Here is a 497,350-nt window from a genome sequence, read left to right as displayed (position 1 = left end):
AACACGGATATATATATAGAGAGGGCCGAAACTACCGGTGAGACTTTACTTTGCTGACGAAGCTCTTTAGATAAGAACGTCCGACACCCTCAAAGAAGGTACAGATGACGGCGGAATAAACCTTTACATCTGTAGCAGGGAACGGTAACCAAGGTGACCCTCGAATCAACTTCCGGGCCATAAAGTGCCTTTAGGAACGAACCGTGTCTGTTTTTATTAAAATATAGAACCGAGCTGTAAACACACCTATCGGTTCAAGCGTGTGTGTGTGTGTGTGTGTGTGTGTGTACACACATCACGCGTGACACATCGCCTCAGAGAGGATGTCAGGGTGTGGTTTGCTTATTAGCGACGGGATTGGATCTATGGCAGCGAAGAAGAGTCAATAAAAGTGATTTATGGCGGATATGTGGCGGTGGAGACCTCGCGCTTCAAGGCAATTATTGGATTATGGCCGAGCGCCATCGTCGTCTTTACGTACGCTTTTAAATAATCATTTGAGACGCACGGTCATCCCTCGCGAGAACGCGCTTCATCTTTCACGCTTTCTCTGTTTGATTTGATTTAGTTTTTTTTTGTCATGCTTGGCCTCATCTTGTGCAGCTTGACAACATTTATATAATAATAATAATGATAATAATGATACTAATGATACTAATGATACTAATGATAATAATGATAAGAATGATAATAATGATAAGAATGATAATACTGATAATAATGATACCAATGATACTAATGATACTAATGATAAGAATGATAATAATGATAAGAATGATAATACTGATAATAATGATACTAATGATACTAATGATACTAATGATAATACTGACAATAATGATGATAATGATGATGATGATGATGATGATGGCCATGATGATAATAATGATGATAATATAATAATAATGATAATTATGATGATAATGATGATGATAATGATGATAATTATGATGATAATAACAGTGATAATGATAATAATTATGATGATGATGATGATGATGATGATGATGATGATACATTTAATTTCTAAGCGCCTTTCAAGACTCTCAAGGACACTTTACAGTCACGGGATAAGAATTTTTTTTGTGGGGGTGAGCAGCGGCAGCCATTTGCGCCAGCGTTCACTCTCCCCAAAAGTAACACAGCAGCAAAGTTATGAAAGGAAGAGGAAAGGAAAGGAAGAAGTAGGAAAAAATGATGATGATAATGAATACTAATAATAATACTACTACTATAATAATAATAATAATAATAATAATGTATAAGCGTCTTTCAAAACCTTCAAGGACACTTTACAGTCACGGATTACGTTTTTTTTTGTGCGTGAGCAGCCAGACGTAGCAGTGTTCGCTCAACCGGAAGTGGAAAGAACGCATTTAGAGCACAGTCAGTAGTTTGCATTCAAAAAAGGCTTATGTTGATATATGTCTTCATATTTGGGCCTGAAAAATATTTTTTTTAATTTCAATATAATCCTTTCAGAAACCCTATCTTGTTTTACAACTCCGATTTGTTGACGTTGCATTTCGGGTTTATTTTTCGGAAATTATATAATGTCCTACACTCTCAGCGGGCCTTGAATGCACCTCGAGTCTGCAGTTTGGTTGCTGTGGCGAGTCCGCATGATTACGCATGATTGCCTGCACATTTCCCCACGTTTGGTGAGTCAAATCATTTTTAATATTCCTGTCAAGTGATTACCGTATGCTCGTGATTGATGTCGCGTCGATCGACGCTAGTTAGCACACCGAGATCTTATGCTAATGACCTCGATGAAACGTACTAATGTCAATTGTTTGTATTGTGCAATTGTTTGACCACGGCATGTTGGAGATATCTTTACCCCACCCCCTTGTGAGCTTCTCCGTTATAACTTTTGCATTGTACACGTACTAATTAAAAAAAACTAACTAAATAAATAAATTAATATGACGACTTGAACCGATTTCACGTAACACCTGTACTTTCTGGAACGTAACACCCGCGATTAATGAGGGATGACTGCACTACCTCCAACCATCAACAAAGGGAGGGCGGGGATAATAAACAATAATGCGTTTTAAAGCCGACTACTAATAATGAAAATGACGTGTAAGGAACCTGAAAGATGGACAAAATATAATCCATATCAGTCAGATATTTTTAGGCCAGCAGAGAAGGCTTTGAAGGCCTTGACGGTCCGCCATTGTTAAAAAGGTAGATGCTGTGTTTTTTTCAGTACATTTAACATATCAACAAACAAACTGAAAAATATTAATGAGTATGATGACGTGTCAATGGTTAATATTAATGCAAAGCTATATTTACTCATAACAGCGCCGCAACATGTCAGAAAATAGCTCAGTGTCACTTCGGGTAGCGCTCTCTCTATCTCCAGGGCCAAGACATTAAGTGCTGCAGCGGCATCCCGGCTCGACAGAGACTGTCATGCATAATTGAACCCGGGAACACCCTGAACCCCATCCCTTATTCATCTCTCTCTCTCTTCCTGTCTCACATACACCCACGCTAACATGCTAACATGCGCGGTTTACAACTAAAACGCCAAGGCTGAAAAATGGAGCGATAAAAATCCAAGTTAAAGTGATGGATGTATTTTGCGTGCAATTTTGCTTCTCCAGAGAATGCCGCACTTGACATACAGGCACTAAAAAACGTGAAATTATAACTTTATTGTCTTTTTTTAGTGCAAGTGAACAAGTACTACCTTCAATCTGTAAAATTTTTTTTTTTTTTGGGGGGGGGGGGGGGAGTGCGCCATGCTTTTGGATTGGATTAGCATTTATTAGCATCGCAGTGAACAAATATACATTTCACAGCAGCAAAGTGATGAAAGGAAAAGGAAAGGAAGAAGTAGAAAAACAAAATACAGCTAGCTAACGGAAAGCTAATAAATAGCTAATAGATCGCCAGATAGCCAACAGCTAGCCAGCTAACAGCCAGTTAGCTAGACAGCTAATAACTAGCCAGCCAGCTAATCATAGCTAATAAATAGCGAATAGATAGCCAGATAGCCAACAGCTAGCCAGGTAGACAGCTTACAGCCAGCCACGTAGACAGCTAATAGCTAGCTGTATTTACAACAGACTTCTTAGATTGTTACCACATAGGTTAGTCATGCTGATGAGGTGATACCAGTGTGAATGGGGCAATCAGAGCCAGTCATAAGGAGACATAACGAGCCTTTATTCGTCTCACAGTGGAGAAATGTACATTTCACAGCAGCAAAAACAAAATACAGGAGCAGCTGTAAAGGCAGCCACTCTCGCGGCACCATTTTGAAGTCAAAAAAAACAAACTAAATAACAAATAATGACACACGGTCATTCGATTTTAAGCACTTTCTGCAATCTATCTGTTGTATGAAGCAGTTTGAGATGAAAGCGTCCTTTTCACCAGTGGATCGTTGACATCACAGTGAAATGTGCACGTCTTCTATAAGCTAAATGTTGAAATCAAACACGATTGACGGAAAAGAGATTGTCTCACATCTCCTGTCCCACGTACTGTAAATCCACTTCAATTCCAAGCCGCGACAATTTCAGTTTTGAAACAGAAATAGGTCCGTGGTTGACATTGGCAAGATTTTCCCCTCGCTAGCTTATTTCTAAGAAAAGTAGAATGTTGTCTGCTGAGTGTTTTCTTTTTTCGCACGACTGCTACTGCGGCGCCTCGGGAGCAGCCATTTTGTTTTTCTTTTTCATTTTGTTTGTTGTTGTTGACATGCTGAGCATGTCTGCAAGAGAGCGAGAGGCTGTCCTCGGAGGGCTAACTGGACACGGGGAAGCGGAGAAATAGCTTAAACTGACTTTTCATCCTGACACAGGAATATTTTTGCTGTACTTCAGCGTTTAGCTTCAAAGAAACTTTACGGAGAAACTTAAGATTGTTTTAAAAAAAAAAGTTTTTAAAAAGCCTGTTGCCGTATACTGTAAACTGCCATTGACAAAGGGTTAAAAAAAAGCATATGGTAATATTTAATTATACATTAACTCATTCACTGCCATTCACAAATTTATTTGGCCACTCCATTCCATCAAGCCATCAACGACCATCACAAAGGTCAATAAAACTACTTTATTATGCAGTATAGTTTATGTCTTTAATTATAATACCAAAGCACATGTATTATGCATAAAATAAGGTATATTTTGTGTAGTTTTAAGGCTTAGAAAATAGTAGAAAATTATGTTTTATGGGGACCTGGGAACGGATTATTCTCATTTTAATGGTTTCCTATGGGAAATTATTTTTTGGGATACACACTTTTCGCCTTACACGGTCTATCTGGGAACCAATTAAGTTGATCTTTTTCACAATCCATGTACCCCCAACAGGAAACAATATCGCATTGCACACGTCATAAAATATTCACCAGCCTGCAGCAAAAAAAGGCAAGTGCGCTTCCACTGCTCAGCCCGGGTTGACCAGCATCCAACCGACTCCCCATCCATGCAGGCTGCATTTCAGCGGCACGACAGTCGGCGTGTAACACTCGCAAACCCGTGATGATGATAGCAGTGAGTCACCATTTATGTGGCGAGAAACCCCCACTCCTGTCCCCCCTTTTTCCCTCCCACCTTCTTTCTATTGGTTGCCCTCCCCTGCTGTTCAAACGGCGCATATAGCGGTCATGACAACCACGGCGGCCTACACGCCCCCCCCCCCCACCCTCGGGGTTAGGGCGTCCTCTCCGTAGCTTTATTTAATCTTCCGTCGGAGCCATTTGAACACGTTTCGTGATCTCCGAAAGGCTTTTGAAGTGCGACATCGACGAGCTGTTTGTAACACGCGAGCCCGCATGAACCACGAACGACGGCTGCTGTCAAAAGACTCGATTAGCTCTTGATGACGGCTGCTTGTCCAACCTCGCAGTTACTGTCAAGATGGGGAAATAGCAACGCTTATAATACAATGGACTTTTACAAATGATTGAAAATCTATATGTCTATCTACATCTATCTAGATATCTATTTATATCCATCATCTATCTCTATCTATCTCTGTTTTTCTATCTATCGATCTGTCCATCCATCTCTGTATCTCTCTCTCTCTCTCTCTCTCTCTCTCTCTCTCTCTCTCTCTCTCTCTCTCTCTCTCTCTATATATATATATATATATATATATATATATATATATATATATATGTATGTATGTATGTATGTATGTGTGTGTGTGTGTGTGTGTGTGTGTATATACACTGTGTGTGTATATATATATACAGTATATACAGTATGTATACACTGTGTGTATATATATACAGTATATACAGTATGTGTATATATATACAGTATATATATATGTGTGTGTGTGTATATACTGTGTGTGTGTATATACTGTATGTGTATATATACTGTATATATATATATATATATATATATATATATATATATATATATATATATATATATATATATATATATATATATATATACTGTATGTGTGTGTGTATATATATATATACTGTATGTGTGTGTGTATATATATACTGTATGTGTGTGTGTATATATATACTGTATGTGTGTGTGTATATATATATACTGTATGTGTGTGTGTGTATATATACTGTATGTGTGTGTGTGTATATATACTGTATGTGTATATATACAGTATATATATATGTGTGTGTGTGTATATACAGTGTATATATATGTGTGTGTGTGTATATATATATATACATACAGTATGTATATGTATACACACTGTATGTATATATATATATATATACTGTATATATATGTATATGCACACCATGTATATGTATATACACACGGTATGTGTATTTATATACACACTGTACGTATATTTATATACACACTGTATGTATATACTGTATATGTCTATGTATATATTGTATGTGTATATGTATATACTGTATGTGTGTGTATATACTGTAAGTGTGTATGTATATACTGTATGTGTATATATATACTGCATATCTATCTCTCCATCCATCTATCATCCCTCCATCCCTTGATGTATCTCTATCCATCCCTCCCTCCACCCATCCTGCAGGGGCGCGGCGCACCCAGATCAGCAGCTACTGCGCACCTTATAACGCAACAGTGGCCCATCGGTGACCCATAACTTATGGACGTGACGCACACGCAGCTGTTGTTTTCCTATCACACCCCCCCCCCTCCCCACCACCACCACCTTGCGCCGGACGCACTCCTAACCTAAACCGCAGAGCGTTAATTGAGCCAACGTGGTGATCGACGCAGAAGACGCGTGGCGGCGGCGGTCTCACCGAGGTTGTCACGGCGCGCACGCAGTTGGAGCTCGTGCACCCACCCACCCCTCCACCCCTCCACCCCTCCCCCCGTCGCTCTTTTTCTGTTTATCCGGGCTACCCTCCTCCCATCAACTTTCACCATGGCGCACTTTACGCTTGCACATCCGCCGCAATCACCTTGTCGGCTCTCTTCGTTCAAAAAGGCCTTTCACGAGTCTCCATTTTGATATACGGCGTCGGTGTCGGGACCCTGCGGAATGATACGTCCACCCCCCCCAAAAAAAAATCATTTTTGCGCATATTTAATCTTTAACGACCCCCTCACCCTTATTTGAACGACGCGTCGCTATCCAAGATCCTGAAAGAGCGAAAACGCCCACCTCGCATCGACGCATGTTTGCGCACCGCATCCGTCCGACACGCCGCTTCCTTTGCGCTTCAAGGAAGTCACGCACCCTTCTCCTTCCTCACACGCCAAAAAAACAACCAAATAATGAAACAAACAAGCCACTAATCGATGTTCGAACCGCCGTCAATCGCCGCCCGTTCGTTCACCAGCGAAATGCGAGCAACCGCAAACCGATGCGCAAATATTGCGGGGAAACAGACTTGACTTACCCGAGCTTGTCGTCGGCCCGCAGTCACTGCTTCTCTTTTTTTTTCGGGGGCGGACCAGCAGCCTCCCCTGTGTGCGTGTTGCCGTGCGCGTGCGCGTTGAGGCTGTGACGGCGAATGCTGCAAAAGGCGCTGCGCCGAGTCTTCCTCACTTTTTCAATGAAGAGCGAGCGGTGCAGTTGGCGTCAAAGATGGCGGAGCTTGTGACGTCAGTAGAAGCGGCGTTTCATCGGGGGAAAAAAAGGCGTTTTTATTTTTAATAAATATACTGTGAGGGAATCATTATGCAGTGATAAGAAGGGGATAAAAATATATATCTAAAAATGTCTTTATGTATGTAAAAATATGTATTTGCCATTCTCAAGTGCTTGATTCCAAAACATGTCCGAACTCAATTTACCGATGCGTCAAAAAAATGACCCCCCCGTAAATGAAACATGAAATTCATGTTTAAAAAAATCCATCCACTGCGAGAACCTTCTGGAAACACCCAGTAATAGAAATCAATAAGTCATTTTGAAGATATGTAAATTGTAACTTACCATGGGATAGGCTCCAGCCCACTTTGTAAACTGATTAAAGAAAAGCACGGCAATAAATGAATGAATAAATAAATACATACATACGTACATAAATACATAAATAAATAGATAAATGGATGAATATATAAATACATAACTACATGCTAACTTTCCCAACTTGCAAAAGCATGCTAACTTGGGAAAGTTAGCATGCTAACTTTGCCAAGTTAGCATGCTAACCTTCCCAAGTTAGTATGCTTTTGCAAGTTGGCATGCTAACTTTCGCCAGTTGGCATGCCAACTAACGCAACTTAACAGGCTAACTAAGGCAAGTTAACAGGCTAACTTTGCGAAAGTTAGCCTGCTAACTCAGTGCTGACTGCGGGTAGAAATGTATGCTCTAATTCACAGGTGTCAAAGTCAAGGCCCGGGGGCCAAATCCGGCCCGCCACATCATTTTTTTCGGCCCGCGAAAGCAAATTAAACTTGTTAAATTCCATGATGATTGCTAAAATCTTAGCCAAAATTTCAACCGCCAGATGTCAACCACAATAAAAGTCATTATTCTTGACTTCATATTTGAAAACGAGTTATTCGTTAATTTGCTGTGTGCTCTATATGTAATATTTGAAGGGATTTAAATATTCTAATGGCTTCCCCAAATTCATAACGGCCCTCGAGAGGAAACCATAACTACAATGTGGCCCGCGGCAAAAAATAACTTGCTCTAACCCTGCTCTAATTGTAACGTGCAAAAGTTAGCACGCCAACTGGCAAAAGTTAGCGTGCTAACTTGCATGCGGTGGAAGCTAGTGTCCGATGACGTAACCGTGGTAACACACAGGTAACGGCGAATGTAGTCCCGCACGTAACGGCGATTGGGCAATTTTTAGTGGTTCACTGGCCCAGAATGGAACATCCCTCGTGGCCAAGGCGCTTTACTGCTGACTGAATGTTCTCCAGCTCGCCATATGCGGCCACGCACGCGTGGAGAAAAATGCTTCGTAAACGTTGAACGTTTGGAGCAGCTGAGAGTCGCCTCCCGCATGACTGCAAAACAAGTTCCATGCATTTGGAAACACGAAGAAATGGAGTGCGGCAGACGCAGTAGAAGCCCAATGTGATCCCTTGCGGATGAGACTGACTGCTTGTGGACCACTTTGATTTTTCAATCCCCCTTTAAATGTGAGAAGAGCATTCATCAAGACAATAAATCAATACATCAATACATAGATAAATAGAAAAATAAATACATACCAAATAAATACATGCATAAATAAATAATATAAATAAATAAATAAATACATCAATAAATTACTAGTATAAATAAATATGTGAAGACATCATGAAGAAATAATGTAAAGACATAAATAATGTAAATAAATAATGTAAATAAATAAATAAATACATCAATAAATTACTAGTATAAATAAATAAATAAATATGTGAAGACATCATGAAGAAATAATGTAAAGACATACATAATGTAAATAAATAATGTAAATAAATAAATAACGTAGATAAATAAATAAGTAAAATTACTGTACACAAATATATAAAAATATAAGTGCTATAAATAAATACACAGATAAATACATAAAAATAAGTGCTATAAATAAATGAATACATAAATAAGTACTGTACATAAATGAATAAATACTGTAAATAAATAAAGAAATAAATACTGTGAAGAAATAATGATTAAATAAATAATGTAAATACATAAAGAATGTAAATAAATAATATAAATGAATAATGTGAATAAATAAATCGATAAAAGCTACATGAATGAATAAATAAATAAATAAATAAGTGCTCTAAATAAATGAATAAATACATAAATAAGTACTGTACATAAATAAATACTAAAATAAATAGTGTACACAAATAAATAAATAAATACATGCTATGAATAAATACGTAAATAAACAATTAGCTAAGTAAATACTACATGTAAGTCAATAAAATTTTGGTTGCCCCCCCCCCCCCTCCCCATTCCAACACCCCCCACATCCTCTGTAACCCTTTCATTTCCTCCATCAAAGATCACGCTCCAGGTTAATGATCGATCCTCCAATGACTCCCCTATTTCCATTCCCCCGCCCCCCCTTTTAATGTCATGCTTATCCCCCCCCCCCCCCCCCCCCACATCCACCTTTTTTCTTTCCACCATCCCCTTTCGTTTCATCATCTGGTACTTCCTCTTCCGTCCGTCGCCGGCCTTTCCCGCCTTTGCGGCGCTCCACGTCGTGCATGTCAATGTTTTCACCCCCTCGTGTATGACACCTGCCTGTTGCTATGGAAACTGGGGATCCTCCGCACGTCACCTGTGCCCATGTTTGGTCCGGTTTCCGTCGAGCCGCCTCACGCTGACGCATGAAAATCCATTCATCGGTGTTTCCTTATGCCAACGTTCAAATGGCATAATTTATGTGCATTTTCAGGAACATTAATAATAATAATAATAATAATAATAATAATCCATTTCATTTCTAAGCGCCTTTCAAAACTCTCAAGGTCACTTTACAGTCACAGGATAAGTTTTTTTTGTGGGTGAGCAGCGAGAGCCACATGCGCCAGCGTTCACTCAACTCCGAAGTAACTCAAATAGATAGAAAGCTAGCTAGCTAGCTGATAGATAGCAAATAGATAGCTAGACAGCTTACAGCTAGACAGCTAATAGCTAGCCATCTAGCTAATGGATAGCTAATAAATAGCTAATAGCGAGATAGCCAACAGCTAGCCAGATAACCGCCTGTCAGATATACAGCTAATAACTAGCCAGCTAGCTAATGGGTAGCCAATAAATAGACAGCTTACAGCTAGCCAGGTAGACAGCTAATAGCTAGCTGTATTTACAACAGTCTTCTTAGATTGTTACTACATAGGTTCGTCATGCTGATGAGGTGATACCATTAATCATCAGCCTGATCTATTAGCTATTTATTTGCTAGCTATTAGCTATATATTTACTAGCTAGCAAGCTTGCTATCTATTTGAGTTAGTTCCGGGTTGAGTGAGTTCCCACAGAAAAAAATATCTTGTGACTGTAAAGTGACCTTGAGAGTTTTGAAAGGCGCTTTGAATTAAATGGATTATTATTATTATTATTATTATTATTATTATTATTATTATTATTATACATAAAATAAGGTATATTTGTGTAGTTTTAAGGCTTATTTACTCGAAAATTATGTTTTATGGGGACTTGGAAACAGATTATTCTCATTTATAATGGTTTCCTATGAGAAATTAATGTTTGGAAGACACACTTTTCACCTTACACACACTTTCTGGGAACCAATTAAGTTCGTAAGATGCGGTATCACTGTATATTCACCCCGAAATGTCTCCGATTGAGTATTTACGAAGGTACCGTGGCCGGCGGCTGTAACGTATCTCGTGAAATATTTATTGCATCTGTTTTGGACGCTGGAATTGGTCTGCTCATGTGAGCCAAGACACCCCCCCCCACCCCCAATTCCCCGCGCAACCCCTCCCCCGGCCATGTTTACCACTCTCGGTTGTTATTGGTATCGCTATGAAATTCAAATCGATACGCTCATCATAAAAGTCTGAGACCTGCAGAAAATTGCAGTCTGTGGCATGGAAAGCTCAAAGAAATCTATCAGGGTGCCAAGGTTGCTGCGATAAATGATGAATCACTGCGAAACACACACACACACACACACACACATTCCTGTTTCAATGGTTTTGTGAGGTCCGGATAACTCCAGATAAGGAGTGAGGACCACCGTTGCTGATAAGTTTAGAGAAGAACTAGTGTTACATTTGAACACTAAATGTTTAAAAAACCATTTCCCACGTCAACTTTTTTTAAACAAAGCAATAAAAAGTGGACTTGAAACCGAAATAACAGCAGGAGTGAGGTTTCTGAATGTGGACATTCAAAGTCCTCACCCCTATAGTGAATTTGGTTAAAATATATTTTTATTTTTTTTGTGGTAGGAACTTTTTCGTCTCATTAAACACACACACACACACACACACACACACACACACACACCTTCCTTTTTCAATGGTTTTGTGAGGACTGGATAACTCCAGATAAGGAGTGAGGACCACTGTTGCTCATAAGTTTAGAGAAGAACTAGTATTACATTTGAACACTAAATGTTTAAAAACCATTTCCCACTTCAACTTTTTTTAAAGACAAAGCAATAAAAAGTGGACTTGAAACTGAAATAACAGCAGGAGTGAGGTTTCTGAATGTGTACATTCAAAGTCCTCACCCCAATAGTGAATTTGGTTAAAATATATTTTTATTTTTTTGTGGTAGGAACTTTTTAGTCTCATTAAACACACACACACACACACACACACACACACACACACACACACACACACACACACACATTCCTTTTTCAATGGTTTTGTGAGGTCCGGATAACTCCAGATAAGGAGTGAGAACCACTGTTGCTCATAAGTTTAGAGAAGAACTAGTGTTACATTTGAACACTAAATGTTTAAAAACCATTTCCCACTTCAACTTTTTTTTAAACAAAGCAATAAAAAGTGGACTTGAAACTGAAATAACAGCAGGAGTGAGGTTTCTGAATGTGTACATTCAAAGTCCTCACCCCTATAGTGAATTTGGTTAAAATATATTTTTATTTTTTTGTGGTAGGAACTTTTTAGTCTCATTAAACACACACACACACACACACACACACACACACACACACACACACACACACACACACACACACACACACACACATTCCTGTTTCAACGGTTTTGTGAGGTCCGGATAACTCCAGATAAGGAGTGAGGACCACCGTTGCTGATCACTTTAGAGAAGAACTCGTGTTACATTTGAACACTAAATGTATAAAAATCATTTTTGTGGCGGTCCCGAACCAAACCGGCAATATAACACCAAAAAAAAAAAACAATTAGTGAACAGTATCCCCCACCTTACACCCCCCCCCCTTCATCCCACATCCACGCATGCAGTGAGTGAGTGGTTTTGGGATGGAGTGCTGAGTAAGCGACGCAGGGCGAGTGCTGGGAGACTGCGGTGCTTTTTAGCAACCACACACACACACACACACACTCACCGCGGTGGGCGCTAAAACTCAGTACAGGAGGGGGGGAGGGGCTGAAGACGAGAAGAGAGCAAGATGCGCTGTGGTTTTGAACAGAACATGTTCACCCACGCGTCCAGATAAACGTCAGCGTCACGTTAGCTTTCCACCCAAACAAAAACCATCCATACATTGAATGACACTAGATGGATAGACGTTGACCCCCCCTACGCTATCCAAACACACGCGTGTGCATACGCAAAGCATGACGGTGTTATGTCAGAGGCCACGCCCCTGACAGACATACTGCGTCACAATCTCATTCTTGACCCGTGCTGCTGTAAAAGCCTTCACGCTCGCCACCCGACCACCCGCCCACTTCCCACCATTTTCTTCTGAGTCACCCTTTGCTTTGTCATCGCCGCCTTCCCTACCTCACCCGCACCCCCCTCCCACCTCCCGACCTTTCTTGTCATTTTCTCCCCGAATAGCTCGTATTTGTTATCAATATGCGGGTGTGTTTTTAAAACGGCGAAAAGGGGGCTTGTAACACGAACCTCAAAGCTACCCCCCCCCCACCCCCAATCCCGATTTGATTATATAACCGCGTCCTTGAGGACACTGTGATCTAATTTTATTTTCGCGATAGTGATGACGGGAGCGTTGTATGGATGCTACATTGATGATAATAATAATAATAATTTCATAAGCGCCTTTCAAAACTCTTTACAGTCACAGGATATGTTTATCTGTGGGTGAGCAGCCACACGCGCCAGCGTTCACTCAACCTGAAAGTAACTCAAATAGATAGAAAGAAAGCTAGCTAGATAGTAATAGATAGCTAGCTAGCTAGGAATAGATAGCTAGCTAGCTAGGAATAGATAGCCATCTAGCTAGGAGTAGATAGCCAGCTAGATAGCAAATAGCTAGCTAGCTAGAAATATAGATAGCCAGCTAGATAACAAATAGATAGTAAATAGCAATAGCTAGCGAGATAGCTAGCTAATTAAATAAAACATTTTTACACGCGCCAGCGTTCACTCAATCTGAAAATAACTCAAATAGATAGAAAGCTAGCTCGCTAGCTAGCTAGTAGATGGCTAGCTAGCTAGCTAGCTAGCCAGATAAAAAATGGATAGCAAATAGATAGTAGATAGCTTGCTAGAAAGATAGATAGCCAGCTAGATAACAAATAGATAGTAAATAGCAATAGCTAGCGAGATAGCTAGCTAGCTAATTAAAGAAAACATTTTTACACGCGCCAGCGTTCACTCAACCTGAAAGTAACTGAAATACAGTAAAGTCTCGTTATATCGATATTCAAGGGAGTCCGAAAAAATATCGATATAACCGGGACTATCGATATATCCGACCCTGTTTGCATGTAATTTTCTCCGTGCGTGCATAGAAATAGTATCGATATAACCGGGACTATCGATATATCCGATATCGATATAACGAGACTTTACTGTAGTTACTTTCAAATTTTCGAGGTCACGCACCAAGAACCCCGCGAAATAGATTCTCCAAACATTTTCTGTTTTATACTCGAACGAAATGGATTTTGTATAAATTCTGGATAAAATGGCTGCCGATACTTGTCAATAAAGATGATTCTGGATTCTGATAATGTAAAAAGTCTTGTTTATTTTGTTCACTGACACATTTTGACGGATTGCGTAAGACGCAGCTGGCACTGCACGGAGATGAAGAAAGACACGATGACTTCCAAGAGTGGCAGATGGAGACTTATTTCTGTCGCATAAATAGAAACAAAAAAATAGGCAAACATTATTCTAAGTTTTTAACGTTGTGGATTAAGCGGTGTTGACTTGCGTACCTTTCCTTTTCCCTTTCCTTTGTTTTTTGGCTTAGGCATGGATTCAATCTTGTCTTTGACCAACTGGTAAATGTCATTGTCACCAAAGGCAGTGGCGATGTCAAGGCAGTTTTGTTCTGAAAGGCACAAAGAAAAAAATAGAAGAAGAACTAATTATAATAAGAACAAAATATATTAAAAACTAAATTACAAAGGATGACAACAGTTCTAATACATATGACAAGTTGGCACAAAAGATTAATTTAAAGTTAATTTACACGTTTACAAGTTTTACAAATTGACAAATTTACAGTTTTACAGTTTCAAAATTAGCAGTTTGGCAATTTTAGAATTTTGCTATTTTGGAATTTTTACAATTTTGGAATTTTGCAATTTCGGAATTTAGCAATTTCGGAATTTGGGAATTTCGGAATTTTCGAATTTTGCAATTTCGGAATTCTGCAATTTTGAAATTTTGCAATTACGGAATTTGGGAATTTCGTAATTTTCGAATTTTGCAATTTCGGAATTCTGCAATTTTTGAATTTTAGAATTTTGCAAATTTAGAATTTTGCAATTTCAGAATTTAGCAATTTTGCAATTTCAGAATGTTGCAATTTTTGAATGGTGCAATTTTTGAATGTTGCAATTTTTGAATATTACAAATTTACCATTTTACAATTTTACAATTTTGCAATGTTACAATTTTGCAATTCTGCAATTTTGCCATATAGCAATATTATAATTTAAACATGAAAACATGTTAAAATAAAAAAATGTAAAGATGTAAAAATTACATTTTTTTTGGTCACTTTGTTGTTGAACGTTATCCAGGTGTTTTATCGTGTTAAATTAGTAATCATTGAAATGAATATAAAGGGCAAACTTTTCCCAATCACGATTGATCACCGTAGGACTCATACCTTTCTTATTCTCCATCAAGACGTTGGCACCGGCCGCAAAGAAGAACTCGACGCAAGGGAGGTGAACGCTCTGGATGGCCACCATGAGGGGCGTGGTCCCCGTAATGGTCTGAGCGTCAATGTTGGCTCCGGCCGCCAGCAAAAGTTCCAAAATGTCCACTTTGCCAGCTTGGGCAGCGTGATGAAGCGGCGTCCACAAGAATTGGTCACAAAGATCCACCGCCGCCCTGTCGGTAAGACCATTTGGTGACTACAAAAGCCTTCTCTGCTGGCCTAAAAATATCGCAATCACAGACTAACGTGATTCTGATATTTTGTCCATGAATTCTTTTTAAATAATTCCAAATTGTCTTTCAGCTTCATTTCATGACTTTCACCCTGTTACGCTACTTCCAGACGTGTATTTTCGTATGTACGCGTTTAACCAATCACATTTCAGCCATCATTTGTTACCAGGGTCCGAAATCTGCCCGTACGCCTTCACAATCAGTTCTGCAGGCCCTGGTCAACATCAGAGTTTTCACTCTACTCTACTCTACTAACTATAATCGGCTCGTCACTAGCCATTCACAGTTTGCGAAAACTGTTCTGATGACAAGCCGCTAGTGACAAGAGCATACTGGCCAGAGCTAGCACATTGTATCTGTAGCTAGCTGCATAAGCAAATATATTGTTGTGTCGATTTAATAGCGGTTTTGTCAAGCCACAATGGTTGAAGGAGGAAAAGAATTTGATTTGGTTGAAGATTTAGTGCCATTTTCAAGACGGACTTTGGACATCATTAAAAAATGTCGGTCAGTTATTTTCTGGCTAATGCTACCCTCTAGTGGACTTGTAGTAAATCACACCAGTTTTTTTCAGTCTGGATTCAGACGTAGCACTACTGAAGGCTTTGGTTACAGATTTACTGTTAGCGTCATTTTCAAGACGGACTTTGGACATCATTAAGAAATATCGGTCAGTTTTTTCAGTCTGGATTCAGACGTATCACTACTGAAGGCTTTGGTTACAGATTTACTGTTACCGTCATTTTCAAGACGGACTTTGGACATCATTAAAAAATGTCGGTCAGTTATTTTCTGGCTAATGCTACCCTCTAGTGAACTTGTAGTAAATCACACCGCCTGGATTCAGACATAGCACTACTGAAGGCCTAGTCATGAAAATTTTGACCTAACGGACAGTTTTTGGTATTGCTTCAGCCTTCACTACTTCATGGCGACGTGTCTTAACTGATTGCTTTAGGGAAACATTTCAACTAAAAGGTACTCGAAACAGATCCATGGTGCACTCCGACCCACTGCCGCCTATGAAGCAATGTGTCACGGATGTCTGGTGACTATGTTTGCACGTTCCTCACCTCTTTTCCAAGAGGTACTTGACCACCTCGTAGTTTCCGACGGAGCAGGCCACCATTAGCGGCGTCTTGTAAAACGGATCTAGAACGTCCACGGGAATCCTCTGACTGAAAGCCAGTTCCAAAGCCTCGATGTCGCCATTTTTCACCAGGTAGTTGATGTTGAGGTAGATCTTGTCCGGTTTCTCCGTGTACCACGCCGTGTCGTCCACGACGGGATGTTCCAACGGAGGAAGTCGGTCCAGTTGTCGCTTGTCTTCGGTATTGTAGGTTTGCATCATGTATTCCGGCGGTCCACCGTCCTCCCGTCGCGGTTTGAACTCCGACGGAAGGGTGCAAATCGGCATCGGGAGGACAAATTTGGGCTTCTTCTTCTTCCCTTTACCTCCTTTTCCCCCTTTTTTCTTCTTGGGGAGATAGGAGAGAAGGAGGTAGGGTTTTTTGATGTAGCTAGTTCCTTTGATAAAGTCGTTAATGTTGACGGTGGGGTCTCTTCCGATCCCGTGCATCGAGACCACCAACTCGAGTTGTTCTTGGCTAACCGGAGCACCTAGCGCTGTTATAACGGAGATGAATTTTTCAGATGAAGCTTTTTCGCCGTCCAACGCTTGCAGCAGTTCGCGCTCGTATTCGTTGGACCAATCGTGGAGGGTCAAGGCCCACAATTCCGTCAGAACCGTGTCGTCCGTGTTCTCTTTGCCCCTCTGTTGCTCCGCTTTCCTCAGTTCCTTCATGGCCGCTTTGTGACCGCCATCTTTGGCGATCTGGCGTGCCAGACAACCGTCCAAGTTCTTCACTTTAGCGTTGCAACCTGAAGGCGAAAGATGGTTTTTGAGTTCAATTGCTTTTCAATTGCTTAAAAAAATGTACAGTGATACCTTGGTTTATGAACTTAATTCGAACTTAATTGTGTATTCCAAACATTAATTTCCCATAGGAAACCATTAAAATGTGAATAATCCGTTCCCAGGTCCCCATAAAACATAATTTTAAACTAAATAAGCCTTAAAACTACACAAAATATACATTATTTTATGTATAATAAATGTGCTACGGTATTGTAATTAAAGGAATAAACTGTACTGTACAATAAAGTCGTTTTATTTACCTTTTTGGTGGTCGTTGATGCTTGATGGAATGGATAGCTTTTTGCATAAAGTGTCTCAAGGAGCTCTGGGTTGTACATCATAAAAGTTGTGATATTGCAACAGATGCAGACAGACACACTAGAAACTTCATTAATAGCTGGTTCCCTTGCTTGGATGTTCTCTTCAAAGTGTACAGATGGCTTGTGCAGGTTATTTGTGCCAGATTGATGGGATATTTTAACCTTGCAGTCTACACTCTGCCTTTGAACTATCAATAAAGTTGAAACATGTCCAAATTTCACTGTTTTCTATCCATTTTCTCACTATTTCACTTGTTTTTTTCACTTTTGTTTTTTTGTTTCAAGCTCTGTCGTCTCCCTTTCGTATGTTTCTGTTTCTCTAACCCCTCCCTCCTCTATCACGGATCTTGACCAATCACGTGCGGCTTTAACCAAAGACTTGGGACGGGGAATAGAGGATAAAAAAAGCCGGCGACCATTTCAGGAGCTCCAAGAACCGGCTCGTTCGCGAACAACACATCACTCATTGTTGCGCTCCGCGAATGTAACGTAAGGCAAAAAATCTGTTAGCTAAAGCGTTCGTAAGCCGAGGTATCAGTGTATCTATCAAATGTGCGACAGACCTCTCTGAGCCAGGAACTTGCAACAATTGATGTCTCCCGTAGTGGCGGCAAAATGGAGGGCCGTGCACTCCTCCACGTTAATGACGCTCATATCCGCCGAGAACGCAGAAAGTAGCACGATCACCTGAATGACGCAAAATGCCACGTTAGCAAAATTTTGAGTTAGCCCGACACATAAAGACCCCCCGGATGGAATTTTTACCTCAAAAAAGCCCCCCATGGCAGCGTAGTGGACCACCGACATGCGCTTCTGGTCCAGGGCGTTGGGGTTGCCACCTCTTTTTAGAATGTCGCGGACAAGATCCAGGGAACCGGCTTTGGCGGCTTCCATCAATGCCGTCACGCCTGTTTTCTACAGATAGGAGGCTATTAATGCTAATGTCGCTATAGCGATACATTTTTAATGTTTGATGATCTGATTTCTTTATGAAACGGGCACCGTGGCTTCGTTGACAAACTTTGGTTGATATTTTTTTGATAGATGCATTTTTTTTTGCAATGGTGGTTTTTGTTGTTAGCATCAAGCTCGCAGACATTGGCTATGTGGAGTTAGATCGCTGGGTTGAACATTTTTATTCTGCGATGGTGTTTTTTGTTATGTTAACATCAAGCTAGCAGACATTTGCTATATGAACTTTTTTTGTGATGGTGTTTTTTGTGATGTCAGCAGACATTTCCTATATGAAGATTTTATGAGGTGTTTTTTTTGTCATGTTAGCATCAAGCTAGCAGACATTGGTTATATGGAATTAGATAGTTGGGTTGAGGTTTTTTTGCAATGCTGTTTTTTTTTGTTATGTTAGCATCAAGCTAGCAGACATTGGCTATGTGGAGTTAGATCGCTGGGTTGAACATTTTTATTCTGCAATGGTGTTTTTTGTTATGTTAACATCAAGCTAGCAGACATTTGCTATATGAACTTTTTTTGTGATGGTGTTTTTTGTGATGTTAGCAGACATTTCCTATATGAAGATTTTATGAGGTGTTTTTTTTGTCATGTTAGCATCAAGCTAGCAGACATTGGTTATATGGAATTAGATAGTTGGGTTGAGTTTTTTTTGCAATGGTGTTTTTTTTGTTATCTTAGCATCAAGTTAGCAGGCATTGGCTATATGAGCATTTTTTTGTGATGGCGTTTGTTGTTATGTTAGCGACAAGCTAGCAGACTTTTACTATGTGGAATTAGATAACTGGGATGAATTTTTTTGTTTGCGATGGTGTTTTTTGTTCTGTTAGCATCAAGCTAGCAGACTTTAGCTATGTAGAATTAGATCGCTGGGTTAGCAGTTTTATTTTGCGATGGTGTCTTTTGTTGTTAGCATCAAGCTAGCAGACATTTGCAATATGAACTTTTTTTTCTGTGTTAGCATCAAGCTAGCAGGCATTTGCTATATGAATTTTTTTGCGATTGTATTTTTGTTATGTTAGCATCAAGCTAGCAGACATTTGCTATATGAACATTTTATTGTGATGTTTTTTTTTTGTTATGTTAGCATCAAGCTAGCAGACATTTCCTATATGTAGATTTTATGTAGTGTTTTTGTTATGTTAGCATGAAGCTAGCAGACTTTTGCTATATGGAATTAGATAGCTTGGTGGAATTATTTTTTTGGCAATGGTGTTTTTTGTTATGTTAGCATCAAGCTAGCATACTTTTGCGATATGGAATTATATTGTTTGGTTGAACAGATGACAAAATTTAATTGACTATAATGAAGACAACTTGTTTTTGTGTCTTGTTTTTCAGCTGTCACGCGATGCACAGATTATCCCCCAAGTTTATAAGGAGCACACGGAACTATCAACGATTCAAGGTGAGAAGACAAAATATTTGCCCCCCGCCGCCCCCCTGGAATTGAAATGTGAACCTGATCTGTGGCGTTGGGGTCGGCCCCTTTGGCCAGCATCATGTGACACATGGGAGCGCAGTCTTGGGCGTGTTGGCACATTAGCTGAAAGACGTGTGTCCCCTGCGAGGACACGTTGTTGACGTCCGCCTGGTACTCCAGCACCGTCTGGAGGCAACGGGTGTGCCGCCTCGTCGGGTAGATGCAGTAGAATATGACTCCTGGGAGGAAAACCAGCAATTGCCTTTTCTGGATTTGATTCAAATATCACGTTAATCTTTTTAATGATCAAATCATAAAACAACGCGCGCTGATCAGCTTGGAAATGCAAACTTATTGGTAAATTTTTGGGTGTTTTTTTAATGTAAATAATTTTCCAATAATTTTAAATAAATATTTTTATATATTTTTTAAATTTGTAGAACATACTTTTTTTTAATAAATAAATGTCTGATTCATTCAAATATCATGTTAGTTCTTTTAATGCTCAAATAATAAAACAATGCCAACTGAATAAGAAAACAAATTATATAATGTTTATATTTTATATAATAAATATTTTCTAATGAATAAATGTGTGATTTTTAAAATATTAATTTAAACATATTTTTTACATAATTTAAATAAATTACCAATATTTTTTAAATAAATATTTGTTAGATAATTTTTATATTTTTATTTTATGAATAATTTTTAAATAAATGTCGAAATAAACTTTTTTTCCCAAATTTAATTTTTGAATTTTTTTTCAATAATTATTTTAAATATTTTTTAAATAATTTTTATTTCACTTTAATGCAATTTTTTTTTTTTTAAATAACGATATAAAATCATTTTTAATCCAAAAAAAATTAAATAAATATATGATTTTTAAAATAATAAACTAAATATATCTTTTACATAATTTAAATAACAATATTTTTTTAAATAAATATTTGTTATATATTTTTATATTAGATATAATTTTGAAATAAATAAATGTCTAAATAAATAAACTTTTGGAGTGTTTTTTAAATAATAATATTAAATACATTTTTATAGAACTTTTCTATTTTTATCTCATAAATACTTTCAAAATACATGTCTGATTCAATCAAATATCAACAAAAAATAGTAATGTAGTTCTAATTATGATTATTTTTTTTAATCATAGCAAAGAATGACGACAACATGATGATCAACGTCTGCTTTCCCACTGCGATCGCCGCAAAGCTTCGATCTTCAAACCGTGAGTACTTTTGTTTTATTTTAAGCTTCCACGACTGTCGTACACCATCGATTATGTCGTACAAAAAAACAAAGAATTGTTCCATGATGATTCTTAAAAATGTGTGATATTAAATAGCGGGTATCATATTGGGCCAATTCTGGCCTCATTTTGATGGATCGAGTACTCGATCAATACCGTTTCCACGACTTACCTTGGCCTTCGTTGTCTTGAATGGTCATATCGGCGTCGTGGTCCGTCAACATTTTCACAATGGCCTCATTGCCCAATTCGGTCGCTAACATAACCGGCGTGAGGCCCCTCTTATTTTGAATGTCGGGATGGGCTCTCAGTGATAGAAGGAACCTGGTCAGATCTGAGAACATATTTGAGATCCAAGTCATTGATTGGCGGATTATAATGCACAATAGGGATATTGACAGAGCAAATAAAAAAAATGGCTGACCCGGATTGTTGGCCGCGACGGCCATGTGAAGCGCCCCCGTTCCGTTTTGCGGCTCGGTGAGATTAATGAGGTTTTCCACGCCGAGGTTGACCATTTCCTCAATCTGCGCTTCATTGTTTTCGTGGATGTATTGCAACAGACGGTAGATCTGCAGCACCTGCAGGCGGTTGTCCACCTCCCTTCCGGTCATACTTGCGGTCAACGAGGGCAAGCGGAAATGGTGGGTGGTTCAAAACATGTTGACCAGATTTCGCCTGTTTGAAGAAAAGAGACAAAAATGTGATAATAATAATAATAATAATAAATAATAATAATACATTTCACGCCATCATCTTCAAAATACGGAGACAAAGATGTTGTGACGCATTGTTGACTTTTTTGTTTACGATGACTACTATCACAAAAATATTATTTTAGTATTAGTAGTATTATTTATTATTATTATTATTATTATTATTTTATGATATTATTATATTTTTTTATTTAGTATTATTTATTATTATTGTTATTATTGTTATTATTATTATTATTATTATTATTATTATTATTATTATTATTATTATTATTATTGTTTTTATTTCTTTGTACATGCCAGCAGTCTGGGTGCCATGTGGCACAATAGCGCCGCTCGCAGGACAGTTGTGGTACTACAACAAATGTCTGGTTTGGGGGAGATTAGTGAACTTTTGTGGAAATATATTATTGAAGTGATTTTTTTTTCATAAATTGGATATCAGTACCATTAAAAGACCCCTAGGGTGACACCCAAGTAATTAAATGTTCAAAATGTCCAGTTATATTGGATTAGGTACATTAAAAAAATATATAAAATATATATATATATATATATATATATGTGTATTTTTAAACAAATATATATACAGTATATATTTTCTTTAAACAAATATATATATTTGTTATTTCTTATTTGTTATTTGTTATTCTGATATGATTATATATAATTTTTTAAAGTGCAATTTTGAGGGTTATAATGTCAAATACCCTTTTTGTTCCCATTGTTGCTTCACGCTGTCTACTGTATAACGGGCGTTACAGTTCCCGTTTTTTAAATTTTGATTTTTATATTCATTTATCGGGGCGTTATTGTACTTGGTTTAAAAAAAAAAAAAAACAATAGGATGTGTGCGTTAACCCCAAGTGTGAACCCGATGACATTTGTTTTCATGACTGGTCTTTATTTATTTTTTTAAATCATTTCAATTGATCATTTTAATGCTTTGTGTGCAAAAAAAAAAATGAGCCGCCTACTGATTTCTCAGCTCTTAAGCAATCCAGTTCACATCTGTAGTTTAGAGCTCGGATCTACTCGTATAGAGTGATTTTTATCTTATTTTTGCTGCATCATGAGTGTATTTGGTTCTTCTGGGGGTTGGGGGGGGGGGCAGAACTATAGGACGGATGCAATGAGCACTAGATTGCGAAATGTTTGCTGACTGAACAGCCATTTCTGCACAGTTGTTAGACGCAAGGCCATGATACATGGGCTGGTGACGTCACGATTCAGGAACTCTATGTCGCAATCGTATCCGGCTGTAATTTACAGCGACGTCACCGTGAGACGAAGAAAAAAGAATTAACTAGCCGAACTAAATGCTTGTCAGCCTCGAGGCACGTGCATGTATTCAACTCAATAAACGAGCAAATAAATAGATTCTAGCCGTGCGATTTTTATTTTTAAACAATGCGAAAAGGTAAGATTTAGTCACGACGACACTGACCTGCACTACGAACGTCCAACGACAAAAACCGTCCGATGTCGACATTGAGACAATTCATTCAAAACTTTGGCTTCCATCGACACTGTGAACGCGTCGTCTTCCATAACAACAACAACAACAGGAATCATGGCGACCGTACTTCGTGTCTTTTTGGTTTCCACGGGTGGGGAGAGGCGTAACTCGGCTCCATGGCAACGGAACGCTTAATGACCAGCGGTGCAAAGTGGGACATCACTTTCGTGTTGTTGCTCCAGTGTCGCTTTTATTTTGAAGGGTCGGGGTGGTCGGGGGGAAGCTGCATTTTGTATTTCTATATTATATTTTTATATCTGTATTTTGTATTTCATTGTATTTAGGAACTTGTGTTAGAAAAATACAGTGGTAAAACAAATAATAAACAAGTACACAACAAAAAATAAAAATAAGTAAATAAACAAACTAACAAATAACCAAATTCAATCAAACTAAATGAAACGGCTTTAAATTAAATTTAATAATTGCACAAATAAAAAATAATAATAATAATAATAATAATAATAATAATTAATTGAATAAGTACACACAAATAAACTAACAAATAAGTAATAAAATTAAATTAAACTAAATAAAACGACTTTAAATTGAATTTAATAAATGGACAACTAAATAACAAATAAACAAACAAATGACAAATAATGAATAAATAAATAAACAAAGAAATAAATGAAAATAAATTAAAAAACGACTTTAAATTACACTCAATAAATGCACACAACTTTATAAACAAAAAAATAAATAAATCACATAAATAAATACATAAAGCTACAAATAATTAATAGAAGTCAATTAAATTAAAATAAATATAACTAACTTTAAATTGAATTTAATAAATACACAACTATATAACAAATAAACAAACAAATTAACTAAAATAAATCAAAAAACAACTTTAAATTCCACTCAATAAATGCACACATAACTTTGTAAACTAATAAATAAATAAATTAAATAACTACATACATAAATAAAGTAACAAATAATTAATAAAAGTACCTGAAATAAGACTAAATAAAACTACGTTAAATTGAATTTAAAAACTACACAAACAAAAAAAAACAACCAATTAATAATTAACAATTAAAACATAAATAAATATACAATAAAAATAAATAGATATCCATTGCATCATGAAAAAAAAAAGACCTGCACGCAAACAAAAACGAGTTTGCTTCTGAAACTTTTATGAGACAAAGTGCTCATGAATTCTTGGTGAAATGGAGCACCACGTCGCACTTGACACGTCCAAGGACTTTGGGTTAGGATTACACGCTCCGTGGCCATGATCAATTTACCTGTTCAACCTGTGACTAATTGTTTCCGCCACACTCATAGCCGTACAGAGCGCTTCCATTATTTATTAAAGCAGTCAATCAAAGTAGCAGTTGACCTCAATGAAAACATTGTTCCAAAGGACCTTGTACGTCTCACTATTTAGTAAATAAAGAGCATGTTACGTACTACGTACTTAGATTCACTTTGGCCAAGACCTATCTGTAATTCCACTTTTGTCCGCTAGAGAGCAGCGAAGTACAGAGCATAAAACGAACAAAATAGAAGTCAATTCAACTTTCTTTAGTGTTCCTCCTGAGCCATAAATATAAAAGAAACGGGGGAAAAAAAACGTGTAAATGATCCGACAAAGCAATAAAATATTTAATAAATCTTCTATTACTTTAGCACTTGTGTCCAAACCGCCACCAGTCCTCTTCCCCACCCATGAAAAAGAGCTAAAAATGCTAATTCTATTAAAAAATGACAAATTGCGCATACATTGAGGGTGAAGTGTGTAAGTTGTATTTGGCACACATGACAAAACGTACAAAAACACAATACCTTCCACGGTGAATTGGTAGCGCGTAAAAAATATAACGTGAATTAATAATATTTACATTCCTTCAAGAGTATACAATTCTTTCCAAAAAATAAAATAACAATAAAAAGGAACGGCCCATTTTCAATGAATGAAATTCCCATCAAGGGAAAATAGGAATTGGTAATAGAATAAGGCATTGATAGAAATGAATGTTTATGCTGCTCAGACAATAGAATGGCAACTTATTCATGTGAAAAAAAAAAGTTGATGGTCCTCAATAGAAAAGCGAAAACAATTCCCATCTTTGCCCCTTGTCTGCCCTTTTCTTTCCTCTGTCTCATTTCGTGGTCTCCAGCAGATGTGCTGTGAACAACTTTACTTTTGCTCTTCCTGCAAAAAAAAATATTCTATTTTTTTCAAACTGTGTCACACTCCCACTTCATTTCCCTGTGCATATTTTTCTGACATATGGTTTCCTGCACCGTATTTCTCTACTCAAAATTGTCAGCACCCCCCCAAACAAAAAGCGATATGGCAAGACTTAAAACTTCCATAAGCTTTAGCTTTTATCCACCTTTCACTTCATTGAAACTTAAAGGACAACCGATGCCTCCGGACAAGTTATGTCCATAATTTGTAAAATCACTTGAAATGACTTCTCCTTAGCGTATTTTACAAAGATTCCACCGCATATAGCTATATTTTACCTTTTAAGACTCGCGCTGAATATTCCGGAAGTCTTGTTTTTGAGTTGGTGACGAGTCCGTACGTGACGTCACTGAAGGAACGCCCCTGACCGAAAAAAAAGTACACATTGTAGCAGTCCTTCCGTCACGTCAAAGCATTTTGCTGTGCTTGTCTGGTCTGAAAACGTTGTGTTGCACCAAAAAGAGGTAGAAGAGGGCGACCAAGCTCCATATAAGGAAATTATCAGCCTATGGAAACGGCCTGATTAATTCCTCACAGGAGGTTGGCCGCCATTTTCTGCCTCTTTTTTGGTGATCCATTTCCTCCCAATGTTGCCTCAAAATGGCACGGAATAAATTCTTTAATCGATTGCAAACATTTATGCTTATATCTTCAGAACTATTTGAATCATATTCATAATTGGATAAGTAACAAGAAAGCATCTTCTCCGAATCTGAAGCCATTGTTTTGATTCTCCTGCAAGGCAAGATGTCTTGGCGTGACGGACGTCACGAACAAGGGGGCGGGACCTTCTGAAACTGGCTATTTCCGGGTTCAATTTGAAGTAGTTTTGGGACGCTTGAAGTCATTTTGATTGGTGTTTTGCATTTGACTAAAAATATCATCCTGCGTGTTTTGGGTATTTTAGATGCTATAAAACGTTTTTCTGATGTCAGTTAGGAAACGAAAAAGTTGTCGGTTGTCCTTTAAAGCAAATATTGGTTTAAGAGCAGAACGGTGTTTATTTACATCGGATGACTAAAGTTCAGAAAATGCAAATCCCTGAAAACGCTCGTTTGGTTTCAAAAAAATCCTCTTGGATTATTTCAGTATCTGAGTGCCCGGTTGCTCCATCGCCAAACAACAACAACAAAAAAGAGTCCACACTCTAAAAATATCACCAGCGTCCAGCCAATCAGATGGTCTCATAGAGTAGCATCCCACTGAAAATGGTCAAAGGTTCGGAGGAGTACGCCAGTTTGCCGCTGACCAGGTCGATACACACCGTCTCCCCCTCCTCCAGCGCCAAAATGATATTAAAGACAGCCAGAGCTCCGGGAATGTGTTTAGCTTCCGCCATGGGCTTTTCCAAGCCTTCGGGTTGATATCCCGCCGAGTCGACTCGAGCCACGCCGGTGTTGGATTTGGACAGCACCGCCTCGATCTTCACATTCTTATGGCCGGTTAGGATTCCGCTGAAAAAGTACTTCCCTTTGACTGGAGCTGTGAAGTAACCTGCGAGACGAAGCGCGGAACGTATAAAAGATCATGTTAATGCACGCTTTCGTCAGAAATTCGACGGGTTTAGCTCAATTGACATTTCATGACAAGTTTGGCTACTTTCAATTCATCAAAAAAATACTTCAAATAAATAAATAAAAAATATATAGAGAAATAATGACAAATATAAAAAAACGGATGGATGGATGGATAAATAAATATAAATAAATAAATAAATACATAAATAACCTGATAAATAAATATATAAACTGAGGGATAAACATAAATAAATTCATACAGATATAAATAATAACCTGAGAAATAAATATATGAATGGATGAATAAACATAAATAAATAAATTGATAAATAAATATATCAACTGATAAATAAATAAACAGATATAAATAAATAAAAATAATTACATAAATCAATACGTACATAAATAACTAAATAAATAACTAAATAAATAAATAACCTGATAAATAAATATATAAACTGAGGGATAAACATAAATAAATTAATACAGATATAAATAATAACCTGGGAAATAAATATATAAATGGATGAATAAACATAAATAAATAACTTGATAAATAAATATATCAACTGATGAATAAATAAATAAATAAATGAATACATAAATAAATAAACGGCCTTATAACTAAATATACTCATAAATAAACATAAATAAATACATAAATAAATTGATAACTATATAAACTGATAAATAAATAAATGGATAAATACATACATACATAAATACATACATTAATAAACGACCTGATAAATAAATAAACTGATAAATATGTACATACAGAAATAAATAAATACATAAATAAATAAATAAATGTCCTGATAAGTAAATATATAAATTGATAAATAAATAAATACATAAATAAATACATAAATAAATGAATAAATGCCCTGATCAATAAATATATAAACCGATTAATAAATAAATACATGAATACATAAATAAATACATAAATAAATACATTCTTTTGAAAAATGTTTGACTGTAATGTAGTCACTCGATAAATAAAGATGCTAATTGAAACCTGTTCCGGGGTCGTAGACGCCATCCTCGTTGACAAATACTTTGTTGAATTCAATGGTTCCGACGCCTCTCATTGGCCTGGTGAGGGCGACCGAGAACGAAAGTCGTGGCACGTGGGCGTCGGTCCCCGCCAGACCTGATAGCGGCGTACCAGATTGTGTTAAAATATGAAACGGGAACGCTCAAGCTGTCATGCGATGTTTAGTTTCTCGGCACGTACCTTGTTCGCCTCGTAGACCTGCAAAATGAGATAAAAACAGTTAGTCACCAATTCAGACTGGTCTTAAGACAGACAAGTGAACCTGCTAATCAGTTCAGATAAGGGTTTCGTGGTCTACCTGGGGGTCCGGCTGGACCTTGTTTGCCTGGTTCACCCTGAGGTCCCACCTTTCCTTGGGGTCCCATAACTCCCTGCGGTCCAGAGTTTCCTCGCTCACCTTGGGGGCCCGGTAGACCACGTGGACCTAGAGCAGAGGGACAATTGGTAATATAATAATAATAATAATAATAATAATACATTCAATTTATAAGTGCCTTTCAAAACTCTCAAGGACACTATACAGTGCCAAAGTCGGAATTTTGAGTTAAAAGTCGGAATTTTGAGTTAAAGGTCGGAATTCTGAGTTAGAGGTCGGAGTTCTGAGTTAGAGGTCGGAGTTCTGAGTTAGAGGTCGGAGTTCTGAGTTAAAAGTTGGAATTTCAGTTAAAGTTGGAATTTCGAGTTAAATTGGAATTTCGAGTTAAATTCGGAATTTCGAGTTAAAGGTCGGAATTCTGAGTTAAAGTTCGGAATTCTGAGTTAAACGTCGGAATTCTGAGTTAAGTGGGAGTTCTGAGTTATAAGTCGGAGTTCTGAGTTAAATGTGTCTGCGTTACTGCGTTACTAGCATTGGTAGCTTTAAACACTTCAAGAAATATCATTGCGTTTGGTCACACTCCCTTAAAAATAAGTCATGCTAACAAAGCAACCGTGGCTGACGCTACAGTCGTAGCGCTAGCTTAGTCTCACTAGCGCTGCTATTTATTTATTTCTCTAAAATTTGGATGTGTTCGACAAGCCCTTATCACAAATATGCACTTTTACAATCGCATAACTTCTCTGAATAGCCTGTTAGTGACAGACCCACCCGTTTGGTGAGAGACTCAAGTGGGGTCGGGATTTGGAAAGTGAGGCAAATCTTGCTCAAAGTTGTCGGACTACAAACTCCCTCCCCCTTGAAGTGAAAAAAGACAAACCATGTTCTTTCCTGATAAGCGAAGAGTCAAGGGAGATTCCTAAAACTTCTGCCGTATGCAACGAAAGACGTGAGCTTTAACCCCGCGTGTATTTCGCCCAGATGTTTACTAAAACCTCCTTTTTTTGACACTACAGACTTTACAGGCTCTTAAGTAAAACCCTTTGACAGGCCAGATTCTTTCCTTGGTCTATTTTCGACCCTCTCTGACTGCCTCCCATTAAGCGGTCTTTTATATCTGGTCCAAAAGTCAAATCCCATGCCCTGACTCCTTCTGAGTCTTACCCATGAAATCCTGTCGTATGAAATCATGGAACTCCTTCGTCAAGTCTAGCAGAGATGAGTTCAGTCTGTGTATTCCGGAGTGGACTTTCTCAAGATGGACGTTGTGAATATTATCAATTTGATGACCTTGGGATGCGATTGTTTCGTTGAGTCCATTGACACAGCCCCATAGTCCGGACACATGGCGGTCCAGGCCCTCCTTGATCGTCTGCAAACTGTTGGAAAAGGAATCGAAGCGTTCCGCATAGTCCTTCGACTTTATCGAGACGACGGTGGAGGCCGTCGCTCGCCCGCCGACACTCGCCGACTTCGGTCACGTGGTTGCTCCTGATCACTTCCACGTCTTTGCCGAGGCGGACGAATCGAGCGTTTGAGTCGTCGACGTGCTCTGCTAGATCATTCTTCAAATTGTTCACCTTTAACAGAGAACAGACGTGTTAAGTATGTTGGTTCTGGATAATGCGTAGTCCGTTCTTTATGGTTTTGGAGAGACATCTCTCCGAGCTAAAACGTTCTGTCAAGAATTGAGTCTATATAATCTTGGGGCTATGACACTGTCGCCATAAATGGTCGCCGAATGTTCGATTGTCAGAGGCCATTTAAAGTGACATCAAACAGTGGTTTGTGTCATCTGAGCTATGACAAGAGGCCATTAAATTCCATGCAAACTTGAACAACGGCAGATTACGCTTTGCTTATAATTTGGCCCGTCAGAGTTTGTCCTGCTTATTGTCCACTGGTCAATACTATTTTGTTCATGAACGAAACATGCCCGTCTTGAAATAAGAAGCGCCTGATCGTTATAACATGCAGACATTTGTACAAGGGCGGCACACAGCTTGAAATAGCAGCTATGCTAGCGCTAACAAAAAAAAAAAGATTTTCGGCTCCAACTCAAGCGTCATTGTAATGCAGCATTCCCTTCCAAGAGTCAGCTTTAGCTTGAAATAGCAGCTATGCTAGTGCTAACATAACACAGTCTTCGGCTTCAACTTGAAAAATTGTCCTCAATTTAAGGCGGCATTCTCTTCCAAGAGTCAGCTTTAGCTTGAAATAGCAGCTATGCTAGTGCTAACAAAACTAGCTCTTGGGTTCTAACTTCAAGTGCCATTTTAAGACAGCATTCCCTTCCGAGAGTAAACATTAGCTTGAAATAGCAGTTATGCTAGCACTAACAAAACTAGCTTTTTGGTTTCAACTTCGAGCATCAATACAAGACAGCATTCCCTTCCGAGAGTAAGCATTATCTTGAAATAGCAACTAGGCTAGGGCTAACAAAAATTTAAGGGTTGTCCTTAATTTAAAGCCTTTCTGAGAGTAAACATTAGAAATCACCGCTGTCATTTCCAATTCCTTTTACCTGTGATCGGATCCCGTCCTGGGTGTCGGTCAGATCATCCAGCGTTTCGCCGTGCGTCCGTATGGTTGCATCCATGCTCTTCAGAGTGTCATTAACGGAGCGGAATGTGAGCGTGACCTGAGATAACTCTCCTCGGATGGACTTCAGATCCCCTCCTAATCTCCCGTTGTGGTCACCGTGACCGTCCAAGCGATTCCTCAAATCCTCGATGTTGATTTCGCACCGTTCGCCCCTCTTCTCCACTTCTTCTTGAAGTCGTCCTACCTCCTCTCGGAGATTTGAACATACCTCGGAGCACGCCGTCTCTCCAGAGTCCACTTTTCTGCGGATATCGCCGAGCTCCGTCTGCAACTTTTTGAATCCCGTGGCGGTGGTGTTGGCGAGCGAGCGCAAATCTTCCTCCACGCTGCCGCAAATGGAACAGTCTTCCCACTCCTGGTTCAGTGTTTCAACTTGCGATACGATCCGATTAAAGTTCTCGCCGTCCTTGCCTGTCACAGCAATGATCTTTTTGACATCGTCTGTAAGGTCAATGATCCTGTTAGCCAGCGAGTCACCCGACACAGACAAGTCATTTAGCTTTGTGTTGAATTTCTGGATTTCCCCTTGGTTAGCCACCACCCTCCATTCTAAGGTTTTTACGGTGTCTGCGGTTGAATGGTCATTTCCGACGCGCCGGCAAGTGTCATTGCACATTTTACCGGTGGCTGTTAAAGTTCTGTCTAGGAAAGTTGTGACGTTCTCCAGCTGGCCTAAACGTCGACTGTGGTCAGTTACGGTGTCTCCAAGGACGGCGACGTCCAGCTCGAGCTTTCCGATTTTGAAACTGTGATCATCCAGCTGACTCAGGACCGTGTTCCGAAGCTGCGTGACGTCTCTTTGGACGTTGTCCTTCAGATTGTTGCCTGTGTTAGTGCACCTTTGCTCTGTTTTCCTCACTGTGTTGTTGACTCTCTTCTCCAAGTCTCTCAGTCTGACGTTCAACCGGTCTTCTGTCACCCTTCCCTTTCCTCCCCCACTCCCGGCCAGCTCCTTATCCAGTCGGCCTTTTACGACGTCACACTTGACGGAAGTGGCGGTGACTCTGACATCCAGATCTGAAAATCTCTTCTCCAGCTCGGTGACGGTGTCGCAGCACGCGCGGGACCGTTCAGTCTCTCCGCGGATGATTTGAAGGCTCTGTCTAAAATGTTGGTCCATGGAGCTGATCAACTTCTCCAGGGCTCTCACTCGCTCTCTGTCCTCCTCTTGCTGCCGCCTCAGGTTCTCTACACCGGCCTGAATACGAGAAAATGGACACTCTGTTAATGAAGACTTTTTCAGTCGATTTGATGACCTCTGATAGCCAAAATGATGCAACACTGGTGAAAAACCAGTCGGGAAACTTTCTGTGAGGAACCATGAAAGGTGAATGAGGTCAGAAGTGACTCAATGTTTACGGAGAGGAAAGTTACGTCTTGAAATGGATTTATGCACTCAGTCAAGGGGGGGTGAGGACGTTAGCAGACTTCAACTCCAGCTCTCAACATTACTTAACACTACCCTGATACCCAGAACAAGTCTTGAGATTGTAGCAAAGAGGCACCTGGGTCAATAAGTAGCTTTCAAAAAATCTAATCATGGGATGGATTTGTGTAGATCGTAGATTAGGTTTCACCTGGCAGGCAGAGCAAGACAGAGTCACCCTTCTCTCCAACTCCGTCAGTATTTGCTCTTTGAGTGTGTTCAGCTGGTGTCCCCCCGTAACGGCGGCACCGTCCAGGTCATTCCCTGCTCCGTTCTCCAAGTGGTTATTGATATGAAGCAAGGTCTGATCATGGACCTGAAAGAAACGTATCCAAATCTCAAAATGTACCCTCTTTTGTCACGATTGTTGGACAAACTTCAGGACAGTGACCGAAATCTACCATTTTAGATGTTTCGTTTTGTTTTTGTTTACCTGTGTCCGATTATACAGATGGTCCAGCTTTGTGTTGATGTTGTTGATGGTTTCCTTCATGTGCGGTTGGGCTGAATCGGCTGGTACAATGGCTCCGTTAAGTACCGAACTGTAGGAGACGAAAGCAGACATTACTTTTCCGAGTGAGTCACTTATGGCCGTGTGACAATGGACGGTAGAAGAGGTTGGCGTACAACTTGTGGTTTAGATCGTGAACGGAGGTCTGGATGTTGCGGAGGTCTTTGGTCAGGCCGTTGATGGTTTCCTCCAGTTTTCGGAACTTTTCACTGTCGCCTGCGTATGAAACAAAGTAAAATAGGAATTGGGAGAAGGATGATATGCTACAGGTAACATCTGACTTACGACCATGACCTCCTGACCCTATTTTTTTTTATTTTAATTCAACGCCTGGCACTGCAACACGCTAGCAGGCCGGAAACGTGTAGGACAATTATGGCCAGCCAGCTAGCATCTCATTCTCGCACAGCAATCGACCGTGTGATGGTACCAGAGGGAGCGGGGGAGTTTGCGTGTCATTTAGCCTCCGAGTCTCTATTCAACATTTTGAATGAATTTTGACTTCCGACCATTTCGACTTACAACCGTTTGGTCGGAACGGAACACGGTCGTAAGTCGGATGTTACCTGTATTCATTGCACTTTGATACGTGATTGTTTGCAAATGGTGGACGCCGATGGTCTGGATCTGAGGAACTGTCATTTGAAGTGATTTTCGGCAGACACTTGACAACCCGCTCTAACAGCTTCTCCCGAATTTTGTCTGCCTCTATATTTTCAACTAGATGAACCCTGATTTTTATTCGCCAGGTTCGTTTGCGTTGGTCTTGTTTGGAAGCAAGATCAAGATGAGCCACAAAATGTACTTTGGACCTGATTGGAGATGCTGCGGTTTTGTGAACAAAAAAATACAACATGCCTTTTTGGCTCAGTGCGACGCTTTCCGCCGGTTTTGGTCGGAAGCCACAGATAATGGAAAGCGTTTCAAAAAGGGCGACGTCATAAACCGCAGAATTTACAAATCGAGAGTTTGACGAGTGAGTCAGATGGACTCTTGATCAGCAACATATGTTGGTGGAAAGACGGTTTTATATCAGGTGGAACGTAAAACCAGGAAGTGATTTGGTCATTTTTATTAGAGAAGAATCCATTTCATTCGACATACCGTTTCCACTCTGTCCACCGCCTTGCGTGTCGCCCGTCTGTGTGACATGCGGTCGCCCGTTGTTGACCGGACCCTCGAGACAGTCCTGCCCCGAGTATCCATGGCAACATTTCCACTCCATTTCTGTCACCATCTTGTAAGCCACTTTGTACCTTGGTCTTCTGTATGTTCGGTATCTGACAAATGAACAGAAATAAGGACATATTTACGTTTTATTTATTTATTTTTTTGCACGTGGAAGTTTACGGAAGAGGATTAGGGCCATTGAAAAAAAAAAAGTTGGCAAGATTCTTAGTTTATTCTTAAAATTCGGACTTTAAAGTGAGAATTTGGACTTTAAAGTGAGAAGTTTGACGTTAAAGTGAGAATTTTGACTTTATTTTCAGAATTTTGACTTTATTTTCAGAATTCTGACTTTAAAGTCAAAATTCGGACTTTAAAGTGACAATTTTGACTTATAATTCTCAGAATTCTTTATTTATTTTATTTTTTATTTTATTTTATTTTCTCACTTTAAAGTCCTTTCTTCCAAGCCACGCCACACGCTGACATTCGCCCATTCTCACTTTGAAGTCAAAATTCTCACTTTAAATTCAAAATTCTCACATTAAAGTCCGAATTTGGACTTTAAAGTCACTTTAAAGTCAGAATTCTCACTTTAAAGTAAGAATTTTTCCAACCTTTTTTATTTTCTTCAGTGGCCCTAATCCTCTTCCGTAGATGTTCTCAATGTTGTTTAATAAAATCTGAGCCGAGACGTTACCTTGCTGACCAATGACTAAAAACAGGACCCGTATTGCGTTTCATTCAATTGAGAGACATACTCCCCTTATGTATCATTGAAAACCGTCCAAATCATAAAAATGTCTTTTTTTTGCAGGGTAGTGGGGGATGTGCGGGTGTGTAGGTTTTTTTTTTTTTTTTTTTTTTTGTCTTCTCTTGATGGAAACGTTTGAGAACAGGTGGAACCATTCAGAGTTGCGAAAGCGTTGTAAACATGGCCTGCTATTTCTGTTCTATTCTCCAAGACATCGGCTATATTTAGACACCACTAAAAGTCCCCGTTTTGAGGAGAAGGCTTGTCTCGGCCAGTCGCCCCCCTTGAAAACCCACACACACCCACCCCATGGCATTAAGGTGCCATTCTGATTTGAGATTGAGTGCCGTCTTCGTCTCAATAATGGATCGAAATCATAATAATAATAATAATAATACATTTCATTTCTAAGCGCCTTTCAAAATTCTCAAGGTCACTTTATAGTCACAGGATCAGTTTTTCTGCGGGTGAGCAGCGGCAGCCACACGCGCCAGCGTTCACTCAAACTGGAAGTAACTCAAATAGACAGAAAGCTAGCTAGCTATTTATTAGAAAACTAGATAGCTATTAGAAAGCTAGCTAGCTATTCGAAAGCTAGCTAAGAAGCTATTAGATAGCTAATAGAAAGCCAGCTAACCAGCTAGCTAGCCCATAAATCACAATGAGGCTTTTATGGAGGCCATTTTAATGAGCCTTGACTGGAATTATTATGTATTTTTTTATTTTGGCGGGGAGTGGATCAGGTATTCCCCTTCCTACGCGACTCTCCAACGTATCGCTTTGCTTCTACGCCCATGGAAAAGTTCTACTTTTTCCAGCTCTGTGCACGGAGAGCGTGAGAAAAAGGAATACAATCTGCTCTGAGAGTGAGTATTACAAAAAAGTGGTAGACAAATGACACATGGAAAAACAATTATTAAAAATATGTGTGTATATATATATTTTTTTTAACAAGAGCTTGAGATTGTTTTCCAATGTGACGCCCCAACGGCTGAAGCTCCTGTCTGCTCCATTCTTGTCATAGCGAGGGTTTACCCGGATAATTCCGGCGGGCACGAGTATCCAGGGTTGAATCGCAATCTCGGACACGCTTATAACAAAAGAAAAACACCAGGAGAGTTTAACAAATGTTTTCTTATAGCCTAACGTCCATATTTGGGAAAAATCTGGTCAAATCAAGGTCACACAGTTACCCGGAAGTAACTCAAATCGATGGAAAGCTAGCTAGCTAGTTAATAGATAGCAAATAGATAGCTAGCTAGATAGCTAGATAGCTAATAGGTAGCGATATAGAAAATAGATAGCTAGCTGACTAGTCAGCTGGCTAGCTAGCCAGCTAGATAGCTAATAGAGAGCTAGATAGTTAGCTAGCTAATAGCTAGTTATATAGCAAATAGATAGCTAGCTGACTAGTCAGCTGGCTAGCTAGCCAGCTAGATAGCAAATAGAGAGCTAGCTAGTTTGCTAGCTGGACAAGGAACCACATGGAATTTTTTAAAAATGTGTTACATTTTTATGGCATCAATAGCAAATTGCTAATAAAACAGACGTCTGGTTTGGGGTTTTGCAATAGTTGGTTAAGACATAGTGTTTACGCTGAAGGTCACTTTACAGTCACAGGAAGTTTTTTTCCTGCGGGTGAGCAGCGGCAGCCACACGCGCCAGCGTTGACTCAACCCGGAAGTAACTCAAATACATAGCTAGCTAGTGAAGCTAGCGAATAGCTAATAGTTAGTAAATATATAGCTAATAGCTAGCGAATAGATAGCTAATACCTAGCGAATAGATAGCTAATAGCTCGCTAGCTATATAGCTAAAAGATACAGTAGCTAGCTAAATGTGTACAACACGCAGGGAATTTGTATCTGTTAGAACACGCTGCACTAGGATCATTATAAAAAAATACAAATAAGTATGTAACCGGAAAAGGTGGTGAGCAGGGTGCGGAGGGTCAAAATCATCTTCTCTACCGCCGCAATGCAAATTTCTTGACATATTTGCATAAAAAAAAAAAAAAAAACGCGGTACGACATGTCGATGAGCGACGAGTACTCACGCCACTCGAGGACATTGGCCCCAGGTACAACGTTGGTAATCCGGTTTGATGTACGTCTCCACGCCGTCTTCCATCACGCAGCTAACGGTGCGCGTCACCACGTAGGCGCACCAGTTCCTATGAGTAAAACATTTAAAAAAAAACAAGTGAGAGGGTCAGAATATAACACAAACACAACTGCCTTTTAGATACACATTATTTCTTCCCGTCGAGGCACCTAGCGAATTCACAAGACGGTACGTTTGCGTGTTAGCGGTTTAGCTCACGACACCTTTAGCCTTATTTTCCCTCTCGCCCGAGTGAGGTCAAGAATTCCGTAGCGTAATCCGGCAAAGCAACATTCATGTGAAAAGACGGAAAGAAATTACTACTATTAGCTATCTAGCTAGCTATCTACTTGATATCCATTTGCTGTCTATTAGCTATCTAGCTGGCTATCTGGCCTGCTATATAGCTGGCTCCCTAGCTTGCTATCTATTTGCTGTCTATTAGCTATCTGGCTCTTTAGCTAGTTATCTATTTGCTGTCTATTTACTGTCTATTAGCTATCTAGATGGCTATCTGGCTGGCTATCTAGTTGGCTACATAGCTAGCTAGCTATTTGCTGTCTATTAGCGATCTGGCTTTTTAGCTAGTTATGTATTTGCTATCTAGTCAGCTACCTCTCTATTCGATAGATATTGGCTAGCTATCTAGCTTTCTATCTATTTGCGTGAACGCTGGCGCGTGTGACTGCCGTTGCCCACCCACAGAAAAAAACGTGACTGTAACGTGACCTTGAGAGTTTTGAAATGCGCTTATAAATTAAATGTATTATTTTGTATCTATTTTTTTTTACTTAAATTCCAGTACCCACAGAATTTTTAGTGTTTTTGGACGACAGAAACACCCATTACAGCGTTAGAATCCTTAGACTCTCTTCTTTCATCCGAGTTAATTCCTAAGTTAGATGGGTCTGGAGTTATCCGAGTTTGAAATGGGGGCGCGGGAGCCTCAATGAAAAGGGGGAATGCGGATTAATACTTACCAAGCGTTCCCTTTTGTTTGCGAGACCTTAAGAGGGACGGCTTTGGCAGCAGGAGGGGCGCCTCTATGTTTGAACTCTGACCCCTAGGGGTCAAACATCCCTCAAGTGTCCTTGTAAAGTTTTTTAAAGTTCGCCACACGGATGTTTGCACTCATTTGCGCTTCAGTAATTACGCTGCAGCAGAATACAATTCTTTTGATGTGTTTTGGTTTTCGTGCGCCATTCTTTGTTTGGACGTGTTTCAAAATGGAGGGGACGGCCATCGTTGTGTAAACTTGCCTTTGATTGTTTAGCCTGGCGGCTTCACTAAGATATACAAAGACCAGGCGTGATAGCGCCATTTGCTTTCGCGCTGACGACACGCGCATTGGGACATCTCAAACGGGGCTTGGGGGGTGTTGGGAATATCAACTTTTTTGGCCATTTATGGAAAAATATTTTGATAATTTCTCGCCTCATGTTTAGATTCATTTATCACAATGGTGTCGAAACTACGGTCATGGGGGCCATACGCGGTCCCGCTATCTGTTTTTCGGCGGTCCCCGCGGCGCGACAAAATCAAGTTATCGTATTTTCGCCATGAATCAGACCTAATAGTAATAATAATAATAATGATGATAATGATGATACTGATGATGATAATAACGATGATAGCAATGAAAATCATAATAATGAAAATAATAATAATAATAATGAAGATAATAATGATAATAATGATAATAATAATAATAATAATAATAATAATAATACGTCTGTGTAAGCTCTCAGTCGTACAGGAGTGGTCCATCGATGAGAAGGTTTCTTTTTGTACAGATGACGGCTGAAGAAACCTTCTCATCAATAATAATAATAATAATAATAATAATAATAATAAATGTAACTAATTCACTGCCATTCACAATTTTTTTTCGGGAATTGAAAATATGACAGAGCGCCATTTATGAATTTGTTTGGGTTTTGTTTTTTCATGCTTGGGTGTCAATAAAGCGCTGGTCAGACCTCTGACAATGTTTTTTTTTTTTTGTTAGTTTTGTTAGCACTTTGTTACTGCTTCATCTGTTGTTAAAGCACCATTTAAATCAATATGTATGCATTGCATTGTATTTTGGACATCCACCCCCATTTCAAGCTCAGATAACTCCAGACCCATATAACTTAGGAATTAACTCTTTTTTTATGATGAAAGAAGAGAGTCTAAGGTTTCTAACGCTTTATCTATTTCCTGTCTATTAGCTATCTGGGTCTTTAGCTAGCTTGATATTTTTGCTATCTAGTCAGCTAGCTCTCTAGTCGATAGCTATTAGCTAGCTAGCTAGCTATCTATTTGAGTTATTCCGGGTTGAGTGAACGCTGGCGCGTGTGTCTGCCGCTGCTCACCCACAGAAAAAAAACTTATCCCGTGACTATAAAGTGACCTTGAGAGTTTTGAAAGGAAATTATAAATTAAATTATTATTATGATGATGATGATGATTATTGACTGTTTATGTAGTCCTAAAACTCAATATTCTGTGGGTCCTGGAACTCAAGTGACAATGACAAAAACCCTGGCGCTGGAGTGGACACATTTTTTGCACATCGTTTGGCAGTCAATGAGTTAAAATCTGTCCTATGGCGTGTCAGGTTAAGGTTGATGTTGGCTCCTCAACGGGATACGTCTGTCTTATTTAAAAAGGGAGAGTTGCGCCTCTGTGGGTGTGGACATGCACAGTCCATTTCATTCATGATATCAGCCGCTGTTGATTGAAATATGTCCGAGGACCTCATGAATCCATCCATATCCGCCATTGTTTTGACCAGTCTGGGGCATTTTGAGTGATGTTGCGGTCTGTCCCGCTTTTGCACCAGAAGTCAGCAGGGTTACACTCCAGCTTGTTCGTCATCCTGAACAGGATAAGCAATATTCACAACTGACAGAGTGATGAGTTCAAAGTGTACCGAGCCGTCACATCCTCGCCCTACGAGTGAGTGAATTTGGGAGTCAAAAATAAAATAATAATAATAATTATTATTATTATTATCGTCGTAATAGTAATCATCATCATAATAATCATAATAATAATAAAAATACTACTTCTACTACTACTAATAATAATCATAATAATCATCATCATAATCATAAAAATCATAATAGTAATAATAATACAAATACTACGACTAATAATAATCATAATAATAATAAATAATAATCATAATCAATAATCAATAATAATAATACATATACTTTCTAAGCACCTTTCAAAACACACAAGGACACTTTACAGTCACAGGATTTTTTTTTGTGCGGGTGAGCAGCGGCAGCCATTCGCGCCAGCATTCGCTCTACCCGGAAGTAACACAGCAGTAAAGTTATGAGAGGAAAGGAAAGAAAGAAGTAGAAAAACAAAATACAGGAGCTGCTGGAAAGGCAGCCAGTCTGGCGGCGCCATCTTGAAGTAAAAAAACAAAACTAAATAATAAATAATGTGACAACACAAAGACACAATGAGTCATTCGCTTGCTGTAGCCTCTTTGTGACATGAAGCGGTTTTTAATTGTTTTTCTTTTATAATTTTTCGTTTTTAACCGGACTAACAGTATAGCACGAGCGCAATCTTACCGGTGCCTACTCGCCGCCCTCTGAGCGCTAAGAACCCCGGGCTCGGCGTATCCGAGCCCCCAAGACAGCCGCGCTAAGGCGAGGGCGAGCAGGTAAAGCAGCGTCTCCATCCTTCGGGTCCAGTCAAACACTTTAAAATTAATCCGAACTGGGGGTGAGCGGGAGTAAACAAAACAAAACGAACTCTGTGGTTACGGTCTGCTAGCAAACGGTGGCGTCGTGTGATGAGAAGTTCCCCGCACGACACTCAAGTGCATGTTGCCAAACTTTGAAAGCGGCGACGCTCGCTCGATGCAACTGCGCTCGTGGGGCGACGACGCGCTTCACACGGACTGAAAGCAACAAGTGGAAACTTTCCTGCGTCACGTCACGTCTCTCGCTCCCCCCCCCCCCCCCCCCCCCCCTCTCTCTCTCCCCACTCCCCCTCTCTTTCTCTCTCTCTCCCACTCTCTGGTCACATCACCTTTTTCAAAACGTGACTCAATGTATAGCTGCACCCCCAACATGGAAAAATACATTGATGTTCCATACAAACTTGTTTATATTTGTATCATGTATTTTTGTAGACAGTAATTCATTTAAAGGACAACAGACGTCACTTTTTTGTTTCCTAACTGACATCAGAAAAACGTTTTATAGCATCTAAAATACCCAAAACACACATATTATTATTATTATTATTATTATTATTATTATTATTATTACATATGATGATGATTATTATTACTATTAATACATTTCAGTACATTGATTTTGTGTAATAGTGACATTTACTGTCGTGATTATCAAAATAATAATAAGCCAGGGCATCAAAATTATGATACTCTATATATTCTTATTGTAAAAAAAAATACCACTAATATTATGGCCTGTTTTTTTTTTTTTTTTTACAGAAGCAGTAAAATTGAGGGCAGATTATTTCTTCTTTTAAAAAAAAAACCTCAAACGGCTGCCATAAAGCCGTTTTACGAGCAGTAAGATCAATTGCGGTCAAAGTTTTTTATGTCGTATGGAAACAATTACTGCGCTAAAAGGAAGCTGATGACGACTTGAAGTTCCTCAGAAAACGCCAAACTGATACGTGAACCGCTAAATTGATGTCGTTATCAATTTTTACTTTGTTGTGTGTGTGGGCATAATCAGTTCCGCTGCCATTCAACACACATTTCAGTCTAAAAAAACAAAAACAAAAAAGGGAGGCTAGTAGCACCTTCCTTATCTAATGTGTAAAAAAAGGAACCTGTGAGGGAGTTTGACTTTCCGCCATGTTTGGCTCTTGCACTTCATTCCGTTGTCTATTTTTTTTGACTGGAGTTCAAATCTAAGAAACGTTCTCACTAATCGAGTGAAACTCACCAGTTCCTTTTGTCAGAGCGGTTTCCTGTTCGTCCAAGCACAATTCTCATTTACGAGATGAATTAACGCGACGAGAACACTCCCAATGTCCCATATTACACAAACACTGGTGTCAAAGTTATGGCGCGGGGGCCAAATCTGGCCCCGCGGCATCATTTGATTCGGTCCATGAAAGAAAATCTAACTTGTAAAATTCCATGATGGTTGCTAAAGTTTGAACCAAAATTTCAAATATGTAAATAATAATAATATAACTCGAATTATATATTATATAATTTTACATTATATAATACCTCGAATAGATAGAAAGATCGCTAGCTAGCTAATAGCTATCGAATAGAGAGCTAGCTGACTAGATAGCAAATAAATAAAGAGCCAGATAGCTAATAGACATTAAATAGATAGCTAGGTAGGTAGAAAGATAGGTTACCAGCTAGGTAGCCAGCCAGATAGCCACATAGATAGCAAATAGGTAACAAATAGATAACTAGCTGAAGAGCCAGATCGCTATTAGACAGCAAATATATAGCAAGCTAGGTAACCAGCTATGTAGCCAGCCAGATAGATAGCAAATATATAACTAGCTGAAGAGCCAGATCGCTATTAGACAGCAAATAGATAGCAAGCTAGGTAGCCAGCTAGGTAGCCAGCTAGATAGCTAAAAGACAGCAAATAGAGAGCAAATAGATTGCTAGCTATGTAGCAAGCTAGATATTGATTTGTATAGCCCTTTAAACAAGTGCTAACATGGGAAAAAAAGGGAACTGCTGCCACCTTGTAGAAAGAGAAAAAAAATAAACATTGCCCGAGGTCTGGCCTGCGCTTTATTAGCACCCAAGCATGAAGGAAAAAAACAACAAAAAATGTGCTTTACGTCATATTTTCTATTCCCGAATAATAAAAAAACCATCACAAGGGTCTGTCCCCCATCTAAGCATTCAGCGGCTGTGGTCCTGGACCCTTGACCAAAGGCCTTCTGGGAGATTAACATTCCTTCTGGGGGGCTTGGGGGGGGGACATTGTATTTGCGCTCTTATAAATAGGTGGGCCATGCCCACATTGTACCATATTTAGTTTTCTTCTTCTTTGGATTTGTATTTTATCTTCAAACTATTGTCCCTCGTCCCCCCGTCCCCCCATTCCTTTTTCCCCCCAATCTCCTCCCACCGCTTCCGCTCGCTACTTTTATCTCGACCTTTTGTGTTGCCAGCGTCGTTTTTCCCGATGCTTTGCATCTGTCGTGTTGACATTCTTTTTTTAGGCCTGGCCCGCATTTCACATTTGCGCAGGTCAGCTCGCTTTGTTTGCGTTAACCAATGAGGCTAACCTTGAGGCTAATTTAGCTTGAAGCTAAATTAGCTTCTAATAAGAGACTGAAAAGCCTTTCTATAGTGGACGGTTGTCCCGGATTCAACCAAGAATTTTCAAGCAGCAGATATTTGTGCTTTTTAGGCTATCTGACTATCTGGCTGGCTAGCTTTTAGCAATCTAGCTGCCTAGCTATTAGCTCTCTATCTAGCTAGCTGTTAGCTAGCTATTATAGCTCATCTGCCACCCAACCCCCCAAAAAATAATCAAGAAAACATTTATATGAGGATCTTCACACTGTTTAATGTGTATGAAATGATAACTAGCTATCTATTAGCTATATAGCTACCTAGCTAGCTATCTATTACCTACATAGCTACGTAGCTCATTTGTAACAAACAAAAAGAGGACAGAATGAACTTAACACAACTAGCTATCTATCTATTAGCCAGCTAGCTTTCTATCTATTTGAATTACTTCCGGGTTGAGTAAACATTGGCGCGTGTGGCTGCCGCTGCTCACACACAGAAAAACTTATCCTGCGACTGTAAAGTGACCTTGAGAGTTTTGAAAGGCGCTTATGAAATGAAATGTATTATTATTATTATTATTGTTGTTGTTGATGTTATTATTATTAGCTATCAAGCTATGTAGCTAGATATCTTGGTATATATTAGCTATATAGCTATGTAGCTAGATTGCTAGGTATCTATTAGCTAGCTAGTTAGCTAGCTTTTCTATCTATATATATGACATCATTGCCGTAACTTCTGCCTTTTTTAAATTATAAATTCCCCAAAAAAGGGAAAGACTGGTAACGCGGTGTTAGCTTAGCAAGCAAGTTCACCATTATGGCGCGACTGAGCCCCTCCCCACTTTCATTGTTATTTCGCACTTTGGAGGAACTTTGAAAATGCCGATGCTAGGGTGCCGGTATGCTCTGTTGGTCCAAAAAAAAGAAAAAAAGACTCCAGGCTCAAGGGACGTATCTTTGGAGTGTAGTTCCGCCAAACTCCTGTCAAGTTTTTTGGGACACATTTGGCTGGTTCTTCTGAAGTTCTGCATACTCGGAAGACAACCTCATTCATTAGCGTTAGCACGACGCGTGTCTGGTAAACATACAGTAGTGTTAAAAAATAAATAAATCTCATATTTTTGGAGGCTTAAAGGACAACCGACGTCACTTTTTGGTTTTTTAATTGATATCAGAAAAACGTTTTATAGCATCTAAAATACTCAAAACACGCAGTATGATATTTTTAGTCTCATGCAAAACACCAATAAAAATGACAAAGTGTCCAACATCTGCAAAAAAAAAGGAAACAGGAAGTGGCCAGTTTCAGAAGGTTCCGCCCCCTTGTTCGTGGTGTCACACCAAGACGTCATGCCTTGCTCCAGAATCAAAACAATTGCTTCAGATTCGGAGAAGATGCTTTCTTGTTACTCATCCAGTTATGAATATGATTCAAATAGTTCTGAAGAAGAAAGCATACATGTTTTCAATCGATTCCGTGCCATTTTGAGGCAATGGGGGGGGGTGTAGCATCAAAAAAGAGGCATAAAATGGCGACAAAGCTCCGTGTAAGGAATTAATCAGCCCGTTTCCACAGGCTTATTAATTCCTTACACGGAGCTTTGTCGCCCTCTTCTGCCTCTTTTTGGTGCAACACGAAGTTTTCAGACCAAACAAGTAGAGCAAAATGCTTTGACGTGGTGGAAGGACTGCTACAATGTGTCCTTTTTTTTTCGTTCAGGGGCGTTCCTTCAGTGACGTCACGTACGGACTCGTCACCAACTCAAAAACAAGACTTCCGGAATATTCAGCGCGAGTCTTAAAAGGTAAAATATAGCGATATGCTGTGCAATCTTTTTAAAATACACTCAGTAGAAGTCGTTTGAAGCCATTTTACAAATTACGGACACAACTTGTCCGGAGACGTCGGTTGTCGTTTAAGACGCGCAGGGGGAGTCGCTCACTGTGAAATGGAGCTTGACTCTTGAAATTGTCAGCAGGAGGAAAAAAAAAAAAACAAGGGAAAAGTCACATTGGATCCCAGCCGGCGTTGTTCAGCAAGCGTAGGTCATAAAATGCTTGCATTAATTATCAAATGGGGAGGTGGGATCAGGGTCAACATTCCCAAAAGGCTCGTGTCAAACAAAACATTCAATCTTGCCAGTATCTTGTTAAAAGGGGGGTGTGTATGTAAACCAAGATAGAGATTTTGTAATTTTGCCGCTTCTAAATCATTTTGGGGGGAGTTATTCACGCATTCCCCTTGTGGAGTCATTTTTCAGTTCAGAAGAAAAAAAAAAGAATAAAATATATCAAATAAAATAAAAAGTCCAGCGCTGTATGTGTCAAAAGTCAAGCGGTCATGGGGTTAAATTGAACTATTTGTGTCTTCAATCTATAAATAAATAAAAGAGATTATTATTATTATTATTATTATTATTATTATTATTATTATTATTATTCAGAATCAGAATCATCTTTATTGTCAAGTATGTAGAACATACAAGGAATTTGTTTCCGGTAGAACACGCTGCACTAGTATCGTCGTCAAAAAAACTGCTAAGTGGCGCTATACAGTTCCATTTGGGCTACTGTTGAAAGAGTTCAAAGAGTAAATGGCTTGGGGGAAGAAGCTGTTTAATTATTATTATTAAACAATTACATAAATAAATACAATACATAAATAAATATATTGGTGAATAAATAATAATGTATTTAAAAAATGATAAATGGATTAAAAAATAATCAAATAAATAAATTGATAAAAAATAAAAAAAATAGATAATTATACTTATATACACGAGTAAATACAGAAATAAACAATACATGAAATAGGTAAATGAATGGATAAATAATTAAATAGACAAATGGATAATTTGATAAATAAATAATACTTAATAAATTGATAAAAATCGATACATAGATAAATAGATAATTTAATAAATAAATAAATAATACCTTGGTAAAAATAGATAAATAGATAATACTTAATAAATTGATTAAAAAAGACAATAAATAGATAATAAATAGATGATAAATAGATAAACAGACAAATAGACAAATAGACCAATAGACAAATAGACAGACAGAGAGACAAACATACAAATAGACAAATAGCTAAATTAGAAATAGATACATTAGAAATAGATAATTTGACAAATATAAAAATAAAACAAAAACATATATAAATAAAGGAAAAATGTCAGAAGGAAACATACATACATAAATGCATCAATAAATGCATAAAAAATAAGTAGTTAAATCCCCTGATGCAGATAAAAACAAAGCATTTTTTGAAGTCATTTCTTCGAACCAAACCCGTTGTTGTTTTTTTTCAAAGCCCCCTCTCCCCCCCCCCCCCCTGCTCTGTTAGCCTCCAACGCCAACATTAGGCAATTTGTGTTTATTTCCCCAAGATAACGCGGGCCTCCCTATCATACGTGGACATAAATAAACTGTCCCTTTTCGATCTATTCTGCTGCATTGCTGATGTCCCTGCGGCGCAGGGGGAACCGATTTCTCCATCATTATCCTCATTATCCTTATCACCACACATTTTTTCAAGAAAGCGTCCATGAGTGCGCTTCATTTTTGATTGGTTGGATTTTGCTTTTAGCGTCACACGGCGATTCAAAAGCAATAAGCATTCCTCTGCGTTTTATTGATTTATTTTATTTTTGTGAACAGTGAATGAATCTAAAACGGCGATTGTCACCCAGATGACACGCCTCTTGTGTGGCCCTCGTTTGGGGAGATTGCGCCCATAAAGAAACCGCTCGGGACTTTACGGGGCAACCCGTAACGACGTGCGGTGCAAGTGAAATGATGCTATGCTAGTCAAGGCCACTCATGCACGCACTGAAATACTTTGATTGTTACTCAAAGGGGTCCAACCTGAACTGGTTGTGTGTTCTGATTTGATTTTAGATCGGTTATTTTTGTTGTTTTTGTTATTTTGTTTTTTTGTGTTTTTTTTTTTTTGTTTTTGTTTTTTTTAATTTTGTTTTTCTTTTTATCTATATATTATTTCTGTTTTTACTTGTATTTTAGTTTTAATTTAATTTTTTTGTTTTTAGTTTTACTTTTATTATTTTTATATTTACTTTTAGTTTTTAGTTTTTATTTTTATTTTTATTATTTTTATTATTTTACTAATTTTACTATTTTTTACTATTTTTATTATTCTTATTTTTATTTGTATTATTTTTATTATTGTTATTATTTTTATATTTTTTTTATTTGTATTACTTTTATTATTTTTATTATTTTCATTTTTATTTTTCTTATTTGTATTATTTTTATTATTTGTATTAATTTTATTATCTTTATTATTTTCTTATATTTATTATTTTTATTATTTTTTAATTATTTTAATTATTTGTATTATTTGTATTATTTGTTTTACTTGTATTATTTTTATTATTTTTTTACTTGTATTATTTTTATTATTTTTATTATTTTTATTATTTTTATTATTTTTAGTTTTTGTTCATTTTTATTGTTATTTTTCTTTTATGTTTTATTTTTTTATTTTTTTTTTCTTTCATTGTTAGCTGCGACTGACTTTGGGCCAGAGTCAAGGCGAGAGATTTGCTCAATTTTCCCCTTTTGTCAGCGCCACCGTGCAAGTTAATGTTTAGCGCGCGTCTGCGTCTGCAGCAAACCACACACATGTTGCAGCGGCTGCTTTGCCACTTTGGTGGCGTCTCACGCTTGAGGGGAAAGGAGTGGTTGTATGTGTATGTGTGTGTGTGTGTGTGTGTGTGTGTGTGTGTGTGTGTGTGTGTGTGTGTGTGTGTGTAGGGGGGGGGTGTTGTTTGGCTCCAAATGACCTTTATCGTGATCTCTGGTTTGTGGCAATTTTGCCCTCATGTCATTTCTACTTTTTTGGCTATGCGTCGCTTGGACACGAAATGATCGCTACTGGCGTGAAATCCGAGTCGTCTTTGTTTGTTTTTGAACTACAGAAGCTATTTTCTTAAAAACAGTTTCTAGTTTTTTTTTTTCTGGGATCGGTTTTTCTGTGGGTGAGCCAGCGTTCACTCAACTCGGAAGTAACTCAAATATATAGCAAGCTAGCTAGCTAACAGATGGCTAATAGATAGACAGCTAGCTCACTAGCTAGATAGCCATATAGCTGATAAATACCCAGCTACATAGCTAGCTAGACTGACAGCTAATAGATAGCAAATAGATAGCCAGCCAGGTAGCTAGCTAGATAGCAAATAGATAGCAAAAGGATAGCCAACCAGATAGTTAGCTAATAGATAGCCAGCTAGGTAGCTATCTAGATAGCAAATGGATAGCAAATAGATAGCCAGCCAGGTAGCTAGCTAGATAGCAAATATATACCAAATAGATAGATAGCAAATGGATGGCAAATAGATAGCCAGCTAGGTAGCTAGCGAGATAGCAAATAGATAGCCAGCTGGGCAGCTAGCTAAATAACAGATAGCAAATGGATAGCAAATAGATAGCCAGCTAGGTAGCTAGCGAGATAGCAAATAGATAGCCAGCCAGGTAGCTAGCAAATAGATAGCAAATGGATAGCAAATAGATATCCAGCTAGGTATAGTAGAAAGTTGTTTTATGGGAACCTGGGAACGGATTAGTCTAATGTTTAATGGTTTCCAGTGGGAAATGAATGTTTGCAAGACACACTTTTCGCCTTACACACACTTTTTTTTTTGAACCAATTAAGTTCGGATGCTGAGGTCTCGTAGTTTTTTTGGTCTGTGGTCAAGATCATGACTATCGCTTTAAAAGCGACCCCGTTTGCGTTGTTTTTGTAGTAATACGCTGCTTCGGGTGCTGTAGCCTGATCACACACACACACACACACACACACACACACACACACACACACACACACACACACACATCTGCCGATTCCACCAACGATCCATTTTGGAATAACATTGACACAATTGTATCACGTCACGTCAGGTAGGCCCATCTGCGCAAAAAAAAAAAAAAAAAAATCCCCACAGGAAGTCAGATGGTTCACGTTTCCAGCAGCAATAACAATCGCCCGGACTGGATTCCTCATGTTATTATGGCTACCGACAAACGTCCCCCCCCCCCCCAAAAAAAAAGAAAGAAAAAGAAGAAAGAAAAAGATTGCAAATCATTGTCCTCCCCTTTAAAAGTCAAACCTTGCCGATGGAGAATGCTATCTTGCTAGCTACCTAGCTGGCTACGCTGGACCTTGTGCCTCAATCCCGTCGGGAGGGAGGGAGCAGCTTTAATGAGCGTTAAAAAAAGCAACGGGCTCAAGGGAAGAAAGACCTCCTTTGTGCCGATGTTCTGCTTCTAATAAAAAATGTAAAAAAAAAAAGAGAGAGGAAAAGACACCGAAGTATATTTGAATGAACAGCGTTTACAGTGACTGACTGCTTCGTTAAATGCTCCCCCGGTAGCGCCCGTTGCTTGTCGTAGTGGGCTCAGTCGCGCCATAATAGTGAACCTGCTTGCTAAGCTAACACCGTGTTACGTGTCTTTGATTTTTTTTTTTGGGTGGAATTTTTAATTTTGAAAATCTGGAAGTAACTCAAGTAGATAGAAAAGCTAGCTATCTAGCTAGCGAATAGATAGCTAATAGATACCTAGCTAGATAGCTGGAAAGCTAATAGATAATAATAATACATTTCATTTATAAGCGCATTTCAAAACTCTCAAGGTCACTTTACAGTCACAGGATAAGCTTTTCTGCGGATGAGCGTTCACTCAACCTGGAAGTAACTGAAATAGCAAGAAAGCTAGCTAGCTAGCTAGCTAATAGATACATTAATAAAAATACATGTCATTTATAAGCACCTTTCAAAACTCTCAAGGTCACAGGGATACAGTCACTAATAGATAGCTACCTAGCCAGCTAGATAGCTAAACGATAGCTAGCTAGATAGCTAAACAATAGCTAGCTAGATATCTAGTGAGCCAGATCGTTAATAGGTAGCTAATAGATACCTAGCTACCTAGATCCATATATAGCTAATAGATAGCTGGCTAGATAGCTTCATGCTTCGGTGCCGATAAAGCACTAGCCAGACCTCTGGCAATGTTTTTTTCTCCTTCCACAAAGGGGGTTCCCTTTTTTCCATGTTAGCGCTTTGCTACAGCCTCAGCCGTTGTTAAAGCGCTATATACAGTAAACCAACATGTATGTATTGTATTTTGTACATCTACCTCCATTTCAAGCTCAGATAACTCCAGACCCGTGTACTTTAGGAATTAACTCTTTTTTTTCTGATGAAAGAAGACAGACTATGGTTTCTTATACTGCATTTAACATTTATGTAGTCCTAAAACTCCATATTCTGTGGATTTTTATATATTTTTTTCCCTGGTAAGACTGCAAGTGATGCCAGCGCACAAAGCCCGCCATTCATCCTCTGACGGCGGGCAGCGGCCCAACGCGACGAACGGCGACGTAGGACTGATATTTCACCGAAAGGAAACGTAAGTCCTGAATGAACAGTGCTCCCAACACACCTTGATTGTATGAGTGCCCCCCCCCCCCTTTCCCTCGCTCCATTCCTCAAATCTAAAATGTTGGTTTTGCAGAAAGCAAGTTCTCTCTACTTGCTCCTGTTGAATGGATTCAAAGAAGTGTAAACAAGACTTTTTTTGGGGTCATTGTCGGCCATTTTGTTTGTCTATCGGCGAATATCATGGCAGCTCTTGCGTTAAAGTTTGTTCAAATACATGCAGGTACCTCCAGACGACGAGCCAGACGTCACTTTGATCACATTGTGCTTGTTCTCCGCCCCCCCCCCCCCCCCCCCCCCCAGCTTTCTCGCTGACTGTTTTGTCTTGAACCGCCCTGTGAAGTTTCGCAAAGATCTTCCGATTACGTTAGCGGTTCCTTGCTAACAAAATATTGCGTTGTTTTCGTCTGCGGGTATTCATTATCAGATTGATCATGTTTGATCATTCTCATTTTTTTTTTTACGTCGTCTTTGACTCCAACTTTATGCTTTGAATTTTTTTTTTCCTTGTAAAAATGTATTGAGACGCTCCCCTAGTTACAAACATTCAAGTTACGAACAAAAAATAATGAAAACAATTTAAAATTATGTAAAAAAAAATTATTTTTATTTTTATTTTTATTTTTATTTTTATATTTATTTATTTATTTATTTATTTATTTTCTTATTCTTATGTATTTATTATTTTAAGTAGACGACTTACGAACCCCTACTTACGAACGTTTTTGTAGTAACATATGTAGTATTATCTCCAGTTGTACATGTACACATCTTTATAGAGCATATATTTTATTACATGTTTATTTTTCAGTACAAAACCAATACAAGTTACATATATAAGCCTTAAGCATACTTATATAAGCCTCAAAAATACAGTCCATATAAAATATAGCACTGAAGTAACTTATGAACAAATTCAACTTACAAACGACAGTTTCTGAACGTACCTCATTTGTAAATTGGGGAGCATCTGTATATAGACATTAAACCATAAACATTCGAGTTACAAACCGTAAACACACTTATATAAGTCTCAAACATACACATTCCATATAAAATATAGCATTGAAGCAACTTGTGAACGAATTCACCTTACGAACGAATTCAACTTACAAACGACCATTCGGAATATACATTGAAACGTAAAGAGTGAATCATTCCATTATTTTCAACTTTTTTAACATTCAACTTTTGCAAACAATTGCAAATAATAATAATAATAATAATAATAATAATAATAATAAAAACGATGACGATGTCGATATCGCTATTGCGCAACATAATCCCAAATAATAAACCTCCTCAAAATGGGCTCATTTCAGCTTGGCAAAAATTCAGGTGTGCAAAGTGTACTACAATTTCGGATCATTATCTTGTGATCTTTTTTTCCCCCCACATAAAAAAACAACAAAAAAAGCAGACTTCAGACGTCTGTTAAGATATTTTGGCTGAACACGTTTGGAAACTTTGCATAATGCCCCCCCCCCCCAAAAAAAAAAAAGACGTCCGCCCAAGGCCATCCATCTTTGCGTCGTGCATCAATCAATTTCTCCGTACTTTTGCACAAAGCGCATCTGTCATTTCCGTCATATTTCATCTCCCCTTTTTGCCCCCCCCCCCCTCACCCCCACTATGTCCACCCCCACCCCCCTGCAGATCCGGCCGCTCTGATGTCGAGCCAGAGAAGGAGGCAAAGGCAGGCCCAAGGCCACGCTGTCCTTTCTGACCCCCCCCCCCCCCCCCCCCCCCCCCCCCCAAAAAAAAAAAATGGCAGCGCTGCGAAACCGCCAAGGGAGCTGGAAAGGTAAGAAAACAAAGGGAAAACTTTTTTTTTGGGGGGGGGGGTCGCGTTCACCGTTCATGGTCAAGGCTCTCCCTTAAATCATTTGTTTACTACTATGAACTGAACAGCGTTTACAGTCACTGCCTGCTCCGTTAAATGCTCCCCTAGTATCGCCCGTTGCTTGTCGCAGTGGATTCAGTCGCGCCATAATAGTGAACCTCCTTGCCGAGCTAACACCGCGTTACTCGTCTTTCCCTTTTTTGGGGAATTTTTAATTTTGAAAAGCTGAAAGTAACTCAAATAGATAGAAAAGCTAGCTAGCTAATAGATAGCTAATAGATATCTAGCTAGATAGATATCTAGCTAGATAGCTATATAGCTAATAGATACCTAGCTGTATAGCTAGCTAGTTACATCGGTATATGGCTAATAGATAGCTGGGTAAATAGCTTCATGCTTCGGTGCCGATAAAGCGCTGGCCAGACCTCTGGCAATGTTTTTTTTCCTTCCACAAGGGGGTAGCATTTACCTTTTTCCCCATGTTAGTGTTTTTTGTTACAGCTTCAGCTGTTGTTAATCTATTAATCTATTGATTTATTAATTTAGCAATCTATGAATCTATTCATGGATTAATCCACAGAAATTATTATCATTATTATTATTATTATTATTATTATTATTATTATTATTATTATTATTGATACCGAGCTAGGTAGCCAGTTAGATAGCTAGCAAGCTAATAGAGTGCTCGCTAGATAGCTAGCTGGATAGCTAATAAATAGCTAGCTAGATATCCTGTGACTGACTGTAAAGTGTCCTTGAGAGTTTTTAAAGGTGCTTATAAAGGAAATTAAATATTATTATTATTATTATTATTTATTTCAAAATAAAACTCCAAAAAGCATTTGGCTTCTAAAGGCTTTAGTTTAGCTTTATTTTTTCATTTTCTTGCTTTTATTGTGCGATTATTTTTTTTTTCTAGCATTCGTGTGTGATTTTTTTAAATAAATAATAGATTTAATAATTGTTTTTAATATCATTAATAAATAATTAATAAAATATATTTTTTGGTCCATTCTTCAACTCCAGGGCTTTTTACCACAAATTTCCAGCAGACAAATCAGCCCATTACCAACGGAGCTTTGGCGCCGTCTTGTGCATTTTCTAAGATGCTACATTGGAGTCCCGACGGGTCAAAATGACCCGGAAGGACTTCTTTAATCGATTGCAAACATGTATGCTTTCCTCTTCAGAACTATTTGAATCATATTCATAACTGGATGTGTAACAAGAAAGCATCTCCTCCGAATCTGAAGCCATTGTTTTGATTTTCGAGCAAGTCAAGACGTCCTGGCGTGACGTCACGAACAAAGGGGGCGGAGCAAGTCAAGACGTCCTGGCGTGACGTCACGAACAAAGGGGGCGGGACCTTCTGAAACTCGGCATCTCCGAGGTCATTTTGAAGTAGTTTTGGGGTACTTTAAGTCAATTTGATTGGTCTTTTGCATTTGACTAAAAATATCAGCCTGCGTGTTTTGGCTATTTTCGATGCTATCAAACGATTTGCTGATGTCAGTTAGGAAACCAAAAAAAGTGGTGTCGGTTGTCCTTGAAGCTTCTTTTGTCTCCTGGGTGTTCCCTGACTCGCTTCACTGGGTCTCTCCCCCCTTTGCCTCCCTCTTTTTTTCTTTCATCTCAGCTCGCCCACAAATCTCAAATCTCAATCGTTCTGATCTTATTTCACCCTTCCCCCTACCACCCTCACCCCCCTCTTTCATCCGACTCTCACTCCCTCTTACCGGCGATGATCTCATTTCCAGGACGTACAACCCTGGCCAATGTCACCATTCGGCTTCCCATCAGTGACAATGACTCGCGCGGGGGGCGGGGCGAGGGGGCCATTAGCTTATATAGCTTCATAAAGTGGCCGTAGTTGTGATGTATTATAATGTATTATAATATTTGCTATCTATTAGCTAGCTAACTGGCTACCTAGCTATCTAGCTGGGTATGATAATAATAATAATAATAATAATAAAGGCGCTTATAAATGAAATATATTATTATTATTATTATATCAACAAATACAAAGTTGTCGATTGTTGCAACGGTGGCGTTCGTAAACTGTCGTTTAGCATAGCAACCCCCAAGGCGCCCCCCCCCCCACAACTTGCTTCTATGTTTACACTTTATAATAATAATACATTTGATTTATAAGCGCCTTTCAAAACTCTCAAGGTCACTTTTACAGTTTTTCTGTGGGTGAGCAGCGGCAGCCACACGCGCCAGCATTCACTCAACTCGGAAATAACTCAGATAGAAAACTAGCTACCACCTAGTTAGCTTCCAGATAGCTAATAGATAGCCAGCTAGCTGGCTAATAAATAGATAGCCAGCTAGCTGGCTAATAAATGGATAGCCAGCTAGCTAGATAGCTAGCCAGCTAATACCGCACACAGACCCCCCAAATCCAGCACCTAGGCAACCTTAAAAAAAACTCTTGTACCACCCACCGTACATGACGACACAAAGACCCCCCCCACATCCACCTCCCCCTCCCCCGACTCTCTCTCTCCCCACACCTTCATATTCTCCGCTCCGATTGGCCGAAAACCCCCCCAGATGCTACCAAGAGCTTTCGACCAATCAGACGTCTTCAAAATGATGTCATGGAGGCAGCGCTGATGCTGTTGCCCGGCGCCTTCATCCGAGCTGCCAGACTTCTCAAGGGGGGGGGAAACCAAAGTCACCAGTCGAGCATCGGCAGGAAGTGTCGAAGGGGGGGTGAGTTTTTTATTTATTTATCAATAACGTTTATATCACCGTTTATTGAAGAGTTTTGATATTTTGACACGGATATGTGATTTTAGCAGCGGGGATTGAATCGTTGAGGGTGTGGTTGTGGGGGGGGGGGGGTAGAACTCGCCGTACCCGCAAAGTGAGTGTCATTTATTATGAATAATCCATATGTGGCTTTGTTTAATTTTGAAGGGACGCGGGGGGGGACTGTGTGTTAATGCAAATCTATGCAGCTAAGAGGGTGTGTGGACTTTTGTGTGGTCGTTATGGTTAAATGATGGTTGTCATCAGATTGCTTTTCAATAATGGGATCATGGGTGTGGAGTGGGGGGGCAAGGGGTGTTTTGAGTGTCACAGGGTGGGGTGGGGGGATTTTTAATCAATAAACGATTGGGAACGTGTGTATAATAATAATAATAATAATAGATATATATTGTCATAAAGATATGATGCACATTTTAATGATTTTTAACAATCACAAACTCTGAAACATGTTTTTTTTTTTTTAAAGATATATGAGATTCTAACAATTAAGGGTGTGGTGGAGCCTATCCCAGCTGGGGGACACCCTGAACTGGTTGCCAGCTAATGGCAGGGGATGACCAATCGTTTATAAGTTATGGGCTTTAATAACAATAATACATTTCATTTATAAGCGCCTTTCAAAACTCTCAAGGTTACTTTACAGTCACAGATTACATTTTTTCTGTGGGTGAGCAGCGGCAGCCATTTGAGTTATTCCGGGTTGAGTGAACTCAACCCGGAATAACTCAATTAGATAGAAAGTTAACTAACTAGCTAATAGATAGCTAATAGCTAGTCACCCAGCCAAATAGCTAATAGCTTTCTAGCTAACTAGCTAGCTATCTAGCGTTCTACCTAGCTGGCTACCTAAATAGCTATCTATTTTCTGTCTATTAGCTATCTAGCTAGCTAGCTGGCTATCTATCTATTAGCTGGGTAGCTATCTATTAGCTATCTACCGAGCTAGCTATCTGGCTGGCTATCTATTAGCTAGCTGGCTAGCTTTCTATCTATTTGAGTTACTTCCGGGTTGAGTGCCGCTGCTCACCCGCAGAAAAACATTTTTGTGACTGTAAAGTGACCTTGAGAGTTTTGAAAGGCGCTTAGAAATTAAATGTATTATTATTATTATTATTACTAGCTAGCTATCTAGCTGGCTACCTAGCTAGCTATCTATTTGCTATCTATTAATTATATAACTAGCTACATAGCTATCTATTAGTTATCTATTAGCTAGCTAACTTTCTATCTATATATATATTTCCCCGCAGACTGAAAAAAGCAACTCGGATATCCTCGAAAAAGCAACAAAAGCACCGAGAAGATGACTTTGGCAGGTAAGAATATCATTTTCATAATTCAAATGTTTGATCTGACTGTCAAAAATATGAATTTCCTGCTCTTGTGTATCCAGCCTACAAAGAAAAGGTGAAAGATCTCCCTCTAGTGTCTCTTTTTTGCACCTGCTTCCGACCGCAGAATGTAGACAAGGCCACTTACAAGGCCGAAGGTAAAATCTAATCAAATCAATCGACCCTCACCTGATATAAAATTAAAAAAACGAGCTGTCAATCAATCACGGTGACGTTTCAGACGCGGTGGATCTGGGATGGAGCGCCATGAAAGACGTGGAGGTCAAAGCGTTAAACAAAAGGGCATCGGGTCAGGCTTTCGAGGTCATCCTGAAGCCGCCATCTTTTGACGCTTTACCGGAACTCAACGCCACCATGCCTCAACGCAGGGATCCGTCCCTGGAGGAGATCCAGAAGAAGCTGGAGGCCGCCGAGGACAGGAGAAAGGTGGGGGAAAGGGGGTAAACAGTACCTCGGAATGACGTTCCGTCTGTTTTTTTGTTATTGTTGTCTTCAAAGAAACGTTAAAGTGAATTTGTAATGAAGCTAAAGATATTGGATTGGATTAGCGTTTATTAGTTTCGCAGTGGAGAAATTTACATTTCACAGCTGCAAAGTGATGAAAGTAAGAGAAAAGGAAAGGAAGAAGTAGAAAAACAAAATACAGGAGATGCTGTAAAGGCAGCCACTCTCGTGGCGCCATCTTGAAGTCAAAACTGTCATGCTAGCTAACTGGCTATCTGACTAGCTACCTAGCTAGCTAGCTATTTGCTATCTATGCAATATATTTGCTATCTATTTGCTATCTATCTGGCTGGAGCGCTATCTGGCTGGCTATCTATTAGCTAGCTAGCTGGCTGGATAGCTATCTATCTGGCCATTTGGCTAGCTACCTAGGTATTTATCTATTTTCAATCTATTTGCTATCTGTTAGCTATCTTGCTGACTGGCTAGCTATCTGGCCGGCTATCTATTAGCTTAATAGCTATCTATCGATCGAGCTGACTTTTTGCTGAATAGCTACATATCTATCTAGCAAGCTATCTATTAACCATTTATTAGCCAGCTAGCTCACGTTCTATCTATTTGAGTTACTTCCGGGTTGAGTGAACGCTGGCCCGTGTGGCTGCCGCTGCTCACCCAAAGAAAAACTGTGGAAAAAGTGACCTCAAAGACTCAATTAACTCAAATAGATGGAAAGCTAGCGTGTTCGCTAATAGATAGATAGCTAGATAGCCAGCGAAATAGTTATATAGCTGGCTCGTCAGCTATATAGCTAATCGATAGCAAATAGATAGCTAGCTAGATAGCAAGCTAGCTAGATATATGTTGATTGATCCATTAGCATAGTAGACCCAAGTGTTTATTTGTTAGGTTGTTTTTTAATGTATAAAAAAAAGTATGAAAATCGCTGTTTATTTTATGATTGTCGCTAATGTCAACACATTTAAAGAGTGCCTCGTGGTCCGTTATCACAATCTTGTTCCTGCGCCCGCAGTGTCAAGAAGCCGAGTTACTCAAGCACCTGGCCGAGAAAAGGGAGCACGAACGAGAAGTGATCCAAAAGGCTTTTGAGGAGAACAACAATTTCATCAAAAATGCGAAGGAGAAGCTGGAACACAAAATGGAGGCCAACAAAGAGAACAGGGAGGCCTTGTTGGCCGCCATGTTGGAAAGGCTGCAGGAGAAGGTACGTCTGAAGCTTCATTCCGATCACATTTCAATTTGGATTGATTGATTAATTTTTTGATTGATTTTTATTTTCGCTCCAACTTTGGGGATTATTTGAAGTTGTTGTGTTGAGTGGGCGGGGCTACAAATATTTTCACCACAAAGTGGACACAACGAGGCAGATTTTGCTATCTGTTAGCTATCAAGCTGGCTCGCTATCTAGCTAGCCCACTATTGGCTATCTATTAATAATAATAATCAGTTTTTTTCTGTGGGTGAGCAGCGGCAGCCACACGCGCCAGCGTTCACTCAGCCCGGAATAACTCAAATAGATAGAAAACTAGCCAGCTAGCTAATAGATAGCTATTAGCTAGCTAGCTAATATATAGACAACCTGATAGCCAGCTAGCTAATAGACAGAAAATAGATAGCAAATAGATAGCTATCTGGGTAGCCAGCTAGATAGCTAGCTAGATAGCTAGAAAGCTATTAGCTATCTGGTCTTTTCTTCATGATCAAAATTTTTGTTTTCATAACTTTGCTTTCATAACTTTTCTGCTGTGTCACTTCATGTCATTTTTCTAACGTTTGGCTATTAGCTGTCTAGCTGGCTATTTAGTAGCTATTCATTAGCTAGTTGGCTAGCTATTAGCTGTCTAGCTGACAGGCTGTTCGCTTGCTAACTGTTGGCTATCTGGCTAGCTAGCCAGATAGCTAGCTAGCTTTCTATTCATTTGAGTTACTTCGGGGTAGAGTGAACGCTGGCCTATGTGACTACCGCTGCTCACCCACAGTCTTTTTCTTCATGATCAAAATGTTTGTTTTTATTTTGTTTTGACGACATCGTCGCTATTTGCTCGGCAGGATAAACACGCGGAGGAGGTGAGGAAGAACAAGGAGCTCAAAGAGGAGGCCTGCCGATAGACGCCCGGAAGAGATCATTAGAGAAAAGGAGGTGAAGGAGGTCCGTGGAAAGCAGACTCGAGATGGTTTGTGTTGGATTTTTTTTTTTTTTTTGTAATCAGGAATACAAGAGATCCAGGAGAGAACAAAAATAACTCAAAGCGATTAAAAAAGATGGACGACTGATATTCATGCGTGTCGGAATGAGCTGTACAAAAAAAAAACTTTATTTCATTCAATGCCGGACAAGTGCAGAAATGTGTCCACTCCAGTGCCAGGGTTTTTGTCATTTTTCTAACGTATGGCTATTAGCTGGATAGCTGACTATCTATTAGCTATTTAGTAGCTATTCATTAGCTCGCTGGCTTGCTATTAGCTGTCTGGCTGACTGGCTGTGGCTATTAGCTATATATTGGCTATCCATTAGCTAGCTGGCTGTTAGCTGTCTATCTGGCTAGCTGTTGGCTATCTATTGGCTATCCATTAGCTAGCTGTCTATCTGGCTAGCTGTTGGCTATCTGGACATACAAGGACATATATGTTTTGGTTTTTGAACAAATCTGTTTTCGAACAAAAATTTTGTCACGTCTCATTGTCACCGATGCATTATTCTTATGTAGCATTTCATTGTTTGCAGGCGTGTTTGTATTGTTCAATCACGATAAATACATAAAAAAACAGACATTGATTATAATGGGAAACGTTTTGATTTTCGAACAAATGTTTTCAAACCAGTTTCTGGAACGGATTATGGCGGAAAACCCAGATTTGATTGTATTTTGCATTTTTCTTATAGGTCATTTAATGTAGTGTAGTTTTTCATCTGACATTTTACAGCATGAATTGCACTCTTTAATTTTTCGCGAGCACAACTCCGAAAGCACACGTGTAGTCACGTATGACGATTTATCGGAAACATTTTGGGGGATGGTCTGGTTTGTCGGAATTCGTCTTTGTTTGGCGTGTTTGTGAAAGATACAAAAGAAAAAGATCGGACATGATTTCTGTTGTTTGCCTGAGGTGTTGACTCGTACAGCTTTTTTCTTTTATTTTTATGGGAACGCTGAAAAAAATGTAATTTGGAAAAATGTGACGATTTGAGTGTAACTTTTTGGCATGGTCAGTATATATATAAAAAAAAAAGCTTGATTGAACGCAGATGTTGTCGTCGTTATTATTTAGCACCAGTTTTCTTGGGGAAAAAAAAAAAAGTGTTACCTTGGCTCACTTTTGTACAGATGACGGCTGAAGAAACCTTCTCATCGATTACCTTGGCTTACGAACTTAATTGGTTCCCAGAGAGTGTGTAAGGCGAAAGTGTGTATACCAAAAAAAATTTCCCATAGGAAACCATTAAAATGAGAATAATCCGTTCCCAGGTCCCCATAAAACATAACTTTCTACTTTCTAATTTTCTAAAACGACACAAAATATACCTTATTTTATGTATAATAAATGTGTAATGGTATTCTAATTAAAGAAATAAACTATACAGTATAATAAAGTGGTTTTATTTACCTTTGTGATGGTCGTTGATGGCTTGATGGAATGGAATGGCCGGTTTCCTCAGCATGAAACACTTGATGAGGAACGTCGCCTTCTTCTTTCACCATCTTGAGGAATGATCCCTTGTAGGTGCTTCTCTGCGATAATTTTATCTAGTTCCTCATCAATTGTGTTCTGTGCGGGTTATTTGTGGAGCCTGATTGATGGGATATTTTAACCTTGCAGCCTACACTCTGCCTTTGAACGATCAAAGTTGAGTTCAAATGTCACTGTTTTCTTTCCATTTTGTCACTCTCTCTCTGTCGTCTGCCTGTCTCTTTAAAAGTTTCAACCACCTCCGCTCACTGCTGCCTTCTTGACCAATCACGTGGCTTTAACAGACGACTGGGGGGGAATAGAGGACACAAACAGTCGGCTGCCATTTTGTTGTTAGGCAAACGGGCTCGTTCGCAAATGACACATCACTCATTGTGGCAGCTCCGTGTGTATCCCAAAAAATAGTTTGTATGCCAAGGTAAAATTTTCATAAATTTAATGTTCGTAAACCGAAAGGTTCGTAAGCCAAGGGGTTCGTAAACCGAGGTATCATTGTACTGTACTCTTTTATTTTATTTGCTTTAACTTTATTTACAAAATATGAAGTGGCTTGAATGGCAGATGATACTGGAAACGTAATCATGAACCAAACATTTTATCAGATGCATTAATAGAAAAAATAAAGATAACAAACAAACAAAAATAATTCAGATAGCATCATTGTTATGAAAAAAATTGCATTTTCATCCAAAAAGTCCATTGAAAAAAAATTCTCAAATGAGGAAAATGATGTCATCGGCCACCATGACCTGATTTTCGTCTTGCATGCGCGTCAAAGCGGCGCGAATCTCCGATTCGGTAAAGCGCACCTGACGCTCTTTGTTGACGCCTTCCATTAGCGCTTCCATCTTCACCGACTGGGCGTGAGCGGATTGGAACAAGGCTAGCAGGGACGACTTGAAATCTTTTAGCCTAGCGGGAGAAAACAAAAACAACAAAAAGTCGGCCATTTTTTGGTCAAAAAAGATGGCCGACGGTAGTTTATTTTGTCTTACCTTTCAGAAGAGAGCTCAGCGCCATCTGCTGGTGAGGTGGTATCCATTTGTTCCTCTTCCACATCCTTGGCTTTTTTCACGGGGGCAACCTGAACTGCATGACACAATTGATAACGTGAGCATTGAAAAAAAAAAATACTATAATTGTAGGTAAAAATCGCAAATGTGAAGCTAAATCTTACTGTCGGGAACATCCTGCTCTTCGGTGAAGTCGTACGGACTGTACGGCTCGCTGCCTTGTGACCCGCGGCGCACCCTTTGGGAAGCAAAAATTAGTGTTAGGCGCCATGTTATTAAATTCGGCTCGCGAAAACAAATTAAACTTGTGAAATTGCAGGTTCCTCGAATGGGTTAGCTAGCCAGCTAGCGACCGAACGAGCTCGAGACCGAACAAGATAGCAACCAAACTAGCTAGAAACCAAACTAGCTAGAAACCAAACTAGCTAGAAACCAAACTGGCTAACCAGGCTTTCTATTCAGCTAACTGGCTAATCCCATACATAACAGGTGTCAAAGTTGAGGCCCGGGGGCCGAATCTGGCCCGCCACATCATTTTATTCGGTCAGCGAAAGCAAATCAAACGTATCAAATTCCATTCTCCTTTACCGAGCTAGCTAGCTAGTGACCGAACTAGCTAGCAAGCAAGCAAACAAGTTTGAAACCGAACTAGCTAACCAAGCTTTCTATTCAGCTAACTGGCTAATCGCTTACATCACAGGTGTCAAAGTTAAGGCCCGGCGGGCAAATTTGCTCCTTCACATCATTTCATTCGGTCCGCGAAAGCAAATCAAACTTGTGAATGTCCCTCTACCGAGCTAGCTAGCTAGCAAGCTAGCGACGGAGAGACCTACCTCTTTCTCTGAGATCTCTGCGATTGCTGAGTCGACGCTACCGCCTCTTCATCTTCCTCCTGGTCTGATCCAGAAGTGTGTTCCTTTCTGGAACGCTTCTTTTCTTTCTCGAGAACCTGCGTCAAAGCACACATTTGGATCACGTGTGGTCCATTTTGGGCTACCAGGGTTACGTTCACTCGACGATGGCGCCACCTTCTTGAAGTAAGCGTACTGGACGAGCTCAACCGCAACCTCTGAATCTTCCATTTCCACGACTTTGCTCATGCGGGCTTTGGCGTGAGCTGTGGAGAGACGGATCAGAGTCTCCAGCGTTCGGGCCGTCACCGGGGATGTCTGAGGATGGAAATACGGCAAGTTTTTTCTGTGGGTGAGCAGTGGCAGCCACATGCGTCTGCGTTCACTCAACCCGGAAGCTAGCTAGCTAATAGCTAGTTAATATCTAACTATCTAGACAGATAACTTTATTTATTTTTGTTGACTTTTAAATGTATTTTGCACTTTACTCAGCAACCCCACCGGCCCCACAACTTATTTTCCAGGTGAACCGCTAACCCTGGCAATATCGACTCCCAGCTGCTCCTGGCCCCTCAACCTCGAGTACTCTTCGGCGATATGATTGGCCGCCTCTTCCGTCAGAACCGGCGTCACCCCTTTGGCGATGTGGATGTACTTCCTCATGAATTCTTTGCTCACAATCTTCTCTCTGAAATTAAAGACAGGAAAAGCTGAAAGATACCACGCTACATCTGGACTGTAAACGCAACACAAGGTCAGATTTGATTTATTTAGCTGTCAATCACAAAGCAGATGAGCTTACTTCTTTTTTTTATGTCCGTGCAGCAGGTTGTTGTGCTTCTCGTAGACCTGCAGCTCCTCCTGTTCCTCCGCCACAACATCCGGATCATCGGTGGCAAGGACGTCAACCGAGCCACCCAGAGCCATCGCTAAAAAAAAAAGTGTTTTTTTAAGTTAGCGGCATGTTACTTTCTTGGCAGAAGTTCCACCATTCCACCATGACGTCCTTGATCCACTGCTGAAAAGGATGTTTTGATCCTCTGCTCTTTCGTCTAGAACTGCTTCGTGTCACAAAGTGGGTACAGCAAGTGCTGAAGAATGTCTCTTTGTCTTGTCATATTATTTGTTATTTAGTTTATTTGTTCTTTTAATAATAATAATAATACATTTCATTTATAAGCGCCTTTCAAAACTCTCAAGGTCACTTTACAGTCACAGGATACATTTTTTCTGTAGGTGAGCAGCGGCAGCCACACGCGCCAGCGTTCACTCAACATGGAAGTAATTTAAATATATAGTAAGCTAGCTCACTAGCTAATAGATAGCTAATAGCTAGCTAGATAGTTCACTCAACCCGGAAGTACTTCAAATAGATAGTAAGCTAGTTTGCGAGCTAATAGCTAGCTCGATAGATAGCCAGCTAGATAGTTGAAGTAATTCAAATACATAGTAAGCTAGCTCTCTAGCTAATAGATAGCTAGATAGTTCACTCAACCCGGAAGTAATTCAAATACATAGTAAGCTAGCTCTCTAGCTAATAGATAGCTAATAGCTAGCTAGATATCGAGCTAGATAGTTCATTCAACCCGGAAGTAATTCAAATCGATAGTAAGCTAGCTCTGCTAGCTAATAGCTAGATAGATAGATAGCCAGCTAGATAGCAAATAGAGAGCTTTTGACTTCAAGATGGCGCTACAAGAGTGGCTGCCTTTCCAGCAGCTCCTGTTTTTTCTTTTTCTACTTCTTTCTTTCCTTTCCTCACTTTGCTGCTGTGAAATGTAAACGTCTCCACTGCGAGACGAATAACGGTACATCCCATCCAATCCAAGTCGAGTACCTGCGCCCTCCGCCTCACGCGGATCCCGATAGCGGTGCATCCGCAGGACGTGGTCCGAGATCTCGCGGTCGTGTTCGGGGTCCATCTGGTCCAGTACGATGAAGAGAAGGTCGAAACGCGACAGCAAAGAATCCTGCAGTCCGATGTTCTCCATGGGGGTTTTGTACTGGTTGTACTAGGAGGCCATCAAGAACGTACGGTGAGCACGACCCGGCGTGGTGATTGACGATGGTTCTTCTGGTAACTCACCCGGCCGTAGACGGGGTTGGCGGCCGCCAAAACGGAGCAGCGGGCGTTGAGGCGGGCGTGGATGCCCGCTTTGGCGATGGTCACCCGACCCTGTTCCATCACCTCGTGGATGGCCGTGCGATCCATGTCGGACATTTTGTCAAACTCGTCGATGCACACCACGCCGCGATCGGCTAGCACCATGGCGCCGGCCTCCAGCCGCCGCTCACCTTCAGGCACAAAAAAAAAAAAAGATTAATCAATCGATCTGATTGGACGGGAAAAGAAAATGGCGGCACTTCCTACCGGTTTCCTGGTCAGTGGTGACAGCGGCGGTCAAGCCCACCCCGGAGGAGCCCCGGCCGGTGGTGGGGATGGCTCTTGGCGCCGTGTGGAGGACGTAACGCAGAAGCTGAGACTTGGCCACGGAAGGGTCACCTAAAAGGTCAGCGTCGATTCAAGTTAGTTGGAGAAAATGACCCCTGACCCCCCCTGAGCGGCGGCGGCCATACGCGCCAGCGTTCACTCAACCAGGAAGTAACTCAAACATAGAAAGCTAGCTATCTAGCTAATAGATAGATAATAGCTAGCTAATATAGAGCTCGCTAGATAGTTAGCTAGCCAGCCAAATAGCGATAAAGATTATGTTGTATATATTATTTTAATTAATATTAATATTTGGTATTAATGACAAATGTGAATCCAGTGTATACTCATAAGGTACTTTTGCTAGCTGGGTTAAATTTGCTGGCTGGCTATCCAGCTATCTCGCTAGCTAGCTATTTGCCATCTAGCTCCCTATCTATTAGCTATATGGCTATCTAGCTGGATGGCTTGCTATCTAGCTAGCTTTATATCTATTTGAATAACTTCCATGGTTGAGTGAACGCTGGCGCGTGTGGCTGCCACTGCTCACCCACAGAAAAACTGTTCCTGCGACTGTAAAGTGACCTTGAGAGTTTTGAAATGCGCTTACAAATGATACGGATTATTATAATTATTATGTACGTATTACATTGTATTTTGGACATCCGCCCCCATTTCAAGCTCATATAACTCCAGACCCATATAACTTAGGAAATAACTTGATATAATTAAAAAAAATGTTGATACCGATGAGCAGGATATTGATGTCTCCTCTGATCCTGGAACCGTTTTCCAGAACCTTCTCCACGCCGCCGAGCAACATGCAGAGAATGGCTTTCTTGATGTACTCGTGACCGTGAATGCTGGGAGCCAGCGAGCGAGACAGCTGATCGAAAACGTTCTAAGGTAAATCATTAAAAAAACACACGTTGTTCATCAAAAAAAAAACAGGTGGGAAATAGTTTATAAAAAAAAATCTTCCGCCAAACGTATCGTCACGACGTCTCACCACCGAGCGACTGCGACAAAAGTTTCGAATTTTGCTGATGTCCTCGGCGCTGAAGGATGGCGACGTTTCCTTGCTCATTTGCTTGATATGACAGGCGATCATGATAGTCCTGCAATGAAATTACAAAAAAAAAGTCAATGATTATAAATTCAGGCGTTAGCGTTCGGGTGTCAAAGTCAAGGCCCGTCAAAGCCAGCAAACGCCGTTCCAATTAGCAGCAATGGTGTCAAACACGAGGCCTGAGGGCCAAATCTGGCCCGACACATCATTTTATTCGGCCCGCGAAAGCAAATCACACTTCCGGGATGCTTGCTAAAGTCTCCAAAAATAATTACAATTGCCGTATGTAAACCACTATATCAGTCATAATAATAATAATAATAATACATTTCATTTATAAGCGCTTTTTAAGGCCACTTTAAAATCGTGTTCATTATTATTAATTTCAAATTTGAAAAAAAGCTGGCTAGCTATTAGCTGTCTGGCTATCTGGCTATGTATTCATGTATGTAGCTATTTATTGGCTATATATTGGCTAGCTGGATAGCTATTAGCTGTCTAGCTAGCTATAATCTGTCTAGCTGGCTGGCTGTTAGCTTGCTAGCTGTCTAGCTGGCTGGCTGTTAGATGTCTGGCTGTGTAGCTGTCTAGCTGGCTGGCTGTTCGCTGGCTATCCATTAGCTAGGTGGCTAGCTGTTAGCTGTCAGCTATCTGGCTGTAAGCTGTCGTCTATCTGGCTATCCGCTATTTATTTGCTATCCATTAGCTAGCTTTCTATCTATTTGAGTTTGAACTGCAAAAAAAAATAGATTTTGACACCCTTTGGTGACATGCAAACGTGTCAAAACAAAATGAATGCTAGCAACAAAAAAAAATCACCTAAAGGTCCCAGAAGTGAAGCCTCCCTTTTTCCCAGGCAGGCAACGGTACGTCCCGACGACCTGCACCCGATCTCCCGGTTTGACCACGTCCACCAGGTCGTTGTCCAGAATGATGTCCACAGAGCGAGGCAACTGCCCCGCGGGGGCTTTCTCCGGCATCTCCTGCACCGTAATAGTCTGGTGGTCCTTATACACGGATAGACCGAACTCCGTTTCCAGGGGGTTGTTCTCCTCGTCCTATCAGAGGGTTGATCGGTGATCAATACGTATGTACCCCCCCCCCCTTGAATGATCAAAGTATTTGATACCTTTGTGGGGTAGATGGAATTAGAAGGAAACGCATCCAGGGAGGTCATGTCAGTGTACTTGCGCTCCATTGTTTTGTTTGTGGCGGGGCAGTAGTGGACGCTGCGGACCACTTTGGGACGCACGAGAGAACCTGAGGAAAATCAAAGCGGGATTAGCATCAAAAGCAAACAAAAAATGCATCAAACATGATGGATCTCGTTGCTATATATTCGCTATCTAACTAGCTAGCTAGCTATCTATTAGCTATCCAATAGATAGAAGAAGATGATGATGACGAAGATGATGAAGGAGAAGATTATGATGATGATGAAGATGATGGAGATGAAGATGATGAAGATGATGAAGAAGATGATGAAAATGAAGAAGATGATGAAAATGAAGATGATGAAGAAGATGAACGTGATGAAGATGAAGAAGATGATGAAAATGAAGAAGATGAAGATGATGAAGAAGAAGATGAATATGATGATGAAGATGAAGAAGAACACGATGAAGAAGATGAAGAAGAACATGATGAAGATGATGAAGAAGATGAAGATGATGAAGAAGAAGAAGATGAAGATGATGAAGAAGAAGAACGTGATGACGATGAAGAAGAAGAACGTGATGACGATGAAGAAGATGATGAAAATGAAGAAGAAGAACGTGATGACGATGAAGATGATGATGAAGATGAAGAAGAAGAAGAACGTGATGAAGATGATGAAAAGGAAGAAGAAGATGAAGACGATGAAGAAGAAGATGATGAAAATGAAGAAGAAGATGAATATGATGATGAAGAAGAAGATGAATATGATGATGAAGAAGAAGAACATGATGAAGATGAAGAACATGAAGAAGATTATTATGAAGATGAAGAACATGAAGAAGATGAAGATGATGAAGATGATGAAGAAGAACGTGATGAAGATGAAGATGAAGAAGAAGAACATGATGAAGAAGAAGATGATGAAGAAGAAGAACATGATGAAGAAGAAGATGAAGATGAAGATAATGATATCCAATTTTTTTTTTAAAAAAACTCACATTTTGTGATGATCCCCTCCACACAGACCATGCTGCCCAGCAGCCTGGACGTCAACGTCCTGGGGGTGACATGCTTGGAACCGAAGCTTCCCTCCAGGCCGATATTGAACTCCTCGTACTGTTTGGCGTAGGTGGCATCCACCGAAGCCACCTGGTCCTTCAGGGCCAACTGGAAGGCCATCAGCTCTTCGAAAGCATTGTTCATCAACCTGAGAGAGACATCTCCCGTTTGAGCTTCAACGCAAATCCATCAGGAAAAAGGACGACGTGAAATGTTTTAAAGGTAAGGGAAAAATACGCTTTTTTTGTCTTACTTGGCAGCTCGCATGTCGTTGTGTCTTCTCAGGTCGTTAATGTTGACGATGAGACGAGACTTGTTCTCACTGATCATGTTACGGACTTTGTTCTGGTAAATGCCTTGGTCTTGCTGAAATAGCAAGAAAAGTTCACATTTTTAGGTTCATCACAAATTATAGCCACCCTGCCACCCACCCCCCCAAAAAATAATCAAGAAAACACATTAATATGAGGATCTTTCACACTGTTTAATGTGTATGAAATGAGAGCTATTATCTATATAGCTATCTAGCTAGCTAGCTATTAGCTTAATAGCTATCTAGCTCATTTGTAACAGACGATAAGGGGAGAGAATGAACTTAACACAACTAGCAATCTAGCTAGCTATCTATTAGCCAGCTGGCTTTATATCTATTTGAGTTACTTCCAGGTTGAGTGAACGCTGCCGCATGTGACTGCCGCTGCTCACCCACAGAAAAACTTATCATGTGACTGTGAAGTGAAAGTTTTGACAGGTGCTTATGAATGAAATGTATTATTATTATTATTAAAACCTGCAAATCATACATGACCAAAATTCGTATGCCCAATCCCTGAAAATATCAACGCTAATAATACTACAACTACTACTACTACTACTACGAATACTACTAATACGAATACTTTTCATTTATAAGCCTCAATGCCTGGCATTTAATGGACATTAAGATCTCCGGCAACATACTTTGTTGACCACAATACTAACAATTTATAAAGCAACCTTTGACACAATACAGATAGTTCATTTGTAACGTGAAACAAAAGAAAATGTAAAAAAAAATACATGTTTTTATACTAATTGAATGTATAAATAAACAAAAATGCATCAATCCATTTTGAGACGATCGTTATTATATGTGCATGTCAAATGTTGATAATAGATCGCAGTTTGCTTCCATGAAGCAACATTCTACTTTTTCCACACTCACGCGAAACGTCGTAGATTGTTCCTCACTTTTTTGGTGTAATAATGGGAGGAAAAAAAAGACGCACGCTTTCATTTTGCAGACAATAACTTCATCATATAATGAAACTTACATCATCGTCCAGAAAGTCTAGATAATCCCTCTGGGCCTCTCTCATCGTGCGATCATCTTCACCGTCGGTAGCCATAACGAAAGAGTTTGTTTCAATTCAACGGGAAAAAGTGTGTAATAAACGCGAAACAGCACAAAGATAAGCGTCCGTCGTCCACCCGCGTAAAGAAGCCTTTTCGCGCCAAGGCGTCCTGACGTCGAAAGAACGAACGACGCAATTGGTAAATAAAGTTCCGGGTTCTTCGTGCGCTTCATACAGATATCCAATGAAAGGCCAATTTGTGTTCACGTGACTCAGCCCATGAAGAACTCCCGCGAAAACACAGCCGGCAGAATGTTGACAATTTCTGTGTTGTCCGGGAGATGGCGACATAAACAGCTTTATTCATAGTTGTATTAAGTTCATCCTGTCTACTTGATATCTAATTTAAAACAGATTCTTATCTTACAGACAGTGTATTGTCGGTGTTCAAATACCTGACGAAGGCGGAAGTAGACGCCGAAACATGTCAGGTATTTGAACACCGACAATACACTGTCTGTAAGATAAGAATCTGTTTTAAATTAGTTTTATTCATTTTCATGTAATGAACGATGGTCACCGCACTACATCGATTTCCAATTGAGTTTGACAACTGCGAAGATAATATCGCGTCATAAATCGCAATTCCCCAAATCAGTGGGAGGGATTAATATTTGCTGAAATGTTCTTTCTACGTGTTTTCGGTAGATGCCTGTGTTTTATCTGCGCCGATAGCGAATTTCCAGCGCTCCAGGCGAATGAATGTAAACAACAAAGATGGCTGATCGGTATCATTTACTTTTGCCATGTGGAGGTCGCAGTCTAATGACGTCAGATTATACTAAGTAAGTGAAATCGGGTTCTTCTTTTCCCCCCTCGACTCTAGACTTAAACCGCCCAGTTTAATCGGCGTCGCCGTGCACCGTCCTCGTTCCACTTTCCCGGAATGCCGCATTTAACGCCTCTTCTTGCAAAGACGTGCAATTGTTGGGAGGACGGTTGCCATCTACCCATTCAGGTGCGATCAGATCATTATTTGTTGTTTGAATTTGTTGAAAATCGACAATATCGAACTTGTTTTGAACGGTGCATGCTGCATAGTTTTTTAATATGGATTATAGAGATCTTAAACCAATACTTGTCAAATGTTTTGAATAGCCATCAAGTGTAGAAAGCAGAAACTGCACATGGCTCCTTTCTGACTATTGCTATGGTGCATATTTTACCCTACTGACAGAAGTAGATTAGATTGTTTTGCGCATATCTCGAGGCGATACTACTGGTTTAACTGCATAATTTCTTTCCTGGCGAGATTTGGGAAGGAATGTCACTGCAATTGTCACTTGTTGTCACATTCAATGGATAAATAAGTGAATGAACGAATGAATGAATGAACGAATGAAGACATTGATTAAAAAAAAATGAATCAAGAAAGGGACAAAGAAATGGAAAAAGAAATAAATAACTGGGTAAATAAATGGATAAATAAACATATAAATAAAGGAATAAGTAAATGAATAAATAAAAAATAAATTGATCAATCAATACATAAATAAATAATTTGATAAATAAATAACTGGGTAAATAAATGGATTAAGCATAAATAAACAAATACATAAATAATACATAAATAATAAATAGATAAATAAGTAAGTAAATAAATAAATCGATACATGAAATAAATGGATAAATAATAAATAAACAAGTAAATAAATGAATAAATAAATGGATAGAAAATAAATGGGTAAATAAAGTGATTAATAAATGGATAAATAAGTAAATAATTGAGGAAATAAATAAATGGATATAGATGTATTAATAAAATGGATAGATAAATAAATATAGAACTGGGTAATTAAATGGATGAAGAAATAAATAAGTTAATACATGAGTAACTAAATACATGGATAAATAAACAAATGGGTAAATAGATGAATAAATAAATAGACAAACAGACAAATAAATAGATAAATAATAAATAAAAATGGTGAAATTGACAGGCGGAATGAGGCCTGTGAGCCAAAATGTGCGCCTTGATATCACACGCCGTCATCTAGCCTTAGCAAACAAAACATCTCTGTCATCGACGTTGTTGGAATTTAGTAGTTTGTCTACAACTTGAGATGACCAAACGAGATATCCCAAAATATCAACGCTCGGTCGTATTTTGTAAACGTTGTAAGCGGCGTGAAAGTAGAATGCGGTTGATTGTTGACTTAAGTCTTGGTCTACCTTGAACTTGGCGCACCTCAAACTAGCAAGGGCGTGTCTGTCTGTACCGGTAAGAGGCTCATTATCCTATCCTATGACTCAACAAAAGAACAATGCTTGGGGTTTCCGTTTTGGACTCAAATCTTACTTTGCTCAAGAAACATATAGATAGCTAGCATGATGGAAGTATTTGCAGTGATTTTGGTTGAACACGAAGCCTAAGTACGACATTGGTCTAGCAAAGCCAGCAAACGCCGTTCCAATTAGCAGCAACGGTGTCAAACCCGAGGCCCGAGGGCCAAATCTGGCCCGCGACATCATTTTATTTGGCCCGTGAAGGGAAGTCGTGTGGGTAAAAATCATGTAACACTCCTGACTGCCTACAGGGTATGAATGAGGCCTTATAAAATTTGATTTTAAGAATCAAACGTCCATTTGGATTCGATAGGTTAACCTTAATTAGCCTCACAGTGAAAAACATTTACATTTCACTGTAGAAAAGTGATAAAAGTAAGAGGAAAAGAAGAAGTAGAAAAACAAAACACAGGAGCTGCTGTAAAGGCAGCTAGTCTCACAGCGCCATCTTGATGTCAAAAAACAAAAACAATCATTCAATCTTAAGCACTTTTCTGCACCCTTTGTTTGATGAAGCAGTTCTAGATGAAAGAGTACAGGACCAAAGCGTCCTTTTCACCAGTGGATCAGGGCAGTCACAGTGAAATGTGCACATATGCTACAAGCTAAATGTTGAAAGCAAACCTGAAGCTGTAGCATCCATTTACGAAAATAGATTGCCTCAGATCTCCTGTCCAACATGAATCCGCTTCAATTCCAAGTCGCGACAATTCCACATATTGACCCTAACCCTAACGTGTCAATTACATCAGAATCAGAATCAGAATCATCTTTATTGCCAAGTATGTAGAACACACAAGGAATTTGTTTCCGGTAGAACACGCTGCACTAGTATCGTTGTCATAATAGCAAAGAGGAATATACAGCTATGTGGCAGTGGACTTGTCTGTGAGGACAGTTTCGACAAAGCCCGATGGACGTAAATCCGCGTCAATTCCAAGCCGCGACAGTTCCACATAATCAGCCTAACCCTAACGTGTCAATTACATAATTACAAAAAGGAATGTACAGTTATATGGCGGTGGACTTTTCTGTGAGGACAGTTTCGACAAAGCCAGATGGATGTAAATCCGCTTCAATTCCAAGCGGCGACGCGACTTTCCCAGGCTGCTGGGAATTTGATTTGCCATTGTGTACATAAATAACATAAGCTGTCATACAGTCCATACGGATCAAATACATCTGGATCGGATATGGAAGGCTACGCAATATGGTCCGATTTAAATGCCAGGTTGAACCGCAATGCTTGGAATGCGCAAGGTATGTGGCAGGTGCTAAAAGAGGCGTTGCCGCTTCTGGGCTCCCGAGCGGGCACCTCCTTGATGACAGGCGGGGACGCCAAACAAAAGGAATCCCTCCTGCCCGTCGTAGCCCAGCCAGATTGTGACACGAGCTGAATGAGAGGCAGCAGTTGGTCACACCGGCAGTGAGTCAAGCAGCACATACTGGTGAGTTGCCATTTTGTTTTTTCTTTTGCTCCCACTTTAATACCATTTTTATGTATTTTTTATTTGGCTCAATGGCGGTCAGACCGTTTCCTGTTTGAACTTCCCTCCCAGAGCGCCCTTCCGTCATGGCCCCCATTGCGATGTTTGAGATGCTGTCGTCTTTTTCGTCCGCTGAAGTGGGCGTCATCTCGCTGGTTATTTTCCTCATCCTGAGCATCAGTTTGGTCGCCCTTTGCAATGATTGCCAGAAGTAAGTGGAATTATTGATCGTGAACCCGCCCCCCCCCCCAGCCCCACCTCTCATACCCCATTTCTCGGTTGCTTTGTAGCTAAAAAAAAATAACAATAAAAAAAAACTAGTATTTTTCATCTATTTTAATATTTCCTTTTGAAAATGTGAAGCCTGCCATGAAAGTCAATGACAAAAGTGCGACTTGTCAGACTTGATCGGTGAATTTTCAATGTGGGGGTGTTGCCTGTTCCAAAAAAAGAGAAAGTCGGTGTGATTTGTACGGAAGAGCATGAGGGCCAGGTTGAAATAGATATATATTTTTTAGCAAATTTGCGACTTTAAATGTAGCAAATTTGCGACTTTAAATGTAGCAAATTTGCGACTTTAAATCTAGCAAATGTGTGATTTTAAATCTAGCAAATTTTCCAGTTTGAATGTAGCAAATTTGCCACTTTAAATCTAGCAAATTTGCCCCTTTCAATCTCGCAAATTTGTGACTTTAAATGTAGCAAATTTGCGACTTTAAATGTAGCAAATATGCGACTTTAAATCTAGCAAATATGCGACTTTAAGTCTAGCAAATTTGTGACTTTAAATCTAGCAAATTATCCACTTTAAATCTCGCAAATTTGCCACTTTAAATCTAGTGAATTTGCCACTTTAAATCTAGCAAATTTGTGACTTTAAATCTAGCAAATTTGCGACTTTAAATGTAGCAAATTTGCGACTTTAAATCTAGCAAATTTGCGACTTTAAATGTAGCAAATATGCGACTTTAAATCTAGCAAATATGCGACTTTAAATCTAGCAAATTTGCCACCTTAAATCTAGCAAATTTGCGACTTTAAATCTAGCAAATTTGCGACTTTAAATGTAGCAAATATGCGACTTTAAATCTAGCAAATATGCGACTTTAAATCTAGAAAATTTGCGACTTTAAATCTAGCAAATTTGTGACTTTAAATCTAGCAAATTTGCGACTTTAAATGTAGCAAATTTGCGACTTTAAATCTAGCAAATTTGCGACTTTAAATGTAGCAAATTTGCCACCTTAAATCTAGCAAATTTGCGACTTTAAATCTAGCAAATTTGCGACTTTAAATGTAGCAAATTTGCGACTTTAAATCTAGCAAATTTGCGACTTTAAATGTAGCAAATATGCGACTTTAAATCTAGCAAATTTGTGACTTTAAATCTAGCAAATTTGCGAGTTTGAATCTAGCAAATTTGCCACCTTAAATCTAGCAAATTTGCGACTTTAAATCTAGCAAATTTGCGACTTTAAATGTAGCAAATTTGCGACTTTAAATCTAGCAAATTTGTGACTTTAAATCTAGCAAATTTGCGACTTTAAATCTAGCAAATTTGCCACTTTAAATCTAGCAAATTTGCCACCTTAAATCTAGCAAATTTGCGACTTTAAATCTAGCAAATTTGTGACTTTAAATCTAGCAAATTTGCCACTTTGAATCTAGCAAATTTGCCACTTTCAATCTTGCAAATTTGTGACTTTAAATGTAGCAAATTTGCGAGTTTGTATGTGCATATTTTCCGAACACACCTATCAATGCATCAGTCTTTCCACACCTACCCCCTTGCTGCCAAACATACCAGTGACAAGAGAGGCTCGGTCGGTGTGAGGCGATGAAAATACGCTCTTATCTGCCTTTTAGCGCATTCTTGAAGTTGTTTGTCAGTCAAAATGGAAAGGAAATTGCTTTGGTTAGATCGCCATCAATAGTGATCGTCTTTTTGCATTCAATAAATGTGTGGCGGCCGCTGCTCACAAGCAGGTAAAAAATATCCTGTGACTGTAAAGTGTCCTTGAGAGTTTTGAAAGGCGCTTATAAATGAAATTTATTATTATGATTATATATTTCGAGGAGTCGTTACGATCTCTATCGAACAATGATCGGATTAAAAAAAAGAAACGATTAATCATAGATGATTAATCTCAATGAGGATATAATCGGCAGAAGAAAGATTTAGTATATGAACAAAAGGGGGAGTGGCTTCAATTTTAAAGGGGCGGTGCCAAGTTACGATAATGATTACAGTACCGCATACGTGCTGAAATCAAGACCCGATGGTCGGATTTTAATGTCGCAAATCATGTGTAGCAACTCCGATAACCGTTGCTAAAATCGGTCGTATCGTTTCCTCTGGTCACATGCAATTAATAACGTGGAGATTCGGCAATAACGCCTGTCAATGCTCTCTCGATCAATCGTTGAAATAGCGATTTCAAAAGTAGTAATTTATCAATTTGTTGTGTACCGGTCATAATACGACGAAACCCAAAAAGTAAACATTTATTCTACATTTAACTACAAATTGGTTCGTGATTCAAATCAGTTTGAGACCCCTGCATTAGGGAAAGACATGAAATTAAATTCAAATAAAATAAAATAAAATAAATATACAATTAACAAAATACAATGACAACATTCTATTAAATTAAATACAATACAATACAATGAAATGACATAAAATAAAATAAATGAATTGAATATATAAAATAAATCAAATAAACTAATAAAATAAAATGAAATTAAATTACAAAATTATATAAAATTAAATAAAATTAATTACAATATAATGAAATGACATTAAATGATATAAAATAAATTAAAAACATATATTAAATACATAAAATGAAATAATAAAATACATTAAAATAAAATCAATTAAAATATAACCCAAAAAATAAACAAGCAGACAAATAAATAAATAAATAAATACATAAATAAATACATGAATGAATGAATGAATGAATGAATGAATGAATAGCGAGTAGACCTTTTTTTTCACAGATTCTGTCTAATAATAATGAAGTACAATCGTTTTTTGTTGTTGTTGTTTTTTTTCTCCTTGAATTGACCCGGTTACACGCGGTACACTTGACACGCATTGTCACACCCTTGGAACAAATCCTAACTTTGTTTCTTACCATCTTCAGGGGCTCCGGCAACGCTTACAACGTGAACGGCGCAGCCACGACGGTACGAACTGACTCACTCTTTTTCTTCTTCTTCCTTTGACGTGTCACTCTGAATTCCATTCATGAATCAGCAGCCATTCGACTCAGGAATTGCCACTAGCCCAATTTGCTACGTGTCCGCAAGTGTGAAATTTGGTGCATAGCACGGCTTGAAATAGAGATTTTCTTTAAGGGGCAATTTTACTCAGCGGTTTAGTGATTTGAGAAATATAATTCATCTGTAAATTGTAGAGAATAGATTTATTTTTTACATCAAATGTACACTTACCACTGCACATTTTTTGACATTGGTGTTCGAAATCGTCATTGGTAAATATGACCCAAATGTCCATTCAGATTTTGTCAAAATAAAATAAAATAAATGTACAATGAAATGAAATAAATAAGTTAAATATATTAAATAAATAAAATAATACAATAATAAAAATTAAATAAAATAAACAAACAATCAAATCAAATTAAATTAAATTAAAAACATTACATTAAAAACTATACAATTATATTAAATTAAATACAATTAAATACAATACAATGAAAGGACATTAAATGGCATACAATAACATCAATTAATTAAATATATAAAATAAATAAAATACAATAAAATGACATTAAATTAAAAAATAGAAAATTACAAAATTATATTAAATTAAATACAATACAATACAATGAAATGACAATAAATTACATAAAATAAAATGCATTAATTAAATATATTAAATAAATAAAATAACAGAATTCATTACAATTAAATTAAAATAAAACCCAAAAAACAAACAAACAAATAAATAAACTGATAAATAACCGAATCTAAGTCAAAATACATGTAAAATGGTCGTAAGTCAAAATCCATTCAAAATATTGAATAGCCTCTGGTGCCGTCACACAGTCGATTGCTGTGCGAATGAGATGCTGGCTGGCTGGCCAAAATTATCGTACACGTTGCAGGCCTACTAGCACGTTGCGGTGCTAGGCGTAGAATTAAATTTTTTTAAATAGGGTCTGGAGGTTGGGGTTGTAAGTACAGGTGGTCGTAAGTCGAGCTGGTCGTAAGTTACCTCTACATGAACGATGCCTTCAATGGCACTCAGAAAATCGGAGAAAAAAGTAGTAAAATTGAAAATCTAGAAAGGAAATTACAAAATAAATTCCATGGGGGTGTTTGTTACCATAGACAATTCTGATTCATTTCACTTTACTTTTATTATTCTTTTATCTTTACGACAGGATGGCAGAGGTAAGTTATCGGATGAAATCCGACATTGGGTAAACGACGCCATTTTTTTAAATTAACTTGCTTGCATTCTTTTGCCAATTTTCAGACACAAACTATCCTTCATGGAGGAACCATAAAAACATGCCTACGAGTACTCTGGAGCGATCGGCTAACGCAGCCCACTAAGCCACGCCCCCTCCGCGTACCCCCCCCCCCCCCCTCTCACCCGCTTTGTAATGCTCCTTGACAATAATAACCCGCCATTTTGTTTCAAAGCAGCACCGCTTTTCAAGGGACAGAAATGAGGACAAATTAAACCGTGAACATGCCTTACAAATGAAATTTCCACTGTGTGTGCGTGTATGTGTGTGTGCGCGCGCATGTGTGTGTGTTACTTGTGTTGTGAGGAAACAAATTATTAAGCATCAAATTTGATGACATAAAAAAGGATTTATGCTATCGGGCAATGGTCCCCAACCTTTTTTTGCACCACGGACCGCTTTAATGACAGACAATATTTTCACGGACCGGCGGATAAATACAACAAAATAAAAGATATTGTGTTAATTAAATATAATAATAAACGTGAATCCCTTGTGTATTTTTACACAACTTTATTAGCAGAGTCCTGGTAACATCGCACCAACAACAACATATGTAACATCGTCTCTGCGCCTTATCGCTCTATGGTCACCATGGTCATGTTTAAACGTGCCTTCAAAATAAGATACACCACAAAAACAAGTATAAAGCGCATGAAAAATACAACTCACGACAACTGAATCAATGTGACCTCTTCCCTTCCCTTTTGGGAGACAATGAAACTGTCTTTTTTGCTAGCTTACGGAAGGCTAATTTTAGCGGTATGTATCACATGACCTAGACAAGCGTTTTGACATGCGTCAAGAGTAAGTCATTGACGGATGTAATCTGGTAATTTTTCATTTTTCAAAATAAAACATGGTTCGGACTCCGATAATAAATAAAATAGAAATTATGTAATTTATTTATTCTTTCTGCGCGGCCTGGTACCAAATGACCAAGGGACCGGTACCGGTCCGCGGCCCGGAGGTTGGGGACCTCTGCTATAGGGGACCTGGGCGGCCATTTAAAACAATACTGCAATCTTTTTTTTTTAGGTTCTTCTAATGTTTTTTTTTTTTTTTTGTTGCGCTAACCGTAGAATAAATTGGGTTTTTTTTAGGCTATGTTACACATGTTTGTTTGTCTGAAGAAAAGGGGGGTTGTTTAAATCTTTGGTGCTGCTTTGCTTTCTTTTTAATGGATACAACAGTTTGTATTCTTTTGTGTGAATGTGTTTGTGTATTATATCAAATATTATAATAAATTCTTATTTGATATTCCTTCGTCTCTGTTGATCCAAATGTGGCGATATGCTAACAGCTAACCCGATGCGTGTCTTTTCAGGCTTTGACAAAGTGTTGTCGAAAGCCCTGCTTTTAATTGCAAAACGCTTGGGAGTGGCAAGTTAGCTTGATGAGAGAGAATTCGTAGCGAGGGTGGGGTTGCTATTCTTGCAATGCTACTTTTCATACCATGTGGGGTAGATGTACCGCATTTACTACTCGGCTCAAATGTCGTAATACAACACGCCCAAGTGACAAATTATACTCCCGGCTCATTGGTATGCGGAGCAATTCAGAAATGGCCGCTAGGGGGTGACAGAAACGTTTCTGGGAAAAATAGATGTATTTTTCTGGAGGCCCCAACACCAGTTTTCGAGTTGGGAGCACGCCGGGAACTTCAAGTCAATGCGTCACACGCAATTATCGTGAATGACCAACAAAGGAGGAACGACTGGACGCCATGATTGCTACCCCTTGGCTTTTGAAAACAAGTATCTGCGCTCGTGTAAGTCGCCGCCCACGTCATTACTACCACTTTTCCCCCCCTTTTTATTATCACTACTATTTTTGACTATCTAATTAATTAATTACCTAATTGCAACTTTTTTTGTGTTTTTTTTTTTTAGGCATGGGAACAAAAATGCTGTACAGGTTGGAAATGCTGGCGTAACATTTCATCCCTGTGGATTTTTTTTTTTTGCATAATATCCATTAAATACAGAGGAAATATTCAGGTCAAATTTTTATTTTATTTTATTCATTATTTCATGTTATTTTATTTATTTATTTATTTATTTATTTATTCCATAAAATCAATTAAATACCGGGAAAATATTCAGGTAAAATTTGTATTTTATTCTATTTATTTTATGTTATTCATTTTCCGGCATAACATCAATAAAATACAGAGGAAATGTTCAGGTCAAATTTTCTTTTTATTTTATGTTATTTTGTTTTTATCTTATTTATTTATTTATTTTACTTTAGTAATTTTTGGCATAATATCAATTAAATACAGAGGAAAATATTCAGGTCATTTTTTATGTACTTTATTAATGTTTGGCATAATATCAATTAAATACAGAGGAATATTCAGGTCAAGTTTTTATTGTATTTTTTCAAAACAACAAAACAGCAAATAATAGAAGTAGCAAAATTCCGAGCGTAATAAGACCAAATAAATCTTTCAACACGCCGCTGTTTTGCATGCCATTTACAATCTGCCGTTTTTCCCTCCCTGTTTCTGCTTGGTATGAAACACTGAACGGGTTGGGTTGTTTTTATCCGAGCCGTGACAGAGGCGGAGCGCCGTCCGCCATGCGTAGCAAAGAATGACGGAAAGGCGGAACATGGGCGTGAATTTTGGCACTTGAGACGCTTGAGTTTATAGCAATTGTCAAGGTCCAACAAATATTGTCAACATGACTCTGTCCCTCCACCCGGATCCAATTATCCCATTGCGAGACCAAAATGGCCTCCCGCTTTTTCTGGTCCATAAACACATCCGGTTAGTGGCAAAATGCGGTGGAGTTTTAGCGTCTGGGTTTAGTTCAGCCTATAAAATAAGAGATTAGCCTCCTTGTTTCTTCAAGCGGACCTGCCAGAACTGTTTTTATTCCTGCTTATGCGCCAAACAGCAGCTCAAACTCTCCACCGACTCGTTCATTTTTGGCTAAAAGCTATTAGAAAGCTAGCTAGCTAGCTATTAGAAAGCTGGCTAGCTAGCTATTAGAAGGCGGAATAACTCAATAGATAGAAAGTTAGCTAGCTAATAGATAACTAATAGATAGCTAGCTAGCTAGTTACATAATTAATACACAGCAAATAGATAGCTAGCTATGTAGCCAGTTAGATAGCCAGCTAGATAGGTAGCCAGCTAGACAGATAATAATAATAATACATTTCATTTCTAAGCGTCTTTCAAAACTCTCAAGGTCACTTTACAGTCACAGGATAAAGTGTTTCTGTGGGTGAGCAGCGGCAGCCACATGCTCCAGCGTTCACTCAACCCGGAAGTAACTCAAATAGCTAGCTGGTTAATAGATAGCGAGCTAGATAGTAGTTGTGATGAGTTCATTCTGTCTCCTTATTTCGTTACAAATTAGCTAGATATCTATTCAGCTAATAGATAGCTAGCTAGATAGCTGTCTAGATGATAATAATAATAATACGTAAATTTGTGAGTGCAGCGCTCAGACCAGAAAATCCCTGCTGACTGCATGTCTGGCAGCCAGGGTTCAGACAGTCGACACTAATCTGCTCTCTGTCTTTCTCTCTTACAGGCAAGTCAGTCGCATTTGATCTCCCCCGTGGGCTACTCAACGTGGTTTATGGGGTGTCCTACATATTAAGCAGTGGCGGGCCGTGCATTTCACTCCTAGGCCTTCAGTGGTGCTATGTCTGCTGCGAGTGTGGCGTGATATAACAACACGTCCACTAGAGGGTGTCATTGACCAGTAAATAATAATAATAATAATAATAATAGGTAAAGTCTCGTTATATCGATATTCAAGGGAATCCGAAAAAATATCGATATAACCAGGACTATCGATATATCCGACCTCGTTTGCATGTAATTTTCTCTGTGCGTGCATAGAAATAGTATCGATATAACCGGGACTATCGATATATCCGATATCGATATAATGAGACTTTACTGTAATAATAATCCATTTGATTTACAAGCGCCTTTCAAAACTCTCAAGGTCACTTTACAGTCACAGGATCAGTTTTTTTAAGGGTGAGCAGCAGTAGACATACGCCCCAGCTTTGAACATTTATTCAGATACTTTTAGACCAGCAGAGGCGGCAACGGATATCATCAAGTGGCAACTAGAGCAACGACCATCACAAAGGTCAATAAAATGACTTTATTATACAGTATAGTTTATTTCTTTAATGACAATACAATAGCACATTTATTATACATAAAATAAGGTATATTTGTGTAGTTTTAAGGCTTATTTTGGAGAAAATTGTTTTATGGGAACATGGGAACGGATCATTCTCATTTTAATGGTTTCCTATGGGAAATTATTTTTTGGATACACACTTTTCGCCTTACACAGTCTATCTGGGAACCAATTAAGTTCGTAAGCCAAGGTATCACTGTACTTGGACTGTCCCCGACACTGTCAACTGACGACTATTCCAAAGAATAATGACCAAAATGTACTATTTGAACAGGTCCTGAATCCAAAGCATGTCGGATCAGCGATGATTCCGAGCTAAGCTCTTCTCTGCCCGGACGTCGGTTGTTGCTATGAGGTCTGCGTGGCCAGCTGTCAGCCCCGGCATTGCTCCAGCAAACAGACACACGTAGACTCACGTACGACTGGACCAACCCCCCTATTCTTCCTTTCCCTATCCGGCACTCTTCTCTGACGGCCGGTGAGCGGCGGCACCGCCGCTACAGCAACAAAGGGGACGATTCCAGCGTCTCCGATCGACGAGTAAGTGCATAGATGTTCTTTTTTTTAACCCCTGTCGCATAATAGTGGTTGAACGCCGTACATGCAAATGTTGTTTTGCTCGAGCTGCGTGGCTGAAGGGGAGGGGGGTGTACATTTGCATGGCCGGCTGGAAATCGGTGATGTCGTGCAACTTTAGCAATGCTAAATATTGTATTTAGTCACTCATTTTGCGTCGACTCATGAAAACAAATGTAAAAGAAGGCCTTTAGGGGTGCGGGGTTGCATGTATTTGAACTTGGCGTTCGACGTTACGATTGAAAATGTATCGCAACTGCGTCGAATGTGCCGCAAAATGTAAACTAACGTGCACATTATATGATCATGCATTCGTTTTTAAATCGTTTATTCTCTTATTTTTTCAATTCCAGTCGTATTTCAATAGCCTAACAAGGGGAGGGGGGGGGATGATGACGTTATCGTTTTTTAAATCGACGCGTGATTAGTAGCTTCGCTGTTTTATCGACGTGTGATTTGTCACGCGGGTGAATTGGTGTATATTTTTAATTTGTATTAGCGTGGAAAACGAGGTTATTTTGGGCACAATCCCAGCACCACGAAACTCGTGTCGAAACACGTTGTCACAAAAAGGGGGTGTGTGCCCACAAATGAAGAACCAGCCAATCGGTGGCGGCGCCCGCCCAAGTTTACTGCACTTGTTTACTTCGCATACTCAAATGTGATTGGTCAAACGACCTGGCAATCTCTGCCTTAACGCTGCATTCAGGGGCACACCAGGAAGTGGGGAATTTGACTGTAAGCCAGCTGGCTATATAGTTTTGCGAACTATCACAACGGTGTCTGATATTTGTCGTATTAAGCGATTGTTGAGTATCAGCATTTTCCCCTCTGACTCCAGAGGAAAATAAAAGTGTATATTTTAACAATTCAGCACAAACTATTCCAAACCAGAAAATAAATTACCTGTTTTTGAAGTTCTCCGATATTCTTTTGGATTATTCCCATGTTATTAAATGTAGCATTAGCATAGCATTTTACTATACTTCTGACAGGTCGAAATGAATCATAACATGACATGTTGTCTGTCATATATAAACACTCGAAGCTCTTACATTAATAATAATAATGATAATAATAATACATTTCATTTATAAGCGCCTTTCAAAACTCTCAAGGTCACTTTACAATCACAGGATAAATTAGATCGCTAGCTACATAGCTAATATATAGCGATCTAGCCAGCTCGATAGCTAATACATGACATCACAAAGTTCACGGTTATAAATCCAAAATATGGGAAACTTGTCACTGTTGATCACTTTCTTTCTTTTTTTAAATGTTATTTTTCTTCCACCACATATATTTACATGTTGAATCTTTGCAATTATAAAAGGATGTTGTTATAGAAATTGGCCACAGGTAGAAATTACACAAGGCCTTCTGTATTAAAACGTTCCATTTCATATTAAAACTAATAAATATTCAAGTTACCCCAAAAAAATCAGTTGTTGTCGAAATTTCATTTAAATGAGATTTACATTGGATTGGATACGCCTTTATTAGTCTCACAGTGGATAAATTTACATTTCACAGCAGCAAAGTGATGAAAGGAATTATTTATGTATAGTTATGGTATTAGATATCTGAATATTGAATATTGTCTGTACTCAGATTCCTGCAGTAAAGTTGGAATTGTGACGCTATGACTGCTTCGGAGAATCCCTCAAGACCGGAAGCAGCCAAACGATTAGGTCAATAAACTTCAGCAGACCAAACCCAAAAGAGTATTTATTAGCTTTGTTCCAATAAAATCCTATTCGTCTCAGGGAAGAGGCCTGTGTTGTATTTCAGAATGTTACATCAACTCAGTGAAAAAGAACACGTCGTAAATTTTTACACATGACTTTCTCATTATTTGTCACTTTAACTCCCTTTTTTTCTTCCTCAAGGCGAAACGTTTGAGCTGGACACGCAGACATGTCATCGTACTGTCATCAGACTTATCCAAGCGGAAACAATTTAATGTGACTTGGGAGTTGGATTTTGAGAAATGTGAACGGGTATCCGCTTATACTGAAAAAAAAAAAAACCCTCTGAGGTCCATCAAGATCGTTTTCTGGATGCTAGGCCGCTACTGACTCGTGAAATGCTTTTGTAAATATTTTTGCTGTCCTCATATGTCATCTGCTTCCTCTGCTGTGTCACCCGTAGGGAGTTTGACTGCTGAAAGCCCCCCACCACCCCACACCCAACACTGCACAGCAGCAGCATGGCAGCTACCAAATCCAACGACACAGTTGAATCCGAGCCAGGCGGACTGCCGGCAGGATTTCAGGCACGCGCCTCCAACACGCGTGACGTCGACAACAACAGTGCGGTGAGAAAATCGATTGAGATCAATTTGATCAACAATATTTTTAATTATGATTTAAACAATGTCTTGTCCGTACATCAAGTGTGACGTTCAATAACCAATACTAATAATAATAATAATAATAATAATAATAATAATAATAATTTGGGCCCCTATGTCAGATTGAATTTAGTTCATCGCTATATGAACTCATTCACTGCGTGTTTTGGCTCGGATTTTGGGTTTTTCTTGCCGATAAAGCGCTGGTCAGACCTCTGGCAATGTTTTTCCCTTCCACGAGGGTGCAGAATTTGCCTTTTGTCCATGTTAGCGCTTTGTTACAGCTGCAATTGTTGTTAAAGCTCTATATAAATCCAATATTGTAGTTTGTACATCCGCCCCCATTTCATCCTCAGATAACTCCAGACTCGTACAACTTAGGAATTAACTCTTTTTTTGCTGATGAAAGAATACAGTCTAAGGTTTCCTACGCTGCATTGAATGTTTATCTCGCTCCTATCTAGCTAGCTATCTATTAGCTATATGGTTATCTAGCTGGCTGGCTAGCTATCTAGCTGGCTAGCTATTAGCTAATATCTATCTGTCTATTAATTAGTTAGATATGAATTAGTTAAGTGAACGCTGGCGCGTGTGGCTACCGCTGCTCACCCACAGAAAAAACATCCTGTGACTGTAAAGTGACCTTGAGAGTTTTGAAAAGCGCTTAGAAATGAAATTTATTGTTATTATTATTATTATTATTATTGGACAGCTAGCTTTCTATGTATTTGAGTCAGATACCTAATAGAAAGCTAATAGATAGCCAAGAGAGAGGCAGCTAGACAACTAGCTATATAACTAATTTATATTTCATTTTAGCTATCTAGCTAGCTTTCTATCTATTAGCTATATAGCTAGCTACCTAGCTATTTGAGTCAGGAAACATATTAGCTAGCTAGCTAGCTAGCTAGCTATTAGCTGTCTATTTTCCAGCTAGCTAGCTTTCTATCTTTTTGAGTTATTCCGGGTTGAGTGAACGCTGGCGCATGTGGCTGCCGCTGCTCACCCACGGAAAAACTTATCCTGTGACAATAAAGTTACCTTGAGAGTTTTGAAAGGCGCTAATAAATTACATTTATTATTATTATTATTATTATTATTATTATTATTATTATTATTATTATTATGTAGTCCTAAAACTCAATATTTTGTGGGTCCTGCAATTCGAGTGACAATGACAAAAACCCTGGCACTGGCGTGAACACATTTTTGCACATCATCTGGGAGTGAATGAGTTAATATTCATTTATACTATGTTGTTTTTAAATCATCATTTTGGATGACGTGTTTTTTTTTTTTTTTTTTTTAGATGTTTATAGGCGTTATGTTTGTATTTGAATAAACATCAGAGCTTGGTCCTGGCCGCCTTCCCATACCGCCTCCATTGTAAGCCATATTGTCTGCAGGCAGGACACCACAGATGGGCAGGAAATATCTTCTCAATGGCGTTCTTTACCCCGCTGTAACAACCCTCCCTCCCCCGCAATTCTGAGGTTTATGTCATCGGCTTAACTGGCGGAGAGTTTTAACGGCGCCGCTAGCATAGGAGTGTCGCTTTTGTAGCGCTTCAACATTAAAACTGTGGCTCTTTTGTAATGCTGTCGTTGCCCCGCCCCCCCTTTTTTTTATCACCATGAAGATCTACGCACAGAACTGCATCCAAGATCCATTTACGGAAAGAAACCTTCACCAAAACAAGACCGTCTTCCCGCCGGAGCGTATCTGGACCAGCGTACCAGCTCCCCAGCAAACGAGGCCACCCGCAACGGACCCGCTGGCGGTCTCAGCTGGAGAGACTTCGTACAGGTGACAGATCCGTCGCGATAATGAATCGCTATGTGTTGCACCAAGACTACTATTTGATACTAGTTGACACAAATTCCCAGCGGACAAATGAGCCCATTTCCAACGGAGCTTGGGCGCCATCTTGTGCATGCTTTCCTCTTCAGAACTATTTGAATCATATTCATAACTGGATGAGTCACAAGAAAGCATCTTCTCCGAATCTGAACTCTCTGAAGCCATTGTTTTGATTCTGGAGCAAGGCAGTTTGTGAAGGAGTATCCTGACGTGACATCACGAACAAGGGGGGGCGGGACTTACTGAATCTGCCCAGTTCCGAGCTCATTTTGTGGCAGTTTTGGGACACTTTAAGTCATTTTTATTGTTGTTTTGCATTTGACTAAACATATCATACTGCATGTTTTGGGTATTTTAGATGCTATAAAACGTTTTTCTGATGTCAGTTAGGAAACAAAAAAATGGTGTCGGTTGCCCTTTAAGCTCCGCCGTCTCCAGTTTCCGTAACCCAGAGTCGGTGGAGATGGATGAGATCATGGCGGCCATGGTGCTCACCAGTCTGTCTTGCAACCCCGTGGTCCAAAGTCCTCCGCAGACCGAAACCGGAACAGGTCTGTGGGTCTCCTGGATCTTCTCTGTTACGCCCGAAATCGAACAAAATTGACTATTATCCAATTTTTGGGTGATTCTAGCTGGGCCTTCGTCGTCAACTGACATGGAATGCGGCGGCGGCGAACTCTCAGACAGCGGCAGTAGCGGCTACTGGAGCTGGGATCACGGTAGCGTCAGCCCCGCCCCCTCGCCGTCCGTCCCGGAGATGGATAGTAGCCCCGATGAAGGCCTGAACATGGATCTGGAGCAAGGGGATGGGATTCATGGCAAAAAGCCAAAGGTGCGCCATTTTCTATTTGAAAGGTCACCGACCTTGGTGACCAGGTCGCCCACCTGGCCCACATGAGGCGACCTTTGACCCTGTTCTAAAAATAGCTCTGCATTTTTCGGTCACAGAGCTCCTTCAAAGGCTTGTACAAGTGTCTGTGGCCCAGTTGCGGCAAAGTGCTCACGTCTTCCGTCGGAATTAAAAGACACATCCGGGTGCTGCATTTGGGGTGAGTTTGTGTCTTTTTTCAAGTTTCGTCCATTTTGGATCATAATTTTAAAAAAAATGGCCGCAGTTATTTCTCCCGTTTAGGACAGAGCAGTTGTTTTTTTTTACATGATGGATTTATGGGAACAGTGATGGATTGGTTTGATTTTGTACCGTATTTTCCGGTGTAAAGGTGCACCCAAAGTGTGCAGGGGGAAAAAAAACATTGTACATACAAAGTATGTAGAAAGCACGTACAAAAACGTCTTAAGCCTGAGCTGTACAAGTGGAAAACAATATTTCACGCAAAAAGAACCGTACATAGTCCAAAAGTATCAAATATACACTCTCGATATAAGAATATATGCAACCGTGTTTATTCTACAAGAGGAAAAAGCATTTGATGGGAAGTGCAATACCGTCTTTGACCGACAGGGGCGCACTCCCCATTCGTTTCAATGGCCAGGGCACTTTCCCATTCATTTCTATGGAGGTGCGACCAGGGGCTGCAGTATCGCCTTTGACCACCAGAGGCGCTCCTCTCCATTCATTTCAATGGCCAGGCCACTTTCCAATTCATTTCAATAGAGGTGCAACCAGTGACTGCAGTACCACCTTATACCACCAGTGGCGAGATCCCACATTCATTTCAATGACCAGGCCACTTTCCCATTCATTTCTATGGAGGCACTACAGCATTCGGCCAAAGGTCTGACCAGCGCTTTATCGGAGATTTAAAATCTTTTTTTTTTCTCCCACCTGACAGCTGTGGATCCGACCAGTCACAGAGAGAAGAGGACTTCTATTTCACCAAAATCTCCTGCGAGGCGACGGACACCACCACCGCCCAACCGGCTTTGGGCCAAGCGGCGGTTCTCGGTTGGGCGTCATGCAGCTCACCAACCGCTTTGGCGGTTCAGATTCCGCCCGCGCACCGGCCAAGGTCCAACTCCAGCTCCGCCCTGGGTACAAGCAGACCCACCCCGCTAAGTCAGTCAGCCCCCAGCAGTTTCTGGCAGATCCACTCTGAGCATCTTTATCAGGTCAGCGTGGCCCAAACCCGGCAAGGTTTTATCGTACTTCACGAAAACGAACCAAATAACTTTAACGTAATGTCTTCTTTACAGGCCTGTAGCCCCTCCCCGGCACCTCCAGTCCCGCGAAGTCCAGTGTGCCACACTTTGGCCACACCCCCCGCCGCCTGTGGGCCAAATAACACTCAGGTGACAAATATTGTGTGTTAATTTTTTGTTAAGTCATTCACTGCCATTCCCAAATTTATTCGGGAATTGAAAAGCATGAAGTGGAGCACCATTCCCGAATTTGTTTGGGTTTTGGTTTTTCTTGCTGGGGGGGTGCGGATCAAGCTCCGGTCAGACCTCTGGCAATGTTTTTTCCCTTCCATGAGGGGGAAGCATTAGCCTTTTATCCATGTTAGCGCTTTGTTACAGCTTTAGCTGTTGTTAAAGCGCTAAATCAATCAATATGTATTGTATTGTATTGTATTTTGTACATCTGCCCACATTTCAATCTCATACAACGCCAGACCCATATAACTTAGGAATTAACTATTTATTTCTGATGAAAGAAGACAGACTAAGGTTTGTAACGCTCTATTGAATGTTTAGGTAGACCTAGCTATGTAGCTGTATATCTTTCTCGTTGGATGGCTAGCTATCTATTAGCTAGCTAGCATTTGGTTATCTAGGCATGTTCAAACTGCATGCAATATATATAACATCCAACTTACGACCAACTCGACTTACGACCAACTCATAGCTATCTATCTATCTATTAGCGAGCAAGCTAGTTTTCTCTCTATTTGAGTTATTTTTGGGTTGTGTAAACGCTGGCGTGTGTGACTGCCGCTGCTCTCCCACAGAAAAACTTACCCTGTGACTGAAAAGTGACCTTGAGAGTTTTGAAAGGTGCTTATAAATGAAATGTATTATTATTATTAAAGCGCTATATAAGTCAATGTATTGTATTGTATTTTGTACATCTGCCTCCATTTCAAGCTCATATAACTCCAGACCCGTATAACTTAAGAATTAACTATTTATTTCTGACGAAAGAAGAGTGACTAAAGTTTCTAACGCTGTAACGGATGTTGATATAGTCCTAAAACTCAATATTCTGTGGGTCCTGAAATTTGAGCAAACAATGACAAAAACCCTGGCACTGAAATGGTCACATTTTTTGTCTCCTCTAGATGGCGAAACCTCGCTGTCGCTCCGTCAGCGTCGGGGAGCAATGGCTGCAACAAAACAGACTTCAAGCGATTAGCGCGTCGCCCTCGCGCTCTCAATGTTCCTTCAGGTGAGACGCCGCAAACGTTTATTGACGTCCGTCCGCCATTAAAATTTCAAGCTGTCCAAACACGTCAAATGACAACGTAAGCCGTAGCGAGTCTAGCTGAAAAGTCAATAGACGTTTTCGTTTTGCTCGCCGGCAAGATATATATTTAGCGAGATTGGCTAGCACACCGGCGGAGGATCAATCAATCTCACATTTGGAGAAATATTGTCAAAAATCGATAAACGCCCTTCGGCACGTTTCACTTGGCGAGAAAAATTGTTATTGGTTCATGTCTCCTGTCAATCATAAGGTGCGCCTTGTGATACATTCAGGACCAGGGTAAATTGTTCGGATCTTTCATTTTAAAACTATAGTCAAAACTGGGTTTTCGAACGTCTTGGTTCTTGACCAATTCGGTTTTCGATGAAAAATGTCGTCTTGGTTTACAACCAACTGGACTAAACTAGGTGCACCTGAACGCACCACTCGACTCCTCTTCCGTTTCTTTCTACGTCACTTCCTTGTGTCGCGTCACATTGTGATTGACGCATTAACGTCATTGTGAGCAGCCATGTTTTTATCGATATCCAATATCGATTACAAAAAAGCAGACATTGATTGCATTGATTATAATGAGAAATCGGTTTTCAAACAGGTTTCTGGAACAGATTATGGTTGAAAACCCAGTTTTGACTGTAATTTTTCATTCTATTCGACACACGCGGAGCTCAAAACGCATTTATAATAATACATTTGATTCATAAGCGCCTTTCAAGACTCTCAAGGACACTTTATAGTGGCATTATAAGAACATTTATGAACGCGCCTGCCCCGCCCCCTTTTTTATTGACAGGAAAGGTCGCGGGGAGGCCAAGAAATGTCGCAAGGTCTACGGAGTGGAGCGAAAGGACCAGTGGTGCACCGCCTGTCGCTGGAAAAAAGCCTGCCAGCGCTTCCCCGACTAAAACAGCACAATGAATGAATGAATGAATGAATGATAAAATGTAATTTCATCCCAAAAAAAAGAGGATAATGTTTATAGAACAGCCATTGAGAATTGTTTTTTTTTTTTAATACACATAACGTCTTTCATAAGCCGAATCCGGACGATTTTATACAAGAATTCCCGAAATCAAAATGGCGGAAAAAATCTAGAATAGGCGCAACAGTGATACCTCGGTTTACGAACCCCTTGGCTATCCATTCCATCAAGCCATCAACGACCATAACAAAGGTAAATAAACCGACTTTATTATACAGTACAGTTTATTTCTTTAGTTATAATACCATAGCACATTTATTATACATAAAATAAGGTATATGTTGTGTCGTTTTAGAAAATTAGAAAGTAGAAAATTATGTTTATATGGGGACCTGGGAACGGATTATTCTCATTTTAATGGTTTCCGATGGGAAATTAATTTTTGGGATACACACTTTTCGCCTTACACACTCTGTCTGGGAACCAATTAAGTTCGTAAGCCAAGGTATCACTGTACTTGGGGGGCGGGGGGGGGATAATGTTAAAACCTGGGAAAAAAAACGTTAGCAATGGCTAATATCGTTTCTTTATCTCTTTTCGGGTCGCATTTCGGCATTCCGATTCTTCCGGCCATTTTTGATTTGTCTTTTTTATTGTTCCGAATGAATGTTTACGTTTTGTGTGTGTGTGTGTGTGTTTTTTGTTTGTTCGTTTTTCTGCCCGTCGGTTTTCCGCGGTGCTAACTGTTGACTGACGTTGATCATGTGACGCATTCTGCCTACGATCGTCTCCAAAGGTCATGGATTCGCGACCCCCCTGTGACCCCCGTCGTACAGTATTAGACGGTTTTTAGATTGCTTGTTTGTTTCATCCAATTCTCTTCCAGAGGTTTCTGATGCCCGCTAACTTGTGCGCTTTCAGCTACGGTACGTAAACTTTTATTTTTGGTACCTTTTTTTTCATGTCTGGTTTAAAGGACAACCGACGCCCCCGGACAAGTTGTGTCCATAATTTGTAAAATCACTTCAAATCACTTCTACTGAGCGTATTTGACAAAGATTCCATCGCATAGAGCTATATTTTATGTTTTAAGACCGGAGCTGAATATTCAGGAAGTCTTGTTTTCGAGATAGTGACGATTCCTGACATGACGTCACTGAGACAACGCCCCCTGACCGAGAAAGGGACACACAATGCATTTTGGGTACTTTGTTTGGTCTGAAAACTTTGTGTTGATGGCGAAATTAGAAGGAAAACACATAAATAACGCGATGGTGAATTGTTGTGTGTTGCACCAAGACAACTATTTGATACTAGTTGACACAAATTCCCAGCAGACAAATCAGCCCATTTACAACGGAGCTTGTGCGCCATCTTCTGCATTTTCTGGGACGCTACATTGGAGTCCTGACAGCTCGAATTGATACGGGAGGACCTCTTTAATCGATTGCAAACATTCATGCTTTCCTCTTCAGAACTATTTGAATCATATTCATAACTGGATGAGTAACAAGAAAGCAGCAACTTCTCCGAATCTGAAGCCATTGTTTTGATTGTCGAGCAAGGCAAGACGTCCTGGCTTGACGTCACGAACAAGGGGGCGGGACTTTATGAAACTGCCCACTTCCGGGTTCAATTTGAAGTCGTTTTTGGACACTTTAACTCATTTTTATTTGTGTTTTGCATTTGACAAAAAATATCAGCCTGTGTGTTTTGGCTATTTTAGATGCTATAAAACGTTTTTCTGATGTCAGTTAGGAAACCAAAAATGGTGTCGGTTGTCCTTTAAGCCTCGATGTGTTGCAATGTTTTGTTGTCCTCCCATGTTTACGGCACTTTGATGGAATATTAAAAAAACAAAAACACAGGAATAAGCTATTCGAAACAGATGGATTGCATTGTGTTGGCGAGCAACCAATGTTGGTGGTTGTTTGGAGTGTTTACGGCAATAAGAGTTTGTAAAAGCAATAAAATTTTAAAAAAGCTAACGCAGTATATTGTCACACCAAATAGTGAAATAAAAACAAACAGAATTTGACAAATGAGTTTCTTTTCTTGCATGACAGTCCATCAACGAAATAGCAAACTATTTTATACTTGATAGTATTTTTTTTCTATACATATTTTATGACATCTTATATTAACCCATTGACGTTCATAGAAACACAGATAAAATCATTTTGAAATGCTTGAATGTTGTTTTTATACATAATTATGTAATAATAATAATAATATATTTTATTTCAAGCGCCTTTCAAAGATCTCAAGGACACTTTACACTCACAGACAAGCATAGATACAATAATAAATAAAATACAATTATAAATAGAATACAATAAATAAAATAAAATTAGAAACATGAACACGACGCTCGGTGTAAATGGGTTAAAAAATATATAATATATGTAATACAATTAATGTAATTATTATGTAGTTATATAATTGTTATTTTGTAATATAATAATTATGTACAGTGTAATTATTAATTAATATATAATTATATTATATTATATTTATGTATGTATATGTGTATATATATATATATGTATATATATGTGTATATATACATATATATATATATTTTTTAATAATATATATACACAGTATATACGTATATGTTTTTTTAATAATATATATTATTATATTATATTTTATTATATACAATATAATAATATAATTATATATAATATACAATATGACTGTAGTTATATTATATATAATATATAATTCTATTATATATCAGAATGTTTTTTTATACATAGAATTAAAAAAAAATCTTTCCGATTGAATTGAGGAGCTAAAAACCTTCGCGGGTTATTTAGTATAAAACTTTCTTTGATAATTTTGTGAGGCGGAAGGAAAAGTTCGAGGAGATAACGATGTAATTTGCGTCTAATTACACGAATAAGAGCAAATGGTTTGTTGCTCTTTCTAATCTCGTCGTGATTGCGGTGGCAAAGAAAGAAACGCATAAACGCATCCTACGCATCCTATTAGTCCGCCAGAGGGCAGTATTTCACTTGTTTATCACGTATTGTTGCTTCGTTGGTCAAAACTGACGGACTGTGGGCAATTTTAACTACCAAAACAAACAAACAACAAAACAGAATAGTTGTAGACTCTAAATTGCAGGCTGCACCACCTGTCTGAATGTTAAACTTCCAAGTCTCGACATTTCAATCGATTCACCGCAACTAATGAGAGCGAGCCGTGCTGTCGAGGTTCCCAAAAATTAAGTTTGACGTAGGAACGTCGCACCTCGTCCCCCCCCAAATTCTCATTTGTCCCGTTTCGCTGGTTTGCAACCGACACACAAAACTCTATTCAATTGCACTTGTCTAAATTCTTTTATTTCACAGGACGGCAATGATAAATATCGATCACGGTCAAAGCATTCCTTGTTTTACTTGGTTGGACACAAAAAGAGCCGACGACAGTTCGGACTGTTTGAAAAGATGAATTGAATGGTTGAGGTACGTACGGTGGAGCATTAGGGCCAGCTTGAAATATATATATAAATATATATATATTTTTTTTGAGATGGGGTTTTATTCTGAGAAAAAAAGTCACAAATTTGATGGTTTTTAACCTTGCAAATTTGCTAGATTTAAAGTCACAAATTTGCTAGATTTAAAGTCACAAATTTGCTATATTTAAAGTGAAACATTTGCTAGATTTAAAGGCACAAATTTGCTCGATTCAAACTCGCAAATTTGCTAGATTTAAAGGCACAAACTTGCCAGATTTAAAGTTACAAATTTGCTAAATTTAAAGTCACAAATTTGCTAGATTTAAAGTGAAACATTTGCTAGATTTAAAGGCACAAATTTGCTCGATTCAAACTCGCAAATTTGCTAGATTTAAAGGCACAAATTTGCCAGATTTAAAGTTACAAATTTGCTAGATTTAAAGTCACAAATTTGCTAGATTCAAACTCGCAAATTTGGTAGATTTAAAGGCACAAATTTGCCAGATTTAAAGTTACAAATTTGCTAGATTTAAAGTCACAAATTAGCTAGATTCAAACTCGCAAAATTGTTAGATTTAAAGTCACACATTTGCTAGATTCAAACTCGCTAATTTGGTAGATTTAAAGTCACAAATTTACTCGATTTAAAATCACAAATTTGCAAGATTCAAAGTCACAAATTTACTCGATTTAAAATCACAAATTTGCTAGATTCAAACTCGCAAATTGGCTAGATTTAAAGTCACAAATTTGTTGGATTCAAACTCGCAAATTTTGTAGATTTAAAGTTACAAAATTGTTAGATTTAAAGTCACAAATTTGCTAGATTCAAACTCGCAAATTGGCTCGATATAAACGTAAAAAAAACTTATGGCGTCATTCATTTATTTTATAAGGTTTTTCATGGCCTAAGGGCGTACAAAATGTCTCTTGGTTACTAAACCCGATCTCAAAGACCGTATCCGTCAGCTACGGAAGAGCATTAGGCTGCTAACCCACCGCACGACCGAATGATGGATCTCAAACTCCGAAAGTTCGTTTTTAACGTTTAATTCTTGCAAATTTGCGACTTTAAATCAAGCAAATTTGTGACTTTAAGTCTAGCAAATTTGCAAGTTTGAATCTAGCAAATTTGTGACTTTTAATCTAGCAAATTTGCAAGTTTGAATCTCGTTTAAATTTTAAATCTTGCAAATTTGTGACTTTAAATCTAGCAAATTAGCGAGACTGAATCTAGCAAATTTGTGACTTTGAATCAAGCAAAATTGTTCCTTTGAATCTCGAAAATTTGTGACTTTAAATCTAGAAAATTTGTGACCTTAAATCTCGTAATTTTGCCAGTTTGAAACTCGTTTAAATCTCGCAAATTTGTGACTTTGAATCTAGCAAATTCGCGATCTTGAATCTAGCAAATTTTCGAGTTTTAATCTAGCAAATTTGTGGCTTTAAATCCAGCAAATTTGTAACTTTAAATCTCGCAAATTTGTGATTTTAAATGTAGCAAATTTGCGAGATGGAATCTAGCAAATTTCTGACTTTGAATCTTGCAAATTTGTGACTTTAAATCTGGCAAATTTGCAAGTTTGAATCTAGCAAATTTGTGACTTTAAATTTAGCAAATTTGTGACTTTAAATCGAGCAAATTTGTGACTTTAAATCGAGCAAATTTGTGACTTAAAATCTCGCAAATTTGCGAGTTTGAATCTAGCAAATTTGCAAGTTTGAATGTAGCAAATTTGTGACTTTAAATCGATCAAATTTGTGACTTTAAATCAAGCAAATTTGCCAGTTTGAATCTCGCAAATTTGCAAGTTTGAATGTAGCAAATTTGTGACTTTAAATCGAGCAAATTTGCCAGTTTGAAACTGACAAATTTGCGACTTTTTTTTCTCAGTATAATATCCCATCTCTTCAAAACTATATTTCAACCTGGCCCTAATGCTCTTCCGTAGGTACGCAGAGAGGGCTGTTTTTTTTATGTTATTTTATTTTATTTTGGGGGGCGGGAGTTTATGGCGGCGTGTTTACAGTTTGTTTTGCCTCCAGGCTCTTGTGACCGGGGAGAAGTTGAAACGACCGCTACGGCTGCTCCTCATGCCCAAGTACTGCCTGAGCAACTGGTTGACCCGTTTCTGACTGTTCCATTTGCGGGCGGATTTGCGGACGCCGATGAAGCCTCCGTAGCGCTTCTGAAGGTGTCTGGCGGGGGAAGCGATCAACTTCCTGTAACCGTGGCGCCCCCGCTGAAAGCCGCCGAAGCGTTTGGAGAAGCTCAGGGCCTCGGAGCTTTCATCCCCGCCTTCGCTCTGCTCGCCGTCTCCGTCGTTCAGATGGAGGGCCAGACTCTGCAGGTCCTCCTCCGATTCCGAGGATTCCAGCAGCGACGCGTCGTAACGGACGCGGCGCTGCTCGAAGGGGGTCCGGACCTGGACCTGGACCTGGACCGGGTCCGGTTCCTCGTCTTGGTAAGGTTGCGCGGCCGCCGATTGCAGTTCGCTGTCGGAGGAGAGATCCAGGGAGGTCACGCGTAGCTCGCCCGCCGCGCTTTTGAGAAGGTCGCCTTGCTGGGCTGGTGGAGGGTAGATGGCCAGCTTCAGGGCGCGCTCGCATGACTCCCAGGTTTGCGAAGGCGAGAGTTGACCTTTGCACTCTAAAATGCACATCTGGAGGCAGAGGGAAGATGCCATGTCACACTTGACATCAATCATGGCCACCAATGGAACCAAATACGAGACAATTGCAAAAAAAATGGTCAAAATGGCGCCGCAAAAGTGGCTGCCTGTACAGCAGCTCCCATATTTTGTTCTTCTACTACTTTCATTCGCAATTTTGCTGCTGTGTATTGTGAATTTCTCCACTGTGAGACTAATAAGGGTTCATCTAATTTTATCTAAATGGATCTAATTTAATGTCATGTAACCTAATTTGATGTCATGCAATGGCATTTCAGTTAATTTAATACAATCTAATTGAATATAATTTAATATCATATAACCTAATTTAATATAATCTAATATAATCAAATCGAATTTAATTGAATTTAAATGAATGTAATTTAATTACATTTAATTTAATCTAATGTCATCTAATTTAATCTCGTTTAATTGAATGTAAAACCATTGTATTTAATTTAATCTGATGTAATCTAACAAAATTAATTTAATTGAAGGTAATTTAATTTAATCTAATTTAAATGTATTTTTTTTTTAATTAAATGTAATTTAATCTAATATCATTTTATTTCATCTACTTTAATTTACGTTACTCTAATACAATCTAATTTAATCTAATCTAATCTAATATAAATCTAATTTATATATTATGTAATTAATATTATATATTAGATTCTCATAAGAATCTAATATATTTTAATTTATTATAATCTATCATAACCGAATGTATTCCAATTTAATTTAATGTAATTTAATTTAATCCAATTTAATTTTATTTAATATAATGTCATCTAATTTAATCTAGTTTAATTTAAAATGTATACAATCTAATTAATTATTAATTCAATTTAATCTAATATAATGTCATATAATTTAATCAAATAGAATAGAATAGAATAGAATTTCATTGAATTTAATGTAATCTAATTTAATTTAATCTAATCTAAAAAATGCTTGTTGACATCATCCGAGCACTCCATTTTAATCATTTTTTTTTACGATATGCGCGAGTTCATTGAACACGTCGCAACTTCAAAATGGAGGCAAATATGAATCCAATTTCCTAAATCATTGATCGAAATAATCCATTGTCAAATTTCGTTGCACGCAAATTGATTGTTTTTGCTGATTTTGACCGTCAACGGTACCGTACCGACAGCCAGGAGGCAGCCTCTTTCCAGCCGTTAGCATTAGCATCCGTGCTAACACTACCAGTCAGGCGAAGTGAGTGGGTGACGTTCCATATTGTTTCTCGCATTTTTCTTATTTATTATCAATTAGAAGTTGCCTTAAAAAAAAACCCCAAAATGTGCACGTGGACGGCGTTCGTATAGCGATTCATCACTCATGTTGTATAACTTCACTTCAAGTGAACGTTTCTCCGTATTCCGAAAGAGAAACTCGATCCGGGTGGCCGACGACTTGTCAGGAAATTAATGGGGCTTCTCCCTCATGCGGCGTTCACAGCGCAGGCACACAAAAAATTAATAGAACACGTCCAATGCGACATCTATTTCAGCGGCATGATTGACAGAAGCAAATTAACAAAAAAAAAATACCAATTACTTTAATGTCATGTATTTCAACATAAAGAAATATTTGAGGAATGATATACGAGGTTTTCAAAAAGTTTTTTTGTGCACGTTTAATGCCGTCTATCTATCTATTAGTCATCTATGAGCTAGCTAGCTAACTTGATCTGTTTGTGTTATTCCCGGTTGAACGGAGTCACCGTTTCTGGCTATCTAGCTAGCTATCTATTTGCTATCTATTAGCTCTCTAATTAGCTAGCTAACTTGATCTATTTGTGTTATTCCCGGATGAACGGAGTCACCGTTTCTGGCTATCTAGCTAGCTATCTATTTGCTATCTATTAGCTCTCTAACTAGCTAGCTAACTTGATCTATTTGTGTTATTCCCGGTTGAACGGAGTCACCGTTTCTGGCTATCTAGCTAGCTATCTATTTGCTATCTATTAGCTCTCTAACTAGCTAGCTAACTTGATCTATTTGAGTTATTCCCGGTTGAAAGGGGTCACCGTTGCTGGCTCCCTGGCCAGCTATCTATTAGCTCTCTAACTAGCTAGCTAGCTATCTATTAGTCATCTATTAGCTAGCTATCTAACTCGATCTATTTGAGTTATTCCCGGTTGAACGGGGTCGCCGTTGCTGGCTACCTAGCTAGCTATCTATTTGCTATAGATTAGCTGTCTAACTAGCTAGCTAGCTATCTATTAGTCATCTATTAGCTAGCTAGCTAACTCTATCTATTTGAGTTATTCCCAGGTGAACGAGGTGACAGTTTCTGGCTACCTAGCTAGCTATCTATTTGCTATATATTAGCTGTCTAACTAGCTAGCAAGCGCTGATAAATGAAACGTTTTATTATTATCTATTACAACTTGTTAACCTGCACCGCTAAAATCTTTTGCTAACTTAAGAAGCAAGGATGGTCACCATATGATGAAAATCTCGATCGTGCCCGTACCACTTCCTGGAATGTGTCCGTCCTACAAATCGACTTCAAAATTTCCCGTTTGACGCGAGAACCAAAGCTCATTTACTGATCAAAATCTGTCTTAAATGAGACGAATTGTTATCGGAAACCCGCATGAAAAGAGGGGGGATCAGGGGGGGGGGGGGCGCGGAGGGAGTTCCGCCTCGACTCTATCAACGGAAATTAATTATCCGTCCTAAATGAAATGAGCGCGCCAGGGGAGTCTCCGCGTCAGATCAATGAAACAATCCAAAGGAGTTTATGACGCAGTGGCCAGGTGTGTAGCTGTCATGTTTTTATCACCTTGTGGGGACCAGAGGACACCCGCAACAGAAACACGACGACTTTGAAAGAATCCTACGTTATTTGATTTCAAAAATGCGCTTTGTTCTTTTATCGTATTAAGCCTGAATAAAATCGTAAACTCACAGTTCGGTCATAAATCTGCGTCAAATAAACGAAACAACCGAAAAGTGTTTACGACTGAGAGGCGTGCGTACGTACAGTAAAGTCTCGTTATATCGATATCGGATATATCGATAGTCCCGGTTATATCGATACTATTTCTATGCACGCACGGAGAAAATTACATGCAAACAGGGTCGGATATATCGATAGTCCCAGTTATATCGATATTTTTTCGGACTCCCTTGAATATCGATATAACGAGACTTTACTGTATCTTGTTTTTGCTACCTTGTGGGGACCAGTTTCAAAGAATCTTTCGTTATTTGACTACAAAAGTACGCTTTGTTCTTTTATCGTATTAAGCCTGAATAAAATCGCAGCTCACGGATCCTTCATAAGTCTGCGTCAAATAAACGAAACAATCGAAAAGTGTTTACGACTGAGAGGCGAAGTGTGTAAATGTCGTGTTTTTGCCACCTTGTGGGGACCAGAGGACAAGAATCTTTCGTTATTTGATCTCGCCGTCATAGCGGGCGTTCGGACTCCGAGAAGCTTTCCAACGACGCGCTATTAGAACGTCATTACGTTTCCGTTATTATCGTCGCCGATTGAGAGTATCGCGGCGTCTCACATTGCGACACGCCGGGCGCGTTTTCAACATCCGCGGAGACCGTTGAATTCGGTTCGGGAGAAATCGATAGCGGTGTCATGAAACCGCCGCGAGATGCTAATCATACCGACTTTTAATAGCAAAACCATGTACGTATTTTGCATTCCGATAAATGGAGTCCGCGGTCACGCTGAGAGAGTAGATTTCGGCGCAGTTGCGCCTTACGCAATTTCACCCTGGAGTCACCCAGGAGTAGTGCCTACCCACGATCTCATTTCCAAACATCGGAAAGAGGGAGGTAAAACCCCCCCCCACCCCCCATTGAGTGAAAACAGCCGGCAGGCAACCTGGAATTGTGGTTGGGTTGGCTAATTTAGCCAATAATGATAGCGTGGAAGACAGCTGGGACCTTGATGGAAGTTGTAATAGAAAGATGTAATTGACTGCCGCTTCGAGACTTGATCAGGTTGGGCTTACACTGCCTGACTGACACGTTTTATCAGCTCTTCATTGTGTTGGTGGTTTTTTCGCATTGAGACCCCCCCCCCCGCCCCCCTCCCCCATCCCCATCGCCAGCTTTGTATTGTTCTCCACTCCAGACGTGAGCGGAGGCCCGTCGGCACTTTGGCGATATCGGTATGCGCAGATTGAAAAGGGGGGAGCATATGCTTCATTAACTCATTGTCTTCTCGTGTCGCGGTACATACTCGGCTATACTTGGATCCGCTTGCGGCAAAGTGTTTTTTGCCTTTTTGTTTTTTTTCAGTTCGGGTTAACTCATTCACTGCCAGATGATGTGGAAAAATGCGTCCGCTCCAGTGCCAGGGTTTTTGGCATTTTCACTCAAATTCCAGGACCTACACAATATGGAGTTTTAGGACGACATAAACATTCAATACAGCGTTAGCAACCGTAGACGCTCTTCTTTCAAAATGAATAAAGAGTTAATTCCTAAATTACAGGTAACATCCGACTTACGACCAACTTGACTTGCGACCACCCGTACTTACGACCATAAACTACATTTAAAAAAAAAAAGTTCTACGCCTGGCATCGCAATGCGCTAGCAGGACGACATCGCGTCGGATAATTTTGGCCAGGCAGTCAGCATCTCACTCTCGCACAGCAATCGACTGCGTGATGGCACCAGAGGGAGGGGCGTTTATAATAATAATAATAATAATAATAATACATTTAATTTCTAAGCGCCTTTCAAAACTCTCAAGGACACTGCAGTCACAGTATAAGTAACAGCCTCCAAGTCTCTATTCAACATTTTGAATGTATTTTGACTTACGACCATTTCGACTTACGACCGTTTGGTCGGAACGGAACTCGGTCGTAATTCGGATGTTACCTGTATACGGTTCTGGAGTTATATGAGCTTGAAATGGGGGCATCTGTCCATAATACAAGACTAACATGTTCATTGATATGGCGATTTAACAACAGCTGAAGCTGGAAAGAAGTGCTAACATGGAAAGAAGGGAAATTCTGCCCCCTTGTGGAAGGGACAACATATTGCCAGAAATCTGGCCAGTGCTTTATCAGCACCCAAACATGAAAAAAAACAAACACATTCAGGAAAGGCGCTCTGAAGCTGTAACAAAGGCAAAAAAAAATGGAAATGCTGCTCCCTTGTACCAGACAGAGCCCATGGCTAGCGCTTGATCGGCACCCATGCGTGAAAAACCAAAACCCGAACAAATTCGGGAATGGCGCTCTACTGTACGTCACATTTTCAATTCGTGAATTGCAGTGAATGACTTAATCGTCGCCACCTCACCCGTAACACACGAAACGACCCACACACAACCACACACACCCACACAAAACCACACACCCACATACCATGGTGTCAAAGGCTTGATTCAGTTCTTGCTTCTGAAGGACAAAGCTGCAGGTCAGGCACTCCCCCTGGCAGTCGCTTCGTCCCGGGTTGAAGAAACACGCAAGTAGAACCAGCAGGCACCACAGAGGGATCTTCATGGCTCCGCACACCCACGCAGGCAGGAAATAATCGGGTGGGGGGGGCCCAAAGAGAATGTGGACCGATCACAGCTGGATAAGGTAAGTATTATGGGAAGGCCAGCCTGGATGGGGGTGCATGAGGGGGTTGGGGAAGGAGGGCATTAAAAAAAAAAAAAAACTGGTTGGTTACACAGGATTGCATCAGGGTCACTTTCAAGGGATTATTCGCCTATTTATATTATTATTATTTCTTTTTTTTTATTTGTTAGGACCAAGCGTGGCTGGTGGGAGATTGTCCAGACCGACGAAAGGAGGAATTGGATCATCTTGGTGTGATGAATGGTGAGTGCAATCGGATGCAATGATTGAAAAAATATGTATTAATAATAATAATAATAATTTTAAAAATTGCAATGTGGTTCCAAAGATGAATTCCTTGAGTGTGTTTGTGCAGGAAAAAATCCCCCCTCACCCCAAAAGAAAAATTGCTATGAATTCCTTAAGTGTGTTTGTTCAGAAAAAAATGCCCCCTCGCCCTCCCCAAAAAATGCTTGAATCCTTGAAAAAAAAATGCAATGTGATTCAAAGTCATTCATTCAGTGTCTTTGTATAGAATTTAGCTTTTTATATTTCTCCATTTTCATGTCCCCCTCCCCCCCCAGAGATGGGAGCAACCACATATCAAGTGCCCCCCCCCCACATCACCCCACCACATGATGAATCCAAAATGGCTTCTAAAACACGCTTGCACTGCTGAATCGGTAACATGGGTCGACATGCAATGCCACCTCGTCAGGACCCCATCCATCTTGTGAGTGACTCCCCCCCCTGTAGACCCCCCATGTTCCAAAATATAACAGGTTGCAGACAGAGGGTTAAGGCGGATAAACAGCCACTCAGATCATTGTAAATTGCTTTTGCTCATCCGCAGCTGCTTGGCCTGGCCTGGCCTGGCCTGTCTTGTTGCTTTGCGGATCCCAAACCAGATAAAAGCGCACGGTCGGCGTTGGCTCTGCTTGCTGAACGTCAAGCTTTTTGTTGCTTTTTTTTTTTGGTCTGTAAATGTTGTCGTTTTTCACGTTATGATGCCCAAAGGGGCCTTTTTAACAAACAGATGCTAAATGTGAGCAAAAAGCCTATTTGTAGCAGTGTAGTTCTTAACTATGTTTGGCTTTTCTGAATGTTTTTAACATAAATACATATGAGTAAATACATATATACATAAATAAATATAGGCATAAAGAAATGTATGCATAAATAAATGTATGCACAAATAAATGTATGCATAAATAAATAAATAAATAAATAATTGAGCGGATGATAAATAAATAAACAAATGAACAAATAAATAAATATACTAATTGATAAATACATGTGCAAATACATTAAAAAAATAATTAAAAAATCATATAAATGCATGAATAGACAAATGAATACACGAATAAATGAATACACGAATAAATGAATAGATGACTAAATGAATAAATATATGCATACACAAATGTATGAATAAATAAAGAATAAATACATGAATATTTGAATAAACAAATAATAAATAAATAAATAAAATAAAAAAATAAATAACAACTTGAATAAATATATACATACATATACAAATAAATAAATTTAGAAATAAAAAACTAATAAATAAATAAATTAGTACAAAATTACAAAAATAAATAAATACCTACATAAACAAAAACATAAATAAGTATATAAATATCTACAGGAATATATATATATATATAAATACATAAATAAATACATAAGTAAATAAATAAATAAGTACACAATTACAACATTACAAAAATAAATACATACATAAAAAAATAAAAAAATAAACACATAAATAAATAAATACATATATATTGGCATAAATAAAGCAGACAAGAGCTCAGTGTGACCATTCTCGTGTAGGAACATAACAAGTAGGTCAATAGCTTGTGAAAGAGGACTGTGGAATAGCGTCGGTCCATTTGCAAATATGCGAGGTTTGGTTGGGAAATCATCAGGGAGATGTTTGTTTGCCATCACCCACATATTTCCCCATCTATCCCCCCCCCCCCCCCACCACCACCACCCCCGCTGAAATGTTTGAAATGATCACCACCTACCTGCCTACTGACTCAGTCCATTTTCAACTACCGCGCTCCCTTCCCTTAAGTGGTCCTCTTTTGATCGACTTAATGAACATATTAGTGACCCGATGGAGCATTTTCGAGCCAATACAAAGAAGGCGTCTGTGCCACTCAATAAATAAATACATACATACATACATACCCCATTGTGGGACGAATAAAGGTATTCTGATTCTGATACATACATAAATACATAAATAAATAAATACATATTTTAACAAATGAATTAATATACTAACAAATAAATAAATATACAAATAAACAAACAAGCAAATAAACAAATAACAAACATGAATAAACATATACATATACAGTATATGATATATAAATAAATATGTATAAATATAAAGAAATAAATACATATGCAAATAAATGAATAAATAAATAAATGAAAACTTGAATAAATATATACATATATGTGCAAATAAATAAACAAACGGACAAATAAATATATATATATAAATATACTAACAAATAAATAAATATACAAATAAATAAATAAATAAATAAACTAACAAAAAATATACTAACCAATAAATAAATAAATACATAAATAAATAAATAAATAAACTAACAAACAAAAAAATAAATATACTAACAAAGAAATAAATATACTAACAAATAAATAAATATACTAACAAATAAATATACAAATAAACAAATAAATAAATAAATACATAAATACATAAAAACATGAATAAAATATACATATATATATGCATACATATATAAAGAAATAAATATGTATACATATACATAAGTAAAAACATCTGCAAATATAAAAAATAAATAAATGAAAACTTGAATAAATATATACATGTATGTGCAAATAAATAAATACTAGAATAAATATATACATATATATGCAAATAAATAAACAAACAAATAAATACATATTTGCATACATATATACATATCTGTGCAAACAAATAAATCAATAAATTTGCATTTACATGTTGTTGTTTTTATATACAGGTAATATCCGACTTGCGACCGAGTTCTGGTCCGACCAAACGGTTGTAAGTCAAAATGGTCGAAATCCATTCAAAATGTTGACTAGAGACTCGGAGGTTAAATGACTCGCAAACCCTGCCCCCTCTATGGTGCCATCACGCGGTCGATTGCTGTGCGAGAGCGAGATGCTGGCTGGCTGGCCAAAATTGTCGTATGCGTTCCAGGTTGCAATGGCAGGCGTAGAATAAAAATAGAATTCAAAATAGGGTCGTGGTTGTAAGTCGAGTCGGTCGTAAGTTGGATGTTTTGTCCGTCGAGTTTTGCGTTGTGTGCAATTTGAACTCACCTCGCTAACCAAATGTGATTGTATTTCACGTCACGGAGCACTGAAATGATCATGGTCCGTCATTTCCGTGAGGTTTTAGACAAGCTTATTTCCATAAGAGCAACAAATAGATAGATAGTCATCGATGTTCTGACGATTTCCCACATTTGCCGCTTGCGGCTAAAAACAACAAGAAAAAATTGGCTTTTCAGCGGAGATGACGACAACAACATTGTCGGAATGTAACCTTGGCTCTTGGTTCTTATCAGCAAAGCGTTTCCCATGTTTTTTTTTTTGTGCTTGTGCTCTCTGTGACGACGCTGACAGCTTTGCTATATCTTGGAATATTTCCCGATGGCTAAACACGACTTCAAATGGATTTCTTTTGCACGTTTCTTGACTTTGACACCGTGAGCGGTCAAGCCACCATTTTCTGCTCCGTCGCCAGAGTGTGCGCGGACGTGCGTGTTTTCGTGCACGTGATAGCTAGCTGTCTATTAGCTTGATTTCTATCTATTTGAGTTACTTCCGGGTTCAGTGAAGCCACCTAGCTAGCTTGTTATTTAGCTGGCTATCTATTTGAGTTACTTCCGAGTTCAGTGAAGCCAGCTAGCTAGCTGGCTAGCTGGCTAGCTAGCTGGCTATCTATTTGAGTTACTTCCGAGTTCGGTGAAGTTGTGAAATGTCTATCTATTATCCATCTAGTTAGCTAGCTTGTTATGTAGCTGGCTATCTATTACCTCTCTCTCTCTCTCTCTCTCTCTCTCTATCTCATTCTCTCTCTCTTTCTCTTTCTCTTTCTTTCTCTCTCTGTCTCACTGTCTTATTTCTCTCTTTTTTTTCTTTCTTTCTTTCTTTCTTTCTTTTTTTCTTTCTTTCTTCTTTCTTTCTTTCTTTCTTTCTTTCTTTCTTTCTTTCTTTCTTTCTTTCTTTCTTTCTTTCTTTCTTTCTCTCTCTCTTTCTTTCTTTCTTTCTTTCTTTCTTTCTTTCTTTCTTTCTTTCTTTCTTTCTCTCTCTCTCTCTCTTTCTTTCTTTCTTTCTTTCTTTCTTTCTTTCTTTCTTTCTTTCTTTCTTTCTTTCTTTCTTTCTTTCTTTCTTTCTTTCTCTCTCTCTCTCTCTCTCTTTCTCTCTCTGTGTCTCTTGCTCTATGTCTCTCTCCTTCCCTCATTCTCTCTCTCCCTTTATTCCTCTCTCTCTGTCTCTCTCTTTCTTTCTCTGTCTCTCACTCTTTCATTCTCTCTCCCTTTCTCATTTCTCTCTCTCTCTCTCTCTCTCTCTCTCTCTCTCTCTCTCTCTCTCTGTATTCATCTCTCTCTCTTTTTCTCTCTCCTTCTGTCATTCTCTACCTCTCTTTCTGTCTCTCCCTCTCTCCTTCTCTCGCTCTCTTTCTCTGTCTCTCTCTCTCATTATCTTTCTCTTTCTTTTTCTCTCTCTCTGTCTCGCTGTCTTATTTCTCTCTCTCTCTCTTTTTCTCTCTCTGTCTCTGTCTCTCGCTCTATCTCTCTCCTTCCCTCATTCTCTCGCTCCCTTTATTCCTCTCTCTCTGTCTCTCTCTTTCTTTCTCCGTCTCTCAGGCTCTCCTTTTCTCTCTCTCTCTCTTTCTCTGTCTCTCTCACTCTTTCATTCTCTCTCCCTTTCTCATTTCTCTCTCTCTTTCTGTCTCTCTCCCTCTCTCATTCACTCTATTTGTTTCTCTCTCTCTCTCTCTCTCTCTCTCTCTCTCTCTCTCTCTCTCTCTCTCTCTCTCTCTCTCTCTCTCTCTCTCTCTCTCTCTCTATATATATATATATATATATATATATATATATATATATATATATATATATATATATATATATATATATATATGCAGATATATACGGTATTGGCTACCTGTTGAAAGATTGTCCACTGCGTATTGCACTCGTGTCTATGCATTGGAGACGTCTTTCCAAGAGCTCATTACGGTCATAGCCGCATTTGAGTTGAGGATCAATCGTCCGTAATCAATCAAAAGCTTTTTTTTTTTCTTCTTCGAAATAAAAGAAAGCAGAAAAATCAAAAAGAACCACGGCAAAGAGCCGCGTGTCCTTCTGCTCTCCCCAAAAAAAAGTCCTTTTTCCTTTTCCATCATCCCCTTAATGCTTTTACTCGGACTCCAAATTGCACGCCGCAACAAGGCGCGCTTGTTTGGTGCTTCCATTAGTGTTAACGAAGACCATGAAATTGTTGTTTTTTTTTTTATTTTTACCTTTGAAAACAAGAATCAATCAGCGCATTCATACACGAAGCACGTAGCCGTGTGACGCTTTTACTCTTGAGTACATCCCATTTATGGAGGCCTAAAAATACCCCAAGAACAAATTCTGTTCGCACGTGGAACTTTTTGTCATGTTGAAGTTATTAATAAAGCAACTAGTCATTGAAATTAGCATCGGCAGGTGTGATGAAGGGGCGCGAATGGGTGGAGGGTGCGCAGGGTGACAGCGATGGGGTGTTTGTGTGTGTGTGTGTGTGTGTGTGTGTGTGTGTGTGTGTGTGTGTGTGTTTGTATGACCAGTCTTGTGAGGACCACTCACATTTAATACCATACGTAGTGAGGACCTTTTCAGTTTTTCATTCTAAAGGCTTCTAGAGCAGAGGTCCCCAACCCCCGGGCCGCGGACCCGTACCGGTCCGTGGGTCATTTGGTACCGGGCCGCGCAGAAAGAATAAATAATTTACATAAAATGAAAAATTACCAGATTACATACATCTATGATTTACGCTTGACGGCTGTCAAAACGCGTATCTAGGTCACGTGATACATACCGCTAAAATTAGCCCACCGTGAGCTAGCAAGATGAGTAAAAAAAAAAAAAAAAAAACAAACGTCTTTGGAAAGTTTCTTTATCCGCCGGTACTTGAAGATATTGTCTGACATTAAACCGGTCCGTGGCGCAAAAATGGTTGGGGACCACTCTTCTAGAGGGTCTATATATGCATCTGTTTAAGTTTCAGAGAGGTCCTCACAGAGTCACCCAAAATGATTTTTGGTGTGTATTTTCATTTCACTCGGATACACACATTTTATCACTGTGTGTTTATGTGAGTGTGTTCGTATGACTAGTCTTGTGAGGACCACTCACATTTTATACCATACGTCGTGAGGACATTGTCGACAAGTGAGGACCTTTAGACCGGTCCTCACAAGTTTTTCATTCCAAAGGTTTCTAGAGGGTCTATATATGCATCTGTTAAAGTTTCAGAGAGGTCCTCACAAATCACCCAAATTGATTTTTGCTGTGTATTTTCATTTCACTTGGATACACACACTTTTTACTCACTGCATGTGTTTATGTGTATGTGTGTGCGTGTTTAATGAGAGGAAAAAGTTCATACCACAAAAAGTAAAACGATATTTAACCAAATTCACCACAGGGGTGAGGACTTTGAATGTACCCATTTAGAAACCTCACTCCTGCTGTTATTTCAGTTTCAAGTCCACTTTTTATTTCTTTGTTTTTTTAAAAAAAGTTGAAGTGGGAAACGGTTTTTAAACATTTAGTGTTCAAATGTAACACTAATTCTTCTCTAAACTTATAAGCAACGGTGGTCCTCACTCCTTATCTGGAGTTATCCGGACAACAAAATCATTGAAACAGGAATGTGTGTGTGTGTGTGTGTGTGTGTGTTGTGTGTGTGTGTGTTAAGCATGAGAAGAAAAAGCTGGTGGCCGTGACTCACGCTATCTCGTCCATTAGTTGGCAACATGCGACTGAAAGGCACAAAGGAGCCTGCTAATGCACGGATGGATAACCTGCAGGTCTTTCTTTGTTACCTTCTTGCTCTCTCCTTTGCATCCACTCAGACCTTTCACGCCGCACCATTTCTACCTTTTCTCCTTTCTCCACGTTATCAATCCAGGGCCAGAAACGCTCATCCCTATTGACATATTTGGCTCTCGAACTGAAATAGATAGCAAGCTAGATAGCTAGCTAATAGACAGATAGCTAGCTGGATAGACAGCTCATAGATATCCAGCCAGCTAACCTAAATATACAAATACAGTAAAGTCTCGTTATATCGATATCGGATATATCGATAGTCCCGGTTATATCGATACTATTTCTATGCACGCACAGAGAAAATTACATGCAAACAGGGTCGGATATATCGATAGTCCCGGTTATATCGATATTTTTTCGGACTCCCTTGAATATCGATATAACGAGACTTTACTGTAAATAAATAAAATACATAAACAAATACATATGCAAATAAATATACAAATAAATAAATATATAGATAAATAAATGAATTGAATAAATATATGCGTATATATGCAAATAAATATAAATAATAGATAAAAAATAGATAGATAGATAGATAGATAGATAGCCTTTAGCTAGCGAATTGATAGCTAACAGCTAGCGAATTGATAGTCCGGCAAACAGATAGCCATTAGCCAGTCAATAGACAGCCATTAGCCAGCGAACAGCTAGCCATTAGCCAGCGAACAGCTAGCCATTAGCCAGCTTAGGCTTCTTCCCATGTTTCAAAATAGCTTGCGTGTTAGACTCGTTGAAAAGTCGGAATTATCCAAGGGCGACGACAAAAAAAAAAAAACAAGGAGGAGGAATGGAAATTTGTTGGCAAACCGCATGGAAGATGTCCCGCGGCGCTAAATCGCTCCATTATCTCTGTGGGCTACAAAACATAATGTCCTCAAAGGAAGAAAAAAAATACTTCCCAGCCGTTTGCCATCGTATCGCATCTCATCTAGTCCAGCAACTGGAACGTTTTCTGTCAAACACCCACAGACAGTTTGGACACCTTCGGTCCATGAGATTCCATTGTGGATTTCATACGGGGGGGGGGGGGGTCGTTTCATGCAAATATTTAATATTTGGGTCTGTAAACCACCTTGACGCATCTTGACGGTGAAATCAGACAATAAATCAAGTTCTTGTTTTGCCTTTTTTTTGCCCCAAAATGTGTCCGTGAAGCAGCCATGATGCATTTCGCTATCTGCAACCGTACGATTCATTGATATGCTAACCTCCGGACATTTTCCGTCGATCGCTAGCTCTGAATTTGGCGCGTATCAAACGGTGTGGTTGTGAACTTGTACCGTTCATTGAATCCATTGGTGTGAAACATTGGTAAAGTTAGTCATTGAGAATCAGTGGCGGGCAGTGGAATTCATGGCTAGGCCTTCAGTAGTGCTATGTCTGAATCAATCCAGACTGGAAAGAGTGCGGTGTGATTTACTACAAGTCCACTCGAGGGTAGCATTCGCCAGGAAATAACTGACTGATCTTTCTTGAAAAGTAATAATAATTATAATAATAATAATAATAATAATACAGTAAAGTCTCGTTATATCGATATCGGATATATCGATAGTCCCGGTTATATCGATACTATTTCTATGCACGCACGGAGAAAATTACATGCATACAGGGTCGGATATATCGATAGTCCCGGTTATATCGATATTTTTTCGGACTCCCTTGAATATCGATATAACGAGACTTTACTGTAATAATAATAATAATAATAATAATAATATTATTATTATTATTATTATTATTATTATTATTATGACTCGTAAGAGGGAGCGTATGACTCCTGCTCTGCCATCCGTTCATTGAGTCTGGTTCTTTGGAACAACGTCCGCCATTGCTGCCCGTCTTCCAAACCCGTCTATTTTTAGCTATGCTAACTTATCCGGGTTTAGCATATAGCCACCTATCAGAATCTATATAAGTATTGTTGTTTTGACTTTCACTGAGATCTTTCGCCAAGGTTAAAGCGGCAACGAGATTGCCGCGATGCTATGTGGCCTTCAACAAAGCACTCGTGAAAATAGCGATAGCGCTACGTGCTACGTTGACAGTTGCCTGATCCGAAAAAAAAAACCCTATTTATTTTCTTAGACTTATAACAACGAGTATCATTGCAGTCAACACACCGTGCGGTCCTGCGAATACAGCGATTAAAAACGCAAGCAAGCACCAAATTACAGGACAACGTAATCCGTCCTGTGCAGCCGCAGATAAACGGCTAGCGGAAAAGGTGAATTTGGAAGTGACCTTCGTCTCCGGAAGGATGCTTCATCTGAGAGAATGCCCTTCATCCCATTTCCATGCACCCGCCGCCATTATTGGCACTTATTACCTGGGCTGTTGCGGCGCCCGAGTTAGTTTCTTGTCACTCAGACGGCAGAACTGATGGATGATGAGGACCATGACATTGAGTCAATGAAGAGTTAAAGGACAACCGACACCTCCGGACAAGTTGTGTGCATAATTTGTAAAATCACTTCAAATGACTTCTACTGAGAGTATTTTACAAAGATTCCAGCGCATATACAGTAGCTATATTTGACGGTTTATGCGCTGAATATTCAAGAAGTCTTGTTGTCGAGTTGATGACGATCCCTACGTGACGTCACGTTTGGAACGCCCCTGACCGACAAAGCAACACGCAATGCATTTTGGGTACTTTGTTCGGTCTGAATACTTCGTGTTGATGGCGAAATGAGAAGGAAAACGCATAAATAACGTGATGGTGAATCGTTGTGTGTTGCACCAAGACTATTATTTGATACTAGTTGACACCAATTCCAAGCAGACAAATCAGCCCATTTCCAATGGAGCTTGGCCGCCATCTTGTGCATTTTCTGGGACGCTACATTGGAGTCCAGATGCCTCAAAATGACACGGAAGGACTTCTTTCATCGATGTCAAACATTTATGCTTTCCTCTTCAGAACTATTTGAATCATATTCATAACTGGATGAGTAACAAGAAAGCATTTTCTTCGAATCTGAACTCTCTGTGGGGAAAAAACATTACCAGAGGTCTGACCAGCGCTTTACATAAACTCCAGCAAATTCGGGAATGGCGCTTGACGTCATATTTTCAATTCCCGAATAAATTTGGTGAATGGCAGTGAATGAGTTTTTAATTTGTCCCTCGGAACTCGGTTGTAAATCAGATGTTACCTGTATTTTAAAACGTTTTCCATACATAAGGCGCACCGCATTATAAGGGGCACCTTCAATGGATGACATATATTTAAACATTTTCCATGCATAAGGCGCACCGCATTATAAGTGTCACCTTAAACGAATGACATATTTTAACACCTTTTCCATACATAAGGGGCACCTTTAACGAACGATATATTTTTAAACCTTTTCCATACATGGGGCGCACCGTATTATAAGGGGCACCTTTAATAAATGGCCTATTTTAAAACGTTTTCCATACATAAGGCAAGAAAAAATACTGTCATAATCTATGTGGCTCATTCCAAATGTGGAGATGAGATCCTTTGAATTCCGACGTTGTGCGCGGCGCTCGTCATTAGCTCAAATTAGCATCTCATTTGAAGCCTTTTTGTACCCCAAAATGAGGAGCTCGCTTCATTAAGTGGTCGGATATCTCCATCTGCGCTTTCTAGTTTGGGACACACTTCTCATTTTAGCCCCCCAACCCCGAGGGGGCGCCGCGTTAATGGTTTCAAAATAAAATGCGATAACCGGGGGAGAGAACAAAGAGCAGGCGTGTGGCGGCGGGTGTGGATGTCGCGTGGTGGAAATTCCATTTCGCTTTCCAGTCGCATTGCTAGCGATAAGCCAACATCGACCCTTCACGTTTAATTTCGAAGGCCACAAACCGGCTTTTCAGATCGGTTTCGACGGGCGCGTTTGCGAAAGATCCCGCGGCGCGTTGCGGACCGCTGACGCGCTTTGGTCATTGATTGGTTTTGTTGCCTTGACGCTTACACAAAATCCATCGGACACGCAGTCAACGGGGGGCAGTCATCGACCGTTTGTGACCGTTTGTGACATGCGATGAGGATGAATAAGATGGACTGCCAAATGGTCCGGTAAACGCGGAGAGATCAGGGAGGTGGACTGACATAAAAAACGTTTCCTAAATCAGCCGTAAGCATTCGTTGGGGGTGCGCCTTATCAGAATCAGAATCATCTTTATTGCCAAGTATGTAGAACACACAAGGAATTTGTTTCCGGTAGAACACGCTGCACTAGTATCGTCGTCAAAAAAAACTGCTAAGTGGCACTATACACCGGAAAATACAGTCATTTTACATGCGACCCAGGCGTTATTGATTATTATGACAGAGGTGGCAGGCCGGATGAAAATTGACCACGGACCGTATTTGGTCCCCCGGGGCCGCACTTTGGACACGCCTATTTTATTTTTTATTTATTTTTGTTTAATTTTAAAACCACTGTTTTTTATTTTTAATAATTTAGAAAATCGCCGTTTTAGAAATGTTTTGAATTTTTTTGAAAATCGCCATTTTAGAAAATTTTACAATAAAAAAAATCTAAATTGCTTTTAGAAAAATGTTTGATCATTTTTGAAAATCGCCATTTTAGAAAATTTTAGAATAAAAAAAAATCTAAATCGCTTTTAGAAAATAATTGAACATTTTTGAAAATTGCCATTTTATAAATGTTTTGAACATTTTTGAAAATCGCCATTTTAGAAAATTTTAGAATTAAAAAAAATCTAAATCACTTTTAGAAAATAATTAAATATTTTTGAAAATTGCCATTTTATAAATGTTTTGAACATTTTTGAAAATCGCCATTTTATAAATGTTTTGAACATTTTTGAAAATCGCCATTTTAGAAAATTTTAGAATTAAAAAAAATCTAAATCGCTTTTAGAAAATAATTGAACATTTTTGAAAATCGCCATTTTAGAAAACGTAAGATTTTTGAACATTTTTGAAAATAGACGGAAGGACTTCTTTAATCGATTGCAAACATTTATGCTTTCCTCTTCGGAACTATTTGAATCATATTCATAACTGGATGAGTAACAAGAAAGCATCTTCTCCGAATCTGAAGCCATTGTTTTGATTCTCGAGCCAGGCAAGACGTCGTGGCGTGACGTCACGAACAAGGGGGCGGGACCTTCTGAATCTGCCCAGTTTTGAGCTCATTTTGTGGCAGTTTTGGGACACTTTAAGTCATTTTCAATTGGTGTTTTGCATTTGACAAAAAAATATCAGCCTGCGTGTTTTGGGTATTTTAGATGCTATCCAACGTTTTTCTGGCGTCAGTTAGGAAACAAAAAAAAAAGGTGTCGGTTGTCCTTTAAATAATTTATGTTTGAGTCTCCAATAATGTGGGTCTACAAAATAGGTCACCATTGTTGTACGGATTTTAAAAATTTATAATTATAAGACCTGATGATGTGATGACAAATACATCGTGGGCGATTGTCGCGTGCGTTCATGGAATACAGTCTTAAAATATGATCCGCGTCGTTATTTTGCCAGTACAATTTCACCGACGACACCCAGTTACATGTTGCGTACGTCGTTTCATATATAAAGCGTGTAAACATGCTAAATTCCCCCCCCCCCCCCCCCCCCCCCCCCCCCCCCCACACACACACACACCTCCTTCATGAAACAATTCGGCACCGCAGAGTCATTTGTCAGTCAATGGCACATTAAGCGGCCGTTTTATCGCTCGCCAGCGCGTCAAACGTCTTGGCCGATAATGGCTCGAGATTATGTACATTCATTACCATTATCATTAAAAATCATCATTGCCCTGCGCTTAGCATAATAACCGTGTTTGAGTGTGCGCCTTTGCCTATATGTTGGATGCAGATAAGACTCCCTGTCATTCTTTCCAGGTTCCCTTTTGTCTTATGTTGTCGTGTGCGATGCCTCATCGTCAGTCAAAAAGCTGCTTAGGCGAAAGGCACCAAGGTCCCTTATTTATCTAAATGTAGAGTGGAGAAATGTCATCAAATGTCATTGAATGTCATTTCTTCATGACTTTTAGTATGCAAATACTTAGAGGACAACCAACACCGTTTTTTTGTTTCCTAACTGACATCAGAAAAACGTTTTATAGCATCGAAAATAGCCAAAACACGCAGGCTGATATTTTTAGTCAAATGCAAAACACAAATAAAAATATGTTAAAGTGTCCAAAAACGACTTCAAGTTGAACCCGGAAGTGGGCAGTTTCAGAAGGTCCCGCCGCCTTTGTTCGTGATGTCACGCCAGGACGTCTTGACTTGCTCCGCCCCCTTTGTTCGTGACGTCACGCCAGGACGTCTTGCCTTGCTCGAGAATCAAAACAATGGCTTCAGATTCGGAGAAGACGCTTTGTTGTTACTCATCCAGTTCTGAATATGATTCAAATAGTTCTGAAGAGGAAAGCATGAATGTTTGCAATCGATAACAGAAGTCCTCCCGTATCAATTCGAGCAGTCTGGACTCCAATGTAGCGTCCCAGAAAATGCACAAGATGGCGCACAAGCTCTGTTGGAAATGGGCTAATTTGTCTGCTGGGAATTTGTGTCAACTAGTATCAAATAGTAGTCTTGGTGCAACACACAACGATTCACCATTGCGTTATTTATGTGTTTTCCGTCTAATTTCGTCATCAACACGATCTTTTCAGACCAAACAAAGTACCCAAAATGCATTGTGTGTCGCTTTCTTGGTCAGGGGCGTTCCCTCAGTGACGTCACGTCAGGCAGAAATATTCAGCGCAAGTTTTAAAACGTAAAATATAGCGATATGCCGTGGAATCTTTGTAAAATACGCTCAGTAGAAGTCATTTCAGGTGATTTTACAAATTATGGACACAACTTGTCCAGAGGCGTCGGTTATCCTTTAATTGTCGTTAAAAAAGTGAAGGGAAGAATGTGTTGTGAGAGCCTGGTCATGGGCTACAAAATAAAATAATTTCCTTAATTGGATGGGGCAAATTCCAAATTAATTCATTGCCATTCACAGAATTTATTCAGCAATTGAAAATATGACGTGGAGCGCCATTTTCGATTTTTTTTTTTGGGGGGGTTTTGGTAAAGCGCTGGTCAGACCTCTGGCAATTTTTTTTTTCCCCTTCCACGAGTGGGCAGCATTTGCCTTTTGCTCATGTTAGCGCTTTGTTACTGCTTCAGCTGTTGTCAAAGCACTACAGGTAATATCTGACTTACGACCGAGTTCCGTTCCGACCAAACGGTCGTACGTCAAAATGGTCGTAAGTCGAAATCCATTCAAAATGTTGAATAGAGACTCGTAGGCTAAATGACAGACAAACGCCCCTCCCCCTTCTGGTGACATCACACGGTCGATTGCTGTGCGAGAGCGAGATGCTGGCTGGCTGGCTAAAATTGTCGCGTTGCCGGCCTGCTAGCCCGTTGCGGTGCTTGGCGTAGAATTAAACTTTTTAAAAAGGTCTGGGGGTCATGATTGTAAGTCGGATGTTACCTGTATATCAATCAACTCGTATGTATTCGTATTATGTGCAGCTGCCCCCATTTCAAGCTCAGATAACTCCAGACCCATATCACTTAGGAATTAACATTTTTTTTTCTGATGAAATAAGAGAATTTAAGTTTTCTTACGCTGAATTGAATGTTTATGTCGTACTAAAACTCAATATTCCAAGGATCCTGGAATTTGAGTGACAATGACAAAAACCCTGGCACTGTAGTGGACACTTTTTTGCACATCGTCTGGCAGTCAATGAGTTAATCAATGTGGAGATTAATTCTCGATTTGTCACGTAGTGAAGCTAGGGGCCAGTCTCGAGTCCAGTATTTGTCCGTAGAAGCAGCAGAGGCGCTGTTGATGCGCTCGTGTCTAGTTTCTCGACTGGAAAAAGACTTTTCGTCAATTCCCGAATTGTTTTCATACAAGCAAATTTGGATTTACTCCATGCAGATTTCCGTTTAAAAACAAAATGTCATCTTTACTTTCTTTGTGTCGTAGTTTCCATAGTTGGATTTGAAACCTAAGCTCATTACAAAGTGCTGTTAAGTGTCATCTCAGCACAGCGGGGTGCTATCTTGTTAATTAACTCGTAATCATTTATCGTGTGGGTGAAGATGCTACCATCGGAGCAACAGGGGAGGATGAATAAAGTCGGGGGTGACTGTGGGCGGGAGGGGGGGGTTGTATCACTCCCCCGCCCTCCCAAAAATGCTATGATTCCAGCTGCGGATTTTACAGACTGATCTCTGAGGACCAAATTCACATATATGTACATTCACAGATACCAGAGTAGCACAAAACCCACCACAAGCGCAGAAGAAAACGTTAAATCTGACAAATCAAACGGTCCACTATAATTAAATCCAGTATAAATCAATCATATAAAAGTTTATTTTGTTTTTTTTACCCGTCATCTCCAAGTGGATTTGGTCCCATCTTGACCCACAATTGAGTCAACATGATAGACCCCCCACCTCCCCCCCCCCCCCCAAAAAAAAAAAATCAAACTTCCTTACCTTTATCTCTTGGTTTTCTCGTAGCGCTTGTTCTGCCGCTTCAAGTGGACTTTGTAATCTCGCCTCGTATCCTCAGGCGAAGGATTTCGACAACTGAACACATAGCTCCTCTGAGGCTTCTTATAAAGGCACACCCCTTCCCTCAGCACCAACACAGCCCCCACTCCCCTCATCCCCCTCAAACATCATCATAGTGAGAGTGGGGTGATTCCCCCAATCTGTTACGTATGAACCGGGTGGATACACACACACACACACACACACACACACACACACACATGCATACACACACCCGTGGTGACGTCGTGAACGGCGCCTACGCCATCAATTTCGTCTTCATTGAGCAACTAATGGAACTGTAAAAATATGCAGATGTCTGTAAAACCCAGAACTTAGACACCAAGGTTGAGGGACAACAACCCTACCTCCCGCAGTCGCAACGTGACCGATGAATCGACGGTGTGTGTGTGTGTGTGTGTATCTGGTTTATGAATGGGAGTTAATAGAGCGCGATCAATTGGTTAGGGTGTATGCAGCCTGCCCGGGGTTTTGAAAATGGCGGCTGACTCATGAAGGGCATTTAGGAAACGTTGCCGATAGAAGTTTCCGGGGGGAGGCTATTAAGAATCATTACGTTCGTTACCTTCTAGTACATCGTGTTAGAAGGAGTGCTTTCGTCCTCTTTTAGGCCACCTTAGCCCTGGCAGCCATTTTATAACACATCGATTAGCATTTAGCAACAATGATGGAGAATAAGAATTTATCATATTTAAAGGACAACCGACACCATTTTTTTGTTGTCTAACTGACATCAGAAAAATGTTTTATAGCTTCTAAAATAGCCAAAACACGAAGGCTGATATTTTTTGTCAAATGCAAAAGACCAATAAAAATGACTTAAAGTGTCCCAAAACTACTTCAAAATGACCGCGGAAATGGGCAGTTTCAGAAGGTCCCGCCCCCTTGTTCATGACATCACTATAGGTCACACACTGCCTTGCTCCAGAATCAAAACAATCGCTTCAGTTTCGGAGAAGATACTTTCTTGTTACTCATCCAGTTATGAATATGATTCAAATAAGTTCTGAAGAGGAAAGCATAAATGTTTGCAATCGATTAAAGGAGTCCTCCCATATCAATTCGAGCCGTCAATGGCAGTAATGTAGCACCCAGAAAATGCACAAGATGGCGCCCAAGCTCTGTTGGAAATGGGCTGATTTGTCTACTGGGAATTTGTGTCAACTAGTATCAAATAGTAGTCTTGGTGCAACACACAACGATTCACCATCGCATTATTTATTTTTTCCTTCTATTTTCGCGATCAACACGATATTTTCAGACCAAACAAAATACCCAAAATGCATTACGTGTGGCTTTCTTGGTCACCAACTCAAAAACAAGACTCCCTGAATATTCAGCGCGAGTCTTAAAACGTAAAATATTGCTAAATGCGGTGGAATCTTAGTAAAATACGCTCAGTAGAAGTCATTTGAATTGATTTTACAAATTATGGACACAATTTCTCCGGAGGCGTTGGTTGTCCTTTAAAACTTATTTAGTAGAAATTTATGTTTTATGGGGACCTAGGAACGGATTATTCTCATTTTAATGGTTTCTTATGGGAAATAAATGTTTGGCAGACTAACTTTTCACCTTACACACACTTTCTAGGAACCGATTAAGTTCGTAAGCTGAGGTGTCACTGTACAGTAAAAAAAATTTTCATCAAAACTTTTCCGCAAAAATGACTTGAATCGTGTCACCCGAAGCACCAAACGTCAAGTCCATTTTTAACTCCAGCTGACGTTTTTGTGTCCTGTAAGCGTGTGAATGCTCTCTCGTGTACCTGTTGGAGCTTGATAGTGACGTGCCGAATGGCTTTTATATAGACGCGAGCCTTCAGATAAGGCGCACAGAAGAGCGAGTGGACCGTTCGGAGGTCTGCCTGTCATTGATATGACCGCCGTCCGCGAACCCGACCACTCCATCGCTTCCTTTCGGTGGCCAAGACGGTGATGAGCTTGACAACGCTTCGAGTGAAACCGCGGTTGGCCACGTGCCGCGCTGAGACCCGCTCAGTCTCGCCTTTCGGCAATGATGATCCGGTAAAATGTTTTTTTTTTGGGTGGTATAAATGTGTGTGAGGGTTTTTTGTTACCGCCGTTGCGGTGTTGTTGTCGTTATCTCATTGACACAATGGCGACTAATATTGATAGAGAGGAACATATTATTTATAGTAAAAATAATCCATTTCATTTCTAAGCAGCTACACGCGCCAGCGTTCACTCAACCTGGAAGTTACTCGTATATAGAATAGTAAGACAAATAGATAGAAAGCTAGGATTGGATTGGATGTACCGTTATTCGTCTCGCAGTGGAGATATTTACATTTCACAGCAGCAAAGTTATGAAAGGAAGAGGAAAGGAAAGAAAGAAGTAGAAAAGAAAATCAGCCGGAAAGGCAGCCACTCTCGCGGCGCCATCTTGAAGTAAAACAAGAAACAAAACAATAAAAAGCAAATAATATGACAACACAAAGACACAGAGTCATTCATTCTTCAGCACTTGCTGTACCCTCTTTGTGACATGAAGCAATGTTTTGGCTAGCGCTACGTCCTCTTTTCAATTCCCCAATAAATTCGGGAACAGCAATAATAATAATAATAATAATACATTTCATTGATAAGCACCTTTCAAAACGCTCAAGGACACTTTACAGTCCCAGGATATTTTTTATGCGGGTGAGCAGCGGCAGCCACACGCGCCAGCGTTCACTGAGTTAATCGCAAAACATGAGCACATCATCGTCTTATTTTCCCCGCGTTACTTTTTAGCGCTTTAATGCGGTAAACATGGCCGCCTGCAAAGCAATTACACATTTCTATTCAAGGCTGCGAGGGTTTCTAATCCGCGTGGCTAATTAGCATAGCACGGCAGCTCTGGTTTAGAAACGTATTGTTTCGGAACTGCTCGCAAATAGATATAATGGGACCTTTTTTTGTTAAATCATTTTGATGATGTTTAAAAACCGATGAATGAACGCTAGTGAAAACATGACGAGATACATCGTTATTTATTCATTATTCTGTTTCTATTTTTACGTGACCACAGCCAACCGAATCTGTCTATTTGCTATCTATGTGCTGTCTAGCTCCCTGGCTAGCTATCTTGCTAGCTATCTATTAGCTATATAGTTATGTAGCTGGCTAGCTAGCTATCTAGCTGGCTAGCTATTAGCTACCTATTGGCTAGATAGCTAGCTTTCTATCGACTCACCAGGGTCACCTAACTAGCTATCGACTATCTATTTGCTATCTATCCAGCTAGCTATCTATTTGCACTCTATTTGCTATCTATTTGCTATCTATTAGCTGTCTAACTAGCTAGCTAGCTATATATTAGTCATCTATTAGCTAGCTAGCTAACTTCATCTATTTGAATTATTCCCGGTTGATGCTGGCAACCTAGCTAGCTATCTATTTGCTATCTATCTGCTATGCTAAATTGCCTCGCTAATGCTAACAGCGCATCATTGTTATTATGATTCAACATACCTTTTTTTCATTGGCAGCTCAAGGGGGAATTAGTGGGGGGGATTTTACTTCTTGCCATTTGCAAATATATATAAATAAGTGAGAATGCATCCCAGCAGTCCCAACACTTAACCCATCAGGGATGTAATAGCAAGAAACGAGGACGGCCATTGACACCGGCACCCTTGGGTGCCATTGAGGGCTTATTTTCGTGTTAATATGATGACTGTTGTGAAATGTGTGACAGCGTCGTCGGAGGTTGTTTATTGATGTTCATTCTGTGTAGGAGGAGGAAGAGTCGTAGGAGGGCTCGGTATAGACCTTTTCGGGATTAAACGGGAGGGCGTTGACCTCAATCAAGGAAATAATTACTGCTGCACCTCCTATTGGCAGATGCTTTAATTAGCCAACAAAGCTCCCACTCAAATACGGCGAGTCACAAATGACAGTTTAAATTCCAATACAATCCATCGGGATCTTTTCACAAAGCTTCTCGTGACTACAGTGATACCTTGGTTTACGAACACCTTGACTTACGAACTTTTCGGTTTACAAACGTTCCGTTTATGAACATTTTACCTTGGCACACAAACTGTTTTTCGGGATACACACGGAGCTGCCACAATGAGTGATGGGGCGTTGGTTGCAAGGTTAAAATTCCCATCAATCAGGCTCCACAAACAACCCTTACAAGCCATCAATACACTTGATGCAAAAAGCTATCAACCCAGCTAAACCGAACACAATTGATGAGGAACTAGGTAAAATTATCACAGAGAAAGCACCTGCAAGGGATCATTCCTCAATATGGTGAAAGAAGAAAGCTACGTTCCTAATCAACTGTTTAATGCTGATGAAATCGGCCACTCCATACCATCAAGCCATCAACGACCAACACAAAGGTAAATAAAACGACTTCATTATACAGTACAGTTTATTTCTTTCATCATAATACCATAGCACATTTAATATGCATAAAATAAGGTATATTTTGTGTAGTTTAAAGGCTTGGAAAATCACAAAATTATGTTTTATGGGGACCTGGGAACGGATTATTCTCATTTTAATGGTTTCTTATGGGAAATTATTTTTTGGGATACACACTTTTCGCCTCACACACTCTGTCTGGGAACCAGTTACGTTCGTAAGCCAAGTTATCACTGTAGTTTACTGGAAATTCGATTCCTGCAGGGTGCTTTGTTTACTTCCTTCCCAAACTATCCCCGCACTAAATTCGCCATGTGGAAAGTGCGTATTTAGCCTCCGTATGCATCTTGTCAAGTCGGTGACGTATGATAATAGAATAAAAGACATTTGCTTCGAGATAAAAACTAGTCAAGTGTGACTGACTTCATCCTGCCCGAGTAATGACGACCCGGCCATGATTAGCATCGCTGATAGAGGCGATGGATCACTAATACACACACACACACACACACACACACACACACACACACACACACACACACACACACACACACACACTTTTCTTTTGTCTTCAATTTCCCAATATAGTGATACCTCGGCTTACGAAAAAAAAAGTGTGTCTTCCAAACATTCATTTCCTATAGGAAACCATTAAAATGAGAATAATCTGTTCCCAAGTCCCCATAAAACATAATTTTCTACTAAATAAGCCTTAAAACTATACAAATTATACCTTGTTTTATGTATAATAAAAGTGCTATTGTATTGTAATTAAAGAAATAAACTATACTGTATAATTAAGCCATTTTATTTACTTTTATGATGTAGTTGTCAATGGATGACAAACTTCCAGGTTGCCTCTTGATGATATCGGGGTGAAGTTGCCGTGCTTGCTCGGCAATAATACCCTCACACACCCTCACACAATCTCGTATTATTATTAGAAATAAATTTGTATACATTTCTTGCTTCAGATTGAAACACTGTCTGTGTCTTTTGTGTTGTCACATTATTTGTTATTTTGTTATTCTTTGGTTTGTATTTAACTTCAAGATGGCGCCAAAAGAGTGGCTGCCTTTACAGCAGCTCCTCCATTTTGTTTTTGCTGCTGTAAAATGTAAATTTATCCACTGTGAAACAAATAGAGTTTGATCAAATTTAATCAATTTTATTATTTGTATCACTCCATGTTAATAATAATAAGAATAATAATACGGAGGGACTTCTTTAATCGATTGCAAACATTTATGCTTTCCTCTTCAGAACTATTTGAATCATATTCATAACTGGATGAGTAATAATAATAATAATAATAATAATAATACATTTAATTTCTAAGCGCCTTTCAAAACTCTCAAGGACACTTTACAGTCACGAGATTATTTTTTTGTGCGGGTGAGCAGTGGCAGCCATTTGCGCCAGCCTTCACTCTACTCGGAAGTAACACAGCAGCAAAGTTATAAAAGGAAGAGGAAAGAAAGAAATAGAAAAACAAAATACAGGAGCTGATGGAAAGGCAGCCACTGTATGTTGAGTATGTTCAGAAGAATATAAATAAAGCCATATAATTTTTAAGAAATTATATATTGCATGATTTTTTTTACATTAATAATTCATTTTATAATTCACACCTTTCAATTTTGCTGCTTTAAATTGCAAATGTCCCCATTGTGAGACTATTAAAGGCTTTCTGATTCGAAAAAAAAGGAGGAGCCATTTTGGAAACCGAAACAGCCGACTCTTTTTGGAGAGCCGAGCCAAAAGAAACGATTCTCTAAAAAGAGCCGGAATTCTCATCACTGCTCGTGTGTGAAAAAAAAATACTTTCATGGTGTGTGTTGTTATCGAGAAAGAAACCACACAAGGGCGAATCTTTGACTCAACAACGGGTAGAAATTTTGCATCTATAAGATGTGGAGGTGTATAATACACATAACAAACATATTATGTTTATAGAATTATTTTCCCGTCGTATGTTCAGTTGCTCTATTGAACGTCACATCCGGTGTGACACCACCGGACATTCAAACTGCTGGAACACATAAAACCATTGTGATTGGTCGAACCAATTCAAATTTTGACCAATCACAGTGTCCCCTTATATACCACGGGTCATTCAAAATTCTCCCACACTCAGAGCCGGCGGTTTGAATTCTGGAGTTCTCGCACGTCATTTTGTTTGGAAGTTTATCGATTTAAATGGAAACAATTTTCCGGGTAAGTTGTGTAATATAGTTGCGTCGACGAATTGCGTCCATGTTTGTCTTCACTTGAGTGTCGTGTATGAAAAGTATACGTCATATTTCGTCGAGTTGAACTTCGACGCGTTCGATGAGCCTTCGTTGCAAAAAAATGGTCAGATGGCTCGCCATTAAATGGATGTTGTTAACGTGAAACTGTTTTTCATTTTGCTGATGCGTTTGTGAAGGTTAGTGATGGACTAAGACGCCTGCTTTATTTTATTATTTATGCAAAAAATTCGGCCTTTTCGCTGTGTACGTATGGTGACGTCACCCCCCAAAACAGCGTCTGGGAATGTCTTTGACGTGTAATGTTGTTGAGAAACTTTTGCCTCCCTCAGCATTCTCTTTGAGTTTATAAAGTACAATTTGTACGCCGAGCACATTTACAAGAATGCGTAAAAAAACATCACATTCATCCGTGTACAGTCAAACCTAGGTTGTCAACCATAATTCGTTGCAGAAACCTGTTTGAAAGCCGATTTGGTCGAAACACCGAAACATTTGCCATTTTCATCAATGTCTGCTTTTTGTTTTAATAGTGATTGAACAATTCAAACACGCCTGCTCATGGAACGCAACATATGAATAATGAGAATTGACACACGGAAGTGACGTATGGGGACGCCGAGGGGAGTCGAGTGGTGCATTCAGGTGCGCTCAGTTTTGTTGACAACCGAGGTGTACAAAATAAAAAAACAACATTTTGGTTGATAATCGAATTGTATTTATTTGTGTCATCCTTGTAGTGCAGGCCTGTGAAACATGGAGGGCCTCTACACTTTGGAGAAGGAGGTCGGACGAGGTAGCTACGGCGTGGTCTTTGAAGGTCTCGTATCCAAAACGGGACAAAAAGTGGCTATCAAGCGTTTACCCTGCAAGGACCCAGAATGTATTGAACTCTACTTGCAAGAACTTTGGGCCATGAGAACCACAGCTAAGAACCACATCAACGTGATTGCACTGCACAGTTGTCTCCTGCAGACTGGACGGAGGACTTTGAAACCACTGAGGAAAGAGAAGCTGCCTTTAAATCTCGTCGAAAGTGTGCTGAAAGGAAATGTTGGTTATGATCGAGGTTTACAGTCAAATACTCAGAGGAGGACTGACTTCAGACTTCAAGACAGGACCAACCTTTGCTCATCAAATCCAAAAAGGTCTTCATATAAATCGACCAATAGGCTGTCCCATAGAGAGGATGATCAGACGAGATCTACTAGCTGCTCAGCCCTCTGGCTCGTAATGGAGTACTGCGATGGGGGCGACTTGAATCAATACCTGCTCTCCAGACCACCGGACACCCATCGGAACTATCGCGTGGTGCAGCAGCTCAGCAGCGCCGTGGCCTTTTTGCATCATCTTGGGATCATCCATCGAGACCTCAAGCCTGATAACGTTCTGGTCAGTGTGACACCTAACGGGCCGATTTTTAAGGTAGGTCTTACGTTTCTGTTAATTGGATGAATACAGTGATACCTCGGTTTACGAACCCCTTGGCTTACAAACTTTTTGGTTTACGCACATTAGCTTTGTGAAAAATTTACCTTGGCATATGAACTATTTTTTGGGATACACACGGAGCGCCACAATGAGTGATGTGTCATTCGCGAACGAGCCCGTTCTCCGAGCAAGAAAATGGCAGCCGACTTGTTTTTGTCCTCTATTCCCCGGCCCAAGTCATCGGTTATAGCCACGTGATTGGTCAAGAACGCAACAGTGAGGAGATAGGGGTTACAATAGAGAGAGAGTGACAAAATGTATACAAAACAATAACATTTGGACTCGTTTCAACTTTGATAGTTCAAAGGCAGAGTATAGACTGCAAGGTTAAAATACCCATCAATCAGGCTTTACAAATAACCAGCACAAGCCATCTGTACACTTGATGCAAAAAGCTATCAACCCAGCTAAACAGAACACAATTGATGAGGAACAGGGTAAAATTATCACAGAGAAAGCACCTACAAGGGATCATTCCTCAAGATGGTGAAAGAAGAAGGCTACGTTCCTCATCAAGTGTTTAATGCTGATGAAACCGGCCACTTCATTCCATCAAGCCATCAACGACCATCACAAAGGTAAAATAAAACCACTTTATTATACAGTGCAGTTTATTTCTTTCATTATAATACCATAGCACATTTATTCTACATCAAATAAGGTATATATTTTGTGTAGTTTTACGGCTTATTTAGTAGAAAATCATGTTTTATGGGGACCTGGGAATGGATTATTCCCATTTCAATGGTTTCCTATGGGAAATTAAATTTTTGGGATACACACTTTTCACCTTACGCACTCTGTCTGGGAACCAATTAAGTTCGTAAGCCAAGCTATCACTGTACCGGTAACATCTGAGTTAAGACCGGGTTCCGTTCCGACAAAACGGTCGTAAGTCAAACGGTCGTAAGTCGAAATCCATTGAAAATGGCCGACGTGACGTTTCCATTTTTAGAATTTGGCCCCCTTTTTTTTCCGGTGTAATAAATAGGCTTTTGATGTTTACCTCCAGGTCGCCGACTTTGGTTTGAGCAAGATAGGCGAGGGTCTGGTGCGTGGAAATCTGGGCAGGAAGCACTTTTCCTCTACTTGCGGCTCCGACTTTTACATGGCTCCAGAAGTTTGGGGTGGACTCACCTACACAGCCCAGGCGGACATCTTTTCGCTCGGCGTGATGTTTTGGGCCGTCTTGGAGAGAATCACCTTCCTGGAGGAAGGAACCACCCAGGAGCAACTCGGTGAGTCAACAACGGATTGTAATTATGCTCGGGGAAGATGGTGGGAGGTCAAAAAGGTCATGTGTGTGTGTGTGTGTGTGTTACGGGTCGGTGATGCGGCACTGAATCGAGTTTGACTCCATTAACTGGGACATATTAAAAGTGTCAGATACTATACATCGTGCCTTCGTCAAGCATGGCCGATTAATCGTTAATGTATATGGCGGAGGGATGGGGGATGCTTGAAAATATTGAAAAGTATAATAATAATAATAATAATAATACATTTCTTTTATAAGCGCCTTTCAAAACTCTCAAGGTCACTTTACCGTCACAGGATCAGTTTTTCTGTGGGTGAGCAGCGGCAGCCAGCGTTCACTCAACCTGGAAGTAACTCAAATAGATAGAAAGCTAGCCAGCTAGCTAATAGATATTCAATAGATAGCTTATAGCGAGCTATCTAGATAGATAGCCAGATATGCCATATAGGTAATAGTTAGCTATCTAAGTAGCTAGCCAGACAGTGACTGGATAGCTAGCTAGATTTTTGGGTGGGTGTTTGATTTTGCTCGTTGTTAGGTCCTTTATCGCTCATGTGAGTGTAGCCAGGTAGCATCATGATCGGAAAAGCGACTTTATTTATCACACGTGACAATCGGACCGTTGGGTACAGATTTTAGCAAGGATGGTGAAATATGGACATGAGTTTTTCCTTCGTGGGCCGAATAAAATGATGCACTGGGCCCTATCTGGCCCCCGGGCCTTGAGTTGGACACCAGTGTTATATTTTTTGACAATATTTTCACTGTTAAGTGATGTTTTTGTAGATATGAAATGATCATGTTTCCTCTTTAGGCGCTTACGTGTGCAAAGGACGCTGGTTGACGCCACTCGGCGAAGCTTTGTGGGAAAACGCCGACCTCCAGCTGTGCATTCCCACCAAGTGGAAAAGAGCAGCCCCGCTGCCCGCTCCCCCCGGCCCGGCCATGTGCGGCCTGCTTCTCGACATGCTCGCCTCAAAACCGGATTCCCGGCCCGTCGCGGACCAGCTGGAGTCCAGGGTGTGCGTCGCTTTGAAGGAAGACTCCCACTGAGACAAAAGCGCTACTAATGGCCGCAAGTTGCCCGGGTAGCCGAGTGACTTTGGCGTTTTACTCTGTGAGTAAATAATAGCCCAGATGAGCGATTCGAGGCGATCGGGGCCGCCGAGCAACGCCGCCGTCGTCGTTCTGACTGGGAGTTGTCGACCGCCCATTGTCACGTGAGTCCAAAAGTTTGTCTTTAATTTCTGTCGGGATTACAACCGTCAACCGTGGAAATAAAGTGATACTTTGGCTTACAAACTTAATTGGTTCCCAGACAGAGTGTGTAAGGCGAAAAGTGTGTATCCCAAAATTAAATTTCACATAGGAAACCATTAAAATGAGAATAATCCGTTCCCAGGTCCTCATAAAACATGATTTTCTACTAAATAAGCCGTAAAACTAAACAAAATATACCTTATTTTACGTGTAATAAATGTGCTGTTGTATTGTAATTAAAGAAATAAACTGTACTGTATAATAAAGTTGTATATATACAGTAAAGTCTCGTTATATCGATATCGGATATATCGATAGTCCCGGTTATATCGATACTATTTCTATGCACGCACGGAGAAAACTACATGCAAACAGGGTCGGATATATCGATAGTCCCGTTATATCGATATTTTTTCGGACTCCCTTGAATATCGATATAACGAGACTTTACTGTATATATATATATATATATATATATATATATATATATATATATATATATATATGTGTGTGTGTGTGTGTGTGTGTGTGTGTGTGTGTGTGTGTGTGTGTGTGTGTGTGTGTGTGTGTGTGTGTGTGTGTGTGTGTGTGTGTGTGTGTGAATGAAATGTATTATTAATATTAATTTGGCTCAATAACTGCCATTGAACAGGAAGTTGATTTCAAAATAAATCAATAACATTAAAATTTAATTGTGACATTCTGAACCCTTGATTGACTGTTTATATTATTTCAACTACATTAGCCGAAATATTGCTAATTCTCATTAGGAGAGCGAGTATTCAGTGAACCTTTAAATGGAACGGGTACCCCGACTGAGATGTACTTCATGTACTTCCATGTACAATTATGCAGCGTACTAGTACACACAATAGCTCTACAGGGACTTTTTGAAGTTGTGTTGGATGAAAGCATCACGTTGTTGCCGCCGGGCGTTCGTTAAAAGGGGCCACGTTGGGGGGTAGCATGTCGCAAACGACTCAAATGGAACCCGAGAGATTACTGCTGTTGTAAATAGATTGTGATATTAATTACATATTTTTTTGGGTGGGGGTGATCAAAACATAATTAAATTAGGTTGTCTTTTAATTGCACTCCTGTCGTTGCTGTGTTCAATACGCATGTTGTATTTTAGTGTTAAACGCAACATGAGAGGCCGCAAAATAATTAGGTTGACGTTTTGACAAGTTAACTCTCAACGTAAATTTTGTTCATAAATTAAAATTTTTAATTAAATTTAGATTTAAAAAAAAAATTTGAAATGGGGGCGGATTATAAGTGCCTTGAACGCTAGGTCCAAGAGGACGGTAATTTCATCTCTGCTGTATTATATAATAATAATCCATTTCATTTCTAAGCGCCTTTCAAAACTCTCAAGGTCACTCTACAGTCACAGGATCAGTTTTTCTGTGGGTGAGCAGCGGCAGTCACACGCGCCAGCGTTCACTCAACCCGAAAGTAACCCAAACAGATAGAAAGCTATCTCACGAGCTAATGGATAGCTAATAGCTAGATAGATAGCCAGCTATATAACAAATGGAGCGCTAGCTAGCTCGATAGCTAATAGATAGATTTGCAAAAATGTGTTCACTCCAGTGCCAGGGTACGATATCTATGCCTCCCTTCAAAATAAAACACAATAAATAAATTGATTGATTTAGTTTAAAAAAGCATAGATATTGTACGTGCACTGGAGTGAACACATTTTTGCACATCGTCTGGCAGTCAATGAGTTAAGCTAGTGGGGGCACCCGGACCATATCGCAGCATGGAATTTGTTTTTGTTTGTTTGTTTGTTGTTTTTTTTATTAGACTTAATCAATTGATTTATTTATTTTATTTTGGGCGGGGCATAGGTATCGTATTCTAGCACAGGAGTGAACAGATTTTTCCACATCGTCTAGTAGTAAATGAGTTAAGCTAGTGGGGGCACCTGGACCATATCGCAGCATGGAACTTTTTTTATTTTAATTTATTTATTTATCTATTTATTTGACTGGGCTTAATCAATCAATAGATTTATTTATTTATTTATTTTTTGGGGGGGGGGGGCATACATATCGTACCGTAGCACTGGAGTGAACACATTTTCGCACATCGTCTAGCAGTAAATGAGTTAAGCTAGTAGGGGCACCTGGACCATATCGCAGCATGGAATTTGTTTTTGTTTGTTTGTTTGTTTGTTGTTTTTTTTATTAGACTTAATCAATTGATTTATTTTATTTTGGGCGGGGCATAGATATCGTATTCTAGCACTGGAGTGAACAGATTTTTCCACATCGTCTAGTAGTAAATGAGTTAAGCTAGTGGGGGCACCTGGACCATATCGCAGCATGGAACTTTTTTTATTTTAATTTATTTATTTATCTATTTATTTGACTGGGCTTAATCAATCAATAGATTTATTTATTTATTTTTTTTTTGGGGGGGGGGGCATAGATATCGTACCGTAGCACTGGAGTGAACACATTTTCGCACATCGTCTAGCAGTAAATGAGTTAAGCTAGTAGGGGCACCTGGACCATATCGCAGCATGGAATTTTTTTTTTTTTTTAAACTAAATCAATCGATTTATTTATTTTACTTTACCTTATCGTATAGTCACCCCTGCCCTCTGGAAAAACCTCAACATGTCAAAGCGTAGATGAAACGACAACAAAAAAAGGTAGCTTCTTCTGGGTTACACCAGATAAATAAGGTCGCGGGTATCACTACAGTTGGCAGTAACCTGCTCTGTGGATGTCGCAAAGAAGATTAAACCAAAGTGTCTCCACGTACACACACAAAAAAAAAACACTCAGCAAGATCGAGACAGGTGGGAGGGAAACTCCTTTGCCATTTCACACTTGATAAGCACTGAGCTAAGGCAGAGAGACAAAGTGTGAATGTGGCCCCCCCAAGCTCAATGCGTCAGGACTGCAACGACAGTCACGACACGCCAGCTAGGAAATTACGCACGGCTCTTCCGATCGCCCCCCCTTCAGCCCCGACTTGAAATCGGAGACATTCCGCGTGAGGAATTAGTACTTTATCGCTCATCATGACAAAGGCATTCCATGAAATGTGGCTGGCTTAAAGCATTCAGTCAATTTTCCACCGACAGAAAGCGGATGGACTTGTAATTATGGAGGTTGGTGTCAAATGAGCCACTAAAACACTCTTATGGGGCAATCGTTGACAATGTCCCGTAAGGGGCTTCGGCATCGTCGTCATTGGGGGGGGGGGAGGAAATCACCTCAGCGCGGGGGAGAATGACCTTTTTTTGCAGTGTGGGTGTTTTATAATAATAATAATAAATAATAATGATACATTTAGCCCATCGAATGATGACAAAATCTGTCTTTACTCTTGTAATTCGCTAGCTAATGGCTATCGATTCATTAGCTAATAGCTAGCTGTTTGCTAGCTAGCTATTAGCTATCTATTCGCTAGCTTAATAGCTAGCTGTTTGCTGGCTAGCTATTAGCTATCTATTCGCTAGCTATTAGTTATCGAACTACCTACCTATTTAAAATTGCATTTCTGTGTAGCTTTCTCTTGTTTCTATTTATAATTGTATTTTATTTATGATTTTATTTATTATAATACCCATGCTTGTCTGTGACTGTAAAGTCTCCTTGAGAGCTTTGAAAGGCGCTTAAAATGTTATGTATTATTATGATTATTATTATCTATTCGCTAGCTGATGGCTATCTATTCGCTAGCTAGCTAGCTCGCTATCTGCTTGAGTCACTTCGGGGTTGAGTGAACGCTCGCGTGTAAGTTTGCCGCTGCTCACCCACAGACAAAAGTTAATGTCCTCAAAGCATCCTTTTCAGCAGTGTATCAGGGACGATGTTCACATCTAGTAACCTATGCAAAGTCGGTGATCAAATTGTGATGTTTTCCACTTTATTCTTCAAAAAAAAATGCTTACATGGCAAAAATAATTAAATTGAATAGATCCATGAAATTCAATACAAAAAAATGACAACAGCCGTCAATAATCGCATCTAAATAAAAAAGAAATATCATAATTACACACCAGCTAGCAGGTCAGGACCTTATTTTGGCGTGGAATATTAATAGCCACTTTGCTCATAATGGGCTCTCATCGGCGTGATTGTTTAAAAGCGGCCGCTCGTCCTGCTTAAATGAATTCTAATTACGCGCCTGTCTTATTGATAAACACAGTTGAGGCAGCAGGTAGCCGATAAGGAAGAACGGCAACAACCCTAATGCTGTTTTCCATAAACAACCTGGCATATCAAATTTAATAACTAAAGGCACAAAATATTCTGTAACCGGGTAAGTTTAGTTCAATTAGGGTTCACGGAGAAGCTTGACCATATATGGTCCTTCCAGGTCGTAACCCATCTTCCTGTAGTAGTTTCTTGTTCCGACGCCTGGAAAGGAAAAGAAAAAAAAAAACAACTAAGTTGAACCCTGTACTTAGAGTACTCATCAAGTAACTTGCTTTGTGGTGACAATGATGTGAAGCTATTATTGTTACAGCTGCATCTGTTGTGAAAGCGTTATGTAAATTACGGATGTATTGTATTGTATTCTAATAATAATAATACATTAAATTGAAAAGCGCCTTTCAAAACTCTCAAGGTCACTTTACAGTCACAGGATCAGTTTTCCTGCGCGTGAGCAGCGGCAGCCACACGCGTCAGCGTTCATTCAACCCGGAAGTAAATAGATAGAAAGCTAGCTAGCTAATAGATAGTCAATAGGTAGACAGACAACTAGCGATATAATTAATAGATAGCTAGCTAGCAGGCCAGTTAGCCAATAGATAGACAGCTATATAACTAATTTCTATTTATATTTCCTATAAGCTATCTCGCTAGATTGCTATCTATTAGCGATATAGCTAGCTACCTAGCTATTTGATTCAGGAAACATATTAGCTAGCTAGCTATCTATTAGCTGTCTAGCTATCTATTATCCAACTAGCTAGCTTTCTATCTTTTTGAGTTATTCCGGGTGGAGTGAACGCTGGTGTGTGTGGCTGCCGCTGCTCACCCACAGAAAAACTTATCCTGTTGCTGTAAAGTGACATTGAGGGTTTTGAAAGGCGCTTATAAATTAAATGTATTATTATTATCATTATTAATACATAGCCAGCCAGATAGCTAGCTACCCGCCCGATTAGCTAATAGACAGCAAATGGATAGCTAATAGAAAGCTGATAGATAGCCAGCTACACAGCTAGAACACTAGCTATATGACTAATAGATAGCCAGCCAGCCAGCCAGCTAGCTAGATGGCCAGTTAGCTAATTGATAGCTATTAGAAAGCTAATAGATAGACAATTAGCTATATAACTAATAGATAGCCAGTCAGATAGCTAGCTAGCCGGCCAGTTAGCTAATACAGTGCCTTGCAAAAGTAGCTAAAACGATTCTGTTCTGGGATCTAACCTGAGATGACGGCTAATTTGTAGGAGCCGTGTTCATCCGTGGCAATTCTCTCCGCTTCTTCCATCAGCATCATCCCGAATCCCTGATCAATAAGGTCAGTTCAAGTTCACCTCAACTCCAACAGCGACACCTGTATCCTTTTACATTGATACCTTGGCTTACGAACTTAATTGGTTCCCAGACAGAGTGTGTAAGGCGAAAAGTGTGTATCCCAAATATTAATTTCCCATAGGAAACCATTAAAATGAGAATAATCCGTTCCCATGTTCCCTTGCTTGTCTTTTCATTTCAAATTGAATTGATGGCTAGTGCGGGTTATTTGTGCAGCCTGATTGATGGGAATTTTAACCTTGCAGTCTACACTCTGCCTTTGAACTATCAACATTGAAACGAGTCCAAATGTCACTGTTTTCTATCCATTTTGTCACCCTCTCTGTCGTCTGCCTGTCTCTTTACTGTTTAAACCACCTCCCCTCACTGTTGCGTTCTTGACCAATCACGTGGCTTTAACCGAAAACTGGGGGCGGGGAATAGAGGACAAAAACAAGTCAGCTGCCATTTTGTTGTTAGAAGAACGGGCTCGTTCGCAAACGACACATCACTCATTTTAGCAGCTCTGTGTGTATCTCGAAAAATAGTTTGTATGCCAAGGTAAAATTTTCATGCGTTTAACGTTCGTAAACGTAACCAAGGGGTTCGTAAACCGACGTATCACTGTATTTTTGTGACTCACGTACCTGATGTTGAAACTTGCTGGGATCCCGGCTACTTACAGGGACCACGCTGCCGTAAACGTGCAATTCGCGGACGATGGACACGCCCCCTTTCAGTTCCGGTCGGAAGGACTGCGGCGAGCAGCGGCGCAGGCGAAGAAGTCCGATCAGAATATCCTGCTCGGGGTCTTCATAAGAGAGGAAGGTCTCCCAGCTCCCGTTGGCCACGTAGTCCCTGCGCACCAGCTCCACCTAAACACGGCATGTTAACGCGGTCGCCATCGTTCTCGGACCGTTTCCGGGATGCTTTCGCCTACCTGGTACGGTCGAACTTTGTGGTGAATCTCCTGAATGCCAACTTCTCTGGTTCGAACATCTCTACACTGCACATGAAGAATGAAAAAAAAGCAAGTATCGATAACTGGCTCCCGTATGAAAATCTGGGGGGGGGGTGTACTTATGCAACCTGCATATTGTAATAACGAATGATGCACATGCGTTCTTGGTGACTGCATTCCAGTGAGAAAATGATAATAATACATTTCATTTATAAGCGCCTTTCAAAACTGTCAAGGTCACTTTACAGTCAGTTTTATTTTCTGTGGGTGAGCAGTGGCAGCCACACGTGCCAGCGTTTCCTCAACCCGGAAAAAACTCAAATAGATCCAAAGCTCGTTAGATAGCTAGCGAGATATTTAATTGATAGCTAGATAGCTAATAGGTAGCTAAATAGCAGCTAGCCAGATAGAGAGCTAATAGACAGTAAATGTATAAAAAAAATAGATAGCCAGCCAGATAGCTAGCTCATAGACCAAATAGATAGCCAGTGAGGTAGCCAGCCAGATAGCTAGCTAATAGAGAGCAAATAGATAGCCACCTCGGTAGCCAGCCAGATCGCTAGCTAATAGACAGCAAATAGATAGCCAGCTAGGTAGCATGTGCGTTCTTGGTGACTGCATTCCGGTGAGAAAGTGATCATATTTCATGCTTGCTTTGTCACGCAGAAGCGAATTAAAGGTAAAGTTAGCCGATGGGATGTCGGAGGTTGCTAGCAGGTCCTAAGGGAGAGTCTGGAGGTGCAGGTGTTTTCCGTCGGAATGAACTCAGGGAAAAAGTTACTTTGCTTCCCATTCTTTGCTCCATTGATTGCAATCTATTCTCGGCGGCTTTATAAATCTGTCATCTTCTCCTTCCGCAGGCAAATACCGCCGTTAGCATCAATTTGATCGATGCGACAGAAGTCTTGGGTGATACCCGGTGAGTGTTTGCACTCCTTTTTGGAAAGTCTTTTAAGTTTTTAATAGGGGCGTCTCACCTCAGTGCCCATATCCTTCATCCTGGCTATTGCCAACTCTCGCAGGTTTCCGTGCTCCACTCCAGAGCTCACCAATGGCATTGGGATGTCCCTAATGGGCGGATATGGAACAAATGACTTCGGGAAAGCAAAAAATCCTGAACAGACTCTCGAGAAAATGATGGTGGGCATCGTCGGGTATGAAATCAAGCCAAAAAAAAATGTAAGTAAACTTCAAATATGAATGTGTTTTGACCCATACGACTGAAAACTACATACTGTTGCTCTCGGTTTGAATTTTGACCTTTAATCGCTTTTGTTCAGAATAGCTTCTTGGTAGTATGAATACAAAATCAATCAGGAGCGAGTTCGTATAGCTACATCGGAGCTAAATAACTATGAAATCAAGCTAAATAATGCTTGTACAGATAATAGAGGACAAAATAATCATTTCGGCATGTGTGCACAGAGTGGGATTTGTACAGCGCAGCCAGTTTTCAATAGACAACAATATATACAGTGATACCTCTGCTTACGAACGTTAAATTCGCGAGAATATAATCTTGGCATACAAACTATTTTTTTGGGAAAAACACGAGAGAGTGACAAAATGGATAGAAAACAGTCAAATTTGGACTCATTTCAACTTTCTCGATAGTTCAAAGGCAGAGTGTAGACTGCAAGGTTAAAATATCCCATCAATCAGGCTCCACAAATAACCCACACAAGCCATCTGTACAATTTGAAGAGAACATACAAGCAAGGGAACCAGCTATTAATGAAGTTTCGAGTGTGTCATCTGTTGCTGTTGCAATATCACAACTTTTAAGATGTACAACCCAGAGCTCCTTGAGACACTTTATGCAAAAAGCTATCCATTCCATCAACGACCATCACAAAGGTAAATAAACCGACTATTATACAGTACAGTGTATTTCTTTAATTACAATACTATAGCACATATATATTATACACAAAATAAGGTATATTGTGTGTAATTTTTAGGCTTATTTAGTTGAAAATTGTGTTTTATGGGCAGCTGGGAACGGATTATTCTCATTTTAATGGTTTCCTATGGGAAAGTAATATTTGGAATACACACTTTTCGCCTTACACACAGTTTCTGCGATCCAATTAAGTTCGGAAGCCAAGCTATCACTGTATATATATGTTTTTAGCAAAAGCTTTGGCTAGTTGTTCGAATGCCGTTGTTCTGATCAAACCAACGATCGGCTAGCGTTTCTTTACCTCTGCACACGATAAACTCTCGTCCAGGGCGGCACCAGCGCCAGGATTCGCGCCACCAGGTCGACCAGAGTGCTGGGCGTGTAGCTCTTATAGCGGCCAGTCTTCCACAACTCGTAGAGACCCGTACCCCGAATCACCAAAGTCGGGTAGAGCTTTAAACCGTCGGGCCTGAAGGCCGGATTCTCAAAAAACTCCTGCAATCGGTGTTGTTGGTTAGATTCCCAAAAATCCGGACCATTACACACGAGAACCCCTTTTCAATCAATGCTGTATGTATAAACATAAAAAAACAAGACATAACCAATAAGTCGTTATTATTATTATTATTATTATTATTATTATTATTATTATCATTATTATTATTATCATTATTATTATTGTTATTATTATTATTATTATTATTCTCATTATTATCGTTATCGTTATTATTATTATTGTTGTTATTGTTATTCTTCTTATTATTATTATTACTTTATTATTGTTTTATTATTTTTTATTCTTATTCTTGTTCTTATTATTTTATTAGTATTATAGTTATTATTATTATTTTATTATTATTATTATTATCATTATCACTATTATTATTAGTATTATTATTATTACCATCATCATTATTATTGTTATTATTATCGTTATTATTATTATTATTATTATCGTTATTATTATTATTATTGTTGTTATTGTTATTATTCTTCTTATTATTATTACTTTATTATTATGTTTTATTATTTTTGTATTCTTATTCTTGTTCTTATTATTTTATTAGTATTAGTTATTATTATTATTTTATTATTATTATTATTATTATTATCATTATCACTATTATTATTATTATTGTTATTGTTATTCTTCTTATTATTATTATCACTTTATTATTATGTTTTTTTGAATTCTTATTCTTATTATTATTTTTTATTATTATTATTATTATTATTATTATGATCAAAAAGGGTTTCAATCGCTGAAAAGAACCAACCGCATTATGCCAAAGCTACGCAGCAGCTAAGACTTATTCAGTCAACCTCAACCGATCAGGCGATATGGAACGCTGTCGTCAATCAATATGATTTTTTTTCTTACACCAACTACACGGCTAAAAGTTTGAAAAGTATTGCGAAACTCTCTTGTCATCACTCTCCTCCCACGTTGCTGCTGCGCACTCGACCTCATCCGAGTCGGAATGAAGCCATATTATAGTCTTCCCTATAAAAATGTCTCAATATTATCCGGCCCGGTTTTTTTAAACTCTGATATTATTTAGTACTCATATCATCGCTCTTGCCGCGTAAAGGAACAGGACGCCTCTCTCTGGACAGAGAGCATCTGTAAAATAGAGATAAAGTGAGAGAGAGAGAGAGAGAGGGATAGCAGGCTAGAAGGGGAATTGTAATTGAATTTCACTATCAGGACAACCGCGCCGGGTGGGGAGACGCGAGGAGTTGTGCGACGGTGACTGGCATCCGGTCTGACGGCTGCGTCTCTTAGAAATTCAATACATTGGATTATTATTATTATTATTATTATTATTATTATTATTATGACCAAAAAAAAAATCATATCCGGCTTTGGTCTGGCTCATTACGACTGTAGCGGCAATGAGGCAGCGATTCAATTTGCAAAGAGCCTCTCCATTGATCTTAAATCTTTCGGCTGGAATCTCATCTGACGCTTGCGTCACGGACGCAAACGTTTGATAGGCTCTCGTCAATTAGATGACACAAATACATATTTTCCTCCTCCTTTAATTGATTGCAAACATGTATGCTTTCCTCTTCAGAACTATTTGAATCATATGAGGAACAAGAAAGCATGTTCTCTCAATCTGAAGCCATTGTTTTGATTCTAGAGCAAGGCACAGACGTTCTGGCGTGACATCACGAGCAAGGGGGCGGGACTTTCTGAAACTCGCCATTTTGAAGTAGTTTTAGGACACTTTAAGTTATTTTTATTGGTGTTTTGCATTTAAAAAAATATCAGCCTGCGTGTTTTGGCTATTTTAGATGCGATAAAACGTTTTTCTGATATCAGTTAGGAAACAAAAAAATGGTGTCGGTTGTCCTTTAAGGTTTGCCCTACGTTTTTATTATATGTCGAGGGGAAATCCGGATTTGGAACTTTTGCACAAAGCAATTTTGCGGCTATAACTCACGACGTAAGAGATTAAAAAAAAATGGATTTAAAAACGTTCCAGGGTGTTGCAACACATTTGCATAAGAGCCGCCCGCAGGGGCGTGTCACACTCTCACATGGCGATTAATTACACGCCTGTTTTGCATCAGTGCATTTTTTTAATATTATTATTTTTGTTCACGAGAGAAGGAAAAATGTCAAAGCGAGTTGGCGCTATCCTACAGTCACGCTGCGTTCAGATTCGTCACGTTCGCATGAAATGTGTGTTTGCAATCAGAGCGGCGGAGCGCGCTTGCCGCTGACAGACATCTGACAAAACCACCTCACAGTCGGTCGGGACTGACGCCGTTGCTATTTTGGATTCCACATCAAGGACTTTTTTTTTTTTTTGACACCGTACCACCGCGCGCCGAGTCGTAATGACGCGTGGTGAGGCAGAGCCAAACGAGACGTGGCGACGGCGCCAACGACAAAGCTAATTGAGGTGAGGTATCACCTTAATGTTTGGCGGCGTACCCACTTGATGAAAAAGTCACACAAAAAATCGGCAGGGACTAAAAAATTGCATTGGGAAAAAAGAAGCCATTTTGAAAATGTCGTAGTCAGGGGTGTCCAAACATTTTTGCAAAAGGGGCCAAATTCGGTGCGTTAAAAATGTAAGGGGGGGCGAGGCGTTCTTTATATATAACAACCATGACTTGAAATGAATTTGAGTTGTTACATATTTCAGTGAATAAATAGTCCAATTTCCAATCATCTTTCCTACTTTTAATTGTGGCCATTTTAGAACAATTTAAAAACTGATAGAAAATCGCCATTTTAGAAAATTTGTGAACAGTTTAGGAAATCACCATTTTAGAATTTAAAAAAAATTAAATTAGAAAATCGCCATTTTAGAAAATTGTAAATATTTTAGAAAATTGTAAACATTTTAGAAAATTAGTAAACACTTGAGAAATCGCCATTTTAGAAATGTTTTGAAAATCACCATATTAGAAAATGTGTAAATATTTTAGGAAATCGCCATTTTAGAAAATTTGTAATACATTTTTGAAAATATGTAAAAAAACAAAAAAAAAAAACAAATCACAATTTTAGAACATTTATAAACATTTTAGGAAATTTTAATTTTTTTTAGAAAATATGCATTTTAGAAAATTTGTAAAAAAACTGAAAATCACCACTTTAGAAAAAAAAAAAAAATGAACATCAGCATTTTAGAATATTTGTAAAAAAAAAGTGAAAAATCACCATTTTAGAAAATGTGTAAAACATTTTAGAAAATCGCCATTTTAGAAAATTAGAAGAAAAAAAAATGAAAATCACGATTTTAGAAAATAAAAAAAAATTGAACATCAGCATTTTAGAATATTTGTAAAAAAAAAAAAGTGAAAAATCACCATTTTAGAAAATTAGAAGAAAAAAAAGTGAAAATCACTATTTTAGAAGTGCGGCCCGCACTTTGGACACGCTCGTTTACCTGTAATTTCAAGTTTACAAGCAGATAGCTGCCCATGTCACACGCTTCGTAACACCCTCAGCTGTTGTTTAAGCGCCATATAAATCACTATGTATTGTATTCCTCGGACTAATCATAAACAACGTAGACACTTACAATGAACTGCTCCACATCTCTCTCAATGCCGACGTTGGGCAGGTCGGGCATCATATGGGCCACCACTTTGAATCCGGCGTCTTTTGCCAGGTGGAAAGACTCGCACACGGCTCGAACCGTGTGGCCCCTGTCGCGGCATATTCATAAAAAAAAAAAAAAAAAAAACACCGCAAAAGGTCACGTCACGTCACTCAGTCCAGTTTTTCCTCCAGACTCTTGCAGCCACCCCACTGACCTGTTGGTATCTCTGGCCACATCTTCATACACACTCTGGACGCCGATCTCCAATCTGGTGCAGCCGTATGCTAGCATGTCACTCAAGTGGCGCTTGAGGCAGTAATCGGGTCGCGTTTCGATCGTGATTCCAACACACTTTGTGTTACTGCGTTCAGAGTACCTGGCATGTGGGTGCAGATATATATTAGTATATTTCATTACTACGCGTTACGGGATCAGTTTTTTTTCTGTGGGTGAGCAGTGGCAGCCAGCAGCGCCAGCGTTTACTCAACCCAGAAGTAACTCAAATAGATAGAAAGCGAGCTTGCTGGCCAATCATTAGCCAACAGATACTTAGCTAGATAGCCAGTCAGCTAGATAGCCAGCCTGCTAGATAGTGAATAGATAACTAGCTAGCCTGCTAGATAGTGAATAGAAAACTAGCTAGCCTGCTAGATAGTGAATAGATAGCTAGCTAGCCAGAAAGATAGCTAATAGATAGCAAATAGCTAGCAAGTGTTGATGATAATAATGACAATAATAACAATAATAAATTCACTCAACCCCAAAGTAACTCAAATAGATAAAAAGCTAGCTAGCTAATACATAGCCAATAGATAGATAGCTAGATAGCTATTAAGCAGATAGATAGCCAGCTAAACAGCTAATAGATAGCTATTAGATAGTCATAAGGTAGTCATTAGATAGCTAACCGAGATACCTATCCAGATAGCCAGCCAGCTAATAGATAGCGTTCACTCAACCCCAAAGTAACTCAGATAGAAAGCTAGCTAGCTAATATATAGCTAGATAGATAGCTATGAGCCAACAGATTAGCCAGCCAGCTAAGCAGCTAATAGATAGCAATTAGATAGCTAGCTAAATAGCCAGCTAGATAGCTAATAGATAGATAGCCAGCCAGCCAATAGATAGATAGCCAGATAACTAATTTGACAGCTAGCTAAATAGCATGCCAGCCAGCCAGACAGCTAACAGATTGCTAATATTCATATATATATTCAAATCAACATAATTTACCATTGTTTGACAGAGACAACATTAGCGGGGTAATTTAGCAACCTCAATTTACATGGCGAGTGCGTTCAAAGGCTCATTAATCGCAGCGTTAACATTAACCTCGCATTAAGGACATGCAAATGTAATAAAATTAATATGATAGCAAATTACCCCAAAAAAAAGTGTTTGCCAAGCAAATGTTAAACGAGATATTAATGAGTTGTTTGCGTTATTTATTTATTTTTTTTTCTCAAACGCCATCGGGAATAAACGATGGGGAAAGTTTGGTGGCTCGTACGGACGACGGTTATATGTAGTGTGAAAATATCGGAAGTTCAACGGTTAGCGAAGAAAGCGTCGTCAGCTAACTCGACATTTTTCAGCACGTTGTTTTGCTTTAACTGCCCTTGACTTGACGGGTTATGATGGTTGTAATTGCTCTCATTCCAGACCATAGTAGGGGGAGGGGCTTGAATAATGCCAATCCTGCTGATTAAGCCATTTGTATTAAATTCATTATTAAAAAAAAATACCCGAAGATAAATTATGTATGCTGTTGATGAAAAGGTTTCTTCAGCCGTCATCTGCACTTATTTGAAGGTGTCTGATGTTTCGCTTCTCATCCAAGAAGCTTCGTCAGCGAACTAACATTTTGCTGGTAGCTCTGGCCCTATATATATATATTCAGTGATACATTGGCGTATGAACTTAATTGGTTCCCAGAAAGTGTAGGGTGAAAAGTGTGTATTCCAAACATTAATTTCCCATAGGAAACCATTAAAATGAGAATGATCTGTTCCAAGGTCCCCATAAAACATAATTTTCTACTAAATAAGCCTTGAAACTAAACAAAATATTAAAATATATATATACCTTATTTATTACCTTAAATATACCTTATTTTATGTATAATAAATGTGCTATTGTATTGTAATTAAATACATAAACTGTGCTGTATACTAAAGTCGTTTTATGGACCTTTTTGATGGTCGTTGATGTAGTTGCCTCTTGATGATATCTGAGTGAAGTTGCCGTGCTTTTTCCGAGAACAAACGCACACCTCATTGGTGTTTTTTGATGACCTCCTTTTTCTGCTGGACTGTCATTTTCTTTTAATAATAAATAATAATAATAATAATAATACATTTTATTTCAAGCGCCTTTCAAAGCTCTCAAGGACACTTTACAGTCACAGACAAGCATGTCCTCTTCAGCTTAACACTAGCCTATGGTGAGGTCGTTTTCGGTCCCATAATCGCAAAAGTACTCCACTCGATATCAAACCACGTCTGCACTCAAAGAAAGGGGGTGACGAAAACTAGTCCGTCAGCCACCGTGGCGCTGTTCGACCGTCTAGTTTGTATGCCAAGATTATATTCTCGCAAATTTAATGTTCGTAAAGGCGAAAAGTTTGTTAGCTAAAGCGTCGGTAGGTATCACTGTCTCTCGTTTGCTTTCATTTTGTAATGACTATTTTATTAGCTTTTTTTTTTTTTTTTTTGGGCCCGTCTCACATATTCTTCTGATTCCGCAGGCGGCGGTCGTAAAAAGCCATCTTTTTACAATCTGCTGGTTGATCTCCACCAATTACGGGAGTTTGTGCTGCCTGGAGGACAATCGGATTGTGTGAAATGAATCAATAAGGGGGGGAGGGGGTTTAAAAAAAAAGAGGTCTATTATCTCGGGTGATGATCGCAACTGCACCTCATTGATGTGAAAAGATTTGAGAACGACGTGGTGAGAGGTGAGTGTCACACACACACATCATCCCATAAACACAAACATACAGCAGACACCACCTAGCCATAGCAATTATCGCAATCAAAGGATAACCACTGCCATTGTCTCAGCCTGACAACGGGTAGAAAGTTGCTTCCAGTGGTGAAAGAGAGCAATCGATCGTCATAATATATAAAATAATATAATAATAATAATTGTAGTAATAATAATAATAATAATATACGCATACTACTACTACTACTACTAATAATAATAATAATAATAATAATTTGTATTAACTCAAATAGATAGAAAGCTAGCTAGCTAGCTAATGGATACAATAATAATATAATCCATTTCTTTTCTAAGCACCTTTCAAAACTCTCAAGGTCACTTTACAGTCACAGGATCGTTTTTTCCGCGGTTGAGAAGCGGCAGCTCCATGCGCCAGCGTTCATTCAACCCGGAAGTAACTCAAATAGATAGAAAGCTAGCCAGCCAGCTAGCAGATAGCTAATAGATAGCCAATTAGACAGTTAGCTAACTAGCTAGATAGCCATATGGCTAATAAATCGCCAGCTACATAGCTAGCTAGCAAGATAGCTAATAATAATAATACATTTCATTTCTAAGCGCCTTTCAAAACTCTCAAGATAGCAAATAGATAGCTAGCCAGGTAGCTAGCAAATATATTTCCAGCTATGTAGCTAGCTTATTCGTCGTTCATGTCCTTATATGCCACATATCACAGAAGTTGATGCTATATTGCTTATTCTTTGCTTTGCTTACACGGCTGGAATCGATACGGAAGGACTTCTTTAATCGATTGCAAACATTTATGCTTTCCTCTTCAGAACTATTTGAATCATATTCATCACTGGATGAGTAACAAGAAAGGATGTTTTTCCGAATCTTTAAGTCATTTTTATTGGTGTTTTTGTTTGACTAAAAATATCAGCCTGCGTGTTTTGGGTATTTTAGATGCAATAAAACGTTTTTCTCATGTCGGTTAGTGATGGAGAATAAGAAGTTATCATATTTAATAGTCATATGCTTAGTCACCACGTGTGACTCGAATACACAAAAGCACAGACAACCTGGGGTCAATGTGAGGTCAACAGACACATCTTGTTAAATTGTCATCTTCATCTAGGAGATCTGGCCTTGGACAGAATTTAGGACTTGGGAAACTCCTTTTTCACCGAAGTAGTTTAAGACTTGAAAGCCCTTCACAGGAAGAGCTCATTAGCCAGGTTACAAATGTATCAGTTCATGGAAGAGAATGTTTTATTGCTTATAGCTGTTAGCGCTTAGAACGCCCAGGGATGCGGTATGCTAATCAAGAAAACTATGTTTTACTAATGTATGACTGAAATTTGCATATACTCTCAAGAAATAGCTTGGCAGAGGGCTGCGGAATTCAGACGTTTGTCATGAATGGCTGCGCGTCTCCGCCGACCGTAAAAAAAACAATCTTTCTGGTTCCGCAGTGTCCAATCGAACATCTCTGACAGTTAGGAAACAAAAAAGATGGTGTCGGTTGTCCTTTAACAAGGCCTGTTGATAGCTGATAAGCATTTTTTTTTTTTTAAAGCCACACTGCAAACACATACTTATGCTGGGAAAATGACGCACAACCAAAGTGCTCTCCTTGCTCTTATCAGTCTTTTAAAGGGATGTAAACAAACAGAATGCAGGGGCGAAAAAAAAAAATCTATTTATTTGGTCCAAATCATCTGATGTCGTCAGCTCCTGGAACAAATTGCTCATTCCACTTTTTTGACTTTGAATCTTTTCCCCAAGTCATTTGAAAAGTTGCGATTGGTCCATTCTGAGCAGGACTGGGCGCAATTTCATTCATAGATCAACACCTCGGTATAAGCGAGAAATCAATAGAAGCGGACCTAAAAACACTCCCAGAGATGCTCTTTTTTTTCTTCTTCTTTGATTTTCGATCAGACGTCTCATGGAGTTTTTTTTTTTTTTTTTCAGGTATTTGCTCCAAAAACATATGGAACACTCTCTAGGTGTGAGCGCGGATTCATCTCTATGTGGTCTGCAGTTGACTGGCAAGGGGTTCAGAATGTCCCCCAGCTATTATCCGAAGACGGCTGAATAGGCTCCACATAAGAATTTTCCTTCTTCTGTTAATAGCAAAGTGATCAGATAGTAAAACAGCTCCCTCTAGTGGACGGTCGACCAACATTCACTCGTTGCTCGATTTTGTTTTCATTTGCTGCTCTTATTCTTTCACTTTTGTGAAAAAAAAGTAATCCGATCAACTTTTTTTTTTGTACCTTACAGCCTCGGCCACATCATTTGAAGTATGTCCAGACAAAGCGTCGTGCAGATTGCGAATGAAGTAATCCCTGTAGTCTTCAGACAGAGCCATGAAGGTCCCACCCATCACAATGAACTCCACCTTATCCACACTGTGGCCAAGCTGCTTCAGCTGCAGATCACACAAAAAAAAAACATCGATATTGACGACAAATATATTTGAAGCATTTAGAAACGGCTTAATAAATTTAACGTGAAGGAACGTTAGAAGTATCACCAACCTGCTCCACGCGATGTCTGGTCTGAAGGTAGGGATCGTATCTCGCTCGAATGGCTCTCATTGAGGTGGGCTACGACAATGGGGAAAAAAAAAGCAATTCAAAATGTTTTAAAAGATAAGATAATAATGTTACCAAAACATTCATTTGGTCCGGGCTCTGTGTAACTAATTATCACCTTTATAATGCCAAATTTTGCATCATATACGCGCAAATGATCAATGAGTTTTCAGCATTTTAAGTTCGAAACATGAATGACTGAGGTCACTACAGAAAACCTTTATTCGTCCCACAATGGGGACAAGGGGTGAAAGGATAGATAACAAGTTATTCTAAGCATAGTAAAATAAAAATGTATACTGGAGTAAATATGATAATCTGGAAAAACTTTACCTCATAACCGGTGTAAGACTGTGTGGAGTATTCAAAGTCTGAATCCGGACCACCAGGGCAGTACCTATGAACACGGCTCATTATAATAATAGTAATCACAATTATAATAATATAATAAAAATAATAATAATAATACATTTCATTTATAAGCACCTTTCAAAACTCTCAAGGTCACTTTACAGTCACAGGATTAGTTTTTCTGTGGGTGAGCGGTGGCAGCCACACGCGCAAGCGTTGCCTCAACCAGGAAGTAACTCAAACAGATAGAAATCTAGCTAGCTAATAGATAGCCAACTAGCTAGCCATATAGCTAATAAAGAGCTAGCTAGCCAGCCAGATAGCTATAAAGATAATTGCTTTATTTATGTTAAGACCTCCAAATTTGCACAGATAATTCAAGTTGAATTTGTGTGTTTAGCTAAGAAAAAATACATTGGAGAGCAGCTGTCAACTTACACACAAATGTTGCCCGTGAAGCTAATGTGTGGACATCTGTGTGGTTTGCACATCACAGCGACAACTGCAATCTGTAACAATGGGGGAAAAAAAACTCCATATCAAAAACATTTTTCCCATGATATAATAGTGACGGAAGTGCAATGTCAACAATGTTAATGACATTTCAGAGATCTACGTACCCCACTGGCAGTGCGGATGGGTTTGGCTTTTAGTTTGGGTACCAAAGCACGGCGGTATTGTGGAGGAACAGCAGCGATAATATCCACCAAACGAGGTTGAGCCTCCAGGCCATATTTAGCAGACGTTTTTGTTTTCAATCTGTTGGAAAATAATTGAAAAGTGTAAATACAGCAGCTGCAACGGGGGAGAAACTGTAGTTTTATTTGTTGAAAGTGTATTATAACCGTACATTAGTTTCAAATTCATGATCGTAGGCTACCTGGCATTTTTCCCAATACTAATGTCCACTGACATCCAAGTTGACCATCTAATTCAGTCATTACAAAGGTAATAAAATGCCGATTCAATTTCTCAGAGAAATAAATCAAACACAGAGTTTGCTACTGTGCTTGTCGTTTGCAATGGCGAACAACCACATTACGTTATATGAAGAGCCTTTTTTTTCTTAATGCTTTGACGACCCAATTTTATCCAAGAGAAAATACCATTGGATCTCTTCTTTAAACGGTATCCTTCAATTTGTCATTACAGTACAAGGATTATAAATACAGTGAGACCTCAACTTCAAACTTTTTGTCTTACAAACGTCAAATTTATGAAAATTAAACCTTATAATAAGCACTATTTTCATAATACACACCCACCACGGCTGGCGGAGTGATCTTCGGCGGAAGCACACGACCGAACAGCACCAGAGGTTAAGTTACCAACAGTCCTTATGGAAGATGACTCTCCTTCCATAAGCCATCAACGACCATCAAAAAGGTAAATAAAACTTTATTTTATAGCACAGTTTATTTCTTTAATTACAGTCGTCATGTAATGCGCCTCTCTTTCCAAACAGCAATTCCCTTTGACCTCCAACGCCATTCCATCAAGCCATAAATGACCATCACAAATGTAAATAAAGTGACTTTATGATACAATGCAGTGTATTTCTTTCATTACAATACAATATCACATTTATTATACATAGAATAAGGTATGTTGTGTGTAGTTTTAAGGCTTATTTAGTTGAAAAGTATATTTTATGGAAACCCGGGAACGGATTATTCCCATTTTAATGGTTTCCTATGGTAATTTTTTTTTAAGATACACACTTTTCGCCTGACACACTCTGTCTGGGAACCAATTAAGTTCGCAAGTTGAGGTCTCACTGTAGTTTATTGCACAACGTCTTTGCCCAAACACCAAAAATACAATCTGCAAAGTGTATACTTGTTCAGGTTGATGTCTTTTCCCTCTTCGTGCGCTTCAACCAGTTGTTTGATGACATCGGCGATTGTCATCATCATCAGTTCAGCTCGACTGAGGTCACCTGTCAGAAAGAAATCCGTATTTATGAAAATGTACAACTTATTTATCAATTGAGAGCACCAACTACAGAAGAGAAATGACTTTCGTTCGCATTAGGAATAAGCTCCGGGAGCCTGTCGCTTTGACGATAAACTTACTCTTTTTCTTTGGCTTCCCCATTCCTCTTCGTCTTTTTTTTCGCCTAAAATTAATTATGATAAAGAACTTTGCAGACGCACAGTGCGATCACGCTTGCAGGCAAAAAGAGTAAACAACGTCACGTTGCATCAGAACACGGCTTAACGGTAAACAGTTGAAGGTGTCGTAAAATGGCGTAAAAGAAATACGCTTTAAAACCAATTAGCGCATTTTGGACAACAAGCTAAACAGGTTTACTCCATGTGATTACGGTTAAAAATGCATCTGATATCATTGTGAGTTGTTTTTTTTATCGTGTATTGATGAAAAAAGAAATACAAGTGAATCATTTGGAGAAGCTGCAACTACAATGTGAGTTGTTTTTTCGTGTTTTCATGCAAAAAGTAACAAACACATGTTGTGGAACCTGTTTGGAGTTGCAAAAGCTATGCACGCATTTATTTTAGATATGCATTCACTCAAGCGTGCGTGCATACACACACACGCACATTGATTAGCAAACTATGGCACATTAAAAGCAAATACAAATATATGCAAAGCTACACACAACAAACGTGATATACTGGAATTACATATTTGCATAGAGATAAATACAGGATGTATGTCATCGAATGATGGGTCGATCTAAAAATAACACACACACGGACATCTTAAGACAATATTATTCTGGAAAGAATACTTTATGGAATGTTTGAAGAAAAATAAAAACAGGCCAATACACACCGTGCTCGGAATTTGTGTGCAGTATTCTCCCACTCACGCGTATATTGCTAATCAACCATCCCGTTATAGAATTTAAAAAATGTTAAAAATGTTTTTGTGTTGATGCATGACAATATTTCCCTACATGGTAAGGACGAGCGGAGTGACTTTTATTTTCTTTTTACGACAAGTGTCTAGTTTCTCCCAGTTTGCACGTCAACGTCGCTGAGAAGGTAAATTAACGATTTGTATAGCATATGGAGTCACCAAGCTGCAGCGAAAACGTCCACGTGCAACTGAACAGGTAACTTACAGATCGCACTTGCTCGTAGGGCGAAATCTCACCCTCGTAAATCCTTGACGAATCTCTCTGACAACTTTCAGGAAATACAACAGGTGGATGACCCCACGCGATGACCCCCCGAACCACAGTAAGTGACTCTTGCAAAACACGCACATACCCCAAAAAATAAGCTCCGATCGTACAAAGAGTCCGTTTTTTTTCATTTGAACTCTGTTTAAAAATAGTAACTTGCTGTAAATCAGCTCTTGTTAGCGTCACTGGCTAACTAAAAGGGGACGTCGGTGACTGTTGATCGCCTCGCTTTCCACACGGTAAGTTTTGGAGTTGTATTCCTCTAATTAAAAATGAAGCTTTTGTTTGATTAACTCTATCTATCGCCTTTTTTTTTAAATTGCGTCACATTTGACATGCACAGAAGTTTGCAATCGTGTGCCTACTCTGTAGCCAAAGACATCCCAAAAAATACCATTGTGGTTCTGATGGTGTTTGTCTTATTAATTTTTTTCGTCCCATATGTCATCGCAGTGCAATGGATGACAACAAACTCCACGATTCCAACGTTAAGGTCGCGGTTCGTGTGCGACCAATGAACAGGAGAGGTGAGAGGAAAGGTCACACAGCAGGTCACAGTGTATTCATGATTTTAAATTGTCCATTACATGACTTTTAATCTTTCTGTCCAAGCTCTGGTGGGTATTTCAGACTATTTCACCCCGTTTGTTTACATTGTGAGATTTGCTTATTAAAGGTGTGTCAGGGTAACTGAGTAGAAACTCAAGAGTGTAGAAGAAGCGATACGCCACATCCTGTTTATGTAAAAGGTGGTGTAGAGACACATACAGTGATACCTTGGCTTACGAACTTAATTGGTTCCCGGACAGAGTGTGTAAGGTGAAAAGTGTGTATCCCAAAAAATAATTTCCCATAGGAAACTATTAAAATGAGAATAATCCGTTCCCAGGTCCGCATAAAACATAATTTTCATCCAAAATAAGCCTTTAAACTACACAAAATATACATTACTTTATGTATCATAAATGTGCTATGGTATTGTAATTAAAGAAATAAACTGTACTGTATAATAAAGTTGTTTTATTTACCTTTGTGATGGTCGTTGATGGCTTGATGGAATGGATAGCTTTTTGCATAAAGTGTCTCATTTTTTAATGTTTAATATTCATCTCTACAGAAAAAGACCTCACTACAAAATGTGTGGTTGAAATGAAAGGCAACCAGACCATACTGAATCCAGCCATCACAACGTTAAGCAAAGGAGACCCTCGGTAAGTGAAACACAAACAATGAATTCGTTTTAATGCAGAAAACATTTAAAGGACAACCGACACCTCTGGACAAGTTGTGTCCATAATTTGTAAATTCACTTCAAATGACTTCTATTGAGCGTATTTGACAAAGATTCCACCGCATATACATATTTTACCTTTTAAGACTCGCGCTGAATATTCAGGAAGTCTTGTTTTCGGATTGGTGACGATTCCTGACGTGATGTCACACAATGCATTTTGGGTACTTTGTTTGGTCTGATAACTTTGTGTTGATGGCGAAAATAGAAGGAAAACACATAAATAACGCGATGGTGAATCGTTGTGTGTTGCACTATTTGATACTAGTTGACACAAATTCCCAATAGACAAATCAGCCCATTTCCAACGGAGCTTGGGCCCCATCGTGTGCAATTTCAGGAACGCTACATTGTAGTCCTGACGGCTCCAATTGATACGGAAGGACTTCTTTAATCGATTGCAAACATGTATGCTTTCCTCTTCAGAACTTATTTGAATCATATTTATAACTGGATGAGTAACAAGAAAGCATCTTCTCCGAATCTGAAGCCATTGTTTTGATTGTCGAGCAAGGCAAGACGTCTTAGAGCACCGGTGTCAAAGTCAAGGCCCGCGGACCAAATCCGGCCCGCCACATCATTTTTTTCGGCCCGTGAAAGCAAATCAAACTTGTTAAATTCCATGATGATTGCTAAAATCTGAACCAAAATTTCATATTTTTGGATGTCAACCACAATAAAAGTCTTTATTCTTGACTTCAGATTTGAAAACGAGTTATTCATTAATTTGCTGTGTGCTCTATATGAAATATTTGAATGGATTTAAACCTTCTAATGGGTTTCCCAAATTCATAACGGCCCTCAAGAGGAAACCATACTTACAATGTGGCCCGCGGCAAAAAAATGACTTTGACACCCCTGTCTTAGAGTGACGTCACGAACAAGGGGGCGGGACCTTCTGAAACTGGCCATTTCCGGTTTCATTTTGAAGTCGTTTTTGGACAGTTTAAGTTTTTTATTGTTTTTTTTTTTTTTTTTTTGCATTTGACTAAAAATATCAGCCTGCGTGTTTTGGGCTATTTTAGATGCTATAAAACGTTTTTCTGATGTCAGTTAGGAAACATAAAAAATAGTGTCGGTTGCCCTTTAATATTGACACAGTTGTGTGCACGTATTATTAATACCAAAGGAATTCATCTTGTTCTTTGCACTGGTAGCACAGCTGATACCGGACAGGCTGTAACCAGCTTGTTTGGCGAGCAGCCAATGTTTGATGGAGTAGACTCATAACGCTTACGTGTCCTTCCTAAATCACGCATCTCTTTCCAAAGGGCGTGTCGCATACTGCCCAGTCTTGTTTGAAAAGAAAGAACAGCGGAAAAAACAACGTTCTCACACAATCCAAATTAGCAAGTGTGTGCTTTATTAACACGTTTTGTAATGAGCAACCGGTTGTAGTACTAAAACTAACCTGGTGGAGGCAGCATAATAACATAAGGCAGAGTACAGGACAACACAAAAAAGAAAGAGTACAGTAGTAGTCATAATAATAATAATAATAATGATAAATGTCATTTATAAGCGTCTTTTAAAACTCTCAAGGTCACTTTACATTCACAGGATGACGTTTTTCTGTGGGTGAGCAAACTATTTGTTTGTTCGCTTTATTTTGTAAGGATGAATTCTAAAAGTTGTCTCTTATCTCTGTTTGCTTTTGATAATAACTCCTGGCTCTTGATATGATCGCCATATCCCGAATTTGGGGAGGAAGCCGCCGTGCATTTTAAGTACGCTGTCTGTCGTCCTGTAGAGATCACAATATTGGTAGCATAAGCCCACACTTGGCTAGTCAGCCTTCCTCCTGCCCTCCATTTTGGTGACTCCTTGGAGTCGTTGCCGGTTATCTTAGGAATGTCCTTGCTAGCGCAAGAAAGGACAGGATTTAATGTTGCTCTTTCACGAATCTCCCACAATGAGGTCTTGTTTCAGCCCGTGTGTGTGTGGACACGACTAATTTGGCAGAACCGTAATTGATATGTCAGCTTGCTTGCTAATTGAAATCAATGTGAGTCGTAATTTTTTTCTTCAATTTCTTCTGCTTTTTCCCATAGGAATCAACCAAAGGTTAGTGTTGAATTTAAATACCTCGGTTTATGAACCCCTTGTCTTACGAACTTTTCGGTTTACCAACGTTAAATTTATGACAATTTTACCTTGGCATACGAACTTTACCTTGGCAGACAAACGTTTTTCGTACACGGAGCTGCCTCTATGAATGATGTGTCGTTCGCGAACGAGCCGGTTCTTCTAACAACAAAATGGCTGCCGACTGTTTTTGTCCTCTATTCCCCGCCCCCAGTCTTCAGTTAACGCCACGTGATTGGTCAAGAACGCAGCAGTGATGGGGAGGTGGTTTAAACATTAAAGAGACAGGCAGACGACAGTGAGAGAGTTTCAACTTTGATTGTTCAAAGGCAGTGTGTAGACTGCAAGGTTAAAATTCCCATCAATCAGGCTCCACAAACAACCCGCACTAGTACATTTGATGCAAAAAGCTAGCAACCCAGCCAAACAGAACACAATTGATGAGGAACTAGATAAAATGATCGCAGAGAAAGCACCTACAAGGGATCATCATTCCTCAAGATGGTGAAAGAAGAAGGTTACGTTCCTCATCAAGTGTTTAATGCTGAGGAAACCGGCCACGCCATTCCATCAAGCCATCAACAACCGATTTTTTTTTTCTTCTTCCCCCTGGGCTCGTTTATAACGCGCACCCAAACTTTTAAGTTCTTTTTTCGGTAGAACATTTTTCATGTTACACCCAAATAAATCCGGTATATTGTTTAGTTTTTAGGGTGGCACTTAATTCCATCTCCACAGTCAGTACAAAAAAATGGTCACGGGCCGCAAAAAAAAAAAATGGCGGGCCGCAATTGGCCCCGGGCCATAGCATGGACACCACTGCACAAAGGCGTTTTGCAAATAATAATCCCTGCTTGTTCTTCCTCAGGTGTTTGCTTATGATCACTGTTTCTGGTCCATGGATGAATCGCAGAAAGACAAGTTTGCAGGTTTTTTTTATTTTTGTTCTTATCAGACTCTGCGAGTTATTTTTAGCTCGTGTGTGTGTGTGTGTGTGCTCGTGTGTTGACTCTTTTTGTGTTCATAGGTCAAGACGTGGTCTTCCAGTGCCTTGGGGAGAGTTTACTCGACAACGCTTTTATGGGTTACAATGCTTGCATTTTTGCTTATGGACAAACAGGTAAAAAGTAAACAAAAAAACAAAACAATACACGCTCACCCCATTAGCTTACGTTATGATCTCCATTGTTTTTGTTCTGGCCAAATTAGAGGAGAAATCCATAAAATGTGCCACATAAGAGTTTTGTGCTTTAGCGCCGGTGGAACATTTCGGAGAGCTTGACGTGAAATAAACAAAAACACAATGATACCTCAACTTACGAACGCTTTAGCGAACGATCTTTTAGCCTTACGAACATTAAATTCGCGAGAATATAAACTTGGCATACAAACTATTTTTCGGCGGATGAACACCAAACCACACGGCCGAACAGCGCCACCGTGGCTGCCGGACTGGTTTTCCACACCCACTTTCTTTGAGTGCAGACATGGTTTGTTATCGAGTGGAGTACTTTTCTTATTATGGGACCGAATAAGACCAGACCACAGTGTTCAGCTGAAGAGGACAGCGGTCGGGCAGAGGAAGGAGAAACACAAACGATGTGTGACTTAGCGTCCCAGTAGCGGTATGCTAAGTCGACCGTTGCTACATGTGGCTAAGGGTGTTTCTGTGTTGTGTAAGCAACGGTCTCAAGCAATAGAAGATTTGGATGTTGATTTGGATGAACGAAAAGCAGCTAGCAGGGGACATTCCTTGTGGAAGGTGACTCTCCTTCCAAACTGTAATTCCCTCCCTCTTTCCTGCTCCCATTCCATTCCATTAAGCCATCAACGACCATCACAAAGGTAAATAAAACGACTATTATACAGTACAGTTTATTTCTTTCATTACAATACAATAGCACATTTATTATACATAAAATAAGGTATATTGTGTGTAGTTTTAATGCTTATTTAGGAGAAAATTGTGTTATGGGGACCTGGGAACGGATTATTCTCATTTTTAATGGTTTCCTATGGGAAATTAATGTTCGGAAGACACACTTTTCACCTTGCACACACTTTCTGGGAACCAATTAAGTTCGTAAGCTGAGGTATCACCAGTTCCACCATATCGATTGCCTCAAAAGTCACCCGTGAATCTTGGCGTCCGTTTTCAGGCTCCGGGAAGTCTTACACCATGATGGGCTCAGCGGAGCAACCGGGTTTGATCCCTCGCCTCTGCAGCTCTTTGTTCTCCAGAACCGTGCGAGAAGCTGGAGAGGGAGAGAGCTTCACCGTGGAAGTTTCCTACATGGAGATCTACAATGAGAAAGTCCGAGACCTGCTCGACCCGAAAGGGTGCGCAAAAACAATGCCTAGTACTCGTACACCAAATCTTTTTGGGGAATAATAATAATAATAATAATAATAATAATAATAATAATAAATTTCATTTAGAAGTGCCTTTTAAAACTCTCAACGTCACTTTCCAGTAACTCAAATAGATAGAAAGCTAGCTCGCTAGCAATTAGATAGCTAATAGCTAGCTAGATAGATAGCTAGCCAGCTAGATAGCAAATAGAGAGCTAGCTAGCTAGCTAGATACCTAGCCAGCTAGATAACAAATAGAGAGCTAGCTAGCTCGATTGCTAGCTAATAATAATAATAATAATAATAATAATAAATAAATTTTATTTGTAAGTGCTTTCAAAACTCACGGTCACTTTCCAGTAACAGGATCAATTTTTCTGTGGGGGAGCAGCGGCAGCCACACGCGCCAGTGTTCACTCAACCCGGAATAACTCAAATAGATAGGAAGCTAGGTAGCTAGTGAGATAGCTAGCTACTACTACTACTACTACTACTACTACTAATAATAATACATTTCATTTCTAAGCGCCTTTCAAAACTCTCAAGGTCACTTTCTAGTCACAGGATAAGTTTTTCTGTGGGTGAGCAGCGGCAGCCAGACGCGCCAGCGTTCACTCAACCCGAAAGTAACTCAAACAGATATAAAGCTAGCTCACTCGATAGATACCTAGCCAGCTAGATAACAAATAGAGAACTAGCTAGCTCGATGCATAGCTAGCCATATTGTCAAGCATATAACCGAGTAACCTCCTGGATCCGACTTGTAGCACCAAAGTTTAATCTAGCTATCTATCTATTTAGCTGGCTATCTAGCTATCACCCACAAAAAATAAACTTCTGACTGTAAAATGACCTTGAGAGTTTTGAAAGGCACTTAGAAATGAAATGGATTCTTATTATTATTACGTTTTAGTTAGAAAGGGAGGGAATGCTATTTATTTGAGGCAGTTAGCTAGCTAGCTAGCCAGAATCCAGGCGCTCTTCACGATACCGTTTGTTTGTATTTCTAGAAGCCGTCAAACGCTGAGAGTAAGGGAGCACAACGTTTTGGGACCCTACGTTGATGGCCTATCACGCCTGGCTGTGGCTAGCTACAAGGTATAGCGACGGTTAGCATTTGGAACGGATGTCCGCTAACGGTGGTTTCTTGCGAATTCTGGCAGGACGTTGAGTCTCTGATGTCGGAGGGAAATAAATCTCGCACGGTGGCCTCCACAAACATGAACGAAGAGAGCAGCCGATCTCACGCCGTGTTCAACATCATCCTCACTCACACCCTCGTGGATCTGGAGTCGGGGGTGAGATGTTGGAAATAGGAAAATTGGCATTTTAGAAAATGAGTAAAAATTTTAGGACATTGCCAATTTCGAAAATTGGCAAAAAGTGTTAGAAAATCGCCATTTTGGAAAATTTCTAAAAATGTTAGAAAATCGCCATTTTGGAAAATTTGTAAAAAGTTTAGAAAATCGCCATTTTAGAAAATGTGTAAAAATGTGAGAAAATTTTCATTTTGGAAAATTTGTACAAATTTAGAAAATCGCCATTTTGGAAAATTTGTAAAAAAAAAAAAGATTGAAAATCGCCATTTTAGAAAATTTGTAAACATTTTACAAAATTTGTAGTAATTTTAGAAAATCGCCATTTTAGAAAATATTTACACATTTTAGAAACTCACCATTTTAGGAAATTTGTATAAATTTTAGAAACTTGCCATTTTATAAAATTTGTAAACGTTTTAGAAAAAAAAAAATCACCATTTTAGAAAATTAGTAAAAAAAAATTGACAATTGTCATTTTTGAAAATTTATAAAAACATTTAGTAAATCGCCATTTTAGAAAATGTGTAAAAATTGTAGAAAATCGGCATTTTGGAAAATTTGTAAAAAGTTTAGAAAATCTGCATTTTAGAAAATGTGTAAAAATGTGAGAAAATCTTCATTTTGGAAAATTTGTACAAATTTAGAAAATCGCCATTTTGGAAAATTTGTAAAAAAAAACATTGAAAATCGCCATTTTAGAAAATTTGTAAACATTTTACAAAATTTGTAGTAATTTTAGAAAATCGCCCTTTTAGAAAATATTTACACATTTTAGAAACTCACCATTTTAGGAAATTTGTATACATTTTAGAAACTTGCCATTTTATAAAATTTGTAAACATTTTAGAAAAAAATCACCATTTTAGAAAATTTGTAAAAAAATTTAGACAATTGTCATTTTTGAAAATTTATAAAAACATTTAGTAAATCGCCATTTTTGAAAATGTGTAAAAATTGTAGAAAATCGCCATTTTGGAAATGTAACAATGTTAGAAAATCGCCATTTTGGAAATTTTGTAAAAATGGAGAAAATCGCCATTTTAGAAAATGTGTAAAAAAAAAAAATCAGAAAATCGCCATTATGGAAAAGTTGTTAAAATGGGGGAAAATCGCCATTTTGGAAAATTTGTAAAAATGTAAGAAAATCTCCATTTTGGAACATTTGTAAAAATGGAGAAAATCGCCATTTTAGAACACTTGTAAAACGTTTAGAAAATTGGCATCTTGGAAAATTTGTAAAATGTAGAAAATTCCTAAAAAAATGTGACAATCGGCATTTTGGAAAATTAAAAAAGAAAATCGCCATTTTAGAAAATGTGTCCAAATTTTAGAAAATCCCATTAAAAACCAGTCATTCATTAATTTGTTGTGCCTTCTGTCTGTGTATGGGATAAAACATTCTAATGGCTTCCCCAAATTCAAATGCAAATCAAAAGAGGAAACGGGAACTACACTCGCGGCCAAAAAATGACTTTGACGCCTTTGCCGTCACCATTTTGCTTCCCTGGTGTTGTTGTGTCTTCACCTCAGACAAGTGGAGAGAAGGTCAGCAAACTTAGTCTGGTGGACCTGGCGGGCAGCGAGCGCGCAGCCAAAACCGGAGCGGCTGGCGAAAGACTGAAAGAAGGCAGCAACATCAACAAGTGAGACAATTTGACATAACATCGCATATCGCATATCATGGCAAATAATCACGACTGCTTTGAATTCAAACTTTTGTGAAGTTTCGTCACTCATAAAATGTGTCTGTCTACCTGAAGGTCTCTCAGCACTTTGGGATTGGTTATCTCAACCTTGGCCGATCAGGGGGCAGGAAAGAACAGGAGCAAATTTGTTCCCTACCGGGATTCGGTGCTCACGTGGCTGCTCAAGGTACTCCAATACTTCTTTTATTATTTACATTTTTTTCTCCACAATTTTTATCCCTTTTGCATAACCCGTTTTTAATTCATGCTTTTTATGTACTTTAATGTCGCTGCATGGTTTAATTATTGTTGTTTTTGTCTAATTTAATGTAATCAATCTATTTTCACGTCATCGAATTTTAATTCCATGTAATCCAATTTAATATAAATTAACCATCTAAATTAATCTATTTTAATGTAACTGAATCTAATGTAATTTAATTTAATATATTTTAATGTCATCAAATTAATTCAAATTAATCCAATTTAATATTATTGAACCATCTAAATTAATATATTTCAATTTAATTTAATCTATTGTCATCTAATTTAATCTATTTTAATGTCATCAAATGTAATCCAATTGAATCCAAGTTAATATAATGAAACCATCTAAATTAATCAATTTTATTGTAGTTTAATATTATGTAATCTAATTTAATCTATTTTAATATCATCAAATTTAATCCAATTGAATCCAATTAAATATAATCAAACCATCTAAATGAATCTATTTTATTATAATTTAATATTATATAATATAATTTAATATTTTTTAATATCATCAAATTCAATCCAATGTAATATAATTAAACCATATAAATTAATCTATTTTAATTTCACTTAATCTAATGTCATCTAAATTAATCCAATTTAATATCATTAAATTTAATCCAATTTAATATAATGAAACCATCTAAATTAATTATTTTTAAATTTAACATAATCTAATGTAATCTAAATTAATCTATTTTAATCTAATTTTATCTAATTCAATTTCTCGAGGAAAAGGTTTATTCAGACATCATCTGTACTTCTTTGAAGAAGTAGAAATAGATTAAATTACACTAAATTAGGTTACATTAGATTAAATTACACTAAATTAAATTAAATCAGATGGTATAATTGTATAAAATTGGTTTATTCAGCCATCATCTGTACTAATGTATTCTGTACTCACTAATTGGAAGAAGTACAGACGACGGCTGAAGCAACCTTTTCCTCGATGGACCGTTCCTCTACGACTGAGAGCCTAATTGTTTTGTAATTCGTTTTTTTGTATCAGTTTGAAAAAAAAAAATCGTTTTTTTTGTAGTTTCCAATCTTAATTTTCCATATTTGATTCGTTAACGTTGCCACTAATGTTACTGACGCGATGTCCGTAACCGCAGGACAGTTTAGGGGGCAACAGCCGCACCGCCATGGTGGCCACCGTCAGCCCGGCGGCGGACAATTATGACGAGACGCTGTCCACCCTGCGTTACGCCGACCGGGCCAAAAGCATCGTCAACCACGCGGTGGTCAACGAAGACCCCAACGCCAGGATTATCCGTGAACTGCGAGAGGAAGTGGAGAAACTGAAGGAGCAGCTCACAGAGGCTGAGGTTTTCCGCGCTCTTTGATTTCTTTGAAGTGATTTTTTTTAATCTTAATATGGCAATATTCACAATTCATCAAAACCTAGAAAGCGAACTGTTAATAATGTGAAATTCATGGATTCAGATTTTCTTTTTTTACATTAGACATGATAACATTTCTGATGAGAAAAAAATTGACTAAATTATCGCATTTGTCTGATATGTATTTATTTATTGTACCGGTAATTTTGTCGCCATTGTAGAAAATGTACAAGTTTGGAAAATCGCTATTTTAGAAAGTTTGAAAACATTTTTTTTTTTAAATCGCCATTTTAGAAAATTTTAAAATTGTAGAAAATCGCCATTTTAGAAATTTTTGTAATCGCCATTTTTGAAAAATGTTAAAAAATTGTAGAAAATCGCCATTTTAGAAAATTTGTAAACATTTAAAAAAAATCGCCATTTTTGTTTTTTTTTTAAATTGCAGAAAATCGGCATTTTAGAAAATTTCTAAATATTTTTTTTAATCGTCATTTTAGAAATTTTGTAAAAATTATAGAAAATCGCATTTTAGAAAATTTGTAAAAAATGTAGAAAATCGTCATTCTAGAATATTTTCAAAAAGTGCAGAAAATCACTATTTTAGAATATTTGTAAAAATTGTAGAAAATTGCCATTTTACAAAATTTCTAAACATTTTTAAAAAAGTAACCATTTTAGAAAATGTGTAAAAAATGTAAAAAATCGGCATTTTAGAAAATTTAAAAAAAAATGTAGAAAATCATCATTCTGGAATATTTGTAAAAAGTGCAGGAAATCACCATTTTAGAAAATGTGTAAAAAATGTAAAAAATCGGCATTTTAGAAAATTTGTAAAAAAAATGTAGAAAATCATCATTCTGGAATATTTGTAAAGAGTGCAGAAAATCACCATTTTAGAAAATTTGTAAGCATTTTTTTTTAAATCGCCATTTTAGTAAAAACATGTAGAAAATGGGCATTTTAGAAAAATTGTAGAAAATCGCCATTTTAGAAAATTTGTAAACATTTTGTGAAAAAATCGGCATTATAGAGAATGTGCAAAAATTTAGAAAATTGCCATTTTAGAAAACGTATAAACATTTTTTTAAAAAAATCTCAATTTTAGAAATTTTGTAAAAAATGTAGAAAATCGCCATTTTAGAAAATTTGTAAAAAAGAAAATCGTATTTGGAATATTTGTAAAAAATGTTTGTCAACATTTAAAAAAAAAAAATCGCCATTTTAGAAAATTTGTAAAACTGTAGAAAATCGCCATTTTGGAACTCAAAATGGTGTCGTTTTCAGTCTATGAAGGCCCCGGAACTAAAGGAGCGACTTGAAGAGTCGGAAAAACTCATCCAAGAGATGACCGTCACTTGGGAGGAAAAACTCAGGAAAACCGAGTCCATTGCGCAAGTAATCAATTGCCTCGAAAATTTCACCTCACCATTCAAACCTTATTTTCACTCAGCAAAATGCTTTTCTTCTTCTTCATAGGAGCGTCAGAAGCAGCTGGAAAGTTTAGGCATTTCCCTTCAGTCGTCTGGCATCAGGGTCGTGGATGACAAATGCTTCCTGGTCAACTTGAACGCTGACCCCGCCCTCAATGAGCTGCTGGTCTACTACCTAAAGGTGGCGACCCCCCACGCGGACGAGAACCCCGAATCTGAACATGTCTTGTGGAAAGTGACCGTGCCCATGTCTGCAGGATCACACGCGCGTGGGCTCGTCCAAATCGCAGGACATCCAGCTGTGCGGGATGGCCATTCAAGCCGAGCACTGCGTCATCGATGTCAATCCAGACGACGGCGTGGTGCTCACGCCTCACCGTAACGCTCGGTACGTAGCCGCTACGTTGTTTTGGTGGAAGTTGGTTTTAGTGAAATGAGTCTCTCATTTAAAAGGGCAAAAAAATAATATATATGTAAAAAATAGCACTAAAAGGTATATTGTTTTTTTTCTGAAATTAACCATAAATAAATAAATGAATGAATGAATGAATGAATAGGCAAACTTTTAGATGAATAAATAGGTAAATAAATAAATAAAATAAACAAAGAAATAAATAGTTAATGGGTAGATGAATGAATAGGTAAATAAAAACAAACAAGCAAATAAATAAATAAATAAATAAATACATACATACAGACACACATAAATACATGAATGAATAGGCAAACTTTTAGATGAATAAATAGGTAAATAAATAAATAAAATAAAGAAATAAATAGTTAATGGGTAAATGAATTAATAGGTAAATAAAAACAAATAAGCAAATAAATAAATAAATACATACATACATAAATACATGAATGAATGAATGAATGAATGAATGAATGAATGAATGGCAAACTTTTAGATGAATAAATAGGTAAATAAATAAATAAATAAACAAAGAAATAAATAGTTAATGGGTAGATGAATTAATAGGTAAATAAAAACAAACAAGCAAATAAATAAATAAATACATACATACATACATACATACATACATACATAAATACATGAATGAATGAATGAATGAATGAATACATAGATACATGGATACATGGGCGTATATATAAATACATACATAAACAAACAGGTAAATGGGTAGGTGAATAAATAGTACAATAAAAAAAAAAATACATGGGCGGATGTATAAATAGGTAAAAAATTAAAAATACATAAATATGAATAAATAGGTAAATAAAAACAAACAAATAAATACACAAACAAATAAATAGGTGAATGGGTAGATGAATAAATATTTAAAAAAAATAAAAGATTAAGGAAGAAATACGTAAATAGGTAAATGGCTCGATGAATAAATAGGTAAATAAAAAAAACTAATAAATAAATACATAAATAAGTACATAAAAAAATGGGCTCAAAAAAAGACACAAATTAAAAACCCCATTAAAAAAAAAATCTGAATTTGGCCTTAATACTTGATTTTATGGCGTATTTTGACAAGCTTTTCACAGCCGGATTATTATACACCTGAGAATTTTTTTTTGCTATGCTGTAATTATAAAAAGGCAAACAAAAAAAAAACATCTAAATCCTGCATCCACAAAAGTAAGGTAAAAAAAAACAATGTTACAGAATGCCGTTTAAAAAATACATCAATACGCATTAAAATGACAATTTAAGTGCCGCCATTTCTGGCAGTGTGAGGATGCTCTTTTGAGGACGCGGCGATTGTTTTGGAGGTACGCCGCAGTCCCCCCTGCCTCAAAGTTCTTTGTTAACTCACATGCTCGTTGTTCATGTTCTCAACGAAAGGACGTGGGTGAATGGCAACGCGGTCACCGGTCCTGTGAACCTTCATCACGGAGATCGCATCTTATGGGGAAACAATCATTTCTTCAGGTAAATAAATCATGCTTACATGTCATGTCATTTACAGGGTGACCCAAAAAGATGCGTACCCATGAAAATGTCAATTGTGGCTTTGATTAAAAAGCTATTTATTTCAAATTACAACCACGCGTTATTCAGTTTATGGAAGACCATTCACCAGAGTTTCAACTATTTCTGTCAATTTTTAGTCGATTTATGACTTTCCCAAGATGTCTTCCAAATGTCCACCATTTCATTGCAAGCAAACCTGGACTCGTCTGACAAAGTTGTCAATCACTTTTAACAACAAAATGGTGGACGTTTGGAACACGACATGGGAATATAGCCATAAATTGACGAAAATTTGACAGAAATAGCTGAAACTTTAGTGAATGGTCTTCTATAAACTGAATATTATGTGGTTGTAATTTGAAATAAATCGCTTTTTAATTAAACCCACAATTGACATTTTTATGGATCTTTTTGGATCACCCTGTATATACTCTCAAATTAGCGCTAGCGTAACATTTGTATCTTTTTTTTTTGCGCTCCAACAGGATCAACTTGCCCAAACATTTGGTCCACCCGGTAGGCGAAGAGAAGCCCGAGGAGGTCAAAAGTCATTCCAAGGCCGGCCTCCATCCGCATCCGCATCAGCTGGAGATGGACGTCGACGCACGTAGCGACGCTTCCAGCGAAGTTGGCTTTGAATTTGCTCAGGCGGAAGTCATGATGAAAGGAATGGCCGGCGATGGTGAGCTTTTAACAAATGTCGTCGTCAGCAACCACTTGTAGTACTAAAACTGGCCTGGTGGAGGCAGCATAATAACACAGGGCAGACTACAGGACAACACAAAGAAGAACGAGTATAGTAGTAGTAAATAAAATCTAGTAGTAATAATAATAATAACAATAAATATAGTAGTAGTAGTCTTAGTGGTCGTAGTAGTCAAAGTAGTAATAGTAAAAATAATAGTAAAAATAATCTTAAAAAAATAAAACGACTTTCAAAACTCTCAAGGTCACTTTACATTCACTGGATATTTTTTTTTTTCTGTGGGTGAGCAGCGGCAGCCACACGCGCCAGCGTTGACCCAACCCGGAAGTAACTCAAATAGAGGGAAATCTAGCTAGCGAGGCAATAGATAGCTAATAGAAAGCTAGCCAGCCAGCTAGACCGCTAATAGCTAGCGTTCACTCGACCCGGAAGTAACTCAAATAAATAGAAAGCTAGCTAGCTAATAGATAGCCAATCGATAGCTAATAATAATAATAATAATAATAATAATAATAATAATAATAATACATTTCATTATAATAGATAGACAGCTAGCTAGCCAGCCAGATAACTCAAATAGATAGAAAGCTAGCTAGCTAATAGATAGCCAATAGATAGCTAATACATAGGTAAATACACACACTTAAACTCATCCATTGTCATTCACAAAAGATAGCCAACTAGCTAGGCATATAGCCAAATAACTTACAAAAGCTGAATGCTGCCCCCCTTGTGGAAGGGCTAGCGTTTTATCGGCACCCAAGCAAGAAGCACCAAAACCCGAATAAATTCAAAAATGAGTTAACGCTATTCGATTTTAGAATCAAACCAAATACCATAACTTCCGGGTAGAGTGAACACTGGCGCGAATGGCTGCCGCTGCTCACCCGCACACAAAAAAAAGGCGCTTAGAAATTAAATGTATAATTATTATCGGCATGAAACGCAAAATGCTTCATAATGTCTTCCTCTTTGTCGACGTTTCTCTCTTCAGACCCTTTACAATCGGTCTTACAGACCCTAGAGAGGCAACACGAAGAGGAGAAACGCTTCGCCCTGGAACGCCAGAGGCAAATGTACGAGCAGGAGCTACGGCAGCTTCGCCAGCGGCTAAACCCCGACAGATCTTCGCATCTCCTCCACTTGTCGCCTTTAGCCAATAGCGCCGCCGCCGTTGGATCGTCTCCGGTTTCCCACAAACGTCTGCGACGCTGGAGTGACGACAGGTGAGGTTTTTCACGGAATTTATTATTGGAAATCAAATCCACGTACGATGATACCTTGGCTTATGAACTCAATTGGTACCCAGACAGAGTGTGTAAGGCGAAAAGTGTGTATCCCAAAAAATAATTTCCCATAGGAAACCATTAAAATGAGAATAATCCGTTTCCAGGTCCCCATAATTTTCTACTTTCTAATTTTCTAAGCCTTAAAACTGCACAAAATATACCTTATGTTATGTATAATAAATGTGCTATGGTATTATAATTAAAGACATAAACTGTACTGTATAATAAAGTGGTTTTATTTACCTTTATGATAGTCATTGATGGCTTGTTGGAAAGGAGCGTCCGGTTTCATCAGCATGAAACACTCGATGAGGAACGTAGCCTTCTTCTTTCACCATCTTGAGGAATGATCCCTTGTAGGTGCTTTCTCTGCCATAATTTTATCTAGTTCCTCATCAATTGTGTCCTGTTTAGCTGAGTTGATAGCTTTTTGCATCATGTGTACAGATGACTTGTGCGGGTTATTTGTGGAGCCTGATTGAGAGGATATTTTAACCTTGCAGTCTACACTGCTTTTGAACTACGAGTCCAAATGTCACTGTTTTCTATCCATTTTGTCACTCTCTCTCTGTCGTCTGCCTGTCTCTTTAATGTTGAAACCACCTCCCCTCTCTGCTGCGTTCTTGACCAATCACGTGGCTTTAACCGAAGAATGGGGGTGGGGAATAGTGGACCAAAACAAGCCGGCTGCCATTTTCTTTTCGGAGAACGGGCTCGTTCGCAAATGACACATCACTCATTATGGCGCTCCGTGTGTATCCTGAAAAATAATTCGTATGCCAAGGTAAAATGTTCATAAATTTAACGTTCGTAAACCGAAAAGTTCGTAAGCCAAGGGGTTCGTAAACCGAGGTATCACTGTATGTCCAATGTCACCCAAGAGAGGCCATGATCACGCGAAGCCTTCGACGTCTTAAAGAACAAATCGTCCGGGCTAACCTGTTGGCTCAGGAGGCTTCCTTCATCGCCGAGGAACTCGGTAAAAGAACCGAGTACCTGGTCACTCTGCAGATACCAGCCGCCAATCTGGATGCTAACAGGAAGGTATGAGAACAATCTTTTATTTGTTGAAATAAACAAAGCAAAGGACGTTATTCTGTTAAATAGCGCGACGTGGCGCTGAGCGAGCCGGCCATCCAGGTCCGCCGTAAAGGGCGAGGCAAGCAGATTTGGGCCATGGAAAAGATGGAGAACAGGCTAGTGGATATGAGGGATCTCTACCAAGAATGGAAAGATTTGGATGAAGACAACCCTGTGAGTCGGATGAGTGAAACATGTGGAAAATGCTTTTTTTTCCCCCTATCGGTAGCATTAGCAAGCTAAATAGCTAAACGCATATTGGTTCTCATACTCCAAAATTCATGTAAAAAGAAAACAAATCTGCTAATTTTGAATGATGTCTTTTGTTCTCCCCGTCTTTTAATGCAAGTGACACGCTCATATTTCAAACTGTAGCATTAGCAACCTAGCTAGCTAGCTAACCGCATATTGTTTCTCATACTCCAAAATTCATGTAAAAAAAAAACAAAGCTGCTAATTTTGAATGATGTCTTTTGTTCTCCCCGTCTTTTAATGCAAGTGATGCGCTCATATTTCAAACGGTAGCATTAGCAAGCTAGCTAGCGAACCGCATATTGGTTCTCATACTCCAAAATTCATGTACAAAAAAAACAAAGCTGCTAATTTTGAATGATGTCTTTTGTTCTCCCCGTCTTTTAATGCAAGTGATGCGCTCATATTTCAAACGGTAGCATTAGCAAGCTAGCTAGCTAACCGCATATTGGTTCTCAGACTCCAAAATTCGTATAAAAAAACAAATTTGCGAATTTTAAATGATGTCATTTGTTCTTCCCCGTCTTTTAACGCGGGTGAGGCGCTCATATTTCAAACAGTAGCATTAGCAAGCTAGCTAGCTAACCGCATATTGGTTCTCATACTCCAAAATTCATGTACAAAAAAAAAAAGCTGCTAATTTTGAATGATGTCTTTTGTTCTCCTCGTCTTTTAATGCAAGTGATGAGCTCATATGTCAAATGGTAGCATTAGCAAGCTAGCTAGCGAACCGCATATTGGTTCTCAGACTCCAAAATTCATATAAAAAAACAAATTTGCGAATTTTAAATGATGTCATTTGTTCTTCCCCGTCTTTTAACGCGGGTGAGGCGCTCATGTTTCAAATGGTAGCATTAGCAAGCTAGCTAGCGAACCGCATATTGGTTTCTCATACGCTAAAATTCACAAAAAAACAGATGTGCGAATTTGAAATGTCATTTGTTCTTCCTCGTCTTTTAACGCAGGTGACGCGCTCATATGTCAAACGGTAGCATTAGCAAGCTAGCTAGCTAACCGCATATTGGTTGTCATACACCAAAATTCATATAAAAACAAAAAAACCCTGCTAATTTTAAATGATGTCTTTTGTTCTCCCCGTCTTTTAACGCAGGTGATGCGCTCATATTTCAAACGGGCCGACCCCTTTTTTGACGAGCAGGAGAACCACAGTCTGATCGGGGTTGCTAACGTTTTCCTAGCGTGTCTCTTCTATGACGTTAAACTACAATACGCCGTTCCCGTAATCAACCAGAAAGGAGAGGTAAGCCATTACATTCAATACAGCGTTAGAAACCTTAGATTATCTTCTTTCATCAGAAAAAAAAAGAGTTGCTATCTGGCTAGCTAGCCAGCCAGCTTGATAGCCAGCTAGCTGGCTAGCCAGCTACCTTATGTTATTTTTTTTTTATTATTTTGTTTTAGGTGGCAGGCCGGCTTCATGTGGAGGTTTGGCGAGGGACGGAAAGCTCCGAGGAAGCCGATTGGCTCCAAAGCAACCCGGACGGCGACGCCCAAGAGCGAAAACTCAACTGCGTGGTGAGAACTCGAAAAATGGAACTTGACCCTTTGTAAACGAGCAAAAGTGAAACGTCCTCCTTTAACTGTCGCCTTAGGTGAAAATCCTCCAAGCGACCGGACTCCCCCGTCACCTGTCCAACTTCGTTTTCTGCCAATATCACTTTTGCGGGCGGGCGGAGCCTGTGTTCATCCCTCCGGAAATGGCGCCGCCTCCTTCCCCAACCGCTTCCAAAGATCCTCAATGCAGCGTCGTTTTTGACAGTTCCGAGGTGATTTTTTTTTCAACATTCGCGATGACAAACGTTACTAATTGCGGTCGTAAGTATGGGTGGTCGTAAGTCGAGCCGGTCTTAAGTCGGATGTTACCTGTCGTTGAATGGTTCTCATTACATCATGTGTATGCTAGCTTTCTAGGTATCTAGCTGGCGATCTGGTTGGCTACCTAGCTGGCTACCGAGATAGCTTATCTATTTGCTATCAATTTTCTGTCTATCTGGCTACCTATCTGGCTATCTGGCTGTCTATCTATTAGCTAGTTAGCTAGATATTAGCTATCTGACTGGCTATTTATTAGCTAGCTGGTTAGCTTTCTATCTATTTATATATATATATATATCAATAAGAAGCCATTTTATTTAGCTTTCTAGCTATCTCGCTAGCTAGCTATTTGCTATCTAATTGCTATCTAGCTCCCTGGCCGGCTATCTAGCTAGTTATCTATTAGCTATATAGCTATCTAGTTGGCTGGCTAGCTATCTAGCTAGCTAGCTATTGGCTAGCCAGCTAGTTTTCTATCTATTTGAATTATTCCGGGTTGATTGAACGCTGGCACATGTGGCTGCCGCTGCTCACCCACAGAAATACTTATCCTGTGACTGTAAAGTGACATTGACAGTTTTGAAAGGCTCATATAAATGAAATTTATTATTATTATTATTATTATTATTATTATTATTATTATGAATGTAATCTAGCTAGCTATCTATTCACTAGCTATCTGGCTAGGTATCTGTTGGCTATCGATTGGCTAGCTAGCTTTCTATCTGAGTTACTTCCAGGTGACCTTGAGAGTTTTGAAAGGCGCTTATAAATGAAATGAATTATTATTATTATTATTATTATTATTATTTTATTTTGAAGGAATTGTCAGTGCCCGTTTCCGAGGACTTTTTGGAATATTTATCTGAGGGCGCGGTGGCTATCGAAGTGTACGGACACAAACAGGACAACCATCGACGGAACTTGGCGCTGTGGGACCTCGGAGTCATTCAAGCCAAAACTCGCTCGCTCAGAGAAAGGTTTGTACTAGCGCAAATATGACATTTTGGGGGGAAGATGACCTTAATTCTACCCTGCACCCCCCTCAGATGGAGCGAAGTGACTCGACGGGTGGAGCTTTGGGTTCAGCTAATGGAGCTAGATGACGCAGGGCAATTTACACCCGTGGAAATTCTTCCTGCTAAGGACGTACGCACTGGAGGGATCTTTCAGCTCAAACAGGTTTGTTTGTTTTTAATCCATTTTTCATGCTCATTAATCCAAAGACACATTTTGTGGAAGCTTTTATTTTGGAGTTTTTAGTCCGAAAGAAAAACGTCCATGTATACTAAGTTGTTTTTGGCAACAACAAAAAAAAACTACTACGTATAGTAAGGCGTTTTTAGTGCAAAAAAACGACAATGTATCTATCATAAGGCGTTTTTACTCCGAAAAAAAAAACTACTACATATAATAAGGCTTTTTAGCCCAAAAAAGACAATGTATAGGAAGGCTTTTTTTTAGCACAAAAAAAGACCATGTATATGTAGTAAGGCGTTTTTAGCCCCCAAAAAATGACTATGTATGGTAAGGTGTTTTTAGCTCGAAAAAAAGAACCAAATGTAATAAGGTGTTTTTAGGCTGAAAAAAACGACCATGGATAAGAAGGCATTTTTAGTTAGAAAAAAATGACATAGTAAGGCGTTTTCATGTGGAAAAAAATGACCATGAATAGGAAGGCATTTTTAGCATGAAAAAAAAAAACATATAGGAAGGCATTTTTAGCCCCCCCCCCAAAAAAAAACCAATAAGGAGTTTTTAGGTTAAAAAAAGACCATGTATAGTAAGGCATTTTTTTGGCCGAAAAAAACGCCCATGTATAGTCAGGCGTTTTTTCCACGAAAAAAAGACCATGTATATAGTAAGCCGTTTTTAGGCCGAAAAAACATCCCTGTATATAGTAAGGCATTTTTAGTGTGAAAAAAATGACCATGTAAAGTAAGGCATTTTCATGCCCCCCCCCAAAAAAAACTACCATGTGTATATATAGTCAGGTGTTTTTAGACCCTAAAAAAAGACTATGTATGGTAAGACTTTTTTAGCCCGAAAAAAAGAACCATGTATAGTAAGGCTTTTTTTAGCATGAAAAACAACTATAAGGCATTTTTACCACACAAAAAACGACCCTGTATATCGTAAGGTGTTTTAGGCCCCAAAAAATTCCATGTGTAGTAAGGCGTTTTTTTGCTAAAAATAACGACCGTGTATTGTAAGGCGTTTTTTCACCAGTGTAGAGTAGCTCAGTTGTAAGGTGCATGCTTTTCATGCATGAGGTTACAGGTTCAATCCCCTTGACTAAAAAACAAGCATGCATAGTATTTTTAGCCCCCCAAAAAATCGACCATGTATCGTAAGACGGATTTATGCCGAAAAAAAAAAACGATCATGTTTAGTAAGGCGCTTTTAGCTGTAAAAAAACGACCGTAAGAGTAAGGCGTTTTTAGCCCAAAAATCGACTATGTATAGTAAGGCGTTTTTACCACAAAAAAACTACCATCTATATATTAAGGTCTTTTTGGCCGGAAATAAATGACTATGGATAGTAAGGCATTTTTAGCTGTAAAAAAACTGACCATGTATAGTCAGGCATTTTTAGCCCAAAAAAAAAACCACATAGTAAGGTGTTTTCAGCCTGAAAAAAACACGATGTATCTCGTAAGGCGTTTTTACCACAAAAAACTACCATGTATATATTAAGGCGTTTTTAGCCCCAAAAAAAAACGACCATGTATAGTAAGGCGTTTTTACCACAAAAAAACACTATGTATATAGTAAGGGGTTTTTAACATAAAAAACGTATGTATATATTAAGGCATTTTTAGGCCGAAAAAAAGACCAAGGCTTTTTTTAGCCCAAAAAAACCACCATGTATAGTAAGAATTTTTTTTGGAAAAAAAAAAAAAAAAAAAAAAAAAAAAAAAAAAAAAAAACACCATTTATTGGAAGACGTTTTTAGCACAAAAAAAAACTACCATGTATAGTAAGGCGTTTTTACCACAAAAAAACACTATGTATATAGTAAGGCGTTTTTAACATAAAAAACGACCATGTATATATTAAGGCATTTTTAGGCCGAAAAAAAGACCAAGGCTTTTTTTAGCCCAAAAAAACGACCATGTATAGTAAGAATTTTTTTTTTGCAAAAAAAAAACAAACAAACAAAAAAAAACACCATTTATTGGAAGACGTTTTTTTAGCACAAAAAAAAAAAACTACCATGTATAGTAAGGCGTTTTTAGGCCGAAAAAAACGACCATATATCGTAAGGCTTTTTCGGGCCGAAAAAAATGACCATGTATAGTAAGCCGTTTTTAGCGCAAAAAAACCACCATGTATAGTAACGCTTTTTTCACCCCCCAAAAAAAACCCACTGTATATAGTAAATCGTTTTTAGCGCCCCCCCCCCAAAAAAAAATGTTAAAAATGTATTTTTCTTCATCCGCTTTTCATGTTCATTATTCCCAAGACAAATTTCGTGGCAAGTTTCCTTTCGCAGGGTCAATCTCGTCGAGTCCAGGTGGAGTTGCGCCCGGTGCCAGATTCTGGAACCATGCCGCTTATCTGCATGTCAATCATTTCCGTGTCCATTGGAGATGTCAAGGTCCAAAATACAACAAAAGATTCACTACTGGTGAGCTGGCGTGAACATTTTTATTTGTCTTTCTCCAAATATGTCCATCTTTCATAAGATACCAACTAATTTCCCTTTCATCCACCGAAAATCTCCTTTCCAGGCTCGGGATGAAGAAATGGACAGCTACCAGGTCAATAGTTTACGCTAAATTGTAACGTATTAGTTGATGTATTTGGCTATTATGATTTTATTTTATTTTCTTGGCGAGCGGATCATCAAAATGTCAATTTTGGTGTTTTTATGCAAAGGAATTGGATTTGGAGAGAATGAGGCAACAGTGGTTGGCCACGCTCACTCAGCGACAGGAGTACCTCGACCAGCAGTTACAGAAAATTGTCTCCAAAGCGGGTACGCGTCTCTTCATAATAATAATAATAATAATAATAATAATAATAATAATAATAATAATAATAATAATAATAATAATAATCCACTATTTATTAGCGGCCATTTGCAGCCATTTTCACACTTCTACTCCCAGCACAACTTTTTTTTTTTAATTTTTGTGACGGTAGATAAATCGGAGGACGATTTGGAGCGGGAGTCGCAGCTGCTTGAATGTCGCCTGACACTCACCGAAGAACGCAACGCCGTTTTGGTGCCGTCACCTGGTAGCGGCATTCCCGGAGCGCCGGTTGGAAGGTGACTACGTCTTTATAATAATAATAATAATAATAATAATAATAATAATAATAATAATAATAATAATAATAATAAAAACCGTTCTATAATAATATATAATAATAGGAACGAGCGGCGGTATAATAATAAGAGCTAATAATAATAATAATAAATAATAATAATAGTGACTCAACCCGAAAGTAACTCAAATAGATAGAAAGATAGCTAGCAGGCTAGCTAATAGATAGCTAGCTAGTCAGCGAGATAACAGTCACATGCGCCAGCAACCCGAAAGTAACAATACTACAGTAAAACAAAGTACAGGTACAGTTATACAGTAATAAAAATCTATAATACGAAATATAAAATGATAAAAATGACACTAAAAGTTATTACATTTATAAATGAACTGTAAACAGTTTGGTATATAATAGTATTCAATAGAAAACGTTGCTTAAAAACAACAGATTGACATTATGTACTACCATTTGAAGTACTTTCGGGTTGAGTGAATGCTGGCGCGTGTGGCTGCCGCTGCTCACCCACAGAAAAACTAAGTCTGTGACTGTAAAGTGACCTTGAGAGTTTTGGAAGGCGCTAAAAATGAAATGTATTATTATTGCTAGCTAGCTGGCTATCTATTAGCTATCTAGCAAACTATCTATTAGCTATATGGCTGGCTAGCTAGCTAATTGAGTCGGGAAACATATTGGCTGTCTAGCTAGCTATTGCTATTAGCTATCTATTAGCTGGGTAGCTAGGTTTCTGTCTTTGTGAGTTATTCCGGGGTTTAGCGAACGCTGGCGCGTGTGGCTGCCGCTGCTCACCCACAGAAAAACTAAGTCTGTGACTCTAAAGTGACCTTGAGAGTTTTGAAAGGCGCTTATAAATTAAATTATATTTGTATTATTATTATTACTATCCTGTCATGCAAACGTCACGTCGGAAATTTTGAATAGATTTCAACTTACGACCGTTTGACTTACGACCGTTTTGTCAGAACGGAACCCAGTCGTAACTCGGATGTTACCTGTATAAGGGGGAGGGGCCTGGGAGGGGGAGTGGGGTCAAAGTAGCGGTTCAAATCCCACTGAATCATCAACTCGAACTCAATGAGTCAATTTCTCTTCCAGAGTTCCTGTTCCTGGCATGGAAACGCACGTTCCCGTCCTGTTCCTGGATCTGAGTGGTATCTGCTCTGCAGTTCTTTCAACGACATAATTCAATGATGCTGAATTCTAACTCTGAATGTTTCGATGTGTAGCTGACGATTTCCAGTCGACCCTGTCGGCCCCTCTCGCCGGCGGGATCGACGCGTATCTCGCCGGCGAATATGAAGATGACTTCTTTGACCTTCATGTCGTCAAACACGACGATTCTCAAGTAAATTGACGTGCAAAACTTTTTCTCCGATATGTTTTGTAGAGTAGTTAACTCATTGACTGCCAGACGATGCGCAAAAATGTGGCCACTCCAGTGCCAGGGTTATTGTCATTGTCACTCGAATTCCAGGACCCACAGAATATTGAGTTTTAGGATGACATAAACATTCGATTCAGCATAAAGAAACCTTGGACTCTCTTCTTTTATAAGAAAAAAAAGAGTTAATTCCTAAGTTATAGGGGTCTCGAGTCATCTGAGCTTGAAATGGGGGCGGCTATCTAAAATACAACGCAACAACAGCTGACGCTGGAACAAGTTTTCAATCATCAAACTGCCATATGATGTTGAAAAAATGTGTCCACTCCAGTGCCAGGGTTATTGTCATTGTCACTGGAATTCCAGGACCCACAGAATATAACATCCGACTTACGACCGGCTCGACTTACGGCCACCCTTACTTACGACCACAACCTCCAGACCCTATTTTTAACATTTTAAGAGGGGGAATTTGCGACTCATTTAGCCTCCAAGTCTCTATTCAACATTTTGAATGGATTTCCACTTACGACCATTTTGACTTACGACCGTTTCGGTCGTAAGTCGGATGTTACCTGTATTGGCTTTTTAGACGACATAAACACAGCGTAAAAAATCTTAGACTCTCTTCTTTCATTCGAAAAAAAAAGAGTTAATTCCTAAGTTATATGGGTCTGGAGTTGTCTGAGCTTGAAATGGGGGCGGCTGTCCAAAATACAATACAATATATTGATTTATATAGCGCTTTAACAACAGATGACGCTGTAACAAAGCGCTAACATGGACAAAAGGCAAACACTGCCCCCTAGTGGAAGGGAGGTCTAACCAGCGCTTTATCGGCACAAATAAAAATTCAGGAATGGCAATGAATGAGTTAATATCAGACCCTAAAAAAGCTGTCATCATTTTCTTTTGCGTTTGAGGTGAAAGTGGAGGCCTCGTGGGACTCAACGGTCCACGGTTGCCCCGAGCTGAGCCGCGTGACATCCGGTGAGCAGAGGGTCTACTTGACCGTCCGCCTGCTGGTGGAATTGAGCCACCCTGCCCACATGCAGCTGGTCCTGAGGAAACGCATCTGCGTCAATGTCGCTGGGAAAAAGGCGAGCTTTCTTTTCTGTCTAATAACGGGAATTCCGCTCTCAAATGGCTACTAGCAGCGATTTAATAATAATAATAATAATAATAATCTGCATTTTTGTTTTTGTTGCAGGGTTTTGCCCAGAGTCTTCTGAAAAGAATGTCACAGCGCAGCAGCATCCCACGATGTGGCGTCACCTTTGAAATTGTCTCAAATATACCAGGGGTAAGTGTCCTGATTGGAATATTTCTAGATCAATACTGTTTTTTTTACTTTGCTGATTGGCATTCATTCATTCATTCATTCATTCATTCATTCATTCATTCATTCATTCATGTGTTTATCAATGTAATTATTCATCTATTGATTTATCAATCTATTTATGTGTTCGTACATGTACTGTATTTATTTATGTATTCATTTATTTATGCAGTGTGCGTTTGTTCCGAATCAACGACATTCAATCATGACAACCGATGAGGTCATCCATCCTTCTGCCAACAAATAGAATGCCGAGAATCCCCCTTTGCATTCCTCCCTCAGGATTTTCACGGACCCGAAGATCGAGAGATGCTGGCCCGATTGGCCGCCAGCGCAGATGATGACCAATCAGGCGACAGCGAGGCAGCCATTGAGAAATACCTGCGAAGCGTCCTGGCTGTGGAGAACATCCTCACCCTGGACAGACTCCGACAGGTTGGTATAATCATTGAAGAGACACCGGAGAAATGTATAGTAAGGCGTTTTTAGCAAAAAAAGACCATGTATAGTCAGGTGTTTTTAGCCTAAAAGAAGACCATGTATAGTAAGGCTTTTTTATCGCAAAAAAAGACCATGTATAGTAAAGCGTTTTTAGCAAAAAATGACCATGTATAATAAGGTGTTTTTAGCTGTTAAAAACGGCCATGTATAGTAAGGCTTTTTAGATGCAAAAAAGGTATTTTTGTGTATGTATAGTAAGGCGTATAGTAAGGCGTTTTTAGCCCAAAAAAAAGATCATGTATAGTAAGGCATTTTTAGCTGTTAAAAACGACCATGTATAATAAGGCTTTTTAGACGCAAAAAGGGTATTTTTTTTGGATGTGTAGTAAGGCGTATAATAAGGCTTTTTTAGCGCAAAAAAGACCATGTATAGTAAGGCGTTTTTAGCCCAAAAAACGACCATGTATAGTAAGGCTTTTTAGATGCAAAAAAGGTATTTTCTGTATGTATAGTAAGCCGTATAGTAAGGCGTTTTTAGCCCAAAAAAAGACCATGTATAGTAAGGCGTTAAACGACCATGTTTCAGCTTTTTAGCCAAAAAAAAGACCATGTATACTGTAAGCCGTTTTTAGCCAAAAAAGACCATGTATAGTAAGGCGTTTTTAGCCAAAAAAGACCATGTATAGTAAGGCATTTTTAGCTGTTAAAAACGACCATGTATAATAAGGCTTTTTAGACGCAAAAAGGGTATTTTTTTGGATGTGTAGTAAGGCGTATAATAAGGCCTTTTTAGCTAAAAAAAAAAGACCATGTATAGTAAGGCTTTTTAGATGCAAAAAAGGTATTTTTTGTATGTATAGTAAGCCGTATAGTAAGGCGTTTTTAGCCCAAAAAAAGACCATGTATAGTAAGGCGTTAAACGACCATGTTTCAGCTTTTTAGCCAAAAAAAGACCATGTATACTGTAAGCCGTTTTTAGCCAAAAAAGACCATGTATAGTAAGGCTTTTTAGATGGAAAAAGGGTATTTTTGGATGTATAGTAAGGCGTATAGTAAGGCTTTTTTAGCGCAAAAAAGACCATGTATAGTAAGGCGTTTTTAGCCCCAAAAACGACCACGTAAATATAGTAAGGCTTTTTTAGCCCAAAAAAAGACCATGTATAGGAAGGCGTTTTTCGGCCGCAAAAAAGGACTATGTATAGTAAGGCGTTTTTAGCTGTTAAAAACGACCATGTATATGTAGTAAAGTGTTTTTAGCCCAAAAAACGACCATGTATAGTAAGGCTTTTTTAGCTAAAAACATGTGTAGTAAGGCTTTTTAGCGCAAAAAAGACCATGTATTGTCAGGCTTTTTCAGGCCAAAAAAGACATTTATGGTAAGGCTTTTTTAATGTACCCCCTCCCTGAGTTAATAATAACTAAACTCTCATGGTCACTTCTTTTCAGTCACAGGATAAGTTTTTCTGTGGGTGAGCTGCGCCCGCCTCACGCGCCAGCGTTCACTAAACCCAGAAGTAGCACAAATCGACAGAAAGCGAGTTAGCTAATAGATTGCCAAAAGATAACCAGCTAGCTATATAACTAACAGATAGCCAGCCAGCCTAGCTAGCCAGCCAGTTAGCAAATAGATAGCCAGCTAAATGAACTGTAGCATATGAAAAAAAAAAAAATTTCCATGTCCAGGAGGTGGCAGTGAGGGAGCAACTAGCGGTTCGAGGTAAAGCAGCTCCCAGACGCTGTCTCAGCTCCCCAAATGTACACCGGGTAAGTGAACCATAGTCTTTCCTGCTAACACGACCCCCCCCTGGGTGACTCACATCTTAGCGCCTTCCTCACTGCCGGCTATTCCGCTGCTTTTGCTAACACTCTACTCCGTGCTGCTTCTGAAATTCTCCATTCAGCTCTCAGCCGGCAATCTGGATGTGTTCTCTTCAACTCCTAAACTGGGTGACTTCAAGGTGAGAGGCAAACTATTTTTGTCGGGGGAAAAATGCCTCCCGCCCCCTCTGCCAATTTCAGTTTCTTTATTATTTTATTTTTCTTAGATATAATAATAATAATAATAGATTTCATTTATAAGCGCCTTTCAAAACTCTCAAGGACACTTTACAGTATCACACACGAAAGTTTCTAATCATCAAACTCATTCACTGCCAAACGATGTTGAAAAAATGTGTCCACTCCAATACCAGGGTTATTGTCATTGTCACTTGAATTCCAGAACCCACAGAATATTGAGTTTTAGGACTATATAAAAGTTCAATGCCGCGTAATAAACCTGACACTCTCTTCTTTCATCGTAAAAAAAAGAGTTAATTCCTAAATTATATGGATCTGGAGTTATATGAGCTTGATATGGGGGCGGCTGAACAAAATACAATACACAGATTTATATAGCGCTTTAACAACAGCTGAAGCTGGAACAAAAGGCTAACATGGAAAAAAGGCTAATGCTGCCCCCTTGTGGAAAAGGAAAAAAAAAACATGGCCTGAGGTCTGACCAGTACTTGATCAGGATCCAAGCATGAAAAAAACGCAAACAAATTCGCGAATGGTGCTCTACGTCCTATTTTCAATTCCAGAATAATTCATGAATGGCAGTCAATGAGTTCATATCACTCAAAATGGTGTTTTCCATTGACAATTATATGTAAGCCCCACCCCCCAAATAAAAATAATCAAAACCTTTCAAATATATTTGATGATTTAAAACTTTAATGTGTGTAAAGACGTGCAAAAAAATGAACGCGACCAACTCATTTGATTGAAAGCGCTCAACAGTTGCTGTAAGTGGATGAAAACGCCTACGGTCACCATGGAAACGTCATTGTTGACGTTGTGAAATGTATCTTCAAATACGTGTGTGTGTGTGTGTGTGTGTGTGTGTGTGTGTGTGTGTGTGTGTGTGTATGTATGCATGCAACTAACTGTGCAGGGTTGGGAGAGTCACCAGAACCTCTCAGTTGCTTCTCTCGAGTCCAGGCGCACGATGCCCAGCGCCGGATTGCAAAGCCTGAATCCGGAAACGGGTGCGACCGACCAAAAAAAAAAAAAAAAAAAAAAAAGATCTTTCAGAAAAATTGTCCTACGTTGAATTCTTCTTCTTCTTGTTTCTAAGGCCAACTTGTGCTTTCTCGTCCTTCAGTGCCTCATTTCATGAAGTCGTTGGACGATGACAGCGGAGAGCAGATGAATGTCCATCAGCAGGTCTCTTCAGATTGTGAATTTATTCGATTTCAAGTTTATCATTGGATTCGAGATTTATAAAGGGGCAAATGATTGAAAAATGACAGCTGGATACTGAAAAAAAGGACGATAAGTGGTCCTGGGTCGTTAGACAAAATGGCATCCTAGATACACATGAAAAAACGACGTAAGGCTTTTTTAGCGCAAAAAACGACCATGTATAGTAAGGCTTTTTTAACGTAAAAACGACCATGTATAGTAAGGCTTTTTTAGCGCCAAAAATGACCATGTATAGTAAGGCTTTTTAGCGCCAAAAATGACCATGTATAGTAAGGCTTTTTAATGCAAAAAACGACCATGTATAGTAAGGCTTTTTAGCGCAAAAAACGACCATGTATAGTAAGGCTTTTTTAGCGCAAAAAACGACCATGTATAGTAAGGCTTTTTTAACGTAAAAAACGACCATGTATAGTAAGGCTTTTTAGCGCAAAAAACGACCATGTATAGTAAGGCTTTTTTAGCGCAAAAAACGACCATGTATAGTAAGGCTTTTTTAGCGCAAAAAACGACCATGTATAGTAAGGCTTTTTTAACGTAAAAACGACCATGTATAGTAAGGCTTTTTTAGCGCCAAAAATGACCATGTATAGTAAGGCTTTTTAGCGCCAAAAATGACCATGTATAGTAAGGCTTTTTTAGCGCAAAAAACGACCATGTATAGTAAGGCTTTTTTAACGTAAAAAACGACCATGTATAGTAAGGCTTTTTAGCGCAAAAAACGACCATGTATAGTAAGGCTTTTTTAGCGCAAAAAACGACCATGTATAGTAAGGCTTTTTTAGCGCAAAAAACGACCATGTATAGTAAGGCTTTTTTAACGTAAAAACGACCATGTATAGTAAGGCTTTTTTAGCGCCAAAAATGACCATGTATAGTAAGGCTTTTTAGCGCCAAAAATGACCATGTATAGTAAGGCTTTTTTAGCGCAAAAAACGACCATGTATAGTAAGGCTTTTTTAACGTAAAAAACGACCATGTATAGTAAGGCTTTTTAGCGCAAAAAACGACCATGTATAGTAAGGCTTTTTTAGCGCAAAAAACGACCATGTATAGTAAGGCTTTTTTAGCGCAAAAAACGACCATGTATAGTAAGGCTTTTTTAACGTAAAAACGACCATGTATAGTAAGGCTTTTTTAGCGCCAAAAATGACCATGTATAGTAAGGCTTTTTAGCGCCAAAAATGACCATGTATAGTAAGGCTTTTTTAGCGCAAAAAACGACCATGTATAGTAAGGCTTTTTTAACGTAAAAAACGACCATGTATAGTAAGGCTTTTTAGCGCAAAAAACGACCATGTATAGTAAGGCTTTTTTAGCGCAAAAAACGACCATGTATAGTAAGGCTTTTTTAGCGCAAAAAACGACCATGTATAGTAAGGCTTTTTTAACGTAAAAACGACCATGTATAGTAAGGCTTTTTTAGCGCCAAAAATGACCATGTATAGTAAGGCTTTTTAGCGCCAAAAATGACCATGTATAGTAAGGCTTTTTTAGCGCAAAAAACGACCATGTATAGTAAGGCTTTTTTAACGTAAAAAACGACCATGTATAGTAAGGCTTTTTAGCGCAAAAAACGACCATGTATAGTAAGGCTTTTTTAGCGCAAAAAACGACCATGTATAGTAAGGCTTTTTTAACGTAAAAAACGACCATGTATAGTAAGGCTTTTTAGCGCAAAAAACGACCATGTATAGTAAGGCTTTTAGTGCAAAAAACGACCATGTATAGTAAGGCTTTTTTAGCGCAAAAAACGACCATGTATAGTAAGGCTTTTTTAACGTAAAAAACGACCATGTATAGTAAGGCTTTTTAGCGCAAAAAACGACCATGTATAGTAAGGCTTTTTAGCGCAAAAAACGACCATGTATAGTAAGGCTTTTTTAGCGCAAAAAACGACCATGTATAGTAAGGCTTGTTTAACGTAAAAAACGACCATGTATAGTAAGGCTTTTTTAACGTAAAAAACGACCATGTATAGTAAGGCTTTTTTAACGTAAAAAACGACCATGTATAGTAAGGCTTTTTAGCGCAAAAAACGACCATGTATAGTAAGGCTTTTTTTAGCGCCAAAAATGACCATGTATAGTAAGGCTTTTTAGTGCAAAAAACGACCATGTATAGTAAGGCTTTTTTAGCCCCAAAAACGACCATGTATAGTAAGGCTTTTAGTGCAAAAAACGACCATGTATAGTAAGGCTTTTTTAGCGCAAAAAACGACCATGTATAGTAAGGCTTTTTTAACGTAAAAAACGACCATGTATAGTAAGGCTTTTTAGCGCAAAAAACGACCATGTATAGTAAGGCTTTTTAGCGCAAAAAACGACCATGTATAGTAAGGCTTTTTTAGCGCAAAAAACGACCATGTATAGTAAGGCTTGTTTAACGTAAAAAACGACCATGTATAGTAAGGCTTTTTTAACGTAAAAAACGACCATGTATAGTAAGGCTTTTTTAACGTAAAAAACGACCATGTATAGTAAGGCTTTTTAGCGCAAAAAACGACCATGTATAGTAAGGCTTTTTTTAGCGCCAAAAATGACCATGTATAGTAAGGCTTTTTAGTGCAAAAAACGACCATGTATAGTAAGGCTTTTTTAGCCCCAAAAACGACCATGTATAGTAAGGCTTTTAGTGCAAAAAACGACCATGTATAGTAAGGCTTTTTTAGCGCAAAAAACGACCATGTATAGTAAGGCTTTTTTAATAGTAAGGCTTTTTAGCGCAAAAAACGACCATGTATAGTAAGGCTTTTTTAGCGCAAAAAACAACCATGTATAGTAACGCTTTTTTTAGCGCCAAAAATGACCATGTATAGTAAGGCTTTTTAGTGCAAAAAACGACCATGTATAGTAAGGCTTTTTTAGCCCCAAAAACGACCATGTATAGTAAGGCTTTTAGTGCAAAAAACGACCATGTATAGTAAGGCTTTTTTAGCGCAAAAAACGACCATGTATAGTAAGGCTTTTTTAACGTAAAAAACGACCATGTATAGTAAGGCTTTTTAGCGCAAAAAACGACCATGTATAGTAAGGCTTTTTAGCGCAAAAAACGACCATGTATAGTAAGGCTTTTTAGCGCAAAAAACGACCATGTATAGTAAGGCTTTTTTAGCGCAAAAAACGACCATGTATAGTAAGGCTTGTTTAACGTAAAAAACGACCATGTATAGTAAGGCTTTTTTAACGTAAAAAACGACCATGTATAGTAAGGCTTTTTTAGCGCAAAAAACGACCATGTATAGTAAGGCTTTTTTTAGCGCCAAAAATGACCATGTATAGTAAGGCTTTTTAGTGCAAAAAACGACCATGTATAGTAAGGCTTTTTTAGCCCCAAAAACGACAATGTATAGTAAGGCTTTTAGTGCAAAAAACGACCATGTATAGTAAGGCTTTTTTAACGTAAAAAACGACCATGTATAGTAAGGCTTTTTTAACGTAAAAAACGACCATGTATAGTAAGGCTTTTTAGCGCAAAAAACGACCATGTATAGTAAGGCTTTTTTAGCGCAAAAAACGACCATGTATAGTAAGGCTTTTTTAGCGCAAAAAACGACCATGTATAGTAAGGCTTTTTTAACGTAAAAAACGACCATGTATAGTAAGGCTTTTTAGCGCAAAAAACGACCATGTATAGTAAGGCTTTTTTAACGTAAAAAACGACCATGTATAGTAAGGCTTTTTAGCGCAAAAAACGACCATGTATAGTAAGGCTTTTTTAACGTAAAAAACGACCATGTATAGTAAGGCTTTTTAGCGCAAAAAACGACCATGTATAGTAAGGCTTTTTTAGCGCAAAAAACGACCATGTATAGTAAGGCTTTTTTAACGTAAAAAACGACCATGTATAGTAAGGCTTTTTTAACGTAAAAAACGACCATGTATAGTAAGGCTTTTTAGCGCAAAAAAACGACCATGTATAGTAAGGCTTTTTTAACGTAAAAAACGACCATGTATAGTAAGGCTTTTTTAACGGAAAAAACGACCATGTATAGTAAGGCTTTTTAGCGCAAAAAACGACCATGTATAGTAAGGCTTTTTAGTGCAAAAAACGACCATGTATAGTAAGGCTTTTTAGTGCAAAAAACGACCATGTATAGTAAGGCTTTTTTAACGTAAAAAACGACCATGTATAGTAAGGCTTTTTTAACGTAAAAAACGACCATGTATAGTAAGGCTTTTTTAATGTAAAAAACGACCATGTATAGTAAGGCTTTTTAGCGCCAAAAATGACCATGTATAGTAAGGCTTTTTAGCGCCAAAAATGACCATGTATAGTAAGGCTTTTTTAGCGCAAAAAACGACCATGTATAGTAAGGCTTGTTTAACGTAAAAAACGACCATGTATAGTAAGGCTTTTTTAACGTAAAAAACGACCATGTATAGTAAGGCTTTTTTAACGTGCAAAAAGGCTTTTTAGTGCAAAAAACGACCATGTATAGTAAGGCTTTTTTAACGTAAAAAACGACCATGTATAGTAAGGCTTTTTTAACGTAAAAAACGACCATGTATAGTAAGGCTTTTTTAACGTAAAAAACGACCATGTATAGTAAGGCTTTTTAGTGCAAAAAACGACCATGTATAGTAAGGCTTTTTTAACGTAAAAAACGACCATGTATAGTAAGGCTTTTTTAGTGCAAAAAACGACCATGTATAGTAAGGCTTTTTTAACGTAAAAAACGACCATGTATAGTAAGGCTTTTTTAACGTAAAAAACGACCATGTATAGTAAGGCTTTTTTAACGTAAAAAACGACCATGTATAGTAAGGCTTTTTAGCGCAAAAAACGACCATGTATATTAAGGCTTTTTTAGCGCAAAAAACGACCATGTATAGTAAGGCTTTTTTAACGTAAAAAACGACCATGTATAGTAAGGCTTTTTTAGCGGCAAAAACGACCATGTATAGTAAGGCTTTTTTAACGTAAAAAACGACCATGTATAGTAAGGCTTTTTAGCGCCAAAAATGACCATGTATAGTAAGGCTTTTTTAGGGGCAAAAACGACCATGTATAGTAAGGCTTTTTTAACGTAAAAAACGACCATGTATAGTAAGGCTTTTTAGCGCAAAAAACGACCATGTATAGTAAGGCTTTTTTAACGTAAAAAACGACCATGTATAGTAAGGCTTTTTTAACGTAAAAAACGACCATGTATAGTAAGGCTTTTTAGCGCAAAAAACGACCATGTATAGTAAGGCTTTTTTAGAGCAAAAAACGACCATGTATAGTAAGGCTTTTTTAACGTAAAAAACGACCATGTATAGTAAGGCTTTTTAGCGCAAAAAACGACCATGTATAGTAAGGCTTTTTTAACGTAAAAAACGACCATGTATAGTAAGGCTTTTTTAACGTAAAAAACGACCATGTATAGTAAGGCTTTTTAGCGCAAAAAACGACCATGTATAGTAAGGCTTTTTTAGCGCAAAAAACGACCATGTATAGTAAGGCTTTTTTAACGTAAAAAACGACCATGTATAGTAAGGCTTTTTTAACGTAAAAAACGACCATGTATAGTAAGGCTTTTTAGCGCAAAAAAACGACCATGTATAGTAAGGCTTTTTTAACGTAAAAAACGACCATGTATAGTAAGGCTTTTTTAACGTAAAAAACGACCATGTATAGTAAGGCTTTTTAGCGGCAAAAACGACCATGTATAGTAAGGCTTTTTTAACGTAAAAAACGACCATGTATAGTAAGGCTTTTTAGCGCAAAAAACGACCATGTATAGTAAGGCTTTTTTAGCGCAAAAAACGACCATGTATAGTAAGGATTTTTTAACGTAAAAACGACCATGTATAGTAAGGCTTTTTTAGCGCCAAAAATGACCATGTATAGTAAGGCTTTTTAGTGCAAAAAACGACCATGTATAGTAAGGCTTTTTTAACGTAAAAAACGACCGTGTATAGTAAGGCTTTTTAGCGCAAAAAACGACCATGTATAGTAAGGCTTTTTTAACGTAAAAAACGACCATGTATAGTAAGGCTTTTTAGCGCAAAAAACGACCATGTATAGTAAGGCTTTTTTAACGTAAAAACGACCATGTATAGTAAGGCTTTTTTAGCGCCAAAAATGACCATGTATAGTAAGGCTTTTTAGCGCCAAAAATGACCATGTATAGTAAGGCTTTTTTAGCGCAAAAAAACACCATGTATAGTAAGGCTTTTTTAACGTAAAAAACGACCATGTATAGTAAGGCTTTTTAGCGCCAAAAATGACCATGTATAGTAAGGCTTTTTTAGCGGCAAAAACGACCATGTATAGTAAGGCTTTTTTAACGTAAAAAACGACCATGTATAGTAAGGCTTTTTTTACGTAAAAAACGACCATGTATAGTAAGGCTTTTTTAACGTAAAAAAACGACCATGTATAGTAAGGCTTTTTAGTGCAAAAAACGACCATGTATAGTAAGGCTTTTTTAGCGCCAAAAACGACCATGTATAGTAAGGCTTTTTAGCGCAAAAAACGACCATGTATAGTAAGGCTTTTTTAACGTAAAAAACGACCATGTATAGTAAGGCTTTTTAGTGCAAAAAACGACCATGTATAGTAAGGCTTTTTTAACGTAAAAAACGACCATGTATAGTAAGGCTTTTTAGTGCAATAAACGACCATGTATAGTAAGGCTTTTTTAACGTAAAAAACGACCATGTATAGTAAGGCTTTTTAGTGCCAAAAATGACCATGTATAGTAAGGCTTTTTAGCGCCAAAAATGACCATGTATAGTAAGGCTTTTTAGCGCAAAAAACGACCATGTATAGTAAGGCTTTTTTAACGTAAAAAAACGACCATGTATAGTAAGGCTTTTTAGTGCAAAAAACGACCATGTATAGTAAGGCTTTTTTAACGTAAAAAACGACCATGTATAGTAAGGCTTTTTTAACGTAAAAAACGACCATGTATAGTAAGGCTTTTTTAACGTAAAAAACGACCATGTATAGTAAGGCTTTTTAGCGCCAAAAATGACCATGTATAGTAAGGCTTTTTTAGCGCAAAAAACGACCATGTATAGTAAGGCTTTTTAGCGCAAAAAATGACCATGTATAGTAAGGCTTTTTTAGCGCAAAAAACGACCATGTATAGTAAGGCTTTTTTAACGTAAAAAACGACCATGTATAGTAAGGCTTTTTTAACGTAAAAAACGACCATGTATAGTAAGGCTTTTTAGCGCAAAAAACGACCATGTATAGTAAGGCTTTTTTTAGCGCAAAAAACGACCATGTATAGTAAGGCTTTTTTAACGTAAAAAACGACCATGTATAGTAAGGCTTTTTAGCGCAAAAAACGACCATGTATAGTAAGGCTTTTTTAACGTAAAAAACGACCATGTATAGTAAGGCTTTTTTAACGTAAAAAACGACCATGTATAGTAAGGCTTTTTAGCGCAAAAAACGACCATGTATAGTAAGGCTTTTTTAGCGCAAAAAACGACCATGTATAGTAAGGCTTTTTTAACGTAAAAAACGACCATGTATAGTAAGGCTTTTTTAACGTAAAAAACGACCATGTATAGTAAGGCTTTTTAGCGCAAAAAACGACCATGTATAGTAAGGCTTTTTTAATGTAAAAAACGACCATGTATAGTAAGGCTTTTTAGTGCAAAAAACGACCATGTATAGTAAGGCTTTTTTAACGTAAAAAACGACCATGTATAGTAAGGCTTTTTTTACGTAAAAAACGACCATGTATAGTAAGGCTTTTTTAACGTAAAAAACGACCATGTATAGTAAGGCTTTTTAGCGCAAAAAACGACCATGTATAGTAAGGCTTTTTTAATGTAAAAAACGACCATGTATAGTAAGGCTTTTTTTAACGTAAAAAACGACCATGTATAGTAAGGCTTTTTAGCGCAAAAAACGACCATGTATAGTAAGGCTTTTTTAGCGCAAAAAACGACCATGTATAGTAAGGCTTTTTTAACGTAAAAAACGACCATGTATAGTAAGGCTTTTTTAACGTAAAAAACGACCATGTATAGTAAGGCTTTTTAGCGCAAAAAACGACCATGTATAGTAAGGCTTTTTTAACGTAAAAAACGACCATGTATAGTAAGGCTTTTTTAACGTAAAAAAAACGACCATGTATAGTAAGGCTTTTTTAACGTAAAAAACGACCATGTATAGTAAGGCTTTTTTAATGTAAAAACGACCATGTATCGTAAGGCTTTTTTAGCGCCAAAAATGACCATGTATAGTAAGGCTTTTTAGTGCAAAAAACGACCATGTATAGTAAGGCTTTTTTAACGTAAAAAACGACCATGTATAGTAAGGCTTTTTTAACGTAAAAAACGACCATGTATAGTAAGGCTTTTTAGCGCAAAAAACGACCATGTATAGTAAGGCTTTTTTAGCGCAAAAAAACGACCATGTATAGTAAGGCTTGTTTAACGTAAAAAACGACCATGTATAGTAAGGCTTGTTTAACGTAAAAAACGACCATGTATAGTAAGGCTTTTTTAATGTAAAAACGACCATGTATCGTAAGGCTTTTTTAGCGCCAAAAATGACCATGTATAGTAAGGCTTTTTTAACGTAAAATACGACCATGTATAGTAAGGCTTTTTTAATGTAAAAACGACCATGTATCGTAAGGCTTTTTTAGCGCCAAAAATGACCATGTATAGTAAGGCTTTTTTAACGCAAAAAACGACCATGTATAGTAAGGCTTTTTTAATGTAAAAACGACCATGTATCGTAAGGCTTTTTTAGCGCCAAAAATGACCATGTATAGTAAGGCTTTTTTAACGCAAAAAACGACCATGTATAGTAAGGCTTTTTTAACGTAAAATACGACCATGTATAGTAAGGCTTTTTTAACGTAAAAAACGACCATGTATAGTAAGGCTTTTTAGCGCAAAAAACGACCATGTATAGTAAGGCTTTTTTAGCGCAAAAAACGACCATGTATAGTAAGGCTTTTTTAGCGCAAAAAACGACCATGTATAGTAAGGCTTTTTAGCGCAAAAAACGACCATGTATAGTAAGGCTTTTTTAGCGCAAAAAACGACCATGTATAGTAAGGCTTTTTAGCGCAAAAAACGACCATGTATAGTAAGGCTTTTTAGTGCAAAAAACGACCATGTATAGTAAGGCTTTTTTAACGTAAAAAACGACCATGTATAGTAAGGCTTTTTTAACGTAAAAAAACGACGACCATGTATAGTAAGGCGACCATGTATAGTAAGGCTTTTTTAACGTAAAAAACGACCATGTATAGTAAGGCTTTTTAGCGCCAAAAATGACCATGTATAGTAAGGCTTTTTAGCGCCAAAAATGACCATGTATAGTAAGGCTTTTTTAGCGCAAAAAACGACCATGTATAGTAAGGCTTTTTTAACGTAAAAAACGACCATGTATAGTAAGGCTTTTTTAACGTAAAAACGACCATGTATAGTAAGGCTTTTTTAGCGCCAAAAATGACCATGTATAGTAAGGCTTTTTTAATGTAAAAAACGACCATGTATAGTAAGGCTTTTTAGTGCAAAAAACGACCATGTATAGTAAGGCTTTTTTAACGTAAAAAACGACCATGTATAGTAAGGCTTTTTTAACGTAAAAAACGACCATGTATAGTAAGGCTTTTTTAACGTAAAAAACGACCATGTATAGTAAGGCTTTTTAGCGCAAAAAACGACCATGTATAGTAAGGCTTTTTTAATGTAAAAAACGACCATGTATAGTAAGGCTTTTTTTAACGTAAAAAACGACCATGTATAGTAAGGCTTTTTAGCGCAAAAAACGACCATGTATAGTAAGGCTTTTTTAGCGCAAAAAACGACCATGTATAGTAAGGCTTTTTTAACGTAAAAAACGACCATGTATAGTAAGGCTTTTTTAACGTAAAAAACGACCATGTATAGTAAGGCTTTTTAGCGCAAAAAACGACCATGTATAGTAAGGCTTTTTTAACGTAAAAAACGACCATGTATAGTAAGGCTTTTTTAACGTAAAAAAACGACCATGTATAGTAAGGCTTTTTTAACGTAAAAAACGACCATGTATAGTAAGGCTTTTTTAATGTAAAAACGACCATGTATCGTAAGGCTTTTTTAGCGCCAAAAATGACCATGTATAGTAAGGCTTTTTAGTGCAAAAAACGACCATGTATAGTAAGGCTTTTTTAACGTAAAAAACGACCATGTATAGTAAGGCTTTTTTAACGTAAAAAACGACCATGTATAGTAAGGCTTTTTAGCGCAAAAAACGACCATGTATAGTAAGGCTTTTTTAGCGCAAAAAACGACCATGTATAGTAAGGCTTTTTTAGCGCAAAAAACGACCATGTATAGTAAGGCTTTTTTAGCGCAAAAAAACGACCATGTATAGTAAGGCTTGTTTAACGTAAAAAACGACCATGTATAGTAAGGCTTGTTTAACGTAAAAAACGACCATGTATAGTAAGGCTTTTTTAATGTAAAAACGACCATGTATCGTAAGGCTTTTTTAGCGCCAAAAATGACCATGTATAGTAAGGCTTTTTTAACGTAAAATACGACCATGTATAGTAAGGCTTTTTTAACGTAAAAAACGACCATGTATAGTAAGGCTTTTTAGCGCAAAAAACGACCATGTATAGTAAGGCTTTTTTAGCGCAAAAAACGACCATGTATAGTAAGGCTTTTTTAGCGCAAAAAACGACCATGTATAGTAAGGCTTTTTAGCGCAAAAAACGACCATGTATAGTAAGGCTTTTTTAGCGCAAAAAACGACCATGTATAGTAAGGCTTTTTTAACGGAAAAAACGACCATTTATAGTAAGGCTTTTTAGCGCAAAAAACGACCATGTATAGTAAGGCTTTTTAGCGCAAAAAACGACCATGTATAGTAAGGCTTTTTAGTGCAAAAAACGACCATGTATAGTAAGGCTTTTTTAACGTAAAAAACGACCATGTATAGTAAGGCTTTTTTAACGTAAAAAACGACCATGTATAGTAAGGCTTTTTTAACGTAAAAAACGACCATGTATAGTAAGGCTTTTTAGCGCCAAAAATGACCATGTATAGTAAGGCTTTTTAGCGCCAAAAATGACCATGTATAGTAAGGCTTTTTTAGCGCAAAAAACGACCATGTATAGTAAGGCTTTTTTAACGTAAAAAACGACCATGTATAGTAAGGCTTTTTTAACGTAAAAACGACCATGTATAGTAAGGCTTTTTTAGCGCCAAAAATGACCATGTATAGTAAGGCTTTTTAGTGCAAAAAACGACCATGTATAGTAAGGCTTTTTTAACGTAAAAAACGACCATGTATAGTAAGGCTTTTTTAACGTAAAAAACGACCATGTATAGTAAGGCTTTTTTAACGTAAAAAACGACCATGTATAGTAAGGCTTTTTAGTGCAAAAAACGACCATGTATAGTAAGGCTTTTTTAACGTAAAAAAACGACCATGTATAGTAAGGCTTTTTTAACGTAAAAAACGACCATGTATAGTAAGGCTTTTTTAACGTAAAAAACGACCATGTATAGTAAGGCTTTTTAGTGCAAAAAACGACCATGTATAGTAAGGCTTTTTTAACGTAAAAAACGACCATGTATAGTAAGGCTTTTTAGTGCAAAAAACGACCATGTATAGTAAGGCTTTTTTAACGTAAAAAACGACCATGTATAGTAAGGCTTTTTTAACGTAAAAAACGACCATGTATAGTAAGGCTTTTTTAACGTAAAAAACGACCATGTATAGTAAGGCTTTTTTAGTGCAAAAAACGACCATGTATAGTAAGGCTTTTTTAACGTAAAAAACGACCATGTATAGTAAGGCTTTTTTAACGTAAAAAACGACCATGTATAGTAAGGCTTTTTTAACGTAAAAAACGACCATGTATAGTAAGGCTTTTTTAGCGCAAAAAACGACCATGTATAGTAAGGCTTTTTTAACGTAAAAAACGACCATGTATAGTACAGTGTTTTTTAGTGCAAAAAACGACCATGTATAGTAAGGCTTTTTAGTGCAAAAAACGACCATGTATAGTACAGTGTTTTTAGTGCAAAAAACGACCATGTATAGTACAGTGTTTTTAGTGCAAAAAACGACCATGTATAGTAAGGCTTTTTTAGCGCCAAAAACGACCATGTATAGTAAGGCTTTTTTTAGTGCAAAAAACGACCATGTATAGTAACTGTTTTTTAGTGCAAAAAACGACCATGTATAGTAAGGCTTTTTAGTGCAAAAAACGACCATGTATAGTAAGGCTTTTTAGCGCAAAAAACGACCATGTATAGTAAGGCTTTTTTTAGCGCAAAAAACGACCATGTATAGTAAGGCAGTGTTTTTAGTGCAAAAAACGACCATGTATAGTAAGGCTTTTTTAGCGCAACAAAAACGACCATGTATAGTAAGGCTTTTTTTAGCGCAAAAAACGACCATGTATAGTAAGGCTTTTTTAATATATAGTGGCGCTTTTTTAAAAAACGACCATGTATAGTAAGGCTTTTTTAGCGCAAAAAACGACCATGTATAGTAAGGCTTTTTTAACGTAAAAAACCATGTATAGTAAGGCTTTTTTAGTGCAAAAAACGACCATGTATAGTAAGGCTTTTTAGCGCAAAAAACGACCATGTATAGTAAGGCGCGCAAAAAACGACCATGTATAGTACAGTGTTTTTAGTGCAAAAAACGACCATGTATAGTAAGGCTTTTTTTATAGTATAGTAAGCGCAAAAAACGACCATGTATAGTAGCGCAAAAAACCATGTATAGTAAGGCTTTTTTAGTGCAAAAAACGACCATGTATAGTAAGGCTTTTTTAGCCATGCAAAAAACCATGTATAGTAAGGCTTTTTTAAACGCAAAAAACGACCATGTATAGTAAGGCTTTTTTAGCGCACCATGTATAGTAAGGCTTTTTAGGCGCAAAAAACGACCATGTATAGTAAGGCTTTTTTAACGCTAAAAAACGCATGTATAGTAAGGCTTTTTTAACGCCAAAAACGACCATGTATAGTAAGGCTTTTTTAGTAAAAAACGACCATGTATATAAGGTCTTTTTTAGCGTAAAAAAACGCTTTTTTAGCGTGCAAAAAACGACCATGTATAGTAAGGCTTTTTTAACGTAAAAAACGACCATGTATAGTAAGTAAAAAAGCCTTACTGGCGTGTAAAAAACGACTTAAGGCGCAAAAAACGACCATGTATAGTAAGGCTTTTTTAACGTAAAAAAACGACCATGTATAGTAAGGCTTGTTTAACGTAAAAAACGACCATGTATAGTAAGGCTTTTTTAACGTAAAAAACGACCATGTATAGTAAGGCTTTTTTTAATGCGAAAAACGACCATGTATAGTAAGGCTTTTTTAGGCGCCAAAAATGACCATGTATAGTACAGTGCTTTTAGTGCAAAAAAACGACCATGTATATAAGTGCTTTTTTTATAACGTAAAAAAACGACCATGTATAGTACAGGCTTTTTAACGCAAAAAAGCGACCATGTATAGTTACAGGCTTTTTAGCGCAAAAAACGACCATGTATAGTAAGGCTTTTTTAGCGCAAAAAACGACCATGTATAGTAAGGCTTTTTTAGCGCAAAAAACGACCATGATAGTAAGGCTGTTTTTTAGCGCAAAAAACGACCATGTATAGTAAGGCTTTGTTTAACGTAAAAAACGACCATGTATAGTACAGGCTTGTGTTTAACGTAAAAAACGACCATGTATAGTAAGGCTTTTTTAATGTAAAAACGACCATGTATCGTAAGGCTTTTTTAGCGCCAAAAATGACCATGTATAGTAAGGCTTTTTTAACGTAAAATACGACCATGTATAGTAAGGCTTTTTTAACGTAAAAAACGACCATGTATAGTAAGGCTTTTTAGCGCAAAAAACGACCATGTATAGTAAGGCTTTTTTAGCGCAAAAAACGACCATGTATAGTAAGGCTTTTTTAGCGCAAAAAACGACCATGTATAGTAAGGCTTTTTAGCGCAAAAAACGACCATGTATAGTAAGGCTTTTTTAGCGCAAAAAACGACCATGTATAGTAAGGCTTTTTTAACGTAAAAAACGACCATGTTATAGTAAATAGTAAGGCTTTTTAGTGCAAAAAACGACCATGGCTTTTTAGCGCAAAAAACGACCATGTATAGTAAGGCTTTTTAGCGCAAAAAACGACCATGTATAGTAAGGCTTTTTAGTGCAAAAAACGACCATGTATAGTAAGGCTTTTTTAACTAAAAAAACGACCATGTATAGTAAGGCTTTTTTAACGTAAAAAACGACCATGTATAGTAAGGCTTTTTTAACGTAAAAAACGACCATGTATAGTAAGGCTTTTTAGCGCCAAAAATGACCATGTATAGTAAGGCTTTTTAGCGCCAAAAATGACCATGTATAGTAAGGCTTTTTTAGCGCAAAAAACGACCATGTATAGTAAGGCTTTTTTAACGTAAAAAACGACCATGTATAGTAAGGCTTTTTTAACGTAAAAAACGACCATGTATAGTAAGGCTTTTTTAGCGCCAAAAATGACCATGTATAGTAAGGCTTTTTAGTGCAAAAAACGACCATGTATAGTAAGGCTTTTTTAACGTAAAAAACGACCATGTATAGTAAGGCTTTTTTAACGTAAAAAACGACCATGTATAGTAAGGCTTTTTTAACGTAAAAAACGACCATGTATAGTAAGGCTTTTTAGTGCAAAAAACGACCATGTATAGTAAGGCTTTTTTAACGTAAAAAACGACCATGTATAGTAAGGCTTTTTTAACGTAAAAAACGACCATGTATAGTAAGGCTTTTTTAACGTAAAAAACGACCATGTATAGTAAGGCTTTTTAGTGCAAAAAACGACCATGTATAGTAAGGCTTTTTTAACGTAAAAAACGACCATGTATAGTAAGGCTTTTTAGTGCAAAAAACGACCATGTATAGTAAGGCTTTTTTAACGTAAAAAACGACCATGTATAGTAAGGCTTCAGTGTTTTTAGTGCAAAAAACGACCATGTATAGTACAGTGTTTTTAGTGCAAAAAACGACCATGTATAGTAAGGCTTTTTTAGCGCCAAAAACGACCATGTATAGTACAGTGTTTTTAGTGCAAAAAACGACCATGTATAGTACACTGTTTTTTAGTGCAAAAAACGACCATGTATAGTAAGGCTTTTTAGTGCAAAAAACGACCATGTATAGTACAGTGTTTTTAGCGCAAAAAATGACCATGTATAGTAAGGCTTTTTTAGTGCAAAAAACGACCATGTATAGTAAGGCTTTTTTAGCGCCAAAAACGACCATGTATAGTAAGGCTTTTTTAGCGCAAAAAACGACCATGTATAGTACAGTGTTTTTAGTGCAAAAAACGACCATGTATAGTAAGGCTTTTTAGCGCAAAAAAACGACCATGTATAGTAAGGCTTTTTTAGCGCCAAAAACGACCATGTATAGTAAGGCTTTTTTAGCGCAAAAAACGACCATGTATAGTAAGGCTTTTTTAGCGCAAAAAACGACCATGTATAGTACAGTGTTTTTAGTGCAAAAAACGACCATGTATAGTAAGGCTTTTTTAGCGCAAAAAACGACCATGTTGTGGTCAAAAATGACAACATTTCCACAGTAAATCACAGTTGCTGGTGGTGGAGAGGTACATTCGCTGGCTTTCCCTGCAGACCGCAAGGGATCAAATCCTGCTCAACATTCTTAAAAAAACATGTTAAAGGCGTTGCAATTTTTTTATGTAAGACCCTCACTAGTTGTTCTTTACTATGACTGAAGGGAACGGGAAGTCATAGGTACTGGTAGTGTAGAGGTATACGCCCTTGTTTGCGCTGCAGCCAAAGCAGGTTCAAGTCTCACCCAAAATTAAGTAAGGTGTTTTTAGCTGTTCTTGTTTGGGGCTAAAAAGCCTTACTTTACATGGTCGTTTTTTTGCGCTAAAAAAGCCTTACTATACATGGTCGTTTTTTGCACTAAAAAGCCTTACTATACATGGTCGTTTTTTGCGCTAAAAAAGCCTTACTATACATGGTCGTTTTTTGCACTAAAAAGCCTTACTATACATGGTCGTTTTTTGCACTAAAAAACACTGTACTATACATGGTCGTTTTTTGCGCTAAAAAAGCCTTACTATACATGGTCGTTTTTTGCACTAAAAAGCCTTACTATACATGGTCGTTTTTTGCACTAAAAACACTGTACTATAGATGGTCGTTTTTTTTGCGCTAAAAAAGCCTTACTATACATGGTCGTTTTTTGCACTAAAAAGCCTTACTATACATGGTCGTTTTTTGCACTAAAAACACTGTACTATACATGGTCGTTTTTTGCACTAAAAACACTGTACTATACATGGTCGTTTTTTTGCGCTAAAAAAGCCTTACTATACATGGTCGTTTTTTTGCGCTAAAAAAGCCTTACTATACATGGTCGTTTTTTGCACTAAAAAGCCTTACTATACATGGTCGTTTTTTTGCACTAAAAACACTGTACTATACATGGTCGTTTTTTTGCGCTAAAAAAGCCTTACTATACATGGTCGTTTTTGGCGCTAAAAAAGCCTTACTATACATGGTCGTTTTTTGCGCTAAAAAGCCTTACTATACATGGTCGTTTTTGGCACTAAAAACACTGTACTATACATGGTCGTTTTTTGCACCAAAAACACTGTACTATACATGGTCGTTTTTTGCACTAAAAACACTGTACTATACATGGTCGTTTTTTGCACTAAAAAGCCTTACTATACATGGTCGTTTTTTTGCACTAAAAACACTGTACTATACATGGTCGTTTTTTGCACTAAAAACACTGTACTATACATGGTCGTTTTTTTGCGCTAAAAAAGCCTTACTATACATGGTCGTTTTTGGCGCTAAAAAAGCCTTACTATACATGGTCGTTTTTGGCACTAAAAACACTGTACTATACATGGTCGTTTTTTGCACCAAAAACACTGTACTATACATGGTCGTTTTTTGCACTAAAAAGCCTTACTATACATGGTCGTTTTTTGCACTAAAAACACTGTACTATACATGGTCGTTTTTTGCACTAAAAAGCCTTACTATACATGGTCATTTTTGGCGCTAAAAAAGCCTTACTATACATGGTCGTTTTTTGCGCTAAAAAAGCCATACTATACATGGTCGTTTTTGGCGCTAAAAAAGCCTTACTATACATGGTCGTTTTTTACGTTAAAAAAGCCTTACTATACATGGTCATTTTTGGCGCTAAAAAAGCCTTACTATACATGGTCGTTTTTTGCACTAAAAAGCCTTACTATACATGGTCGTTTTTTGCACTAAAAGCCTTACTATACATGGTCGTTTTTGGGGCTAAAAAAGCCTTACTATACATGGTCGTTTTTTGCACTAAAAAGCCTTACTATACATGGTCATTTTTGGCGCTAAAAAAGCCTTACTATACATGGTCGTTTTTGCCGCTAAAAAGCCTTACTATACATGGTCGTTTTTTACGTTAAAAAAGCCTTACTATACATGGTCGTTTTTTGCGCTAAAAAAGCCATACTATACATGGTCGTTTTTGGCGCTAAAAAAGCCTTACTATACATGGTCGTTTTTTGCACTAAAAACACTGTACTATACATGGTCGATTTTTGCACTAAAAAGCCTTACTATACATGGTCGTTTTTGGCGCTAAAAAAGCCTTACTTTACATGGTCGTTTTTTGCACTAAAAACACTGTACTATACATGGTCGTTTTTTTGCGCTAAAAAAGCCTTACTATACATGGTCGTTTTTTGCACTAAAAAGCCTTACTATACATGGTCGTTTTTTGCACTAAAAACACTGTACTATACATGGTCGTTTTTTTGCGCTAAAAAAGCCTTACTATACATGGTCGTTTTTTAGCGCTAAAAAAGCCTTACTATACATGGTCGTTTTTTGCACTAAAAAGCCTTACTATACATGGTCATTTTTTGCACTAAAAAGCCTTACTATACATGGTCGTTTTTGGCGCTAAAAAAGCCTTACTATACATGGTCGTTTTTGGCGCTAAAAAAGCCTTACTATACATGGTCATTTTTTGCGCTAAAAAAGCCTTACTATACATGGTCGTTTTTTGCGCTAAAAAAGCCTTACTATACATGGTCATTTTTTGCGCTAAAAAAGCCTTACTATACATGGTCGTTTTTTGCACTAAAAAGCCTTACTATACATGGTCGTTTTTGGCACTTAAAAGCCTTACTATACATGGTCATTTTTGGCACTTAAAAGCCTTACTATACATGGTCGTTTTTTGCGCTAAAAAAGCCTTACTATACATGGTCGTTTTTTGCACTAAAAAGCCTTACTATACATGGTCATTTTTGGCGCTAAAAAAGCCTTACTATACATGGTCGTTTTTTGCGCTAAAAAAGCCTTACTATACATGGTCATTTTTTGCGCTAAAAAAGCCTTACTATACATGGTCGTTTTTTGCACTAAAAGCCTTACTATACATGGTCGTTTTTTTGCGCTAAAAAAGCCTTACTATACATGGTCATTTTTGGCGCTAAAAAAGCCTTACTATACATGGTCGTTTTTGCCGCTAAAAAAGCCTTACTATACATGGTCGTTTTTGGCGCTAAAAAAGCCTTACTATACATGGTCGTTTTTGGCGCTAAAAAAGCCTTACTATACATGGTCGTTTTTTGCACTAAAAAAGCCTTACTATACATGGTCATTTTTTGCGCTAAAAAAGCCTTACCATACATGGTCGTTTTTTGCACTAAAAGCCTTACTATACATGGTCGTTTTTTTGCGCTAAAAAAGCCTTACTATACATGGTCATTTTTGGCGCTAAAAAAGCCTTACTATACATGGTCGTTTTTGCCGCTAAAAAAGCCTGACTATACATGGTCGTTTTTGGCACTAAAAAAGCCTTACTATACATGGTCGTTTTTGGCGCTAAAAAAGCCTTACTATACATGGTCGTTTTTTGCGGTAAAAAAGCCTTACTATACATGGTCGTTTTTTTGCACTAAAAAAGCCTTACTATACATGGTCGTTTTTTGCATTAAAAAGCCTTACTATACATGGTCATTTTTGGCGCTAAAAAAGCCTTACTATACATGGTCGTTTTTGGCGCTAAAAAAGCCTTACTATACATGGTCGTTTTTTTGCGCTAAAAAGCCTTACTATACATGGTCGTTTTTTTGCGCTAAAAAGCCTTACTATACATGGTCGTTTTTTGCGCTAAAAAAGCCTTACTATACATGGTCATTTTTGGCGCTAAAAAAGCCTTACTATACATGGTCGTTTTTTGCGCTAAAAAAGCCTTACTATACATGGTCGTTTTTTGCACTAAAAAGCCTTACTATACATGGTCGTTTTTGGCGCTAAAAAAGCCTTACTTTACATGGTCGTTTTTTGCACTAAAAACACTGTACTATACATGGTCGTTTTTTTGCGCTAAAAAAGCCTTACTATACATGGTCGTTTTTTGCACTAAAAAGCCTTACTATACATGGTCGTTTTTTGCACTAAAAACACTGTACTATACATGGTCGTTTTTTGCACTAAAAACACTGTACTATACATGGTCGTTTTTTTGCGCTAAAAAAGCCTTACTATACATGGTCGTTTTTTAGCGCTAAAAAAGCCTTACTATACATGGTCGTTTTTTGCACTAAAAAGCCTTACTATACATGGTCATTTTTTGCACTAAAAAGCCTTACTATACATGGTCGTTTTTGGCGCTAAAAAAGCCTTACTATACATGGTCGTTTTTGGCGCTAAAAAAGCCTTACTATACATGGTCATTTTTTGCGCTAAAAAAGCCTTACTATACATGGTCGTTTTTTGCGCTAAAAAAGCCTTACTATACATGGTCATTTTTTTGCGCTAAAAAAGCCTTACTATACATGGTCGTTTTTTGCACTAAAAAGCCTTACTATACATGGTCGTTTTTGGCACTTAAAAGCCTTACTATACATGGTCATTTTTGGCACTTAAAAGCCTTACTATACATGGTCGTTTTTTGCGCTAAAAAAGCCTTACTATACATGGTCGTTTTTTGCGCTAAAAAAGCCTTACTATACATGGTCGTTTTTTGCACTAAAAGCCTTACTATACATGGTCGTTTTTGGGGCTAAAAAAGCCTTACTATACATGGTCGTTTTTTGCACTAAAAAGCCTTACTATACATGGTCATTTTTGGCGCTAAAAAAGCCTTACTATACATGGTCGTTTTTGGCGCTAAAAAAGCCTTACTATACATGGTCGTTTTTTGCACTAAAAAGCCTTACTATACATGGTCATTTTTGGCGCTAAAAAAGCCTTACTATACATGGTCGTTTTTGGCGCTAAAAAAGCCTTACTATACATGGTCGTTTTTTGCGGTAAAAAAGCCTTACTATACATGGTCGTTTTTTGCACTAAAAAGCCTTACTATACATGGTCGTTTTTGGCGCTAAAAAAGCCTTACTTTACATGGTCGTTTTTTGCACTAAAAACACTGTACTATACATGGTCGTTTTTTTGCGCTAAAAAAGCCTTACTATACATGGTCGTTTTTTGCACTAAAAAGCCTTACTATACATGGTCGTTTTTTGCACTAAAAACACTGTACTATACATGGTCGTTTTTTGCACTAAAAACACTGTACTATACATGGTCGTTTTTTTGCGCTAAAAAAGCCTTACTATACATGGTCGTTTTTTAGCGCTAAAAAAGCCTTACTATACATGGTCGTTTTTTGCACTAAAAAGCCTTACTATACATGGTCATTTTTTGCACTAAAAAGCCTTACTATACATGGTCGTTTTTGGCGCTAAAAAAGCCTTACTATACATGGTCGTTTTTGGCGCTAAAAAAGCCTTACTATACATGGTCATTTTTTGCGCTAAAAAAGCCTTACTATACATGGTCGTTTTTTTGCGCTAAAAAAGCCTTACTATACATGGTCATTTTTTTGCGCTAAAAAAGCCTTACTATACATGGTCGTTTTTTGCACTAAAAAGCCTTACTATACATGGTCGTTTTTGGCACTTAAAAGCCTTACTATACATGGTCATTTTTGGCACTTAAAAGCCTTACTATACATGGTCGTTTTTTGCGCTAAAAAAGCCTTACTATACATGGTCGTTTTTTGCACTAAAAAGCCTTACTATACATGGTCATTTTTGGCGCTAAAAAAGCCTTACTATACATGGTCGTTTTTTGCGCTAAAAAAGCCTTACTATACATGGTCATTTTTTGCGCTAAAAAAGCCTTACTATACATGGTCGTTTTTTGCACTAAAAGCCTTACTATACATGGTCGTTTTTTTGCGCTAAAAAAGCCTTACTATACATGGTCATTTTTGGCGCTAAAAAAGCCTTACTATACATGGTCGTTTTTGCCGCTAAAAAAGCCTTACTATACATGGTCGTTTTTGGCGCTAAAAAAGCCTTACTATACATGGTCGTTTTTGGCGCTAAAAAAGCCTTACTATACATGGTCGTTTTTTGCACTAAAAAAGCCTTACTATACATGGTCATTTTTTGCGCTAAAAAAGCCTTACTATACATGGTCGTTTTTTGCACTAAAAGCCTTACTATACATGGTCGTTTTTTTGCGCTAAAAAAGCCTTACTATACATGGTCATTTTTGGCGCTAAAAAAGCCTTACTATACATGGTCGTTTTTGCCGCTAAAAAAGCCTGACTATACATGGTCGTTTTTGGCACTAAAAAAGCCTTACTATACATGGTCGTTTTTGGCGCTAAAAAGCCTTACTATACATGGTCATTTTTGGCGCTAAAAAAGCCTTACTATACATGGTCGTTTTTGGCGCTAAAAAAGCCTTACTATACATGGTCGTTTTTTGCGGTAAAAAAGCCTTACTATACATGGTCGTTTTTTTGCACTAAAAAAGCCTTACTATACATGGTCGTTTTTTGCATTAAAAAGCCTTACTATACATGGTCATTTTTGGCGCTAAAAAAGCCTTACTATACATGGTCGTTTTTGGCGCTAAAAAAGCCTTACTATACATGGTCGTTTTTTTGCGCTAAAAAGCCTTACTATACATGGTCGTTTTTTTGCGCTAAAAAGCCTTACTATACATGGTCGTTTTTTGCGCTAAAAAAGCCTTACTATACATGGTCATTTTTGGCGCTAAAAAAGCCTTACTATACATGGTCGTTTTTTGCGCTAAAAAAGCCTTACTATACATGGTCATTTTTGGTGCTAAAAAAGCCTTACTATACATGGTCGTTTTTTGCGCTAAAAAAGCCTTACTATACATGGTCGTTTTTTGCACTAAAAGCCTTACTATACATGGTCGTTTTTGGGGCTAAAAAAGCCTTACTATACATGGTCGTTTTTGGCGCTAAAAAAGCCTTACTATACATGGTCGTTTTTTGCACTAAAAAGCCTTACTATACATGGTCATTTTTGGCGCTAAAAAAGCCTTACTATACATGGTCGTTTTTGGCGCTAAAAAAGCCTTACTATACATGGTCGTTTTTTGCGGTAAAAAAGCCTTACTATACATGGTCGTTTTTGGCGCTAAAAAAGCCTTACTATACATGGTCGTTTTTTGCACTAAAAAGCCTTACTATACATGGTCATTTTTGGCGCTAAAAAAGCCTTACTATACATGGTCGTTTTTGGCGCTAAAAAAGCCTTACTATACATGGTCGTTTTTTGCGGTAAAAAAGCCTTACTATACATGGTCGTTTTTTGCACTAAAAAGCCTTACTATACATGGTCGTTTTTGGCGCTAAAAAAGCCTTACTATACATGGTCGTTTTTTGCGCTAAAAAAGCCTTACTATACATGGTCGTTTTTGGCGCTAAAAAAGCCTTACTATACATGGTCGTTTTTTGCGCTAAAAAAGCCTTACTATACATGGTCATTTTTTGCGCTAAAAAAGCCTTACTATACATGGTCGTTTTTTCCACTAAAAAGCCTTACTATACATGGTCGTTCTTGGCGCTAAAAAAGCCTTACTATAACATGGTCGTTTTTGGCGCTAAAAAAGCCTTACTATAACATGGTCGTTTTTGGCGCTAAAAAAGCCTTACTATACATGGTCGTTTTTTGCGCTAAAAAAGCCTTACTATACATGGTTGTTTTTTGCACTAAAAAGCCTTACTATACATGGTCGTTTTTTGCGCTAAAAAAGCCTTACTATACATGGTCATTTTTTGCGCTAAAAAAGCCTTACTATACATGGTCGTTTTTTCCACTAAAAAGCCTTACTATACATGGTCATTTTTTTGCGCTAAAAACGCCTTACTATACATGGTCGTTTTTTCCACTAAAAAGCCTTACTATACATTGTCATTTTTGGCACTTAAAAGCCTTACTATACATGGTCGTTTTTGGCGCTAAAAAAGCCTTACTATACATGGTCGTTTTTTTCGCTAAAAAAGCCTTACTATACATGGTCGTTTTTTGCACTAAAAAGCCTTACTATACATGGTCATTTTTTTGCGCTAAAAAAGCCTTACTATACATGGTCGTTTTTTCCACTAAAAAGCCTTACTATACATTGTCATTTTTGGCGCTTAAAAGCCTTACTATACATGGTCGTTTTTGGCGCTAAAAAAGCCTTACTATACATGGTCGTTTTTTTCGCTAAAAAAGCCTTACTATACATGGTCGTTTTTTGCACTAAAAAGCCTTACTATACATGGTCATTTTTTTGCGCTAAAAAAGCCTTACTATACATGGTCGTTTTTTCCACTAAAAAGCCTTACTATACATTGTCATTTTTGGCGCTTAAAAGCCTTACTATACATGGTCGTTTTTGGCGCTTAAAAGCCTTACTATACATGGTCGTTTTTGGCGCTAAAAAAGCCTTACTATACATGGTCGTTTTTTGCGCTAAAAAAGCCTTACTATACATGGTCGTTTTTGGCGCTAAAAAAGCCTTACTATACATGGTCATTTTTTGCGCTAAAAAAGCCTTACTATACATGGTCATTTTTTGCGCTAAAAAAGCCTTACTATACATGGTCGTTTTTTCCACTAAAAAGCCTTACTATACATGGTCGTTCTTGGCGCTAAAAAAGCCTTACTATAACATGGTCGTTTTTGGCGCTAAAAAAGCCTTACTATAACATGGTCGTTTTTGGCGCTAAAAAAGCCTTACTATACATGGTCGTTTTTTGCGCTAAAAAAGCCTTACTATACATGGTTGTTTTTTGCACTAAAAAGCCTTACTATACATGGTCGTTTTTTGCGCTAAAAAAGCCTTACTATACATGGTCATTTTTTGCGCTAAAAAAGCCTTACTATACATGGTCGTTTTTTCCACTAAAAAGCCTTACTATACATGGTCATTTTTTTGCGCTAAAAACGCCTTACTATACATGGTCGTTTTTTCCACTAAAAAGCCTTACTATACATTGTCATTTTTGGCACTTAAAAGCCTTACTATACATGGTCGTTTTTGGCGCTAAAAAAGCCTTACTATACATGGTCGTTTTTTTCGCTAAAAAAGCCTTACTATACATGGTCGTTTTTTGCACTAAAAAGCCTTACTATACATGGTCATTTTTTTGCGCTAAAAAAGCCTTACTATACATGGTCGTTTTTTCCACTAAAAAGCCTTACTATACATTGTCATTTTTGGCGCTTAAAAGCCTTACTATACATGGTCGTTTTTGGCGCTTAAAAGCCTTACTATACATGGTCGTTTTTTGCACTAAAAAGCCTTACTATACATTGTCGTTTTTGGGGCTAAAAAAGCCTTACTATACGTGGTCGTTTTTTGCACTAAAAAGCCTTACTATACGTGGTCATTTTTGGCGCTAAAAAAGCCTTACTATACATGGTCGTTTTTGCCGCTAAAAAAGCCTTACTATACATGGTCGTTTTTTGCGCTAAAAAAGCCTTACTATACATGGTCGTTTTTGGCGCTAAAAAAGCCTTACTATACATGGTCGTTTTTTGCGGTAAAAAAGCCTTACTATACATGGTCGTTTTTTGCACTAAAAAGCCTTACTATACATGGTCGTTTTTGGCGCTAAAAAAGCCTTACTATACATGGTCGTTTTTTGCGCTAAAAAAGCCTTACTATACATGGTCGTTTTTGGCGCTAAAAAAGCCTTACTATACATGGTCGTTTTTTGCATTAAAAAGCCTTACTATACATGGTCATTTTTGGCGCTAAAAAAGCCTTACTATACATGGTCGTTTTTGGCGCTAAAAAAGCCTTACTATACATGGTCGTTTTTTGCGCTAAAAAAGCCTTACTATACATGGTCATTTTTTGCGCTAAAAAAGCCTTACTATACATGGTCGTTTTTGGCGCTAAAAAAGCCTTACTATACATGGTCGTTTTTTGCACTGAAAAGCCTTATTATACATGGTCGTTTTTTGCGCTAAAAAAGCCTTACTATACATGGTCGTTTTTTGCACTAAAAAGCCTTACTATACATGGTCATTTTTGGCGCTAAAAAAGCCTTACTATACATGGTCGTTTTTTGCGCTAAAAAAGCCTTACTATACATGGTCGTTTTTGGCGCTAAAAAAGCCTTACTTATACATGGTCGTTTCTTGCGCTAAAAAAGCCTTACTATACATGGTCGTTTTTTGCACTGAAAAGCCTTACTATACATGATCGTTTTTTGCGCTAAAAAGCCTTACTATACATGGTCGTTTTTTACGTTAAAAAAGCCTTACTATACATGGTCGTTTTTGGCGCTAAAAAAGCCTTACTATACATGGTCGTTTTTTGCGGTAAAAAAGCCTTACTATACATGGTCGTTTTTTGCACTAAAAAGCCTTACTATACATGGTCGTTTTTGGCGCTAAAAAAGCCTTACTATACATGGTCGTTTTTTGCGCTAAAAAAGCCTTACTATACATGGTCGTTTTTGGCGCTAAAAAAGCCTTACTATACATGGTCGTTTTTTGCATTAAAAAGCCTTACTATACATGGTCATTTTTGGCGCTAAAAAAGCCTTACTATACATGGTCGTTTTTGGCGCTAAAAAAGCCTTACTATACATGGTCGTTTTTTGCGCTAAAAAAGCCTTCCTATACATGGTCATTTTTTGCGCTAAAAAAGCCTTACTATACATGGTCGTTTTTGGCGCTAAAAAAGCCTTACTATACATGGTCGTTTTTTGCACTGAAAAGCCTTATTATACATGGTCGTTTTTTGCGCTAAAAAAGCCTTACTATACATGGTCGTTTTTTGCACTAAAAAGCCTTACTATACATGGTCATTTTTGGCGCTAAAAAAGCCTTACTATACATGGTCGTTTTTTGCGCTAAAAAAGCCTTACTATACATGGTCGTTTTTGGCGCTAAAAAAGCCTTACTTATACATGGTCGTTTTTTGCGCTAAAAAAGCCTTACTATACATGGTCGTTTTTTGCACTGAAAAGCCTTACTATACATGGTCGTTTTTTGCGCTAAAAAGCCTTACTATACATGGTCGTTTTTTTACGTTAAAAAAGCCTTACTATACATGGTCGTTTTTGGCGCTAAAAAAGCCTTACTATACATGGTCGTTTTTTGCGCTAAAAAAGCCTTACTATACATGGTCGTTTTTACGTTAAAAAAGCCTTACTATACATGGTCGTTTTTACGTTAAAAAAGCCTTACTATACATGGTCATTTTTGGCGCTAAAAAAGCCTTACTATACATGGTCGTTTTTTGCGCTAAAAAAGCCTTACTATACATGGTCGTTTTTTGCACTAAAAAAGCCTTACTATACATGGTCGTTTTTTGCACTAAAAAAGCCTTACTATACATGGTCGTTTTTTGCACTAAAAAAGCCTTACTATACATGGTCGTTTTTGCGCTAAAAAAGCCTTACTATACATGGTCGTTTTTTGCGCTAAAAAAGCCTTACTATACATGGTCGTTTTTGGCGCTAAAAAAGCCTTACTATACATGGTCGTTTTTTGCGCTAAAAAGCCTTACTATACATGGTCGTTTTTTCCACTAAAAAGCCTTACTATACATGGTCTTTTTTGGCCCAAAAAAGCCTTACTCTACATGGTCGTTTTTGGCGCTAAAAAAGCCTTACTATACATGGTCGTTTTTTGCACTAAAAAAGCCTTACTATACATGGTCGTTTTTGGCGCTAAAAAAGCCTTACTATACATGGTCGTTTTTTGCACTAAAAAAGCCTTACTATACATGTTCGTTTTTGGCGCTAAAAAAGCCTTACTATACATGGTCGTTTTTTGCGCTAAAAAAGCCTTACTATACATGGCCGTTTTTGGCGCTAAAAAAGCCTTACTATACATGGTCGTTTTTTCCGCTAAAAAGCCTTACTATACATGGTCGTTTTTGGCACTAAAAAAGCCTTACTATACATGGTCGTTTTTGGCGCTAAAAAAGCCTTACTATACATGGTCGTTTTTTGCGCTAAAAAGCCTTACTATACATGTTCGTTTTTTCCACTAAAAAGCCTTACTATACATGGTCTTTTTTGGCCCAAAAAAGCCTTACTATACATGGTCGTTTTTGGCGCTAAAAAAGCCTTACTATACATGGTCGTTTTTTGCACTAAAAAAGCCTTACTATACATGGTCGTTTTTGGCGCTAAAAAAGCCTTACTATACATGGTCGTTTTTTGCACTAAAAAAGCCTTACTATACATGTTCGTTTTTGGCGCTAAAAAAGCCTTACTATACATGGTCGTTTTTTGCGCTAAAAAAGCCTTACTATACATGGCCGTTTTTGGCGCTAAAAAAGCCTTACTATACATGGTCGTTTTTTGCGCTAAAAAGCCTTACTATACATGGTCGTTTTTGGCACTAAAAAAGCCTTACTATACATGGTCGTTTTTGGCGCTAAAAAAGCCTTACTATACATGGTCGTTTTTTGCGCTAAAAAAGCCTTACTATACATGGTCATTTTTTGCGCTAAAAAAGCCTTACTATACATGGCCGTTTTTGGCGCTAAAAAAGCCTTACTATACATGGTCGTTTTTTGCGCTAAAAAGCCTTACTATACATGGTCGTTTTTTGCACTAAAAAAGCCTTACTATACATGGTCGTTTTTGGGGAAAAAACGCCTTACTATACATGGTCGTTTTTTGGGCTAAAAAAGCATGTAGAACAACAGGTGAAGCTTATACTCGTGGCTAAGAAGTAATGATTGAAACCCAAACAGACTTCTATGTCTTTCATGGGAGATGTTTTTGAAAACAGCAATCATTATTTATCTCTTTCTATATTCCAGAACGTTCCTCGTATCCTGGTGCAGTCCCCCAGTCTGGAAGGGGGAATGAACCCCACACGCCAGGAAGTAAGTTTGAGGGTCCAGACATTGCCCTCGAGCAATTCAACCGACACTCAGCCACGCACGAACCAAGACCAAAATGGTTGACTCAAGTTAACCATTCAGGTCAGAAAATTCACAAGAGTCGTTGTGGTCCTGCTTTCAGGTTGCGAGTGAGGAAAGCATCCCTGCCGGCATGTCCCAGGAGAGCCCCAGATCCTTGCCGCTCCCTCCGCCAATCATCCCAGAGACAGAAGACTCCACCCAGGAGTTGCTTTGCGAAGCGTCCGGCGGTTCCGTTTGGACGGCGCCGCTTTCAGACTTACCGTCGGAGAGTGGCTCCGGATCTCAAACTCTGGAGGGTTTCCAAGCACCTTTGGAGAATACGCCGCAGTCCAAACCAACGGATAGCTCAGGCATCTTAAATCCGAGTCTTGGGGACCTAACCGCATCTCTTGTAGCTCAGGAAGTCAAAACCTCATGTCCACGTGCAGCGTCCCTGACAACGACAGTCCATTTCGAACATGACCCGATGGAATCAAAGAGAGTCGACGTTGTGCTGACACCGCCAAATTCAATTTTAGTCCAAGAACAACAATCAAAGACTTTAGCTCCTGAACGTCTTCAAATGAATCCGAAACAAGCATGTCAAGCAATTCAAGAGAAGAACCAACCATCCAAACCAGAACCTGAAGCTTCTGCTTCCGTCTCCACCCAGATGTCATCTGAATCGCCTCCGGTCCCGCTGAAGAATTGTGATCCTCCATCTTGTTTCCAGGAAAAATCTCATTTGAAGGACTCTGGCTCGGGTTCTGCTACCTTAGCTCCGTCCAGTGAGGAGGTCCACTCTGCAGCAAAATCCAACGAGCCATCCTCCAAATCAGCAGTCAAGCCTTTCAAGATACATAAAGTCCAATCGTCGGATCTCAAGTCCTTCCAGTGTTTACTCGGGGAGTCCAAGGTGGAGCACGTCCAAACCGAGTCCGACCTCTCCGAGCCCTTGGAGCTCATCTTAGACTGCGGAGAGGTAACCGCGTCGGTCTCTCTACCCGACTGGTTGAAAGAAGGCCAATTTGTCACCGTCGGAGGCAACAAAAGCGGCGTGGTGCGTTACGTGGGACCCGCGGACTTCGCCGGAGGCGTCTGGGTGGGTGTGGAACTGGAGGTCCCAGCAGGTGAGTGGAAAAAGACCATCAACCCCATCTTGCTTTTAGAGGAATCACATCTATCGTTGAAACAGGAAAGAATGACGGCTCGGTGGGCGGCAAGTCCTACTTCCAATGCAATCCGGGTTACGGAGTCCTGGTCCGGCCGGACAGGGTGAGCCGCGGTGGCGCCAAACGCCGTCGACAACAGCACAAGCGTCGCAGCGCCAACTTGTCGGGATCTACGCCCAACCTGGCGCCCCTCGCCAAAGCCTCCGCGTCGTCATCATCATCAGCACCTTCTCGGGATGGTGCAGAAGACCATAAAAGTTCTTGAGGTGAGAGGAGGAGCGTGCAATTTTTGGTTTAAAAATGACGACGACGCATTTACAAGATTAACTCATTCACTGCCAGATGATGTGCAAAGATGTGTCCACTCCAGTGCCAGGGTTTTTGTCATTGTCACTTGAATTCCAGGACCGACAGAGTATTGGGTTTTAGGACTACATAAACATTTAATATAGCGTTAGCAACCGCAGACTCTCTTCTTTCATCAGAAAAAAAAAAGAGTTAATTCCTAAATTACGTAGGTCTGGAGTTATCTGAGATTGAAATGGGGACAGCTGTACAAAATACAATACAATACATACAAATTAGTTTCTATTGCGCTTTAACAACAGCTAAAACTGGAACAAAGCGCAAACATGGGAAAACGGGAAATGTTGCTTCTTATGGAAGGGAAAAAAACTTTGCCAGAGGTCATGGCCAGCGCTTCATCGGCACCCAAGCATGGAAAACCAAAAAACGGAACAAATTCGGGAATGGCGCTCAACGTCACATTTTCAATTTCCGAATCAATTTGTAAATGGCAGTGAATAAGTTAAAAAAAATAAACGGTTATTTTTGTGGAAAATATTTTTGTGTGCCTTATTGTTGAGAATTGTGCAAAAACACTTTCTTCCATTAACGAAATGCAGCTACATTTTTATTATTATTTTTTTTTTTTACAATGTGACTACCGTATGTTCCCATGTATAAGGCGCAGCGGAGTAGAAGGCGCACCGCTACCCCAATGAATGATGCGTTTTCAAACTTTTTCCATATATGAGGCGCACCGTGACATCATGGATGAAAACAGTTTTCCAAATATAAGATATAAATATCAGAATATCCAAGTTTTCCAAATATAAGACACACGTGAATATCATGTGATCATTTGCAGCCAGTAGTGGCCAAGCAGGCCAATAAGTTAGATAGCTAGCTAGATAGCTAGCTAGCCAGATAGCTATATAGCTAATAAATAGCTAACTAGACTGATAGCTAATAAATAGCGAGCTAGTCAGCTATATAGCTATCTATTTGCGAACTGGCTGGCTAGCTAGCTATCTGGCTGGCTATCTTTTAGTTATATAGCTAGCTGTCTATCTTTTGGCTAGCTAGCTTTCGATGTATTTGTGTTACTTCAGGGTTGAGTGAACGCAAGCGCATGTTGCTGCTCAACCACTGCAAAACTTATCCTGTGATTGTAAAGTGACCTTGAGAGTTTTGAAAGGCGCTTAGAAATGAAATGTATTATTATTATTATGATTATTTTCAGGTTACAATAGAGGCTGGGGTTACGCTGACTGTATTTAAGGCGCACCTGTGTATAAGACCAGGGGTCAAAATCAAGGCTTTTGGGGGGCACCTTATACGCCGGAAAATACAGTACACAAATAATACTTTTTTTAACATTATAATGTATGTTTTTTTTTTTACATTGTGACTACATGAATAAATTGTCATATCTTTTTTGACATGATAATGTACAATGTCTTTGTTTTTTTAAACACGTGGAAGAACACTCCGAGGTGGACACGGTCCAACGCAAATCACAAAGTACTTTTCAGTGATATAGGTTTATTTTCTCTTGTACATTATTTATATATATATATAATCATACTAAAAGAAACACAAGTTTCAAAAAAATGAACAAAGAAACTGTACAAAAATGCATATATATATTTATATATATATTTATATACACACTACATCTTAATTACAGAACAGTCTACTGTCCAAAAAAGGCACTAAATTTCAAAATGGGCAATACGATACAATTGAACAGAAACATCGGCTTTTAAGATCCATATAACAGCATTCAGTCTTCTTATTCTCAGCTATATTCGGATATTTTTTAATATATACAGGTAACATCCGACTTACGACCCAGTTCCGTTCCGACCAAATGGCCGTAAGTCAAAATGGTCGTAAGTTGAAATTAATTGAAAATGTTGAATAGAGACTCGTAGGCTAAATGACTCGCAAACTGCCCCCCCCCCCCTCTCCCCTCTGGTGCATCACGCGGTCGATTGCTGTGCGAGCGTGAGATGCTGGTAATTTTAATTCTACGCCTGGCAATGCAACGTGTACGACAATTTTGGCCAGCCAGCCAGCAGCATCTCACACACTCGCACAGCAATCGACTGTGTGATGGCACCAGAGGGGGGGGGGGGGGGTTGCGTGTCATTTAGCCTCTAAGTCTCTATTCAACATTTTGAATGGATTTCAACTTACGACCATTTTGACTTACGACCGTTTGGTTGGAAGGGAACTCGGTCTTAAGTCGGATTTTACCTGTACTTTTTTTTAAAACCCTAAAATCTTTTTTTTTTAATCCAATTTGAAATGCATGAAAATTGATACACACGATATATTCTTTTCCAAAATCATCATGTAAGGGCCTCTTGAAAAGATTCAGGTTACGCTTTTGGGGGAAAAAAATGGCATTTTTCAAATGGCGAAACACCCCCCCCCCCCTGAATGCAACTGCAAAGGTGATCTAAAACTCTGGTTGACTGTTTTGATATTCAAACAGGCTTTTCAATAAATCGATATTAGTGCAGTGGAATAAATATTTTGCTTACATTCGATTGAACTAAGTATAAAAAAAAATTTAAGGAAGGAAAAAAAATATGCTGAATCATTTCCTCGAATTTTTTTCCTTTGGTCAAAAAGTGACGAGCTCAGTTTGACTGAAAAGTTGCTTGTTCCCCTTTTTGGATACATAGTGATCCCTTGGCTTACGAACATAATTGGTTCCCAGAAAGTGTGTATTCCAAACATTAATTTCCCATAGGAAACCATTAAAATGAGAATAATCCGTTCCCAGGTCCCCATAAAACAGATTTTTCTACTAAATAAGCCTTAAAACTCCACAAAATATACATTATTTTATATATAATAAATGTTCTATGATCTTGTAATTAAAGAAATAAACTGTACTGTATAATACAGTCGTTTTATTTACCTTTGTGATGGTCATCAATGGCATAGATAGGTTTTAAGCCCCTCCTCACTGCTGCGATCTTGACCAATCACGTGGCTTTAACCAAAGACTGGGGGCGGGGAATAGAGGACAAAAAAAAAAAATGTCGGCAGCCATTTTCTTTTTGGGAGAATGGCTTCAGTCTGTCTGTGTCTGTCTGTGGAGCCTGATTGATGGGATAGTTTAACCTTGCAGTCTATACTCTACCTTTGAATTATCAATAAAGTTGAAACGAGTCCAAATTTCACTGTGTTTTCTATCCATTTTCTCACCTTTTCACTTTTGTTTTTTCTTTGTGTTATCTGTCGTCTGTCTTTCCTTTTTCATGCGCTCACAGCGTGCGACAAGCCGAGGTATCACTGTAATGGGGAAAGTGGGGCCTTTATTATACAGTAGTTTATTTCTTTAATTACAATACCATAGAACATTTATTATACATAAAATAATGTCTATTTTGTATAGTTTTAAGGCTTATTTACTGCATTCGAATACGGTGCTTTCGTGATACAAATCTGCTGCGGTCACATTCTTTCGGCCATTTTAGAGGCGGATCAGCCATGATGATAACATCATTGTTAGCGAGCGTTTACAGCTAACCCGAGAACAAAAAAACGACAGCTTTTTTGCCAAATAGTTTCCAAGAAATGGTAAAAATGGGCGGCGAGAACCGACCGGCCTCTTTTCCTTTGGCATGGATGGCGTTAAAAAAAATTTCATAATAATAATTGAGTTTGCGATATCAATAAAGTCCAAATTTCACTGTTGCTCCACTATCACATGAAACCATCAATTCTTCAAGCACTCGACGGGCTAAATGATGATGAAATCTTTCATCGTCCTCCTGCCGTTAATTGCACAATAGATGGTGAATAGATGGGGAGGGGGTGGGGGGGGATGACGTTCTAGAAGAACCATGGAGCTTATGTACACTACACATTGGCGGAGTTTGTCTCTGAGGTTGAGTGAGACTTGAGGATTGGCTCAGACAACCAGGCTGCAGAGGTAAAAGCTGGGAATGGGAAGTGGCTGGGGAGTGGGACGGAGGCTTTTGGTTGTGAGGTGTCCAGGAAGGTCATGACTTAGTCTTTTTTTGTTTTTTTTTGCCTTTGTCTTGAGTTGTACGATGAGTTAATACGTTGTCAGAAAGTCAAAGACGAGAGGTCATAATGGAGGGAAGAAGGTCTCGGAAGCCGCTGGGAACCGTTTTAGATATTCAGAGAGTACTCCCCGCGGAGTCCGGATACTTTCTGGAGTTCAAACACACAACGGTCCTACCCTTCCCTCGCTTGAAATTCTTCCATTCCCTTTTTTTTGGCCTCTTACAGCTTCATCCACTTTGACCCCTTTTAGTCATCTTCCAGGACCTCGGTCTTGATGTCGCCGGGGACGCCACCGCCGCCGCCGCTGCTTCGTGACAGGGCCAGGATGGTGTGATTGACGGCGGCCATCTCCACAGCCAAGGAGATGGGATCCTGGTGCTCGCTGTGAGCGGCGCTGTCATCCTGAGATAGCAGGAAGGGGGGGATGGGTGATTCAAGGACCATTGTGAATATGGGATTTTGGGAATGTTTGAGGAGGGGTTCAAATGCAATTTTGAAGGGGGGTTTCTCTTGGAAACTAAAGTGGAACGGCATCGTAAGACTGGCATTATGTAACGTACAAATCATCTTGACCTGAAGGTGACCAAAAATCAAGATTTACCTGCGTCGGGGAACCGGGCTCCAAGCGGTAAAGGCCAAAAGGTCGGCTGAGAGGTCGCTTGTCAAAATATGGCAGGTCACATGCCTACAATGAGAGGAAAGACTGAATTATAATTTAACACATTTGCAAATTTGTTTGGGGTTTTTTTTTTTTTCATGCTTGGGTGCCTAGCTTGCTACCTAGCTGGCTATCTATTTGCTGTCTATTAGCTAGCTAACTGGCTGGCTATCTGGGTGGCTGCCTAGCTGACTAGCTATTTGCTGTCTATTAGCTAGCTCTCTTTTTGCTGTCTATTAGCTAGCTATCTGGCTATCTATTAGCAGTGACAATGACAAAAACCCTGGCACTGCAATGGACACCTTTTTGTACATCGTCTGGCAGTGAATGAGTTAACAAGCAAAAAAAATGGGAAAGAAACGAAGGAGATTGTCTCGTCTTACCTGGTCGGTAAAATCGTTGCCATCAATGTCGTCGCTGTTGGAGTGTCCTCCCGGACTTTGCACGTCGATGCCGTGACTCTCCAGGATTGTGGCTTCTTGGAGGAAAAGGACCACAATGTGACATTTATGCCTCTTCAAAAAAAAATAAAAAGTGTTTACGCCCACTTTGGGGGGGCGGTCCTTGGAAACCAAGATGGAAGATACATTACCAATGTTGGCTCGTCTCTTGATCTCCTTGCGACGGTTGGCGAACCAGTTGTAAACTTTCAGGGAAGTCACCCTCTCCAAGTCGGATAGCTTCTTCCCTGGGAAAAGATGGCCGCGGTCTCATTACACTCGCTTGTTACTTACAACTTCAGCTGTCATTAAAGCGCTATAATAATTATGTTATATGTATTGTACAGTGATACCTCGGCTTACGAACGCTTTAGCTAACACGTTTTTGGCTGCGGGCCGAAAGAAAATTGACCAGGGACCGCATTCGGCCCTCGGGCCACACCTTGGATATGCATCGTTTACCTGGTTTCTGAATAACAGCATTGCAGGCGTTGGCGATTTCCTCCCTTTTGGCCTCATCGGGGTACTGGTTGTCGTTGAAGTAACTGTCAATCATACGAGAAGATAGCCAAGTTGACCTTTTGACCTTGGGAGGAGGGAGGGGGGGTTGGCAGGATGGTGCAAACTCACTTCTCCATCACGGCAAGACACTCCTTCCTCCACGTGAAGCGGCTTCCCCGCCGCAGTCGGAAAGTACCCGGGGCGGTGGCCAGTGGGGGAGGGGTTTGCCTCCATTCCATCTCCTCCAATGGCAACGGAGCGGGACGCATGTTCAGTGTGGCGCCTGCGGAGGGGGAAATTTGGACTTTGTCGAACATGTCCTGAATCAGCGCGACAATGGCGTCGTTTTCCTCTGCAGCATTAGCGTTGGAAACGCGCGCGGCGCCGCGCTCACTGCGGCCATTAATAATCACGAGGAAGAAGCGGTTTGCTGCGCCGCTGATGGCGTTGGGCAGACCTCCATCGAAGGAGCGTGCCGCAGAGGACAAGGCGTGGGACGACCGCCCGCCGTCCGTCTATAGGTCGAGACAGCACATTTATAACAATGATGCAAAGTCAGCATGCAGCTCCTTTAAGCCTCCATATACTCAAGCGTGTCCTAAAAAGGATGCGCGGGGGGAAAAAAAGCTAAGCTAGCTAACGAGGGAGCTAGCTCTCTATTTAGATAGGTGTCTAAGTCAAGGCCCGGGGGCCAAATTCGGCCCGCCACATCCATTTTATTCGGCCCGTGAAAGCAAAGTAAACTAGTGAAATTCCAAGCTCTTTTATCTAGCTGGATAGCTAGCGATCAAGCTAGCTAACAAGCAAGCTAGCTAACGAGCAAGCTAGCTCGCACTCTTTATATTCAGATAGCTGGCTCATCCCTTACATCACAGGTGTCCAAGTCAAGGCCCGGGGGCCAAATCCGGCCCACCACATCATTCTATTCGGCCCGTGAAAGCAAATCAAACGTTAATGAAATTCCATGCTTATTTATCCAGCTGGCAAGCGAGCGATTACGCTAGATAACGAACAAGCTAGCTAGCGATTAAACTAGCTAACGAGCGAACACGCTAACTTACTGTCTTTTCAGATAGCTGGCTCATCCCTTACATCACTGGTGTCCAAGTCAAGGCCCGCGGGCCAAATCCGGCCCGCCACATCATTTTATTCGGCCCAGTAAAGCACACCAAACTTGTGAAATTTCATAACGCTTGCTAAAGTCTAACTAAAAATTCAAATGTAAATGAAAATACAGTCATTATTTTTTTTTACTTCAGATTTGAAAACGATTTTCTAATTCATTTGTGGTGCGTTCTGCATGTAATACATGGAGGGAATTAAAACTTTTTATTAGCTTCCCAAAATGGAGCCGTACCTGGAGTGGTCTTCTCCAACGTGTACCAGCGGTAGAAGGCCCTCTTCTTCTGCTCACTCAGATCGGAGCCGTGCTGCAGCAGCCAATGAGAGATTCTGCTCTGGCTGATGCCTGGAAGGCAGCCAGACATCAAATTAGCCAGTGTTTTACATCAAGCCCCGGCACAGTTGGAGGAAGAAAATCCTTTGAAATAACGTTAGCGACAAAAAGGCAGATGAGAAAAGAAGGCAGCGATCCATGTCAATGAGCTAGCGCGCCGCCGCGTGATAGAAGAAGAAGAAGACATCAGCACTTTAAAGTGCTTGAAGGACAAAGCGGGTCTTGGTTTTTAAGCACGTCATTTTCCTACTGAGAGGCAACGGTGCGTTATTCTGGCCATCCTTAAATGCATAGATTTGGGATTTTGGAGCAACGGAGAAGTGTGGAATGCATGAGGGTGTGGCGGCAAAACTGTCAATACTGTCAATTTCGATGACTTTTAGTCCATATTATTGTGAGCTTTGGGGAAAATGCATTGTAAATTTCGCTGGCTATGAGCTATCTAGCTAGCTATCAGCTCGCTACCTATCTAGCTATCTATTTGTTCTATATTAGCTGTCTAGCTGGCTATCTTGCTGGCTTTATATTAGCTATCTAGCTAGCTATTAGCTATCTATCACGTATGCGCCAGAGGAGCGAATATCAGGAAGGAATAATGTTCAAAAATGGCCTTTGTACGGGTGATTGCAAACTTACCGGTGACTTGTGCCACCACCGCTTGGGAGATGCGACGATTCCCCAGGAAGGCTTTAATCTCCTCTTTCACCATGCTGCTATCCCTCCTAAAAATACAATAAAACAAATGCATTGTTTAAAAAATATGAAGCAGCATGGGGCCAGTTGGACTTAATTTAACTAAAAGCAACAATGCATCAAAAAAAAAAAAAAGAATAATAAAGAAAGTGCTTGAAAAGACAGCTATGTTATCCTATTGGCTCCAATCCATTCAATTTGGTTGAATTTTGTTTATTTTATTGTATTGTATTTTATGATGAGATTCTATTTTATTGAATTTTATTCTTTTATATATTTTATTCCATTTTATTTTAATGTATTTTTCATGTTATTCTATTTTAGTTTTTATATTCTATTTTATTTTAATGTATTTAATTTAATTTCTATTTTATTCTACTTTTTATATATTTAATTCCATTTTATTATATATTTTTATATATTTTATTTGATACTATTTCATTTTTCATATTTTAATGTATTTTTAATTTTATTCTATTTTATTTTTTTATATTCTATATTTTAGTGTAATTTTATTCTATTTTTTATATATTTTATTTTAATGTATTTTAAATTTAATTCTATTTTATTTTTTATATTCTATTCTATTTTAATGCATTTTTTTATTTTATTTTTATTTTTTATATTCTATTTTAATGTCGTTCATTTAATTCTATTTTTTATATATTTTATTTTATTTTAACATGTTTTTTATTTTATTCCATTTGATTTTTTATATTCTATTCCATTGTATTTTAATGTAACTAATTGAAATTTATTCTATTTTATTTTTTATATTCTATTTTGTTTTAATGTGTTTTAATAAGTGACCATGTTTCTTCTTCTTCTAACTGATCCAAAAAAAAAAATCAACAAAAAGATCATAAAAAAAAACTAAACAATTGTTTTCGAGTAACTACCACGCTACTATTTTTAGCACGTGACCTAACGTGACATTTGACATTTGGAAATTCCACCCAACAAAATCGTCCGAGGAGGAACAAAAAAAACACATAAAACAACCATTTCCTGACCTCATCAGCTCCTCTACTTTATCATCAACATCAATATCCTCTTCGATAGCCTCAAAACCAAAAGTTCGAGCCGCCGCCGCCGCCGCGCTGTTCACAGGATAGCGAGGAGGCGATAGCTTCCCGTTGGGCGTAGCGGCCAGACTGTCGCGACCGTTCTGGGCTAGCGCCACCAGCGAGACGTGTGAGGGCAAGATGGCTGAAGGCGGCGGCGCCGGAGGCGGCGAGGTGTCGTAGCTGTTACTCAGCGAGGGCGACAGCCCGCCGTTGCTGCCAAACTGCGTCTGCGTGGCGGTGGAGATCTTGGAGGCGGTGGTGCTCGCAGAGTGGTCGCCGTTGCACGTGGCGGTGGCGCCCGTCGAGGCAGTGTTGTTGGTCCCGCCTACCGCGTAGGAAGACGAGGAAGAGGATGATGTACGACGCCCGAACTTGTCGCCGTGCTCCCGGTCCAGCCGGTCCAGAGTTTCCAACGCGTGGAGGATCTCCCGCTTGGACATGCCGGATCGACGCAGTCGCTGCAGGAGATCGATCTGCTCAATGGTGAAGCGAGGCTCCTCGCTCATGTCAGACATCCTGGAGACAAATCGCAACGGGGGGGACGGGACGGGACGTCAAGGGACGTATACCAAGAAGCGCAAAAGGAGACGGAAATAGGACAGATTGTCAAAAGGGAAATGAGAGGATTAAGTCGGAAAAAAGGAACCACGCTGCGGATGGGCGGAGAAAAAAAAAAAAGGAGAGAAAACTGAGATGAAAATAAAGCAGCAGGAGATAAGAAAATGACGAGTGGGAGATACATGTGGGAGGTATTAAAAATAAAAATCGGCTATTTTTGGGAGGCGTCTGGACTCCAACGTAGCATCCCAGAAAATGCACAAGATGGCGCCCAAGCTCCGTTGGAAATGGGCTGATTTGTCTGCTAGGAATTTGTGTCAACTAGTATCAAATAGTAGTTTTGGTGCAACGCACAACGATTCACCATCGCGTTAGCTATGTTTTCCTTCTAATTTCGCCATCAACACAAAGTTTTCAGAACAAACAAAGTACCCAAAATGCATTGTGTGTTCCTGACGTGATGTCACCAACTCAAAAACAAGACTTCCTGAATATTCAGTGCGAGTCTTAAAACGTAAAATATAGCTACATGCGATGGAATCTTTGTCAAATACGCTCAGTAGAAGTCATTTGAAGCCATTTTACAAATTATGGACACAACTTGTCCAGAGGTGTCGGTTGTCCTTTAAGCGAAGGTGGAAGCAGTCGGCTTTCACAGAACGAGGCTAATTTATCGGCATCGGACCCATCTCAAATTAGCATCAGTTTTGCAGAGTCACTTTGGGTCTGCGCACTTCCTCAACCTCGAATCCCTCGCTTGGTTTTATGATATAAACCTGTCAATGATTATCAAGCGATGACAACAAAAGCATTAAACAAACACGTCAACACCGCATAACCCAATGGATTTTCCGCACATATATTTTTCCCACTCAAAAGCAAGACTAGCGAGCGGTTAGCGGTGATCATTAGCCATCCTCATTCAAGCGTTTACACAGTTAACCATTCACAGACTGCAACTTGTTCCAATAGGTTTTTTTTTTTCTATTCAAAACCTCAATCTCTGTACCTGCACGCAAAACACAAAGCGGCCCGCGCAACAAAAGGGTTAATCTCAGTTGTGCAAATTAATAAATCACCGTCATGTCTTGTGAGAGCTGGACTGTTAAATGCCCGCCTGATAGGTAGATTTAATTAGTTAGACGACGCCTGCAGTTCTACATTCACACAGTCATCGTGTATCTGCAGTTTCTGACTCTCACTGTTTGTGATTTGGAAAAACATTGCATGTTTTGTTTTTTTAAACAAAATATAATATATAAGGGAATGACAATTATTGCAACTTGTGACTTGCTTTTAAAGCTTGTTCGCCATCTGTTGATTTGTACAGGGATGAAAATGACAAATGAGAAAAAAAAAGTCTGAAAAAAGCCAAACTATCAAAATAAAAGTCAATTTGCCGGGTACATACGCTAGGTGACTGCTAGCTAGCCTGCGCACTGCTCATTAGCTTGCACGCTTGCTTTCTGCTGCCTCTCGCAGTAGTACAGTAAAGTCTCGTTATATCGATATCGGATATATCGATAGTCCCGGTTATATCGATATTTTTTCGGACTCCCTTGAATATCGATATAACGAGACTTTACTGTATATTGATGCTAACGTTAACATGGGGCTTGTCATAGTGCCGCTGTTTCATCGATGCTATTGTTTTCATTCCAAATTAGAATCTATCAAATAAGAAGCTGTTCTCTCCACAAAGGCGATTGAATCCTTCGGTCTATTCAAACAAATGTGGCATATGCCACACTACCACAGTGCAACTTTATTTATTATTATTTTTTTTACTCATCCGTTCATTCAAAAGGGGGTGTTTACCTGTTTCGACATCAACCAATCAAGATCATCCAATCAAAATGGCGCATTCCGCCAACTGGCGTCAGTATCATCCAATTAAAATTGCGATTTCCGCCAACGCAAGCTAAAACAGGAAATGAACAGCGAAAAAGCGACAACACAGTTTCTCATCCTTGTTTGTTCCAAGACACAACAGACACAAAATAGCTAAAAAAAAAAATGTCAGACTCAGGATCAAAAAATAGTTTCAAGTGAAGCTTCATCACCAAATCGCTAAGATCAATAACGCAAGAATAACTGTGTTTACAACAGAGGTGTGTATAATTTACAGAGTCTAAAATTGGTTTTCACACAGGGAACAATCAGAAATGTGATTTTAAGGCAAGCTCGTGCATGCTAACCTCACTGACAGGTTACATTCATTCGATAAAGTGATAACCAAGAACATAATTGGCTACGAAATACCAAAGACTGACATGGTGATGTATCTAGCAAACATAAATCAAGAAAACGTGCAAACGAGAGATGAGTATGTGATAAAAGTGTTGCTGATAGCCAGCAAGAAAGCCAAAAAACAAGAAAATGGTTTAAAACTGACCCACCAACAAAGAATCAATGGCTCGGAATAGTGGAAGAGATATTTGAGTTGGATAGATTCACACACATATTGAGGGTCCAAGTCGGGAAAAATGGGATGAATATTAAATTTAAAAAAACAATCAAATAAATGAATGAATGACACCACAAATTACACAGTCAAGTTAGCTCACGAATATAAATCCAAAAATAGGGGAAACGTGTCACTATTGATCACCTTTTCTCTCTCTTTATTGTTGTTGATAGGTCGTTTTCCTTGTTGAATAATTTGCAGTTCCAAAAGGATGTTGTGATACAAATTGGCCACAAGTCTGTAATCGAATGTTCCATTTCAAATGGTCTAAAATGTTGTGAAAACAATCAAGAAAAGTGCTTGCATTTTGGCTTACACACAGCTGTTAACTAAGAGTTTCTGCAGAGTCAAAAACCCAATCGACCAGCATGGGTTTTTATTATCACGTACTTGAGTCTAGATGCCAAATTTGTCTTAGGTTTTAAATGTTAAAAAAATTGGGCAAAAGCAGGACAATCGGTGATGCCAGTTTTCACGCCCTTTGCCTCAACAGCTAATGTTAGCAAATGTTGCCGTGCAGAATGATACGACTCCGATGCAACGTTGCAAAAATAACGCGAAACACCCAACGATATAAAATCCGATCACGATTTTGACAATCGCATCGGCCCACGAGCATCATAATCAGGTAAAAAAGGAGACTGATGATTTCGGAAAGAAAATATGCATTGAGTGCTAGTTAGCATTAGACGCTAGCCCAGACGACGAGATGACTACATGACATTAGACGCGCCGGCGACTGCTGCAGCTGCGATGGTTTGATATTAATATAACAACCTTTGCAATGTATTGCACGCCAAACTACAAGACTTACCTCGGTTTAATATGTCAACTTCACCATCTAACTTGAAGAAACGATCAAAAGCCCCGCGGGACTTAAACTGAGGCCCAGTAATAACGCAGTTTAATGGCAGTGCCCCGTGCGCCTCTTTTTTTTCTCAAGGATTTCTAATCAGAGACGAAATTATTTGCCTCTCCGCTTTGTCTGTCTGACAACAGCCATATTGACAAGTAGTACTTTCGAGGACCATTATGGGAATTGTAGTTTTGTTTTTGAAAATCACTCATATATTCGACGGCGTTCTTGAGAATAAAAAACTACAAATCCAGACAAGGACCCGGAAGTAGCGCCCTGTGGCTCAACACTACAGTTGGCATTGAAAGCGATGCAATTACTTTGCATCTCAAGTTTGTTGTTGATTCATGTTTTGGAATAGATTACAAACCTGACATGGAAACAAACAAGAATGATTTACGGATTCACATTTGCTTTTTGATAATAAACATGAATGCACTAAATACTTGAGTGAACAATTTCTACATGGTGATTAAAAACATTATGTGTACACTGTGTTTACATTGTGTGTCCTTGGAACCAATTTCACTTCCCCTCCGCACTTTAAATAAAAATATAATATGCAAGACACGCAGTCTCCAAAAACCTTTCGTGCGTACACGCTTACGGTGCATGTACTGAACGTTATTTGCATGTCTCTTAGAACGTAGGCTATTGAGTTGCACAGCTTTTGAAAAAACAACAGAGGGCAGCAACATCTAGTAGAATTCTGTGACAAACTTGAAAGAACACTATTTTCGCTTGACCATCGAGCTTGTCAGTAAGAGAGCGTTTGTAAATTAACTTTGAATGAATACGCATATTCATTGGAAAAATAAAATGACGCTTGGTTTTAAATTAGCTAAGAAAAATGTATAGGTCAATTAGAATCTATTTGGAATCAACAAAATCACATTGACATATTTTTTTCTTCCAGTTACAATAAAAACAAAAGGTAACAAAACGCGGTGTAACAGGTTTGACTTGGAAAGACACCAGAGGCCATGGTGGGGAATTGCCGGTAGACAGCAAGGAGCTATAGGAACGCACTTTTAAAGTAAAACAAAAAACAAACATACAGTGAGACCTCAACTTACGAACTTAATTGGTTCCCAGACAGAGTGTGTAAGGCGAAAAGTGTGTATCTTAAAAAAAAAAAAAATCCCATAGGAAACCATTAAAATGGGAATAATCCGTTCCGCGGTTTCCATAAAATATACTTTTCAACTAAATAAGCTTTAAAACTACACACAACATACCTTATTCTATGTATAATAAATGTGCTATTGTATTGTAATGAAAGAAATACACTGCATTGTATCATAAAGTCACTTTAGTTACATTTGTGATGGGCATTTATGGCTTGATGGAATGGCATTGGAGGTCGAAGGTCAGAGGGAATTGCTGTTTGGAAAGAGAGACGCATTACATGACGACTGTAATTAAAGAAATAAACCGTGCGGTAAAATAACGTTTTATTTACCTTTTTGATGGTCGTTGATGGCTTATGGAAGGAGAGTCACCTTCCATAAGGACTGTTGGTAACTTAACCTCTGGTGCTGTTCGGTCGTGTGCTTCCGCCGAAGATCACTCCGCCAGCCGTGGTGGGTGTGTATTATGAAAATAGTGCTTATTATAAGGTTTAATTTTCATAAATTTGACGTTTGTAAGACAAAAAGTTTGTAAGTTGAGGTCTCACTGTATGCGTTTTACTCCAAAGTGCATTTTGACAACAATTGGAGTTATAATGATCATCATAATACACGTCGGAGAAAAGTACGGCACGTAAACATGTGGCCAGATGACCTCCACGACCCCAAGTCGGGAAGAAATTCAAACATGGCGGCGCATCCCAAATTAATTACACGAGCTAAAAGTGAACTGAAGCATGCAATAAAGCAGGTTATACCATTTACCATTTTCCTGTCTTGTTTTGTTTGTGCTTTAAATCAAAGCCACTGTCGCTTTTCAGGAAACATCAAATTCAAATTACAATGATACCTTGGCTTACGAACTTAATTGGTTCCCAGGAAGTGCGTGGAAGGCTAAGTGTGTATTCCAAACATTAATTCCTATAGGAAACCATTAAAATGAGAATAATCCGTTCCCAGGTCCCCATAAAACGTAATTTTCAACTAAATAAGCCTTAAAACTACACACAATATACCTTATTTTATGTATAATAAAGGTGCTATGGTATTGATATTAAAGAAATAAACTGTACTGTATAATAAAGTCGATTTATTTACCTTTGTGATGGTTGTTGATGGCTTGATAGCTTGTTGCATAAATAATAATAATAATCCATTTGATTTCGAAGCACCTTTCAAAACTCTCAAGGTCACTTTACAGTCACAGGATCAGTTTTTCTGCTCACCTGCATAAAAACTGATCCTGCGACTGTAATGTGACCTTGAGAGTTTTGAAAGGCGCTTATAAATGTAATGCATTATTATTATTTAAAAAAAATACTTGGGTAACAAATAAAATGCTGCAATTACTGAAAATGTTTCTCTAAATGCACACATACATATACACACACATGCGCACACGTACAGTATATAATATACACCTCAAATTATTTTTAATGAGGCTATGAGGAAATTCTTAATGAGGCGAAGGAACTCGGAGTTATATTTGCGACTTTGTAGTCTGTGTGAGTTTAATATCGATGGACTAAAGGAAGCTCCCGAGTTGACATACAAATGATGATAACGTGAAGTCTTAATGATTCTAATTGTTCTATCTCCGTGAAAGCCACTGAACCCGTCAAACTGGTGCGCCATTCTTACTCTCATTCCAGGAAACAAAGTGGATTGATGGCCAACTCACAAAACACACTGACACACAAAAACACACGCATACATAATAGATACATACACGCACACAGATGTTTCCTCGGCTTTTGTGTTGAAATAAGCGGGTTTGATCAATGAAAACAAGACACAAGGTAAATTAATCCTCTTTTTTTCTCCTTCTTTTGTTGTTAATCGCACATGATGCTTGAGAGGCGTTGGAAAGAAACTGCATATTTTCTGGAAGTTTTCTTAAATATATATCTATATATACAGTAGAAATATATACAATATATATATACAGTGTATATATACACAGTATATATATATATATATATATATATATATATATATATATATATATATATATATATATATATATATATATATATACACGGTATATATATACACAGTACATATATATATACATACATATATACATACATATATATATATATATATATATATATATATATATATATATATATATATATACAGTAAAGTCTCGTTATATCGATATCGGTTATATCGATATCGGTTATATCGATTGTACTGCTTATTACGATACTATTTCTATGAACGCACGGAGAAAATTTACATGCCGCAGGATCGGATATATTGATAGTCCGGTTATATCGATATTTTTTCTGACTCCCGAGAATATCGATATAACAAGACTTTACTGTGTATATATATATATATATATATATATGCTTTTATATATACAGACAGACAGATAGATAGATAGATAGATAGATAGATAGATAGATAGATAGATAGATAGATATTAATTGTTGATAAATGAAATCATATCACTCCATTGATTCAAGTGTAAGGATTTCAAAATCATCTCGCACACAAGAATTTTTTTTTTGCAAATTTGCATCAAGAAAACAACCAAATAAAATCTCCGCTAATCTCACGCTAAAATTGCAAATCAAGAACCGAAATTCTCAGAGGACCATGCTGTGAAATTAGCTTGTCCGCGCTTCCCATGTGTGCATTTGCATGATCTGGAAAATCGGGACAACGAACTGATCCAAGCCACGATTTTTGATTCGAATGTTTCTCAACAGCTGAGATGATCCTACCAAAGGCAGCCAGATTCATCCTTCTCCTTGTTCTGGCTGCAAACATCTTTTGGGAGACTAAGGGTGATATTCAACTGACGGAATTGTTGAGACAAGTAAGTAATACAAGCGAAGAACATGAACCAGGAGAAGAACAACAACTTTGATCTAACAAGCACTTTAGTGGAACCTCCCGCAAGACAACCCAAAACTAAAAAAAAAAAAATCAGGAATGGCGCTCCACGTCACAATTTCCAATTCCTGAATAAATTCGGGAATGGCAGCAAAGGAGTTAATGTTGGAATTTCCACACAACGGCTCTTGTTGACAGGCAATGTGACGCGTGTTGTAGCGCATTCCTAAATGGCTGCTTGGCTGGTACTACTCAAGCTGGCAAAATCCAAAACAAGTCTTGGTCGATTGACTGATGACGCGAGCTTGCATGAGAAACATGTTCAAAGAAAAGCAGAACAGATCAGATTTGATCTAATCGGTGATGTGAAAATTAAAATAATCTGGAAGAATGGCATTGATTCATAGGACGACTACCGTAATTGATGTGAGTCAACTGTTTTTTTCATGTTTTCCCAGGATGGAAAATACAGACATCAATCCGAGAACCATGTCAGACACAAAAGATTTGGTGAGATCTTATTGGTATTTGTAGAAGACTCATGGAATTCATTAAACATATACTGAAAGAATCCCATGTCTTATCGTGAGTGGAAGTATAATAACTGTATGTCTCTTCCAGCCACTAATGAAACGGGCGGAATCAGGGCACTATCGCTGGTCTTCACAGTGGACATTCCAAATGACCTTGTGACGAATGAGTTCACGAATCTACTGAAGAACGAGGTGGAAAATGTCACCTTACCGTTCAACGTCTCAGATGATTTATTGCTAACAAGCATTAATTTTACCACAGGTGCGAAGTTTGGTATTAGTCGTTCCATTATTTGAATTGATGCTAATGGATTAGTACGTTAATTAATCGATGCTAACATTTTTTTTCAGTCTGCCCCCTAAACTCTGAGGGATTACCTGAGTGTCAATGTGAAGAGTACTTCACTTGGTCATGTGACACGTGCAACTCATATGCTGCATGTAGAAATGCCGATCCATTGTCCTGTGACTGCATCAATGGAATCCCTCCACTTGGGAAGTTCTGTGAACCAATCTCAAGTAAGTGCAGCTCTGAAATTTCATTCATAAGACGGAAAATATTGCTGGTCTGGTACCACCGATTTCCCAAGGTCACTTGAGATAAAAGGTCTCTCCGGAATAACATGTCTTTTCCTACGATGCTCCACAGCCATCGGCCCGTGTTCACCACCTACTGAAGGTATTCTCTCGAGATATTGGATTAGTGTTTATATCTGATAGGGTTTCTTTGGGACTGGATCTGTTCGTTTTAATATTCTAACATTGATAACTTTTGGAACTGTTTGTAAAGATTGGACGACTGCATTATGAGTAACATTCTATCTTGATCAACTAGGATTCGCTGTTAATGGAGACATTTTTGTAAATTTTCATAGGCTGTCTCCACTTTTCAATTACTGGCCAAAGTTCCTCAGTGAAATAGCTGGTTTCTCAGTTCTACTACTGCTGATTTGCCCCTAATAGGATTTCGAGGATTTTTCTGGGTTCCTCGGAATTTTTGTGAGTTTCTATGCATTGCGTTTTAACTGTTTGAACATGGTGGGACTGTGTAAATTGAAATCTCGTGTTTCCCGAAGTTTTCTGACGTCAGAAGCCAACCATTGTGAGTACTGATATCAATCTCTAAGGTCTTGGTGTTCACACTTGAAGAACTTGATTAACCTGATATCATTCACCTTGAGAAGATTGGCTGAGGTTCCCACTCAATTATTTTCTCAATGGATCGTTTTAGTTTCTCAATTCCTAGATGTTTGCCTCTTACGTTTCTTGATGGCTTCTCAATGGAAGTCATTCGGAACTGATTATTCCTGGACTTTTTCTCAGATTCGCCATTTGACCATTCAACTAACCACAGGTCTTAATGGACGTTTATAAATCTTGTATGCATTTTACAGTCAATTGAATCAGAGGAGTCATTTGACAATTCTCACCATGCATGTTCCGCACAGTTTTAGTCCCCCAATTCTGAGACTAATTTTCGCACTTACTGTTTCACTGACTATTTTGCCAGTACATTTCTTGCTACAATAATCCCATGGACTTTCACAAGTCCGGAATTTCTTAGGAGGATGTTTATTTCAAGTGTACTTGAGTGGACCATGTTCAAGGTACTGATTCAATTGGAATGCATTTCAATGCCACTCGATCCTGTTCCTGCCTAAGATTTCCCGTTGGATTATGGACACATTAAGCAGCACTTCATTGTGATGGAATGCTTCGAATTGTCCGTTTGTTAATGATTCACCAGTTATTGAATTCAATTGGACATCTCAATCTTGACATACGTACTAACTTCAGGACTCCAATTGGGAACATTTGATTTGAGTATTCATTCTACAGTATTTTGAGTCACTGTTGTCTCTGAATCATTGATTGAGTCCTCAAAGTTGTCTTCGAATCTTCACTACCATGTGCCTCTTGCAAATGGATCAGATTGGTCTGTTTGACTTTCTCAGGATCGTTCCCTGTGGGATTCGATACTTGTCTTGAAGTACTTTTGCATGAGACTTTCTTCAACTTGGAACTTTTATTGCTTGTTTAATAACATTATCTGCATGCTTTCTGTACATGTGACGTCATCACTGAACACTTGAATCTTGAACCATGAGTGTCATTGAGTATTGATTGCATTTTCTACTGACATCACATAGAGTTTCAGTACATCAGTACATTCTCCACGAATGGATGTTTCTCTAGAAGTTTGTTTCATAGTATCCTGACAATCATGGTCATTAGCTTCAATCGCAAGTTGTAAACTTGCTGCCCCTAACTCTAGGACTGCTGAGCTGTCGATTGCTGAAGACCTCAAGTGACCATCCATTGATACTTCTAGGAACTCATTTGAATCACAGCTGCTTTCACACTGGAATGCATCAGGTTAGCTCAAGTGTTGGAGTTTTTTTCAGATCTCAATAAGGATCTTGTATTTTCAAATTTTCACGATTAGCCTTACAATCTGTGAGGTTGTTGTCAATTGCTAAGTAATTGCTAGGACTATTCTCAACATACATTTCCTATCTGACCTCAATAACTGCTCAACTACTGAATGTTGCATGTCTTACTCTGTTTGTCATCGTCTACATGAAGTCTTGAGTAATGATCTTTTCGACTTTCTAGCATAACTTTGGACTAGAGTATTGCACTCATACTTTATGATACATAACTTTCTCATCACATGCGAGCATTTACCTGGTGTCTCTGCTCACTCACTGACTCAGTTACATAGAGTTTGCTACAATCTCAATCGAATCATGCTATTTGAATAATGAGATTGTCGTACGAAGGTTCATCGAGTCTAATGGCTTCATGTTCATGTCTCACATGCACTGTATCAGCCTGAGTTCAATTGAGAGCTCATGCATCTGCACTGCAATTGTGACTGCCATCTGCATGTCTTGACTGCATCATGGATCTCTGGAACTTGCATCGTGAACACTCAGTAGGACGGTCTGTTAGAGGAATCTTACTCAAGACGGAAACATTTCTGGATTGGTCCATTCGCAAGTAATCTGAGTACATGAATTTGAATCATTGTCAAATGCTGTTGACATTGCTCAACTGCCATTTGCCTACTGAGATCCTTGAGTTTTGCGTATGATTGTCTCGATATCTGGACTGGATATCGTTTTCTAACTTAAATGATGGGACTTTGAATGTCTGAAGATTGACAGCATTTTGAGTATTATCTACGAAGTTCATGTCATCAGAACTTGTCGCATGACCTCAAACTTGTAGTCATGTCTTTCACTGAGGATTACAGTATTCTCGTATTCGATGTCTGATACTTCATTGAGAGATTGTTCTTAGTCAGTAAGCTTGACATTGCTACAATCAGCTGAATCATGTCCAGTCTTGAATGATTCTCTGGACTGACTACTCAAGCTCGATCATGATGTCCACTGAATGAATTGGAAGTCTGACTTCATAGAGTCTGAACGAGATCTATGTACAGATCTAACTCTTGTATGTTCACAAGTCATTTGGACATTCATTCTTCACTTCACCATAGACATTTCTGTGACGAGATCACTTCCAAGTAATCTCTCATTGATGACCAGCAATGATTTTCATGACTATGTCATCGCATGAATGATTTCTGTTGAATTTCTCGAATGATTCAGGAATGTTCTGCTGACATGTTAGATTTCTGAGCTGCTAACTCGTAGAGACCTCGGTCATTGAATACACTTCATTGTCATACATCAACTATTCTGCATGGATGCACTTTCACTGGAATTCTTGACTATTGCCATTGAGTAGCAATTTCATACTGAATATTGATGGTACATCTGAAACTTGTCGCATTCTAGAATTCTCAATCAGCATCTCAGCAGTACAGCTATCCTGAACTTGAGATTCTGAGCATTTGTCAGTAGGCTCTTTGCTGACTTCAGCTAGACATTGTTCTGGATGCTCTTGTACATCATGGATTCATTGCATCATCGTAGTCATCAGGATCGAATTATGATGGTCTAGTTGAATTCACATCAATGATATGATCTTGTCACTGACTGTCACATGAATTCGTCGGTCGACATTCATGCAATTAGCCGAATTCATTAACCTATCTCTGAGACCTGGTGTCATAACTGTACACTAGATCATGCTGATGGCAAGCATTGCATCTGACACATTGGCTCTTCACCTGGATCCTCTTATCATAGTCGATGACTGAGCATCGGAATTCTCGAATACTTTCGCTGACCAGTCTAGACTAGTCATTTCGAGACTCACTGTACATGATTTCATGAGATTCTCAGAGAATCTCAGATATCTTCTGACTTGATTTCTTTGACAATGGACTCCGAAGCATTTCACATAGTACATGATTCAGTTCTGAGACATTCTGGATTCTGCGACATTTCTACAGTATTGGACCAATCATTAATCTAACCTGTATGCTCATTTGATCAGTCACTGCAATGCCTCAACTGAATGCCTCGAGACATTCTCTGACGTATATGACGTCTTCAGTCAGTTAATGCAATCTATCTGTATGTCATTCGAGCTTCTGATCAGTCAATTCAGTCCAATGTCATCCTGACACTCAAACCTTTTGCTCATGTCCACTGATCACTCAGTTGACCTTGAGTAATTGAGATCAATAATGGAATTCTGCACTTAGTTTCTAGATCTGATGTTGACATTGTACTCATTCAATGACGTCACAGTTCTGAATGATCTTGAATACTTTCTATGTCAGCTCTTGTACAGACTGATTACTTACTGACACTGAGATAATTGCTCATATCATAGTTTCACTGTGTTATCATGCTAATTAGTTGACAGTCTAAATCTTGCAGTATGCATGTCTCTGCAGCTCCTCATGAGTCGAATCCGAATGTGCTTTAAGACTTCCAGTCAGTAACTCTAATGGAGTTTGTCACAGCGAATGAGATATTGTCATACAGATCTTGATCCATGAATTGCTGAAGTTCCTGCGGAATTCTCATCATGGACATCTGAAGTGTTCTCATGTCCAGTACGACTGTCATCAATTGCAGAATCTTCCTGTAGTAACTTCCCGTCACAACTCTGAGGTCTCATAGAAGTCTTAACTGAGCATGTTTCATTCTGACTAATTATGCTGCACATGAGGTCTTCTTTAGATACACTGCCTAGCACATTCACATGCAAGCGTCTTCATAGTCAAGTGCACCTCAGATATGGATCCTGTATGATCATTCAGTGACAGTACTGCACATGATAATCCAACTCTGTAACAGTCTCAAGTGGACCTTCTAATTTGGACATGGCTCATTGCCTCAATTATGCACCGAGATGTTTCACTGACACTGCGAATCTCATTTATCACAGATCTTCATCTGTGAATGGACATATCACATTGAGATGATCACATTGACAGAATATCCTCAATGGATCAATCTTATCAGATTCTATCTACTATCTGTCAAACATTGCTCTGAGATTGGTCAACGTCTATGGAGCACTCTTGTCAGTGAGACTGTCTCATGTACATGGAATTTTCCAGTCAGCTGACTGGAGTTTGTACAATGAAATTCTCATGAGACGACTGTCAGTTAATTTGTAGTGACTGTTTCATAAGCTGTTCCATGAATTTCTCAAGTGCACTGCATCATGGACATGTCTTCACTCCAAGCTACTGAGACTAAGGAATGCTATTCGAATCAGATCTAACTTCATAGATGGTCTTGTCTAATTTGACACTGATATGTTGATCAATTGACGTCATGTTTTGGACTACATGACATCTTCATCATGCTCAGTCCACTAGGACCTCATGTACATTCAATATTCTACTGCTCAATGTCTCATCATCCTGAAGTCTGATGGATATCGATCATGGAAGTCCTTACATGCATGCTTTGCTGCAGTCTCTGACATTCATGGACAATTCTGATACACTCATGAGTTTGCAATCAGTCTCAGAATGCTCATTGTAATGTAATTCAAGTACTGCATAGAGTCATTCTACATGGATCTGATCCAACATCTCTACCAATTGATCTTTCTCCAGCTGGCTCTTGTGAACTAGGCTGATTCGTACACCTAATGACATTTGATTCATTCAAGTGTCTTGACATCTGATTGATTGTCATTTATCTGGAGACTTCAGAAGTTATTGCAATGATGTCATTTAGATGGACACTTCTGTTTTCTGCAGCCAACTTCAGATCATTCATGGAACTCTTAATTCTGGCTCAACTGAACTCAGTCACAGTAGAGTTTTGAGATCAATTTGACTCAGTAAGACTGTCGTACTCTGATTTTCTCACTGCATACCTCTAGTGTACTGGGCATTGTCCATCTGATGCATGACTGACCTACTGAGTGCCAATGAGCATCATCTGATATTACTAATCCTTCACTGATCAGGATGTTACATAGCTGATTGACTCATATGATCAATTGTCTTTCCATTCCAGTACTCTGACATACATGCGTACATTTGCCAATGGTACTGACATTGTCATCTATGACCTGACTATCTATGATGCATGCTTTTAATGGATTCTCTCAATGGAATTCTTCAGTCAAAGTTCTTGCTGATATCCAATTCATTATTCAATGGACCGAAGATCTTTGTCAATTCGTACATGGATCCATAGCTTCCAGATCCATTTGAGTCTGACTCACTTGCATGCATCAGCTGTATCACGATGTGTCTAACTCACTATCCATTACGAATTGATCAGTACGTGTTTGGAATTTTCACTGATGTTTCTCATGCATCCTTGACATATTGGAGGATTCAATGTATCTTCATCTATGAGACTCAATTACATCAATGCTATAGCATACAGCTTCTGGAGCATTCTCATTGTACCATGCATTTATGATGAATTAGTCGGATCTTGTCGTAAATTTGACAATTTCATTCACAAGTTTTCAGTACATCTAGTGACTACTTCTGAGTGTCTCTAAGTTTCACTCGGTCAATCTCTAGATTGCAGCATGTCATCACTGGTCATGCTGAGCTCAATTCTGGAACTGACTTGATCGTCATAATGCAATGTAATTGTCACAAATTTCAGAATGAGACATTGTTCACTCAATTCAGGCATTGCAAGTCATAAATCATGGACTATGTCACATGTTCTGCAAGTCATCCATTGAACTGCAAATTGCGATGTCCTGACTGTGGTCATTGACAATCAATCGAGTTCATTATTTATGGCATCAAGGAATTGTTCTATAGCATCATGATATCTAGAAACATATATCTAGTTGTCCATTCAGCATTGTGACAGTACTGTATGCGACGATGTCTTCTGGAATCATATGTCTCATGCACATATTGGATTCTTGAGGATTTCATAAGATTAACTATCTGAGCTATCCTTCACTTGATTTATCTCAAAGTTGTGCAACTTGAATGTCATGTATGATCGAATGACCATCTGACATTCTCACAGTGAATGGAACTTAGCATCTAGACTGATACTGATTTCTCATGTAAGCAGTCCTGTACAGTGACTAACTATATAGTCGCAGTCTACATGTATGTACAGTTTTCACTGAATTCTCATGATTTTCATGACTCTGTCCAAGTCTGTCAGCTGAGAAGTCTTAGATGACATCACATATCACTGAGCTGTACAGTGCATCTCATTGCATCATGTACTCAGTAGATGCATCATGCACTGATCGAAATTCCTGGAAATCTCAATTGTCCACTTCTAGATCTGGTAACTTAATCTGAATTTGCACAACGTAATCTACATGTCACAATGCATGCATCAATTGCATCACGAGTTGTGAGATATGATAACATCAGTACTACATTTGAAGTCTTCACAAGCCTCATGTCCTACATGCTCTAAAGTATCTTCAGACATCCTCAGAGATTCTGATGTCAACTGGATTCATCATGTTTCGAATCTACATGCATGCTGAATTTCACTCTACATGGCTATTCCACCTTCGATTACTGAGCAGACTCATTTTAGTCTACTGAGGATCATGTCATGGAGGCTTTGCTATCAAGATTGTGGAACTTCAATTAAGTCATGACGTCATCGCTCTGTGACATTAGATCTGATGTCACTATCTGGTCATCGTCAATTGAATCAATCATTCTGGCATCATGTTCACTGTCAGTTAATCTTCATACATTGAAGATACTGTTAATTCAGACCAATGTGTAATTAGTTCTCAAGGATATTGTCAGAGTACTATCTCTGAAGTACATTCTTCTACCTGAGACTTCTGAAGTATTGAGTTCATGCTACATGATAGAATTGTATCTTCGATGAGTATCATGTCCGAGTTTCCTGAATCTTGATTGACACTCTTGATTAAGTTGAGCACTTGCTATGAGAGCAATATTGCGAATCTCATCTGCATTCAGCATCCATGTTTCTGACGATGCCTCAATACTGGGACAGGACTACAGTTAGTGCTACATTTACATGCATGCTCACATTCATTCACATGACAACTGAGATTTCGTGAGTCTGCAATGTCTCAATTTCAGATCTAAGACAATAGCTAATATATTTGCCATTTCTGCACTCGTCGCATGTCCTGCATGATCTGACATATCATGTATAATGACTAAACTCTGCATATGTCATTCTCATGATGAACTCGATTGAACTTCGTACACTGTAATCAACATACACTGCTTCATCTGAACTAGAATTCTAATTCGAAATAGTACACTTGCAGTAATTCACTCTACAGATTCATGTCAAGTATCTTGCACGTAATGATAATGATCAGAATTGTATCACGATTATGTGTATGTCCTGCACATGATTCGATGACATACTCACATGAGTCTAGATCATTCATGAGACTATCTTCAGCTAATCTGCATTTCGCAATACTGAATTTCGAAGTGGTTCAATGTGAGAATCTCATTGTCGGCACATGACATGCTCATCTCCATGACTTCTGAACTGCTGAATCATGGAGAATTCTAATTTCAGCTCGTAATATTCTACGAGGCACCTAGATGAATCATTAGTCTTGACTTGCTCATCACATGCTCTAATCATCGTCAAGACATTGATCATTGACTAATACTGAATTGTCGCTCCAATTTCACGTGCAATGATTGACACTAGTTGCTCGAATTGATGCGATATTTGAACTCTTGCTATCATTCTTTCATGCTATCTTCTGCACGTAACTGACATTGATACTGAGTGTAAATGACATCTTCTGTTCATTGGACTATGCTTTCACATGGACTTATCTACTGCAACGATTGTCTCAAGGAATCATCTGAGTCATGCAATACATGCTTTTACTTGAGAACATCATGACTGAATGAAACTAGTTGTGTCTAAGTTTGTCACATATTCTGTCACAGTTCTACATTTCACTCTACATGGTCTCATGGTGACACTCAAGATTCTCAGTCTATGCACATGTACTTGCATGATCTTTGTAATCTGACTTGCACTTCTCACACTGTATATGCTCTGATGAGACTGTTGACGATGTTCATTGAGCTGTCCTGCTGTAATTGACACATTGGAATCTTATCAACTGTACTGCAGCCTGAAACTGGATTTGACACTCAAGTGAACTATGCCATAGGATCGATTTCATAGCGCTGATTGATCATTCCTGAATATTGTAATATCCTGAAATGCTTCAGACTGCTGTAATCCTGAAATGAGTTCTTGACATGTCTTTACATGGTTTCTATGAGCATCTGTATTCATCATGCTCCTGTAATGCTTCCAATGACATTCCATTCGAGCTCTCGACTTGTAGAATCTATTCTAATGATCAATCGATATTCATGATACAATGATCTGTGCTAATCTGATCTTTGCAACTAGTTGTCAAGCCAGTGGACACGGTGTTACAGACGTAATTGGCTGAGTGTCAATGTGAAGAGTCCTTCACTTGGTCATGTGACACCTGCAACTCATATGCTGCATGCAGCAATGCCGATCCATTGTCCTGTGACTGCATCAATGGAATCCCTCCATTTGGGAAGTTCTGTGAACCAACCGCAGGTAAGTACGGCTCTTGTTAATGGGAGGAAATTTCATTCATGAGAAGGAAAACATTTCTGGTCTGGTTCCACCAGTTTTCTCAAGGTAAATTGAGATACAAAGTCTCCTGGGAATAACATTTGTCTTTTCCTACATTTGCTCCACAGCCATAAGCCCGTGTTCACCACCTACTGAAGGTATTCTCTCGAGATTAGGGATTTGTATTTGTCTCAGATAGGGTTTCTTTGGGACTGGATCTGTTTGTTCTAATCTTCTAACATTGACGACTTTTGGAACTGTTTGTAAAGATTGGACGACTGCATTTTGAGTAACATTGTATTCCTGCGATGCTTCTCTGCTACAGTAAGCATTGTCCTGACGGTGGACACTCCAACCAACTATGAGCCATCAGAGATCATGAATCTACTGAAGGACGCTGTAGCTAATGTCTCAGCACCTTTCGAGATAACTGATGATTTGACACTGTCAAGCTGGAACTTGTCCACAGGTGAGAAGTTTGTTCGGTGACAAGGCTCCTTGACAAATTTCATGTCAAGTTCTCAATGGCACCAATGTCTTTTTCAGCCTGTCCTCTAAACTCTGAGGGAGGACCTGAGTGTCAATGTGAAGAGTCCTTCACTTGGTCATGTGACACCTGCAACTCATATGCTGCATGCAGCAATGCCGATCCATTGTCCTGTGACTGCATCAATGGAATCCCTCCATTTGGGAAGTTCTGTGAACCAACCTCAGGTAAGTACGGCTCTTGTTAATGGGAGGAAATTTCATTCATCAGAAGGAAAACATTTCTGGTCTGGTTCCATCCAGTTTTCTCAAGGTAAATTGAGATACAAAGTCTCCTGGGAATAACATTTGTCTTTTCCTACATTTGCTCCACAGCCATCGGCCCGTGTTCACCACCTACTGAAGGTATTCTCTCGAGATATTTGTATTTGTCTCAGATAGGGTTTCTTTGGGACTGGATCTGTTTGTTCTAATCTTCTAACATTGAGGACTTTTGGAACTGTTTGTAAAGATTGGACGACTGCATTTTGAGTAACATTGTATTCCTGCGATGCTTCTCTGCTACAGTAAGCATTGTCCTGACGGTGGACACTCCAACCAACTATGAGCCATCAGAGATCATTAATCTACTGAAGGACGCTGTGGCTAATGTCTCAGCATCTTTTGAGATAACTGATGATTTGACACTGTCAAGCTGGAACTTGTCCACAGGTGAGAAGTTTGTTCGGTGACAAGGCTCCTCGACAAATTTCATGTCAAGTTCTCAATGGCATCAATGTCTTTTTCAGCCTGCCCCCTAAACTCTGAGGGACGACCTGAGTGTCAATGTGAAGAGTCCTTCACTTGGTCATGTGACACCTGCAACTCATATGCTGCATGCAGCAATGCCGATCCATTGTCCTGTGACTGCATCAATGGAATCCCTCCACTTGGGAAGTTCTGTGAACCAATCTCAAGTAAGCGCAGCTCTTGTTAATGGGAGGAAATTTCATTCATCAGAAGGAAAACATTGCTGGTCTCCATCCATCCATTTTCACAAGGTCAATTGCAATACAAAGTATCCGAGGAATAACATGTCTTTTCCAACATTTGCTCCACAGCCATCGACCCATGTTCACCACCTACTGAAGGTATTCTCTCGCGATATGTGAAATGTATTTAAATATTGGACGACCTAATTCTGAGTAACATTTTTTCTTACCTGTGATGCTTCTCTGCCACAGTGAGCATTGTCCTGACAGTGGACACTCCAACCAACTATGAGCCATCAGAGATCATTAATCTACTGAAGGACGCTGTGGCTAATGTCTCAGCATCTTTCGAGATAACTGATGATTTGACACTGTCAAGCTGGAACTTGTCCACAGGTGAGAAGTTTGTTCGGTGACAAGGTTCCTCGACAAATTTCATGTCAAGTTCTCAATGGCACCAATGTGTTTTTCAGCCTGTCCTCTAAACTCTGAGGGACGACCTGAGTGTCAATGTGAAGAGTCCTTCACTTGGTCATGTGACACCTGCAACTCATATGCTGCATGCAGCAATGCCGATCCATTGTCCTGTGACTGCATCAATGGAATCCCTCCATTTGGGAAGTTCTGTGAACCAACCTCAGGTAAGTACGGCTCTTGTTAATAGGAGGAAATTTCATTCACAAGACGGAAAACATTTCTGGTCTGGTTCCACCAGTTTTCTCAAGGTAAATTGAGATACAAAGTCTCCTGGGAATAACATTTGTCTTTTCCTACATTTGCTCCACAGCCATCGGCCCGTGTTCACCACCTACTGAAGGTATTCTCTCGAGATATGGGATTTGTATTTATCTCAGATAGGGTTTCTTTGGGACTGGATCTGTTTGTTCTAATCTTCTAACATTGACGACTTTTGGAACTGTTTGTAAAGATTGGACGACTGCATTTTGAGTAACATTGTATTCCTGCGATGCTTCTCTGCTACAGTAAGCGTTGTCCTGACGGTGGACACTCCAACCAACTATGAGCCATCAGAGATCATTAATCTACTGAAGGACGCTGTGGCTAATGTATCAGCATCTTTCGAGATAACTGATGATTTGACACTGTCAAGCTGGAACTTGTCCACAGGTGAGAAGTTTGTTCGGCGACAAGGTTCCTCGACAAATTTCATGTCAATTTCTCAATGGCATCAATGTCTTTTTCAGCCTGTCCTCTAAACTCCGAGGGAGGACCTGAGTGTCAATGTGAAGAGTCCTTCACTTGGTCATGTGACACCTGCAACTCATATGCTGCATGCAGCAATGCCGATCCATTGTCCTGTGACTGCATCAATGGAATCCCTCCACTTGGGAAGTTCTGTGAACCAATCTCAAGTAAGCACAGCTCTTGTTAATGGGATGAAATTTCATTCATCAGAAGGAAAACATTGCTGGTCTCCATCCATCCATTTTCACAAGGTCAATTGCAATACAAAGCATCCGAGGAATAACATGTCTTTTCACAAATTTGCTCCACAGCCATCGACCCATGTTCACCACCTACTGGAGGTATTCTCTCGAGATATGTGAAATGTATTTAAATATTGGACGACCTAATTCTGAGTAACATTTTTTCTTACCTGTGATGCTTCTCTGCCACAGTGAGCATTGTCCTGACAGTGGACACTCCAACCAACTATGAGCCATCAGAGATCATTAATCTACTGAAGGACGCTGTGGCTAATGTCTCAGCATCTTTCGAGATTACTGATGATTTGACACTGTCAAGTTGGAACTTATCCACAGGTGAGGAGTCATGTTAGGTCACAAGGCTACTTGAAATGTCCATGACAAGTTCTCAATGGCACCAATGTCTTTTTCAGCCTGCCCCCTAAACTCTGAGGGACGACCTGAGTGTCAATGTGAAGAGTCCTTCACTTGGTCATGTGACACCTGCAACTCATATGCTGCATGCAGCAATGCCGATCCATTGTCCTGTGACTGCATTAATGGAATCCCTCCATTTGGGAAGTTCTGTGAACCAACCTCAGGTAAGTACGGCTCTTTTTAATAGGAGGAAATTTCATTCACAAGACGGAAAACATTTCTGGTCTGGTTCCACCAGTTTTCTCAAGGTAAATTGAGATACAAAGTCTCCTGGGAATAACATTTGTCTTTTCCTACATTTGCTCCACAGCCATCGGCCCGTGTTCACCACCTACTGAAGGTATTCTCTCGAGATATGGGATTTGTATTTATCTCAGATAGGGTTTCTTTGGGACTGGATCTGTTTGTTCTAATCTTCTAACATTGAGGACTTTTGGAACTGTTTGTAACGATTGGACGACTGCATTTTGAGTAACATTGTATTCCTGCGATGCTTCTCTGCTACAGTAAGCGTTGTCCTGACGGTGGACACTCCAACCAACTATGAGCCATCAGAGATCATTAATCTACTGAAGGACGCTGTGGCTAATGTCTCAGCATCTTTCGAGATAACTGATGATTTGACACTGTCAAGCTGGAACTTGTCCACAGGTGAGAAGTTTGTTCGGTGACAAGGTTCCTCGACAAATTTCATGTCAAGTTCTCAATGGCACCAATGTGTTTTTCAGCCTGCCCCCTAAACTCTGAGGGACGACCTGAGTGTCAATGTGAAGAGTCCTTCACTTGGTCATGTGACACCTGCAACTCATATGCTGCATGCAGCAATGCCGATCCATTGTCCTGTGACTGCATCAATGGAATCCCTCCACTTGGGAAGTTCTGTGAACCAATCTCAAGTAAGCGCAGCTCTTGTTAATGGGAGGAAATTTCATTCATGAGAAGGAAAACACTTCTGGTCTGGTTCCACCAGTTTTCTCAAGGTAAATTGAGATACAAAGTCTCCTGGGAATAACATTTGTCTTTTCCTACATTTGCTCCACAGCCATAGGCCCGTGTTCACCACCTACTGAAGGTATTCTCTCGAGATTAGGGATTTGTATTTGTCTCAGATAGGGTTTCTTTGGGACTGGATCTGTTTGTTCTAATCTTCTAACATTGAGGACTTTTGGAACTGTTTGTAAAGATTGGACGACTGCATTTTGAGTAACATTGTATTCCTGCGATGCTTCTCTGCTACAGTAAGCATTGTCCTGACGGTGGACACTCCAACCAACTATGAGCCATCAGAGATCATTAATCTACTGAAGGACGCTGTGGCTAATGTCTCAGCATCTTTCGAGATAACTGATGATTTGACACTGTCAAGCTGGAACCTGTCCACAGGTGAGAAGTTTGTTCGGTGACAAGGCTCCTTGACAAATTTCATGTCAAGTTCTCAATGGCACCAATGTCTTTTTCAGCCTGTCCTCTAAACTCTGAGGGAGGACCTGAGTGTCAATGTGAAGAGTCCTTCACTTGGTCATGTGACACCTGCAACTCATATGCTGCATGCAGCAATGCCGATCCATTGTCCTGTGACTGCATCAATGGAATCCCTCCATTTGGGAAGTTCTGCGAACCAACCTCAGGTAAGTACGGTTCTTGTTAACGGGAGGAAATTTCATTCACAAGACGGAAAACATTTCTGGTCTGGTTCCACCAGTTTTCTCAAGGTAAATTGAGATACAAAGTCTCCTGGGAATAACATTTGTCTTTTCCTACATTTGCTCCACAGCCATAGGCCCGTGTTCACCACCTACTGAAGGTATTCTCTCGAGATTAGGGATTTGTATTTGTCTCAGATAGGGTTTCTTTGGGACTGGATCTGTTTGTTCTAATCTTCTAACATTGAGGACTTTTGGAACTGTTTGTAAAGATTGGACGACTGCATTTTGAGTAACATTGTATTCCTGCGATGCTTCTCTGCTACAGTAAGCATTGTCCTGACGGTGGACACTCCAACCAACTATGAGCCATCAGAGATCATTAATCTACTGAAGGACGCTGTGGCTAATGTCTCAGCATCTTTCGAGATAACTGATGATTTGACACTGTCAAGCTGGAACTTGTCCACAGGTGAGAAGTTTGTTCGGTGACAAGGTTCCTCGACAAATTTCATGTCAAGTTCTCAATGGCACCAATGTCTTTTTCAGCCTGTCCTCTAAACTCTGAGGGAGGACCTGAGTGTCAATGTGAAGAGTCCTTCACTTGGTCATGTGACACCTGCAACTCATATGCTGCATGCAGCAATGCCGATCCATTGTCCTGTGACTGCATCAATGGAATCCCTCCATTTGGGAAGTTCTGCGAACCAACCTCAGGTAAGTACGGTTCTTGTTAACGGGAGGAAATTTCATTCACAAGACGGAAAACATTTCTGGTCTGGTTCCACCAGTTTTCTCAAGGTAAATTGAGATACAAAGTCTCCTGGGAATAACATTTGTCTTTTCCTACATTTGCTCCACAGCCATAAGCCCGTGTTCACCACCTACTGAAGGTATTCTCTCGAGATTAGGGATTTGTATTTGTCTCAGATAGGGTTTCTTTGGGACTGGATCTTTTTGTTCTAATCTTCTAACATTGAGGACTTTTGGAACTGTTTGTAAAGATTGGACGACTGCATTTTGAGTAACATTGTATTCCTGCGATGCTTCTATGCTACAGTAAGCGTTGTCCTGACGGTGGACACTCCAACCAACTATGAGCCATCAGAGATCATTAATCTACTGAAGGACGCTGTAGCTAATGTCTCAGCATCTTTCGAGATTACTGATGATTTGACACTGTCAAGCTGGAACTTGTCCACAGGTGAGAAGTTTGTTCGGTGACAAGGCTCCTTGACAAATTTCATGTCAAGTTCTCAATGGCACCAATGTCTTTTTCAGCCTGTCCTCTAAACTCTGAGGGAGGACCTGAGTGTCAATGTGAAGAGTCCTTCACTTGGTCATGTGACACCTGCAACTCATATGCTGCATGCAGCAATGCCGATCCATTGTCCTGTGACTGCATCAATGGAATCCCTCCATTTGGGAAGTTCTGCGAACCAACCTCAGGTAAGTACGGTTCTTGTTAACGGGAGGAAATTTCATTCACAAGACGGAAAACATTTCTGGTCTGGTTCCACCAATTTTCTCAAGGTAAATTGAGATACAAAGTCTCATGGGAATAACATTTGTCTTTTCCTACATTTGCTCCACAGCCATCGGCCCGTGTTCACCACCTACTGAAGGTATTCTCTCAAGATTAGGGATTTGTATTTGTCTCAGATAGGGTTTCTTTGGGACTGGATCTGTTTGTTCTAATCTTCTAACATTGAGGACTTTTGGAACTGTTTGAAAAGATTGGACGACTGCATTTTGAGTAACATTGTATTCCTGCGATGCATCTCTGCTACAGTAAGCATTGTCCTGACGGTGGACACTCCAACCAACTATGAGCCATCAGAGATCATTAATCTACTGAAGGACGCTGTGGCTAATGTCTCAGCATCTTTCGAGATAACTGATGATTTGACACTGTCAAGCTGGAACTTGTCCACAGGTGAGAAGTTTGTTCGGTGACAAGGTTCCTCGACAAATTTCATGTCAAGTTCTCAATGGCACCAATGTCTTTTTCAGCCTGTCCTCTAAACTCTGAGGGAGGACCTGAGTGTCAATGTGAAGAGTCCTTCACTTGGTCATGTGACACCTGCAACTCATATGCTGCATGCAGCAATGCCGATCCATTGTCCTGTGACTGCATCAATGGAATCCCTCCATTTGGGAAGTTCTGTGAACCAACCTCAGGTAAGTACGGCTCTTGTTAATGGGAGGAAATTTCATTCATCAGAAGGAAAACATTGCTGGTCTCCATCCATCCATTTTCACAAGGTCAATTGCAATACAAAGTATCCGAGGAATAACATGTCTTTTCCAACATTTGCTCCACAGCCATCGACCCATGTTCACCACCTACTGAAGGTATTCTCTCGAGATATGGGAAATGTATTTAAATATTGGACGACCTAATTCTGAGTAACATTTTTTCTTACCTGTGATGCTTCTCTGCCACAGTGAGCATTGTCCTGACAGTGGACACTCCAACCAACTATGAGCCATCAGAGATCATTAATCTACTGAAGGACGCTGTAGCTAATGTCTCAGCATCTTTCGAGATTACTGATGATTTGACACTGTCAAGTTGGAACTTGTCCACAGGTGAGGAGTCATGTTAGGTCACAAGGCTACTTGAAATTTCCATGACAAGTTCTCAATGGCACCAATGTCTTTTTCAGCCTGCCCCCTAAACTCTGAGGGACGACCTGAGTGTCAATGTGAAGAGTCCTTCACTTGGTCATGTGACACCTGCAACTCATATGCTGCATGCAGCAATGCCGATCCATTGTCCTGTGACTGCATCAATGGAATCCCTCCATTTGGGAAGTTCTGTGAACCAACCTCAGGTAAGTACGGCTCTTGTTAATGGGAGGAAATTTCATTCACAAGACGGAAAACATTTCTGGCCTGGTTCCACCAGTTTTCTCAAGGTAAATTGAGATACAAAGTCTCCTGGGAATAACATTTGTCTTTTCCTACATTTGCTCCACAGCCATCGGCCCGTGTTCACCACCTACTGAAGGTATTCTCTCGAGATATGGGAAATGTATTTAAATATTGGACGACCTAATTCTGAGTAACATTTTTTCTTACCTGTGATGCTTCTCTGCCACAGTGAGCATTGTCCTGACAGTGGACACTCCAACCAACTATGAGCCATCAGAGATCATTAATCTACTGAAGGACGCTGTGGCTAATGTCTCAGCATCTTTCGAGATAACTGATGATTTGACACTGTCAAGCTGGAACTTGTCCACAGGTGAGGAGTTTGTTCGGTGACAAGGTTCCTCGACAAATTTCATGTCAAGTTCTCAATGGCACCAATGTCTTTTTCAGCCTGTCCTCTAAACTCTGAGGGACGACCTGAGTGTCAATGTGAAGAGTCCTTCACTTGGTCATGTGACACCTGCAACTCATATGCTGCATGCAGCAATGCCGATCCATTGTCCTGTGACTGCATCAATGGAATCCCTCCATTTGGGAAGTTCTGTGAACCAACCTCAGGTAAGTACGGCTCTTGTTAATAGGAGGAAATTTCATTCACAAGACGGAAAACATTTCTGGCCTGGTTCCACCAGTTTTCTCAAGGTAAATTGAGATACAAAGTCTCCTGGGAATAACATTTGTCTTTTCCTACATTTGCTCCACAGCCATAGGCCCGTGTTTACCACCTACAGAAGGTATTCTCTCGAGATATGGGATTTGTATTTGTCTCAGATAGGGTTTCTTTGGGACTGGATCTGTTTGTTCTAATCTTCTAACATTGACGACTTTTGGAACTGTTTGTAAAGATTGGACGACTGCATTTTGAGTAACATTGTATTCCTGCGATGCTTCTCTGCTACAGTAAGCGTTGTCCTGACGGTGGACACTCCAACCAACTATGAGCCATCAGAGATCATTAATCTACTGAAGGACGCTGTGGCTAATGTCTCAGCATCTTTCGAGATAACTGATGATTTGACACTGTCAAGCTGGAACTTGTCCACAGGTGAGAAGTTTGTTCGGTGACAAGGTTCCTCGACAAATTTCATGTCAAGTTCTCAATGGCACCAATGTCTTTTTCAGCCTGTCCTCTAAACTCTGAGGGAGGACCTGAGTGTCAATGTGAAGAGTCCTTCACTTGGTCATGTGACACCTGCAACTCATATGCTGCATGCAGCAATGCCGATCCATTGTCCTGTGACTGCATCAATGGAATCCCTCCACTTGGGAAGTTCTGTGAACCAATCTCAAGTAAGCGCAGCTCTTGTTAATGGGAGGAAATTTCATTCATGAGAAGGAAAACATTGCTGGTCTCCATCCATCCATTTTCACAAGGTCAATTGCAATACAAAGTATCCGAGGAATAACATGTCTTTTCCAACATTTGCTCCACAGCCATCGACCCATGTTCACCACCTACTGAAGGTATTCTCTCGAGATATGGGAAATGTATTTAAATATTTCTTTGGACGACCTAATTCTGAGTAACATTTTTTCTTACCTGTGATGCTTCTCTGCCACAGTGAGCATTGTCCTGACAGTGGACACTCCAACCAACTATGAGCCATCAGAGATCATTAATCTACTGAAGGACGCTGTAGCTAATGTCTCAGCATCTTTCGAGATTACTGATGATTTGACACTGTCAAGTTGGAACTTGTCCACAGGTGAGGAGTCATGTTAGGTCACAAGGCTACTTGAAATTTCCATGACAAGTTCTCAATGGCACCAATGTCTTTTTCAGCCTGCCCCCTAAACTCTGAGGGACGACCTGAGTGTAAATGTGAAGAGTCCTTCACTTGGTCATGTGACACCTGCAACTCATATGCTGCATGCAGCAATGCCGATCCATTGTCCTGTGACTGCATCAATGGAATCCCTCCATTTGGGAAGTTCTGTGAACCAACCTCAGGTAAGTACGGCTCTTGTTAATGGGAGGAAATTTCATTCACTAGACGGAAAACACTTCTGGTCTGGTTCCACCAGTTTTCTCAAGGTAAATTGAGATACAAAGTCTCCTGGGAACAACATTTGTCTTTTCCTACATTTGCTCCACAGCCATCGGCCCGTGTTCACCACCTACTGAAGGTATTCTCTCGAGATATGGGATTTGTATTTATCTCAGATAGGGTTTCTTTGGGACTGGATCTGTTTGTTCTAATCTTCTAACATTGACGACTTTTGGAACTGTTTGTAAAGATTGGACGACTGCATTTTGAGTAACATTGTATTCCTGCGATGCTTCTCTGCTACAGTAAGCGTTGTCCTGACGGTGGACACTCCAACCAACTATGAGCCATCAGAGATCATTAATCTACTGAAGGACGCTGTGGCTAATGTCTCAGCATCTTTCGAGATAACTGATGATTTGACACTGTCAAGCTGGAACTTGTCCACAGGTGAGAAGTTTGTTCGGTGACAAGGTTCCTCGACAAATTTCATGTCAAGTTCTCAATGGCACCAATGTCTTTTTCAGCCTGTCCTCTAAACTCTGAGGGAGGACCTGAGTGTCAATGTGAAGAGTCCTTCACTTGGTCATGTGACACCTGCAACTCATATGCTGCATGCAGCAATGCCGATCCATTGTCCTGTGACTGCATCAATGGAATCCCTCCACTTGGGAAGTTCTGTGAACCAATCTCAAGTAAGCGCAGCTCTTGTTAATGGGAGGGAATTTCATTCATGAGAAGGAAAACACTTCTGGTCTGGTTCCACCAGTTTTTTCAAGGTAAATTGAGATACAAAGTCTCCTGGGAATAACATTTGTCTTTTCCTACATTTGCTCCACAGCCATAGGCCCGTGTTTACCACCTACTGAAGGTATTCTCTCGAGATATGGGATTTGTTTTTATCTCAGATAGGGTTTCTTTGGGACTGGATCTGTTTGTTCTAATCTTCTAACATTGACGACTTTTGGAACAGTTTGTAGAGATTGGACGACTGCATTTTGAGTAACATTGTATTCCTGCGATGCTTCTCTGCTACAGTAAGCGTTGTCCTGACGGTGGACACTCCAACCAACTATGAGCCATCAGAGATCATTAATCTACTGAAGGACGCTGTGGCTAATGTCTCAGCATCTTTCGAGATAACTGATGATTTGACACTGTCAAGCTGGAACTTGTCCACAGGTGAGAAGTTTGTTCGGTGACAAGGCTCCTTGACAAATTTCATGTCAAGTTCTCAATGGCACCAATGTCTTTTTCAGCCTGTCCTCTAAACTCTGAGGGGGGACCTGAGTGTCAATGTGAAGAGTCCTTCACTTGGTCATGTGACACCTGCAACTCATATGCTGCATGCAGCAATGCCGATCCATTGTCCTGTGACTGCATCAATGGAATCCCTCCATTTGGGAAGTTCTGTGAACCAACCTCAGGTAAGTACGGCTCTTGTTAACGGGAGGAAATTTCATTCACAAGACGGAAAACATTGCTGGTCTCCATCCATCCATTTTCACAAGGTCAATTGCAATACAAAGTATTCGAGGAATAACATGTCTTTTCCAACATTTGCTCCACAGCCATCGACCCATGTTCACCACCTACTGAAGGTATTCTCTCGAGATATGGAAATGTATTTTTAAATTATTGGACGACCTAATTCTGAGTAACAAATTTTTCTTTTTTTCCTGTGATGCTTCTCTGCTACAGTGAGCATTGTCCTGACAGTGGACACTCCAACCAACTATGAGCCATCAGAGATCATTAATCTACTGAGGGACGCTGTAGCTAATGTCTCAGCATCTTTCGAGATAACTGATGATTTGACACTGTCAAGCTGGAACTTGTCCACAGGTGAGGAGTTTGTTCGGTCACAAGGTTCCTCGAAATTTCCATGTCAAGTTCTCAATGGCACCAATGTCTTTTTCAGCCTGTCCCCTAAACTCTGAGGGAGGACCTGAGTGTCAATGTGAAGAGTCCTTCACTTGGTCATGTGACACCTGCAACTCATATGCTGCATGCAGCAATGCCGATCCATTGTCCTGTGACTGCATCAATGGAATCCCTCCACTTGGGAAGTTCTGTGAACCAATCTCAAGTAAGTACGGCTCTTGTTAATGGGAGGAAATTTCATTCATCAAGACGGAAAACATTGCTGGTCTGGTTCCATCCATTTTCACAAGGTCAATTGAGATACAAAGTCTCCTGGGAATAACATGTCTTTTCCTACATTTGCTCCACAGCCATCGGCCCATGTTCACCACCTACTGAAGGTATTCTCTCGAGATATGGGATTTGTATTTAAGATATTTCTTTGGGACTGGATCTGTTTGTTCTAATCTTCTAACATTGACGACTTTTGGAACTGTTTGTAAAGATTGGACGACTGCATTTTGAGTAACATTGTACTTACCTGCGATGCTTCTCTGCTACAGTAAGCATTGTCCTGACAGTGGACACTCCAACCAACTATGAGCCATCAGAGATCATTAATCTACTGAAGGACGCTGTGGCTAATGTCTCAGCATCTTTCGAGATAACTGATGATTTGACACTGTCAAGCTGGAACTTGTCCACAGGTGAGAAGTTTGTTTGGTGACAAGGTTCCTCGACAAATTTCATGTCAAGTTCTCAATGGCACCAATGTCTTTTTCAGCCTGTCCTCTAAACTCTGAGGGAGGACCTGAGTGTCAATGTGAAGAGTCCTTCACTTGGTCATGTGACACCTGCAACTCATATGCTGCATGCAGCAATGCCGATCCATTGTCCTGTGACTGCATCAATGGAATCCCTCCATTTGGGAAGTTCTGCGAACCAACCTCAGGTAAGTACGGCTCTTGTTAACGGGAGGAAATTTCATTCACAAGACGGAAAACATTGCTGGTCTCCATCCATCCATTTTCACAAGGTCAATTGCAATACAAAGTATTCGAGGAATAACATGTCTTTTCCAACATTTGCTCCACAGCCATCGACCCATGTTCACCACCTACTGAAGGTATTCTCTCGAGATATGGGAAATGTATTTATATATTGGACGACCTAATTCTGAGTAACAATTTTTCTTCCCTGTGATGCTTCTCTGCCACAGTGAGCATTTTCCTGACAGTGGACACTCCAACCAACTATGAGCCATCAGAGATCATTAATCTACTGAAGGACGCTGTAGCTAATGTCTCAGCATCTTTCGAGATTACTGATGATTTGACACTGTCAAGTTGGAACTTGTCCACAGGTGAGAAGTTTGTTAGGTGACAAGGTTCCTTGACAATTTCCATGACAAGTTCTCAATGGCACCAATGTCTTTTTCAGCCTGCCCCCTAAACTCTGAGGGACGACCTGAGTGTCAATGTGAAGAGTCCTTCACTTGGTCATGTGACACCTGCAACTCATATGCTGCATGCAGCAATGCCGATCCATTGTCCTGTGACTGCATCAATGGAATCCCTCCATTTGGGAAGTTCTGTGAACCAACCTCAGGTAAGTACGGCTCTTGTTAATAGGAGGAAATTTCATTCACAAGACGGAAAACATTTCTGGCCTGGTTCCATCAGTTTTCTCGAGGTAAATTGAGATACAAAGTCTCCTGGGAATAACATTTGTCTTTTCCTACATTTGCTCCACAGCCATCGGCCCGTGTTCACCACCTACTGAAGGTATTCTCTCGAGATATGGGATTTGTATTTATCTCAGATAGGGTTTCTTTGGGACTGGATCTGTTTGTTCTAATCTTCTAACATTGACGACTTTTGGAACTGTTTGTAAAGATTGGACGACTGCATTTTGAGTAACATTGTATTCCTGCGATGCTTCTCTGCTACAGTAAGCGTTGTCCTGACGGTGGACACTCCAACCAACTATGAGCCATCAGAGATCATTAATCTACTGAAGGACGCTGTGGCTAATGTCTCAGCATCTTTCGAGATAACTGATGATTTGACACTGTCAAGCTGGAACTTGTCCACAGGTGAGAAGTTTGTTTGGTGACAAGGTTCCTCGACAAATTTCATGTCAAGTTCTCAATGGCACCAATGTCTTTTTCAGCCTGCCCTCTAAACTCTGAGGGAGGACCTGAGTGTCAATGTGAAGAGTCCTTCACTTGGTCATGTGACACCTGCAACTCATATGCTGCATGCAGCAATGCCGATCCATTGTCCTGTGACTGCATCAATGGAATCCCTCCACTTGGGAAGTTCTGTGAACCAATCTCAAGTAAGCACAGCTCTTGTTAATGGGATGAAATTTCATTCATCAGAAGGAAAACATAGCTGGTCTCCATCCATCCATTTTCACAAGGTCAATTGCAATACAAAGTATCCGAGGAATAACATGTCTTTTCCAACATTTGCTCCACAGCCATCGACCCATGTTCACCACCTACTGAAGGTATTCTCTCGAGATATGGGAAATGTATTTAAATATTGGACGACCTAATTTTGAGTAACATTTTTTCTTACCTGTGTTGCTTCTCTGCCACAGTGAGCATTGTCCTGACAGTGGACACTCCAACCAACTATGAGCCATCAGAGATCATTAATCTACTGAAGGACGCTGTAGCTAATGTCTCAGCATCTTTCGAGATTACTGATGATTTGACACTGTCAAGCTGGAACTTGTCCACAGGTGAGAAGTTTGTTTGGTGACAAGGTTCCTCGACAAATTTCATGTCAAGTTCTCAATGGCACCAATGTCTTTTTCAGCCTGCCCCCTAAACTCTGAGGGACGACCTGAGTGTCAATGTGAAGAGTCCTTCACTTGGTCATGTGACACCTGCAACTCATATGCTGCATGCAGCAATGCCGATCCATTGTCCTGTGACTGCATCAATGGAATCCCTCCACTTGGGAAGTTCTGTGAACCAATCTCATGTAAGTGCAGCTCTTGGTAATGGGAGGAAATTTCATTCATCGGACAGAAAACATTGCTGGTCTGGTTTCACCAATTTTCTCAAGGTCAATTGAGATACAAAGTCTCCCTAGAGTAACATCTGTCTTTTCCTACATTTGCTCCACAGCCATCAGCCCGTGTTCACCACCTTCTGAAGGTATTCTCTCGAGATATGGGATTAGTATTTATCGCAGCTAAGGTTTCTTTGGGACTGGATTTGTTTGTTCAAATCTTCTAACATTGACAACTTTTGGAACTGTTTGTAAAGATTGGACGACTGCATTTTGCGTAACATTGTATTCCAATGCTTGTCTGCTACAGTGAGCATTGTCCTGACGGTGGACACTCCAACCAACTATGAGCCATCAGAGATCATTAATCTACTGAAGGACGCTGTGGCTAATGTCTCAGCATATTTCGAGATAACTGATGATTTGACACTGTCAAGCTGGAACTTGTCCACAGGTGAGAAGTTTGTTCGGCGACAAGGTTCCTCGACAAATTTCCATGACAAGTTCTCAATGGCACCAATGTCTTTTTCAGCCTGCCCCCTAAACTCTGAGGGACGACCTGAGTGTCAATGTGAAGAGTCCTTCACTTGGTCATGTGACACCTGCAACTCATATGCTGCATGCAGCAATGCCGATCCATTGTCCTGTGACTGCATCAATGGAATCCCTCCACTTGGGAAGTTCTGTGAACCAATCTCAAGTAAGCACAGCTCTTGTTAATGGGATGAAATTTCATTCATCAGAAGGAAAACACTTCTGTTCTGGTTCCACCAGTTTTCTCAAGGTAAATTGAGATACAAAGTCTCCTGGGAATAACATTTGTCTTTTCCTACATTTGCTCCACAGCCATCGGCCCGTGTTTACCACCTACAGAAGGTATTCTCTCGAGATTAGGGATTTGTATTTGTCTCAGATAGGGTTTCTTTGGGACTGGATCTGTTTGTTCTAATCTTCTAACATTGACGACTTTTGGAACGGTTTGTAAAGATTGGACAACTGCATTTTGAGTAACATTGTATTCCTGCGATGCTTCTCTGCTACAGTAAGCGTTGTCCTGACGGTGGACACTCCAACCAACTATGAGCCATCAGAGATCATTAATCTACTGAAGGACGCTGTGGCTAATGTCTCAGCACCTTTCGAGATAACTGATGATTTGACACTGTCAAGGTGGAACTTGTCCACAGGTGAGAAGTTTGTTCGGTGACAAGGTTCCTCGACAAATTTCACGTCAAGTTCTCAATGGCACCAATGTCTTTTTCAGCCTGTCCTCTAAACTCTGAGGGAGGACCTGAGTGTCAATGTGAAGAGTCCTTCACTTGGTTATGTGACACCTGCAACAGGTATAGTCCATGCAGCAATGCTGATAGATTGACCTGTGACTGCATTAATGGAATCCCTCAATTTGGGAACTTCTGTCAACCAATTTCAAGTAGGTGCAGCTTTTGTTAATGGGAGAACATTTCATTATTAAGTCAATTGCGATACAAAGTCTTCTCGGAATAACATCTTTTTTCCAACATTTGCTCCACAGCCATCGGCCCGTGTTCACCACCTACTGAAGGTATTCTCTCAAGATATGGGATTAGTTTTTATCCCAGACAGGGTTTCTTTGGGACTGGATCTGTTTGTTTTAATCTTCTTTTAACACCTGCGAAATTTGGAAATGTCTTTTTAAATTATGGGGGTAGTTTGGATGACGGCATTCTGTAATTTGTATTTTTTTCCCTGCAATGCGTCCCTGCTACAGTGAGCATTGTCCTGACGGTGGACACTCCAACCAACTACGAGCCATCAGAGATCATTAATTTACTGAGGGATGCTGTAGCTAATGTCTCAGCATCTTTCGAGATAACTGATGATTTATCACTGTCAAGCTGGAACTTGTCCACAGGTGAGACGTTTGTTTGGTGACAAGGCTCCTTGACAAATTTCATGACAAGGTCTCAATGCCACCAATATATTTTTCAGCCTGCCCCCTAAACTCTGAAGGAGAACCTGAATGTCAATGTGAAGATTCCTTCACTTGGTCATGTGACACCTGCATCACGTATACTCCATGCAGCAATGCTGATCCATTGACCTGTGACTGCATCAATGCAATCCCTCAATTTGGGAACTTCTGCCAACCAATTTTAAGTAAGTGCAGCTCTTTTGAAGCTCAAGGAACTTCACACTCTGGAAGGAAAGCATAGCTATTCTCCATTCATCTATTTTGTCAAGCTCACACGGGTAAATTGGCTTCTGTCCGTTGATCGTGAAATGTTCGCCTTTACTTGACTCAGTTCGGGATGATTACAGCGGCAGATGAAAACCCATTTACTATCCGTCCTTTTGAAAACAGTTGTCATCCTACAAGCTCAACTGTCTGTCCAAATCCGAATTTTTCCTACCTGTGGATGGAACGCCCGACCAGTTTTCATTACATTCGTAAATACAGTATCATATAATTACAGTAATGTTCACTTGTGAATAAGACGTATATTTAATTGTGCTTTACAGATTTCAACACCACATGTTTATTGACAACCACAACAACCATAAGCTCAACCTCAACAACCATAAGCTCAACCTCAACAACCATCAACTCAACCCCAACAACCATCAACTCAACCTCAACAACCATAAGCTCAACCCCAACAACCATCAACTCAACCCCAACAACCATAAACTCAACCTCAACAACAGCAGCAGAGATAACAACGGCAACAATCCCAACAAACACCATGTCACCATCAACAGAAAGTAACGTATCACAGACATACCTAGTTACCAACTCTTCCATTCATTCACCTCCAATGTTCACTCTCAGTACAAATACATGAACTCCATCAAAGTTCACATACAGTGATACCTCGGTTTGCGAATCCTTCGCTTACGAACCTTTTGGTTTACGAACGTTAAATTTATGAAAATGAGACCTTGGCATAAGAACTATTTTTCGGGATACACACGGAACTGCCACAATGAGTGATGTGTGGTTCGCGAACGAGCCCGCCTAAAAGAAAATGGCAGCCGGCTTGTTTTGGTCCTCTATTAGCCGCCCCCAGTCGTCGGTTAAAGCCACCTGATTGGTCAAGAACGCAGCAGTGAGGGGAGGTGGTTTAAAGGTGGACTCATTTCAACTTTGATAGTTCAAAGGCAGAGTGTAGACTGCAAGGTTAAAATATCCCATTAATCAGGCTCCACAAATAACCCGCACGAGCCATCTGTAAAAAAAGGAAAAAGCTATCAACCTAGCTTAACAGACCAGGAACATTGATGAGGAACAAGCTAAAATTATGGCAGAGAAAGCACCTACAAGGGATCATTCCTCAAGATGGTGAAATAAGAAGGCTACGTTCCTCATCAAGTGTTTCATGCTGATGAAACCGGCCACTCCATTCCATCAAAGACCATCACAAAGGTAAATAAAACAACTTTATTGTACAGTACAGTTTATTTCTTTAATTATAATACCATAGCAAATTTATTATACATAAAATGCGGTATATTTTGTGTAGTTTTAAAGCTTATTTCGTAGAAAATTATGTTTTATGGGAATGAATTATTCACATTTTAATGGTTTCTTATGGGAAATTAATTTTTGGGATACAAAATTTTCACCTTATACGTTTGTAAGCCAAGGTATCACTGTATTTCAGAATGCCACTTGCTTCTTGCTTCACAATTGTTCAACAAATGAACACGAGAGGACTTTCCTTCATGCTCGCGATGACGTTCTCGTGTTTCATTCAACAACAATGCAATATTTGAGCCAATATTTGACCCAATTATTTCAGAACATCTAATTCCACTTTCTTTTCCAATTCGCACTTCAGGTTCGTCTACACCGGGCATGACCATAGACGGTAATTCCGTTTTAAATCACCTTCAAAATGAAGTCGTAAAATAATTTTTCCTAACAAGCAACTTCTGCATTTCAGAGAGGACGTTATCGGTCACTTTGGAGATAGACTTTGATAACTCATATAATGAAGAAAGTAACAGCGTTAACCAGCGATGTTCACAGGCTGTGAGTTCTCTTTTTTTTTTTTTTTTACTTGCGGTCATTTCAAAGAATGCTTGCAATTGCAATTGCAAACTCATGTGTTCGATGTCCTCACGATGGCAAATAGATTGAGACGCATTCTGAGATCCATATCCCAGGTCTACTTTCGGCGAATCTCTTGGCTTTCAGGTACATTTCATTCTTTTATCTATTTATAAACAATGGTTTCCTTAAAGGAAACGAATCTGAAGCCATTGTTTTGATTCTCGAGCAAGGCACGACATCTTGGCGTGACGTCATGAACAAGGGGGCGGGACCTTCTGAAACTGGCCATTTCCGGTTTCATTTTGAAGTCATTTTTGGACACTTTAAGTCATTTTTATTGGTGTTTTGCATTTGACTAAAAATATCAGCCTGCATGTTTTGGGTATTTTAGATGCTATAAAACGTTTTTCTGATGTAAGTTCGGAAACAAAAAAAATGGTGTTGGTTGTCCTTTAACTTGCCGTGCCGATGGGTCAATGCAAGACTTTTCAAATAAGAAATGTTCTCCTCTCCCATAAGACATTTTCAAGTTCACATACATTCGTCGAATCTGATTTTAAATGTCTTCTATATAGGAGCGGTAGCACCATCTTTGATTTTGAAATTACGGCAGATACTGCGATTGGAGACCAGGATGTTGAAGCGCTTCTAGTGGCACTATACAATGATCTGAGGAACAGCTTCCCGATGAGGTTTCAGAGTAAGTCACTTTGAATCTTGGATACATTTTTAATGTCATAGCATCATTTGGCTTAGCAATGTTCTAACCTGGTTGTCCTCACCAGAGTATTTTGGTAGATTTGTCGTGAAAATGTTCTGCTTCATAATAATTATCATGCCTGCTGTGTTCTTTTCCTTCAAAGGCAGCAGAAACTTAGCATTTCAACCACCCGACGTGTTCTTCAACGACAGATTGAATGTGAATTGCGGTCCACCACCGCAGGCGCTCCAGTTTCGTGCCACCTCGAGCGAATGGAGACTTGATAATGAATTAATCATTGAAGATGACCGGCACAGGTTATCAGAAGTTGATCGAATGGGAACGCTTGTGATCACCAATTTCTTTTATACTGACAACGGTAAGAAATACCTGAAACACCGTCTGAGATCTTACATTTAACGAAATATATATACACACAATCGAACCGCTTATAATCGGCCATGATTTTGTTGATGTCTCGGATGACCTGAAAGTGCGGGACAATTCCAGTCTTCTCAAACATCGAGATTTACTTCCGTTTACTGGACTCGTTTTCAGACCACGTGCTGGTCACGGTCATGTTCTTGTGTTTCTCCAGCAGATGGCAGAGGAGTGCTATCCTTCTATCTCCCACACCTGCTGCCTAAATAATCAGTAGACTATGAAATGACTCTCGTATTATACGGGTTTATCATCTATCATAGCATAGCATTATCATAGACACCTTCAAAGAAGTACAGATGACGGCTGAAGAAACCTAATCATCGATAGTCGTCTTATTGTGTTTCAAATTGTGAAAAATGGGGCAGGCGACTTTACGGCTGGGCAGGCAACTTTTCAGAGTTGTCTGCCCTGGTGTCCGGTACCTTTTTCTCATGGGTTTCAGACACTGCTATTGCGCACTGTGGGAAATTGTGGAAAAGGATCTCAAGTGGAAATCTTTTTTTTTACTTACATACTTGGCATCACAATATTATTTCAGGGCAGTATCGATGTCAGCTGTTTGATGAAGAGTCAACTTTCCAACAAGACTCGAATCAAACATTCAATCTTTTGGAAACACCCACCATTCGGATTGTTCCCTTACTAAACACAATCATGTGCGACGTTGGGCAAGAATTGTCACTTCAGTGCTCTGTTCAGGAACCCTACCATGTCAGGTTTAGAGACTTCCCAAATACAGGTAAGATTGAAACCGAAATGCATCCAAAGTATTTTGGACGTCTTACCGTGAACCCTGTTGGATTTTGTTTAGAAACGGGAACTGCAATCCAACTTCTGAAAACAATCACGCAGGAAGACTGCGACAACCGAGAAATAAACATCCTCTGCCAAGTGGTTGAATTTACCCAATTTGAACGCAACATAACGTTGATGTTTGTCAATGATAGTAAGTATTCAACTGGTGACATCCACACGTGTAAGACTCGATTTCCCCGTATGCTATCCGCATTTTTTTTCCAGATGGACTCACATGTGTCGGTGACCCAGAATTTGGAAATGGATTTTTAGACGAAGTGGGTCGAGCTTCTTGCGAAACAAGTCATGTCGGAGAGGTGACCGCCATTTGCAGGGAAAGCGGACAATGGGAAAATCGCCAAGACAACTGCACCTTGCTGATATTTGTCCAACTGTTCATTGAATCGGAGGTCAGATGGTTGACTCATACAATTAAAGGACAACCGACACCACTTTTTTGTTTCCTACCTGAGATCAGAAAAACGTCTTATAGCATCTAAAATAACCAAACCACGCAGGCTGATATTTTTTAGTCAAATGAAAAACACCAATAAAAATGACTTAAAGTCTCCCAAAACTACTTCAAAATGATCTGAGAAAGTTTCAGTTTCAGAAGGTCCCGCCCCCTTGTTTCCTGACGTCACGCCAGGATGTCTTTGCCTTGCACGAGAATCAAAACAATGGCTTCAGATTCGGAGAAGGTGCTTTCTTGATACTCATCCAATTATGAATATGATTCAAATAGTTCTGAAGAGGAAAGCATACATGGAAAGAAGGAAGGAAAGACGTCTTGGCGTGACGTCACGAACTGGGGGCGGGACTTTCTGAAAATCCACAATTCGCAACTCAATTGTTGCATTTTTAGCACACTTTAAGTCATTTTTATTGGTGTTTTGCACTTGTTTTGGGTATTTTAGATGCTATAAAACCTTTTTCTGATGTCAGTTAGGAGACAAAAAAAATGGTGTCGGTGGTCCTTTAAAGTTACTTCGAGTTATCCGACCCTATTCCAATTTTCCGGGAAGAAACCTTGAGGCACTTATTGATCGTAACCCGGTATTCTTTCTTCTGACGATTCAGTTTTTGAATGAACGGGTATTGCCGGATTTCCTGGAGGAACTCAGCAATGCTACTTTTGTTCTGAGTGAAGAAGTGACTCAATCTCCCAATGACATTGAATTAATTGTGAGAAGTCTGAACAACGTAGCCGCCTTTGTCACGGGATCTTTGATCCAGATAAGTCGAGACTCGATGGAGGTGCGTACCTTCGTGTTGACTCGTCAAACAATACACAAGTGAACAAATGTTAAGATATGGACTGACTTCAGTTCTTCCTCCTCTTTTATTTTAACTCCAGGATGTCCTTATCGTGATGGATGTCCTTAGTCAGGACCAGGCGAGGGAATCATGGGATGAACTAAACCTTCAAGCTCTCCCGGAGAGAACCAGACAGGTCACTGTCAGGAATGAGAGCGTCAGCTCAGTATTGTTGTTTTCCCTGGAGGGTATCACGAGTAGGCTCGTCAACGCTACTTTCAGCATCGAAACGCCTTTGATAGTCTTGAACAAAACCACCTTCGACGGCGGATTCAACGCAGATTTTAATTCCACCGTGGAAATCGACATCCCACAGTCTAACGGGGAAACCAACCTGACGGTGATCACCTTTGAATCTTTAGATAACGTCCTCCCCCCGAGAGACGAGAACAACGCGTCGGGCAGAGTCATCAACGGCAGAGTCGTCCTGCTTCAGTCCGACACGACCGTCGATGACATCACGTTCACCTTCGATATCATCAATGATGGCCTGAGGAACCCTCAGTGCGTCTTTTGGAACTTTTCGTTGTTCGACGGTCTAGGAGGATGGGACGGTGAAGGCTGCGAGCTGGCGGAACGAGAGGACGACACGGTGACGTGTCGTTGCGACCACCTGACTTCGTTTTCCATTCTCATGTCGCCCAGCGTTCCTAACAGCCGCGTACTGGATTTCATAACCTACATCGGAGTGGGTATTTCCATGGCCTGCTTATTGATATGCCTCATCATCGAAGCTATCATCTGGAAGAAAGTTCGCAAGAGCAACACGTCGCATTTACGCCACGTTTCCATCATCAACATCGCATTTTCTCTTCTGATCGCAGACATTTGGTTCATTATTGGCGCCAGCATCTCGGAAGGCGATAAAAAGAATCCGGATGCCTGTACCGCCGCTACTTTTTTCATCCATTTCTTTTACTTAGCCCTCTTTTTCTGGATGTTGGCGTCCGCCCTACTGCTGTTCTACCGCTCAGTCAGAGTCTTCGGTGGAGGACTTTCCAAAAACACAATGCTGGCGATTGGATACTCGCTTGGCTACGGAGCTCCGCTGATTATCACGGTTATTACCATCGCAGTGACCGCGCCTAAGGACGCGTACATTCGAGAAAACGTCATCTGCTGGCTCAATTGGAACAAGTCGAGAGCACTGCTGGCGTTTGTGGTCCCGGCGCTGCTCATTGTGTTTATCAACATCGTCATCTTAATCGTGGTGATAGTTAAAATATTGCAGAGTCGGGGGATGACGCACGGCGCTAATGAAGACGAAAAGTACGTCCTGGTGGTGATTATTCGGAGCTTGGCTATCCTCACGCCCTTTTTTGGAATCACGTGGGGCCTTGGAGTCGGAATCTTAATCGACCCGACGAATTTCGGAATCCACGTCGCCTTTGCCTTCTTCAATTCTCTACAGGTGAACTGCCATCATGGTTTATTCGTTGTGAAAACGCCATTTTTTTTGTCTAAAGCTTCTCTTCTTATCTTTATGTAGGGATTCTTCATATTAGTTTTTGGAACGCTCTTGGACAGAAAGGTATGTACCCTTAAAGGACAACCGACACCATATTTTTTTGTTTCCGAACTGACATCAGAAAAAACGTTTTATAGCATCAAAAATACCCGAAAACACGCAAGCTGATATTTTTTGTCAAATGAAAAACACCAATAAAAATGACTTCGAGTCGCCCAAAACTACTTCAAAATGATCTGAGAAAGTTTCAGTTTCAGAAGGTCCCCCCTACCCCCCTTGTTCGTGACGTCACGCCAAGACGTCTTGCCGTGCTCGAGAATCAAAAAAATGGCTTCAGATTCGGAGGAGATGCTTTCTTGTTACTCATCCAGTTATGAATATGATTCAAATATTTCTGAAGAGGAAAGCATAAATGTTTGCAATCGATTAAAGAAGTCCTCCCATATCAATTCGAGCCGTCAGGACTCCAATGTAGCGTCCCAGAAAATGCACAAGATGGCGCCAAAGCTCCGTTGGAAATGGGCTGATTTGTCTACTGGGAATTTGTGTAAGTGAATATCAAATAGTAGTCTTGGTGCAACACACGATTCACCATCGCATTATTTATGGTTTTCCTTCTAATTTCGCCATCAACAAAGTGTTTCAGATGGAAAAAAAAGTACCCAAAATGCATTGTGTTTCGCTTTCTCGGTTAGGGGCGTTCCCTCCGTGACGTCACGTCAGGAATCGTCACCAACTGAAAAACAAGACTTCCTGAATAATCAGCGCGAGTCTTAAAATGTTAAATCTAGCTAAATGCCATGGAATCTTTGTAAAATACGCTCAGTAGAAGTCATTTGAAGCCATTTTACAAATTATGGACACAACTTGTCCGGAGGCATGTTTCAGAAAAAATCTATATTTTTATGCTATGTTTGGGTTAGCACGTTGGTAGGTTGTAAGTTTGATTCTCCCTCATGTCTATGTACGTTTTCTCCGGGTATTCGGATTTCCTCTTACAGTTCGCAGGTTGATTGAACACTAAATGGTTCCGATGTTTCTTCTTAATTAACTTTGAATCCGATGAGCAGTTTTCGGTAATCATCTACGACAAATGTGAGCCTTGCAATCGCGATCATTACGCGTTAGCGGCCCCACAATTGTTCGCAGTAGTCGTTAGCTTCGCTTTCCTTTATCGGGCTGTCGCTTTGGTAAAATTTGGATGGTAATCGGAAATCTCGACAAAACTGGAAGATGTATTTAAGTTGGAAAGTCAATGCTGATTTGTGCGTACTATTTTATTTTGTTTCTTTCAGGTTCGGTCCGAAATTTCGATGTTCACACAGTCTCAGACTTCGGGAAGTGGGACAAAGGTTAGAAAGCGATTGATCTCTATTCTGTTGGCAGATCGCTTATCCTTTTCTCCGATCGTGTCCTGATTTGTGTGTTTAAAATTCTTTTAGAGCTCGAGTGCAAATTCATCAAGCGGATGGACTCCCTGGAAGAAGTTTGGAAGAAGAGGTATGGTGTTTTATTTTGAAAAGTAGGCTATTTTATACGCCACAAACTTTTGTGGCGTATTGTGGTTTGCATTTGAACATTAAATGTGTTTTGTTTACGTTTTTTTTCAGGTGTTAGCAACCCATCGTCGGAGGCCTCTTCATCATCCCACGCGATCAATACTTGATCGCCTCTGCAAAAATCACTTCAAGAAACGGTTTCCCAAAAAAAGGGGCGGGGTGTCAATTCGGATCTTCCCGAAATTTCACCCCAAAGTTGTTTTTTCCCAAACTTTTTGTGTATAAATTATGCATTTTAATCGCAAAAACAGTTACCGGAGTTATCCCTCGCATAATTGTGAAACAAATAAAAGATTTATAACTTTATATCGCTTCTGTATTTTCACAAGGGTTTTAGCTACTGCGCGTGACGAACACTGGAGATAATAAAGTATATGAATACAGTGGGGCCGTGGCTTACAAACTTAATTGGTTCCCAGACAGAGTGTGTAAGGCGAAAAGTGTGTATCCCAAAAAATAATTTCCCATAGGAAACCATTAAAATGAGAATAATCCGTTCCCAGGTCTCCATAAAATACAATTTTCAACTAAATTAAAGTACTGAAGTACTGCCAGCGCCAGCGTTCATTCAACCTGAAGGTAACTCAAATAGATAGAACACTAGCTAGCTAACAGATAGCTGCTAGATAGCCAGCTAGACAGCCATATAGCTAATAAATAGCCAGCTATATAGCTAGCTATACATTCATGTCAGCACTGAACGCTACGCTAAAAGCTAACTTACAAATTTCTCAAATTATCCGATCCTCACAAAGCTGACTGGATTCGGAGCCTATGCAGCAGCTGTCTTTGGGGTTGAGGGTGGGGACACCCTAAACCAATTGTAATTTAGGTAATTTAAAGGGTAATTTGTTGAAGGGACAGTGAAAAGATATTGTGATACTCCAGCGTATCAGTATTAGGACGTGATCCAACGTGTGTCACTTGCATTAAAAGCTGTTAAGCGTCAAAGTAAAAGCGAAAGTGAGTAATCTGCTGTCAAGACGCCAAGGCGCATTGATGCGAGAAGAGAAAGGCATTTTTTTTTCTCCCTTTTGTGCCACCCTTTCTTCCTCCTGGCGTGAGAGAATAACAAAAGAAACGTGTCGAGTGACAAGGTGGCGTGTAATGATGCGTTTGGTCTCGCGGGTGTGGTCTGCGGCCATTGCGTTGGTTTCAAAATGGGGGTGCGTCTCACATTCCAGTTTGTGTTCACATTCTTTGGCCACAAACCGTGGCGAAAAATTTGGGTAACCGGTTAGCATTCCGGCCTCACGGGGTTCGATTCCGGCTGTGGGGACTCCGGATGTTCTCCCCTGAGCCTGGGTGGGTTTTCTCTGGGTACTCCCACATTCCAACGGGCGGTTAATGGAAGACTCTAAAATGTAGTGTGGAAATAGTCCTATGGTGTGATTGTGAGGGTGAGCGGCGGTTTGTCTATTAAGTCTCCTGTGATTGACTGGCAACTAGTTCAGGGTGCCCCCCCCACCACCACCACCGCCCCACAGGATTAACACATCAGAATACAGCAACGACGGATTTGTACGATCTCTATTACACGATCTCTAATACTATTAGCTATCTATTAGCTAGCTTTCTATCTATTTGAGTTACTTCCAGGTTGAGTGAACGCTAGCGCGTGTGGCTGCCGCTGCTCACCCACAGAAAAATGTATCCTGTGACTGTAAAGTGACCTTGAGTGGTTGGAAAGGCGCTTATGAATGAAATGTATTATTATTATTATTATTATTATTATTATTATTATTATTATTATTATTACTCTGCTCATATAGACTTTATACACAAGAGTGGACGTCAAGCAGCAGCCGAACATCAAGGAAGAAGGAAACTAAGGCTGGCAACCAGTTCCGTTTCAGCTGCTCTGCCCCCAAACTCTGGAACTCACTTCCTCCCAACATTGGTAACATCGATTCTCTTCCCACCTTCAAATCCCATCTCAAAAGCCACCTATTTAAAATGGCATTTTCTGTGTAGCTTTAGCTATTGTTTTTATTTATAATTGTATCTGTGCTTGTCTGTGACTGTAAAGTGTCCTTGAGAGCAGTTTATTTGCTAGCTATTTGCTATTTATTAGCTATGTAGCTGGCTCGCTAGCTATCTAGCGAGCTATCTATTAGATATCTAGCTGGCTAGCAAGCTAGCTAGTAGCTATCGATTAGCTGGCTAGTTAGCTTTCTATGAGTGGGGTGAGTGAACGCTGCTGCGTGTGGCTACCGCTGCTCACCCACAGAAAAACTTATACTGTGACTGTAAAGTGACCTTGAGAGTTTTGAAAGGCACTTATAAATGAAATGTATTATTATTATTATACATTCCATTTCACACATTGATATTCATATTATTATTATTATTATTATTATACATTTAATTTATAAATGCCTTTCAAAACTCTCAAGGTCACTATACAGGCACAGGATTTCTGTGGGTGAGCAGCGGCAGTCACATGCGCCAGCGTTCACTCAACCCAGAAGTACAGTAACTCAAGTAGATAGAAAGCTAACTAGCTATCTAGCGAATAGATAGCTATTAGCTTGCGATTAGATATCTTATAGCTAGCAAATAGATAGCTAATAGCGAGCGAATAGATAGCTAATAGCTAGCGAATAGATAGCTAACAGCTAGCGAATAGATAGCCATTAGCCAGCGAATAGATAGCCATTAGTACTTGAGACGTGAAACAAAATGGCGGCACAAACAATGAACATCCATAAGGATCGTGTAAATGGCCGTCGAGCAGCAGCCCGAACATCAAGGAAGAAGGAAACAAATTCCTTAATTCGAAGGTGCAAAACATAAATGCTTAATGATTGTCATTGTTTCATCCGCGTGTCACGACGAAACCTGTCGGACCGGTGCGCAAAAAAAACACAGACACGAAGCCTATAAAGTAGCGAGATGGCAACTGAAACAGACCTTTCGGCACATTTTGATACATTTTTTCGCTCGTTGTTTGACTTCATATCTGCAGGTACGTTCGGTATGATTTATTATTTACATATGTTTGTCTTTCTTTCTCAACGGGGCAAATTAGAATTTCTTACGACTGATTGCGTTTTGCTTCCTACAGTCGGGGATGACGTTACGGAAGGTACTTCAATTTATGGTTGTGTTCCTTCTGGGCGCCTATATCTGGAATAAGGATCCCACACAGTCTTCAAACTTGTTTTTCAAAGTAAGCTTTTGAAGCGGCAAAGTGTTTCTTCGGGTATTTTTGTTTGTTTTTTTTTTGGGGCGGGGGGTGCTGATAAAGCACTGGTTAGACCTCTGGCAATGTTTGTCTTTTCCATTTGCCTTTTGTCCATGTTAGCGCTTTGTTACAAATTAAGTTGTTAAAACGCTACATCAATCAATGTGTATTGTATTTTGTACATCTGCCCCTACTTCAAGCTCAGATAACTCCAGACCCATATAACTTATTAACTCTTTTTTTCTAATCAAAGAAAATAGTCTAAGGTTTCTTACGTTGAATTGAATGTTTATGTAGTCCTAAAACTCATTAATCTGTGGGTCCTGCAATTTGAGTGACAATGACAAAAACCCTGGCACTGGAGTGGACACATTTTTTTGCACAAGGTCTGGCAGTGAATGAGTTAACTGCTGTTTTATCTGTCCGTGTTAGCACGTTGTTACAGCTTCAGCTGTTTTTAAAGCGTTGTATAAAATCAATGTTTTTTCATGTATTTTGTATAGCCGGCCCCATTTCAAGCTCAGATAACTCCAGACCCATATAACTTAGGAATTACCTTTGTTTTCTGATGAAGGAACATAGTCTCAGTTTTCTTACGATGAATTGAATGTTTATGTAGTCCCAAAACTCAATCTTCTGTAGGTTCTGCAATTTGAGTGAAAATGACAAAAACCCTGGCACATCTTTGCACATGGTCTGGCAGTGAATGAGTTAACATTCGCATCAACTTTTTTGTAAAGTCAATAGTTATTGCGGTGAGGTGAACGAACACCTCGGATTGGTTTGACAAATGCATTGGATGGACTGGCTAGCTGTTGGGCACATGTAGCCAATTATTTTTGCCACATTTAGCGTAGCACGGTTTACGTTATTCAGCGGTTTCAAGAGCGAAAGAAACAAAATGCTGGCAGACATGCAGAAAGATTTGGAAAACTAATCCTGACTAAAAAGTGTACTTGAGAGTTTTGAAAGCCGCCGAGAAAGTGGAGTCCACGTAGCTTTGAGCAGACAACATAACGCAAACGTTGCATCGTGCACCATGATGACAAACGACAACTGTAGCAAAATCTTCAGCCAGGGATATGTTTTTTTTTTTTTTCCGATTAGTCGTCTCATTGTGTTTCAAGTTGTGAAAAATGGGGCAGGCAACTTTCTGGCCGGGCTTTTTCAGAGTTGTCTGCCCGGGTGTCCACTAACTTTCAGACACTATTATTATTATTATTATTATTATTATTATTATTATTATTATTATTAACAAAATACTTGCAATGTGAAAAGTGTCCAAAATTCCAATGTGTTATTTTTATGGGTTTTGAATATGTTACAGGAGCTAACAGATAGAAAGCTAACACACGGGCATGGCAGAGAAAAAAGAAATGGTGAGTTATATTTGACTAAGGGTGGAGCGTTTGTCAATCAATGCACTCCTGTAAGTCAAAATTGGCCCTCAACTTTTTTTTTATGCTTGCGACTGAAGGTATGATAATAATGATCTATATGTTCCAACTATCGGAAATATGCCTTAACCGTCATGCTATGCTTAGTTTCACGATAAGTTTCATTGTGTGTGTGCGTGTGTTTGCTTCGCAGATATAGTCATCACGTCTTTGGGCCAACTCGTCACAGGTAGCGTTGATTTTTCTTACTTCTGAATATTTCCAAACGGTGATGTCTTCCATTTTAAATGTCATTCCACGTCAGTTAGGACGGCGGGAAAAAAAAAAAATCATTGGCACCACCTTACCCACTCGTGGACACTGCAAAAATCAAAACAAGGGCGATTGGACCCTCCACACCCTGCCCACTACCTTTTCCAGCAACTCCCCTCAGGCGCCATCGATCCAATGTCCACCTAATCCAGCAGACACTTAAACAGCATCTTCCTCCAAGCCATTACCTATCTAGATTAGACAGTATCCCAAACTGCATAGTGCCTATGATGATACTAGTGCAGCATGTTATACCGAAGACAAATTCCTTGGCCAATAATTGGTTTCGGCAATGGGACGTGAAACCGACACACACAGGGACACACTATTTTCCCTTGTTGTGCAAGTCTGGCTGAAAACTAGGTTAGCATCATAAAATACAACTAGAATCAGGAATCCTACGAGATAGGCTAGCAGAGCCGCCACTGCGAGACTAATAAAGGCATATCCAATCCAATCCAAAACCAAAATCCAACGTCAACTAATTCCTGTCAACGTGTCTCCTGTGCCCCATCACGGAAACAACAGTGGACTTGGTTCTGGTGGTGAATACGTCAGAGCCAATTGCGTTTGTCGATTCGCTGAGGGTTGCTGTGGCGGATGCTCCCTCGACCTTCGATTTGTCGATAAATGGTTTCAGTCTGGACTGGAATCTAACCACAGGTAAGAACTTTGGCTCATTTGTCCCCTCAACAAATGTGACCGGCTAATCCAATCCACCTCAAAAATATGCGTCTGTTTTCTTGTTTAGTTTGTTTATCAAATTCAAGTTCCTCCGATAAATACGAATGCCAGTGCGAGGATTCGTTCGCATGGCCGTGCGACATCTGCCAATCTCATTCCACGTGCAACGACGCCAGTACAATACCGACATGTGACTGCATACGTGGCGTTCCTCCATTCGGAGGGTTCTGCGAACCCATTTCAAGTAAGTGAGGCTTGTATTCATCGTTTCAAATGCATGACCTATTCCCACGCTGCCGGTTGCTTCTCGTCACCAACGGTAGTGAGTAGCGAGTACCAAGTTTCCCCATTGTGGGACGATTAAAGGCTTTCTGATTCTGAAAGGAATGAGGGGGCACCGTAGATTTTTGAATCCAGGAAGACTGAGAACCGCCCCAAGCTCTTAGCTAGGGACTAACCGCCTATACTACCTGAACCTCATCATGAGGTTCGCAGGCAAGTCGGAGTCTATCCCAACTGCCTTACTGGGTAGTAGGCTGGGGAGACACCCTGAATTGGTTTCCGGGCCATTGCGGGGCATTGCAGGGCATGACAAAAACGATTTTGTGGCCAACAGCAGATGCTCGATCTAAAATACAGTCAACAGAGATGAATGAAATAATGTTTCCCCTTCAAGTTGGAACACGGACAAAGAGCCGATTCCAAAGTCCTCGCCCCGAAAATCCTGAAAATCCGCTAATTGTTAATTTTTAGAACTTGATGACGACGCCAGTTTCCCGTTTCTATTTGCTCCACAGTTATCCCGCCATGTCCGCCACAGGTCTCACCAGACATACAGCCAACGATAAAAGGTACAGTGGAACCTCATTTCAAATGTATCCTGTTTACGTTTCCAACTTGATAAAGTTCATATTTCAAAAACTATTTATCTATCACAGCTTCGGTAGACACCGTTCTCGACATCACGATACTGAGGACTGAGCCAAGGGATATTATTAGACGGCTGAGAGAAGCAACGGACAGTTTACCCTTAACCATCACGACGGATTTTATCCTGACAGACTTTAATGTGACCACGGGTGAGAACTTTGGTTCATTTGTCCCCTCAACAAATGTCACCGTCTGATCCAATCCATCTCAAAAATATCCATCCCGCTGTCTGTTTCCTTTTTTAGTTTGTTTATCAAGTTCAAATTCCACCAGCGAATACGAATGCCAGTGCGAGGATTCGTTCGCATGGCCGTGTGACATCTGCCAATCTCATCCCACGTGCAACGACACCAGTACAATTCCGACATGTGACTGCATACGTGGCGTCCCTCCGTTCGGGGGTTACTGCGAACCCATTTCAAGTAAGTCAGGCTTGTATTCATCGATTGAAACAGGATTCAGGGTTATAAGGGGCTACCATGACCTATTCCCACGCTTCCAGTTGCTTCTCGTCATCAACAGTAGTGAGTAGCGAGTAGCAGGGGACTGGGTTGGCACCCTAACCCAGGCAGACTGAGGACCACCTCATGGGCTTAGTCAGGGACTAACCGCCTACTACCTGAACCTCATCATGAGGTTCTCAGTCAAGCTGCAGTCTATCCCAACTGCCTTACTGGACAGTAGGCTGGGGGACACACCCTGATTTGGTTTCCGGGGCATTGCGGGGCATGACAAAAACGATTTTGTGGCCAACAGCAGACGCTCGATCTCAAATACAGTCAACAGAGGTGAATGAAATAACTTTTCCTCTTCTAGCTGGAACATGGACAAAGTGCCAAAAATCCCGAAAATTCGCTAATGGTTAATTTTTAGAACTTGACAAGGACGCCAGTTTCCCGTTTCTATTTGCTCCACAGCTATCCCGACATGTCCGCCACGGATCTCACCAGACATGCAGCCAACGATTAAAGGTACAGTGGAACCACTTTTCAAATGTACCCCATTTACGTTTCCAACTCGATAAAGTTCATATTTCAAAAACTATTTATCTATCACAGCTTCGGTAGACACCGTTCTCGACATCACGTTACTGAGGACTGAGCCAACGGAAATCATTAGACGGCTTAGAGAAGCAACGGGCAGTTTACCGTTAACCATCACGATGGATTTTATCTTGACGGACTTTAATCTGACCACGGGTAAGAATGGCTTTTTTTTGTGTCTCTAAAAATGTTTTTTTTTTTAACGCTACATTGTCCATTTCTTCCCAGTCTGCTCCTCAAACTTTAATCTGGAAGAGCGCTGCGAATGTGGGGATGACTACCTATGGCCGTGCGGGGTCTGTGAAACCTTTGGCGCCTGCACCGACGACACGGTGGAAAATTGCGACTGCATTAACGCAATTCCCCCAGACGGGATATTCTGTCTTCCAAGTAAGCGTAACCGCACTCAAAATGTTTTGGGATGTATGGATCGTAACGAAAATGACTACAGTAAAGTCTCGTTATATCGATATCGGATATATCGATAGTCCCGGTTATATCGATACTATTTCTATGCACGCACGGAGAAAATTACATGCAAACAGGGTCGGATATATCGATAGTCCCGGTTATATCGATATTTTTTCTGACTCCCTTGAATATCGATATAACGAGACTTTACTGTATGTGCTTTTTCTCTTCAGGCATCTCGGCGACATGTCCAACAGAAAGTAACGTATCTGGAATGCAACATGAATTAATCAAAAATGCCTAAAATTTAATTTCAACTTTGCTCTAAAATTAACTCTTCAGGTCCACCGACGACGACTCCGGCGATAGACGGTAAACAAATTCAATTTGATCAAAAGGATCACTAGAGCAATTTGCATTGACATACTCCGTTTGTATTTTAGTGAGGTTTTTATCGTTCACCTTGGATCTGGATTTTGATGACTCATTCAACGATGAAAATAATAATGTTTTCCAGACATGTTTAAATTCCGTAAGTTCTCGTTTTTCTGGTGCTCGTGATTGTTGATGTTTGAAGTGCTTCAAATTACCGCCTTTACATGTTTCAAACAGATCCAAACGCAATCTTTGATCCACATCCCAGATCTGGAATCAGCAGATATTTTACGATTCAGGTATGTGAAATTGTTTCGGCGGATATTCGAAAAAACAGATCGATCCAAATATTGAGAATAGTGCTCAGAGATGCTAGCTAGCGATTTGAGATCCATGCAGTACTTTCATTTTCATTCTTGTGTACGCTATTGTACTGCTTTTATTTATAATTTTTGGGGGGAAGTAGCCATTTTGAAGTTGACAACTAATGTTTCAATTGCTTTGATATTTTCACCAAAGGTCTGGTAGCACCATTACCGACTTTGTCATTTCGGCAAATACTCCGATTCAAGACTCGGATGTTGAAGCGCTTCTCGTAGGAATATTCAATGACCTGAGGAACTCCTTTCCGATGGTGTTTGAGAGTAAGTAGCTCAGGTTTCCAATTGGAATGCGTTTTGAGGCTCGCCGTTGGCTAAAATTGTAAGAATTGTCCGCTTTTTGCATCGTTTTCCCATCAAAGGCCGCAGTAGCTTAGAAGCTCGACCACCGGCTGTATTTTTCGGAGACACAGTGACTTTGTCATGTGGCCCACCACCGCAGAACCTCGACTTTCGCATCACTTCAACGATGTGGACGCGTGACGGAATGGTAATCCTTGAAGACGATCGCCACCGGTTTACGACGGATGAAAGATCAGAAACGCTGACGATCACAAATTTCTTTGTCACCGACGATGGTAACAAAAAGCACTTTCAAAATGACCGTGAAATTTAGATGCGATTTGAGGTGTGGTTTTATATTGAAGATACAATTTAATTTCAGGAATCTATCAATGTCGGCTGTTCGATGGGGAGTCAAGCTTCCTACAAGAGTCCAATCAAAGAGTCAGACTTGGGATCACACCCATAATCCGGGTTGTCCCGCGCCGAAACAGAATCTTGTGTGAGGTTGGGCAGGAAGTGTCTGTACGGTGCTTGGTCCAGGAACCCTACCAGGTGATGTTTATCAACATCTCGGATTCAGGTAAAACGACGGAAAAGCATCAAAACGATAAGTATGGAAGGATGAAAGGGCCACTTTAAAATTTTCTGATTTTCTTCACTGGGGTGCAGATTCTGGAACTGATATCCAAGAAGTTATTACAATCATGCAGGAAGACTGCGATGAAGGCGAAATAATCGTCAGTTGTCAAGAGATTCAATTTTCTCAATTCCGACAGGAAATCTCGCTGTTGATCGTCGAAGGTAACTATCGAGACGCGTGTGATACCATGGTACCCTTTGGCGCTAACGTTTCGTACTTTCCAGGCGAATTCACATGCGTCGGCGATCCGGACTTTGGAAATGGATTTTTAGATGACGTGGGCGTGGCTTCTTGTGATCCTGAGGAGGTAGGAGTGATAACCGCCAACTGCAGGGAAAGTGGCGAATGGGAAGGTCGAGAGGATAACTGCACCCTGCAGAGGATTGCGCAGCTACTCTTTGAATCTCGGGTGAGTCGCAGGACTATTTTTTTTTTTTTACCCGTATATGGATTTGTAATCTGCACGGATTCGCTGGGTTTGTCTGAGTCGGAAGTTAGAAACCTGGAGTCGACGGCCATTTTTCTTCTACCATTTCAGTTTTTGACAGAAACGACTTTGCCGGAATTATTGGATGAACTCAGCAACGCCACGACCGAACTCAGTGAGCAAGTGACGTCAAATCCCAACAACATCGAAGCCATCGTGCAAATTCTGAACAACGTGGCCAATTTCGTCACGTCAACTTTGTTCCAGATAAGTCAGGAATCGACGGAGGTACGGACACGCGTCTCGCGGCGAATGGTGTGAAAACGACCGTTGACCGTTCCCTCCTTGTTCTTTTAGGATGTCCTTTTAACGACCGGCGTCCTAACCCAAGATCAGGCGATTGACGCTTGGAACATTCTGAACGCGGAGGCCGTTCTCGCAACGAGAACCACCGTTCCCAGAAATGAGAGCATCAGCTCCTTACTCTTGTTTGCTCTCGAAGGCATCGCAGGCCGAGTGGTCAACGAATCTTTCGGCATCGAAACCCCTTTGATTCTCTTCAACAAAACCAACTTCGACGGCAGCTTCAACAGCGATTTTAATTCCACCGTGGAGATCGACATCCCGCAGTCTAACGGAGAAACCAACCTGACGGTGATCACCTTTGAATCTTTGGATAACGTCCTCCCCCCGAGAGACGAGAACAACGCCTCGGGCAGGGTCATCAACGGCAGAGTCGTCCTGCTACAGTCCGACACGACCGTCGATAACATCATGTTCACCTTCGACATCTTAAACGACAGCCTGGCCAACCCTCAGTGCGTGTTTTGGAACTTTTCCCTGTTTGACGGTCTCGGAGGATGGGACGGAGAAGGCTGCGAGCTGGTGGAACGAGAGGACGACACGGTGACGTGTCGTTGCGACCACCTGACTTCGTTTTCCATTCTCATGTCGCCCAGCGTTCCTAACAGCCGCATCTTGAGTTACATCACTTTTATCGGCGTGGGTATTTCCATGGGCTCTTTAGTTTTATGCCTCATCATCGAGGCCTTCATATGGACCAGGGTTCGAAAGGACAAACTGTCCCACTTGCGTAACATCGCCATCGTCAACATCGCCCTCTCTCTCCTGATCGCAAACATTTGGTTCATTATCGGGGCCAGTATCTCGGAAGGAGATAACACCAATACTAGCGCCTGTACCGCCGCCACCTTTTTCATCCATTTCTTCTACCTGGCCCTCTTTTTCTGGATGTTGAATTTTGCCATGTTCCTGTTCTACCACACGGTCAACATTTTCAGCAGCGGACTCTCGAAAACAGCCATGTTGGTCATCGGATTCTGCTTCGGATACGGGACGCCACTGCTTATCGCCACCGTGACCATCGCGGTAACCGCTCCGACAGGGACTTACGTTCAAGAAAATCAAATCTGCTGGCTCAATTGGAATCGTTCCAGAGCGCTGCTGGCGTTTGTCATCCCGGCGCTGCTCATCGTGTTGATCAATATCATCATTTTATGCGTGGTGATGGTCCGAGTAGTGCAGAGCCGAAGAATGAAAAGCACGATGGAAAACGGCGAGAATCACGTACTGGGGGCGGTTTGTCGGACTTTGGCGGTCCTGACGCCGTTTTTCGGAATCACTTGGAGTCTCGGGGTGGGAACCCTTATAGATCCGAGAAATTTGGGAATCCACATTGCCTTCGCGTTCTTCAATTCTCTGCAGGTGAGCCCCCCGCCATTGACCGGTGACCAGTTCGGGGGAAACTCCGATTTTTTTGTTTCTTTGCTAAATGTTTCTCGCTGTCTTGACGTAGGGTTTCTTCGTGTTGGTTTTTGGAACGCTCTTGGTTAAAAAGGTAAGTGCCTCACGGAGTCACCAAAACGAGTTTTTCATTTTCATTTTAGTACCACAAGTTTACGAGCTTCAAATGTTAGCTTTGCCCTGTTAAAACTTCATTTTAAGGGGGAATCGTTTGCAGTGTGTTATTCAAAGTAATATTTCCAGCTCAAATCATTTTTTAGTTATGCAAAAAAATATATATGCAGTGATACCTCAGCTTACGAACTTAATTGGTTCCCAGACAGAGTGTGTAAGGCGAAAAGTGTGTATCCCAAACATTTATTTCCCATAAGAAACCATTAAAAATGAGAATAATCCGTTCCCAGGTCCCCACAAAACATAATTTTCTACTAAAATAAGCCTTAAAACTACACAAAATAGACCTTATTTTATGTATAATAAATGTGCAATTGTATTGTAATGAAAGAAATAAACTGTACAGTATAATAAAGTCGTTTTATTGATCTTTGTGATGGTCGTTGATGTAGTTGCCTCTTGAAGATATCCAAGTGAAGTTGCTATCTTTTCTCAGCAATAATACCCTCACTCACAATGTCCATTGCGAGCAGCTTTTCGTTAATCCTAATCAACAGAAAATTTTCAACCTCTCCTACTGCCTGATACCATTGCTTAGACAACACAGAAACACGTAGCAATGGTCGACTTAGCGTACAGGCGCACGGACGCTAAGTCACGTGTACGTTTTTTGATGATCTCCTTCTTCTGCTCGACTGTAATTTTCTTTTTGCGTCCTCAACGGCTTAACACGAGCCTGTGGTGGGGTCTTTTTCAGTCCCATAAGAGCAAAAGTACTCCACTCGATAACAAACCCCGTCTGCATTCAAAGAAAGTGGGCGTCGAAAACTAGTCCGCCAGCCACCATGGCGCTGTTCGATCGTGTGGTTTGGTTCATCCGCCGAATAATAGTTTGTTAGCAAAGACTATATGCTCGCGAAAGCGTTTGTAAGCCGAGGTATCACTGCATAAATAAATAGCTCATATTTTGTATCTGAGATTTTTTTCACTTTGCAGGTGCGGTCAGAACTCGCCAGGCCATTTATCAGACTCTCTCAAGCTTCTTCGGGATCCGGGACAAGGGTAAATCACGCCGTAGACGCTAACATTTTTGTTTTATATCCTTTCTTCCAATGAAATATTCACGTGGGGTGTTTTTTTCCATTCTTTTAGATCACCAGTTCTGGAAACTCATCAGGTGTACTGCAAGCTATTAGGAACATCGGAAGAGGAGGTATAACGACTTTTTTAAAGACAAATATAACTCAATATAACGTACTTGACGACTCCAAAAGGGACCAGTATCCACTTTTTTGATATGAGCATCCATTCGACTCTCCGTGATGAGTTGCTAACGGTAGCGACGGTCCCGTCCGTCATCGGGATGAACGCAGCGATTCACAGTACATCGATTTCAACTAGTATCTCAGGATTTTCATACACATCGAATGTCAAATAGTGGTCGATGGATTATCACACTCACCTTCAAATCGTTTCCAGGCTAATTCCATTTCAATGTAAGTCTGCTCAATCAACCGCAAAAGCGGCAGTGAATCTTGAACTGAATAATTAATAACTCCCAAAAAAAACGCTAACAAAACACTAACTTAGCACTTACCTCATTCGCTGCCATTCTTGAATTTATTCGGGAACTGAAAAGCATGACGTGGTACGCTGCATTTAATGTTCATGTAGTCCTAAAAGTCAATATTCTGTAGGTCCTACAATTTGAGCAAGAATGACAATAACCCTGGCGCTGGAGTGGACACATTTTTGCATATGGTCTGGCAGTGAATGAATTAATAACAATAATAACAATTATAATAATAATAGTTTCATAACTTTGCTGCTGCGATAAATTTCTCCACTGCGAGACGAATAAAGGTACAGCCAATCCAATAGTAATAGTATTAGTAATAACAATAATAATCATCATCATCATCATGATCATATTAATCATCATAATCATGATCATGATCATAATCATAATAATAGTATTACAATTTGTATTAGTATTAGTAACAGTACAAGACTAACAATAACAATAATAGCAACAACAACAACAACAACAATAACAATAATAATAATAATAATAATAATAATAATAATCATAATAATCATAACAATAATAATGGCAATAATAATAATAATAGTATTAGTATTATTAGTAGTTTTAGTATGAGTAAGAGTAAGAGTCATAATAATAATAGTAGTAATAATAATATGAGTAATAAGAATAAGAATCGTCTGGCAGTGAATGAATGAAAAACAAATAACAACATGAACATCTTGCAAGTACTGAAAATGGAAGCCTTTGATAGCACCGTGTCACAGTCAAATTCTCAAGGTCATAAAACAAAATACAACAACTGGATGCCTGCCACTTTTTTTGCCATTTTTGTGTCTACTTTGTTGACGTTTTATTTTTTATTTTTATTTTTTTCAGGTGGCAACAACCCGTCTTCTCATTTCAGCTCATCATCTCAAACTGGTTGATCTGAATTGACCGCTGCACTCAAATACATTCAAAATCCTGCTAAAATATTTTGCATGATTTTATTTTGAAATATTTTCAATACGACAGTCCTCCAGATTGTCCTTCTTTTAAGGGTTTTTCAGATCGACTTTTCGATATATCATAAAATTCAGAATAATATTATGCGTGCGGGATCCGTTTAAAGCATGAAATGAAGCCCTTTTTTTAATCTATCTTTATTTTATCACATCTTATCGTTTGTTGTCAGTCGAAAAATCACATAACAGCGTTAACAGCGTGGGTCTGTTATTATCAGACTATTGGCTTTAATGACAGGCGGCCATATTGGATGTGACATGCTATTTTGGTTGACTGTTTAAAACAGCGTGGAAAAATTTCAGTCCACTCACCAGATACTTTGTTTGGAAATATACGACGCACGAAAACGTTAAAGAAGACATCCACTTACCCGATGGTCCCACGCGATGTCACGTGACGTGTTCCTCGGGTACGTTTACTCACGGCGCCACGCGGGATGGTTCTCCCAAGATGGAGGGCTGTCATCAAAATAAGATTTGCCAGTTAATATTCTGTCATTTTGACGTACAAACGGAATATCGTGCAAGTGAGTAAAAGACTGAAGCGAATCTTGGTCACGCCTTTTTGTCCTTAACTCATTTATTGCCAGTTTTTCTTGTGGGGTTGCCGATAAAGCACTGGTCAGACCTCTGTCAGTGTTTTTCCCTTCCACAAGGGGGCAGTATTCGCCTTTTGTCCATGTTAGCGTTTTTTTTTTCCAGCTTCAGCTGTTGTTAAAGCGCTAGCTATATAAACCAATATGTTTATATTGTATTTTGTACAGCAGCCCCCATTTCAAGCTCAGATAACTCCAGACTCATATAACTTCGGAATGAACTCTTTTTTATGATGAAAGAAGAGAGACTAAGGTTTATTACACTGCATTGAATTATGTAGTCTTAAAACTGAGTGACAATGAATTTGAGTGGAATTTGAATGAATATTTAAATATAAAATTAGAGTAATTCCGATGGGGGCAGAAAGGATGATTTTCGGACCCCACAAAAAATCATAGTGTATGGGTATTACTTTATAATTTTTTTGAATTATTTTTTTTTTTAATGAACACTTAGAAAAGGTAAAACATGGTCACATTGAGCATCATCTGTTTCGAACATCAAAACAATACAGATTACATAACCATCTCAACATATAGAATATAATAATATTTTACATTTCTTACACTTGTGCTTATGCAATGTCCTGTTCACTGTGCCATATAAATAAATAAATACAAAAACAAATAAATAAATACACAAACAAATAAAAATAAGAAAAAAATAATCAATAATAGTATTTTTTTATTGACTAAAAAGTGTGTGGGTATTTTACTGTTAATTTTTTTTAATGACAAAAATATATTAGTTTTTGTTTATTTTTTAAAATTATTATTTATTGAATAACGCGTGCAATGAAACGCCGGGCGTAAATCTCCGAACAGACGTCCAACGAATGCGTTAGTAAGCTAAAGTTTGAAGATTGTCTTGTTGGTTTGATTGACGGCATATTCATTGTCATCATTTTATATTTTTTTTCCCCGTGTTTATATTTCATAAACAACGTAACACTTTTGGAGATGCGAGAATTTGTGCCCCAATTTGTAAAAAATAAATAAAATGTGGCAGCTTCGTCCGGAAACTACTGAATGATGTTGATATTTCTTTTATTCTGTGTTATTAAAAATGGAAATGAACTCCAACCAAATGATGCAGTCATCCATTTTTTTTTGTTTTGTTTTTTTGTCACTCGTTTTGCTCCGTTCGAAAGATGTAAATTGTGACGAGCGATTGGGTACAAAGGCCGACCAGAAAAGTCTCCACTTCCTTCCTGAATTTGGATCTGAATCAGATGGGCTGAGTGTTCGGAATATGCTTGTTTGACGCTGAAAGGTGAGAATCGTTTCTTTTCTTGAAATTTCCGAATATGACAAGGAGAAACGGGGGGAAAAAAATGGATTGAAGTTTACGCTCACTAGTTTATAAAGGTGAGTAAGTTGTATTTTCATAACTCATAGAAGTGATAGAATATATATTCTTCTCCATAACTGCCAAGTTTCAAGCAAAAAGAAGCATTAGCATATATATTTCTAGAGCTTGCAATTTTCTTTCCTTGTATTCAGTGACAGCCATTTTTAATTTCTGACAAAAATCTGCCTGCATTCGATCGTTGATATTTGCTCATTTATATTTTGAATCTTTTCTTGTGTTTTCTGCTCTTGTTTAGAATTTCAAAAGCTTTCCAATGGTACCTTACTCGTCAAGTAAGGTGCCAAAAATTAATAAAGTTATGATAGTTTAAACTGTAATAAAGAACTCGGTCACAGATTTTTATTTTTTTTTTAACTGTGTAATTACAGGCAGAAAATTCCCTCATATTTCGAAAATTAAAAAAGCCATTATTTCCTTATTATTTGTCATAAAACAATAATCTATAGATCATTTGAAAGCTATTTAAATGCACTTTAATATGGTATTCGAAAATGAGTGATTAATTATTATTTCCTGACATTTTGACTGTCATGACAATGCCTATTTTCTGTTTCATATTTAACATCACATCGTAAAATTAAAAATTCGTTGCTTTGCGCACACACCCCTCCTTTTTTTCCAAAATATCTCTTTTCCAAGCAAACAAACTTCGGCGGTAATACCGTTATCGCAAGTGCACGCGCACACGCACGCATTGGCACAAACGCATATTGAAATTGAGCGTGAACGAAAGCGAAAGTAAATTAGTGGCGACAATTTGTAAGTTTGTGAAAAGGAAAATCGCTGCATACCTGAGTTAATGAGTCGTGATGAGGCCTCGTGGGACGCCCTCCACCCCCCTCCCCCAAACTCCTGCAAGCGTCTTCGGTGCAACGATGGCACGATCGAAGGTTTCTCGTCGTCGACGCCATCGAATAATTACCGATTAAACAAACTTTTAATGAGAATAATCACAATAAAAACAATCAAACAAGCAAACAAAGTCGTAAGCCGACACTCGTGACCGCAAATTGCAAGTGCAAAGTGATTGTCGACAACTTCCGGTCACGCCCACCATAGGTTAAAGGTGACATGCGATTTTTTTTATTTTTGTTGTATTTTTAAAATACTTTTTGGGGGGTGAAAGTTGGACTAGTAGAATCATTAGGGTGCTGGGTACAATAACACAAAATTTTATAGAATTAATAACACAGATAGAAAAATATTTTTTCCCATTACAGTGAAACTCCTCGAAAGACTATTCACAATATAAAATTTGATGTATAATATAAAACTGTCCTTGAGAGTTTTGAAAGGCGCTTATGAATGCAATGTATTATTATTATTATTATTATTATTATTATTATTATTATTGATGAAAAGGTTTCTTCAGCCGTCATCTGTACTTCTTTGAAGGTGTCGGACGTTTCGCTTCTTATCCCAGATGCTTCTTTAACGAACTTATTATTATTATTATTATTATTATTATTAAGACTATTGAACACAAGCCTGCAAATAAAGCCAAATAAACGTTCGATTGTCATCCGATGCCCCCCAGCATTGTTTTGCCGCTTAACAGTTGTCGTGTTGTTTTGATACCACGGGAGGGCGCTAGAGTATTATTATTAACATTTGCAAGACAAAAAGAAGTAAAATATCAGGCTATAACGAAGCTTTTATTGTTGTTTCTATAGAGTTTAACAACAATTGGTGATAAACCGTAAATGTAATCGATTAATGATGCAGCTTCGTTCATATTTCTTTCCGTTTAAATTTAAGTTAAATGCGTTCGATGCGGAAATCACAGTAAATACACTGGGAAGTTCGTTAGCATGATATCTAATATAGCAATTTTAATTTTACATCTGGAAAACAATTCAGCTTTGTACGATGCTAACGTATATATCTAAATAAGGTGTAGCAGATGTGTCACAGGACGAGGTGGCCGAGTGGTTAAGGCGATGGACTGCTAATCCATTGTGCTCTGCACGCGTGGGTTCGAATCCCATCCTCGTCGGGTACTAATTTTTACAAGATATTCATATTGTTTATATTTTATATTGTGAACTGTATTTTTATATTGTTCATATAGTGTTCACATGTTTATAGCTACCAATAGCTAATATATTTAGCATTGCTACTGTAATGATAAATATTGAGATGGTGGAAAATGTATAGCAAACTAGCAATAAATAGTAAATTCCTTTGGGCCATTTTTGTGACATGAAGTTTGCTAAATGTTCAATATTAGCGTAAATTAGCTTATTCATCTCGCATTTTGCACGTGTTCAGGATGCTCCAATACAATGACATAAACCCCACAACAGACAGAATCAGTTATGATTGTGATTTAATATTGATTGTAATACAGTTTTACATAAATTACAACAGGTAGTTGATATTGATTTTCAGTTGTGAGCGTGAACACCGTCACGTGGTACCGTATTGATGAACAAATGTCGTGATTGGTTGCGCTATCAGCTCACTTTGAAATCCAACAGGGGAGTCTGGGGAGATCATTTCCAGTCAAAATGATCCTTTTTAATTATTAATTATAAGTTAGTATTAATCAATTTTAATTAACCATTTGCATTTGGACTCGATTCTCGGGGGAATATTACCGATTAGCATACAGTACATGTAGTGCTACATTTTAGCGACACTTTCTCAACAGAGTAAAAAAAAAAAGCAAGTCAGCAGTTTAGGCAAGGCAATTTCGATGTATAAAGAATATTACAAAAAAAAATGTTTTTTTTTAGTCATAGCAATTTGCTTAGTAAACTGACAGATCCATGCTACGTTTAAAACAAATAATTCTGTTTATGAACTAACATAAGTGGAAACTGCTTCAACTATAATAAACTAAATTATATAACCGACCAGTCCGATTTATTTTGTTTTAGGTAGTATGGATTAATATGAAAATATCAGATTTTTTATTATTAATTTACAGGAGTGAATGTAAAGAAGAATAACTGTAAAGTGTATATATATATATATATATATATATATATATATATATATATATATATATATATATATATATATATATATATAAAATTCGACTTACAACCAAGTTCCGTTCCGACCAAATGGTCATAAGTCGAAATGGTTGTAAGTCGAAATCAATTCAAAATGTTGAATAGAGACTTGGAGGCTAAATATCCGGCTATCCATTCGCTATTTATTTGATATCCATTAGCTAGCTTTCTATCTATTTGAGTTACTTCGGGGTCGAGTGAACGCTGGCACATGTGGCTGCCGTTTCTCACCCACAGAAAAACTTCATCCTGTGACTGTAAAGTGACCTTGAGAGTTTTAAAATGCAGTATTATTATTATCATTATTATTATTATTATAAATGACTCGCAAACTCCCCCCTCTGGTGCCATCACACAGTCGATTGCTGTGCGAGTGAGGTGCTAGCTGGCTGGCCAAAATTGTCGTACACGTTGCTGGCCTGCTAGCGCGTTGCGGTGCCAGGCGTAGAATTACAAATTTAAAAATAGGGTCTGGAAGTCGTGGTCATAAGTACGGGTGGTCGTAAGTCGAGTTGGTCGTAAGTCGGACGTTACCTGTATATTATTAAAGTCTGAACTGAGTACACCATACACGTTTACACAACGATGGCCACAAATACTCCGAAAATAACGATTAGCGACATTAGCGATAATGACGGTGGCTACATCGGAATACACGAAACATTCCAGCATATGTGGAAAAAGAAGAAAGAATAAATTGTGTGTATACTGGATAACTGGAATGTATTTTAGGAAATGGCGCAGCCTGTGTCCTTCTGGGGCTTTAAATCGGGTTCCTTCATTGGTTTGACTTCTTCCTCTTTAACTTTGGCCTGGAGGGAAAAGACAAAAAAAAGGGTCAAAAAACACGATTAATTGAAACGACAGTGATATCTCGGTTTACGAACTTTTCAGTTTACCAACGTTAAATTTATGAAAATTTTACCTTGGCATACGAACTATTTTTCGGGATACACACGGAGTTGCCTTAATGAGTGATGTGTCGTTCGCGAACGAGCCCGTTCTTCTAACAACAAAATGGCAGCCGACTGTTTTTGTCCTCTATTCCCCGCCCCCAGTCTTCGGTTAAAGCCACGTGATAGGTCAAGAACGCAGCAGTGAGGGGAGGTGGTTTAAACATTAAAGAGACAGGCAGACGACAGTGAGAGAGTTTCAACTTTGATTGTTCAAAGGCAGTGTGTCGACTGCAAGGTTAAAATATCCCATCAATCAGGCTCCACAAACAACCCGCACAAGCCATCTGTACAAATTCAAGAGAACATACAAGCAAGAAAACCAGCTATTAATGAACACGCCATCTGTACACTTGATGCAAAAAGCTATCAACCACGCTAAACAGAACACAATTGATGAGGAACAAGATAAAATTATCACAGAGAAAGCACCTACAAGTTCCTCATCAAGTGTTGAATGCTGAGGAAAGCGGCCACTCAATTCCATCAAGCCATCAACGACCATCACAAAGGTAAATAAAACAACTTTATTATACAGTAGTTTATTTAATTATAATACCATAGCACATTTATTATACATAAAATAAGGTATATTTTGTGTAGTTTTAAGGCTCAGAAAATAGTAGAAAATGATGTTTTTGGGGACCTGGGAACGGATTATTCTCATTTTAATGGTTTCCTATGGGAAATTATTTTTCGCGATACACACTTTTCGCCTTACACTGTATTTGAATCGTGGCAACTAATGTGTTTTTCTTTTGGTTTTATTATAAGTGTAGTAGTTACGTAGGGGGGGGGCGGGGGTGTATACAACCTTGTCATTTTTGGCTCCCTTGGTGAGGTCAAAGGTGGCATAAACTTCCGGAGTGCACTGCTCGCTAGGGGGTGGCAGTTCAAAGGGGATTGGCTCCACCAGGCCATAGTTTGCCTTTAATTCCAGCTCGGGAGGTTCAGCGGGGACTTTGTGGAAGTATCTGGAGGGGGGGGGGGGGGGTAGAAATGCACAAATAAGATGCGCAGAGCGCCAATGTGTATGTGGAGCTGTTGCGGCTTGGAATTAAAGCGGATTTTGTGAGGCAATCTCTTTTGGTCAATGGATGTTACAACTTTGTGTTTGCTTTACAACATTTAACTTGTAGTAGACGTGCAAATTCCATCATGACGTCCCTGATCCACTGGTGAAAAGGACACTTTGATCCTCACCTCTTTCATTTAGAACTGCCTCATGTCACAAAGAGGGTACAGCAAGTGCTGAAGAATGAATGACTGTGTGTTTGTGTTGTCATATTATTTGTTAGTTTTTTGACTTCAAGATGGCAGCCGCAAGAGTGGCTGCCTTTACAGCAGTTCCTGTATTTTGTTTTTCTACTTCTTCCTTTCCTTTTTCATAACGTTGCTGCTGTGAATGCGATAGCGTGTATGTGACAGCGCGTACTCACATGAAGCCATTCTCTCGCTGGCATTTATCCAGCGTGTTCTTAATGAAGCCGCCAAGTTTGAGGAAGAAAAGCTGCTCGGATGGTTTGGCCGTGGTGCCCGGACCTTTGGTGTGGCGGTACTCTTTACACAATTCTTCGGCACGGGAATACGCTGCCAAAAATAAATACAGCATGCAAAAATTACATCCAATCAATATACAATACAATAAAATAACATTAAAATAAAATTGAATTAAATTAAATCAAATCCAACATTAAATCAAATAATATTTCATAAAATAAAATAAAAAATATAACATTACATTAAATTAAATCAAATTATATTACATTAATTTAAATAAAAATAAGTCCAATAAAATCCAATAAAATTAAATCCAATCATTTCAAATATTTCATAAAATTACATCTAATAAAATACAACATATTAAATTACATTAAATTATTTTTTTAATCCCCAAAAAATCCAACTAAATTAAATCAAATAAAATCCAATCAAATAATATTTCATAAAATGAAATTGCATAAAATAAAATACAAATTATAGAATTAAGTTAAATAAAATGACATTACATTAAATTAAATAAAACTAATCCAATAAAATTAAATAAAATCTAATCAAATCAAATAATATTTCAACCGATGAAGTTGCATAAAATAAAATATAAATAATAAAATTCAGTTAAATTAAATCAAATTACATTAAATTAAATAAAAATAAAATCCAATCAAATTAAATCAAATCCAATCAAGTAATATTTCATAAAATAAAATTACACACAAAAAAATAACGAATTGGAAAATTAATTTAAAGTAAATCAAATTACGTGACATTACATTAAATTAAATAAAATTGAATCCAATCAAATATGTCATAAAATGAAATTACAAAAAATACAATAAAATTAAGTTAAATTACATATTACTTTAAATTAACTAAAAATAAATCCAATTAAATTACATTAAATTAAATTCATGAACGAACGAACAAACAAATGAATGGATAAGGAAGGGATCCATACAAATGATCAAAAATAAGAATTTGGACCTGTGCAGACAAATTGCTTGTGCGGTGACGCACTGTCCTCAGCGTTCAGAAACAGATACAGTTTTGCAGCCATCTTTTAATTTTCGCGGCATTTTTTAGCTTTTTTTTTATTATTATGTTTTTGTTATGCTAAACGTAAATCAAAGCGAGACAAATACCCTTTTCTGCTTCTTGGAGTGATCGGATGGCCTCCCCACACTTATCATTCGCCAGCAGCGTCTGTCCGTGATAGCAGTACGCCTGAAAATGCAAAGCGCTTCCGTGTTGCATCCCCAAAAACAACAAAATGACATCACGTCCGCTAGCAAAGAAACTTACATAAGCCATGTAGAAGTAAAACTTGAGCTGCAGGTACTTCCTCCACTTGGCGCTGTAGTCGGGCTCCAAAGTGTTCAAAGTGTGGTCTGTAGACACACAAAAAAAAAAAAAAAATCAGAGTTATAATCAGAAATATAAGTTTTGAATTTCCAAATCCCGATTTTGGCGTGGTTGTGAACCGCTGACCGGCTTTCTGATAAAAAGTAGCCGTCTCGGATGCCAACGCCGCGACAATTGAGGCGTTGTGCTTCAGTTCAATGGCTCTGGCGATGGTCACTGCAGAAAAACAACAACAACAAAGTCTCTGAATTCATCACCCAAAGAAGAAGATAAACAACCAAATTTCTTTTCCGGTCGTGTTGGAAAGAACCTTCTTGAGCTTCGGCCTGTGATTGGATGATGTAGGCGTCAATCACCCGGGGATCCAAGTCTCTTCCTTTTTCCGCAGGGGTGATAAGACGCGGGATGTGGACTTCCTGGCAGAAAAAAAAAACACATACATTTCCTTATTTCCTTATTTATTATTATTTATTTTTCTAATTAAATCGTCATGGCAACGCATGAAATCAAAATATTATAATAATAAATCATACATTTCATTTCTAAGCACCTTCCAAAACTCTCAAGGTCACTTAACAGTCACAGGAGAAGTTTTTCTGTGGGTGAGCAGTGGCAGCCACACGCACTAGCGTTCACTCAACCGCGAATAACTCAAATAGATAGAAAGCTAGATAGCGAGCTAATAGATAACTAATAGATAGCTAGCTAGCTGGCTTATAGATAGCTTATAAATAGCAAATATATAGCCAGCTAGATACATAGCCAGCCAGCTAGCTAATAGATAGCTAGCTAAATGGACAGAAATAATCATAATAAAGTTGATTTATAAGCACCTTTCAAAACTCTCAAGGTCAAATAGATAGAAAGCTAGCTAGCTAATAGATCATGTGACAACGTCTGCGTTACCCTCAGATTTTTGAAGATTCCGGCAGCAACTTTCAGGCTGCGGTGGACAACTTTTGCTTCGTCTTCCGAGACGCTGTCAAAAAAAGTACAAAAGAAAAAGTGAAAAGCTGATCAGTCACCCAGTTGACGTTTCAAGACAACAAAAACACGTACTTTTCTTTTCCAGCCAATCTGGAGGCGAACTTGGTGTACCAGAGCCCGACGTTGAAGGCCATGGAGACCAGCTCGAAAATGGCATCTTGTTGGGCACTACAACAACCATAACAATAATAATAATAATAATACATTTGATTTCTAAGCGCCTTTCAAAACTCTCAAGGTCACTTTACAGTCACAGGATAAAGTTTTTCTGTGGGTGAGCAGCGCCAGCCACATGCGCCAGCGTTCACTCAACCCCGAAGTCACTCAAATAGATAGAAAGCTAGCTAGCGAGCTAATGGATAGCTAATAAATAATAATAATAATAATACATTTCATTTCGAATCGCCTTTCAAAACTCTCAAGGTCACTTTACAATCACAGGATACGTTTTTCTGTGGGTGAGTAGCGGCAGCCACACGCGACAGCGTTCACTCAACCCGGAAGTAACTCAAATACTCAAATTGATAGAAAGCTAGCTAGCTAAGAGGTAGATAATAATAATAATAATACATGTCATTTACAAGTGCTCTTCAAAACTCTCTATACGTCATAGTGACAAAAAGATTGCAAAATGATCATCATAACATAAAAAGTGTATTTCAAATTCAAGTTTCTGATATGAGCTACCTTTTAGCAGAGTTAGCGTATCTTTACATTTGTTCACATAATTTTGGTGGCTAACATGAGGGATATCTTATTTCTATTTGCTTTAAAAAAAAAAAAGGGTATATAATTCCAAGAAGACTTTTGAATGAAAAAAAAAGGTTTTGTCAAAATATTTACAATTGAGATGTTGGACTTTAGAGGATTTAAGTGAAACAATGGCTTAATATAATAAATAGCCAGATAGCCAACAGCTAGCCAGCTATTGCAGTAAAATTAAGCCATTTTGACTCCAAATCCGAAATCCTTAACAGAGGAAGAGATATCAGGCAAAAAAAAAGCAACCGATTGAGAATGGGAAAGGCTTCGTACCTTGGTGTATTTCCTTGTAAAGTATCCGTCCATTTGAAATTCTGAATATATCTCATCTTGTTGTCCTGTGTCGTTCCATCCAAAGATGCAATAAAGCCTGATGGATCAAAAAGAAGATTGACATATGTCAGGAAATGGAAAAGTATGCATAGAAGTGCGTTTACAGAGTATTGCACAACTTTAGGAAATAATATTGACGACTAACATTGCAGGAGGGAGAAATACGCATCGGTGGCAGTCTTCATGATGTCTGCGTTACAGGTGACATCCGTCAACGTTTCCAGCAACCTTGCTCTGGTTGTCCTCAGGTCACTGCATTTACGAACAATAAATGATATCGTTAGACGGTGTTTCTTGCTTGGACATCAAGTCATGCACAGAGGTGTCGATAAGATCTTAATCAAACGTGATTTATGATGAGCCTTAGCATCCAATGTTTTATTAGCATAATAAATAGCTACGTTCAAATCTGCTGACATTATTATTATTATATCAATACATCAGACGTACTTGCAGATTTTATTAGCAGCGGGGCTTCCTGCTACACCATAAAAATTAAAGGATACGGGCGCTGTCGCCTTTAGGGGGTTTCGGTGAAACCAGTGTGCCATTTCCTGGCTGAGAGGGCACGCCAATAATTCCTGCAACATTAAACATGAAATAGGTTAATAATGCGTAAATTATGCATTGATATTCGATGAAGGATTTTTTTGGGGGGCATGGATGATGTTTTAACGAGTTCATTCTAGGGAAGATAGCTAGCGCTAGCTAATAGCTAAGCCGCCGTTGTTCTCAGACGACACAAAAATAACATAACACACACTAATTAATTTGCTATTCCGTTTTTTGTAACACTCGGTAGATTATTTTCACATCGTGCCGTTGAATCAAAAAGAAACGATTGCTTTCGGGCGACATAAATGACGGATATTGGAGAACAGCTAGCGGCTAACATGAACGCTGGTTTAATGATCTAAAACGAGCGATTATGACACATCGACCTATTCTTTACATCAACAACATGTAATACAACGTGTAAAACGTGGTATTAAATACTTACCGATCTTTGTGACGTTTGTTTTTGGTAAAGTGACAAGTTACTTCCGGAAATAAACTAAGAACGTAGTCATCAGTCTACTTCCGCCTCTAACTCGATATCCGACCAATAGCGAAGGAGAAGGCGGGACCTTGAAAGATTGACATCGGGAAACCAACTTTATAGCTGACCAATAGAAAAGGAGAAGGCGGGATCTTACATAAGTGATGTCACTGATGGCCCACTGTCGCCGCCTTGTGGTCAGTATGAGAAATGCTGTCGGTGACAACTTCCGGAAATCAGAAATAGCTCAGCCATTTTTCGCTTTTCGTGTCGGGCAATACTGTATCTATTTTCTTTTCCGCAATAAAAATACAAAATGCAACTTATCACTTTTGACATCGACACGAAAACACAATAATAATATCATGAGTCCCTATTTTAAAAATAATATATGTAGCAAAATAAAAACGACCCGCATTTGTGGAAAAAAATATTGATCATCAATAAAGAGGTATTGCATTTTTTTAAAAATTTCCTCAAGACAAAAAAATAATATTTGCGCTATGGCAGCAATGAGAATAACAGTACACAAATATCAGCCATCTTTTTTTAACAGGATACAGCATGTTTTCAATATTCTTCACAACTCAATAGGGTTTACAATCAATATAATCAACCTGTCAAAAATGACGCTGTTCATCAATATCATAATCATAATAACACAATCATAATAATCACATTGATCCTCGACAAATCTTCAATGATTGGTTGACATTCGGCTGAGGAATGAAGGAAACGATCAAAAGGCTTAGTGCCTTTGGTCACATGACTAAAAATGACATCATTTTACAAAATTGTATTGTATTTCATTTAGAAGCGCCTTTCAATACTCTCAAGGTCACTTTAGTCACAGGATAAGTTTTTCTGTGGGTGAGCAGCGGCAGCCACAAGTGCCAGCAGTCACTCAACCCGGAAGTAACTCCGATAGAAAGCTAGCTAGCTACATATATAGCTAGGTAATAGATAACTAACAGCTAGCTAATAGATAACCAATCGCTAGCTAATAGACAACTAATAGCTAGCTAGCTAATAGATAATTAATAGCCAGCGAGCTGGATAATCGATAACTAATAGCTAGGTAATAGATAACTAATAGCTAGCTAATAGATAACAAACAGCTAGCTAATACACCACCAATAGCCAGCAAGCTGGTTAATAGATAACTAATAGCTAGCTAGCTGGATAGTAGATAACTAATAGCTAGCTGGCTAATAGATACTAATAGCTAGCTGGCTAATAGATAACTAATAGCTAGCTGGCTAATATATAACTAATAGCTAGCTGGCTAATATATAACTAATAGCTAGCTGGCTAATATATAACTAATAGCTAGCTGGCTAATTGATAACTAATAGCTAGCAAGCAAATAGATAACTAATAGCTAGCAAATATAGATAACTATTAGCAACCAACTAGCTAATAGATAACTAATAGTTAGCTAGCTAATAGATAACTATTAGCTAGTTGCTTGCTAGCTATAGCTAACTAATATATAGCTAGTTTATACTGTAAGTTTTAAGTTGTAAGTTTATACAAATATATAGCTAGCTAGATTGCCAGCCGGTTAGGTAATAGATAGCAAATAGATAGCTAGCTAGATAGCCAGCTCAAGCGAGCAACACAATGTAAAAAGACCAGGAAGGACCCATTGTACACTTTCTGATTGACATTATTCATGATGACACATTTGTGCACTATCAACTGCTCAAAAAAATATGGCCGACATGCTTGAACTTGATTTGCTTGTCAAGACGTCTCAAGCATAAAAAAAACACAGGAAAAAAAAATGTGCAGGTTGGACCTTTTTTTGTGCCCGTCACAGTCATTTTAAAGCCGCTTGGCGTAGTTCTTGCACAGAATGCGATCGCGGGCATCTCCCCAACCTCCTTTTTTCACGTGATCCTTATGCCGAGCCACTTCGGAAGCAGCCAGGACAAGCGAAGGCGGGAAAAGAGCATCTTTAGCCATCTTCAACCTCTCCTCCACTTTTTGCATCGCCCATTCCGCCTTACAATTGCGCTTGCGGTGCAGGCCGCAATCTCCCGTGTGAAGTACCCGAGAGGCCTGCGCCGACATCACTTTGAGAGGCTTTGAGATGCAAGTACCCGAAAGATGCTGCAGCGTCCAATCCCAATTGTAATCGTCGTAGGTGCAGAATTGGTCGCTGCAGCCCATTAGCTTGTAGTAAAGTTCCCTGGAGACCACCATCCCCATGTTGTGTTGCGTGGACATCCATCCGGTGGCGGATACCTTGTTGGACAGCGTGCGGAACTCGACCGTCATGTCCAAATGGTTCCCCAAAGCGAGCAAATCACAATCAGGGCAGGCGCTCTTCCCAAAAGCAACCATTAATTTGTAAAAGTGGAAAAAGTCGGGCAAAAGGTAGTTATCCTCTTCCAGAAACACCACCGGGCCACCGTAGCCTCGCATGGCGCGCACCCGTTCCCACACAAAGTGCAATTTCCACCACCAGTGATGTTTGGTTTGAGTGACGGCGGCGTCTCTGTAACGGCCGTAAAAATCCGGGTGCGCGGCGTTGAGGCATCCCGTTTTAACGGCGTCGCTTTTGGAAATATTCCAAGGGCAATCGCGTGGATCCCGCCCGGGAAATTCGGCGGGATACAGCTGAGTGCTGAAGGGGAAATATATTTGCAGGACTTTGCAGAAGGCGATGCCTTGCACAATGGCGTCCATTTCCGATGAGAAATAGTCATGGCTGAAGATGACGAGGAAATCGCTGACCTCGCCGGTTTTTTCCAGGGAGTTGATGAAAAGTTGCAGGTATTCCGGTCGGTTGTGGACTTGGACCACTAGAACCAGTCGGGGTTCCTCCGGGAACCGCTTGGAGTTTAAAATATTCTGTCTGTAATTTGCTCCGTACACCGATTGCCTCAATTCTGACAGAGACCCGGAAAAATCGAATTTAACGGTTTGATTTGAGCGACGAGCAACTGGATTATTCGTCACGATCTCCGGGACTGGTAGCACACGCGTGGAAACCAAAAGAGTCCAAACGAAAAAGGAAATGACCAAAAGTACCAGAAGGTTCTTTTTAGCTAATCGCAACCTCATTTTGAAAAAAAAAAGGTCGATGACACAAAGTTCATCCACCGCCGACTCACATTATGTGGAAAGTTGCGTCACGTGTGTTGATTCAACAAACTTTTCAGTGCACCGCCGTCTTTCGACGCCTGTGTGAGGAGCAAAGAGCGGAGTGAAGGCTTCAAAGAACGTCGAGTGAAAAACGTTAGCTTGTACGTGATTTACCCGGGTTGCAACATAATTTGACAGCGAGATAAATCCGACGGGGATTTTGTTGCATTTCGTCCGCTTTGAAACGTCTTGAATGCTGATGTGTCCAACGTGACGAGCTTCCGGGATTGACGCTACTGTCACAAGCCACGCCCCTAACCCCCCCCCCCACGGAAGAAGGAACTTTTTACGAGCTTGTCGCGCAAAAATATCTATTTTATAAAATTAATATTTTAAACAAACAAACAGAAAAGTGGGAAAAGTTTCGACTCTTGATTACCTGTAAGGAAATAAAAAATGAAAAAACATGCTTTGAAAATACAGACGCTTGTGTCAGTAAGGGCATCCGACGTAAAAGCCTGGCCAAAAAGAAACATGCAAATCAAACCTCTGATTCGCTGTGGCGACCCCTTGAATGTAAAAACCTAAAGGAAAAGAAGAATATGCTATGAAACACCATTACCTCATATAAATTGACAAAATAATTTTATATGCCGCTTGATGGCAGCAGTGCACCATCGTCACTTGTTTTTCAAGCCCCCGGAAGAAGGAACACTTTACGAACTCATCGCGCAAAAATATCTTTTTTTATAAAATAAATATTTTAAACTAACAAACAGAAAAGTGGGGAAAGTTTCGATTCTTGTTTTCCTGTAAGGAAATAAAAAATATGATTTGAAAATACAGACGCTTGTGTCAGAAAGGGCATCCGACGTAAAAGCCTGGCCAAAAAGAAACATGCAAATCAAACCTCTTAAAATGGAGGACACTGATTCGCTGTGGCGACCCCTTGAAGGTAAAAACCGAAAGGAAAAGAAGAATATGCTTTGAAACACCATTTCATCACATAAATTGACAAAATAATTTTATATGCCGCTTGATGGCAGCAGTGCACCGTCGCCCCTAGTTTTTCAAGCCCCCGGAAGAAGGAACTCTACGAACTCATCGCGCAAAAATATATATTTTTATAAAATAAATATTTTAAACTAACAAACAGAAAAGTGGTAAAAGTTTCGATTCTTGTTTTCCTGTAAGGAAATAAAAAATAAAAAATATGATTTGAAAATACAGGCACTTGTGGCAGAAAGGGCATCCGACGTAAAAGCCTGGCCAAAAAGAAACATGCAAATCAAACCTCTTAAAATGGAGGACACTGATTCGCTGTGGCGACCCCTTGAAGGTAAAAACCGAAAGGAAAAGAAGAATATGCTTTGAAACACCATTTCATCACATAAATTGACAAAATAATTTTATATGCCGCTTGATGGCAGCAGTGCACCATCGCCCCTAGTTTTTCAAGCCCCCGGAAGAAGGAACTCTTTCCGAGCTCATCCCGCCTTTTTTAAGCATTTCCGCCGTCAAAACGTCAAAATTTCTTCAAATAAATATTTTTAAACAAACATAAGCAGGGTTACACAATCACACAGGGGGAAAAAGTTTCGACTGTTGTGTTCCCGTCACGAAAGAAAAATAATCACCCTTTGATTGAACAAAATGACGTCACACGAGTCGTCACAATAATTAGAGCTACCGCTTGGTGGCAGAATTGCGCAATTATGTAAAGCTGCCATTTTCCGTCAATGTATTGGAATATTTTTCTTCATTTTTCACTGTACAACTGATCAAAGTTGAAGCAATTCGTGCAGAAACGCTTTTGTTCTATATTTGGGTTTGGCCTGAGAAGGTTTTCACACAACAAGAGTTAAAAAAAAAAGTTAATCCACCTAAAAAAAAAAACACAGTGGGATGGCAGTTAACCCCATTTCCTAAACCAAAATAACTGGTCTTCATCCCAAACATCCATGTGAAAATGTTAGCCTAATCTCAAAAGCCAAAGTCTTTTCTTTCTGAGCCACAGCAGAGTAGTTCAGCCCTTTTCTGATCAACAACAGCTGGATATCATTCAACTATGAGTTCAGCCTGCGAGGACATTTTTGGCCTGCCTGGGACATGACGAAATATTCATAATATATACAAGCTGCTAGGTTACAATATAAAAAGCTAATATTAGCATCAACAGTTACCTTATATTTACCTTATGGCGCAACATCCCCTTTAAAGGACAACCGACGCGACAAGTTGTGTCCATAATTTGTAAAAATCACTTCAAATGACCTCTACTGAGCATATTTATTCTTATTAAAAGAACAAAAAAAACCTAAAATACTAAATAACAAATAATATGACAACACAAAGACACATTCTTCAGCACTTGCTGTACCCTCTTTGTAACATGAAGCAGTTCTAGATGAAAGAGGAGAGGATCAAAACGTCATGGTGGAACTTCTGCCAGGAAAGAAACATCGGAATATGCCGCTAACTGTAAAAAAAAATATATATTTTTTTTGCAATGTATTATTATTATTATTCATTTCCTTCAAAACACACACAAATAAAACACAAAAAAAATGTCACCTTTCACGGAGAACTGAAGCGGTTTCTGCGTCAGAGTACTTGATGCATTCCGTTCTCTGTTCCTCTGTGTAAACATGCAACGTTCGTTCGTCTCTGCGCTAGCTTTTTACGTCGTTTGTATAAGAGGCTCTTTCCTGTTTGGCCTTCAGTGTCTTTTTTTTTTTTTTTTTTGCTTTACTCCCTGTAAGAGAATGTGGTCGGATCTATAGGTAACATTGTTCCAAAACAATACTTTAGTCATGTAACCCCCCACAGGGCGTTGCAAGCGGTTAGCACGACATCCATGCTTCTTTCCATGATTGCGCAATCATAGCGTGAAAAATCAAAATGGATCCCGATTGGATGTTGACATTCACGTGGATGAGAACTAAGTGAAAACAGATGGCGGCCATGTGCAAAAAAAATAAAAAATATGACACCACATGTTGTTCATCCTTGTTGGGGGGGATGAAGGGCAGTAAATTAGTGCTTAAGAGTTTTCGATATGTTTAGTGTCATTATAGTTTGGGGTCGTTTTGTCATTAAAAGGTCATCAAATCGCTCAGTTGTGTGCAACGAAACTGGTTCTTAAATGAAGTTCGTTTAATTTCAGTTCCTCAATTTGAACATGTAATTGAGGTCAACTCAAAAAAAAAAAAAAAAAACAGTAAATTGTATTGAAAACAACAACAATAATAATAATAATAATGAGACATTTCATTAATAAGCGCCTTTCAAAACTCTCAAGGTCACTTTGGAGTAACGGGCTAATTTTTTCTGTGGGTGAGCGGCGACAGCCACAAGCGCCAGCGTTCACTAAACCCAGAAGTAACTCGAATAGATAGAAATCTAGCTAGCTATATACTACTACTACTATTATTATTATTATTATTATTATTATTATTATTATTATTATTGTTATTATTATTAATAATAATACATTTAATGTATGTAGGCGCTTAGAAATGTAATGAATTATTATTATTATTATTTGCTAGCTATTTGCTAGTTATTCGCTATTTGGCTAGCTATTTGCTATCTAGCTAGCTATCTAATCACTATCTAACTGACTTGCTATCTAGCTAGGTATCTGTTGGCTATCTATTAGCTAGCTAGCCAGCTTTCTATCTATTTGAGTTACTTCCGTGTTGAGTGAACGCTAGCGCTGCTCATCCACACAAAAAAAAATTATCCTGTGACTGTAAATTGACCTTGAGAGTTTTGAAAGGCGCTTAGAAATGAAATGTATTATTATTATTAATCTTATAACGTGATGAGAGACTTACTTCCAATGAGTCGCTTTGTAGAAAACAGTCAATGTGACCGTTCAGGTCCCCGATGACCCCTCCCGCCCTCCAGTCCGCGTTTCTGCGTACAGAACAAAAGTTTCATTTAGAGCCAAGCCACGTGTTAGCGTGTGTTAGCGTGTGTTAGCGTGGGTACATGTGAATCAAAGCATGTTTCCATGGTTGCGTGTTATGGAAAACAAAAAATCAAAACCCGGAAACGTGAAACAATCAAGACGATGGATTTGAGGCGGGTATTTACAAGCATCTTAGCAAAAGTCCGTCGGGGGGGGGTATTTCTGGGGGTCACTGGAAGTTGGAATATTCCTGTCGGCGTGCTAAAATATGTTCCTGGAGGGATGAACTTTGTTTAGCGCAGAAGCAGGAAGGACAAGAAAAAATAAAGCGGTTGTTTGTGGGATTTGCGAGGCAGTTAAAGGAAATGGCTTTGATGGGATTTCGGTTGGCACAATAAGGGGTGGCTTTGCACTGACTGACATATTCCATCGCATTGAAAGGAAATCAGAAGGAACCGCTTTGATTGGCCATGACTGAAGTTGGCTGCGTCCACAGCCACGGCGGCGCCGACCTCCGTCTTTTAGATATTTGCGAAAAGGCTTCCAATCCAACTTTGAAAGAGTATCCCAAAAGTTAGGACAGTGACATCGCAGCTTACGAACTTCATTGGTTCTCAGAAACTGTGTGTAAGGTTAAAAGTGTGTCTTCCAAACATTAATTTCCCATAGGAAACCATTAAAAATGAGAATAATCTGTTCCCAGGTCCCCATAAAACATAATTTTCGACTAAATAAGCCTTAAAACTACACATAATATACCTTATTTTATGTATCCGTCTGAGTACTACTAGCTATCTAGCTTGCTATCTATTAGCTATCTATCCGGCTGGCGAGCGAGCAGATAGCTGGCTATCTATTGGCTGTCTAGCTGGCTGGCTGTCTATTAGCTATCTATCCAGCTGGCTATCTAGTGGCTAGCTAGTTGGCTGGCTACCTATTGGCTATCTAGCTGGCTATCTATTAGCTATTCTTCAGCTGGCTAGCTATCTATTAGCTCGCTAGCTAGTTATCTATTAGCATGCTAGCTGGCTGGCTATCTATTAGCTATCTGGTAGCTAGCTAGCTTTCTATCTATTTGAGTTACTTCTGGGTTGAGTGAACGCTGGGGCATGTGGCTGCCACTGCTCACCCACAGAAAAACGGATCCTGTGACTATAAAGTGACCTTTAGAGTTTTGAAAGGCGCTTATACATGAAATGTATTATTATTATTATTATTGTGGCGCTCCGTGTGTTTCCCAAAAACTAGTTCGTATGCGTAAGATGATATGTTTTTAATTTAATGTTCGTAAGTCGAAAAGTTTGTTCGCTGAAGTGTTTGTAAGCTGAGGTATCACTGTACTTTTATGAGTATTTTTTTAATGTTCATTACCTGCTTACTTTCCTCCCTTCTGACACGAAAGACAATTGTAGGAAATGGAGTAAATGTTGGCATGTGCCACAAAATGGGAGATTGTATTCCTTTTTGTCTGCAGACCTCTTAACCCTTCTTTTAAAGCAACTTTTAAACTGGTTTCCTGTCCAAAATCGACCTCGACGGAGAAAACATCATCCCCTTGATTCGCAAGAGCCAAAATACACACACTGAATAAGCTGATTTTTATAGGAGACATGCAGGATTCAATCCGGAAAATTCCTGCAATTAGTTGAGGCATGAGGAAAGCGCATCGGTCAAATTCCAGCAGAGGAGAATGCAGGCTTGGTGTCCAAGGTAAGGCCCGGGGGCCGAATCTGGCCCGCCACCTCATTTAATTCGGCCCGCGAAAGCAAATCAAGCTTGTTAAATTGGACATGAAAGTAATTTTTTTCGTTGTAGTTTTTTTCCCCCAGCATCTCTTACAACACAGGTGTCCAAGTCAAGGCCCGGGGACCCTCATCTGGCCCGCCACGTCATTTTATTTGGTCGAAAGTAAATCAAACTTGGGAAATTGGTCATAATAGTCATTTTTTGAGAATCTCTTATATATAGTATATTATTATTATTATTATTATTATTATTATTATTATTATTATTATTATTATTATTATAAGGTATATAAGGTTTTCTGATTCTGATTAGTAGTAGTAGTAGTAGTAGTAGTAGTATCTAGCTAACTAGCTAATACAATAGAAATAGAAATAAGAAAGTGAGCTAGCTATTAGCTAGCTAGCTAGCTTTCAATCTATTTGAGTTATTCTGGGTTGAGTGAACGCTGGCGCATGTGGCTGCCGCTGCTCACCCACAGAAAAACTTCTCCTGTGACTGTAAAGTGACCTTGAGAGTTTTGAAAGGCGCTTATAAATGAAATGTATTATTATTATTATTGCATATCAAAATCAAGCATTCGTCTCTCTGTTTTCTCCCCAATCTGAGCCGAGCGAGCGTACTTGCCAGGAGGATATTTTCTTTCGCCGTCTGCAAACCTGCGATAAATACTAGCGAGTGTAAATCATGTCCCGCTGTGGGGCGAGAAAGGTAAGATAGCGTCCAGTCGGCGGCGCTCAATGGCAGGAAGTGCCTCCTTTTGACGACTCCCGAGTGGTATCACTCGGGAGGCGTCGGGTTAAATAAGCACAATTTCCCAATCCACTCACTTTGGAAACAAAACAATATTTTTTACTGAAGTTCCCGCCAAAATAAAGGTTGTCTAGATGTCGTCGTCGTCTGAATTTCCGCTTGTTAGCGTTTGTGATCATTTTGTACGTTTGTACGCTAGCTATCTGACTGTCTAGCTATCTAGGTGGCTAGCTATCGAGCTGGCTCTAGCTGGCTAGTTATCAAGCTGTCTAGCTATCTAGCTGGCTAGCTAACTAGCTGGCTGGCTATCCAACTGGCTAACAATCCTGCTGTGTAGCTATCTAGCTATTAGCTATCTATTGGCTTGCTAGCTAGCTTTCTATCTATTTGTCTTACTATTCTATCTGAGTTACTTCCAGGTTGAGGCGCGTGTGGCTGCCACTGCTCACCCACAGAAGAACTGATCCTGTAACTGTAAAGTGACCTTGAGAGTTTTGAAAGCCGTTAGCAATTAAATGGATTGTTATTATTATTAATCAGAGGTTTGGATGAACACCATTTTGAACCCAACAGATGATTGGCTTACTTAGATTGCGAAACATAAACCAGGTTCCAGATTGCCCCCCCCCCCCCTAAATGGGGGTGGGGGGTTTTGCCCTTAGACAGGACAGAGACAACGCCTTCCGTTTCCTCTTTGGTAACATCTCAAAGACAAGATGGCCGCGCCTTGGACGTTTTGGGAGTGTCCGTAGAATTGATGACGGCGGTCGAAAGGTTAAAGCAACATTGCGTTACAAGCGCCGTGCGTCATATACAAACGCTATTTGTTTTTCTTGGGTGGCGTTTGGTTCAAAGTAAGCCTAACCCTGGCACCTTCGACGGTTCAAATAATGATGACATGACCGGAGATGTTCAATTTAAATTATTAATTAAATCATCAATTTAAATGTTGAACACGATTGATACACAATCGGAAATGTCGCTCGCATCTGTGGCCGATGACATGATCCGCAAGGGGGGGAGCTTGCAGAGTTTGGGGCAGAGCAGCTGAAAGCTCTGTCCCCCATGAGACGGGCAGGGGGGGGCACACAAGTGACCATTTTTGGGGCGTGGATGGAAACGTTCTCCAGACACACCCGGAACTCAACGTGGGCATGAGCAGTCCAAATACAGGTAACATCCGACTTACGACCAGTTCGACTTACGACCACGACCTCCAGACCCTATTTTTTTCATTTTAATTCTACGCCTGGCACCGCAACGCCTACGACAATTTTGGCCAGCCAGCCAGCATCTCACTCTCGCACAGCAATCGACTGCGTGATGGCACCGCACGGGGGAGTTTGCGAGCCATTTAGCCTCTGACATTTTGAATGGATTTAGACTTATGACCATTTTGACTTACGACTGTTTGGTCTGAACAGAACTCGGTCGTAAGTCAGATGTTACCTGTATACATAATCATGCTACATTGTGTTTATTCTTTGTGTTTATTAGCTAGCTACGGTATATAATCATGCTATATTGTGTTTATTAGCTACTTACCTATTATCTATTTATTAGCTAGCTAGATCTCTATCTATTTGAGTGAGTGAGCGTTGGCGTGTGTGGCTGCCGCTGCTCACCTACAGAAAAGCTTCTCCTGTGACTGTAAAGTGACCTTGAGAGTTTTGAAAGGCCCTTATAAATGAAAATGAAACATGATGTGTGCTCGGTTGAGAGGGGAGAAATGTCAGTATAACCCCCCCCCCAACTAGCCCCGCCCCCCATATGGAAATTATTTTCTCTATAAAATTGAATTGGAATGTGAGTGTGATCCAATTTGGGAGTGTGACACACGGCCATATTAACCACTACGCTACGAATTCAATAGCTCCCCTCGTAAAAAAAATGGGTGTGGTGGGATGCAAAAGGGTGGAGGGGATGTGAGGCAGCTATGCGGGGGAAGAGATTTCTTTGTTCGCCCACAAGCAAAATAACCCCGTTAAATGTTTGCATTCGAATCAGGAGGGCGAAGTACAAGGTTGCTAGGTGGCCCGACGGCTCATGTGTAATCAGAGTCGGGGACCCGGCCTGGTGACGGAACACAAAACCAGGCCGTTTCCGATTTGGTCTTTGTAAATATTTGGACTGACGTCCATGGGTCATGCCCACGTCGAGTTCCGGGCGTATCTGGAGAACGTTTCCGTCCACGCCCCAAACAAATGGTCACTAGGCAGTGTGATTCTGGTGGCCTTTTGGTGAAGTTTGGCTTCGGTTGTTTCCATGGCAACAATTTGAACGTTCATTCGTTTACGATCTGTGCGTCTACCATTCACTTCCTTATCCCAAAACAAAATGGCACCTAAACAAACGCGGTGATATGGGAAGAATCGATCAAAACGGGTTGTTTCGTGGACAACTGCAAGCTCCCCCCCTTGCGGATCATGTCAACGGGCCATGGATGCACAGCGACACGGGCAATTGGAGACCGCTTTGGTCTTTGTAAATACAGGTAACATCCGACTCACGACCTGGTTCCGTTCCCGACCAAACGGTCGTAAGTCAAAATGGTCCTAAGTCGAAATCCATTCAAAATGTTGAATAGAGATTCAGAGGCTAAATGACTCGCAAACTCCCCCTTCCGGTGCCATCACGCGGTCGATTGCTGTGCGAGCGTGAGATGCTGGCTGGCTGGCCAAAATTGTCCTACCAGCCTGCTAGCGCGTTTAAAAAAAATAGGGTCTGGAGGTCATGGTCGTAAGTATGGGTGGTTGTAAGTCGAGCTGGTCGTAAGTCAGATGTTTCCTGTGAATATATATACAGGTAACATCCGACTTACGACCACCCGTACTTACGACCACGACCTCCAGACTGTATTTTTACAATTTTAATTCTACGCCTGGCACCACAACGCGTTAGCGGGCCGGCAACGCGTACAACAATTTTAGCCAGCTAGCTAGTATTTCACTATCACATCAATTATAAGTGAATAAACGCAAAACCGCTTTGACATAATTCGGTTCTCATCACCTTGTCTCTCTGTAACCTTCTCGGCGGAGGAAGTGAGTCTGTTCGGCGTGCGCTACTTCCTCTTCTGCGTCCAATCCCGTGAGAAAGGCAACATCAAGATGTCGGGAGACACCTAAAAGATAAAAAAAAACAATGTTGACAAATTTAGATTGGCAATTTAAAATGTCCGCTTCTCGGGCTATTCTTGAAACCGAAAGGGGATGTGAGTGTATAATTTGCCACTATATTTACTAAAGACGTTTATCCTTTAGGGTAAAGGTTCTGGAACTTCGGATGCCAAGTAACATTTAAAGCACAGGTGTCAAAGTCAAGGCCCAGGGGCCAAATCTGGCCCGTTATATAATTTTATTCGGTCCGCGAAAGCAAATCAAACTTGTGAAAGTCAAATTTGAAGTGACAAATAATGACGGTTATTGTGGTAAACATACGAAAATTTGAAACTTTAGCTAAATAGTAAGAGAGCTAGCTAGCTCGCTAGATAAATCGCTTGCTAGCAATAGAAAGAAAGCTAGCTAGCTCGTTCAATTGGTCACTCTCTAGCTCAATAGCTAGAGAGCTAGATAGCAAGCTCGATAGATGCGCATGGAACTTTACAAGTTTGATTTTCTTTCGAGGACCGAATAAAATGTAACGGCGCCAGATTTGGCCCCTGGCCCTTGACTTTGATACCCGTGAAGTAAGGGATTAGCCATCTAGCTAAATAGTAGGAGGGATAGCTAGGTAGCTCGCGAGCTAAATCACTTGCTAGCAATAGAAATAGAGCTAGCTGGTTCGATCACTGGCTCGCTAGGTTAATTGCTAGCTAGCTAGCTAGATAAGCATGGAATTTCACAAGTTTGATTTTCTTTTGCAGACTGAATAAAAAGTAACTGGGCCAGATTTGGCCAATAGGCCTTGACTTTGACACCTGTGATGTAAGATTAGCCATCTAGGTCTGTGTAAGTTTTCTGTCGTGCAGGAGTGGTCCATCGATGAGAAGGTTTCTTCACCTTCTCATCGATTAGCCATCTAGCTAAACATTATGTAGTAAATAGTAAATAGAGAGCTAGCTAGCTAAATCGCTTGCTAGCTCGTTTGAGCGCTCGCTAGCTCAATCGCTAGCGAGCTAGTTAGATGGACGACAACAGAATTTCACAAGTTCGATTTTCTTTCACGGATTAAAAGATACAACCTCGAGTTTGTTTTCACTTCGCAATGTGACCATTTCAATTTAAATCTAATTACCGGACATAAACTCCCGTTTTCCAAAGAATAACAAAACAGTTTGTTAGCATGTTACCGTTGTGCGGCCATCTTGGGCAGGGTGTTTTTTTTTTGTCGACGGTGTTGCAGCAAGCAGAAACAAGTCGAATCACTGTCCTTTCATGTAAACGATCATCACTCACGAGGAAAGTATGCGCGTGCGGGTGTTAATGAGCTCGTACGTTCGCGATAAGATTTGGGAAGGGGGGAGGCGAGCGAACCCACCACCAGCAGCACCAGCAGAAACTGAACTTCCTTCCTGCTCCGCTCCAACAGGAGAGCGACAAGCTTTTTATAAATGGCCGCTTCAATGAGGAGTTTCCAGTCTTCGGGACAACTCGGCGTCGCGCTTTTCGACATTTTTTCGACTATCGGGGGGTAGGGGAGGAGGAAGGGGGAGGTGGGGGGAGGCAAGGCGATGGCTTTCCTCGCGCGCGCGCTTCTCCTCGTCTGTCTGCAGGGGACGGTTGCGTCTCTTCGCGGACATTGCACGGATAATGCGTGTTACGCGGTTTTTGAGGGGCTGAAAGACTTCGAGGGGGCGCAAAAAAGCTGCCGGGATTCCGAGGGGGACTTGTTGTTATTTCTCGACGCGGAAGCGCACGGATTTTTGCTCGCGGGACTCAGCGGGAGCTTTTGGTTCGGGACGGTCGGAGGCGCGTTGAACTGCACTTCAAGCACCGTACGGACGGAAGGCAACTTGACCATCGGGACGACGCCGTGCGGCGACAAACTGGACGGCTACATCTGCCAGTTCCCCGCGGAGGACCCCTGCGGCGCCATTTCCGTCGCGGGGGGCGTCAAGGTGACGTACGCGGCGCCGGCGGGGTTCCAGGTGGACGCCGCGTCGCTCGCTTTCCCCCGCGGGACTTTGGCGGAGGAAGGCGCTTCCCACCCCGACGCCAGGTACTTGTGCTTCGGATCCGAGTGGCTGCGAGCCCCGTGGAACTGCGAAGTGATGCGGGGGGGCTGCGAGGACCGCTGCGACTCCGCTTCCGGCGAATGCGCGTGTTCCGAGGGGAACTACCTTCGGGTTAACCGCATCACCTGCAGCGAGGACCCGTGCGATCGTTGCGCGCACCTGTGCGAGATCGCCACGTGCGCGTGCAGAGATGGCTACGAACTGGAAGCGGACGGTAAAAGCTGCGCGGATGTGGACGAGTGCGCGCATCCGGGCGTTTGCGCGGGATTGGCGGGGCGGGAGTGCGTCAACGCGCGAGGGGGCTACGAGTGCGTGTGCGGGGACGGCTTCGAGGAGGAGGAGGGGGTCTGCGTGGACGTGAGAATCTGCGACAAATGCGAGCACATGAAATGCGTTAAATCCCAAGACGGCGTGTACGCCTGCGATTGTCGCGAGGGGTTCAGGGTGTCCTCGCTGGACCCCACCAAGTGCGAGATGTACTGCGAGCGGCAGGACTGTTTGGCTAACTGCATCCCCAATCGGGAGCTGGAGGAGCGCGACATGCATCAGTGCTTCTGCCCGGACGGCTACATCCAAGATGTCCGCAACAACACGGCCTTCTGCACCGACATCAACGAGTGCGAAATCCTGGCGCAGTGCGAGCACACGTGTCAAAACCTCTTTGGCGGGTTTGTGTGTTCCTGTCGCGAAGGCTACGAGTTGTTCGACGACTACATGTGCGTGCACCCGGATGAGGAGGCTTGGGGGTCGGCGGAGGTCACGCCGGGTCCGCCGGTCGCGGCCGCGTTGCCGTCTTACGTAAAAGTGGGCAGCGTTCTCGGTATCGCCGTCTTTGCGGCGCTTTGCCTGCTGCTGCTTTACTTGCTAGGGAGGAACTTAGCCAAACGTTGCGGCAGTTTGGATCTGGATTCTCTTAAAAGGCCCGATGTGGATATCTTCTACTTGCAGCAAGTCACCACCGAGACGTATAAACGATTATCTTTGGATAAATGGGATTCGCATAGACTTTAAACGCAACGCCGACGACCTCTCTGACCCCCCTTGTTGCTTAAATGCCCCTACCAAGATGGCCGCCCTTGCAACAATGGTAACATGCTAACAAACTGTGGTTATTCTTTGTAAAACGGGAATTTATATCCGGGAATTTGATTTGAATTGAAATGTGGACTGAGGAAATCTCACGGTTGTAGCTTTTAATACATTGGTGTCCAAGTTGAGGCCCGGGGGCCAAATCTGGCCCGCCACATCATTTTATTCGGTCCGCGGAAGCAAATTGAACTTGTGAAATTCCACGATGCTAGCTAAAGTCGCAAGTGAAATTTCAAATTGTCCGATGTAAACGACAAAATGTGTCATTATTTTTTACTTACTACATCAGATACAAATATTTGCCGTTACTCTCCACATCCAAAAAATATATTTTTTAATAGTTTCAAAGCCAAACTGTGGTTGCTATCTAGCTGGCTACCTAGCTAGCCATCTATTTGCTATCTAATATCTCTCACTAGCTACCTATTAGTTATGTATTAGCTAGCTAGCTACTTTCTATCTATTTGAGTTATTCCGGGTTGAGTGAACGCTGGCGCATGTGGCTGCCGCTGCTCACCCACAGAAAAACTCCTGTGACTGTAAAGTGACCTTGAGAGTTTTGAAAGGCGCTTATAAAATGTATTGTTATTATTATTGATGTCATGACCTCTATCAATTACAATACACATAAGACATAAGCACTGTATTTAAAAACACTAAGCTAACATAGGACGTATACAGGAAGTACATCTGTGGTCAGTATTTGATACTTGCAGTATCTACTGGATTTTTTTTTAATGCTGTTTTCTGTGTGACATAAACTACACTTTTTTTACTACACTTTGCGGCCACTGAACAACACTGAAAATGTCATATACCTCTCCAAAATGTCAGTTTTGATACCGAACGTGTAGCGGATGGAACAGTTGAGTGTCAAATTGTGTCGCGACTAAAATAAAATATTCCACGTTTGTATTCTAAGTGGAATTATATGCTTTTTCGTCACATGCCGTCACTGTGTAAATGACCTTGAATGTAGAAACTGTGCTGCTGTGAGCTAGCACAAATGCTAATGCTAACAAAAACAAGCCACTTTGTTTTTTTTTTTGGTGGAGTCATGATTAAAAAAAGCTGATTTTCCTGGAAAAAAAGTTCTCCAACGTGAGACAAATAAAGCTGATCTCAGTATCTCATGTTTGTCTATCCAGTTTTTGCAGGATTAGTTCGAATGCATTAATTATTATTATTATTAGCGATCTCTTCAATATACCATGCAATAAACCTTAGTCACTAGCCAGCTAGACAACTAGCTATATAACTAATAGATTGTCAGACAGCTATCTAGCCGGCCAATTAGCTCATAGATAGCAAATAGATAGCTAAAATAAAGCAAATAGATAGCTAGCCAGGTAGCCAGCTAACTAGTTAGATAGTGAATAGATAGCTAGGTAGCCAGATAGATAGCAAGCTAATAGCTAACTAAAAGCTAGCTAGATAGATAGCGAATAGGCAAATAGATAGCTAGCTAGGTAGACAGCTAGCTAGGTAGCTAGCTAATAGCTAACTAAAAGCTAGTTAGATAGATAGCTAATGGATTATTACAGGACCTGGTTGTCAACGAGTTCAGTTTTGCGTCACTGCCCCCCCCCCCCCCCAAAAAAAAATCATAGGACTCCTCATATTTCCATCTAACGGTGCAAGGCTCCGCTCACTGGGAGGGGCAACCGCAACAAAAGGGGGAGTGGGTTCGTCTGTGCGGTTGCTTGCTGAAAAAACGCCCCCCATAACACCCCCACCCACCCCCGGAAATTTTTACGGTCGCGGTCTTGAGGGGCGAAAGTTTCTTTGGAAAGCCGTCGAAGGCTCCCGAAGAACAATTTCCTTCCTCCGCTCGGTCGCCATGATGGACCGGGGGGGCTATAAAGACCACACCGGAGTTTCCCCCAACAAACGCGCCATTTGGCCACTCGGACGCACGTCCCAGTGAACATGAAGGACGCCGCGGGATTGTTGCTGGCCGCGCTGGCCCTCCTGGCGGGGGGTCTCGGCGGGAAGGAGCCGGACGGGAGGGTCTGCGTGGAAAGCGGCTGTTTCGCCGTTTTCCAACATCCGGGCGACTTTGCGTCCGCGTGGAGTCGCTGCGAAGAACGCGGCGGCCATCTGATGAGCGTGAGTTCGCCCGGCTCACGTGACGCACTGGAGCAACTCCCGGGGAACTTTTCGGGTCACTTCTGGGTCGGTTTGCATCGTTCGAGCGGCTGCCCCAACCAGACGTCGGGTGACGATTGGGCTCCGGGCTTCCACGGCGGCTGCTTGTCCCCGCACTGCGTGAGCGCTTCCCCGACGGACGAGCTCCGGTGGGTCGCGGGACCGTGCGAGGGGCCGGTCGCCGGCTTCCTGTGCGAGTACCGCTTCGCGTACTCGTGCGACAGCGAAGACGTCACGGCGGACGGGGAAACCCCGGATTTCGACACCCCCTTGGGGTTCGGGGGGGGAGCGGACCTGCGCCACCTGCCGCCCGGAACCGTCGCCACGCTCACGCCGAGCAAACGCAAGTTCGTCTGCCACGACAAGTGGCGGCGGGCGCCGTGGAACTGCGAGATCCTGCGGGGGGGTTGCGAGCACAACTGCGCTCTGGATGACGAGCACGAGCCGTCGTGCTCGTGCCCGCCCGGCCTCTCCGTCAACCGCGTGAACCAAATCACCTGCGACGTGGACGCGCTGGACCCGTGCGCGCGGATGCAGTGCGAGTACGCCTGCCTGGAGGAAGACGACGGCGCGCACGCGTGCGCGTGCGACCAAGGCTTCGAGTTAGCGGCGGACGGCCGCTCGTGCGTGGATTTTGACGACTGCGCGGACGCGCGCCAGTGTCCCGGCGAGCACAACCGCTGCGTCAACACCCGCGGCGGCTTCGAATGCGAGTGCGACGCCGGCTTTAAAAGCACGCCGGAGGGGCTTTGCGAGGACCGCGACGAGTGCGCGTCCGCTCCTTGCGAGCACGCGTGTGACAACACCCGCGGGAGTTACGCGTGCTCGTGTTACGCCGGCTACCGGGCGGACCCGCGGGATGCTAACAAGTGCGAGCTATACTGCGGCCGGGAGGAGTGCGCGGCTGAATGCGACCCCAATGACCGATTTCAGTGCTTCTGTCCCGGCGGCTACATCGCCGAGGAGCGGGCCGACATAACCGTCTGCATCGACCTGGACGAGTGCGGCGACGACTACTGCGACCAGGGTTGTAGGAACACTTACGGCGGCTTCGTTTGCTCGTGCCGGAAGGGCTTCGCGTTGGTCGATGAGGTCTTTTGCGTCCGGAACGAAGACGAAGAGGAGGGGGGGTCCGGGGAGACCACCGCCACGACCGCGCCGGACGCTCCGACGACGCCGAAGGAGGTCGCTCCTACTCGGCAGCCGTCGGGGGTGACGTCGGGCGGCCTGGCGGCCATCATCGTGTGCTGCGTCCTGGTGGTGGTGGCGGGGGTGTTTTTGGGTCAGCGTTTCCTGAACAAAAATGGGAAATTGGAACGGGGGGCGGCGTACAAAGCCCCGGATGGAGGGGAGACGCACAGTTTACACGGGATGGGGGAAGAAGCTTAATTCGGAATGAAGGATGGAGGACATTTTTTTTTTAAAGAATGACGTGTGAATGTAGAGACAAGGATAACACCCTCCTCACAGCCCCCAATTTGGGACTGATAGCGAGCTAGCCAGCAACATAGCAAATAGCTAGCTAGGTAACTAATTTTGATGCCAAGAAAACACAACAAATAATAATAATCATAATAATAATAATCCATTTCATTTCAACCCAGAAGTAAGTCAAATAGATAGAAAGCTAGCTAGCTAGCCGATAGAAAGCTAGCTATGTAGCTAATTTTGATGCCAAGAAAACACAAGAAATAATAATACATTTCATTTCTAAGCGTTCACTTACCCCGGAAGTAACTCAAACAGATAGAAAGCTAGCTCGCTACCTAATAGATACAGTCGCCAATAGATAGCTATCTAGCCAGCTAGATAGCTAAACGGTAGCTAGCTAGATGGCTAGCCAGTCAGCTACACAGTTAATAGATAAAAATAGATAGCTAGCTAGAAATAGATAACTAGCTAGATAGATATAGAAAGCTAGCTAGCTAGCGCCAATAGATAGCTATATAGCGAATATATAGCCAGCTAGATAGCTATATAGTTCATCGATAGCTAGCTAGATAGCCGGCCAGCAAATAGATAGCAAATAGCTAGCTAGCTAAATAAATCAAGAAATATTCAGACTAAATGCAGATTTTTTTTCCCCCTTTAGTCATTCATTTAACATCAATTTTAAACAGCAGACGATAGCATTATTGGTAACGAGATTTTAGTGTTAGTTTTGATACAAGGACATTATTTACCCACAAGACGTCCACAGAAAAGCTTTTTAAACATAAATTTTATCTGAAATTGAAGCAATGGAACGACAGGAGGGGCTGCGGGGTTAAATACACACTCGAACTGTGTTTTTTTGTGTGATGAAACGCCAATAAAATAAATGTCAATTACTTTTCCCGTCCCGCTTAAAACTTTCTCAGACCAAGAGTGCCCTCATCTGGTGACTATGGTGTACTGCAGCCGAAACCCAAACGACGAGTCTTGTTTTGAAAGGTTCAACCAGAAAAAATAAATAAATTCACAAAATAAATAAAATTAAAACACGGAACGCCTTCAATATAAAAGATTGCGACATCTAAAACAATGATGACATCATATAAAAATAATTATTATGATACCCACGTGATCCAATGCAATAATACTGCTTAGTTCCTATTAGCCATCCATTAGCTAGCTAGCTAGCTAGTTCTTTTGTCCTTCTTTATCATTCACTTTGTTGGCTCAAAGTAGTGCTAGCATTAGCATATCATATTTCCTCTCTTCACTTCTTTTTTTTTATCTAGCTAGCTCCCTAGCTAGCTATCTATTTGCTATCTTGCTGGCTACCTAGCTATCTAGGTTGCTATCTATTAGCTATCTGGCCAGCTATCTATGAGCTATCTAGGTAGCTATCTATTAGCTATATGGCTATCTGGCTGGCTATCTATTGGCTACCTAGATAACTATCTATTTGCTATCTTGCTGGCTGGCTAGCTATCAATTAGCTATATGGCTATCTAGCTAGATATCTACTGGCTATCTATTAGCTAGTTAGCTAGCTTTCTATCTATTTGAAAAATTGCGACATCTGAAACAATGATGATTCATACAAAATAATGATGATACCCACTTGATCCAATGCGATAATGTTGCTCTTAGTTGTCCGTGTGAATACAATACAATACAATACATAATAAAGCGCTTAACATGAACAGCTGTCATATACAGGAAATAAAGTGTGTGTGCAGTTGAAAATTGCTAAATGCGTATTTTGACAGTGACGCAATGAGCAGTTTTTTTTTTAACTAAAGTGCAAGTTCAACATTTTTAGCGACACAAAGTGACACCCGCACAAAACGGAACTTTTTTTCATCCACACACGACAGAAGCCCATTCACAAATCCTTTTAACTCCTTCACTGCCATTCACAAATTTATTCGGGAATTGAAAATATGAAAATATAATTTTCATATGAAATACAAAAATAGTTTTTCCATGCTTGGGTGCTAATAAAGCGCTGGTCAGACCTCTGGCAATGTTTCTTCTTTTCCACAAGGGGGCAGAATGTCATTTTTTTCCATGTTATAATAATAATAATAAGAAGAAGAAGAATACATTTCATTTAATAGCGTCTTTCAAAACTCTCAAGGTCACTTTACAATCACAGGATAAGTTTTTTTCTGTGGGTGAGCAGCGGCAGCCACACGCACCAGCGTTCACTCAACCTGACCCCGGAAGTAACTCAAACAAATAGAAAGCTAGCTAACTAATAGATAGCCAATAGATAGCCAGCTAGACAACTAGCTATATAACTAATACATTGCCAGCCAGATAGCTAGCTAGCCGGCCAGTTAGCTAATAGTTAGCTAATAGATAGTTAATAGAAAGCGAGCTACGCTGTTTTCTGTGTAAAATAAACTACTACACTTGGCGCCCACTGAAAACAACTCATTTTATTGTATTTGGTTGATTGATTTAGGAGGAATCAGATACATGATTAATGTGACAGATGCTTTTTTAGAGGGGGGGGGGGGGTAATCAGAGTAACTAAGGTCTTTTGTTTCTTATCGGATGAGACATAAACTGTTTCAATAAAGCTTTACAAGAGTGTGGCAACAAGCTGCACCGCTGAACTATGAACCAATGCAAGGCAAACAGTGTTACACAATTTCCTCCTCCTCTGATGCGGGCGGCGCGTTCGATGGGCGATACTTTTAACGCGGAGTCCCTACGTGAACGCATCATCTTTGAAAAGCTCGCCCGAGACGTGCGACCCGGCCGGGCGATTGAAAAATGTGGATGGCGGCGCTTCAGATGATCTTCATTGGCGTGACTACGCAGGTACGTGTGACGGCGTTGCTTGCACGCTCATACAGTTGATACCTTGGCTTGCCAACTTAATTGGTTCCCAGACAGTGTGTAAGATGAAACGTGTGTATCCCCAATAATAATTTCCCATAGGAAACCATTAAAATGAGGATAATCCGTTCCCAGGTCCCCATAAAACAATTTTCTACTTTCTAATTTTCTAAGCCTTAAAGGACAACCGACGCGTATTTGACAAAGATTCCACCGCATTTAGCTATATTTTACGTTTTAAGACTCACACTGAATATTCAGGAAGTCTTGTTTTCAAGTTGGTGACGATTCCAGACGTGACGTCACGTCTGGAATCGTCACCAACTTGACCGAGAAAGCGACACACAATGCATTTTGGGTACTTTGTTTGGTCTGAAAACATTGTTTCATGTCAATAAAACGCGCCAGTGTTCACTCAACCGCAAAGTAACTCAAATAGATAGAGAGCTAGCTTAATAGATACAATATAGTCACTAATAGATAGCTACCTGGCCAGCTATTTGGGTTACTGCTTAGAGAGTTAATGGCGACAGAGGAAAGAGGCTGTCTAAATGTATGCTGGATTTGTTGCGCCATGGATCGGTAGCGCCTGCCTGAGGGGAGTCGCTGGAAAAGTTGGTGGTCAGGGTGCGGAGGGTCCGGCAGGATTTTCCGCACTCTTGTTTGGATTCTTGCAGTATTCAAGTCCTACAGAGTCCTAACTGTCCGTTGAAGTTGGTATATTGGCTCCTAACCAAACTGTGATGGAAGAAGCTGTTCAAGTGTCTGCTAGATTTGATGCGCATGGATCAGTAGACGGGGAGTAGCTGGAAAAGGTAGTGAGCAGGGTGCGGAGGGTTTCATAGGATTTTCTGTACCCTTGTCTATGCCGTTAGACATTCCAAGTTTCAGTTCCTTGTTCAGGACTATGAATTTTTTCTTTCCACAGGTCGCCACGTGTTACCCATCTTGTAAAATATACGGCTTGCTAGCCGCTTGTCACGGACAGAATCACCGCTGGGTTCCCGCCCTACCGCCAAATATTACCAGACTCTACTTGGAGATGAACAGAATCTCCGAGATCAACAGCACGTCGTTCCAAAATCTGGAGCAGCTGCTGGAGTTGGATCTGGGGAAGCAGTACGTGACGCTGGTGATTCGGAGCAACGCCTTCCTAAGGCAGAGGAGGTTGCGGCGCTTTGGTTTTGGGCGACAACGTCGGACTTCAATTGGAACCTGGGGCGTTTACGGGGATGGTGGGGTTGAAGTACCTCTTCCTGGACCATTGCGGGTTGACGGACAACGTATTGGTGGGCAACTACCTGGAGCCGCTTATCTCCTTGGAAAGCTTGAATCTTTTTGGGAACGCACTCCAAAAAGTCAAACCGGGTCTTTTCTTTCAAAATCTCACCAAGTTGACGGAGATCAACTTCATGTTGAACAAGATCGAGCAACTCTGCCAGGAAGATCTCGTCGGCTTCAGGGGGAAGTACTTGACCTATTTCAACATGGACTCCAATCACCTGTTCAAAATGTCCGCTGCCGATTTCGACTGGGAAAGATGCGGGAACCCCTTCCAAGGAATGGCCTTCCATCTCCTGGACTTGGGGAGCAACGGTTTCAACGTGAGCACCACGCAACGATTTCTCAAAGCCATGGAAGGGACCCCCGTGGTTCATCTCAGATTCTCCGGGCACTTGGGTAAAGGTTTTTCTCATGACAACCTCCCGGATCCTGACAGGTACACCTTCCAAGGTTTGGCGGAAAGCGGCGTTAGCATTCTGGATGTATCGGGAAACCGTATATTCGCGTTACGGAGAGCCGTCTTCAGCTCCTTGAGCAGCGCCATCATTATTGACGTCTCCAACAACAAGATCAATCAAATCGAAGATCAGGCCTTCGGCGGAGTGCAGGGCAATTTAAGATTGCTCAACTTGTCCTTCAATATCCTGGGCGAGATCTATTCGCAGACGTTTCTTAATCTGACAGAGTTGAGGGTTCTGGATTTGTCTTTCAATAATATCGGAGTGTTGGGGTATCACGCGTTCCAAGATCTTCCCAAATTGCGAGCGTTATACATGACGGGAAACTCCCTGCGGACTTTGGGATCTCCGGCGCTTTTGCCAAACTTGGAATTTCTCCTCTTGGGTGACAATCGCCTGAAGAACCTCTACAACATCGCTGACCTGGGCGGCAATGCGATTCACCTGGACGTGACCAATAACCGATTGAGCAACTTTGAGGACGTTTACCTCATTTTAGGACGTTTCCAGAAACTGCAAAATTTCTTCTTTGGCGGGAATTTCGTCAAGTGGTGCACGCTGGGCTGGAACAGCTCCATTCCGCTTAACCACAGCGTCCGAGTGCTGGATCTTCACGATAGCTCCCTGCAGTTGCTTTGGGCCGAGGAGACGTGCCTGGATGTGTTTGATCGTCTGGAAAATCTGCTGGGTCTCAATTTGAGCTTCAATTCCCTCAAGGTTCTCCCGCGAGGCATTTTTGACGGACTCAGGTCTGTGGTGGAGATGGATCTGTCATCCAACGCCCTGACCCATCTGCAGCCAAACGTTTTTCCTGACAGTCTTCGAAACCTGGACCTTTCCGACAACTTCTTGGCCTACCCAGATCCCAGCGCTTTGGATTCCCTCCTGGTCCTCAGCCTTTCAGGAAATCGCTTCTACTGCGACTGTCATCTGGAGAGCTTCCTCAAGTGGATGAATGAGACCAACGTGACCTTCATTGGACCGGAGGATTACCGATGCGAGCTTCCGGTGGTCCATTACGACCTTCCTCTGCTCAACTACTCCCGGACGGTGGAAGCGTGCCAGGTCAATGACGAGCTCGCGGTCCGAGAGCTTCAATTTGCGTTGTTCGTCTTGTCCGCCTTCCTGGTTCTTGGTGTCACACTTGGCGGGATCGCTTACGCTCGTCTCCGCGGACGCATTTATCTTCTTTACAAAAAAGTCATCGGTCGAGTTCTGGAGGGTCCCAAAGCGCCGGATCCTTTGCGGGAGGCCCAATACGACATCTACTTGTGCTTCAGCAACACGGATTACGCGTGGGTGGAAGGCGCTTTGCTGAAAAAGTTGGACAACAAGTTCTCCGAGGAGAACATCCTGAACTGTTGTTTCGAAGCTAGAGACTTCCTGCCGGGCCAGGACCACCTGTCCAACATTAGAGATGCCATCTGGAGCAGCAGGAAGACCGTTTGCGTCGTCTCCAATGAGTTTCTTCGAGGTACAGTTTCATGGCAACATTCCATCGACATACATGTGTTTATTTCCAGCTTTTTTTTTATTTTGGTAGCATTTATAAGTCAAAAGTAAGTCGAAATCCATTAAAAGTGTTGAATAGAGACTCGGAGGCTAAATGACACGCAAATTCCCGCCCTCTAGTGCCATCACACGGTCGATTGCTGGCTGGCTGGCCAAAATTGTCGTACGCGTTGCCGACCTGCTAGCGCGTTGCGATGCCAGGCGTAGAATTAACATTTTTAAAAATAGGGTCTGGAGGTAAGTACGGGTGGTCGTAAGTCGAGCTGGCCGTAATTCGGATGTTACCTGTATATATATTTTTTGCAGACACTAAATTCAAAAATGAGCAAAAAAATGCCAATGTTTCCATTTTTAATCATTGCCCTAAAATCTAAAAAAAATTGTGAAATTGAGAAAAAAATCCCATGTGGCGACTGTTTTGAAAATTTTCGGTGTGCCTTATAGTGCGGAAATGACAGTATGTAATTGTATGATCTCCTTCTACAGACGGTTGGTGCTTAGAGGCGTTCACCTTGGCTCAGGGACGCATGCTGAACGAACTCCGAAACGTTCTGATTATGTTGGTGGTCGGCAAGGTCAGTTGTACATTGCTTACGTGTGTGTCTGCCGCTGCTCACCCACAGAAAAGCTTATCCTGGGACTGTAAAGTGACCTTGAGAGTTTTGAAAGGCGCTTATAAATGAAATGTATTACGATTATTATTATAACCTCATTCAAAGGTGGCTCACTACCAGCTGATGAAGTACAACGCGGTCCGAGCGTTCGTTCAGAGGAGGGAGTACCTGAGCTGGCCGGAGGATCCGCAGGATCTGGCATGGTTTTACGAGCGCCTCGTCACCAAGATACTCAAAGACACAGAGGTGAAGACGTCCGACAGGGACGCTCTGAAACCCGACATCCCACCTGGAAACGACATCCAGCTTGAGAATATTGAAGCGCAACGGTGACATGTCAACAACAGCACTTGAATGGAATAGCGATTGGGCTTCTTTGAATGGTCAAGTCAGTGAAAACAGCGAGCTGGCTAGCTATCTAGCTGGCTAGCTATCAAGGTGACTAGCTATCGAGCTGACTAGCTATCTAGCTATGGTGTTTCTGTGTTGTCTAAGCAACGGTCTCAGGCAATAGAAGAGGTTGAAAAACCTTTGTTGATTTGGATTAACGAAAAGCAGCTAGCGGGGGATCGTGTGAGTGAGTGTATTATTGCAGAGAAAGCACAGCAACTTCACTCGGTTATCATCAAGAGGCAACTACATCAATGACAATCACAAAGGTAAATAAAACGACTATTATATAGTACAGTTTATTTATTGCATTACAATACAAATGCACATTTATTATACATAAATAAGGTATATTTTCAGTAGTTGCAAGACTTGAGGAGAAAAGGATGTTTTATGCGGACCTGGGAACGGATTATTCTCATTTTAATGGTTTCTTATGGGAAATAAATGTATGGAATACACACTTTTCGCCTAAAACACTCTGGGAACCAATTAAGTTCGTAAACTAAGGTATCACTGTATTTCTAGCCCATGTTGGCCTCTCAACGTGACAAATGCAAATATTGAAAGACAAAAGTTGATAAAAAAAGCACAATGACAAACTTTTTGGGATTTTTTTGGGGAAAGCAACAACCACACATTGAAAGGCAAATTCTGAATGGATTAGCATGAGTTTAATTTCACAAATGATGGCGTAAAATGGACAGAATTTGCATTCTAAAATGAAACTCACTGTGGGGCCCATTATCAGAGAGGTTCAATTTACTGATATTTTTTTTTTACCGATCTAATAACGACTGCAGATGAAAAAAAAGCACATGTGCCCTTCCAATGAACGAGCTTCCTGTTTCATCTCCGTCATAGCCGAGATCTAATTTGAAAATGTAAATATTTACCGTGTCAACAACCCCAGGAATCGCAGAGACCTCTGGGTAGTTAATTCAAGCTTGCTGGAATATACAACATGCTATCACAGGGAAATTGTTAATCGAGATCATTCTGGAAGAGGTGAAAGTGTAGCTGGGAGGACACCATTTTTTCCAAGATTTTGCAAATAAAAATGTAACCCACCCCCTCCACCATAGCTGATATTTGACCTCCGTTTAAATCAATGTCATGACAGGAGATGCTTTTGGAGGCAAGCCGGCTGAGCTGCAGTCGGAGCTCAACCAAACAGTGAAAATAAGAAATACAGAAGATAAGCAAGAACATAAGAAAAGTCTTACCTGGCTGACGGTTTGGGCTGTCGTCAATCTTTCCTGGCGACTGATGTCTTGAAAGCCGCCGAACGGGTGAGGAAACCTTCCAAGCAGACTGAGAAGAACATGAAACATGAAACTTCCCCAAAATTCACACCGACCCACCCGAGAGGAAACCGTAAAAAAAAAACAACAAAAAAATGACTTCGACACCCTTGCCTTACACCAAAAGTGTAAGGATGTTGAATCAAACATCAAAGCGGCCTTTTAATTCAAAGTTCCGCTTGAAGTACCACATCACAAGAACGAGCATCAACACAGAGAACTCAAAGACTCCAATGATCACAGACAACCCAGTCAGCTCTCAGGTTCCCACTGTAAAAATAAATATGCCGACAAATATACGATTCCACTGACATCATTTTTGCTGACTTCAAACGGCCAATCAACAGAACCGATTTGCTCGACCAGAATGACTTCATCATCTCGCAATCAGCTGTGATAAAAATCGAATCTTGAATATATCAAAATATATACAGATAAAATCAGAGTTCTGTTCCGACCAAACGGTCGTAAGTCAAAATGGTTGTAAGTCGAAATAAATCCAAAATGTTGAATAGAGACTATTAGTCTAAATAATAATAATAATAATACATTTCATTTATAAGCGCCTTTCAAAACTCTCAAGGACACTTTACAGTCACAGGATATTTTTTCTGCGGGTGAGCAGTGGCAGCCACACTCGCCAGCGTTCACTTAACCTGAAAATAATATGAAGTTGAATGACTCGCAACCCCCCCCCCCCCCCCTCTGGTGCCATCACACGGTCGATTGCTGTGCGAGAGTGAGATGCTGGCTGGTTGGCCAAAATTGTCGTACGCGCTGTCGTAGCTAGCGCGTTGCGATGCCAGGCGTTGAATTATGGAATCTAGCTAGCAATTCACAATCTAGCTGGCTGGCTATCTAGCTAACAGAAAAACTGATCCTGTGACTGTAAAGTGTCCGTGAGAGTTTGGAAAGGCGCTTGTAAATGAAATTGATTATTATTATAGAATTAAAATTTTGAAAATAGGGTCTGCGGGTCATGGTCGTAAGTACGGGTGGTCGTAAGTCGAGCCGTTCGTAAGTCAGATGTTGCCTGTATACATTAATAGTTTTTTGAGTATATCCTCACATATACAATCGCACAATGGAACCGTGACACATTTTGTGGTCGGTTTGATAAACGGGACAACGGCGATGAAGGGATAAATTTTAATTGGATAGACCATCATCCACTGGGGACATAAATTTCAACAAAAATAATAATAATAAAAAAGCATTGTGTGTGTTTCTTTACTTTTTTAATGTGACATCACGGGTCATGTGATCACATTCCGTAGCAAATATGTGCGTTCTGCCTGTGCAAATGGCTGCGGTATATTGGCACATCATTAAAAATATATAATAAGTGATGTGACTGTTTTAAGAGGAAACAAAGTTCAGCCATAGGAACTGCTTCATGTCACGAAGAGGGTACAGCAAGTGCTGAAGAATGAAGGAATCTGTGTCTTTGTGTTTTCATATTTGTTATTTAGTTTTTGGTTTTGTTTTTTTACTTCAAGATGGCGCCCGCGAGAGTGGCTGCCTTTCCAGCAGCTCCTGTATTTTGTTTTTTCTACTTTCTTTCCTTTCATCACTTTGCTGCGGTGAAATGTAAATTTCTCCACTGCGAGACTAATACAGGTACAGTGATACCTTAGCTTACGAACTTAATTGGTTCCCAGAAAGTGTGTGTAAGGTGAAAAGTGTGTATTCCAAACATTCATTTACCATAAGAAACCATTAAAATGAGAATGATCCAAACATAATTTTCAACTAAATAAGCCTTAAAACTACACACAATATACCTTATTTTATATATAATAAATGTGCTATGGTATTGTAAGTAAAGAAATAAACTGTACTCTATAATAAAGTGGTTTTATTTACCTTTGTGATGGTCGTTGATGGCTTGACGGAATGGATAGCTTTTTGCATAAAGTGTCTGTTTGTATGTTCTCTTCAAATTGTACAGATGGCTTGTGCGGGTTATTTGTGGAGCCTGATTGATGGGATATTTTAACCTTGCAGTCCACACTCTGCCTTTGAACTATCAATAAAGTTGAAACGAGTCCAGATTTCAATGTGTTTTCTATCCATTTTCTCATTTCACTTTTGTTTTTTGTTTCATTCCAGCCATTGTGGCGCTCCGTGTGTTTAGTAGTAGTTCGGATGCCAAGATTATATTCTCGCGAATTTAACGTTGATAAGGCGAAAAGTTCGGGAGCTAAAGCGTTCGTAAACCGAGGTATCACTGTACACCCAATCGAATCCAATAGAAATTATTGGGTGGTTGAGCGTGACACCGAGGCACTTAGCATCACAAGATGACTAGTATCGGTTTGATGTTGTGGATTTATTATTATTATTATTATTATTATTATTGTCCTAACATAAACTCTCAGTGGAGCGACTGCCGTTTACGACGACGGGAGGCACATTAGTTTCACTTTTTGGGACGTTGAACTCGGAAGCCGAGTTGCACTTGACCTTCAAGGCCCTGTTCAAACAGTAAAGTTTCTTTGGCGGGGCGCAACTTCGCTCTGGTTTCGAGTTCTGATTGCAGTTTTTGGCACATGGCGGGTTTTCCCGCCGGCTGGGAATTTTACGCCAAATATCCTCCGCCGTGGCCACGGACGACTGCGGAGTTGGAATCGGGCTCGGCGCTTCTGGCCCACAAACGGGCTCGTTGACCTGAAACGAGCCTCCGTTTTGGGCCATGTGGCGGATAGGGCCGGAGTGGATGGATTGCTGGTGTAAATGACAGCAGGGGGCGGGCGGTTGTCTCGGGTAGACGACCCTTCCCGGGCCGCATCGGTGAGAGTGAGGAGGTGGGCAAGGGACGCGGTGCTTGCAGAGATTCCCGCGTGGCTCCGGTTTGCTGGGACGCTTTCCCGCTAGATGCGGAGGTGGTTCCCCGCACGAGCAATCCGTGTTTTGGGAATAGCGGCACCGCATCGCTGCGTTGGGAACATCGACCAGGCGGTTTTTAGGGCTGCGTTTGCTGGCCTCCGTTTGGTGATTGGACCGAGCGTGCGAATATTGGAGGTGAGCGCTGACGCCGTTGGGACGCTGATCCTCTTGAGTCTTGTCTTCGGCTTTCGGACCAGAAGCTAGCGGCTCTAATTCGTAATGTTCCGCCTCCCCGTCCCCACCGTCCAGCTGGTATTTCCCCAAAGCGGAGTTCTGGTCCGGAGAGAAAGCCCGACACGGGAGCTTTTTGGGTAGCGGGATCTGACCGCAGGTCCCCTGAGGTCCCAAACAGCGGCACATGCACTGAAAAAAGAAGGTAGCGAAGGCCCAGCTGATGCACATGATCAACATCATGAAAGTGCCCAGCTGGGTGTAGGCCAACACCGTGGAGGGCATCATCATAGCGCCCGCCACAAAGGTGGTCAAGGCGGCCATGGCGATGGCGGAACCCATGCGGCCCAGGGAGAAAATGACTTTTCCCTCACGGTCCGGCTCGGGGGCCAGCCGGTACGCCACGCCGTAGTGAACGGCAAAATCCACCGACAGCCCGACCGCCACGGAAATGGTGACCGACTCCAAGACGTTCAGTTCCCAACCCAGAAGCACCAGCGAGCCCACGGTGACGAAAATGGTCCCGGCGATGGAGAAGATGGCGTACAGGCTGATGACGATGTTCCGGGTGGTGAGCAGCATCACGCTGAAGGCCACGGCTACCGACAGCGCCATGGCGACCAGGGTGCCGTCGGAAAGACTGTCCTGGAGATCGAAGAATTCCAGGTTGCTGACGAGCCAACCGTGGCTCAGGCCGAGCGGGGCGTGGCGGAGCTCCTCCGTGATCCAGGCGTCCACCTGGAGAACCAACAAGACAACCACAGAAGGCTTCAAAATTGACAAGTTGCTGCTTTGGTTTCGTCAATAATGATAATAATCGCCGACCGAATAAAATGATGTGGCGGGCCAGATTTGGCCCCCGGGCCTTGACTTGGACACCCATGTACTATTAATAATAATAAAAAAATAATACATTTCATTTCGAAGCGCCTTTCAAAACTCTCAAGGTCACTTTACAGGCACAGGATAGTTTTTCTATGGGTGAGCAGCGGCAGCCACATGAGCCAGCGTTCACTCAATCCCGAAGTAACTCAAATAGATAGTAAGATAGCTAGCTAATGGATAGCAAATAAATAGCGAATAGATAACCAAATAGCCAGCCAGACAGCTAGACAGCTAGACACCTAATAGCTAGCCAGCTAGCTAATGGATACCTAATAAATAGCTAATAGATAGCCATATTGCTAACAGCTAGCCAGCCAGACAGATTACAGCTAGACAGCTAATAGCTAGCCGGCTAGCTAATGGATAGCTAAAAAATAGCTAATTGATATAATAACAATAATATATTTCATTTCTAAGCACCTTTCAAAACTCTCAAGGTCACTTTACAGTCACAGGATCAGTTTTTCTGTGGGTGAGCAGTGGCAGCCACACGCGCCAGCGTTCAGTCAACCCGGAAGTAACTCAAATAGATAGAAAGCTAGATAGCGAGCTAATAGATAGCTAGATAGCCATATTGCCAACAGCTAGCCAGCTGTCTAGCTAATCGAAAACAAATAAAGTAGCAATCCGTGCCTAACCCAGCTAGCTTGCTAATAATTCACCTAGCACACTTTTGAACCGGAAAACGAGCAGCGTTTCGTCGCTATTTTGCTGACAAAACAATACGTTCACACCCACGTTCTATTTCAGTGTCGACGCTAGCAACAACTTCAGAGAGACGTTTGAGAAGCTAATTCTTTGCTAACACTCTCGCATGCTATTTGAAACCAGCTACCAAAACTAAACGATTGGGAGAGGCGGGCGCTTTGGTAAAACGGCCAATCAGATTTCAAAGCATGGGTGACACAGCCAATCAAAATGCACTGTGGATGCCGCGTAGGCCTCAACCCACTTTTGTAGCCTTGTGTCGTATTTTTTACTCTCTGGAAATGTAACCGAGGGTTATTTTATTCCTTAGTTCGCAACTGTCTTTGTTTGTTTCATTTTCATACCTTCTTTTCATGCGGAAGAGGAAACGTGTCATCGCCATACGGCCGTAAATTGACGATACAGCAGCTAGCATAGATCATAAAATGAACTGACCTCGCAATAAAACTGGTGCATCTTCTCGTAGGCTAGCGTGAAAAGGAAGGTGCTCTTAAACTCCAAAACCATGGCTTTGATGGTGTCGTTGATGTCAAATCGAGGCCCTGGTGTCTTGCTATCCAGGTGGTAGTTGGTACTACGATCGAGCTCCATGATGGCCCTCTTGATGCATAACTCAAAGACTTCCTGTTTGTAAGGGAAGGTGGATTGACTGCAGCAGGGGTAGACGGATGCCTCCTCGCAGTCTTGGTTCTCCATCCACTGGAAAAAAGAATATATATATACATACAGTGATGCCCAGAACGCTTTAGCTAATGAACATTAAATTCGCGAGAATATAATCTCGGCAGACGAACTAGTTTTCGGCGGAAGAACCAAACCACACAGCGCCACTGTGGCTGGCGGACTAGTTTTCCACAACCGCGCCCTTTGAGTGCAGACGTGGCTTGTTATCGACCCCACCACAGGCTAGTGTTAAGCCGACTGATTATGGTATCACCTCATCAGCATAACTAAGCCTATGAGGTATTGATCTCAAACCTCACACCACCAAGGCAAAGTACAAATGACGGCTAAAGAAACGTTGTCATCGATGCACCTGATTTAAGCGATGCCCAAACGGGGTGACGGGCTGTCATGTTCTTGTCTTTCGGATCTGATCCAGACGATTGCGTTCATCATACTGGAGGGTCTTACCTGCTTGAAGGTCTCGATGAAGCAGCTGGTAAAGTCCTGCTCGTCCGATTGAAAGACAAAAGTCTGGTTTCGAAGCCTCTGGCAGAAATTCAGGATCCACAGCTGAGAGGCCGGACTAGCGACGTTGAAGCTGGCGTCCAGCATCAACTTTCCCTTGTTTTTGGGGTTAAGGGGGTCTCCGTTATCCACGGGCGTGACCCCCCAGACGATGGTGATGGGCATGTGGAGGTCCTCGCCGTGATGCGCCCTCTCGAACATAAAGAGCTTCTTGTACTCTGCGTCGTAGCGCTCGAAAGGGTGCGAGGAACGGAAGACCTGAAACTCGGCCAGCTCCAGCGAGGGGAGCTTCATCTTAGGGTCCACGAAAACCACGTAGGCCCCGCCCACAGTCAACCCGAGGAACCACAGGAGCCAGAGGTAGCGTAGCTTGATGACGACGCAGGGTAGAACCTTCTCAAAGAAGATTCTAGAAGCTTCGGAGATGGCTAGAAGGCCCTTGCGGGCGGACCGGCAGAGGCCCGCCGCCATCGCCCGGAAGCCGTCGTCGTCGCCCCCTTGGCGCCGGAGTTCGGGGCAGGGGAGGGCGCCGGGCAGGTAGCGCTCGTGCAAGACCACCACCGCCGGCAACCACGTCACCATGAGGACGTAGTTGACCAAAATGGCCGTTCCGGCGTAGATGCCGAAGCAGCGGATGGCGGTGATGTTGCTAACGTAGTTGGCGTAGAAGGCGGCGGCGGTGGTGAAGCTGGTGACGAACATGGACAAGGCGGCGTGACGTAAGGTGACGTCGACCGTTTCCGCCAGCCGAGCGCCGGGCCGGTCCGATTTGGTGTAGTTCCACACGTCGCAAAGTACAAAGGCGTCGTCGGCGCCGATGCCCACCAGGATGATGAGCGCCGTCAGGTTCATGAAAGGGAAAAACTCAAAGTTGAAGACCAGGCGGTAGAGGAAATACGACACGATGAGCGAGCTGACGATGGCGATGATGGTCATGAGCGTGATGAAAAGCGAGCGCGTATACGCGCACATGACCAGTAGGACGATGGCGATGGCGATGGCCGGGTAGACCGTGTCCGTCAGAAGGTAGTCCTGGAAGAGCTCGTGTTTAATGCCAAACTCGATCCCGGTCACTTCCGTCACGCCGTCCGACGAGTTCCACTTCTCAAAATTATCCAGGTAAATATTCATCATGGACGCCCCTTTTTCCGTGGGCGAGAAAAGCATGCTGTGTGTAAGCACGGGCGGCGCCGATTCGGGGTTCTTGGCGGACAGGAAGTCCTTGTCCAACAGGAAGTGCATCATTTGGTAGACGGCGTTGTACTTGGTGCACTTGCGAGGCACGTTGGCGCATTTGAGTTGATCCTTGCGCTTCAGCGCCATGTCCCAGCAATCGGGTGCCAGCGTGCCGTTGTGGTAAAACTTGGCGCACGAGCGCAAAACCTTTAGCGTGTGCGCCACGTCGCGCTCGCTGATGCTTTGGCACGATGACCTGAAATTTAGAAAATGACAATTTTCTATATTAATAAAAAAAAAATCTGAAATGTCAAAACAGTGATATCTTGGCTTACGAACTTAATTGGTTCCCAGACAGAGTGTGTAAGGCGAAAAGTGTGTATCGCAAAAAATATTTTCCCATAGGAAAGCATTAAAATGAGAATAATCCGTTCCCAGGTCCCCATGATTTTCTACTTTCTAATTTTCTAAGCCTTAAAACTACACAAAATATACCTTATTTTATGTATAATATATGTGCTATGGTATTATAATTAAAAAAATTAAGAGAGTTTTGAAAACGAAATGAATTATTATTATTATTAGTAGTATTACCTGTTGGCCAGCGCCGCGATGTAGTTGCCCAGCGTCCAGCTGGGGCAGCACGAGGCGTCGTTGGTGCGCTGGCAAAGGCTCCAGTAGTCGCGGTGTGAGCGCACCTGAAGGTGGACCGACATTGAAAAACAACAATGACAACATGGCCGTCAAAGCATCCGGTGACGCCGACTGCTTCGTACCCGCGCGTTGTCCACGTCGCACATGGATTTGATGGCCTGAACACTCCACAGATTCTTCCCCTCAGCAGATGAGAAAACCAGCCGGGAATAGCTGGAGCCTGCCAGGCAAAATGAAACCATTTTATCACAATAATAATAATAATAATAATAATAATAATACATTTCGTTTCTAAATACATAGATAAAAAATATACAGTGATACCTCGGCTTACGAACTTAATTGGTTCTGAGAAAGTGTGTGTAAGGCGAAAAGTGTGTCTTCCAAACATTAATTTCCCATAGGACACCCTTAAAATGAGAATAATCCGTTCCCAGGTCCCATGAAACATAATTTTATACTAAATAAGCCTTAAAACTACACAAAATATACCTTATTTCACATATACTAAATGTGTTATTGTATTGTAATCAAAGAAATGAACTGACGCAAAAATCGCTAGCTAAAGCGTTTGTAAACCGAGGTATCATTGTATAAGATATCTACCTGGCACGTCGCAGAAGAACTCTTTGCTGAAGTCCCACTCGGCGTGCCGTTTTTCTCGATCAAAGTGATCTTCGGGCCACTTGGGTTCCTGGTGACTTGAAGGAAACAGAAAATCAATAGGATGAGACAATGGCGTTATGAACTCATTGACTGGCAGACGGTAAATGTGAAAAATGTGTCCACTCCAGTGCAGTTTTTGTCATTTTCATTCAAATTGCAGGACCCACGGAATACAGTGATCCCTCGGCTTACGAACCAATGCTTCAGCTAACGTACTTTTTGCCTTACAAACATTAAATTTGCAAGAATATAATCTTGGCATACAAACTATTTTTCGGTGGACAAACCAAACCACACGGTGCCACGGTGGCTGGCGGACTAGTTTTCGTCACCACCTTACTTTGAGTGCAGATGTGGTTTGTTATCGAGTGGAGTATTTTTGCAATTGTGGGACCGAAAAATACCCCACCATTGGCTAGTGTTAAGCCTAAAAAGACATTAAAGAAAATTACGGTCGATAAGAAGAAGGAGATCATCGAAAAAAAAAAAAGAACGAGGTGTGCGTTTGTGTGACTTAGCGTCCCAGTACCAGTATGCTAAGTCGACCATTGCTACGTGTGGCTAGGCGTGTTTCGGAGTAGTCCAAGCAACGGTGTCAGGGAATAGAAGAAGTCGAAAAACTTCTGTTGATTTGGATTAATGAAAAACAGCTAGCAGGGGACAGTGTGAGTGATGCGAGAGATCGCTTACTTTTTAGCTTGCTCGTCAGCATATTTGAAAGGGTAGTTGGCAAGCGTGGCTTTGTAGCCCGTGTTCTTCACCATGTTGTTCCAGGTGACCAAGCGTTGACCGATGGCCGTTCCTCGAGGCTCAAAACCCTTTGAAAAAAATGAAGAAAAACTTTGATTATACTACTACTACTAATCTTTATACTACTACTAGTACTACTACTACCATTAACTTTTATCATATTACCACTGCTACTAACTTTTATACTACCACTACTAACTTTTATTATACTACTACTAACTTTTATTAAACTACTACAACTACTATCTTTTATTATACTACTACTACAACTACTACCTTTTATTTTACTAAGACTACAACAACGTCTAACTTTTATACTACTAACTTCTATTATACTACTACTACTACTACCACCTTTTATTATACTACTACTACACTACTACCTTTTAATATATTATTACTACAACTACTACCTTTTATTATACTACTACTGCCTTTTATTATACTACGACTACCTTTTAATTATATTATTACCACTACTAACTTTTATTGGACTACTACAACTAACTTTTATTATACTACTACTACTGCCACTACTACTACTATTGCCTGAAACATCTTAAGACTAAAATGACTCACCAAAAGAGGGTCAGAGAAATCGGGAAGGTCGGGAACAAGAACGCCCACCAGGGCGCACACGACAATCAGCACCGTGCACACACCGAGGACCACCACCGGCCAATCGGCTATTAGCTCAGAGTAGCTGAAAACGTAAGAAGGAGAATGTCAAACATTTTTTGACAAAAAAACACGAACGCATACCACAAGAGTGTCAGTCATAACTAGTTTTCAAATTTGAAGTCAAAAATAATGACATTTATTGCGGTTTTCATGATGATTTGAAATTTTGGTTGGGACTTTATTATAATAATAATAATAATAATACATTTCATAAGCGCATTTCAAAACTCTCAAGGTATCTTTACAATCGCAGGATAAGTTTTTCTGTGGGTGAGCAGCGGCAGCCACCCGCGCCAGCGTTCACTCAACCCAGAAGTAATTCAAATAGATAGAAGGCTAGCTAGCTAGCTAATAAATAGCTAATAGACAGTAAGATTGCCAACAGCCAGCCAGCTAGCCAGCTAACAGCCAGCTAGATAGCTAATTTAGCCTCATTGGTTAACGCAAACAAAATGAGCTGACCCGCGCAAATGTGAAATGCGGGCCAGGCCTGAAAAAGAATGCCAACACGGCAGATGCAAAACATCGGGAAAAACAAAACGCATATTTATGAGACATAAGAAGCCGTTCAAAGAGGGCGAATTTACGAATCCTGTCGACTTTAGCAGGAATGATGGAATTTCACAAGCTTGATTAGCTTTCGCGGGCCGAATAAAATGATGTGGCGGGCCAGATCTGGCTCCCGGCGCCTTGACTTTGACACCAGTGGCATAAATCCACTGAATTAGCGCTAGCATGCAACGGAGAAATGATGATCGGCAGTCTGCCGGTTGACTCGGGTCAGGTACAGACAGACGCAACTCCTACAAGATCACTCGTGACTCACTGCTGAGGTATGACAGCAGTGATGGATGGAATGGGGGAGGAATGGGGGAGAGGGAGGAACGGGGGATGGGGGGTAAGACTCGGTTTTGGCAATACTTACCTTTTGGGGAATCGAAAGGACCAGGCGGGGCTGGAAAAAAAAAAAAAAAAGAAAATGAGACAGATAAATAAGGTTTACATTTTCATGTCAGAGCGCCGGCCAATCCCAAAGAGATTTTATTTTGCAAGGCCTTTTGGAGGAGGCCAGAAGGCTGAATTTACGACGCCGCCAGACCTTTGGCTCCCAATATGAGCAACGGCGCGGGGACGCGGTGTTCGATGGGAAAACCATAAAAAATGATTGGTTCTGACAGCAAAATTTTAATATTGCCTTCAAAAACCCAACAACTGTAATTTAACACTTTCTCCACCACATGCAGCTTGACAGAAACATTGCACAGTGATACGAACTTAATTGGTTCCCAGAAAGTGTGTGAAAGGCGAAAAGTTAGTCTTCCAAACATTTATTTCCCATAAGAAGCCATTAAAATGAGAATAATCCATTCGCAGGTCCCCATAAAACATAGTTGTCTACGGAATAAGCCTTAAAACTACACAAAATATACCTTATTTTGGGTATAATAAATGTGCTATTGTATTGTAATGAAAGAAATAAACTGTACCGTATAATAAAGTCGTTTTATTTACCTTTGTGATGGTAGTTAATGGATGACAAACTGCCATGTTGCCTCATGATGATATCGGAGTGAAGTTGCCGTGCTTTCTCGCCGATAATACCCTCACTCACACTGTCCCCTTTAGCCTCCGAGTCGCTATTCAACATTTTGAATGGATTTCGACTTACGACCATTTCAACTTACAACCGTTTGGTCGGAACGGAACTCGATCAAATGTTACCTGTATTTATTTTCAGGAGTCATGATGTTACTGTTTTGGAATTTACCCACGGTGACATGACATTAGCTTCGCAGAGAAAAACAATAAATTTTAAAAAAAGGAAAAACTAGTCGATGTTGACGCTTGTAACTGTCTTTTTTTTCTTTTGTCCGTGTGACATTTACTGTTTTTCTATTTACCTGTGAAAGTCTTTCTGGATCACCGGGCTAATTAATAAGGTAAACGCAGACCACTGGCTACTCACTCAACGCTATGCTAACAGAGCAAAGAAGAAAAAATGCAGGGGGGGGCTTGTCAAGCATGTGTGAGAGGATGGCGCAGTGTGTGAGTTCGCCTTCCTGCATGAAATATCATGAAATAGAGGTTTTCCTTATCGACATCATCACGGCCATTTTGGAGTTAAATGAACATACTGTGTAGGATGATGCAAATAATTACGCAGGCCATTAAATGATCCCAGTTCCAGATGCCGTGACGACGGGATGCGGTTTGAGAGGGAAAAGTCAACTCCCTTCTCGCTAAATCTGGATCACTCGGAAATGCGGGAAGGTTTGCCAAAAAATGGCTTTCATACTCACACGACGCTTTGACAGGCAAATGCTTGGTTGCGAAAGACCCCGAGACAGTTTAAAACCACTGGTGTTAAAGTCGAGGCCCGGGGGGCTAAATCTGGACCGCCACATTATTTTATTCGAATCCGAACAACATTTTCAAAATATCCCACAAAAACAGTGCCGATAAAGCGCTGGTCAGACCTCCGACAATGTTTTTCCCTTCCACGACGGGGCAGCATTTGCCTTTTGTCCATGTGAGCGCTTTGTTACAGCTTCAGCTGTTGTTAAAGTGTATTCAGCTATCTAGCTAGCTATCTCGTTAGCTATCTATTTGCTATCTAGCTTCCCTGGCCAGCCATCTATCTATTAGCCATATAGCTAGATAGCTACCTATCTATCTGGCTCACTATTGGCTAGCTAGCTAAGTTTCTATCTATTTGAGTTACTTCCGGGTTGAGTGAACGCTGGCGCATGTGGCTGCCGCTGCTCACCCACAGAAAAACTTATCATGTGACTGTAAAATGACCGTGAGAAATTTGAAAGGCGCTTATAATGAAATGTATTATTATTATTATATAAACCAATATGTATGTATCCTATTTTGTACAGCCGCCCCCATTTCAAGCTCAGATAACTCCAGACCCATATAACTTAGGAATTAACTGTTTTTTTTTTCTGATGAAAGAAGAGAGACTAAGGTTTTTAACCCTGAATTGAATATTTATGTCGTCCTAAAACTCAATATTCTGTGGGTCCTGCAATTTGAGTGAAAATGACAAAAACCCTGGCACTGGAGTGGACACATTTTTGCACATCGTCTGGCAGTTAATGAGTTAACTATTTTTTTTTATTTGGAATAAAAAATAATGATTTCTCCACATACCTGATGCCAGTCGGATGCGTCGAACTCTGGAGGTGCTCCTGCCAGGGTTGGTGATGATGTCGACAACCCTGGCAAACGGGGTGCGTAATATGAGGCAGCTGGTGGGTGTAAGTGCAGGCGGGTGGACAACAAGAGCAGGTCGGAGGGTTCCTAGCGGGAGCTAGCAAACCCGTGCCCGGAATCTGAAGGGGGTGACACTCCTGCTGACCGCACGGGCAGCGAAAGGACAGGAAGTGACACTGCTGGCAGCAAATGGCCGGCGGCGGCGATGCATCGGACGAAACGTGACGTTCGCCTTGCGTTTCGGCGACGGCGGGCGGGCGAGGGAGCGTCCCGAGGCTTCCGTTCTGTTTGACGACGCCGCCATTTTGGCTCGCTCTGTTTGTTCTCTGGACGCGCCGCCTCTTTTGCAGCTGTCGACGTGCCGAATTCCGAAGCGAGACGCTTTCTTCAGGCGCCTCGGGTGAAAGGTCATCGGCGTTCGGAGCAGCCGCGTGAGACTCCGGGAAACTGGTGTCGGTTGAAGGCGCGTTCCCGCCGCCGCCTTGAGGATGGCCTTCACCCCCGGGGGGCAGATGGTCATCCACCACCGCGTCGCTTAGGGCCATCGTCCACTTCGGATTAGCCCGGTTGCTAGCTTGTCGCTCTTCTGGGGTGAAATTGAAAGAAAAATAAATAATGGTACCGTCAAAACTCCATTTTGGAACATCCTGGTTCTCGTCCAATTCGGTTTTTGATTTTATGCCTCGGTGAACACCCAAAAATGGGTTCTCGACCAAACTGAGCGCACCTGAACGCACCACTTGACTCCCCTACGCTTCCTTATATGGCACTTCCTGTTGGATGTACCTTTATTCGTCTCACAGTGGAGAAATTCACACCAGCAAAGTTATGGAAGGAAGAGGAAAGGAAAGAAAGAAGTAGAAAAACATAATACAAAACACAGGAGCTGCTGGAAAGTTAAAAAAAAAAAAAATAACAAATATGACAACACAAAGACACAGAGAATCATTCATTCTTCAGCACTTCCTGTACCCACTTTGTGACATGAAGCGGTTCTAGATAAGGTCATTGGGACAATGCATTATCCTCGTGTAGCGTCCTATTGTGAGCAGGCGTGTTTTTATTGATCCATTACGATAAAAAAAGCAGATATTGATTACATTGATTATAATGGGAAATATTGCAGGTTTCTGGAACAGATTATGGTGGAAAACCCAGATTTGACTGTATACAAATATTTGTGCAGTTTTATCCTGCCCTTGAATTTTTTTCAATGCCTTTGCCCGGGAAATGAGGCTAAGATTTGTTCCTTTTCGCCCTTTGACGCAAGACATTTGGTCCCATTCCCATCAGTGAGTGATTAGGAATGACGCAACAGATGACGCGTCTCATGAAAAAAAAAAAAGGGGGGGGGGGGGGTTGCCGAGGAGGGCGTGAGCGATTGAGACGCCTCGAGGCACCCGGCATCCCTTTCATTGAGGCTAATGTGCTGTAATTACGAGGCTTCAGTCAGGAGAGGGCGAATCCACTCGGGGGTCACATCAACACCCACCCACCGGTGCACCCTCCCGCTAGTTAGCGACAGCTTGACGTACTACTCGTTGGCATGTTTCAAGGGGTATATTTGACCCCGCGAGGGTCTTTTTTTTGTTTTTAACAAGCTGAGCTGTTACAAATCTGGCCAACGGCACGGTTGTTGTCGCAACTTTTGGCTTGTCCCATCAGAAGAGGCAAACAAACAAACAAACAAACACACCCTGGCAAAAAATGTTTCTGCCACAACTACTCAAATTGCTGTCTTGCCACTAAGACACACACAAACACAGGATATAACAGTGCCTTGCTAAAGTATTCGCCCCCCTCCCCATCTTGAATCTTGCAAGCTTTCGCCACATTTCAGGCTTTAAACTTAAAGAGTCTGAAATAACGTATGCCCGGAGGACCCGTGGCGTGCAACTTTTACTTCGGGCGTACAACTTACAAAACGTCTCCGCCCGGGTGGCCGACTTCTTCAAAAAAATAAAAATAATAAGAAAAAAACATGTTTTTTTCAAATCAAATGTTTGCTTTATTTACTAAATTATTATTATTATTATTGTATTATTATTATTGTTATTATTATTATTGTTATTATTATTATTATTGTTATTATTATGATTATTATCAGTGTTATTATTATTATTTTATTATTTTTATTATGTTTATTATTATATATTTTTTATTTTATTATTATTATTATTATTTTTTTTTTTTTTGTATTATTATTTCTATTTTTGTATTTCTTATTATTTTTATTACTATTACTATTATTATTATTACTATTCATCTAACCATCTATTAAAAATAATACATATTTTAAGCGCCCTTCAAAACTCTCAAGGACACTTTACAGTCACAGACAAGCATAGATTTGCTGGAGAGTTAGAGCTATCTCTCTATTAGCTATCTATCAGCTAGCTAGCTAGCTAGCTTTCTATCTATTTGAGTTACTTCCGGGTTGAGTGAACGCTGGCGCGTGTGGCTGCCACTGCTCACCCACAGAAAAACCTATCCTGCGAATGTAAATGGACCTTGAGAGTTTTGAAAGGTGCTTACAAATGAAATGTGTTAATTATTATTATGACTCAAAAAGTAAAAATGAATCAAACGAAAGCATCAAAGCAGATTGTCCCATTTGCCCTGGTATCACCTCATCAGCATAAGGAAGCCTATGTTGCCTAAGAAGTCTGTTGTACGAACGATCCAAATGAAACTTCACCCCACCATGGCGATTTAGTGAAGGGGTTTTGCTGTTTTCTGAAAATAGCTTCTTTTACTCCCTTTTGGGAACATGGCAGCGCCTCAAGACATCCCCACGGGACCCGAAAAATGAAAGGCAACCTACCTAGCGTGTGCAACCAGTTCGTCCCAAGGCGACTCCTAATTGGAGACCCCCGCAGCTCCCCCCGCCGCACCGCCAAAATCTTTCCGTGCAAGCGCTAATATCCACGGATTGAATAAACAAGGAAAGCCGGGAAAGACAGAAGCATGTCAGAGCAGCGAAGGGCGGAGAAGAGTGAGGAAGACTGGCAGGGGGGGGGGAGGAAGGCGGGAGGCGGGAGGCGGGACTGCCTGGAGCGCAACTCACTGATAGGACCAACGCCGTTTTGCTTTTAACCCCCTCACTGCCAGGCGTGACATTCCCAAAATCATTTGGGGTGTTGGAAAGAGTTAAAATAATAATAATTCTTATAGAACATGTTGCAAAGGGGGCCGCACGAGAACTTGGGACGCATTCGGAGAGCTAAGCTAACATGCTAGCTTCAACTTTGCTCAATATTATTTTTCATGTATTCGGAAACAAACACAACGCCCTGTTTGGATAAATTGGTGCGGGTGGGGAAATGGAAGGTTGTGTTACAGTACATCACAGGTGTCCAAGTCAAGGCCCGGGGGCCAAATCAGGCACGTCACATCATTTTATTCGGCCCGCCAAAGTAAATATATCATTAACAATAATATAATTATACAGTTCCAGTTCGCTGACGAAGCATCTTGGATAAGAAACGAAACGTCCGACACCTTCAAAAAAGTACAGATGACGGCTGAAGAAACCTTTTCATCGATGGACCACTCCTGTACGACTGAGAGCTTACACAGACATAATTATATAAACATAAACATTATATAAACATAAGCTCTCTATTTGTTATCTAGCTGGCTGGCTAGCTATCTAGCTAGCCAGCTCTCTATTGCTATCTAGCTGGCTAGCTATCTATCTCTATCTATCATTCCATCTATCTAGCTCGCTATTAGCTATCTATTACCTAGCGAGCTAGCTTTCCATCTGAGTTACTTTCAGGTTGAGTGAACGCTGTCGCGTGTAGCTGCCGCTGCTTACCCACAGAAAAACGTATCCAGTGACTGTAACGTAACCTTGAGAGTTTTGAAAGGCGCTTAGAAATCAAATGCATTATTATTATTATTGTTGTTATTATTATTATTATAAATCAAGCATGTCAAGTGCCATGAAGCTAGCTGGCGATCAACCTCGCTAGCGAGTGAGGTAGCTAGCTCTCTTTCTATTCAGCGAGGTGGATAATCCCTGACATCACAGGTGTCCAAGTCAAGGCCCGGGGGCCAAATCTGGCCCGCCACATCATTTTATTCGGCCCGCCAAAGCAAATCAAGCACGTCAAGTTGCAGGATGCTTATAAAAGTCCGAATTAAAATGTCAAATTGTCCCACGTCAACCATAATAACAGTCATTATTTTTGACTTCAAATTTGAAAACTAATGATTCATGAACCCATAACGACAATATGCCGGAAAAATGAGTTCCTCTGATAGCAAAACGGCGCTAAAAGCAGAAAAAATCACATCCGCTTGTTAAATTTCCCTGCAGGCCTCTTGAGAGGGGGGGGGGGGGGGGGGGACGACGACGCTGGACGGACCATTTTTGCTGTGAGATCACATCCTGCTGTCAGAAAATGTTCGGATGTCACATTCTATTATGGGTTTCAAATCGTCAACTGGCCTCGGGGGCGGGCGGGGAACGGGGTCAATTATGGTCTGGCATAAATCGGCAGTCAGTGAAAATAAGATGCTAATTCGTTGCGAAGGCCTAACGGAATGACATCATGAGTTGCGTCTTGGAACCTGCACAGCGAGAACTGCAAATTTAGAGGTTGGTGATGTTCCAATTTAGAATAGAAAACAAAATGGCAGTCAGCAGAGCTAAGGTACAAGATGAGGCAACACAATATTGTGCATATGATTATGTTTTAATCGTAATTTGTGGTGTTGAAAGGACAACCTGTCATGATCTGGTTGGCGACCAACGGGGGGGGCGCTGTCGGCCCCGCCTGCACGGTCAGGCTGATTAATTCCTTACACGGAGCTTTGTCGCCCTCTTCTGGCTCTTTTTGGTGCAACACGAAGTTTTCAGACCAAACAAGTACAGCAAAATGCATTAACGTGATGGAAGGACTGCTGCTACAATATGTCCTTTTTTTCCGGTCAGGGGCGTTCCTTCAGTGACGTCACGTGAGGACTCGTCACCAACTCAAAAGCAAGACTTCCGGAATATTCAGCGCGAGTCTTAAAAGGTAAAATATAGCTATATGCGGTGGAATCTTTGTAAAATACGCTCAGGAGAAGTCATCTGAAGCCATTTTACAAATTATGGACACAACCTGTCCGGAGACGTCGGTTGTCCTTTAAATGCAAGATTTAATGGCCGTTTCTGTTCAAGAGGAGGGTACCTGTCCTGTTCGTTATTTCCGCCCGCGACGGATTTGCAAGCTGATGTGGTCGAAAGTCTCTTTGGAAGCCTTTGAGATGCTCATTGTTGTGGGAGGCGATAAATATTTACTCTTCCCAGCTTGGCAGGGGAAACGAGCGGGAGGGGAAAGGAACCTATTGTGTTAAAAAAAAATAAGGGGGGGGGGGAGGCGCTAAGACGCTAACAAGCCCGGCGGGGTCTTTCCTACGGCCATTTTAAAGTCCGATGCGCTCTTGGCCCAGCACAAGAACATACATTAAAAAGCTATTTATTTCTAATTACAATCATACATTATTCAGTTTATGGGAGACCATTATAATAATAATACATTTCATTTATCAGCACCTTTTAAAACTCTCAAGGTCACTTTACAGTCACCGGATAAGTTTTTCTGTGGGTGAGCAGCGGCAGCCACACGCGCCAGCGTTCACACAACCTGGAATAACTCAAACAGATAGAAAGTTAGCTAGCTAGCTAATAGATAGATAGCTGGATAGCCAGATAGCTAATAGACAGCAAATAGATAGCTAGTTAGTTAGCCAGCTAGGTTGCTAGCCAAATAGACAGCTAGATAGCTAATAGACAGCAAATAGATAGCCAATATATAGCTAGCTAGTTAGCCAGCTAGACAGCGTTTTAACAACAGCTGAAGCTGGAACAAAGTGCTAACATGGAAAAAAGGGAAATGCTGCCTCCGAGTAGGAGGGAAAAACATTGCTAGCTAGCCTCAGAAAATAGTCCTCTGTTCCACCGAACCTTAGATCGGGGACCTATCATAGCAGAGGTCTGGCACCGTCACCTCTGGAGAGTAGGGATAAATATATAGGGCCAGAGATACCAGCAAAATTTTCGTTCGCTGACGAAGCCTCTTGGATGAGAAGCGAAACATCCGACACCTTCAAAGAAGTACAGATGACGGCTGAAGAAACCTTTTCATCGATGGACCACTCCTGTACGACTGAGCGCTTACACAGACGGAGATAGGAGGTATGGTCTACTTGTGAAATTCCTAACTTTCCGCAATTCGCATTGAGCTTCCGAAGACACAAACAATCTGTTGATTCAGTGATGGAATTCTGTCTTTTGACCCCCCCGCCCCTTCTCCGTTATTTGCTTGAGCAGTAATGACACAAGGGGAGGAATTTGAGAAATGTCCGCAAACAGCAGACTCATTTCCTTCAGACGGACGACATGGCAACAAAGTGGAGTACTGAACGTTCTCAATCAAGGAACAGCAAATGAATACAAGATAATACAAGTTACTTCCGGGTTGAGTGAACACTGGCGCGTGTGGCTGCCGCTGCTCACCCAGAGAAAAACTTATCCTGTGACTGTAAAGTGACCTTGAGAGTTTTGAAAGGCGCTTAGAAATGCATTATTATTATTATTATTATTATATAATAATAACAAATAACAGAAATAAGAGCCTTTGTAGCCAAATTCGCATTATTATTATGGTGATTATTATTATTAGTAGTAGTAGTATAATAATAATAATAATAATAATAATAATAATAATAATAATAATAATAATAATAATAATAACACATAACATAGAAATAAGAGCCTATGTAGCCAAATTTATTATTATTATTATTATTATTATTATTATTATTATTTCAACAGTAGCCCAAATGGAAGTGTATAGTGCCACTTAGCAGGTTTTTTTTTGACGACGATACTAGTGCAGCGTGTTCTACCGGAAACAAATTCCTTGTGTGTTCTACATACTTGGCAATAAAGATGATTCTGATTCTGATTATTATTATTATTATTATTATTATTATTATTATTATTATTATTATTATTAAAAGGATTCTGATTTTGAATATGAACACTGCCCCCAGGTGGCCATTTTGGTAAATATTGTCAGCGTATTAAAAATACAAAGATTAGGCGAAGTTATGGCCGTAGGAGGATAAATAAACATTTTAGAAATACTTACAGAGGGCACACTTGATGAACTTTCTGTCCCAGTCTTTTCTTCTTGACCGCAACACAGTGGACACTCTGATCGCTTCACAAAAAAAAAAAAAAAAAAAAAAAAAAAAGCAGGTCATTAGATGTCGGTTGCGTTATTGAGTTGTATTGATAAAGCGACTGTCATCATTAATTTGGAAATTAATTTAATCAAATGAAAACTAAGAAGTAAGCCAACATTAATGCGGTGTTTTCATGATCCCTAAGCCTACTGTGACCTGTTCAAGTTGAGCTTTTGCATTTTGCAATTGTGGCTAGTGAACAGACAGCCAATAGCCAGCGAACAGACAGCTATTAGCTATCTCCTCGCCAGCTAACGGCCATCCACTCGCTAGGCACCAGCCATCCATTCGCCAGCTACGAGGCATCCATTCGCTAGCCATTAGCTACCAACTCGTTTGGTATTAGCTGTCTACCAAAAAACAAGACAGTCAACTATTGCTACGTGTGGCTAAGGGTGTTTCTGTGTTGTCTAAGCAACGGTCTCAGGCAATAGAAGAGGTAGAAAAACTTCTGTTGATTTGGATTAACGAAAAGCAGCTAGCAGGGGACATTGTGTGAGGGTATTATCGCCGAAAAAGCACGCCAACTTCACTCGGATATCATCAAGAGGCAACTACATCAACGATCATCACAAAGGTAAATAAAGCAACTTTATTATACAGTACAGTTTATTTCTTGAATGACAATCCAATAGCACATTTATTATACATAAGATAAAGTGTATTTTCTGTAGTTTTAAGGCTAATTTAGTAGAAAATTGTGTTTTATGGGGACCTGGGAACGCATTATTCTCATTTTTAATGGTTTATTATGGGAAATAAATTTTGGCAGACGAACTTTTGGCTTTACACACACTTTCTGGGAACCAATTAAGTTTGTAAGCCGAGGTATCACTGTATTATGTTTTATGGGGACCTGGGAACGGATTATTCTCATTTTTAATGGTTTCTTATGGGAAATAATTTTTTGGCAGACGAACTTTTCGCCTTACACACACTTTTTCAGAATCAATTAAGAACATAAGCCGAGGTATCGCTATATTGTGTTTTATGGGACTTGGGAACAGATTATTCTGATTTTTAATAGTTTCTTATGGGAAATACATGTTCGGCAGACGAACTTTTCGCCTTACACACACTTTCTGGGAACCAATTAAGTTCGTAAGCTAAGGTATCACTGTATCATTACTCGACTCCGGAGAGATGTTTTAACGTCGCTTTTTCTTGCAGTTTATTTAGGTTACCTAACGTTCTCGTCAACTTGTTCATCATACACACAATAGCCGATGTTGGTATAAACAAAAAAAGAACTTCTACTAATAGAACATTTTGAGGGCGACAATGTTAAGTAGACAGAGAGGCTAATACAAACATTTTACGATTGTCGCATAAAAGTGGTGAACGGATGACGTCTCGGTTTCAAGTTACGGGTTCGAGTTGAAATCACAACTGGTTCGATCGCTGGACTTTTTGAGCTCATCTGGACCACCTTGCGGTCCACTTTTTTTCGTAATGAAATGTTCCTAAACAGTCACGAAAGCCTTTCGAACATTTATGCTAGCTAATGAGTAGCGTTAGCTTAGTGAAGCGCTAGCTCTAACCAAACAGCTGGCTGAACGATGGGCAATGTGTACTTTAACAGTCAGGGTGGGGCAAGTGGGGGCAACTTACATTCATGAAGGCAAATCAAGCCGAACTCCAAAGAGCAATGGCGAAACGGGACCTTCGTCCTCCGGGGAAAGTTGTTGCCGGATGGAACAACCGAGGTAGAGCGTTCTCGTCTCCAGGCTTCACACCCATAGAAATATTTCTATGTTCACACCATCACACTCGATGATTGCACTATAGATGTTTTACACAAATAACGCGATGGGCGTCTTACCGTACGTCACACGCGCTGCCATGTTGGATGAGGCAAAATGCCTCATTCCAGTACATTTTTTGCAGCAAAGCCAGGGTTCCGTGCATTGTCTTTCACACGACTTGTGGCCATGAAATATAATTTTCCTCAAAACAAATAATTATTCACAATCTTTTTGGGATACATTTCCCATGGTGGAACTATATATGTCAAAGTCAGTTTTATTGTCAAATATGCTAATAAACTAACAAATACAAATACATACAAATGTAAAGGTAAATCCAATCCAATCCAATGCATGACATACAGCACAGATGAAATTACTGTCCTCTCAGCCCCCAGCGTGAAAGGCACTTATAATGACTTAACAAACACGAAAATGCCAATTTATCGGGAGAGAGGGAACTGCTGCGTGTTCACACGCCGCCATCTTGGAGAAAAAAAAAATAATAATAATAACACAAAGACAAAGAGAGTCATTCATTAAAATGAAATAAGATAAGATAACTTTGAATTGCAGTTATTTTCAATATCATGCATATTGGACACTGTGATGGAACACATTCGTCAAAGAATGCATACCGGGTATTTATGCTACTGTTTTGAAATGACGATTGTTGATGACTCTGTGCAGTTCAAATACAGGTAACATCCGACTTACGACCGAGTTCCGTTACGACCAAATGGCTGTAAGTCGAAATGGTCGTAAGTCGAAATCCATTGAAAATGTTGAATAGACTCGGAGGCTAAATGAACCGCAACCCCCCCACCCCTGGTGCTGGCCTGCTAGCACGTTTTTAACAAATAGGGTCTGTAGGTCATGGTCGTAAGTGTGGGAGGTTGTAAGTCGAATGTTACCTGTATAATGTTGTACAAAATGATACAGATCTTCAATCTGATGTGAATCCCATTTTATGAGTGATTATTCGTTCATCTGATTCAGATATTGGAAGATGGCTCGGAGCCGCTAGCGCTGCTGGAGTTTGTCGCCTCCCACACGTGGTAGACATCTAAAGGATAAACAATCAAAATATTGATTAGAAAATAAATTGAAATAATCAATTCTGGGTGATTGGAAAACTTACATCTTTTCCCACGTAGTTTTTGGAACCATTTGAGACCATTTGAAGAAACGCCGGCACTTGTACTCTAATAGCGAAAATAAAGTCAAGAACATGTTTACGAATCAAGCTAGCTAAAAGAGAACGCATGGCGAGTTCGGAAGGATGCATTTCGATGTCATACATAAATGATTGACAGGTCACTTACTTTCGTTTGATTGGAACCGGAGCCCGAGCGTGATAGTTTTTGGGAGAGAACGGCTCGGATCTGTCACCGGAATCAAATTCAAAATCAATACGTTTATTTGATGGCTTTGGAAAAAAAATGTATAATAATAATAATAATACATTTCATTTATAAGTGCCTTTCAAAACTCTCTGTGGATGAGCAGCGGCAGCCACACGCGCCAGTGTTCACTCAACCCGAAACTAACTCAAATTGATAGAAAGCTAGCTAGTTCGCTAATAGGTAACTAATAGATAGCTAACTAGCTGGATAGATAGCTAACAGATAGCCAGCTAGCAATCTAATCGATAGCTAATAGATAGCCAGCTAACTAGCTAGATAGCTAATAGATCGCTAGCTAATAGATAGCTAATAGATAGCCAGCTAACGAGCTATCTAGCTAATAGAAAACTAATAGCTAGCTAGCTGGATAGATAGCTAACAGATTGCCAGCTCGCTAGCCATAGACTGCTAACTAGCTAGCCAGCTAATAGATGGCTAATATATCACTAGCAAGCTGGATAGATAGCTAATAGATAGCCAGCTGACCAGCTAGCGAGCTAATAGATAGCTAGATGGATAGATAGCTAATACATAGCCAGCTGGCGAGCTTTTCCTGTGGATGAGCGGCGGCAGCGACACGCACTTGCGTGCACTCAACCCGGAATTAACTCAAATAGATAGAAAGCTAGCTAGTTCGCTAATAGATAGCTAGTTAGGTAGCCAGCCAGTCAGATAGTTACAGTATATAGCTAATATATAGCTAGCTCATCAGCTAGATAGCTAATAGATAGCTAGCTAGCTAGCTAGCGAGACACATTTTTTTTTACAATAAAACAATCCTGGAATTACCTTTGAATCCAGCAGTGTCCCAAACACTAAAATAAAGAAACCCTAAAAAACAAAAAGGGGGTGGGGTGGTAGGGGGTTAAAAACCAGACCCAAGTTACATCATACGAAATATTTCATAAAAACATATTTCATGACTCCAAAAAATGAATTTGACGCCATTTGTTGAGGAACCAATTTACCTGCAACGAATTGAAGAAGGCAAAGGCCACGTGGATCCCCTGGTTGGTGGACGAAATCATGGTCCCCACCCCCAACGACCACGTCAGTCCAAACAAAGGAGTCAAGATGATGACGCATCTGGCCACCACAACCAAGGTGTGCTTCTCACCTGGAGGTGCCGCCTCCCCGGCGCCTCGTCGGAGCATTTTGAACATGACCACCACCACAATCAAAATGTTGATGAAGACCACCACCAAAGCCGGTATCACCAAGGCCAGCAGAGCTTTGGTCTTGACCCAGTTGAGCCAGCACGCCTCATTTTCCCTGATGTAACCTCGGCCAGGTGCCGTGGAGGCCACCGTGACCACCGCGATGATCAGAGGGCACACGTAGCCGAAAACAAAACCGATGGCCATCATGGCCGCCTTGGACATGTGGGAGAAAACCATGACGGTTCGGTAGAACAGAAGAAGACCTGAAGCTAGCATCCAGAAGAAGAGAGCCAGGTAGAAGAGGTGCATGAAGAAGGTGGCGGCGCTACAGGGTCCAACGGGAACCTGGTGGTCCTCCCCTGGGTTCTCCAGGGGGTTCTTGGCGTAGGAGGCGGCCACGATGAAGCAGATGTCGGCGATCAGCAACGACAAGGCGGTGTTGACGATGCAGACGTGGCGCATGAAGGCCGTGCTGTTCCTGGTCAAGGTCTTCCACACGGAAGCTTCGATGACCAGGCAAACCACCAGACTGGCCACGGAGATCCCAACCCCGACGTAGGTGATGAGATCCAAAGCCACCCGGATGTTCTCGGGGATCCCGGCGGCCATCAGGATGGAGAAGGAGGTCAGATGGTTGCAGTTGCAGCTGACCGCGTCGTCCACGTCGGAAAGGAAGTCGCAACCTCGATCGTCCCAAGCGCCCAAACCGTCAAAAAGGCTGAAGTTCCAAAAAACGCACTGGGGATTCATAGTCAGCGAGATGTTCTCCTTCTGGAAGGTCAGGCTAACGTTCCGGATGTCCGTTTGGACTCGGACCAGCGCCACCGCCGCGTTGACGCTGGAATCGGACGCACCGTCGTTGTCATCGCGAGGTGGTAGAACGTTATCCAAAGTGGAGAAAACCACCACGGTGATGTGAAGATCTCGACCGTCGGCGTCGGGAATGTCGATGGCCACGCTGGAGTTGAATTGGGCCGCGAAGGAGTCGTTGAACCGGGTTCTGTTGAGCAGAATCGAACCGGTGACGAGGCTAAACTCGCCGACTAGCTGGTCCGACAGAGTCTCCATCGCGTTCAGCAATTCCGAACTGTCGTTACGAGTCACGTTTTCTCTCAGGAAGCGCCACGATTCTCGGGCGTCGTCGCCAACCACGATGTCGACCGTCGCCAGAACGTCCTGCGAAGAAAGATCGTTTTTCTTGGTGGGGGTTCTTCGGTCGCACCGCATCGTCGTGGATTTTATAATAACCATAAATCATAAAAAAAAGAATGTAAACATGTAAGTATTTTTTTATGAAAATGAAGCTAAAAAGATTTGAACTCGAAACAATCGGATTTTAGGAACACTATATTGACATTTGACCAACAGATGGCGCAAGTGTACTAAAATAGGCAACAACCCCTCTAAAACTACTGTACATATACTACTAATAGTACTACTACTACTACTATTACTACTACTAATACTACTACTACTAATAATAATAATAATACTCCTACTACTACTATTAGTACTACTACTACTACTACTACTACTACAACTACAACTACTACTACTACTACTAATACTGTTACTTCCAGGTTGAGTGACTTATAATAATATATAATAATAATAATAATACATTTCATTTCTAAGCGCCTTTCAAAACTATTAAGGTCACTTTACAGTCATTGGATCAGTTTTTCTGTGGGTGAGCAGCAGCACATGCTAATAGCTAGCTAGCTGGATAGATAGATAACAGATTACCAGCCAGCCAGCTAGATAGCTAATAGGGAGCTAATATCCAGCCAGCCAATAGATATCTAATAGATGGCTAGATAGCTGGATAGATAGCTAATAGATAGCCAGATAGCTAGCTAATAGATAGCTTGCTAACGTAAGCCGAATCTGCAGAAACAAAATATTTCAATATAATAAATTTAAGTAGTTGTTTTTTTTTTGGTCATAGAAATTGTTTTTTCAGCTTCTATTTCCCAAATGAGCTTTTAGCCAACTTGCCGTCGTACCGCCATGACGCTTCGGTTGACTTGGGCCGAAACGTCGGCCATGACGCTCAGGATGCCGACGATGGCCGAGATGGTCGCTGAGGAATTGGCGATTTCTTCTTTTTGCTCCTGGACCACCTCGCTAAGGTTCGCGGCTAATTGGGGGACTTCCTCTTGGACCAAATCCTGCGGGATGCAGAGTCAAAAACAAGTACATTTACGTATTGATCAATCGAATTTATATACTCGTTTTTCGTTTGTATAGTCAAACTTCGGTTTTTGAATGTCTCAGTTCTCATCCAATTCAGTTTTTAGTAGCTGGCTATCTTTTAGCTATCTATTAGCTATCTGGCTAGCAAGCTGGCTATGTATTAGCTATCTATCAGCTATTTACTTAGCTATTAACTATCTATTAGCTAGCTGGCTACCTATAAACTATCTATTAGGTCGCTAGCTATCTGGCTATCTATTAGCTATCTGGGTATCTAGCTGGCTATCTATTAGCTATCCATCCAGCTAGCTAACTATTTATTAGCTATCTACTAGCTAGCTGGCTATCTATAAACTATTAGCTCTCTAGCTATCTATTAGCTATCTGGCTATCTATTAGCTATCCATCCAGCTACCTAACTATTTATTAGCTATCTACTAGCTAGCTATCTAGTTAGCTGGCTATCTATTAGCTGGATAGCTGGCAATTTATGAGCTATCTATTCAGCTAGCTATCGATCTATTAGCTATCTATCAGCTAGCTGGCTAGCGAGTTTTCTATCCATTTGAGTTACTTTCGGGTTAAGTGAACGCTGGGGCCTGTGTATTTATAATAAAGACTAATCTAATCTAATGTAATCTAATTTGGAAAGGTGAAGATTTACCTCAGAAAGGATGAGCAAGTCCTTGATTGCGGTCACGATGCAAGTATCTTCCAAAAGGATCCATTGCCCCGTATCCTTGCAGACGGCGGTCCTGCTCCCCTCTTGACCCGGATCGCACGCCACGCTCGAAACGTCATTCGGTCGCCCGCTACCGTACGGCGAATCGTTACACGTAACATCTTGAGCCAGGAAAATTATGATTATTATTATTATGTTGTTTTTTTTAATCAATCGAAGAAAAGGGGAAACGGTACCGATTGTCCTTTACCTTCATTAAAAAGGATCACGGTGGTTGTGGCCTCAAAGTCTTGCGGGTCATCAACTCTGCACGTAAATCGTAATTCTCGGTTTGGCGAATCTCCGCAACTACTTAGACGATATCGGTGCAAAATGCAGTAGCTTCCCTCGTCGGGCATTGTCTCTGCGAGAAAAAAAAAAAAAAAATCATAAATTGCTGGGAAAAAAAACAAAATCTAGCTAGCTCGCTATTGACTGTGTTAGCTATCTATTAGCTAATAGTGGTCTAGCTGGCTGGCTGGCTCACTAGCTAGCTATAAGCGGTCTAGCTGGTTGGCTAGTTAGCTATCTATTAGCGGTCTGGCAGGCTGGCTTGCTAGCAATCTAGCTCGCTATTGACTGTGTTAGCTATCTATTAGTGGTCTAGCTGGATGGCGAGCTATCTACACAACTTGTCCGAAGGTGTCGGTTCTCCTTTAAGGTGTATACATTTTTTACTTTAAAAACAATTCCTGGTTCGGGTTCCTGTTACATCATATATTATGACAATCGAGCTAGCTATCAAGTTACCTACATTGCTATCTATTTGCTACATGTTAGTTATCTATTAGCTATCAATTAGTGGTCTAGCTGGCTGGCTAGCTATCTATTAGCGGTCTGGCTGGCTGGCTAGTTATCTAGCTCGCTATCTACTGTGTTAGATACATAGATACCTATCTATTAGCGATCCATTAGTGGACTAGCTGGCTGGCTGACGAGCTAACTATCTATTAGCAGTGTAGCTAGCTGGCTAGCAATCTAGGCAACTTGTCCGGAGGTGTCGGTTGTCCTTTAAACCATGGCGGACGGGGCGGGGGGACTTACCAGAGTTCAAAATGGCGGCATCCAGAAACCAGCTGACGATATAATCGGACTGCACGCAACATCGAAGCGGCTCGGAGCCGCCGTCCGAACATTTAACGTTGACTTTGCTGGGCGCTCGCACGTTGGGCGCTTGCCGGATTTGCGTGGCGAGACCCGTTTGCGTAAAAGTCACGGCGGCGCCCGTGAGGTGACATTCGTAAAGCCCTGGAGGGGAGGTGGTAGAGGGGGGAGGGGTTGGACGAAGAGTTTTCAGAAGAATCGGCCATTGTTGCGATCCGGTTGAAAACGGCGACTTACCGGCGTCCGCCAGGATCACCTTGGTAACCGTCATCACCGACGCGCCGTCCAATGAGGCGATTCGGATGCGTCCGATGGCTTTGATTTCCTTTCCGTTTAATTGCCATCTGGCTTGAGTGACAGCTCCTAACTGAAGACTCTCGGGGGCGGGGCCACACGTCAAGGTCATTGACCTTCCTGTGTACGTCGCGGCCGGGAATTTGATTTTGGTCGGACCTGGGGAAGAAAAGGTCAAAGGTTAAAGAAGTGGCAATGGCTAGATAGTTAGTTAGCTAATACACTGAGCCAGCGTTCACTCAACCTGGAAGTAAATAGATAGAATGCTAGCTAGCCAGCCAATAGATAGCTAATAGATAGCCAACAGATAGATAGCTAGCCACTTAGATAGCTAATAGCCAGCTAGCTACATAGTTAGTTAGCCAATACACTGAGCCAGCGTTCACTCAACCCGGAAGTAAATAGATAGAAAGCTAGCTAGCGAGCCAGCTAATAGATAGCTAATAGATAGCCAACAGATAGATAGCTAGATAGCTAGCCACTTATATAGCTACTAGCCATCTAGCTAGATAGTTAGTTAGCTAATACACTGAGCCAGCGTTCACTCAACCGGCTGTGTTACTTCCGGGTAGAGTGACGCGTCTGTCTACCGCTACTCACCCGCACAAAAAAAAAGTTCTTATCCCATGACTGTAGTGTCGGAGTTGAGAGTTTTAAAAGGGGCTTAGAAATTACCGTATTTTCTGCACTATAAGGTACACCGAAAAGAAAAGATTTCTTTCAAAAGCTGACCATGCGCCTGATAATACGGTGCGCCTTATGTATAGAAAACATAAAATATATAATGCGGTGCACCTTATGTATGAAGGTGCGCCTTATAGTCCAGAAAATACTGTCAATGTATTATTATTATTATTATTATTATTATTACAAGCCATCTGTACACTTGATGCAAAAAGCTATCAACCCAGCTAAACGGAACACAATTGATGAGGAACTAGATAAAATTATCGCAGAGAAAGCACCTACAAGGGGATCATTCCTTGAGAGCTTTGAAATGTGCGTAAAATGTCACGTATTATTTTTATTATTATTATTATTATTATTATTATTATTATTATTGACATCCGACACTTACTATTATAACGCGCGCTAACAGTACCGATGACGTTAGCGATGGGCTGCACTGCCACCGAGAACCTCTGATTGGCCGCCGCGAGTTCCTGAGCGTTGACTTGAGAAGTTTCGACGGTGAAGTCTGCGATTACGCTTCCGGGCCTGGAAGAAGAAAATTCGGAAAAAACCAACGGGGGGTCAGGGGTCAATCAATTTCCGTTTACCTGAAAGCAGTCACAAAAGCGCCGATGAATCCTGTTAGCGTCCCGTATTGGTCGATTAACTGCAAGGCAAAGTCAGTGTTAGCATTGGACAAGTCGAAATAAAATGAAGGGGGTAACCAGGGTGGGGATGTTCTTTTGGGACTTACCAAAGGCCTGATCTGAGACTCAAACCCCTTGTAAACAGAGCTGGTTTGGTCGCTCAGTTCCGGAGTGTATTCTTTGTCCAACCGGATGGACATTTCTAATGGGAATACTTTTGAGAGACAAGACAAAACAAAACACACACACAAAAAAAACAGAACAAAAAAAATGAAGTAGAGCAGTTGAATTTGGGTTTTCCGACCATAATCCGTTCCAGAAACCAGTTCGAAAACCAATTTAGTCGAAAACTGAAAAGCAGTTTACGAACTTTTCGCCTTACGAACATTAAATTTGTGAGAATATCATCTTGGGTTGAATTTGGGTTTTCAAAAACTGAAATGCTATTTAAATCCATATATATACAGTAATACATCAGTTTACGAACGCTTTAGCTAACGAACTTTTCGCCTTACGAACATTAAATTTGTGAGAATATCATCTTGGGTTGAATTTGGGTTTTCCGACCATAATCTGTTCCAGAAACCAGTTCAACATTCCGAAAAATATTTTCTCACTTGTTTGTGCTTCAGTTGACTTGAGTGTGATGGTTGTCGGCGCTCCGGTCGTCGTAGAATTTGTTGCAGATGTCGTCGGCGTAGTTGCCACAGTTGTCGGTGCATGAGTTGTCGTACTTCTAACAGTTGTCGGCGCTTGAATAGTTGTTGTGTTTGTCACAGTTGCCGGCACTTGAGTAGTTGTTGTCCTTGTCACAGTTGTTGGCGACTGAGTTGGCGTATTTGTCACAGTTGTCGGCACTTGAGTAGTTGTCGTATTTCTGACTGTTGTCGGCACTTGAATAGTTGTCGTATTTTTCACAGTTGTCAGCACTTGAGTAGTTGTCGTAGTTGTCTCAGTTGTCGGCGATTGAATAGTTGTCGTATTTGTAACAGTTGTCGGCGCCTGAGTTGTCGTATTTGTAACAGCTGTCGCCACTTGAGTAGTTGTCGTATTTGTGACAGTTGTCCCCACTTGAGTAGTTGTCGTATTTGTGACGGTTGTCGGTGCCTGACTTGTTGTGTTAGTAACAGTTGTCGGCACTTGAGTAGTTGTCGTATTTGTGACTTGAGTAGTTGTCGTATTTATGATGGTTGTCGGCGCCTGAGTTGTCGTATTCGTTACAGTTGTCGGCACTTGAGTAGTTGTTGTATTTATGACGGTTGTCGACGCCTGAGTTGTCGTATTAGTAACAGTTGTCTGCACTTGAGTAGTTGTCGTATTTGTTACATTTGTCTGCACTTCAGTTGTCGTATTCATGACAGTTGTCGGCACTTGAGTAGTTGTCCCATTTTTGACAGTTGTCGGCACTTGAGTAGTTGTCGTATTTGTGACAGTTGTCAGCACTTGAGTAGTTGTCGTATTCATGACGGTTGTCGGCGCCTGAGTTGTCGTACTAGTAACAGTTGTCGGCACTTGAGTAGTTGTCGTATTTGTTACATTTGTCTGCACTTCAGTTGTCGTATTCATGATAGTTGTCGGCACTTGAATAGTTGTTGTATTTGTGACCGTCGTCGTATTTGTCACAGTTGTCAGCACTTGAGTAGTTGTCGCATTTGTGACAGTTGTCGGTACTTGAGTAGTTGTCGTATTTGTGACAGTTGTCGGCACTTGAGTAGTTGTTGTATTTATGCTGGTTGTCGGCGCCTGAGTTGTCGTATTCGTGACAATTGTCGGCACTTGAGTAGTTGTCGTATTTATTACGGTTGTCGACGCCTGACTTGTCGTATTAGTAACAGTTGTCGGCACTGGAGTAGTTGTCGTATTTGTTACATTTGTCTGCGCTTCAGTTGTCATATTTATGACAGTTGTCAGCACTTGAATAGTTGTCGTATTTGTGACTGTCGTCGTATTTGTCACAGTTGTCGGCACTTGAGTAGTTGTTGTATTTGTCACAGTTTTCGGCACTTGAGTACTTGTTGTATTTGTGACTGTTGTCGGCTCTTGAGTAGTTGTCGTATTTGTCACATTTGTCGGCACTTGAGTAGTTGTCGTATTTGTCGCAGTTGTCGGCACTTGAGTTGTCGTATTTGTCACAGTTGTCGCCACTAGAGTAGTTGTCATATTTGTTACAGTTGTCGTATTTGTTACAGTTGTCGGCGATTGAAAAGTTGTCATATTTGTTACAGTTGTCGGCACTTGACTAGTTGTCGTATTTGTCACAGTTGTCGGCACTTGAGTAGTTGTCGTATTTGTGACTGTTGTCGGCACTTGAGTAGTTGTCGTATATGTCACAGTTGTTGGCACTTGAATAGTTGTCGTATTTCTGACTGTTGTCGGCAGTTGAGTAGTTGTCGTATTTGTCACAGTTGTCGGCACTTGAGTAGTTGTCATATTTGTTACAGTTGTCGTATTTGTTACAGTTGTCGGCGATTGAAAAGTTGTCATATTTGTTACAGTTGTCGGCACTTGACTAGTTGTCGTATTTGTCACAGTTGTCGGCACTTGAGTAGTTGTCGTATATGTCACAGTTGTTGGCACTTGAATAGTTGTCGTATTTCTGACTGTTGTCGGCAGTTGAGTAGTTGTCGTATTTGTCACAGTTGTCGGCACTTGAGTAGTTGTCATATTTGTTACAGTTGTCGTATTTGTTACAGTTGTCGGCGCTTGAAAAGTTGTCGTATTTGTTACAGTTGTCGGCGCTTGAAAAGTTGTCGTATTTGTTACAGTTGTCGGCGCTTGAAAAGTTGTCGCATTTGTAACAGTTGTCGGCACTTGAGTAGTTGTCGTATTTGTCACAGTTATCGGCACTTGAGTAGTCTTCGTATTTGTCACAGTTGTCGGCACTTGACTAGTCGTATTTGTGACTGTTGTTGGAACTTTAGTTGGAGTATTTGTGACAATTGCCGGCACTTCAGGTGTATTTGTGACATTTGTTGACACTTGAGTAGTTGGCGTATTTGTGACTGTTGTCGGCACTTCAGTTGTCGTATTTATGACGGTTGTCGGTGCTTCAGTTGTCGTATTTGTGAACGTTTTCGGCACTTCAGGTGTATTTGTGACTGTTGTCGGCAATTGAGTACTTGTCGTATTTGTTACAGTTGTCGTCACTTGAATAGTTGTCATATTTGGAACAGTTGTCGGCACTTGAGCAGTAGTCGTATTTGTAACAGTTGTCGCCACTTGAGTAGTTGTTGTATTTGTGACAGTTGTCGGCACTTGAGTAGTTGTCGTATTTGTTACAGTTGTCGGTGCTTGAATTGTGGTATTTGTGAAAGTTTTCGGTACTTCAGGTGTATTTGTGACAGTTGTGGGTGCTTCCGTTGTCGTAGTATTCTTTCCAGGAGTTGTTGGCGATGTAGTTGTGGAATCTAATGCATCTGCCAAAAAAGATGAAATATGATTGTCATCATTTCAGCTAATAAACCTGATAGTAATCAAGCTAGCTTGATCGCTAGCTAGCTCGATCACAAGCTAACTTCCTCGTTCGCTAGCTTAATCGCTACCTAGCTCGATTGCTAGCTAGCTTGATTACGTTCTAGCTTTCTCATTAGCTAGCGTCACTAGCTGGAAAAACGAGCATGGAATTTGACTTGCTTTCGTGGCCCGAATAAAATGACGTGGCTGTCCCAGATTTGGCCCACGGGTCTTGACTTGGACACCAGTGCGTTCAAAGATTCCGGGAAAAAAATATATAAAAAAATATCATGTCCAATTTTGCAATGGAAAGAATTGAACTGAGCTCTTACTTATCGCCGTTATTGGTCCAACTGTTGCCGGCGTGTTGGTGACTGTTCGGGCAAAAAAAATAATAATAATAAATCAAAAATTTGTAGTCTCATTTGGATCCGGTTGAGCCGCCACATGTTGACGTTATTTTTAGTTTTTGTCAGAATTACCATTCGGTCGGCATCGGTGGCCTTCTGGAGGGATGCCGTTGATACACGTGCAGGCGTTGTTTACGATCTCATCGCAGGCCCGATAAGCCACGCAGGTTTCGTTTGGCCAAAAAAGATCTTCCTCGCATCGGCATTGGAAGTTGCTTCCGTTGACAGAACAAACTAAAAAAAAAATGGTTAGAAAGGGGAGTAAAAGAAGCTATTTTCATAAAACAAGCAAAACCCTTCACTAAATCGCCATGGTGGGGTGAGGTTCAATTTAGATCATTCCTACAACATAGGCTTAGTTATGCTGATGAGGCAATACCATAGCAAATGGGGCAATCAGGCCAGTCATAGACCCTATACTCAGGCAGGACAATAGAAATAAGCAGTCAGGAATATAGGGCCAAAACTACCAGCAAAAGATTTTAGTTCGCTGACGAAGCTTCTTGGATAAGAAGCGAATCGTCCGACACCTTCAAAGAAGTACAGATGACGGCTGAAGAAACCTTTTCATCGATGGACCACTCCTGTACGACTAAGAGCTTAAACAGACGTAAAAAAAAGAAAGAAAATAGATGAGAGAGCGGAACGTGAATACGAAATGATTTACGATAAAGCGTTTTTGTTAACACGATATTTGACACGCTTGGGAACGCTGCCGTTTCCCTAAAAACAGATCAATCATTAACAACCCACCCGTGTCCAATTGGAAAGAATGCAAAATGCTTTGATTCTCTCCTCTCTCATCTAGAACTGCTTCATGTCACAAAGAGGGTACAGCAAGTGCTGAAGAATTAATGACTCTTTGTGTCTTTGTGTTGTCATATTATTTGTTATTTAGTTTTTTGACTTCAAGATGGCGCCGCGAAAGTAGCTGCCTATCCAGCAGCTCCTGTATGTTGTTTTTTCTACTTCTTTATTTCCTTTCCTTTCCCTTTCATAACTTTGCTGCAGTGAAATGTCAATGCATTGAATGAATGCATAACCAGAAAAACTTGAATTCGGACAAACAAAAGATCGGAATGAATGTGTTGCTCCGACACCGTTGTCTCGGGCATTCCGAACAACAACGGATTCCAAGGCATCGAATGTCTTCAGTTCCAATGAAAAGAAGATTGGAGCGAGGTGCTTGGCTCTGATTACCCCCCGCCCCTCCTACTGGACTAGCAATTTGAAATCAGAACGACAATGTTGTCTAAATCCGATGCCGTCATCTGTCACCTGCTGGACTTTTTTTCATTAAAAAAAAAAAAGAGTTAATCCCTAAATTATATAGATCTGGAGTAATATGAGCTTGAAATGAGGGCGGCTCTCCAAAATACAATAAAGGTAACATCTGATTTACGACCAACTCAACTTACGACCACCCATATTTACGACCCTGACCTCCAGACCCTATTTTTTAAAAATTTAATTGTACACCCGGCACCGCTACGCGCTAGCAGGCCGGCAACGTGTACGACAATTTTGGCCAGCCAGCCAGCATCTCACGCTCGCACAGCAATCAACCGTGTGATGGCACCAGAGGCGGGGAGTATGCGAGTCATTATTAGTCTCTATTCGGCTATCTAGCTAGCTATCGATGAACTATATAGCTATCTAGCTGGCTATGTATTCGAAATATTGCTATCTATTAGCCATCTATTGGCCAGCTAGCTAGATTGCTATCTATTTGAGTTACTTCCGGGTTGAGTGAACGCTGGTGCAGGCGGCTGCCTCTGCTCACCCACAAAAAAAGTATCCTGTGACTGTAAAGTGACCTTGAGACTTTTGAAAGGCGCTTAGAAATGAAATTATTATTCTTATTATTCAACATTTTGAATGGATTTCAACTTACGACCATTTTGACTTACAACCGTTTGGTAGGAATGGAACTCGGTCGTAAGTCGGATTTTACCTGTACAATTTACATTGATTTCGCGCTTTAACAACAGCTGAAGCTGCAACAAAGCGCAGACGTGCAAAAAAAGGAAATTCTGCCCCCTCTGTGGAAGGAAAAAACATGAGCAGAGGTCTAGCCAGCGCTTTATCAGCACCCAAGCATGAAAAAAATCAAACCCCGATTCCTCTTTTTGGAATGACGTCTTCCAACTGGATTATAGTTGGAGCGTTTTTGTGCTTTCTCTGCTCATTTTTTTCGGCATTTTGCATACAATTGTGTTGTTTTTTTTTTTGTTTCCAGGCTAGCCAAACATGGCTAAAAATGTCACAATGGGGCCTACCTTTGGTGATGTCAATATGTGTCAAATTTGCGCCGGGACCCAAAGGCAGGGAAGAATTCGGATTGTGCAGCAGGTGACGAAGGTCATCCACTGCCTCCACGCTAGTCACGTTTAGCTCAACGGACACTTCATACTGATAGTGGCTGAGCGGCGCTGTGGAAGTGATGCAGGGGGGCATTAGATGACGCACTCCTCAAATCACACACATTGAAAAACAATTATTGTTACTTACCTTGCCTTTTCTCCCTCATGACGTCTTTTTCTCCAGTGTGGACCTGTTGTGGTGGGTCGGGGGGGTATTTTAATGACCATATTTTGTTCATGTCACTGAACAAACTTTGAATTAGCTACATATTAGCTAGCTAGCTTTCTATCTATTTGAGTTCTTCCGGGTTGAGTGCGTTTTATTTAATTAGTTATTCATTTATTAATGTATTTATTTATTCATGTATTTATTCACTTATTTATTTTATTTTTCTTAAACCGTCTTTGTTATCAATTTTGCTCATACGCTAGCTAGCTAGCTATTTCCTATCTATTTGCTATCTATTAGCTAACTGGCTAGCTGTCTGGCTATCCAGGTAGCTATCTGGCTAACTATATATTAGCTATGTATTAGCTAGCTAGCTTTCTATCTATTTGAGTTACTTCCGGGTTGAGTGAATGTTGGCGCGTTTTATTTATTTTTCTTAAACTGCCTTTGTTATCAATTTTGCTCATTATGCTAGCTAGCTAGCTATTTTCTATCTATTTGCTTTCTTATTGCTATCTATTAGCTAACTGGCTATCTAGCTAGCTATCTAGTTAGCTATCTCGCTAACTATTTATTAGCTATGTATAAGCTAGCTAGCTTTTTATCTATTTGAGTTACTTCCGGGTTGAGTGAACGCTGGCGCGTGTGGCTGCCGCTGCTCACCTGCAGAAAAACTTATCCTATGACTGTAAAGTGACCTTGAAAGTTTTGAAAGGCGCTTAGAAATGAAATGTATTGTTATTGTTATTATTATTATTGCCGAATATTACATAAATTCTCCTCTTCATGTACCAGCATCACAAAATACATTGAATACAATAGCGTAGTAGGACTAAGTGTTGCTTGAAAATAATATTGACGTTGATCCTTCAAAAAGTTTGATTCGTATTCAAAGATATTCAAAGTAACTTTATATTAATTAGGTGTCATGGTGTAACCATTGTGGTGGACGTCGGCCATGTTGCGTTTCGCCCTCAAAGTGACCCCAAACGCCCGGAAAAAAAAAAGCAAGTGGCGTGTTTAAAAAAGGCCTGGACACGATGAGTCGACCTACCGGCTTTGACCACTTGAAGATGTTTCCCGTTTCCAAAATGCAAAATGTGGCAAAGAGGAGAAGAACGATCAAGCCATTCTTACTTCTTGCCATTCCTAAAAAACAAAATAAATAAATCAACACATAAAGAAATACATACATAAATACATAAATAAATACATCAATTATGATAAATTACGATAAAAATCAATCAATAAAAATAAAAATAAAAATAAAAATATCAATCATTCCAAAAATAAAAATAAAAGTAAAAGTAAAAATTAAAATTAAAATTAAAATAATTACGTTAAAAAAAGACATTTATGAGAATAAAAAAATAAAAATAAAAAAATACAAAATAAAATAATAGGAAGTCATAGGAAACAAAAAACAGTTTGCAAACCCCAAAAAAATTAAACTTCTAGAAAAAAATAATAAAATCTAGGAAACAACCCCCCGCCCCCCAAAAAAAAACAATTAAACAAATCCTACGAAACAAAAAAATAAAATAAAATAAAATAAAGCCGACTTTCATGAGGCTTTTTCTTACCTCGGTTGACATTTCCTGCGTGTCCCGCTGAGATTGTCGCGTCTGCGTGTGCGGCGGCAACATTTTATGATCCGTACAAGCTGCCAGCTTGTCAAATCCCGCCCAACCCAACTATGGGAAACACGCTGCTTTCAAATACTTCCTCAAATTTGCTCTCACACACACACACACACACACACACACACACAAAATTCAACACCATATTGTTCACCTCTTTGTTTCCTGGTGTGTAGAAATTAGCGTAATAATCACAACAAAGACATAATTGAATGAAATCCAAAAAGATGACAGCCAAACAATGCTTCTAATGAACTCGGAGGAATGACTAACCTGAGGCCAAATTATGGCGGAAGGGATGGCGGTCGACGTTCCGGATAATTCCGAGACGAATCCGTCGTCGTCTACCGTGCAGGTAAATTACTTGTAAAAAAAAATAAAAATAAATTTTAATAAATTAAAACTGAAAAATAAAAAATAAAAACAAACAAAAAAATAAAAACAAACAAAAAAAATTAAATACAAAAATAACAAGAAAAAATAAATATAAAAATAAAAAACAACAACAATAAAATCATAAAATAAAATAAAAAAAATAAATAAAAAAGGTAATAATAAAAAAAAAGAAAAAAATATTTTTAAATAAAAAATTACATGAAATGAAAAAATAATTAAAAATCCCAGAAAGAAAAAGAACAAAAAATAAATAAAATAATAAAAGAAAAGAAAAACAAGATTTTTTTTTTATAAAAAAAATATGAAACAAAAAAAACATTAAAAGTCCCAGAAAGCAAAAAAAACAAATAATAAAAAATAAAATAATAGAAGAAAAGAAAAAAATAATGTTTTTAAATAAAAAATAACATGAAATTAAAATTAAACAATAAAATAATAAAAGAAAAGAAGAAAAGAAAAAGATTTTTTTTTATATAAAAATGACAAGAAAAAAAAAACAAAATAATAAAAGAAAAGAAAAATAGAAAAAGAACATTATTTAACAATAACAATAACTAATAATAATAATAATAATAATAATACATTTAATTTCTAAGCACCTTTCAAAGCTCTCAAGGTCACTTTACAGTCACAGGATAAGTTTAAATAAAAAATAAAATGAAATAAAAAAAAAAAAAACATTAAAAGTCCCAGAAAGCAAAACAACAAAAAGTAAAAACTAAAATAACAAAATAAAAGAAAAAATAACAGTATTTTTTGAAGTAAAAAAATAAAAAATAAAATAATAACAGAAATGAAAAAAAGAAAAAGAAAAAAAAAAGAAAAATAACAATTAAAATAAAAAATGAAAAAAAAATAAAAAAGAAATAAAAAAATAAACATTAAAAGTCCTAGACAGCAAATGTTGACGTTTAAACATCTGTGAGTGTAAAAAAAATCCAGATATACAAATTATATTTTAAATTCTATTGCAAAACACGTTTAAATATGATATACATATTTAAAAAATGCTGTTTTTTTTTCTCACTCCAATTTCAAATGGAAATTATGATATTGTAATGAGTATACGAGACTGGCTCTTCTTGAATCACAGGACGTTCGTTTGTTTGTTTGTGAACGCTGAGGAATGTCACTCGTTTATGGTGCGACTTATCAGAGAAGCTCTTTTATGGATTTCATTTGTTTGATTTGATGATTCCGACACTGGCCGGACAGGCTTGGCAAGTGTGGAGTTTGGAATTTTTTTTGTGTCGCCGTTTGATGTGCGTCGCTCGCAATGGAAGCGGCCTACAAAAATGTCCATAATGGAGAAAAAAAAAAAAAACGACATAAATTGCAATTAATGAATATTATATGCATTAAAAAATCTAGAAAAAAAAACATCTGTGAATGCAGCAAAAAGGAAACACGTTCAGGGTGCCCTCAAGGCCAAAATTAAGGCTCAAATACGACCCGGATGACAGTGAGCTTACTCTTGAATATCTCATTTTTTGCTTATCGTTCACCATTTTCACATGCTCAGTGGCGCCCCCTTAGAATACCGTATTTTCCCGTTTATAAGGCACACAGGAGTTGGATAGATAGCTAAAAGATAGCCAGCTATGTATGGCAAGCTATGTATTAGCTAGCTAGCTGGGTGGGTGGCTGTCTATTGGCTATCTGATGACTGGCTAGCTAGCCAGCTAGCTTGATTCCTTGTAAGCTTTGGCAGCTTTATCGTCAGAACTGGCTTCCACACCATGACGAATGACACTATGAATCCCTGTACGACACTTACATTTCTCGCACCATCCGTGGCTAGCCTTGAAATCATCAATGAATTTAACGTTCGTAAGCCGAAAAGTTCGTTAGCCAAGGCGCTCGTAAGTCGAGATATCACTGTATATATCTACGCCACTCCCCCTTATGCAAGCAGACGACAGACATGACTACAGTTTACCGTATTTTCCTTTTCCAACATGGCCGCCATGTCACGGGTTACGAAAGGTTGCTTCCTCCTCTCGATTCTTTTCAGTGGTGTGGATTCACAAAATGTTCTTTGTGTGGGAGTTGGGGGATCACAGGCATCTTTTGTGGCGGCGATGGCGTGCCTCTTCCTCATTGCGGGCTTGTAACCGGAGCCTTGTGTTCACCGGGCGCCTTTCAGACCAAAACAAAAAGACATTGACATCATGCCAGACAAGAACAAGAACAAGTTAGAAGATTGGGCGTCAAACCTTGACTGTGAGGGGGAAATTAGTATAAAAAAAAAAAATTAAAATTGTCTGTGTGCCGTTGTGGGTCGATCGCGGTCGGGTGAAAAATAGAGCACGGGTCAAAGGTTATGGACTAATTCGTGTCTTCAAACTCTTCTCGCCTTGTTACACCACATGCAAAGTGTCGAAAAAAAACAACTTGAGAAACCACCATCAACAGTTTCGAACTTTTATTGTTTCATTTTGAGCGCTTGGGAAGAGTGAAATCATCCACTCACCGCACCAGGGTGGGGGGGAAAGGTCAGGGGTCACGCACCAGGAAGTCAGAGTCAAGGCATCCCCACTTTCCTCCTTGTCCGTCAAGGATATTTTAAGCTGTCTGCATATCTTGTTATCCAAATGCCGAGCAGGAGCAAATACAATCAAATAAAATAATAATAAAAATACAAAATATTTTGTTTTTAATTAATGTTGAAAAAAAACAGATGGAATGACTGAAATAGAGAAAAATAATTAAAAAAAAAGAAACATTAAATGTTTAAAAGAATAGGTGAGATGGCTGTCAAAAAATGTTAATGAGATGCCTGTAAATACAAAATTTAACTTAAAATAATAAAAAAAAACAGATAAGATGGATGTAGATTGTCGTCAAAAAAGAAAATAACATTTAAAAAAGGGAAAAAGAAACATTAAATGTTTAAAAAAACAGATGAGATGCCTGTAAAAAAAAATACAATAAAATAAAAAAACTCAAAAAACTAAAGAAATGTTAAATGATAAAAAAGAATGTAATTAAAAAACAGACGTTAAATTAAAAAAAATGATGAGATGGCTATAAAACAATAAAAAAAAACATTAAATACTTTAAAAAACAGATGAGATGCCTGTAAAAAAAATACAATTAAATAAAAAAAACTCAAAAAACTAAAGAAATGTTAAATGATAAAAAAGAATGTAATTAAAAAAAGAGACGTTAAATTAAAAAAAATGATGAGATGGCTGTAAAACAATAAAAAAAAAAACATTAAATACTTTAAAAAACAGATGAGATGCCTGTAAAAAAAATACAATTAAATAAAAAAATTCAAAAAACTAAAGAAATGTTAAATGATAAAAAAGAATGTAATTAAAAAAGAGACGTTAAATTTAAAAAAAATGATGAGATGGCTGTAAAACAATAAAAAAAACATTAAATACTTTAAAAAACAGATGAGATGCCTGTAAAAAAATAAATTACAAAAGTAGGGCTAAATGTTAAAAAAACTGTAGATGCCTGTAAAAAAAGAAAAAAAGCAAAAAAATGAAATATAAAATAAAAAAAACATCAGATGCCTGTAAAAAAAATACAAAATGACAATAAACCAAAAAACATTAAATGTGAAAAAACTGATGAGATGGCTGTTAAAAAAAATTAAATAAAATAAAAACAAAAAAGAAAACGTTAAATAATAGAAAAAAACTGATGAGATGGCTGTAGATGGATGTAAAAAAAGAAACATTAAATGTTTAACAAAAACTGATAAGATGCCAGTTCAAAAAATTAAAAAAACAACAAGTAAAAAAGAAATATGAAATGTAAAAAAAAAAAAAAAATACATAGAAAAATGCATTTTGAGCATTGATGCTCAAATTGCTCATAAATGGAAATCACTTGTGTGTGTGTGTGTGTGTGTGTGTGTGGGGGCACATATGCTAAGTGCTAAAGCTCCATCTTGGATAATATGTCGATAAATGTTTGTACTATTTGTATATTGTTCAAAGAGTCTGTTAAAAACAGAAAAAAAGAAGAAGAAGAATAGCGGTGTAGTGACTTGCCCGTTTCATGGTGTCCCTCACCAAACACGGAGCATGCCCCCACCCTGTCGACCGCTCCCATGAGCACCTTAAGGACTGAAAGGCCCAAATGACTCGCCACTCATGAGGGGTCACCATTTGAACCTTAACCCCCCCCTACAAAAGGTCAGGCAGGTGTCCGTAGACCGAGTCCAACAGGGTGTGGCTGGCCTCTTGACTTTTGACCCTGGCGATCTCAAAAAGCTGCTCCAGCTTGTCCTCGGCGGCGTGGATCTCCTCGATGGCGCGCAGCTCGTCCGGGTTCAGGATGTGCAGCATGTCGTCAAAGATGGGTTGAAGGTCGCACGGGTCCAGACGGACTTGGCGGAGGACCGTGTCTTTCTTCTCTGCGGGGGAAGGGGGCGCCAAAAATAATCATAATAAGACGCAAATTTGGAGTTTTGAACACAATTTTAGAAGTTAGAAGCAAAGTCAATATTTGGTTCATTTTCAGCTTCATCCCCCCCCAAAAAAAGCTTCTTTGTCATCATGAGGTGTGGGGATGGACCATCACTTGAGCTAGCTGGCTATCTAGCTGGCTACCTAGCTAGCTATCTATTTGCTATATATTAGCTATCTAAATAGTTAGCTAGCTATCGATTAAATGAAGCCAAAAGTTAATTTACCGATGCAATCTTCATGTCACGTAAGGAAACTAGCTGGCTGGCTATCTATTAGCTAGCTAGTAAGCTAGCTAACTTTCTATATTTTTCGGTTATACCCACAGAAAAACTTACCCAGTGACTGTAAAGGGACCTTGAGAGTTTCGAAAGGCGCTTAGAAATGAAATGAAATGTATTATTGTTATTATTATTGTTATTGTTATTATTATTATTATTATTAGTGATGAAAGTGCAATACTAATGGCACAGGGCGGCTACCTAGCTAGATTTCGAGCTGGCTACCTAGCCAACTATCTGGCTGGCTACCTAGCTAGCTATCTATTTGCTATATATTAGCTATCTAACTAGCTAGCTAGCTATCGATTAGTTATCTATTATCTAGCAAGCTAGCTAGCTAACTTTCTATCTATTTGAGTTATTCCAGGTTGAGTGAACAGTTATTAGCTATCTATTCACTAGCTATTAGCTATCTATTCGCTAGCTATTAGCTATCTATTTGCTAGCTAGCGAGCTTACTATCTATTTGGATTGGATTGGATTGGATTTGCCTTTATTAGTCTCGCAGTGGAGAAATTTACATTTCACAGCAGCAAAGTTATGAAAGAAAATTATTTGATTTTATTTAATTATTTGAGTTACTTCCGGGTTGCATGTAGCTGCCACTGCTCACCCACAGAAAAAAACTTTATCCCGTGACTGTAAAGTGACCTTAAGAGTTTTGAAAGGCGCTTAGAAATGAAATGGATTATGATTATTATAATGATGAAAGTGCAATACTAATGTCGACCACAAGAGGGCGGTCGTCGTCCATTAGTTTTTTTTTTTTCACCCCCCTGATCAGATTCATCCTCATTTGAAGGTCAAAACCAGGTCACCTCAAGCCAGATCGGGATCTTCAGCGGGTTGGAGTGAAAATAAGGGCGAAAACGGGTCAGCTCACCTTTCGTGATGAACGATCCGTTCCGACTCAGACCCGAATCTTTGCTGGAGGTGGAGTCGCAACGGAGCAGCGGTTCCGACTCATCGTGGAAGAAGCTCTTGGTCCGGTCCACCGGTGACTGCTCGGCGGCCGCCGCGTCGCCCACCCCCAGAGGCTTGTGGGGGGGACCGAGACTCTGGGTTACGTTCGTCGACGTCATTAGCTGGTTGATGTCAAACTGGCGGAAGAAAAGTCATTTTGGGTCATTTGGTGTCATTTATAAGCTCAGTTAGCTACCTAGCTAGCCATAGAGCCAATATATAGCCAGCTATCTAGCTAATAGATGGCCAGCTAGCCAGCTAATAGATAGCCAGCCAGCTAGTTTCCTTACTTGACATGAAGATTGCATCGGTAAATTAACTTTTGGGTTCATTTGGGGTCATTGAGGGTCATTATGGGTCATTTGGGGGTCAAAAACCCAAATAAAAGGAGTTGGAAAGGGGTCAGGGTCTCGTTTTAGCCGCAACGAAATTAGCGATGGAATAGCAATGGCGGCGCCGCTTTCCCTCCTCCCACCTGCGGATGGTCCTCCATAACCAGCCTGATCTTCTCCACCACGTCGATGCGGCGCTGCCGGTGCAAAGCGTCGATTAGCTTGGCCAGGTTGGCGTCGCCGTCCCGAAGGCTCCAGTGGCGCAGCGCGGCGTAGGCCCGCTCGCCGTCCGACGCGTAGCCGCTGCAGAAGGACGCCACTTCCTGCTCGCTGGCGTTGGCCAGCGACTGATAAACGTCCACCCAGCGGGGGCCAACCTGAGCCGCGACCGCTTTGAGGATGTCCACTCCTACCGCCAAACACAAAAAGCGTTCAACCAATCACGTTTCGGACATAATTTGTGACCGCGGTCCGAAATCCAGCCGGACGCCTTCACCATCAGACCACCAGCAAGAAAAATCACACTTTTCAATCCCTGAATAAAATCGGGAATGGCAGCAAATGAGTTACGGATTGGATTGAATCCGACATAGCACTACTGAAGGCCTGGCCGTGAAATGCATGGCTTGTCGCGGGTCTGTACGCAGAAAACTATCTAGCTGGCTCGTAAGCTATCGAGCTAGCTATTTATTAGCTATCTAGCTGGCTATTTATTAGCTATCTATTCGCTAGCTAGCTTGCTATCTATTTGAGCTACTTCCGGGTTGTGTGAACGCTGGCGCGTGTGGTTGCCGCTGCTCACCCACAGAAAAACTTATCTTGTGACTGTAAATTGACCATGAGAGTTTTGGAAGACGCCTCTATATTTTGTTTTTGAGGCGTTTCAGGTTGATCCCGGTGGCAAACACGCAAAAATGCAGAAATCCGGGATGATTGCGGGAGATTAAAAGGATAAGCGGCTGCCCCATATAAATAAACGTCGCACGCAGATACAAACATGCACTTTTTGAATTTGAATCCATAAACGATGCGGAAGGCCAAGGATGATTAAACGCTCTCAGAGCTAAGCGAGGCCACCCCGGTTTTTAGCGGTTAGCGGTGAACTCGAACGTGCGGCGCCCCGTCGGGCTCAAACGTGCAACTTGGCATGATGAACAAAGCATCCATGTTTTCCCAAATTGCTGGCGAAATATAGGTTTGCAAATTAAATTCCTTCCCACGGAGCCCACACTCCTAATTCCGACTATTATCACCATTTTTTTTTGGTTTCTTACTTTTTTACGGCCTTCGTTTTACCAACGCACATCGATGACTTCACGGGAAACAATGATTTCATCGCTTTTGATGCAAAATGGCTTCCCCAAACTATTTGACGCCGTGTATTTCACAGCTAGGCCTTCAGTAGTGCTATGTCGGAATCAATCCAACCCTTTATAACCAACTTACGACCAAGTTCCGTTCCAACCAAACGTAAGTCAAAATGGTTGGTCGTAAGTCAAAATGGTTGTAAGTTGAAATCCATTCAAAATGTTGAATAGAGACTCGGAGGCTAAATGACTCGCAACCCCCCACCCCCTCTGGTGCCGTCACATGGTCGATTGCTGTGCGATAGTGAGATGCTAGCTAGCTGGCCACAATTGTCGTACACACGCGGTGCCAGGCGTATAATTACAATTTCAAAAATAGGCTCTGGAGGTGGTGGTCGTAAGTACGGGTGGTTGTAAGTCAAACTGGTCGTAAGTCAGATCTTACCTGTATTTTATAACTATACAACCTTTACTACAGCTGCGACGCATATATAAAGTGTCCTTGAGAGCATTTTATTTGCTAGTTATTTGCTAGCTATTAGCGATGTAGCTGGCTCGCTAGCTATTGGCTATCTGTTAGCTGGCTAGTTAGCTTACTATGAGTGGGTTGAGTGAACGCTGGCGCGTGTGGCAGCCGCTGCTCACCCACAGACAAAACCTATCCTATGTAAAGTGACCTTGAAAGGCGCTTACAAATGACATTTATAATTATTATTATTATATAAAAAATGTGGTGTGATTTACTACAAGTCCACTAGAGGGTAGCGTTAGCCATGGAATAAGGCCTGCGAGAAGGCCTTGGTGTCGCTAGCTAAAAATCGCATTGGTTAAAGTGACCGTTTTATCGATCGATGCTTATTTGATGCTACTGGGCCTGCAGAACCGATTGTGAAGGCCTCTAAGTCGATTTCCAACCTGGTCACAAATAATTTTGGAGGCCGATTGTCAACAAAGCGAATACACGGGAGATTTTTAGGCTTTGCTTTTCTTGGTTTATGGTTTTACGGTTTTTAACGACGCTTGTAAAACGAACGGGGATTTACAACCTTGAAGGTGAGCCAATCGCACACCTTGAAAGGATTATTTTCTTGACTGTTCCAGAAGTGTAAAAACGCGTCGGGATTCCAGCGCATACGTTCCGCCATTTAAATACTTGCACATGGACGCCATATTAGTCAGGGCGCACCACCACGGGAACAAAAAAAAAAAATACAATCACGCAAGGATTTACGTCTGTGTTTCCACTGTTTTGGAATTTATTCGGGAATTAAAAATATGACGTAAAGGGCCATTCCCAAATTTGTTCAGGTTTTTTCATGCTTGGGTGCCGATAAAGCGCTGACCAGACCTCTGGCAATTTTTCCCCCCTTCCATTAGGGGGCTGCATTTGCCGTCTTTTGTCCATGTTAGCGCTTTGTTACAGCTTTAGCACTATTTAAAAACATATGTATTGTATTGTAGTTTGTACATCCGCCCCCATTTCAAGTTAAGATAACTCCAGACCCATATAACTTATATTTGGGTGTAGACAGTATTTGACAAATTGTATCCAATAAGTCAATAAGTCATCAGAACACAACGGTCCAAAGTAGCAAACAAAACCAGGAATAAAACATGATAAGATGAAAGTCCTTTTAACTCATTCACTGCCATTCACAAATTTAATCGGGAATGGAAAATATGACATAAAGCGCCATTCCCGATTTAGTTTGGCTTTTGTTTTTTCATGCTTGGATACCGATAAAGCGCTGGCCAGACCTCTGCCAATGTTTTTTTTTTCCCCTTCCTCAAGGGGGAAGCATTTCCCTTTTTTATCCATGTTAGCGCTTTGTTTCAGCTTCAGCTGTTGTTAAAGCGCGACAGAAATCAATTTGAAAGCATTACATTGTATTTTGTACCGCTGCCCTCATTTCAAGCTCATATAACTCCAGACCCATATCATTTAGGAATTAACCCTTTTTTTAATGATGAAAGAAGAGAGTCTTAGGATTCTTATGCTGCGATGAATGTTTATATAGTGCTAAAACTCAATATTTTGTGGGTCCTGCAGTTGGAGTGACAATGACAAAAACCCTGGCACTGGAGTGGACACATTCTTTGCACATCGTCTGGCAGTGAATGAGTTAATCTTCCTCCTATCATGTGCTTCACTTTGTCCTTCCGTTGAGGGAACAGTACACCCGAACTCAATGCAGTTGAAACCAGATTTTTCCAGTCAGTCGCCGAGTGCGCACAAGCAACCTGTTTTAAAGCATGGTACCCCCCCCCCCCCGACCCCCCCATGTGAACCGCGGCAGCCCACCTGTTACGCCGACCGCGAGTCTTCGGGAAACGCGGACGCCGTGCTGAGAAGAAAACGGCCAATAAGATAAATACGGATAAGATGTTATGTTGCAGAAGCGCATCAGCTCACCCCGACCGAGCGCTCCCGTCATAACAGCCGAGCGTTTCCGAGAACTACAGAACAACAAAATTGTTGGTTTTGTACATTCTAGATTTTGTTGCGGTCGTTTTTTTTATGTAACACCGGTGAACTGAACATCACAAGACAGTAGGTGTCCAAGTTAAGGCCCGCGTGCCAAAATCTGGCCCGCCCCATCATTTTATTCGGCCCGTGAAAGCAAATCAAACTTGTGATAATCCATGCTCATTTCTCCAGATAGCTAGCTAGCAGTGAAGCTAGATAATGAGCAAGCTAGATAGCGATTGAGCTAGCTAACAAGCAAGCAAGCCAGCGATCAAGCTAGCTAATGAGCTAGCGAGCTAGGGATCGAACTAGCTAGCGGTAAAGCTAGCTGACGAGCGAGCTAGATAGCTCTCTTTCTATTCAGATAGCTGGTTAATCCCTTCTGGTTGTCTATTAGCTAGCTAGCTAGCTTTCTAGGACAGTAATTTAATCTGTGCTGTGTGTCATGCATATTAGCACATTTGACAATAAAGCTGACTTTGATTTAAGTTACTTCCGGGTTGAGTGAACGCTGGCGCGTGTGGCTGCCGCTGCTCACCCAAAAAAAAAAAAATATCCTGTGACTGTAAAGTGACCTTGTGAGTTTTGAAAGGCGCTTAGAAATGAAATGTATTATTATCATCAATTTGTTGTGCGCTCTACATGTAATATGTGGGATGGATGAAACATTGTCATGGCTTCCACAAATTCAAAATGGCCTCCGAGAGGAAACCAGAACGACAATGCGGACTCACCTTGTCCATTGGAGTAATAGATCCACTTGTCTTGGACGCGGGCGGGGGGCGCGGGGGTCTTCTTGGGAAGGACCCTTGCCACGATCTGTCTGGGATGGCGGACGGGGCCTTTTTTCAGGACGCGAGAACGCCGTTTCACGCTACACATCACGATGACGACAAGCGCCAGCAGAAGCAGCAGGACGATCATCCAGGGGAGGTGCTCGTTGATATCGAAGCCGTCGCGGGCGCCCGGACGGGGGGATCCTCGTCGGGTGGGTCGGCCGTCCGACCCATCGAGTCTGTCTAGCGTTCGCTTCATCGGGACGCGTTGGGGGGGTGAATAGGGCGCGTCCAAAGATGGCTTGCCATGCGGCGGCCATTTTGTGACGGCCCGAATGCGGTCGTGGAGGGTCGGGTTGGCGCTCGCGACAGGATTGCGCAGTTGAGCCTCCAGTTGAATAGCAGCCGAACGCTCGTTGATGACTGTCAAAAAAATGAGGGGGGGGGGGGGGGGTAGAAGAAAGAAATGAGATTGGAAATGACCATGAACAAAAAATGATCATGAACATGAGGGACGGGTAGTTAAACTCCTCGTCACCATCAATAGTTACATTTCTGAAGCAAGAAATTCATTGCTAACGATTTTATTTCCTGTTCTTTTGGTTAGCTCGTGACCATCGTCGAAGGCTAGCAACGTAGCGGCTAATAAGTATGTTTAAGGTGTATACATTCATTACTTTGAAAACAATTCATGGTTACATCCTAAGTGACCATTTTTTTCTATTGAAATATTTTGTTTCTGCAGATTCAGCTTACGTTAGCTGGCTGGCTAACTATTAGCTGTCTATTAGCTATTTAGCTGGCTATTAGCTATCTATCCGGCTGACTAGCGAGCTAATAGCTGGCTATATACTGGCTGTCATGCTGGCTGTCTATTGGCTGTCTAACTGTTGGATATCAGGTGGCTAGCTATCTAGCTATCTGTTTGCTATCTATCCGGCTGGTCAGCCGGCTATCTATTAGCTGGCTAGCTATCTATTAGCTCGCTGGCTGGTTAGCAGGCTATCTATTAGCTAGCTAGCTGGCTGGCTATCTTTTAGCTGTCTGGTAGCTAGCTATTTTTCTATCTATTAGAGTTATTTCCGGGTTGAGTGAATGCTGGCGCATGTGGCTTATTATGATGATGATGATGATGATGATGATGATGATTATTACTCAACACACTCTCACCTTCGCGACGGGACGCCGACGAGGACGATTCCGATGTGGCCAAGTCCCGCCCCCGCGCGACGATCATGGAGTCCGAAGCGAGCGGGGCCCCCCCGGGCGGCTCCCCGCACACATTATCGGCGTCCCTGGTCCCCGCCGCCAGCAGCGCCAAGCCGCGAGCTCGGCAGTCGGCGTGAGCTCGGCACTTGAGCGCGTGGGACGGCACGTCGGAAAACGTCCCTTTGCCGCACGGCTTGCAAATCACGTCGTGCGTTTCACCGCCGCGCTTTTTCATCCTGGTCCCGGGCGGGCACGGCGAATGCGGCCGACAGCGGCCGCCGCCGCCCGTCGGCAGGAAGCTGTTTGGCGGGCAGACGCACACGCGGTCCCGGGAGGGGGCGCAGGCCACTTTTTCCACCAGGCCGGCGCGACACGGCGCTTGACAGCGATGGCATTGCGAGACGCCGTTTTCGCCTCGCGTGAACGTCCCTTCGGGGCAGGCGCTGCACTCGCGAACGGCGCTTCGGGAGCAGTGGGCCGACACAAAAGTGCCAGCCGGGCATTTGTCGCAGAGCAGGCGGGAACCCGAACGGGGGTCTCGGTATTGGTAATGGCGGGCGGAGAGGAGGGACGGCGGCTCCGACGGATGAGTTGCGGTCAGGAGCCGCGCCGACATTTCCACCGCCAACGTCCACAGGACCTGAAGAAGAACACAAGGCAACATTTTCATTTTGGGAGGGACACATTCATATTAATGGATAAAATTATACCATTTTAAATGTATTATATTTAATTAATTCATTGATTTAACAAAAATATATATACAGTGATACCTTGTCTTACGAACTTAATTGGTTCCCAGAAAGTGTGTGCAAGGCGAAAAGTGTGTACTCCAAATATTAATTTCCTATAGCAATCCATTAAAATGAGAATAATCCGTTCCCAGGTCCCCATAAAACATAATTTTCTACTAAATAAGCATATATATACACTATATACAGTGATACCTTGTCTTACGAACTTAATTGATTCCCAGAAAGTGTGTGTAAGGCGAAAAATGTGTATTCCAAACATTAATTTCCCACAGGAATCCATTAAAATGAGAATAATCCGTTATCAGGTCCGCATAAGACATAATTTTCTACTAGATAAGTGTTATAAAGTACACAAAATTATACCTTGTTTTATGTATAATAAATGTGCTGTGGTATTGTAATTAAAGAAATAAACTGTACTGTATAATAAAAGTCGTTTTATTGACCTTTGTGATAGTTGTTGATGGCTAGATGGAATGGATTTTTTAATACATATATTTATACATTTATATTCAAATACTACATTTTATCATTTTAAAAATGTTTTATGTTATTTTGTGTTGTTGAAGAAGAAGAAAAATGAGAAGAAGAAGAAGAAGAAGAATAAGAAGGAAAATAAGAAGAATAAGAAGAATAAGGAGAATAAGAATAATTTAAGAATTTGTATTCTTGTTATTATTATTCCTATTATTCTTGTGCAAAGTGCAGCATTAATCCAGAAGGGCACACGCGCCACTTTGGCCCACCCAGAAAGCATCAACCTCATCCAAAAGGCTTTCACCCCCTGGTGCTAAATGTTTCCAAGTGGTCGCCTGGGGTGTGCGCTGAGCGAAATAAACAATTTGCTTTTCTGTTTACACATCCAAGTTGGTGTGCGGGTGGCCAAACCAACAATGACTACTATCTCGTTAAAATAAAGGGTTTAACGCGCACACATGTTTGGGATAGGGATGTGCACGTGCCCCCCCCCCCATTTCCTGGCTTACTCGAGCCCTCCCTCGGCGCTAATGTTCACCCGAAGAAGCACCTGTTGTTTTGGGTTGCCGCATACTTGCACACCAGTCATGCCAAAAGTTTGCGGTTCGAACACAGCCAGGGGAGCCATAGTAAAATACAGTGATACCTTGGCTTACGAACTTAATTGGTTCCCACACAGTGTGTAAGGAGAAAAGTGTGTATCCCAAAACTTAATTTCCCATAGGAAACCACTAAAATGAGAATAATCCGTTCCCAGGTACCCATAAAATATAATTTTCTAATTTTCTAAGCCTTAAAACTACACAAAATATACATTATTCTACGTATAATAAATGTGTTATGGTATTATAATTAAAGAAATAAACTGTACTGTATAATAAAGTGGTTTTATGGACCTTTGTGATGGTCGTAGATGGCTTGATGGAATGGAGTGGCCGCTTTCATCAGCATTAAACACTTGATGAGGAACGTAGCCTTCTTCTTTCACCATCTTGAGGAATGATCCCTTGTAGGTGCTTCCTCTGCCATAATTTTACCTTGTTCCTCATCAATTGTGTTCTGTTTAGCTGATTTGATAGCTTTTCAACTTATTTCAATGGGGTTCAACCAACCGTGTCGCAAAAAGAAAACTTTGGGTACTTAACAGACTTTGGAGGTGGACAAAATGTATTCAGATCTTTGTTGGGAGTGGAAAAAAGACTCGATGGACATTTCCAGTCATTTGGGTCAACACAAGCTCAGCACTGTGACGGCCTTTGTGCCGTTTTGCCCACAGTGGAATAACTGGATGAGATGTGGATAATGGCGGGGGGGGCTTCAGATAAATGTCCACCGTTGAAAAAAAAACAAAAAACAGTTTTCAGTCCATTACAAATAATGTTGTATTAGCTATACATTAGCTAGCTAGCTGTTGACTATCTACTAGCTATTTATTAGCTCTCTACTCGCTAGCTGGCTAGCTGTAAGCTGTCTAGCTGGCTATCTACTAGCTATTTATTAGCTCTCCACTAGCTAGCTGGCTATCTATTACACATTTATTAGCTATCCATTAGCTAGCTAGCTAGCTTTCTATCTATTTGAGTTATGCCGGGTTGAGTGAACGCTGGCGCGTGTGGCTGCCGCTGCTCACCGACAGAAAAACTTTATCCTGTGACTGTAAAGTGACGTTGAGAGTTTTGAAAGGCGGTTAGAAATCAAATGTATTATTGTTATTATTATTGAAAATTGGGAACTTGTAGGAACACTGCCCCCCACAAGCTCAATGTGGAATCGACTGGAAGAGAAAATAGGTAGCGCCCCTTTAAGACGAGAACATGCGGAAGGAAGGAAGTAAAGAAGGAAGTAAAGACGGAAGGAAAGACACCCCCGTCCCCCGTCAAACAATCAAACGAACGCACTCACCGCTGCCGAAATGGACATGGCGGACGTCGTTGTCAATGTACGCCAGTCAAAACAAACGTCCTTGATTGACGCTTCTCATCTCCGGGTGGCTCCGCTCGTCGTCCTCCTTCTCCGAGAAGAAGCCGCTCGGCTGCGGTGTTTTCGAGCCCCGAGGCGGAGCGGGAGTAGCGGGCTGGCAAACGTCTCGCTGCTCGGTCCCATGGCGGAAGGGTGCATGAGGGCCGCACGGGCACCGCCGCCTCACCCCCGTCGACTGAGCGTTGCGGCGCCGTCCGACTCGCCGCCGAGCGCCGGGGGACGCTCATGCGTGGTGACGTCAGCGGAAGAGGGCGGGGTGAAGGATGCTCGAAGCACGTGCGACAAAATTGTCCAGTTTTCGACTTCAAGATTCATTCTTGAATTAGCCGGAACTGTACATTTCTAAATAGTTGAGTCAAAAAAGGAGATATTTGGCTGAACTTTCTGGATTACCCTTTTTTAGCCCCTCTAAAAAGGAAAAAAAGCAACAAACACACACACACACACACACACACGCACACACACACACACACACGAATTGAACACTAAAATCAATACAAAAAATATGAATTAATATCATGGCAAACTCACAGGTGTTTGCCGACTGGGCTCCTTTGTAAAAAAAGGTACCTATGAAAAGTCTACACACCCTGTTCATATGCCAGGATTTTGATCCCCGGCCCCCCCCCAAAAAAAGAAGAAAATCAGTACTGTATAAGCGTTTATATATTCGCTAGCTTTTAGTTATCAATTCGCTAGCCATTAGCTAACTACTCACTAGCTATGAGCTATTGTTAGGTTAAAACATTGCGCAATAAGGTAAATATTTAATTCTGTTTGTTAGGTTAAAATATTACAAGCTAATATTAGCATTAATAGTTAATTTTGAAAATTTGACTATTTTATTTGGGGTGGTACATTGTGCCTACTATCTTTGTGACTGCTTTTTTTTCCTGTATATGTCGTGCATATTAGCATATTTGACAATAAAGCTGACTTTGACTTTGATAAGCATGTCCATGTCAAGCACTTTGTTGATGCAAATTTCTTGAGTGTTTTTTATATGGATAAAATATTGATAAAGAGCAGTTTACTCTCCGAAATATCAACAAAGGCATTTGCATTCAAGCAGCATCGGATAGCCGCGTATGAAAGGAAACTAGCGAACCTCCGCTAGCTCGATCTGTGTCAGTAGAGCAAACGTGCTAGTTTGAGCAAAGCGCTCGCTCCATCAGCTGTGTGCAAATGTGCCATCCAGTTAGCATCCCGCTGGCCAGACATGACGCGGTGGCTCTTTTGGCTCATTTCGGCAGCGGTCAGCATACGCTAACAAGCTGTCACACGCTAACAGCCCTCTGGCAAGGCCACAAATAGCTGATAAGCGAGTGCGGGGCCTTCTGCCACGCAACGTGAAGCCAAAAGGAGCGGACACGAAAACGCAGGATGGAGGAGGGCGGGCGCAGATAAAGGGATGAAGCGTAATTCTTTGCTAGTGCTCGCTAGGGGAAAGCCGGGATGAGAAAGAAGTAGGTCAAATTCAGCCGATGGAAGGAAAAGGGTGTCAAAGTCTTTTTGTTTTTTTTGTTGCTGTGGGTGGGCCACGTTGTCGTTATGCTTTTTTGACAAATGTATGCGGGAATTGAAAATATATCGTAGAGCGCCATTCCTAAATTTGCTACTTTTTTTCATGCTTGGGTGCCGATAAAGCACTGGCCGTGGCCTCTCAATGTTTTTTTCCCTTGCACAGGGGGGCAGCATTTCCTTTTTTTTCAATGTTTATTTTATTATACATTCATTATTTTTTTTTAATATATAATAATAATAATCACCATAATAATAATATTTAGTAATAATAGTAATCACCAGAATAATATTTAGTAATAATAATAATAATAATAATAATAATAACAATAATAATAATAATAGTAATCACCTTAATAATAATCATATTTAGTAATAATAGCAATCACAATAATAATAATAATAATAATCACCATAATAATAAGAATTGGGTTACATCGGCTCTTATTTCTATGTTATTTGTTATTATTATTGTTATTATATTATTATTATTATGGTTACTTATGATTACTACTTGGTTGGTTATCTAGCTAGCTACCTAGCTGGCTATCAATTTGTTGTGTATTAGCTATCTGGCTACCTAGCTAGATATCTATTAGCTAGCTAGCTTTCTATCTATTTGAGTTACTTTTGGGTTGCCGGCGTGTGTGGCTGCCGCTGCTCACCCATAGAAAACAGATCCTGTGACTGAAAAGTGACCATGAGTTTTGAAAGGCGTTTAGAAATTAAATGTATTATTATTAATAATAATACTACATTTCATTTATAAGTCATGTACAAAAACGATTTGAAAACCAATGTCTTTATATGGAAGATCTACTGTTGTTAGTTACACTCAGAGCACGACCGCCACCTACTGCACAGAGTTTATTACTACACTTGATATTTTAGGAAACAAATAGAAATAAATCCCAAGTGCTTTTTAAAAAATGGCTAGATGTACTCTGATAATCAGTATAAAGTAAAGAATATTACATCACAGTAGCCAATCAAAATGAGTGTTTGGCACGGCCCGGAAGTTATTGTTTATGACAACACAGTCATGGTTTCATTCAAATAAAATGCACACAATTGCACACTTGCACATTTACACACACACACACATCATGTCAACACTTGGATAGTTTTTTTTTCTTGCGAGTACCTACGAATTTAATTTCATAAAACCCGGATTGGGGAGTGAATTAACGCCCGCACTAACTAAGCCCCTTGCCGAAAAACGATCTGGCTACGCCCCTGGCGGAACACCCGCGTAACAGGGATCCAAATTCCAACCCTTTACCCGTCCGAACTTTTTTTTCTCCCCCCCTCCATCAGCAATGAAAAGTCACCAAGTTGCGTGTCGTTTTTGTGGCGTTTAGTGTCAGTCGAAGGAAGGTGGAGACTCCTGCTCAACTTCCTGCACAATACTCTTGAAGCACCGCCAGGAGACAAGAAGGCTCGCTCGCTCGCTCGCTCGGGCAAGGGCGAATGGATCGACGGATCTCCATTTTGCCCTCCTTAATTACAACCACGTCGGAGTTGTTAAACGTTTATACGCTCGGATTATTGGCTCGTAGCTAGCGAGACGGCCGAATAATCGATTGGCAACGTTTGATAGCCGAAGCGGCGCAAAGGGAGGAAAGGAATGGGTGAGTTTTCTTTCCATGATGTGGCGCATGGGGGTGCTTTTAAAATGAGCAAATGCTGCTTTTTCGACCTTGACGTGCATATGTCGACCGCCCCCCCCCCCTCCACCCTACCAAGCCCCTTGCGGAGCAATCGAACTTGGCGTCGATGCCCTTTAAGTTTGATCGACGGCGGGCGGTTCCAGTAAGCAAGCGATCCACTTAGGTTAGCTTTAGCCTGGCAGGAATAGCAAGCTAGCAAAACTCCAGCGAGCAAAACGCCTCCTCATCCTCGCCTGAGTTAAAACTCGCTTTGTAAACAATGTAAATAATAACAATATAATAATTATAATAACAAATGCGACTTTCGCCGACGTATGCGAATCGCAGTCAAGTCGCCAAATCAACAAAACAGATTTTATTTTCGTTTTTATTTAATTGTATATCGTGTAGTTGGCTGTATACTGCGCGAGTTTCCACCCACTTTTGTGATCAGGCGATTTATTGGGGCGTCTAAGCGAGTAGTACTTTTTGGAATTACGCTTTCGTTACGGGTTTACAAAATCGGAATAAATGATCAGTACACTATTTCGGGAGTTATGACATCTGAATTAATAATTCCCGTCTGTCTCGGGATGTCTGATTATAGTTTTTTTGAAATGCACAGCAAACTATTTTGCTGATCGCGTATACTTTTGCGTTTTATCGCGATGGTTTCCGCCTTGGGCGCGTTCTTAAAGAGTTTGACTTTAAGCTTTATTTGTAGAATGGCCGCCACATTCTTTCGGTTTCTTGGATTGGTTCGGTGGCAATTTGGATTTTTTTACGGGGCTGCTTCACACCTAACGCGACCTGCTTTGCGAGCTGAATTATGCAACCTTCCACGCGCATCTCTCGCGACGGGGAAGTGCGCGTTTTGGAAGACGTGCGGCATATGCGGTTGCTTGCAGTTCGGCAATGCTATGTTGCAAAACAGGTTTTTAAAGCCGACGTGGTTGGCAAAGGCTATTTTCAAAAGATGACTGCTCTTTGCATGTAGTATTCTCGTCCAACTGGAATATAAAATAATATACATGAGTGTATATATAAAGCGGTACTCAAAAATAGGTTGAAAACTCTTTTAAAGTGAAAGGAATTTTAAAAAAGACTGGGTCTCTTCAGGAGACACTTTTGCTTTTCTTTCAAAAAAAAAAAAACAATTAACTTGTAAACTAATCCCCAAAAAATGTTTCACAGAAGCATTTCCATATGGTTGTTACTTGTAATAATAATTGTAATAACAATACATTTCATTTCTAAGCGCCTTTCAAAACTCACTTTACAGTCACAGGATAACATTTACAGCGGGTGAGCAGCGGCAGCCACACGCGCCAGCGTTCACTCAACCCCAAAGTAACTCAAATAGAAAGAAAGCTAGCTAGCTAGCCAATAGATACCTAAACAGATAGCCAGCCAGACAGCTATATAGCTATTAGATTGCTAGATATATAGCTATGCAGCTATCTAATGGCTATGTGGCTAATCTATCCAGCTATCTAAAAGCTACACATAGCCACATAGCCATTAGATAGCCAGCCATATAACCATACAGCCACTAGATAGTTAGATATATAGCTATATAGCTATTAGATAGCCAGCCAGATAGCTACATAGCTATTAGATAGCTATCCAGGCAGCTAGATAGCAAATAGTGTCGTGTCGTAAAGCAGAATAGTGTGTCAATTTTTGCCTATTAGCGCTAAATGTAGCCAAATTGACACAAAAGTCTTTAGCGGCTCATTTGTTTTCTTTTCAGGCGACACTCGTTCTGTCTGACTTGAGCTCATGTTGACATTTCAAACAACCCACAATGCAAACCAGTGATGGGCTCCTATCAAAATAAAAGTGACAATAGTTATGAAATGTATAGCGTGTGCATGTGGATTGTTTTTGACAACACACACATGAAAAAAAATACATTGGAAATAAGCACACCTTATGGAAATTAGTCTCGCCGCTAAAGCCAACGCTATTTTTTTTTGTTCTCAATTGGATTGGAGAAACCGGACTTGTCACTCAGGTATGCTTTTTCCTCGGATGGCAACAGGCTGAGGATATTTTCCGGCTGTGTTTGAACATGTCTGTGTGACTATGTACTCGTCTCTCTTTCTCGCTCTGTCGAGCTTTCATGGCCAACATACCTTCCGCTAACGACTTATATTAGAAATGAAATGGATTATTATAAACAGTTTTTAACATTGCATTTAAAGGACAACCGACACCATTTTTTGTTTCCTAATTGACATCAGAAAAAACGTTTTACAGCATCTAAAATAGCCAAAACACGCAGACTGAAATAATGCAAATGAATCAAATGCTTCATCTGGTCGAATCCAATGATTCATATAGTTGAATCAAATGATTCATCGAGTTGAATCAAATTATTCATCGAGTTGAATCAAATGAGTTGAATCAAATTATTCAAATGATCCATCTAGTTGAGTAAAATGATTCATTGATTTGAATCAAACGGGTAAAATTAATCAAACGATTCATCTAGTTGAATCAAATGAGTTGAATCAAATTATTGAAATGATTCATCTAGTTGAGTAAAATGATTCATTGATTTGAATCAAACGGGTAAAATTAATCAAACGATTCATCTAGTTAAATCAAATGGGTCAAATGATTCAGCAAGTTGAATCAAATGATTCATCGAGTAGAATCAAATGAATCAAATGGTTCATCAAGTTGAATCAAATGACTCAAATGAATCAAATGGTTCATCAAGTTAAATCAAATGATTCATTGAGTTGAATCACAAATGATTCAAATGAATCAAACTATTCATCTCGTATTTCATTTTCATTTGTGTCCAATGTCTATTTTATCGTGTCTATTTTATCCCCCCCCCCCGGCGCAGAAGTGGTGGTGGAGTTTGACTACGAAGCGCTCCACGAGGATGAGCTAACCTTGCGAAAGGGAGACCTCATCAAAAACGTGTGCTGTATACAAGAAGATGGCTGGATGGAAGGAGACCTCAATGGCAAACGAGGACTCTTTCCGGACAACTTTGTCAAAGTAAGCGCGCGTCAAAATATTTCTTTCTAAATAAGCTAGCCGCCATTGATACATCTGTATGTTGACCTCACGTTCCTTCAACATCTCGCCGACGGGCTCTGTTTGAGTTCAAAGTTCAAGTGGCGGCAATCCCTCCCCTCCCGGATGTTTCCATTTTATGACTTTACCACCGGGAGTCGCCTGACTTTCAAGATTTTCTACGAGTACGCCATGACTGTCGGTCTCGCTCCGCGATGTCCGTCTGCTGCTTGTTTAAATCCTTGATCGTAACAGCGATAATCTGCGACGAAAACCGGCTCTGTTCCTGCGCCTGCGTAGATAATCCGTTAACCTAGCGGGACCTACCTAGCGCTTTTTGAACTTTGTTTTTTGGAGGCTATCACTATCCAACAAGTTGTTCGTCACCCTCATTGGCATCTTTGTAATTGCTATTAGCGCTGAACGGCTAAATGCCTTAGGATGAAATGGTAAGGGATTAAATTGAGCTCCGCCACGACCGCGATTAGCCGCCACGCGTCTTCTTAAAGTATCCTCGACTAACGTGAGCGCGGATTTTGACTCTTTGACTTCCCTTGTCACTTTTGGACCGCGAGCATGACGCAGCGTTTCCAAAGGCTGCCATCGAGTAACTTGGTGATGCATTTACAATCTGTTGCTAAAGAATCGTTAGCGGGAGCGGCAACGCACACACAAAACGCAAGAGCGAAGCAAGCTTCCTATTTCATGGAAGTGCAAAGTCAGCGTGAACCAGGAAGTGGGAGGTCAACCTAGCTATTGTTGAGTGCGGATAGGATGTTCCGGCGGTTGTCACGGATTTCATTTGGGGATGGGATCCATCCCAACCGCTTCATCAACAGTCGCAGTCGATCAAACTGTTGCTATCTATTTGCTATCTAGCTAGCTATCCATTTGCTATCTCGCTATCTATCTATTTGCTATCTATTATCTAGCTACCTAGCTGGATATCTATTTGCTATCCATTTGCTATCTATTTGCAATCAATTCGCTATCGGGCTAGCTCGCTAGCTATGTAGCAAGCTATTTATTAGCTATATGGCTGTCTAACTAGTTAGATAACTGTCCAGCTGGGTACCTGTTAGCTAGCTAGCTTCCTATCTATTTGAGTTACTTCTGGGTTGAGTGAACGCTGGCGCATGTGGCTGCCGCTGCTCACCCGCAGAAAAACTGATCCTGTGAATGAAATGTATTATTATTATTATTATTTTATTATTTCCCGGTAAGGCCTTCTCGCAGGGCTTATTTCCTGGCTAACGCTACCCTCTAGTGGACTTGTAGTCAATTACACAGCACTTTTTATATCAGTCGCAGTCTGGAGCTGCGATGTCAACTCAAAAAGTCCTAAAATAGTTTTTCACGGGTTGGATTGATTCCGACATAGCACTACTGAAGGCCTAGCTGTGAAATGCACAGCTCGCCACACATTCCGAGATTCAAATCAACCCGATTTATGAGTGTGAGAAGGAAACCGAAGCGGTTGGGGGAATGGACGTATGAAGAAAGAGAACTCGGACATAGACAAAGCTTTGACATCGTCGATCATCGTCGATGAATCGGCGTTGTCGTTGTCTGTCGTGTTTCACGATGTCACAGAGTGAGCGCGAAAACAAAACAAGCCATCGCGCGTGCAAGCAGTTGCTAACAGAAGCAAGACGTAAATAATCAAACAAAACAAACGACTCACGCGAAGGAAGACGCCTCAGCCGGGTTGCGAGTTCGACGGGTCAGTTAGCGGGGGAGAGGCTAGCTAGCTAGCTAGCTAGCTAAAAAGAGAAAAAAAGGGGGTGATTTTTAATGTGATTTTGGTGTTGTTTTAGCTTCTAGCAAAACTCTGATTAAGAACGTCGCCGACGCATTTTTTTCCGACATAACGTTGACGCTTTTTACGTTTTGTCGTCTCTTTCAGGAAATCAAACCGGAAGTCAAGGAAGCGAAACATGAACCCAAAGAGGAATCGGCTAAGCCTCTGAAGAGAGAAAAATCCATCGGGAACGTTGCCAACTTGGTTCAAAGGATGAGTACCATCGGGATCCCGACCGGCGGATTCCAACCGCGTCCGACCACTGCCGCAAAGAGTAAGACGAAAAAAAAAAAATTACATTTTTTTTTGTTTTTAAACTTCGATGTCGACCTCATTCAAGACGTCTTGAAAATCTATTAGCTGGCTATCTTGTTATCTAGCTATTTAGCTAGCTACTGTATCTATTAGCTATATAGCTAGCCGGCTATTAGCTGGCTATTGGCTAGCTATTAGCTATCTATTTGCTAGCTATTAGCTATTAGTTGGCTATTCGCTAGCTGTTGGCTATGTATTCGCTAGCTGTTCGCTATCTATTAACTATCTATTCACTGGCTATTAGCTATCTTTTCGCTATCCATTCGCTGGCTATTAGCGATTTATTCGCTATCTATTCTCTGGCCATCACCTATTTATTCGCTATCTATTCGCTGGCTATTAGCTATCTATTCGCTAGCTATTAGCCCACTATTCGCTAGCTATTAGCTATGTATTCGCTAGCTATTAGCTATCTATTCGCTATCTATTAGCTATCTATTAGCTATCTATTCGCTCTTAGCTATTAGCTATCTATTGGCTAGCTAGCTAGCTTTCTATCTATTTGAGTTACTTCCGGGTTGAGTGAACGCCTGCGCGTGTGGCTGCCGCTGCTCACCCACAGAAAAACTTATCCTGTGACTGTAAAGTGACCTCAAGAGTTTTGAAAGGGGCCTAGAAATGAAATGTATTCTTATTATTAAAAGAAGATGTGATGGACACACGTGAATTTATTTGTGAATGGCAGTGAATGAGTTAAAAAACCCCGTTCCTTTTTTGGCAGAGCTGAAGAAGAGGCAGTGCAAAGTGTTGTTTGAGTATCAGCCGCAGAACGAAGACGAGCTGGAATTAAAAGTGGGCGACATTTTAGACATCACCGAAGAGGTACTTTTTTTTTTTTCCCGAATATCATCTCAATTCTCATTTTATTTTTATTTTTTTTGCATCAGGCTTACTATTGTGTTATTATTAGTAGTATTAGTATTATTAGTATTAGTAGAAAAGCAGAAAGGAAAAGAAGTAGTAGTAGTAGTAGTAGTAGTAGTAGTATCAGTATTATTCGTATTAGTATTATTAGTCCTTTTATTCGGTTAAAGTGTCCTTGAGAATTTTGAAAGGTGCTTAGAAATAAAAGTATTATTATTATGAGTAGTAGTATTAGTATTAATAGTATGAGTAGAAAAGCCTAAAGGAAAAGAAGTAGTATTAGTATGATTATTATTAGTAGTATTAGTATTAGAATCAGTATTATTAGTATTAGTATTATTAGAGTCCTTGAGAATTTTGAAAGGCGCTTAGAAATAAAATATATTTTTATTATTATTATTATTATTATTATTAGTAGTAGTAGTAGTAGTAGAAAAGCCAAAAGGAAAAGAAATAGTATTAGTCGTATTAGTATTATTAGTAGTAGTATTAGTATTATTAGTAGTAGTATTAGTATTATTAGTCCTTTTATTAAAGTGTCCTTGAGAATTTTGAAAGGCACTTAGAAATAAAATGTATTATTATTATTAGTAGTAGTAGTATTAGTATTATTTGTATTATTAGTATTAGTAGAAAAGACGAAAGGAAAAGAAATAGTATTAGTCATATTAGTAATATTATTAGTAGTAGTATTAGTATCAGTATTATTAGTATTATCCTTTTATTAGTGTCCTTGAGAATTTTGAAAGGCGCTTACAAATAAAATGTATTATTATTATTAGTAGTAGTAGTATTAGTAGAAAACCCGAAAGCAAACATAGTATGAGTAGTATTAGTATTATTATTAGTCGTAGTATTTAGTATTATTCGTATTATTAGTATTATTAGTACTAGTAGAAAAGCCGAAAGGAAAATAAGTAGTATTAGTATCATTAGTAGTAGTATTAGTATCAGTATTATTAGTAGTAGTATTATTAGTCCTTTTATTAAATTAAAGTGTCCTTGAGAATTTTGAAAGGTACTGAGAAATAAAATGTATTATTATTATTATCATCATTAGTAGTATTAGTACGTCATAGTATTCGTATTGTTAGTATTAGTAGAAAAAAATGATTATTATTCGTATAGTAGAAAAGCTGAAAGGAAAAGAAGTTAGTCTTACCCAAAGCAAGTTGTGCGTCGCAGGTGGAAGAAGGTTGGTGGAGCGGCGTCATCAACGGCAAATCGGGACTTTTCCCTTCCAACTTCGTCAAAGAACTGGACGTCGCCAGAGAAGACGGAGACTCAAACGGCAGCGCGGCGCCGGAAGACGCCGGTACGAATCCCGCCGGAGAGACCTATTTTGGGCGGCGGCGGCGGTGGTGACCTTTGCCCTTTTCACCCCTTGTCAGATGGACACGGCGCGGAAAACACAGCGACCCCGCCGTCGCCCCAACCGACTTCGGGCAACGGGGCCATCGTCCAGCCCAAAAAAATCCAAGGAATTGGTTTTGGAGATATTTTCAAGGAAGGTTCGGTCAAGTCAAAAGTCCGAATTCCCAACCTGGACGTAGAAGACAAAAAAGACAACGTGAGTTCGATACAGTGATACCTTGGCTCACAAACTTCATTTGGTTCCCACACAGAGTGTGTAAGGTGCAAAGTGTGTATCGCAAAAAATAATTTCCCATAGGAAACCATTAAAATGAGAATAATCCGTTCCCAGGTCCCCATAAAACATCATTTTCTACTTTCTAATTTCTAATTCTAAGCCTTAAAACTACACAAGATATACCTTATTTTATGTATAATAAATGTGCTATGGTATTATAATTAAAGAAATAAACTGTACTGTATAATAAAGTCATTTTATTGACCTTTGTGATGGTCGTTGATGGCTTGATGGAATGGAGTGGCCGCTTTTCATCGGCATGAAACACTTGAGGAACGTAGCCTAAAATTTTCACAACTTTAACGTTCGTAAACCGAAAAGTTCGTAAGCCGAGGTATCACTGTAAGCATTTGTTGACTTCCTGATTGATACGTGCGAGATTTGCTATTCACATTTCCTTTTTTCTGAAAATTTCTCTCCGTCTCTTTCTTCTCATCGCTTCACAAACAGTCATCGCACATATCGCTTGACCTTGAACACCCCCCCACACACCTCACACCCTGTTTTTTTTTCCACTTCATTTGATATTTTTCTTGGATGGTTTAGCTTGAGCCACTAGTAGCCCCCGTAGGTTTGTTAGCGACAAGCTAAACGATCTGGACGATTTGTCTGTGTTAGCTCTCAGTCATACAGGAGTGTTCCATCGATGAAAAGGTTTCTTTAGCCGTCATCTGTACTTTTTTTGAAGGTGTCGGATGTTTCTCTTCTCATCCGAGAGGCTTCGTCAGAGAACTAAAATTTGCTGGTAGTTTTAAAGAGCAATACATTGGGGAAAGTAAACAAATTGTCATCGTACGGATAATAGTAGTGGATCTCAATCTGCAGTACATATGCACCTAAGAATTTGTCGCTAAAAGATGATGTCATCAACTCCCAACCTTTTTACCAGGGGCTCCCTGTCATCCCGTCGCTCCAAATCATACCAAAGTACTGTCGTTTCAATTCCACATACATGGAAATACGCCATATACGTGTTTTTTTTTCTTGAAAATACGCGCTAGTGGCTTTTCCATATGAAGTCCATTGATGAGCCATCGATCATTTCCATCTTTCACGTTTGCTGCATTTCAGCCGCTGCCTTCATTACCGTCGCTTGCTAATAAGCCCGCCTTTGCTAACGTGACAGAAATGCACAGAGGTGACGGAGAAAGCAACCCTAAAGGTAATTAAAAAAAAAAAAAAAAAAACATTTTTTCAAGCCTACATACTTCCTTTTCCTCAATTTCCGCATTTCCCATATCCGCAGCGAAAGATTTGTGTAAGGTGACCTTTGCTTTGGAGGCCACGAATGAGGATGAACTGACTTTACGCGAGGATGACATCATCTCCATCATCAGCAAGGTAAGATGTCCGAATATGAATTAATTGAGGAAGTTCAACCCCCCCCCCCCAAAAAAAAAATGGTCAAACCACCATTTATTCTTTGACGTTGAAGTTTTACAACTATCTACATAGCTATCAGTAGCTATCTATTAGCTAGCTTTCTATCTATTTGAGTTACTTCCGGGTTGAGTGAACGCTGGCGCGTGTGGCTGCCACTGCTTACACACAGAAGAACTTATATAATTGTAAAGTGACCTTGAGAGTTTTGAAAGGCGATTATAACTGAAATTTATTATTATTATTATTATTATTACTATTATAATTATTACTATTATTATTATTGTATATTTTCCAACCCAACCCGCTGTATTATTATTATTATTATTATCCATTTAATTTCTAAGCACGTTTCAAAACTCTCAAGGTCACTTTGCAGTCACAAGATTAAGTTTTTCTGTGGGTGAGCAGCGGCAGCCACACACGCCAGCGTTCGCTCAACCCGGAATAACTCAAAAAGATAGAAACCTAGCTAGACAGCTAACAGATAGCTAACAGCCAATAGCTAGCCAGATAGCCAATTAGTTTCCTGACTCAATTAGCTATCTAGCCATCCATATAGCTAATAGCCAGCTATATAGCTAATAGATAGATAGCCAGCTAGCTAATAGATGGTCAGCTAGCTAGCTAGCTAGCCAGTCAGCTAGTTTACTTGACTTGAAGATAAATGAAATGTATTATTATTATTATTATTATTATTATTATTACATACCCGCAGTTGCCAGGTAGAATACTAAGGGAACCGCTTATGAAAGGAACCACAGTTCACCACTGGAGGGAATTACTGCCCTCCAGTGGTGAACTGTGTAATTACAACACGGTCGATTCTGACATTCTGTTTATTTTTATTTTATATTAAGGATTTAAGGGGGGATGACATTTTATTTCTCTATACTTTTACTTTTTTAATACTATACTTTTCTCTCTGCTGGCAAATTGGCATTTTCGTGTTTATTATGTTCATGACAGGACACGGGAGAACCCGGCTGGTGGCGAGGAGAGGTGGGAGGCAAGGAAGGCGTTTTTCCAGATAATTTTGTCGTTATGCTAACAGAGAATGAAAAGGAGGTAAGTAAGAGCACAGCAAATTACACTGATACCTCAGCTTACAAACTTAATTGGTTCCTAGAAAGTGTGTGAAAGGCGAAAGTTAGTCTTACAAACATTTATTTCCATAAGAAACCATTAAAATGAGAATAATCCGTTCCTAGGTCACCATTAAACATCATTTTCAAATAAATATGCCTTAATAATAATAATAATAATAATAATAATAATAATAATAATAATAATACATTTCATTTAGAAGCGCCTTTCAAAACTCAAGGACACTTAACAGGAACTCAAATAGATAGAAAGCTAGCTAGCTAGCTAATAGCTAGATACTACTACTACTACTACTACTACTACTACTAATAATAATAATAATAATAATACATTTCATTCATAAGCGCCTTTCAAAACTCAAGGACACTTGACAGTCACATGTTAAGTTTTTCTGTGGGTGAGCAGCGGCAGCCAGACACACCTGCGTTCACTCAACCCGGAAGTAACATAAAATGATCATCATTACAACAACAATAAACAACAATAATAATAATAATAATAATAATAATGATAATAATAATTGGAGGTGATTGGTTGTATCTATTCATCTCGCAGTGACGAAATTTACATTTGACAGCAGCAAAGTTATGAAAGGAAGAGGAAAGGAAAAAAAGAAGTAGAACGACAAAACACATGAGCTGTTGGAAAGGCAGCCACTCTCGCCGCGCCATCTTGACTCACAAATAATATGACAACACAAAGCTATTCATTCTTCAGCACTTGCTGTACCCTCTTTGTGACATGAAGCAGTTCTCGATGAAATAGATGATCAAAGCATCCTTTTCAGCTTAAAACTACTTTTGTGTCCTCTTCGGCTTAACACACTAGCCTGTGGTGGGGTCTTTTTCAGTCCCATAACAGCAAAAGTACTCCACTCTATAACAAACCACATCTGCACTCAAGGAAAACTAGTCTGTGGCGCTGTGTGGTTTGCTTCATCCGCCAAAAACTAGTTCGTTAGCCAAGACTATGCTAGCGAATGTAATGTACGTGACGCGAAAAGTGTTGGTAAGCCGAGGTATCACTGTAGTCCCCGCCCACCCCCAAATACCGATCCTGTCTTGACCTTCAATCTGTTCCAGGCTTATTTATCTCGAGGGTCACGCAAGTCCTCGCTGAAGCAAGACTCCGAAGAGGTACGATGTCAACGTATTTTATTTTATTTTATTTTTTTTTGACCATGGCAGACGCAAGTCAAGTATCGGGAAGCTAACTGACACAAAGACGCGTCACGGTAGTCACCGTTTGTTCTTTTCAGAAACCAAAGAAGCCCCCTCCGCCGTCAAAGCACATCGGTAAGAACGTCCGACACGTCGCTTTGTTGGAAAAAAAATCTACGAAAGTTGCCGAAAAGACGAATTTTATTGTTCCGACATTTTTTTTTGTGTGTTTTTCATGCTACTCAACAAGCTCTCAAACCGGAGTTTCCCAGCGCTGACAGGAAGCCGCATGCCATCAGGCCGGAGGACAAAGGTACACGCGCCAGCGTTCACTCAACCCGGAAATAACTCAAATAGATAGAAAGCTAGCTAATAGATACAGTAGTAATAATAATAATAATACATTTCATTTATAAGCACCTTTCAAAACTCAAGGTCACTTTACAGTCACAGGATACAGTCGCTAATAGATAGCTACCTAGCTAGCTAGATAGCTAGTGAGCCAGCTAGACAGCCATCACTCAACCCAGAAGTAACTCAAATAGATAGAACACTAGCTAGCTAGCTAGATAGCTAGCTAATAGCTAACTATCTAGCTAGCTAGATACTACTACTACTACTACTACTACTAATAATAATAATAACACATTTCATTTAGAAGCACCTTTCAAAACTCAAGGTCACTTTACAGTCACAGGATACAGTCGCTAATAAATAGCTACCTAGCCAGCTAGATAGCTAAAAGATAGCTAGTGAGCCAGCTAGACAGCCATCACTCAACCCAGAAGTAACTCAAATAGATAGAACACTAGCTAACTAGCTAATAGCTATCTATCTATCGAGCTAGCTAATAGCTAGCTATCTAGCTAGCTAGATACTACTACTACTACTAATAATACTAATACATTTCATTTAGAAGCACCTTTCAAAACTCTCAAGGTCACTTTACAGTTACAGGGTAAATTTTTTTCTGTGGGTGAGCAGCGGCAGCCACAAGCGCTAGCGTTCACTCAACCCAGCAGAAGTAACTCAAATAGATAGAAAGTGAGCTAGCCAGCTAGATAGCTATTTAGCTAATCGATAGATGGCTATTAGCATTAGCTCCCGTCACTGCCACAAAATGTATTCAACCTGCCATCCAATCAGAAGAAGACGTCTCTAATGATACACAAAAATCCACAAACCACTTTTTTTCCCTTCAACCTTCCTTCGTGACCGAGCCCCCGCCCCCCTCCCCAAAATATGCTTTTCAGTTGACAAGCCGACGCCGGATCCGAAACCGCCCAAGCCGGCGGCGCCGCTGCCCCCCAAAAAGCCAGTCCCGCCTCCCGGCAAAGGCAAACCGGCAAATCTGCCACCCAAGCGGCCCGACAAGCCTTTCACTCCGTCGTCCAATTTAAAGTGGGTGTGTCCATGCGTGTCGCGCGATGTCCAACGTTGTCGGGAATCATTCGGTTTTTCTTTTTGCCCCGCCCCCGCTAGACCTAACGGGGAAGTGCCGACGTCGCGTCCAAAGCCGGACTTGGACCTATTGCTCCACCCGAAACCAAAAACGCCCTCAAGCGACACAGCGGAGAAATCCCCGGAATCATGTATGTATTAAATACATACATACAGTATGTACACATCTATATACACATACAGCTAGTGAACCAGCTAATACATAGCTAATAGATAGCAAATAGATAGGTAGCTAGCTAATAGATACAGTAATAAGGTCACTTTACAGTCACGGGATACACTCGCTAATAGATAGCTACCTAGTCAACTAGATAGCTAAATGATGGCTAGTTAGATAGCTAGCGAACCAGCTAATAGATAGCAACTAGATAAATAGCTAGCTAATAGATATAGTGATAAGGTCACTTTACAGTCACGGGATGCACTCGCTACTACATAGCTACCTAGCCAACTAGATAGCTAACGAACCAGCTAATAGATAGCAAATAGATAGGTAGCTAGCTAATAGACACAGTAATAAGGTCACTTTACAGTCACGGGATACACTCGCTAATAGATAGCTACCTAGCCAGCTAGGTAGCTAAATGATGGCTAGCTAGATAGCTAGCGAGCCAGCTAATATGACAACAGTCATTCGTTCTACAGCACTTGCTGTACCCTCTTTGTGACATGAAGCAGTTCGAGATGAAAGAGGATCAAAACGTCCTTTTCAGCAGTGGATCAGGAACATCATAGTGGGATGCGCACATCTGCTACAAGCTAAATATTGAGAGCAAACATGAAGCTGTCACATCCATTGACCAAAAGAGATTGCCTCATATCTCCTGTCCTATGTAAATCCGCTTCAATTCCAAGCAGCGGCAAATCTGCTTCCGCTCGAAGAGTGCCTGCTAACGTTCCCTGGAAGGATATTTTCTCTGTGATTTTCATCTGTAATCCGGTTGGCGTCTTCTCTCCCGTTTTCTCGCCAGCTCTGATGAGTTTTGACGAGGTATCCCCAATCTCCGAAAAGCTGTCTCATCCCACCGCTAACAGACCGAAGATCACCGGGCGCAGGTTGCCCGCCCAATTTGGCGGAGGACAGTCGGTGAGAAACACCTGTCAATCAATCAATCAATCAATCACTTTGGCAGCTTTTGTCAGTTTCGGCGGCTAGCCCGACGGCATGTTCTCATGACACGCGTCCGCAATCGCCGCATTGATTTTCAATCACGGCCACGCGTGTGGAAAACACGCTTTTCTCGCTTTCCATCATTGCTCAGAGCTGATGCTTGCGTCGCTACGTTTTATTTCTTTTTTACTATTCTGAAAAATATCGGACAAAATTCATATGTCATATTGTTGTTGGAAAGCGTTAAATAATAACAATAATAATAATTTAACTCCTCTGTAGCCCAACAAGGAAATTGCCGTGGAGAAATCCCTCAAGATGGACGAAGAAGATGGCGGCAAACTAAAGCCTCTTGAACCCAGAAAGGTCATTTGAATTTCATATTTAAAATGTATTTATTGATGTATATATTTATGTATTTATACATTTATTTATATATTTATTGATGTGTGTTCATTTATTTATGTTTATTTATTCAATTGGTTTATTTATTCATTTATCTGTTTATTTATACATTCATTTGTTTATTAACAATAGCATACATATAGATTTTATACAGCGCTATATAAGTGTATTTATCTATGTATGTTGCTATTTAGGTATTTATTTATTTGTATTTATTTGTATTTATTTTTTGTATTTAATTGTAAGTTTATGTATTTATTTATTCAATTGGTTTATTTATTCATTTATTTCTTTATTTATTTGTCTGTTTATTTATACATTCATTTATTTGTTTATTTACAATATGATACGTATTGATTTTATACAGCGCTATATAAGTATTTTGTGTATTTAATTGTAAGTTTATGTATTTATTCATTCAATTGGTTTATTTATTCATTTATTTATTTATTTGTATGCTTATTTATACATTCATTTGTTTATTTATTTGTTTATTTACAATATGATACATATAGATTTTATACAGCGCTATATAAGTGTATTTATGTATGTATGTTGCTATTTATGTATTTATTTGTATTTGTTATTATTTGTGTATTTAATTGTAAGTCTATGTATTTATTTATTTGGTTATTTATTCATTCATTTATTTATTTATTCATTTATATGTTGATTTATTTGCCAGTTTATATTGATTTATACAGCGCTACATTGGTGTATTTATGTATGTATTTAGCTTTTTATTTATTTGTATTTTTGTGCATTTAATTGTAAGTTTATGTATTTATTTCTTTGGTTATTCATTCATTTATATATTCATTTATTCATTTAGCTATTTCTTTAGTTATTTATGTATTATATATTTATTTATGTAATTTATTCAGTTATTTATTAATATATATATTTATTCATTCATTTATTCAGTTTATTTAATTATTTATGTATCATTTATTTATTTTTTTATTATTTGTGTATTTATTTAATTGTATTTTTAGTTATTTATTCGGTGATTCATTTTATTTATTTGTCTGTTTGTGTATTTTTGGATGTAGTTATTTAGCTATTTATCGATGTATATATTGATATTTCTTTTGTGTATTAATTTATGTATTTGTATGTTCATTTGTTTGTTTATTTATTGCTTTATTTCATGATCCACTTGTTCATTTATTGCTTTATACTTCAATGGGGTCATGCTTTTGGATGAGTTTGTTTACTCTTTGATTCCAAGGGCAGTCAAGTTAATAGAATTATAGAATTTAAATAGCGTAACCCCCCCCCCCCCCCATCCTCTCTCCGCAGCCTTCCGCGCACAGCCAGTCGCTTTCGTCGCTTTCGGCGCTGCATAAACCCGGCGTGGAGGCCAGACCCGAAAACCCTTTCCTGGGAAGGGAGGATCCCAAATCCCAAATGGAAGCGCTCCGAAGTCAGATGAAGGATCTTCTACTGTCCGTGGAGCTATTCAAGGCCCAGCAAATGTAATTCTTCCACACGCTAAACCTACACGACGTCTTTCGGGAGGGCCTTTTAATAACACTTTTTCAAAATGGCGATTGGGGTCGACGATGTCGATCAATCAAAAAAATTTAAATTGACCTCGAGTTGTTGCAAATTTTCTCTGTCAAATGCAAAATGTGCTTTTCTGTTAGGAAAGAAATAACAGAGCTTCGCGGCGAGCTGGATGACGAAAGGCAAAAGCGTGTCGCCCTGCAGGTAGTATTGATCAACCCCCAACAACATACGCCGCCTTCCCTGCATGGCGTCCGCATATTGACGGGCCGACCGACATTGGCACGTTATCGGAGAAGCCATTCATGACTTCCGAAGCCCTCTGCCAAGCTATTTATTCAGAGTACAGGTAACATCCGACTTACGACCGAGGTCCGTTCCAAGCAAACGGTTGTAAGTCGAAATGGTCCTAAGTCGAAATTCATTCAAAATGTTGAACATAGACTCTGACTCGCAAACTCTTAAAATGTTAAAAAAAATGGGGTCTGGGGGTCATGGTCGTAAGTACGGGTGGTCGTAAATCAGACTGGTCGTAAGTCAGATGTTACCTGTATATGCAAATTGAAGCGATACATTAATAAAATGTATTACTTAATTTGAATACCATGCTCCTGGACGTCCCAAGCACAAACATCCAGCCCTCTAGATGGCTAAATGATAGCTAGCTAGATAGCTAGCGAGCCCGCTAGACAGCTATTGGACAGCTAATAGATAGCAAATAGATAGGTAGCTAGCTAATATATACAGTAATGTCACTTTACAGTCACAGGATACACTCGCTAATAGATAGCTACCTAGCCAGCTACATAGCTAAACGATAGCTAGATAGATAACTAGCGATCCAGCTAATAGATAGCAAATAGATAGGTAGCTAGCTAATATATACAGTAATAAGGTCACTTTACAGTCACAGGATACAGTCGCTAATAGATAGCTAAAATGATAGCTAGCGAGCCAGCTAATAGATAGCAAATAGATAGCTAGCTAATAGATACAGTAATATGGTCACTATACAGTCACAGGATACACTCGCTAATAGATAGCTACCTAGCCAGCTAGATAGCTAATTGATATCTAGACAGCTAATAAATAGAAAATAGATAGCGAGGTAGCTAGCTAATAGATACAGTAATCAGGTCACTTTACAGTCACAGGATACACTCGCTGATAGCTACCTAGCCAACTAGATCGCTAAATGATAGCTAGCTAGATAGCTAGCGAGCCAGCTAGACAGCTAATAGATAGTTAGGTAGCTAGCTCATAGATACAGTAATAAGGTCACTTTACAGTCACAGGATACACTCGCTAATAGCTACCTAGCCAGCTAGATAGCAAAATGATAGCTAGATAGATAGCACGCGAACCAGCTAGACAGTTAATAGATAGCAAATAGATAGTTAGCTAGCTAAATATGATAACTCCTATTCTGTCTATTATCTCACACATATATCATACATAATAAAACACTTCTGAACGCGTGTTTTACATTTTTTACATCTCAGATGGAGCTCGATAAGCTAAAGATGGCTGTCCACTCGACGTGAAGCCTCAAGGTTAACCTCCGAACCTCAAGGTTGACCTCCGAACCCTGATTTTGAGGGACGACGACGACCGACGGGACAGTCATTTTCGCATCTGCAAATTCATTTGTAAGATTATTTTTTTTTTGCACATATTTTGTTATCAAGCTTAATGTAATGAAATTACAAATGTATATGATATATATTTTTTTGTTGCCAATACACATAAAAACACACAAAAACGAGGCCTTACTACAAACTACTGACTCTATCCAAAGCGGAGGAGGATCCTCGTTTTCTCCGCCTAATTTTCCCACATAACTTTTGATCTATTTTTCATATCACGACAGATCATCACCCCCCCCCCCCCCTTGGCTTCACAATTCCTTTGCTGCGTCCCAAAGGAAGCGCCCACTTCTCTTTTCTATATTTGTCCGTTCATTTTTTGATGCGTTTTCTATCATTCCTTATCCAGGGAAACACTACTGTGCCTATCGGGAAAGCAAACAAAAAAATGGAAGCTTATCATTTACCCCGATGGAATCTTAACTTATTCACTGCCATTCACGAATTGATTCGGGAATTGGAAAAAAAATGACCTAAAGCGCCATTTTGTTCGGATTTTGGTTTTTCACGTTTGGGTGCTGATAAAGCGCTGGCCTTGGCCTCTGATTTGCAAGGTGGGAATGGTGGTAAACTCCCCAAAAAAAGCAAGCAGGAGGGAGGTGCAAGGTGTATTTTTTTTTAATTATATCAAAGTTAGCAGGACCAAAATCTCAAACAACAAAGTCATCGGAATACAAAGGTCCAAAGTAATAAACAAAACCAGGAATAAAACATAAGATGAAACATGATGAGACAAAAGTATTTTTAACTCGTTCACAATATTTTTCCGGAATTGAAAATATGACCCAGAGCGCAATTTTATTCAGGTTTTGATTTTTCACGTTTGGGTGCTGATAAAGCGCTGGCCATGGCCTCTGATTTGCAAGGTGGGAATGGTGGCTAACCCCCCAAAAAGCAAGCAAAAGGCAGGTGCAATTTGACAAATTGTATCAAATAAAGTCAGCAGGACCAAAATCTCCAACGACAAAGTCATCAGAACACAAAGGTCCAAAGTAACAAACAAAACCAGGAATAACTCTTTGAATCGAAATTTGAATCATATTCATAACTGGATGAGTAACAAGAAATCATCTCCGAATCTGAAGCCATTGTTTTGATTCTAGAGCGAGGTGAAGACGTCCTGGCGTGACGTCACGAACAAGGGGGCGGGGCCTTCTGAAACTCGCAATTTGCGGGGTCATTTTGAAGTAGTTTTGGGACACTTTTGACACATTTTGATTGGTGTTTTGCATTTGACTAAAAAATATCAGCCTACGTGTTTTGGGTATTTTGGATGCTATAAAATGTTTTTTCTGATGTCACTTAGGAAAGAAAAAAAAATGGTGTCGGTTGTCCTTTAAGACTCCACCAAACGTGACTGTCACATTCCAAATAGTGGAAAAAAACTGGAAGAACGGCGTTGAAAAGATAACAAAAATGTTACGTGTGCTATAAAAGAAAAATAATCTATTTTATGCCCGATGTTGACGACAATCATCTCAAGCTGTCGCTTGAATTTTACGTCGCAATTTGCTGTTGAAATGCTTGTCCAAAAAAAATGGCGGGAAAAAATAAATAAACGGCGGCCATGTCACAATGTAACGACTTCCTCCCGTGATCACATGTCAAAATTTGACGCTATTTTTATCGGCCAAATTAATTTCCCAACATGTTAGCAGGTTGCCTTTTTAAGCAATAAAATCATCATGTAGCATTAGCTAAATGCTAGTGGAAAACAAACAAACAAACTTGGGCTTCCTACTTATGTGTGCCATGATTATCACTGTTATTTTATTTTATTTTATTTTTTATAAATTATTAACGTCACACGTGTCTTAAAAGGCGAACATTTTGTCTATGGATCAACTCGCACACCAATTTGTATTTTTTGGGGGTGCTTCTGGTGTTTGTTTCGTTTACACGACCCTTAATTTAAGGATGTTCATTGTTCCGCCATTTTGTTTCAGGTCTCAAGTACTAATGTACTATTTGCTGGCTAATAGCTAACTATCTATTCGCTAGCTAATAGATATCTATTCGCAAGCTATTATAATAATAGTAATAATAATACACTTCATTTGTAAGCGGCTTTCAAAACTCTAAAGGTCACTTTGCAATCACTGGATCGATTTTTCTGTGGGTGAGCAGCGGCAGCCACATGCGCTCAACCCGGAATAACTCAAATAAATAAAAAACTAGATAACTAGCTAATAGATAGCCAATAGATAGCCAGCAAACTAGCTAGCTAGCCATTATATAGCTAATAGATAGCCAGCCAGCTAGTTAGCTAATGGATTGCCAATAGATAGCCAGCTAACTAACCAGCCAGCCACCAGATAGCTATTAGATAGCCGGCCAGCTAGCTAGCTAATAGATAGCTAAGAACTCAAATAAATAAAAAACTAGCTAGCTAGCTAATAGATAGCCAACAGATAGCCAGCCAGCCAATAGATAGCTAGCAAACTAGTTAGCTAGCCATTAGATAGCTAATAGATAGCCAGCCAGCTAGTTAGCTAATAGATTGCCAATAGATAGCCAGCTCATAGCCAGCCAGCCAGCCACCAGATAGCTAATAGATAGCCAGCCAGCTAGCTAGCTAGCTAATAGATAGTCAGCTAATGGCTATCTATTTGCTAGCTGTTAGCTATCTATTTGCTAGCTAATGGCTATTTGCTAGCTGTTAGATATCTATTTGCTAGTTAATAGCTATGAGCTATCTATTCGCTAGCTATGAGCTATCTATTCTCTAGCTAGCTAGCTTGCTATCTATTTGAGTTACTTCCGGGTCGAGTGAACGCTGGCGCGTGTGGCTGCCCCTGCTCACCCACGGATAAAAAAAACCTGTGACTGGAAAGTGACCTTGAGAGTTTTGAAAGCCGCTTATCAATGAAGTGTATTATTATTATTATTATTATTATTATTATTATTATTAAAAGGGTGCCGGCGGGCGGTCCTCCATTTTGTTTTCATAGGAACGCTTAGAAAACAAAGCTTGCCTTTGCCGCTGTGCCTGATACGTCGGACGCTCTGCTACCCCCCCCCCCCCTACCCCATTTTATGTTATTTTTTAATCCTTTTTTTCAACACACGACTGCTTTGATTTTGATCATCACAATACGTTCAGGAGGGATCAGGGATGTCACGCGTGCGCTGCGCTTGACTTTTGTACATTCCGGAGATTTGGTCTGGAAAAACAATCCAAATCTGCTTTTATTTTGAAACCGTTTTGTTTACATGAGATGTTGTATCCTTTGCATGAGCTGACCCCCCCCCCCCCCCCCCCTCTATGAATATAAATAAATAAATATCTATTTACTATGAAAATCAATATGGTTATTGCCTCTACTTATTCACCGCGAAGCTTCATTGACAGACTTTCATTCAGAGTCGTAGGAGCATGTGACACTCATTTATTTCATGGCGGGCGTGGGAGGAGGCCATATTTGTGGAAATATTGACTTTTCACAGTAAGGGAGGAGCGCATTCCTGAGGAAATGCAGGTGACGACGACTCAAATTTAGCCGTGTGTCTCACAATTCCCACTTTGGTTGGTGTTCTTTGCCCGCTTGTGCTTGGGGGCTTTTTCAGGATTGTCCTCAAATCCGCCGCCCTCCTCAACCCGCCATATTGCAGACGTGCTTTTTAAGCCCTCACAGTGACTATTTTTATGTGTAGCGAACAACACACATACGGCGATACCTCGGCTTACGAAGCGCCACAATGAGAGCCCGTTCTTCCAACAAACTTTTCCTATCTCTTTGACTTACTTCCGGGTGTGGCTGCTGCTGTTCACCCACAAAAAAAAAACTTGTCCTGTGACTGTAAAGTGACCTTGAGAGTTTTGAAAGGTGCTTATAAATGAAATTTATTATGATTATTATAACAAGGAAATGGCAGCAGACTATTTTTTGTCTTCTATTCAACCCAGCTAAACAGAACACAATTGATGAGGAACAATCAATAAAATGATCGCAGAGAAAGCACGGGAAATTCACTCGGATATCGTCAAGAGGCAACCTGGAAGTTCGTCATCCATTGATAATTTCAAGGCTAGCCACGGATTGTTGGAGAACTTTTCAGTGTCGTACAGGGATTCATAGTGTCATTCGTTATGGTGAGGCAGCCAGTTCTAACAATAAAGCTGCCAAAGCCTACAAGGAATCATTCCTCAAGATAGCCACTCCATTCCACCCAGCCATCAACGACCACCACAAATGTAAATAAAATTACTTTATTATACAGTACAGTGTATTTCTTTAATTACAATACAAAAGCACACTTATTGTACGTAAAATAAGGTCTATTTTGTGTAGTTTTAAGGCTTAGAAAAAGTAGAAACGTATGTTTTATGGGGACCTGGGAACGGATTATTCTCATTTTAATGGTTACCTACGGGAAATTAATGTTTGGGATACACACTTTTTGCCTTACACACTCTGTCTGGGAACCAATTAAGTTCGTAAGCCAAGGTATCACTATGCCCATATATAGGTAACATCTGACTTACGACCAGCTCGACTTACGACCACCCGTACTTATGCGCTGCCCCTTTTCTAACCTCGACGTTGAAACAACGGCATTTTTACGATTTATATGAGGGGACGGGGGGGTTGTTTGGACTTAAAGTTGACATTATGTGTCTTTACGAGAAGAATGAATAATACAAAGGATTGTGCTTGGCGTTCTGGTACTTTTTGGACTGTATGTTGTCAGTCACGAGGTCTGATCTGGATCTCTTTCCGCGGCACCAAGATATGACATCATTTTCCCATGATCAACAACAACCACCACGGTGGGACGAACCCATTGGTCAAAGACAAACGTAGGATGATAATTGATATCCATTGACAAATGCTAATTAGCTGCAAATGTGAGTAGGATTCAAAGTGGATTGAACCAGGATCAATGAAGTGGGGCGCAAGCCGCCATTTGCAAATGGCGGCTTGATAAACGGTCGCGATGAAAAATCAGCACCGAGACCGCGTGCTCACAAAAAAAAAAAAGTTCATGCCTCCTGTCAAGTCATGCATGGCGACGCATTGAATCCCAAAGTGCTCTATTTTCCAGTTGGGGGGTTGCAGGCTTCACTCCAAGATATGAATGACTTCCTTTGTGGTGATGATTGAGGGAGAGAAAAAAAAAGAAAAAAAAATCACATCACAATGTTCAGCATCTTGTACACGAACCGACGCAAGAGAACGTCAAACTGCAATCATGTGAGCTCGGCAGAACCGTCCTCATGATACACAGGCATCCTTACGGGAAATAAAATGTTGATTATTCTGATATAAATTATTATCATGATTATTATTATATTATGATTGTTATTATTATAGGTATTTGAACACCTACAATACACTGTAAGTAAAGAATCTGCTTTAAATTATAATTATAATTATTATTAGATGTAATAGTATCATTATCATCATTATAATTATTATTATTATTACTAAGTATTATATTTATTACTATTATTATTATTATTAAAATTATTATTATTATAAGAGATAGTAGTAGTATCATTATTATCTTTATTTATGATTATTATAATTACCATTATTATGAAGTATCATTATTACTATTATTATTATAATTACTATTCTTATTATTATTATTATATTATGATTGATATCACATTGTTTTGATTGTTATTATTATTATTATAGGTATTTGAACACCTACAATACACTGTAAAGAATCTGCTTTAAATTATAATTATAATTATTATTAGATGTAATAGTATCATTATCATCATTATAATTATTATTATTACTACAAGTATCATATTTACTATTATTATTATTACAATTATTATTATAAGAGATAGTAGTAGTATCATTATTTATGATTATTATAATTACCATTATTATGAAGTATCATTATTACTATTATTATTATAATTACTATTCTTATTATTATTATATTATTATGATTGATATCACATTGTTTTGATTGTTATTATTATAGGTATTTGAACACCTACAATACACTGTCTGTAAGTAAAGAATCTGCTTTAAATTATAATTATAATTATTATTATTAGATGTAATAGTATCATTATCATCATTATAATTATTATTATAAGAGATAGTAGTAGTATCATTATTATCATTATTTATGATTATTATGAAGTATTATTACGATTATTATTATAATTACTATTATTATTATTACTCTTATATTCTTATTGTAATTACTATTATTATAATTACTATTATATTCTTTTTATTTTAATTATTATTATTATTACAATTATAATTACTATTCTATTATTATTGTAATTACTACTATTATTATTGTAATTACTATTAAATTATTTTTTATTATTATTAAATAATTATCAAGATTGTTATTATATTAAGATGATGATTATTTTTATTAGTATCATTTTTAGATGCTGTCGTAGTAGTATCATTATTATCATTTATTATCATGATTATGATGATGATGATGATTACGATTGCGGTTATTAAATGTCGTAGTAGTATCATTATTATTATTATATTTTTATTATTACTATTATGTTGTTATGATCATGATGATGATGATCTTCTTTTCCTTTGGGCTTTTCCCTTCAAGGGGTCGATCAGCGTCCTCCATCTTTAGAAGTTTGATGATGATGACGATTATTAAAGTTAGAAATCATTTTCCCGACAACTTTGCATCTTGATTGGCGTGCCCGATGTGAGGAAAAACCCGGTTTTAATCCAAGCGGTGCTAATTTGACCTGACTATTGAGCAGTTTTGTTTATCTTTGTCAGCGATGCGTCGACCTCCTTTAAAGGTTAACATTCCCGGGCACCTCGTTTTCACCCTCCCTCCCACCTCCCACCTCCCACCCCCCTGTCTCTCCCCCTCCCTCCCTCTTTGCTATCAGCGCATCGCTTCTCAAGTCACAAGACGGGAAAGTGTTAAATTGCCCTTTTGTAGCGGCACAAGTCACAAGAAAAGAAGGAGGCATTCTTGCAAGCTACCTTCTCAAGTCAAATGGCTCATTCGCCGGGTCGCCACCCCGTTTCCTTAGCGACGGGGGTCAAATGAGATGTTTGTCCGCGCTCATTATTATCACCACACTCGGCCCCGTTTACGTTAGTATCCGATTTTCTCTTTCATCGCCCCCCCCCTTTAAGCCCATCCCTCACAAAATGGCTGCCGCGCAAAATGGCTGCAAATAATAATAATAATACATTTAATTCCGAAGCGCCTTTCAAAACTCTCAAGGTCATTTTACCGCGGGTGAGCAGCGGCAGCCACATGCGCCAGCGTTCACTCAACCCTGAAGTAACTCAAATAGATAGAAAGCTAACTACTAGCTAGCTAATGGAGAGTCTGTCAAGCCAATCCATTTGATGGGAACACAACAAAGTCGTTTTCTACCCTAAAAATAGTACGCTGGTGCTATTAATTCTGTGTATTTGTTGAATTACTTTAGTGACAAGTTTATTTCTAACGAGCTATCAAAGTCAGCTTTATTGTCAAATATGCTAATATGCATGACATAAAGCACATATATGTATGTATGTAGCTATGTATATAATAATAAATATAAATAATAATAAAAACACACTCAGGTACTCCAAGCGCCGTTATCGACCGTCTCCACAAAAGGCCCTTTTGACCTTTGGAGTGAAGGTCACGCCGCATATATATTGCTTGTTTATCTGAATCTATCGAAAAAGAAAACATAAATGATAGCGTTGTCACGTATGAACCCGATGAGCTGTTTGCAGAGCACGCCGCGTACAGTATTTCCGCAGAATACCAAATTGATGGCTGGATGGATTAGATACCGCAAAAGTGTTAAATGTATTATTATTATTATTATTGTTATTATTATAAGAGGTTGACAAACTTCTGTTGATTTGGATTAATAAAAGCAGCTAGCAGGGGACAGTGTGAGTGAGGGTATTATCGCCGCGAAAGCACGGCAACTTCACTCGGATATCATCAAGAGGCATCTACATCAACAACCATCACAAAGGTCAATAAAACGACTTTATTATACAGTACAGTTCATTTCTTTAATGATAATACTATAGCACATTTATTATACATAAAAAAAGGTATATTGTGTGTACTTTTAAGGCTTATTGAGTAGAAAATTATGTTTTATAGGGACCTGGGAACGGATTATTCTCATTTTAATGGTTTCCTATGGGAAATTAATGTTTGGAAGACACACTTTTCGCCTTACACACGCTTTCTGGGAACCTATTACGTTTGTAAGCTGAGGTATCACTGTATTATGAAGTTTGGTGAGCAAAAAAAAAGGGGGTGGTAGACTTTTACAAGTTGTGCACTTAAGTTTTCAAGTGGCAGGTGTTATGGCAGTCAGCTGCAAGCAACACCGCGGAGGTGTCACCACAAGTGCCTCTCACCTCCGCCATTAAAGTGTCAAAGGCTAATGTCAGCAAAACTACACTTTACAGTCACAGACAAGCATAGGTACTATATTAAATAAAATACAATCACAAATAGAATACAATGCAAAGAGCTACATAGAAAATGCCATTTTAAAGAGGTGGCTTTTGAGATGGGATTTGAAGGTCCATGTTATGAATGTAGGATCTGAGGGAACGAGAGGGAATGGAAATTTGAAGAAGGTCAGATAGGTATGGGGGGGGATGACGGCAAGGTTATGGATAGCTTTAAATGTATAACGAAGAATATTAAAGTTGATTCTATATTTGACCGGGAACCAGTGGAGCTCTTGGAGGACAGGGGGTGATGTGGTGAAAGGATGAGGTTCTAGTGATGATCCGAGCTGAAGAATTCTGGACGAGTTTGTCACGTTTTGCAGGGTGGTGATGGCGGGTGCGGATCCCAAAAAGCATGCAGGAAGGAGAACGAGGTTGTGTTTGAAAAATTGTATTAAAATAAAGTCAAGAGGAACAAAATCGAAAACGTTAAAATCATTTGAACAGAAAAATACAAAGTATCAAAAGAAAACCAAGTGTAAACGTCCTCCAAGGTTAAACAAACATGTGCACAGCATACAAAGCATACAACAAACAATGAACCGACACCGGATGGTCGTGCCGGGAGTCCTTTTAAGTGTCAGTGATTAAAACGACCAGCACCTGCGAGGCTGCAGGCAGGGCTGACGTCGCTACCCGTTGGTGGCCAATCCGAACGTGGTAGTCCGCCACTGATCGGGATGACCTCTGCAGGTGCGGGCGGTGCCGACAGCGCCACCCGTCGGTCGCCAACCAGATCATGACAGAGTTGAAGTTTGCGGAGAAGTTTCTGAGGGTCACCAAAGGAGAAGCGAATAGTCAATCCGGGAGGTGACAAGACTATCAACGAGGATAGAAGTGGTGTGAGGAGTGAGAGAACCAGATCCGTCCAAAAAAACAAAACAGCCAGTGGTAGAAAATGGAATTGGACGAACGACATCAGATGAAAATTCGCATTGGATTTTTTTTATTTCTTTTGATGGCCTTTCTCCCCCGTCATGTTATTTGCTCCCGTGCGGCCGCAAAGCTGAAATTGTCATGAGGGAAAAGGAAATGAAGGCGGCGGGCGCAATTGAAAAAAGGTCCGAGTGCAGCTCAACGCGCTCAAGAGTCAATATGAGTGGAATCCGCTGGTTTTTGAACGCCATGGGGGCAAAAATAAAATAAAAATTAAAAAAACAACCGAGAGACTCCACTTCAATCACGTGACAAAATTCATCTCCCTTTGAACGCTTTAACCAGGAATGATTTGCCATTTTCGATTGAATTTGGAGTGAATGGCCGCGGTTGTCGCTACCTGCGAAAAAAGCTCAGGGAGTTGAAAGTACGGCCATCGGCCATTTGCCGATTGCGTCACCAAGGCGCTTATCGTGTTCCCCCTGAACGGCCTCGCTCATAATTGCCGATTGGCGCTCGGCTCTTCCGACGTCGCGAGGATGACGGTTATCTTCGGATTTTTTTTTCCATTTCTGCTGCTGACGGAGAACGGCAAAAACAATCACAGAAGCTACGCCACATTTAAAATTGACATGGATGAAGTTTTTTTTAATATAGTGATACCTCCGTTTACGAACTCCTTGGCTTACGAACTTTTCGGTTTACGAACGTTAAATTTATGAATGTTTGACCTTGGCATGCAAACTATTTTTCGGGATACACACGGAGCTGCCACAATGAGGGATAGGTGATACGCGAACGAGCCTAACAAGAAAATGGCAGCCGACTGTTTTTGTCCTCTATTCCCCGCCCCCAGTCATCAGTTAAAGCCACGTGATTGGTCAAGAACGCAGCAGTGAGGGGAGGTGGTTCAAACATTAAAGAGACAGGCAGACGACAGAGAGAGAGTGACAAAATGGATAGAAAACAGTGAAATTTGGACTTGAAATTTGGATTTGTTTTAACTTTGATAGTTCAAAGGCAGAGTGTAGACTGCAAGGTTAAAATATCCCATCAATCAGGCTTCACAAACAACCCGCACAAGCCATCTGTACACTTGATGCAAAAAGCTATCAACCCAGCTAAACAGAACACAATTGATGAGGAACTAGGTAAAATGATCACAGAGAAAGCACCTACAAGGAATCATTCCTCAAGATGATGAAAGAAGAAAGCTACGTTCCTCATCAAGTGTTTAATGCTGATGAAACTCCATTCCATCAAGTCATCAACAACCATCACAAAGGTCAATAAAACGACTTTATTAAACAGTACAATTTATTTCTTTAATTATAATACTATAGCACATTTTTCATACATAAAATAAGGTCTATTTTGTGTAGTTTTAAGGCTTAGAAAATTAGAAAGTAGAAAATTATGGGGACCTGGGAACGGATTATTCTCATTTTAATGGTTTCCTATGGGAAATTAATGTTTGGGATACACACTTTTCGCCTTACGCACTCTGTCTGGGAACCAATTAAGTTCGTAAGCCAAGGTATCACTGTATATGCGGTGGAATCTTTGTCAAATGCGCTCAGTAGAAGTAATTTTACAAATTATGAACGCAACTTGTCCGCATGTGTCGGTTGTCCTTTAAATATATAATCAAGATCCCCCCGTGCGCAGTTCCAATCGTGATTTCCGGGATGCTTTCCTTATCCGTTTGATTGATGAGAGCACAACACTGTGGTGGGATTGACTTCATCCTGCCACCGGGCCTCTATCAAAAGCTACCTCGCTGATCAAGTGGCCCGGGTTACCCCCCCCCCCCCCCGCGCTCTCATTTCAATAAGAGCCGCTCGCTGACAACAACGGTTGGCGACTTTTGTGTTGAAAATGACGGCGTTTGGGCACAGCTTGGCTATGCCAATAGCAATTGAAGGCTTATTGAAGGCCTTTCGTCTTGGGGGGTGGGGGGGGGGGGGGGAATTCGTTTCTCGTCCCGAATGTGGAGTGTGGGGGGGGGGGGGGGTCTACGTCTGCTGCTCTCGAGGCAGTCTTAACAAGTTTCCATTCACGCTTGGAATTTATCATGAGACCGAAACGATCCCTTGAAATCGATAGTACGAATCATCAATCAATTGTCATTGTTCACGCCTCAAGATGTTTTGGTGGGTTTCGATTTTGCTTTCATCCAACCTCATCAACTAAATTTAACGGTTTATATCATCATGCTTGTTTTCTGGGGATTAAAAGTATTCCGTAAGTATTAAAGTAGTAATTTTTTGGGCCATCTGAGAAACAAATACAGCGAAAAGTGTGTCTTCCAAACATTAATGTCCCAGAGGAAACCATTAAATATGAGAATAATCTGTTCACAGGTCCCCATAAAACAAAATTTTCTACTAAATAAGCCTTAAAACTACACAAAATAGACCTTATTTTATGGATAATAAATGTGCTATTGTATTGTCATTAAAGAAAAAAACTGTACTGTATAATAAATTCGTTTTATTAACCTTTGTGATGGTCGTTGATGTAGTTGCCTCTGGCTGGAGCGAATGGTCACCGCTGCTCACCCGCACAAAAAAAACGTTCTTATCCCGCAACTGGAAAGTGTCCTTGAGAGTTTTGAAAGGCGCTTAGAAATTAAATGTATTAATAATAATAATAATAATAATAATAAGAATTAATAATAATAATATCATTATTATCATGATCATTATTATCATCATTATCACCATTGTTACTATTATTACTATTGTTACTATTACTACTATTACTGTTACTATGACTACTATTACTGTTACTATTATTACTATTACTGTTACTATTATTATTATTTCAGTTTATGCTGTAAAATAGTTTCTGTAAAACTGCTTCAAAAATATAGATTTCAAGACATGGAACGGATTAAAAAAAATACATTGATTATAATGGAAAGTGGTGTTTCAGTTTTCGAACAAGTGTGGTCGAAAGCTGGGGTATCACCGTAAAATGAAAGGAAACGTCATAGGGGTCACCCTGACTTGCATTTGGGCCTTTCCATCAAATGTCCAAAAGTTCTCAAGTGACCCTTAACTGAACCCTGTCGGATTTCCATTTAAGGTGTGAAAGGCAGCCAGAGCGGAAAAAAACCAGGGTGACAGTCGAAAGTCTCAGTGCGTCGAGTGTCAAAAGGGCAAGAAATGCCAAGGAAGCGGTTAAGGTGATGCCGCTAATCACGCTTGGGTTAGCGCCCGTCAACACTTTTCGGCAGTCATCGGTTGAAGGCCCCTAAACGACATTCTGCGATATCGCTTTTGCGTCGGAAGATCGGATAATCTCAATTGTCGGATTTTAGACACGCGGCGGCGCGTTCAACAACGGACACGCAGGATGATGAATTGATGTTGGGATAGCAACTTAGCTTAGCATCTTATTTGTGCTACGCGGTCGTATTTTATCATTAGCTGCCGATGCTAAGCTGCACATTTTTGTTAGTTTGTTTTTTGTAGGGATGGCTTTTCGCACTTCCTCCCTGATTAAATTGACCTTTAAAAAGTCTTGCACATAAAGGACAACCGTTTGTTTCCTAACTGACAGCAGAAAAAAGTTTTATAGCATCTAAAATACCCAAAGCATGCAGGCTGATATTTCTAGTCACATGCAAAAACATCAATAAAAATGACTTAAAGTGTCCCAAAACTTTCAGAAGGTCCCGCCCCCTTGTTGGTGACGTCACGCCAGGATACTCCTTCACAAACTGCCCTGCTCCAGAATCAAAACAATTGCTTCAGATTCGGAAAAGGATGCTTTCTTGTTACTCATCCAGTTATGAATATGATTCAAATAGTTCTGAAGAGGAAAGCATACATGTTTGGAATCGATTAAAGAAGTCCTTCGGGATCAATTTGAGCCATTTGGACGGCATGTAGCGTCCCAGAAATTGCACAAGATGGCGCCCAAGCTCTGTTGGAAATGGGCTGATTTGTCCGCTGAGAATTTGTGTCAACTAGTATCAAATAGTAGTCTTGGTGCAACACACAACGATTCACCATCGCATTATTTATGTGTCAAGCATAGCATTGCTAATTGCAGATTTCACATTAAAACGCAGCAGGGAGAGTGAAAAAGACACACAAAAAAAAAAAAAAAAAAAAAAAAAAAAAACAATCCACAATATTCGCACAGCGCTGATAAAGATTAAATTGGCAAAACTCAAATTGTTTTTGAGTTACAAAATATGTCAGTGTTGCTCATAAATGTCAATGAAGGCCCCGGTCTATTTTATTTTGTATTTTTCTTCTAATGAAATTGTTATGTGTCTGTCTGTGGAGCCTGTCTAATACGTGTAAAATCAGCATCCATCGATTCAATTATTGCACTGCCTTTTTCCTCAATTACGCGCACGCCGAATTGTATGTAAATGAGGAGAGGAAAAGGGGGAAATAATTAAAACATACATGTAAAAAAAGTGCGGATGTGTCAGACATCTGCACAGACTTATGTATTTTTTTAATGTGTCAAACAATTAAATAAAAAAAGATTAAAAAAAATATGTTTAACTTGGCAATAAAATACAGACACAGATTTTTTTTACGACATATTTATCGATAAATTCGATTTAGACGAAAGAATTGCTAGTGAGGCGCGGTTCCCGATGCTTTTACATTGAAAGCGGTAACCGGAAGTAGTTCGTTTTCCATACGATAACTTGACAGTTGCTATGACAAAGCGCCCCGAGAGTCAGTGAAGAGTTGATGCTGCGGGTGCGACTGACAAACAACACCAGTCGCTGCATCACGGACTATTTGACCAATTTCTTTTCTTTTTTTACTTTCTATTGCTTCGTTTTTTGGGAAGACGATCATCGCTTTTTTTCCCCCCAATGAGAAACACTTTCTGTTTTTTTTGTTTTCTTTTTGAGATTTAAACTCGCACTCCGGAGTGACTGATGAGCGAGCACCAAAAGGTGAGGATTTAACAGCGCTAACTTGAATCTACATTTTGACAATATATACGTTCATATATTCCATCTATGTCTACACAACTTCAGTACTGATAAAGTATTTTTATTTATTTATTGTATTTATTTATGTATTTATTTACGTGTTTATTTATGTATTTATTTATATATTCATTTATGTGTTTATTTATGTATTTATTCACGTATTTATTTATGTATTTATATATATATTTATTTATATATTCATTTATGTATTTATGCACTTATTTATGTATGTATGTAGTTATTTATGTATTTATTGATGTATTTATTTACGTATGCATTTATTTATATATTCATTTATGTATTTATTTACGTATTTATTCACGTGTTTATGTATTTCTATCTGTATTTATATACAGATTTATTTATGTATGCATTTATTTATATATTAATTTATGTATTTATTTATGTATTTATTTATATTTTATGTATTTCTATCTGTATTTATATACAGATTTATTTATGTATTTATTTATGTATCTATTTATATATTCATTTATGTATTTATGTATTTATGTACTTATTTATGTAGTTATTTATGTATTTATGTATTTATTTATTCATTTATGTATTTGTGTATTTATGTACTTATGCACTTATTTATTTATTTGTTTGTTTATTTATGTATTTTTGGTACGTTCATAAAGTTATGATCATATACATATTTTTAGTCATCTTTTCCCGGAATTCAAAATGCGTAAATAAATACATAAATTACTAAATAAATAAACATTCCGACATAATGCTGCAAAGCGCTTTTGCATGCTAACTAGAGCAGCGAATTACATGCAAACTTATGAGTAGAAAAATAATGAGGCTCAAATTGGATTGGCGCAATCACAGAGCAAAAAAAAATAAGAGAGTGCATATTAAATTGATTTGTCCTTTCAGGCCATGAATTGAATGGTTACCTTTTCAAAAGAAAATCACCTTGGTAACGACAGCCAAGATGTTTAAAGGACAATCGACACCTCCGAACAAGTTGTGTCCATCATTTGTAAAATGACTTCAAATGACTTCTACTGAGCGCATTTTACAAAGATTCCAGCGCATATTAAAGCTATATTTTACATCCAGGAAGTCTTGTTTTTGAGTTGGTGACGATTCCTGACGTGACGTCACTGAGGGAACACCCCTGACTGAAAAAGCGACACGCAATGCATTTTGGGTACTTTGTTTGGTCTGAAAACTTCATGTTGATGGCGAAATTAGAAGGAAAACACGTAATAATGCGATGGTGAACCGTTGTGTGTTGCACCAAGACTACCATTTGATACTAGTTGACACAAATTACTAGCAGACAAATCAGCCCATTTCCAACTGAGCTTGTGCGCCATCTTGTGCATTTTCTGGGACGCTACATTGGAGTCCTGACAGCTCGAATTGACACGCAAGTACTTCTTTAATCGATTGCAAACATTTATGCTTTCCTCTTCAGAACTATTTGAATCATATTCATTCCTATCTATTAGCTATCTGGCTAGCTAGCTATGTAGGCTGCTATTTATTAGCTGGATGGCTATCTAGCTAGTTATCTAACTGTCTAGCTGGCTATCTATTAGCTATCTGTTAGTTAGCTAGTAAGCTTTCTACCTATTTGAGTTACTTCTGGGTTGAGTGAACGCTGGTGCATGTGGCTGCCGCTGCTCACCCGCAGACTGATCCAGTGACTTTTAGTCAAGTGACCTTGAGAGTTTTGAAAGGCGCTTATAAATCAAATGTATTATTATAACTGGATGAGTAACAAGAAAGCATCTTCTGCGAATCTGAAGCCATTGTTTTGATTCTCGAGCAAGGCGAAGACGTGCTGGCGTGACGTCACGAACAAAGGGGGCGGAGCAAGTCAAGACATCCTGGCGTGACGTCACGAACAAAGGGGGCGGGACCTTCTGAAACTCTGCATCTTATTTTGGGACACTTTAAGTCATTTTTATTGGTGTTTTGCATTTGACTAAAAATAGCAGCTTGCGTGTTTTGGCTATTTTAGATGCTATCGAACGATTTGCTGATGTCAGTTAGGAAACCAAAAAAGTGGTGTCGGTTGTCCTTTACTTCCTGAATATTCAGCGCGAGTCTTAAAAGGTAAAATATAGCTATATTCTGTGGAATCTTTGTAAAATACGCTCAGTAGAAGTCATTTGAAGTGATTTTACAAATTATGGATACAACTTGTCCGGAGGTGTCGGTTGTCCTTTAAATTATTACTTTTTATTAGTGTCCTCCATACTCATTTATCATATCTTTTTGATGATGATACTAGTGCAGCGTGTTCTACATACATAGCCAATAAACATGATTCTGAAGAAAATGGCCGCCAACTATGATAAATAGACACTGACAGACGTCAAAACATGAACCCGCATTACAGTATAAACACGTCAAGTAAAATAAACAGTGCGGGCTTTTGAAGCAAAAAAAAATATGATTTGATAAGACATGAAACAAACAAATACATTCAGTCAACAAATGTGACCCGTCATGGGCTGGGGGGGAAGGGGGAAGAGGGCATTCTTTTTCCCCGGGGGTCAAAAGGGAAGCAGCAAATATTGTGCAGGGCAAATCTACTCTATTTTTTTGTCTATGTTGATGTGTTGTTGACAGAAGCTGATGAGTACACGTGATGATTCGATGATCAGTTTAGTAGCATTAATTAAAGTGTATAGTTTTGTGGAATCGTAGCATATGCAGCTAGCTATTTGCTATGTAGCTAGCTATTAGCTAAGTAGCTGTCTAGATAATTTGTAACATAATAAGGAGCTATTTGTTAACTAGCTAGCAACCTATGTATTTGCTATCTATTATCTGTCTAGCTGGCTAGCTATTAGCTATATATCAGCTAGCTTTCTATGTATTTGAGTTACTTCCGGGTTGAGTGATCGCTGCTATTTGCTAGCTATTATCTGTCTAGCTGGTTATATATTAGCTAGTCAGCTAGCTATTAGATATCTATCCGGCTAGCTATCTAGCTGCCTATCTATTAGCTAAGTAGCTGTCTAGCTAATTTGTAACTGATAAGAAGGAGCTATTTGCTCTCTAGCTAGCTACCGAGCTAGCTATGTATTTGCTAGCTATTAACTGTCTCGTTGGCTATATATTAACTATCCAGCTAGCCAATAGCTAGCTAGCTGGCTAGTTATCCAGATGGCTAGCTATCTAGCTGGCTAGCTATTAGCTATATATTAGCTAGCTTTCTATGTATTTGAGTTACTTCCAGGTTGAGTGAACAGTGCTATTTGTTATCTATTATCTGTCTAGCTGGCTATATATTAGCTAGTCAGCTAGCTATTAGCTATAATCCGGCTAGCTATCTAGCTAGATAGCTGGCTATCTATTAGCTCAGTAGCTGTCTAGCTAATTTGTAACTGATAATAAGGAGCTATTTGCTCTCTAGCTAGCTACCGAGCTAGCTATGTATTTGCTATCTATTATCTGTCTCGTTGGCTATATATTAACTATCCAGCTAGATAATAGCTAGCTATCTGGCTAGTTATCCAGATAGCTAGCTATCTGGCTAGCTATCTAGCTGGCTAGCTATTAGCTATATATTAGCTAGCTTTCTATGTATTTGAGTTACTTCCAGGTTGAGTGAACGGTGCTATTTGTTATCTATTATCTGCCTAGCTGGCTATATATTAGCTATACAGCTAGCTATTAGCTATCTATCTGGCTAGCTATTAGCTATATATTAGACAAATCCTGTGGATTTGTCCACAGCAAAAAAATAATAATAATTTGAAATTGTGTTCTTACGATGTATCATGTTTATAAAAATATGAATGATATTTCGGCGAATAAACACGGCAAACTGTTGAATTTAACTGATTTCAAACTAAAATTCCGCTTGACCGGAAATTGTCTTCTCTGAACTTTTGTTTCTTCTCGAGACTTTTCACGCGGACTTATTTTTTTCCGTGGTTGACTTTGCTTTTTACGAGTCGCGATATTATAATTAACATGACTGCTAATATTTAATGACGAAAACGGAATGGAATTTTTTTTAATGCACTTTAATATGGTATCACAAAATGTGTGATAAATTATTATTGAAACATTTTGTCACAGCCTTAGATGGTCCCTACCTGGATTTGTTGAACTTGTTTTGTAGCTCCGAGCATGTCAGCGTGGAGTCCGTCCGTCCGTCCCCGAAAGCGGTTCGATGTTCGCGGTGTGCGTGCGTCCACAAAGCCGGTCCTGGTTCCTGGTTGCTTCTTCCAGGGATGTTTGCAACTTCGTGAAATCTCCTTGTTGTTTTTCAAAGCTTGCCTCCGTCTAATGTTTGGATTTGTGTGCATGCTTCGTCTCGTCACGTCACGTTCTCGTCCCTCAAGACGGCGACCTGGTCGCCCAAAAAAAAAACCTGTTTACTCCCCGTGACTTTAGGAAATAAACGTTGAACAGTTCGTATTTTCTTGACACCACAGGATTCGGTGTCTGTTAGGTGTTTTTTTGTGGTCTTGGGAGTGCATTTTGGAGGTTTAGTGTAGCCGTGACTTGCAGCTAATCACGCAAATTCAAACGGAGCACCTGCACGTTAAAGACGCTCGGACGCCGTCAGCAAGTTTCAAAATAAAAGCAATGCTGCTTTCGTCTTGCTCTGTCTTCAAAAAAAAAACGAAGCCAAGTTTTATTTTTGGAATGTTAAGTATCATTTCGCAGGCCCATACGTGCCGAACCGCAGCCCAACGCGCATTATACCGAATTTTGAAAGTATTATCGCCTTTATTTTCTTAATTGAAAGCAACGCTTCACAGAATCTACATTTTTAATAATTATTCCACTTGTTTCGTTTGATGGAATGTTTTCACCTAACAAACTCATCCTACATTCAGTCCACGTGCATTTTTTTTTCCATTTCTTTTCATCACACACCAATTTCCCCTCGAATAATACGAATATTAAAGCCGTTATTTTGTTCCAAGCGAGGCAGAAGTGTTTACGAAGGGGCATTTTTCTTCCAATCCGGCTGTTATTGCATTTCAATTTTGCTGAAAAATACATACATAACTTGATTCAAGTCAACTGTCATTGCAGTTAATATGTTATTGCGGTATCTGTAAACACGTTTGCTGATATGACAAGAGCCGGCCGGCCGGCCTCATTTGCATTTTAAGGATATGATTTCAATGAAAAAATATTTTTTTATATTCACCCGAAACTACCATTGCAGATAATAGATTTGTTTTGTTTTTCTGATGAGGGTTTAACTTAATATTGTGGTCTGTGTCAAATGTCTTTTTTTTTTTCCACCACTGGGATGTTGCGGGCCGCTGAAAATCAGATGGAGGGCCCCAAACGGCTCCCCGGGGCCATATGTTGAACACCTCTAATAGAGTTTGTATGCAAAATGACACTCGTCAAATATAAAGGCTGGAAAAATAATGGATTGGGGGATTGCTTGTGAACACAGTTTATGTTTTTATTATTAGTAGTATTAATTTTTATATACGTAATTTCCTCTTTTTTTTCCAGAAATCCCCCCACTGATGGCAGTGATGACGAATGAGACGTGGACACACTCCTCATACGTGCCTCATTATCTCCTGCGTGGCGATCCGTTTGCCTCAAGACTGTCCAGAGAGGCGGACATTGTGGCCGCTTTTTATATCTTCATTATTGGTTCGTTTTTTTTATTTATGTTTTTTTTGGGGGGCGGGGGGTTGTTGATGATAAATATGTTGATAGACGGAAAACAATTTTGATATAATTAAATGTTTTATTCTTCTCAGTTCTCCGGATTTTGGGAGGTCACATATTGACGTCTTTTTTACATTAAACCCACTTCTTTGTCTTGCAGGTATAATGTCGGCAACTGGGAACGGATATTAAACCCATTTCTTTGTCTTGCAGGTATAATGTCGGCAACTGGAAACGGATATTAAACCCATTTCTTTGTCTTGCAGGTATAATATCGGCAACTGGGAACGGATATTAAACCCACTTCTTTGTCTTGCAGGTATAATGTCGGCAACTGGGAACGGATATGTCTTGTACATGACGATCAAACGCAAAACAAAATTGAAGCCACCGGAGCTGATGACATTAAATTTAGCCATTTTCGACTTTGGCATATCAGGTAGTTTTTTTTTCATCTCGGTTGCGGTATCAGAAAAGGAACAAAATGTCGGCAAAATTCCGCTACTATAGCTACGTTTGCGAAGAACACACCTCCGTCGTTGACTCATTCACTGCCATTCATGAATATTCGGGAGTTGAAAATATGACGTAGAGCGCCATTCACGAATTTGTTTGGGTTTAGTTTTTTCATGCTAGGGTGCCGATAAAGCGCTGGCTGTGGCAATTTTCTTTTCCACAAGGGGGCATCATTTGCATTTTGTACATGTTAGCGCATTGTTCCAGCTTCGACTATTGTTAATGCGCTATATAAACCAATGTGTATTGCATTGTATTTTGTACAGCTGCCCCCATTTCAAGTTCAGATAACTCCAGACTATATAATTTAGGAATTAACAGTTTTTTCTAATGAAAAAAGGTGAGGCTAAGGTTTCTTACGCTGCATTGAATGTTTATGTCATCCTAAAATTGAATATTCTGTGGAATTCGAGTGACAATGACAAAAACCCTGGCATTGGAGCGGACACATTTTTGGCACCTGTTCTGGCAGTGAATGAGTTAACGGCAATTCAAATGTACAAATAAATTCGACTCAGAAGAAAATAACTAATCCTGTTTTCCGTATTTGTACTCTTTACCCTTCCTTTGCTTCTTTTCCCCCTTTTGCATTCTGCCACCATCTTATCATCTTCATCAACCTCCTTGTCACCGCTGGTGATCCTCATTGACTCCTTTGTGGTTTGTGTTTTTCTTCGACACTCCTTCTATTCTTCTGTCCCGTAGTGACAGGAAAGCCCTTTTTTATCGTTTCTAGTTTCTGCCACCGTTGGTTGTTTGGTTGGGACGGCTGCCAGTTCTACGGCTGGGCGGGCTTTTTCTTCGGCTGCGGGAGCCTCACCACCATGACCGTGGTTAGCTTGGACCGATACTTCAAGATTTGCCATCTGAGATACGGTAGGCCAAAAAGTCCAGAGCCGACGGCGGCGGGCCGGCAAAGTCGCTTTTAGCTACCTAGCTGATTGTCTAGCTAGCTATCGAGCTGACTGTCTAGCTAGCAACTCAGCTTACTGTCTAGCTACCTACTTAGCTGACTGTCTAGCTAGCTACTTAGCTATCTAGTGTGGAAAGGCGCTAATAAATGAAATGTATTTATTATTATTATTGTTATTTGCTATCTGGCTGGCTAGCTAGCTATCTAGCTGGATATCTATTAGTTATATAGCTATCTAGCTAGCTGTCTAGTCGGATATCTATTAGTTATATAGCTATCTAGCTGGCCATCTATGAGCTCTCTATTAGCTATCTATTCGCTAGCTAGCTTTCGATCTATTTTAGGGTTAAGTGAACACTGGCGCGTGTGGCTGCCGCTGCTATTTGCTATCTATTAGCTACGTAGCTGGGTGTCGAGCTGTCTAGCTGGCTATCTATTAGCTATCAGGCTCGCTATCTAACTGGCTATATATTTGCTATCTATTAGCTATCTGGCTAGCGAGCTATCTAGCTGGCTATATATTCGCTATCTATTAGCTATCTTGCTGGCTAGTTAGCTATCTATCTATTAGCTATCTAGCTTGCTATCTATTAGCTAGCTAGCTTTCTATTTAGTTGAGTGAAGGCTAACGCGTGTGGCTGCCGCCGCTCACCCGCAGAAAAACTTATCCTGTGACTGAAAAGTGACCTTGAGAGTTTTGCAAGGCGCTTCTAAAGGACACGTGTCGCTCCTGTTCCTGCGCCGCGCAGGCGCCTGGTTGAAACGGCGTCACGCCTTCCTGTGCTTGGCCTTCGTGTGGCTGTACGCCGCCTTCTGGGCTACAATGCCGCTAATGGGCTGGGGAAGCTACGCCCCGGAGCCGTTCGGGACTTCCTGTACGCTCAACTGGTGGCTGGCGCAATCGTCCGCTTCGGGCCAGAGTTTCGTCATGTCCATTCTCTTCTTCTGCCTGTTCCTCCCGACCGCCATCATGGTCTTCTCCTACGTCAGGATCATCTTCAAAGTCAAGTCGTCGGCCAAGGAAATCTCACATTTTGACGCGCGGGTCAATAACAGTCCCAATTTGGAGATCAAACTCACAAAGGTGCGGCGACAAAAGCCGATTTTCAGCGGGTGTGCGCTCTGCGTAACCCCCCCCCCCGCGTATGTTCCAACCAAGGTGGCCATGCTGATCTGCGCCGGTTTTCTCATCGCTTGGATCCCGTACGCCGCGGTGTCGGTGGTGTCGGCGTTTGGGGAGCCCGACTCGGTGCCCATCCCCGCCTCGGTCATCCCGACTCTCCTGGCCAAGTCGTCGGCCATGTACAATCCAATCATCTACCAGTTGGTGGACCTGAAAAACTCCTGTTCCTCATCCTGTTTCGGGGCTCTGGGGAAACGCCGGCGTTTTCCAAAATCCAGGTATGTATGGGAGGAGCTTTCATCCAATCACATGACAATATTTACCCAAAAGCATTTTACACAATACAGTGATACCTTGCCTTACGAACTTAATTCGTTCCCAGACAGAGTGTGTAAGGCGAAAAGTGTGTATCCCAAAAATTAATTTCCCATAGGAAACCATTCAAATGAGAATAATCCGTTCCCGGGTCCCCATAAAACATCATTTTCTACTAAATAAGCCTTAAAACTACACCAAATATACCGTATTTTATGGATAATAAATGTGCTACGGTATTATAATTAAAGAAATAAACTGTACTGTATAATAAAGTCGTTTTATTTAGCTTTGTGATGGACGTTGATGGCTTTATTTATTTATTTATTGTGGGGTGAAGTAAAAAAAAAAAGCTATTACCTACCAGACAGTTTCGACGGTCAATTCAGCCTGTCGCTACTTCCTTGTGACGTATCTAAAAAATAAAAAATAAACAAAATAAGACTGAATCAGGAAGACTTAAACATAAATAAATGATAATTAGGTACACACGAAATGGAGATGATGTTTGCGGCAATAATAATAATAATAATAATAATAATCATCATCATCATAATAACACATTACTCTTGTTGGAATATTTTATGGAAGACAAAGCAATGATTTTCAAGCATTTTTTTTCCATTAAAATAATGAGGTTTCTGACTTTATGATGTTTTTTTGTGCTTTGCAGGTTCTACACAATTTCTGGCTCGCTGAAGGACGCACCGGCACCGAAAGAAACTCAGGTTGAAATGTGAAACTCTGGACACTTTGTGTCTCCTTCACCTGTCTTGTGCGTCCTTCACCTCCAACAGTAAAACCTTCCCCTCAACTAACATTGACTTTGAATGGAAGATGTTTCCCAAAAATAGTTGTGAGTGGAAGCTAAATGCAAAATATTGACCAAATGTCATTGTCGGTCTCTTGCAAAAAGTACAAAATATATATTTCAGTTGCATTTGTGGCAGCGGGAGCGACTCCGATTTATCCTTTTGTGGCGTCAAGTATCAGTTTTGCAATGCTTCAGTGTGTTTTTTTTTTTTTTACTTTCTTCTGTTGATGATGGAAAAAAAATCAAATCAGAATTAAGTAGCACTGCTGGGAGGAAAACTGCAAATCGTAACTTTGTGGTTGTGTCATCAGTTTTTGTTGCAGAATGCACTATAGTCATCATAACAATTCGTTTGATTTCAGTGCTTTTTACGCCATTCAAAATATTACCTATGAACGTAGCTTTAAAAAAATATATATTTTTGGGCTTAATTCTAGCTATCACAGCCAGTCTGTATTTTTAGACATAAAATATTACAAGCAGTATTTTTGGAAAGTACTTTGAGCGTTCTACAAAAAAAAAAAAATCTCATCATCGCATGCAGTATCCCACCTGATCCAGTAGGTGTCGTTGCTTACCTGTGATTCAATAGCAAATAACGTTGGACTGTATTTCAACGGTATTTCTCGAGCACTTTAAAAACAACCACCGCGGTATACAAAATGCTTTATACAAACAAAAACAATCAATAAACAATAACTATACAACACCAGCAACACTATTGCCACATGTACGGCATCATCAACGTGCGTCCGATGTGTTGTTTTGGGGTGACGAGAAGGGTTACCTTTTGGAAATATGGCCACTGTACTGTGTTCGTCGTTGTTGTTTCTCTCTTTCTCAATAAACGATGCGTTTAAATGTCAGTTGTCTTCCGTGTCTTCGCCATCCAGCAAAGTCAATCTGCGAGTACAGAATTACTTTGTATTTTCGCGAACTTTATAAATCCTTTTCCGGGTTGCGCGATTTTACTTCCGGTTTGCGCCTATTTTGTGGGTATTTTTGCTTTCGGGTTTTATAACCGCTTCTCACGTGACTATCTGTTGTGTTTTTTTAATCTCATCAGGCGTCGATGCGAACAGTTAAATCACTTTGCGTAAAGGTTGTTGTAAAACAATGCATATAATTCGAATTTTGGTGTTTAATTTGACACTAGATGGGCGGGGATCCCGTGCAACTTCTGTAATATGGGGGAAAAAAATCTTTTTCATGTCGTATTTCCCACTTAAAGGACAACCGACACCATTTTTTTTGTTTCCTAACTGAAATCAGAAAAACTTTTTATAGATAATAAAAATGACTTAAAGTGTCCCAAAACGACCTGAAAATGAGCTTGGAACTGGGCATTCAGAAAGTCCCGCCCTCTTGTTGATGACGTCACACCAGGACACTCCTTCACAAACTGCCTTGCTCCAGAATCAAAACAATGGCTTCAGATTCGGAAAAAAAGATGCTTTCTTGTTACACATCCAGTTATGAATATGATTCAAATAGTTCTGAAGAGGAAAGCATAAATGTTTGCAATCGATTAAAAAAGTCTTTCTGTATCAATTCGAGCCATCTGGACTCCAATGTAGCGCACAGAAAATGCACAAGATGGCGCCCAAGCTCCATTGAAAATAGGCTGATTTGTCCGCTAGGAATATGTGTCAACTAGTATCAAATAGTAGTCTTAGTGCAACACACAACGATTCACCATCGCCTTATTTATGTAGTTTTCCTTCTAATTTCACCATCAATGCGAAATTTTCAGACCAAACAAAGTACCGCAAAATGCATTGTGTGTCCTTTTTGTCGGTCAGGGGCGTTCCTTCAGTGACGTCAGGAATTGTCACCAACTCAAAAACAAGACTTCCTGAATATTCAACGTGTCTCACAATGCAAAATAGAGCTATATGCGCTGGTATCTTTGTGAAATGCGCTCAGTAGAAGTCATTTGAAATGATTTTACTCGTTCCCAGAACGAGAACTTGGACACTAGTGTGAGGACTGGCTTGTAAAGGTTGAAAAGCCCCTCAGCAAATGATAATCTTCCTAATGCCTGGCTTGGCTGGCTAATCGATCGGGGCATAGCCGATCAATAGGCCTCAATTGGTCATTGGCGCCGGAACGTTTAATCTAAACGCATAACATCGAACGTGCACTGTGCAAGGAACGACATCTTGCATACGGGTAACATTTCACTGTTTTTATTACTCACCTATTGTGTTTCACTTACACACCTCCCCCCCCAATGCCATTTTCAATCTTTTTTTGTTGTTGTTTTTGTTTTTTTGTTGAAAATCATGTCCAAAAAAAATCTTTCTGTCATATCTATTTTCTTAGAAAACATACAAAATCGTATATAATACATTTATTTTACATATGGAATATCCTCTGGCTTTTGTTTCGGAGCAGACACAACCGTTTTTTTTTTTTTTTCTTATTCTCACATTTTATCCTGTTCGTCAGTATGCATTGAAAAAGTGAAACACGCCCAAGGAGAGATTTCGCAAACAAGTTTCATACATGCAAACGTACAATGCAAGTGCCATGCAAACACAGTCGATTATGTCACCTTTAACCCCCCCCCCCCCCCCCCCCCCCCCCATACCCAAAACACTTCATGCCTGGTTGAAGTGAGCGTTCAGAAGAGACTTTTTCTGTAGGCTAAGCTGTCATTTGGAACTCCGACCCCCCCAGTTGTCAAATTTAGGTGCAAATTTCCATGCCGTCGATCCACCATAACCATTGCAAAGGTTCTCCAAGACACACACACACACACACACACACACACACACACACACACACACACACACACACACACACACACACACACACACACACACACACACACACACACACACACATTCTTGTTGCACAGCGTTAGAAACCTTAAACTCTCTTCTTTCAGCCGAAAATAGTTAATTCCTAAGTTATATGGGTCTGCAGTTATCTGAGCTTGAAATGGGGGCAGATGTATAAAAGGCAATTAACCACATTGCAATGGCTGAAGCTGTAACAAAGCGCTAACTTGGAAAAAAGTGAAAGGCTGCCAAATTGTGGAAAAGCAAAAATACTGCCAGAGGCCATGGTCAGCGCTTTATCGGCACCCAAGCATGGAAAAAAAAAACCGAACAAATTCGGGAATGGCGCTCGATGTCATATTTTTCAATTCCCGAATCAATTCGTGAATGGCAGTGAATGAGGATAATGCATCGGTGACAATGAGATATGACACAAGGAAGTGACGTAGAAAGGAAGCGGATGGGAGTGAAGTGGTGCGCTCAGTTTGATTGAGAACCAATTTTCAGTTGTGAACGAAGGTATAAAAATCTGAACTTTTTCGTCAAATGTTGGTCGAGGTGTTTGAAAACTGAGGTTTGACTGTGTATGAAAGTCAACACACACACACACACACACACACACACACACACACACACACACACACACTCGCATAATAAAGGCTAACATCATCGATCTGGTGTTTACGACTCCCAGACTGGGTCGAAATGGCTGGTCGAGTGTAAAAAGTTTTTCGATCCTGCGCTACTACTCTGCGCTACGACTAGCCCGTTAGCTCTCTCTTAGCTGAGCAAAGCGTTTCACAGCCTTCCTCTAGCGACGAAAGGTCGCCGGAGATCGTATCTGACCTACCAACTACAGTGTGCGTACACTTTTGCGTACACTTTTGCTCAGCTGGTTTTCACGTAGACCACGCCGAAAAAACGAAACCGCGGGACGCTACGGCGCTACGGAGCTGCGAGGTTCTTCCCGACGGCGCGAATGGTCTCCGCAACCGGATGCCCGTCACCTCAGACGTTGGTCACGTGATCGGGATTCTCCCGAACGTCGATGCACTCGATCTCCTCGCGTTCCCGTTCGCGTTCCTTCCGCTTGGCTCGCTTCTTCTTCTTGCGCCTCTTCTTGGAAGGCGGGAAGAAGGTCAGGAAGACGGGCAAGATGACGAAGCAGTGGAGGACGGTGCAACCGGCGGTGAGCAGCGAGCACTTGAACAGCGTGTAGGTCAGGTTGGAAGGCACAAAGACTAACGGTAGGATGGCGATCACGAAGCAGGACGCGTTCTGCAGGATGGCCGCCCCGTGTTCCTCCAGCGCTAACTTGATGCACTGCGTCCGCGTATGCTCGCCGGCTAGCACGAAGGTGTAGAGGTGCGGCGCGCAGTGGTCCGCGGCGAAGTTCAGGGTGTAAATAAGGCACAGGATCGAGACGCTGTCCATCCCGACGCTCCAGAGGGTCATCAGACCCAAGACGCCGAGCTCCACCGAGGTGACGGTGAGGATCAGCCAGAAGTTCCCCAGCGGGTTGACCACCAGGAACAAAGTCAGGACCAGGACTGCCAGTACGCTGAAGGCCGAGGTCAGGACGGGAGACACCACGGAGGAACCGTAGCGGTCCATGAAGACGAAGGTGGGGTTGAAGGCGATGAATTTGATGCTCTCGATCAGCATGAGGGGACGTAGCTTCTCCAGGAGCTCCACCACCTCCTCGCGCTTCTTCTCGGCCGTTCGGGCCACCAGGTACATGCGCGAGGCGATGATGTCGTACTCCTGGGTGTCTCCGTTCTTGGAGAAGATGATGTCCTCGGCGAAATGGCGGTACTCGGGGCTTCGCAGGAAGGAGCCCTTGAGCAGGTGGACAAAGTCGCCCTTGGCCGCCGCGCTGGCGTTGGCGGCGCGCAAGTAGCCGAAAAAGTTGTCCATCCAGGAGATCTTGTTGAAGCCGTGACCCAGCGTCCTCAGATGCTCCTGAACCGTGGCGTTCCAGTACTCGATGGGCTCGTAAATGTAGAACCCGATCACCGGGCTGTAGTTGCTAAAGTACTTCTGCTGAGTCAGCGCGTAGGAAACGCTGGGCGAGTCGCTAGCTAGCAGGTTGACGACGTTGGAACCGTCGCTGATCTGCAGGCAGCCCATGAAGGAGAAGGAGGCGTAGATGAGGTAGAGGATCACCACGAAGGGCTTGACGTAGGTGTTGGTGATCCACTCGGTGTAGTGCTCCCGCAGGAAATGCTGGATGAAGTGGTTCTGGTAGGGGGCGCTGTCGTGGTGCGCCGACGACAAGTCGTGCCCGTCGCTCATGACGCTTTTGAAGCAGGCCGGCTGACGCTCCAGATACTCGGCCGAAGGAATCTTGCAGCAGAAGACGCTGTGGTAGCGGTTCTGCTCCAGCTGCCCGGCGAACACCAGGCAGGAGCCGTAGAAGGAGAAGACGTAGAAGTAGTTGACCAGGATGGCCACGCACATGCTCCGGCAGAAGATCTTGACCGACTCGATGTTGGTGAAGGGGCTGGCGCCCATCCCGAAGGTGATGACGTATAGCGAGCTGGTCATGGTGTAGCACACCATCACGTCGGCAAAAGCGTCCGCTACGCGCTCCTTGAAGGGGAGGTTCTCGCGCGTTCGCCGCCAGCCCGCCAGCAGTTCAAACACACCTTTGGTTCCGTGACCTACGGAGAACCGGGACATCATTAGGCCACCACTCAATCACTTCTCCCGCCTGATCCAAATGCGTCCTTTCTCAGCTAGCCGCTATGCTAATGCTAATCGGCTTCAATTACGCTCATGCTAATCAGTTCACCCCTCCCTCCGCATGCTCCAAATGTGTCCGTGCTCAGCTAGCCGCTATGCTAATGCTAATTGCGTTTAAATATGATGATGCTAATCAGCTCACCCCTCCCTCCCGCCTGCTCCAAATATGTCCTTGCTTAGCTAGCCGCTATGCTAATGCTAATCAGCTTTAATTACGCTCATGCTAATCAGCTCACCTCACCCTCCCACCTGCTCCAAATGTGTCCGTGCTCAGCTAGCCGCTATACTAATGCTAATAAATGCCCGTCTTGCTAGCGGGTTTAGCGCTTTGCTAACATTTCCCCGGCGGGTCATTTTATCTCGACCCGGGGACCGCGTGTCCGTGTTCAATCATTCCGCCGGCACTCTGATCATGGAAACCTTGACTGCATTTGGCCTCTCGTCCTCCCACGCACCCCCCTTACCCGTTCGCGCACCCCCCTTTGCCCCCCCGCCCCCAGCCCCTTCCCCACCAAAATGGCAGCGAGTCATTAAACTAAATCACTTGGCTGAAACCTTTTGTCGGCTCTCGACCCGACAAAAGCGCATCCATCATACGGCGCGAGAGAGAGCGCGACAGCTCCTCCCACCGCCGCAGTCGGTCTTCCAATGAACTGCAGGAATGACAGCAGGGGGGGTGAGGGGGGGGGTGAGAGGGGGGAGGTCATCGGACTGCAGACGAGATCGAAACTCAATAAAAACACGCGAGGGAAGCAAACGCGCGGACAAAAAGCAATCTTGTAAGAAAAATCAATATTTGGAACGGAGTGCTTTTTTATAAAACGGGGGTGGGGGAGGGGCAGGGCTCGGTATAACGGTGAAGTTGCATATTCTGAAAAGTGGCGATTTTAACGATATTTCGCTTTGCTTTCGCGGGTCGAATAAAATGAGGCGGTGGGCCCGATTTGGCCCCCGGGCCTTGACTTGGGCACCGGTGAGCTAAGGGATTAGCTGAATAGAAAGAGAGATAGCTAGCTCAATTGCTAGCTATATCACTAGTTAGCATGATCGCTAGCTAGCTCACTCACAAGCACGATCGCTAGCTAGCCTGCTAGCTCGATAGATGAGCATGGAATTTTAAAAGTTTGATTTGCTTTGGCGGTCCGAATAAAATGATGCGGCGGGCCAAATTTGGCCCGCAAGCCTCGATTTGGACACCTGTGATCTAAAGGATTATCCAGCTAGCTGAAAAGAAAGAGAGATAGCTAGCTCAATTGCTAGCTAGATAACTAGTTAGCATGATTGGTAGCTAGCTCACTCACGAGCACGGTCGCTAGCTAGCCTGCTAGCTCGCTAGCTCGATAGATGAGCAAGGAATTTTACAAGTTTGATTTTCGTGAGATACCGTTTTATAAGGCGTCCGTTTTTTTCAACCTTTTAAAAATATAATAATAATAATAATAATAATAATAATGTGTTAATGATGCGTTTGATTTCCTACGAATATTTTCAATGGGCGATGAGCGCCCATGGTAGTCAACAAAAAAGTTGTGGCAGAGATTCGTCTATTTTTAATGACGGGACATGCGGCAGGAAGTGAAGTCTCCAAAGAATTCAAACGCGCTAAATTTAGCGCCTGGAGTGACAACGTCTTGCATTTTTTAAAAGGGGGCATTGCCAATCAAATGTTGTCTCTTCATTTCCGCTGGACGATTTGCGGACAATTCTTTTCATTGTCCAAAAACAAAGACAACTAATTTGAGCAAACGTATATTCAAAATTAATAGATTTAGAGCACAGGTGTCCAAGTCAAAGCGCGGGGGCCGAATCTGGCCCGCCGCATCATTTTATTCGTCCCGCTAAAGTAAATCAAACTTGTAAAATTCCATGCTCATATATCGAGCTAGCTATAGCAGGCAAGCTAGCGATCATGCTAGTGAGTGAGCTAACTAGCGATCATGCTAACTAGTGAGCAAGCTAGCAATTGAGCTAGCTAACTTTCTTTCTATTCAGCTAGCTAGCTAATCCCTTAGATCACAGGTGTCCAAGTCAAGGCTTGGGGGCCAAACCTGGCCCGCCGCATCATTTTATTCGGCCCACCAAAGCAAATCAAACTATCGAGCAGGCTAGCGAGCGATTGTGCTCGCTAGCGTTCAAGATAGCTAGCTCTTTGTTTTCAGATAGATGGCTAATCCCTTAGATCGCAGGTGTGCAAAGGTATGCTAATCAAGCATGTCAACTGCCATAATGCTTGCTAAAGTCCTAACCAAAATTTCAAATTGTCGTGGTGTCAAAGTCAAGGCGCAGGGGCCAAATCTGGCCCGCCGCATCATTTTATTCGGCCAGCCAAAGCAAATCAAAATTGTAAAATTCCATGCTAGGTAGCAGGCTAGCTAGCGATCATGCTCGTGAGTGAGCTAGCTAGCAATTGAGCTAGCTCGCTCTTTCTTTCATTTCAGCTAGCTGGTTAATCTCTTAGATCACCGGCGTCCAACTCGAGGCCTGCGGGCCAAATCTGGCCCGCCGCATCATTTTATTCGGCCCACCAAAGCTTTATTGAATAAAGCCAAAGTTTGATTTGAATTTTTCTTTTTTTTTTTTGTTGTCGGCCTCCCGGGCGGAGACGTTTTTTTAAGTTGCACGCCCCGGGCATCCGGGCAGACGTTATTTCAGTCACTGATAATAACAACAACCCCCCCGATGTACTGACCCATGGCAAAAAAGGGAATCCCGAGCAGCGTAGCATTGAATTTCCCATCGGAGATGAAGAAGATCCCGGCGGCCGTCACGTTAGCGATGCAGATGGTCAAGACCCCCAGGAGGCCCAGGAAGGGCTTCCCCCTCAAACAGTCCCGCATGGAGCTGGAGACGGTGGCGGCCAGGAGCACCAGAACCAGACTGACCAGGACCTCCCCCTTGGCCAGGACGCCCGTCTGATGAAAGTCTCGCCACAAGCTAAAGGAGGTTAGCGAGTGGACGTGCAGCCGCTCGGCCTCGTGGGGCGCTCGAACCCCGGACAGTCGACCCGCCAGGGCGCAGAACTCATTCTCCCAGCGTTCCGAAATGGCGTCCTGCACCGCGGGGCCGTTTTGGCGAAGGTAGTAGGTGATCTGGACGGCGCGGGCCGACTTCACTTGCTGGTCGCGGCTGTTGGGAGAGAAGGACACGCCTCCCAGCTGATGACCGATGAAGGACACTCGGCCGTCCTGAAAAGGGGGGTGATAGGACGTGGTGCGTTAGCATTCGGCCCTGACGGAATTAGATTAGCGGTTAGCGCTCCGCCATGTCAGCCAAATATCTTTCTTTAAAGGACAACAGAGTTTTTCTGTGGCCAGCGTTCACTCAACCCGGAAGTAACTCAAATAGATAGAAAGCTAGCTAGCTAGCTAATAGATAGCTAACACAGTAGATAAGTGAGCTAGATAGCAAGCCAGCCGGCCAGACCGCTAATAGATAGCTAGCTAGACCACTAATAATAATAATACATTTTATTTATAAGCGCCTTTCAAAACTCTCAAGGTCACTTTACAGGCAAGTTTTTCTGTTGGTGAGCAGCGACAGCCACACGCGCCAGTGTTCACTCAACCCGGAAGTAACTCAAATAGATAGAAAGCTAGCTAGCTTGCTAATAGATAGCTAACACAATAGATAGCAAACTAGATAGTTAGCTAGCCAGGCAGACCGCTAATAGCTAGCTAGCTAGACCACTAATAATAATAACAATTATTATCATAAAATAAAACATGGTGTCTTCCGGGGCTGCACGGGTGCACTTTAAGGTCACGAGAGAAAGCGGAAAATGAATTCCGACGGGGTCCGTTTCGCAATCACGTCATGCCGCCTGCGTTGCCGGGAGACGGCAAGAGGGAACCACTGCATGGAAAAAAATAATAATTAATAAATGATTAAAAAAAAGAGAACGAGGACATCCCCGAGTGCTTGTACGGAGAGCCCAACACCCAACGGAAAAACCATGGATTCACCCGCACAAGCACAGGCAGACGTCTGGCCGATGGAGGGGGTTCCGCTCCGACGCGCCAATGCCGCATACGTTCCCAAATCGCCAACCGTCGCCTTTCCATTTCTCAAGGTCACGTTACACTCACAAAATCGTTTTTTTTCTGCGGGTGAGCAGCGGCAGCCACATGCGCCAGCGTTCACTCAACCCGGAAGTAACTCAAATAGATAGAACGCTAGCTAGCTAACAGATAGCTAATAGATGGACTGTTAGCTAACTAGCTAGATAGCCATATAGCTAATAAATAGTCAGCTATATAGCTAGCTAGCTAGACAGATAGCAAATAGATAGCAAATGGAATAATAGACAGCTACATAACTAGCTAGCTAGACAGATGAAAATAGATAGCAAATGGATAGACAGCTACATAGCTAGCTAGACAGACAGATAGCAAATAGATAGCAAATGGATAAATAGCCAGATACATAGCTAGCTAGCTATCTAGACAGATAGCAAATGGATAAATAGCCACCTACATAGCTAGCTAGCTAGACAGATAGCAAATAGATAGCAAATGAATAAATAGCCAGGTACATAGCTAGCCAGCTAGCAAATAGATAGCAAATTGATAAATAGCCAGCTACTAGTACAATACTAGATACTAGTTCAATACTACTATCCTTGTGTGTTCTACATACTTGGCAATAAAGATGATTCTGATTCTGATTCTATATAGCTAGCTAACTAGCTAGACATATAGCAAATGGATAAATAGCTAGCTACATATCTAGCTAGCTAGACAGATAGCAAATGGATAAATAGCCAGCTACTAGTACAATACTAGATACTAGTTCCATACTACTATCCTTGTGTGTTCTACATACTTGGCAATAAAGATGATTCTGATTCTGATTCTACATAGCTAGCTAACTAGCTAGACATATAGCAAGTGGATAAATAGCTAGCTACATATCTAGCTAGCTAGACAGATAGCAAACGGATAAATAGCCAGCTACATATCTCGCTAGCTAGACAGATAGCAAACGGATAAATAGCCAGCTACATAGCTTGCTAGCTGCAGCTACATTCTTTCCGGCCTCTCTTCTTGCTTCTTCGCCCGGGGCGAGCCATCTCGCCCTTGTACGCGCCCTTGGGGCAGCGGTGGCGAGCTTCCAGCTTGAGGACCAGCTGCACCGCGAGGTTTTGGGATGGAAAACGGAGGAGGGGTCTCGGGTTGGCTCACCTTCAAGGTGGTGTTGGGGTATCCGAGCGGCGCCTTGCGCAGAGTCCCGTTGGACAGCATCGCCCGGCGGATGTCCTCCAAGACGGACACGATGTCGTCCAGCAGGCAGCGGCGGTCGCCGTGGCTGAGTACGCAGAGGTGCGCAAAGGTGTAGTTGAATCCCCGGTAGGGAACGCGCAAATCCAAGACCCTCTGGTGGACCCGCAGAACCTGGTCGGCCAGCTCCAGGACGTCGCCGCCCGACTTGGCGAGCAGGATGAGCCTCCCGTAGCGACCCGGCGTGTGCAAGTCCGAGTAGAGTTTGGCTTTGGACTGGTCGATGCGGAACAAACTGTTAGCGAGGCTACGCTCGATCTTAGCCAGGCTGTGCGTGGGGGCCACCAACGACTCCAAGTCCGTCTCGGGCCGGAAGCGGCTGAGCGCCGCCGAGCCCAGGATGACGGTGAGCACGGCGGGGACGGTGAGGAAGAAAACCGGGTGCCTGCTGACAAACAAGCCCAGCCAGTAGAAGGAAGCTTTCAGCCCCCCGTGGATGGCTTGGCGCAGCATCCTGCGCACAATCCGAGCGGCGGACGCCCCGCCCCCCCCCGTCGCCTGCGATCCGCCACCTGTGACATCAGAGAATCCGGTGACGGCTGCGTCCCCTTCAGAGAAGATACGGCGGCGGAGGCGAACGCGGCAATTGCGCCGACGCTGGCGGATGTCGCCTTCGTCAAGGTTTTGCCAAATAATCCCGTCGCGGCTGCTTTCCGGGCATTCCCATTGTGCGTGAGCCGGGGGGGGCGGGGCCACGGGGGGGGGGGGGGTGGGATTCGGGGATAATGTTGCGGTTGCGCACAGCGAACGTGCATGTGCGCGGAATGATGGACGTGCTTAATTGCGAGGGGGAGTGGGGGCAAAAAATGGCCGACGGAGAGGATCTGGTGATTTAAGCTAGCCCACCCCCTCCTGACGATTGGAGCTGCACAGACCATGTGACGCGAGCCCCCCTCCCCCCTCCCTCCCTCCCCACCACCAACTGTTTCTTTTCAGTATGAACTGCGTCATCAATTGCAAATGGTAAGGACGCAAATGGCCCTCGGGCCAGAGTTTGGACACCCAGATCCTGTTTTTGAATTAGATTGCACTTTAGCTAAATTGGAGATTTTGATTTACAAGCCCCTCCCCCTTAAAAAAAAACTACATAAGCAATGGTTTAATAATTGATACGCGTACTATAACAACAATTTAAGATAGCCGTCACTAATGTGTACCACTTATTGCTATCTAGCTGGCTACCTAGCTAGCTATCTATTATAAAAACAATACATTTCATTTCTTAGCGCCTTTCAAAACTGTCACGTCACTTTACAGTTACAGGATGAAGTTTTTCTGTGGGTGAGCAGCGGCAGCCACACCGCGTCAGAATTCACTCAACCCGGAATAACTCAAATAGATAGTTAGCTAGATAGCTAATAGATAACTAATAGCTAGCTAGCTAGTAAGATAATGAATAGATAGAAAATAGATGGCTAGCTAGGTAGCCAGCTAGCTAGTTAGATAGCAAATATATAGTGAATAGTTAGCAAATAGATAGCTAGCTAGCCAGCCATATAGCTAGTTGTCTAGCTGGCTATCTAGCTGGCTATATATTAGCTATCTAGCTAGCTATTAGATAATTAGCTGTATATCTAGCTATACATGTAGTTATTAGCTATAAATTATAATTATTATTATTATGATACATTGAATTTATAAGCGCCTTTCAAAACGTTCAAGGTCACTTATCAGTCACAGAGGTTTTTCTGTGAGTGAGCAGCGGCAGCCACACGTGCCAGCGTTCACTCAATCCAGAAGTAACTCAAATACATAGAAAGCTAGCTAGCTAATAGATAGCCAGCTAGACAGCTAGCGAGCTAGCTAGACAACTAGCAATATAACTAATAGATAGCCGGCCAGTTAGCTAATAGATAGCAAATAGATAGCTAATCGAAAGCTAATAGAAACTAGCGTATAGATAGCACCTGCCCGCCTTTGTCACTTTTGCAAAATGTACTGGTTGATAAAGTCGTTTTGCTCCGCCTCCACTTTGGCGAGGGTTTCGTACTCGATCCGATAGCGCTTGAGTTGCAGTGTCTTCTCGGCGATCAGGGCGGAAAGTTGCTGCTGTTGGGCCTCCCGTTGCTTGGCCACAAACTTGAGCAAATTTCTGGTGCCGAGGGCCTTCAGCTTTTCTTTCTCCGTCTCGTTGGCCAAAGCGTCCACCAGGTCCATCAGACCTCCGATGATCTTCAAAAACTGCACGATTTTGTCCAAAAAATCTTTGCAGTCTTCCTTCAGCTCGGCCGTCTTTTGGCTAACGTCCGGTTCGAGCGCTCGCAGCTTATTGAGTTCGTCGAAATAGCAGCCCGCCTCCGCCAAGGCGTCCTTCGCCATTGCCTGCGCAAAAATCAAGATCGTCAGGACCCAAAAAGACTCGTAGGAGATTGATACAAATACCAAAGCGCGACGACTTAAAAAACATTAAAAACAAGGTGGCTACCATAGAAAACAAAACAGTAGACAGGTGGCATCCGACTTATGACCAGCTCAACTTACGACCACCCATACTTACGACCACGACCTCCAGACCCTATTATTAAAATTTTAATTCTATGCCTGGCACCGCAATGCACAATTGTGGCTTCAGAGTCTCTAATAATAATAATAATAATAATAATAATAATAATAATAATAATAATAATAATAATAATAATAGTTAGCTATCTAGCTAATAGATAACTAATAGATAGCTAGCTAGTTACAGAATAAATAGCAAATAGCTAGCTAGCTAGCGAATAGATAGCAAATAGATAGCTCTATTCAACATTTTGAATGTATTTCGACTTAAAACCATTTTGACTTACGACCGTTTGGTCGGAACGGAACTCGGTCGTAAGTCGGATGTTACCTGTATATTAATATCATTTTTTTTGGGCGTATTTAACGATACATCATAAAGTAAACAAAGAGCTCACCGGTTGAAGAAGGTGAATCGATATCAGTCACGATTTTGTAAATGAGACATTTATGTCCCCTTTCACTTTTGGATTGAGTTTGTTTTGTTTTGAAAGCTACGCGTCGGTGACGCAAAGCATCAAAGCTTCAACGCGGCATCATAGCTTGATGTCGAAGGGTCAAAGGGCACGTGGCCGTTTCATCGGTAAACATCATCCAGTGACCTAAAATGACCTCAAACATCGCTTTGGTTTTTGGTCAAAAAATTGGCTAGATTGTATGAAGAATTTCAAATTTCAGTCTGTTAAGCGGTTACGCCTTTTCGGCAGCACGAATATGCCAGCACCGTTTTTGATGAGGGAAGAACGTTGGTGCTATTTAACTGTCATGGCTGGAGAGCTCTGGGCGCCATTGTGCTTTTTTGGCGCTATTTTCACTGCCTCGCTTTGTTCAGCGGAAAGGTTGGTGCTGTTGGAACTGGTTGCGGCTTGGAATTGAAGCGGATTTACGTGGGATAGGAGGTATATGTGACAATATCTTTTTGTCAATGGATGCTACGGCTTTGTGTTTGCGTTCAACAATTCGCTTGTAGCAGACGTACACATTTCACTGTGACGTCCCTGATCCACTGGTGAAAAAGATGTTTGGATCCTCTCTTCTTTCATCTACAACTGCAGAAAGTGCTTAAGATCGAATGACTGTCTGTCATTATTTGTTATGCAGTTTTTTTTGTTGTTGTTTTGACTTCAAGATGGCGCGGCGAGAGTGGCTGCCTTTACAGCAGCTCCTGTATTTTATTTTTCTACTTCTTTCTTTCCTTTCTTCACTTTGCTGCTGTGAAATGTAAATTTCTCCACTGCGACACCAATAAAGCTACATCCAATCTAAGACTAGCTAGCGATCGAGCTAGTTCGTGAGCTAGCTAGCTTGATAGATGAGCACGGAATAACTAACTATTATTATTATTATTATTATTATTATTATTATTATTTGTATTTTTTGATGATGATGATGATGATATTGATGATGGTGATGATGATTGAGTACACTGACTGATTCGCTGTGTTTCTCTACTTCTTCTTTTCCTTTCCATTCATAATTTTGCTGCTGTGAAATGTCAATGTCTCCACTGCGAGGCTAATAAAGGCTAATCCAATCCAATCCAATCACGGCGCCAACCCAGCCCTGCTTCAAAAGAGACAAAAGCCTCCGGAGGCTCAGCGCCGCTGCTTCCACTCTAATGTATTTAATCTACGCGTTGAGGACACGATCCGCAGTCTCCTCAAAATAGCAAAATCGATATCTATCTAACGAGGAGTGGTCCTGCCGAGGCATGATGAGCTTTTGCCAAAGCGGCTGGCAAGATTGCCCTTTTCTCCTTCAGATGACCTCGCGGGTGGCCCGCCCGGGCCAACCGTCTCCATCTTCATACGAGAGGTCTGGGCGAGATGACAGCCGCTGATTTGCGTCACCTCTCGTTCTCGTTTTATTGCCTCCGTCGCTGGTGGTCAGCGGGTTGTCTTCGCTCCAAAGTCAAAAGACGAGTAGCCCAAATAAGCACTCGTCCGCCATCTTGCGTCCTCATTAAAGTCGAATGGATGTAAATGCGCACGATCTGTAGCTCTGATGCGTTCAAGGACAAACAGTGAATTCCAACATTGTAGTTACGTTATGAATTTGGAGAAGCCATTAGAATGCTGGTGTGTGTGGCTGCCGCTGCTCACCCACGGGAAAACTTCGCCTGTGACTGTAAAGTGACCTTGAGAGTTTTGAAAGGCGATTAGAAATGACGTATTATTATTATTATTATTATTATTATAAATGGTCTTCTAGGTAGTTTGATCGCTATCTAGCCTGCTAGCTAGCTCGATCACTAGCTAGCCTGTTAGCAAGCTCGATCGCTAGCTAGCTTGCTCGCTAGCTCGATAGATGAGCATAGAATTTCACAAGGTCACAAGCTAGTATTGACTTTGACACGCGTCTTAGATTCTGCTGAGAACTTTGTATTTAAAAAAAAAACATTGTTCACCTTGCTAGCCTGCTAGCAAACTCGCTCGTTAGCTAGCTCAATCGTTAGCTAGTCTGCTAGCTTGATAGACGAGCATAAAATTAGCTAGCTTATCATCTGTCATGTATTCTGCCGAGACTTTTGTATTAAAAAAAAACATTGTTCACCTTCCTAGCCTGCTAGCAAGCTCGTTCGCTAGCTAGCCTGCTAGCTAGCTAGCTCGATAGATGAGCATAGCATTTCACAAGTTCACAAGCTAGCCTTGATTTTCACACCTATCTTATATTCTTCCGTCTTATATTTTGTATTACCAAAAAAATACATTGTTCGTGTCATCCAGACACGTGAAACGTTTTTAAAAAAGGAGCTGCCTTCCCCCGCACACACTTAAGTAAATGAGCCGAGAGGACAAAGAGGTGATTTGTTTCCACTTTTGGGCTCAGGTGAACAAGAGGCACTCGTCGCCGAGAGCCACTGAGAGGAAAAACGCTTCATCACGTCAAGCTCGAGTGCTTCGATGGGCAGCGCTAGCTAGCAAGCGTGTCCGTTGACCCGTTTCCATTGAAACAAGTGCAATCCGGTCGGTTTTTGCTTATTTTTTACAACTCAACTACAACTCACAGAGACAAAAATTATTGCTTTAAAATAAGATTAGAAGTAGGAATGGGGGGGGGGGGTTACATTTCAAGATTCTGGGCTACGTCTGTCGGGTTGAAAGTAAGTTATGGAGACATTTATATGGACTGGGACTGCGGTCAATTATTTATTTGCAACCAGGCTTGCTTTGCACTCCTGAGTGCCGCTGAGCCAATACAGTGATGCCTTAGCTTAGGAACTTTGTTGGTTCCCAGACAGAGTGTTTAAGGCAAAAAGTGTGTATCCCAAAAATTAATTTCCCATAGGAAACCATTAAAATGAGAATAATTCGTTCCCAGGTCCCCATAAAATATAACTTTCTAATTTTATAAGCCTTAAAACGACACAAAATATACCTTATTTTATGTATTATAAATGTGCTATGGTGTTATCATTAAAGAAATAAACTGTACGGTATAATAAAGTCGTTTTATTTACCTTTGTGATGGTCATTGATGGCTTGATGGAATGGAGTGGCCGGTTTCATCAGCATTAAACACTTGATGAGGAACGTAGCCTTCTTCATTCACCATTTTGAGGAATGATCGCTTGGAGATGCTTTCTCTGCTATAATTTTACCTAGTTCCTCATCAATTGTGTTCTGTTTAGCTGGGTTAATAGCTTTTTGCATCAAGTGTGCAGATGGCTTGTGCGGGTTTTTTTGTGGAGCCTTTCAAAACTCTCAAGGTCACTTTACAGTCACAAGATATGTTTTTCTGTGGGTGAGCAGCGGCAGCCACACGCGCCAGCATTTACTCAACCCGAAAGTAACTCAAACAGATAGAAATCTAGCTAGCTAGCTAATAGATAGCTAATACCCATCCAGATAGATCGCCAGCTAGCTAATAGATAGCAAACAGACAGCCAGCCAACAGATAGCCAATAGATAGCTCATAGCCACGCAGCTAGATTGCTAGCCAGCCAATAGATAGCAAATAGCTAGCTATTCGCTAGCTAGGTATTCGCTATCTAGCTATTCGCTATCTAGCTATTTGCTATCTAGCTATTCACCATCTAGCTAATAGATTGACATCAGCATGTTCAGGATTCACGTGATTAAACTGGAGGTGGGCGGTTCTTTCCACAACAGATGCAGCTCGGAAAAAGAACATTGTTCTTCCTCAAGGGTCATTAATTTTAAATCGTCGCTACTTCTCCCGCCCCCTCCTCTCATCGTCAGAAAAAGCACAGAGAGGCTGAAATAAAATCAAATAAATAAATAAAAGACAACTGGAGGCAGCCATCTTGGACTTAAAAGCATCATCTCGGTCACGCTGCGTCAGCAGCAGAGAGAGAAAACGAAACGCCTGAGCCGGCCGGCCGGGAAAGCCCTTTTTTTTTAGCGAGGGGGTGCGTGCTGGCTGCAGATACGGTCGAAGCGTGGGGGAGGAAAAACGGGGGGGGGGGTGTGCAAGACAATCTAATTTCCTGTGCTCTCGGGAATAGAAAAATGCACGGTAGAAAAAGCATAAAAACAGATGTTGTCAAAAAAGCCCAAAACTAAATACATTAGTTTGGAGATCAATTTTAAAGATTTAAACCGGGGGAGGGGGTGGTGTCAATCAAAATAAGGAAAGGAAGTGCTTGTTTAATATGCAAGACTGTGATTACATGAAAAAAGAAAGCAGCGTGTGAGTGTGTGTGTTTGTATGAATATTCTTGTGAGGACCGATATGATTTTATACATGCGGTGAGGACATTTTTGACAAGTGAGGACCTTTTAGTCGGTCCCCACTTGTCTAGTTTTTCCATTCTAAAGGCTTCTAGACAGTCTACATATGCATCTCTCGTGTGTGTGTGTTTGTATGACTATTCTTGTGAGGACCGATATGATTTTATACATGCGGTGAGGACATTTTTGACAAGTGAGGACCTTTTGGTCGGTCCTCGCTTGTCTAGTTTTTCCATTCTAAAGGCTTCTAGACTGTCTTCGTGTGCTACTCTCGTGTGTATGTGTTTGTATCACAATTCTTGTGAGGACCAATATGGTTTCATACATGTGGCGAGGACATTTTTGACAAGTGAGGACCTTTTGGTCCGTCCCCACTTGTCTAGTTTTTCATTCTAAAGGCTTCTAGATGGTCTTCATATGCATCTTGTGTGTTTGTGTGTTTGTATGACTATTCTTGTGAGGACCAATATGATTTTATACATGTGGCGAGCACATTTTTGACAAGTGAGGGCTTTTTGTTCGGTCCTCACTTGTCTAGTTTTTCATTCTAAAGGCTTCTATACGGTCTACATATGCATCTCTCGTGTGTGTGTGTGCGTGTGTGCTAGTCGAGCTGTGGAAACAATTCTGGTCATGGAAAGACAGAGAGGAATAAAAAGCCGTCGTGCCTCGAATAGCTAATGAGCTCGCCGTTTACTCCGCAGTACGACCAAATTGTAGAAACGCGACAAGGCGCTGGCTGCGCAAACCAGCCTCTCTGATCGTCCCTTTTTTCCTCTTTTTCTATTTCTGGGATTTCGAGGCATTTCTTCTGTGATCCATTTTTATCCTCGCAACCTCTTTCATCTTCCCGCGGTTATTTTTACGGCCTCTCAGCGCGTCAAAGTCTGCAAACGGAAGCAACCGTAGTTAGAACGTAGTAGTCTTGAGTATCAGATCGGAAAACCATGCAAGACGCTTTTCTTGAGAAACCGGGGACGTTAGCATTTTAACTGGCGCTATTCTTGCTAATTGCAAAGCTTGTCGCTAATTGGTCAACGTGGCACTGCTTTTGATGCGCTAGTCTGACCATTTTGAATAACAACAATAGTTAGTGTAGTTTGACCGTGCTGACCTGAAATTCTGACTTGTTTCAAAATAAAAGCAAAAAAAAAAAAGCAACAACGCCTCTGTGTACTTCATTTCCGTAGTGGAGAAGGTGACTGTGACTGAGCAAAAAGAGATTTCTCAGCAGGAGGCTCTCCTTTGGGAACCCTAATGGAGTTCTCTATAGTGCGTCACCTTGCGTACAACGACAATGCTGTTGGAGTCACACAGAGGTTACAAAAGTGCACTGGTACCGCAATTCCATCCACCCTCAAATGGTACTGAAATGCAGCATAAGGGAAACACAGTCAAACCTCGGTTTCCAAAAATGTCCTATTTTTTATACAACCGAAATTTGGTTCTCAACCAAACTGAGTGCATCTGAATGCATCACTCGACTACCCTCCGCTTCCTTATATGTCACTTCCTGACCCAAAAATGCAGACATATTTGGTTAAGATCTCCTGAACAGTATGATTTTAAAGCTAGCAGATGATGGTTTGAAAAGTTAGTTTGCCCTGTGATTGCCCAAAGACAGCTGGGATAGGTGCCAACACGCCCCGTGGCAGACAGATAGAGAGCTTTTTATGCAGATCTTAATGTTGATGTTAAAAATTAATGAAAATAAAACATTACAGTTTGTTTTTATGGAATTTTACACGTGACCTGCTCTATTATTAAGTCTTTATCCAGTTTATGCTGTGAAATAGTTAAAAAGTTGTTTTCTAGACTGAACGGATTAAAAATTTTTACATTGATTTGAATGGAAAGTGCTGTTTCGGTTTTTGAACAAATCGGTTTTCGAACAGCTTTCTGAAAAGGTCGAAAACAGAGGTATCACTGTATTTTAGTTTTATTTTCAGCAATTATTTTTTTAGCGTTGACATCATTGTAGCATATGAAAGTAGCATCATTTCACTTTTGCTTGGGTGCCCCAAAGGCCTCAAGACACAACGCAATGCAGCATTTCGGAGCATTTTATCTCCTTTGAAACACACAAGCACTTTTTATATTGCCGTGACGTCCGTGCCTCGTGTCACGTGACGACGTGGTTGCTTTGGCAACGCTTTGTGGTCCCCGCGCATGCGTAGTTACACGAACTATTCACTCCGCGTTCTCGCCTCTTATTGTATGATACAAAAATTAAAAGGCCGATCGCCCACCGCGTGAATAAAACGCGCAGTACAAATACATGTACGTATTTGTTGACACTCATTTCAAGTTCAAGTTACGCCGAGGGACGAAGCCTGCGCCATATTAATGTAAAGAAATGCTGCTATCTAGCGGCCAGAGAGTGAATTACAACAGGCTGCCTGTTCTCTGACGGCGAGAAGCAAATACAACAAATCCGATCAATAAATACAAATAATTAAACTAGACATTCATCCTAGCTAGGCAGATAAAGTATTCACGTTGCTAAGGTTTATTTTAGGATTTAAAAAAAGATAGAATGCGATTTAAAGCATTTCAGTTCGTGGTGCGTGTGTTTTACTTCCGGGTTGATATAGTGTGGTGATGTTACTTCCGGGTTGACCTAACGGCGCGTCTGTCTATCGCTGCTCACACGCAGAAAGAAATATAGCATGTGACTGTAAAGTGTCCTTGAGAGTTTTGAAAGGCCCTCATAAATATAATTAATTAATTAATTAATTATTTAATTAATATTATTACTTTTTTTTACTTGAGTCAACAAATCCTCCATAATGGGTCTCCAGCTGGTCCAGAATGTATTATTATTATTATTATTATTATTATTATTGGTATTATTATTACTATCATCATTATTGTTATTATTATGATCATTATTATTATCATCATTATTATGATTATTATTAGCAAGTTGTCTTGAGGCTTCCTCGAGACATGTTCAATACACAACAACTACCACTAGAGGTCACTAGTCACCCATACAAATATCATATATCGATCTCTCGTCGCTTGGTCACGTTGGGCACGATTCCAACACTTATTGGACGAAACTTGTCATATTCGTCTGATCAAAATGACACCCCCCCCCCCAGAAAAAAACGGATCGATCCCCCAAATCCTTGCAATGTCAATCGCGATCAATCATCTTGTCACGTTAAATCGGAATGAAAATCAATCGTCATTCAATAAAGAAATGCCGTTTAAAAAAAGGGGGTGGGCGGGGATAATCCCCCACCCAAACAAGAGGGGGAAATGAACCCCCCATTTTCCAGCGCGCGTACACGGGACGCGTGCGCGCGCCCGGGCTCTTGCTGTTCTCCATCCACCTGTTCGCGCGCTTGCTCGCGCGCGTATGACGTGCTTGCGCCCCCCCCCCCCCTAAACGGTTCGCCCCCCTCCCCCTATCAGACGTCCCCGTTTTGCTTTACAGCCAAAACGGCGGAGCAGAAGGTGCCGAGTGGACCGGATTTCGAACCGGTTCGGAATTTTGAGGCGCAACATCGCGTGAACGCGCGTGAACGCGCAGCCGTGTGGGGGTTTCTTTTTTTACCCCCCTTCATTTTCCGCCTAGCATGGGTGAAGTCAAGGTAGTGGTCTCACCTCGCCTTCTCGTGGCAGAGTGACAACTTTATTGTTCACTACAGACCCCCCCCCCCCCCATTTTTTTTGGTTGCGCCCTCTAAATGGGAGCGCGCCTTTTCCTGGGGAATTACCCGTCGTTTCCCTTTGCCAACGATGTTTACTTTTGCTGCCTTTTGCTATATGCTATCTCTGGTTCTGTGCGTGTCGCTTATCTTCTTCGCAATATGGCACGTAAGTACTTTGGATTATTATTTTTTTTTTTTTTTTGGGGGGGGGGGTCTCACAATTCATTGACATCGGCCGATAAATCAATCAATCAATCAATCAATCAATTTCAGTCTGTCATGGATCTCGCTGTTGCAGAAATAATAGCCCCCCCCCCTACCCAAACCCACAACCCCTCTTCCCCTTTTTTTGTCCCAATTGCTGCAATGGTGATGCGGTTACCATGCGCTATTATGATTGTTAATTATTATGATTATTGTTATGATTATGATTATATTATTACGATTATGATTATGATTATGATTGTGATTATTATTATTTTTTATTTTTTATTGTTATTATTATTATTAGTAGTAGTATTAGTATTATATATCACCCATTATAAATAAATGGGTGAATAAATAAATAATTAAATAAATAAATAATAATTATTATGATTATTATTTATTTACAATATTCCAAATCAATCATTAGTATTATTATTATTATTATTATAATTAATTATGATTATTATGATGATGATTATTATTAGTAGTAGTAGTAGTAGTAGTAGTCGTATATTATATCACCCATTATAAATAAATGGGTGAAAAAATAACTAATTAAATAAATAATAATTATTATGATTAATATTTATTTACAATATTCCAAATCAATCATTATTATTATGATTATGATTAATTATGATTATGATTATGATTAATTACGATTGTGCTTATGATTGTGATTATTATTATAAATAAATGGGTGAATAAATAATTAAATAAATAAATAATAAATAAAACTAATTATCAGAATCAGAATCAGAATCAGAATCATCTTTATTGCCAAGTATGTAGGACACACAAGGAATTTGTTTCCGGTAGAACACGCTGCACTAGTATGATTATTATTACAATACTCCAAATCAATCAATCAATATTATTCGTCCTGCAGCAGCGTGATCGGAGTGACTTGATTGCGTGATTATGATGCATAGATGGCTATATGATATGATGATAGCTAGATAGCTAGCTAATAGATAGCAAATAAATATAAAAAGGTACAAAGGGTAAATCATGGAAAGTAAAAAAACATTGCCAGAGGTCTGACTGCTGCTTTATCGGCAGCCTTGCAAGAAAAAACAAAACCCAAACAAATTTGGGAATGGCAGTAACGGTTATGGAGCTTGTTAAATAAGAATCAGACTCATATGGTCCCAATTTTGCAAATGGTTGCAGGTCAAAAGGCAAATAGCAGCATTACGGACCAACTGGAGACGCTGAATGGAGGATCGGATGACTCCAAAGTCAATCGCGGCCGAGACGTGGTGAATTATTGATAACCGTGGGCACAAAAAAAAAATGACGTCCAAAATGATAATGCTATTTTGAAGCTCTTTAAAAACGATGGTAGCGTGTCCAGCGAAGCAACACGCGTGTTCTTTCGTTTGGGGCATGTGGACGCTCCAACAATGGTTTGCGAGGCCAGGCGCTCAATTGTGTTTTCTGCTTAAGGCAGCAGAAAGATTCGCTCTCGCAGCGCCACGTAAGACGCGCAAGCAACGGAACCAGATCGAGCTGCACACGGAGAAGGAAAAAAAAAAAAAAGCGGTCGAGTGATGATAAAACAACAAGGGATACATGGTTCATAAGCAAATAGATAGCTAGCTAGATAGATAGCTCGCAAGATAGCTAGCAAGATAGCTGGCGGGATAGCTAGCGAGATAGCTAGTGAGATAGCTAGCAAGATAGCTAGTGAGATAACTGGCGAGATAGCTAGCAAGATAGCTAGCAAGATAGCTGGCGGGATAGCTAGCGAGATAGCTAGTGAGATAGCTAGCAAGATAGCTAGTGAGATAACTGGCGAGATAGCTAGCAAGATAGATAGCGAGATAGCTAGTAAGATATATAGCTAGTGAGATAGCCTGTGAGAAAGATAAGACTAAAAAAGAATAAATGACATTTGCGCGCATCTCGGGTGTATCTTGCTTTTGCTCTGCGATGGAGTCAATCAATAAAAATGGAAACGCCCTCCCCTACTTACACCCTAGCCGCTACGCAGCCATGTGTACTCATGATCACGGCGCAACGTAATCTTATCAGGCATGAGGACGGCCGCCGGGCTGCCTCACGCCGCAACGGCATCAGGCAATGAACCCGGATCACGCTTGGCATCCGCCGGGTAATAACATCGCAAAAAGACCCCCCACAGTTACGGAATCGAGGGAAATCATCGGGATCGGAGCAAACCTCAGCTGTTTAATAAATACATACATAAATACATTTATTTATTTATATTTTTTTATTTATAATTACCACATAAATAAATACATGGGTGAATGAATAAATAAATGAAGGCATAAATAAATAAATAAATAAATAAATAAATAAATAAATAAATGGGTGAATAATAAATACATAAATAAATAAAAGAGTGAATAAATACATAAATGGGTGAATACATACGTGAATAAAAAATTCATCAATGGACAAATAAATAAAATAAGTAAATAAATAAATAAATAAATAAATAAATGGGTGAATGCATAAATAGGTGGGAAAATGAAATGTATCATTATTATTATAAATAAATAAATACATGGGTGAATAAATAAATACAAAAATAAATAGACAAAAAAAGAAATAAATGAGTAAATGGCTGAATAAATAAAACGAATAAATAAATACACGGATGAATAATAAATACATAAATAAATGAATGTATAAATAAATATATAATTAAATGAGTGGGTGAATAAATAAATAAATAAATAAATAAATACTTGATTACATAAAAAACAAATAAACAGACAAATAAATAAATAAACGGATGAATGAATAAATAGGTGGAAAATGAAATGTCTTATTATTATTATAATTATTATTATAAATAAATAAATAGACAAATAAATAAATACACGGGTGAATTAATGAATAAAAACAGACGAATAAATAAATAAATGAGTGAATGAATGAATAACTAATTTTGTTTTTCATCCGCCAATCACCAAGTCGTATTTGTGCTTCCTTTGTCAGATCACAGCTTTTGATGAGCTCCAGACTGACTTCAAGGTGCCCATCGATCAAGGGAATCCACTCCATGCGGTTGGTTCTTGATTTGATTAAAAAAAAAAATTGTAATATTTTGTTATAATGCTATTCGCTATTAGCTGCAAAACACAGATTTATTTTTAAAAGATGAACACACTGAATAGCAAACACCCCCCATCTGGTGCCATCACGCGGTCGATTGCTGTGCGAGCGTGAGATGCTGGCTGGCTGGCCAAAATTGTCCTACGCGTTGCCAATCTGCTAGCGCGTTGCGATGCCAGGCGTAGAATTATTTTTTTTTTTAAATAGGGTCCGGAGGTCATGGTCTTAAGTATGGGTGGTCATAAGTTGAGCTGGTTGTAAGTTGGATGTGACCTGTATATACACACGATTGAGGATGACTTTTGCTAGCAACCAGCATTGTTGTTAGCTAGCAGCAACTGGATTGGAGTCATAATGGTCTTTAAAAGATCGATTCATATTTTATTTCGTATTAAAGTTGTAGTACGCTGTACATTATTTGAAATTATTAAAAAAAAAAACATGAAATATGGGGAAAACATACGTTGCGTAGCCAGGCGTAGAATTATTTTTTTTTAAATAGGGTCTGGAGGTCATGGTCGTAAGTATGGGTGGTCGTAAGTCGAGTTTTTTTTTTTTTTTTTAATCCAACTTTATTGACAACTAGCAGCTGGTGAGAAGCATCCAGAACAACAATGGCGACGCTTTACTTTCAACAACAGAAACCAAAGTTGCGCACGCGAGCGACGTTCTTCAGAAGCGACGCCGCCGCCGGGGAAAACCCAGAATGCGGCGCGATGGGAACGCCTTGAATATTTGATGATGACGTTAAAAGCTAAAGTGAAAGGGCGCCACCCGCTCCCGTCAGCACTTTGGCGAGCGCTCCGGAAGCTTTGGACGCCGAATCGGAGCAGCGGAAAAATAGACGCATTATTCATAACGCTCGCTCGCCCCAATGTTTTCAGTATTTAAGTTTAAGTATTTGCAAAAATGTGTCCACTCCAGTGCCAGGGTTTTTGTCATTGTCCCGCAAAATATTGACTTTTAGGACTACATCAACATTAAATGCAGCTTTAGAAACCTTAGACTTTCTTCTTTCATCAGAAAAAAAAAGAGTTAATTCCTAATTTGAATGGGTCTGGAGTTATCTGAGCTTGAAATGGGGGCGGATGTACAAATGGCAAATGGTGCCCCCCCCCCGAGGAAGGCAAAAAACATTCACAGAGGTCTGACCACAGCTCTATCAGCACCCAAGCAAAAAATGTATGTTTTTCTGTATGTATTTCTGTATGTATTTATTTATTTCTGTATGTATTTATGTTTTTATTCATATATGTATTTATCAATTAATCTACCGTATTTTCTGCACCTAAAAGTAAACATTGTTTTCAAAAGCTGACCATGCGCCTCATAATACGGTGCGCCTTATGTATGGAAAATATTTTAAAATGTGCATTCATTGAAAGTGCCCCTTATAATGCGGTGCACCTTATGTATGGAAACATTTTTCAATATGTCATTTGTTTGAAGGTGCAGAAAATACTGTCTTTTTGTATGTATCTATTTATGTAATTATCTATTTATTGATGTATTTAATTGTGTATTTATTGATTGTTGCTTTTGTCGTCTTCCAGAGGGAGAGGTTGCGAAACATCGAGAGGATCTGCAACCTCCTGAGGAAGGTGAGTCGCCTCCACACCACATCCTCGTTTTCGGAATATTGTGCTCCGTCTTCGTTATTTTTGTGATGTGTGATGATGATTTATGACTTTTCAGTCAGTTGCGGATGTTTAAAAAAAGTTTAAAAAGCGCCACTTGCTATCTATTTACTATCCATTAGCTGTGCTGCCGCTGCTCACCCGCAAAAAAATAAAATAAATCATCCTGTCACTGTAAGGTGTCCTTGAGAGTTTTGAAAGGCGCTTATAAATGAAATGTATTATTATAATTATTATTACTTTACTTTTAGAGTAAGATTTGGGAGATTTTCAAAATAAAAGAGAGCTTCTAGATAGCCACTTCCTTTCCAAAGAGTTTCATTGGTGGCCATAAATCGCTCACAGTTTGAGGGCGGCTATCCAAAATACAATGCAATACATGCAAGCTATAAATAATTCAACTTTTGCCTTAATGGCATCCCCCCCCCCCCCCTCCAGACCCCCTGCTGATGAGGAGCTTTTCAGAGGAAATGCTTTTAGAAAGGTGTGCAGCCATTTGAATAATGCAGCCGGAACACAACGACATCATGTAAGCGAGGTGTGGGGGGGGGGGGGGTCACTATAGTCGAACTATATTATTAGAAACACAGAAATTGATTATCATAAATGTAAGAAAAAAATAGCGATTAATCATCAAAAGCGGGATGAGTATCTGTTTTTTTTTTTTTCGGTGACCTTTGACCCCCCGCCTTGCTCATGGTGTTGGTGTCAAAGGCGCTGACGATGCAATGACGTGTAGCATACAAACGAGTGTCGGGTGGGGGGGGGGGGCTGATATACAGCTTTGGGGTGGTGGTGGGGGGGGGGGGGGTCTCAGGGGTGACTCATTCATTTTGTTGCGCATTCCACGTGCGTCCATTTTGTCTTTTTTGCAGTTGGTGCTACCGGAGTATTCCATCCACGTTCTCTTCTGCATCATGTTCCTTTGCGCTCAAGAATGGCTGACGGTGGGCCTCAACGCACCCCTCCTCTTCTACAATACCTGGAGGTGAATGTCCATGTCACCCCCCCCCCCCCACCCTAAAAAGATATAAATACATATTTCGCCCTTTTTCAATATGGCGGCGGGTGGCGCTTAGGTTGACGTGACTAATGACGTTTTTGAGTGACAAGGGGGGGGGGCATGTATTTTACATGATGTTATTGATCTGACTCAGGGGGGGGCGGGGGTCTATTAACCCCAAAAAAAAGAGGAAGAACTGTCAAAAAATGTTTTGGGTCATTTTTTTTGTTATTGTTATAAAACAAAAATGGCCGCTTCATTAGTTTCAATGTATCATTGCATGTGTGGAAAGATACTATACACTTGTTAGGGGGGGAGGGGTTAGCCATGTTGCTCACATGAATGCACACTCGCAGATACACAGGTGACATCCGACTTACGACCAGTTCGACTTACGACCACCCGTACTTACGACCACGACTTCCAGGCCCTATTTTTTAACTTACAATTCTACGCCTGGCATCGCAACATGCTAACAGGCCTGCAACGCGTACAACAATTTTGGCCAGCCAGTCAGCATCTCACACTCGCACAGCAATCGACCGTGTGATGACACCAGAGGGGGAGGGGTTTGCGAGTCAATTAGCCTACGCTTCTCTATTCAACATTTTGAATGTACTACTACTACTACTACTACTACTACTAATAATACTAATACTAATAATAATAATAATAATAATAATAATAATCCATTTCATTTCTAAGCGCCTTTCAAAACTCTCAAGGTAACAGGTAACAGTAACAGGATCAGTTTTTCTGTGGGTGAGCAGCGGCAGCCACGTGCACCAGCGTTCACTCAACCCGAAATAACTCAAATACAGTAAAGTCTGGTTATATCGATATCGGTTATATGGATAGTACTGCTTATTATGATACTATTTCTATGAACGCAAGGAGAAAATTTACATGCCGCAGGATCGGATATATCGATAGTCCGGTTAGATCGATATTTTTTCCCACTCCCGAGAATATCCATATAACGACACTTTACTGTCGTTGTATTTCGACTTACAACCATTTTGACTTCCGACCGTTTGGTCGTAACGGAACTCGGTTGTAAGTCGGATGTTGCCTGTATATATCTATAGATGTTACAATTGCAGAGCCCCCCGCCCCCCACAAAGGCATCAAGCGGAAATTAGGTGACCGTTAAAACTCGTGTTACCCCCCCCCCCCCCACCCCCAGATGCGGAATGCCAGCAACTTGATGGCTTTGAGCTCAGCCGGTTCTTGTTTCAAAAATAAATAAATACATAAAAATATGGTTGGGGGGGGGGGAGACGAATCATGCTCGTTTCATGAATCGGAAACCACGCCAGATGCCTTCTGGCGACAGATGCTGCTTCCCCGTGCAGCCGAGAGATGTGAAGGCTGGAAAATGAAGGGGGCGGGGGGGGTGTTAGCAGAGACGCAGGAGCAGCTGGAAGCTTGGACAGTCAGCCAGAAGATAAACCATGTGAGTGATCGAGCCAAATTCACACGTCGCACACATGCGAGTGCACCCCCCCCCCCTCCATCATTGGCGTCCAATCCCAAATCGTTAGCGACCAATCCGAACGAATGTCGTTATGTAAACCTGACTACTAAAATGGGCTCTCAATTCCATCCCTCAGAGGCCGAAGCGTTGATGACCCCCTATTGTGTTCTTTATGCCCCCCCGCAGTCGGTACTTCCATTCCCCGACGGATAGCAAGGAGCTAAGCTACGACCCGGCGTCCGTCATGAACGGCGACACGCTCAAGTTCTGCCTGAAGGAGGCCTGGTGCAAGTTGTCCTTCTTCGTCCTCTCCTTCTTCTACTATCTCTATTGGTGAGTCTCCGAAGGGGGAGGGGCTTGTTTAATGGGGGTGATATCAGACCACCGTCGATGCTAACGTTCGATGACGAAAGAAGCCGTTTCTCAAAGGGGGGGGGGGGGGGGTCTGTGTCCAAGCGACGTCATTGATTATCCCCCTCCCACCCTGCCGATCTTGTTTCATGTCATGCGGGGGCCGCAGTGTGTGGAACCTGGAAATTTCCCTCTAATAACGCGTGCGAAACAGGTACCAGACTTACATTTTTTTCACCTTCTCCTCACGCACACTTTTTTTTTTGCCTACACGCTTCTTTCACGTATGTCGCCAACGAGTACTTTTAGCGTTTTATGTGCTACATCGCAGGTGTCAAAGTCATTTTTTTGCCGGCGGCCAAATTGGAGTTATGGTTTCTTCTTAAATTTGAAATGAAAAAAATGAATGACTGTTATGGTGGTTGACATGTGACAATTTGACATTTTAGCTGGTACTTTAGCAACCATGATGAAATTTGACATGTTTGATTTGCTTTGGCGGGCCGAATAAAATGATGCGATGGGCCACTTTTGGCCCCCGGGCCTTGACTTGGACACCTGTGCGCTCCATTTACTGGTCACAGTGGGAGGTACCTTGTCAACCTTATCAGATGACTCCAAAATGTGGATTTTAAACAATTTTTCAAAAAAATTTGCATATTCAATCGACAAGCTCTAGATTTGCATGACCAAATAGCCCCCCCCCCAGCCCCCCAAGTCCCCCATGGTTCTACGTAGATTGTGTACCTTCAAGTTCTGACCAGTCTGTGGATGTGTGGCTTCTCGCTATACAGCGCTTATGGGATTTATTTTAACATTTATTATTATGATGTATACAATTATTTTTTAACAGCGCTTATGCAATTTATTTTATTGATCACTATTTATTCAATTGTTTTTAACGGCGCTTACGTGATTTATTTTATTTATTATTATTATTTATTCTATGATTTTGAACAGTGCCTATGTGATTTATTGTATTTATTATTATTTATTCTATGATTTTTAACAGCGCCTACGTGATTTATTTTATTGAGTTTTATGTATTCATTTTTTTAACAGCACTTACGATTTATTTTATTTATTATAATTTATTCAATTATTTTTAACAGTGCTTATGTGATTTATTTCATTTATTATTATTTATTCAATTATTTTCAACAGTGCATATGTGATTTTTCAAAATGTATTATTTTTATTCAATTATTTGTAACAGTGCTTATGTGATTTATTTTAGTTATTATTTATTAAATTTTTTAACAGCGCTTATGTGATTTATTTTATTTATTATTTTTTTTTTTACCGGCACTTACATTATTTATTGTATTTATTATTATTCATTCAATTATTTTTAACAACGCTTACGTGATTTTATCATCATTATATTAAATTATTTTTAACAGCATTTATGTGATTTAAATTAATTATTATTTATTCAATTGTTGTTACTATTATTATTATTATTATTATTAATGTAATTATTTTTAATTTCGCACACATTTTTTTTATTCTTACTTCTTGTGGTCACTATAATTTGCTTTAAATGTGTTTATTTATCTATTTTTGACATTGCGCTGCTGTGGCTTTTGTGACGATCTTGTACTTGTGCCAGTGGGAGTTTTTCCACATATTGGGGGTCAGGGGTCGTCAATTTTGTGAAATAGCGGTGATCTTTCCGGAAACATTCGCCGCTTGCGTTCCCTCCGCCAATTTCTTCATCCAGACCAAAATAGCCGAAACGATGAAATGGATCTGAAGCCATCATGTGACTTAATTTTCTGTTGTTTCTGTCATAGGAACATGCTGCTCTTCACTTCACCCCCCCCCCCCCTCACCTCCCAAGCAATTTTCTACGCTATGCATGCCTGTTATTGGGGGCCGTTGCAATTCATTTGCTTCTTTTTATTCATTTTTTTTGACGTGCACATTTATCGGATGAATATTTTTCACACACACCCAAAATAAATAAATCGGTCCTTCATAGTCTAATCGCACGCTCTCAAATCAAGCGGGCCTGATTTGCTTGGCAGATGCGTCGAAAGCTAACGGGACGTGAAATGAGCGACATCTGTCGCTTCATTCCGTAGCGGCGTGGAAGTTGCATTTTCCTCCATTTTTCTTTTCACGTTATAATAAATAACATATTCATATTAGATTTTCGTTTATTTTGGATTTTCGTCAACGTCGATGATGTACTTGTCAAGCTCAGCTAATGGCTAATGATTACAATTCCCGTATAAAAGTTGTAGTACGCCGCACATTCTTTGAAAAAAAGCGTGAAAAAAACGCTAACATGAGCGTAAATGTAGACAGCTAGCTTACCGCGCACGTTATGCTTTTATCGATACGACTGTAGGTAGCGATAAAAAAAATAATCTATACAGATAACATCCAATTTACGACAGAGTTCCAATGGTCGTAAGTCGAAATGGTCGTAAGTTGAAATCCATTCAAAATGTGGAGTAGAGAGTCGGAGGCGAAATGACACGCAAACTCCCACCGTCTGGTGCCATCACGCGGTCGATTGCTGTGCGAGAGTGAGATGCTGGCTGGTATGCCAAAATTATGCTACACGTTGCCGGCCTGCTAGCGCATTGCGGTGCTTGGCGTCGAGTTAACATTTTTAAAAATAGGGCCTGGAGGTCGTGGTCGGAAGTACGGGCGGTCGTAAGTCGAACTGGTCGTAAGTCGGATGTGACCTGTATGTATACACGATTGAGGATGACTTTTGCTAGCAACCGGCGGCAGCATTGTCGTTAGCTAGCAGCAATTGAGACCAACTGGATTTGAGCGAAAATGCTCTTAAGAAGATCCATTCACAATTTTATTTCCGTATTAAAGTTGTAGTATGCCGTACAATATTTGAAATGATATTAAAAATGTATAAAATATGAGGAAAATGTATACGTTGACAAGTATGGGAGATCGCTATCGAAACATTATGAGGCACCAGTTGTCTCCAAAATGGCCGCCGATATGGCTGTATTTTCTTTTTTTTTTTTGTTTTGTTTTTTTAAATTCATTTTGGGGGTTAGAAAAATGAAAAATATAAAAGGCCAAAAGACTGAAAATAAAATACATTTAAAAAAAATGGTCGACTCACTATCGTTTGTTTCTTTTTTGTGTGTGTTTTTCAGTATGGTCTACTCGCTGGTGACATCCTAAGCGACTCATCCAAGAGACACAAAATGGCCGCCGGATGCGCAAACTGCCATATTTGACCAACTTTTTTTTTTTTTTTTTTTTTTGCCACAGATGGACAAACGGACGCCTTTTTAAATTTGTATTATTATTATTTTTTTTTGCCGCTTCCCTTTTAACCCCTCCCCTCCCAAAAAAAAGTGACAGGACAGTCGTAGTTCTGTCTTGTAGCAACGATGGCGGTAGCATTTGCACAGTTTGTCTCAGGCATAGCGGCACTGCCTCCAATTTTGAAAAAAAATATATCTCTCCATTCTGCACGCACACAATTGCACAAATGGTGTATTTATTCAGTCTTGCACAATGTTTTTTGCCATATTTAGCTAAGTGTTGCCCGATGACGCCAGGCGGGACACCGCTGAAAGGTCTTCCATGTTGTGTCCAATTAAAAAAAAACAGGGAAGCTATTCTTGTATTTAAACCTTTTCTAGTTTCATTTAAACGAGGGACCAAAATGCTTTTTTTTTTTTTGTTTGAATGATTGCATCTTATTTGAGTTGAACGATTATTTCTTATATCTGTAGGGACTGTTCGGGCTACCAGCAAAATTTTTAGTTCGCTGACGAAGCTTCTTGGATGAGAAGCGAAACGTCCGACACCTTCAACGAAGTACAGATGACGGCTGAAGAAACCTTGACATCGATTATTTCTTATAATGTCTTCACATTATTATTATTATTAAAAAAAAAGCACATATGGACATGATCGCTTGGGATTGGTCGCCGGTTCAAAATCCAAATTTTCCTTCACGTCGGATATTCGTCAACGGGTCATGTGACGAATCCCAAATATGCTCTGCTTCCTTTTCGGAGTCCAAATCGTCAACGTGCACTCGATTGAGAGTCCTGCCATTTTCTTTTTTTGTTTATTTCTCCGCCCTTTCTTTCTATATTTTTTGTCATTTTCTATCCTGACCTTGTATGTCAATTTAGGTATCGTTTATGAAATTAAACTATTTTAAAATGAAAACTTGTCATTGGACCAGTTTGAATGTGGTCTTTTTTGTGGTCTTAGACCATGGTTGTCAGTCATTTTTTTTTTGGGCTGCAGGCCTGACCTTTTGACCTCTCATCACGTGCATGTTTATGTATTATGATTATGATGATGATTATTATTAGTATTAATTGTGGCTTTTGTGTGACGATCTTGTACTTGTACCGGTGGGAGGTTTTCACGTACTGGTGTTGGCGGGGGTCAATTCTGTCAAATCAAGTTGTTTACAGGGTGCCAATAACCCCTCCCCCAACGTGCCAGAAGGCAGTCGGAATTGGCGTCAAAGGTGACATTACGTTCAAGCTAAATCGCATTTCTGCATTGCCGCGGGCGTAAAAGGTAGCATGGGGAAGGGGGGGGGCAATAAAAAAAAGAACATCTGCTGTGACAGTCAGGTCAGGGGGGGGGGGGGGGTTAGAAGAGACCTTGGAGCTATGGTTGCACCGCCGACCTGCCAACAGCAATAATTTGCTTTCCCATCACAGGTAAAAAGCCGCAGATGCTATCGCGCGCCGCTTTTTAACGATGCTAAAGCGGGAAGAGATTGATTAAATGGGGGGGGGGGTTGGATCTCGAGCTCCATCATCAAAACATGGCACTATGAGTACATCTCCAAAGTAAGATATGATTTTAGCCGTCTCCCACAGCGATATTATTTGCGATGGGCAGCGTTGCTAAGCAACAGGGATGGAATCCCCGCCGCTGTACGCAAACCGCCATCAATCCGTAACTGAGCTGACGACATAGATAGGATACTTTTTTTTTTTAAACATCATAAAAATGTTGCCATCGACAATTCAAAATGGAGGGATGAGAAATCCGAAACGCGGGTGACAGCTTGCCGGGGGAGGGAGGGGGGGGGGGGCTCTCTGCGGGAGAGCTAATTAGCCAAGATGTCTTCCTATCCTTAGCGCTGAGCTGACCTTCAACACTGTTCTATTAAATAAGCACCCAGAAGGCACCGCACCCAACACACATGCCCCCCCCCCCCCACTTCTCACTAACATAATGCAAAACAACAGCGCTTGCTAACCTACCAGATGAAGGGAAGAGACAGCCCCCCCCCCCCCCCCCCCCCCCCCCGAGGACTATTGCTGACCAGGACAAATGACACTTGAAGAGATGAAAAGTGATTTGTTGACCTGCTACAGATTTGGTGTCGTCTCGCACGACAAACATTTGGTGGGATCACCCGAACGGCTAACACGGAATTCCTGCCGCGTGTAAAAATAGCAACGTGGTTTAAACAACGACAAAAAAAAAAAAAAAAATGGGTGAAAAATAGCAACACAGTCTAAAAAAATTATAACAAGAACAAAACAGCTGAAAAATAGCAAAACGCTCTCAAAAATAACAAGACAAAAAAGTAGGAAAATTGTCTAAAAAAACAACAACAACAAACTGGAGAAAAATAGCATCAACATTGTCTCAAAAACAACAACTAATGAAAAATAGGAAAGCTAAAAAAGTAAAATAGTAAAATAGCAATGCTATCTAAACAATAAAATTGTAGAAAAATAATGCTGTCTCAAGAACAAAACAGCGGAAAAAATAGCAAAACAGTCTCAAAATAACACGACCAGAACTACAAAAAAAAGTAGCAGAACTGTCGAAACAACAACAAAATGGAGGAAAAATTGCACGTTTAAACAACAAAAATCACATAAAAATAGAGAAAAAACAGCATCGACAACAAGACCAAAACTGCACAAAAAAATTTAAACCGTCTAAAAAAACAACAACAAAATGGAGAAAAATAGCATCAACATTGTCTCAAAAACAACAACTAATGAAAAATAGGAAAGCTGTCTAAGCAACGACAAAATAAAGTAAAATAGCAACGCTATCTAAACAATAAAATTGTAGAAAAATAATGCTGTCTCAAGAGCAAAACAGCGGAAAAATAGCAAAACAGTCTCAAAATAACACGACCAAAACTAAAAAAAAAGTAGCAGAACTGTCGAAACAACAACAAAATGGAGGAAAAATTACACGTTTAAACAACAAAAATCACATAAAAATAGAGAAAAAACAGCATCGACAACAAGACCAAAACTGCACAAAAAATTTTAAAACGTCTAAAAAATCAACAACAAAATGGAGAAAAATAGCATCAACATTGTCTAAAAAAACAACAACTAATGAAAAATAGGAAAGCTAAAAAAGTAAAATAGCAATGCTATCTAAACAATAAAATTGTAGACAAATAATGCTCTCAAGAAGAAAACAGCGGAAAAATAGTAAAACAGTCTCAAAATAACACGACCAAAACTACAAAAAAAAGTAGCAGAACTGTCGAAACAACAACAAAATGGAGGAAAAATTACACGTTTAAACAACAAAAATCACATAAAAATAGAGAAAAAACAGCATCGACAACAAGACCAAAACTGCACAAAAAAATTTAAACCGTCTAAAAAATCAACAACAAAAATGGAGGAAAAAATAGCATCAATACTGTCTCAAAAAGAACAACAAAACCGGAGAAAACCAAAAATGCTATACTTTAGCATCCCTTAACTGACTCGTTTTGGAGTTATTTGGAAGAAGTTTTCGTTTCTTTTTAAATGTATTAAAAGGCCCAGTCGCTCCTTACCTTTGTGAGAACCTCCTGTCCTCATGTCCTCCTGTCTTCTGAGTCTTCCTGTCCTGGAGACAACCGGAAGCTCCGTTTGAATGGAGTCTTTTCCGAAGACCACCTTCCAAATTCGTCCTTGAAAAGCCATTATCTCCGTTTCTACTTTGGACTTTGAGGCTTAATGTGGAGTTGGACTCTTGTTGTTGTTCTTTCGACGTACGTCGTTAGTAATTTGTTGTGATGAGAAGACATTTTGGCCGCGTCAGCACTTTTCGTCGCGGTGGGATGACGTCTCTACCATTAGCGCACCTGCTTCGGCGACGCAAGCAGCTGTGCGTCATCACGTCGTCAGCCGCTCAGCGTCGACCTGAACGGCCGTTTTCGCTGTTGTACGCCGCCCTCTTCCGGTTCTTCATGCCGCAAATAAACCACATCATGTGCTCATCTCGTTTTAATAATAATAATCATCATCATACATTTCATTTATAAGCGCCTTTCAAAACTCTCAAGGTCACTTTACAGTCACAGTATTTACAGTCACAATAACTCAAATAGAAAGCTAGCTAGCTAGCTAATAGATCAGCATCAAAAGCTAGCTGCGAGCTAGCTTTTGATCTATTTGAGTTATTGAGTTGAGTGAACGCTGGCTAATAGATAGACAGCTATATAGCTAGCTTTGCTTTTTTAACATTTTGGCCGCTTTATTGTGAAAATCTCACCTGCTGCTCGGCCATGTATCTGCAATGCGCTAGCTAGCTCTCACTTTCCATTCAGCTCGCTGGCTCATCCCTGACATCATAGGTGTCCAAGTCAAGGCCTGAGGGCCGAATCTGGCCCGCCACATCGTTTTATTCGGCCCGCGAAAGCAAAGCCTGTGAAATTTAAAGCATGCTTGCGAAAGTCCAAATCGTTGTATGTCAACCACCATAATTTAACTTCAAATTTGGAAACTACGTATTCTTTTTTTTAATTTTATTTTTAGTTGTTGTTTTTTTTTTTACAGGTAACATCCGATTTACAACCGAGTTCCGTTCCGACCAAGCGGTCGTAAGTCAAAATGGTCGTAAGTTGAAATCTATTCAAAATGTTGAATAGAGACTCGGAGGCTAAATGACTGGCAAACTCCGCCCCCTGTGGTGCCATCACACGGTCGATTGCTGTGCCAGCGTGAGATGCTTGCTGGCTGGCCAAAATTGTCGTACGCGTTGTCAGTCTGCTAGTGTGTTGCAGTGCCAGGCGTAAAATTAAACTTTTAAAAAATAGGGTCTGGAGGTCGTGGTCGTAAGTCGAGTTGGTCGTAAGTTGGATGTTAGCTGTATTTTCATTTGTTTCTCTCTGAACAGGAGCTGCGATGAAGCGTGCAAGCACCTTTGCCCGTTTGTCGTTTGCCTTCCAGATCAGCGTGGTGCCCATTTTGCTCCCAGCGTGTACATCCTGTCTTCCAGGAAGTTCGACCTTCACCTCCATTTTGTTTTTTAAACTGGCGCCACATGGATCCGAGCCATCGATATTTAACAGCTGGCTTCAGCATATGAAGACATTAAATACAAACAAGAATTGACGTCAAAAACACAATTCTACGCCTGGCAACGCAACGCGTACTACAATTTTAGCCAGCAAGCATTTCACACACTCGCACAGCAATCTACTGCGTAACTACTCTATTCGTTATTTAGTTTTTTTTGCTTATATCAAAAATAAGAATAAGAAAGATCGCCCTAATATGCAGGCTATGTATTAGCTATATAGCTAGCTATTAGCTATCTATCTGGCTAATTATCGAGCCGGCTAGCTATTAGCTAATATATTAGCTAGCTTTCTATCTATTTGAGTTACTTCCGGGTTAGCGCGTGTGGCTGCCGCTGCTCACCCGCAAAAAAAAAAAAAATATCCCGTGACTGTACAGTGACCTTGAGAGTTTTGAAAGGTGCTTACAAATGAAATGTATTATGATGATGATGATGATTATTATTATTTTGAAATAAAGAGACAGAGGCGCTAATTGCGTATTCACCTTCTAATGGCGACTTTCTTCGACTAAACGTACACAATCCATCTCGCACGGCGGCGACCATTTTGAGATGGATTGCAGTGCGCTTGTGGGCACCCCCCCCCCCCCCCGTGTTCATTAAAGGGGAAGTGCGGCCCACCCGCCCGACCCCCCCAAGGAGTGATTAAAAGTGACGGAGAGATTTATTTAGATTAATTAGAAAAAAAAAATACAAACAACTCAAAAGCACATGAGGCCTTTTTTTGGCTTCATGAATCAAATGCAGATGGCTGGGAAAATAAATATCACCCCCCCAGCTGGTAACGGGAACACGGAGCGACAGCAAACGAGCTGCGAATCGTTTTCGTCAAGCGTGACGCATCCATTAGATCGATGGGGGGCATGAAAGTCATTTTTTTTGCCACGGGCCACATAGTAGTTACGGTTTCCTCTCAGGGGGGGCCGTTATGAATTTGGGGAAGCCATTAGAATGATTAATCTCCTGCAAATATTACATACAGAACGCACAAAAAAAAGTAATAAATAACTAGTTTTCGAATTTAAAGTAAAAAATAATGACAGTTAGACTTGATTCGCTTTCGCGGGCCGAATAAAATGAGGTGGCGGGCCGGATTTGGCCCGCGGGCCTCAACTTGGACACCTGTGATGTAAGGGATGAGCCAGTTAGTTGAATGGAAAGCGAGAGCTAGCTTGTTCAGTCGCGAGCTCGTTCGGTCGCTAGCTGGCTAGCTCATTCGGTCGCTAGCTGGCTAGCTCATTCAATCGCTACCTGGTTAGCCTGATCGCTAGCTGGCTAAAAGCATAGAGATTGTCCTTTTGAAAGACAAAATGTATGTTTGCCTTTGTTTTATGTTTAGTTTGACAGTAAACATTAAAAGTGGCAACGGATAGCTTGAAATATCTTTTTTTTGTGAAGAATTTTGATCGTTAGCTTGCTAGCTGGATCGCTAGCTCAATAGACCAGCATGGAATTTTGGTGACCTTTGGTGCCTTTTTTTTCCAGAGCGTTGGTCAAGAAAAAATACCTGCATGGCATTTTGGGCACGCTACTCATTTAGCGGTTGCTTCTTTAGCAAGCGCTAATGACTTGATAGGTAGGGGAGGCGTCGTGATCAACAACTTCCATTTCAATCACGCGCGCTTTCATCCACATTTTTTTTTTACTTTTTCTTGGCAAACTAATAACAATATTTTCAATTTTTTCAACGTTTCTCACATTGGCTCGGCGCGTTGTGCATCAACACCAAAAACAAGAACAGGCAGTCCCAGCCATCCTTTTGATGTGTTTGAGATGGTGCGTTCAAAGGAAGTGCCAAGGGGGGAGTCGGGCGGGAGGGAGGGGGAGTTAAAGGAGGAGGGCAAGGGGGAGGCTGAGTCAGACATGCAAGCAAGAAAAAGAGTGAGCGATGGCGACTGAAGAAAAAATGTTGTTTTCTTTTTTCAATGTGAGGAAGACGCTTATCGCCGTGACAGAAAAGAGCCTCCATTTTGAATTTAGCGCTACTTTTGCACTGCGGCGAGAAATATTGCCCATCCGAATTGTGACATTACAACATCGCAGTGTGGGCTGGCTGTCAGGGCCTGCAAGGCCTTCTCTGCTGGATTTGCAGATTTACTGTTCGCTAATATATATCTAATAGCTAGCCAGCGCGACAATTAGCCAGATAGATCTAGCTAATAGCTAGCTCGGTAGCTAATATATAGCCAGCTAGTAGGCTAATAGATAACAGATAGATAGCTAGCTCGGTAGTCAGCTAGATAGCAATAAGTGAAATCCCATTTTCAAGACAGACTTTTCATTAGCTAGCAATAAGCTAGCAAAACTAGCATACAGTATTGCAATTTTATGAGGTTATCACGAATGCACACATTCACCGTCAAAATGTTCACAGTTTAATAACAGTAATTCCTAAGTGTCTTCAAGTGACGTTATTTCCTGGCCGACAGCACCTTCTAGTGGATTGATTCAGACATAGCACTACTGAAGGCCTAGGAGTGACATGCACTATTGTAAAATAGGACACCGAATTATGGAAGCCGAACATCGGAAAAAGGTGCCCAGAGGCTCGCTTCAGTCCGAAAATGAAACGCACCCTCGTTTCAAAATGGCACCTGCGCCGTTGTGGGGGTGGCCGACAGGCTCATCTGTCGACCGCCGTGCTGCCATTTTGATTCAATAACAACTACTTTTCCCGCCATTTGTATTCCTCTCCGCCAGTGTTATTTTAAAAAGATTACAGCCGGCACTCTTCTTAAAATTGGATTAATGTCATCCCTCCGCAACTAATCTGTCATATTCCGAAACGGCAAAAGCGACAGAATGTGACAAGCAAGGTTAAAATGAGAAGAATCATCCGAGTACGACCTGAATAAGAAACATCTTTACCGCCTCTGGAAAATAAGATGGCCACTTTTTAAAAGCCGCATTTCAAAATGACGGACGTTAATTCAGCTCAAAAGGGATCGTAGCGCCCGTCAACGTCGCCATGTTTTTTCTGGCGCAATATGATTGACATTTGGACGTGGCCCATTTGTGATCCTTGGCGATTGGCTAATAGCTAGCGATTCGACCAGCGCTTTATCGGCACCAAAGCAAGAAAAATACAAAACAAAACCTGAATAAATCATCAAAGGGATGTAGAAGTCTCAGGACTATTTTTTTTTTGGCCCGAACTTGAACACAACACAAGCACGTTCCAGCTTTTACCTTTATTGTGGCGGGGTTTTTTTAGTTTTCTTTTCTATGTACATTAAATGTCACTCAGACCCCTCCCAACATCCAAAAATACAAATAATTAAATAACATTCATCAATATATAACAACGGAATGTCAAAAATGTCTGAAACATCAAGGATATCCGTTCCATATATGGTCCACCTTCCACTATTTGATGATGAAACTACTAAGGTTTCATCATCTCCAAGGAGGCCAGCGGTTGCCATTTGCTGGCTAGCTATTCGCTAGCTATTATTGGCTAGCGAATAGATAGCGAATTGCTAGCTAGCTAGCTATCTATTCGCTAGCGATTAGCTAGCTATTAGCTCGCTATTCCTAGCGAATAGCTACCTATTCACTAGCTATTGTGTTTCAACTAATAATGTTTGATCATCTCCGTAGAGGAGGCCAGCGGTTGTGTTTTAAGGTTACTTGGAAGAAAGACAAATCCCACCCACCACGAGTGCTGCCAACAAGGAATTCTTGCCAAGGAGGACACAGGATACTAGTTCATGGATGACTCACGAAATTTCCAGCCAAAAAAAAAAAGCAAAAATGGACAAATGTCGACTGTTAAAATGGACTGAAACAATTGAGGATGTTAAATAAATGCTTTCGGCATAAGTGTTACCCCTCCGACTGCCACAAAAACAAACGAACAGAATATAACACGTAGGGGCCCGCTGTGCTCGCACCATTGATGTGCAAATGCGTTGCCAAAGCGGCCATTTTGAAGGTGGCATACCGCCCTCTAGTGTTCTGTGCAATGCAAGCAGGGAAGCAGTCCCCCCCCCCTTCCTTCTTTTCCTCCTTCCAAAAAAGGCACCTTGGACGACTAACAGCCGTTTGGTAACATTCAACTCGCTCTCCATTTTCATCCTGTGACGTTTAAAAATAAAATTTACAAAAAGGGAATGTGGCGGTGGCGATGGCGTCGTTTAAGCGGCCAAACAAAACGTGTGCAGTGCGACTTGGTCGCAAACCGTTTGGGGACGCACGGGGCTCGATATTTACATCCAGCAGTTTTGTGACAACAAGTGGTTTCGCGGTTAGAGGTACGAGTCCACGGAGGGGGCGTAAGAGAAGCCCACGAAGGCCTCGGAGGCTTCTTTGATGCTGGAAGTCGCCAGCGCGCTGTCGGCAGAGCAGCCGATGGAGTTGGGAACCGGTTCCTCCGTGAACTCGGGGTCAAAGTGTCGTAGGTCGTTGGGCCCCGTCTGGACAAAAACCACAAGGACACATTGCAACATTTGTCTCATAATAAGAATAATGTACTAATAATACATTCTTGATAGAATAACAACAATAGTAATTAGTATTATTATTTTTCTTAAAAAAATAATAAAACAATAAAATAATAACATAACAATAATATAATAGTAATAAAATAATAATACTAAAATACTCAATAAATACAATTAATAAATATATAAATAAAAAACAGTCAAATTGTGTATTTCCCATCTTATTTAATTTTGATGTACATCCTTAGAAGTTTACTTCTTGTAACATTTACCTTATAATAATAATAATAATAAATTAATAATTATAAAATAATATTATTAAAACAATACTAAAATAATAAAAAATACTCAAATTGTTTATTTCTGATCTTAATTTTGTTGTACATCCTGATAAGTTTACTACTACTGCTACTACTACTAATTATAATAATAAATAATAATAATAATAATAATAAATAAAGTAATAATAAAAGAATCATAATAAAATAATAATAATACAAATAAATAAGTACTCAAATTGTGTACTTCTGATCTTATTAAATTTTGCTGCACATGCTTAAAAGTTTACTTCTAATAACAATAATAATAATAATAAAGTAATAAAAAAAATATAATAATAAAATACTCGCAATAAAATAATAATAATACAAATAAATAAATACGTACTCAAATTGTGTACTTCTGATCTTATTAAATTTTGCTGTACATCCTTAAAAGTTTACTTCTAATAATAATAATAAAAATAGTAATAATAATAATAATAATAAATGAAACATTTAATAAAAAATGTATAATAATAAAATAATCATAATAAAATAATAATAATAATAATAATAATAATAATAATAAACACTCAAAGTGTGTCCTTCTGATCCTAAATTTTGCTGTACATCCTTAGAAGTTTACTTCTAGTAATAGTAATAATAAATAATAACACAACATTGGAATAAAATAATATGATATAAATAAATACAAAATAAATAAATACTCAAATTGTGTACTTGTCATCTTAATACGTTTGTCTGTCCATCCTTAGAAAAAAATGGACTTCTTGCAGCTGACAAATAATGCCAATTAAAATCAATCAATAAAACCATTACTAAAGCTCCAATCGGGCCCCTGCGGTGGGCTTCCCCCACCGCCATTTTCTTACCACGTTGGGGTTAAAGGGCGGCGTGATCTTCTTGCCGTTGAGCTCGTCCCAGTTGATGGGCGAGAAGAAGACGTGCCGTTTAATTTCCATCTGTCAAGAAAGACAAAGGTCCAATCGATCGTCCAACGAGCCAATCGATCGTCCAACGAGCCAATCGATCGTCCAACGAGCAGAACTCACAAAGTCCTCGGCGCAGCCCAAGCGCTTGGTCCTGTCCTTCTGCAGGAGGCCCTCCAGGAGGTGGCGGGCGGCGTTGGAGATGTTGGCCTTCAGCTGCAAGGGCTTGTTCAGGATGTTGTCGTACATCTCGGCCGTGTTGCGGCTGTAGAAGGGAGGCTGGCGAGGAGGCGCGACGCGGGCGGGTTAGCGTACGTCAAAATGCTAACGCGCTAAGCGGAAAGAACGGACGGCCAAGCCTCACCAGGCCGTAGAGCATCTCGTACAGGACGGCCCCTAAGCACCACCAGTCCACCGTGCGGTCGTAGGGTTCTTTGTGGAGAACCTCGGGAGCCAAATACTGACAAAAACAAACAACAAGCAAAACACACGGTTAGCTTTTAGCTAGCACACATTTCATAATGTGGTAAAAAAAAAAAAAAAAAAAAACGTATTCCGATTGTGGCCACAGAGGGGCGCTGTCGCACAATTGTTTTTGCTTGAACTTGAAATCCAACCATTTTTATGAAGTGGAATTAATAATAACAATAAGAATTATGATCATGTTGATTATTAAAATAAGTAATAATTATTGTTAAACTACTAATAATAATAATACATTTCAAGTCGCAGTATAAGTTTTTTTGTGGGTGAGCAGCGGCAGCCACGTGCGCCAACATTCACTCTACCCGGAATAACTCAAATAGATAGAAAGGTAGCTAATATATAGATAATAGTTAGCCATCTCGATAATTAGCCAGAGAGATAGCTAATATATAGCTAGTTAGATAGCCAGCTAATAAGCTGTCTGTCTCGCTGGCTAGCTATATATTAGCTATCTAGCTATGTATTAGTTTTTCTGTAGGTGAGCAGCGGCAGCCACATGCGCCAGCGTTCACTCAACCCGGAATAGCTCAAATAGATAGATAGCTAGCTAGCTCGCTTATAGATAGCAAGTACATAGCTAGAGCAATATAGAGCAAATATATAGCTAGGTAGCCAGCTCGATAGCTCGCTAGGTAGCGAGCTAGATCGCTAGTTAAATAGCTCATGTGAGCAACACAATGTAAAAAGAGCAGGAAGGACCCATTGTACACTTTCTGATCGACATTATTGATCTCAGATTTATGTCGGGTTTACCTCAGGCGTGCCGCAGAAGGTGGAGGTGGTGCCGTTGAGCTCGATGTTCTCTTTACAGAGTCCAAAATCGGTGAGAACGACGTGACCCTGCGAGTCCAGCAGGATGTTCTCGGGCTTGAGGTCGCGATAGACGATGTTGAGCGAGTGCAGGTAACCCAACGCGCTGGCGATTTCGGCGGCGTAGAAGCGCGCCCGCGGTTCCAGGAAGCAGCGCTCGCGCTGCAGGTGGTAGAAGAGCTGCGCACAAAAACAACGAGGTAACATCCAAGTTACGACCAGTGCGAGTTATGACCACCAGTACTTACAACCATAACCGCCAGACCTTCTTTTTTAAATTCTACGCCTGGCACTGCAATGCGCAATAATAATAATAATAATAAATTTCAATTATAAGCGCCTTTCAAAACTCTCAAGGTCACTTTAAAGTAACAGGATAAGTTTTTCTGTGGGTGAGCAGCGGCAGCCACACACGGCAGTGTTCAGTCAACCCAGAAGTAACTCAGATAGATAGAAAGTGCACTAATATATAGATAATAGCTAGACAGCTCTATAATTAGCCAGAAAGATAGCTAATAGCTAGCTAGATAGCAAATATATAGCCAGCTAGATAGCTAATAAGCTAACTCTTAGCTAGCTAGCTAGCTAAGACTTATTAGCTAGATAGCTAGCTAAGAGTTAGCTAAATACGGAAGAAAATTATAGAAAGCAAGCTAGCTATAGCTAGCTAAAAGTTAGCTGATAATCACTCAACCCGGTAGTAACTTTAATAGATAGCAAGCTAGCTAGCTAGCTAAAAGTTAGCTAATAATCACTCAACCCGAAAGTAACTCAAATAGACAGCTAGATAGCTAGCTAGCAAGCTAAGAGTTAGCTAATAAATAGCACCAGAAGGGGGGAGCTTGCGGGTCATTCAGCCTCCGAGTTTCGTTTTGAATGGATTTCGACTTAGGACCATTTCGACTTACGACCGTTTTGTCGGAACGGAACCTGGTCGTAACTCGTTACCTGTATTTGAAAAAAAAACCCCAAAGAAACTGCCAGAAGGCGCATCTTTTCTTTTTCCGATTGTCCGACAATGGCAGGAAATGAACTCTCGTTGGAGCTAATTTCGGAGATGGGCGGCGTCTTCCTTCCCGGGCACTTCCTGCGGACCGTCACGCGACTCACCTCTCCCCCGTTGATGTAGTCCAGCACAAAGTAGAGCTTGTCGGCCGTCTGGAAGGAATAATGAAGGCCTACGAGGAAAGGATGTTTGACGTTCTTCAGTAGCACGTTCCTCTCGGACATGATGTGCTTCTCCTGATTGGACAAAAAAAAAAAAAAAAAAAACAAGACCAATCAACGTTTTGTTGCTGTTCGCCCCCCCAAAAAAAAACGCTGATTTACATATTATTGTTTTCTATTTGGGTCTACTCTACGAACCTCCTTCTTCTTGAGGACGGCTTTTTTCTGTAGCACCTTGACGGCGTAGAAGTGGTCGTCTTGGCGATGGCGGGCTAGCAGCACTTTTCCAAAGCTGCCTTTTCCGATCACTTTGAGGAAATGGAAGTCGTTGGGTTTGGCAGACGGGTTGGACGAAGGGCCCAAGTTGATCTGCTGGGTCGGGCTGGGCTGCAAAAAAAAAAAAAGCTACGTTAGCCCGCGTTAGCTAAGCTAATCCCACGGATATCCAAAAAATATTGGCTGAAAAATACAAAAAACACAAATACAACTGAAATTTTCATCAATGCAGACGCTCCCCAACTTATGAACGAGATACGATCCGAACGGGCGTTTGTAAGGTGAATTTGTTCATAAGTCGCTTTCGTGCTATATTTTGTATAGAATGTATGTTTAAGGCTTGTTTAATATCGTGAGTAAACTTTGAAAACAATTAATGGTTAGTGTTCCTGTTACATCATAAATTATGACAGTCGCGCTAGCAATCAAGCTAACTACATAGCTATCTATTTTCTCTCTGTTAGTTATCTATTAGCTATCTATTAGCTCTCCAGCTGGCTGTCTAGCTAACTATCTATCAGCTAGCTAGCTAGCTTTCTATATATTTGAGCTACTTCCGGGTTGAGTGAACGCTGGCGCGCGTGGCTGCCGCTGCTAACCCGCAGAAAAAAATATCCTGTGACTTTTTAAGTGTCCTTGAGAGTTTGTAAAGGTGCTTAGTAATAAAATGTATTATTATTATTGTAATAATACTCACAGGAGGGGAGGGGTTGGTGTTCATCAGCTCAGCATCCTGCGGAGGACTCAGGTTCAGGATGGACTGCACCTCCACGCTAAAACAGAAGCAATTATTCAATAAACCTATTTCAAAAATAGACATCCATCCATCTATCTAGGTATCTATTAGCTTGTGAGCTAGCTTTCTATCTGAGTTACTTTCGGGTTGAGTGAATGCCGGCACGTGGCTGCCGCTGCTCACCCACAGAAAAACTGATCCTGTGACTGTAAAGTGACCTTGAGTTTTGAAAGGCGCTTAAAAATGAAATGGATTATTATTATTATTATTATTATTATTATTATGACGTATTACACATTTCCCTCCATGCTGGTTCTTGAAATTTCCCAATACGACAACGAGAAACGGAGGGAAAAAATGGATTGAAGTTTACGCTCTTTTTGCTAACACTACAGTTTATCAAGGTGAGTACGTTGTATTTTTATAACTTATAGAAGTGGTAGAATATCTATTTTTTTCCATCACTGTCAAGCTTCAAGCAAAAAGAAGCATTAGCATCTATATTTCTAGAGCTTGCAATTTTCTTTCCTAGTATTCAGTGACGGCCATTTTGGATTTCTCACGAAAATCTGCCTGCATTCGATCGTTGATATTTGCTCATTTATATTTTTAATCTTATCTCGTGTTTTCTGTTTTGTTTAGAATTTCAAAAGCTTTCCTATGGTACCTTACTCGTTAAGATCTGCCAAAAAAATTAGTTAGTTTAAACCGTAATAAAGAACTCGGTCACAGATTTTCATTGTTTTAACAGGCAGAAAATCCCCTCATATTTCCAAAATTAAAAATGCCATTATTTCCTTATTATTTGTCATAGAACAATAATCTACACATCATTTGAACGCTATTTAAATGCACTTTAATATGGTATTACAACATTTGTGATGAATTAATGACAAAAATGGTCACATCCCTATAATATAATCCAAACAAACTATTTGAAAACATTGTTTTAAATTAAAAGTACTGACTGTTTGCAAGCATAGGCGTTGGTGGCGAGCCTCTGAATGAAGTCGTTGAGTCCCATCTTTCGCTGTTTCATGAAAGCTGAAAGAAAAAGTCAACGTCACGCTCGCGTTCATACAAAATAATACATGAAAATACAAGATACAAAAATAAAAATAAAATGACGCCGCCATTCCGTACCGCAAACAGACTCCCGAAGGCCTTTAAACTTGGAATAAGTCACGCCGGGTTTTCCTCTCGCGGGTTTAATCGTCATTTTTGAGTGGCAGGAATAAAATCAACAAACGAAATAATAACACTAATACATTTCATTTATAAATAAACAGAAGACGTGCGAATGTGGCTACTCCTGCTTTTAAGTTTGCCTCTGCTTATATGACGAAAACAGAGGGAGGCGTTTCCGGGTGGGAGGGACATCTAGCGGCGATGTCTCCGCTCCGATTGGACGAGCCTATGCCGGCATAATCCAATCAAAAGCCTCTAAATTCGACTGGGGCATGACGAGGCCACGCCTTCTCGCCACCGTATGATTGCGTCAAACAACAAAAAGAAAGTGTCTTTTAACGATCTATTTGCACACTTTTCCCGGCAATAACTCACGTCACAATTTCAGAAACACCACCAGGTATTACGTAAATAGTCTGACTTTGGAATTGCCACCAAAAAGGACGATCAAAAAGGCCGGCAAGTGATGTTTTTTTGCGTTACGATGATGCCTCATTTAGGTACTGTTACCGACTGACTACATTTCGTCAACGTATTACGTGTGGGCAAAATGAAAATTCCTTAACTTTTGTTTGTGCATATACAAACATTTCCCAATATAAGAACAGCGATTAGCATACAACGTTGGATATGAAGTTGTTTTAGCATGAACTTGCCAAGTGGATGTGCACATAATGCGATCAATTCCTGCTCAATTATAAGGACGCCGAGTGACGTAAATTTACCGAAAATATAAGAAAAGCGTGTGTGCGTGAGATACAAGGAGGGGGAGCGGGGATGGGGGGGTCACCCCCCCCCCAAAAAAAGCTGCTGCTGCCAGTGGAAAAGTACAGAGGCAGGGGATCCACACTTGAGGGGTTTGAACATACATACACGAATTTGTAATACAAATAAACTAACACACACACACACACACACACACACACCCCATACCCCAAACTGAAGATTTAGCTCTGTCTCGACTACAAATTGACACGAAAGACCACGTCGACCTTCCAAAAAAAGTGAAAAGTAGTGAAACTTGAGGAAAAAAAGCAAATAAAAAAGTAATATAGAGCGCCAAAAGCGCCTGTAGTTGAGAAAGTTGTCAGGAAGCAAAACATATTTTGCATTTCCATCCATCCCATGATTTTAGGGGCACGTCTTGAACGCTTTATTTTGTATTTGGAGCACGCGTGGAAATTATGGGGAGGGGGTGTAAAGCCCGTTTCAAAGTAGGTTATAGCTGTACGCTTACGTAATGCCCCCCCTACCAACCTCCGTCACTATTGTACGTCTATACATCGCCACCCTAGTTAATAATTGTTTTTTTTTAATTTTCCATCGTTTGTTTGAAGCGAGACGTCGTGACGGATGTTGCGTTCAAAGGCCGTTCGTACTCACACGTCCAAGCGGTCGTCGTGTCTTTCATCGAGACGTGGCGGTGTCGCGGTTTTAAAAGTCAAGGTGGGCTACGAGAGGTAGTAAGCAAGCACACTGGGGCGCATTCCTCAGCCTGGAGGATTTTTCGTCTGGACGCTTTTTCGGTTTTCGACCTCCTCTTCCTCCGCCTCCTCGCGAATTTCGATCCGCCTGCTTTGAGACGTGATGCGTTCAAACGCTCGACGGAAATGTCGGAATTTAGATAAGCGACGTCTTTGGGGCAAATTTAACGGAAAGCTGCACCTTTCAATCACTTATTTCCGCAGTAAAAAACCGCGGGGGGGTACTTAATTCGAATAACAAATTTGAAGCCGTAAACCTAAATGTAAACCCCAAGCTAACCCATTAAGTTATTCATTTTGATTTTTCATAAGAACGCGCTTGGCCTAAATACTTTTCAACCCTAATCCTAGTTTAAAACTGATTTTAAACCCAGATCAAAATATGCAATCTGGTTTTGAACAAATTTTCAACCCCGCCCCTCATTTAAAAACCTACCTTAATAATAATAATAATAATAATGATAATAATACATTTCATTTCTAAGCGCCTTTCAAAACTCTCAAGGTCACTTTACGGTCACAGGATACGTTTTTCTGTGGGTGAGCAGCGGTACGAACTTAATTGGTTCCCAGAAAGTGTGTTTAAGGCGAAAAGTGTGTCTTCCAAACATTCATTTCCCATAGGAAACCATTAAAAATGAGAATAATCCGTTCCCAGGTCCCTATAAAATGTAATTTTCTACAAATAAGCCTTAAAACTACACAAAATAGACCTTATTTTATGTATAATAAATGTGCTATTGTATTGTCATGAAAGAAATAAACTGTACTGTATAATAAAGTCGTTTTATTGACCACCTTTATGATGGTTGTTGATGTCTTGATGATATCCGAGTGAAGTTGCCGTGCTTTCTCGGCGATAATACCCTCACACACTGTCCCCTGCTCGCTGCTTTACGTTTTAGCTTAGCTCCTGCTTTTTTTCTTTGTTTGATAGACAATCCAATCCATATTGATTTAAAATAGCGCTTTAACAACAGTTGACGCGGACAAATAGATCAAAATATCTGCATTCAAACCGTGCCCGTTTTCCCCATTGTGAAATTTCGAGCCTCCTCGCTAGCGACATCGCGGGCCACGCCTCCTCGTGCAAACAGCTCACTGGCCTCGCTGAAGAAGAGGAATCGGGGAAAAGAAAGCTCGAGTGAAACAACAAAAAGTGGATTGAAAAACAACAACACAGCCAGTTTGTTTCACGGAGTGTCCAAGTGGAACAATTTGTGTCATTGTGTGAATGCTAACTGAGCGCCTTGTTGTCTCATAAAGACAAGCTAGCCGATTGCGATTTAATGGGCTCCCTATGAGACATGGGCTAAGGTCAAAGGTTAAATAAGGGTCGTGTCACAAGTTGGGAAGTGTTTTCTGCCATTTTTGGACATTCTGTTTGTTTTTTTTGCAAGAGTAGAACATCGTCCACCTGTGTGGACGCGCCTGCATGGTCAAACAAAGACACACACCCACGCCTGCGCAATCTATGACATCATCAACGGGCGCTCCCATTTGGATGCCTCGACATGTTTTATGCCCAACATGATGGAACATGGGCGAGAGTCAAAGATGGCGGACTTGTTGTTTCTTTCTCTAAGATGGCAGCCATGTTGTTTCTCTCTCTAACTACAGTGATGGTTTACGAACCCCTTGGCTTACGAACTGTTCGGTCTACGAACGTAAAATTCATGAAAATTTTACCTTGGTGTATGAACTATTTTTCGGGATACACAAAGAGTGCCACAATGAGCTTGTTCTCCAAAAAAAGAGAATGGCAGCCGACTTTTTTTGTCCTCTATTCCCTGCCCCCAGTCGTCGGTTAAAGCCACGTGATTGGTCAAGAACGCAACAGTGAGGGGATAGGGGTTACAATAGAGAGTGACAAAATGTATAGAAAACAATGACATTTGGACTCGTTTCAACTTATTAGTTCAAAGGTAGAGTGTAGACTGCAAGGTTAAAATTCCCATCAATCAGGCTCCACAAATAACACGCACAAGGCATCTGTACACTGGATGCAAAAAGCTATCAACCCAGCTAATCAGAACATAATTGATGAGGAACTTGGTAAAATTAGTGTAGAGAAAGCACCTAGTTATCAGTTTTTTTGACGACGATACTAGTGCAGCGTGTTCAATCGGAAACAAATTCCTTGTGTGTTCTACATACTTGGCAATAAAGATGATTCTGATTCTGATACAAGGGATCATTCCTCAAGATGGTGAAAGAAGGCTACGTTTCTCATCAAGTGTTTAATGCTGAGGAAAGCGGCCACTCTATGCCATCAAGCCATCGACCATCACAAAGGTAAATAAAACGACTTTATTATATAGTAAAGTTTATTTTTTTAATTACAATACCATAGAACATTTATTATACATAAAATAAGGTATGTTTTGTGTAGTTATTAGGATTAGAAAATTAGAAAATGATGTTTTATGGGGACCTGGGAACGGATTATTCTCATCTTAATGGTTTCCTATGGGAAATAAAATTTTGGGATACACACTTTTCACCTTACACAATCTGTCTGGGAACCAATGAAGTTCATTAAGCCAAAGTATCACTGTATTCATTCACATCCCTCGCTCGACATTTGCCATGAAAATTTGTCGGTCCAAATGACAACAGCCACAAAAGAACCGAATGAAAATGTTCTTCTGAAAAGGCAAGTAGGGGCGAGGCTGATGATGTTTACACTACAGCGCGAATATCCGCCGATTGGCATGGCCGCCCGCCCTTCCTTCGCTCTCACTAACGGGACCTCCCGACGTGTGTGAGTCACTCTAACCGGGCAATCCGAAAACGGCCGCTGGTGGCTTACATAATGCACACACACACAAAAAAAAAAACGGTCACCAAGCAAAGCAGAAGAAAACAAGGGAGTGGAGCTTTTGTACACTTGAAGGCGTTGGGGATGAGGAAGCATCTATTTTGTTCTTAAAATTATTCACAGTTAACTCATTCACTGGCAGACGATGTGCAAAAATGTGTCCATTGCAGTGCCAGGGTTTTTGTCATAGTCCCTCAAAATCCAGGAATTTTGAGTTTTAAGACTACATAAACATTCAATGCAGCGTTACAAACCTTATATTCTCCTTTTTCCATCAGAAAAAAAAGAGTTAATTCCTAAATGAAATGGGCCTGGAGTTATATGAGCTTGAAATGAATGCGGCTCGAAACCCTCGTAACGTCAAGTGAATCAACATAGGAAGTATCGGCATGAAACAGATCTGATCTCCCCTCAACGGGGAGGCTGAGCGGGACGTCTCGCTTGCCCTCGCGTCGCCATGGCAACGCAGTTGCGTGCAGCGTTGGCCCGAGTACGATATCAACTTTGTGGCGTGTGTACGTCCTTCCATCTCACCTTTGACAAAATGAAAGGCGAAGCGCTTCTTGAAGGTGCTGCTTCGGAATCCCGATCAGAATCGCTTTTGAGTAGAAGATCAAGAGTAGGTGGTCCATCTCCACCTGGCGTAATGGTAAGAATGGATTTCATTGAGTGAAATGGCAAACGACACAAAATGGACGTTCAACTTGCATGTTACTTGCGTGCGTTGTCTTATGACCAAACGGTCGTAAGTCAAAAATGGTCGTAAGTTGAAACCCAATTCAAAATGTTGAATAGAAACTAAATGACTGGCAAAGTCACTCTGATGCTAGCCAAAAATGTTGTACGTGTTGCCGGACTGCTAGCGCGTTGCGGTGCCAGGCGTAGAATTACAATTTTAAAAATAAGCTCTGGAGGTCGTGGTCGTAAGTACGGGTGGCCGTAAGTCGAAAATGGTCGTAAGTTGAAACCCATTCAAAATGTAGAATAGAGAATCAGAGGCGAAATGACTCGCAAACTCCCCCCCTCTGATGCCATCACATGGTCGATTGCTGTGTGAGCGTGAAATGCTACCTGGCTAGCCAAAATTGTTGTACGCCTTGCCGGCCTACAATTTTCAAAAATAGGCTCTGGAGGTTGTGGTCGTAAGTACGGGTGGTCGTAAGTCGAAACCGGACGTAAGTCGGATGTTACCTGTACTTTTCATTTCCCAAATAAATTCAGTGATGGCAGTGAATGAGTTCAACATCAAAGTCAAATCGAAATGGGAAAATGTACCGGTGAGCAAGCCGTTGGGAATTTCCACCCCGTCATCCAGCACGTCATGCTGAGGCACGTTCCGCTTTTCAATTCCCGAATCGATTCCTTCCATCTTCCCTCCCGCCGCATTCTTCATTTGCGGAATGTTGATCCCCGACGATGAGAACACGGCGTCCCAGGTATGTCATCCTTTTTGCGCTAGCTGTTAAACAAACAAAGTCACATGACGCTTACAGTCCAATCGTCCGAGACGCCTTGACGGCCATTGGTGATAGCGATGCTTTTGTTCCGTGCTTGACGGCGTGACGTTATTTTGAAAGATCCGAAAAGATTTGGAGCAAATATTACGGCATCTCGTTGTACCAAGGCTAACGCCGCATGCTGTTCATGTGATTGACAGGCTTTTTGAAAAGGGGGCCCGTATCGCCGTCCAACTCTGAGGGGGGGGGGGGGGGGGGGGGGGCGCTGAGTCACGGTGCAAATGCCAAACAAGTCGTGTTATGTAAGTGCGACTTGCTGATTTAAAAAAAAAGTGCTCGCTATTTGCTATCTAGATAGCTACCTAGCTGGCTATCCATCTGCTATCTAGCTAGCTACCTACTATTGTATGTACCTGTATTGACGTGGTGAAGCCATTCCCAAATGTGTTTTTTATTTCTTGTTTGGGTGTCAATAAAGCGCTGGTCAGACATCTGGCAATGTTTTACCTTCCATAAGGGGGCAACATTTGCCTTTTCTCCATGTTAGCGCTTTGTAGCAGTTTTAGCGGTTGTTAAAGCGCTATATAAATCAATATGTATTGTATTTGGTACAGCCGCCCCCATTTCAAGCTCAGATAACTCCAGACCTATATAACTTAGGAATTAACTCTTTTTCTGATGAAATAAATGAGTCTTAAGTTTCTTACACTGTATTGAATGTTTATGTAGTCCTAAAAGTCAATATTCTATGGGTACTGGAATTTGAGTGAAAATGACAAAAACCCTGGCACTGGAGTGGACACATTTTTGGCGGTCAATGAGTTAAAAAAAAAGGAGAAAAAAAGATTCAAACGACGCTCACATTAACGTTGTGAAATTAGCATCTCCACTCAGAGTTTGCTAGCTATGCACAAGTGTGTTTGCACGAGTGTGTTTTGTTGGAATCACCCATCGATGCAAATCTTCACCTTATGGAGACAATGAGAAGCGAAGATTAGAGGGAAAGCCAACATCGGTGATAAGGAAGTCTATGGGAGCTGCATTATTTACAGACGAGCTGGTGTGGCTGTCAATCATTTTTCCCCTTTGCAACCTTTTGTTTGGTTGCAAACTAAACATGCGGCGATGACATTGACACACGATGACAATGACATCATGATTTGCCGTCAAAGCTAACGTCAAACAAAAGGCAATCACATGTTGCTAATGTTCAAGCTAGCAAACAAATTAGCCCAGAATACCTTCATGCGATCACAGATGTGCATTGTCTCATGGTGGTGGACACCCAAAGTCTCCTTGTGTCCTTTATTGTCCACTTCCTGAACAGGGAGGGCAGCCGCTTCCTGGCGCCGAGGCGACGAAACAGACCGTCGCCCGCCCGGGTGTCGCCGGCGTTGAGTGTGAGAGGAAGCACATCAAAGCTATTGGAGAAAAGGAGGATGAATTGAGATAAAAGATGAAGTCAATAAAGCGTGTAGCCAAAAAGAGCATTGGCGATGAGTTAGACTCAGGCGCCGCAGGGGGGGAAGCTTGGCCTGCTTTCTCTCATAATCCACGCTAGCACATGTGCTAGCACATGCGTTTATTTTTTTTTAATTTGGCTAGGTTGGTTGGAACAAAAACTCTTCTCTATGTCTGTCGTACGGGAGTGATCCATCGAGGAAAAGGTTTCTTCAGCCGTCATCTGTACTTCTATGAAGGTGACTGACTTCTCGTCCCTCATCCAAAGAGCTTCGTCAGCGAACTAAAGTTGTGCTGGTAACCCTGGGCCTATATCCCTAATGGACAGAGGTCCCTGTCCCTTCATCAGATAAGTCTCTGCTCTAAGGTTGGGGGAGCAGTTGGACCACTCCGTAAAGTTAATTTGACTTCTATTCTATCCCTGGCTCTGGTTTCACCTCATTAGCCAATCTGATGACATCTATTGTTCTATCCCCGGTCTCTTTTCTATGGCAAATTGACTCCAAAAAAATGGACATATTTCCACTTCTAATGAACTGTCCTGCCGCATGCGCATCTCAAGCTGGCATTAAATGAAATACAGGTAACATCCGATTTATGACCGGGTTCCGTTCCGACCAAACGGTCGTAAGTTGAAATGGTCCTAAGTCGGATGTTACCTGTAATATGCCTGTTTTTCCAATCTCATATCAACTTTGTAATTTCCCCAAAGAAATGTCTTTTCAATTTCCACGTTTGTCCTTGAAATGTCTTTTTTTGTCTGCAGGTTGTGGTGGCAAGTCGAGCCGGTCGTAAGTCAGATGTTACCTGTATTTATCTTGTCATCAGCAACTAAATTCAGATCATTTTCAACACAATGTAAGAATGCAGGAAACATTGTGTTAAAACAAAGACAAAAAAGTGGGGGGATGTGAATACTGCCCTGTGGTGTCCCCCCCCGCATAACTCAAGGAGAACAATGGCGAGATGGTAGCGATCCACTAGCACGTTTCCTGTGCGGTGCCTCGTTGTCTGAGGGCCATGACTATCCCGCAAGTACCATAGCGGCGATGGCGGGGGTGTGTGTATGGGGGGGGCGGGATCAGGAAGGAAAGGGCCGCCCCCCTTTTGGCCCGAGTCCAAATGTGTCCCGCTAGGCGACATCGCTGACCTTGCCGGAGGTCACCGGATGATGACCCAAAATGCTCCACTGGGCATGTGTGAGGGCACGTTGTCGTTTGAAACTAAACAAGCAGGTCAGTGAGATGGGACGGAGGACGGAGGACGGGGGACGGAGGACGAGGGACGCGGGTTGCCTCGCACGATTTGTAAATAGTTGACGAGATATTAGTTCGGGGTCATCGCCGTAAATTGATAAAATGTCCGCTTGGTTGGCCCGAATGGCCTCAAACATTTTTTAAATTTAAGCCGTGACGTGAGGAACCTAGCTGGTTGTCTAGTTAGCTATCTATTTGCTGTCTATTAGCTATCTGGGTGGCTAGCTGGCTATCTAGTTAACTATCTAGCTGGCTGCCTAGCCTGCTACCTACCTAGCTAGCTATTTGCTATCTGTTAGCTATCTAACAGGCTATCTCGCTGACTATCTAGCTGGTTATCTGACGGGCTACCTAGCTAGCTAGCTATTTGCTGTCTATTCGCTATCTGGCTGGCTATCTGACTGGCAACCTAACTATCTATTTGCTGTCTATTAGCTATCTGGCTGGCTAGCTGGCTATCTATCTAACTGGTTACCTAGCCTGATACCAAGCTGGCTACCAACCTAGCTAGCTATGTGCTATCTATTTGCTGTCTATTAGCTGTTGGGCTGGTCATCAAGCTATCTATTTAGCTCTAGTTAGCTCGATATCTATTAGATCGGTTAGCTAGCTAGCTAGCTTTCTATCTATTTGAGTTATCCCGGGTTGAGTGAAGAGCCAAATACCATTTTACGAAGAAAAAAGATGCTAACAGGCTAACGGTAATGTACGTTTATTTTGGTTTTTTTTTCCAGGTCAGTGACTGTCGTGCGTAGAGACCTGGGATTGTTTGTTTGGGGAGGGGGCGTGTTTGCAAAATGGGCTTCTCATAGCTGACCAATCGGACGCAGGGGCGCGTGGAGGCGCGCCAGCCAAGTTGACATCAATGATTGGCAAGCGGCGATAGGGGCCATGGTGATCATCATCGTGACGTGCGAGCATGACGCTGAAGGACAGTTGAATGAACTTTGGGGATTGGTCCTAAAATGGTCATATTTAATCATTTATGTCGCTGCTTGGAATTGAAGTGGATTGACATGACATAATAATAATAATAATGATAATAATAATAATAATAATAATAATCCATTTCATTACTAAGCGGCTTTCAAAACTCTCAAGGTCACTTTACAGTCACAGGATGAGTTTTTCTGTGAGTAGCGGCAGCCACACACGCCAACGTTCACTCAACCCGCAAGTAACTCAAATACATGGAAAGCTAGCAAGCTAGCTAACAATTAGTTGACTTCAAGATGACGCCGCGAGAGTGGCTGCCTATCCAGCAGCTCCTGTATTTTGTTTTTCTACTTCTTTCTTTCCTTTCATTACTTTGCTATACTGCGAAATGTCAATTTCTCCACTGCGAGACTAATAAATGTACAACCAATCCAATCAAATTTTAAAATTGGCGGAAAAAGGGGGCGGGGTTATCACAAAATGTGTTTTTTCTTTGTGTTAAGACTCCAAATGATACAAATGGGAAATAGATGTGATATTGAGTCATATTTTTCTACATTTCTCAATTTCGCCCTGAAAACATGATAGTGGGCGAAGAGGCTCAGGGAACGCCTCCTGCTGTGATGAAGGAATTCCTTGTTGGACTTCCAAAAAGGGTTTCAAGAGGACAAGTCTGCACCTGAGTGCGGAAACAAAGTCACGTGTTATGTGTGTGTGTGTTTTTTGGGGGTGTTGCACGTGTGTTTCGTTCAATGTTCAGACTTGTTGTTATGCTACTTGTCAACAAAAACATGCATAGCAAAAGCGGGTAACTCCAGGTTACATCCCACGCTGCTCGAATGTTCCGGGATGACCTCGGGGTAACGCCGACGTGACTAAATTTCTTTTATTTGGGTCAAACGTGAGCTTGAGTCGACCCTGATTGAAGTTGCGGTTAGCTTCAGGCTAACATATACAGTAATACCTCGGTTTACGAACGTTAAACAAACATACAAACTATTATTCGGGATACAGACAAATAACCCACACAAGCCATCTGTACACTTGACGCAAAAAGCTATCAATCCAGCTAAACAGAACACAATCGATGAGGAACTAGGTAAAATTATGGCAGAGAAAGCACCAACAAGGGAGCATTCCTCAAGATGGTGAAAGAAGGCTACGTTCCTCATCAAGTGTTTAATGCTGATGAAACCGGCCACTCCATTCCATCAAGCCATCAACGACCATCACCAAGGTAAATAAAATGACTTTATTTTACAGTACAACTTATTTCTTTAATTACAATCAAATAACATGTTTATCATACATAAAATAAGTTATATTTTGTGTCGTTATAAGCCTTATTTAGTAGAAAATCATGTTTTATGGGGAGCTGGGAACGGATTATTCTCATTTTAATGGTTTCCTATGGGAAATTAATTTTTGGGATACACACTTTTCGCCTTACACACTTTGTCTGGGAACCACTTAAGTTCGTAAGCCAAGGTATCACTGTATTTGGGTGAAACGTGAGCTTGAGTCGACCTTGATTGACTTGGGGCAAGTCACGGCTAGCTTCAGGCTAACGATATATACATGATTGACAGTCGAAGTCATGGCTTCCACGGAAGCAGCATTGGAAGACTTTGCCATACAGGTCTTCACTTGATTGTACGCAACGCAGAAGGGGAACATGGGTGACGTGGGAAAAAGGGAGCAAAGTCTTCCTGCCAGCTCGCTTGTGAAAATCATAAATTCATCACCTGGCAAGCGACAGGTTATTTTGTATTTTTTTTTTTTTGCTCACAGCAGCAAAATTAATCTCATTTATGATGACATCACGCCTGATAACAGAATGACATAACTTCCATATCAGATATGGTTCAGTGACCGCTTTAAGTCATTGACAAGCCCTAATATTAGGAACAGGTGGATTAACACATGGGGATCACGACACCCAGTGGTCTACAAGTGTACTGCGCATTGACCATTCTTTTGAGTTGGAATAATAATAGTAATAGTAATACTTTTGTTTTGTTTTTTTGTTTCATGCTCTGTCGTCTCCCTTTCGTGTGTTTGTGTGTGTGTTTCTGTAACCCCTCCCCCACTCACATCTTGACCAATCACGTGCAGCTTTAACCGAAGACTGGGGGCGGGGAATAGAGGCTGCCATTTTCAGCTCCTTGTTAGGAGAACGGGCTCGTTCGCGAACGAAAAAAAAAATCACTCATTGTGGCGCTCTGCGTTTCCCGAAAAATAGTTTGTATGCCAAGATTATATTCTCGCAAATTTAACGTTCGTAAAGTGAAAAGTTCGTTAGCTAAAGCGTTCGTTAGCCGAGGTATCACTGTATTTTTTATGTATTTCCTGATACCAAGGTGTATTATTTTTCATCCTCAAATACAACAGGCGTTTCTTTCATTACAATACAATAGCTCATTTATTTTACATAGAATAAGGTATTTTGTGTGTAGTTTTGGATTTGATTGAATTGGATTTGCCTTTATTAGTCTCGCAGTGGAGAAATTTACATTTCACAGCAGCGGAGTGATGAATATCTTAAGGCTTATTTCGTTGAAAATTATATTTTATGGAGACCTGGGAACGGATTATTCTCATTTTAATTGTTTCCAATGGGAAATATTTTTTTGGGATACACACTTTTCGCCTTACACACTCTGTCTTGGAACCAATTCATTTCGTCAGCCAAGGCCCCACTGTAGCATGACAGAAAATAATCCTCAGATTCGGACCTTGTTTTTCATCAAGTTATTTATTTTGTCTGCTATTATTTTGATTTTTTTTGTGAAATTGTGAGTTAAAAATTAATCTAAATATGGTAAATTGTTTTTTTTGGGGGGGTGTGCGTTTGGAAGAAAAATGGGGTCACCACACCTGATCTCCTCCTAGAAAACCTTTCAGTATTTGACGGTGACGGTCTTGACCTCGGTGAAGAAGTGGTAAGAATCCTTCCCGCCTTCCCTGCCCACGCCCGAGCTCTTGGTGCCTCCAAAAGGCAGCTTGAGATCACGGACCATCCAGCAGTTGGCCCAAACCAGGCCCGCCTGAAGCCCGGAAGCCACCCGGTGGACTTTGGCCACGTCGGCGGACCACACGGCGGCCGCCAGGCCGTAGCGCACGCCGTTGGCCAGGGCTACCGCCTGGTCCTCGCCGTCAAAGGGGCTGACGCAGGTGACCGGGCCGAAGATCTCCTCCTGGATGACGCGGGAACCCTGAGGGACGCCCGAGATGACGGTGGGGCCCATGAAGTAGCCGCCGACGTGGCTCTCCGGGAGCTTCAGCGTGTCCACGCCTTCGCCGCAGTGCACCGTGGCGCCTTCCGATTTGGCTAGCGCTACAAAGCCGCGCACCTGAATGAGGAAAACGCAGAGGTGTATATTTCCTATTTGAATCTTCAGCTTCCTTCGAGTACATTTGGTACCTTTTCCAAGTGCTCCTTGCTAATAAGTGCGCCGTTGCTGTTCCCGGCGTCCGAAGGCACGCCAGTCTTCCACTTCCTGGCGGCGGCCACAAACCTCTCCAAGAAGGTCTCATAAACACCGCGTTCCACATAAATGCGACTGGTGCACAAGCAGATCTCTCCCTAGAAGTACAATTGATTTAATAATAATAATAATAATAATAATAATAATAATAATACATTTCATTTACAGGTAACATCCGACTTACGACCGAGTTCCGTTCAAACCAAACGGTCGTAAGTCGAAAGCCATTTAGAATGTTGAATAGAGACTCAGAGGCGAAATGACACGCAAACTTTGGTGCCATCACACAGTCGATTGCTGTGCGAGCGTAACATGCTGGCTGGCTGGCCAAAATTGTTGTACGCGTTTCCGGCCTGCTAGCGCGTTGCAGTGCCAAGCGTAGAATTAACATTTTAAAAATAGGGTCTAGCAGTGGTGGTCGTAAGTACGGGTGGTCGTAAGTCGAGCACTTAAGGCGCTTATAAAAAAATAAAATGATAGTAATAATCATACATTTCATTGATAAGTTCCTCACCTGATTGGAGAAGCTGGATCGCACGGTGGTCTCGATGCACCGTTCCAGATCAGCGTCGGCGAATATCACGGCGGGGTTCTTGCCGCCGAGCTCCAGCGACAACTTCTTACAGTAAGGGGCGCTACGCTCAGTGATAAGCCGGGCGGTCGCCGTGGAGCCCGTAAAGGAGATCAGGGGGACGTCGGGGTGGGCGACCAGGGCGTCTCCCGCCCGGGCGCCGGTGCCGAACACCATGTTGACCACGCCGGGGGGAATACCTGGATAGGACAGAGCAGAATGATGAAATTCCACATCAACACCGAGCCAATCGCGATGAAGCGCTCCCTACCGGCCTGCTCCATGAGCTTGCACATCATCCAGGCGGTCACCGAGGTCATCTCGCTGGGTTTGGCGACCACCGTGTTGCCCGCGGCGATGGCGGGGGCGATCTTCCACGTCAGCAGATACAACGGAAGATTCCAGGGGCTGATAAGACCGGCTACACAAACATTAACCACCATTAAAAAAAAAAAAAAAAAACTTATGCTGTGACTGTAAAGTGACCTTGACAGTTTTGAAAGGCACTTAAAAATGAAATGTATGATTATTATTATTACTGTACTGTAGAAGTAATGTGCTAAACAACATTAAAATGTGTGCATAGACAACTACTGTCCTGTGACTCCATAAGCGGCTGTTGCGCGGCTTTGTCGCCATCTGGTGGCGATGCGGTGGCATCTGGTGACAACAATGTGCCACCAGATGGCGACAAAGCCACGCTTTCAGATAATAATAATAATAATAATAATACTGTTATTATATTATTATATTGTATTATTATATGATTATAAAATCATAAAAATTAATTAAAAATCATTCCAAATTGTCTTTCAGCTTCCTTCCATTGCTTTTCTTTTATAATAATAATGAAAATAAGAATAAGAATTATTATTATTACTATAATAATAATACATTTCATTTATAAGCGCATTTCAAAACTCTCAAGGTCACTTTACAGTCACGGGATAAGTTTTTCTGTGGGTGAGCAGTGGCAGCCACACGCACCAGCATTCACTCAAACCGGAAGTAACTCAAATAGAATAGTAAGACAAATAGAAAGCGAGCTAATATGATAATAATAAAATAATAATAATAATACATTTAATTTCTAAGCACCTTTTAAAACTCTCAAGGACACTTTACAGTCATGGGATTTTTTTGTGCGGGTGAGCAGCTAATAGCTAGCCAGCGAGATAGCTAGCCAGCTAGCTATTGTATGGTATTACAGAAAAGACAGAGATACACAAGTCATAAGAACAAAAAAAACTAAATAAATAATATGACAACACAAAGACACACTCTTGCTGTTCCCTCTTTGTGACATGAATCAGTTGCTGTAAAACTTACTCATACCCCAAATTTGGGCCCAGCAATAAATAAATTAAAAGCGCCCCACCCCCCAAAAAACCATCTGCAAGAGCTCGGATGTATCTTACCAACTCCGACGGGGCATCGCACGGTGTAGTTGAGGCAACCCATGTGGTCCATCTGGTTGCAGTCGGTGGTGTGGTGGAGCACCGACGTAGCGAAGAAACGGAAGTTGTACGCAGATCGGGGAATGTCCACGGTGCGCGCAAACGTTAGCGTCTTTCCTGGGAAATATTGCCAAGAACCACCCTCAAAATAAAATCGGCCCGCGGCGACGTTTACAAATGAGATGACGCTTCACCCTCACCTTGGTCTTTGGACTCCGCCAGCGCCAGGTCCTCCAGATGGGCATCGATCAGGTCGGCCATCTTGTTGAGGATTTGAGCTCTCTGATCTGGACTGCGAGCGGCCCAACTTGGGAAGGCCTCCTTGGCAGCGGCTACCGCCGCCTTCACCTGCGGGAACGCGTTTTGAGGACACTTGGGAGGATTTCGGTCTTGACATATGAAGACAATATGAAAACCAAGACGCATTGCAAGCATCATTGAAAGGACAACCGACACTCCGGACAAGTTGCGTCCATAATTTGTAAAATGACTTTAAATGACTTCTACTGGGCCCATTTGACAAAAATTCCACCGCATATAGCTATATTTTACGTTTTAAGACTCGCGCTGAATATTCTGGAAGTCTTATTTTTGAGTTGGTCACCCTACGTCACTGAAGGAACGCCCCTGACCAAAAAAAGGACACATTCTAGCAGTCCTTCCATCACGTCAATGCATTTGGCTGGTCTGAAAACTTCGTGTCGCTCCAAAAAGAGGCAGAAGAGGGCGACAAAGCTCCGTGTACATCGAGGTTTGTCGCTATTTTCTGCCTTTTTTTTGGCGCTACATTTCCCGCCCCCAGATTATTTAATCGATTGCAAACATGTATGCTTTCCTCTTCAGAACTATTTGAATCATATTCATAACTGGATGAGTAACATGAAAGCATCTTCTCCGAATCTGAAGCCATTGTTTTGATTTTAGAGCAAGGCAAGACGTCCTTGGCGTGAGGTCCTCGAACAAGGGGGCGGGGCCTTCTGAAACTCGCCATTTACGGGGTCGTTTTGAAGTAGTTTTGTGGACATTTTAACTCAATGCTATAAAACGTTTTTCCCATGTCAGTTAGGAAACAAAAAAATGGTGTCGGTTCTCCTTTAATGATTTACTCACAGGTGGTGCACTCTGCAAAGAGCAAAGGTTCTTGTCAATTTAGTGTCCGTCCCACATATTATTCAATGAATGTGAAAGACTGAACTCCGATTTGAAGAAACAAGTAGAAAAATAATGCATGTGGTCATAATTTGCAAAGAAAAATGGATCAAGATGGTACCTCTTGCTCACCGCTGTCGGGGACTTTGCAGTACACTTTCCCCGTGGACGGGTCGTACGAGTCGATGTGACTTTGACACGGGACAAATTTCCCACCGATGAAGTTCTCCAGGACCAAAAAGGTGCTTGCCTCCATGCTGCTTTGAGTTCCTAATCAGAAGTATAATGAGAGACTGAAATGTTTTAACGTAATCTGCCTGCCGTCCAAAACCAGTTGGGACGATTCAGCACTCGCCACGTCTCAACTTACAAACAAACGCATACACAGGTCACGGATGCGGACAGGAAGCGTGCGCACGTACGACCATTATATACATTTGTTACCAAAATAAAGTCAGAGCTGTAAATGATGGAAGTCAGTCATTATTGTTGCAAAGACAGACATTTTAAATAAGGGGCAATCGCATTATAAAACGATGAAATTGCAAGTGCACAAAAAAAAGACATTTCAAGGACAAACATGTAAAATGAAAAGACATTTCTTTGGTAAAATTAAGAAGTTGATATGAGATTGGGAAAAACAGGCATGTTACAGGTAAAATTCGACTTACGACCACCCATACTTACGACATTTTCAATAACGGGCGGTAGCTTGATATAACAATGAAATTGGAAGTGGGGGAAAGACATTTCAAGGACAAACATGGAAATTGAAAAGACATTTCTTTGGGAAAATTACAAAGTTGATATGAGATTGGAAAAACAGGCATGTTACAGGTAATATCCGATTTACGACCGGCTCGACTTACGACCACCCGTAAGACCTTGATATGAGATTGGAAAAACAGGCATGAAATGGGTAACAGCCGACTTACGACCGTATCGACTTACGACCACCCGTACTTGCATTTTAAATAACGGGCAGTATGATTATATAACAATGACATTGGAAGTGGGGGACAAAAAAGACATTTCAAGGACAAACATGGAAATTAAAGACATTTCATTGGGAAAATTAAGAAGTTGATCCGAGATTGGAAAAACAGGCCAAATATACAGGTAACATCCGACTTACGACCGGCTCGATTAACGACCAAACGCAAGAAGTTGATATGAGATTGGAAAAACAGGCATGATACAGGTGACATCCGACTTACTACCGACTCCACTTACGACCACCTGTACTTACAACCACGACCTCCAGACCCTATTTTTAAAATTTTAATTTTACGCCTGGCATCGCAACGCGCTAGCAGGCCGGCAAGGCGTACACAATTTTGGCCATCCAGCCAGCCAGCATCTGACTCTCGCACAGCAATCGACTGTGTGATTGCACCAGAGGGGGGAAGTTTGCAAGTCATTTTGTGTTTGAGTCTTTATTCAATATTTTGAATGTGTTTCGACTTACAACCATTTTAAGTCGGATGTTACCCGTATTGACGTGGACCGCCCTTCCCTAATTTGTTTTGGTTTTGTTTTTTTACTTGTTTGGGTGCCAATAAAGTGCTGGTCAGACCTCTGGCAATGTTTTTTCCTTCCATAAGGGGGCAGTATTTCCCTGTCGTCCATGTTAGCGCTTTTTTTCCAGTTTTAGCTGTTGTTAAAGTGCTATATAAACCAATAAAAAAAAACAAACAAACAAAAAAAAAATTATGTCAAGGGTCATCCGAAACCCACCGCAATGCTAATACAGGAGCTAATCCAATGTTTGCAAAGTCTATTTTCATTTGCTCTCAAGCGAACCCCACCATGACTACAAACACCGACACACAAATAGGGAAGGAGGTCCCTCCAAATGAGGCCCCCGAGCGACAAAGTGTCGTCGCAAAGCAAAATATTTGCAGACAGAGTTATCCTAAGACAACACGGTAGTATCAACATCCAAAAGGCGCGACATCAAAAAGGATGTGATGAATCCATTGGATTTTTCACATGTTGGCGCATCATCAGTGCATCTTCGTTATTTTTACTCAATGTTTACTCATTAGCTCCCGCATTGACTTTTCCAATGAATAGTTAGCCTAACAAAACGGAGCCGACGTTTGCTACTTATTGCTAGCAATGACCCTCTATTGAAGCAATGTTCTTTGCTAATATTGTTTGAACAGTCGATGAAAAGGTATCTTCAAGCCGTCATCTGTACTTCTTTGAAGGTGTCGGACGTTTCGCTTCTTATTCTTGTTTTCGCGATACATATAGGGCCGAAACTACCAGTAAGACTTTAGTTTGCTGACGAAGCTTCTTGGATAAGAAGCAAAACATCCGACACCTTCAAAGAAGTACAGATGACGGCTTGAAGAAACCTTTTCATCGATGGACCACTCCTGTACGACTGAGAGCTTACATACTTTGAACAGGTTTGTCGACACTAATTGTTTTTTTTTTTTTTTTGGGGGGGGGGGGGGGGGGGCGATGAATATGATGGAAGACCCTTGATCAAACAAAACCAGTAAAAGCAATTTGGTGATCATTTTTTTGTTTTATCTTCATCCCATCAAACTTGTTGAAAAGTAGCATGTGGATCCGCGATGGAAAACACGACCGAATATTTCCTTCAAAAATCCAATTGTTTCAATCCTGGGGGTGGAGGGAGGTGAGGGGGGTGAGGCACACCCGCACGTGTTCTCCATGGACGGTGATGGAAACGGCCTTCATTCTTTGATCTGGAAAGAAAAAAAAATGCTAACGCTACCCTCTAGTGGACTAGCAGTAAATCACACCAGTATTTTGATCCGAGTCCAAAGTAGCACTACTGAAGGCCTAGCTGTGAAACGCATGTCTCGCCACAGGCTTTCTACGTGTACCTCGGTGACCACGCCTGCAGCGATGGTGGAGCCCACGTAGCGTAGCATGAAGCGGCCCAGCTCTTTGAAGTCTTTGTAGAGCTCCAACGCCACCGGCCTCTGCGTCTGGATCTCCACGATGGCGTTGGAGCCTTTCCCCAAGCACCTTCACAATCAACCGCACGCATTCAAATTAAAGCTGGCGACCCGTTAACCAGTTTTTTTGAGCTCGACACCCACTTTGGTTTCTTCTTGAGGATCTCGCCGCTGCTCTTGTGCAAAACGCTAATGAGTTTAGTAATGGTGGCCGGCTCGCTCACGGTCCCGTAATGCAACAAGACCTGTGGGAACACATGTAGATTGATAAGATTGATAGTACATTGATAAGCCACATAGCTAATAGATAGCAAATAGATAGCCAGCTAGATGGCTAATGGATAGCCAGCTAGATAGCTAATAGATAGCAAATAGGAGCGGCAGCCACACGCGCTAGCATTCAGTCAACACGGAAGGAAGTCAAATAGATAGCAAGCTAGCTAGCTAGCTAGTAGATAGCGCTTACCGGGAAGCCTTTGGTGATGGGAACCTCAAAATTGAAGAGTAGGAGTCGCGCCCTGAATCTGGTGCAAATTCTGATGGGTTCTTTGGGATCACAGAACACGCAGCCCACACTGAAAAGAAGGTCAAAACGTGATCAATGCTTACGACCGGTGACCAATTTGGAAAAAAAAAACAAAATGGAGTCGGCTTACTTGATCTTGATGATGTCCATGCCGGTTACCGTCAGGTTGACGTGATCGCCGGCTGCCGCCCAGTCCAACGGGGCGTCGTGCAGAGTGATTCCTAGCCCACAAGAGTCATTCATTCATTGCACTTAAATTGCTCTGAACATTGATAACTACCGGCGGCAGCAACACAACAAGCATTACGGCGTGAGACGATGCAGCAACACGATAGCACTTGCTAACAGGTCTGCGTATAAAAACATACCAAGTCACTGAGACACGGACAAAATACGTGAGCAAAACCTGCTCTTCGCTTTCGGCCAGTTTTGGTAAACGATTTCTCGCCGCTGGTTATTAACTCGGAAGGCCACTTTAAAGGACAACCGACACCAGCGGACAAGTTGCGTGCATCATTTGTAAAATGACTTCAAATGATTTCTACTGAGCGCATTTGACAAAGATTCCACCGCTGATATCTATATTTTACGTTTCAAGACTGAATATTCAGGAAGTCTTGTTTTCGAGTTGATGATGATGCCCTAAGTGACATCACGGAGGGAACGCTCCTGACTAAGCGACACACAATGCATTTTTGGGTACTTTTTTTTCATCTGAAAACACAGTGTTGATGGCAAAATTAGAAGGAAAACCACATAAATAACGCAATGGTGAATCGTTGTGTGTTGCACCAAGACTACTATTTGAGACTAGTTGACACAAATTCCCAGCGGGCAAATCAGCCCATTTCCAACAGAGCTTGTGCGCCATCTTGTGCATTTTCTGGGACGCTACATTGGAGTCCAGACTGCTCGAATTGAGACGGAAGGACTTCTTTAATCAATTCCAAACATTTATGCTTTCCTCTTCAGAACTATTTGAATCATATCAATAACTGGGTGAGTCACAAGAAAGCATCTGAACTCTCTGAAGCCATTGTTTTGATTCTGGAGCAAGGCAGTTTGTGAAGGAGTATCCTGGCGTGACGTCACGAACAAGGGGGCGGGACTTTCTGAGTCCCGCCATTTCCGAGTGCAGTTTGTGCCAGTTTTGGGACATTTGAAGTCATTTTTATTGGTGTTTTGCATTTGACTAAAAATATCAGCCTGCACGTTTTGACTATTTTAGATGCTATAAAACGTTTTTCTGATGTCAGTTTGGAAACCAAAAAATGATGGCGGTTGTCCTTTAAATGGACGAATCACACGCGTAGTTACATTAACTTGTGTCTTCCGCGGCAGATATATTCGCCGTGTCTCACTCTTACCTTTAGTACTCGAGCGCCAAATGATGGCCGTTAGAAAAAAATGCATAAATTGGCAGCATCGTTGCATAAACCGCAGGGTTGAAAGCTTGTGACAAAAGTCGCGGCTTATCGTCGGGAAATGACGGTAAATAAATACCTTTGACGAGACAGGTCTCATTGGGGGGCATGGCCAGCAGTTTCTCTCCAGTCTGAATATAACCGGCCTCGATCTTGCCGGTGATGCAAAATCCAGAGCCCTGGTCTGGATCCACAAGACCAGCGGTCAAAACAGAGCGACGGCGGACGCAATCCGACACGATATTGCGACTGTACCTTTAAAGACATCAGACACGCACATTCGGAAAGGTTTGTCCACAGAGCGCTGAGGAGGCCTGAAGGCATCTTTTGGGAGGGAAAAGGAGACAAATTAATTAGTTTGGCGGCGTGTAAAAATTTGCCATTTGATACCAACGTGTCTCCAGAAACATGTTTGTTTGTTTTTATCACAATCAGAAAACCTTTATTCGTGCCACAATGGGGAAATTTGCAATGAATGATATGAATCATTATGATATCTATCAATCATATGAATGATAATGAAGGTCATGCATGAGATTATTTTTTTTACCATTTACAAATGTCTGTGTAAGGTCTCAGTCGTAAAGGAGTGGTCCATCGATGAAAAGGTTTCTTTAGCCATCATCTGTACTTCTTTGAAGGTGTTGGATGTTTTGCTTCTCATCCAAGAGGCTTCGTCAGCGAAACTAAAATTTTGCTGGTAACTCTGGCCCTAAGGACATATATATATTTAGGGCCAGAGCTACCAGCAAAATGTTTGTTCGTTGATGAAGCTTCTTGGATGAGAAGCGAAACGCACAACACCTTCAAAGAAGTACAGATGACGGCTGAAGAAACAAACATTTGCAAATGTGAAGCTAGTATGGACTGACGCCAGATTTTCATTTGCACTCATCTAGCTAAAATTTGCCGCTAGGTAGCTAACTTTACAGCATTTCACTATTTTCCATTCGCGTTCTGGTGTTGCTCTTACCGATCTGCTCGAGCAGACTGAAGACCGGAATACCAAGAAGTGAGCTCAGGCACCAAACTCCGAGTACTGAGATTCTCTCCCGATAGGCCGCTGGTGGGGATGTAGAAAACGTCCGAGTCCTGCAGGATGGATGACGAAATTGAAAAATGACGTGAAAAGCCCACGCTCATACGCTGAAGACAAAACAGGCCGCCTGACATTCAACCGACCTTGAAGCCCGCCTGCTTGAGGAAGTGGCCGAGTTTGGTGGTGATTTCCTGAAAGCGCTCCGCTTGCCAATTAACCTGCAAACGTGCAGCGTTTTAACACAGTGAGCGGCGTCAACAATCGGACATCACTTAAAGGACAACCGACAGCATTCTTTGGTTTCCTAACTGACATCAGAAAAATGTTTGATAGCATCTAAAATAGACAAAACATGCAGGCTGATATTCCGTTCCGACCTGATCCATCTTGTTGACCGCCACCGCTAGCTGAGTGACGCCTAGCGAACGCACCAAAAGGCCATGTTCCCTGGTCTGGCCTCCCGACTCGAAGCCCGCCTCGAAGCCCCCACGACTGGCGTCCACCACCAGCACGGCCACGTCCGCCTGAGGACAGGACATGGACAAAATCAGACTTCAACGGACAGTTAGGACGGCGGGGGAAAAAAATCATTGGCACCGCGCTAGCCGCTATCGAGGATTTGCACATTGCAAGAATCGAAACTAGGGCGCGGAAAATCCAATTGGACCCTCCGCACCCTGCTCACCACCTTTTCCAGCGACTCGCTTCAGGCAGGTGCACCAAATCCAGCAGACATTTAAAAAGCTTGTTCCCCCTGTTGCCATGAACTCTAACCCAAATAAAACTGTCTAGTGCCTATCTGCAATTTTTTGATGATGATACTAGTGCAGCGTGTTCTACCGGAGAAAAATTGCCTTGCGTGTTCTACATACTTGGCCAATATGACGCGTACTATTTTCACCAAAAACAGATAAAATTGTCAAAATAGTCATAATAATCATACATTTCATTTAGAAGTGCCTTTTAAAACTCTCAAGGTGTGGCTGCCGCTGCTCACCCACAGAAAAACTGATCCTGTGACTGTAAAGTGACCTTGAGAGTTTTGAAAGGCGCTAATAAATGAAATTATTATAATTATAATTCTGATTCTGAAGTGCACACGCGCTGAAAACGATGACGGGGCTTTTAGCATCAGAACAGTCATATGGTAACAAGAGAAATGACATAAGGTGCCATCCGGCGCACCCACCCAAAAACCACAAGGTCAGGTTTGCCACTACGTGGACCAAAAAGGGAGATATTTGAGTCGTACGTCATTGGTTTGGTTTGAAAAACCGAAGTGCCAGGAAAGGAGGAGGTGGTGTTACCTGCGCGGCTCCGGTGATCATATTGGGGATGAAGTCTTTGTGCCCGGGAGCGTCCATTAGCGTCACGACCTTTGACTCCGTCTCAAATTTGGTCATGCCGACGTCCATCGTCACACCCCTGCCGTCAATTAAAATGAATTAATTTACCGTATTTTCTGCACTTAGAAAGCGCACCTAAAAGAAAACATTTTTTCAAAAGCTGACCAATGCGCCTTATAATGCGGTGCGCCTTATGCATGGAAAAGGTTTGAAAAAATGTCATTCATTGAAGGTGCCCCTTACAATGCGCACCGTGCGCCTTATGCATGGAAAATGTTTTTAAATACAGGTAACATTCGACTTACGACCAGCTCAACTTACAACCACCCATACTTACGACCAGACCCTTTTTTTTTTTTTTTTTAATTCTACGCCTGGCAACGCAACGCGCTAGCAGGCCGGCAACATGTACGACAATTTTGCAATCGACCGTGTGATGGCACCAGGGGGGGGCGGGGGGGAGTTTGCGTGTTATTTAGCCTCAGAGACTCTATTCAACATTTTGAATGGATTTCGACTTACAACCATTTCGACTTACGACCGTTTAGTTGGAACAGAACTCGGTCAGAAGTCGGATGTTACCTGTGCGTCATTCATTGAAGGTGCCCCTTATAATGCGGTGCGCCACATGTATGGAAAAAGGTTTTTAAATTTGTCATTCGTTGACGGTGCGCGTGAAGTAATTCCAAAATATTGGTGAATGTGTAGACCGGGCGGCGTACCTGTCGCGCTCCTCGCCGGTTTCATCGAGCACCCAAGCGTAAGCGAACGAAGCCTTTCCGGCCTTCTTGGACTCGGTTTCGTACTTGTGCATGGTGCGCTTGTTGACGTTACCCAGCAGATAAAGAAGGTGGCCCATCAGCGTGCTCTTCCCCGCGTCAACGTGACCTGAAGACGCGGGATAAGAACGAACAAGTGACACAGGATGGGAGAGGAAGACTGCGACGGGAGTGATAAAGCAGGTAGTGTGCCGCGGGGGATGATAAGAGATGGGTGAAAAGGAAGTTGGAGATACTAAGATGCTACGAGGTTGCGTTCACACTGCGATGAAGGTTGGATTTTCAAACTTTTCCCATTTATGGCGATACCTCAGTTTACAAACTTAATTGATTCCCAGAAAGTGTGTGTCAAGGCAAAAAGTTCATCTTTCAAACATTTATTTCCCATAAGAAACCATTAAAATGAGAAGAATCCGTTCCCAGGTCCCAATAAAACATAATTTTCTACTAAATAAGCCTTAAAACGACGCAAAATATACCTTATTTTATGTATAATAAATGTGCTATTGTATTGTGATTAAAGAAATAAACTGTACTATATAATAAAGTCGTTTTATTTACCTTTGTGATGTCGTTGATGTAGTTGCCTCTTGATGATATCCGAGTGAAGTTGCCGTGCTTTCTCTGCGATAATACCCTCGCACACTGTCCCCTGCTAGCTGCTTTTCGTTAATCCAAATTAACAGAAGTTTTTCAACCTCTTTTATTGCCTGCGACTGTTTCTTAGACAACACAGAAACAACCTTAGCCACACGTAGCAATGGTCGACTTAGCATACTGCTACTGGGACGCTAAGTTACACAAACGCACAGCACATTGGTGTTTCTCGATGATCTCCTTCTTCTGATCAACCGGAATGTTCTTTAATGTAATAGTAAACATACTCCACTCGATAACAAACCACGTCTGCACTCAATGAAAGTGGGGATGGAAAACTCTTCTTTTCAAATAGCATTTGTGTCCCAGTCCACCAAACGGCTGTTGTTTAAAATGACGGCCCGTATAATATGAACAAAGACAGGGGGAGGGGCATATTTTCTAGAATGATCGTGAAATTTGACGAATGTTTTTTCCGAATTTTGTTCTTTTCAATTTCAATTGTTTCGTTGCGACGTTAAAAAGCAAAGTCTCTATCGGCGCTCACCGATCACCACCAAATTTAGCAGAGATTTGCGCCCTTGTCTTTCTCCAGTTCAGCCTTCACGTCCAGGGCCTGCCGGGCCTTCACAGCAGAACGTCCGGGAGTGGCGACGCCAACCGTCTCGTCGTCGTTGGAACCTCGGGAAGGCGTCTCGGGTCGTTTGTGGGCGGCCTCGTTGCCGGTGGGCGTTACCGTGGTGTTTTCGGGATTGTTGCCTCGCCTCCCCGCGGCGGCCATGACGCCATTATCGCCGCTGCTGATGGGCGACAAGAAAAACAAGTCCGGTTAGCATTTGCTAACCGTACGCGGGTGTGCGCGTTTGGGTACCTGGGAACGTCGAAGCCCATGGTTTGCTTCTTGCCCGTGACGGTCATGCGGGCCACTTTGGGGACAACCTCGCAGTCCAGTTTATTGTTTGAGGCGTCTCTGCTTTTAGCTAGGAGGAAGATAACAAGGGTTAGCGTAGACGCTAGCACGAGTAATCTGCAATGGAACCAACAAGAAGAGCGTTAGGGAAATTCTGTTTTCTCTTTGATTTTTTTGCGACCGGGCTACGAAGTGAATAGCTGATTGACTTCAAGTTTTGTTGCTAACAAACACACAAAAATACGCTTAGTCATCGCAGGCCCAAAAAACCAAACCGCGCTAGTCATACTGAACCGCTACTGATTCATTTCAGAACATCAGTCTGCACGGCGTCCGTGTTACTTCCTGCCTCACAAAGAGTTCATGTCAGAAGACGCTGGTGTCCTGTTTTAGAACAGAAGAAGAGCGACAGCGCAGAGCGCCGATGCGTATGTGGAACGGTCACGGCTTGGAACTGAAGCGGATTTACAGTACGTGAGACAGGAGAAGTGAGACAATCTCTTTTTGTCAATAGATGCTACGGCTTCGTGTTTGCTTTCAATATTTAGCTTGTAGCATACGTGTTCCCATTTTTACCATGACGTCCCTGATCCACTGGTGAGAAGGATTTTTTTGCGGCTTGGAATTGAAGCGGATTGACAGTACATGGGACAGGAGATGTGAGACAATCTATTTTTTGTCAATGGATGCTACGGCTTTGTGTTTAGTTTCAACATTTAGCTTGTAGCAGACGTGTTCGTATTTTCAGCATGACAACCCTGATCCACTGGTGAAAAGAACGCTTTGATCCTCTAGAACTACTTCATGCAACAAAGAGGGTGCAGAAAGTGCTTAAGATTGAATGACTGTCTGTTGTGTCACATTTCTTATCTTGTTTTTTTTTTACTTCAAGATGGCACCACGAGAGTGGCTACCTTTACAGCAGCTCCTGTATTTTGTTTTTCTACTTCCCGCTTTCTTTCATCACTTTGCTGCTGTGAAATGTCAATGTCTCTACTGCGAGACTAATAAAAAAAATGAACATTTCCTTAAGCAAACGGACATGTTGTGCTTTGCTACTAAAATAAAAGGACACTTGCCAGATCGTGTCGGCGACAACAAACCAAAGGATGAGGTTGTGTTTACATGATTTAATTTTGTAGGTTTTAATTGGCTTGAGTGAAAATTTCTTGGTTTGTTGACATTTCGGATGATAACGCTACAACCGTCGAATGTATTTGGAGTGCGCGTCGCGAGCGTGGGAAATGATGACGCGGTTCATGGGAGGAATGGTCAAGAATAGGCCAAATTGGCACATTTCATCGTTGAAAATAATAATAATAATAATAATACATTTCATTTATAAGTGCCTTTCAAAACTCTCAAGGTCACTTTACAGTTACAGGATCAGTTTTTCTGTGGGTGAGCAGCGGCAGCCACACGCGCCAGCATTCACTCAACACGGAAGTTACTCAAATAGATGGGAAGCTAGCTAATATATAGCTAATAGCTAGCCAGCTAGATAATGAGCCAGATAAATAGCTAATAGCTAGCTAGATAGCTAATATATAGACAGCTAGATAGCCAGCTAGACAGCGGATAGCAAATAGATGTAATAATAATAATAATAAATAATAATGTTTTATTTAGCTAGCTAGGTAGCCAGTTCACTCAACCCGAAAGTAAATCAAATAGATTGGATTGGATTTGCCTTTATTAGTCTCGCAATGGAGAAATTTACATTTCACAGCAGCAGAGAAATGAAAGTAGAAAATTGATAAGGAGCCAGATAGATAGCTAATAGCTAATATATACCCAGCTAGACAGCTAATAGATAGCAAATCGATAGCTAGCTAGATGGCAAATAGATAATAATAATAATGACGATAATAATAATACATTTAATTTAGGTAGCCAGCTAGCTAGCTTAAGTTGTATACATTAGCGACGACTATCCTAAATTGTTGTTTGGTCTTGGTGGAGGTCTAGCTCTCTTTCTGCGGGGCTGGTCTTGTTTTTCTTGTGTATTGTGTGCGTCGGCCCCAAAGGCGACCTGAGCTCAACTACAAACAACAAATCGGGTTGCGAGGCCTTGGAGCAGGATCTCGCAGTGAGACAATCATCCTTACAACCGGGCCCCCAGGGGCCTAACTTAGCACAGGATAAGAGCAGCGCGCCCAGGATATGCAAATATCACGTCCCGCCCCGCACCCTGTCGGAAAAAACGGGGCTCGGGTTCAAAAAGAAGCGGGGGTGAGTGACAGGGCTTACGCGAGTCAGCCATGTTAAGGGATCCACATAAGCCCTGAACACATACACGTAAAGCTAACTCGCTTCAACGGCTTCTTTTTATTCTCAATTGTTTTGTCGTCGTCAACATGGCAGCCAAAGCGTCAATGACGCTCGTGACTATTCGTTTCCAAAACACATTCAAATGCGTATGTGTGTCTCTACAGGTAACATCCGACTTACTACCGAGTTCCGTTCCGACCAAACGGTCGTAAGTCGAAATGGTCGTAAGTCGAAACCCATTTAAAATGTTGACGAAAGACTCGGAGGCTAATGACATGCAACCCCCCCTGGTGCCACCACACGGTCGATTGCTGTGCGAGTGTGTGATGCTGGCTGGCCAAAATAATAATAATACATTTAATAATAATAATATTAATAATAATAATACATTTCATTTCTCAGCACCTTTCAAATCTCTCAAGGTCACTTTACAGTCACATTTTTTGCGGGTGAGAAGCGGTAGCCACATGCGCCAGCTATCTAACAGATAGCCAGCGACATAGCTAGCCAGCTAGCTAATAGATAGCAAATAGATAGCAACAGGATAGTTGGGCTGGGTAGCTAGCTAATAGATAGCAAATAGATTCTTGATCCTCTCTCTGCACAAAAAAACCCTATCATGACAGCAATTAATAGCATTTCAACCCTAATGTCAAAGCATTAGCAAACCCCTCCCCAAAATGTTCCAGGGAGGAACCAGTCGGACGGGTCTTGTCACAATCTGCCCTTAATCATCAATCCTTTTTCCCGAAGGGCGTGGGGGTCACGTCCGTGTTTGATGGCCCTGGGGTCTTACGCACCTGCGTAGGGTTGACACCCATCAATCCAAACAGCAGCCTATCTCGCCACATTTCAACAAGACAACAAAAATGGGAGCTTTCTAAGCATTTATAAGCGCCTTTCAAAACTCTCAAGGTCACTTTACAGTCACAGGATAAGTTTTTCTGTGGGTGAGCAGCGGCAGCCACACGTGGCAGCTTTCACTCAACCCGGAATAACTCAAATAGATAGAAAAGTAGCTAATAGATAGCAAGCTAGCTAGATAGCTAATATGTTTCCTGACTCAAACAGCTAGCTAAAAGATAAATAGGTAGCTAGCCAGAACATTGAGTATTAGTGATTAAAGTACAAATGGTGGTAGTACAGTCACACTCGTTCATGAGACAAACTCCAGGTGTTATTTTAACACACACACACACACACACACCCCCAAAGATGTCAACCAACCTATTTCTTTTTTGTTTCTGGTTCCAAAACAAGAAAAGAGGCCACACGTTTTAAAGGACAACCGACACAGAAAATAATCATTGTAGACAAAGTTAAGAACATTTAATGTAATAAAACGTCCTCAGACTTTCTTTTGGCTGTCGGAAAAAGGTGACAACCAAAAATTGCATCGAGTACATTAGCGTCATAAGACGAAATAAAAGCGCCGGAATGTCCAAAGTACCCGTTAAAAATCAGTTGGTCCAAAAAGCGTCCGTCACTCCAGGTCAAGTTTCCGTCAGTCTTGCGTTAGCGAACTTTGCTCTCCCGAGTGAAGGCTTTTCTCTGATTAGCTCGAACAATGTCATCCGGCGATGCCGTGTCAAATCCGAAGGGGACGATGGGCTCAAGTGGGCTGTCGCTACGCTCGCTAGCCGCGCCGTGGTTAGCCTTCTCCCCGACTTCCATTTTTCTCTCTCTTCCGCGCCATCGGCAGGTCAACGTGATAGCAAAGACGGACGGTCGAGCGAAAACGGAAGACTTCACACCCGAGGCGAGCCGCCCGGGAGAGGGCGGCCAGGGGAAATCCTCCGTGTCGGCCATTAGCGCGCTCAAATTCACGCTCAAATAGTCCGACGTTGGGGTGTCAAGCGTGCGGCGATGCTCGCTTTTCCGGGCGTTTTCCATCAGCGCTGGTGCGCTGAGGAAGTAGTGCGACTTATTTGAGTCCGACGAGGTCAAAGGTGAGGTAGCGAGAGGCTCCGGGAAGCCCGGCGGGGCCTCCGCCAGGTTGTTCGTGGCGCGGTGGGGCAGCGCTAGCTCGGAGAGCGACGCCATCCCGCTAACGCCGTTTTGCCGAAGCTGCTCCACTTTGCTTTGGTGCTGCGAGGCGAGCTCGGACAACGACAGAGTCGGCGCTGGTCCACGTAATCCTTCCGACGCTTTGTTGCAAGAGTCCCCGAAAATCGGGATTTGGCGGGAATGCTCCTGGATTAAATGGGCCAATGACGGGCTGCCGTGAAGATGGCTTTCCCCCGATCGTCCGCTGTGAACCACGGGACCCAAACACTTGAACCCAGAAGGAGGAGTTGGAGTTTTCACGCCGGGTGGCGTGATGGAAAGGCTACTTAGAGGAGCCGACAAAGATGCTAACGTAGCATTAAGGGGCGGAGCTACCAAAGCAGGTCTCTGGATGCCCACTCCCATTCGTTCATTTTTGCGTTCGTGCTCATAAATGAGCTGCGCCAAGCTAGCGCCACTAGCGCCAAGCGCGCTAGCGTTCGGATTTTGGCCACCGGCGAGCGTGGAAATGTCGAGCAGGCGAGGCAGCGCGAGCGCGTCGGGCTTTGCCCCGCACGACGGCGAAACAAACGAGTCGACTCCTTACCTTACGGAAGCCGATTGCAGTTGGCGAGGAGGACGGAGATGCGGACAGACCATCGAGGAATCACACCGTCAATCCAGAAAAATGCAAGAAGGGAGGGAAACAAGAGGCACTTTGTTAAAAAGGCGCCGACGTTGAAATGATGTCATGTAGTAAAAAGTTCATTTCAAACAAAACAATATTCTTATCCCCTAAAAAAAACATTAAATGCAATGTGAACGCTGCATTCAACCATACAATAGTGATACATCAGCTTACGAACTTAATTGGTTCCCAGAAAGTGTGTGTAAGGTGAAAAGTGTGGCTTCCAAACATTAATTTTCCATAGGAAACCATTAAAAATGAGAATAATCCGTTTCCATGTCCCCATAAACAATAATTTTCTATTACATAAGCCTTAAAACTACACAAAATATACCTTATTTTATGTATAATAAATGTGCTATTGTATTGTGATTAAAGAAATAAACTGTACTATATAATAAAATTGATTTATTTACTTTTGTGATGGTCGATGTCGTTGCCTCTTGATGATATCCGAGTAAAGTTGCTGTGCTTTTTCGGCGATAATACTATCACTCACACTGTACCCTGCTAGCTGCTTTTCGTGAATCAATATCAACAGAAGTTTTTCAACCTCTTCTATTGCTTGAGACTGTTGCTTAGATAACACAGAAACATCTTTAGCTACACGTAGTAATGGTCGACTTAGCATACAGGTACTGGGATGCTAAGTCACACAAACGCACACCTCGTTGGTGTTTCTCGATGATCTCCTTCTGCTGGACCATAATTTTGTTTTGTGTCCTCTTCTAATGAACACTAGCCTGTGGTGGGGTCTTTTTCGGTCCCAAAAATGCAAAAGTATCCACTCGATAGCAAACCACGTCTGCATTACGTGCACTGAAATAAAGTCAGTGTGGAAAACTTGTCCGCCAGCCATTGTGGCGCTCCGAGTGTGTCCTGAAAACTAGTTTGTATGCCAAGATTATATTCTCGCGAATTTAATGTTCGTGAGGCGAAAAGTTCGTTAGCTAAAGCGTTCGAAAGCCAAGGTATCACTATACTATGACAACTGAAAACAAATACAATCTCCTGCAAAAAAATCAAATGATGTTTTGATCACACTTTCCCAGCGTTGAAATTGAAAGCATCTGCAACTACCTTTCTCGATCACGGCCGCTTGCCTGGTCCTTTGCGGTAACGGCGCTTTCTCAACGTTGGCGCCGGTGCGGGCGAGGACGGGGGCCGTTTTGGTGCCTTCGGACAGGACCGCATCCAGCGCTTTGTGTGCATCAAAGCCACATTTGATAGCCGCCTGGTTCAACAAGGAATCAGGCATCGAGTCGCCCAGCACAGCTCGCATGTGGTCCAGGCAGGAGTAGAGCTTGGCTGAGGGGGCACAACACACACGTGAGATAAAAGCAGCCGAATGTTAAAACTAGCTCGTCGCTATTAGCAGCCACGTCAAGTCATGTACACACACACACAATAGCTATCTGGCTGGCTAGCTAGCTATCTAGGTAGCTATCTATTAGCTAGCAGGCTGGCTGGCTATCTAGCTAAGTATCTTTTGGCTATCAATTGACTAGCTAGCTAGCTTTCTATCTATTTGAGTTACTTTCGGGTTGAGTGAACGGAGGCGCGTGTGGCTACCGCTGCTCACCCGCAGAGAAACTTAAACTGTGACTGTAAAGTGACCTTGAGAGCTTTGAAAGGTGCTTATAAATGAAATGTATTATTATAAAATAGCTAGCTAGCTAGCCAGAAAATTGAGTATTTACTATTTTGACAATTTTGTAGCATGATCTGCTTTTTGTGAAAATAGTACGCGTCATTACAGTAGTAATGTAGTAAGGGGGAGTAATGTAGTGCTAGCAGTAGTAGTGCTAGTAGCAGTAACGATAGTAGAATTCATCAAAGCACAAGTGGTCATAGGACATGTTAGCTGTAGTTCTAATCATGTTAGCCGTAGCGCTAGGAGTACTAATAGTCGTAGTACTACTAGAAGTAGTAGTAGTTTCTATTTATAATTGTATTTTATTATGATCATTTGATAGCTATTTAAGATCTATTAGCTAGGTATCTGCTGGCTATTGATTGGCTAGCGAGCTAGCTTTCTATCTATTTGAGTTACTTCCAGTTTGAGTGAACGCTGGCGCATGTGGCTGCTGCCTGTGATTGTAAAGTGACCTTGAGAGTTTTGAAAGGCGATTAAAATTAAACGTATTATTATTATTTTAATGAAGTGTGTCACCTTGATTCAGTGGGTCAAGGTTATGGCTGATGGTGGGGGACATGGGGACAACCTCTTCTTCGTATTCTTCTTCCTCAAGGGGCTCTCCCTTCGGCACTTGCTTCTCTCGTCGACTGTAGATGAACTGATTTGCTGTGCAAAAACAAACAAAACAAACAAAAAAACGAGATGTTGATGCCATTTTTGGTGCAAACGCTTATTTTGGCAACTTACCTGTTGCCGGTGATATACAGTAGTCATCCTCCACAGACTGTCCGTACATGTCGTCATCTTCAAAATCTTGAGGGGGAGAACTAGTTACCACTCTTTAATAGATCAATTACAAATATAGCCTTTTTTTCAAGCTGCCACTTGTCTGGTGAATGACACAATAAATAATGTATAAGGAAAAAATGGATTGAAGTTGACACTCTTTTTGCTAAGACTACAGTTTATAAAGTAAGTTGTATTTTTATAACTCATAGAAGTGGTAGAATATCTATTTTTCTCCATAACTGCAAAGTTTAAAGCAAAAAGAAGCATTAGCATATATATTTCTAGAGCTCGCAATTTTCTTTCCTAGTATTCAGTGACAGCCATTTTGGATTCCTGACGAAAAACTGCCTGCATTCGATCGTTGATATTTGCTAATTTATATTTCGAATCTTTTCTTGTGTTTTCTTTTCTGGTTCAGAATTTCAAAAGCTTTCTAATGGTACATTACTGGTTAAGATCTGCCAAAAATTAAGAAAGTTATGATAGTTTAAACTGTATTAAAGAACTCTGTCACATATTTTCATTGTTTTAACTGTGTCATTACAGGCAAAAAAAATCCCCTTATATTTCCTAAATTAAAAATTCCATTATTTCCTTATTATTTGTCATAGAACAATAATCTATACATCATTTGAAAGCTATTTAAATGTACGTTAATATGGTATTTGATTTTTTTTGTCACACCCCTACAATAAACAGCAATCTGACAGATTCTTGACATAATTTGAATGTAATATAACGAAAGGAAATGGAAAGCTACATTTCGTATGTCCAAAACAGTGTGTGCAAACTAGTTTGTCAAGCTCTAGATAAACGTGAGGCGGTTGTTACATTTCTGTCGTGTCACGTTCAAATATTTCAGCGTGAGGGTACATTTGAATAAACCAACGAGTGTTTGAAACGACAGTAAAAATAACCTCGGGAAGGAGGTAACGTGAGACACAGGAGCGCCATTGAACAACGCGAGAGTTTAGCTTCGCGGCTAATTAGCTTAGCATGTTACGGCCTAGCCATGATGTTCTTCGAGTTCAGGTACCTTCGTCGTAGTTGTAGCCGCGGACGTTTCGATGTCGAGACATTTTGGCTCGTTTGTGCCTCGCCGAACCGGCTGGGGTCGGGGTTGGGGGGGGTGTTGTTGTCGTCTTTTTTTTCTGTTTGTTTTCCAATTCTGTAACGTGTGTTAGTGTCCCGGCGCCATTGCTTCGCTTTCGCGCATGCGCTGAGGTCAACGCGCATGCGCAGTCAGGCGGGATACAAGTCAAACAAAAACAAATGCGTTCAATTTAGAAACGATATTTTGACTTTTTTCTTGGTCGACTTTGTTTGGAATATGAGCAGATTCAAAGAGTGAAATAAGTTTTATAAATATCATAAACATTAATAATGCCATTGTCAATTTTATACACACACACACACACACACACACACACACACACACACACACACACACACACACACACACACACACACACACACACACACACACACACACACATTCATGTTTCAATGGTTTTGTGAGGTCCGGATAACTCCAGATAAGGAGTGAGGACCATTGATAAGATTAGAGAACTAGTGTTACATTTGAACACAAAATGT

At 40.5% G+C, this 497,350-nt stretch overlaps 30 protein-coding genes, 5 long non-coding RNA genes and 1 other non-coding gene across 64 annotated transcripts in view; 17 read left to right on the top strand and 19 right to left on the bottom strand.

The window, feature by feature from the left end:
- snap25a (synaptosome associated protein 25a) overlaps positions 1–7,011 on the bottom strand; it is a 19,603-nt gene extending 12,592 nt beyond the window's left edge. For both annotated transcript variants that reach the window (XR_016118434.1, XM_089021797.1), the window contains exon 1: positions 6,854–7,011. The gene's annotated coding sequence lies outside the window, so the exon portion shown is untranslated. The remainder of the gene's footprint in view (positions 1–6,853) is intronic.
- Positions 7,012–14,046: 7,035 nt separating this feature from the next.
- ankef1a (ankyrin repeat and EF-hand domain containing 1a) lies at positions 14,047–23,692 on the bottom strand. The gene is made up of 10 exons (XM_089021773.1): positions 23,509–23,692; positions 21,770–22,023; positions 21,518–21,679; positions 20,118–20,317; positions 18,452–18,601; positions 18,250–18,373; positions 16,522–17,329; positions 15,162–15,388; positions 14,260–14,375; positions 14,047–14,174 (listed from the first exon to the last, which is right to left on the bottom strand). The coding sequence occupies exons 2-10, from the start codon at positions 21,957–21,959 to the stop codon at positions 14,169–14,171; spliced, it is 1,983 nt and encodes a 660-aa protein (XP_088877899.1). The 5' UTR covers positions 21,960–22,023; positions 23,509–23,692; the 3' UTR covers positions 14,047–14,168.
- On the top strand, positions 19,331–52,728 carry LOC148883502 (uncharacterized). Its single transcript, XR_016118432.1, has 4 exons — positions 19,331–20,063; positions 21,250–21,324; positions 50,853–50,960; positions 52,646–52,728. It is a non-coding gene; the product is annotated as an uncharacterized LOC148883502 (long non-coding RNA).
- emilin1a (elastin microfibril interfacer 1a) lies at positions 25,319–41,174 on the bottom strand. Its single transcript, XM_089022194.1, is given in 13 exon segments — positions 25,319–27,283; positions 28,328–28,462; positions 28,547–28,564; positions 28,665–28,790; positions 29,847–30,084; positions 30,086–30,262; positions 31,207–32,484; positions 32,864–33,028; positions 33,146–33,254; positions 33,340–33,439; positions 34,328–34,503; positions 37,201–37,317; positions 40,826–41,174. Coding segments are annotated over 13 exon segments (3,069 nt in total). The 5' UTR covers positions 40,936–41,174; the 3' UTR covers positions 25,319–26,963.
- Positions 52,729–55,476: 2,748 nt separating the features above from the next.
- Positions 55,477–60,675, top strand: stmn4 (stathmin-like 4). Its single transcript, XM_089021772.1, has 6 exons — positions 55,477–55,557; positions 56,867–56,932; positions 57,010–57,105; positions 57,189–57,394; positions 58,446–58,637; positions 59,483–60,675. The coding sequence occupies exons 2-6, from the start codon at positions 56,920–56,922 to the stop codon at positions 59,540–59,542; spliced, it is 567 nt and encodes a 188-aa protein (XP_088877898.1). The 5' UTR covers positions 55,477–55,557; positions 56,867–56,919; the 3' UTR covers positions 59,543–60,675.
- A 935-nt stretch (positions 60,676–61,610) lies between these two features.
- mcm3 (minichromosome maintenance complex component 3) lies at positions 61,611–70,203 on the bottom strand. The gene is made up of 17 exons (XM_089021771.1): positions 70,018–70,203; positions 68,958–69,070; positions 68,644–68,852; positions 67,617–67,747; positions 67,307–67,545; positions 66,428–66,536; positions 66,166–66,319; positions 65,359–65,490; positions 65,074–65,282; positions 64,825–64,999; positions 63,790–63,916; positions 63,525–63,675; positions 63,165–63,305; positions 62,970–63,085; positions 62,301–62,374; positions 62,119–62,212; positions 61,611–62,035 (listed from the first exon to the last, which is right to left on the bottom strand). The coding sequence occupies exons 1-17, from the start codon at positions 70,090–70,092 to the stop codon at positions 61,837–61,839; spliced, it is 2,448 nt and encodes an 815-aa protein (XP_088877897.1). The 5' UTR covers positions 70,093–70,203; the 3' UTR covers positions 61,611–61,836.
- A 608-nt stretch (positions 70,204–70,811) lies between these two features.
- On the top strand, positions 70,812–79,642 carry LOC148883499 (uncharacterized). Of its 5 annotated transcripts, XR_016118530.1 has the most exons (6): positions 70,812–70,826; positions 70,925–71,056; positions 73,547–73,832; positions 73,944–74,082; positions 77,024–77,066; positions 78,290–79,642. It is a non-coding gene; the product is annotated as an uncharacterized LOC148883499 (long non-coding RNA). The 5 variants fall into 5 exon arrangements; XR_016118531.1 differs by lacking the exon at positions 70,812–70,826 and having other exon boundaries at positions 70,933–71,056; positions 73,645–73,832; XR_016118533.1 differs by lacking the exon at positions 70,812–70,826 and having other exon boundaries at positions 71,042–71,056; positions 73,656–73,832.
- Positions 79,643–82,750: 3,108 nt separating this feature from the next.
- Positions 82,751–93,698, top strand: znf395b (zinc finger protein 395b). Of its 2 annotated transcripts, none has more exons than XM_089022318.1 (10): positions 82,751–83,097; positions 85,288–85,453; positions 87,129–87,295; positions 87,773–87,900; positions 87,982–88,181; positions 88,298–88,398; positions 89,143–89,419; positions 89,504–89,599; positions 90,589–90,695; positions 91,528–93,698. In XM_089022318.1, the coding sequence occupies exons 2-10, from the start codon at positions 85,346–85,348 to the stop codon at positions 91,637–91,639; spliced, it is 1,296 nt and encodes a 431-aa protein (XP_088878444.1). In that variant the 5' UTR covers positions 82,751–83,097; positions 85,288–85,345; the 3' UTR covers positions 91,640–93,698. The 2 variants fall into 2 exon arrangements, with proteins under 2 accessions (XP_088878444.1, XP_088878445.1); XM_089022319.1 differs by having other exon boundaries at positions 82,757–83,097; positions 87,788–87,900.
- A 3,431-nt stretch (positions 93,699–97,129) lies between these two features.
- pnocb (prepronociceptin b) lies at positions 97,130–119,076 on the bottom strand. Its single transcript, XM_089022723.1, has 3 exons — positions 118,969–119,076; positions 103,163–103,404; positions 97,130–97,788 (listed from the first exon to the last, which is right to left on the bottom strand). The coding sequence occupies exons 2-3, from the start codon at positions 103,298–103,300 to the stop codon at positions 97,150–97,152; spliced, it is 777 nt and encodes a 258-aa protein (XP_088878849.1). The 5' UTR covers positions 103,301–103,404; positions 118,969–119,076; the 3' UTR covers positions 97,130–97,149.
- Positions 103,253–136,008, top strand: LOC148883496 (serine/threonine-protein kinase pdik1l-B). 5 transcript variants are annotated; one of them, XM_089022719.1, is made up of 8 exons: positions 103,253–103,381; positions 103,552–103,624; positions 126,211–126,322; positions 126,418–127,102; positions 128,181–128,406; positions 129,241–129,646; positions 135,118–135,188; positions 135,870–135,998. In XM_089022719.1, exons 4-6 carry the CDS (start codon positions 126,434–126,436, stop codon positions 129,477–129,479), a joined length of 1,134 nt encoding a protein of 377 aa, XP_088878845.1. In that variant the 5' UTR covers positions 103,253–103,381; positions 103,552–103,624; positions 126,211–126,322; positions 126,418–126,433; the 3' UTR covers positions 129,480–129,646; positions 135,118–135,188; positions 135,870–135,998. The 5 variants fall into 5 exon arrangements, with proteins under 5 accessions (XP_088878845.1, XP_088878847.1, XP_088878844.1 ...); XM_089022721.1 differs by lacking the exons at positions 103,253–103,381; positions 103,552–103,624 and adding an exon at positions 125,539–125,645 and having other exon boundaries at positions 126,423–127,102; XM_089022718.1 differs by lacking the exons at positions 103,253–103,381; positions 103,552–103,624 and adding an exon at positions 125,539–125,645.
- elp3 (elongator acetyltransferase complex subunit 3) lies at positions 133,556–150,242 on the bottom strand. Its single transcript, XM_089022714.1, has 15 exons — positions 150,091–150,242; positions 149,855–149,954; positions 148,636–148,774; positions 148,454–148,524; positions 147,998–148,061; positions 147,608–147,676; positions 147,344–147,498; positions 142,330–142,491; positions 142,095–142,221; positions 138,350–138,543; positions 137,123–137,213; positions 136,125–136,190; positions 135,832–136,059; positions 135,095–135,176; positions 133,556–134,071 (listed from the first exon to the last, which is right to left on the bottom strand). Exons 1-15 carry the CDS (start codon positions 150,110–150,112, stop codon positions 133,989–133,991), a joined length of 1,653 nt encoding a protein of 550 aa, XP_088878840.1. The 5' UTR covers positions 150,113–150,242; the 3' UTR covers positions 133,556–133,988.
- On the top strand, positions 136,214–147,336 carry LOC148883495 (uncharacterized). Its single transcript, XR_016118551.1, has 4 exons — positions 136,214–137,064; positions 137,168–137,324; positions 144,862–145,071; positions 147,039–147,336. It is a non-coding gene; the product is annotated as an uncharacterized LOC148883495 (long non-coding RNA).
- A 62-nt stretch (positions 150,243–150,304) lies between the features above and the next one.
- LOC148883493 (kinesin-like protein KIF13B) lies at positions 150,305–211,780 on the top strand. Of its 3 annotated transcripts, XM_089022711.1 has the most exons (44): positions 150,305–150,442; positions 150,985–151,097; positions 151,178–151,224; positions 151,322–151,408; positions 151,623–151,696; positions 152,287–152,380; positions 154,512–154,524; positions 155,414–155,474; positions 155,573–155,665; positions 156,705–156,885; positions 157,908–157,995; positions 158,061–158,195; positions 159,747–159,859; positions 159,977–160,088; positions 161,293–161,505; positions 162,805–162,915; positions 162,997–163,131; positions 163,208–163,338; positions 164,767–164,853; positions 165,381–165,577; positions 166,596–166,827; positions 167,772–167,934; positions 167,998–168,144; positions 169,334–169,483; positions 169,645–169,758; positions 169,836–170,009; positions 170,881–171,038; positions 171,108–171,240; positions 173,555–173,689; positions 173,793–173,822; positions 173,941–174,040; positions 174,208–174,334; positions 175,447–175,502; positions 175,578–175,696; positions 176,656–176,832; positions 176,943–177,035; positions 177,354–177,506; positions 179,196–179,276; positions 179,414–179,470; positions 180,448–180,541; positions 180,658–180,719; positions 208,820–208,885; positions 209,025–210,033; positions 210,099–211,780. In XM_089022711.1, exons 5-44 carry the CDS (start codon positions 151,627–151,629, stop codon positions 210,338–210,340), a joined length of 5,706 nt encoding a protein of 1,901 aa, XP_088878837.1. In that variant the 5' UTR covers positions 150,305–150,442; positions 150,985–151,097; positions 151,178–151,224; positions 151,322–151,408; positions 151,623–151,626; the 3' UTR covers positions 210,341–211,780. The 3 variants fall into 3 exon arrangements, with proteins under 3 accessions (XP_088878837.1, XP_088878838.1, XP_088878839.1); XM_089022712.1 differs by lacking the exon at positions 179,414–179,470 and having other exon boundaries at positions 210,099–211,779; XM_089022713.1 differs by lacking the exons at positions 150,305–150,442; positions 150,985–151,097; positions 151,178–151,224; ... (1 more) ...; positions 151,623–151,696; positions 154,512–154,524 and having other exon boundaries at positions 152,304–152,380.
- A 105-nt stretch (positions 211,781–211,885) lies between these two features.
- Positions 211,886–223,259, bottom strand: hmbox1b (homeobox containing 1 b). 2 transcript variants are annotated; one of them, XM_089022715.1, is made up of 10 exons: positions 223,065–223,259; positions 219,172–219,741; positions 218,102–218,187; positions 217,367–217,477; positions 216,139–216,292; positions 215,971–216,053; positions 215,661–215,756; positions 215,452–215,546; positions 215,012–215,095; positions 211,886–214,812 (listed from the first exon to the last, which is right to left on the bottom strand). In XM_089022715.1, exons 2-10 carry the CDS (start codon positions 219,738–219,740, stop codon positions 214,657–214,659), a joined length of 1,434 nt encoding a protein of 477 aa, XP_088878841.1. In that variant the 5' UTR covers position 219,741; positions 223,065–223,259; the 3' UTR covers positions 211,886–214,656. The 2 variants fall into 2 exon arrangements, with proteins under 2 accessions (XP_088878841.1, XP_088878842.1); XM_089022716.1 differs by having other exon boundaries at positions 215,452–215,543.
- A 2,723-nt stretch (positions 223,260–225,982) lies between these two features.
- Positions 225,983–262,991, top strand: LOC148883490 (uncharacterized). Its single transcript, XM_089022733.1, has 64 exons — positions 225,983–226,035; positions 226,957–227,066; positions 227,542–227,593; positions 227,705–227,878; positions 227,968–228,206; positions 237,440–237,575; positions 237,919–238,062; positions 238,140–238,307; positions 238,647–238,790; positions 238,868–239,035; positions 239,180–239,209; positions 239,291–239,446; positions 239,524–239,691; positions 240,035–240,178; positions 240,256–240,423; positions 240,568–240,597; positions 240,691–240,834; positions 240,912–241,079; positions 241,423–241,566; positions 241,644–241,811; positions 241,958–241,987; positions 242,155–242,298; positions 242,376–242,543; positions 242,887–243,030; positions 243,108–243,275; positions 243,619–243,762; positions 243,840–244,007; positions 244,351–244,494; positions 244,572–244,739; positions 245,665–245,808; positions 245,886–246,053; positions 246,397–246,540; positions 247,790–247,933; positions 248,011–248,178; positions 248,743–248,910; positions 249,055–249,084; positions 249,185–249,328; positions 249,405–249,572; positions 249,910–250,053; positions 250,131–250,298; positions 250,443–250,472; positions 250,566–250,709; positions 250,787–250,954; positions 253,219–253,248; positions 253,416–253,559; positions 253,637–253,804; positions 253,907–253,936; positions 254,123–254,266; positions 254,344–254,511; positions 254,875–255,117; positions 256,194–256,223; positions 256,299–256,387; positions 256,491–256,552; positions 256,984–257,108; positions 257,272–257,487; positions 258,091–258,291; positions 258,364–258,498; positions 258,573–258,757; positions 259,428–259,604; positions 259,705–261,075; positions 261,154–261,195; positions 262,428–262,484; positions 262,575–262,632; positions 262,743–262,991. The coding sequence occupies exons 2-64, from the start codon at positions 226,962–226,964 to the stop codon at positions 262,796–262,798; spliced, it is 9,591 nt and encodes a 3,196-aa protein (XP_088878859.1). The 5' UTR covers positions 225,983–226,035; positions 226,957–226,961; the 3' UTR covers positions 262,799–262,991.
- On the top strand, positions 245,900–247,589 carry LOC148883491 (uncharacterized). Its single transcript, XM_089021637.1, has 5 exons — positions 245,900–246,229; positions 246,397–246,785; positions 246,930–246,959; positions 247,058–247,201; positions 247,279–247,589. The coding sequence occupies exons 2-5, from the start codon at positions 246,596–246,598 to the stop codon at positions 247,464–247,466; spliced, it is 552 nt and encodes a 183-aa protein (XP_088877763.1). The 5' UTR covers positions 245,900–246,229; positions 246,397–246,595; the 3' UTR covers positions 247,467–247,589.
- Positions 262,992–265,555: 2,564 nt separating the features above from the next.
- LOC148883489 (uncharacterized) lies at positions 265,556–278,866 on the top strand. Its single transcript, XM_089021636.1, has 27 exons — positions 265,556–265,659; positions 265,759–265,863; positions 267,206–267,257; positions 267,469–267,504; positions 268,116–268,250; positions 268,339–268,515; positions 269,069–269,122; positions 269,210–269,350; positions 269,447–269,623; positions 270,119–270,172; positions 270,260–270,400; positions 270,473–270,634; positions 270,889–270,915; positions 270,998–271,027; positions 271,099–271,187; positions 271,268–271,329; positions 271,550–271,674; positions 271,773–271,988; positions 272,075–272,275; positions 272,365–272,496; positions 272,560–272,744; positions 272,874–273,050; positions 273,120–274,487; positions 274,579–274,620; positions 275,637–275,702; positions 275,793–275,853; positions 277,066–278,866. The coding sequence occupies exons 2-27, from the start codon at positions 265,765–265,767 to the stop codon at positions 277,113–277,115; spliced, it is 4,059 nt and encodes a 1,352-aa protein (XP_088877762.1). The 5' UTR covers positions 265,556–265,659; positions 265,759–265,764; the 3' UTR covers positions 277,116–278,866.
- A 2,209-nt stretch (positions 278,867–281,075) lies between these two features.
- Positions 281,076–281,157, top strand: trnas-gcu (transfer RNA serine (anticodon GCU)). Its single transcript has one exon. It is a non-coding gene; the product is annotated as a tRNA-Ser (tRNA).
- A 1,090-nt stretch (positions 281,158–282,247) lies between these two features.
- On the bottom strand, positions 282,248–289,216 carry brox (BRO1 domain and CAAX motif containing). Its single transcript, XM_089022111.1, has 13 exons — positions 289,079–289,216; positions 288,529–288,659; positions 288,224–288,330; positions 288,019–288,115; positions 287,056–287,151; positions 286,903–286,975; positions 286,307–286,412; positions 286,123–286,212; positions 285,937–286,022; positions 285,777–285,858; positions 284,574–284,724; positions 283,949–284,108; positions 282,248–282,993 (listed from the first exon to the last, which is right to left on the bottom strand). The coding sequence occupies exons 2-13, from the start codon at positions 288,627–288,629 to the stop codon at positions 282,910–282,912; spliced, it is 1,233 nt and encodes a 410-aa protein (XP_088878237.1). The 5' UTR covers positions 288,630–288,659; positions 289,079–289,216; the 3' UTR covers positions 282,248–282,909.
- A 296-nt stretch (positions 289,217–289,512) lies between these two features.
- LOC148883486 (alpha-1,6-mannosyl-glycoprotein 2-beta-N-acetylglucosaminyltransferase) lies at positions 289,513–292,508 on the bottom strand. The gene has a single exon (XM_089022110.1). It carries the CDS (start codon positions 292,187–292,189, stop codon positions 290,945–290,947), a length of 1,245 nt encoding a protein of 414 aa, XP_088878236.1. The 5' UTR covers positions 292,190–292,508; the 3' UTR covers positions 289,513–290,944.
- A 965-nt stretch (positions 292,509–293,473) lies between these two features.
- Positions 293,474–315,474, bottom strand: LOC148883483 (uncharacterized). Of its 2 annotated transcripts, none has more exons than XR_016118554.1 (4): positions 315,350–315,474; positions 301,635–301,746; positions 296,050–296,131; positions 293,474–294,689 (listed from the first exon to the last, which is right to left on the bottom strand). It is a non-coding gene; the product is annotated as an uncharacterized LOC148883483 (long non-coding RNA). The 2 variants fall into 2 exon arrangements; XR_016118555.1 differs by lacking the exon at positions 315,350–315,474 and adding an exon at positions 302,914–303,095.
- Positions 303,127–306,015, top strand: LOC148883485 (thrombomodulin-like). Its single transcript, XM_089022792.1, has one exon. The coding sequence runs from the start codon at positions 303,295–303,297 to the stop codon at positions 304,807–304,809; it is 1,515 nt and encodes a 504-aa protein (XP_088878918.1). The 5' UTR covers positions 303,127–303,294; the 3' UTR covers positions 304,810–306,015.
- On the top strand, positions 306,617–310,486 carry LOC148883484 (thrombomodulin-like). The gene has a single exon (XM_089022791.1). The coding sequence runs from the start codon at positions 306,817–306,819 to the stop codon at positions 308,422–308,424; it is 1,608 nt and encodes a 535-aa protein (XP_088878917.1). The 5' UTR covers positions 306,617–306,816; the 3' UTR covers positions 308,425–310,486.
- Positions 310,617–316,804, top strand: LOC148883482 (toll-like receptor 5). The gene is made up of 4 exons (XM_089022790.1): positions 310,617–311,295; positions 312,242–314,529; positions 315,054–315,142; positions 315,287–316,804. Exons 2-4 carry the CDS (start codon positions 312,546–312,548, stop codon positions 315,512–315,514), a joined length of 2,301 nt encoding a protein of 766 aa, XP_088878916.1. The 5' UTR covers positions 310,617–311,295; positions 312,242–312,545; the 3' UTR covers positions 315,515–316,804.
- Positions 316,805–318,012: 1,208 nt separating this feature from the next.
- Positions 318,013–338,864, bottom strand: disp1 (dispatched RND transporter family member 1). Of its 3 annotated transcripts, none has more exons than XM_089022787.1 (12): positions 338,725–338,864; positions 337,017–337,088; positions 329,806–330,454; positions 327,572–327,601; positions 326,545–326,668; positions 325,906–326,033; positions 325,156–325,250; positions 324,672–324,769; positions 324,490–324,593; positions 322,663–324,151; positions 321,964–322,227; positions 318,013–320,673 (listed from the first exon to the last, which is right to left on the bottom strand). In XM_089022787.1, exons 3-12 carry the CDS (start codon positions 330,411–330,413, stop codon positions 319,240–319,242), a joined length of 4,374 nt encoding a protein of 1,457 aa, XP_088878913.1. In that variant the 5' UTR covers positions 330,414–330,454; positions 337,017–337,088; positions 338,725–338,864; the 3' UTR covers positions 318,013–319,239. The 3 variants fall into 3 exon arrangements, with proteins under 3 accessions (XP_088878913.1, XP_088878915.1, XP_088878914.1); XM_089022789.1 differs by having other exon boundaries at positions 329,806–330,451; XM_089022788.1 differs by lacking the exons at positions 337,017–337,088; positions 338,725–338,864 and adding an exon at positions 332,693–332,857.
- A 246-nt stretch (positions 338,865–339,110) lies between these two features.
- LOC148883480 (adhesion G protein-coupled receptor F1) lies at positions 339,111–357,795 on the bottom strand. 5 transcript variants are annotated; one of them, XM_089022704.1, is made up of 23 exons: positions 357,429–357,795; positions 355,367–355,456; positions 355,037–355,147; positions 354,508–354,602; positions 353,433–353,475; positions 353,201–353,353; positions 350,994–351,155; positions 350,844–350,885; positions 347,676–350,474; positions 347,166–347,272; positions 347,020–347,078; positions 346,818–346,957; positions 345,683–345,898; positions 345,386–345,589; positions 344,553–344,705; positions 344,285–344,463; positions 343,431–343,595; positions 341,382–342,600; positions 341,233–341,271; positions 341,054–341,095; positions 340,184–340,243; positions 340,000–340,063; positions 339,111–339,924 (listed from the first exon to the last, which is right to left on the bottom strand). In XM_089022704.1, the coding sequence occupies exons 4-23, from the start codon at positions 354,598–354,600 to the stop codon at positions 339,882–339,884; spliced, it is 5,982 nt and encodes a 1,993-aa protein (XP_088878830.1). In that variant the 5' UTR covers positions 354,601–354,602; positions 355,037–355,147; positions 355,367–355,456; positions 357,429–357,795; the 3' UTR covers positions 339,111–339,881. The 5 variants fall into 5 exon arrangements, with proteins under 5 accessions (XP_088878830.1, XP_088878828.1, XP_088878829.1 ...); XM_089022702.1 differs by having other exon boundaries at positions 341,233–342,600; XM_089022703.1 differs by lacking the exon at positions 350,844–350,885 and having other exon boundaries at positions 341,233–342,600.
- Positions 357,796–357,899: 104 nt separating this feature from the next.
- On the bottom strand, positions 357,900–380,935 carry tnfrsf21 (tumor necrosis factor receptor superfamily, member 21). Its single transcript, XM_089022709.1, has 7 exons — positions 380,812–380,935; positions 370,386–370,871; positions 367,213–367,891; positions 366,001–366,465; positions 361,636–361,901; positions 361,081–361,297; positions 357,900–359,864 (listed from the first exon to the last, which is right to left on the bottom strand). Exons 2-7 carry the CDS (start codon positions 370,401–370,403, stop codon positions 359,635–359,637), a joined length of 1,875 nt encoding a protein of 624 aa, XP_088878835.1. The 5' UTR covers positions 370,404–370,871; positions 380,812–380,935; the 3' UTR covers positions 357,900–359,634.
- cd2ap (CD2 associated protein) lies at positions 373,261–392,128 on the top strand. Of its 2 annotated transcripts, XM_089022707.1 has the most exons (19): positions 373,261–373,615; positions 376,494–376,651; positions 378,576–378,744; positions 379,507–379,607; positions 380,835–380,964; positions 381,041–381,219; positions 382,372–382,462; positions 382,547–382,641; positions 383,650–383,748; positions 384,870–384,923; positions 385,046–385,082; positions 385,198–385,260; positions 386,201–386,348; positions 386,430–386,539; positions 387,380–387,495; positions 387,802–387,885; positions 389,227–389,402; positions 389,574–389,637; positions 390,936–392,128. In XM_089022707.1, exons 1-19 carry the CDS (start codon positions 373,612–373,614, stop codon positions 390,975–390,977), a joined length of 1,920 nt encoding a protein of 639 aa, XP_088878833.1. In that variant the 5' UTR covers positions 373,261–373,611; the 3' UTR covers positions 390,978–392,128. The 2 variants fall into 2 exon arrangements, with proteins under 2 accessions (XP_088878833.1, XP_088878834.1); XM_089022708.1 differs by lacking the exons at positions 373,261–373,615; positions 376,494–376,651 and adding an exon at positions 376,850–377,118.
- Positions 392,129–392,276: 148 nt separating this feature from the next.
- On the bottom strand, positions 392,277–415,614 carry LOC148883477 (uncharacterized). Of its 2 annotated transcripts, none has more exons than XR_016118549.1 (4): positions 415,486–415,614; positions 414,249–414,299; positions 409,463–409,719; positions 392,277–396,166 (listed from the first exon to the last, which is right to left on the bottom strand). It is a non-coding gene; the product is annotated as an uncharacterized LOC148883477 (long non-coding RNA). The 2 variants fall into 2 exon arrangements; XR_016118550.1 differs by lacking the exon at positions 392,277–396,166 and adding an exon at positions 398,619–400,304.
- opn5 (opsin 5) lies at positions 405,045–415,625 on the top strand. Its single transcript, XM_089022710.1, has 7 exons — positions 405,045–405,347; positions 410,853–410,999; positions 411,337–411,456; positions 412,239–412,409; positions 413,196–413,530; positions 413,606–413,847; positions 414,558–415,625. Exons 2-7 carry the CDS (start codon positions 410,867–410,869, stop codon positions 414,622–414,624), a joined length of 1,068 nt encoding a protein of 355 aa, XP_088878836.1. The 5' UTR covers positions 405,045–405,347; positions 410,853–410,866; the 3' UTR covers positions 414,625–415,625.
- Positions 415,626–417,299: 1,674 nt separating this feature from the next.
- Positions 417,300–426,101, bottom strand: ptchd4 (patched domain containing 4). Its single transcript, XM_089022387.1, has 3 exons — positions 425,410–426,101; positions 422,919–423,414; positions 417,300–420,147 (listed from the first exon to the last, which is right to left on the bottom strand). The coding sequence occupies exons 1-3, from the start codon at positions 425,956–425,958 to the stop codon at positions 418,493–418,495; spliced, it is 2,700 nt and encodes an 899-aa protein (XP_088878513.1). The 5' UTR covers positions 425,959–426,101; the 3' UTR covers positions 417,300–418,492.
- A 51-nt stretch (positions 426,102–426,152) lies between these two features.
- On the bottom strand, positions 426,153–451,155 carry LOC148883473 (intraflagellar transport protein 20 homolog). Of its 2 annotated transcripts, none has more exons than XM_089022388.1 (2): positions 450,916–451,155; positions 426,153–427,827 (listed from the first exon to the last, which is right to left on the bottom strand). In XM_089022388.1, exon 2 carries the CDS (start codon positions 427,822–427,824, stop codon positions 427,426–427,428), a length of 399 nt encoding a protein of 132 aa, XP_088878514.1. In that variant the 5' UTR covers positions 427,825–427,827; positions 450,916–451,155; the 3' UTR covers positions 426,153–427,425. The 2 variants fall into 2 exon arrangements, with proteins under 2 accessions (XP_088878514.1, XP_088878515.1); XM_089022389.1 differs by lacking the exon at positions 450,916–451,155 and adding an exon at positions 428,987–429,251.
- cnih3 (cornichon family AMPA receptor auxiliary protein 3) lies at positions 436,119–448,253 on the top strand. Of its 3 annotated transcripts, XM_089021878.1 has the most exons (7): positions 436,119–436,529; positions 439,541–439,609; positions 441,211–441,258; positions 442,170–442,282; positions 443,961–444,107; positions 444,295–444,339; positions 447,263–448,253. In XM_089021878.1, exons 1-6 carry the CDS (start codon positions 436,452–436,454, stop codon positions 444,320–444,322), a joined length of 483 nt encoding a protein of 160 aa, XP_088878004.1. In that variant the 5' UTR covers positions 436,119–436,451; the 3' UTR covers positions 444,323–444,339; positions 447,263–448,253. The 3 variants fall into 3 exon arrangements, with proteins under 3 accessions (XP_088878004.1, XP_088878003.1, XP_088878005.1); XM_089021877.1 differs by lacking the exon at positions 444,295–444,339 and having other exon boundaries at positions 447,851–448,253; XM_089021879.1 differs by lacking the exon at positions 444,295–444,339.
- A 4,447-nt stretch (positions 451,156–455,602) lies between the features above and the next one.
- sgk1 (serum/glucocorticoid regulated kinase 1) lies at positions 455,603–468,500 on the bottom strand. Of its 4 annotated transcripts, none has more exons than XR_016118542.1 (11): positions 462,697–462,873; positions 462,522–462,597; positions 461,515–461,590; positions 460,740–460,928; positions 460,485–460,616; positions 459,318–459,554; positions 458,443–458,538; positions 458,202–458,357; positions 458,022–458,111; positions 455,976–456,841; positions 455,603–455,862 (listed from the first exon to the last, which is right to left on the bottom strand). XR_016118542.1 is itself a non-coding variant. In XM_089022660.1 (11 exons), the coding sequence occupies exons 3-11, from the start codon at positions 462,590–462,592 to the stop codon at positions 456,674–456,676; spliced, it is 1,215 nt and encodes a 404-aa protein (XP_088878786.1). In that variant the 5' UTR covers positions 462,593–462,597; positions 467,581–467,684; positions 468,322–468,500; the 3' UTR covers positions 455,924–456,673. The 4 variants fall into 4 exon arrangements, 3 of the variants coding, with proteins under 3 accessions (XP_088878786.1, XP_088878785.1, XP_088878784.1); XM_089022660.1 differs by lacking the exons at positions 455,603–455,862; positions 462,697–462,873 and adding exons at positions 467,581–467,684; positions 468,322–468,500 and having other exon boundaries at positions 455,924–456,841; XM_089022659.1 differs by lacking the exons at positions 455,603–455,862; positions 462,697–462,873 and adding an exon at positions 464,125–464,283 and having other exon boundaries at positions 455,924–456,841.
- Positions 468,501–470,653: 2,153 nt separating this feature from the next.
- On the bottom strand, positions 470,654–481,179 carry aldh8a1 (aldehyde dehydrogenase 8 family, member A1). Its single transcript, XM_089022657.1, has 7 exons — positions 478,943–481,179; positions 477,873–478,020; positions 477,634–477,789; positions 476,487–476,636; positions 476,159–476,415; positions 475,581–475,742; positions 470,654–475,509 (listed from the first exon to the last, which is right to left on the bottom strand). The coding sequence occupies exons 1-7, from the start codon at positions 479,075–479,077 to the stop codon at positions 475,057–475,059; spliced, it is 1,461 nt and encodes a 486-aa protein (XP_088878783.1). The 5' UTR covers positions 479,078–481,179; the 3' UTR covers positions 470,654–475,056.
- Positions 481,180–481,340: 161 nt separating this feature from the next.
- Positions 481,341–496,969, bottom strand: hbs1l (HBS1-like translational GTPase). The gene is given in 20 exon segments (XM_089022656.1): positions 481,341–481,544; positions 481,686–481,830; positions 481,905–482,005; positions 482,227–482,335; positions 482,417–482,507; positions 483,790–483,894; positions 483,966–484,034; positions 484,684–484,702; positions 484,704–484,802; positions 484,893–484,967; positions 485,127–485,273; positions 486,057–486,174; positions 486,818–486,983; positions 488,019–488,060; positions 488,063–488,271; positions 488,343–488,451; positions 494,407–494,634; positions 495,500–495,631; positions 495,713–495,778; positions 496,791–496,969. Coding segments are annotated over 20 exon segments (2,085 nt in total). The 5' UTR covers positions 496,834–496,969; the 3' UTR covers positions 481,341–481,532.
- Between the last annotated feature and the right edge of the window lie 381 nt (positions 496,970–497,350).

The sequence above is a fragment of the Hippocampus bargibanti genome, linkage group LG19 (assembly GCF_051943395.1).
Source record: "Hippocampus bargibanti isolate YZ-2025 linkage group LG19, ASM5194339v1, whole genome shotgun sequence".
NCBI lineage: Eukaryota > Metazoa > Chordata > Actinopteri > Syngnathiformes > Syngnathidae > Hippocampus > Hippocampus bargibanti.
Note: the sequence above shows the minus strand (reverse complement) of the source record. Positions and strands in the feature narration are given on the sequence as shown.

Bases quoted from the DNA above. Each gene is read 5' to 3' on its own strand.
- ankef1a (XM_089021773.1), bottom strand. From the start codon at position 21,959: ATGACCGGAAGGGAGGTGGACAACCGCCTGCAGGTGCTGCAGATCTAC. The intron at 18,602-20,117 runs GTTCACATTTCA...TCCTATCTGTAG, and splicing joins ACCCCAACGCCACAGATCAG to AAAACAGGCGTGACGGCATT. The intron at 14,376-15,161 runs GTATGAGTCCTA...TGTGCCTTTCAG, and splicing joins CTTGATGGAGAATAAGAAAG to AACAAAACTGCCTTGACATC.
- stmn4 (XM_089021772.1), top strand. The intron at 57,395-58,445 runs GTGGGGGAAAGG...CTGCGCCCGCAG, and splicing joins CCGCCGAGGACAGGAGAAAG to TGTCAAGAAGCCGAGTTACT. The intron at 58,638-59,482 runs GTACGTCTGAAG...TTTGCTCGGCAG, and splicing joins TGGAAAGGCTGCAGGAGAAG to GATAAACACGCGGAGGAGGT.
- mcm3 (XM_089021771.1), bottom strand. From the start codon at position 70,092: ATGGCTACCGACGGTGAAGATGATCGCACGATGAGAGAGGCCCAGAGG. The intron at 63,917-64,824 runs GTACTCGACTTG...TTTTTTTTTTAG, and splicing joins GCGTGAGGCGGAGGGCGCAG to CGATGGCTCTGGGTGGCTCG. The intron at 63,086-63,164 runs GTGGCGCCATCG...GCTTTGACGCAG, and splicing joins AGTACGCTTACTTCAAGAAG to GTTCTCGAGAAAGAAAAGAA.
- znf395b (XM_089022318.1), top strand. From the start codon at position 85,346: ATGGCAGCTACCAAATCCAACGACACAGTTGAATCCGAGCCAGGCGGA. The intron at 88,182-88,297 runs GTGCGCCATTTT...TTTCGGTCACAG, and splicing joins TTCATGGCAAAAAGCCAAAG to AGCTCCTTCAAAGGCTTGTA. The intron at 88,399-89,142 runs GTGAGTTTGTGT...CCCACCTGACAG, and splicing joins ATCCGGGTGCTGCATTTGGG to CTGTGGATCCGACCAGTCAC.
- pnocb (XM_089022723.1), bottom strand. From the start codon at position 103,300: ATGAAGATCCCTCTGTGGTGCCTGCTGGTTCTACTTGCGTGTTTCTTC. The intron at 97,789-103,162 runs GTATGTGGGTGT...CTCTGCCTCCAG, and splicing joins ATCAAGCCTTTGACACCATG to ATGTGCATTTTAGAGTGCAA.
- LOC148883496 (XM_089022720.1), top strand. From the start codon at position 126,434: ATGGAGGGCCTCTACACTTTGGAGAAGGAGGTCGGACGAGGTAGCTAC. The intron at 127,103-128,180 runs GTAGGTCTTACG...GTTTACCTCCAG, and splicing joins CTAACGGGCCGATTTTTAAG to GTCGCCGACTTTGGTTTGAG. The intron at 128,407-129,240 runs GTGAGTCAACAA...TTTCCTCTTTAG, and splicing joins AACCACCCAGGAGCAACTCG to GCGCTTACGTGTGCAAAGGA.
- elp3 (XM_089022714.1), bottom strand. From the start codon at position 150,112: ATGGGGAAGCCAAAGAAAAAGA. The intron at 148,062-148,453 runs GTAAGTTGACAG...CCGTGTTCATAG, and splicing joins TTCACGGGCAACATTTGTGT to GTACTGCCCTGGTGGTCCGG. The intron at 138,544-142,094 runs GTAAGTGTCTAC...CACCGATTGCAG, and splicing joins GAGATGTGGAGCAGTTCATT to GAGTTTTTTGAGAATCCGGC.
- LOC148883493 (XM_089022711.1), top strand. From the start codon at position 151,627: ATGGATGACAACAAACTCCACGATTCCAACGTTAAGGTCGCGGTTCGT. The intron at 171,039-171,107 runs GTTTGTACTAGC...CACCCCCCTCAG, and splicing joins ACTCGCTCGCTCAGAGAAAG to ATGGAGCGAAGTGACTCGAC. The intron at 175,503-175,577 runs GTATCTGCTCTG...TTCGATGTGTAG, and splicing joins CCTGTTCCTGGATCTGAGTG to CTGACGATTTCCAGTCGACC.
- hmbox1b (XM_089022715.1), bottom strand. From the start codon at position 219,740: ATGTCTGACATGAGCGAGGAGCCTCGCTTCACCATTGAGCAGATCGAT. The intron at 218,188-219,171 runs GTCAGGAAATGG...TTGTATTTTTAG, and splicing joins AAAGTAGAGGAGCTGATGAG to GAGGGATAGCAGCATGGTGA. The intron at 215,096-215,451 runs GTAAGACGAGAC...CTCTCATTGTAG, and splicing joins GCAACGATTTTACCGACCAG to GCATGTGACCTGCCATATTT.
- LOC148883490 (XM_089022733.1), top strand. From the start codon at position 226,962: ATGATCCTACCAAAGGCAGCCAGATTCATCCTTCTCCTTGTTCTGGCT. The intron at 241,812-241,957 runs GTAAGCGCAGCT...TTTGCTCCACAG, and splicing joins GTTCTGTGAACCAATCTCAA to CCATAGGCCCGTGTTCACCA. The intron at 243,276-243,618 runs GTAAGTACGGTT...TCTATGCTACAG, and splicing joins GTTCTGCGAACCAACCTCAG to TAAGCGTTGTCCTGACGGTG.
- LOC148883491 (XM_089021637.1), top strand. From the start codon at position 246,596: ATGGCACCAATGTCTTTTTCAGCCTGTCCTCTAAACTCTGAGGGAGGA. The intron at 246,960-247,057 runs GTATTCTCTCGA...TCTCTGCCACAG, and splicing joins ATGTTCACCACCTACTGAAG to TGAGCATTGTCCTGACAGTG. The intron at 247,202-247,278 runs GTGAGGAGTCAT...TGTCTTTTTCAG, and splicing joins AAGTTGGAACTTGTCCACAG to CCTGCCCCCTAAACTCTGAG.
- LOC148883489 (XM_089021636.1), top strand. From the start codon at position 265,765: ATGACGTTACGGAAGGTACTTCAATTTATGGTTGTGTTCCTTCTGGGC. The intron at 270,916-270,997 runs GTAACGTATCTG...TTAACTCTTCAG, and splicing joins GGCGACATGTCCAACAGAAA to GTCCACCGACGACGACTCCG. The intron at 272,745-272,873 runs GTGAGTCGCAGG...CTACCATTTCAG, and splicing joins AGCTACTCTTTGAATCTCGG to TTTTTGACAGAAACGACTTT.
- brox (XM_089022111.1), bottom strand. From the start codon at position 288,629: ATGGCACACTGGTTTCACCGAAACCCCCTAAAGGCGACAGCGCCCGTA. The intron at 287,152-288,018 runs GTACGAAGCCTT...TGGTTGTTGTAG, and splicing joins TTACAAGGAAATACACCAAG to TGCCCAACAAGATGCCATTT. The intron at 286,413-286,902 runs GTAACGCAGACG...TTTTTCTGCCAG, and splicing joins GAATCTTCAAAAATCTGAGG to GAAGTCCACATCCCGCGTCT.
- LOC148883486 (XM_089022110.1), bottom strand. From the start codon at position 292,189: ATGAGGTTGCGATTAGCTAAAAAGAACCTTCTGGTACTTTTGGTCATT.
- LOC148883485 (XM_089022792.1), top strand. From the start codon at position 303,295: ATGGCTTTCCTCGCGCGCGCGCTTCTCCTCGTCTGTCTGCAGGGGACG.
- LOC148883484 (XM_089022791.1), top strand. From the start codon at position 306,817: ATGAAGGACGCCGCGGGATTGTTGCTGGCCGCGCTGGCCCTCCTGGCG.
- LOC148883482 (XM_089022790.1), top strand. From the start codon at position 312,546: ATGGTGGGGTTGAAGTACCTCTTCCTGGACCATTGCGGGTTGACGGAC. The intron at 314,530-315,053 runs GTACAGTTTCAT...CTCCTTCTACAG, and splicing joins CTCCAATGAGTTTCTTCGAG to ACGGTTGGTGCTTAGAGGCG. The intron at 315,143-315,286 runs GTCAGTTGTACA...CCTCATTCAAAG, and splicing joins TTATGTTGGTGGTCGGCAAG to GTGGCTCACTACCAGCTGAT.
- disp1 (XM_089022787.1), bottom strand. From the start codon at position 330,413: ATGGCCCTAAGCGACGCGGTGGTGGATGACCATCTGCCCCCCGGGGGT. The intron at 324,770-325,155 runs GTAGATATCTTA...TTTGCCTGGCAG, and splicing joins GTTCTTCTGCGACGTGCCAG to GCTCCAGCTATTCCCGGCTG. The intron at 324,594-324,671 runs GTACGAAGCAGT...GTCCACCTTCAG, and splicing joins GCGACGTGGACAACGCGCGG to GTGCGCTCACACCGCGACTA.
- LOC148883480 (XM_089022702.1), bottom strand. From the start codon at position 354,600: ATGGCAAGAAGTAAGAATGGCTTGATCGTTCTTCTCCTCTTTGCCACA. The intron at 353,476-354,507 runs GTAGGTCGACTC...CCACCACAACAG, and splicing joins TCTTCAAGTGGTCAAAGCCG to GTCCACACTGGAGAAAAAGA. The intron at 342,601-343,430 runs GTACGACGGCAA...CTTTCTTCGCAG, and splicing joins TCAACCGAAGCGTCATGGCG to GACGTTCTGGCGACGGTCGA.
- tnfrsf21 (XM_089022709.1), bottom strand. The intron at 361,902-366,000 runs GTGAGTCCGCAT...GTTTGGCGGTAG, and splicing joins CTATTACTCCAATGGACAAG to GAGTGGACATCCTCAAAGCG. The intron at 359,865-361,080 runs GTGAGCTGACCC...CTTCCCCCGCAG, and splicing joins CGGATCGTTCATCACGAAAG to AGAAGAAAGACACGGTCCTC.
- cd2ap (XM_089022707.1), top strand. The intron at 378,745-379,506 runs GTAAGACGAAAA...CTTTTTTGGCAG, and splicing joins TCCGACCACTGCCGCAAAGA to AGCTGAAGAAGAGGCAGTGC. The intron at 383,749-384,869 runs GTAAGTAAGAGC...AATCTGTTCCAG, and splicing joins TAACAGAGAATGAAAAGGAG to GCTTATTTATCTCGAGGGTC.
- opn5 (XM_089022710.1), top strand. From the start codon at position 410,867: ATGGCAGTGATGACGAATGAGACGTGGACACACTCCTCATACGTGCCT. The intron at 412,410-413,195 runs GTAGGCCAAAAA...TGCGCCGCGCAG, and splicing joins GATTTGCCATCTGAGATACG to GCGCCTGGTTGAAACGGCGT. The intron at 413,848-414,557 runs GTATGTATGGGA...TGTGCTTTGCAG, and splicing joins CGGCGTTTTCCAAAATCCAG to GTTCTACACAATTTCTGGCT.
- ptchd4 (XM_089022387.1), bottom strand. From the start codon at position 425,958: ATGCTGCGCCAAGCCATCCACGGGGGGCTGAAAGCTTCCTTCTACTGG. The intron at 423,415-425,409 runs GTGAGCCAACCC...CCCCCTTTTCAG, and splicing joins ACCCCAACACCACCTTGAAG to GACGGCCGAGTGTCCTTCAT. The intron at 420,148-422,918 runs GTCAGTACATCG...GGTTCTCCGTAG, and splicing joins GATTCCCTTTTTTGCCATGG to GTCACGGAACCAAAGGTGTG.
- LOC148883473 (XM_089022388.1), bottom strand. From the start codon at position 427,824: ATGGCGAAGGACGCCTTGGCGGAGGCGGGCTGCTATTTCGACGAACTC.
- cnih3 (XM_089021877.1), top strand. From the start codon at position 436,452: ATGTTTACTTTTGCTGCCTTTTGCTATATGCTATCTCTGGTTCTGTGC. The intron at 442,283-443,960 runs GTGAATGTCCAT...GCCCCCCCGCAG, and splicing joins CTCTTCTACAATACCTGGAG to TCGGTACTTCCATTCCCCGA. The intron at 444,108-447,850 runs GTGAGTCTCCGA...TTATATCTGTAG, and splicing joins TTCTTCTACTATCTCTATTG to GGACTGTTCGGGCTACCAGC.
- sgk1 (XM_089022658.1), bottom strand. From the start codon at position 462,772: ATGACGATTAAACCCGCGAGAGGAAAACCCGGCGTGACTTATTCCAAG. The intron at 459,555-460,484 runs GTGAGTCGCGTG...TTTTGTGCGCAG, and splicing joins ACTACATCAACGGGGGAGAG to CTCTTCTACCACCTGCAGCG. The intron at 458,112-458,201 runs GTGAGTTCTGCT...CTTTCTTGACAG, and splicing joins TGGGCTGCGCCGAGGACTTT to ATGGAAATTAAACGGCACGT.
- aldh8a1 (XM_089022657.1), bottom strand. From the start codon at position 479,077: ATGGAGGCAAGCACCTTTTTGGTCCTGGAGAACTTCATCGGTGGGAAA. The intron at 477,790-477,872 runs GTGAGGGTGAAG...AATATTTCCCAG, and splicing joins GGCGGAGTCCAAAGACCAAG to GAAAGACGCTAACGTTTGCG. The intron at 476,416-476,486 runs GTAGGGAGCGCT...TGTCCTATCCAG, and splicing joins CAAGCTCATGGAGCAGGCCG to GTATTCCCCCCGGCGTGGTC.